This window comes from Rattus norvegicus, chromosome 2, assembly GCF_036323735.1.
Source record: "Rattus norvegicus strain BN/NHsdMcwi chromosome 2, GRCr8, whole genome shotgun sequence".
NCBI classification, from domain to species: domain Eukaryota; kingdom Metazoa; phylum Chordata; class Mammalia; order Rodentia; family Muridae; genus Rattus; species Rattus norvegicus.
Genome location: NC_086020.1, coordinates 233,554,184 through 234,124,899, shown reverse-complemented (window position 1 = coordinate 234,124,899; position 570,716 = coordinate 233,554,184). Strand labels below are relative to the sequence as shown.

At 40.7% G+C, this 570,716-nt stretch overlaps 7 protein-coding genes, 2 long non-coding RNA genes and 1 pseudogene across 38 annotated transcripts; 3 read left to right on the top strand and 7 right to left on the bottom strand.

Annotated features, from left to right (window-relative positions):
• Window positions 1–18,887: 18,887 nt before the first annotated feature.
• Gbp1 (guanylate binding protein 1) lies at window positions 18,888–53,534 on the bottom strand. 2 transcript variants are annotated; one of them, XM_017591353.3, is made up of 15 exons: window positions 53,377–53,534; window positions 43,701–43,909; window positions 41,868–41,995; window positions 41,023–41,132; window positions 40,612–40,811; window positions 39,928–40,170; window positions 39,011–39,291; window positions 38,239–38,451; window positions 37,730–37,832; window positions 34,942–35,135; window positions 32,749–32,842; window positions 31,415–31,593; window positions 30,339–30,441; window positions 22,798–22,991; window positions 18,888–19,766 (listed from the first exon to the last, which is right to left on the bottom strand). In XM_017591353.3, exons 2-15 carry the CDS (start codon window positions 43,894–43,896, stop codon window positions 19,662–19,664), a joined length of 2,343 nt encoding a protein of 780 aa, XP_017446842.2. In that variant the 5' UTR covers window positions 43,897–43,909; window positions 53,377–53,534; the 3' UTR covers window positions 18,888–19,661. The 2 variants fall into 2 exon arrangements, with proteins under 2 accessions (XP_017446842.2, XP_038959794.1); XM_039103866.2 differs by lacking the exon at window positions 53,377–53,534 and adding an exon at window positions 51,908–52,463.
• Window positions 53,535–75,520: 21,986 nt separating this feature from the next.
• LOC134485987 (uncharacterized) lies at window positions 75,521–85,841 on the bottom strand. Its single transcript, XR_010064471.1, has 3 exons — window positions 85,701–85,841; window positions 84,491–84,672; window positions 75,521–81,219 (listed from the first exon to the last, which is right to left on the bottom strand). It is a non-coding gene; the product is annotated as an uncharacterized LOC134485987 (long non-coding RNA).
• A 17,246-nt stretch (window positions 85,842–103,087) lies between these two features.
• Gbp2 (guanylate binding protein 2) lies at window positions 103,088–119,173 on the bottom strand. Its single transcript, NM_133624.2, is given in 11 exon segments — window positions 103,088–103,646; window positions 105,027–105,220; window positions 105,501–105,603; window positions 107,311–107,523; window positions 108,903–109,183; window positions 110,672–110,914; window positions 111,261–111,457; window positions 114,399–114,508; window positions 115,313–115,440; window positions 116,100–116,310; window positions 119,018–119,173. Coding segments are annotated over 10 exon segments (1,776 nt in total). The 5' UTR covers window positions 116,296–116,310; window positions 119,018–119,173; the 3' UTR covers window positions 103,088–103,535.
• Window positions 119,174–132,775: 13,602 nt separating this feature from the next.
• On the bottom strand, window positions 132,776–146,737 carry Gbp4 (guanylate binding protein 4). Of its 2 annotated transcripts, none has more exons than XM_006233424.5 (11): window positions 146,266–146,737; window positions 145,107–145,302; window positions 143,088–143,215; window positions 142,291–142,400; window positions 141,904–142,100; window positions 140,795–140,995; window positions 139,524–139,804; window positions 137,959–138,171; window positions 135,353–135,455; window positions 134,864–135,057; window positions 132,776–133,522 (listed from the first exon to the last, which is right to left on the bottom strand). In XM_006233424.5, exons 2-11 carry the CDS (start codon window positions 145,276–145,278, stop codon window positions 133,304–133,306), a joined length of 1,818 nt encoding a protein of 605 aa, XP_006233486.1. In that variant the 5' UTR covers window positions 145,279–145,302; window positions 146,266–146,737; the 3' UTR covers window positions 132,776–133,303. The 2 variants fall into 2 exon arrangements, with proteins under 2 accessions (XP_006233486.1, NP_001292190.1); NM_001305261.1 differs by having other exon boundaries at window positions 132,780–133,522; window positions 140,750–140,995; window positions 146,266–146,414.
• Window positions 146,738–154,367: 7,630 nt separating this feature from the next.
• On the bottom strand, window positions 154,368–176,126 carry Gbp7 (guanylate binding protein 7). Of its 3 annotated transcripts, none has more exons than XM_039103864.2 (11): window positions 175,898–176,126; window positions 171,816–172,011; window positions 170,309–170,436; window positions 168,937–169,046; window positions 168,183–168,379; window positions 166,187–166,432; window positions 158,951–159,231; window positions 157,858–158,070; window positions 156,727–156,829; window positions 156,221–156,414; window positions 154,368–155,962 (listed from the first exon to the last, which is right to left on the bottom strand). In XM_039103864.2, the coding sequence occupies exons 2-11, from the start codon at window positions 172,003–172,005 to the stop codon at window positions 155,741–155,743; spliced, it is 1,884 nt and encodes a 627-aa protein (XP_038959792.1). In that variant the 5' UTR covers window positions 172,006–172,011; window positions 175,898–176,126; the 3' UTR covers window positions 154,368–155,740. The 3 variants fall into 3 exon arrangements, with proteins under 3 accessions (XP_038959792.1, NP_001396037.1, XP_038959793.1); NM_001409108.1 differs by having other exon boundaries at window positions 175,902–176,011; XM_039103865.2 differs by having other exon boundaries at window positions 175,748–175,899.
• An 18,453-nt stretch (window positions 176,127–194,579) lies between these two features.
• On the bottom strand, window positions 194,580–213,901 carry Gbp5 (guanylate binding protein 5). The gene is made up of 11 exons (NM_001108569.3): window positions 213,710–213,901; window positions 210,290–210,530; window positions 204,306–204,433; window positions 202,533–202,642; window positions 201,746–201,939; window positions 201,167–201,409; window positions 199,741–200,021; window positions 198,460–198,672; window positions 197,592–197,694; window positions 197,293–197,474; window positions 194,580–195,461 (listed from the first exon to the last, which is right to left on the bottom strand). The coding sequence occupies exons 2-11, from the start codon at window positions 210,477–210,479 to the stop codon at window positions 195,345–195,347; spliced, it is 1,761 nt and encodes a 586-aa protein (NP_001102039.2). The 5' UTR covers window positions 210,480–210,530; window positions 213,710–213,901; the 3' UTR covers window positions 194,580–195,344.
• Window positions 213,902–252,143: 38,242 nt separating this feature from the next.
• LOC134485694 (uncharacterized) lies at window positions 252,144–328,600 on the bottom strand. Of its 2 annotated transcripts, XR_010063964.1 has the most exons (5): window positions 327,978–328,600; window positions 311,071–311,161; window positions 308,701–308,857; window positions 252,635–252,702; window positions 252,144–252,266 (listed from the first exon to the last, which is right to left on the bottom strand). It is a non-coding gene; the product is annotated as an uncharacterized LOC134485694 (long non-coding RNA). The 2 variants fall into 2 exon arrangements; XR_010063963.1 differs by lacking the exons at window positions 252,144–252,266; window positions 252,635–252,702 and adding an exon at window positions 263,594–263,702.
• Rpl39-ps9 (ribosomal protein L39, pseudogene 9) lies at window positions 292,693–297,099 on the top strand (annotated as a pseudogene).
• A 2,717-nt stretch (window positions 328,601–331,317) lies between the features above and the next one.
• On the top strand, window positions 331,318–499,422 carry Pdlim5 (PDZ and LIM domain 5). 24 transcript variants are annotated; one of them, XM_063282480.1, is made up of 17 exons: window positions 331,318–331,456; window positions 334,371–334,491; window positions 380,557–380,708; window positions 419,907–419,949; window positions 421,528–421,619; window positions 430,024–430,041; window positions 430,267–430,439; window positions 430,760–430,796; window positions 449,394–449,513; window positions 451,382–451,525; window positions 452,380–452,511; window positions 456,131–456,303; window positions 478,144–478,318; window positions 489,651–489,831; window positions 491,554–491,674; window positions 493,976–494,091; window positions 496,275–499,422. In XM_063282480.1, exons 2-17 carry the CDS (start codon window positions 334,396–334,398, stop codon window positions 496,362–496,364), a joined length of 1,863 nt encoding a protein of 620 aa, XP_063138550.1. In that variant the 5' UTR covers window positions 331,318–331,456; window positions 334,371–334,395; the 3' UTR covers window positions 496,365–499,422.
• A 25,928-nt stretch (window positions 499,423–525,350) lies between these two features.
• Window positions 525,351–546,710, top strand: LOC134485693 (nuclear receptor subfamily 4 group A member 3-like). Of its 2 annotated transcripts, XR_010063962.1 has the most exons (5): window positions 525,351–526,011; window positions 531,060–531,109; window positions 531,714–531,807; window positions 532,624–532,720; window positions 545,365–546,710. XR_010063962.1 is itself a non-coding variant. In XM_063282751.1 (4 exons), exons 1-4 carry the CDS (start codon window positions 525,990–525,992, stop codon window positions 532,683–532,685), a joined length of 228 nt encoding a protein of 75 aa, XP_063138821.1. In that variant the 5' UTR covers window positions 525,351–525,989; the 3' UTR covers window positions 532,686–533,417. The 2 variants fall into 2 exon arrangements, 1 of the variants encoding a protein (XP_063138821.1); XM_063282751.1 differs by lacking the exon at window positions 545,365–546,710 and having other exon boundaries at window positions 532,624–533,417.
• The last annotated feature ends 24,006 nt before the right edge of the window (window positions 546,711–570,716 follow it).

Genomic DNA, 570,716 nt, shown 5'->3' with positions numbered 1-570,716 from the left:
GATTTATGTTATAAAACTTACTTCCAGAGGAAACAATTAGAAGTTATTTAATATTGTGCAGTATTTTGTGTATCTAAAGATTAGAATGGCCATGATTTATTCACTCTGCTTTCTCTCCATAAAAACCTGTGTGCTTTTAGAAACCAAGAGCAGCTCTTGCTATGCCCTAGCTGCACGACCACACCTGCCCTCATCCCTCGCCTTCATTGCCTTCTGGGCACTCACTCATAGTCTTGCTCAACATTTTTGCTGGCCTCTAAGTACACACTGTGGGCCCCAGGAACAGAGAAAGTTCCACATGAGATGCTCCACCTCAGGACTCTGAGAGCTTGTCCAGTTCAGCTTGGCAGTGACTGAGAGACGCTGATTCATTCTGTTCCATGAAAGCTTCCTTCCTTTCCTCTATGGTGACCTGCAGGGTGAGTAAGGGAAGACAAATCATGTGCACTGTTAGAAGAAAGGTGCCACTGGGTTTGTTCTAGACAGAGCAAGGACAGAATGGACTGGGACAAGATGAATGGGGAACTTGTTCTCTGTGGTCACCATGAGTTCCTTCTGTAAACATTTGTAATTTCCTTGGCCTCAACTCAATAGCTATATGAGTGAGGCAAGTAAGCATGAAATCTGTGTTCTTCTTCATCTTTTAGGAGAGAGGTGTTTCCACAAATCAATAATAAGTGCAAAGTTCAATGAGGAGGGGGACAGATTCCTTGGGAGAATATGTTTTGGTGCAGGTCAAAATATTTGCACAGAAAATCCTCCTGTTGGTTCTGAGTAGGTTTGTTATGAACAGAGAAAGTAGTGAGTGCTTCGTGGATTCCTTCAAGGAGAATGAAGACTGTGAAGTTAAATGATGAAGATTCTTATGTGGAGACTTGTGTACTACAAAAGGATTGTTTTTTTCAGTATGAATTAATAATTCTTGTCACTTGTAAGATGTTGATAAAAAGGTTGCTAGACAAAGTTACATTGGCAAGATCTTTGATCATTAGAATTAAGAGGAAGCCAGAGTTTTTCTCCCTTGGTGTCTTTGTACTAAGACATCTCATAATACAGTGTTTCTCAACCTTCATAATGCTGTGACCCTTTAATACAGTTTCACAAGCTGTGCTGATCTCCAAACATAAAGGTGTGTTTTACTGCTACTTCAAACTGTAATTTTGATATTATTATGAATAATAATGTTAAAATCTGATAAGCAGGATATCTGTTATGGGGCCCCTGTGAAAAAGGGGGTCATTAGTGTCCTCAAAGTAGTCATAACCAATAGATTGAGTACCACTGTGACTAAATGATAGACAATCATTTTCTTTCAAGGTCTGGTTGACCCTTAAGATGTGGAGCTCATTTAATTACACTCATCATTTAAAATCCATTTCCAAGAATTGATTATAGAAAAGAGTAACCCGTTGCAGTAAAAAATAAAAAATGGTTTATTTTATCCCATGCTAGTGCCTGCACCATATGGCCACATGGCGTCTGCAGGATATTTTCATCTCAGTCAGCAAAGTGTCTCACCTGCTAAGCTCTATCCCATCTCAAACTGCCGATGCCTACTCTCTGAGCCCAGCAGCAATCTCTCTAACCATCTAGTTCTCAAGGTGGGTCACTGCTGTGCCAGTTTCATACAGAGACCGCCTATCTTATATCTCTCTTACTGCAGATTCAATTAAGTCACCACATGAAATAATACTCCACACAATAACCTCTGATCCAATTGGTAAAATATAATTAGTCAATCTAGACAGCACAAAATCCTGTACACACCCATCACTTAAAAATAGTCATAACAGCTCTAGCTGGGGCCCAAACCTTGCTCATCCCGGCCCACAGCTCCCTGTTCCCAAACCCCATGGGAGAGAGAGCTCACCGCCCAGACAGGTGGGCACTCCTGAGACTGCAGGGCAGGAGAGACTGCCAGCACTGCCCAACCCTGCCCACATCCCTGGCTCAAGAGGAAACTATAGAGGGCTTCCGGGAACAGGAAGATAGGGGAACTCAATGCTGCAGATCTGAAGGGAACTGGTCAAACAGCTCCCTGCACCCAAATCCCATGGGAGGGAGAGCTAGACCTTCAGAGGGGCAGACACACCTGGGAAGCCAAAGGAGACTACTCTCTGCCCACATTTCTGACTCTAGAGAAAAACGCCTAGCACCATCTGGGCCCCCTCTGCACAGGTGCCTGAGAGAAGGCACAGGAGGCCCTTCTGGTTGCTGCCCTCACAGAGAGCTGAAACCTGGCTCTGAGAAGCAACTCCATGCCTAAGACCAGAGGTAAGATCAACTTTTCTGTTCCAAGTGACCTGCTTGGTGGATTCAGGACACAAGCCCACAGGAACACCTGAAGACCAATAGGCAGGAACGGCTACACTCCTGAAAGCAGAACACTCTGTTCCCATAACTGGCTGAAAGAGAACAGGAAAACAGGTCTACAGCACTCATGACATACAGGCCTATAGGAAGTTCTAACGACTGTCAGAAATAGTAGAAAAAGGTAACACCTGCAACAATGTGATGGCAAGAGGCAAGCACAGGAACTCAAGCAACAGAAACCAAGAATACATGGCATCATCGGAGCCCAAATCTCCCACCAAAGCAAACACTGAATATCCAAACACACCAGAAAAGCAAGACATAGATTTAAAATCACATTTGACCATGATGATGGAGGACTTCAAGAAAGACGTAAAGAACTCCCTTAGAGAGATGCAGGAAAGCACAAATAAACAGGCAGAAGCCTATAGAGAGGAAATGCAAAAATCCCTGAAAGAATTACAGGAAAACACAATCAAACAGGTGAAAGAATTAAAAATGGAAATAGAAGCAATAAAGAAAGCACAAAGGGAGACAACCCTGAATATAGAAAACCAAAGGAAGAGACAAGGAGCCATAGATACAAGCATCACCAACAGAATGCAAGAGATAGAAGAGAGAATCTCAAGAACAGAAGATTCCATAGAAATCATCGACACAACTGTGAGAGATAATGTAAAACAGAAAAAGCTACTGACCCAAAACATACAGGAAATCCAGGACACACTGAGAAGATCAATCTAAGGATAATAGGTATAGAAGAGAGTGAAGACTCCCAGCTCAAAGGACTAGTAAATATCTTCAACAAAATCATAGAAGAAAACTTCCCTAACCTAAAGAAAGAGATGCCCATAAACATACAAGAAGCCTACAGAACTCCAAATAGATTGGACCAGAAAAGATACTCTTCCCGTCGCATAATAGTCAAAACACCAAATGAACAAAACAAAGAAAGAATATTAAAACCAGGGAGGGAAAAAGGTCAAGAAACATATAAAGGCAGACCTATATCAGAATTACACCAGACTTCTCGCTAGAGACTATGAAAGCCAGAAGATCCTGGACAGATGTCATACAGACCCTAACAGAACACAAATGCCAGCCCAGGTTACTGTATCCAGCAAAACTCTCAATTAACATAGATGAGAAACCAAGATATTCCATGACAAAACCAAGTTTACACAATATCTTTCTACAAATCCAGCCTTACAAAGGATAATAAATGGTAAAGCCCAACCAAAGGAGGCAAGCTACACCCTAGAAAGAGCAAGAAACTAATTTTGCTACAAAACAAAGAGAAGACAAGCACAAACATAATCTCACATCCAAACCTGAATATAAAAGGAAGCAAAAATCACTATTCCTTAATATCTCTCAACATCAATGGACTCAATTCCCCAATAAAATGACACAGATTAACAAACTGGATATGCAATGAGGAACCAACATTTTGCTGCCTTCAGGAAACATACCTCAGAGACAAAGACAGACACTACCTCAGAGTAAAAGGCTGGAAAACAACTTTCCAAGCAAATGGCCTGAAAAGCAAGCTGGAGTGACCATTCTAATATCGAATAAAATCGTTTTTCAACCAAAAGTCATCAGAAAATATAAAGAGGGACACTTCATATTCATCAAAGGGAAAAATCCACCAAGATGAACTCTCAATCCTAAATATCTATGCTCCAAATAGAAGGGCAACTACATACATAAAAGAAATCTTACTAAAGCTCAAAGCACACATTGCACCTCACACAATAATAGTAGGAGACTTTAACACCCCACTCTTATCAATGGACAGATCATGGAAACAGCAATTAAACAGAGATATAGACAGACTAAGAGAAGTCATGAACCAAATAGATTTAACAGATATTTATAGAACATTCTAACCTAAAACAAAAAGATATACCTTTTTTTCATCACCTCATGGTACTTTCTCCAAAATTGACCATTAATCATAAAACATGCCTCGACAGATACAGGAAGATAGAAATAATCCCATGCATCTTATCAGGCCACCACGGGCTAAAGCTGGTCTTCAATAACAATAAGGAGAGAATGCCTACATATACATGGAAGTTGAACAATGCTCTACTCAATGATAACCTGGTCAAGGAAGAAATAAAGAAAGAAATTAAAGAATTCTTAGAATTTAATGAAAATGAAGGTACAGCATAACCAAACTTATGGGACACAATGAAAGTTATGCTAAGAGGAAAGCTCATAGGTCTGAGTGCCTGCAGAAAGAAACAGGAGAGAGCATATATCAGCAGCTTGACAGCACATGTGAAAGCTCTAGAACAAGAAGAAGCAAACAAGAAGAAGGCAGGAAATAATTAAACTCAGAGCTGAAATCAACCAAGTAGAAACAAAAAGAAATATACAAAGAATCAACAGACCCAAAAGCTGGTTCTTTGAGAAAATCAACAAAGTAGATATACCCTTAGCCAGAGTAACCAGAGGACACAGAGAGTGTGTTCAAATGAACAAAATCAGAAATGAAAAGGGAGATATAACTACAGAATCAGAGGAAATTCAAAAAAATCAACAGATCCTACTAAAAAAGCATATATTCAACAAAACCTGAAAATCTGGAGGAAATGGACAATTTCCTAGACAGATAGCAGGTCCCGAAGTTAAATCAGGAATAAATAAACCATTTAAACAACCCCATAACTCCTATAGAAATAGAAGCGGTCATTAAAAGACTCCCAACCAAAAAGGGCCCAGGTCCAGATGGGTTCAGTGCAGAATTCTATCAGACCTTCATAGAAGACCTCATGTCAATACTATCCAAAGTATTCCACGAAATTGAAACAGATGGAGCACTACTGAATTCCTTTATGAAGCCACAATTACTCTTATACCTAAACCACACAAAGACCCAACAAGGAAAGAGAACATCAGACCAATTTCCCTTATGAATATCCATGCAAAGATACTCAATAAAATTCTTGTAAACTGAATCCAAGAGCACATCAAAACAATCATCCATCATAATCAAGTAGGCTTCATTCCAGGGATGCAGGGATGGTCTAATATGTGGAAAACCATCAACATAATCCCCTATATAAACAAACTGAAAGGTAAAAACCACATGATCATTTCACTGGACGCTGAGAAAGCATTTGACAAAATTCACCAGCCCTTCATGATAAATGTCCTGGAAAGGACAGGAATTCAAAGCCCATACCTAAACATAGTATAAGCCGTATACAGTAAACCAGTACCTAATATTAAACTAAATGGAGAGAAACTTGAAGCAATCCCACTAAAATCAGGGACTAGACAAGGCTGCCCACTTTCTCCCTACTTATTCAATATAGTTCTCAAAGTCCTAGCCAGAACAATCAGACAACAAAAGGAGATCAAATGGATACAGTTTGGAAAGGAAGAAGTCAAAATATCACTATTTGCAGACTATATGATTGTATACTTAAGTGATCCTGAAAGTTCCACCAGAGAACTACTAAACCTGATAAATACCTTCAGCGAAGTGGCTGGGTGTAAAATTAACTCAAATAAATCAGTAGCATTCCTCTACACAAAAGAGAAACAAGCCGAGAAAGAAATTAGGGAAATGACACCCTTCGTAATAGTCCCAAATAATATAAAATACCTCGGTGTGACTTTAATCAAGAAAGTGAAAGATCTGTATGATAAGAACTTCAAGCCCCTGAAGAAAGAAATTGAAGAAGATCTCAGAAGATAGAAAGATCTCCCATGCTAATGGATTGGAAGAATTAATATAGTAAAAATGCCATTTTATGAAAAGCAATCTACAGATTTAATGCAATCCCTATCAAAATCCCAACCCAATTCTTCATAGAGTTAGAACAATTTGTAAATTCAACTGGAATAACAAAAATCTCAGGATAGCTAAACCTATCCTCAACAATAAAAAGACTTCCGGGGGAATCACTATCCCTGAACTCAAGCAATATTACAGAGCAATAGTCATAAAAACTGCATGGTATTGGTACAGAGATAAATAGATAGACCAGCGAAATAGAATTGAAGACCCAGAAATGAACCCACACATGAATGGTCACTTGATTTTTGACAAATGAGCCAAAACCATTCAATTGAAGAAAGATAGAATTTTCAGGAAGTGGTGCTGGTTCAACTGGAGGTCAGCATGTAGAAGAATGTAGATTAATCCATGCTTATCACCCTGTACAAAGCTTAAGTCCAAGTGGATCAAGGACCTCCACATCAAACCAGATACACTCGAACTAATAGAAGGAAAAGTGGGGAAGAATCTTGAACACATGGGCACTGGAGAAAATTTCCTGAACAAAACACCAATGGCTTATGCTCTAAGATCAAGAATCAACAAATGGGATCTCATAAAACTTCAAAGCTTCTGTAAGGCAAAGCACACTGTTGTTAGGACAAAATGGCAACCAACAGATTGGGAATAGATCTTTACCAATCCGACAATTGATAGAGGGCTTATATCCAAAATGTGAAAAGAGCTCAAGAAGTTAGACCGCAGGGAGACAAATAACCCCATTAAAAATGTGGTTCAGAGCTAAAGAAAGAATTCACAGCTGAGGAATGCTGAATGGCTGAGAAACACCTAAAGAGATGTTCAACATCTTTAGTGATAAGGGAAATGCAAATCAAAACAACCCTTAGATTCTACCTCAAACCAGTCAGAATGGCTAAGATTAAAAACTCAGGTGACAGCAGATGCTGGCGAGGATATAGAGAAAGAGGATCACTCCTCCATTATTGTTGGAATTACAGACTGGTAAAACCATTCTGGAAATCAGTCTGGAGGTTCCTCAGAAAATTGGACATTGAACTACCTGAGGATCCAGCTATACCTCCCTTGGGCATATACCCAAAAGATGCCCCAACATATAACAAAGACACATGCTCCAATATGTTCATAGCAGTCTTATTTATAATAGCCAGAAGCTGGAAAGAACCCAGATGCCCTTCAACAGAGGAATGGATACAGAAAATGTGGAACATCTACACAATGGAATATTACTCAGCTATCAAAAAACAATGGCTTTATGTAGTTCATATGCAAACGGATGGAACTGGAGTATATCATCCTGAGTGAGGTAACCCATTCACAGTAAAACACACATGATATGCACTCATTGATAAGTGGATATTAGCCTAAATGCTCGAATTACCCTAGATGCACATAATACATAAAACTCGAGAAGGATTACCAAAACGTGAATGCTTCTCTTCTTCTTTAAAAGGGGAACAAGAATACCCTTGGCAGAGAATAGGGAGGCAAAAGTTTAGAACAGAGGCTGAAGGAACACCTATTCAGAGCCTGCCCAACATGTGGCCCATACATACAGCCACCAAACTAGATAAGATGGATGAAGCAAAGAAGTGCAGGCTGACAGGAACCAGATGTAGATCTCTCCTGAGAGACACAGTCAGAATATGGCAAATATATAGGCGTATGCCAGCAGCAAACCACTGAACTGAGAATGGGACGCCTGTTGAAGGAATCAGAGAAAGAACTGAAAGATCTTTAAGGTGCTTGAGACCCCATATGAACAACAATGTCAACCAACCAGAGCTTCCAGGGACTAAGCCACTACCCAAAGACTATACATGGACTGACCCTGGGCTCCGACCTCATAGGTAGGAATGAATAGCCTATAAGAGCACCAGTGGAAGGGGAAGCCCTTGGTCCTGCCAAGACTGAACCCCCAGTGAATGTGATTGTTGGGTGGAAGGCGGTAATGGGGGGAGGATGGGGAGGAGAATAGCCATATAGAAAGGGAGGGGAGGGATTATGGGGATGTTGGCCTGGAAACTGTGAAAGGGAATTAGAATTGAAATGTAAATAAGAAATACCCAAGTTAATAAAGATGAAGAAAAAAATAGTCATAACAACCTGTAACTATGCCCAGAGAAGAATCTTAGCATCTCCTGCCATGTTCTCCCAGCTCCTTCTTCCTAGCTCCCACTCCTTCTTTCTTCCTTCTGAGACTTTTCTCATGCCCATCCTTCCTTCTCATCCAATGACAGGCCTCATTCTATCCTGTACCTACCTTCCTGCATTCTGTATCCTTATCCTACCTTCTATCCTTGAAGGAATCAATGAAGCACTCACTACTTTCTCCGTTCATAACAAACCTACTCAGAACCTACAGGTGGATTTTCTGTGGAAGACATCAACCTACAGAAGCCAAAGGGATTTGAAACCGGGAATGACAGAAGAGAGCCTTTATATTTGAATATTCAAGGAGGTCTTAGAGCCTTGAAGTGAAAATGAAGCCCATTTGACTCATTGTTTTAAGTTGGTGTACAATGAATAGAGATCACATGCATTATGCTGCATTTCAGCAGCCTTGTTGAATAGATGTAAGTTTTCAGCTGCTGATGCAAGTCAAGTACCATATTTAACTCGTCAACCTCTTCCCTTTCCATAAACAAGTCTGTTAAGCCTAAGAACCCTGGTTCCATCCATGATCAGAAGGATAGAGCATGAGATCAAAATGTTAGTTGACAAACAGTAAAATGCCCACAGTTTAGAGAAGTTCTAGTTGGGTTTCTGGGTAACTCTGTCTCACAACACAATGTGATAGAAAACTCTCTGTGCATTTTTGTGCATTTGTCCATGCCCTTTCCCTGAGTTTGAAGTCTACATAGTCTTCAAATAAAGGGTAAAAGATGCCCCCCGACTTTCCTCTACATCTTTTTGTAAGGAAAGATTTTGTGGTGTCAATACAGGATAAACTGGACCTGTTGTCATTATAAACACATGACTGAGAGTAAAAGCACAGAGGCTCAGGCTCTGGGAAACAGCCTGGATGTCAAGAAACCAGATGCTTTGCTTCTCAGAGGGGCAGCAATCCCTTTTGTACATTTTGTTTGTAGATCAGAATTTTGAAAGAGTTTTCCAAGTCCTGGTATGTTGAACACTGGGTGTGGAATGTTTTTTATGTTTAAGGTGCCATTTACAAAATGAACGCTGTTGCAAGTTCAACTGCATAGCACTAGGGACCACACAGTTCCCTGTCAGACAGACACACTTTCAAGTTACAAGAATAATGGATACAGGGCATGTGGATATTACTGAGCACAAGCGCTGGATTCCATACTCTGTGAGACATACAAGGGACCAGTCGTATCAGACCAAGTGCACATGGAACTTAACAAAGAATGTATTTTAATGGTTGTTATATGAAATGGATACAAATTTATAAACCGTGATCTTACAGGTTTCATATTCATAGCTGTTTCCTGATATATGTTTCCTCTTGTTTTTAGCAAAACTGCTAACACTCTATAAATGGTTGGTACATGTGCATATAAGTATCTGTCACATACATGTTTATTTCCTTTAAGATAGAGTCTCTGACACATCCGTTGACTTAGCATCTCAAGTGCTGTTACATTAAATGTGTGCCACCACACCAAATGCTACATGTTTTACTGATCTGAAGGTGTCTGTGTGGAGCTATTTTTGATCGTCATGAGTAGCATAATTCTGGGTCAAAATTAGGATAATTTTGTGACATATCAGAAGGACTGGCCTTGTATTTAAGACAGTGACTAAATACACATTTATTCATCAATATTATTTATAGCTGAATTCTTTCATTTTATATCCTATGCTGTTATTTATTTTAACTCATTTTAATCTCTCATTACTTTTTCTCTGTTTTCATGATAAATTAATTCAGTCCTTCTGGTTGCTGCCCTCATAGAGAGCTGAAACCCAGCTCTGAGAAGCGACTCCAGGTGCGAGACCGGAGGTAAGACCAACATTTTTGCTCCAAGTGACCTGCCTGGTGGACTCAGGACACACAAAGACCAGGCACTTCTGGTTTCTAGCTGGGGCCCGAACCTCACTGATCCCTGCCCACAGCTCCCTGCTCCCAAACTCCATGGGAGAGAGAGCTCAACACCCAGACAGGTGGACACTCCTGAGACTGCAGGGCAGGAGAGACCGCCAGTACTGCCCACCCGTGCCCACATCCCTGGCCCAAGAGGAAACTTCCTCTGGGAACAGGAAGATAGGGGCACTCCAACACTGTGGTCCAGACACCGCCCGGATCTGAAGGGACCTGGTCAAACAGCTCCCTGCACCCAAATCCTGTGGGAGGGAGAGCTAGACTTTTGCAGGGGCAGACACACTTGGGAAGCCGAAGGAAGCCACTCTCTGCCCACATTTCTGACTCTAGAGGAAAACTCCTAGTGCTATCTGGGAACCCTGTGCACAGGGTCCCAAGAGAAGGCGGGGCAGGCCCTTCTGGTTGCTGCCCTCATGGAGAGCTAAAACCTGGCTCTGAGGAGTGACTTCAGGCCCAAGAACAGAGGTAAGACCAACATTTTTGCTCCAAGAGACCTGCCTGGTGGACTCAGGACACATGACCACAAGAACACTTGAAGACCAGTAGACAGGAATGACTACACGCCTGAAAGCAGAACACTCTGTTCCCATAACTGGCTGAAAGAGAACAGGAAAACAGGTCTACAGCACTCCTGACACACAGGCCTATAGGACGGTCTAACCACTGTCAGAAATAGCAGAACAAGATAACACCAGAGACAACATGATGGCAAGAGGCAAGTGCAGGAACCCAAGCAACAGAAACCAAGACTACATGGTAACATCAGAGCCCAATTCTCCCACCAAAGCAAACACTGAATATCCAAACACACCAGAAAAGCAAGATCTAGATTTAAAATCACATCTGATCATGATGATGGAGGACTTCAAGAAAGACATGAAGAACTCCCTTAGAGAAACACAGGAAAACACAAGTAAACAGGCAGAAGCCTATAGAGAGAAAATGCAAAAATCCCTGAAAGAATTCCAGGAATACACAATCAAACAGGTGAAGGAATTAAAAATGAAAATTGAAGCAATAAAGAAAGTAAAAAAGGAGACAACCCTGGATATAGAAACCCAAAGGAAGAGACTAGAAACCTAGATACAAGCATCACCAACAGAATGCAAGAGATAGAAGAGAGAATCTCAGGAACAGAAGATTCCATAGAAATCATCAACTCAACTGCCAAAGATAATGTAAAACAGAAAAAGCTACTGGCCCAAAACATACCAAAAATCCAGGACACAATGAGAAGATCAAGCCTAAGGATAATAGGTATAGAAGAGAGTGAAGACTCCCAACTCAAAGGACTATTAAATATCTTCAACAAAATAGAAGAAAACTTCCCAAACCTAAAGAAAGAGATGCCCATAAACATACAAGAAGCCTACAGAAATCCAAATAGAAGGAACCAGAAAAGAAACTCCTCCCATCACATAATAGTCGAAACACCAAATGTACAAAACAAAGAATATTAAAAGCAGTGAGGGGAAAAGGTGAAGTAACATATAAAGGCAGATCTATCAGATTTACACCAGATTTCTCGATAGAGACTATGAAAGCCAGAAGATCCTGGACAGATGTCATACAGACCCTAAGAGAACTCAAATGCCAGTCAAGGTTACTGTATCCTGCAAAACTCTCAATTAACATAGATGGAGAAACCAAGATATTCCATGACAAAACCAAATTTACATAATATCTTTCTACAAAGCCAGCCCTACAAAGGATAATAAATGGTAAAGCCCAACACAAGGAGGCAAGCTACACCCTAGAAAAAGCAAGAAACTAATCATCTTGCAACCAAACAAAGAGAAGACTAGCACACAAACGTAATCTCACATTCAAACACAAATATAACAGGAAGCAACAATCACTATTCCTTAATATCACTCAACATCAATGGACTCAATTCCCCTATAAAAAGACACAGATTAAAAAACTGGATATGCAATGAGGACCAAACATTTTGCTGCCTACAGGAAACACACCTCAGAGACAAAGAAAGACACTACCTCACAGTAAAAGGCCGGAAAAAATTTTCCAAGCAAATGGTCTGAAGAAGCAAGTGGGAGTAGTCATTCTAATATCGAATAAAATCAATTTTCAACCAAAAGTCATCAAAAAATACAATATTCATCAAAGGAAAAATCCACCAAAATGAACTCTCAATCCTAAATCTCTATGCTCCAAATAGAAGGGCACCGACATACATAAAAGAAACCTTACTAAAGCTCAAAGCACACATTGCACCTCACACAATAATAGTAGGAGATTTCAACATTCCATTCTCATCAATGGACAGATCATGGAAACAGAAATTGAACAGAGACATAGACAGACCAAGAGAAGTCATGAACCAAATGGATTTAACAGATATTTATGAATCATTCTATCTTAAAACAAAAGAATATACGTTCTTCTCACCACCTCATGGTACTTTCTCCAAAATTGACCATATAATTGGGCACAAAACAGGCCTCAAGAGATACAGAAAGAGAAATAATGCCATGCGTCCTATCAGACCATCACGGGCTAAAGCTGGTCTTCAATAACAATAAGGGAAGAATGCCCACATATTCATGGAAGTTGAACAACGCTCTACTCAATGATAACCTGGTCAAGGAAGAAATAAAGAAAGAAATTAAAGACTTTTAGAATTTAATGAAAATGAAGGTACAGCATACCCAAAATTATGGGACACAATGAAAGCTGTGCTAAGAGGAAAATTCATAGCTCTGAGTGCCTGCAGAAAGAAACAGGAAAGAGCATATGTCAGCAGCTTGACAGCACACCTAAAAGCTCTAGAACAAAAAGAAGCAAATACACCCAGGAGGAGTAGAAGGCAGGAAATGATCAAACTCAGAGCTGAAATCAACCAAGTAGAAACAAAAAGGACTATACAAAGAATCAACAGAACCAAAAGCTGGTTCTTTGAGAAAATCAACAAGATACATAAACCCTTAGGCAGACTAACAAGAGGACACAGAGAGTGTGTACAAATTAATAAAATCAGAAATGAAAAGTGAGAAATAACAACAGAGTCAGAGGAAATTCAAAAACTCATCACATACTACTACCAAATCCTATATTCAACAAAACCTGAAAATCTGGAGGAAATGGACAATTTCCTAGACAGATACCAGGTACCAAAGTTAAATCAGGAGCAAATAAACCATTTAAACAACCCTGTAACTCCTAAAGAAATAGAAGCAGTCATTAAAATCTCCCAACCAAAAAGAGCCCAGGTCCAGATGGGTTCAGTGCAGAATTCTATCAGACCTTCATAGAAGACCTCATACCAATATTATCCAAACTATTCCACAAAATTGAAACAGATGGATCACTACCGAATTCCTTCTGTGAAGCCACAATTACTCTTATACCTAAACCACACAAAGACCCAACAAAGAAAGAGAACTTCAGACCAATTTCCCTTATGAATATCGATGCAAAGATACTCAATTAAATTCTTGCAAACCGAATCCAAGAGCATATCAAAACAATCATCCATCATGATCAAGTAGGCTTCATTCCAGGGATGCAGGAATTGTTTAATATGTGGAAAACCATCAACGTAATCCACTATATAAAAAAACTGAAAGATAATAACCACATGATCATTTCATTAGACGCTGAGAAAGCATTTGACAAAATTCAACACCCCTCCATGAAAAAAGTCCTGGAAAGAACAGGAATTCAAGTCCCATACCTGAACATAGTAAAAGCCATATACAGCAAACCAGTCGCTAACATTAAACTAAATGGAGAGAAACTTGAAGCAATCCCACTAAAATCAGGGACTAGATAAGGCTCTCTCCCTACCTATTCAATATAGTTCTCAAAGTCCTAGCCAGAGCAATGAGACAGCGAAAGGAGATCAAAGGGATACAGATTAGAAAGGAAGAAGTCAAAATATCACTATTTGCAGACGATATGATTGTATATTTTAGTGATCCCAAAAGTTCCACCAGAGAACCACTAAACCTGATAAACACTATCAGTAAAGTGGCTGGGTATAAAATTAACTTAAATAAATCAGTAGCTTTCCTCTACAAAAAAGAGAAACAAGCCAATAAAGAAATTAGGGAAATGACACCCTTCATAATAGTCCCAAATAATATAAAATACGTTGGTGTGACTTTAACCAAGCAAGTGAAAGATCTGTATGATAAAAACTTCAAGTCTCTGAAGAAAGAAATTGAAGATCTCAGAAGATGGAACGATCTCCCATGTTCATGGATTGGCAGGATTAATATAGTAAAAGTGGCCATTTTACCAAAAGTGATCTACAGATTCAATGTAATTCCAATCAAAATTCCAATCTAATTCTTCATAGAGTTAGACAGAACACTTTGCAAATTCATCTGGAATAACAAAACACCCAGGATAGTTAAAACTATCCTCAACAATAAAAGGATTTCCGGGGGAATCACTATCCCTGAACTCAAGTAGTATTACAGAGGAATAGTGATAAAACCTGCACGGTATTGGTATGGAGACAGACAGATAGATCAGTGGAATAGAATTGAAGACCCAGAAATGAACACACACACCTATGGTCAACTGATTTTTAACAAAGGAGCCAAAATCATCCAATGGACAAAAGATAGCATTTTAGCAAATGGTGCTGGTTCACCTGGAGGTCAGCATATAGAAAAATGCATATCGATCCATTCTTATCACCCTGTACAAAGCTTAAGTCCAAGTGGATCAAGGACCTCCACATCAAACCAGATACACTCAAACTAATAGAAGAAAAAGTGGGGAAGAATCTCAAACACATGGGCACTGGCAAAAATTTCCTGAACAAAACACCAATGGCTTATGCTCTAAGATCAAGAATCGACAAATGGGATGTCATAAAACTACAAAGCTTCTGTAAGGCAAAGGACACTGTTGTTAGGAGATAATGGCAACTGACAGATTGGGAAAAGATCTTCACCAATCCTACAACTGATAGAGGACTTATATCCAAAATATACAAAGATCTCACGAAGTTAGACTGCAGGGAGACAAATAACCCTAAATGGGTTAAAAACGGGGTTCAGAGCTAAAGAAAGAATTCACAGCTGAGGAATGCCGAATGGCTGTGAAGCACCTAAAGAAATGTTCAACATCTTTAGTCATAAGGGAAGTGCAAATCAAAACAACCCTGAGATTTCACCTCACACCAGTCAAAATGGCTAAGATCAAAAAGTCCAGCGACAGCAGATACTGGCGAGGATGTGGAGAAAGAAGAACACTTCTCCATCTTTGGTTGGATTGCAGACTGGTACAAACATTCTGAAAATCACTCTGGAGGTTCCTCAGAAAATTTACATTGAATTACCTGAGGTTCCAGCAATATCTCTCTTGGGCATATACCCAAAAGATGCCCCAACATAGAACAAAAATCACATGCTCCACTATGTTCATAGCAGTCTTATTTATAATAGCCAGAAGCTGGAAAGAACCCAGATGCCCTTCAACAGAGGAATGGATACAGAAAATGTGGTACATCTACACAATGGAATATTACTCAGCTATCAAATACAGTGACTTTATGAAATTCGTAGGCAAATGGATGGAACTGGAAAATATCACCCTGAGTGAGGTAACCCAATCACAGAAAATCACACATGGTATGCACTCATTGATAAGTGGCTATTAGCCAAAATGCTTGAATTGCCAAACACATGAAACTCAAGAAACTCAAGAAGGATGACCAAAATGCAAATGCTTCATTCCTTCTTTAAAGGGGGAACAAGAATACCCTTTGGAGGGAATAGGGAGGCAAAGTTTAGAACAGAGGCTGAAGGAACACCCATTCAGAGCCTGCCCCACATGTGGCCCATACATATACAGCCACCCAATTAGACAAGATGGATGAAGCAAAGAAGTGCAGGCAGACAGAAGCCAGATGTAGATCGCTCCTGAGAGACACAGCCAGAATACAGCAAATACAGAGGCGAATGCCAGCAGCAAACCACTGAACTGAGAACGGTACCACCGTTGACGGATTCAGAGAAAAGACTGAAAGAGCTTGAAGGAGCTTGTGACCCCATATGAACAACAATGCCAACCAACCAGAGCTTCAAGGGACTAAGCCACTACCCAAAGACTATACATTGTCTGACCCTAGGCTCCAACTGCATAGGTAGCAATGAATAGCCTAGTAAGATCACCAGTGGAAGGGGAAGCCCTTGGTCCTGCCAAGACTGAACCCCCAGTGAACATGATTGTTGGGGGAAGGGCGGTAATGGGGGGAGGACGTGGAGGGGAACACCCATAGAGAAAGGGAGGGGGAGGGGTTAGGGGGATGCTGGCCTGGAAACCGGGAAAGGGAATAAGAATTCAAATGTAAATAAGAAATACCCAATTTAATAAAGATGGAGAAAAAAATAATTCAGTCTGGGATTCAAGGCTGGTACTGAGGTAAACTGTCTTTTGGTATAGATTTCTCTGAGGTTACTAATGCCATGGACCAACAGATAGCAGCTCGACATACATAAGAGGAGAATTCATCCCAACAAACCATTACACATAGACATTATGATGAGGGCTCTGATGAGAATCCAAACCTAGGAGACCCAGGGTGGTGCTCTTCCTCTTGTAGGACGGACAGAAGGAAGCTTATAATTTCTGTTCCCAGCACTACCCAGATCCCAGCCTGTTTCAGAGCCCTAGGTTTCAAAGGCATCGTGCACTGGGGAGTGTGCAGAATGCATGACTCTTGGATAAAGAATGAAGTGGGGGGAGACGCATATCTATATGCAGTGTGCCCAGTATAGCAGGACCCCTTTCAGGTGCAGTAGTCTGGCAACCTGTGCTCTGAGAGACCTGGCAAAGTGAGAATTGAATTAAGATGGTTTTTGTTCTCCTGGAATAAAAAAAAAATGTACAGGTCCATGGCTATAGAAGGCTCTGTAACTTCATGTTGGGCTGTGGTTGTGGCAAGGCTGTCAAATTCAGAGAGACTAAGAATTAGGAAAGTTAGAGAATTATTATGATGGCAGTATTAAGGGCAAGCATACGCATATGCTAAATCCCTCACTGAATAGAGATTGGGAGGCCAGGGAAACCTGTAGGACAGAGTCCTACCTATTGTGTAGTGATGATCTCTGCTCTAAAGGCACAGTTCTGTCTTTTCTGCTCCACTATGGCTATCTAGGGCTGTGATTGAGGGCCCAAAGAAATAGGATAAAAGGTCTGGACAACAAAAGGAGGTTCAAGAAAGACATCTAAGCCACAGATGGCCTGAGACTTCTAGAGGGAGATGCAGTGAGAACTCTGCACCTCATTTTTTTAAAAACTGATATGTAGGCATATCAATACTGCATTAATAATGTGTATGATAGCAAATGCAGATAAAGTAAATGGGGGTTCTTTTACTCTGTTATGTGGATCAGGGATTAGTGGGACCAGAGTTGGGGTGGAGGAGCCTGCCTAGAGCAAGAACAGTGTAGAAGCATATGTATACCCTGGAAATTCGTCCTAAGATCAGCAGGAGTAGAATCTCTATCCCATGCCACATGCCTGCATGTCTCCTAGCACATACATAGTTCCCTGCCCTAACCTTTTTTCCACCAGAGGAAGTGGTTAAACTTTCTCTCTCCTTATATGATCATATCTGGAATTCCTCCTTATGCAAATGAGGCATCCACAACATCCTGGCCCAGTCCAGTGATATACACTTAGATACCTCCTACTCATCCCCCAAAAGATTTAAATACCCTTTGTTCCCCCTCCCCATTAAAGTGAACTGTCTCCCTAAAGCCTGTCTCCTGAAAGTCTGTACTCATTGAGCTGACTGAGATCTCTTAAGTTCTGGATGTTCCTGCTTTGCTTCCTCTCCCAGAATCCACAGGTTGTGATCTCTACCTGAAAAGCAGAGTCTGTAAAACACTGTTCGGGTTTAATTGAGCCTGGCTGTTTTATTATATGTCTTCCAGAAGGACAGAGTCCATAGTACATAAGCATACACAGTTATAGCTAACAATAGGAAAGAATTTTGTTAGGGACTTTGACTTAGTTTCTAATGGGGGTGCAATGTCTGTGATAGGTACACTGCAAGCTCAGAGTCTTGAGATTGCTTGTGTCACACCAGGACACATCCCAGAGCCTTCTTGCTGCTGTTCAGGATCTTGAATCTCTGCTCTGCCTATTAAAGGTAACTGCCATCCTAGTCTGGTGTTTTATAGAACAGACCAGATCCTCAACATTATACTTTTGACAACTGCTGGTGTTTGTGGGGAGCTGTTGACCATTCATCCCTCCAGTGAACATTTCATTACAGGATTTCACTGTGAGGATTTGCACACTCAGTGTTTCCAAATACAATGATGTTATTTCCCTTTGTTTCCTTTACTCTTTGCCTCTTTCTAGTTTTTCTTTTTTTTTTCTTGGCCCTGAATGTGTTACTAAAATTGGGCTTGACTCATTTCCTTCCTGTCTCACCACCATGACCAACTAGGACTATTGGTATATGCCATTTCACCTGGATTCTGTTTCACCTTTAGCTTTTATTAAAATGGTTTGCTGACTAGGTGTGGTAGCACAAAGAGGCAGGATGATCTCTATGAATTTGATGCCAGACTATTTGATATAGGGATTCCCTAGCCATCTAGTGCTACACATTGAAACCTGTCTAAAATTTTAAAATGGTTTGTTACAAATTCTTGTATGAACCTTTATTTCTCTATGTACAGACTTCTCCTTAGTTTATCTATGATCATTGGTTACTGCAATGATATAGGCACAGCATTAGTAGACACTCAATATAGTTTTATTTTTGTACATATTGTTTGTATTTCCCCCAGTGAATCACACCAAAGCTTATTGTACTTCCGATGCTGAAGTCCTGTTCTCCAATTGGCTTTTGATCTGTTAGTACAGAAAGACATGGGCCAATTGCTAGGCAGAAGGTGAAGGCAGAACTTTCAAGTCCCTGGAGGAAAGTGAAGTTGCAAGGAAGGAGAGAGGGGAGTTTGCCATGCCTTGGGGAGAGGAGAACCAAGCAACCATGTAAGGTCTTGGGAGGAGTGGTGGGCCGTAGCCACTCCTATAGATGGGTGGTCAGAGGTGTTTAGCAAGGACAAATTTCAACTGATGGACTAAAGGAGGGAGATGAGAGCTAAAAGTATTGATAAGGCCATGTTTTCCAGGTGGGAGACAGTAGCTCCCAGCAATTGGACTAAAAAGGCAAGTTGAAAAGGAACAAATGGTTGTGTCTCTTTTATTTGCAGATTCAATCGAAGCTGGGAGCAAGCTAGAAGCTTGGCCACATCAATAATTATGGCATGTGTATCCTCAGTACTGTAATATCAAAGTTTGAAATCACTTCCTATGGATCTATCGATATGTCCCAGGGCACCCTACTCTTACACTTAATTCTACAAGACCACATGCTCTTAGGCTTTGACATCTTTATTATTTTGAATTGTATTTAGTTTTGAATTTGAGATGGCCCAAAGTATGTCAGAAAAATTCCTTCCTGAAAGGAGAGAGCAGGGGTGCAAGCTGCTCTGGTTAGACTTTTCACATCAAGGAACAACTAAAACCCTCTTTCTTGATTTTCCAAATTTCTTCCCGATGTTGTTGACTCTGAGCCCGGATTTTTTTATTGAAATTTTCTTCTTGTTCCTGTAAAGAAACAAATTGGAAACTAAAACCTGAACTTAGTCATAGCACCTGGAAAGAATGTCCACCCAGAAGAAACTGACAGTAATGGATATTTAGGGATTAGGAACCCATACAAGCTGCTTTTTGGAATATAAATTAAACTGCTATATTAATCACAGAAGTAAATATACATTCTATTCCAAAAACTGAAAAAAGAGAATTTCCATAGGATCTACCCATGTCATTTCTAGGTATACATCCAAAGAATCAAAGTTACCATTCTTCAGAGAAACCTTTATTCTCCTGTTAATATGACACTCTTCACAACAGTCCAATTATACGATCATAGAAATAGAATTTTATTCCATTGTAAATGAGAATAAATTGTGGTGTTTGTAAGTAGGTTAGGAGAGTGACATAGGCCAGGTTAAAAATAAATAGGATTTCTCTCTTGTGGAATTCTTGGGGAGGAAGAAAAGGACAAAAACTTAGGAGTAGAAGAGGGGTCGTTAAAGACTAACAAAAAGGCCTGTAAATTTGGTAACATGCAAATATGGTAATGTCATAATAAATCCCTTAATCTGTACTGTTAAAACCCAGTAAATAACTAAAGTAAATAAATATTTTTGCAAGAATGAACAAACAAGTATGTTTTTAAGTCCTATATAACTTTTACTGAGACTGCTCAATTATCATTTCATAAACGAGTGAAAGATTGTTCAATTGTTAATTTCTAACATCTGTGCGATGTGACATTGAATGTCCCGCTGGTACCATTGGGTTTTTCATGAACTGATTGAAAACAAGCAGTAAACATTAATTTCTAAGTATTTAAGTGTTCTGGTTTTAACACTCTTGAACCTATGACATTGTCAACTAGGACACAATGATAAGATCAAACCTAAGGATAATAGGTATAGAAGAGAGCAAAGATACACAACTTAAAGGCCAGTAAATGTCTTCAACAAAATTAGAAGAAAACTTACTTAACTTAAACAAACAGATGTCCATAAACATACAAGAAGCCCACTTGATCTCCTTAAGGGACCAACTTTAAGAATGACTTTTATCACAAATAAATATTGATATTTTTAAGTATATTTAATTTTAAAAAGTCTTCTATTCATTTATTGCAATGATCAGGTGATTTCTGTCTAAGTAAATAAGCAAACCCCAAATGGAGAGAAAGAAAACAATAAACAATCAACCAGAAAATCAATGAACAAAGTAGTTAAAATAAATAATCGAAGCCCTTGGCGGACGTGAGTGCAGACCCGGCCCCTGAGTCCAGGCTCTGCTCCTGAGCCCTAGGCTCCGTCCCTGGGCGGAGTGTCTGAGCACCCGCTTGCACAAGTATGTTTTTAAAAGTTAAAATTATCTTTTAGTGTTGCGACTGTGTTGTAGGATGTGTGTACACACTCAAGAGTATGAATGACTATGTGTGTGCATGAGAGAGAGAGAGAGGAAAAAGGAGAAGGCAAGGGAGGGAAGAAGGATAACTTACAGAGGAAGTGAGCGATATATATGTGTACATATATATGTATATATATATCAAAGGAACACACACACGTATGTATGTGAGTGTGTGTGTGTGTGTGTGTGAGAGAGAGAGAGAGACAGAGAGAGAGAGACAGAGAGAGAGAGACACAGGTGTTTTGGGGTGAGTTTCCATGGAATCTCCTTGTCTATGCTTCTGTCTCCTGGTAGAAGTGTTGGAAACATAGGAATTCATGCTATTGTATCATGTTTAGACATGGGATTCAAACTCATGTCTATACATTTGAAGAGGAACCAGTTTTATCTTCGGAGCCATCTCTTCAGCCCACATTGTTATTTCAATGTGTCTCCTCATAGCTTCAGTAGTCTTGGTGCTCTACCATCTGAAATGTATTGTTTACATTTGTGATAGCATTGTTCTGTTAGCCTGTATTTAGCCTCTTACTCCATATTCAGAATTTTGCCTTAAAAATATATTTTCCAAAAGTTTTTAACCAAGTGATTTGAATATCACATTGTGCATGTTGTGACTCAGACTAAAGGTCAGGAGAACATTTAGCATCTAAAATCAGTGCTAAGGTAAGTGGTCATGGGTAGGTGAAACTATTTTTTAGGATAGTTACATGCATAGAGAGCTATAGAGACCACAAAACCAAAACCATTGTGGAATGTACTAGCTAGGAGACATATGCCAGGTGGCCACCCAGGAAGTGGATCTCAGTGCACTTTCTATCTTTTGTCAACGGCAATTTCATCAATAGGAAAGAAGACACCAGAACAGGTACAGTAGAGTAAATCTGTAATGTTGGATTTGGGGTACTGGAATGGGACGATCTTAGGTGTAAATCTGGCCTGAGCTACAGAGAGAGACTCTTCTTCATACAGTGAGATTAAACACATGTGAGGAATCTGGAGCCCTTAAAGGAGCAGTATTTAATGTAGTTGTGGTTTGAATAAGGTTGACTTGTGAAACTGGCACTATTGGGAACTTTGGATTTTTTGGTGTATGTACAGTATTGTTCGAAAAAGGGTGTTAGTGTGTAGGCAGCTTTTGAGGTTCTATACTCAGGCTCTGCCCTGTGTGGAAGAGACCCTCCTCCTAGCTGCCTGTGACACAGTCTTCTCCTAACTGCCTTCAGAACAAGATGTAAAACTCTCAGCTCCTTCTCAGTGCCATGCCTGCCTGGAGTCTGCCATGCTTCCAACCTTGATGGTAATGAATGAAACCTCTGAACTTGTAAGCCAGTTCCAATGAAATGTTCTTTATGAGGGTTGTCTTGGTCATGGTGTCTCGTCCTTGGAATGCAAACCCTTAACAAAGCAATGGTTAAGTACTTTGGTGGAGACCTTAGCTATTTGCATCTATATTTTGAGAGATACAATGAATGAGGAATCAGGAAGCATAACCTTTTTGTAATGAGCCTTTGCCACAGTTACAAAGGTAAAGGTGTCTACACAGAAAAGTCCTTTGACAAGATCATGTATACTATGTATTAATCAATGTCTTTTATTCTTGACCATTGAATGAGAAACCGAAGATGTCACAATTAATTACCTGAAGCTTACTATCGAAGATCTTCCCTTGTTCTGCCATTAGACTTGCTGTATCCTTGTCTCTCTGCTCAGTCAATTGTATCAAATGATCCTCAAGAGTTTTTTGTTTCTGGCCTAAAGTCTTCAGATTCAACTCATTCAATTCCGTCAACATTTTTATTGTGTTCTCTGCAGACTCAGCTCGTTCAGATTCCACTGAGAATAAAAATGCAGAAAAATATGAAGGGTCACTGTGTACCTTTTCACTCCCTCCCTCCAATGATTATTTATGTTGTTTCTTTATGGAGGAAATTCCAAGGGTCAATATTTCTTCTCAAGTGCCCATAGTTCCTTGGCACATTAACTAATTCCAAATATGGCTTTTAATAGTGAAGACACATATTTCTTCTTGTTGTTATATTCTGAAAGCATGATGTAATGAGCTAGGACAAAGGAAAGGCTTAATTTATAGGCACCTGTTAGGTCTACACATTCACTTTTCAAAGAGTCAAGCCTTTTTATTACCAGCCACCATACAGCTTCTATACACTGAATCTAAGCTAAGTCAGATAACACCATTCAAGGGGCAATTTGACAAAACCCATTGTTTGACACAAATAATGTAAAACAAAGTTTAAAATTAAAAAGGCAACATCCTTTAATGTTAGCTGACACACTACTCACAGAACCCCTAGTAGTGATACTTAGTCGGTCTTTTGTTCACCTTGCATCTAATTTTTTCTATGTTCATGTCATTCATAACAAATTTGACAATGTGATTAAATTCTTATATCAGAACATGGGTCAAAATGTATTGTGTGGAAATCCATCCCCCCATGAGAGAGCTGGACCCTAAGAAGGGCGGGCACTACTAAGAACTCAGAGGAAATGTCTACTTTTTGCCCATTTTCCTGAGCCAAAAAGAAATCGCCTAGTACCATCTGTGCCCCCTGTGTAGAGGGACCTAAGAGCAGTCAGTGACAGGACCCTTCGAGTTTCTGCCTGCACCAAGAGCTGAAAGCCGTGTGCCAGGAGTGCCTACATACCCAAGACCAGAGCTCTCTCTTCTCAGATCCAGCTGAAAGAAAACAGGAGTGCTGACACAGAGGCCTAGAAGGATCAAGCCACTGTCAGAGACAGCAAGACAAGCTAACATGAGAGACAACCTGATGGTGAGAGGCAAGCCCAGAAACCTAAGCAACAGAAACCAAGACTACTTGGCATCATCAGAGCCCAGTTCTCCCATCAAAGCAAATAATGAATATCCAAACACACCAGAAAAAGCAAGATTTAGATTTAAAATCACATTTCTTGATGATGATGATGATGGAGGACTTTAAGAAGGACATAAATAACACACTTAAAGAAATACACGACAACACAAGTAAACAAGTAGAAGCCCTTAAAGATAAAAAACAAAAATCTCTTAAAGAATTACAGGAAAGCACAACCAAACCAGTGAAGGAATTGAACAAAAGCATCCAGGATATAAAAATGGAATTAGAAACAATAAAGAAAGCACAAAGCGAGACAACCCTGGATATAGAAAACCTAGGGAAGAGATCAGGAGGTATAGATGCAAGCATCACCAACAGAATACAAGAGGTAGAAGAGAAAATCTTAGGGGCAGAAGATACCATAGAAAACATTGACTCAACCATCAAAGATAATGTAAAATTCAAAAAGCTCTTAGAGCATACATTAGAATCTTGACAGCACAACTAGAAACAAATACATGCAATAGGAGTAGAAAGCAGGAAATAATCAAACTAAGTGCTAAAATCAACCAAATAGAAACAAAAAGGACTATAGAAAGAATCAACACAACAGCACACAGGTGCTGGTTCTATGAAAATATCAACAAGATAGCTAAACCCTTAGCCAGACTAACCAGAGGGCACAGAGAGTGTAACCAAATTAACAAAATCAGAAATGAAAAGGGAGACAGCAACAGAATCTGAGGAAATTAAAAAAAAATCATCAGATCCTACTACAAAAGCCTATATTCCACAAAACTGGAAAATTTGGAGGAAATGGAAAATTTTCTAGACAAATACCAGTTACCAATGTTAAATCAGGAACGGATAAACCATCTAAACAACCCCATAACTCCTAAAGAAATAGAAGCAATTATTAAAAGTCTTCCAACCAAGAGCATATGTCAGCAGCTTGACAGCACACCTAAAAGCTCTAGAACAAAAAGAAGCAAATACACCCAGGAGGAGTAGAAGGCAGAAAATAATCAAACTCAGAGCTGAAATCAACCAAGTAGAAACTAAAAGGACCATAGAAAGTATCAACAGAACCAAAAGTTGGTTCTTTGAGAAAATCAACAAGATAGATAAACCCTTAGCCAGAATAACAAGAGGACACAGAGAGTGTGTCCAAATTAACAAAATCAGAAATGAAAAGGGAGACATAATTACAGATTCAGAGGAAATTCAAAAAATCATCAAATCTTACTATAAAAGCCTATATTCAACAAAACTTGAAAATCTGCAGGAAATGGACAATTTCCTAGACAGATACCAGGTACCGAAGTTAAATCAGGAACAGATAAACCAGTTAAACAACCCCATAACTCCTAAGGAAATAGAAGCAGTCATTAAAGGTCTCCCAACCAAAAAGAGCCCAGGTCCAGACGGGTTTAGTGCAGAATTCTATCAGACCTTCATAGAAGACCTCATACCAATATTATCCAAACTATTCCACAAAATTGAAACAGATGGAGAGCTACCGAATTCCTTCTATGAAGCCACAATTACTCTTATACCTAAACCACACAAAGACCCAACAAAGAAAGAGAACTTCAGACCAATTTCCCTTATGAAAATCGACGCAAAAATACTCAATAAAATTCTGGCAAACCGAATCCAAGAGCACATCAAAACAATCATCCACCATGATCAAGTAGGCTTCATCCCAGGCATGCAGGGATGGTTTAATATACGGAAAACCATCAACGTGATCCATTATATAAACAAACTGAAAGAACAAAACCACATGATCATTTCATTAGATGCTGAGAAAGCATTTGACAAAATTCAACACCCCTTCATGATAAAACTCCTGGAAAGAATAGGAATTCAAGGCCCATACCTAAACATAGGAAAAGCCATATACACCAAACCAGTTGCTAACATTACACTAAATGGAGAGAAACTTGAAGCAATCCCACTAAAATCAGGGACTAGACAAAGCTGCCCACTCTCTCCCTACTTATTCAATATAGTTCTTGAAGTTCTAGCCAGAGCAATCAGACAACAAAAGGAAGTCAAAGGGATACAGATCGGAAAAGAAGAAGTCAAAAATATCACTATTTGCAGATGATATGATAGTATATTTAAGTGATCCCAAAAGTTCCACCAGAGAACTACTAAAGCTGATAAACAACTTCAGCAAAGTGGCTGGGTATAAAATTAACTCAAATAAATCAGTAGCCTTCCTCTACACAAAAGAGAAACAAGCCGAGAAAGAAATTAGGGAAACGACACCCTTCATAATAGACCCAAATAATATAAAGTACCTCGGTGTGACTTTAACCAAGCAAGTAAAAGATCTGTACAATAAGAACTTCAAGACACTGAAGAAAGAAATTGAAGAAGACCTCAGAAGATGGAAAGATCTTCCATGCTCATGGATGGGCAGGATTAATATAGTAAAAATGGCCATTTTACCAAAAGCGATCTACAGATTCAATGCAATCCGCATCAAAATACCAATCCAATTCTTCAAAGAGTTAGACAGAACAATTTGCAAATTCATCTGGAATAACAAAAAACACAGGATAGCTAAAAGTATCCTCAACAATAAAAGGACTTCAGGGGGAATCACTATCCCTGAACTCAAGCAGTATTACAGAGCAATAGTGATAAAAACTGCATGGTATTGGTACAGAGACAGACAGATAGACCAATGGAACAGAATTGAAGACCCAGAAATGAACCCACACACCTATGGGCACTTGATTTTTGACAAAGGAGCCAAAACCATCCAATGGAAAAAAGATAGCATTTTCAGCAAATGGTGCTGGTTCAACTGGAGGTCAACATGTAGAAGAATGCAGATCGATCCATGCTTATCACCCTGTACAAAGCTTAAGTCCAAGTGGATCAAGGACCTCCACATCAAACCAGACACACTCAAACTAATAGAAGGAAAACTAGGGAAGCATCTGGAACACATGGGCACTGGAAAAAATTTCCTGAACAAAACACTAATGGCTTATGCTCTAAGATCAAGAATCGACAAATGGGATCTCATAAAACTGCAAAGCTTCTGTAAGGCAAAGGACACTGTGGTTAGGACAAAACGGCAACCAACAGATTGGGAAAAGATCTTTACCAATCCTACAACAGATAGAGGCCTTATATCCAAAATATACAAAGAACTCAAGAAGTTAGACCGCACGGAGACAAATAACCCTATTAAAAAATGGGGTTCAGGGGCTGGAGAGATGGCTCAGTGGTTAAGAGCACCGACTGCTCTTCCAGAGGTCCTGAGTTCAAATCCCAGCAACCACATGGTGGCTCACAACCATCTGTAATGGGATTTGATGCCCTCTTCTGGTGTGTCTGAAGAGAACAACAGTGTAGTTATATACAATAAATAAATCTTTAAAAAAATTTAAAAAATGGGGTTCAGAGCTAAACAAAGAATTCATAGCTGAGGAATGCCAAATGGCTGAGAAACACCTAAAGAAATGTTCAACATCTTTAGTCATAAGGGAAATAAATGCAAATCAAAACAACCCTGAGATTTCACCTCACACCATTGAGAATGGCTAAGATCAAAAACTCAGGTGACAGCAGATGCTGGAGAGGATGCGGAGAAAGAGGAACACTCCTCCATTGTTGGTGGGGTTGCAGACTGATACAACAATTCTGGAAATCAGTCTGGAGGTTCCTCAGAAAATTGGACATTGAACTGCCTGAGGATCCAGCTATACCTCTCTTGGGCATATACCCAAAAGATGCCCCAACACATAAAAAAGACACGTGCTCCACTATGTTCATCGCAGCCTTATTTATAATAGCCAGAAGCTGGAAAGAACCCAGATGCCCTTCAACAGAGGAATGGATACAGAAAATGTGGTACATCTACACAATGGAATATTACTCAGCTATCAAAAACAATGACTTTATGAAATTCGTAAGCAAATGGTTGGAACTGGAAAATATCATCCTGAGTGAGCTAACCCAATCACAAAAAGACACACATGGTATGCACTCATTGATAAGTGCCTATTAGCCCAAATGCTTGAATTACCCTAGATGCCTAGAACAAATGAAACTCAAGACGGATGATCAAAATGTAAATGCTTCACTCCTTTAAAAGGGGAACAAGAATACCCTTGGCAGGGAATAGAGAGGCAAAGATTAAAACAGAGACTGAAGGAACACCTTCAGAGCCTGCCCCACATGTGGCCCATACATATACAGCCACCCAATTAGACAAGATGGATGAAGCAAAGAAGTGCAGGCTGACAGGAGCCAGATGTAGATTGCTCCTGAGAGACATAGCCAGAATACAGCAAATACAGAGGCGAATGCCAGCAGCAAACCACTGAACTGAGAATAGGACCCCCGTTGAAGGAATCAGAGAAAGAACTGGAAGAGCTTGAAGGGGTTCGAGACCCCATATGTACAACAATACCAAGCAACCAGAGCTTCCAGGGACTAAGCCACTACCTAAAGACTATACATGGACTGACCTTGGACTCTGACCTCATAGGTAGCAATGAATATCCTAGTAAGAGCACTGGTGGAAGGGGAAGCCAAGGGTCCTGCTAAGACTGAACCCCCAGTGAACTAGACTGTTGGGGGGAAGGTGGCAATGGGGGGAGGGTGGGGAGGGGAACACCCATAAGAAAGGGGAGGGGGGAGGGGGATGTTTGCCCGGAAACCGGGAAAGGGAATAACACTCGAAATGTATATAAGAAATACTCAAGTTAATAAAAAAAAAGTAAAAAAATGTAAATAAGAAATACTTACGTTAATAAAAACATTAATAAAAAAAGAATTTAAAAAAAAGTCTTCCAACCAAAAAATACCCAGGACCAGATGGGTTTAGTATAGAATTCTATCAGAACTTCATAGAAAACTTCACACCAAAACTATCCAAAGTATTCCACAAAATAGAAACAGAGCACTACCAAATTCCTTCTATGAAGCCACAGTTACACTTATACCTAAACCACACAAAGACCAAACCAAGAATGACAACTTCAGACCAATTTCCCATATTAATATCGATGCAAAAATACTCAATAACATTCTTGCAAAATGAATCCAAGAACACATCAAAATGATCATTGTCATGATCAAGTAGGCTTCAATCCCAGGGATGCAGAGATGTTTCAATATATAGAAGTCCATCAACGTAATCCACTATATAAACAATCTCAAAGAAAAAAAACCCACATGATCATTTCATTAGATGCTAAGAAAGAAATTGACAAAATTCAACAGCCCTTCATATTAAAAGTCCCGGAAAGATCAGAAATTCGGGCATAAACATAGTAAAAGCAATATACAGCAAACCAGTAGCTAACATTAAACTAGATGGAGAGAAACTTGAAGCAATTCCACTAAAATCAGGGACTAGACAAGGTGGCCCAGTCCCTCTCTACTTATTCAATATAGTACTTGAAGTCCTAGTCACAGCAACCAGACAACAAAAGGAGGTCAAAGGGATACAGATTAGAAAGGAAGAAGTCAAAATATATACCAGAGCATGTCAAATACAGAGGCAAATTCTAGAAGCAAATTGCTGAACTGAGAAGGGGACCTCCATTGGAGGAATTAGAGAAAGGATTGAAAGAGCTGAAGGGGCTTGCGGCACCATAAGAATAACAGTGCCACTCAACCAGAGCCTCCAGGGAATAAACCACTACCCAAAAACTATACATGGACTGAACCATGGCTCCAGCTACACATGTACCAGAGGATGGCCTTGTTGGCCACCAATAGAAGGAGAAGCCTTTAGTCCTGCAAAGGTTGGACGCCCCAGTGTAGGGTAATGTCCAGGGGGACGTGAAGTGACGGGAACATGCTTATAGAAAAAGAGGAGGGGGATGGGATAGAGGGCTTATGTCCAGGAATTCAGGAAAGGGAATAACATTTGAAATGTAAATAAAAATATCCAATAAAAGAAAACTAAAAAAATAATGTATGTGTGAAAGAGGAAAGAAATGTGTACCTAAATAAGACTATATAATAGCTCCTTATTTTAAATATGTATTATTATAAAATTTATATTTACTCTAGAGCAAATGTAAGGGATTTACATATAGTATGCATTTAACCATCCTTAAAACCAACAGCAGTAAAAACAGGAGAGAAGCTACAGCATTCATAATGAAAATCAATAAATTGCCTTAGTAACAGCTCTTGTCCTTTATACACTATCTTTCATTCTTGCAATGTCTATGGACCAGTGTATGTGCAAGAATGATAAGTTCATGTTCATTGCTATTGATTGCTCTTTAGGAGTTGATGGTTATACTTGAGTCCTGGTGACAGTGTGGGGGTATATTGATTGTACAAGTTTAAAGTCTAATACATTTCAAGATTATTTGTCTGTTTTCAGCCACTATATCCTGAATCTCTTTCTCGTGCTTTCTTCTCTCTTCAGCAAGTTCATTCCTGAGCTGTAGTTCTCTCTCCTAAGGAAGAAGACAATGGATAAAAAGGCATATCATAAAATGGTCTCACAGAAATTCTTTCAGAATTATCTAGCAATATTCTCTTCATTTCTCAAATTAATATCCTATTCAGACTTGAAATGCTTGTTTAAGCTAGGCTCCTGTCTTTTCTTACAGCATGTTACTTTCTCTTGAGGCTCCTGTGTTTGGAATTTTTCCCAAGCACTTCTGAACAGTTTTTGTAAGAGCTCTTGGAGTCCCTGAATTATTGCTAATGTAGAGTTCAGCTTTGGGATGTTCGATGTAACAGATAAAACAATTGTATGTAATTATCACACTTCTTTTCTCCCCATTCTCTAGTGTGGGTATTAATTTCAGAATGATGGTCACTTGGGTGGATTTCTCCATGCTGTTCAGATGCAGGTATAATTAGATAATGAAATTCTGATGGGAGTATTATTCAGAAGAAAATAAAATTGAGGAAATCAAGACTACAGTTGCCCAGATTGCACTTCTGGGCCAACATACAGAATCTAGATTTAGAGCAAGCCCAGAAAGCAGTTAGGGTAAAAAAGTGAGGAGCTCCTTTGCCCTATGTAGCTCAACAAAGACAAAATTGCTATTGATTCCACAAGCAGGCCATACATACTAGGTATTCCTTGTCTCATCTGCAACCAGAATTTTTCCTTTTAGAAAAGGTAACCAATTCCGTATCATTTGATATGTTAAAATATGCAATGCATTGAAGGCTTTTTGCACAAGGCTTAGTGACTATCAGCTACTCTATAGTGAGTGAGAGAATAATGCAAGCTCCCTGGAGACAGTCAGTCAGTAAGAAGCCTTTAATAATTGTACGTTTGCTGTGATACAGACACAAAAATTACAAAATTGTACTAGAGTTCCTGACTGCAAAACTTCACCTAGACCAACTGGACTAACCTCTAATCGGTGTCTTTTATCACTGCTAGTGGGTTGGGATGGCACAATGGAATACCTGAAGGATAAGAGTCATTGTCTTCTCTTGCTCTGCTACTAACTGTGCTCTGTCCCTCTCCATCTTTTCTATCATATGTAGTGTATGTTCCTGGTGATTCCTGTCTTTTTCCAACATCTGCTCATACTTCCTTTGCATTTCTTCTTTAGTCTTTGAAGATTCAGCTTTCATATGATCCACTGTAGAGGAAAAGAAAAAAATTATAAGATTGCCATGTGGTCTCCTTCTGTTAACATCTGTTTGGTAGTTTGCCTCTGGATACATGAAGTTTTGTGATACTAGCATTTCCTTTGGAAAGAGCATGAAGATTCTGATGTATCTTGCCAACACATGATTTGGATTTTCTTCTTCCTAATAGGATTAAATTTGAGGATATCCACTAATTACTAACAAGCTTTAGAGAGATAGTTGGATTGTGTGTGTGTGTGTGTTTGTGTGTGTGTGTGTGTGTGTGTGTGTGTGCATGCATTTGTATGGCTTTCACTAAATTCCATCTCTATGTGTCAACATTTTTCTAACACTTGTTAATTGAACATCAGTCACTCACTTACACTCTTATGATCTGTTGCTGTTGACTAAAAAAAACATAACAATATCTAAAGAATTGGTTTACTCTTTAGTGCACATGAAAAGGGATTGAGAGTGCTGAGTTGAAGAGAATGCAGTATTAAGTATTCACAGATGGAGAAAAAACTCTCAGAACATTCCTAATATCTCTCTTTCTCCTCTCATTCACATTAATTAGATAATTTATGACATCTCTAGCCAAAAGTATAGACCTTTCAAATATAGAAATCAGTAAAGGTTATACTAATTTATAAATACAGTTAAAAATGAAATGAAGAACTTAAGATGGGAAAATGTTTTTTTCCATGTAATTCCATTCTGCCAGCTTGTAGGTCAACAATGGTATAAATGCCACTACTGTGTCTCAGTGATGGTATAAATGCCATGACTCTTGGCTCAGAGATGTTATAAATGCCACGATTTCAAATATGAATCAAAGGGAGTTGGCATATGCTCCAAGTTCATCATTAGCTTGTTCCCTGATTAGATAGTATCCTAATGTAAACTCCTGCCCTACGTGTTCAATTCTATTATTATTGCATGTATATGTTGTATGCAAAGATTCAAGGCACACATGTACCACTGTGCTTGTGTGGAGATTAGAAGAGAACTCTGTGGCATCCATTTTCTCTTTCTACCTTACATAGGTTCTGATGATTGAACTAAGGGCTAAAAGCTTTATAAGATGTTACTTTTACCTTGTAAATCCTCTTACCAGCCCTGTTCTAGGTATTTTTATATTTTATTTATCATGCAGAAGATAATACTTGTTTCTTTGTATCTCTTCTCCACATTCTTCATCTCTTCTTGAAGCTTTCTGCTTTCTTCTCGGAACCCCTCCTGAAGTAGCTGCTTCTGCTCCTAATAGGGAAAGGGAATATTGAATGTTAAATTAAAGGAACAAAAATACAAAATTTACCAAAGAATTTCCTAATTAGTGCTTTTGAAATAATTCAATAATTCATAAGACATTTCAGTATTTATTGTTAAATTTTGTTCTTCAGTCTCAGTATCCACCCCTCTCTTGAGTTATCAGCCTTCATTACAAGTCCTAGTACCTTTTTATTTGGTCAAAGGTAGTATATTGCTATAATCTCCATAAAGGATTTGATATTGAATTATATCCTGGGATTTGTGGATCCACAGAGAGTTTGCTCATTATACCTAAATCTAGGCAACTTCTCTATCAATTGGCAATTATATAGTATAGTTGTTTAGTTTTCTTCACACACACTTGCCCTTCTGTCCCAGGTATTTAGACTATAACTCTATGAACTGTAGGTAAACATATTTTAAATTGTCCATCACAGGATATATAGGTTTTATCATAATTGACTAAAAAGTAAGGGTCCTGAGCACCACAGACATCCATGAGGGTCTCAGAATTATAGTTCTACAACCACTGACAGGCAACTATATACAAGAATAATAGAAATTTAAGTCTATGACTCTCAGAATAAATGATAATGTGTCTTTAGGGAATTTTGTATTAGCTTCCATATGTCATATGTAGAGTCAGAGACAGCAGGTGAGAACCTGAAGGACTGATGCAACCTGCAGTACATTTCAGAACTCACATTTTGACTCAAATCATACGTGGAAAGGAGACTGTGAACAGGAAGGTATTGCAAGCCTGAATGTGTGTCAGTTCATCATGGGTCTTTCTACTCTATGTGCTTCCAGAGCTGTACAATGTGTGTCAAAAACAGGCTGTGTCCAATTCTCCCTCTCAATCCTTGGACCCTGTCTATCTTGAGCTTTACAAGTCTTGTGAACTCTGCCAGAGTCTCATAGGTGCCTCAGTCATGTTCTGCCTGAAAAATGCTGCTTTCTAGGAGTTATCCACGACTTTTGACTCTTATAATCCATCTGTCCTCTCTTCTGTGTAGAACTCTGTGCTATGAGGGTTTTGAGGGTTTTATATAGAAGACCAGTTAGGGCTGAGCTTTCCAAAGTCTCTCATTCTCTGAAAGACTCTCAGTGACATTTTTAACTTGTGGGTACCTATGTTAATTACCAACCACTGTAAGCAAAAGTTTCTCTGATGTGGGCTGGAAAAGGAATTGATCTAGGAGTCTAGCAGTGTGTCATTAGGAGTCATTTTATTCATAGGTTCCCTTAGCAAAATTCTAGTCCCATGACCTAACTAGTCTTAGTTCTTGGCCACTTTAGCAGGGTCAGGAGTGGGCTTTGAGACTAATCAAAAAGTGGTAGGTTATTGCCATAGCATGTGTATTTTACAAGTAACTCATTGCTGTAGGTCACAGGGCTAGTAGCTGGGTGATATTATGATTGCCTTTCTCCTTTGTACTCTGCAGAGGACTTTCCAGTACCATGAATGTTATTCCATAGGAGTGAAGCTTCTGGTTAGGCACCAGCTTTGGCAAAAGCCTGTGATGATTAGGGGTTTCCATGGGGCCTCTTGTGCCAGTGAACATGTGACCTCTTTTGAAATGTGGAAAGTTAAATATTTAGATTGCCCAAACAGGTTTTGTTGTAATTTTGGTTTATTTGAATTTTTGGTTTTGGTTTTGGTTTTGGTTTTGGTTTTGTTTTCTGAGACAGGATTTTCTGTGTAGCTCTGGCTGGCTTTGAATTCAGAGATCCACCTGCCTCTGTCTCCCAAGTAATGGTATGAAAGTTATACACCACTACTGCCCAGGTAGTTCCAATAGTTTTAAATGGAAATTTGAAATGGATCTTAAAGAACAATATATAGCTTGTAAAATACATGGATAAGGCCTACCTGAGGGTAGCTGTTGTTTGTAGCGATTCAGGAATTTTTGTTTCACAGGACATTTTTGTGCAAGTAAGTAGCTTTGGATCAGTGTATAGTGGTTGGTGAGTTTGAAGGAGCTGCTACAGAATATGTGCTGAAGAATTCCTTATACTATGTGATTGTCTAACCTCTGTGGAGTGGTTTTAGTTAAAGATTCTGGAAGACAAAAATAACAGATTACCTGAAGTTTTAGAGATAATATCCGCTCTTGCTCTGCTTTTAATTGGATTCTGTCATTCTCCATTTTCTCAGTCAACTGTTTCATGTGCTCCTGATAACTTCTTTCTTTCTGCTCCATCAGCTTCTCATTTTTCTTCTGTGTTTCCTCCAACAGCTTTGCAGCAGCCTGTGCAGATTCAGCTTTCTTCCGTTCCACTGAGAACAAGGAGAAAGGATTTTTACTAAGGTCCGGAATGTGAAGGTACTGAATGCTGGTGCTCTCTATGGGCTCACAGGTTGAAGCTGCAGGTAAAGTCTGATGATGTAGCTAGGTGTGATTCTGGGGAGGCAATTTAGGTGGGAAGGCAATGATGGAGCCCCATGTGAACTTATTTCTGTTTTAGAAGAAGATGAGAATACCAGTGTTCAATCTTTCCACCATATGAGGATGCAATGAGAAGATAGTCAAGATACAAATAAGTTGGTTCAACTGGAGGTCATCATGTAGAAGAATGCAAATTGACCCATATTTATCTCCATGTACAAAGCTCAAATCCAAGTGGAACAAGGACCTCCACATGAAACAAGATGCACTCAAACTAATAGAAGAAAAAGTGGGGCCTCAAACAAATGGACAGTGGGGAAATTTTTGTGAACAAAACACCAATGACTTATGCTCTGAGATCCAGAATCAACAAACGGGACCTCATAAAACTGCAAAGCTTATGTAAGGCAAAAGACACTGTCATTAGGACCAAATGGCAAACAACAGATTGGGAAAAGTCTTTACCAATCCTATATCTGAAAGAGAGTTAATAGCCAATATACACAAAAAACTAAAGAAATTAAACTCCAGAGAGCCAAATAACCCTATTAAAAATGTGGTACAGAGCTAAACAAAGAATTCTCAGCTGAGGAATATTGAATGGCTGAGAAGTAACTAAAGAAATTCTCAACATCCTTAGTCATCAGGGAAATGCAAATCTAAACAATCCTAAGGTACCACCTCACACCAGTCAGAATGGCTAAAATCAAAAACTCAGTTGACAACAGATGCTGTTGAGGATATGGACAAAGTGGAACACTCCTCCATTGTTTGGGGATTGCAAAATGGTAAAATCACTCTGGAAATCAGTCTGGAGGTTCCTCAGAAAATAGGACATTGCACTACCTGAGAACTGAGCTATACATTTCCTGGGCATATACCCAAATGATGCTCCAACATACACCAAAGACACATGCCTTGTTTATAATAGCCAGAATCTGAGAAGTGAGATATGCTTCAACAGAGGAATAGATACAGAAAATGTGGTACATCTACACAATGGGGTACTACTCAGGTATCAAAAACAATGATGTCATAAAATGTATAGGCAAATGGATTGAACTAGAAAATATCATAGTGAGGTAACCCAATCACAGAAAAACACACGTGGTATGCACTAACTGATAAATTGATATTAGCACTCAAGCTGGAATTACCCAAGATACAATCCATTGACCACATGAAGTTCAAGAAGAAGGAAGATGAAAGTGCAGATTCTTCAGTCCTTCTAAAAAAAGGGAAACAAAAATATTCATAGAAGGGGATATGGAAGTAAAGTTTGGAGCAAAGACTGAAGGAATGGCCATTCAGTGCCTGCCCCACATGTGACCCATATATATACAGCAACCAAAACTAGGTAAGATGACTGAAGCTAAGAAGTGCATAGTGACAGGAACCACATATAGATGTCATATGAGAGACACAGCCAGACCATGTCCAATACAGAGGCAAATCCTAGAAGCAAACCACTGAATTGAGAATAGGACCCTCATTGGAGAAATTAGAGAAAGGCTTAAAAGAACTGAAGGGACTTGCAACACATTAAAACAACAGTGCCAACCAACCAGAGCTTCCAGGGACTAAACGACTACCCAAAGACTATACATGGACTGACCCATGGTTCCAGATGCATATGTAGCAAAGGATGGCCTTGTTGGGCTTCAATAGAAGGAGAAGCCCTTGGTCCTGCCAAGGCTGGGCCCTGCAGTGTAGGGGAATTTTGGGGGATGTGGAGAGGTGGTTTGTGGTGAGGAGAACAGGCTTATAGAAGGGCATGGGATAGAGGCCTTATTTCCAGGAAACTGTGAAAGGAAATAACATTTGAATTGTAAATAAAGATATCCAATAAAAGAAAAAAATATATTTAAAAAAAACATACCAAGAAAGAACACTCTTGACTATACTAGACTCTGGATTCTTATTCTCTAGAACTGTGATGAATACTTGTGTTTTACCTGTGTCACCTGTGTTTGGTCTTCTGTCACAGCAGTCATTTCTGGAGAAGACAGCATTTCCTCCTTTTTCCTTCTAGTTTCTTGTTATTACTATTTAAATTTTAATGTTGTTTTATCTCATTTTGTGTGTAGGGCTGTTTTGCATGTATGTATTCTGTGCACCATGTGTATATCTGGTGCCTGTCTAGGCCAGAAGTGAGCACTCATGGTATTGGGTCTACAGCTAGTTGCAAAATACTAGGCAGTTATTGGGAATTAAATCAGGGTCACCTAGAAGGCAATAAGACTTTTAAACACAGAGACATCTCTATAATCCCTCATTGTTATCACTATCTTATAAAAACCAATCCCAGGCCAATTTACTCTTATGGCAGTTGTTACTGTAACAGCAGTGACTGTGTGAACTTTGGTCAGAAAAATCTCATCTTTATCATTCATGTTTCAGTTTAAGTTACTATTTTAACACAGAAAAAAATAGTTCTATTATTACAACATTTAGTAAGCATTTTGTCTTTTAGTTCACTTCTTACCTTCAATCTCCTTTTCCTTTTCTGTCAGACTCTGATCTGTCTGTAAAATTGCAGTAGTAATAGCCTCCTTGGATTGTAAATATTTCTGCAGAACCTCATCAGCCTTAGAATTCAGAGAACATAGAGTTAGTTGTAGGAAATCTATCTGTGTGTGTTCCCACCTCCTCAAGCCTTCCCTCTCTCATCCAAGTTTCCTTATCACAGGAATGGGCAAGTCAACCAAGCCTACCAAATATAGGTCCCTACTGATTGGTAAATAGTGATCCTGTGAATTCAGTCTAAGGCATTGAGTTGAGTACTTTTGTGGGCTTACATGGGCAAATCACGGTGAGCCATAGAGTCTTCAAGGAAGCAGCAGTTCAAAGAGGTAAAGGTATAAAAATGGAAGAACCAGAATATAGAGTTTAAAGATTGCCATCAATCTTATGACTAAGTGACATTTTCTGTATGTTTGGACAGGGAGGCTTGCTAGCAATGGTCTCGAGCATGCCAATAAACATCTTGGGTACCTGTAAGCCCTTCTTTGGTTGTCCTTGGTACTTTTCCTTCAGCCTCTGTGTTTCCTGAACAAAGAGGTAATAACCTCCTGGCTTAGAATAAGTGCCTTGCTTCACACTTTCTTCAAGAGGTCTGAAGATATCTTGAAGCAAAGCCCAGCAACGGTTAGATGACACTTCCATATTGCGTTTACAGAAGTCGTTCCACCTTTCTTCTAGCCGAGACTGAAGTATGAAATGAATGTGCAAGGAATAACCAGAGAAGGATGTTAGCAAGCTACAGAATATCTCCAAGGTCCTCCCCAAAATCTTGATCATAGGTAAGGAATGCTCCAGCACTTTGAGTTAGGACCTTTGTATAAAATTCCTTTTCTAAAAATGATGTTCAGAAGTTTACACCAAATCTAAAGTACTAACTGTGCTTTTAACTAGACTGACATCTGCTATTAGTGGAATGAAGAAACAAACCGAGTAAAGAGAACTAAGAACACAAGTTCATTTCTCTTCGTCAAACACGATAAATTAATCTTTTAACAATATTATAAATTTTGATTAAAGTATTAATTGTATGCACTTAAATTAAATATGAGTATTACAAAATTATGTCAAGCTTTGGTTGACAATTTGAAATTGGGTTTTATTATTGTTGTGAATCTAAAGAGTCCATTTCACCATTTTAAATGCTGCAGAGGATAGTTTCCTTCAAAATCAGCACTCATTTTGTAGCCTGATGTGACCTTTGTCTTATATAACAGTGATCCACACAAACTTCAGAGGAAATTACCCCTAATTTCATTTGAAATGAATGATCTTCATCTTTAAAGGAGACCCTGAGGAAGATTTCTATGGCCTCTCTCTCACAGGTCCTGTGCAGGTCCAGCAGCTCCTGGAGGGTCTCTGTGGGCAGCTGTACCCTCTGGCTCATCTGTTGGTCATAGTGGGTGATGGCCTTTTCCACTGCTGCTGAGTTCTCTATCTGGGCCAAAGTCAGGACCGCGTTCTCCATGCAGGGGAGATCTCCGCTGCTGATGGCACTCAGATAGGTCAGCACCAGGGTTTCTAGTCCTACAAACGGAGAGCATATGATGAAAGCTGCTGGAATAGAGCCCTCTCCTCTAATACAAGGATAAGGCAGGCCTGTGTCTATTGAACATGGAGCTGTCGGTGCTACAACATGTACAGAATAAGACATCCCTACTGCATGTGAAGTCCTCTATATTGATCCACTGGAACTGCTTTAATTAAATATCTATGGAAAAGTAATATTTTCCTTATCAACATTATTCCTTCTTGTCTCATTCCGGCTCAGTATTGCTTTATCCAGCTTTTTGAGGTGAACTAATAGATTAATGGCTCTATTTTCATTATAGTAACCATGTAAGAAATAAGGCTGTATAGTCTAAAACTTTCACTTAGAAGTGTGAATTAATTTTATTTAGATTTTCTGTAAATTTAATGACAATACATGTGTTGGTTGGATGCTGAACTAACTTTGTGTAACATTATAAGAACTTAGTTTGGTTTACCTTACTTAAGATAAGTTTCCAGTAAGCGTGCACATATCAATTTGACTAATTAAAAAGTAGTAGAACAGTTTAACCTGTCTAGAATTTAACACAAATAGTCATAGCCCACACACTTCTGAAAGCTGAAACTCTCCCTTTCTCTTGACATGAATTGAAGAGGAGGATAGGGACTCACGTGGGCCATTGACAATGATGCCTCCTGGAAGGGTTTTGGCTTTGCACTCCTTAAAGACATATAAACAGAATTCTGCTACTTGCTGCAAAAACTCAGAATCGATCTCATTTTCTTGCAGTGTCTCCAGCTGAGAAAGCCTTTTCCACTCAGTGGGTGGGTAGAAGACAAAACATTTCTTCTTTGGGAAAAACTTACGAATACAGAGTCGGGGTAGGTTGTATTTTTCAACTTCCTTGCTGGAACCTGGAGAAATAATTTTTCCAGTGGGAGGGGGATAGCTAGTACAAGGGTTAGTGATACCGGGAAAGGGAATAACACTCGAAATGTATATAAGAAATACTCAAGTTAATAAAAATAAAAAACTTCAGGGGGAAAAAAGTGAACAAGTTGATCAACAAACAGAAAAAAAAAAGAATATCTTCAAATAATGTTCCCTCTTATCACAGTCTTTGGATATATGCAGTTTCACCAAACCCAAGTAAGGAGGTGAACACGATCTGACAACAGTACTCAGAAAAGAAACTTGCAATTTGGCGTAGTTAACATTGGCTCCTTTTCAGGAATGTGCTAAATAAGAAGTTTTTCTTAGAAATATCCAAAAGCATAGAAATGAAAATTAAATATAAGCACCCAAAAAATATTTTATTTCGGTCATCTTTATCCCACAACTATCAATTTTCGTACCTTCCTTGAGCTTCAGAGAAATCTCCAGGTACTCATCTGCTGTGACCTGGAGTCCATCCACTTCCATTTTCAAGGTCATATCCCTCAGAGTCCACACAAAGTCGGGGAAGAAGCTGACAAACTCAGCTGAGTCTTCTACCCCATCATCCTGGTCAGGTGAGGATCTTGCTCGGATCCGATCTGTGAGCTCTGTCACATAGCTGAGTAGCTAAGGAGAAGTGGTGAACGAACAGGCTCCCCAGTCATTCCCTTCATCCCTACTCATGATTTTGCCATGTTCTGACTCACGTGTCACTCCATTAGTGAGTACGTGGGATCTAACCTTGCACTGGGACTATTCTGTCTCCTATGTGCCAATATTGCCTCTGAAGCATCCCTGGAATGAGATGTTCTTCATCACAGAAAGGATACTGCAGCTGGTCCATGGCCTGCTGGTTGATGGCTCCCATGCTGTTGTACACAAAGGTGCTGCTTAGAAGAATAGCCAGGGAAAAGATCCAGCAGTCATTCTGGTTGTCACCCTGGAAGTCAGAACACACATGAATCAGGATTGTGGTTTATTGTGTATCAGCTTAATGTGAGCACTGACAACAGGATGCTCATTTAAACAGAATTTCCTATGGTGCCTATTAAAATGAATGTTGTTGTAAAAACCTACACAAAATTTCAAAGAAAAGTATTTGGATTCCAGTTGAATTTTCAATATTTTTACTAAGATTTTTGGTTTATACTTATTATTTAAAGGCATTATTTTGACCATTGGCAGAAGTTGCAAACCAGACAGTGGATGCTTGCAGATATTCTAAAACTTAGTATAGATTTAAGTATTTCTCTCTTTGATAATGAGAATATTTACTTTCATGTCATTCATTAATACCTGTGGCTATATTTTAAATCTCTTCTAATTCTTTCCTCTTGTCCTACAAATGGAAAACAAGGCTGGGCCTCCCAACTCAGATCTGTAACTAACGTTCTATGTAGCATAAGATCAGAGACAATGAGTGTATCTTTGGTACCTTCATAAGTTTGGGTACCAGATTTAGGTTATAGATTATCATTCATAGCTGGGATACTGGAGACTGAGCATCTTGGTCTTGTTTGAGTCTGTCTATTTATTAGTGATGGCTAAAACTAGATACATGATGTGTACTTGAAGCTACCAAGGTATATTATAGTGGAGCTTGATCTTTCATTTAAAACTTGCAGAGTATTTGGATATGAGGAGCTGAATTCCAAATTGAATTCTCAATCCTTACTTTCTCCACATCACCCAGGCCCTCAGTGTCAAGCAGAACAAGCATGTGGTTTGCCTTGTTGGGGTGAGGCACACACCACATCCAGATTCCTTTTGTATGAGCCTGCACAGTGGATCCCAGAGAGAATCCTGTGACACACAGAAGAGAGCACACAGTGGATGGAGAGTTAGAAACATTTCAGGGAATTCATGTAAAAATGAGATCAATTCAAATTGGCAGACTTAACTGAAGCCACGCTAGTATTGACCTCACAACCAGAGAAATAGAGAGAAATATGAGTTTTACTCATAACATCAAATACTTTAAAATATTCAAAGTGTTTCTATTATTATATAGAATTTGCCAAACTAGAACATCTTATAGGAAATACCATATATGAAAATTCATACCAATATTATATTACATGGTAAAAGCGGAAATAATTTTCCTTTAAGATCATAAAGAAGAAAGTGTGCCAAGTTTGGACACTGGTGTTCAATATAATAATTGAAATATTATTCAAAATAATTAGGAAATGATCTAACAAAAGTCAGAAATAGTTTGTACCCAAATTGGACAGGAAGAATAAAATTATCTTTGTCACAGATCATATGATCTCATATGATTAGAAACTTCAATATTCCAAGACTAATTTTAAAGAACAATTCATACAGCACAGCTATAGCACATAAAATTATTTTGTGATTTCTATAATTAGTTTTTTTCTACACACCAATAAGGAATAACAAATAATAATGAACCGAAAATTAAGAAGTTACCATTTATAATTCCACCTAAATAGTAAACTACTTTATTATTTAGGGAAGTATACAAACTGTTTTTATAAAACATTATAGACGACACTACAATTACATGCTCAGTGATTAAGGTTTGGAAGAAACAACATCCTTAAAATATCAATGTCCCATGGAATGATGAATGTCCATTCTTTTTGTGATGGCAACCTTGCTGGGTTATTCAAGCCATGCTTAAACTAGGAGGTTCAAATGATCTTCTGACCTTAGTATCCTGAATGCTGGGATTCTGCTCTGAACCACAGCATTTCCTCTCCTCCAAGTTTGTTTTAAGGGTCAAATCCATGTGAGCAGTTTATTGAACGGTGATAAGGAATGGGAAATATATTATTCCTATGAGATGAATACTTTGATTGTCTTAGGAAAATATAATATATATATACCTTATATATATGATAATTTTACAATAATGTGAAATTGTTCAATGCTCTAGAACTATAGTTGCAATGGTCAGAAGAGTTGATCCTTGCTATATTTACTTGCAACAATAAAAATCTTTGATTTGAAACATTTTAAAAACTTTAAAAATCAGGGGGAGCTTTCTGTTACCCATGAGCTTATTCATTAAGAAAATTATCCTCATACATTTGTGTTTGTGTGTCATAGCATGTGTGTGGTTGTTAGACAATGTCTGTAGAGGACAATTGTCTCTCTCTACTTTCTAGTTATTGGATCCAGGTTGCCTGGCTTATCTATGCAGGAAGGCCGTTTACCTGCTTAGCCTTTTTCTTCACCTCTCCTTAGCATTTTAATGAATGGGTTAGAATTTATTATGGAATAGTATATAAATTAATTATTCTTATTAATACTTTCTCCTTTCTAGGATAGGAATGATTTTTCAGTCAAATGGGACAGAAGACAGAGTAAAGACCATCATGAAGTTGACTTATTCCCTGAAATAGAGTCAACATAAACTCTAAACTCTTTAGGATGTTGGATTTCAGTATTCATCTGCTTCTCTAACTTTTCTCCTCCCAACCAGGACTTACAATGTGGCTGAACAGAGCAGACTCAGTGAACCTTTATTGTTGGTACTCACCAGTTTTCTTTCCAGCCAGCTTGTTCATCAGGTAGGATTTGCCTGTACGGTAGAGGCCCACTATTGCCACCACCACCACAGGCTGTGTAATGGCTGACAGGATCTCCAGGGCCTTCTGATTGGCTCTCAATTGTCCTTTCACATTCTCAATGAGGCACACGGGCCCAGGCATGTGGATCTGTAGGGTCATGTCCATTATGGTTTCTTGCCTTTGAGGAAAATGGTGGAAAATATTAGAATTCCCTTTTTTTCTCAGAAGGTATAGTCACGCAATGCTCCAGCATGAACAGAAATTTTACTGTATTGTTCACATGGTAAGGGTGAAATTTAATAATTATAGGAGGTCTTGAAAATATTATCCAAGAAGCATAATAAAATGATAGTACTAATGAATTTTCAAAATTGATCTATTATCAACTCATACTTTCCCTTTATGTTATCATGCGAGAGATTCCTTTTAGATTCTAATTTTAAAAGGTGTGCTAGATGTTGAATAGAAAAGATAATTTATGGATAATGATTTTATTAACTTATTTTTTTATTTTTGAGATTATAACTGTATTACCGCATCTCACTCTTCCCTTTCCTCCCTTGAAATCCTTCCATATACCCCATGCACTGTCCTTCAAACTCATGGCCTTTTTTTCCCCACTAGTCATTATTATATCTATATTGTGTATATACATATATATACATATATATTCTTAGATATAACCGGTTCAGTCTATATAATGATAATGTATCATGTTTTCAGAGTTAATGTTTATTTTTAAAATTTTATTTATAAAATTATCTTTTTAAAAATTAGACTTCCTTGGTATTGGTTTGATAGCTTAGCCAGGAAAAGTGCTACTTGTCAAATATGACAACCTGAGAAATGTCCCCCATGTTGTCGGCAGGAGAACACCAACTCTCATAAATTCTTCTCTGGTGACACATATGCTCCATGTCACGTGTGCACATCATATACAAACACACATAAAGAAATAGATAAATGAAAACATTAAAAACTCCTTTAAAAGAGAATTTCTTTAATTTTAGCATTGGGTGAATTTATTTTTGTTCACACTACATGTAAGAAGTTGAATATGGATTTATTAATTCATCATTTCTTTCAATGTGTAAAGACTCTCGGGAGAAATGCTCTGTTTTCATGTTTTCATTTAGATAGTAATCTGCACAGTTGTTGAGTATTTGCCCCTCCCTCTAGCTCTCGAGAATGTTTTGGTGGAAGGAGCATGCACAGAGGCCCTTATGCTGCTGCCTCAGGAATGATATCAACACGTTTGGTGGAAACTGGCCATTCTGGACTAGAAACTCTTCCAAAATATGGAAGGTGTGAAGCAGGGCCCCAGAAAGAAGAGCATGTGAACCACTCCACAACAATGCTGTACGAACTTGGCGCACTGAGGAAACTTCAGGGACTCCGGAGAGGTGGAATGTTACAGGCTCAGAACCAAAGTCTCTTTGCTACCTCAGACTTGCCATCACGTTTATCAGCCACTCCTGTGTTTGACCTAACACCCTTTAATTGGGGAAGATAATTTTGGAACACACAAGCAGAACCCTGACTTCCACCCACCCAAAGAGTAAGCAGTTGTCAGAGAGCATCCAGGACGATGGCTAAGCTTTCCTTACTGTGTTGCCTGATACCTCCAGCCTACCTGAAATCACCTACCTCATGTTTCCAGCAGTATTTTTAAAAGTGTCTTCATCTATGAATTTATTTGCTGGGGTGTAAAACTTTATGAAACTGTTACTGTTAGCAGTTTGTCTAGGCTCTACCCCACAGTTACCTGGCAACAGTCAGGTGTGCCTGCCTCACACAAAAAGGGGCTGCTCACTCCTCCTTGGTCTCTCTTGCCTTCTTGCTCTCCTTCTGGTCTCTGCCTCCTGCTCCCACTCTTTCCCCATTCCCCAACTCTCTCTCTCCACATGCCCATGGCCAGCCTCTACTCTTTCTCTCTCTCTCTCTCTCTCTCTCTCTCTCTCTCTCTCTCTCTCTCTCAACTCTATTCTATACTATCCCATGGTGGGGCTGGTCCTTCAGAGGGAAGGGACAGGCCCACAGAGTCAGTCCCTTCCCTTACACCTTACCACACCACCAAACATATTCCTTCTCTTTTTTTATGAAACACAACAAATAGGATTATCATCATCTTCATTATTTGTCTGTGCTGAGTACTAAGTGCATTATAATCTGATTTCAGTAGTCTTTACTTACAACTTAGAAACCTGATATTCAACTATTTTAAATATTTAAGATAAATAATATTCAGATTCAGGATTTAAACCTAAACCTAAAACTGTCACATCCAATAGGGCCTCCTATGAATTCCTTTTCAGTGAAACAATTGTTTTTCTTTAACCTGTTGATGTACAATGCTTAAAAACGTAGATTTCTATGTGTCCGGTTTTAACTCTGGGTCTCTGAAGATATCTTCACACATTTATATATACAAGTACCCATCAGTTACCATGTTGGAACCTGGTATTTGGGTTGACCTGTATCTGCATCCATTTTAATTATCAAGATTCACTGCTAACAACTTGTTTTCCCTTTAATTTATCATGGGAGAATTTTCTTTTGCAATCTAACTCGTTTTTTACCAGATATTGAATGGGACTATTCAATATCACTAATATTTAGTTCAAAAATCAATTAGCCCTTATCTGTTAGAAGTAAGAGCTGTGCTCTTTTAGTCAAGAAGACGTTATGTGCCAGAGCAGTGTTCTGAAGCTTAATCAACTACACAGGACAGTGGCATAAATACAAAAGAGAAACAAGCCGAGAAAGAAATTAGGGAAACGACACCCTTCATAATAGACCCAAATAATATAAAGTACCTCGGTGTGACTTTAACCAAGCAAGTAAAAGATCTGTACAATAAGAACTTCAAGACACTGAAGAAAGAAATTGAAGAAGACCTCAGAAGATGGAAAGATCTTCCATGCTCATGGATTGGCAGAATTAATATAGTAAAAATGGCCATTTTACCAAAAGCAATCTACAGATTCAATGCAATCCCCATCAAAATACCAATCCAATTCTTCAAAGAGTTAGACAGAACAATTTGCAAATTCATCTGGAATAACAAAAAACCCAGGATAGCTAAAAGTATCCTCAACAATAAAAGGACTTCAGGGGGAATCACTATCCCTGAACTCAAGCAGTATTACAGAGCAATAGTGATAAAAACTGCATGGTATTGGTACAGAGACAGACAGATAGACCAATGGAACAGAATTGAAGACCCAGAAATGAACCCACACACCTATGGGCACTTGATTTTTGACAAAGGAGCCAAAACCATCCAATGGAAAAAAGATAGCATTTTCAGCAAATGGTGCTGGTTCAACTGGAGGTCAACATGTAGAAGAATGCAGATTGATACATGCTTATCACCCTGTACAAAGCTTAAGTCCAAGTGGATCAAGGACCTCCACATCAAACCAGATACACTCAAACTAATAGAAGAAAAACTAGAGAAGCATCTGGAACACATGGGCACTGGAAAAAATTTCATGAACAAAACACCAATGGCTTATGCTCTAAGATCAAGAATCGACAAATGCGATCTCATAAAACTGCAAAGCTTTTGTAAGGCAAAGGACACTGTGGTTAGGACAAAACGGCAACCAACAGATTGGGAATAGATCTTTACCAATCCTATAACAGATAGAGGCCTTATATCCAAAATATACAAAGAACTCAAGAAGTTAGACCGCAGGGAAACAAATAACCCTATTAAAAAATGGGGTTCAGAGCTAAACAAAGAATTCACAGCTGAGGAATGCCGAATGGCTGAGAAACACCTAAAGAAATGTTCAACATCTTTAGTCATAAGGGAAATGCAAATCAAAACAACCCTGAGATTTCACCTCACACCAGTGAGAATGGCTAAGATCAAAAACTCAGGTGATAGCAGATGCTGGCGAGGATGAGGAGAAAGAGGAACACTCCTCCATTGTTGGTGGGATTGCAGACTGGTACAACCATTCTGGAAATCAGTCTGGAGGTTCCTCAGAAAATTGGACATTGAACTGCCTGAGGATCCAGCTATACCTCTCTTGGGTATATACCCAAAAGATGCTCCAACATATAAAAAAGACACGTGCTCCACTATGTTCATCGCAGCCTTATTTATAATAGCCAGAAGCTGGAAAGAACCCAGATGCCCTTCAACAGAGGAATGGATACAGAAATGTGGTACATCTACACAATGGAATATTACTCAGCTATCAAAAACAACGAGTCTATGAAATTCGTAGGCAAATGGTTGGAACTGGAAAATATCATCCTGAGTGAGGTAACCCAATCACAGAAAAACACACATGGTATGCACTCATTGATTAGTGGCTATTAGCCCAAATGCTTGAATTACTCTAGATGCCTAGAACAAATGAAACTCATGACAGATGATCAAAATGTGAATGCTTCACTCCTTCTTTAAAAGGGGAACAAGAATACCCTTGGCAGGGAATAGAGAAGCAAAGATTAAAACAGACACAGAAGGAACACCCATTCAGAGCCTGCCCCACATGTGGCCCATACATATACAGCCATCCAATTAGACAAGATGGATGAAGCAAAGAAGGGCAGTCCAACAGGAGCCGGATGTAGATCGCTCCTGAGAGAAATAGCCAGAATACAGCAAATACAGAGGCGAATGCCAGCAGCAAACCACTGAACTGAGAATAGGACCCCCGTTGAAGGAATCAGAGAAAGAACTGGAAGAGCTTTAAGGGGCTCGAGACCCCATATGAACAACCATGCCAAGCAACCAGAGCTTCCAGGGACTAAGCCACTACCTAAAGACTATACATGGACTGACCCTGGACTCTGACCTCATAGGTATCAGTGAATATCCTAGTAAGAGCACCAGTGGAAGGGGAAGCCCTGGGTCCTGCTAAGACTGAACCCCCAGTGAACTAGATTGTTGGGGGGAGAGGGACAATGGGGGGAGGATGGGGAGGGGAACACCCACAAAGAAGGGGAGGGGGAGGGATTAGGGGGATGTTTGCCCGGAAACCGGCAAAGGGAATAACACTGGAAATGTATATAAGAAATACTCAAGTTAATTAAAAAAAAAAGAAGTACTTTACAGCGAAGAAGGAGGAGAAAGAGAAGGAGGAGTAGGACAAAGAAGAATACAAGGAGGAGGAGAAGCAGAAAACCAGAAAATATCCAGTGCTACCAGGAGAGGAAAAAAGAACTAACAATGATTCAGCCAACTGGAACAATAATCACAAAATCATAAACAATAGCGAAATCATATGAGGCATAGCTGTGAATACAAATATCCTTAACTCACCAATTAAAAGACAGACTACTGGACTAGATTTGGAAACATGAACAAACTACCTGTTGTCTTCAGGGATCACACATATCTGAAAAGACACCCATAACCTGAGACCCAATGGTTAGAAATCAAACTAAGTAAATGTTATGGGCAAACAAGTTGATGTAGCAATTCTCATACCTGTAAAGTATACTTTGAACCAAACACAATCAGAAGAGATAGAATTAGCTACTACATATCATTGGAAGGAACACTTCATCAAAAGGACATAAGAATTATAAATATTCCACAAATTTTGTTCACTTGATTTCAGGACATAAACACTAGATGATTGCAAGTGTCCAAAAACAATAACAAGAGGAGAACTCAATATAGTTAAGTAAGGACTCCAAATAAAAACTCACAAAGCAAACCTCAGAAGGAAATTACTGAACAGATCAATTGGACTTGAAAAGCCATGACAGAAAATTCCACCAGAGAGGAAATACAATCTTAACTTGGCTTCTAACCAGATCTTCCCCTTCAGTAGGGCAGAGTACTAATTCCTAGCACCCACTCAATCCTTACCCCTTGCTTCCTCCTATGGGATTCAGACCCGGGTTTGATTGACTAAAGGGTTTCAGGACTAAGAATTGTGTCTTAGTTTGCTTTCCCTGCCACGTGCTCATCTCTCAGACAACTGTTCCCACACTCTGGATTCCCTTCCCCTCCATTTCTGCTGTTAGCTTCCCTTCCTATTTTAACAATTGTCTCCTCTCCTGTCGGTTCCTATCTTCTGTTTTCACCACTCCTTCTCTTCCTCTTCTTTCCACTTTTACCTACCTCTCCTCTACTCAGTGGATAACCAAAAGAAAAAGAAGTCAAGCTATAGAGGAGGAAGTAAGGTATTTCCTGTGAAAGTCTTCCTCTCTAGTACTCTTGATCTGCTTCCTGGTTTCTTACTAATTGCACCACAGTTGCTTTAAGCAATATTCCATATTTGAAGTGGTGCCTTCACATCCTCTCTGGGTTTAAATTAATTTAGTGTGTAGCTAAAGAAGCTTGTGTTGAAGAAATATATATATATATATATATATGTAATTACATTCCAACTGCAGTTCTCTCTCCCTATACTCTTTCCAATGTCTCTCCCCTACTTCCTATCTCCTCAAAATCCTGCCCTTCTGCTTCTTTTCAGAAAAGAATGGGCCTTTTATTGGTCTCAGCTGAACATAGTGCAACAAGGCACAACTAGGCACAGACCCTCATATCAAGGCTGGATATGACAACGCAAGAGGAGGAAAAGTATTCCAAAAGCAGGCAAAAGTGTCAGAGATTCCCCCATTCCCACTGTTAGGAGTCTCTCAATACCCAAGCTGCACAAATATAACATATATGGAGAGGACCTAGGCCAATGCCCCTGACAGTGGATTCATTCTCTGTGAGCTCCTGTGAGTCTTGCTTAGTTGATTCTTTAGGCCCTTTTCTCGTGGTGTCCTCAACCCTTCTGGCCTCTTCAGTCCTTCCTCAAACTTCCTGATGGTTTTCTTCCTGAACTCCACCAAATGATTGGCTGCATCTGTTCACATCAGTAATTGGATGATGTTACTCTAATGATGATTGAGCTAGGCTAAAAAATATGACTAGAGCAGAATATCATTAGGAGTCATTTCATTGACTTTCATTTTAAATAAATAAATAAATGAATGAATAAATAAATTGAATTATGTGCCAGTTGTATTTTGTTCTTTATTGGGTCTCTGTACTATCCAACCTCTGACTCCTGGCCATCCAGGCAGTGTCAGGCATACATTCCCTCTTGTGATATGGATGTCAAATTGGACCGGTCATTGGTTGACCATTCCTACAAGTTCTGATCACCGTTACCTCAAGTACATCTTGTAAGCAAGACAAATTGCAGGTTAAAGGTTTTGGGGGCTGTATTTTTGAGTTATTCACATGTTTTGGGTATTATTGGTATTGTCCTAGTCAGTTTACACCATGTTGTATTCTTAGTCAAGATGGTAGTGAACATGGCAAATACTCTTTCTTAACCTTCGTAAAAAGAGGAAAGTCCAGGCACATGGTTGCTTCCACTCTGATGAGGTAATCAGCCAAGATGTAGGCAAGTCCCAGGGTTGTTATTATTAAAACATCTACTTCCCCAACCAGAGTAGAATAGAAGCTACATATAGACTATGCTGAAGTAGATCCATTTTTTAACAAGAATCAAATCCAAGTTACATTTATGGTATGCATAGCTTTTTTGACTATCACCCTTTTGTTATAAGTTTTAGTTAACTTTCTATTACAGACTTTATAGACATTTTAAAATCATACCCAGAGAACTTACAGATCTGGGGGTAAAGAGTTTATACATAAGACTATGATATTTATTGAGAGCAGAGAGAAAAATCATAAATATAAAAGATTTTCACAAGTGAAAATTAGAAAAAGTTTAGAAATTAGAGACTTCTATAACTATAAAGCAGAGAAAGTTTAGATGTAAGAAATTTTGGGATCTTTTGTATGTTTAGTGGCATAAGTTCTAATCATAGGACAATATGAAAATCAAGTGTGCCATTTATTGGCCATTGATTGATTGTACTGAGGCCAAGTCCTTCACAGTTAAGACAGCAAGGATTTAATAAAATCTCTGAGTCCAAGGAGGAAAACAGAAAGGGCTTCAGGCAAAATTATGCTGACCTGAAGTTTCTAATAGCTGGAGAGAGGAGTCTTATCACAGATATGTCCATGTATTGAACACTTGGGTTATATGTTAGCAGAGCCAGAGAGACCAAGAAATGGCTTGAATCTCAGTAGAGAAACATTGTAGATGGAGGGCAGAAGTGGCTGAAGACTCTAGCATGAGGGGTAGAATATGGTAGGGGGCAGAAGGCAGCAGAACAAATGATAAATACATACCTTACATGTCGTATTAGCAGCTTGGTTTGATTAAGAGGTTGGGCCCATTGAAAAGGGTTAATTTATGTCCCAGGGAGTGGGATTGACATCACATTTACAAAGTGAGAACATGACTACTACAAGAAATTATTTAGAGGAAGGTTTTGTTGAGATATGATGGGCATCTGGAAGATTACAGAGCAGAGAGAGAAAGCAGTAGACCAAACTAGATCATGAGAGAGATTTGGGGGTGGAGAGAACAAGTAAGGAAGAAGAAGAAGATGAAGAAGCGGAAGAAGAAGAAAAAGGAGGAGGAGGAGGAGGAGGAGGAGGAGAGAGAGAGAGAGAGAGAGAGAGAGAGAGAGAGAGAGAGAGAGAGAGAGAGAGAATGCAAAAGGAAAAGATAGAGTAACAAGGAGATCATGGGAGAAGAAGAAGAGACAAGGGGCAAGGAGGACCAAGAGAGACAGAGCCAAGAGAGAGGAAGCCAAGAGTGTACATGGCTAAAATGGCAGTGTTAAATTGGAATAAGAAGCTCAGGGAAGGAAAGCCTATGAGTTGGAGAAGGTTAAAGTAGGGGGCAGGATGAGAAGAGGAGTTAAGCACAGAGGGAGCCTGGAGTCAGCAGATACTTTGGAATTGTGCCAAAGTTGGACATTTGTCAGTTTATTTTGGACCTGACACCTTCATCCTCTCTCCTGAGTTTCAGTTTCTTTTTCCTCACTAAAGGGGCTGTTTTCCCAGCATCTGGCTTTACTATTTTTAAACTTGTTATTGAAAGAACATATCCATGTTCCTTTCAGTTTCTCCTTCTGACTGAACTGAGTGAATTCCTTCCATGACAATGAAATCCATGTCCCTTAAAACACTGCAAGCTCTAAGAAAAAATATTCGGAAGACATTTCCATATTTCAGCTTTAGCCATACCAGACACAAGCTAAGCCTTTGGGGATACGACTAGGTAATACTGAGATATATATGAACTCCCACCTCAGCATTATCTCTATCAGATTGTGTCATGTTTTTGCAAGGAATGAACTGAGGCTTGTGACTCCCTAAATGGACCTCTTCTTCCTCACTCTTGAAATACAGGTCTCTTTGGAGTGGGAGAGAGTTGCTTTGATGATAAAGTACATCTCTTTATTTATTATTGATTTGGAATTTTAAAATAAATGAATATTTATTTATTCATTTCCAGATGGGTTTCCATGTTTCATATGAAAAGAAAATCCCATTAGAAAAGGTTGATTTGTCTAATTCTATGAAAACATGAGGTCACAACAAAGTTCTCACAGCAAACTTTCACACCTGGAAGCACAAATATCCAACTACGACATAGTGAGAGAAATGGCAAACAAAGAATCAGAAGTGCAAACAGGATATTGTTGTCCCTCATTAGTTTACTAGGTGCTGTGTTTCTTACCTATATGTTTATGGGTTCTCTTCTGAGTGTAGTACCCTGCACGAGTAAGAAGGTGAGAAGTTCTTACCTGCTTTTCTTTTCCACTAAGAAGGAGGACTTCCACTACTGAGACGGAGGACTTCCACCACTGCTTGTCTCTGTCTGTTCTTCCTTTAGCTCTAAAGTCCTTCAGAGATCTGAATGACAGAAGAAAACATGTGAAGGACTGCTCTCTCCATGGAACTAAAAATACCTACAGCTAATGAATATTCATAAAAAGACTGCTGGAAATATTGCCAGGAATCTCAGTGTCTGAACATGATATCTTGACCTAAACAGTTTCAGTTTTGGAAGAGACTTCAGAAAGGGAAGATTTATAGTAGTCTGAGAAGTCTAGATCTGATATTCTGAAGTTTAATTGTGAAAATAGGTACATAGAAGTTGTCTGGGTGGTTTCATTAGACATGCAACAAGTGTGTAAAAGCCCATATAATACACACAGCATCTTATCCAACCCTTGTCAAGTAAGTAGCTACTACATTCTTGGGAGAAGTTCCTGGTAGAATAGAGTTGTTCTAGCTCAATGCATAACAAACATTTTCTTGTGTTGTATAGAAAGTGAGGCACAGAAAGAAATAACATTTTATTTATGTCAGGAAAACAAATCTGGATGCTCAGTTTTCTGGCAATTCTCCTCTTCTCTTCTCTTCTCTTCTCTTCTCTTCTCTTCTCTTCCCTTCTCTTCTCTTCTCTTCTCTTCTTTTCTCTATCTCTCTCTCTGCTTCTGTCTTATTTATCCTTCAACTCTTCCTTTCCTTAATTCCCTTTTGCTTCAAATTGAAAACTGAGAGCCAAACCCGAAATCTGCCCACAGAGAGCTGGTCTCTCATGAGCACTCTCACTCCTAAGTGCACAGGTGGGACCCAAACTTCCTCTCCACTGACAGTCCAAAGAGAGACCAGCCAGGAGCTCACAGGGCACAGGAACAGCAGAGAAGCCTGGACTGGGACACTTCTGGTCTCAATCTGCACCCAGAGCTAAGGCTGTCCCATAGACCCCCCAGACCCAAAACCTGCCCACAGACAGCTAGACTCCCAGGAGCACTGCCACTCCTAAGCTCACAGGTGAGACAACACTTTTGCTCCACTCACTATCCAAGGACAGGCCTGCCAGGAACACACGGGGCTCAGCAGTGAAAAAGTGACCTGGGACAGGACGTTTCTGGTTTCTATCTGTGTCCAGAGCTAAGGCTGTCCCACAGTCCTCTGGACCCTAAACATGCCCATAAAATGTGGTCTGCCAGGAGTGCTCTCACTCCTTAAATCACAGGCTCATATTCCCTCAAGATGAAAAGCTCCAGTCAGAGACAGCAAGACCAATTAACATCAGCGATAACCAGATGGTGATAGGCAAGCACAAGAATTTAAGCAACAGAAACCAAAACTATTAATATGTTCCCCTATGTAATAAATCTCTGTGGGAGAGACATCCTTTCCCAAATGAATGTTTTTATGTGTAGCCCTAACAAGATGGTTACAAACCAGATGCTCGCCTAGGGATTCCTACCAGGACAAGGATTCGGGAAATGAGGACAGGGTATTAAAAACCATTAGCCATGACACAGAGGCTAGGTCAAAGAGGTTTGGGATCCCCGCCTTCACATTTTCCCTAGCAGCCACAGTCATGACCAGGTTCATGAAGAAAAGTTCTCTTGGAGAGATACTGCTGCCATTGGGTTGATCAGTGGCCACTAACTCAGGAAAAAATTGGCTGCTGCAAGACAGTTAGTGCAGGAACAATTAGCAACTGGCCACATTGAGCTATCCTCTTCCCCCTGGAATACCCCAATCTTTGTTATTAGGCAAAAGTCTGGGAAATGGAGACTCTTACAAGATCTCTGTGCAGTTAATAAAGTTCTGATACCCATGGGAGCACTACAACCTGGTCTTCCATCTCCTATTGCCATCCCTGCTGAGTTCTTTAAAATTGTTATTGATTTCAAAGATTGTTTCTTTACTATACCTCTTCACCCAGAAGATTGTCACCATTTTGCATTTAGCATTATCCAAGTTAATTTCCAGGTACCCATGGACTGCTTTCATTGGCAGGTACTTCCTCATGACATGGCCAACAGTCCTACCCTGGCTCAAAAATATGTACCCCATGTAAATCAGTCTGTCAGAAGAGCCAGGCCACAGATATACCTCCTTCATTACATGGATGATATTTTGCTGGCCACTCCTGACCAGCAGCAAGCCCTTTCATGTTTTCGACATCTTCAGGAGGCACTCAGCTCCCAGGGGCTTAAAATAGCCCCTGATAAGATTCAAATACAAGACCCCTATTCTTATCTGGGGTATGACTTCGAGCTAGAACAGATCTGTACCCCAAAGTTGAGCTCTGGCTTAGATCTCTTAAAACTTTCCATGATTTTCAACAATTACTTGGCAACCTCCAATTCATTCACCCCTATCTAAAGATTCACCCCAAGGCTTTAGTCCTTCTCAATGAACTTCTTTCAGGAGATTCTCATCCCTTGCCCCGCCCCCTTGAGCCCTTACCTACCCAGGCCATCTCAGCACTACAACAGCTAGGTCAAGCTATTTCTTCTCAGGTCTCATTTCTGATTTATTACACTGCTCCCCTATATTTTATTGTTTGTGCTACCACACATATGCCAGTGGGAATCTTTTGGTAACAACCCTGGTCTCCCAAAGAAAAATGGAATGCCCTGGATGACAAGGCCACCCATATTACATTCCCTGCCCTTATAAACCCCATATATCAGGCTAAACGGGCTCGTGTTCTACACCATCTAAATGCCTCCACGTTTCATCAGACGTTTAAGATCTCTGGAGATCAAGCAAAAGACATAGTTAAGGCCTGTGGAGCATGTGCCACCTTGCTGACAGTTCCCCAATGGACATTGGTCTCCAATGAATGATGGCAAATGGATGTTACCCACCTTCTCTCTTTTGGGAAGTTAAAATACCTTCATGTTACCATACATACTTAGAACTGGTGATCACCCACACTTTACAGTGTATGGCTACCATGGGGAAGCCACAGGTTAGCAAAATTGACAACAGCCTCGGATACACGGGAGCTAAACTTCAACAATTTTGTGCCCATTTTGACATCAAACATGTCAGAGGCATCTCATATAATCCTCAGGGCCAGGGCATTATATAGCAAGACCATCAGACCTTAAAAAACATGCTTCAACATTTAACAACAGTCACTGATGCCTATTCTCCTTTAACGGCTTGAAATAGGCTCAGTCATGCCCTCTTTGTACTTTATTTCCTATCTCAATAATCCTGAGGGCTGGTCCACTGCTGACCGTTTGTGGCATCCTAGACAACAAGATTCCCACGCATTAGTGTGATGGAAGGATCCTCTCATGGGGCAGTGGAAAGGACCAGGCCACATCGTCATCTGGGGATGAGGATCTGCCTGTGTTTATAATAAAGAAAATGCTGGTCCAAGATGGCTGCTAGAGAGGCTTCTGAGGGCTATTAATTCACCCTTGTCCAGAAAGGAGCAATCATCTCCTCCTGAGACTTCTTTTTCTCTCGCAGATGCTGTTCCTCCAATTATTCCTTATGACCCTTGCATGGACTATCATTACCTTTCCCTAAGAATATCGCCAATGGGCATTTCCCCTGGAATTACACCTTTCTGATAGACATGACCTGGTTTGGGACACCTCTGAGATTTCCCCCACACCACAGTGGCCCCTCAATCTGACCCCAGATTTGTGAAAACTTGCCCAGGGTTCAGCTGCCCCTTGGTGCTAAGAAGATAAGTTTGGCTTGACTCAGTCTCCTGAACATATCTACCTAGTATTTCCTTCGCTTCCATGTTCCATCAGGGGCCGGCCCAGAGAGATCCAAAAATCTATAATCTGCTCAGTGATAATGGTTATTGCCACAACATTCTAGGGTCTCATTACTTTTATATTTGCTCCGGCCTCCATCGGGATCATTCCCTTTTGCATGAGTGCAGTGCCCTTAATGATCTCTACTGCTGTTCATGGGGCTGTGAGACCACCGGAGATGATAATTGGCATCCCACCTCTTCCTGGAACTTTTTTACATTAACTTATACTACCTCCCATCCTACTAATATGCATGTCCCAGATATTCCCTTTGTGAAAGTTCTAATTCTAAAACAAGGGGATGGTGCATCTCCCTAAATATTAAATTTACCTTCACAGGTCGAAACCAGGATTGGACACGTGGACAAACTTGGGGCCTTAAAATGTCAGGTGCCAATACAGGGATTATATTTACCATAAAATTGTTTAAAAAGCCTCTGCATTCTTCCTTCCCAGTCTCCTTGGGCCCTAATCCAGTCTTGATTCCTCCTGTCCCTCCAAAAATTTTCCAGAGCCCCATGACAGCCCCCCATTACATACAATAACTCCAGCCTGCCCATTTCATCCAGCCCACCCAGTTTATTTCCCTCAGGGGCCCCTAGCCCCCCAAACTTTGATTCTCACCTTGATCAATCAAACCACTTTTTACCTTAAACCTTACAGAACCTAAGTCAGTTGAAGATTGTTGGCTTTGCTATCATTCCCAACCCCTTTTTTATGAATGAATGGCTGTGGTTGGAGAATTTATCCCCATAAATGATTCCCGCCATCTGAGATGGCAACACAGGGAATGGAATGGTTTGTCTCTTGTCAGTCAAGGGGAGGTGGAAAACCAATTTTGATATCAGCTTTCACCCTTCTCTCTCACTCTGTCTTTTTTCTAGGCCCTCTCTAACTTTTTTCATGCTTTCTTTGACTACACCTGTCTTGTCCACATAGAAACAGCATTCTTCTTTTAGGGCTGCATACACTCCCCCCCCCCATTGAAGGAAAAGCAGATCAAGGCCTCTACAATTCTGAAGGACCACCTCAGAGAGGGAGGAGAGGAAATCAGTAAGGACATCCACCCCCTGTTGAAGGTGTTGGACATCAGCATCTATGGTGGCACTCAATTCATGGTAGCGGCTGTTTGAAAGAACAAGTAATGAAATTCCTGTACCCACACCCACAGCTCCCAGTCCCAACAAAACAGAAATAGTGACGGCAGAGATGGGCTCACCCCACTGTCATGAGAGGCCAGGGGAAAAATCATGAGACTGGTCCCAAGATGAAAAACCTCTTCACAAGGATAAAAAACTAATTGAGGAACAAGTTGGACCAAAACACAAAAATCAGAACTGTCAGTATAAAATGCCTTGGTGGCCAACAAGGGGTAAGCCCATCAAGGAATATCCACTATGAATCATTTTGTGGCGGAAGGTAACTAGAACATTTATCTGGGGAGATAGTCCTATTACATAGATGGGTATATTAGGTGCAAGTGTGACTTCCATCAACACACAATCCCAAGCCAGATACTTGTGAATGTGAGAGGTCATTCCATTTCCCCATCTGCCAGAAACACAAACAGGAGTTATTGGTAGAGGCAACATTAGCATCAACTAAAAAACCTTCATAAAAGAGGCTGGGAATGATAGCACAGCCAACAATCATCTACCACAGAGAGAGGTAGCATTGATTGTAAGAAAAGTCTGATTAATCAAGGTAAAAATCAGACTCTTGGTCTCTGGAGAATATATGGCCTGGGGGACTAAGGGGTGACCACAATCAAAGGACATCAGCATCTATGGTGGCACACAACTGAGTATCACCTGAGGAACAAGACAAAATTGTTCACTTTCTATGCATCTTTTCAATATAGTACTTGAAGTTTTATCTATAGCAATAAGACTACTGAAGGGGATTAAATTTCAAAGGAAGAAGTCATTGTTTGCAGATGATACAGCAGGATAATTAAAATTCCACCATGGAACTCCTATAGCTAATAAGCACATTCTGCAACGTCATGAAATACAAAATTCACTTAAAAATATTAGTAGCCCTCAAATATACAAATGACAAAGACTTGAAAAAGAAATCAGGGAAACACCACCTTTCACAATAGCCTCACATAATATAAAATATATTGGGGTGACTCTAGCCAACCAATTGACAGAGTCATACGAAAAAATCATCAAGTATTTAAAGAAAGAAATTGATGGAGAAGCCAGCGGATGGACAGATCTCCCATGCTCATGAATTGATATGCCTAACATAGTAAAAATGGTATACTACCAGAAGTAGTCTACAGATTCAATGCTATCCCCATCAAAATACTAACATAATTCTTTTTGTTTATTTAATTCACTTTTTAAATTTTTTACTTTCTTTTTTTAAACTCCAGATTTTATCTCCCTCACAGTCCACCCTCTGACTGTTCCACATCCCATATGCACCCCCCACCCATGTCTCCATGAGGATGTCCCTACCACACCTACACCACCTACCCTACCAGACCTCCCTACTCCCTGGGGCTTTAAGTCTCTTGACGGTTAGGTGCATCTTCTCTGACTGAACCCAGACCCGGCAGTCCTCTGCTGTATATGTGTTGGGGGCCTCATGTCAGTTGGTGTATGCTGCCTGGTTGGAGGTTCAGTGTCTGAGAGATCTCAGGAGTCCAGGATAATTGAGACTGCTGGTCCTACTACAGGGTCACCCTCCCCCTCAGCTTCTTCCAGCTTTTCCCTAATTCAGCCAAAGGAGTGAGTAGCTTCTGTCCATTGGTTGAGTGCAAGTAACTGCATCGACTCTTTCAGCTGCTTCGAACACAATTCTTTAGATACCTTGAAGGACAGTTCTCAATTTCATACAGAAACATTAAGAAAAACAGGAGAGCTAAAACAACCCTAGATGATAAAAGAACTACTGGAGGTCTCACCAGGCTTGATTTCAAAGTTGAACTACAGAGGGATGGTAAGAAAACTGTATGGTATTGGGATAAAGACAGACAAATTGATCAATGGAATAGAATTGAAGACTCAGACATAAATCCACACACATATGAACAGCTAACGTTTGAGAAAGAAGCAAGAAATACATACTGGAAATAAGACAACATCTTCAACAAATGGTGATGGTCAAACTGAATGTCTAAGATGTAAAAGAATGAAAGTAGATCTAATCACAGAAATCACTACCGCTGATAGTAGAAAAAAGTGGAGAATAGTCTTAAATGCCATTGACACAAAAGAAGAGTCTCTGAACAGAACACCAATACTACAAGCACTAAGATCCACAATTAATAAATGGTACCTCATAAAACAGAAATGCTTCCATAAGGCAGAGGATACAGTATAGGAAAGGATTTTTACCAACTTCACATCCAATCGAGGGTTCATATCCAAAATATACAAAGAGCTCAAGAAACTAGATATCAGAACTTAGATAACCCGACTAAAAATGTAGTACAGTTCTAAACTAAGAATTCTCACTAACGGACATGTAAATTGCTGAGAAACACCTAAATAAGTTTTCAACCTCCTTAGCTACCAAGGAAATTTAAATCAAAACTACTTTGAGATTCCGTGTTACACTTGTCATGAAGGATAATATTAAAACATAAGCTATTGATATAACTTGATATATTGGAGAGATTATGGAATACTGAGAACACTGTAATATTGTTGATCAGAGTGCAAACCAGTACAGTCATTGTTACAATTAGTAGGGTGGTTCTTCAGAAAGATAGAAATTGATCTATCTTAAGATCCAGCTAGATAACTCTTGTGAATATGCCCAAAGAGTGTTTCATATTATCACAAGGACTCTTGCTCAACCATTTTCGTTGCTGTTCTATTCAATCTAGTGTGAACCTGGAAACAAGCTAGATGTCTTTCAATAGAAGAATGGATAGAGAAAATGTGGTACTATGGAGTAGTAGTCAACTCTCTAAAAAAAGAGGACATCATGAAATTTGTAGGCAAATGGAGGGAAATAGAAAAAAATATCCTGAGTGAAGTATCCCAGGCCCAGAAGCATAAATATAGTATGAATTCACTTATATGCTGATATTAGCCATTAAATAAATAATAGCCAATCTACAATCCACTGACCCAAAGAGGTTAGGCATAGAGGAAGGGACTATGGGCCATGGAATTCCCTAAGAAGAAAAATACATTTTATGACTGACTGCCAACCAGGAGGATTGAAACAAGTGAACCATATGGAGAGGGGGAGTTGAGGTGGGGTTATGGGAATAAGAGAGAGGAAGCTACCTGGAAGTGAAGGGCATTGTGAGGTAGTTTGGAAAGTAGTGCAGTGGAAATCCCCTAAAATATATAGAGGTGATCATAATGAAGTTTCCAAATAAGAGAAAAACTACACAAACTGGTCATCTTTTGTCACTAAATGAAGCTACAAGCACCAGGACTGGGTTTTGTCCAATTGATTTATTGTCCAAAGGGGTTCCATGGGAATCCTCAAACAACCCAGATTTTTGACAAGACAATCGTTTGTTCCCTATAAACTGATATCAAGACCACCCTCAAATATGCCATACCTCATATGAATAGTTAATTTATGAGTTGTTAATTTAAAAGCCAATGAAATAGAATTAAAATTACTAAGTGTTATCAAAACAGATTTTAAGGACACAAATAGATATCACTGAATGAATCAAATATGGTAACACTTGTTAGAACTGTGGCTATGTTTTAAAATCAAGAAAAACAGAAATGGAGAGACCCAACCGCCTGGTCAGGTGGGCACTCCTGAGACTGCAGAGCGGAAGAGACCACCAACTCTGCTCACCCCTGCCCACATCCCTGGCCCAAGAGGAAACTGTATAAGGCCTCTGGGCTCCCGTGGGGGAGGGCCCAGGAGCGGCAGGACCCCTGTGCCTGAGACACCGCCGGAACCTGAAAGAAACAGACCAGATAAACAGTTCTCTGCACCCAAATCCCGTGGGAGGGAGAGCTAAACCTTCAGAGAGGCAGACAAGCCTGGGAAACCAGAAGTGACTGCTCCCTGCACACACATCTCGGACGCCAGAGGAAAAAGCCAAAGACCATCTGGAACCCTGGTGCACTGAAGCTCCCAGAAGGGGCGGCACAGGTCTTCCTGCTTGCTGCCGCTGCAGAGAGCCCCTGGGCAGCACCCCACGAGCGAACCTGAGCCTCGGGACCACAGGTAAGACCAAATTTTCTGCTGCAAGAAAGCTGCCTGGTGAGCTTGGGACACAGGAAAGCAGAAATTCTCTAGGACCGGGCACGTTCTGTGTTTACCGGAAGTCCCACACCCGCGGATCCCGGCCCGCAGCAGCTCTCTGCTCCCAGACCCGGTGAGAGAGAGACCCAACCGCCTGGTCAGGTGGGCACTCCTGAGGCTGCAGAGCGGAAGAGACCACCAACTCTGCTCACCCCTGCCCACATCCCTGGCCCAAGAGGAAACTGTATAAGGCCTCTGGGCTCCCGTGGGGGAGGGCCCAGGAGCAGCAGGACCCCTGTGCCTGAGACACCACCGGAACCTGAAAGAAACAGACCGGATAAACAGTTCTCTGCACCCAAATCCCGTGGGAGGGAGAGCTAAACCTTCAGAGAGGCAGACAAGCCTGGGAAACCAGAAGTGACTGCTCCCTGCACACACATCTCGGACGCCAGAGGAAAAAGCCAAAGACCATCTGGAACCCTGGTGCACTGAAGTTCCCGGAAGGGGCGGCACAGGTCTTCCTGGTTGCTGCCGCTGCAGAGAGCCCGTGGGCAGCACCCCACGAGCGAACCTGAGCCTCGGGACCACAGGTAAGACCAAATTTTCTGCTGCAAGAAAGCTGCCTGGTGAACTCAAGACACAGGCCCACAGGAACAGCTGAAGACCTGTAGAGAGGAAAAACTACACGCCAGAAAGCAGAACACTCTGTCCCCATAACTGACTGAAAGAGAGGAAAACAGGTCTACAGCACTCCTGTCACACAGGCTTATAGGACAGTCTAGCCACTGTCAGAAATAGCAGAACAAAGTAACACTAGAGATAATCTGATGGCGAGAGGCAAGCGCAGGAACCCAAGCAACAGAAACCAAGACTACATGCCATCATCGGAGCCCAATTCTCCCACCAAAACAAACATGGAATATCCAAATACACCAGAAAAGCAAGATCTAGTTACAAAATCATATTTGATCATGATGCTGGAGGACTTCAAGAAAGACATGAACACACTTAGGGAAGCACAGGAAAACATTAATAAACAAGTAAAAGCCTACAGAGAGGAATCGCAAAAATCCCTGAAAGAATTCCAGGAAAACACAATCAAACAGTTGAAGGAATTAAAAATGGAAATAGAAGCAATCAAGAAAGAACACATGGAAACAACCCTGGATATAGAAAACCAAAAGAAGAGACAAGGAGCTGTAGATACAAGCCTCACCAACAGAATTCAAGAGATGGAAGAGAGAATCTCAGGAGCAGAAGATTCCATAGAAATCATTGACTCAACTGTCAAAGATAATGTAAAGCGGAAAAAGCTACTGGTCCAAAACATACAGGAAATCCAGGACTCAATGAGAAGATCAAACCTAAGGATAATAGGTATAGAAGAGAGTGAAGACTCCCAGCTCAAAGGACCAGTAAATATCTTCAACAAAATCATAGAAGAAAACTTCCCTAACCTAAAAAAAGAGATACCCATAGACATACAAGAAGCCTACAGAACTCCAAATAGATTGGACCAGAAAAGAAACACCTCCCGTCACATAATTGTCAAAACACCAAACGCACAAAATAAAGAAAGAATATTAAAAGCAGTAAGGGAAAAAGGTCAAGTAACATATAAAGGGAGACCTATCAGAATCACACCAGACTTCTCGCCAGAAACTATGAAGGCCAGAAGATCCTGGACTGATGTCATACAGACCCTAAGAGAACACAAATGCCAGCCCAGGTTACTGTATCCAGCAAAACTCTCAATTAACAATGATGGAGAAACCAAGATATTCCATGACAAAACCAAATTTACACAATATCTTTCTACAAATCCAGCACTACAAAGGATAATAAATGGTAAAGCCCAACATAAGGAGGCAAGCTATACCCTAGAAGAAGCAAGAAACTAATCGTCTTGGCAACAAAACAAAGAGAATGAAAGCACACAAACATAACCTCACATCCAAATATGAATATAAAGGGAAGCAATAATCACTATTCCTTAATATCTCTCAATAACAATGGCCTCAACTCCCCAATAAAAAGACATAGATTAACAAACTGGATACGCAATGAGGACCCTGCATTCTGCTGCCTACAGGAAACACACCTCAGAGACAAAGACAGACACTACCTCAGAGTGAAAGGCTGGAAAACAACTTTCCAAGCAAATGGTCAGAAGAAGCAAGCTGGAGTAGCCATTCTAATATCAAATAAAATCAATTTCCAACTAAAAGTCATCAAAAAAGATAAGGAAGGACACTTCATATTCATCAACGGAAAAATCCACCAAGATGAACTCTCAATCCTAAATATCTATGCCCCAAATACAAGGGCACCTACATATAAAAGAAACCTTACTAAAGCTCAAAACACACATTGCACCTCACACAATAATAGTGGGAGACTTCAACACCCCACTCTCATCAATGGACAGATCATGGAAACAGAAATTAAACAGTGATGTCGACAGACTAAGAGAAGGCATGAGCCAAATGGACTTAATGGATATTTATAGAACATTCTATCCTAAAGCAAAAGGATATACCTTCTTCTCAGCTCCTCATGGTACTTTCTCCAAAATTGACCATATAATTGGTCAAAAAACGGGCCTCAACAGGTACAGAAAGATAGAGATAATCCCATGCGTGCTATCGGACCACCACGGCCTAAAACTGGTCTTCAATAACAATAAGGGAAGAATGCCCACATATACGTGGAAATTGAACAATGCTCTACTCAATGATAACCTGGTCAAGGAAGAAATAAAGAAAGAAATTAAAAACTTTTTAGAATTTAATGAAAATGAAGATACAACATACCCAAGCTTATGGGACACAATGAAAGCTGTGCTAAGAGGAAAACTCATAGCGCTGGGTGCCTGCAGAAAGAAACAGGAAAGAGCATATGTCAGCAGCTTGACAGCACACCTAAAAGCTCTAGAACAAAAAGAAGCAAATACACCCAGGAGGAGTAGAAGGCAGGAAATAATCAAACTCAGAGCTGAAATCAACCAAGTAGAAACAAAAAGGACCATAGAAAGAATCAACAGAACCAAAAGTTGGTTCTTTGAGAAAATCAACAAGATAGATAAACCCTTAGCCAGACTAACGAGAGGACACAGAGAGTGCGTCCAAATTAACAAAATTAGAAATGAAAAGGGAGACATAACTACAGATTCAGAGGAAATTCAAAAAATCATCAGATCTTACTATAAAAACCTATATTCAACAAAATTTGAAAATCTTCAGGAAATGGACAATTTCCTAGACAGATACCAGGTATCGAAGTTAAATCAGGAACAGATAAACCAGTTAAACAACCCCATAACTCCTAAGGAAATAGAAGCAGTCATTAAAGGTCTTCCAACCAAAAAGAGCCCAGGTCCAGACGGGTTTAGTGCAGAATTCTATCAAACCTTCATAGAAGACCTCATACCAATATTATCCAAACTATTCCACAAAATTGAAACAGATGGAGCACTACCGAATTCCTTCTACGAAGCCACAATTACTCTTATACCTAAACCACACAAAGACACAACAAAGAAAGAGAACTTCAGACCAATTTCCCTTATGAATATCGACGCAAAAATACTCAATAAAATTCTGGCAAACCGAATTCAAGAGCACATCAAAACAATCATCCACCATGATCAAGTAGGTTTCATCCCAGGCATGCAGGGATGGTTTAATATACGGAAAACCATCAACGTGATCCATCATATAAACAAACTGAAAGAACAAAACCACATGATCATTTCATTAGATGCTGAGAAAGCATTTGACAAAATTCAACACCCCTTCATGATAAAAGTCCTGGAAACAATAGGAATTCAAGGCCCATACCTAAACATAGTAAAAGCCATATACAGCAAACCAGTCGCTAACATTAAACTAAATGGAGAGAAACTTGAAGCAATCCCACTAAAATCAGGGACTAGACAAGGCTGCCCACTCTCTCCCTACTTATTCAATATAGTTCTTGAAGTTCTAGCCAGAGCAATCAGACAACAAAAGGAGATCAAGGGGATACAGATCGGAAAAGAAGAAGTCAAAATATCACTATTTGCAGATGACATGATAGTATATTTAAGTGATCCCAAAAGTTCCACCAGAGAACTACTAAAGCTGATAAACAACTTCAGCAAAGTGGCTGGGTATAAAATTAACTCAAATAAATCAGTTGCCTTCCTCTATACAAAAGAGAAACAAGCCGAGAAAGAAATTAGGGAAACGACACCCTTCATAATAGACCCAAATAATATAAAGTACCTCGGTGTGACTTTAACCAAGCAAGTAAAAGATCTGTACAATAAGAACTTCAAGACACTGAGGAAAGAAATTGAAGAAGACCTCAGAAGATGGAAAGATCTCCCATGCTCATGGATTGGCAGGATTAATATAGTAAAAATGGCCATTTTACCAAAAGCAATCTACAGATTCAATGCAATCCCCATCAAAATACCAATCCAATTCTTCAAAGAGTTAGACAGAACAATTTGCAAATTCATCTGGAATAACAAAAAACCCAGGATAGCTAAAGCTATCCTCAACAATAAAAGGACTTCAGGGGGAATCACTATCCCTGAACTCAAGCAGTATTACAGAGCAATAGTGATAAAAACTGCATGGTATTGGTACAGAGACAGACAGATAGACCAATGGAATAGAATTGAAGACCCAGAAATGAACCCACACACCTATGGTCACTTGATTTTTGACAAAGGAGCCAAAACCATCCAATGGAAAAAAGATAGCATTTTCAGCAAATGGTGCTGGTTCAACTGGAGGGCAACATGTAGAAGAATGCAGATCGATCCATGCTTATCACCCTGTACAAAGCTTAAGTCCAAGTGGATCAAGGACCTCCACATCAAACCAGACACACTCAAACTAATAGAAGAAAAACTAGGGAAGCATCTGGAACACATGGGCACTGGAAAAAATTTCCTGAACAAAACTCCAATGGCTTATGCTCTAAGATCAAGAATCGACAAATGGGATCTCATAAAACTGCAAAGCTTCTGTAAGGCAAAGGACACGGTGGTTAGGACAAAACGGCAACCAACAGATTGGGAAAAGATCTTTACCAATCCTACAACAGATAGAGGCCTTATATCCAAAATATACAAAGAACTCAAGAAGTTAGACCGCAGGGAAACAAATAACCCTATTAAAAAATGGGGTTCAGAGCTAAACAAAGAATTCACAGCTGAGGAATGCCGAATGGCTGAGAAACACCTAAAGAAATGTTCAACATCTTTAGTCATAAGGGAAATGCAAATCAAAACAACCCTGAGATTTCACCTCACACCAGTGAGAATGGCTAAGATCAAAAACTCAGGTGACGGCAGATGCTGGCGAGGATGTGGAGAAAGAGGAACACTCCTCCATTGTTGGTGGGATTGCAGACTGGTAAAACCATTCTGGAAATCAGTCTGGAGGTTCCTCAGAAAATTGGACATTGAACTGCCTGAGGATCCAGCTATACCTCTCTTGGGCATATACCCAAAAGATGCCTCAACATATAAAAGAGACACGTGCTCCACTATGTTCATCGCAGCCTTATTTATAATAGCCAGAAAATGGAAAGAACCCAGATGCCCTTCAACAGAGGAATGGATACAGAAAATGTGGTACATCTACACAATGGAATATTACTCAGCTATCAAAAACAACGAGTTTATGAAATTCGTAGGCAAATGGTTGGAACTGGAAAATATCATCCTGAGTGAGCTAACCCAATCACAGAAAGACATACATGGTATGCACTCATTGATAAGTGGCTATTAGCCCAAATGCTTGAATTACCCTAGATCCCTAGAACAAACGAAACTCAAGACGGATGATCAAAATGTGAATGCTTCACTCCTTCTTTAAATGAGGAAAAAGAATACCCTTGGCAGGGAAGGGAGAGGCAAAAATTAAAACAGAGACTGAAGGAACACCCAATCAGAGCCTGCCCCACATGTGGCCCATACATATACAGCCACCCAATTAGACAAGATGGATGAAGCAAAGAAGTGCAGACCGACAGGAGCCGGATGTAGATCGCTCCTGTGAGACACAGCCAGAATACAGCAAATACAGAGGCGAATGCCAGCAGCAAACCACTGAACTGAGAATAGGTCCCCTATTGAAGGAATCAGAGAAAGAACTGGAAGAGCTTGAAGGGGCTCGAGACCCCAAAAGTACAACAATGTCAAGCAACCAGAGCTTCCAGGGACTAAGCCACTACCTAAAGACTATATATGGACTGACCCTGGACTCTGACCCCATAGGTAGCAATGAATATCCTAGTAAGAGCACCAGTGGAAGGGGAAGCCCTGGGTCCTGCTAAGACTGAACCCCCAGTAAACTAGACTGGTGGGGGGAGGGCGGCAATGGGGGGAGGGTTGGGAGGGGAACACCCATAAGGAAGGGGAGGGGGGAGGGGGATTTTGCCCGGAAACCGCGAAAGGGAATAACACTTGAAATGTATATAAGAAATACTCAAGTTAATAAAAAAAAAAAAAAGAAAAACAGAAATTCACAGAGTATAAGAAATTTGTCTTTTGCATATAGTTATGAAAGTCAATGAAAGACATCTGTGGGAACGGCAACTAGGAGACTTTGAAAGCAACACTGAAGCCAGCCTAGGCTGCAAAAGACCTTCACCATATACCACCAATAAAAATTAATAGGGCACCCAAGTTTTAAAATAAAATAAAGTATTTTATTTCTGTTTATATAGAAAAATTGAGGATAGCACTTTTAAATTATAAAGGGTCCGATAAACTTGCTTAGGAAATATGAAGTCATGTAAAGCGCAGTTTAGCTGAAGGAGCATGCCCAATTGTCTTAGCAGGAAGAACATCATTCTGTGAAGCAGGCAGGGATAGCTTCAGCTAATGCCACTTGTAAAAAGCAGCTCAGTCAGTCTCAAAACAAAAATGACAGCATTTTACATTATAAATCTCTGTACTTGTCCAAACAATGGAACCTGGAAATTTTTGTCTCAGACACATGTTCAGTTGTTCAACTTGTAACTTGAAGCTGTGGAAGTACATAACCTGGGTGTGGGGAGTTTCGGTTCATGGCTGGTCCTCTTTTGTGCATTAGCTACAACTAATCAGGTGCCATTACTAGAGTTTTCTTTACTAATCTCCAAGTAATGAAGTAATTTCTTACCTAGAAGGCACATTATTTCTCTAATACTACTAGTATAGAAATAAAATGCCTGCCACCAAAAAAAAAGCTCAGATCAAAGAGACCTCACTGTAGAATTCTACTAAAGACATAAAGACAAAACAAATTCCTCACCAACTTGACAGAAGATAGAGGCAGAAGAAATAATTTCCAGCCTCTCAGGAGGTCAGCATCTACAGTGTTTCTGACATATGGTGAATTGTATGTCCTCAGACCATGAACCTAAATCAACCATTCTGTAAGATATTTCTTCTCATATATGCTGTCATCACAATAAGAAATGTAATTAACACAGAAGAGGGTGCTGGATTTCCTGTAGCAAGAGTTGCAAACAGTTCTGAGCTGCTCTGCATGGTTGCTGAGATAGAAACCCTGGTCCTTTGTAAAAGTAAACAACTCTATTAGCCACTGAGCCATCCCTCCAGAGCCTAATGTGTTCTTGAGGCCAAGATATCCAGACAGCTTCTCCATCTAAGATTTTGACAAACAGTAAAGTGAAGAGGGTTAAGAGAAGTTCTAGTTGGTTTTCAGGGTGACTCTTTTATAAAACACTATATGATAGAAAACTTTCTGTGCATGTCTGCCTGTCCATTCACTCTCCCTGAATTTGAAGTCTACATAGTCTCCAAATAAAGAATAAAAGACACTCCCTAACTTTCCTCTACATCTTTTTGTAAGGAAAGGTTTTGTGGTGTCAATACAAGATAACCTGGACCTGTTGTCATTATAAACACATGACTGAGAGGGAAAGCAGATAGGTTCAGCCTCTGAGAAACAGTCTGGATGTGAAGAAACCAGATACTTTCCTTCTCAAATTGGCAGCAATCCTTTCTGTATATTTTGTTTGTATATTAGAATTTTGAAAGAGTTTTCCAAGTCCTGGTATGTTGAACACTGGGTGTGGCATGTTTCTTATGTTAAGCTGCCATTTACAAAATGAACACTGTTGCAAGTTCAGCTGCATAGCAATAGGGACCACACAGTTCTCTGTAGGACAGAGACACTTTCAAGTTACAAAAATCATTGAATATAGGCCAGGTGGGTATTTACTGAGCACAAGCGCTGGATCCCAGCACTGTATGAGACATACAAGGGAAGTGTCAATACTCATCAGACCAAGTCACTACCTAACAGAATTTACTGCAATGGGCACAATGGACTCTTCAGAGTTTGGTAGAGCAATGGAAAACAGAAATGACTGATACTAGATAACAGAAAAGCCTGGGATAGCCAAAAGAGAACACTGGGACCTTAACGACAAGGAATGTACTTTAATGGTTGTTATATGAAATGGATTTAAATTTATAAACTGTGAACTTACAGGTTTCATATACATAGCTGTTTCCTGATATATGTTTCCTTTTGTTTTTAGCAAAACCACTATCACACTATAAGATGTATATGTTTGGTATGTGTGCATATAAGTATATGTCACATACATGTTCCTTTTCTTTAAGATTTTCTTTAAGAATCTCTGATGCATCCCTGACTTAGCATCTCAAGTGTTGTCACATGAAATGTGTGCCTCCACACACAATCCTACATGTTTTATGGATCTGACGGTGTCTCTGTAGAGCAATTTTGGTCAGCATGACTAGCATAATTCTGGATCAAAATTGGGATAATTTTGTGACATTTCATAAGGACTAGTCTTGTATTTAAGACAGTGAGTAAATATACATTGATTTATCGATTTTATTTATAGCTGAATTCTTTCATTTTATATCCTACATTGTTGTTTATTTTTCTCATTTTAATCTCTCCTTACTTTTTCTTAATTTTCATTTTAAAATAAATCAGTCTGGGATTCAAGGCTGATACTGAGGTAAACTGTCTTTTGGTGTAGATTTCTCAGAGAACACTAATGCCATGGACCAACAGACAGCAGTTTGACATGGATTAGAGGAGAATTCAGTCCACCAAACCATTTCAGACAGACATTATGATAAGGGAGCTGATGAAAATCCAAACCCAGGAGACATGAGGGATGGGGTCCTCCTCTTGTAGGACTGAGAGAAGGAAGCTTATTATTTGGAGTTCTGTCCAGCAGCCAGCCTGTCCCTGACTACTAGGTTTCAAGCTGGGGAAGGTGCAGAATGCATGACTCTTGGATAGGAAGGAAATGAGGGAGATGCATATCTACATGCAGTGTGCCCAGTACAGCAGTACCCCTTTCAGGTGCAGTACTCTGGGAGAACTGGCAAAGTGAGAATTAAATTAAGATGGGTGTTGTTCTCCTGAAATTAAAAAAAAAAAAAACATGTACAGGGCCATGGCTATGGAAGGCTCTGTAACTTCATATTGGGCTCTGTGGTTGAGGCAAGGCCATCAAATTCAGAGAGACTAAGAATCAGGAAATATTAGAGACTTATTATTACTACAATATTAAGGGCAAGCATAACCAGATGATGAATCCCTCACTGAATAGAGATTGGGAAGCTGGGGAAACCTGTAGGACAGAGTCCTGCCTAATGTGCCCTGATGATCTTTGCTCCAAAGGCACAGTTCTGTCTTTTCTGCTCTACTGTGGCTTTCTAGGGCTGTGACTGAGGACCCGAAGAAATAGGATAAAAGGTCTGGACAACAAAAAGAGGTTCAAGAGAGACATCTAGGCCACAGGTGGACTGAGACTCCTAGAGGGAGGTGCTGTGAGGGTTCTGTACCTCATTTTTTAAAAACTGATGAACAAGCGCATCGATACTGCATTCATAATATTTATGATAGCAAATGCAGGTAAAGCAAATAGAGTTTCTTACGCTTGTTTGTGGATCAGGGAACACTGGGAGCAGAGTGGAGGTGGAAGAGTCTGCCTGGAGCAAGAGTGAGGTAAAGGCATAGCCAAACCCTGGAAATCTCATCCTAAGATTGGCAGGTGTAGGATCTCTATCCAATGTCGCACGCCTGCATGTCTCCTAGCACACATATAGTTCACTGCCCCACCTTTGCTCGACCAGAGGACGTGTTTAAACTTTCTCTCTCCTTAAAAGATCATATCTAGAAGCACCTGGAATTCCTCCTTATGCAAATGAGGCATTCACAGCATCCCGACCCAGGCCAGTGATGTACACTTAGATACCGCCTACTTATCTCCCAGGTTTAAATAGCCTTTGTTCCCCTTCCCCATTAAAATGAACTGTCTTCTGTTAGTCTGATATCTGTTCTCATTGTGCTGACTGAGGTCTCTTAAGGTCTGGATGCTCCTGCCTTGCTTCCCCTCCCAGGATCTAAAGTTGTGATCTCTACCTGAGAAGCAGAATTTGTAAAACACTATTAGGGTTTAATTGAACCTCACTGTTTTATTATATGTCTTCCAGAAGAGCAGAATCCATAGCATATAAGCATACACAGTTATAGCTAATGATAGGAAAGAATTTTGTAAGGGACTTTGACTTAGGTTCTAATGGGGGTGCAATGTCTGTGATAGGTACACTGCAAGCTCAGAGTCTTGAGATTGCTTGTATCACACCAGGACACATCAGTTCCCCCAGAGCCTTCTTGGTCCTATTCATGATCTTGAATCTCTGCTCTGCCTATTAAAGGTAACTGCCATCTCAGTCTGGTGTTTTGTAGAACAGACCAGATCCTCAACATTATACTTTTGACAACTGCTCATGTTCGTGGGGAGTTGTTGACCATTCATCCCTCCTATGAATATTTCACTAAAGGATTTCACTGTGATGATTTACCCACTCATGTTTACAGATACAGTAATGTTATTTCTCTTTGTTTCCTTTACTCTTTTCCTCTTTCTTGTTTTTATTTTTTTTTCTTGGCCCTGAATGTGTTGTAAAAATTGGTTTTAACTCATTCCTTCCTGTCTCACCACCATGGCCAACTAGGACTAATGTTGTAGGTCATTTCACCTGGATTCTGTTTTTTCTTTAGCTTTTATTAAAAGGTTTGTTGACTAGGTGTAGTGGCACAAAGAGGCAGGAGGGTTTCTATGAATTTGATGCCAGACTAGCTGACATAGGGACTTACTAGTCATCCAGTGCTACACATTGAAATCTGTCTAAAGTTTTAAAATGGCTTGTTACAAATTCTTATATGAACCTTTATTTCACTATGTACAGACTTCTCCTTAGTTTATCCATGACAATAATATATGTACAATTATGTAATAATGTATGTACAGCATTAGTAGACCTTCCATATAATTTTATATTTGTACATATCATTTGTATTCCCTCCAGAGAATCACACCAAAGCTTATTGTAGTTCTGATGCTGAAGTCATTTTCCCAATTGGTTCTTGATCTGTCAGTAAAGAAAGACATGGGCCAATTGCTAGGCAGAAAGTGAAGGCAGGACTTCCAAGTCCCTGGTGGAAAAGGAAGATGCAAAGAAGGAGAGAGGGGGAGTTTGCCATGCCTTGGAGAGAGGAGAACAAAGCAACCATGTGAAGCCTTGGGAGGAGTGGTGGGCTGTGGCCACTCCTATAGGCGGGTGGTCAGAGATGTTTAGCAAGGACCAATTTCAACTGATGGACTAAAGGAGGGAGAATCAGAGCTAAGAGTAATGATAAGGCCATATTTTCCAGGTGGGAGATAATAGCTCCCAGCAATTGTGCCAAGAAGTTCTAAAGGAACCAATAGTTGTGTCTCTTTTATTTGCAGATTCAATGGAAGCTGGGAGCAGGCTGGAAGCTTAGCCACATCAGTAATTATGACATATGTATCCTCAGTACTTTAATATCAAAGTTTGAAATCACTTCATATTGATCTATGGATATTGCCCAGGGCACCCTATACTATACTTAATTGTACAAGATCACATGCTCTTAGGCTTTGACATCTTTATTATTTTGGATTGTATTTAATTTTGAATTTGAGATGGCCCAAACCATGTCAGAAAAAAAATTCTTCCCTGAAAGGAGAGAGCAGGGGAGGAAGCTGTTCTGGTCAGACTTTTCACATCAAGGAACAACCAAAATCCTCTTTCATTTTGATTTTCCAGATTTATCTCTGATGTTGACTATGTCCCCTGATTTTTTCATTGACTTTTTTTCTTGTTCCTGTAATGAAACAAATTGGAAACTGAAACCTACCCTTAGTCACAGCACCTGGAAAAAAATGTATGTCCACCCAGAAGAAAGTGACACTAATGGATGTTTAGGGATTAGGAAACAACACAAACTTCTGGTTGAAATATAAATTAAATTACTTATCACAAAAGTAAATATACATTCTATTCCAAAAACTGAAAAAAGAGAATTTCCATAGGATCTAGCCATGTCATTTCTGGGTATACATCTAAAGAATCAAAGTCAACATTCTTCAGAGAAACCAGTATTCTCCTGTTAATATAACACTCTTCACAACAGTCCAATTATATGATCATCCTAGGTGTTCTTAAACAGATAAATGAATGTGGAACATTAGTTCTGTATATGTATGTATATATGTATATACATACAAACACAAAATAGAATCTTATTCCATTGTAAATGAGAATAAATTCTGGTGTTTGTAAGTAAGTTAGTGAAACTGACATAGGCCAGGTTAAAAATAAATATGATTTCTCTCTTGTAGAATTCCAGGGAAGGGAGAGAAGGACAAAAAAATCAATGGGGAAATACTAGGGTAAAAGAGAAGTGGAGGAAGGGTCATTAAAGACTAACAAAATGCTTTCAAATTTGATAACATGCAGGTATTGTAAATCCCCTAATCTGTACTGTTAAAACACAGTAAATAAGTAAAGTAAAATAATTAATTTTCAAAAATGAACAAAGGAGTATGTTTTTAAAATTTTTAAATTATCTTTTAGTGTTGTGCCTGTGTTGTAGGACGTGTGTGCACAGTAAATATATATATATATATATATATGTGTGTGTGTGTGTGTGTGTGTGTGTGTGTGTGTGTGTGTGAGAGAGAGAGAGAGAGAGAGAGAGAGAGAGAGAGAGAGAGAGAGAGAGAGAGAAGTGTTTTTAGGTTAGCTAACATGTGAGTTTCTATGGAATCTCCTTGTCTATTCTTCTGTCACCTGGTAGAACTGTTGGAAACATAGGAATCCATGCTATTGTATCATGTTTAGACATGGGATTCAAACTCATGTCTGTACATTTGAAGAGGAACCAGTTTTATCTTCTGAGCCATCTCTTCAGCCCACATTGTTATTTCAATGTGTCTCCTCATAGCTTCACTAGTCTTGGTGCTCTACCATCTGAAATGTACTGTTTACATTTGTGATAGCATTGTTCTGTTAGCCTATATTTAGCCTCTTACTCCATATTCAGAATTTTGCCTTTAAAAATATTTTTTCCAAAAGTTTTTAACCAAGTGATTTGAATATCACATTGTGCAGGTTGTGACTCAGACTAAAAGTCAGGAGAACATTTAGCATCTAAAATCAGTGCTAAGGTCATGGGTAGGTGAAACTATTTTTTAGGATACTTACATGAATAGAGAGCTATAGAGATCACAAAACCAAAACCATTGTGGAATGTACTATCTAGGAGAAATATGCCAGGTGGCCACCCAGGAAGTGGATCTCAGTGCACTTTCTATCTTTTGGCAACGGCAATTTCATCAATAGGAAAGAAGACACCAGAACAGGTACAGTAGAGTAAATCTGTAATGTTGTATTTGGGGTACTGGAATGGGATGACCTTAGGTGTAAATCTGGCTTGAGCTACAGAGAGAGACTCTTCTTCATACAGTGAGATTAAACACATGTGAGGAATCTGGAGCCCTTAAAGAAGCAATATTTAATGTAGTTGTGGTTTGAATAAGGTTGACTCATGAAAATGGCACTATTGGGAGCTTTGGATTTGTTGGAATATGTGTAGTGTTGTTGGAGAAAGGCTATCTCTCTGTAGGCAGGTTTTGATGTCCTATACTCAGGCTCTGTCCTGTGTGGAAGAGACCCTTTGCCTAGCTGCCTGTGACACAGTCTTCTCCTAACTGCCTTCAGAACAAGATGTAGAATTCTCAGTTCCTCTCTAGTGCCATGCCTGCCTGGATTCTGTCATGCTTCCCACCTTGATGATAGTGAGTGGAACCTCTGAACTTGTAATCCAGCCACAATTAAATGTTCTTTATAAGGGTTGTCTTGGTCATGGTGTCTTGTCCTAGCAATGGAAACACTTAACAAAGCAATGGTTACATAATTTGTGTAGGGAATTTAGTTATTTGCATCTATATTTTGAGTGGTATAATGAATCATGAATCAGGAAGCATAATCTTTTTGTAATGAGTCTTTGCCTTCAATACAAAGATAAAAATGTCTACACAGAAAAGTCCTTTATCTAGATCAGGTATACTAACTACTAATCAATGTCTTTTATCCCTGGCCATTGAATGAGAAAATGAAGATGTCACAATGAATTACCTGAGGCTTACTGTTGAAGATCTTTCCTTGCTCTGCTATTAGACTTGCTATATCCTTGATTCTCTGCTCAGCCCATTGTATCAAATGATCATCAAGATCCTTTTGTTTCTGCCCTAAAGTCTTCAGATTCAACTCAATCAATTCCATCAACATTTTTATTGTGTTCTCTGCAAACTCAGCTTGTGCAGATTGCACTGAGATTAAAAAAGCAAAAAAATATGAAGAGTCACTGTATAGCTTTTCTCTCCATCCATCCAATGCTTATTGATGTGGTTTCTTAATGGAGGAAATTCCCAGGGTCAGTATTTCTACTCAAGTGCTCATAGTTCCCTGGTACATTTTCTTATTCCAGATATGGTTTTTAAGAGTGAAGACACATCTTTGCTCTTCTTGTTATAGTCTGAAAACATGATGTAACTGAGCCAGGACAAAGGAAAGGCTTCATTGTCAGGGGACCTTTAAGGTCTACACATTCACTTTTCAAAGAGTCAAGCCTTTTTTTTGATCAACCACCATACAGCTTCTATACACTGAATCTAAGCTAAATCATATGACAGCATTCAAGAGGCAATTTGACAAAACCCATTGTTTTAAACAACTAATGTAAGACAAAATTTAAAATTAAAAAAGCAACATCCTTTAATGTTAGCTGACACACTACTCACTGAATCCCTAGTAGTGATACTTAGTTGGGCCTTTGTTCATCTTTCACCTAATTTTCTCTATGTTCCTGTCATTCATACCAGGTTTGACAGTGTGATTAAACTCTTTAAACAGAACGTGGGTCAAGATAGACTGTGTGGAAATCCCATGGGGAGAGAATGGGACACTCAGAAGTAGGGACACTCCTTGGACCCAGAGAAGACAGTTACTTTTTACCCACATTCCTGACTCAAGAGGAAATTGCCTAGTGCAATCTGTGCCCCCTGGGCACAGGGATATAGGAACAGCGAGGGACAGGACCCTTTGGGTTTCTGCCTGAGTTGAGAGCTGAAAACCAGTCGCCAGGAGTACCTACACACCTAAAAGCAGAGCTCTCTATTCCCAGATCCAGCTGAAAGAAAACAGGTCTACAGGAGTGCTGACACAGAGGCCTACAGGAGGGTCAAGCCACTGTCAGAGACAGCAAGACCAGCTAACACCAGTGAAAACCTGTTAGAAAGAGGCAGGCCGAGAAACCTAAGCAACAGAAACCAAGAGTACTTGGCATCATCAGAGCCCAGTTCTCCCATCAAAGCAAATAATGAATATCCAAACACATCAGAAAAGCAAGATTTAGATTTAAAATCAGAACTCATGGTGATGATACAAAGCTTTAGGAAGGACATAAATAACACTCTTAAAGAAACATGGGATAGTATGGGTAAACAAGTAGAAGCCCTTAAAGAGGAAACACAAAAATTCCTTAAAGAATTAAAAGAAAACACAACCAAACAGGTGAAGGAAATGAACAAAACCATCCAGGATTTTAAAATGGAAATAGAAACAATAAAGAAAGTACAAAGGGAGACAAGCCTGGAGATAGAAAATCTACAGAAGAGCTCAGGAGTCATAGATTCATCATCACCAACAGAACAAAAGATAGAAGAGAGAATCTCAGGTGCAGAAAATACCATAAAAAACATCAATGTAACCATCATAGATAATGTAAAACACAAAAAGCTTCTAGTCCAAAACATCCAGGAAATCCAGGACACAATGAGAACATCAAACCTAAGGATAATAGGTATATAAAAGAGAGTGAAGACTCCCACCTTAAAGGGCTAGTGAATATCTTCAACAAAATCATAAAAGAAAACTTCCCTAACCTAAAGAAGGAGATGCCCATAAACATACAAGAAGCCTACAGAACTCCAAATAGATTGTACCAGAAAAGAAATCCCTTCCATCACATAATAGTCAAAACACCAAATTCACAAAACAAAGAAAGAATATTGAAAGCAGTAATGGAAAAATGTCAAATAACATTTAAAGTCATGAGAATTACACCAGACTTCTCACCAGAGGCTATGAAAAACAGAAGATCCTGGGAAGATGTCATACAGACCCTAAGAGAACACAAATGCCAACCCAGGCTACTATATCCAGCAAACCTCTCAATTAACATAAATGGAAAAACCAAGATATTCATGACAAAGCCAAATTTACAAAATAGCTTTCTACAAATCCAGCCCTACAAATGATAATGGACGGAAAAGTCCAACACAAGGAGGGAAACTACACCCTAGAAAAAAGCAAGAAGGTAATCTTGTTACAATGAAGCCAAAAGAAAAGAGACACAAAACGTAATTCCACCTTTAACAACAAAAAGAACAGGAAAATATTCCTTAATATCTCTTAACATCAATGGAATCAATTCCACAATAAAAGGGCATAGATATGTGAGGAGGACCCAGCATTTTCCTGCATACAGAAAACACACCTCTGAGACAAAAACAGACACTACCTCAGAGTAAGAGGCTGTAAATAAATTTTCCAAGCAAATGGTCTGAAGAAACAAGCTGGAGTAACCTTTCTAATATTGAATAAAGTCATCAAAAAAGATCAAAGTACACTTCATATTCATCAAAGCAAAAATGCATCAAAATGAACTCTTGATCTTAAATATCTATGCTCCAAATGCAAGGGCACCTACATTCAAAAAAGAAACCTTACTGAAGCTCAAAGTACACATTTCACCTCGCACGATAATAGTAGGAGATTTCAACACCTGACTCTCAACAATAGACAGATCATGGAAACAGAAATTAAACAGAGACATAGAGAAACTAACAGAAGTTATGAACCAAATGGATTTAACAGATGTTTATAGAACTTGTCATTCTAGAAGAAAAAAGTATACCTTCTTGTCAGCACCTCATAGTACCTTTTCCAGAATTGATCATATAATCAGACACAAAACAGATCTCAACAGATACAGGAAGATAGAAATAATTACATGCATCCTACCAGATTGCTACAAACTAAGGTTGATCTTCAATAACAACAAAAATGAAAGAAAGCCCACATATATATGGAAGTTTAACAATGCTCTACTCAACGGTATCTTGGTCAAGGAAGAAATAAAAAAAGAAATTAAAGATTTTTTAGAATTTAATGAAAATGAAGGCACAACATACCCCAACTTTTGGGACACAATGAAAGCAGTGCTAAGAAGAATGCTCATAGCTCTGAGTACCTGCAAATAGAAACAGGAGACAGCATAAATTAGCAGCTTGACAGCACAACTAGAAGTAAATACACCCAAGAGGAGTAGAAGGCAGGACATAATCAAACTCAGGGCTGAAATCAACCAGGTAGAAACAAAAAGGACTATACAAAGAATCAACAAAACCAAAAGCTGGTTCTTTGAGAAAATCAATAAGATAGATAAACCCTTAGCCAGACTAACCAGAGGGCACAGAGAGTATATCCAAATTAACAAAATCAGAAATGATAAGGGAGACATAAAAACAGAATCTAAGGAAATTCAAAAAATCATCAGATCCTACTACAAAGCATATATTCAACAAAACTGGAAAATCTGGATATGGACAATTTTCTAGACAAATAAAGTTACCAAAGTTAAATGAGGAACAGATAAACCATCTAAACAACCACACAACTACTAAAGAAATAGAAGCAGTTATTAAAAGTCTCCCAACCAAAAAGAGACAAGAACCAGATGAGTTTAGTGCAGAATTCTATCATACCTTCATAGAAAACTTCATACCAATACTATCCAAACTATTCCACAAAATAGGAACACACATATAGAAGAAGGCGAGAGGGATGGGATAGGGGGCTTATGGACAGGAAACTGGGAAAGGGAATAACATTTGAAATGTAGAGTATAGCCAATAAAGAAAATAAAAAATAATGTATTATATGAAAGAGGAAAGAAACTTGTACCTAAATCAGACTACATAATAGCTCCCTATTTTAAATATCTATTATTATAAAATTTATATTTACTCTAGAGCAAATGTAAGTGATTTACATATTGTATGCATTTAGCCATCCTTAAAACCTATAGTGGTAAAAACTAGAGGAGAAGCCACAAACTTCATAATGAGCATCAAAGAAATTGCCTTAGTAGCAACTCTTGTCCTTTATACACTATCTTCATTCTTGCGATCCCAATGGGCCAGTGTATGTGCAAAAGTGATAAGTTCATGTTCATTGCTACTGATTGCTCTATAGGAGTTGCTGGTTGTTCTTGAGTCTTGGTGACATTGTGGGGGCATATTGATTGTACAAGTTTAAAGTCTAATATATTTCAAGATTATTTCTCTGTTTTCAGCCTTTATATACCAAATCTCTTTCTCATGCCTTCTTCTCTTTTCAAAGAGTTCACTCTTGAGCTGTAGTTGACTCTCCTAAAGAGAAAAAGAATGGTTAAGTGAAGCATATAAAATGGTCTCACAGAAATTTTTTGTGACAGGATTTTCTGTGTAGCACTGACTGGCCTTGAATTCAGAGATCCATCTGCCTCTGTCTCCCAAGTAACTGTATGAAAGGTAGTTTCACTACTGCCCAGGTAGTTCCAATATTTTTAACTCTGGATACCTTTTCCCTCAATTTCTCCTGTTAGCCTCCCTTCATGCTTTAACATTTGTCAGCTGTTGGATCTGTGTTTTCCACTCCTAAAGAAGCTTACATTTCTTCTCTTGTAATTACATCCCAACTGCAGTTCTCTCTCCTATACTCCTCCCAGTCTCTCTCCCCTACTTCTTATCTCCTCCAGATGCTGCTCCTGTTTCCCTTCAGAAAAGGACAGGCCTCCCACGGGTCTTAACTGAATATAGCATAACAAGTTATAATACAACTAGGCACAGACCCTCATCAAGGCTGGATATGACAACTCAGGAGGAGGAAAAGGATTCCAAGAGCAGGCAAAAGTGTCAGAGATTCCCCCATTCCCACTGTTAGGAGTCTCTCAATAACCAAGCTACACAACTATAACATATATGGAGAGGACCTAGGCCAGTACCCCTGACACTGGCTTCAGTCTCTGTGAGCCCCTATGAGTCTTGCTTAGTTGATTCTTTAGGCCCTGTTCTCATGATGTCCTCAACCATTCTGGCTTCAACAGTCCTTCCTCAGGCTTCCTGATCGTTTCCTTCCTGAACTCAGCCAAATGATTGGTTGTAGCTGTTCATATCAGTTATTGCATGATGCTTTTCTGATAATGATTGAGCTAGGCTAAAAATTATGACTAGAGCAGAATATCACTAGGAACCATTAGGAAAAAAAGCCTGCTTTTTTCTGATGAGAAACAGATGTAGATCTGGGTGAGGTGGAAGGTGGATGAGGGGAACTGAAAGGAGAGGAAGGAGGGGAAACACTGTACTCAGGATATAATATACGTGAGAAGAATTTTACAAAAAAGATAATGTCCTCATGAGATCAGGCTGTAGGCAGGCCTGTAGGGAATTTTCTTACTTGATGATTGATGGGCGAAGGCCCAGCCCACTATGGGTGGTGCTGTGCCTAGGCTGGTGTCCTGGGCTCTATAAGAAAGCAAGCTGAGCAAGCCACAAAGAGCTAGCCCTTAATTGGTACCCACCTATGGGCTCTGCCTCAGTTCCTGCCTCTAGGTACATATCACTCTTTAAGTTCCTGTCCTGACTTCCTTCATTGATGGACTGGAATGTAGAGGTAAAAGCCCAATAAACCCATTACTTCCCAAGTTGCTTTTGCCATGGTATTTCATCATACCCATAGGAACCAAAAGACAGCATCCTAATCTATTTTAGATACCTGCTGTTGCCTCCTTAGTTTAAAAAGGAGAAACAACACTAAGCTGAGAGCTTAGTACAACTAAAAAAATTCTTAGTGCTGCTTTAGTCAGTTTATACCATGTTGTGTCCTTAATCAAGATGGTAGTGAGCAAGGCAAGTACTCTTTCTTAACTTTAGTAAAGAGAGGTAAGTTCCAGCCACATGGTTGATTCCACCCTGATGAGGTCATCAGACAAGATGGAGGCAAATCACATGGTTGTTATTTTTAAAACATCTATTTTCCCAACCAGAGTAGAATACAAGCAACACATACACTCTGCTGAAGTAGGTCCACTTTTCTAAACAAGAATCGAATCCAAGTTACATTTATGATATGCATAGCTTTTTTGACTATCATCTTTTTTTTACAAGTTTAAGTTAACTTTCTGTTACAGATTTTACAGATTTTTAAAATCATACCCAATGAACTTAAAAATCCTGAGGTAAAGAGTTTATACAATAAAACTATTATATTTCTTGAAAGCAGAGAGAAAAATCATAAATATGGAAGATTTCCATGAGTGAAAGTTAGAAAAGGCTTAGAAATTAGAGACTAATAACGGTAAAGCAGAGAAAATTTAGATATAAAACATTTAGGGATCATTTGTATGTGTAGTGGCATAAGTTGTGATCATATGAAAACTTGAAAATCAAGTGTGCCATTTATTAACCATTGATTGATTGTATTCAGTCCAAGGCCTTTGCAGTAAGACAGCAAGGATTTGATAAAATCTCTGAGTCCAAGGAGGAAAACAGAAAGGGCATCAGGCAAATCTCTGCCAGCCTGAAGTTTCCAATAGCTGGAGAGAGGAGTCTTATCAGAGATATGCCCATACATTGAGCACTTGAGTCATATGGTAGCAGAAAAAGAGAGACCAAGAGATGCCCTGAATCACAGTGGAGCAACATAGTAGATGGAGGGAAGAAGTGGCTGAAGGCCATAGCATGTGGGCTAGAATATGGTGGGTGGCAGAAGCTGGCAGAAACAAATGACCAATATATACATTACAAATCATATTAGCAGCTTGGTTTGATTAAGAGGTTGGACCCATTGAAAAAGATTCATTTATGTCCCAAGGAATAGGTTTGACATCAGAGATATAAAGTGAAGACATTATTACTTCAAAGAATGATTTAGAGGAAGGTTTTGTTTAGATATGATGGAGAGAGTATAGCCAGGGGCATCTGGAAGGGTCCAGAGCAGAGAGAGAGAGAAAGCAGTAGACCAAACTAGGCCATGAGAGAGATTTGGGGATAGAGAAAGCAAGTAAGGAAGGAGAAAGAGAGAGAGAGAGAGAGAGAGAGAGAGAGAGAGAGAGAGAGAGAGAAGAGAGAGAGAGAGAGAGAACACAAAGAGGAAAGAGGGCCAAAAGAGAGTGCAACAAGCAGACCATGGGAGCAGAGGAAGACAGAAGGGACAAAGAGGACCAAGAAAGACAGAGCCAAGAGAGAGGGAGCTGAAAGGAAAATTATACAGATTTAAGGTTTAGAAATATAAAATTAAAAGAGTAAGTTTCAAAATCCACAGACTCAGGGCTAAACTATAAGAAACAAGCCCAGACAAGTCCAGGTAGCCCTGCTGCTAGGACTAACAGACCATAAAGATAAAGAAAAGGAATGCAGGAACCAGCCCAGTTATCAGGACTGACTCATAAACCATTTGGCAGGAGGGCACCTCCCCCAGCTTACTCAGAGTCACACTTTAACCAGATGTCCTCCAGACCCTGATAAGCCCCTGGCTTCTAACATGTACTCTTCTGCTGTGTTCTCACTGCTATGTTTGAATGAGCCAATTGTGTGTAACCATGCCAAAACCCCCTAGCTTTCCCTATATAAACCCCTGACTTTTGAGTTTCGGGGTCGATACCTCTGTCTCCTGCGTGAGATACGTGTCGGCCCGGAGATCTCCATAATAGATCTCCGTAATAAACCTCGCCTTTGTGTATTACATCCAAAATGGTCTCTCTGTGTCTGGGGTCCACGATTCCCAAGACTTGAGTAAGGGTCTCTCTCTGCATGGGATCTTTCAGGAGCCAAGAGTGTACATAGCTGAAATGACAATGTTATATTGGAATAAGAAGTTAAAGGAAGGAAAGCCTATGAGCTGGAGAACTTTAAAGTAGGGGGCAGGTTGAGAAGAGGAGCTAAGTGTAGAGGGAGCCTGGAGTCAGCAGACATTTTGGGATTGTGCCACGGTTGGCCATTTGTCAGTTTCTTTTGGACCTGACACCTTCCTCCTCTTTCCTGACTTTCAGTTTCTTTTTCCTCACTCAAGGGGCTGTTTTCCTGGCATCTGGCTTTACTATTTTTAATCTTGTTATTGAAAGAACATATTCATGTTCCTCTCAGTTTCTAACCTGCAGTTTGGCTGAACTGAGCAAATTCCTTCCATGACAATGAAATCCATGTCCCTTAAAACACTGCAAGCTCTAAGAAAAAACATTCTAAAGACATTTTCAACTTTCAGCTTTAGCCAAACATCTACCAGACACAAACTGAGCCTTTGGGGACACGACTAGATAATGCTGAGATATATCTGAACTCCCATCTCAGCATGGTCTCTATCAGATTGTGTCATAATTTTTGCAAGAAATGAGCTGAGTCTTGTGACTCCCTACAAGGACCTCTTCATCCTCACTCTTGAAATACAGGTCTCTTCGGAGTGGGCAAGAGTTGTTTTGGTGAGAAAGTCCATCTCTTTATTATTTATTTTGCATTTTAAAAATAAATGAATATTTACTTATTCAGTTTCCAGATGGGTTTCTCTGTTTCATATGAAAAGAAAATCCCACTAGAAAAGGTTGATTTGTCTACTTCTATGAAAACATGAGGTCACAACAAAGTTCTCACAGCAAACTCTCACACCTGGAAGCACAGGTATCCAGCTACGACATAGTGAGAGAAATGGCTAACTACAGTCATCACGAAACAAAGAATCAGAAGTCCAAACAGGATGTTGTTTCCCTCATTATTTTAGAAGTGCAGTTTACTAGGTGGTGGGGTTCTTACCTATATTTTTACGGGGTTCTCTTCTGAGTCTAGTACCCTGCATTAGTAAGAAGGTGAGAAGTTCTTACCTGCTTTTCTTTTCCACTGAGAAGGAGGATTTCCACTACTGAGAGGGAGGACTTCCACCACTGATTGTCTCTGTCTGCTCTTCCTTTAGCTCTGAAGTCCCTCAGAGATCTTAATCACGGAAGAAAACACGTGAAGAACTGTTCTATCCACGGAACTAAAAATATCTAGAAATATCTAATATACTAATGAATATTCATAAAAAGACTGCTGGAAATATTGCCAGGAAACTGAGTGTCTGAACATGATATCTTGACCCAAACAGTTCCAGTTTTGGAAGAGACTTCAGAAAGTGAAGATTTATAGTAGTCTGAGAAGCCTAGATCTGTCATTCTGAAGTTGAATTGTCAAAATAGGCAAACATAAGTTGTCTGGGTGGTTTCATTAGACATGCAGAAAGTGTATCAAAGCCATGTCATACACACAGCCTCTAAATCAACCCCTGGTAAGTAAGTACCTACTACATTCTCTGGAGAAGTTCCTGGTAGAATACATTTGTTCTAGCTCAATGCATAACATTTTCTTGTGGTTTTATAGAAACTGAGGCACAGAAAGAAAATAACATTCTACTGATGTCAGGAAAATATATCTGGATGCTTCATCTACTGGCAATGCTCTCTCTTCTCTATTCTCTTCTTCTCTCCTCCTTCTCCTTCTCCTTCTCCTTCTCCTTCTCCTTCTCCTCCTCCTCCTCCTCCTTCTTTTTCCTCTCTCTCTCTCTCTCTCTCTCTCTCTCTCTCTCTCTCTCTCTCTCTCTCTCTCTCTCTCTCATCTTTGTTGTACGTTGGAGCATCTTTTGGATATATGCCCAATAGCTGGGTCCTCAGGTAGTACACTGTCCAATTTTCTGAGGAACCTCCAAACTGATTTCCTGAATGGTTGTACGAGTCTGCAATCCCACCATTAATGGAGGACTGTTTCTTTTTCTCCACATCCTTACCAGCATCTGCTGTGGCTGGGGTTTTGATCTTAACCATTTTGACAGGTGTGAGGTGGAATCTCAAGGTTGTTTTGATATTCATTTCCCTTATGACTAAAGATCTTGAACACATCTTTAGGTGCTTCTCAGCCATTCAGCATTCCTCAGCTGTGAATTTTTTCTTTAGCTCTGAACCCCATTTTTAATAGGGTTATTTGCTCCCTACAGTCTAACTTCATGAGTTCTTTGTATATTTTGGTTGTAAGGCCTCTATCTGTTGTAGGATTGGTAAGATTTTTTCCCAATCTGTTGGTTGCCATTTTGTCCTAACAACAGTGTCCTTTGCCTTACAAAAGCTTGGTAGTTTTATGAGATCCCATTTGTTGATTCTTGATCTTAGAGTATAAGCCATGGGTGTTTTGTTCAGGAAATTTTCTCTAGTGCCTATGTGTTCAAGATTCGTCCCCACTCTTTCTTCTATTAGTTCGAGTGTATCTGGCTTGATGTGGAGGTCACTGATCCACTTGGACTTAAGCCTTGTACAGGGTGATAAGAATGGATCAATCTGCGTTCTTCTATACGCTGACCTCCAGTTGAACCAGCGCTATTTGCTGAAAATGTTATCTTTTTTCCATTCGATGGTTTTGGCTCCTTTGTCAAAGATCAAATGACCATAGGTGTGTGGGTTCATTTCTTGGTCTTCAATTCTATTCCACTGGTCTATCTGCCTGTCTCTGTACCAATACCATACAGTTTTTGTCACTACTGTTCTATAATACTGCTTGAGTTCAGGGATAGTGATTTCCCCTGGAAGTCCTTTTATTGTTGAGGATAGTTTTAGGTATCCTGGGTTTTTTGTTATTCCAGATGAATTTGCAAATTGTTCTGTCTAACTCTATGAAGAATTAGATTGGAATTTTGATTGGGATTACATTGAATCTGTAGATTGCTTTTGGTAAAATGGCCACTTTTACTATATTAATTCTGCCAATCCATGAGCATGGGAGATCTTTCCATCTTCTGAGATCTTCAATTTCTTTCTTCGGAGACTTGAAGTTCTTATCAAACACCTTTCACTTGCTTGGTGAAATTCACACTGAGGTATTTTATATTAGTTGGGACTATTATGAGGGATGTTGTTTCCCTAATTTCTTTCTCTGCTTGTTTCTCTTTTGTGTAGAGGAAGGCTACTGATTTATTTGAGTTAATTTTATACTCAGCCACTTTGTTGAAGGTGTTTATCAAGTTTAGTAGCTCTCTGGTGGAACTTTTGGAATCACTTAAGTATACAGTCATATTGTCTGCAAATAGTGATATTTTGACTTCTTCCTTTCCAATCTGTATCCCTTTGAGCTCCTTTTGTTGTCTGATTGCTCTGGCTAGGACTTCGAGAACTATATTGAGAAAGTAGGGAGAGAGTGGGCAGCATTGTCTAGTCCCTGATTTTAGTGGGATTGCTTCAAGTTTCTCTCCACTTAGTTTAATGTTAGCTACTAGTTTGCTGTATATGACTTTTACTATGTTTAGGTATGGGCCTTGAATTCCTGTTCTTTCCAGAACTTTTATCATGAAGGGGTGTTGAATTTTGTCAATGCCTTTTCAGCATCTAATGAAATGATCATGTGGTTTTTTCGTTCAGTTTGTTTGTATAGTGGATTACATCGATGGTTTCCGTATATTGAACTAACCCTGCATCCCTGGGATGAAGCCTATTTGATCATGATGGATGGTTGTTTTAATGTGTTCTTGGTTTAGGTTTACAAGAATTTTATTGAGTATTTTTGCGTTGATATTCATAATGGAAATTGGTCTGAAGTTCTCTTTCTTTGTTGGGTCTTTGTGTGGTTTAGGTATAAGAGTAATTGTGGCTTCATAGAAGGAATTCAGTAGTGCTCAGTCTGTTTCAATTTTGTGGAATATTTGGATAGTATTGTATGAGATATTCTATGAAGGTCTGATAGAATTCTGCACTGAACCCATCTGGACCTGGGCTCTTTTTGGTTGGGAGACTTTTAATGACTGCTTCTGTTTCTTTAGGAGTTACAGGGTTGTTTAACTGGTTTATCTGTTCCTGATTTAACTTCGGTACCTGGTATCTGTCTAAGAAATTGTCCATTTCCTCCAGATTTTCAAGTTTTGTTGATTATATGCTTTTGTAGTAGGATCTGTTGATTTTTTGAATTTCCTCTGATTCTGTAGTTATCTCTCCCTTTTCATTTCTGATTTTGTTAATTTGGACACACTCTCTGTGCCCTCTGGGTAGTCTGGCTAAGGGTTTATCTGTCATGTTGATTTTCTCAAAGAACCAGCTTTTGGTTCTATTGATTCTTTGTATAGTCCTTTTTGTTTCTACTTTGTTGATTTCAGCTCTGAGTTTGATTATTTCCTGCCTTCTACTCCTCCTGGGTGTATTTGCTTCTTTTTGTTCTAGAGATTTTAGGTGTGCTGTCACGCTGCTGACATATGCTCTCTCCTGTTTCTTTCTGCAGGTACTCAGAGCTATGAGTTTTCCTCTTACCACAGCTTTCATTGTGATAAGTTTGGGTATATTGTACCTTCATTTTCACTAAATTCTAAGAGTTCTTTAATCTCTTTCTTTATTTCTTCCTTGACCAAGTTATCATTGAGTAGAGCATTGTTCAACTTTCATGTATACGTGGGCATTCTTTCCTTACTGTTTTTGAAGACCAGCTTTAGCCCATGGTTGTCTGATACGACGCATAGGATTATCCCTATCTGTCTGTATCTGTTGAGGCCTGTTTCGTGACGGATCATGTGGTCAATTTTGGAGAAAGTACCATGAGGTGGTGAGAAGAAGGTATGTCCTTTTATTTTAGGATAGAATATTCTATAAATATCTGTTAAGTCCATTTGGTTCATGACTTCTCTTAGTCTGTCTATGTCGCTGTTTAATTTCTGTTTCCATGATCTGTCCATTGATGAGAGTGGGGTGTTGAAATCTCTTACAATTATTGTAGGATGTGCAATGTGCTCTTTGACCTTTAGTAAGGTTAGTTTAATGTCTGTAGGTGCCCTTGTATTTGGAGCATATATATTTAGGATTCAGAGTTCATCTTGGGGGATTTTTCCTTTGATGAATATGAAGTGTCCTTCCTTATCTTTTTTGAGACTTTTGGTTGAAAATCGATTTTATTCGATATTAGAATGGCTACTCAGGGTTGCTTCTTCAGACCATTTGCTTGGAAAGTTGTTTTCCAGCCTTTTACTCTAAGGTAGTGTCTGTCTTTGTTTCTGAAGTGTGTTTCCTGTAGGGAGCAAATTGCTGGGTTCTCATCACATATCCAGTTTATTAGTCTGTGTCTTTTTATTGGGAAATTGAGTCTATTGATGTTGAGAGATATTAAGGAATAGTGATTGTTGTTTCCTGTTATCTTTGTATTTGGAGGCGAGATTATGTTTCTGTGCTTCTCTTCTCTTTGTATTATTGCAAAAAGGTTAGTTTCTTACTTTTTCTAGGGTGTAGGTTGCCTCCTTGTTTTGGGGAACCATTTATTATACTTTGTAGGGCCAGATTTGTAGAAAGATATTGTGTAAATTTGGTTTTGTCATGGAATATCTTGGTTTCTCCATCTATGTTAATTGAGAGTTTTGCTGGATACAGTAACCTGGGCTGTTCTTTTAGGGTCTGTATGATATCTGTTCAATATCTTCTGGCTTTCATAGTCTCTGGTGAGAAGTCTGGTGTAATCCTGATAGGTCTGCCTTTATATGTTACTTGACCTTTTCCCCTTACTGCTTTTAATATACTTTCTTTGTTTTGACTATTATGTGACAGGAAGAGTTTCTTTTCTGGTCCAATCTATTTGGAGTTCTGTAGGCTTCTTGTATTTTTATGCGCATCTCTTTAGGTTAGGGAACTTTTCTTCTATGATTTTGTTGAAGATATTTACTGGTGCTTTGAGTTGGGAATCTTCACTCTCTTCTATACATATTATCCTTAGGTTTGATCTTCGCATTGTGTCCTAGATTTCCTGTATGTTTTGGGCTAGTACGTTTTTCTGTTTTACATTATCTTTGACAGTTGTATTGATGATTTCTGTGGAATCTTCTGCTCCTGAGATTCTCTCTTCTATCTCTTATATTCTGTTGGTTATCCTTGCATCTGTGTCTCCTGATCTCTTCCCTAGGTATTCTATCTCCAGGTTTGTCTCCCTTTGTGCTTTCTTTATTGTTTCTATTTCCATTTTTAACTCTTGGATTGTTTTGTTCATTTCCTTCTCCTGTTTTGTTGTTTTTTTCCAGTAGTTCTTTAAGAGATATTTGTGTTTCTTCTCTAAGTGCTAGTAGTTGTTTATTTGTATTGTCCTGTATTTCCTTAAGGGAGTTATTTATGACCTTCTTAAAGTCCTCCATCATCATGATAAAATGTGATTTTCCATCTAGAGCTTGCTTTTCTGGTGTGTTTGGATATTCAGTGTTTGCTTTGGTGGGATAATGATGCCATATAATCTTGGTTTCTGTTCCTTGGGTTCCCGCGCTTGCCTCTTGCCATCAGGTTGTCTCTGGTGTTACCTTGTTTTGCTATTTCTGACAGTGGCTTGACCATTTTATAGGCCTGTGTGTCAGGAGTGCTGTAGACCTGTTTTCCTGTTTTCTTTCAGCCAGTTTTGGGAACAGAGTGTTCTGCTCTCAGGCTTGTAGTCATTCCTGTCCACTTGCTTTCAACTGTCTCTGTGGGTGGGAACCAGAAGGGTCTGCCCCTACTTTTCCTAGGTCCCTGTTTGCAGGGGTTCCAGATGACACTAGCCATTTTCCTCTAGAGTCAGAAATGTGGGCAAAGAGTAGTCTCCTCTGGTTTCCCTGGAGTGTCTTCCCCTCTGAATGTCTAGCTCTTCCTCCCACAGGATTTGGGTGCAGGGAGTTGTGTGACCTGTTCAGTTCAGATCCTGGCTCAATCTGGACCTCAGGGCTCCTGCAGTTTGACTGCTCCTATCTTCCTGTGCCCAGAGGCACTATACAGTTCCCTCGTGGGCCAGGGACATGGGCAAAGGTGGGCAGAAGTGGTGTATGTGAGTATTTCTGAAACCCAAAAGCTGTGCTAAGGTTAGAGATAGAGTATATTTTTTATTTTTTATTTATATGAAATATAGAAGTCAGATACATTTATAGAGTTAGGAAGCATACTAGAAATTTTCAGAAATTGGAGGGAGAGAGTGGACAGAGACTATTAATGGCTTCAGGGTCCAGTTGTAGAAATACTTCTGGAATAAGCACTCTCACGAAGGAGAGTATATGACAGGCTCAACCCAAGCAGTGTGTTCACACAGCTGGGGTATGAATCACACTTATCCCTTCATGTGAAGAAACAAAAGCAGCATCTATTCATATATACAAGCAATACTTTAAGTAAACCTACTTGTTGGTCTCTGCCTTGTTCAGCTACTTCAGCTCTCTTTAGAATATTGGAAAAAAATAAAACTAAAGAGCTGTGACATCACACATCACTTGATGCCAAAGGATCGATTTTGTCCTTGAGATGGTTTAAATGATACTTTTCATGTTGTGTCTGTGATAACATGGTAAGTTTGACAAACCTAACATGAGGAGGCTGATTGGAGAGGCTGCAAATGTGAGCACACCATTTGTCTACCTAGTCAGTCATGGGGAGCTTCTCTGAGACGATCACCTTATCTGTTTACATTTTCCTTGGGTTCAGTTCTGGAAAACTACCATGGAGAAAAAGTACTGATGCTCTGAGCTGCACCTCCTGATAGGCTGGGATGTACCTGTCAGGTTTTTACTGAATCATAAACACTTCCTATGACTATGTGGGAAATAGCAGAATTACTGCATAATGTTGCTCATCACAGTCTCTCAAGAGTGTGTATTTCGCGGAACAACTGAATGCAGTGAAAGGACCACTTTATAGCTGGTGTGCTCTAAGAACAACATGCTCAGATTTACAGTAGAAAAGGTGCCCCCTGCTGGTACACAAGGCTCTGGATTAGTTACTTTTTCCTTTGCTGCAACAAAATACTTAACAAAAGCAACTTAAGGAATGGAAGGTTTGTCTTGGCTCATGGTTAAAGATTACAGTCCACCATGGAAGAGATCAGATGGTGGCAGGAGCTTGGTCGCTGGCACCTCGCCTTTGCCATCCAGAAGCAGAGACAGATGCAGAAGGTGATCTGTCCACTCTCTTCCTTGGATTCATTCTGGGACCCTAGCCTATATGCTGGAACTGCCCACAGTCAGTGTGGACATTTTGAACTTGGAATACTTTCACAGACATGCCCAGAGATGTGCTTGCTAGGTGATTCTAGATCTTGTCATGTTGACAAACATAGGTGTATTAACCATTACACCCAGTCAAAGACAAAGTTGAAAAACATTGTGAAAACTATGGAAGATCATCTTGATCAATAACTAAAAGGCTTCTGTCAACTCACTGCCATCTATATGGTGCGCGCGCGCGCGTGCATGTGTGTGTGTGTGTGTGTGTGTGTATGCTGTGTTTACAGTTAACCCTCTCTCAACATTTCCAAGGAAACAGCCTTCAGTGAGAAGATACCTGGAGATTTCTTTCACCATGAACTTTTCCTATTCCTCTGCTTGCCTCTGAGACTCTGTGAAATCACAATGGTGTCTTGTCCTCCACTCTCTGAGACTCTGACTGAACTAGCCCTCAATGTCTTACTGCATATGCTTCAGTTATTGTCAGTCTTCTCAGAGGTCCACTAAGGCATTCTGAAGTCTATCATTTTACATCCTGTCCTGTAAGCAGTAGCTGCCCCCTCCACAGATGCTCACAGACCCTGCTGCTCAGTTTGTCCAGTCTGTGATGTAATGTAAAGAGAGCATCATCTCAAGTGTGGAACCCCTTCTCCACTTACTCTTCATCCTGGGAGGCACCATGGACCAATCTGAGCTTCAGTGTCTGATACATTCCAGAGTTTAGACTGAAACTCTCTGGACTGAATGATGGCTCCCAATGCCTTCATTCTACTTCACCACTACCAACAATACATTTTTTAAAGATGCCAGGAGCCTCCCGGATTCTTCCCTACTCTGCTTTGAAGGGAGCATCAGCACATTGCACCCTGGCCCACTGTCTTCCCTGCTTCCATAGAATGGCTTGTGAGTAGTTTAGTTTGCTTCTGCTCAAAGCACTTACCCTCCCTCAATATGCATGCATTCTACCAACTGAGACACATCACCAGCCCTACAATAAACACTTTTGGATAAAGGAGAGTGTTGGTTTGTGAGTCAACTTATAAACCCCTGGTAACCGAGGTTTCGGTTTCCAGTGCTAAGTAGTCAACTTTCTGCTTGGGATAACCACTGAGCAGCATTGGCAACAGCTGGGAAATAGAAACTTTTAAATTCTTGGCATAGCCACCAGGGAAGCACAACTAAAACTATAATTCAATCCTATCTTCAGTTCAAATCACCACGACAGAATAAATAACCATGATGTGCTGTTGAAAATGTAGAGATAAAGAACTGCTTCTGTATTATGAAGGGGATTGCATATCATTATACCTCCATGGAAAACTATGAAGACTTCTCAAAAACACCAAAACACAGCTACAAATGAGCTTTGTTCTTCCTGGGTCTGTGTCTGAAGGAAATGAGCAGACAAAAGAGACACCTATAGAAATGTGTGTATTTTGGCATTAGTTAAAAAGCCAAAAAAAAAAAAATGGAATCGTAGGTACCTACCAAGAGATAAAGAAAAAGTGTGTGTGAAAGTGTATGAGAGAGAGAGAGAGAGAGAGAGAGAGAGAGAGAGAGAGAGAACACATGGGTGTATGTGGGTATGTGTGCTGATGTGTATGTATGTGTGATTGCATGTGTGTATACAGATGTGTATGTGTGAGTGTGTGAATATTAGTGTGAATGCAAGAATATGTGTAAGAGTTCATGTGTGTATGTATGTGTGAATGCATGTGTATGTGAGCATGTGTGTTGATGTATATGTGTGAGTGTACTATAGATGCATTGTATGTGCACATGTATGCATGCATGCAATAAAGTAGCTTCAACCATGAAGAATGAACTCCTGTCATTTTCAAGAATATGGATACTACTGTAAGATAGAAAGTTAAGTCAAGTTTTTCTGTCACAGAAGGACCAGAATTACATGTTTCTCCTCACATGTAGAACAAGGAAAGATGGTTTAAAAATAGGCAAAGGACTGTAAGGAACTCTGAGGAGGACCTGGGAAGTGGGGAGAAACCAGCAGGGAACAAGCATAGGGAATTAGGTGAAGTGATCAATACACAGGTTAAGCATGCCAAAATATCACCATGAATTCTATTACTTTGGGCAATTAATGTGTTAACAGTCATAACTTAAAAATAAAATGTGAGCCCAGCCCGCAGCAGCTCTCTGCCCCCAGACCCTGTGAGAGAGAGACCCAACCGCCTGGTCAGGTGGGCACTCCTGAGGCTGCAGAGCGGAAGAGACCACCAACACTGCTCACCCCTGCCCACATCCCTGGCCCAAGAGGAAACTGTATAAGGCCTCTGGGCTCCCGTGGGGGAGGGCCCAGGAGCGGCAGGACCCCTGCCTGAGACACCTCTGGAACCTGAAGGAAACAGACCAGATAAACAGTTCTCTGCACCCAAATCCCGTGGGAGGGAGAGCTGAACCTTCAGAGAGGCAGACAAGCCTGGGAAACCAGAAGAGACTGCTCTCTGCACACACATCTCGGACGCCAGAGGAAAAAGCCAAAGACCATCTGGAACCCTGGTGCACTGAAGCTCCCGGAAACGGCAGCACAAGTCTTCCTGGTTGCTGCCGCTGCAGAGAGCCCGTGGGCAGCACCCCACGAGCGAACTTGAGCCTCAGGACCACACGTAAGACCAAATTTTCTGCTGCAAGAAAGCTGCCTGGTGAACTCAAGACACAGGCCCACAGGAACAGCTGAAGACCTGTAGAGAGGAAAAACTACACGCCCGAAAGCAGAACACTCTGTCCCCATAACTGACTCAAAGAGAGGAAAACAGGTCTACAGCACTCCTGACACACAGGCTTATAGGACAGTCTAGCCACTGTCAGAAATAGCAGAACAAAGTAACACTAGAGATAATCTGATGGCGAGAGGCAAGCGCAGGAACCCAAGCAACAGAAACCAAGACTACATGGCACCATCGGAGCCCAATTCTCCCATCAAAACAAACATGGAATATCCAAGCACACCAGAAAAGCAAGATCTAGTTTCAAAATCATTTTTGATCATGATGCTGGAGGACTTCAAGAAAGACGTGAGGAACTCCCTTAGAGAACAAGTAGAAGCCTACAGAGAGGAATCGCAAAAATGCCTGAAAGAATCGCAAAAATCCCTGAAAGAATTCCAGGAAAACATAAATAAACAAGTAGAAGCCCATAGAGAGGAGACACAAAAATCCCTGAAAGAATTCCAGGAAAACATAAATAAACAAGTAGAAGCCCATAGAGAGGAGACACAAAAATCCCTGAAAGAATTCCAGGAAAACACAATCAAACAGTTGAAGGAATTAAAAATGGAAATAGAAGCAATCAAGAAAGAACACATGGAAACAACCCTGGATATAGAAAACCAAAAGAAGAGACAAGGAGCTGTAGATACAAGCCTCACCAACAGAATTCAAGAGATGGAAGAGAGAATCTCAGGAGCAGAAGATTCCATAGAAATCATTGACTCAACTGTCAAAGATAATGTAAAGCGGAAAAAGCTACTGGTCCAAAACATACAGGAAATCCAGGACTCAATGAGAAGATCAAACCTAAGGATAATAGGTATAGAAGAGAGTGAAGACTCCCAGCTCAAAGGACCAGTAAATATCTTCAACAAAATCATAGAAGAAAACTTCCCTAACCTAAAAAAAGAGATACCCATAGACATACAAGAAGCCTACAGAACTCCAAATAGATTGGACCAGAAAAGAAACACCTCCCGTCACATAATTGTCAAAACACCAAACGCACAAAATAAAGAAAGAATATTAAAAGCAGTAAGGGAAAAAGGTCAAGTAACATATAAAGGGAGACCTATCAGAATCACACCAGACTTCTCGCCAGAAACTATGAAGGCCAGAAGATCCTGGACTGATGTCATACAGACCCTAAGAGAACACAACTGCCAGCCCAGGTTACTGTACCCAGCAAAACTCTCAATTAACATTGATGGAGAAACCAAGATATTCCATGACAAAACCAAATTTACACAATGTCTTTCTACAAATCCAGCACTACAAAGGATAATAAATGGTAAAGCCCAACATAAGGAGGCAAGCTATACCCTAGAAGAAGCAAGAAACTAATCGTCTTGGCAACAAAACAAAGAGAATGAAAGCACACAAACATAACCTCACATCCAAATATGAATATAACAGGAAGCAATAATCACTATTCCTTAATATCTCTCAATATCAATGGCCTCAACTCCCCAATAAAAAGACATAGATTAACAAACTGGATACGCAACGAGGACCATGCATTCTGCTGCCTACAGGAAACACACCTCAGAGACAAAGACAGACACTACCTCAGAGTGAAAGGCTGGAAAACAACTTTCCAAGCAAATGGTCAGAAGAAGCATTCTTCTGGAATAGCCATTCTAATATCAAATAAAATCAATTTCCAACTAAAAGTCATCAAAAAAGATAAGGAAGGACACTTCATATTCATCAAAGGAAAAATCCACCAAGATGAACTCTGAATCCTAAATATCTATGCCCCAAATACAAGGGCACCTACATACGTAAAAGAAACCTTACTAAAGCTCAAAACACACATTGCACCTCATACAATAATAGTGGGAGATTTCAACACCCCACTCTCATCAATGGACAGATCATGGAAACAGAAATTAAACAGTGATGTCGACAGACTAAGAGAAGTCATGAGCCAAATGGACTTAAAGGATATTTATAGAATATTCTATCCTAAAGCAAAAGGATATACCTTCTTCTCAGCTCCTCATGGTACTTTCTCCAAAATTGACCATATAATTGGTCAAAAAACGGGCCTCAACAGGTACAGAAAGATAGAAATAATCCCATGCGTGCTATCGGACCACCACGGCCTAAAACTGGTCTTCAATAACAATAAGGGAAGAATGCCCACATATACGTGGAAATTGAACAATGCTCTACTCAATGATAACCTGGTCAAGGAAGAAATAAAGAAAGAAATTAAAAACTGTTTAGAATTTAATGAAAAAGAAGATAAAACATACCCAAACTTATGGGACACAATGAAAGCTGTGCTAAGAGGAAAACTCATAGCGCTGAGTGCCTGCAGAAAGAAACAGGAAAGAGCATATGTCACCAGCTTGACAGCACACCTAAAAGCTCTAGAACAAAAAGAAGCAAATACACCCAGGAGGAGTAGAAGGCAGGAAATAATCAAACTCAGAGCTGAAATCAACCAAGTAGAAACAAAAAGGACCATAGAAAGAATCAACAGAACCAAAAGTTGGTTCTTTGAGAAAATCAACAAGATAGATAAACCCGTAGCCAGACTAACGAGAGGACACAGAGAGTGCGTCCAAATTAACAAAATCAGAAACGAAAAGGGAGACATAACTACAGATTCAGAGGAAATTCAAAAAATCATCAGATCTTACTATAAAAACCTATATTCAACAAAACTTGAAAATCTGCAGGAAATGGACAATTTCCTAGACAGATACCAGGTATCGAAGTTAAATCAGGAACAGATAAACCAGTTAAACAACCCCATAACTCCTAAGGAAATAGAAGCAGTCATTAAAGGTCTCCCAACCAAAAAGAGCCCAGGTCCAGACGGGTTTAGTGCAGAATTCTATCAAACCTTCATAGAAGACCTCATACCAATATTATCCAAACTATTCCACAATATTGAAACAGATGGAGCACTACCGAATTCCTTCTACGAAGCCACAATTACTCTTATACCTAAACCACACAAAGACCCAACAAAGAAAGAGAACTTCAGACCAATTTCCCTTATGAATATCGACGCAAAAATACTCAATAAAATTCTGGCAAACCGAATTCAAGAGCACATCAAAACAATCATCCACCATGATCAAGTAGGCTTCATCCCAGGCATGCAGGGATGGTTTAATATACGGAAAACCATCAACGTGATCCATTATATAAACAAACTGAAAGAACAGAACCACATGATCCTTTCATTAGATGCTGAGAAAGCATTTGACAAAATTCAACACCCCTTCATGATAAAAGTCCTGGAAAGAATAGGAATTCAAGGCCCATACCTAAACATAGTAAAAGCCATATACAGCAAACCAGTTGCTAACATTACACTAAATGGAGAGAAACTTGAAGCAATCCCACTAAAATCAGGGACTAGACAAGGCTGCCCACTCTCTCCCTACTTATTCAATATAGTTCTTGAAGTTCTAGCCAGAGCAATCAGACAACAAAAGGAGATCAAGGGGATACAGATCGGAAAAGAAGAGGTCAAAATATCACTATTTGCAGATGACATGATAGTATATTTAAGTGATCCCAAAAGTTCCACTAGAGAATTACTAAAGCTGATAAACAACTTCAGCAAAGTGGCTGGGTATAAAATTAACTCAAATAAATCAGTTGCCTTCCTCTATACAAAAGAGAAACAAGCCGAGAAAGAAATTAGGGAAACGACACCCTTCATAATAGACCCAAATAATATAAAGTACCTCGGTGTGACTTTAACCAAGCAAGTAAAAGATCTGTACAATAAGAACTTCAAGACACTGAGGAAAGAAATTGAAGGAGACCTCAGAAGATGGAAAGATCTCCCATGCTCATGGATTGGCAGGATTAATATAGTAAAAATGGCCATTTTACCAAAAGCAATCTACAGATTCAATGCAATCCCCATCAAAATACCAATCCAATTCTTCAAAGAGTTAGACAGAACAATTTGCAAATTCATCTGGAATAACAAAAAACCCAGGATCGCTAAAGCTATCCTCAACAATAAAAGGACTTCAGGGGGAATCACTATCCCTGAACTCAAGCAGTATTACAGAGCAATAGTGATAAAAACTGCATGGTATTGGTACAGAGACAGACAGATAGACCAATGGAATAGAATTGAAGACCCAGAAATGAACCCACACACCTATGGTCACTTGATTTTTGACAAAGGAGCCAAAACCATCCAATGGAAAAAAGATAGCCTTTTCAGCAAATGGTGCTGGTTCAACTGGAGGGCAACATGTAGAAGAATGCAGATCGATCCATGCTTATCACCCTGTACAAAGCTTAAGTCCAAGTGGATCAAGGACCTCCACATCAAACCAGACACACTCAAACTAATAGAAGGAAAACTAGGGAAGCATCTGGAACACATGGGCACTGGAAAAAATTTCCTGAACAAAACACCAATGGCTTATGCTCTAAGATCAAGAATCGACAAATGGGATCTCATAAAACTGCAAAGCTTCTGTAAGGCAAAGGACACTGTGGTTAGGACAAAACGGCAACCAACAGATTGGGAAAAGATCTTTACCAATCCTACAACAGATAGAGGCCTTATATCCAAAATATACAAAGAACTCAAGAAGTTAGACCGCAAGGAAACAAATAACCCTATTAAAAAATGGGGTTCAGAGCTAAACAAAGAATTCACAGCTGAGGAATGCCGAATGGCTGAGAAACACCTAAAGAAATGTTCAACATCTTTAGTCATAAGGGAAATGCAAATCAAAACAACCCTGAGATTTCACCTCACACCAGTGCGATTGGCTAAGATCAAAAACTCAGGTGACAGCAGATGCTGGCGAGGATGTGGAGAAAGAGGAACACTCCTCCATTGTTGGTTGGATTGCAGACTGGTAAAACCATTCTGGAAATCAGTCTGGAGGTTCCTCAGAAAATTGGACATTGAACTGCCTGAGGATCCAGCTATACCTCTCTTGGGCATATACCCAAAAGATGCCTCAACATATAAAAGAGACACGTGCTCCACTATGTTCATCGCAGCCTTATTTATAATAGCCAGAAAATGGAAAGAACCCAGATGCCCTTCAACAGAGAAATGGATACAGAAAATGTGGTACATCTACACAATGGAATATTACTCAGCTATCAAAAACAACGAGTTTATGAAATTCGTAGGCAAATGGTTGGAACTGGAAAATATCATCCTGAGTGAGCTAACACAATCACAGAAAGACATACATGGTATGCACTCATTGATAAGTGGCTATTAGCCCAAATGCTTGAATTACCCTAGATCCCTAGAACAAACGAAACTCAAGACGGATGATCAAAATGTGAATGCTTCACTCCTTCTTTAAATGAGGAAAAAGAATACCCTTGGCAGGGAAGGGAGAGGCAAAGATTAAAACAGAGACTGAAGGAACACCCATTCAGAGCCTGCCCCACATGTGGCCCATACATATACAGCCACCCAATTAGACAAGATGGATGAAGCAAAGAAGTGCAGACCGACAGGAGCCGGATGTAGATCTCTCCTGAGAGACACAGCCAGAATACAGCAAATACAGAGGCGAATGCCAGCAGCAAACCACTGAACTGAGAATAGGTCCCCTATTGAAGGAATCAGAGAAAGAACTGGAAGAGCTTGAAGGGGCTCGAGACCCCAAAAGTACAACAATGCCAAGCAACCAGAGCTTCCAGGGACTAAGCCACTACCTAAAGACTATACATGGACTGACCCTGGACTCTGACCCCATAGGTAGCAATGAATATCCTAGTAAGAGCACCAGTGGAAGGGGAAGCCCTGGGTCCTGCTAAGACTGAACCCCCAGTGAACTAGTCTATGGGGGAAGGGCGGCAATGGGGGGAGGGTTGGGAGGGGAACACCCATAAGGAAGGGGAGGGGGGAGGGGGATGTTTGCCCGGAAACCGGGAAAGGGAATAACACTCGAAATGTATATAAGAAATACTCAAGTTAATAAAAAAAAAAAAAAAAAGAGCACCAGTGGAAGGGGAAGCCCTGGGTCCTGCTAAGACTGAACCCCCAGTGAACTAGACTATGGGGGGAGGGCGGCAATGGGGGGAGGGTTGTGAGGGGAACACCCATAAAAAAGGGGAGGGGGGAGGGGGATGTTTGCCCGGAAACCGGGAAAGGGAATAACACTTGAAATGTATATAAGAAATACTCAAGTTAATAAAAATAAATAAATAAAAAAATAAAAATAAAATGTGAATTGCCTGCTATGAAAGAAAACAAGAATGTTGTATTTAAAACTTAAATGATAGATGTGACGTTAAAGTCATTCATATTTCCCAGAGTGAGTTGGTTTTGTCATTCTCATGGCATAGTAAATATAACTTGAAGACAGACAGTGTCTTCTCATACCAGTTCATGTTCAAAATTACTGCCATTTGGTCCTGATGATCAACCTGGGGATTCAGAGAGGAAAGACAATTGGGCTTAATTCCTGCCTATTGTTCTTTCAAATTCTCTGGTACTGTATACTTCTAGCTCTACCCTCTGACTTTAAAGGTGTGATTATTCATTACAGAAAAGCACACAACTAAGAAATGGCTCAACCTTTTGTAGCATTTCTGCCAGACTTCACACGGACATATTAGAGTGGTACAAATTGGCAGGGGGGAATTCCATGGAGAAAAGCATGAAGGTGCATTGATATTCATGTTCCCTTCTATCTCCTTGCACTCCAGATGGGACCAGTGCTGTTGTTCCTTCTCACTCCCTTTGCAAGCTAAGCAGGTCTGGCTGCTGAGGTCCCCTTCAAATCTGTTAAATGCATCCCACAATACACAGATGCTAGGACTGATGCTCTGAACCATAACATCAGAGAGTGGGTGGTGTGGGTTATGGTGAAACAGAAGAGATGGGTATATTTAAGGGCATACTGCCTGAAAGGAATGGCTAAGCTTGTGCATATAGGGTGTCTCTTGAATAGCTCCCTGGGGTTTCTAGACCTGCTTGCTCTTGTTCCCAAGAGAATGTTTGAGCTACATCACCAGCCCTGCAGTACTGATCAACTAACTCGTGAACCCTTATTAACTGAGGTTCTGTTTCCAAGATGTGCTTTCCAGTGCTAAGTAGTCAACTCTTCTGTTTACTACTAAGTAGCATCCTGAAACCTGCATCTGATCTGACACAGAAACACACAGGATTCCTGACCCCCTAGCTGTAGATGCTGAGTCATTTCTATGAGCACACATAGTGCTAACACCTAGGATTCAAGCCTGTATCAAGGGAATGTTGTGTCTATGGTGGTTATTCAGTGAGTTAATGTTTAATCAAAATGCATTGTCTCAGCCCGGGGTTTAATATGAGCACCAGCCAAAAACGTACACACAAAAGGTGTTTTTGTTTCTGTGTTTCTGTGATGAGAGCCATGACTTCAACGTCATCCTTGGTTGATGGCACTATTCCTATGAAATAAAGAGAAGGCAATCTAACACCCGGACTTAGAGTCCTGGATACTACCTAAAGATACAAAATAAATAACTTTATAGTTTATTAGGGTATTTTTTATTTCCTTAATGAACCACAAATAATAACACACGTTCAGAAACAACTATGGTAGGCTAATCAATTTTATTAACTCGTGCTCTTGCAAGACATTTGTCCTGAGAAAGTTCAAGACACACTGCCATAGTAGGGAGAAAGATCACAGGGAAAATGGAGATGGGATTTAGGTTTTGAAGGACTGTAGCAAAATGTCAAGGTCCTCAGAGAAAGGGAGTTTGTTTTGTAAGTTAATTAAAAGTTGCCTGCTCTGTAATTGCAGAAGTTGTACTGTAGGAAAGAGGAAAACTTAAGATTATAGAGGAGGAACATATGTGGCTGGGCGAACTTCTTCTGATGCTGCCCAGTGGTCAGACGGTGACCCCAAACTGGATTTGCATGTGATTGATTTTTGAGCTAAAATGAACGTAGTATCATAACAGCTGTTTCAAAGCCTAAAGGTGTCAGTCCACATATTCTGTGATGAAGAGTTTGGCAGAGAGGTTTGGGCCTCGGACCTTTAGAGTATGGTGCATTTCCCAGGTGATTGTCGTCTCTTCATGTTCTCAATCTCTCGAAGAAGTTTCTTGCTCTCGTTCTCGTATCCTTCCCTGAGAAATTTTTCCTGTTCCTAAAACAGAAATGGTAAACTCAGGTAGGGTTCCACACGCCCTAGTGTCTCATAGACTCTCCATTCACAGCTACACTAAGCCCTGGAGGACTCTGGTGTTTTTCTTGAAGCCTTTTCCGCCTTTAAAATTCTCCTGCACTCTGTCTCTGTGTGTCTCTGTCTCTGCCTCTCTCTTGACTCCTACAAAAGCTTTTTCCTTTGCTCTCTCCAGCTTTAGAAATGTAGCCCAACAGTCCTAAACACCAGCAGCTTACAACCCTGAGGTCCAGGTCTTATGTCCTTTGACTCATAGAAAGCACAATTCTCTATAAACTCAGCACCAGCTTTGCATGTTCTTTCTCGCCTCATCTGTGAGCTGTGTGGTGTGAACTCTCAACACATGGAAGAAGGTGATAAAGATGGGCTCAAACAAAATGGAAGGTCACGGCATGAATCAAAATCATGTTCAATCAAGGGATTTAATATACGCCCAACATGTTAGTGACAGAAACAGGGGACAGAAAGATATTGAAGCAACTGGGGTCTGCAGTCCTCACAGGAGACTCTGGACCACCATGGAGACTCAGCACGACTGTAGAGGAATGCAGAGTACTGCGATTCTGGTACTGAACCCCTGAGCTTCAGTGGGTAGATGGTTAGGGATGCTCCCCGAGAGAAGGTCATACTAGTTGGGTTCCATTCATTGAGAAAATAAGCTGTGCATTGTGTTAATTACCTTACATTTAATGAAATTACAATGTCCCCATCTAGCATACACACACACACACACACACACACACACACACACACACACACACGCACACAACAGTCTAGAATTATTAAATGGAAATAAGTAGGAGATACTTAAGCAATTCCTACACACTGTCTGTGGACAGACTAATAATGAGTTTCATCCAGCCATAAACAGCTCTTACTCATTAGACAGGGCTGGAGTTAAGCAGTGATGAGAAGAAAGTGTACCAAGAGTATCTGGACCATTTACTGTCCTGCAGGAGTCTTAATTCTGAAGGTCTTACTTCATAATCCAGGCTGACTTTGAACTAGTCATCCTCATGCCACAGCCTTTTGATCAAATTGCATTTTGGTTTTCTTGCTTGATTTTTACATTTATTTATGTTATTTTAAGTGATGAGTGTTTTGCCTGTGGCGTATGTAAATTTACTACATATATGCAGTGCCTGCAAGAGGCCAGAGAAGGACCGATTCCCTGGAAAAAGAATTATAGAGTGTTGGGAACTACTGTGAGGATGCTGAGAACAAGACCTGGGTCCTCTGCAAGAGAGATTAATGCTCTTAACTACTAAGATGTTTTTCCAGCTCTCTGATACTCTTATTTTTGATTGGGGCACAGGAATGTACTCAGATGAGATGGTATATTACCCGAAGTTTAAGAGCTATGATGTTGTCCTGTTCTTCTATTAACTTTTTCTGTTCCTCCTTCATCTTCTCAGTCAGCTGTCTCACGTGCTCCTGGTAACTCTCTTCCTTCTGCTGCATCATCAGCTCAAACTTCTCCTGCTTCTCTGCTAACTCTCTGTTTGCAGCTTCAGCAGTTTCAGCCTTAATCCGTTCCACTGACGAAAAGAAGCAAAGAATACAAAGATTAAACTGTATCAGTTTCCTTTGATTTTTTTATCTCCTTTAAAAAAATTATCTTATCTTCCATAGAATTTCTTGTGGCAACTTTTGTATGGAATAACCAATTAATAACAGATAACTGTGCATGTCAGTTAACAAAAGAACAGCATGAATGATCCTTGCCATTCTTCCCCACAATTGAAGATTCCATAAGGAACAATATTGCTAAATGTGTCAAGAGCTTCCACCATCTGTAGTGTCTTCAGTAGTTCTCACCTTCAATCTCCTTTGCTGCCTCCGTGAGTGACTGATCCGTCTTTAGAAGTGTTTCAACAATGTCTTCCTTGGACTCAAAGTACTTTTTCAGCACCGCTTCTGCCTATTAGCATAGAATAAGTTGAAGACAAGCCAATGTGTCTGTTAATTGACACTGATGTTAATTGATTTCAACCATTAATTGAGCTGCTATGTAGCAATCCAAATAGCTTCCTAAGTTTAATGGACCTAAAACTGACTTAGAGAATGCCCCAACCCAAATCCTATCATTTCCCAATCCCATCTTTTAGTATCTCATAACTCTTTTCAACAAGTTGGTATCTTTGATCTCTTTTCTTATCTGCTTCACAAAGCTCTTATGAGCTGATCATGTCTGTTTTAGCTTCCAAAATGTAACATCAGCTTTTTGTTTGTCATCTTTGCATCTAAATCTCAGAGCCCTAGACTTGCCTCTGCTTAAACTACTGCTCCAGGCCATTTATCCTGGCGCATCTACAACTTTCCCAAGTTGCTTTGAGAATGCAACTGTTACTAAATGTTCAAAGATGACTTTACAGTTCAGGCAAAAGAGCATCAGGCATTTTTTCATTGTCATCCAAGAGGTTCGGTGTCTGGATTGTGATCTTTTGACCTATCTCAACTTTGTCCATTACCTTCCAGAATATCAGGACGTTTGCTATATCTGAAATATGCATTCATTTACTTTTGCAGGCTATTTTTCTTGTTTGAAATTTCCATCCCCTATATAGACAATGGTTTTTCTAATGTCTTTGAACGATTTGCTAAATCTTTACCTCATGGTTTATCAAAAGAGTAAATTACAGTATCTCATAAATATGGGGTATACATGGGACTAAATTATTTTGAAAGGTGTACAATCAGAAAAGTCATGGTGCACCTTCAAAATCTTAAGAGGAATTGGTGCACTATTCTTTTGTCCTTTTGTCCCCCCTTTTTGTTTCAGGTTATGAATCTGCACTTGATCTTAGCCAAAAGGCCGAGAAGCGATCAGGTTATGAATCTGAAGTAGAGCCTGACTCTCTTGCAGCTATCTTCGAGCATGGATTCAGCCCGGAGATGGCATTCCTGTATTAATGTTCTTGTGGAGAAGAAAGGAAGACGCTTGGGAACAAGTAGGTGTAGAGCCAACACAGAGGCACTGAGTTCTTCCTACTTGACTTATTGACTAGAAGTAAAAGAAGAAATATCCAGACATTTAAAGTACATTGTTATTTGTAGACAATACAAAGTCAAACCCATTGTTAAATTCTATTGCCAGTGCAGAATAGTTTAGATCTGATGGATCCACATGATGTTGACTGTAGTTGCATTCAAGGTGCAGTGCTCATTAGCTGTGAGTCTTTTGCTTTACTCTGCCTCATTTTCTGTTTCACTTTATAGCTGCACTAAGAATAATGTGTGGTTTGTGTGGTGGTGTGAGAATTAAGAGAATCAATTTCTGAAACACAGGTAGAGCAATCTAAGTGCTAACTGCTATTTCCACTGTCATTACTTTTAACCACCTTGTCTCTTACAACCTGGGAAGCTCTACACAAGGCCAAAGAAATTGTTTTAGACAATTAGATGACCAAATGGTTGAGTGAGTGAGTGAATTCTACAAACATTTCTAAGAGATTCAGTTGTGCTTCCAAGGAGAAATCTGCTGGCTCTCTCACAGCTGGCTGTCTGCCTAGATGAATGTGAGACAAGGTCACCCTCCACCAACACCATTGTACCTTTCTCATTCTCAGTGGCATCTGGAAGAGATTCCTCACCAAGACCTCAAAGTGGTACCAACTACTTGATTTACCTCGAGCCCCTTCCCAGGAGCCTGGTTATACTTCTTCTCTAGCTCTTGTCTCATCTGAAGGAAGAGGAAGTAACCTCCTGGTTTGGAAAATGTCCCTTGTTTTACTTCTTCTTCCAGAGGTCCAAAAATATCCTCTATCAGATCTGAACAATGAGCTGATGATACATCCGAGTTCTTCTTAATAAAGGCATCTCGCTTTGATATCAGCAGGTTCTGAGTAAGGACAAAATCACAAGGATGACTGAGAGGTGAGAGATAACACAGCAGACTACTGGAGAATGTCTAAATAGGCTCTTCATCTTCTTGTGAGAATCTCCCTGAGGAGGGAAGGTACTGGCTATAGAAACTGACACTTCAAATTTGATTTCCTAAAGGCCTTTATCTCTGTTTTCCTGCTTCAGAGATACTCCCAGAGCACAGGGGTCCCTTCTCAGGAGGGAAGCCTTTATTCAAGTCTTCAATTGAAGGAATATTCAGAGCTAGGTGGGCCTGTGTGGACTTCCAGAACTCATCTCTTCAAGGTTTCATAACCTTGTGATTAGTGAACTAAGGTTTCCTTGTCTATAAGGATAGAGCAGCCATATCACTCTCAGACATCTCCTGTCGGACTGTGAGGAGCTCTATGGAAATACCCAGGAAAGAGCAATGGGCTAGGTGATACTCTTTAATATGGGAATATCCCCCTGTATTTTCTCACCATATAGCCAAGAAAGCACTGAAGATGATGTGAAGAGCACATTAGTGTTTGGGAAGCATAACAGAAGAGTGATCTCTCCTAAAGGGCAGCTCTTTTATCTCCGTCAGATTAGAGAGCCATCAATTTCCTCTTCACATTGACTTTGCTGTTTTATCAGAACTGATGAATGAAACCACAAGTCCTTTGTTAAAATCCTGCCTTTGTAATCCAAAAGCATTACCACTGGTCAAATGGCCAAACGTCTTATGATTGGTTTCTCATTACAGGGGGAAACACAATGACGTATTCCTTAAAAATAAAACTACAGGGCTGGAGAGATGGCTCAGCAGTTAAGAGCGCTGACTGCTCTTCCAGAGGCCCTGAGTTCAAATCCCAGCAACTACACGGTGGCTCACAACCATCTGTAATGTGATCCTATGCTCTCTTCTAGTGTGTCTGAAAACAGCAACAGTGTACTCATATAAAAGAAAGGAAGGAAGGAAGGAAGGAAGGAAGGAAGGAAGGAAGGAAGGAAGGAAGGGAGGGAGGGAGGGAGGGAAGGAGGGAGGAAAGAAAGAAGAAAAGACACTTTAGCTGCAGCCTCATAGACATCCAGCCCTCAAAACCTTATTTTTATAAAAAAAAAAAGAATAAACACTACATTAGGTTAAATATAAAACTCTCTAAGAATAAAAATATGCATTATGAAAAGGCAAATAAATGATCCTTTGTAAATGCACTTGTGCAATTCCCTCAATGGCTGAGAACGTGGCTCCCAGAAGAATCTAATCTTTCAATAATCACTGTAAATATGTGTGTATCATTGAGTGTCAGTGCCTTGAAGACTAAGAAAAATACCCATCCCTCCAAGGGCCCATGTTTTTCTCTGTCTTATGATTTTGGATACCACACCTACCCCTAATTCTGTCTGGAACTTCTGGTCTACATCCTTGAAAGAATTCTTTAGGAAGATCTCAATGGCCTCCCTCTCAATCAGCCTGTGCAGGTCTAGCAGCTCCTGGAGGGTTTCTGTGGGCATCTGGATTTTCTGATTCATCTGTTCTTCATAGTGGGTGATGGCCTTTTGTACTGCAGCTGAGTTCTCTATCTGGGCCAAAGTCAGGACTGCACTCTCCATGCAGGGGAGAGACCCACTGCTGATGGCACCAACATAGGTCTGCACCAGGCTCTTTAGACCTACAAAAGACCAAGTAAAGAGAACAGCTGTCAGTTGGTAGAGAGATCACTCTACATACAGTTTTTAGAATTCGCTAAAAAATGCAGCAATATAATAGTTTATTAACCATAATGGTATTAAATCCTGTATTTGTTTGATTGTTCGTTTGTTTGTTTTTTGGTTCTTCATGTTTGAAAGATAGATACTGGACTCCGTGGGTTCTAGTACTGGGGAAGAAGAACTATGGTGATAAATTCGGTTCTGTTACTATTCCTCCTTCCTCTCTCCCCATTTTCTTTCTTTCCTCAAATTCATTTGTCCTTTCACTCTTAATTGATTAAAAAGAGAAAGAAAAAAAAAAGCCAGAGTGACAGCTTTGCCATTTATGCTGACTTTATTGCTTTTGAAAATGGTGTTTCCTTCTAGTCCTTTCTCTGGTCCATAAAATGGATCAACCCAGACGCTCTCCCACAAAGCTATACATTGATCAGGAAATCATCTAGGGTTTCTCAGAGCTTTGCTGATGGATTAAAAACAATCACACTCCAGGTATCTGTTCTGCCCTTTGAGGCACCACAACATGTTGCATGCAGAACACTCAAGAGAACTATGCATGTAGACTAGAAAGTATTGCCTTGTTTACCCCAGAATCCCTGCCTTCCAGATCCTCCATGGAGCTTAGAACAACAATGATGTACTGAAGTCATGTCCCTGTCCTTCCAGGGTACCATCCTCCCACACTTCTTCAATGGGGGCACTCTCGTGTCCACTCTCATCTTTCAGTCAGCTGACTCTTACTTTCTTGAAGTTGGAAAGTTGTTCTCTAATCTGTGCCTTCTTCTGTTACATTTGGACATTAGCTTTTACCCTCTCTCCCTCTGGGTGACTCCTACCCACTCCCATCTTCTCCTTATCCATCAGCTTCACAAAACACCCTGCTTTCTGCCCCCAGGAACTTAAGCCCAACTGGCTTAGACCCCTGACTCCCAAGTAGCAGCCCCGTATTTTTAATTAATTATGTGAATTGTTATTTATCTGTATGAGTTTGGGGGTTTGGTTGGTTGGTTGTTTCCTTTTAAAGTGTCTTTTGGATGTGTTGTGCTGGAAGGAGGAGAAAAAGCATGTCTGTTTACCCCTCATTATACTCAATAATTGGCTCTTCAAAGTCATTACCAAACATTTTATTCATACATGAAAGTTGCAGCCCTTAGTGGCAAGCTTCATAAACTTTTATTAATTCTTTTTGTATGGGGAAACCACAAGCTATGGTAAAGGTTTTTAGGGTTGAATTAGGTTCTAGTTATTTCCCCCTTTTGTCTTTTGCTATTACAGATGTGAAATGGTGAGAAATGCCTTTAAGTCGCCAGGAAATTCCACCATGTGATGCATGTAATACATGTTCAATGACATCAACTAATGACGTTTGGTCTGGTTGGAAGTGGCTCCCTGAGTATCCTCTACAGTGAAAAGAAGGAAAATCAATGTGAGACATAAAAGGGATGACTTACGTGGCCCATTGACTATGATGCCACCAGACAGAGTTTTGACAGCAGAGTAACTGAAGATATACGAGGTGAATTCTGCAACTTGTTCTACAAACTCACTACACAGCTCCTCCTCCCCCAGAGTCTCCAGTTTGCAGAGTTGCTTCCTCAGAGCAGGTCTGTCAAAGATGAAACACTTCCTCTTCGGAAAGAATTTCCTGATGCACAGTCGAGGCTCATTAAAGCTTTTAGTTTTCTTATCAGCTCCTGCCAGAATTAGAATTAGATGTAGTGAACTTCGAATGAATTATTTCTATATATGACACTGCCAGTTCCATAACTTCACAAAGCCTACGTAAGCTGTAGAAGACCCAATGAAGAATGAGCGACACAAACTTAAAGGAATGGGAAAGAAAACATCCTTTCTCTAAGAAGATGTAGCTTGTGAAATTTCAAATAGAACCCAAGTGACTCCACTAAGTTGTGTTTTCATTTCCTATAACACCAGTTAGGATAACACAACTAAAAAATCAAGACCTTTGCTAACCAGGCAGAAATGACATTCATAAATTGTTTTCTGTTTGTTTCAGAACATTCCACAAGGTCCAGGTACCTTTCTTCAGGGTCAGCGAATGCTCCAGGTACTCATCAGGAGTGACAAGTTTTCCATTGACTTCCAACTCCAGGGAGAAATCTCTCAGAGCCCACACAAAGGTTGGAAAGAAGCCCACAAAGTTAGCAGAGTCGTCTATCCCACTCTGATCAGGTGATGACTTTGACTTGATAAGATCAGTCAGCTCTGTCACATAACTGGCATGCTAAGTTAAGAAAACTATAAAAACAAGTTTATTATTTTATGATAAATAGTCTATCAGTGCCTCCCCAAATTAATGCGGTTTTCTTGTTTGTTCGTTTAGCTGTGTCAGTCAGTTTTTGTCGATTTTAAAGGGAATAGATTTTAAAGTTAATGAAAAAATGCTGCCATCATAGATTTTACGGTGTAACAGACAGAGACAGAAACAAAAACAGTACAAAGTGAATTATTTCAAAATCTCAGATATTTACTACCATTTTGGTGTAGCAAAATGCCTTAGCCTAAAGGCTAGAAAATAAGGGTGTAGTTTAGTTACTGAGAGACCTTCATGTGCCTTCTGCTGTACTTGTTAGCAGAAATCTAAACCAATTAGAGGAGCCATCCATGAAAGCCCCAGTGGAGAGACTGGAGAGATAGGTCAACGGTTAGAAGCAGTTAATGTTCTTGCAGAAGACCTGAGTTCAGTTCCCAGTACCCATGCCCAATGACCTACAACTTGGTGACATTAAAGTTTCAGAAAATATGACCCTTCTGCTCTCAGCAAGCAGCTCATATGCAGCAACACACACATGTTGGGGTCCAGGAATTGCCTCACACACCACACACACACTGATCTCAGTTAGACAGGGATAGATGATTGGGCATACACCCCAGCACTGGCTGCCCAGGGCCATAGTCCAGATTCAGGAACTGAACCATGACATTCAGTTCAGATTCTACAGAGTTTTTAAGCCCCAAATCTACAAACATCTGTGCCAAGAAATTTCACCAATCAAGATTTAGGGAAAGCGGAATTTCATTGGGAACATGTCTTTTTAGTATACTTATTCTGCTCCCATTGGTTGGGGTATTCAATTGTGGCAGGGGACTTGCCTTGTCTAACATTTATGTCTTACCTTGCCAACCATGACGTCAATTACCCACGTGCCGGGCTCTTTCCACATAGTTGGATGCCAGATCCCAGGGTCATGGGAACTTAAACTTTACTAGACCACTACTCAAAAACTAAGTCTTATTCCAAATAGTTTCTTCTACTGGGGCAGGTGTCTCTCTTATGTTGGGGTCAATTCCAGGGGCAGCTTTTACCTTAAAAGCTGATACACAGGTGCAGGTAATGCTGCTGGGTGGTTGGTTCAGATTCAAGCTTATTGTGAATAACTATATAAAACTAATGACTTCTATCATGATTGGTTTCCAAGAGCACAGAACATAACAGAAAAAATAATTGATCTTGGCATTCGAAAGTTTCCTACAAACAACAGAAACATATGAGAAAGTTTCCTTATACTGGCAGGCTAGCCAGGTAACAGTTACCTAGGCCTTAACAACACAATTCATAGTAATGAAATGAAACTTCTATTGGGATAACATTCCAGATAGTCATCAGAACCCCTGTGATAGAAACATATGAGGGTATGTAACATGAGTATGAACTCTGCTGCATAGGGCACAAGCACTAAGGAAATAGGAGGCAGGATATGTAAGTTTGAAGGCTAAAGTAAGAAGTTTCAAGTTTGTTTTCCACTAAGTAGGAAGCCAGTGGTGGATTTTGAAGGTAGAAGACGTTGATATGACAGTATTTCAAGAGGTCACACTGTTGCAATCCCAGCTGACAGCTGAGACTGACAGGGAAGAACATTAGAATCAGGTTAAACACAGGCAAGATAGTGAGACTGGTCTAGGGACAAAGCCATGCTCATAAGTTTTAAACATCTGTGATCGAATACTTTCTAGGATATGAAGGAAAGGACGAAGATGAGGTTTGGAGCAGAACAACTTTGTGGAACATGCTGGAATGTGCTATAAAGGGGAAGGTTGGGGAATTGCTTTTGTAAATTTGGAGATGAAATCGTCTCTTAAAGATCTACACAAAGATGAGAAAATTGAATTCTTCACAGTTTTAAAGAGAAATTTGATGGTGACTGAAATATAAGCATGCAGAAACACGTCAGACAGAATAATATTACCTGGGGTTTTGGAGTAAAGAATGACTAAAAGTACAGCAAGCAATGAGCTGTGACACTCAAGGTCCTCAAAGTAAATGGAACTGTTAGCCAGAGAGGGAAGTGAACTCTTACGAAATAATCAAGTCCTAGGTCAAGAACCAAGTGGTTCTAAAGAGAAAGAATTGACATTTGAAATGTGGCTGAGGGATCAGATAATCTGGCTTCTGATTGAGCATAGGGGTATAAAAAAGAATGCAGTTTGACACCTGAGGTTAAGGTCATGGATACGCTGCTGGTATTGACAGTGACTAAGAGTCAGTAATTGGGAAGGGAGAAGAATGGATGGCGGTACCCGGAGGAAGAACCAGGAGAGAATAATGAACATCAGAATCTATTGGCTATCAGCCGCCAAACAGCAAGGAATAAAGTCTTCAGTAAAGAGGGCTGTGTGGACTAGGGGTTTGATAAAAGGAGGTGGTGTGGTTTGAGGGGAGTGGCTTCAAAGGAGATCATGTTTCCAATGGCAGAGGATGAAGAGATGATTGACCTGTAGATGGGAGAAACATTGATGACTGACACTGGAAGTACAGGCTAAAGAGCAATCATCATCTCAGACCCCTTGATGAGTTTGCAGGATGAATATTACCTGTAGCATTCCCTGGGAAGTTAGGATCTTACTAACATTTAGAGATAAGGATAACACTGATTACTGAGAACGTGAGTTCCGAATCATGTTGAGGATTTGGACAAATGCAGGATATTGAGACAGAGAGGGATGATCTCAGCAGTGTGCCACCCTGTCTATGGCAATGTATGATGTAAGAAATTTGAATTTGTAGTAGAAAGTGGGGCAAACTCACATGAGGAACATCAGAGGATTTGTTAATGAGACTTAAAAATACTATGGTCCTTGCCTGCTTATCTACCTGATGTAATGATGATGCTGTTCTTTCTAGGTTAAGGACTATGCTAGACCACAGCAAAAGGATACTGCAGCTGGTCCATGGCCTGCTGGTTGATGGTTCCCATGCTGTTGTAGACGAAGGTGCTGCTGAGGAGGACTGCCAAGGCAAAGATCCAGCAGTCGTTCTGGTTGTCTCCCTACAGGTCAGTGAGTGAAGAACAGTGACTAAGAGACTGCCCATCAACTCAGCTGGGCAAAGAAGACCTTTGTCCCCCATCAACTATGACATCAACAATAAGTCATTTCTAACAAATAATAATTTTCTAGCTCTACAATGATTTTATGAATCTTCAATTCATGCTTTATAATTCAAATAAGACAATGTACATCCATGTATATGAGATCATGAAGGACATTCACTTTTAAAAAGTCATGATGGTCAGTTACAACAACCTAAACTGGCCTGCTGGATTTCACTCACAGACATGTTGTGTATGATAAGGGCCATTTAAGCACTAGTGACCATAAGGTCTTTCAGTACGAGTTTTATTTGTCTCAGATTGGGCAGAGTAGTAACTCATGATTCTCCATAAACAATGATATTGTTAAAAGTTTTGCATTGTCATAATCTTACTGATGATCCTTTGTGGAAGTGATTATTTTTTAGTAAAACCTATTTATTAATTCTTTGAGAATTCAAAACATTGTACTTTCATCATGGAACTACACTGAATAGTCAGCCATGTTTAAAGCACATATAGACAAGTTCAGGTTGTCATTAGCAGTTTCAACCAAAATATTCTATTTTGATCTGAAAGAAAAATGACTTAAAATGTTGTTAGCTATCATTTAAAGGCTGGTCTATGATTCTCAGCTCTTAGACAAACTTGAAGAACAGCACATTCATCTAATTTTTTAGAAGCATAAATCCAGGAGTGGTGTGGGTACTGCAAGGGGGACTACTGACAAGTTACAAGTAGAATCTGAAAGACTTTTTTTACCTTCTCAACATCTTCAAGGCCCTCGGTGTCAAGCAGAACTAGGGTTTGCCCTGCCTTCTTGGGGTGAGGCACACACCACATCCAGATGCCCTTGGTGTGAGACTGCACAGTGGAGCCCAGGGAGAAGCCTGCAAGGCGGAATGGGCAGGTGATGGGGAGGGGAGTAAATGAAGGTGCCTCCTGATACTGAGTTGAAAATTAACATACTTATATTTGAAAGAATAAAATGACTTCAAGTACTGATTATACTACTAGCCTAGGAATAGGGGATTTGTAATACCTAATGCTGATCAATATATTCACTTCTTAAAGGTAGAAACTTGTTTCTCCCATGTTGACAGTCTAGTAAATGTTTTATAATTCATCACTAAGGATTTTAGCCAGGTGGTGGTGGTGCACATCTTTAAATCCCAGCATTTGGGAGGCAGAAGTGGGCAAATCTCTAAGTTCCAGGCCAGAGTGCTCTATACAGCAAGTTCCAGAACAGCCAGAACTATAGAGAAACCCAGTCTCTAAAGTAAAATTTAAAAAAAAAAGAAGTTAATGTTCTCAATTGCTATATTAGTTTTTTCTCTAAAACACGTCATGCCTACTATGCCTTTCAGTTAGAAAGTAAAGATACTATGTGGGTAAGAATGGCTCAACAAGGAGAAATTCCCCTGGTGGAGAGTGCTATCCTTTCCTAATCCTCCCTGTCTCCGACACACTTTCCTCACATCTGCTTTCAGGATGCTGGTGATGTGAATGAACAGAAGGTACCCAACATAGCTTTACTGGTGGCACTCACCTGTTCTCTTCCCAGCCAATTTGTTCATCAGGTAGGATTTGCCTGTGCGGTAGAGGCCCACGATTGCCACCACCACCACAGGCTGGTTGATGGCAGACAAAATCCTCAGAGCCTCCTGGTTGATCACTAGGTGAGCCTCAGTGTTCTCAATGAGGCACATGGGTTGTAACATGTGGATCTCCGAGGCCATGTCCATGGTGCTCTTTTGTCTCTAAGAAGAAGATAAATTGGACCACAATTTCTAGTCAGGTGGATGAACTAAATATTACGTACTAAAATTTTCCTTCTTTGAAATGTGTTCCTTGTGTACTTCTAAGAGTTCTGGGTGCCTGTATGGCTGACTTATAGATTGGTCTACTATTTCTATTTAAAGACAACTAATTTGAAGTTCACAGATGACCAGAAAAGGTATGTACTGGGTTCTAGAGGCTGCATATACCATTTCCCCAGCTTTGTCCAATCCAAGTACCCTACATACCCTGAGTGTAGTGGCTGACTGGGTTTACAGGATTTTTACCAACACCTCTAATGAGGCTGCATACCTTATACCTCCTAAGTCAGAGTTTTACTAATGCCCTTTTTCTGCTTCCTGACCTAATCCAGGATCCCTTCTTCATCCTCAAATCTCTTCAGCTTCTTTTTATCCTCAGTAGATCCTTGTTCTTTATCCTTCATTACATGATAGCTTAGAGGAATAGACAGCCATTGTTTTGTAGAGTACCCTTCCTTAATGTTAGCTTGAAATTCTACTGGTATCTAAAGGGGAAGAAGGCCCCCATCAAAGGATGAACGATGTGGACATGACTTACTCTGATAGTACTCTTTTCAATATGGTCTCTTAATTAAGGGGCTACCTGTCAAGAACTGTTCACTGTTCTGTAATCAAAATCATCACTTGAATAGCAAATAAATACTTGGAAAAATGTTTAGGATTTAATCACCAGGGAAATAAAGGTGAAAAGCGCATTGAGGTCCCATCTCACCCCATTGAGAATATCCTGCATAAAGAAAACAAATAAGAAGGGTTTTCAAGGGTATGGAAATGAGAGCCGTCTGCATTGCCAGTGGGATTGTAAACTGCTGGGACCACAGTAGGAAGCAGCATGGAGATTCCTCAAAAAATGATTAGAACCACCAAATGACCAAATATCCCCCCCCATGTGTGTGTGTGTGAGGGTGTGTGTGTGTGTGTGTGTGTGTGTGTGTGTATGTGTGTGTGTATGTGTGTGTGAGTGTGTGTGTGTAGATGTATATGTATGTACGTGTGTGTGTACATGTGTAGCTATATATGTGTGTGTGTAGGTATATACATATGTTTGTGTAGGTATATAAATATGTGGGTGTAGGTATGTGTATATATGTATACATAGATGTATAGATATATGTAAAAAGATAGATGTGTACATATGTATAAATATACAGATATTTGAAGCTGCCTTTAGAAAGACACTTAGTACACTCAAACCCCACCGTACTTCATGTAGTTTCACCACTTCTTTCTGCGTCTTCTAACAGTTCAAGCTTATAAATTAACCACTGTAAAATCTGCTTACAGATGACTGTCTCCTCTCATCATGCCAGATATTAACTGGGGATCAACAACAAGTAGGAGTATTGCTCATACTTACATCCACTCATTCATTCATTCATTCATTCATTCATTCCTTGGGTTGCAGTACAGACTGCTAAGTACTTATTTCATTCCGGCTGCTGTAGTCCTTTGTGGCCATTCCTAATGTTATTGCCTGGCTGGTTCCCTGTGTTCACTGAGGCTCCTTCAGCTGCATCCTGTGCTTGCCTGGCAGACTTCCATGACATTCCCAGTGCCATGGTACTTTCTGCTACCACAGAGTCTTCCAGCTCATATCTTTCCTATGTTGCCCTAGAGTTGAGATTCCTCCCAAAGCTTTGGCTCCTTCCAGTACACAATGGTAGTTATAGCAAAAATATCACATGGTGTGTATTCATTGCTTCGAGATGAAGCAGTTCTTCTGGAACATGAACTCATGAAGTCTTTGAACTTATGTAGTCACAGCCGCTGTGGCTGCCTATAGAAAACCCACATAAAGCTGGATGGTTGTTGCCACATGCCTTAAACCCAGCACTGGGGAAGCAGAGGCACACAGATCTTTGAGTTTGAGGACAGCTTAGTCTACACAGTGATTCCCAGGACAGTCAGGGCTACACTATCTTGAAAAACAAAACAAAACAAAACAAAACAAAACAAAAAAAGAAGAAGAAATAAGAAAGCCTGCATAATATCCAGCAGTCAAAATTCCACCATAGATATGTGAGAGGCTCAGGAAGCCCCAAGCATAACTTGGGTGGTATTTGGCAGGTAATAGCTGCTAGAAAAGATAGGGTTGCTTTTCTTCAGTGATATGGCCCCTGGTAAGTTACCCAAACTCCACTAGGTGGCCTTATGCCCACACCTGAATGAGCTGCAGTAAGGACTCAATAGGACATGAAACTGGGTAGCAATCAAGTGGGGGATGGGTAGGAGGAGATGAAGAAAAGAGTAGGGAATATATACAATCAAAACCACATGACATACATGATGTTCTCAAGGAGCAAATTTTGTATAGATATAGATATATTCAAAATAATATACACAAAGATTTTATAGCTCCATAGATTACCAACGGGAGAACTGTCGCTTTTTACACTGGTAGACACTGAAAACAAGTTCAGGGATTCTGTCTGAGTTTCATTAGACAGTAAAGATAATCTTTAAAAAAAAAAAGCAATATGAACCTTAAAACACGTATGCCTTCAGTGTGGAGTCTTCTTAAGCAGACTTTATTTTGCCATGGACATTAGGGGAAAGGCTACCTCTGTCAACCAGACCAGCCCCCACTCACATTCAGCCTCCAACCAGCAGTCTACTAAATGCTTTTCCACCCCTGCCTCTGTCTTACCTTAAACGAAATTCTTTAGAGAAGAATGCCTGACAGGTTCAGGGTCAGGCTGCTGATCACTCTGTCCTTTTTCACGGGCTCTGTGGCAAAAACCCTGTCATAACCTAGGAAGTTCCAAATTGTCTCCAGAGAACTTGTGAAGAGTTAGATCTTTTATAGAGAAACGCTTAAGACAATGAAAGTGAAACTAAAAAACTTCCTAATGGGTTGGGTTAGAAGGATGACTCAACCACAATGGGGGGAGTGAGGGGTTTGCTCCTCAGAGAAGGGCTCAGGGATTTCTCAAGTAGAAACTGCCAAGTGGTGCAGTTTTCCACCACAGTTCTCACAGGTGTTTACAATCCAAGGTGATGGCTTACTGAAGAGGGTGTGGCTCTGAAATCGCTTACTGAAGAGGGTGTGGTTCCAAAATCCCTTACTGAAGAGGGTGTGGTTCCAAAATCCCTTACTGAAGACGGGGTGGTTACCTTAGTTTAGGTCCTTTTTTGTCTGTGCATTAGTGTTTTGGGAAGTTGCAAGCCCCACTGAGCTGGGCAGTTACCAAGAGATTGTACAATTCGGAAGAGGACCTGAATGGTTTCAAGACCATTTCTCTGTACTGTGAAAGAGTGAAGATGGGAAGAAAGGGGTTAGAATTAGAAAGAGCAATGAGGAGGGGCTGGGGATTTAGCTCAGTGGTAGAGCGCTTGCCTAGGAAGCGCAAGGCCCTGGGTTCGGTCCCCAGCTCCGAAAAAAAGAACCAAAAAAAAAAAAAAGAGCAATGAGGGAAGAAGGAAGGAAAAAGAGGAAAGGAGAGAGGAAAAAGTATCACTGAAAGTGAAAGTGAACCTGAGTTCCTTTAAACAAATGCTGGGAAATCAGCTGACTCCTTTGTTCCTTCATTTGCCTTTTGGACTAGAATAATCTCCGTTAACATTATATACACTCCCCAAACAATGTCAGCATCTCTTAAATGTTCCTCAGTCAGTAAAGTTTTAAGGGTAAACAAAAGGGATACTTTTTTGGTTTCTAAGCTTAAAGGGGCGGGGTTTCCAGTCTTGTTTTGCAGTGTGTTTCCTTAGAAAGAAGTGAGTCAGAGCCCTGACCCCTAAACTACTGAGTGTAAATTACTTCTCTCAGAGGCTGAGGGAAGCCACTATTGCTCTAAAATTCTGAAACAGAGGTCTGTGAGTCTCTGAACTCAGGCTTGGAATGGCCATGGAGTTGAGGAGTCACTGGCACTGTGGCTGTGAACAGTGTCCAAAAACTGTGCTTTGAAGTTCTGAAGGCATCTAATTAACTCTCAGGCTGGTCTACCCACTGACTGGTACTTAAAACCTTCCTTGGACCTAAAATAAATCAGACAATAGGCCAGACTCAAAATTTTCTGGGTACAAGTGTTGAGCTCTTTCTACAAGCACACATGATACCAGCATGCACTCAAAAGTATGCTACAGAAACATGATACCACCCACTGCTCGTCTATAAGTTAGTGTATCGCCAGAAGGGTTTCTTAAAAGCCCTGGGTTTAATGCCACCACCAGAAAAATAATGATACAGAAAGTGTCTTTGTGTCTCTGTGTTCCATAAAAGGAATGATCCCCATGACTATGCCATCTCCTTTGTGAGGTACGGTAACTCGAAAGGTTCAGCTGCAGAGTTGATGCCCTCATCATTGGAAGCCTGGGTGACAGCTGAGAGTCTTCAAATGCACGCCCCTCTTAGGGGAATTCAGCAGAGGATTCTATCACATTATGAACAATGTATACCATGCATTTGAAACACTTATGGTAGGCTGATCATTTTTGTATTAACGGCTTTCACTTACCCCATGCTTCTGCTACATTGTAGAAAGCATTTAACCTCAGAGACTTGCAAATTACGTCATAGCAGCAAAAGGCAGATAATGGTGCAGCTTGGTTTCAAAAGAGGTGGGACTGTGCTCATGATTCTCAGAAGAATGGGAAGAAATTTAATTTGAGTTATCCATTCTGTGACTGTGGAAGTCATTCTAAAAACTCTTAGAAGGAGAAAGGGATTTTAAAAAATTAAAAAGGGAGATTAGAAAGGAAACACAGTAGGCTGAAGCATGAAACGAAGGAAGAAGTTCTCTAAGTGGAGGAGGGGAAAGTCCCACGTACACATGCATTCTGCCAGGAGAATTTTCTCCCACTCTTCAGTGAGCCTTCTCTGCTCCTCCAGCAGTCACATAGCTTTCCCACATTGAGCACTGCCCTTGGTCTACCCTGGCAACCAATGTCTGCAGACAGTGTAAGACACAAGTGTGGAATTTGGGAACCATGCAAACAAAACTACCTCAGAAAACATCAGGTGACTGGGACTTCCAGATATGTCTGAGGCCAGGAAGCAACCACAAGAATCTCCTGAGTAAACACCCTATTCACAAAGTGTCCCAACCACAGTAAGGGCAGGACCCTCCACAACCATTCCCCTTTGGCATACCAGAGATGTCTCCCCACTGAAAGACCCCAGCTTAGCAGCAGTAACGCCATTTTGCAAGGCTGTACTTAAGATGACGACTGGTTCAGGGAAAGGTTAGAACACTGAGTACACAGCGGCTGCCAAGCAAGATGTGTTTGGTTGAAGGCCTGGCAACAGGACGACTGCAGTTGAGCACCTGACAATGAGAAAAGCCCCGGGAGAGGTCCCACACCCTGGTGGGGGGCCGAGTCAGTCGTTATGTTCCAAGAAGGCAGCTAAGAAACTTGCCCCCGGGCTGAACCCTTGGGGGGCCGAGTCAGCCGTTATGTTTCAGGAAGGTAGCTAGGAAACTTGCCCCCGGGCTAAACCCTTGCCATATTAGAATCCACCAATTATATCCCTGTAACCATGCATCTGCTTCTGTATGCTTGCTTCTGCTCCCCAAAATCCTATAAAAGCCCATCCTTGGTTCCGTGGGGCGCGCCAGTCCCCCCAGTGACTGAAACGCCCGCAGGTGCCTGTGCCTGTGTATCCCGACAATAAACCAAATCCTCTTGCTGATTGCATCCTGTGGTGTCTCGGTCTGGTCTTTGGAGTTAGAGGATCTCCATCCCAAGGGAAAGTTCTCCCTGAGAGCTTTTCAGGATACAGAAAATATGCTACATCTACAAAATGGGGTACTACTCAGCTATGAAAAACAATGACTTCATGAAATCCATAGCCAAATGGTTGGAACTAGGAAGTATTATCCTGAGTGAGGTAAACCAATCACAAAAAACACATGCTATGCACTCACTGTTAAGTGGATATTAGCCCAAAAGCTCAAATTACCCAATACAATCCACAGAACACATGAAGCTCAAGAAGAAGCATGACCAAATTGCAGATGTTTCATTCCTTATTAAAAGGAAGAACAAAAATATTCATAGGAGGAAATATGGAGACAAAGTTTGCAGCAGAGACTGAAGGAATGGCCATTCAGAGCATGCCCTACCTGGGGATCCAACCCTTATATATACAGCCACCAAAACTAGAAAATATTAATGAAGCCAAGAAGTGCATACTAACAGGAGTCTGATATAGCTGTCTACTGAGAGTCTCAGTCAGAGCATGAAAAATACACAGGTAAATGCTAGCAGCAAAGCAATGAACTGGGAAAGGGCTCCCCACTGGAGGAGTTAGAGAAAGGATTGAAGGAGCTGACTGTGCTCACAACCCCATAAGAACCATAATACCAACCAACCAGAGCTCCCTGGGACTAGACCACTAACAAAAGAGTATACATGGTCAGACCCATGGCTCCAGCTGCATATGTATCAGAGAAGGGCCTTGTTGGACATCAATGAAAGGAGAAGCCCTTGGTCCTGCCAAGGCTGGACCCCCCAGAATAGGGGAATGTCAGGGCAGAAAGGCAGGGGGTAGTTGTTGTTGAGGGGGGGAACACCCTTAAAGAAGAAGGGGGAGGAGGGTAGGATAGGGGGCTTATGGACAGGAAACTGGAAAAGGGAATAATATTTGAAAGGTAAATAAAAATATACAATAAAAAATAAATAAAAACAAAAACAATAAAATATTAAACAAATCCATTGTTTTGTATGTTTAAGCAAAAACTGATAAAAATACAATTGAAAGCAATTTAAGCCACAGAGGACAATTTTAAGGGAAAATACCTGAAAATGACTTATTCTAAATCATATACCATTTACCACTTCACAGAAGTTCCTCTGTTCACCCAGTAAATAATCATATACAGTGAGTGTATATGTGAATTGTTTTTTTGGCTACATTTGTATAGTAGTGATAAAGCTCATAGAACGGCTTCATGAGTTACTCACTATCCTATCTGTCGAAGGAGGAAAGTGATTCAGAGAGAGGGTGAGTAAAGACTTGGTGGTGTCCAAGAGCTAGAAGCACAAGCAACTTCATGGAATCCAGATTTGGAAATGCACTTGAATGAAACCACTGTTCCTCCACTCTGCACTGAAAGATAGGAGAAGAGAAAAACAACATTCCATCAAGTGAAACAGGGTATGCTTTGGAAGTGGGAGGATATAATATTACCGAAAGTGAAAGCAGACCCAAGTTTCTTAAAAACAGATCCAAATGTTGGGAAATAGGTTGTTTTCTTTAGACCGGTAAAATATGTTTGTATTAGATAACCCACAATTACCTGCATGCTTGAATATTTATCAGTCTTGTAGAATTTATGGGCAAATGAAAAACAAGTTTCGGTTTTTAAGCTTACAAAATTACTGATGTCATGTTTTTCTTGAGAGATGAGGATGTTATAGTCCTTTTTCTAAACTACTGAGTATAAATAAAATTCCCGAGAGGCTGAGGAAAGCCACTGACAGCTTCACATTGGCAATCTTTTGGTGTCATAGAGTAATGACATTTGGGCACATTGTGATTAGCAAGACATTGACCTTGAGGCAGCCCCACAATCATATTCCCTAATAGAAAGACCAAGGATCCAGTGGCTGTCCAGTCCGATAGACTGGATGTCTCAGCAGTCCTAATGGTCTTGACCTGAATTAGAAATAGCTTGTTTGAACACTTGTACTACAAGTGTCATCCCATATTTGCAGCAGGAAATTGTTATGATAAACTCTGGGACGTAACTGTCATTCTCGTGGGCAGCAATGACTGTGATCTGAGTCCAGCCTGAACGGAAACAAAAGCAGCTTTGTGTCTGACTCAGCAGAGTTGTCCTTTCTAGAACCTTGTCCAAAGACTCTTTCCCTCAGTGCTACAAACTCTATTCAGGTAGAGCTTGACACCGTCACCTAGAAGCTTCACTCACACATCGGTCCTGTCTCTAATCAAATCATAAGTCTCTCTCTCTCTCTCTCTCTCTCTCTCTCTCTCTCTCTCTCTCTCTCTCTCTCTCTTTCTGTCTGTCTTATTTTTGGATATGTTGTTTTTATTCTGAATATTTTAAGGTATATTAATACTAATTATATCAGTACCAATGTGTGACATTCTCTGTCTGCGTGACCATACAGACCACTTACCATCTGCTCTCACCACTCCCAAGGACACCCACAATGCAGAGTAATCACTTTCTGGTTTCAGATCAACTACCTACAGTGCAGTAGTACTTCCCAAGCATGGACACTGTCAAGAGGAAGGCACAGCTAAGTTTGTCATGTGAGAGCACTTTGGTCAATGTCTTTGTGGTTTTTTTTTTTTATTTCTTGCAGCTTAAACGCTTTGTTCTTTGACAATTTCATACAATTATACAGTGTATTTTGCTCATAGTCATCCCTCCACCCTCTCTTGTCTTCCTATCACCCCTCCAGTGTACTTCCCACTTTCATGTCTCTTTTTTTGACTTTGGTTCTGCTTTATGTCCCTCTGGGTTTGACCAGGGACACTTAAGTGACCAAAAACAGGAAAATTCCCACAGAAGCATGAGTAACTCAGCATTGGCCACAGGTCTGAAGACAATGACTTTTTCTCCACCATCTCTCAACTGCCAATGGTTTCCAGAACAGGGCTGGCTCCAGGAGCCCCTCCTCCACCTGAACATCTTTGAACCCAGTCTTGCATGAACTCTATGTTGGCAGGTGCTTTGAGCTTGTGAGTGTCATGGCCACATCACAGGCACAACATTTTTTCATGGAGCCAAGCCTCATGGTCTAGGTAAAATATTCTTTGAGCCCCCTTTGTAAAAAACCAAGGCAGCATCCTAGGCAACATGCCACATGCCAGATAGGTATGTTACTGATAAAATGATCCTCTTTGCTTGGATGAACAATGGGAAATGTCATTCGGACTCTCTTGTCAAGTGTAGTAGTCCTGCCTGCACATGTTCAGTTCTTCTTCCTTAATAATAAAATAATGTTATTTTGTATATTTTTATGGAGGGGACATTTTTGTTGGTAAAAGTTGTAATTTGCCTGAAATACAAGTCAATTTTCTATCTACTCTCTAAACTCTTCCTAAAGAATAAAGCTGTTACCTATTAACAAGTTTGGATGTGTTGGTTAAGCTTGATTCCTTTCAGAGTATATGTAAAATTGTCCTTCGATAAAATATCTTACAAATCAGTAATAAAACACAAAGATGTAGAAGAATATACACTGTAAGATTGATAGCATTTGCAGCTTATTAAAGAAGGTAGAGATGACTTTTAGTGATTGATATAATTTCCTTATCATATTGAGTGCTTTCCATCAATTATTTGTTATATAAAAACACCAGCACCATAAGAAGCAATTTCCCCATTTGAAAAAGTAAACCTCATCCAGAACATGGCCAATACAGAGGTCAACGCTAGCAGCAAACCACCGAACTGAGAACAGTTACCACCTTGGGGGGAATTAGAGGAAGTATTGAAAGAATAGAAGGAGCTTACAACCCCATAAGAACAACAATGCCAACCAACCAGAGCTTCCAGGGACTAAACCACTATCGAAAGACTATAAATGGACTGACCCGGGCTGGGGATTTAGCTCAGTGGTAGAGCGCTTGCCTAGGAAGCGCAAGGCCCTGGGTTCGGTCCCCAGCTCCGAAAAAAAAAAAAAAAAAAAGAACCAAAAAAAAAAAAAAAATGGACTGACCCAGGGCTCCGACTGCATATGTAGCAGAGAATAGCCTTGTTGGGGCACCAGTGGAAGGGGAAGCCCTTGGTCCTGCCAAGGTTGGACCTCCAGTACAGAGGAATATTGGGGGAGGGGGCAGTAAGGGGGAGGTATGGGGGAATACCCGTATGGGGAAGGGGAGGGAAAGAGAGGGGGACAGGAAAGGCTATGGACAGGAAATCACCAAGGGGAATAACATTTGAAATGTAAGTAAAGAAATATATCTAATGAAAAGTGTAAAAAAAAAAAGAAATAAGAAAAAGTAAACCTTGGGGTTGGGGACTTAGCTCAGTGGTAGAGCGCTTGCCTAGGAAGCACAAGGCCCTGGGTTCGGTCCCCAGCTCTGAAAAAAAGAACCAAAAAAAAAAAAGAAAAAGAAAAAGAAAAAGTAAACCTCATCTATTATAGGAAATATGTTTTAATTATTTATGTGTCTATGTACAAATGTGTGCTGTGTGAACACATATGAACTTCAGAGTCTGTCAGGTCAGAGGACTACTTGTCGGAGTCATCTCTCTCCATCCACTACATGAGGCCTGGTGATCAGACTGGGCATCAAGAACTCTCACTGAGCCATTTCTCTGTCCCTCAAGAAACATTTCCCGCTAGGGATCGTTACAACCTCTTGTTTATCTGTTAGACACCTATTGAAGAGTTGATGGTTGTATACTAATGACATTAGTGACCTTAATGTTCAACTACTTATGGCTCTTACCCTGAGGAACAGAGAACGGAGTGTAACAAGGACAGAAACTAGCTGCATTTGACAACTTTGTAGTTGATAACAAAAGTGTTTTCTCCAGTGAGCAGAGAAGGTAAAGCTCTGTGCCAGAAGCAGGCTGGAAGTAGATATGTGAGTCCATGTGGCAATCTACTTCAAATTATTTTATGATGTCTTAGTCTGTAAGGACCATTATGACAGATCCGTAAATCATCGGTTTTGTTGATTCAGCAGATATTGCTTACATAATCCTGTACCCTTTGGAGGACAAGATCTAGTCAGAGGCAATCCAGCTGTCTAGCTAAGAATCCACTTCCTATTTATAGATAGTAGTTTTCTGCTGTGCCCTTCTACAGTAGAATGAAAGGACTCTGGTCTCTTGGATCCCTTGTAAGGGCTGTTCTCTCATGACTCAATCACCTTTCAAGGCCTCTCTTCCTAACCTTACTCCCTTAGTGGGGATTGATTTCAGCATACAAATTTGAGAGCCATAAACATTCAGACCATTGCATGCAGTATGTAGCATCTTAGGAGTATTTAAATATGATCCAAAGATCATACTAGGACTGTTTCAAATTCTGTGGTGCTTATGTAGCAGAGGCAGCCTTCTCTGGTGTCTTGTGTGAATTCTTGGGGGGGTCTTGTCATCCTGAGACTTGAGTGAGGGTCTCCCCACTCTGGGGTCCTTCATTTCCACCAATATTACAACATAATTTTTATAGACCTTGAAAGATCAATTCTCAACTTCATATGGGCAAAAAAAAAAAAAAAAAAAGATAGCTAAAACAAGCTTCTACAATGAAAGGACTTCTAGAGGTAGCTCATCCCTAATTTCAAGCTATCCTACAGAGCAGTAGTAATTAAAAACTAGGTGGTATTTAAGAGGTAAAACTTACTTCATCTAGAGACCAGTCTCTCTTAAAAGGAAAAAAAGCCTGAAAATTTAGCCTACAGCTGAACCCAAGCTACACCCAGGTGCCAGGAAGGAGCCCATGACTTGTTCTTGTGCAGACTTACTTCCAAACTACTTCCTAGCAACACACTAACCTTTAAGTGTTTCAGATGTACTTTAAGACTGTTTGTGCTTGTATATGGTCTTGCTTCAGAACATCCACCTTTCCGCTTCCCCTAGTCATTCAATTCAGGCAGAACACCCCCCTCATTTGCTTCCATTTTCCTATAAAACATTGTCCAGATGAGAGTTGGGACTGCTTCACCCAACTATCCTGTGGATCAGTGATGAATAGGCCCAAACTTGAGTTTACAATAAAGAGACTCTACTATGATTACATCGGAAATGGCTCTTTGGAGTTCATAAACACTTCCTGGCACAGCAGTATTGGCATAAAAAAAAGACTGGTTGATCAGTGAAATAGAAGCAAAAGCCTAGAAATAGACCCATACACCTATAGACAAGTGATATTTGACAAAGAAGCCAAAACTATACAATTGGAAAAATGGAAAACCATCTTTAACAAATGATGCTGGTCTAACTGGATATCTGCATGAAGAAGAATATAAATAGACTTGTATCAGTCACCCTACACAAAACACAAGTTCAAATTGAGCAAATACCTTAGCATAAAATCAAACACATTAAATCTAATAGAAGAGAAATTGGGGAACTACCTTGAACTCATTGGCACAAGGGATAAATTCCTGAACAGAGTACCAATAGCTTAGGCACTAAGATCAACAATTTTGAAACCTCATGAAACTGAAAAACTTTTGCATGGTTAAGGACACCATCAATAGGACAAAACATCAGCCTATAGAATGGGAAAAGATCTTTACCAACCCTACATCTGACAGAGGAAAAATAAGAAACTGAACATCAACATACTTAACAACCCAGTGAAAACATGGTGGTACAGAGCCACACAGAATTCTCAACAGAGAAGTCTCAAATGGCTGAGAAGCACTTAAAAGAACGATCAACATCCTTAGTCACCAACGACATGAAAAAGACTGTGAGACTTCATCTTACAACAATCAGGATGGCTAAGATCAAGAACTCACACATCGTTAAGGATGTAAAGCAGGGGAACACGCCACCATTCATGGTGCAAACTTGTCCAACAACTTTGGAAAACACTTTAGCAGTTTCAGAGAAAACTGGGAATAATTTTACCTGATGACCAACTATACTACTTCTGGGCATATATCCAAAAGGGACCTCACTATACCACTGGGATGCTTGCTTAACTATGTTCACATACACTATGTTCATAGCAACTACTTATGTAATAGCCAGAAAGTAGATTGAGGAACAGCCTAGATGTCCCTCAAAGGAAGAATGAATTCTGTGTAGATGGGGTACATAATGAAATACTTACTATTCAGCTATTAAAAACAATGACTGTGGTGGTTTGCACTGGAGTTATCTGTATTTTGATACTAATTCCACTGCCCCAAGGACAGCTGCCTAGTCACATACTCAGGTCTCAGGTGACTTCACCAGAACCTTCTCCCTGTAGGATCTGTAAAATACAGGTGAAGGGCAGGGACAGGATAGGAGGCGGCCTGTCTTTGGAGGAGAAGGAGAATGGGTGGGAGAGAAGTTTGAAGGAAGAAGAGGAGACTGGAATGGCTAGAGGATAGAGGAAGAGACATGAGGGACAGGGAGAGAAGCCATGGCAAGACAACAATGGAGGCTGTTGTTAAGATTCCGCTTTGTGTATTTACAGGTTGTTATTAATGTTCTTAAGGAATGGATGGTACTGGGCTTTGTATGTTTAGGTGGGCAGTTATATCTTATCAAGTGGGTCAAAGATTATTGGATTGTGTATTCTTTTATGTGACAGTTTGAGTGTAAGAAAGTGTGTGGTGGCAGGAGACACTGGACCGCCGGGGAGTTGGGACGTCTTTCCACCGAGATATCTAGCAGATAGCTTGGGGCACTGAGGTGCTAGACCTGACAGAATAAAAGACAACCATACTTTTTTATATGTGTATATATTTTATAACAACAAATGACATCATGAAACTTCCAGGCAAATGGAGGGGATTTGAGACCATCATACTGAATGAAGTAACACAGAACCAGAAAGACATGTATGGTGTGTACTCACTTATATTTGGGCATTTGCCATAATGTGAAGGATAACCACGCTATATCCCACAGACCCAAAGAAACTGGATAATAAGGAGGGCCCAAGGGAAGATCTGTGAGTCTCACTTAGAAGGGAAAGAGGAAAGTCATCAGAAGTGGGTAGAAAGAGAAACTGGGTGGATGAGGGAATAAGGCGGGATATGAGGATGTTGATCAGGTGTCGGGGGAGTCTGATTGGAGGGGGCTGAGGTGAGACTGGAAATCAGTAGGGGGCATCTCTGGAACCAGCTGGAAACCTGGGGTCAGGGAGGCAATGGGAGTCTATGGGGATGATCCTAGGTGAGATTCCTATAGGTGGGGATATAGAGACTGAAATTGCCACCTTCTATAATTAGGCAGAACTTCCAGATGAAGGAGGGGCACATCAATCCACCCACAGATCCATCAACCTAAAATTTGTCCATCCTACAAGATGCATGGGGATAAAGACGAGGAAACAATCAATGACTGGGCCAACTTTAGACCCATCCCATAGGGAAGAACCAACCCCTGGCACCATTAATAATACAGTGTTGTGCTGCTAACAGGACCCTAGTATAACTGTCTCCTAAGAGGCTTCATCCAGCAGTGGATAAAAGTAGTGCAGAGAGCCACAGCTAAACATCAGGCAGAACTTGGGCAGTCTTGAGGCAGAGTAGCATATAGAATTGAGTGAGCTGCAAGTGTCAAGGACGCCACAAGATCTAGAGTCAACTCATCTGGACATGTTGGGATTCATGGAGACTGAACCACCAACAAAAGAGCATGCAGGGGCAGCATCTACCCCTCCCACTTCACATTTGTAGCAGATGTGTGGCTTGGTATTCATGTGGGTCCCCTAACAATTGGAGAGGGGCTATTTCTGACGCTGTTGCCTGTCATGATATTCCCCTTTCTCTACCTGGACTGCATGGTTGGACCTCAGTGTGAAAGGCTGTGCTTAGTCCTGCTGGGACTAGCTGTCTCAGGTTGGGGTGGTACCCATGGGATGCATCCTATTCTCAGAAGGAGAAATTTGTAAGGGCAGGATTGGGATGAGGGTGGGAGGGTGGGCTGTGATTGGAATGTGTATTAGTCAGACTTCTCTAGAGTCACAGAACTTATGGAATATATCTATATATTAAGGGAATTTATTGGAATGACTTAGAGTCTATAGTACAGTTAATCCAACAATAGGTAGCTGTGAATGGTAGGAATCTAATAGTTGCTCTGTCCCACAAGGCTAGTTGTTTCAACTGGTTCTCTGTATAAGTTGGAATCCAGAAGAAGTGTGTTCCAACAGATATGCTAGCAAGTAAGTGCAAGCAGTCAAAGATGAATGTGTCTTCCTTCTTCCATTGTCCTTATGTAGTCCACTGGCAGAAGGTACATCCCAGATTAAAGGTATGTACCACCAGGCCTGGATCTGGGACTCGGTTTGTCCCAGGCTGACCTTGATCTCAGAGATCTGCTTGCCTCAGTCTCCTGGGATTAATGGCATGCACTACCTTGCCTGGGCCTAAACTTTTCATCGCCACTATTTCCTCAAGAACTCTGTGTCAAGATCTGGGTCAGAAGCCTGTATCATCCAGCCTCAGGATCACAGGTGAGCCCTCCATTTCTAGACTTCAGTTCATTTCAGATGTAGTCAAGTTGACAACCAGGAATAGTGTCATAATCCACCCTTGTCAACTTGACACAAATCATATCTTATGTCCAAATGAAGTAATAACCAGGTCATAAATACACCTGACATGATATAACTATCCCTAGTTCAATTCCACATGCATTGAAAATTAAGGTCAATGTCTCTTGGGAACTTAAATACCACTTAATATTCTCTTAGAGGATGATAAAGAAAGTGGAAAACACAAATATCTATACAAATGTGTTCATAACAAAATAAAACAGAACCATTCATATGATATAAATCCTCATTTTTGCAACTGATCATGTGGCCTTAGATAGCATTAAAACTACCTTACCCCACTACCTATTTCTTCAACACTCTGCCACCACCTCATCTGGTCTTGGCTCTTTTCTTGGAGTGACCCACACCTTCATTCCTGATGGGTCTGTGTCCTTTGTCATCCTGTTTGGATTGAGCTGTTGAAGTTTCCCATTGATTTTAATCATGGGACCTGGTTGTACTAAGAAATGCCCTAAAGGATCTCCTGCATTCAAGACATAATCCTTCTTCCCTCCATTGTGGAAAGGCAACCCAACTCCCCCATATAATCTGGCTATATCACCACTCCTACCACTATTATTCCTTTCTTACCCTGTTGTTTTAAAGTCCTGAGAAGTTCAAAATGACCTGGTTAAAAAATGTCTGAGCTTCCAGTTCAATGAAATGTTTGGTTTGTTTTTTTGTTGGTTTTTTTTTGGGGGGGGGTGTAGTTCATTCTAGATGTAGTCAAGTTGACAGCCAGGAATAGCCATCACAGAATATAATGTGAACTTAAAAACTATAAAAAAAGAAGAAACTATTAGAAAGTTAAAAAACAACAAAAAAACTTAATCTCATTCTAGATCTTAATACAATACTCAATGGCAGCCATTGCAATGTCCAAGTACTACAGTATATTGATATTTCCTCTACCAAGGAAATTCACACCCCAAGTGTACTCAGGACACTGGCCTCTTGCAGGTAGACTTGTGACCAGAATGGAGCCTCTGAAACCTCATGGGCCATGCTGTACTGTGTTTCATTCCACCTTCTGGTCTCCCAATCCAAATGTGCATTAAGTGCTTCTACAACACGGTAGAGCTTTCCTATCCCAAGGATCCATGCCCTTCCACATCCCTCTTCCATCCCTCCATTCTATGGGCTGCAGAACAAGGATAGGTTTCTCATTGTCTCCCTAGAAAATGGTAATTACTCACCATTTCAATCAACCCCTTAAGACACCAGTGTTCTGTCCAAATTCCTTTGCATATAAGAAAAGTGACACAAATGCTTCCTAAATTTAATATGCACTGCTTTTATTATCAATCATTTTTCTCATACTTCCGGTCCTATGAAAACCCACTTGTCAGTTTTTACAAGAGATCTTTGTAACAAATTATCTGTCCTGTAAGACTGGGATACAATTGCCAATGTGTCTCCATGTGGCCATATTTCTGTTTGATTTATTTTACACCTTTTCTATTAACAATTTCACTATATTCTGACTGGTTTCCCTCTTTATTACAGAGATTGTGGCAATGAAATTTGGTGGTATTTATGTATGCATGATCCTTATATTCTTCATTGGTTTGTATCTTTAACCTTGAATATAACTGGCAATGAACGGACACAGAACTCAACTCCAATGAAGCTGTATCTGATTATCTAGCTATTAACGAGAGTTCTGACTTCGTTGTAATATGAGTTACTAAAGTAGCACATGTATTTAAAATCCAAAGCACATGTATTAAAAAACACAGTTGGTATCAAAATGATAGAAGCTTGGTTTTTATATATTCCGTCCCAGAAACTCTTCAGACTACTTCATAAGTGAGCTAAGGACTTTCATCCCCGCACCACATATTTTACCAGCTCCTGGTAAAATCATAATGAATGCATTGCCAACTGTGTCAAGGATGTGTGCAAACAGTGAGGGTTTCTTTCTTGTTCTTTCGATCTCTTCTCTCAGTTGACTTATTTCATTCTTTAACATATCAGATTTCTTTCTGAATCCTTCAACAAGCAGTTCTTTTTGGACCTGTAAAAGAAAAATCTGCCATTATTGCAGGCAGAATTTTGTATTTCATAACTTTATCTTAGGCGCCATTATCTACTTCTGTACCACCTCAGAAGGGGCTTTGATATTTCAAGACATTTGCACGTATCAATAGAAATACCCATGCTCTATATATAGAGAGGAGATTCTTCAGTATCTCCTCATGCAGAGTAAAAATTTTGTTCCAAAGTACACACACACACACACACACACACACACACACACACACACACACACACAAAGCTCTGGAGGAGATGAACTAAAATTCACTCTCAATTCCAATGAGGTGGTATCTCTTTGACTATTTAACAGATAACAGGAGTGCTGACCTTGTATAGAGAACATTGGGAACAAATAGAGCAATGAGAATGCATCATCCTTCATTTTGTTGTATTATTTTATTCCTCAATTAAATTAATTCCTCTGTTCCTCTTTGTGCATGTGTGAGCACATGTGTAAGCACGTGCACATGCATGTGTTTGTACATGTCCATAGAGGCTAGAGGTTGATTTTTTTATATCTTCTTCAATTGCCTCCACCTTATTTTTTATAAAACATATTTATTTTTATTTTACATGTTTGAGTACTGTGCTTGCATAAGTATATATTATGTGCATGTGTGGTGACCATGAATATGAAAGAAAGTTATCCAAGCTCCTGAAATTTTAGTATTGGACAATTTACATTGCTATGTGCTTGATGAGAACTAAACTTGGATCCTCTGTAAGAATAACAAGTGTTCTTAACAACTGAGCCAACACTACAGCCTCATTTTAAAGATAAAGTCTCTCCTCCATTCAACAGCTAGCTGATGCTACTAGGCTGGCCAACCAGAAAACCCTAAGGGTCCTCCTGTCTATTCCAAGAAAGACTTCCTGGTTTTCACTTGGGTTCTGAAGATCCTAATTATCTCCTTGCATGTGCAAAATGAGAGTTTTACTGAGTAAGTCATCTCCCTACCCCATCTTCCTCCTCTGTTTTATACCTGACTAAATCTTACACATTCCACTCGATTTGCCTACCTCCGGTCTCTTTGAAAGTTAAGCCTAGAATCCTAAATACTAGTGGGAAGGATCAAGCATAGTTCACAGAGACCCTCCAAGAAACTCACCACAGCTCAGTGTCTGGGGGACACTATCTGTACAGTCCAAATTATAATCCTACACAGATGCTGGCATCTTGTGTGCACACAGCCTTCAGTCAGACCCAAGGGTACTTCAATAAAATGTTTGCATTGGAAGTTCCAGGTTTGGGATTAATACTTCGTTCCCTGGGAGTCACAGCACCACCTGTCTGGCTCTGTCAAGCCTCATCTACACTCACCTTCAGCTTGTGCTCCATCATCTTCTCCTGCTCCCTGAGCAGCATCACCCTTTCCCTCTCCATCTTCTCCTGAAGCTTAGCAATGTTTTCTTGGAAACTTCTCTCCTGAGCCTCCATCACTTGCTCTTGCTCCTTCTGTCTCTGTTTCAGCAGCTCTCTTTCCTTCTCAGCCACCTCCTTCTTGGTCCGCTCAGCTGTTCCACAGATGTTTAAGGAAGGGAAGAAATCACAGTCAGAATGTAGCTTGAGCTCTCGTAGGGAAACCTCAGAGTACTCGCATTAGCTGGGCCAGCATCACTGTGGTCCCCAACACAATGGAAAGGTACTAATTGACTGGACATACAACACAATACCAAATCCCTTATTGTTTCCACATCTAGGAGAGGTCATTACCATCAGCAGGATGGTCCACAAGGACCTTCCTGTGCATTAGTCAGAGGGCTTTGCAGAACGTACCCATCCCTTCAACAGTTGAACCCTCTACCCTACCTGCTACGGCCCTCTCTCCATCTGTAAGAGCTTTGTCTGACTGCAGGATGGAGTTCTCCACAGTAGCCTGTGACTGTAGGAAACTCTTAAGGACTTCTTTTGCCTGGAGACCCAATACACGAAAACATAATTTAGGCAAAGAAGATATATTCTTCTGTTGAGTTATTTATTGATCAATAAAACATCTAATCTTCTTAGTCCTACAATGTTTAATTCTATGGTCAAAACCAAACATTTAAGCTCTTCCTGGGTATGAAAACCCTTTGCCTCAGCCTCTTTGCCAGTTTCACAGCCTCCCTTCTCAGAGATGCTGTCCACCAGCTGCACCAGGTAACATCTCCCATCACAATGACATGCAGTTCCAATGACATATAACCTCCACTGTTTACCATGTTTGGATATATTTTGTCTCCGACCTTCATGGGTGTCCCAGATTTTATAGCTAAGATAATATCTACAGACATGTTACTTTGTATCTCATCTGGCTGATACTTGTGTTTCTAGACCACTTTCTTAGTTTATTTTTAACCCATTTTTATTGTATTACTAACAAATGAAAATTGTATCTGTTTAAGCCATACAACATAATTTTTATTTATCATATACCGTTAAGTAATATAATGAGAGAAATTTGTGTATCACTTGCTTCAAATAGTTACCTTTTATCATAGTGACATGTAGGTTTACTCTTTTTTAGCTTTCAGGTATATAATGGACTAATGTTTTTATAGTTACCATTTGACTTTCATAACTAGTGTCTTAGAAGTATATGTTCATGCTGATCAATATCTCCCTTACCTCTTGATCTCCTTTTTTCTCTCTATTCTCAGGCATAGTAATCACCATTGTACTCTATGTTAATGTGGTCGTTTAAATGAGACTGGGCCCCGTAGGCTCATATATTCAAATGCTTGGTCTCCTGTTGGTGGAACTTTTTGGGAAGGATTAGGAAGTATGGCCTTCTTGGTCATAGTGTGTCACTGTGGGTGGGCTTTGAGACTTCAAAAGTTCGAGCCAGGCCCAGTCCCTTTGCCTACAACCTGTGCATGAGATGTAAGGCTCTGTTACTGTCCCAGTGTCATGATGTCTATTTCGCATTATGATGACTATGGACTAATTCTCTACAACTGTAAGGAAGCCCCCAATTAAAAAAAACTATTTTATAAGACTTTCCTTGGTCACAGTATCTCTTCACAGCAATAGAACATTTAATATAGCAGTTAATACTACTTTGTCTTAGTTTACTGTTCTCTCTGTCCCCTTGGTGCCACTATGAGCCATGACATACAATATTTGCCTTTCTGTCAAAGGCTTATTTCCATGAACATAATGTCTTCCAGTCATTCATATTTTCACAATTGGTAGCATTTTTAAAGTTGAATATCATACCAATATGAAATATTATACTATATACTAATATGAATATATACTAACATGAAATAGATGACAAATGATAAATAATGATGATAAAAGATAGGTAGGTAGATACATGATAGATAGATGGTAGATAGATAAATAGATAGATAGATAGATAGATAGATAGATAGATAGATAGATAGATAAAATAAGTATTTCCATTAATTAATAGTCAAAAAGTGTGACACTGGCATAAAAACAGACATCTAGAGCAATAACAGAGAACTGCGAGCAGAGACATAATGAAATTATATCCTTGTATATACACTTAACACATAGAATCTAAAAATGGATTAAACCTCAGACCTGGCACTGTAAAATGCATAAAAGTAGGAGAAGAGCCATGTGGCATTGACTTTGTGATGGTGTTTTAGATTTAGCACCAAAAGCACAGATAGATAGAGAAATGAGAGGACAGGCAACCATGAGCTCTCTGTACAGAAAAGGAAGGAGTGGATAAGATGTAATCTCGATTAATCTTGATTAATCTCCTGATACACAGAATGAGAGATGATGTCTCAAGCTACACAGGGATGAGGAGTTAATATTTGAAGAACATGAAAATTTTATACAACACAACAGGGAAAACTAAGCATGCTTAAAATAACATGTAATTTCCTTGCAAAGATATTTCTCAAAATTAGAAATTAAAATGGTGGGCAAGGATTTGTACTCTGCATTACTAATTCTGTGTAAAATAACAAATCAAAACCACACGGGGGTGTCACCTTACTCTTGTGACTATGCCTGTTATCAAAAACTCAAAAAGTTTGGTTGAGTTTGAGGAAAATAAAAGAACCTTTATAGATACCTTAATGAAATGGAAACCGGTTACAATCATGGTGTAAAACAGCTAAGATTCCTTAAAAGACAGAATTCTGAAATTCTATTGGCTGACCTTACAAATCTGCCAGTGAGTGGCTGTATGGCCATGGTCACTGTGTGAGGCCACCCGTGCGTTACATTTGTCTGGTGAGTGAGAGTGGAAAACTCTGCTAAGGTTTGGTTACTTGTCTTGAGAAGCAAAAACTGGAATTCCAGCCAAGTCACAGGAAATGAACCCTCGGGCCAGATCCAAATGCTCAGTATCTGCTCGCCATGAACTCATCTTCACATTGGTTAGGTCTAGGGGTACCTAGCAGTCAGCACTCAGCTGAGCTCTGTAAGCCATTGCCTCTGTTGTTCCTCACCTTCACTCCCTTCCTCGGCACTTGCTCGTAGCTCAGCTCAACCTTCTTCCTGGCTTCTAAGTAGAGGCTGTGCCCCCCCGGAACAGAGAAAGCTCCACATGAGATGCTTTCCTTCAGGGACTCTGAAAGCTTCTCCAGCTCAGCCTGGCAGTGCCGGATGGATGCTGCTTCATTCCGTAGCATGAACTCTTCCTTCCATTTCTCTATGGTGGCCTGCCAGGTAAGTAGGGAAGACAAAACAATCTCTTAGAAGGAAAGTGCCACTGTGATGTCCTGGCTGATCTCAGTGTGCCAGCTACAGGAGGAGGATCAGAAGGATCAGGAGATTTGCTTTAGGCCCAGTTGGGTCATTTCTGAGTGACTTCAGGATGTCTGTTAACTTCTTGGGGTCCATACCCAGGAGCCATGAAAACAACTTTGAAGACACAAGTTTTAGTTTACTCAAAATTTCAGGGATGAATAACACAAAGGTAACCTTTGCTTTTGCTTAGAAGTAATATTTCTTCTGAGAATGGAGGTGGGTGTGGTTGACAAACCAATTTTTTACACATAAGTGTACTCTTATCAGAGTACCCTCTTAAATTCTCTCAATAACTATTTGAGTGTCAGGATGCTAGACTAGGTATGTTTTGTTTCTTTGTGTGTGTGTGTGTGTGTGTGTGTGTGTGTGTGTGTGTGTGTGTGTGTGTGTGTGTTTCTTAAGTGATATATCTTGATTAATCTCCTCAACATGAGCTAAGAGATTTTTTGTCCTCCAGGGTTCAAACTCAGATAAATAGAAGACTAGTACCTCTCAGGGAAGCTGCCTTTGGTCTGGTGAGTATTGGTTGTCCCCTAAGAGTTTTTTCTTGGTGAAAATGCTTTTATCACCCAGGCTAAGGAAAATAATGGCTAGTGACCCTACGCTGATACTAATGACACATAATGATTAACAGTAATCCAATTATTACATGGCACAGGTGACCTAGTATCACACTTCAAGGTGTAAGTTTCATCTTGCTGTGGCAGAAAGAAAAATCAGAACATCTAGAAACAAGGGCCCAGTCCAGTGCTTCCTGGTTTGCTGGTAACTGGAGACCCAAGTTTCACCTGGGTCTACAGATCAGAACTAAGTCCATTTGACACCTCATTTTTCTGTTTGTAGTACACTGAGCAGAAACTCAAACACCCTTGCTTCACCTCTATTGTGAACTTTGAGTTAATAAACTGCATATTGTTTCAAGGAATTCTGCACATGATAGCTTGTTTCATAGCAATAAAAGGAAATAAAATTCTATTGTTCTGAGAAAGGGCAAAATCTGGCCCAATGAGTCATGCTACCCATAAAAATTCCAATGAGAATGATTGAGATAAGAAAAGTAAAATCGGGGTTGGGGATTTAGCTCAGTGGTAGAGCGCTTGCCTAGCATGCGCAAGGCCCTGAGTTAGGTCCCCAGCTCCGAAAAAAATAAAATAAAATAAAATAAAAAATAAAAAAAAGATTTAAAAAAAAAAAAGAAAAGTAAAATCTAGGGGCCCTAGCAGCAGTGCTAGACTCAGGAAAGACAAATGCTAAGATGTATTACCACCAGCCTCTTCTGAAACTCCTGTTCATCATCCTTGAAGGAGTGCTCCATGAAGACAGCAATGGCTTCCTTCTCACAGGCTGAGTGCACCTCCAGCAGCTCCTGGAGAGTGTCTGTGGGGAGCCTTAGTCTCTGGGCCATCTGCTCAGCGTAGTGCTCAGCTGCCTTCTGCACAGCTGCAGAGTTCTCACGTTGGGCCAGGGCCGTCACTGCGTTCTCCAAACATGGCACAGTTCCACTGTTGATGGCATCCACATAGGTCTGCACCAAAGTCCCCAGCCCTGAGAAAAACACTGGTAAGAAATGAAAAGTTTCCAAGGCCAGCCTGGTCTATGATGAACTCGAGAACGTGCAGGGGTACACAGTAACAGCCTGTCTAGAAATAAATGAAATAAAATAAAGTGACTGTTCCCACTAATTTTTGCTATAAGCTTTAGGGCTAGTATTATTTAAAGCCTCAAAATTCTATTCATGTTGACCTTTCCTTCCCCTCTTACTTCTCCCAAATCTTCTCTTCTCCTTTCGTGCCCTCTTGGGATCAGCATCTATCTAATAAAATCAGCTTCTTTCCTTTGCAGTTCTCAAGTTCAACTCATTAAAAATAATCAGTGATTATAAACCAGAGGTTTCAAGATTTCTCGGGAAGGTAGCTCTATCAGATAAATAAAATAAAAGTTCGTTTGAAAGAGAAAGTCATTTCACCTTTTGTGAGACCAAATTCCAAATGAAAATTCAAGCTTCCTCAGAAGAAAAGAGATTAAAAAAAAAAAAACACCATCAGAAATTTGAAGACAGAATATAATACATGGACTAATGTGTGGACACATTTCAGGGGCAAAGCAAAGTTACACAGGCAGAGTGTCTCTGAGAATTGGTAAACTGAAATTAGTTTCCCCAATTGAATGGGTCTCTTGGCCTGCTGAGTTCTGACTGGGGTCAACTCATAAACCATCTCTATAATCAAGTGAGACCCTCTTCCAGGGACCCCAAGTCATCTTGCAGATTTCTGTCCCGTCATCTCATGGTGTTAGTTGTGTGACATGTGCTAGACCTCAGCAAACACTCATATACAGAACGTTCAATATGGAACGTGGATATGTGATGTGCACATTGGTCTCTCCATATTTCTTTACATGAACAAACAAAAATGTTCAAGGACACAGAAGAATCACCATATCATTATGTATTAAAGCCACAGAGGCATGCTTGTGACAAAAGAAACTCACGATTTCCTGTGACAATGACTCCCCCTCTCAGCGTCTTGGTCTTGCCATTGGCAAAGATATAGGAACAGAAATTTTCTGATTCAACTTGGAAATTCCACTCTAGTTGGTTTTCTGGAACGTTTTCAATTTGGAATAATAAACTTTTGTCGTTTGTGGGCCTATCAAAGACAAAGCACTTCCGTACCGGGAAAAAATATCTGATACATTCTCTGGTCATGTTGGACTTTTGGCCTTTGGGATTGTTTTCTGAAACAAAAGATAAAAGAACTCATTGAAGGGATCACGGAAGAGAAGGTGATTGACAACTTCCCAAGAATGTTTCCCACACTGCAGCTACAATGCTTGTTAGTCTCCTCTCCTCTGATTGGCTGTCCAAGAGTTCTAAAGTACCCAGAGCATTGGGAGACTTCATCCCTCAGCTTAGTCATTCTGCTGGACTTCCCATTGTTTTGCAAAGAGATTCTGTGACACAAATTAACTGTTTGTAGATGGATGAATAAAAGACAAATACTGATTCTAGGTACTCATCTATCCTATTAAATATAGTTCACATAATGAATTTGTAACAGTAACATCCCAGCACATTGCATAAAGCTGGAGGGTGAAATTTTGGTGGAAAATTAAATATTTCTCATTAATGCAAACATATATTTATTCCCCCAACCCTCATCCACTGAGAGGTAAGTAGTTTATATACCTACAGTCACTGAAAAGTATAACTACTTGAGCTGGGATGACATTCTAAGTAAGAAATGTTTTTAAAATTAGGTCAATAGATTTTCTCACAATTTTAGCCTTTCTTACTTATTTGTTTGAGGAACCATCTTCTCGAAGTAGACTGAGAAGAATGTATGAACGAATAGGTAACAAGTAAGTAAGGCTTAGGAAATAATCACATTGATTTTAATCCTCCCCTATTTCTGTTTTCTTTTGATTTTGTTTAATATGAACAGGTATAAAATCATTTGTCATAACATGTTCTCAGTTAAAGTGGGTTTAAATCTTAGCCTGGGAACACTTTCAGGTAATGATTACCCAAATTATGGCCACTTGTCAATTATCATCACTGTTAACATGAGTTCCAATGCTCAAACAAGAGCTGTCAAGTGCTGAGGAGGGCTTAGCTGATCCTAACTCCCCTCCCCCACCGATACCTGGGATCAGCTTCAGGGCATTCTCCAGGTACTCATCTTCTGTGATGGGCCGACCATCTAACTTCAACTCCAGAACAAAATCTCGAACAGCCCAGATGAAGTCTGGGAAGAAACCTACAAACTCACTAGAGTCCTCCACTTTATCCTCCCTGGGGTCTGATTTTGCTCGGATTAGTTGTGTTAATTCAGTCACATAGCTGGGATTGTAGATAAGGATATGAAACAAAACAGCTTCCAGGCCTCATGTAGACTCAATTACTATGATAGTCCCCTCTGTCCTGTGCCTGCTCTAATTCAATACGGACTGACTTAGACCAGAGAACAGGCAGGAAGTTGCCTTCTTCCTACACTCAACGAAACATGGCGTTTTGGTCCCTGGGAGGATACTGCAGCTGCTCCAGGGCCTGGTGGTTGATGGTGCTCATGCTGTTGTAGACAAAGGTGCTGCTCAGAAGCACGGCCAAGGCGAAGATCCATGAGTCATTCTTAGGGTCACCCTGGAGAGCACGTAAGAGCAAGCAAATTAAGAGTCTCATATTCATTCATTCATTCATTCTTTCATTCATTCATCCAATTGTCCAATTGTTTATTCATTCTTTCAAATACACTATTAGTGAATCTGAGAGAGATAACAAAATTTGAAGGTAAATCATTCCTCTTTCCTAATACTTATATTGATCCCTCTTAGGCCATTTGCTCCTCTAGCAATTAAATTAACTGATAGAGTTAGACTATAGTTCAGTGGTAACTAAATTAACTGATAGATTATAGCTCAGTGGTACAGCTGAGTGCACAAAGCTCTGGGTTTAGTTCCCAGCACTGACTGATAAAAGCACAAGATATTCAATGTGTATAAAACATTTCCTAAGTACCTGGAATATTGTAGACAGTAAAAAAATGAGCAATTACACCTTTATAAATTTTATCTCAATTATTGACACAAACCCATGTCATGAAATGTAACTCTTCCTTTTACTCTGACAAAATGCAAAGGCATGTTTCATGGCTAGCAAATAAACTCGTCAACATATCAATACAACCACAATGTCAGTTTCTGCTAGGAAGAGAGCCAAAATTATCAACAGCAACAACAACAACAACAAAGGCATAGGAAGGCACATGGGGGGTGTTAATCTGAGGGTTTAGAGCTAAATGTCATTGAATTAGAGAAGAAACTACCTCACCTTTTCTACATCGCCAAGACCCTCAGTGTCCAGAAGGACCAGGGTGTGGGTTGGCTTGGTGGGATGGGGCACACACCACATCCAGATGCCCTTGGTCTCTGATTGCACTGTGGAGCCCAAGGAGAAGCCTAAAGGGAAGAGGAAAACAAACAAACAAAGAAAAGTCACCACGAAAAGACCAGGTCCAGCAGAGTACTGAGACTATTCAAGGAAAGAGGCTGCTATTATTTCTGCAAGAACAATTAATGTAGTCTGTATCTAACCGATGTTTTCAAGAAACACTTTGTAACGTCTGCTTGCTTCATCCTTGCAACTCCTCAGAGTAGACTGTGTATAGCACTAGTTTAGACTCTAATAATTGGAGTGTTTTGATCTGAGTCCAAAGGTGTCCTTTGGTGGGGTTCAGCAACTGAGAAGCAGCAGTGAATGGCCCTGTAACTGACCTGACTTCCCTCAGCTTTGACCCTGGAGAGCTTTAGAGGGCCCAGGGCCTATTGCTCTACCTCTGGCCACAGTTCTGTCATGTAGTTCCAGCCAATATGTGTCTTGCCACATGTCAGCACTCACTTTTTCAAGTAAGGAGTCTTATCCCTACCTGGCCATTCCTACTGCCACTTCCTAGGTATTGGCTCACACCTGCCAGTTCCCTGTGCCCCGCAATGTGGCTGTGAACTGTACCACCATGTCCACCCTTTACTCCATGATTAGGTGCTAGAGTTTACATCTGGAATCTCCACCAAAGGCCGTTGTGTTCAAGCCTTGCTCCACACAATGGTGAAGGGAATAATTGTGGAAACTTTAAGAAGCGAGGTTAAGCGGAGGTCTTCAGGTATGCCTTTGAAGGACACTGTAGAATGCCATCTTTCTCTTTGATATTGTTGGTGTTGCTACTGTTGCTTTCTTAATGACTGACTTGACATTAACAGAGCAGCACAGCTCTGCCATAGGCTTCCTGCTAAACTGTGCTGCCTTTCCCACCGGGTCCATAAGTACCAGGGCCAATTACAGACGACTTGAAGCCTTGGAGAACTGCCAGTCAAAACAAACCTTTGTCATTGCCAGTGATCTCTCCCATGCATTGGGCATGGTGATGAACAGCTGATTGGCACAATGGCTCCTCTGAAGAGAGTGTGTGAGAGAATACTGTCGGGATTCCTGTGGTTAGTCAGGCTTTAGTTCTTGATCTGGATGCTAATCTGGATGGTCACTTCCTGTTCAATTTCACTGTCAATAAATCCTAAAAGCTTTGCTGTGGTAATGAAGTCAGTCTCAGAAAGACAAATGATCTCACCCTCCCTCATTTGTGGCTCCTTATCTAAAGAGATGCACACGTGTGCAAGGACAAAAGTGCCAGTGAGGCTTCTGAAGAATGAGAGGAACCAGGAGGAGAGAGGGGGAGGAAATGAAGAATGGATGGATTATGGGGGGAGCTGCTCAAAGTATTACATACATGCATGAAAATGGCCATATGCAACACAATACAGCAAAAGAGCAAAATAAAGCTTTAAAAAGATTGGACAGGAAATACAAAAAACAAAGCAAAAACAACAAAGCAACGCCCACCCTCCCCACCCCCACCCCCACCCACTGCAATGAGACCGGATGACAGCTTAGTCTGGATGTTAGATATAATGAGGACTGTATTATGCATCCTTCAGGCCACCTATTTTTTAAATAGAGCAGGTGAAACAACAGTCATACTTGACATGTGCTTGTGGCTTGGGCAAAGGTACAGAAGGGAGAATGGGTGCTTTTGGTTCAGCTGCTGATGGGGCCACAATAGAGGAGATCAAGAGGAATGTTGCAGTTGATCTTTTGATGAAGTTGGGAAACCATTAAAACTCAGAAGAATGTGATTTCCACCCCTAGGTTAGATATTATACGTTTTATGACAAGAAGGGGAATTCTCATTCGTGAGAGGGATTAGAATCTTCTGTGAGATGACCCTAGAAAAGTGTGCTCAGCTCTACTGGACACTAGTCCAAGGAAATGGTCCCTGAACATTCAAAGAACACTCACCGTGGTTCCGTCCTGCAAGGCGATTCATGAGGTAGGACTTCCCTGTCCGATATAAACCAACAATGGCCACCACCACCAGAGGCTGTGCTATCTGCTCAAGAATCCCTATGGCCTCCAGATTTACTGTCAGCTGCTCTTTCCAGTTTTGCACCAGACAAATGGGTGCCTCCATGGTAGACTCAGACACCACAGCTCCCTGTAATGCAGAAGAGTCACTCACTGGAATGGGAGATCTAGAAGTCATCTCTTGTCATTACTCACAGGGCAGGCACAAGTCAGCTTTTGTTCGGGCAACCTGTAGTTCAACCTCTCTATGTTTCTAAAGGGGAAAGTGAGGTCAGCCTTTCCAAACTCATTGCAGGATTTCTTGTACAGTATCTTACGATTCTTATTTGAACTATGAAAATAAAAGTATTCCCCTGGCTCCTTAAAGAATAATATCAGAAAACCAAAAAGGCTGATGTCTGAAAATGAGAGCACTCAGTTTTTGCAGCAAGTGAGGCAAAAATTAACAAAGTTGCAAAGTGCAGGTTTCCTGGCTATCTGAAGGAATTTGAAGTCGGGTTCAGTATGTGAGGTTTACAGGCCATGTGTTGGGCACTGCTTTAGGTGACTGTTATTGAAGAATCAACAAAATGGGTACAAATTCCTGCCTTGCTGAGTCTCTGTTCAAATGGGAGAGAAAATGAAGCAGAGAATGAACATGCCCGTGCACACACACACACACACACACACACACACACACACACACACACACACACCGCAAACTAAGACAAAATGAAAACTCTTGGTGACAACTTTGAGGACAGTTGTCTGCTATCAAGAAAGCATTGAGGACACAAGGAAGGAATTGGGAGAAGCTATCCTACAAGAAGCTGCAGGACAACTGAGTTTGGCTCCTGGGCCCCAGACAGGGCTTCCTTCCCAAATTCCTACCCCAAGGATGGGACATTGCCCATAGCCTCCCAAGCCAGGGGTTGAAGACCCAAGAAAAGCAGTACATGCACTCTTGGGCCACCAGGAGGCACTCTGCAAAGGACCAGAAGACACTGAGATCTGCAGCTTGCCCTGCTGACCTATTAGGGTGAGCCTCAGCCCCAGCATGGAGGTGCCCCCAGGAATTTCAGCTACGGGGTCCTTTGAGAGTGCGATGACTCACCCAGGCGCTCTGGCTCCAAAACCCTGACAGTCCTCAGCCAACTTGGTTCATTCACTGAGCTTCCTACTGCTCCAGGCTCCCTTGAAGCAGCCACTGTTAGAAGTGTCAAAGTAACAGCCACCCACATACAAATTGAGATAAAGGGAACCGAAATCGAAACCCTGCTTCTTGCCAGATGACTCAGTCACTGAGGGCTCGAACAAAATAACTGAGTTTGTGATGTCAGCTGAGCTGAGTTGAGCAGGAGGAATTTCCAAGATTCATCTGGACTTTTGAAGTTATCACCCTGCCACATTTCGCAGTTTGAGAGTGTTTTCTTTTCCAGAGCGTGTTCCATCACTGATATTAAAAACAGAGAAAACAGAACCACACTTGGCATACAAGTCTGTCTGTAGTACTCTCCATGGAGCAATACTAATCAGGGATGGTCATTCAATGCTCCAGGTCCCTTTGCCTCTTGGACTTAGACTGCAGTGTGGTCTCCTCCTTTCCCTCCACACATTTCAGAGGAAATTCTCTCTCTCTCTCTCTCTCTCTCTCTCTCTCTCTCTCTCTCTCTCTCTCTCTCTCCTCCCTCCCTCCCTCCCTCTCTCTCTCTCTCTCTCTCTCTCTCTCTCTCTTCCCTCCCTCCCTCCCTCCCTCCCTCCCTCTCTTCCTCCCTCCCTCTCAGTTGGAGCAGAAGAGAATCGCACAGCTATTACACAGCCTAAGCTCAGCCTGTGTATTCATGACTGGACTTGCCCCAGCAGAAAAGCCCTTCCTCCCTCCCTTTCCTGAGTTTTCCAGGGATCAGAGAAATAGAAACTGAAGCTATGTCCTGACAGGAACCACCTGTTTAGGGAGTCAAAAATGATTACTAAAGCCCTAGGTATTTTTTTAGCCTTTTTGTTAAAGGAAAAATGTCCCCAGTGTCTTTAAAGTGCACATCTGCTGACATTTAGATTCTTTAACCAAAACTTCCTAAAGATGGTGAACTATAGAGATGGCCATTGTTGACAGTGCACCCTGCTTGAAAAGGACAACACATGATTCTGTCAGGTCTGTCAGTAGAGCTAACAACACAAGATTGTTCCTTCCCTTCCTGACATACAGGCAGGTCCCAGAGTGCTTCCCCTCTCTTTCTGGGGATGTCTCAGACTATTTTCTTTCTTGGACATTTCTCCAATACAAATAAACATTTTTAATCTGCAAATCCAAACTTCCAAATCCTCCCAATACTGAATTTTTTGGAGTTTGACATTAAACCACGAGTAGAAAATCCTATTCTATGAAAGTTTCCTTTTTTGAAGAATTATTTAAAATATCGTATATTTGAACTGGGCATGGTAGTGCATGCATATAGCTGGAGTGGAGGCAGGGGAATCAGGAGTACAAGTTCATCCTTAGCTAAGCTTGAGGCTAGCCTAGGCTACATGAGATTTTGTCTCAAAAAAATCAAATATGTACAATGTGTTGGGGATGAGGGTACAGCTGAGGAAAGCTCACATACAAATTGCTCCATTCAATGATCACCGAAGGAACGAACACAAAGCTTACACTTGAATCTAACCCAAAGCCTGGTGTATGCCTCTGCGGTTCATTGAGTTACAAAAACGCAGAAATACACACTGCTTTTCACAATCTGTTAACATATTTGTATGTTATTACTGCAGCCAAATCTGCCTAGAAACCTGTCCGCCTATCTTCGAAATAGAAGCAGATTCCCCAAACCACTCACTCTTCTCAATGGTGAGTTCTTATGTCTTCCTCTCTTTGTGTTGTTTCTGAGATAGTGTAGAGAATTTTCCCAACAAGGCAAATCAGAGAGCACAATTCTTTAACTATCAGAAGGTATGTTTTTCCTCTGTTAACAAGGAAGACATTCTGACTAGATATCTGTCAATGGAAAAAAATTGCTCCCTTATCTCTTCCCAAACCAGACACCGGAAGGATTTCCCACAAACAGCACACCAGAAGGATTCCCCAAGAAGATCTCTTCCGGCAGATTTCACACTGGCTTAAGATGTGTTGGCACAGCTGGTAGGTGCTTGCTTTTAATCCCAGAGCCCACCAGGGAGGAGGTGTACCTCTGATGCATTAAATACTAAAAAGGATGCACCATCCCTTGCTAGCTCTGGCTACTCTGTGGCCCCAGTGGTCTCACTGCCTCCATGGCTCACCCCATTAGTGACCGCCCATCTCACCGTTAGCTGTCACAAATCCCTGTAACCTGGTAAAATCAAAACCCTAGAGGCTTGTAATTTATCAGTCAGGTTTATACCAGTAAATTCTCAACCCACAAAACGTCCACACAATAAACTCAGAGCCAATTGCTATTGGTATAAGCTGTCCATTTAGATTGGACACATTGTTCTGTAATAATCCATCCCTTATATGATATTCATAGCTCTCTGTGGCTATTTAAAGCCACATGGATCTTGGTTGTACTTCTCTTCCTCCATCTTCCCTCTCCAGTCTCTCCTGCCTCTCGAAAGCCCTCAGCCCGCTCTCCTGTTCTACTGTCCAGTCACAGGCTGCAGCTTCATCATTCACCTGCCCTCACCTGCTTACCGACAGCCATCTGCATATCTCTGAGTTCAACATCACCCTGGTATTCATTCAGAGTGAGTTCCAGGACATTCAGGGCTACACAGAAAAACCCTGTCTCAAATAACAAATGACAACAAAAAACAAACCAACTAAACAAAAATACATTGGCACATGAAACCCACAGACTAATATCTGAGCTGCTTGCTTCTTAGGTGTCATTACTTATGTAGCACTTTCGTTGAGAAAGATGTGTCTATTCTTCAGATGTTTCCTTTCCTTCTCCCTAAAGTGTTCTGTGTAATATGTACAATTTAAAGGCGAGTAGAGAGAGAAAAAAGACTCATGTCATAAAAGAAATCCTCTCCTTAAAAATGCACTCCTCTATCTTACACAGTGCAGAGTTACCTGGGAAGGGCGTTTCAGCTTAAAGATTGGTCGGATCAGGCTGGCCTGGAGGAATGTCTGTGAGGGATTGTCTTGGTTATTAATTGCTATGAGGACCTAGCCCACTGCACATGGCTTTCTTCCTTGGGCTGGTGGTCTGTGTAAGGAAGGTGACTAAATACAAGCCTGTGAATTGGCCAGTAAGTGTTCCCTCACTGTTGCTGTTTCAGTTCCTGCTTCAATTCCTGTTCTGGTTTTCCTCAGTCATGAACTATGACCTGGAAGTATAAACCAGATAAACTCTTTCCTCCTGTAAGGTAAGTTGCTTTTGGTTGTGGAGTTTGACACGGAAAGAAAAGAACTAGAACACAAAGACATGAATAAGGAAATGGAAAGGCCAGTGTCATCCACCACGGTTGCAAAGGTTGCGGCCTCCAGTCATGCACTTAAGTTTCTTAGCGAAGTGGCCAATCCCTGCCTAGCCTCCAAGCTTCCACATATTGGGCATCACACAGGGAGACATCCGTGGTTCCTTTTCTTTCATTTCAGAGTGTTTGCATCCCAAGCTGCAAATGTTTCTTCTCTCAGCCTTCATTAGGTTTTATTTGACGTGGACCTTAAGACAAATGACATTAACAAGGGAAAGGTGAACAGGAGGGTATGTCATGTGGACCAGGGAGAGGATTGGAGAAGGAATAGTTTTTAATGAGAGAACTTTGGGCATCTCGGAAGGGAAGCTTTGAGTAAAGTGGAGGAAAAGGGTTTTACTCTCCAAAGGTGAAAGCCAGTAAGAGGCAGGCAAAGGTCACCGACAAAGCTCACGGCCTTAAGTTTGCCAGGGTCATCTCTGTTGGGGTTGAAATCTCGTGTCCAGACAGAGGACACCAAACCAACATGGTTCCATGTGGAGAGGTTTAATGAGAGAAGAAGAGAAGAGGAGGGAAGGAACAAAGGAGACCCGCCCTGGTCAAGTGGAGAGAAGGGGGGACAGATGGGGAGTGAAGGGACAAGGGGAAGAGTAGGGAAGAAAGGAAAACAAAGAGCAAGAAAGAGGAAAAGGAAGAGGAGGAGGCAAGCAGCTCCCTTTACAGTCAGGCTCAGCTGGCTGTTGCCAGGCAACGTTGGGAAGGAGCATAACTGCCTGTTGCCAGGTAGCTGTGGGGGTGGAGCTTAGACAGAATACCAACAACCCCTAGGCTAAGAAAGATCTGAAAGTTTCCCTGAAGCCCACCCATGAAGCAGGGACATGCTTTATCTTGGAAGGTGATTTTATACAATAAAGGAAAAGCACAAGGTAAAAAAAAAATGCCCTCCTTGGTGGAAGAGGATGTGCCTAGTCCTGTAGAGACTTGTCCCAGGGACGGGAATGCCCCCCACTCAGGACATGTGTACTCCCTCAGATGCAAAGAGGAGGGGGATGGGATGAAGAACTCTGGGAGGGGAGGACCAGGAGGAGGGGAAACATTTGGAAAGTAAATAAATAAAATAATTAATTTTTAAAAATGTGTGTGCCTGTCCATCAGGAGGCTTCCCCACATAACAGTTCCACAGACTTCCATTGCTTTGTTCCTCCACTGCACACATACTGATGTGTCTCCATATGAGTGGACACAATCCTGGCCTGCTGCAATCTTGAGCTTCTCAGGGAACAGCCTGTGTACCCTAAAACACAGTAGTTAAAGTTTGTATGCCTTCTTTGAACAAAGGGAAAGAGCTGAATGGGTTTGAACTAGAATGGGGAAATGATTCTCGGGACAGTGCGCCCAGTATCTAAGTACAGCTGTGAATGTGGTTTAGTCTAATTGCCCAGGTGCCCAGGGGGCTGGGGTCTTTGTTTTTGTCCACCCTCAGTTGAGCATCATTTGGTGCATGTTACATCATTGCTGACAACCACAGGAACAACCTGTCTCAGACTCAAGCCTGTGTCTTTGTCAAGGTCCATCACATGGTGAGCGATTCCTGGCAAACAGTTGAAGAGAATGTTTCCATCCTAAATTCCAAGATCAGTTTGTAAAATCTGAATAGGGATGGATTGGCCTCCCATGATGGTCTGTCATATCTGATTTATTTGTAAGTTATCTATGTTCATGCTATACATTTCTCCAGTACTTGTCAAAGGTACTTTTACTTATAAGAATTTTGACTTTAATAACAGAACAATTAAAATATACTTGTGGGGTTGGGGATTTAGCTCAGTGGTAGAGCGCTTGCCTAGGAAGCACAAGGCCCTGGGTTCGGTCCCCAGCTCCGAAAAAAAAAAAAAGAAAATATACTTGTAAAGCTGTCTGTTTACATTTTTCATTTATTTTTTTATCACTCCAAGGCCTCACAACCATTGTTTATACTGATTCAAAAAGAAAGAAAGAAAGGAAGAAAGAAAGAAAGGAAGGAAGGAAGGAAGTGTAGTGAGCCATATTGGATTTGGGCCTGGATAGCTCAAAGTGGCTATGTGACTCTTGGCCACACATACTCCTAAGAGCCTCTCCCATGTATTTACGGCACAGGAAGAAAAGACCAAGTAGTAAACACCCGGTGTCTACACTGCATGACCTCTACTGAGCCCGGCTGATGCTTGTGGAACTGACACACCTGGACCACACCTGGGTGGTGGTCAACTTACTTCTGCCTTTTACTTCCTCAGCCTTTATCCTGGAGATTTAGGCTGGTCTTCTCGGATTTCTCCCTAATTAATTCAGATCTCGAAGTGGGTCTTTTGTTACCGAAGTCACGAGCCAGGTAGTCAAGAGCCAGGGTTTCCCACTGTGCTTCCCAGATATTACCTGGGGAACTTGGGTATATAAGTGGTGAATAAAGCTACAGGAGTCTCTCTCTCTTCCTCTCCTGGCTTGACACGAATAACCTGTGTGTATGTGCTTCTTTCATCCCGTAGGCTTTCGCCCGATTCTTGGCACCAGGTCGGTGCTGGCGCCGACAAGGAAGGAAGGAAGGAAAGAAAGAAAGAAAGAAAGAAAGAAAGAAAGAAAGAAAGAAAGAAAGAAAGAAAGAAAGAGAGAGAAAGGAAAGAAAGAGAGAAAGGAAAGAAAGAAAGGAAGGAAGGAAGGAAGGAAGGAAGGGAAGGAAGGAAGGAAAGAAAGAAAGAAAGAAAGAGAGAAAGGAAAGAAAGAGAAAAGAAAGAAAGAAAGAAAAAGAAAGAAAGAAAGAAAGGAAGGAAGGAAGGAAGGAAGGAAGGAAGGAAAGGAAGGAAGGAAAGAAAGAAAGAAAGAAGGAAGGAAAGAAGGAAAGAAAGAAAGAAAGAAAGAAAGAAAGAAAGAAAGAAAGAAAGAGGAGGGAGGAGGGAGGGGGAAAGGAAGGAAGGAAGAAGAAAAAGGAAAGAAGGGAGGGAGGGAGGAGGAAAGACTGATAGACAGACAGATGGACTGACAGAAGGAAGGAAGGAAAGAAGGAAAGAAAAAGTGAGGCTTCAATGATAGCTTCCCTAGTAAAGTGCTCACTATGTTAGCATGAGAACTCGAACTTAACCCTTAACAGTTACAAAACCATCTGCACACAGTGGTATGAGCTGGGAATCTCAATTCTGAGGAGGTAGATTCACAGCTCCCCAGAGCTTCCTGGCCAGGCAGCCTTGCCTAATCAGGAAGCCCCAAGGTCCCAAAGAGAGACTTTGTTTTAAAAATTATTTTTGTTTTGTGTCTGCTTTTGTGGACATTTGAACATGTGGTAACACATTTCCATATGAGAATGCCCATGCACCATAGTATGCATGTGGAAATCAGAGGACAACTTGCAGAAGCCAGTTCTTTCCTGCCACTATGTGGGCCATGGGCAGGAATATCATGTTATCCAGCTAGGTGTCAGGCACCTTTATCTGCTGAGCTGTCTTGCTGGTTCTAATTACTCTGTTTTTCTTTTTTTCCCTTACTATGAGTTTACTTTTACTGACTATGAATTGTTTTTAAAATTATAGAAGTATGTATTCAAAACAATTGTGTGGTTTTCATTTATAAAAGTACATTTCAAGAGTCAGGTTGAGGGTTGCTTTTCAACTTATATATGGCAGAGAGAGATTTAATAAATAGTAACTGTGTACAAAGCTGTTGTACCAGGGTTTAGCTCACACAGGTGAGTTACAGCACTTTAGACAGAGCCTGCTTAGCATTAAGGACTCCTCTGGCGTGCAGACTTAGAGAGAAACTATGGTTACTATAGAGTTACTGAACAAAAAAAAGTGTGTGTATGGAGGGGAGGGTGGCATGTTTGTTCCTACAAATAAATCAAAGTGTGATGTCAATAGTAGGTTAGAGTTGGGTAACTTTAAACTTTATTCACACAGTAATTTGCTTTTATTTATATAGTAATTTGCTTCAAATATTTTATAAGAAACACTGTGCAGTGCATTTCAATATGATAGACATGGGCGCCCTAAGTGAGCTTCTTAACTGCCCTAATTTGGCAGAACTACTTTAAGAATTGTAACTTAGCAGAACAAGCACTGACTTCAGAATAAGTAACAGAATGAGTGCGTCTTGGCATATAAGTGGGCAGGAATGGTGATCGGTGGGTCTGGAGTAAGGAGATGAAATAGGACTTTATACTCTTAAACGAACAGGGCACAAGGAATGGTAGGTTCCATTGCTCAGGCCTGCTGCACCCTGGTTAAAGATCAGAACCTGCCTTCCTTAGGGAACCTGATGCCAATATCACTTTAAGGCCACAGTTCATTTCACAGAGCTTCACAGTCTCTTTCCCATCTTTCCATGAGACTTCGGAGAGTTTCCTTATGGTCTTGCTGTAGTCAAGTCATATGTAGGTGACTCAATGTGTCCTGGGGTTTTCTCTATTCATAAACTTAGTGTCAAATTCTTGTGAGAACCCAGACTCTTTGATATCTAACCATGGGGATGAGAAAGGTTACTCAAGGAACCTTGACATCTGCTTCCTCAGTGGAAGTAAATATGAGGAAACAGGGCTGAAGAGCTAGAGGGCCATAGGGGTGGTTTCCAGGGACCTTGTGAGAGAATTCAGTGGTTCAGGAGCCTCAGAGAACTTGGTCAGCTAGCCTGGGGCAAGCAACAGGAAGCAACAACAACAAACAAATAAGAAACCCTGTCTTACACAAGGTGGAAGGTGAAGGGAGACCAAGGGAGGTGTCCCTCATACTCATACCAACACACATTCTAACACACACACACACACACACACACACACACACACACACACACCATATAGAATTTTTTGCCAAAATTAAATTTTATTTCACATCGATAGAAATTGTGAAAATAAAAAAAAAAAAAAACATGACATTTTCCCACATTACAACACAAGAATTCAATGGAAAATTTCTTACCCCAAATAAAACTTTACTGGTGGGATAACTGAAGTAAGTTTACATTCTACAGAGGAAAGCAAAATAGCAAATGACTGTTTGAAATTGTTTTAAATTTAAATCCAAACATGAGCACAGGACTTCATAATTAACATTTTATCTAGTCCATACAAATGGTCTGCATGTCAGGTAGCACCAATTCATAAAGATGCTTTTTAGGATGGTCTCGAGTAGCACCCATTCATAAAGATGATTGATAGCATGGTCTCAGGTAGCACCCATTCATAAAGATGCTTGTTAGTATGGTCTCGAGTAGCACCCATTCATAACAATTCTTGTTAGCATGGTCTCGGTCAGTTAAAAAAAAAGAAGGAAACCAAAGCAATGGTTCATAAACAACCATAATTTGGCAACATATTCAGCTGCATACAGTGTATGTGTGAGTGTTCTAATCAGTCTTTATTACCTATAAATAAATTTAAATAATTTTCACCTATAGTCTAGATTCTTTAAATTCAAATTATAGCTATTTTAATGTATGCATAAGAGACATATTCTCGAACTTTTTTTAACCTAAAACGAAAATTTCAAATTAGTTCATGACCAGATAAAAATAAAAGTATTTTTCTTTTTGAACAGGTTTTGATTTTAAACATAACATATGTATACAGTAAAATGTGTATTCAAACTCTTCTATAAGATGTAACTATTTTGAATGATCTACGAGCATAGCAGAATGTGAGTAAGAGTCATTTTATTACATTATTTAAAAGAAAAGACAACAATGGTGTTTGGTTTTCCTTTGGTTACCTTGGCTATCTAATCTCAGGTTCTTGGTCACTCAAGCAGAGTCAGGTATGGGTTTCATCCTTTGATAGCCTTAAATCAAATCAGACATTGGTTGGTTGCTCCCCCAAGATTTATGCCATCACTGCATTTGCAGATTTTGCAGGCAGGACACCATTGTAAATCAAAAGGTTTGTGGCTGGGCTGGAGTTTGTGCTTTTCCTTTGGTAGCATGCAGAGTATCTTTCTGTGACAAAGATGTTAGCATGTAGGGTGAAGGATCTATGGGTACCAACTTGAGTTCTCTGTTGTTCAATGAGTCTTATCATGTTATCTTTAGCAATGGGACTTTGCCATTAGTTTATGGTGAGTGACCTGTATTCTTGGTTTTGGAAACTTAGTAAATGAAATTAATGTGAAATGGGCTTCAAAAATAAGTATCAGTGAGGTGGGGAAAGTCATACCTATAGTTTTCTAACAAGAATTCTTTGGCTATTTCATTTTTCTGCTTAAAATTTTCAGCCCTAGACCAAAAAGCTTACCAGTACCAGGCAATACTGACATTAATACATTTCCAAACCCATCGAAGATTTGTGCAGCCAATGAGCTATTCTGCTCCTTGTTTTGTTGAATCTGTTTTTGTAGTTGACTTATCTCTGAATCCATTGCTTCATATTTCCTTTTAAATCCCTCATTAAGCATCTCTTCTTGGACCTATAAAAAGAAAAATACACTTGGAAAACCATGCCTATTGAAAGTCGGAGGTTTGCACTTGGAACTCAGGGAGTTAAGGACATGTGTCTATCTCTCTACCAAAAAGGGCTCATTGATGAATTTGCCTGATACCTGGATTATTAGGGATAACATAAAGCAGCCCGGATTCCCTCTGCACCACTCAGAAGTGTGAGAGATGTCACCCAACGCCAGGCCTGGGCACTGTCCTGAGAAGTTCAGGGGCCCACCTGGCCTTACCTTTAACTTGTGTGCCAGCATCTCCTCTTGTTTTTCCAGAATGTTCTTCCTTTCTGTCTCCATTTTCTCATGCAGCTGGACTATATTTTCCTTGTAACTTCTCTCTTGAGACTCCATCACCTGTTGCAATTCCTTCTGTTTCTGTCTTAGTAGCTCCTGCTCCTTCTCAGCTGCCTCCTTCTGAGCCCGCTCAACTGTCTCACAAAAGGTTGAGAGAGGTAAGACACAAGGGTCAAGACTAAGCTCTCCCTTCTTGGGTTTGGAGACATAGCTGATTTTGAAAAATGCAAGAGGGAAATCTGAATTCTAGCCACCACATCCCCAGAACACATTTCATAATGACACCAGAAGGTTCCTGTCAGTCGCCTAGTGACCATACCTCCCTCTTGATTTTCGGTTAGCAGAGTGTGCAACCAATGTCAGAAGATCTACCTGTTCATCAGTCAGCAGGCTGAGCAGAAGCCTACCGATTGCTGTGAGAGCCAAGCCTCCCAACCCCCACATACCTTCCATGGCCTTCTGGTTAACAGTGAGGGCTTTGTCTGACTGCAGGATGGAATTCTCTATGACAATCTGTGACTGTAGGAAGCTCTGAAGAACATGATTTGCCTGGTGAAAGAAGCAGGAGAAATTGTCAGGTGACAGAAAACCCCCATCAGAGCTGTCTTCTGAGGTTTGCATGGCTGCTCAGTACACTGAGCTGCCCTACCTGTTCTTCTGTGGCCTTAAAACACATTAGGATCTCAGCCATCCCATTCCACAACTCTTAAATGTGCACAACAGTAGTACCTAATTATACCCTTATTCTGAGGATTGAATTGGAACGCGCTTTCAGGTTACTGGTGATATCTGTCATATAATGTAAGGTATTAAAGTCTGGGCATGGTGGCTCATGTCTGTAATCCTAACACCACGGAGGCTAAGGTTGTAGGATTCAAATTCAGTATCAGTCTTGTCTGGTTATATCAAGATTCCATTTCAGAACAACACAAAGGGAACTGAAACTTTATAAGACGGTGCTAAATATGTGATGATGATGATGATGATGATGATGATGATGATGATTATTGCAGCCATGCTTATAATAGTACTCACATCGTTATTTCACTCATAGTTATGGCTCACTGTTTATGCCAGGATAATTCCTCCCCTGATGTAATCAACTGACTATCTGAGGCAAGATCATCAATATCTCATGGGCAAGTGTGTCTTTGATCTTCAAATCCCATCTATTTAGCTCAGAAATAATTGCCTTGTTTAATCAATGGAACAAAATTGTTCTACTCCAGTTATAACTCTTTATTTTAAACTACTTTTGGGGAAAGACTAATTTGAGAAGAAGGATAGAGAGATATGAGGGATATGCTCATCACACCGTGTGTGTGTGTGTGTGTGTGTGTGTGTGTGTGTGTGTGTGTGAAATTTCTTAATGTAACACAGTACCATGTGCAGTATAATAATAAAATACAATGAAATTTCTAAATAAATAAAGATGAATAATTCATTCTGGATCTAGAGAAGCTGGAAGTGCATAGGTAGATATGCTCCTGCATTGCCTCACCAACAGTTGAGCTATGTTCTGAGGAAAATGACTTCCAGGCAATCCTAAACCCATCTCCCTGATGCTGTCCCCTCACCTTCACTCCCTTCCTGGGCACTTGCTCATAGTCCTGCTCAACCTTCTTCCTGGCCTCTAGGTAGAGACTGTGGCCCCCAGGAACAGAGAAAGCTCCACATGAGATGCTCTCCCTCAGGGACTCTGAGAGCTTGTCCAGTTCAGCTTGGCAGTGACTGAGAGATGCAGCTTCATTCTGTCGGGAGAAATCTTCCCTTTTTTCCACTATGGTCACCTGCCATGAGATTGTTGAGAAGTCAGCAAAGGAAACTGTTAGAGAATGGATCCAACTGTGATCTTGGGGGAAGTAATAGACTCCATCTGTCAGTCTCTGAGCAACTGTCTAACTAACCTTGGAAAGTCCCCTCCCTTACTGTGGTCAGATTCATCCCCTGTGAAATAACAAGGTCAGACGTCAGAACTGCTGGTTCTTTCAGCTACACTGAGGTGAAGCAGGGGTGAGGGAGAATGGGATAGGAGGTTTGCAGAGGAGAAACTGAGAAGGGCGATAACAGTTGAAATGGAAATAAATAAAATGACCAGTAAAAAAAACATTGAAGCTACCACTAACTGAGCAATGGGGCCTCATTAGCATGGCATTTCCTCCAGAGAGTCATGAGGAAAACGTATCTTGAAAAAGCAACTCAGCACAGTGACCAGAACCTTGTATAGGTTCATGAACCTTTCATTAATTTCTCCATGGAGGATATGGGTGTGTGGGGATTTAGCAACATGTTGTGTTGTGTAAATTACAATCCAGGGAACTCTCTTGAGTTAGGAGACTCTCTCCCGAGTTTTCAGCAGGCGAGAACTGGACTCACTTTACATCTTGTTTCTGTCCTCTGATATCCTAAGGAGAGCGGTCTAGCTTCCCTGCACCATACTTACAATCTACAAAACCAAGCTGACGCACATGTGCCTTCTCATGCTGATAGGTTCATTGAAAATTCCTCTCCACCAATGAAGAAAAAAAGTCATCAAGTCCCTGACTTTTAAGCCTGTAGAGCCCTGTCACTTACAAGAATGGAAAACGACAAGGACAAGATGGCAGCCATTAATCAATACTCCTAAAGGAGGGAATCTGGAATAAAAAAGAAGACACAGTCACACAGTACCACCAAGTTCTTCTGGAATTCCTGGTTCTCATCCTTGAAGGAGTGCTCCATGAAGACAGCGATGGCTTCCTTCTCACAGGCCGAGTGCACATCCAGCAGCTCCTGGAGCGTGTCTGTGGGGAGCCTTAGTCGCTGGGCCATCTGCTCACTGTAGTGCTCAGCTGCCTTCTGCACGGCTGCAGAGTTCTCACGTTGGGCCAGGGTTGTCACTGCGTTCTCTAAACACGGCACCGCTCCACTATTGATAGCATCCACGTAGGTTGTCACCAGGGTCGCCAGTCCTGACCAAGACACAAAATTTATGGATAAATGTCAAACTAGCTTTGGTCAATTTCACATGATTCATGAGTCGGCACTGAAGCTCACTACTTAAGCAATGAGAATGTCCTGTATGAAAGCAAAGACCTACTTTGTGGGACCCAGCCTCAAATGAAAGTGATGATCTGTTTTTCTAAACAAAAAAAAAAAAAAAACAAAAAAAAAAAAACAAAAATTTCAGGACAATAACAGAGCATTATGTGAGAGGAACAGCTTTTAGTGTGGGCATTATGTGATTATATGGAGCCATTTCATTGAAGGATATATGTATATAAGACAATAGTTAATTTGTAGGGGAGGTCATATGTATGTGTGTGTCTGTGTGTGTGTGTCTGTGTGTATATGTCTGTGTGTGTGTGCGCGCACGGTTGTATGTGTTTGTGGGTATTTGTATAGAAGCCAAATGACCTTTATCACTGCAAATACTATCCCTCATTTAAATTTTATATTTTTTCTTGAGCCTTTTTTTAAATTGAATATCTTTTATTTACATTTCAAATGTTATTCCGTTTCCTGGTTTCCCATCCATAATCCCCCTATCTTCTCCCTTCCCCCTTCTGGTATAAGGGTATTCCCCCTCCCTAACCACCTCCCCTTCCCACCTCCCCACCCTGACATTCCCCTACACTGGGAGGTCCAACCTTGGCAGGACCAAGGGCTTCTCCTCCCATTGGTGCCCAACAAGGCCATCCTCTGCTACATATGCAGCCAGGGCCATGGGTCTGTCCATGTGTACTCTTTGGATGGTGGTTTAGTCCCTGGGAGCTCTGGTTGGTTGGTATTGTTGTCCTTATGGGGTTGCAAACCCCCTTCAGCTCCTATAATCCTTTCTCTAACTCTACCATTGGGGACCCTGTTCTCAGTTCAATGGTTGGCTGCTAGCATTCGCATCTGTATTTGTCATGGTCTTGCTAAGCCTCTCAGGAGATGGCTATATCAGGCTCCTGCAAGCATGAACTTCTTGGCTTCATCAATATTGTCTAGTTTTCGTGGCTCTCTATATATGGACGGGATCCCTAGATGGGGCAGGCTCTGAATGACCATTCCAAATTTTATATTTTTTACTAATTTATCCTCCCATATATTACATCTTGACTGCTGTTTCCCCTCCCCCTTTCCCCCACCTGGTCCCTAACTATCCCCTCACCTTCTCCCTCCCCTACTCATCTACTCCTTCTCCATTTTCATTCAGCAAAGGGCAGGCCTCCCAGAGATAACAAGCAAACATGGCATATCAAATTACAATAAGATTAGGCATCTCCCCTAATATTATGGCTGAAGGAGGTAACCCACTAAAGACTGTTTCTGAAGCTCTTACCTGCTTTGAATTTTAGATTCTATTGAAACAGTCTCTCACTGGTTGAAAGTAGACAAGACTGGTCCCCAGAACCAGCCTGCCTCTGCTAGGCCCCCAGTTCCTAGTGTGTACCACCATTCTCAATTCTGTCGGTGGAATCTAGGGATGGAACTCATGTTCCCCAGACATTAAAAATCTCCCAAAAAAGCCCAGGACCAGATGGGTTTACTGCAGAATTCTATTAGACCTTCAAGGAAGACTTCATACCAATACTCTCCAAACTATTCCACAAAATAGAAACAAATGGAACACTACCCAATTGCTTCTATGAAACCACAAGTATGCTTATATCTAAACCACATGAAGATCCAACAAAGAAAGAGGACTTTAGACCAATTTCCCTTATGGATATAATGCAAAATTACTCAATAAAATTCTCACAAACCAATCCAAGAACATATCAAAATGATCAACCATTGTGATAAGTAGGTTTCACCTCGAGGATGCATGAATGGTTCAATATTCAGATATCCATCACTATATAAACAAACTCAAAGGGAAAAAATATGATCATATGATTAGATGCTGAGAAAACATTGAACAAAATTCAACACCATTTCATGTTAAAAGTCTTGGAAAGATCAGGAATTCAAGGCCTCATACAGAAACATAGTAAAAGCAATATACAGCAAACCAGTAACCAACATCAAATTAAATGGAGAGAAATTTGAAGCAATCCCACTAAAATCACGGACTAGACAAGGCTGCCCACTATCTCCCTAATTATTCAATATAGTACTCGAAGTCCTAGCCAGAGCAATCAGACAATGAAAGGAGATCAAAGGGACACAAATTGGAAAAGAAGAAGTCAAAATATCACCATTTGCATATGATATGATAGTATACTTAAGTGGCCACAAAAATTCCACCAGAGAACTCCTAAACCTGATGAACGACTTCAGCAATGTGACTGGATATAAAATTAACTCAAACTAATCAGTAACCTTCCTCTACTCATAGGATAAACAAGCTGAGAAAAAAATTAGGGAAACGACACCCTTCACAATAGTCACAAATAATATAAAATACCTTGGGGTGCCTCTAACCAAGCAAGTGAAAGATCTGTATGACAAGAACTTCAAGTCTCTAAAGAAAGAAAATGAAGATCTCAGAAAATGGAAAGATCTCCCATGCTCATGGATTGGCAGGTATATAGTAAATATAGTAAAAATGAGCATTTACCGAAAGCAATCTAGAGATACAATGCAATCCCCAACAAAATCCCAGGTCAATTTTTCACACAGTTAGAAAGAGCAATTTGCAAATTCATTTGGAATAACAAAAAACCCAGGATATTGAAATCTATCCTCAACAATAAAAGAACTTCTGGGGGACTCACCATCCCCAACATCCAGCTGTATTATAGAGCAATAGTGATCAAAACTACCTGGTATTAGTACAGAGACAGACAAGTAGATCATTGGAATAAAACTGAAAAGCCAGAAATGAATCTACACACCTATGGCCACTTCATCTTCAACAAAGGAATTAAAACCATCCAGTGGAAAAAAGACAGCATTTTCAGCAAATGTGTTGGTTCAACTGGTGGTCAGCATGGAGAAGAATGCAAATTGATCCATTCTTATCACCCTGTACAAAGTTCAAATCCAACTGGATCAAGGACCTCCACATCAAACCAGATACATTCAAACTAATAGAAGAAAATGTAGGGATGAGTCTCAAACACATGGGCACTGGGGAAGTTTTCCTGAACAAAAAACCAATGGCTTATGCTCTACGATCAAGAATCGACAAATGGGATCTCATAAAACTGCAAAGCTTCTGTAAGGCAAAGGTCACTGTTGTTAGGACAAAACAGCAACCAACAGATTGGGAAAAGATCTTTACCTATCCTACAACTGATAGAGGGCTTATATCCAAAATATACAAAGAACTCAAGAAGTTAGACTGCAGGGAGACAAATAACCCTATTAAAAATGGGGTTCAGAGGTAAACAAAGAATTCACAGCTGATGAGTGCCGAATGGCTGAGAAACACCTAAAGAAATGTTCAACATCTTTAGTCATAAGGGAAATGCAAATCAAAACAATCCTGAGATTTCAACTTACACCAGTGAAAATGGCTAAAATAAAAAACTCAGGTGACAACAGATCCTGGCAAAGATGTGGAGAAACAGGAACCATTATTGGTGGGATTGCAAGCTGGCACAACCATTCTGGAAATCAGTCTGGAGGTTCCTCAGAAAATTGGACAGAGTACTACCTGAGGACCCAGGTATACCACTCCTGGACATATACTCAAAAGATGCTCCAACATATAACAAAGACACGTGCTCCACTATGTTCATAGCAGCCTTATTTATAATAGCCAGAAGCTGGAAAGAACACAGATGCCCTTCAACAGAGGAATGGATACAGAAAATGTGGTACATCTACACAATGGAATATTACTCAGCTATCAAAAACAATGACTTTATGAAATTCATAGGCAAATGGATGGAACGTGAAAATATCATCCTGAGTGAGGTAACCCAATCACAGAAAAACACACATGGTATGCACTCATTGATAAGTGGATATTAGCCCAAATGCTTGAATTACCCTAGATGCACAGAACACATGAAACTCAAGAAGGATGACCAAAATGCAAATGCTTCACTCCTTCTTTAAAAGGGGAACAAGAATACCCTTGTCAGGGATTAGGGAGGTAAAGTCTAGCACAGAGGCAGAAGGAACACCCATTCAGAGCCTGCCCCACATGTGGCCCATACATACAGCCACCAAACTAGATAAGACGGATGAAGCAAAGAAGTGCAGGCTGACAGGATCCAGATGTAGATCTCTCCTGAGAGACACAGCCAGAATACACCAAATACATAGGCGAATGCCAGCAACAAACCACTGAATTGAGAACGGGACCCATGTTAAAGGAATCAGAGAAAGAACTGGAAGAGCTTGAAGGGGCTCGAGACCCCATATGAACAACAATGCCAAGCAACCAGAGCTTCCAGGGAATAAGCCACTACCTAAAGACTATACATGGACTGACCCTGGACTCTGACCTCATAGGTAGCAATGAATAGCCTAGTAAGAGCACCAGTGGAAGGGGAAGCCCTTGGTCCTGCCAAGACTGAACACCTACTGAGCGTGATTGTTGGGGGGAGGGTGGTAGTGGGGGGAGGATGGGGAGGGGAAGCCCATATAGAAGGGAAGGGGGAGGGGCTAAGGGGATGTTTGGCCCAGAAACCGGGAAAGGGAATAACAATCGAAATGTAAATAAGAAATACTCAAGTTAATAAAGATAAAAAAAACAAGAACCAATGGCTTATGCTATAAGATCAAGAATCAAAAAATGGGACTTCATAAAATTGTAAAGTTTCTGTAAGGCAAAGGACACTTTCATTAACAACCAACAGATTGTGAAAAGATCTTTATCAATCTTACATCCAATAGAGGGCTAATATCTAATATATACAAAGAACTCAAGAAGTTAGACTCTAGAGAATCAAATAACACTATTAAAAATGGGGTATAGAGCTAAAGAAATAATTCTCAATTGAGGAATATTGAATGCCTGAGAAGCACCTAAAGAAATGTTCAACACCCTTAATCATCAGGGAAATGCAAATCAAAACAACCCTGAGATACCACCTAATACCAGTCAGAATGGCTAAAATAAAAAACTCAGGTGACAACAGATCCTGGCAAAGATGTGGAGAAACAGGAACCATTATTGGTGGGATTGCAAACTTGCACAACCATTCTGGAAATCAGTCTGGAGGTTCCTCAGAAAATTGGACAGAGTACTACCTGAGGACCCAGGTATACCACTCCTGGGCATATACCCAAAAGATGCTCCAACATATGACAAGGACGCATGCTCTACTAAGTTCATCGCAGCCTTATTTATAATAGTCAGAAGCTGGAAAGAACCCAGATATCCTTCAACAGAGGAATGGATACTAAAATTGTGGCACATTTACCCAATGGAGTACTATACAGTTATTAAAAACAATGACTTCATGAAATTCATAGGCAAATGGATGGAACTAGAAAATATCATCTGGAGTGAGGTAACCAAGTCACAAAAGAACACACATGGTATGCATTCATTGATAAGTGAATATTAGTCCAAAATCTTCGATTACCCAATATACAATCCACAGACCACATGAAGCTCAAGAAGGACGACCAAAGTGCAGATGCTCAATTCCTTCTTAAAAGGGGGAACAAAAATATTCATAGGAGGAGATATGGAGACAAAGTTTGGAGCAAAAACTGAAAGAAAGGCCATCCAGGGACTGCCCCTTCTGGGGACCCAGCCCATATAGAGCCACCAAACCCAGACAATATTGCTGATGCCAAGAAGTGCAAGCTGATAGGAGCCTAATATAGCCGTCTCCTAAGAGGCTCAGCCAGAGCATGACAAATACAGAGGTTGATTGATGCTCACAGCTAACCACTGAATTGAGAACAGGGTCCCAAATGGTAGAGTTAAAAAAAGGATTGAATGAGCCAAAGGGGTTTGCAACCCCATAAAAAACAATATCAACCAACCAGAGCTCCCAGGGACTAAACCACCATCCTGAGAGTACACATGGACAGACGCATGGCTCCAGCTGCATATGTAGCAGAGGATGGCCTTGTTGGGCACCAATGGAAGGAGAAGCCCTTGCTCCTGCTAAGTCTAGATGCCCCAATGTAAGGGAATGTCAGGGTGGGGAGGAGGGGAATATCTTTATAGAAGGGGGAGGGGACTAGGGTAGGGAGTTTATGGACTGGAAACCAGGAAAAGGGATAACATTTGAAATGTAAATAAAAAGTTCCAATTTAAAAAAAGAAAGACAGAAAGAAAAGGAGCAAGCTGAGAAAGGAAATATATGGTAGAGTTTCTCCCCTAGCCAAGATTCATCGGTCTAGGAATCAAGGGATGGAAAAGGGAACAGTTCCATTTACTATCACTCCTAGTGACCCACTGGGAAAGGTTTTGCTTCCTGTCCCCATAACTCTTAGAAGAAGGAGGAGGAGGAGGAGGAGGAGGAGGCAGAAGAAGCAGAAGAAGCAGCAGAAGCAAAAGAAAAAGAGGAAGAAGAAGAAGAAGAAGAAGAAGAAGAAGAAGAAGAAGAAGAAGAAGAAGAAGAAGAAGAAGAAGAAGAAGAAGAAGAAGAAGAAGAAGAAGTCTTGCTTCTCAGTTAAGCACTCTATTGACTGAGCCATCATCCTAGCCCAAAATACTGATTTTTTTTTAAATCTCAAACTCACATTAACTTTTAGCAACCTTAGTCTCTTATCTACTTTGGAACCGTCTTTTTCAGCCAAGCAAAGAAATGTGTCCTTTACATGACTTCAAACACAGCTATTCCCTCTTTAATCCTTGTCTTGCTTCTTTGATCATGAGCATCTACTGTGTATTAGATTTCAGTAAAGCCCCACATAGAGAGACAATATTTCTCTTACATTTTTTGTCCTTCTTAGAAAATAGTTTTCTGAGTAGCATGAACAATTGTTTCTTTGTTCACATCAGATACTAACATATAATTAACATTTTACAATACACAATTTTAAAGTAAACAGATATTAACCAGGGCAAGGGTAACTCACTGTTTCCATTGACCATGATTCCCTCTTTCAAGGTCTTGGCCTTTGCATTGGAGAAGATATACGAACAGAATACATTTGATTGCTCTCGGAAATTGTGATCCAACTCGTCCTCTGGCATTTCTTCAACATGGACTAAGAGTTCTTTTTCTTTTATAGGTCGATCAAAGACAAAGCACTTCCGTCTTGGAAAGAAGTGCCGGATGCATTCCCTGGGCAAGTTAGAATTTTGGGCTTTGAGACTCCTGCCTGTAAAACACATAAAAATGAAATATATTCTTTAAAAGGACAGTCTTCAGGCTAGGAGCCCAGTGTTTTCCTTTCCAGAGAACGTGGGATCACAGCTGTTCTTTTATTGCTCTGTCTGCTGTAATGTTCCCACATGACCACTCCTCATTTGGGCATCTACAACAGTGGTTCTCACCCTCTGGGTCACGATCCCTTTGGAAGTCAAATGGCCATTTCACAGGGGTCATTGAAGAACATTGGAAAAACACAGATATTTACACTATGGCTCATAACAGTAGCCAATTTACAGTTATAAAGTAGAAATGAAAGAATCTTAAGGTTGGAGGCAACCACAACATGAGGTACTATATTAAAAAGGTTGCAGCAGTAGAAAGATTGAGAACCACTGATCTAAGACTAGGCAAAGAGCAAAGAAGTAATGGTGAAGATCAAGAGCACCATTCATCCTTGGGATGAGGGCAACTAATCTTTGGTCTTCCTAGTACTTGGCAAGGTCGCAGTGAATTAAGAATTTAAGAAACATTTACTGGATAATTAACTAATGAAACCAAAGTGTTAGAAGTAGTTATCTGATTTTCCTGTATCCTTTTCAGAAATGAATTTGGACCATGAAACATAGTGATGTGGAGAGGAATAAGATGCTACCAGGAAGAATGAAAGTTGACATAACATACCATGTTAGGACAGAAAAGCACACTTATCAGCTTCCTGTACAGATACACCATAAATACACTCAGGATTCTGTGCCTTGCCAATTATGAGGAATAATATTAATTGACTATAATGTAAAGACCTCTGAGAAATAGAGCAATCCCATGCCACCCAAGCATTCAATGAATGTCTGTTGAAAGAAAAAAATATGAATGAATAAATAAAATCACTGAGAGACCCCTCTCAAGAGATAAATACTGTATATTCAATAAATTTCTAATGTCAGATATATTAGCTGTAGGGCTTTCAAGAGAAGAGGCAGATGTTATAAGAAAGGTAAAATAAAAGATTTGAGTCTTGATGAGAGGAAATATCAATGTTTTTCTTAACTATTTATAATATATTCTCTCTCTAAAGAAAAAATCTTAAGTAGTCAAGTAGTAGTGAAATACACTGTACAAAAGAATTAGAACCTGGAGTAGATCAGTTCATTTTATGAAATTTTATGTGATCTGTGAACTCTCTCTGAGTGTGTGTGTGTGTGTGTGTGTGTGTGTGTGTGTGTGTAGAAAGATACATATAGATAGATTAGATAGATAGATAGATAGATAGATAGATAGATAGATAGATAGATAGATAGATGACAGATAGACATACATACATATATAGCTAAGGTTAGTACACACACATATATATGTAGAGAGAATATATAGAGATAGATAGATAGATAGATAGATAGATAGATAGATAGATAGATAGATAGATAGATAGATAGATAGACAGACAAACACAGAAATCCTTTATAATGTATGGGGTGTGGACATTATAGAATATATTCCCATCCAACTACCTTTTCCCACTATTAGTTGGCTTGAGACCATTAGGTCCACCATTTGTGCCTCATTGTTCACCCTTGCTCTTAAACTCCAGCAGCTGAATATGCTCCAGGATAATAACCATGGAAAATGTTTACCAACTGCTTTTCAGCTTTCATCAGTTTATTGTTGGCTTAGAGCTCATGTCAGTGTCAAATCAACATTTATGTCACCTTCTGAATGAGATAGCTAGAGCCCTTCCCACCCAAGCTAGGCTTTGATACCTGGGATTAGCTTCAGGGCATTCTCCAGGTACTCGTCTGCTGTGATGACACGTCCATCTAACTTCAGCTCCAGAACGAAATCTCGAACAACCCAGATAAAGTCTGGGAAGAAACCTACAAACTCATCAGAGTCATCTATTTCTTCAGATCGTGGGGTGGATTTTGTCCTGATCAGCTCTGTCAGTTCTGTGACATAGCTGGGATCTTAGCTAAGGAATAAAAGGCACCACTCTACCCTCCCCAGATTTCTCTTACAAATCCATTTTATAAGTCCCAACTACCAGTCTTAGGGTTTGAATTCCCTCACAAAACATAACCAAGAAGCAAGCTGGGGATGAAAGGGTTTATTCAGCTCAACTTCCACATTGCTGTTCATCAATGAAGGAAGTCAGGACAGGAACCTGGAGGCAGGAGCTGAGGCAGAGACCATGGAGGGTGCTGCTTACTGGATTGCTTTCCATGGCTTGCTCAGCGTGTTTTGTTATAGAACTCAGGATTAATTAATGGCCCAGGGCACCACCCACAATGTGCCCTCCCACCCTTGATCACTAATTAAGACAATGCCTTACATCTGGATCTCATGGAGGCATTTCCTCATGATTTCCTCTGTGGTAACTTCAGCTTTGTGACACACAAAACCAGCCAGTACAATACCCTTTTCCTAAATCCTAAGAACTGAATAATATACGCAACATGCCCAGTTGTCACTAGATTAAGTCAATGAAACATGGCATTTTGGTCCCTGGAAGGATACTGCAGCTGCTCCAGGGCCTGGTGGTTGATGGTGCTCATGCTATTGTAGACAAAGGTGCTGCTCAGAAGCACGGCCAGGGCGAAGATCCACGAGTCATTCTTAGGGTCACACTGGAGAGCACATAAGGGAAAACGATTTCAGACTCTAACCTGCACTTTTTCATCAATTTGTTTATTAGCTGCTTACGAAGAAACACATCAAAATAACAGGATGAAAAATAACAAATTCATAATTCCTTTTCAATATTGAAACAGACCTTTGCCAGCTTCCACAAGCGAAATCAATGACACAGACACAATATGAAAAATGCTTGCTATAGTAGTTAAATATGATGAAATGGTGGGCATAATATTAACATACCGTTCTATTAACAGTTCCTTAATTACATCATATTAGAGACAGGAATAGTTACTGAAATTCAACTACTATTCATGGAACGTCTACAAAACATCATACACTACATTTAGCTGTGTGAATGCAAATTTTCATATAACAATGGGGATGGGGAAAAAGTCCTGTAAATATAGATATACAACCATGATGGTCATCTGTGGCAAAAGTAGAATGAAATGCTAATAGAGAAGAAAATAATTAATTTTAATGACTGTAATTGGGATAGCAATGGTATAAAAACAGCCTTTTTAAAATAATTACTAGTGGGTGTAATTATAGATTTAAATAAATCACACATGTGGGAAGATTAAAACTCAGTAATTAAAAAATCGTAAAGCACAGGCCATATGAATGCATTGCACATGTATTTTGTTTGAGGACTTGGAAGTTGGGGCAAGAAATCAAGATTCGAGGTAAGATGTGATGCTGTGAAGGCCAGGCAAAGAGAATTCGATTCTATCCTGTCCAGAAACTTGAGAGCCAGTGAGTCAAACCCTATCATCATGGTATACTATGGTATACCCCTTGTTCGTGGGCATAATATGGATTTAGGGTTTATTAGATGTGATGCAGCAGGCAGGAAATCTTTTATATTCTGAGGGCATAGTTTTTCAAATGCCCACTTTTATATCCCTGAAAAACACTAAATTCAGATCAATAGAAGCAAAGCTTAGGTCAGACACCAACTTGCTTGCACAAGGATTCATCTTGGTTTAATACAGAGTTGGTGACTGGGAGTTGTAGTCCATAGTATGAAACACTGGGATTCAGCTTCTCAACAGATATCGACTGAACTGCATTATTTACACAAGTGTCAAGATAAGACTATCCCTCATTACGACAAAGAATTTGAGTTCATCAAAGGAGCACCTTCACCAAGGGAAGCAGCTTATTCTCCTTACAAGCAACTTGGTTGCAATTCTTTTGTTGGACTAAAGCAACAGTCAAATGATCCACAGAGAACCAAGACCAGACTTACCTTTTCCACATCACCTAAGCCCTCTGTGTCCAGGAGCACGAGTGTGAATTTGGGCTTGCAGGGGTGAGGCACACACCACATCCAGATGCCCTTAGTTTCAGACCTAACTGTGGTGCCCAAATTGAAGCCTGTATGAGAGAATATGAGAGCAACATGGATTTCTATGAATTCTTAGAACATAGGAGGCAGAGGTTCCACTCATAACAGTGCTGTGCTTGTTCAGGTACAAGGTATTAGGAGGGAAAGAATAGGTGCACGGTCTATAAAGGAAGAAGAAAGTAGGGAACCAGGGCAAATTGTCAAGAGAGCAGTAAGAAGAAAACAGAATGTTCTCGTTTTTGAAAGACTTGAGTGTGCATTGTACAAAGCAAGACATGCAAATTGCAAGACGTGAAGAGCTGTTCCCCCTTGTCTGAAAGCCAGTGGAACCAAGCCAAGTTTACCACATTAGCAAAATTTAAAATCAGACACAATTTTTGTAAAGGAGTATAGAATATTGTATTGCTATAAATAAACATATAAACTACACACAAACTTTAAAGACCAATATGATGTCATCAAGGAACACTGCACATGCAAATGTCCTGCCATCTACAGATCCTCTTCTGGTTGTGTTACAGAAAGAGAAGTTCATGCAAAAATGTGGCAATACAAGTTTATGTGTGAAACCCTTGTCCTCCGAAATAAGTTCTAGAAATAAATCAGTGCTCACCACAATAAATAATGCTATCCTTATAATGGCATGGTATGAAATTAAAAATAAGTAATTTAATAATACTTATGACAAGCTGGATGAATCTTATAAATTTGTTGAGCCACTGGCATCAGGACACTTCCAATATAGATATTCTGATACACTAAAATATACATATACATTTTATATAAATATTTGTATATATGTACACTCCTTAAAAAGTTTAATAGTAGGTCAAAGTGAACTGATTTTTATAGATACATACTTAGATTTTTATAACTGTTTTGGAAATCAGTGGGGGAAGTTTCATGAAAATGAGGAGTCTTGGAAGACTATAAGGTGACATGAAATGACATTTGAACGTTCACAAAGTTTAACATTTTGACCTGGTCTGTAAAGAAATAAGAAATCATTCTCTCCTCCCTCCTCCCTCCTCCTCCTGTTCTCTCTCCTTCCTTCTGTCCCACCTCCTCTCCCTCTTCTTCTGTTCTCACTCCTTCCTCCTTCTCTCCCTTCCTCTCTTTCTCCTCCCTCTCTCTCTCCCTCCCCCTCTCTCCTCCTGTTCTCTCTCCTCCATCCCTCCTATCCTGCCTCACAGAGGCAGCCCTTCCTCCCTTTCTTGCTTCCTTCCATCATTCCATCTTCTGTATTTTAATAAACAAATACAATGAATTGCATTCGCATTGACTCCATGATAAGCAAGACGAGAGAAGGAGGAAACATGATGGGGCTTGACCTGGGCAGAAGAGAATGATCTCTTTGCATTGCCAATGATTCCAAATGGCCTCTGTCCTGTCTGTGGATGGCACTCACCATGGTTCTGTCCGGCCAAGCGGTTCATCAGGTAGGACTTCCCCGTACGGTACAGTCCTACAATGGCCACCACCACCACAGGCTGAGTGATCCTCTCAAGAATGTTTATAGCTTTGGGGTTCACCCTCAGCTCTTCATTCTCATTTTCCACTAGACAAATGGGAGCCTCCATGCTGCTAGCAGATGCCATGGTAACCTGTGAACACCAAAATGCCTTCTCAGTTAAATATGAAATCTCCAAGCCACTTCTTGTGGCACGCCAATGTGTCTGTGCAATGGATGCTTCCATTTAGGATTATTGGTCTTTGTTGTTGGGTTTGTGTGACAATGTTTCAGGAGTCTCTCTGGAATAAGCACTTTCAAAGCAACAGGAGTGGAAGAGGGGAGATGGATTCACCAGTGACCCAAAGCCAGGATGGCTCCTGAAGGCTTCTGTCCAGAGTCCAGTTTCCAGTTTCGTGTTATAATCTAAGACCCCAAGGTGTGGGGAGAAGGCAGGCAAAGGTTGTTGTTGTTGTTTGGTATTGAGGGGTTTTTCCAGAAGCATACATGACAGTCAAGTTTTGGCTTTACAAAGACATATATTACATTTGACTGGTGTAAGCTTTTTTTGATTGGGTTAAGGGCAATGGCTTTTAGCTCTTTCTCTAGTTGTTCTGTACTAGGGATCAGAGTGAAGCCCTGCTTGGCAACAAGCACAGCTGAGAGCAGTGCTTTAAGCAAATCCGATAATAGGTCATTTTCACCTTATTCCACTCCAACAAGGTCTCATGTAGCACAGGCTAGCTAGCATCAAGCGCTCTATGTGGATAGGCTGCCCTTGAACACCCAATCCTGTCACAGAGTCTCCTGATCTCCTGGGATTACATAAAGGCATCATCACACTTGGCTTTCCCATTGTGATTTTTCAGGGGTGACATTTTACATTTTAGGGTTTTCTGTTATTGTTCTTGTTTTGTTTTCTTGGTAGGATCCCAAAAAGCTCAAAATGCCACCTAATTTTTTTATTTTAATATTTATTTACTTGTTTGTTTGTTTGTTTTTATTTTAATATTTATTTACTTGTTTGTTTATATATTCTCTTATAAGTGGATAGTAGCCATAAAATACAGACATCAAGCTAGCTACACTCCACAGAACCAAAGAAGCTAAACAAGAAGGAAAAATCTCACTTAGAAGGGGGAAGAAAATAGTAGTAAGAGGCAGGTGGAGGGAAGGAACTAGGATGGGGGGAATGAGGAGAAGAATAGGGGGGTTTCAGGATCAGGTGTGGGGAAGGACAGGGGAGATGACTCGATGGCTATGAAAATAAATAGAAATCTGCAACTGAGTGTCTCTAGGAGGAGACATAGACCTAGGATAAGGAAGGCGCCCAAGAATCAATGGGGGTGACGTTAGCTGTGACTCACAACATAGGGGATGTAGAACCTGAAAAGAGTTCCTCCTGTAGCCAGGCAGAAACCCCAGTGTAGCAATAGAGACACCAACCCACCCACAAAATTTTCAACCCAAAATATACCCTGTCTTCAAGAAATCAGTCACAGGGGATGGAACAGAGACTGAGGGAATGGTCAACCAATAACCAGACCAACTTGAGACCCATTCCGTTGGGGAGCAGGGGGCAAGCACCAATCCCTGACACTATTAACGATATTCTGTTATTTTGAAGGCATGTTGTCCTAGGTTGCACGCAGCAGCTGACTCTGACAGATAGATACCCACAGCCAAACAGTAGATGGACCTGGGGGCTCTGAAGGAAGAATAAGAGGAAGGATTGCAGGTCGAGGGATAGAGATTCCTTATCACACATTGTCTATAACATGTTTGTTATGTAGTGGCACCGAGCCCCACCCCCATAGCACCTGCCTAGAGGGAGGCACGGTTCTCTACAGTGGCTGTCTTAGTAGTGAGGTGGTTTGAATGAAAACCCCCCTCCCCCATAGGCTCATAGGGGGTGGCATTATTTGAAAAGATTAGGACCTGTAACCTTGTTGGAGAAAATGTGTTATTGGGGTTTGGGAGAAAGAGGGCTCTGAGGTTTCAGAAACTCAAGCCAGGCCCAGCGTTTTTGGTTTTTTTGGGTTTTTTTTTTCTTCCTATTGCCTGCCAATCCAGATCTCAGCTCCTTCTGCAGCACCATGTCTACCCGTGCACTGCCATGCACCACCCCCCCACCATGCTGATAATGAACTGAACCTCTGAACTGTAAGCCAGCCCCAATGAAATGTTTTCCTTTATAGGAGTTGCTGTGGTCCTGGTGTCTCTTCACAACAATGAAACCCTAACTATGACCTACAGTACCACAAGAAAAGATGCTACAGGCACGTAGATAAGCAAGGATAAGACGAAGCTATCTTTGTTTGCTGTCAATAGGCTTTTGTATGAAAATCCCAGGGAACCCATGTACTATTCTTACAACTAATCAGTGAATTTCCCAAGGCCAAAAGACACAAGGTCAACGTGTTAGTTACTTTTCTCCAACAAAAATACTTAGCAGAAGCAATTTAAGAAAAGAAAGCTTATCTGGTGTCTTAAGATTTTATTGCTACATTGGAGATATGGGACCTGAAGAGGCCACCTCCCATTCCAGGCAGGAGCCCCAGTGGAGCAATAAAGATACCAACCCACACACACGACTTTCAGCCCAAAATTTATCCTATCTAAAAGAAATGCAGACACCAGGGAGGGAGCAGAGACCGAGGGAATGGCCAACCAATAACTGGTCCAACTTGAGACTCATCCCATGGGTAAGCACCAGTCCCTGACATTATTAATGATAGTCTGTTATGCTTATAGACAAGAGCATGCTGTCCTATGTATTAAACACTACTGTATCTCCTTTTCACATATGTAGGAGGTCATGCTTAGGAATGAGTGCTTAGGAAGTCTATAAGCTACCCAGTTGAGCAGGGAGTAAACACCAACTTGCCCGTCTCCCTTTGATAGATCCTCCTACCAATACTTCCCTGATAGAACCAACTTCCCCACTTCACCTTTTCCCAATTTAAAATTTTGTTAATTGGGAAATACCAACTCTCCATTGATTCATGGCATGTCATTATGATATAAAGTGCACTCTGGCTGCCGTATGTCCTCTGGTGGCATCTTAAAAACTATAGGTGTTTCTTACTTAACATCAGTTTAGGGTAGGTGTCGAGTGGGAAATGTAAGCTCACCTTAAATTCCGTAAAAGACACTACCTTAATGACCAGTTCTATCTATATTAGAAATATATGGATGAACATGTTATTTTTTTCCTTCCTGCTCTCATGCATATCTGAGTTATTATCCCAACTAAGAAGCTTCACATCCACATTAAATAAGTAGAACTGCGTAGCTGAGATTGGTCTTGTAAATTATCCACGGTTTCCAAAGGCAGCCTAAGTCGCACGGAAAACAGTAAAAACTGCCTCCGCCCTAGATTTTTCACGAGCTCGAAAACCTGTGAAACGGTTCACAATGCACCAAGGGGCTCCGGCTTTCTTGCTTTTTTTAATTTTGAATAATAAGAATGGAACTGACTCCCTCAGTCCCCATCCCCACCCCTCACCGCAGGGCGCGAGAGTGCACTGGTATCACAGGAGTGCACCAGAACTCATTGGGAATTCGACAAGGGGTGGCTCTGTTTCCTATTTCTTCAACTCCAGGCTGAGCACACAGCGCCCAGCACCCCAGCACCCCAGCACTGCGGTAGATGAGGAGGAAGCTCTGCCTGTAACCTGGGGTTAGGTCCCTCAGAACTAAAAAGGACTTCGCGCTGTTAGTGGAAGCAGTGCACGGAAATGGGTAACCCGCGGGAATGGGTAGCCCTGGGCTGATATTCCGGTTAGAACCGCTCATCGACCCCCGCATCCCCCCCACCCCCACGCCTGGCTGTGGCGACTGCACCGGAGTAGCTGCAACTCCAGTACTAAGCAACTCTGTCCACATACCCTGAGGCCACCAAGCGGCTTCTGATCTCAGTCATCCATCCGCTAGTGACATCTTTCACCCAGCGTGGAGTTTGTGCCCTGGGACCTCGGGACCTCCCTGAAGCTCCTCAGGAGATGTGTGTGTAGGGTACCCAGTTGCAGGGAACTCACCTACCTGCACCGGAAGATTCTCTGCTTCCTGGGCTCAGCTCCCTAGGCTTGCTGCTGCAGCGCCTGATTCCTCCAAAAAGCTCTATACTTAAACGTTAGAGTCAAGCCGGATATGGCAAGCATTTAGTTGTGGGGACAGAGAACTGAAATTGAAACTACAAAGGCTTATGCTTACTTTCTGAGAAGATTTTGCACCGTTTCCAGGAAAGAAAACGGAATCTGTAAACAAGAGGAAAGTTCAGTCTTCCCTGACAGATGGATGGTCAGACGAAAACCACTCCCTGATTCTCTAAATCCTGACATTTACTGGGAAATAACAGAATGTTGCAACAGGAAACTGTCTCCAAGAGGTTGATGCAGATAAACGTTTTCAGTTTAAAACTTAGCAACACATGCATGATATTAATACTGTACATATTAAGAGGGTAATCTGTATGATGCAGATTGTGTTAACACAGCTGCCCCTTCAAACAGCTAACATTTCCTTTTGAGATGTGTACCACAATCACCATCATTTACTTCACTGTGAAGCAGCACATCTGAGCTCTGGCTTCTCCCTCCTATCCATCCCCCCAGGCATCAGCTTGCTATGTCTCCTACTATATGGAGTTTTTTAAAGGCAAAACCGAAATGGATTACAACAGATGTTTTGGGGAAGAAAAAAAAAATCTTTGTCTTAAGTGACTTTGTCCAGATGCCTGCTAACATAAAACACACATTGAACTGTAATCTTTGGTTGCTTAAGCGTTATTTTTTTAAATGCAAAATATTTTATTGTTTCGTTTTCTTGTTTCTTTAAAGGAAGTGAAAAGAAGTTTGCTTATTTTTGTTTGTTTGTGTTACTAGGTGATTTTATTGTCTGCTAATTCTGCCTTTCCTGATCAGTTTCCTGCTCTGCTCTGTGGCAAAAACAGGCTGACAGTTTCAGCTGTCTTCTGTTGACGGGCAGCTATCTATCCCACATCAGACTTCTCTTTGCCCAGGTTTCCAAAGGTTGCTATGTATGCCTGTGGGTTCTGAACGGCACTAACTATGTGCCTGACAGCCTGTGACAGCCACTAAGCATGGGATAAGTGGTAGTATGAATAATCAATCCATGAGATTTCACTCTGCCCCTGGACGGCCTCACAATCCTGCACTTTCCCTGTGGCTTTGAAGTTAATTAGGAACGTAATTTCTTGACAAATCAAATTTTGTTTCAATTTTCTTTTTTTTTATTTTGTATTAGATATCTTTCTTTACTTACATTTCAAATGTTATTCCCCTTCCTGGTTTCTGGTCCATAAGCCCCCATCCCCTCCACTCCCCTCCCCCATACAGGTATTCCCCTATACATCCCCCTTATTGCCCCCCATATTCCCCTACACTGGGGTCCAACTTTGGCAGGACTAAGGGCTTTCCCTTCCCCTGGTGCCCCAAGATGGCTATTCTCTGCTACATATGCAGTTGGATCCCTGGGTCTGTCCATGCATAGTCTTTGGGTAGTGGTTTAGTCCCTGGAAGCTCTGGTTGGTTGGCATTGTTGTCCTTGGAGGATTGCAAACCCCTTCAACTCTTTCAATACTTCCTCAATTCCCCCCATGGGGGTCCTGTTCTCAGTTCAGTGGTTTGCTGCTAGCATTGACCTCTGTATTGGACATGCTCTGGATATATCTCTCAGGAGAGATCTATGTCCGGTCCCTTTCAGCATGTGTTTTTTAGTTTCATCAATCTTATCTAGTTTTGGTGGCTGTATATATATGGGCCACATGTGGGGCAGACACTGAATGGCCATTCCTTGAGTCGCTGCCCTAAACTTTGCTTCCATATCCCCGCCTATGGATATTTTTTCCCCTTTTAAGAAGGAGAAGAAGCAACCGCATTTTAGTCATCCTTCTTGAGCTTCCTGTGGTCTGTGGATCACATCCTGGGTAATTCGAGCTTTTTGGCTTATATCCACTTACCAATGAAGGTTTTACCAAGTGTGTTTTTCTGTGATTGAGTTACCTCATTCAGGATAATACTTTCTAGTTCATTCCATTTGCCTATGAATTTTGCAAAGTCATTGTTTTTGATAGCTGCGTAGTACTCCATTGTGTAGATGTGCCATATTTTTTGAAAACATTCCTCTGTTGAAGGGCACTGGGTTCTTTCTAGCTTCTGGCTATTATAAATTAGGCTACTGTTAACATAGTGGAGCATGTGTCTTTGTTGTATGTTGGAGCATCTTTTGGGTATATGCCCAAGAGAGGTATGGATGGGTCCTCAAGTAGTTCAATGTCCAATTTTCTGAGGAACCTCCAGACTGATTTCCAGAGTGGTTGTACCAGTTTGCAATCCCACCAACAGTGGAGGACTGTTTCTCTTTCTCCACATCCTCACCAGCTTCTGCTGTCACCTGAGTTTTTGATCTTAGCCATTCTGACTGGTGTGAGGTGGACCTCAGGGTTGTTTTGATTTGCATTTCCCTGATGACTAAGGATATTGAACATTTCTTTAGATGCTTTTTGGCCACTCTATAATCCTCAGCTGAGAATGTTTTGTTTAGCTCTGTACCCCATTTTTAATAGGGTTATTTGGCTCTGGAGTCTAACTTCTTGTGTTTTTTGCATATTTTGGATATTAGCCCTTTATCAGATGTAGGATTGGTAAAGATCTTTTCCCAATCTGTTGGTTGCCGTTTTGTCCTAACAACAGTGTCCTTTGCCTTACAGAAGCTTTGCAGTTTTAGGAAGTCCCATTTGTCAATTCTTGATCTTAGAGCATAAGCCATTGGTGTTTTGTTCAGGAAATTTTCCCCAGTGCCCTTGTGTTCGAGGCTCTTCCCCACTTTTTCTTCTATTAGTTTGTGTGTATCTGGTTTGATGTGGAGGTCCTTGATCCACTTGGACTTAAGCTTTGTACAGGGTGATAAGAATGGATCATATGTATTCTTCTACATGCCGACCTCCAGTTGAACCATCACCATTTGTTGAAAATTATATCTTTCTTCAATTAGATGGTTTTAGCTCCTTTGTCAAAGATCAAGTGACCATAGGTATGTGGGTTCATTTCTGGGTCTTCAATTCTGTTCCACTTATCTATTTTCCTGTCTCTGCACCAATACCATACAGTTTTTATGACTATTGCTCTGTAATACTGCTTGAAGTCAGGGATAGTGATTCCCCCAGAAGTTCTCTTATTGTTGAGTATAGTTTTCACTATCCTGGTTTTTTTGTTATTCCAAATGAATTTGCAAATTGCTTTTTCTATCTCTATAAAGAATTGAGTAGGAATTTTGATGGGAATTACATTGAATCTGTAGATTGCTTTTGGCAAAATGACCATCTTTACTATATTAATCCTGCCAATCCATGAGTATGGGAGATCTTTCCGTCTTCTGAGATCTTTCTCAATTTCTTTCTTCAGAAACTTGAAGTTCTTGTCATACAGATATTTCACTTGCTTGGTTAAAGTCACACCAATATATTTTATATTATTTGCGACTATTTTAAAGGGTGTCGTTTCCTTACTTTCTTTCTTAGCCTGTTTATCTTTTGAGTACAGGAAGGCTACTGATTTGTTTAAGTTAATTTTATATCCCAACAATTTGCTGAAGTTGTTTTTCAGGTTAAGTAGCTCTCAGGTGGAACTTTTGGGGTCACTTAAGTACACTATCATCTCATCTGCAAATAGTGATACTTTGAATTATTGTCTTCCAATTTGTATCCCGTTGACCTCCTTTCTCTGTCTGATTGCTCTGGCTAGGACTTCGAGTACTATATTGAATAAGAGAGAGTGGGCAACCTTGTCTAGTCCCTGATTTTAGTGGGATTGCTTCAAGTTTCTCTCCATTTAGTTTGATGTTAGCTACTGGTTTGCTGTATTTTGCTTTTACTATGTTTAGATATGGGCCTTGAATTCCTTACATTTCCAGGACTTTTATCATGAAGGGGCGTTGAATTTTGTCAAATGCTTTCTCAGCATGTAATAAAATGATCATGTGTTTATTATCTTTGACTTCGTTTATATAATGGATTACATTGATGGATTTTTGTATATTAAATCAACCCTGCATCCCTGAGATGAAGCCTATTTGATCATGATGGATGATCGTTTTGATGTGTTCTTGGATTCGGTTTGCAAGAATTTTATTGAGTATTTTTGTGTCAATGTTCATAAGGGAAATTGATGTGAAGTTCTCTTTCCTTGTTGGAGCTTTGTGTGGTTTCAGTATAAGAGTAATTGTGGCTTCATAGAAGGAATTTGGGAGTGCTCTGTTTGCTTCAATTTTGGAATAGTTTGGAAAGTAATGGTATAAGGTCTTATATGAAGGTCTGATAGAATTCTGCACTGAACCCATCTGGACCAGGGCTCTTTTTGTTTGGGAGACTGTTAATAACTACTTCTATTTCTTTAAGAGTTATGGGGTTGTTTAAATGGTTTATCTGTTCCTGATTTAACTTTGGGCCCTGGTATCTGTCTAGAAAATTGTCCATTTCCTCCAGAGTATCAGTTTTGTTGAATATAGGCTTTTGTAGTAGGATCTGGTGATTTTTTTAAAATTTCTTCAGATTCTGTTGTTATGTCTCCCTTTTAATTTCTGATTTTGTTAATTTGGATACATTCTCTGTGACCTCTGATAAGTCTGGCTAAGGGTTTATCTACCTTGTTGATTTTCTCAAAGAACCAGTTTCTGGTTGTGTTGATTCTTCGTATAATCCTTTTCGTTTCTACTTGGTTGATTTTAGCCCTGAGTTTGATTATTTCCTGCCTTCTACTCGTCTTGGGTTTATTTACTTCTTTTTGTTCTAGAGTTTTTACGTGTGCTGTCAAGCTACTGATATATGCCCTTTCCTGTTTCTTTCTGCAGGCACTCAGCGCTATGAGTTTTCCTCTTAGTACCGCTTTCACTGTGTCCCCTAAGTTTGTGGATGTTGTATCTTCATTTTCATTAAATTCTAAGAAGTCTTTAATTTCTTTCTTTATTTCTTCCTTGACCAAGTTGTCATTGAGTAGAGCATTGTTCAATTTCCATGTTTACGTGGTCTTTCTGTCATTATTGTTGTTATTGAAGACCAGTCTTAGTGTGTGGTGATCTGATAGGATGCATGGGATTATTTCTATCTTCCTGTTTTGTGGCCAATTATACGGTCAATTTTGGAGAAAGTTCCATGAGGTGCTGAGAAGACGGTATATCCTTTTGATTTAGGATGGAATGTTCTATAAATATCTGTTAAATCCATTTGCTTCACAACTTCTGTTAGTTTCTCTATGTCTCTGTTTTGTTTTGTTTTTTTTTTTTTTTGTTTTTTTTTTTGGTTCTTTTGTTCGGAGCTGGGGACCGAACCCAGGGCCTTGCGCTTCCTAGGCTAGCGCTCTTCTATGTCTCTGTTTAACTTCTTTTTCCATGATCTGTCCATTGATGAGAGTGGAGTGTTGAAATCTCTTACTATTATTGTGTGAGGTGCAATGTGTGCTTTGAGCTTTAGTAAGGTTTCTTTTATGTATGTAGGTGCCCTTGCATTTGGAGCTTAGATATTTAGTAGTAAGAGTTCATCTTGGTGGATTTTTCCTTTGATGAATATGAAGTTTCCTTCCTTATCTTTTTTAATGACTTTTGGTTGAAAGTCAATTCTATTTGACATTAGAATGGCAACTCCACCTTGTTTCTTTGGGCCATTTTCTTGGAAAGTTGTTTTCCAGACACTTACTCTGAGGTAGTGTCTGTCTTTGTCTCTGAGGTGTGTTTCCTTCATGCAGCAAAATGCTGGGTCCTCTTTATGTATCCGGTCTGTTATTTTATGTCTTTTTATTGGGGGAATTGAGTCCATTGATGTTGACAGATATTAAGGAATAGTGATTATTGTTTCCTGTTATTTTCGTTGTTAGTGGTGGAATTATGCTTTTTTGTCTCTCTTTTGGTTTCATTGCAAAGAAATTACTTTCTTGCTTTCTATACAGTGTAGTTTCTCATCTTGTCTTGGAATTTTCCATCTATTATCCTTTGTAGGGCTGGATTTGTAGAAAGATATTGTGTAAATTTGGTTTTGTCATGAAATACCTTGGCTTCTCCATCTATGTTAATTGAGAGTTTTGCTGGATACAGTAACTTGGACTGACAGTTGTGTTCTCATAGGGTCTGTATGACATCTGTCCAGGACCTTCTGACTTTCATAGTCTCTGGAGAGAAGTCTGGTATAATTCTTATATGTCTGCCTTTATATGTCACTTGACCTTTTTCCCTTACTGCTTTTAATAGAAATAAAGAAATTCTTTCTTTGTTTTGTGCATTTGGTGTTTTAACTATTATGTGACAGGAGGAATTTCTCTTCTGGTCCAATCTACTTGGAGTTCTATAGGCTTCTTGTATGTTTGTGGACATCTCTTTCTTTAGGTTAGGAAAGTTTTCTTCTATAATTTTGTTGAATATATTTACTGGCCTTTTAATTTAGGAGTCTTCCCTTTCTTCTATACCTATTATCCTTATGTTTGATTTTTCATTGTGTCCTGCATTTCCTGTATGTTTTGGGCTAAGAGCTTTTTGCATTTTACATTATCTTTGACAGTTGTGCCAATGTTTTCTATGGTAACTTCTGCCCCTGAGATTCTCCCTTCTATGTCTTGTATTCTGTTGGTGATGCTAGTATCTACAGCTCCTTGTCTCTTCCTTAGGTTCTCTATATTCAGGATTGTCTCCCTTTGTGCTTTCTTTATTGTTTCTATTTCCATTTTCAATTCATTCACCTGTTTAGTTGTGTTTTCCTGTAATTCTTTCAGGGATTTTTGTGTTTCCTCTCTAAGGGCTTCTACTTGTTTACTTGTGTTTTCCTGCATTTCTTTAAGGGAGTTCTTTATGTCTTTCTTAAAGTCCTCCATCATTATCAGAGAAATGTGATTTCAAATCTAAATCTTGCTTTTCTGGTGTGTTTGGATATCCAGTATTTTCTTTGGTGGGAGAACTGGGCTCTGATGGTGCCAAGTAGTCTTGGTTTCTGTTGCTTAGGTTCCTGCGCTTGCCTCTAGACATTGGGTTGTCTCTGGTGTTTGCTTGTCCTGCTGTTTCTGAGAGTGACTGGGCCCTGCTGTAGGCCTCTGTGTCAGCTCCTGTAAAGCTGTTTTCCTGTTTTCTTTCAGCCTTTCCTGAGAACAGGTGCTCTGCTCTCAGCTGTAGCAGGGCTCCTGGAGACTGTCTTCCAGCTCTAGGCGTGGGCAGGAGTCAAAGGGTCCTGCCCCTAATTGCTCATAGGTCCTTGCACCCAGCAGGCACAGTTGGCACTATGCAATTCCCTCTTGTGTCTGGACTGTGGGAAGAGTTTAATCTCCTGACTTCTCAGGAATATATGCACTTCTGAGGGTCCAGCTCTCTCTCCCCCACGGGATTTGGGTGCAGGGAGCTGTTTGGCCAGTTCAGTTTGGTCCTGTTCACAGTCCAGAACCATGGGTACCAGCCACTGTCTGTTCTTATATCTCTGAGGCACTGTGCAGTTTCCCCTTGGACCAGGGCTATGTGCAGAGGTATGCAGAGGTGGCAGTGTGTCCTGCGGTCTCAGGATGTCTGCACTCCTGGGTGGTCAGATCTCTGTTAAGCATCATTTTTAACTCACAATTTTTCATGTCAGGGTGATTCTGTGACTGGTACATAACTTCATGTTGTGTTAAGGGGCATCTATATATAGACCAGACTAGTAAACTGCCCATGCTTGATGCTTTCTTAGAGGCTCCTGGACATCATCTTACTGAGCTAGGGGCACGGTCAGGCCTGAGAACCATCACTCAGTGTGTCTTGGGGTTACCTTTCATGTGGGAACGCCTGATGGATTCCTATCTATTAGCTTAATTAAAGTAAGCTTCTCGCATAGAGCAAAGGTAAAATATGAAGTCTGTGAAATAGTAGTTGTCAGACTCAAGGCTAGGACATGAATGCACATCATTGCCATAAGAAGGGATGAATCAGGCACATCTGGGGTCAGGGCAGGGGTCAGCCACACAAGTTTTAGAGCTTTCACAATCTGCTCTTTTATGTTGCTTTTTAAAAGACATAACGGATCTATTTCAGATTGACCTGGTGTGATGGTTTGCACATGTTCGGCCCAGAGAGTGGCACTATTAGAAGTTGTGGCTCTCTGTTCAAGTAGTTGTGGCCTTTTTGCAGTAGGCATGGCACTGTGAGTGTGGGCTTTAAGACCCTCATCCTAGCTGCCTGGAAGTCAGTATTCTGCTAGAAGCCTTCAGGTGAAGATATAGAACTCTCAGCTCTTCCTGCACCATGCCTGCCTGGATGCTGCCATGTTTCTGCCTTGATGATGATGGGCTGAACCTCTGTACCTGTAAGCCTGCCCAATTAAATGTTGTTCTTTATAAGAGTTGCCTTGGTCATGTTGTCTATTTGGCAGTAAAACCCAAAACCTAGAGCACAATGAGATCTCCCTGAATCACCACTGATAATAACCCAACATGTGGAAAATGCAGTAATAATGTGAGTTCAAGGATTGAGCAGAATCTAAATGGATCTGAGCCTCTAATGAGCTATATATGCCTTTGTGTTTGCCTCTGGGTACATGCTTTTGGGTAACTCTGAACTTCCCTCCAGCACTGTCGGGCACTGGCCAGGCCTCCGCCAGACTTGACTATGAGCTCCAGCATCTCTTGCTCTTAAGTGGTTTTCTTTTTCACACACCTTTATTTTCTCCCTGGTTTGGTCAATGCTTGCCTTGAATCATCCCCTTTTTAGTGGCCATGACTTACTATTGTCTCTCTTCTGTTCTTAGCCATTTCTTTGAGTGTCTCCCTCATGACCCACTTGGCACTATGCAGAAGCTGTGGAGAGAGGAGAAGACTGCAGACTGCCTGGGCTAATTTCTCTTGAGCCATCAAGAGTTGATTTTGGAATATGGTGGGAAAGGCTCAGCTGGCCACCAACCACAGTGACGCATGCCATTGTCCCAGATTCAGCTGGGTATGCCTTCCAGGGAAACGGAGCTATGCCTTTAGCTCTAAGAAATTCTTCCCACCCAGCCTTCTGAGAAGCTCCACCCATTAACTTGTATAACTTGTATTCTCACCAGTAAGAACTCTGACTGGAGGATGGATTTCCACATCACTGCCTTACTGTCAAGAAACTGCCCAGAGAAACACCATTGCCTGAGGAAGCACCAGGAAAAAACAAAGCAGACACAATATCTTCTAAATATATCACTGTCCTATATAATCATATACTGGACACAGGGAAGTTCAAGTCCTTTCTTTTTCTGTTTTTTATTAGTTAACTTGTTTATTCACTTTACATTCCAGTCACAGATCCTCTTCTTCTCCCAGTTTCACCCTCAGAGAAGAGGAAGGCTCCCTTCGGTACTAGTCATGGAACATCTAGTCACAGCAGGACTAAGTGGATCCTTTCCCACTGAGGCACAACCAGGAAGTCCAGCTAGGAAAAGGACATCCGATGGCAGGCAACAGAGTCAGAGACTGTCTGATGCTGTAATGGTTAGGGAACCCCTATGAAGACCAAGCTGCATAGTCTGCTCCTTTCTTTTTGTCTAAATATTTATTTTATGTTCCTTAATATACTGTAATTGTCTTCAGACACACCAGAAGAGGAATCAAATCCCATTACAGATGGCTGTGAGCCACCATGTGGTTGCTGGGAGTTGAACTCAGGACCTCTGGAAGAGCAGTCAGTGCTCTCAACTGCTGAGCCATCTCCCCAGTCCCAGTCTGGTCCTTTCTACTCCTGCATCCTTGCAGTTTCCTTCAGGCCATGGATAAAGTAATGTCTAAACTCATGCCAGACATGAAACCTCCCCACAGTAGCTTTCCTCATCCTTAGATGATCCCTGCCCAATGACACATTCACCACTCAGACCAAGTTCCGGGCAACCAGATCACTGTGACCGTCCACAAACATTTAAGTCATCATTTTGATACATCTGCACATTGTTTTCCTTCTGCCTGATTAAAAGCACAACATGGGCAAAGATCTGTGAGTCGTTCTTAGGGTCACCCTAGAAAGCACATGAGGGCAAAGGGCTAAGGAACACACTCTTCATTCCTTCTACATTTCCAAGTCTTCGCGCTGGGCTTTAGGTACATCAATAATAGCCAAATCCCAAAATTTTGAAGGCAACCAAAAACTCCAAATCTAATTCTGGATAGGAGTACCAATCCAATCAGAACCTCTGTTTCAGTGTTATGTATGTAGAGGAGAAAATGACATTTGTCAGCATGGGTGGAATGTTTGGGACCATCCATTAAAACACGATAGGTACAGAATTAAAAACTATTTCTACATCAAGATTGTATTTACTGTAGTTATATTGGAGATTTACATGCTACCTAAATAAATCTAGCACACTGTCAGTAGCTGTTTATAAATAGCCATGCACTGTATTCATTATATGGATAAATATTTTCATAGGGCAACCATATGACTATTTTCAGAGACAGACACACATGCAAATATAAAATGTAAATAATATAATCATCTCTGGCAGGATGACAAGAGTTTGTGATTGTATAAAGTAAAATGAGTAATTTAGATAAGGTGAACAGTGCTAAGAAACTTAGTCAGAAAGACAGTGGACAGATAGGGCAATGTGTGCGTTTGATGGCAAGATTCAAAGCCAACATTGTTGGGAGGAACGAAGCTTGGTTTTCTTGCTTGGAATTCATCACTGTACAAAATGAATATATAAGTACACACACACACACACACATACACACACACACACACACTACTGAGTCTATTTAACATTGTTCATATATACTTCTGTACATGTGCCCATTTGAGGTCGAACTACTTACAGGGGAATTTTCCTTGGAAGAAACCAAATATCCCTTAAAGCAGCCATTGACTTCCTGTAGCTGCAGGAGTGCAGTCATGTGGACTTCCCTCTGTCCACATTAGCATCACCTCTGATGTTGCCATTATACCACTTTTCCTCAGGCAAACATACTGGTGAGATTTTTGGGGGGGCATTTTCCCTGTTCTGACAGCAGGAGTTCTGCCCTCCATGTCTCATGATCTTTCTGCCCTTCCCATTTCTTTCCTCAGCCTTAGGTGTAGGTGTTGGATCACATATGTATATTTCTGAGTTCTAAAGAAAGGAATCCATGGATTTGCAAGGCTGAAAGGTGTGAGGGTTTGTTGTTCATTTGCCCACCTTAGCTTTTGTTCTTACTGCAAAATGGGGACTGAGATAATGAAACCTACGAGATTGTAACTCTGAATTTAGCTGTAATGAGATTAATCCTAGCATATTATGTTGATGCATGCAAGAGTTATACATTTTTTAATGTACAATAAAGAGATAAGAGTAAATCCAATGGTAATTTTGATAGCTAGTTAGTACAAAGGGATCGGATGTTTCATAGCATGGTGGGATCCATGGAACATAATTATATACCAAATATACAAAGTACACATTCTGACAGCCAAACCACTGTAACATGAGTGTAATTTCACTAGAGGAAAATGCCTAGTGCTATCTGAGCCCCCTGTGCACAGGGTCCCGAGCAAAGGCGGGTCAGGCCCTTCTGGTTGCTGCCCTCAGAGCTGAAAGCCGGATCTGAGAAGCGACTCCAGGCCCAAGACCAGAGACAAGACCAATTCTTCTGCTCCAAGTGACCTTCCTGGTAGACTCAATTCACACGCCCACAGGAAGACCTGAAGACCAGTAGACAGGAATGACTAAACGCCTGAAAGCAGAACACTCTGTTCCCATAACTGGCTGAAAGAGAACAGGAAAACGGGTCTACAGCACTCCTGACACACAGGCCTATAGGATGTTTTAACCACTGTTAGAAATAATAGAACAAGGTAACACCAGAGACAACATGATGGCAAGAGGCAAGCTTAGGAACCCAAGCAACAGAGACCAAGACTACATGGCATCATCAGCCCACCAAAGCAAACACTGAATATCCAAACAAACCAGAAAAGCAAGATCTAGATTTAAAATCACACTTGATCATGATGATGGAGGACTTCAAGAAAGACATAAAGAATTCCCTTAGAGAAATACAGGAAAACACAAATAAACTAGCAGAAGCCTATAGAGAGGAAATGTAAAAATCCCTGAAAGAATTACAAGAAAACACAATCAAACAGGTGAAGGAATTAAAAATGGAAATAGAAGCAATAAAGAAAGCACAAAGGGAGACAACCCTGGATATAGAAAAATCAAATGAAGAGACAAGGAGCCATAGATACAAGTATCACCAACAGAATGCAAGAGATAGAAGAGAGAATCTCAGGAGGAGAAGATTCCATAGAAATTATCAAAACAACTGTCAAAGATATTGTAAAATGGAAAAAGATACTGGCCCAAAACATACAGGAAATCCAGGAAACAATGAGAAGATCAAACCTAAGAAGAGAGTGAAGACTCCCAGCTCAAAGGACCAGTAAATATCTTCAATAAAATCATAGAAGAAAACTTCCCTAACCTAAAGAAAGAGATGCCCATAAACATACAAGAAGCCTACAGAACTCCACAAAGATTGGACCAGAAAAGAAAATCCTCCCATCACATAATAGTCAAAGCACCAAATGAACAAAACAAAGAAAGAATATTAAAGGCAGTAAGGGGAAAAGGTCAAGTAACATATAAAGACAGACCTATCAGAATTACACCAGACTTCTCACCAGAGACTATGAAAGCCAGAACATCCTGAACAGATGTCATACAGACCCTAAGAGAACACAAATGCCAGCCCAGGTTACTGTATACAGCAAAGCTCTCAATTAACATAGATGGAGAAACCAAGATATTCATGACAAAACCAAATTTACACAATATCTTTCAACAAAGCCAGCCCTAAAAAGGATAACAAATGGTAAAACCCAACACAAGGAACCAAGTCACACCCTAGACAAAGCAAGAAACTAATCGTTTTGCAGCAAAACAAAGAGAAGACAAGCACAAGAATAATCTCACATCCAAACACGAGTATAACAGGAAGCAACAATCACTATTCCTTAATATCTCTCAACATCAATGGACTCAATTCCCCAAAAAAAGACACAGATTAACAAACTGGATATGCAATGAGGACCCAACATTTTGCTGCCTACAGGAAACACACCTCAGAGACAAAGACAGACACTACCTCAGAGTAAAAGGCTGGAAAACAATTTCCAAGAAAATGGTCTGAAGAAGCAAGGTGGAGTAGCTATTCTAATATCGAATAAAATCTATTTTCAACCAAAAGTCATCAAAAAAGATAAGGAAGGACACTTCATATTCATCAAAGGAAAAATCCACCAAGATGAACTCTCAATCCTAAATATCTATGCTCCAAATACAAAGGCACCTACATACATAAAAGAAACCTTACTAAACCTCAAAGCACACATTGCACCTCACACAATAATAGTAGGAGATTTCAACACCCCACTCTCATCAACAGACAAATCATGGAAACAGAAATTAAACAGAGACATAGACAGACTAAGAGAAATCATGAACCAAATGGATTTAACAGATATTTATAGAACATTCTATCCTAAAACAAAAGGATATACCTTCTTCTCAACACCTCATAGTACTTTCTACAAAATTGAACATATAATTGGTCATAAAAGAGGCCTCAACAGATATACAAAGATAGAAATAATCCCATGTGTCCTATGAGACCACCATGAGCTAAAGCTGGTCTTCAATATCAGTAACGAAAGAATGCCCACATATACATGGAACTTGAATAACACTCTAATCGATGATATCCTGGTCAAGGAAAAAAAAAGAAAGAAATTAAAGAATTCATTGAATTTAATGAAAATGAAGGTACAACATACCCAAACTTATGGGACACAATGAAAACTGTGCTAGGAGGAAAACTTACAGCTCTGAGTGCCGGCAGAAAGAAACAAGAGAGAGCATTTATCAGCAGCTTGACAGCACACCTAAAAGCTCTGGAACAAAAAGAAGGAAACACACAAAAAAGGAGTAGAAGGCAGGAAATAATCAAACTCAGGGCTGAAATCAACCAAGTAGAAACAAAAAGGACTATACAAAGAATCAACAGAACCAAAAGCTGGTTCTTTGAGAAAATCAACAAGATAGATAAACCCTTAGCCAGACTAGCCAGAGGACACAGAGAGTGTCTCCAAATTAACACAATCAGAAATGAAAAGGGAGACATAACAACAGAGCCAGAGGAAATTCAAAAAATCATCAGATCCTACTACAAAAGCCTATATTCAACAAAACTTGAAAATCTGCAGGAAATGGACAATTTTCTAGACAGATACCAGGTACCAAGATAAATCAGGAATAAATAAACCATTTAAACAACCCCATAATCCCTAAAGAATTATGAATAAAGAAGCAGTCACTAAAAGTCTCCCAACCAAAAAGAGCCCAGGTCCAGATGGGTTCAGTGCAGAATTCTATCAGACCTTCATAGAAGACCTCATACCAATACTATCCAAAAGATTCCATGAAACTGATACAGATGGAGCACTACCGAATTCCTTCTATGAAGCCACAATTACTCTTATACCTAAACCACACAAAGACCCAACAAAGAAAGAGAACTTCAGACCAATTTCCCTTATGAATATCAACACAAAGATACTCAATAAAATTCTTGCAAACCGAATGCAAGAGCACTTCAAAACAATCATCCATCATGATCAAGTAGGCTTCATCCCAGGGATGCAGGGATGGTTCAATAAACGAAAAACCACCAACATAATCCACTATATAAACAAACTGAAAGATAAAAACCACATGATCATTTCATTAGATGCTGAGAAGTTGTTTGACAAAATTCAACACCCCTTCATGATAAAGGTCCTGGAAATATAAGGAATTCAAGGCCCATACCTAAACATAGTAAAAGCCATATTATACAGCAAACCAGTACCTAATATTAAACTAACTGGAGAGAAACTTGAAGCAATCCCACTAAAATCAGGGACTAGACAAGGTTGCCCACTCTCTCCCTACTTATTCAATATAGTTTTCAAAGTCCTAGCCAGAGCAATCAGACAACAAAAGGAGTTCAAAGGGATACAGATTGGAAAGGAAGAAGTCAAAATATCACTATTTGCAGACAATATGACTGTATACCTAAGTGATTCCAAAAGTTCCACTGGAGAGCTATGAAACCTGATAAACACCTTCAGAAAAGTGGCTGGGTATAAAATAACTCAAATAAATCAGTAGCCTTCCTCTACACAAAAGAGAAACAAGCAGAGAAAGAAATTAGGGAAACGACACCCTTCATAATAGTGCCAAATGTTATAAATACCTCTGTGTGATTTAACCAAGCAAGTGAAAGATCTGTATGATAAGAACATCAAGCCTCTGAAGAAAGAAATTGAAGAAGATCTGAGAAGATGGAAAGATCTCCCATACTCATGGATTGGCAAGATTATTAGAGTAAAAATAGCCCTTTTACCAAAAGCAATCTACAGATTCAATGCAATCCCCATCAAAATTCCAACCCAAGTCTTCATAGAGTTACACAGAACAATCTGCAAATTCATCTGGAATAACAAAAAACCCAGGATAGCTAAAACTATCCTCACCAATAAAAGGACTTCTGGGGGAATCACCATCCCTGACCTCAATTAGTATTACAGAGCAATAGTGATAAATACTGCATGGTATTGGTACAGAGACAGACAGATAGACCTGTGGAATAGAATTGAAGACCCAGAAATGAACCTACACACCTATGGTCACTTGATTTTTCACAAAGGAGCCAAAACCATCCAATGGAAAAAAAGAAAGAATTTTCAGCAAATGGTGCTGGTTCAAATGAAGTTCAGCATGTAGAAGAATGCAGATCGATCCATGCTTATCATCCTGTACAAAGCTTAAGTCCAAGTGGATCAAGGACCTCCACATCAAACCAAATACACTAATATCTCAAACTAATAAAAAAAGTGGGGAAGAACCTTGAACACATGGGCACTGGGGAAAATTTCCTGAACAAAACACCAATGGCTTGTGCTCTAAGATCAAGAATCAACAACTGGGATTTCATAAAACTGCAAAGCTTCTGTAAGATAAGGGACACTGTTGTTAGGACAAAACAGCAACCAATAGATTGGGAAAAGATCCTTACCAATCCTACAACTGATAGACAGCTTATATTCAAAATATACAAAGAATGCAAGAAGTTAGACTGCAGGGAGACAAATAACCCTATTAAAAATGGGGTTCAGAGCTAAACAAGGAATTCACAGCTGAGGAATGCTGAATGGCTGAGAAACACCTAAAGAAATGTTCAACATCTTTTGTCATAAGGGAAATGCAAATCAGAACAACCCTGAGATTTCACCTCACACCAGTGAGAATGGCTCAGATCCAAAACTCAGGTGACACCACATGCTGGCGAGGATGTGGAGAAAGATGAACACTCCTCCATTGTTGGTGGGATTGCAGACTGGTAAAACCATTCTGGAAATCAGTCTGGAAGTTCCTCAGAAAATTGGACATTGAACTGCCTGAGGACCCAGCTATACCTCTCTTGGGCATATACCCAAAAGATGCCTCAACATATAACAAAGACACATACTCCACTATGTTCATAGCAGCCTTATTTATAGTAGCCAGAAGTTGGAAGGAACCCAGATGCCCTTCAACAGAAGAATGGATACAGAAAATGTGGTACATCTACACAATGGAATACTACTCATCTATCAAAAACAATGACTTTATGAAATTCATAGGCAAATGGATGGAACTGGAAAATATCATCCTGAGTGAGGTAACCCAATCACAGAAAAACACGCATGGTATGCACTCATTGATGCATGGATATTAGCCCAAATGCTTGAATTACCCTAAATACACAGAACACATGAAACTCAAGAAGGATGACCAAAATGTGAATGCTTCACTCCTTCTTTAAAAGGGGAACAAGAATAACCTTGGCAGGGAATAGGGAGGTAAAGTCTAGCACAGAGGCAGAAGGAACACCCATTCAGAGCCTGCCCCTCGTGTGGCCCATACATATACAGCCACCAATCTAGATAAGATGGATGAAGCAAAGAAATGCAGGCCGACAGGAGCCGGATGTAGATCTCTCCTGAGAGACACAGCCAGAACACAGCAAATATATAGGCGAATGCCAGCAGCAAACCACTGAACTGAGAACAGGACCCCCGTTGAAGGAATCAGAGAAAGGACTGGAAGAGCTGAGGGGGCTCAAAACCCCATATGAACAACAATGCCAAGCAACCAGAGCTTCCAGGGACTAAGCCACTACCCAAAGACTATACATGGACTGACCCTGGGCCCCAACCGCATAGGTAGCAATGAGTAGCCTAGTAAGAGCACCAGTGGAAGGGGAAGCCCTTGGTCCTGCCAAGACTGAACCCCCAGTGAATGTGATTGTTGAGGGGGAGACCATTAATGTGGGGAGGATTGAGAGGGGAACACCCATATTGAAGGGGAGGGGAAGGGGTTAGGAGGATGTTGACCCAGAAACCGGAAAGGGAATAACAATCGAAATGTAAATAAGAAATACTCAAGTTAATAAAGATGGAAAAAGAAAGAAATACCCAAGTTAATAAAGATGGAGAAAAAAAAAAGATGAGCGTCATTTTTATTTTTACAAAGCCTGATGGAAAATACCAAGGATCATCTGAGATTATAGGTAGCAACCAAGAGGAAACTATTGTAGAGAAATATCTCTATAGAGGGCCTAGGGCTTGGTCTCTCACTCTGTAAGTTCACTTTAGGAAGAAAATAATGAGTTGCCTACCTATGCTTCAGCCTTAGTGAATTCCCAAAAAAGAGCAATATGTCCTGGGACTCAGGGTCCCAGGTTGAAGGACAAGCATGAGAGACAACTTCTGACCATGTGCCACCACTTGGCCACCCAAGCCATCTCCTCCTGTTTTTACCCAACAGCAAGTGGGGAAGTCGTAATTTGTATTCATTTCTTCTCCCTTTCTTTCCACCCCCACCATTTCTTAAAAAGTATTCATGTTATTTATTAACATGATTTCTTCCTTTCATAGCAATAGGATAGATAGATAGATAGATAGATAGATAGATAGATAGATAGATAGATAGATAGATAGATAGATAGATGTGATCTCTAATCTCTAATGCTATCAGCCAGAAGTAATCACTATTATTTTGTTGAATGTTCTTACACACTATGTTCCCTGCTTATTGTGAGCTCTATCTGGACTGTAACATCAGGAAACTAATTTAACTTGATTTCTATTCCAAGTGAAACAGTAACGATTCAAGCTCCAAAGTAAATATTTATTTAAAATAAGAAAATAAATGTTAGTCAACGTAGTTATAAATGTTAAAAAATGCTACATTTTACCTCAGTTCTCATTTTTTCTTGCTTCTGCTCCAGTGCTTCTGTCCTATTACATGTGAATTTCAGTAGAAGCAAGAATTTTAGTATATGAAATTGAGACATACAGGAGAATCAATTTAGTGAATTTTACATTTTTATTCCATTTTACTGAGCAACAGAATGAGACTAACATAAACAGGCAACTCTCTCTCTCTCTCTCTCTCTCTCTCTCTCTCTCTCTCTCTCTCTCTCTCGTCTTCTGGATGGATACAGGCAAGAACTATTTCCAGCTGAACAGCGATACTGAGCCGATGCTTGCCAGATACATCTCAATGGAAAAGGGAAATGCACGTTCCAAGCACAAAGCTATCAATCTTAATTATGTTAGGCACAATGTACAGCGCATAATTAAAAGAATCTTGAGACACAGAAAAGCCAAGCACAGTTTTTTTTTTAATTTTATTTTAAAGAAATAAAGCAAATAGACCCAGAAACAGGGTCAGGCTTAGAATGGTCACAAACCGTTTAAAAACTTTAAATTTTAAATCATCAAAATGATTTAAACGTCAGTATAATGACTGTGGTTAAGAATCTGATTGAAAGTGAGCAATATGCCTGGGCAAGCATAGACTTGAAGGAAGAAAAATGGATACAGATGGGGCCAGATGGTGATTTTGTGTATCGAAAGCAAAGCCTTAGTGGAAGACTTTCTTTATCATTAATCACGTAACCAAAGATAGAAGGTGGATGCAGCAGAAAAGACAATCGGGAGGAACAAATTTTCCTCCAAGTGTGAGTGACATGATCCTTAGCCACGTGACAAGGTTGACTATAATGTGTTTGGGCTCGCAACAAAGAAATGGAAAGGAATATCATGCAGATGGTCAGCTGATTGTACTGAGGAGCCAGCCCCTCTGTCCACGGAGCAGGGGCCCGCACCCAGTTGAGAAAAACAAATTTTTTTCTGATTTCTCATTGGTAACCCTTCTTCCTGTGTCCACCAGTAAAGGGGATGCCATGTCAATTGCAGATATTGGCCAAGTTCTATTTGATTAACACCCCCTGAGTAACTATCTCCAGACAGATGTGGCAGTTAGTCAGGGGGCGCTGGGGCTTCTTAACTATTGGTTGTCTGAAGTCCTTCGGTCTCTTGTTCCTCTGTGTCTTCAATGAGAAGCAATAAGAAAGGGAGGACCCAGGTTTTGGTGTATTAGATTATTATACACTGGTCATGTTCGTGGTGGCTTATTACCCTCATGTTTTGGAGCTGCTGTTGAAGTGCTCTGAGTTGAGCTTCCTGCTCTGCCTTGATCCTTTCCATCTCTTCCTAAGAAACAATAAAAGAGAAACAGTAGAGCTTAGCAAAAACCACTAAGATCAAACTCTGTTCTCATTCTGAACCCATTAACTTTTCCATACTTATGCCAACCCCTGAAACAACCCCTGCGAAGCTCTCCTCCATCAGCACATGTGTCGCCTACGATGTTCTATCACGTTTCATCCTTTTTCTCTACTTTCAGACATCACATGTTTCAACTTCTGAGCTGCTAGTGTCTTTAGAATTCCATCCCAACACAGCCTTCTTCCTTAGACCGAGAAGTCTCCTTGGTGATCTCGGTCACATATTCGCTTCAGTTCTCGCCCGCACATGGAAGTGGCCGACATTTTTCTACAGGAAATGTCTGCACACAGAGCACTGAGGTGACACCCTGCCACCCAGAGTGTCAAGTGCAGCCCTTTGAGTCTTGATGAAGAGTAGGGTGTGGTCGCCACACTTGGATCTGCAGAAGTGATTGTCTACTCTGCCTTCCAGGAGAGCACTGGGATGTGTTAGCCTAGCTCTGAAGACAGCTACCACCTGTAGACGAACTCCCAAGTCAGGGGATGGATAGGGACAGTTTTATAAGAGTGATAGCTAGGAATTTCACAGCAACTCTGCAGAAGCAGCAATGCTGAGAAGTCCCATCTGCAAGCCTGTGTGCTGCCTGCATTTGGATTATTTTTCTGGGAAGTCACAGAATTCACCTGAGTTCTAGGGACACAATAGTTATGCTTCTTGGCAATTGGATTAGCGAATGCATACAAAGGGCTTTGCACCTGATAAACCATACTACTGCTTCCTAAATGTGGTAGGACTAAATCAACAAACTGCAAGGTAAAGACCATGGGAAACAGCAATGGGTAAGACAAGACGGGAATGAAGAGACAGACCATGAACCTTATGTAAAAAGCGAAACAACAACAAGAACAGTGACAATGATAAGCCACCATGATAAAGACACATGATTGTCCAGAGCAGAGGTAGTTAATGTGATTAAGAAATGCCTTCATTCTTATTTAATAATTGATGGTGTACACTCTACCAAATATCACTTCAAATCCAAGTATCAGAGCATGTGTTATAATAATCTTGTAAAGCACATGTTGTTGCTGCCTCTACACTGCACCTGTTGTGCCAGGAAACATTCCTGAACCCCAAAAGACCACCAGGAAGATAATTCCGAAGCAATCGCATTCTGGTCTCTTTACTCGAGCTGGAGCTTGGGCCTCCTGCCAATCCAGACACAGAGCAGGAAGGTGGAGCCATGAGCCTAGTTTTAAGCAAGCATTTATAGAGGCAAGTAGGGGGTATATAGCCTAATATACATCGGATTGGGAGGCCATTATGGCCTTTAACATAATTGGTTGGTGCTGGGAACCAAACCATAAACTTCTGCTTTTTTTTTTTTTTTCCTGATTGGTGGTTGTTAGGAAGCGAAGTGCCGGGGCAGGCTTGTGATCTTGGGGTGTAGATTCATTGGTGAATAGCCTGGAAGCTGGTGTTAGATGCAGGTTTTGTTGGAGGGTGGGGTAGTCTGGAAGCTGGTGCTGGGTGTTTGTTTGTTAGTTAACTTGAGTTCAACCTTAGATCAGGTTCTCTAAGGTGGAGTCTGAACCTCAAAGATTTGGTCTCTCACAGACAGAGGGGACAACTTGTATAAACATGTTTGGTAAAAGGTGGTGCCTGGGATTGGCACCCCACAGTCTGGCTTCAGGGTTCCTGCCCTGAGCTATCACGTGATCCTGTCTCTCCCTGTGAGCCTTAAGACTGTCACCTTGACAGATGGGAGAGAGATGAGTAACTGAGTAACATCTGAGAGGAAATGGTTCACAAGTACCTGGACCCTCTGCTTCTGCTTCCTCTGTTGCTCTCTCTGGAAGTTTGCCCTCTCAAACTCTATTTGCCTCAGATGCTCTTGATGCCTTCTCTCCTGCTCTACTCTCCTTTGCTCTTCCTGGACTCGAAGAGCCTCCAACCTCTGTGCTTCAGCCCGGGCAGCCTCCGCTCTTGCTTGTTCCTCTGAGGAGAAAGGAAAACAAGTCTCTAGGATGAGTACAATGCTCTCTGCTTGTAAATGCAGGCTGTGCTCGTGTTAACCTTCCTGTCCATCGTGCATGGCCTCCGTTTCTTGCTCACCTTTTTTCTGCTTCTCTTTGGCTGTGAGATCCTGGTCTGTTTGTAGAATTGTAGCGCTCACTGGTTCCTTGGCTTTCAGATATTTCTGCAGAACTTCCTCAGCCTGGAAACCCCAAAACATACCGTCAGAATTAGGAAATGCTAATTTGCAACCTCGGGAATGTCTTTATTTCTTCTCTCTCACCGTCTCTCCTTCCTGGGGGATGCTCAGCCAGTACATGATGGGACTGTCCATCAATCCTCATGTACAAGGATGGTGCCGGCCTGGCCATTCACAGCACCCAGGAGTGCTATTGGGACCAGTGATATAAACACGAAAATTTCAGTGTTTTAAAAAACTAACATGGGTGCTGAAGCAGATATGCTTGTGTCCTCTGAGATATACATCTCTAAGGGCAAGCTAGACTTGGGATATGTCAGACAGTCTTTTGTTTTTCTTTTGTTTTGTTTTGCTAGCAGGTAGGGGAGCTGCTTAAAAACAAAGCCAACGATCAGGAAAACAAAGCATCAACATCAAGTAGAGGTTGTTGGAAAAATGAATAAAAACAAGAAAAATGAATTATGTCATTTGAACTCTGGGATGTATCTACACATGGACCAATTGGCTTCTCGATTTCCTTAAAGTGGCTTCACTAACTGAGATTCTGCCTTGTGCAATCCTTATTAATCCCTTTGATGCTCACGAACATCGATGGCTACAATAGAAGTCTCATGCTCACAGCGATGGGTTGCTCTTATCTACAGCTGTTGCTGAAGCACAAGCTCTTTGCCGTAACATCTGGACCAAGCGCATGTTCAGGCAACAGAAGAGAAACTCACAGGCAGGGACAGAGCACATGACTTCAAATGTACAGGGGATGGAGGATACCTGTGTTCCCTTCCCCGGCTGCTGGCGGTACTGTGCCTTCAACTGTTCCATCCTCTGAAGGAAGAGACTGTGTCCTCCTGGTTTAGCATAGACCCCCCGTGCCACTTCTTGTTCCAGAGGCTGAAAAGTACTCTGAAGTAGGGTTGAGCAGAGGGCTGCAGAAGCATCCTCGTTCTTCCTACAAATCTCATCCCGCTTTGCACTTAGTAGGCTCTTTAGATGGACAAAAACAGAAAACAAACAAAAACCCAGAGAGATATTAGACACATTTCAGAATTTCTGGGAATTGATTTGTTTGTTTTTTTTTTAAGTATCTTCATTTAATCTTCTTAGAAACTTAGAGAATCTATATAAGACAGCATGCTTATCAAAGCTGGAAAAGTAAGGATAATAATCCATGAAAAGTTATATTGATTTGGCATTAGAAGTTTCTTCATTTTAAAACACCAGATTAATTACGTTGCTTTATGAAGGAAACATGAGAAAGAACTTGTATGAGCAAGATACCCTGTCAAATTCTTCTTAATTCCTTCATAGCTTGCCACTTCCCAATTTGGCAGAGAGGTTCGCTCATGTTTTTCACCATAACCTCCTCTCACCCTCTTTCCTTCATCCACAGAAACCATTCTTAGTGCCAAGAAGTCACCCTCTGTGTGTGTGTGTGTGTGTGTGTGTGTGTGTGTGTGTGTGTGCATGTGTGTGTGTCCCACTGAATTTAGTTGAGGTTACTTGAAACTCTTTTATCAAGAGATTTTTCCTACCTTAGATGTGATTTTATGACTGCAGAACTTTAACTGGCACCATAATTTTAAATGCAATCAACTAGACAACCATTTTTTTCAGTTTTTCTATCTCACAGTGAGTGAGAAATTGAATCACTGTCTGCACCTGCTTATTCTATTAATCCTACATTCATTATATCTTAGTAGATGTGAAGGCAATTCTATCTACTTGATCAATAAAACATAAATGCTTTCTTAATGAAGATCTTTAGTGAAGTAAAATAAATTTCACTTTTTTCATGAGGAGAACATAGTACAGGTGAGGGAAGGGAGGTGTGTGTGTGTGTGTGTGTGTGTGTGTGTGTGTGTGTGTGTGCGTGTGTGTGTGTGTGTGAATGTCAAGATCCTTAATAAACTCAGAGCAAGGCCACATAAGTGACTGTCGTCTCTTTCCAGTCTAGTGTTAACTGATTGTTTTAATTCTCTATTGTACGTCTTGCAGAAGTATTCTTGACCTCTCTAATCATGATGTCTAGAAACAAATACAGAAAATAATGACCTCCAATTCTTTCTGGAAACATTGGTCATCATCCTTGAAAGAACGCTTCCTGAAGATTTCTATGGCTTCTTTCTCACAGGTCTTGTGCAGGTCCAGCAGCAGTTGGAGGGTCTCTGTGGGCAGCTGCACCTTCTGACTCATCTGTTGGTCATAGTGAGCAATGGCCTTTTGCACTGCTGCTGTGTTCTCTCTCCGGGTCAAGGTTACCACCATGTTCTCCATGGAAGGAAGAGCCCCACTGTTGATAGCATCCACATAGGTCTGCACCATGCTTTCCAGACCTTCAGAAAAGAAAAAGATGATTACATCACATACAGGAATCTAAGGTCTATATGGAGTCATTCTGACAATGTTATGTATTGCCTAAAGTCTTTCAGTATTTGGGACAATCTTCAAATGGCCCAGAGGGCTTCTCTGAAGAACTATGTAATTAAGAAGACAGGTTGCTCTTTCTTTGAGGAAAAACATACATAAACAACAACAAAAACATAATCTAGTCTTTGTTGAAAGAAGAAAAAATGGACTTCTCAAGACCTATGTGATGGTCTGCATTTTATCCTCCTCCGTAAAGAAATAAGATGACCATATAAAAGTTGTACATACTAATTTAACTAAAATGCTTTAGGATAAAAGTTGTACATACTAATTTAACTAAAATGCTTTAGGATAAAAGTTGTACATAATAATTTAATTAAAATGCTTTACGTCTTTGCTTCTTTAAGTTTCCCTTCCCTTTTCTTTCTCTCAGTTTTCTATTTCATTCACAGTTTTCCCTGTTTGTTTTATTTTGTCACAATTAATGTAGTATGAGTTAATCTCTTCTGTAAGTATGATTCAGTGATCTAGATCTTTTTCTTCATCAGAACTGCCTTGTTTTCCTTGACAGCTTCTGCATGAAGGTAACACAGATTCCTTTCATGTTATCATAAGCGTTTGCCAAGTTCTAAATGATGGGGTTCTTAAAATGAACTGCATTAAGAAGTTTGTGTAGACATCTTTCAAAATCCTAAACAATATGGGGTTCTCTTCAATCTATACCAAGCAAATTCTATTTCTATGGGGAGCATGTATTTATTTATCTTACCTTATTTTATCTTATCTTGTGCATATCAAATACTAAGCCACGCAATAAAAATACAAACCGTTGTGTAACTATGGTCAACCCACATGAGTTAATGTGTTTCAAGAGTAAAAGCTTCTCTAATTTGACATCTTTGCTTTTATTCAATTTGATTTAATTCTGAGGTTTTACTAACTTAATAATGTTAGAGGTGTGCTTAGTATCTGCTATAACTTTGTCAACACAGTACATTGGATTTCCATCATGGCAAATACTGGCCCATTTGTCAATTCATCAACAAATAATCTCTATGTGTCTGTTATTCTTTATGATGAGTTGGAATAAGATCATCTAAAAAGTACTCACGAGGTCCATTGACCTGGATGCCTCCTGGAAGAGTCTTGGTCTTAGAATGTGTGAAGATGTGAGAACAGAATTCTGAAAGGTTCTGCACAAAATCAGGGTTCAGCTCATCACTGTTGAGTGTTTGAAGCTGAGAAAGTTTACTTCCGAGAGCAGGAGAGTCAAAAACAAAGCATTTCTTTACTGGGAAGAACTTCTGTATGCACAGCCGAGGTAGATTGAATGTTTGGGTCCTTTCATCACTACCTGGAGAAGGAAATACAGGGTTTATGTGGAATATAATTTATATCCACTTTAATCTATGTACTTTAAATAAATGTCCTTACCCATGGTATTGCATAAAGATTAAAAGCTTACTAGTGAAGAAAACAAAAACAGGAGAGAAACTTGTTCGATAACGGAGGACTAATGGAATTTAATATTGAACCTATTGGTTCGTTCTCAATTAAATTCTTAATAACTATCATTGTTATTTTGTAGAAGTGTTGAGAGGGTAAATATGGAAAATGATATACTTAGCTGCATTATAAAAAATATACCTAAGAACATTGCTTCCTTTTCCCCAAACTGAAGCTCTGTTACCTTGCTTCAGCATCAGCGACTTCTCCAGATATTCATCTGATGTGATGGCTTGCCCATTGACTTCCAGGCCCAGGAAGAAATCTCTCAGAGTCCACACCAAGTCTGGGAAGAAGCTCATGTCATCAGGTTCCTTGGTTTCACTGGGATCAGAGGTGTTCCTTGTCCGGAGCAGATCTGTCAGCTCTGTGACACTGCTGAGAGCAGTTGAGGAAGCTGGCAGAAGCGAGCGTGCACCTAAGGCTTCCTTAGGCCTCTTCTAAGTAACCGAGTCAACGGGACTCAGTGACATGCATGGGCTTTGTTCTTTGTTTCTACCACAAATCGTGTTTTAACATGTGTGTGAGCGTGCATGCGTGCATGTGTGTGTGTGTGTGTGTGTGTGTGTGTGTGTGTGTGTGCACTTCTGTGTGTGCAGATGTATATCTCTGTTAAGGCTAGACACTAGTATTGGGTATCTTAAAGTTCTCTCCACCTTGTCTTTTGCTGAATGAGGAACTATCTGATGGGTTATATCTAATAAGCCCTGGGAATCCTCCTGTCTGTCCACACCCACATTCAGCCTTGGGGTTTTAGGGACAGACTGCCATGCCTTGCTTTTTGTGTGGATGCTATGGATTCAAACTCATGCCCTCATTTTTGTGTCCTCATTTTGGCACACAAAAATTTCACTGACTGAGCCATCTCCTTAGCTCCGGTGATTTGCTTGTTATTAGTCTACAAGGGCTCACAGGTGCACAGGTGACATGTTTTCTTCAGCATGGTGCTGTCCTGGACCACGAAAGGATACTGCAGTAGGTCGATAGCCCCCTGGTCAATTTTGCTCATGGTGTTGTATACGAAGGTGCTACTGAGGAGGATCGCCAGTGCGAAGATCTGAATATCATTCTTTTCATCAACCTAGGAATGAGGTCAAATTCAAAGCCTGTCTCAGGGCATTCTTGAGTGAGTATCACTAAATATAAAACGTTGATATGCAAACGTTAAAGAAAACAAACAAAAATACTTGCAGGTATACATTTCGTATGCTTTTCTCACCAGTTATTTTATACTGATCTATTCATTGCAAACTCACTAGCCTTTCTTGCAAAGATTCTTAGGTAGTGGATACCTAAGTGTTTATACTTATATTTAATACTTAAAAACTTAAAACTAAAGTTTTACAGAGGCAAAACAGAACTTATATGCATCCCATATATATATATATGTGTGTGTATCTGTATATATATATATATATATATATATATATATATATATATATATATATAACACAAACACATACACACACACACACACACACACACACACACACCCCACAATCAGGTTGCTCACTCCAGAGACAATGCTGTGGGATGTGGGATGAGTTTATAACTATTTTTCCCATCTTGCAGATGAGTAACTCAAGTTCAAAGTATGGCTTGTCATCTTTGACTCTTAACAAATCAAAAAAATTAAAAAGAAAAAGGAGCAAACAAAAGCTCTTTCACAATAGACATTCAAGAGAATGATCTAGCTGTGTCCCAGAACCAGTTCACACCAGTTCATAAAAGACACATCTCCCCCAAATCCAGGGAGGATTCTGCATTGGAAGTCTGACGTCAGTGGTGACAGGAACATTTAGGGAAAAGTCAAGTGCTGCAGACTGAAGTGCTGTATTTGTGGTGAGGGGTGTATACAATGAGAGGATGCCTGTGTGTTCACTGTTCACACAGTGAGTCAGAAAAGACAAACAGGAAAACATTTGGGGAGACTTTCTCCTTTTGACCAAATCATGGAGTTATGGGTAATATGAGCATGATTTAGGCAACTTGATCTAAGTAGTCACCAACTATCAGCCCATACTCTCTGCAGGGCTGGATTTGTAACAGTGACTTTAATCCCACTATATTTAAGTACCTTGGGAGTACTTAGTACCCCCAGTGCTCATTCTGCCTTGTGAAGGTATTTTTTCACTTCTTGCATCTAAGCTCTGACTATGTAAAAGTGGGGAGAAAAGTACAGTGTGGGCATTTAGTCTAGGCTCCACCCCACCATTACCTGGCAACACCCAGGTGTGTGTGATTGACTATAAAAAGGGTCTGCTTGCCCCCTCCTCTCTCTCTTGCTCTCTTGCTCCCTGCTCCTTCCCCTCTCTCTCCAGGTGCTCAGGGCCAGCCTCTACTCTTCTCTGTCTCTTTGTCTCTCTGTCTCTTTGTTCTCTGTCTCTTTGTCTCTCTGTCTCTCTCTATTTCTCTCTGTCTCTGTCTCTCTGCCTCCACTACCCTCTCAATTCTCCTCCCTATGTCCTGAATAAACTCTATTCTATACTATACCATCATAGGTGGTAGTTGGCCCCTCGGGGGGGTGGGGGGAAGGGACACCTCAGCATAGGCTCGCAAATGTATCCCTTCCCTCACACCTCGACACACCTCCACCAAACATATTCCTTCTTTATTTCTATTCAACACAACATGTGGAGGTCAAATACCAATTCAACTGGTGGTGAGAAGAGAAATCCCTGCTCCTAGAGTATTTAAAGCCAGGAGGAGATGAATCCCATCCAAATGGAACCCACTCTCCTTACCTTCTCCACATCTCCCAGGCCCTCAGTGTCCAACAGAACCAAAGTGTGGTCTGGCTTTTGAGGGTGGGGCACACACCACATCCAGATGCCCTTGGTGTGAGACTGAACAGTGGAGCCCACGGAAAAGCCTGAAAAACAAAACAGGCAGAGGTGACAGAAGAGGGATCTGGAATCCGTGTATTCCCTTGAGAGTTCAAGCTAAGATGTAAGGGAGAGAAGATGACAGCAACACAGTGCCATGGCCATGGTGGTGGGACGGATGCAGAGGAATGGGCAAATAATACTATGGACTAAAAGTTAGGATCTGACAGTTTGTTTGTTTTTAATCATTTCATGTAGAGGGCCGCTATAACATTCGCCACCACGAGATGGCGGTGGCTTCCACTGCGCCCCACGTGGAAGGCCAAGATAGCTTCCGCCATTACAAGATGGCGCTGGCCTCCGCCACACCAGCCGACTTCCTTTCAGGAAGTTAACTGTGTGCACATGTGCAAGAGTGCCTTCGTGCAGGTCTTTGCCCACTCCGGGGCGTGCCTAATGAGATCATGGGTAAGCAACCAATCAGGTGTGGATGCGCCACGCTAGGGTGTATATAAGCCGCGCCATGCGGGCGCGCGGGGCTTCTCCTTAAGATTGAATAAAAGTTTGGCTGCAGCAAGGGTTCGTATGTCCCCGCGTGTTTTCTTGCTGGTGAGAGGTCGCGCGGGACATTTGGTGGAGTACCCGGGACAAACGCCTCACCATCGCCGGCGCCGAAGGAGAGCCTCCGTTCACGGAAAGGGTCCAGAAGCTGCGGGACGCGGGTGAGACTCTGAGAGACAATGTTTAGCCTTGACCTGTTCCACCTCACTCCTTTGCTAGATGCGGCGGAAGCCTTCATTATCGTTCTGGCGGCCCTCAGGCTTTTTCTATTGACCTTTGAGTTTCTAGCTACCGTCAGACAGCATCAGAGATCGCATGGGAGCCGCCCAGCTGTAACAGCAAAGCGGAGAGAGCTGGGGGAGGGTCAAGGCGGCATGTCAGAAACAGAGAGGAATGAAAGATTAAAGAGCTCAAAGAGAAAAGGTGCACCTAAGAAAAAGGCCCTTCCAAGGACCTTGGATCCGAGGAAGCGAGAAAGTGGGGAAAAAAACGCCCTGGGAGAGAAAAAGGGAGGAGATAAAAGGAACACAATATTTTGGGAGAAAAACTTTGTCTTTGTGCTTGTAAAAGGCGTGATTAGGCTCTGGAAGCTTCGCAGAGTCATACTGATTAGACTTGATAGAGGCAGACCGCCTGAAAATTTATTCAGGAGAATCAAACAAAAGGACATCTCAATGCCCATGCACAGCTTGATGGAGTTAATGTAATTGGGTTGTGAGTGGAAATACTCAGGACTGTGTTTCACTTCCATACCATTTGTGAATGTCAGTTGTGCTGCTCAGATATCCCGTAATATATCTCAGTATCTTACAGGAATTTGGTTTCAACACGTTGATGGACTAGTCCAGGAATTGAGACAATCCATCGTCCATATTGACTCCACTCGAGTGGATAGTCACCGTGAACACCATCTGGTTTTTTCCCTCTTTGTCTATTGTCTGTCCTTGGTGCACCAGGATGTCCCCATGTCTGTCAGTTTATGTCTGTGGTTCTTGCTTCTCGTTGTTTAAATGATTTATGTTTCATGTTCAAAAGAAAAAATGGTAAAAACTTTACCTGCTGGTCGTTCACACCTTGACTTGGTTTTAACTCTCTTCAAAAGAGGAACAAATGAATAAAAAAAAAAAACAAACAGTTTCAATCAGGCCTTTAGAGCCCTGTACCTACAGCCAGGAGTCTAGGTTAGCTGGAGAAGCTGCCCAGAGGCTAAGTGTCTGCACGAGCTGATCTTAAAGGCGCCAGCAGCTTCTCAGCTTCTTTGGTACAAGAGTTGATAGCTGTTTCTCTTAGAGAAATCCCTGACTTATTATTTGACTCAACAGGTGACAAGGTGCTTCTCTTAAAATCATAGCTAAAAAGGTAAAAATGGTGTTTGGTCTAAATATTAAAGATATGTGTAGCCACTTCAATTTTGTTTCTCATTGGTTTTAAATGTGTAAATATGCTCTATTTGCCTTGGTCATAGATTGTTGGCTTTTAAGTTATTGGATATGGTTAAAAGGGTATAATATTGGTAACAAAAAGTTGACATAAAGCTGGTAATTTGGATGGAGTCATTCTAGACAACATGTGGCATGAGCCAACCCAGGGAAACAGATCTAAATTGAGATAATATTTTTATGGAATTCTTATCCTAGAAACCAGGCTTCTAAAAGAATTTAGGATAATGTCTCTTTGTTGAGGTATTAGAGACCACACCATCATGCATTCATATATAGGAATTGGCAGTCAAACATTGTACTAGATTGTTGGAGGTCGAGTTTTGCTTTCCAAAGTTGTGGTTTGCCCTGAAGCTATCTGTATTTTGATGCTAATTCCACTACCCCAAGGACAGCTGCCTAGACATGTACTCAGAACTCAGGTGACCTTGTGGTTGTGCTCTGGTGTTACAAAGAGAACTTAAAGATTGTGATTAAGGATTGCCAATGTTACATTGACTAACTCAAACTTATTTGTAATTAAGAAAAATCAAACAGGTAGAGACTGTTACAGGATTTACAAAGGATTGATGAGGTTTTGAAACTTGTGAGAACATTACAGCCAGTTTACTTACTCCAACTGCCATTTCAAGATAGATTTAGAGGATTGATTTTGAGTTTTCATTTCGTGAGCCTGCTTATAAATTTAGAGTGATATCATTAAGAATGGCTGATAGCCTTATATTATGTAATTTTGTTGCTTCTTCAATGTAAGAAGTTAGAACTTTAAATCTTTCAGTGTATATGGAAATTTTTGCTACAAACCTTTGCTCTCAAAATGAGCTTTAATATTTGGGGAGTAGCTGTTGCACTACTCCAGAAAAGAATATTTGAAGCTAATTTTAAGCTTCTAAGGATATGTTAATTGGTTAAGTACCTCACCTTACCAGAGGACTTAGGTCTTTGTTATGCACATTGGAGATAAAGCTTCAGCTGTGTTAATACAGAGTTGTGGACTAGAGTCATGGAAGTGTTTTAAAAAGAAACCTGATAAAACATATCTTATTCCAAACAACAGTTAATTGGTTATTACAAAATACTGATATTTGGCCTATTACATATACAAATTTTTCAGGCAAAATTGATAATTTTACTCTTTACATGCTTTTGTACTTCCTGTATATTTGTACTTACAACCCATAGGAAATGCGCTTACTGTATTTATAGGTGGTTCATCTAATGAAAAGGCTACATGTATGATTAGATCACGTGTTTATTCTCTTGAGTTTCTATTGCTTTAACACAGATTATTAAATTACGTGCTATAGCCACTGTTTTTAAAATGTTAAAAAAAATCAAGCTTTCAATTCACATACTGATGGCCAATGTGTGGCTTCTGGTTTACAATTGATTTCAATTACTTAATGCTTTATTAGAGACAGGTTTTCTACTTAAAATCAATGAGTGATTTCAGTGTGAATTGTCTGACAACTCACTGTCCTTTCAGTGCTCTGGCTCAGACACTAAACAAAACCATAGACCCAGCTCTTTGAAAATGATAATGGAGTTGATATGAAAAGAAGAAGACTCCATTTGCTTACTTTATATTCTCAGCCTCGCCCTGCCAGCTCAGGGATTTCTAGTAAGACTGAAATTGGACAATATTTACAGGATATGGCATTTCTAATTAATGCTTATATTTAGGTAAATAAAGCTGGTGAGGGGCTGGAGAGATGGCTTAGTGGTTAAGAGTACTAAGTACTGTTCCTTAATAGACCATTTAAGAACTCAAACTGGATTGCCTGGACCCTTTATCAAGGGAAGACAATGATACCAGACAGATTGTAGGCCTTACATAGGAACAATTAGTCAAAAAATCCCATTCTTTATATATCCAAAACAATATTGCTGGAGACAATAATTTGGTATACAAGTCAATTTATAAATACAAGTGCTCAATGTCCTCAATTTAATCCTCTAGGACTTACCTTAATAATTAATATCTTTACTATATCTTAATAAATAAAAAGGGGGAGTTATCCCTATATGCTAAATAATGCTCCTTTTATTTCAATTTTAAAATTTGGATGCCAAAGTTTATGGCACCCTACAACTAGGCATACTTCTGCCTAGGTGAAATAGAAAGATCCACATATTGACATGATCCTGTCCAGATATTTTATATGGGGAAGAGGGAATCTTTGTGTTTTTTCTACAGGATGCTACAAGAGTGTGCCAGCTGCCAGAGGTGGTTGCTGAGACTTGCTGATCCTGGTTGCATAAAGATTCAGCTCTCCTGGTTCGGGTCCCTGAAGTCATTCCTCTGCCCTGAGAGGAAGATGGAAGATTCCCCCTCATCATTTGTCATCACAGAGATTTTGGCGTTGCTGCAGTCAGCGTTACCGCTGCGTGTGTCCCGTCCCACTGTGGCCCGCTCTCTGACCCTCTGTGCACTGCTGCTTGCTGGAGAAGACTGGACTCCAGCCGTTGCTGCCTCCCTCATTTCCCTGGTGACTCTTGCTGCCTTAACTGGTCATTTTACAGACTGTAGCTTCACAGGAATGCCACCTGCGTAAAGCTGCTGTGGACTGGGGAACTCTGCCCTGGTTGTACAGATCTCAGAAATGGTTCCATTGTCTGCTGGTTGTTCCAGAGAAAAATGACTGATCCTGAACTGTCCTGGAAAAGACCTTGACATTTTCGCTGCTATTGTAGCAGCCATTACTGCTGCAGACATTGTGTCTGCAGTATCTGGAGTTATCCTCCCCCAATCTATTGTTAGACAAACACAGTGGGTGAACTTTCTGAAGTAGTTGCTAACAATTGGGAATTCTAAATTTTATTATAGGTGCAGCTTGACTACGGCCTTTGGTGGTAACAGCTGAAGAGAACCAAATGAGGTGCCCACTACTTATCGGGAGTGGCTCTGTTTGGTGCAGCCCTATGCTGTGGATTAGTGTTCATGCTATGGTTGGTTTGCAAACTCAGATCTCAACAGAAACGTGACAAGGCCGTTATCACTCAAGCACTTGTGGCCATTGTACAAGGGGCCTCCCCTGGAATTTGGTTATCTATCTTCAAAAATTAGTCGGTATCTGAGTTCTCTGCTCTTGCACCCCATGGATCTGTGGATCCATTGCACTGGGATGAGAGAGACTCAATGATCCTTTGATCAGCCCTTCCACATTGCTGAGGTTTCCTCATTGCACGCGATAGGGCGATTATGATAAAATAAATAATAAGGGGGAGATGTAGAGGGCCGCTATAACATTCGCCACCACGAGATGGCGCTGGCTTCTACTGCGCCCCACGTGGAAGGTCAAGATAGCTTCCGCCATTACAAGATGGCGCTGGCCTCCGCCACACCAGCCGACTTCCTTTCAGGAAGTTAACTGTGTGCGCATGTGCAAGAGTGCCTTCATGCCAGGTCTTTGCCCACTCCGGGGCGTGCCTAATGAGATCATGGGTAAGCAACCAATCAGATGTGGATGCGCCGCTCTAGGGTGTAAATAAGCCGCGCCATGCGGGCTCGCGGGGCTTCTTAAGATTGAATAAAAGTTTGGCTGCAGCAAGGATTCGTATGTCCCTGCATGTTTTCTTGCTTCCAAAAAGGTAGTACTTTGAATTTATTCTGTTGAATTTATTTGACTGATGTCTTACTTCTTATAAAGGGAACATGTTTTGCCTTTTTTCCCCCAGAAACATATTGAGGAATAAACACATGCTAAGTCACAGTTATATATATATAGAGAGAGAGAGCTTCTCTTTATCTACCCGAGCATGCAAACAGCAGCTGTGCTACAAACACAAGTTTTCAGTGTCCAGCAGGGTCCCCAATTTTCTCTCCTCAGACCCTGGACTGGATGCACACAGTGTGGGTAGGTGGCTAGAGAGGACTCCGCAAGCATTGTCAGTGACACTCACCTTTCTCCTTCCCAGCCAGCTTGTTCATCAGGTAGGATTTGCCTGTGCGGTAGAGGCCAACAATGGCCACCACCACCACCGGCTGTGTGATGGCTGACAGGATCTCCAGGGCTTCCTGGTTAGTCACTAGGTGTTCATCCGTGTTCGCAATGAGGCATATGGGTTCTGGCATGTGAATCTCTGGGGCCATGTCTGCGATGTTACTTGTCCTCGGGGTCAGAAGTGGAATGACCTGGAATTTCTAGTGTTTAAGGAAAGACATTTTACCCACTGATCCCTAGAACAAATGACCCATTAGGAATGCCAGAGTTTCTGGGAAATTGAAAAATAAGAAATAGCAAAATACAATAATTCCCTGCACAGGTAGATAATAGCATACCTCACAGCCTCTTAAGTGCTTGGGTACACACAGGAAACATATATCCCGGGCCTCTCTATTGACAGTTTGTGTCTAGCTCATTCCATTGGCTTCTGGTTTGCCCATGTTCCTTGGTTTACACCTGCTGATGTCCCTGGAGTAACTAGCTGTCACTGTGTGACCAAACTGTACTGCATTACTGCCCCCAAGCAGCCATGCCAACACATATCATTTTTTTTTAATTACACATTTTACTTTTTGAAGCTGTACTTTTTTTTTTAGAAAAGAAAACATCTTTCACACAGTTGCGGATGCCCTTTATCAGCCCCAAATTTCAAAGCGCGATCATTTTTGAAACAGGCAAAGTGATTGAAAAGACAGCATCACGTCTACCCTGACAGTTAGCTAATAAAAACAGTATAAGCTGAGTGACACAGGTAGCGCTTGCTTGTTTGGCTTCACTTATCGTGGAGACAGCTAACTTTCGTTTTAGTACTGATTATTTATTGGAGAAGCTAAAAAAAAAAAAAGACACAATCTCCGTTAAGTTCATTTTCATTACAGTATTAGCAGGAAGTGACCTGACCCTGTCGCACTAGCGGACATAAATGTATGTTGCTTCTTTGTTGCTGTATGTATGATCATAAAGGCCTGTTCTCTCCTCCTCAGAGCCAGGGCAGGGTGAATCATGACTCAAGCCTGTGAGCCAGAAATTGAAGCAAGCCTTTTGATGGGAGCAGGCAGGGGAAGATTCATCACAGATGAAGTCACATCAAAGCATGGCCATCAGGAGTGTAAGCGCTTGCCAGAGAGCAGCCAGGAACTGAGAAGCCCAGGTACCAAGTGCTTTTCCATTCCAGTCCCTTCCTGGTGTGGTATCACTACGCTGGGTCCGTAGAACTCTGGTTGCCTTATTTGTACACAGCAGAAGTGAGAATGGTTTTCTGCAGCGCGTATTGGTGTGGGAAGCTTGTGGTGATGATCTACAACTGGTTAGAACAAGAATGGTACCAACCACAAGAAAGGGGAGGAGGTGCACTTACAGACCCTTGTGTTTTGGATGATGTCAGGAATAGAAGTGGATTTTCAGCCTTTATAAAGAACATTAGTACTGTGTGTCTCTAGTATTCATAATATTTAAATATTGGCACCAAGTGGTATCTGGATGGAATCCTTAATGCTTTTATCGGAGCCAAATCTCTGATGTCATCGCATAGCGAACATTCCTCAGACTCATTCTTAAATTCATGATTATGCCTTGTGTAGCTCGGCCTGTGACACAGGAACACATTCTCTCTGTCAGAGTCTCACAACTTTTAGGGGACTGGAGAGATGGCTCAGCTGTTAAGAGCACCAACTGCTCTTCCAGAAGACCCAGGTTTGATTCCAAAAGCCTACGTGTTGGCTCACAACTGTCTGCAACTCCAGTTCTAAGGGATCTCTGTGGGCACCAAGCACACATATGTTGCATAGACATACAAACAAGCAAACACCCATACACGTAAAATTAAATTTGAAAATCGTTTAAAAATGTTTAATCACATTTGACTTTGCTGTAGGTTCCATTTAATATGCATTTCCAGGCTCATCCTTGCAACTAATCAGCATTACGATGTCACAGGAGCCTCTCTATCTGCTTCCTACAAGACAGACATAAATAAATCAATGTACATTTATATCCGTCTCTACTAATATAAATCAGTAGATTTATAGTTGGGCTGGAGATAATGGCTCAGTGATTAAGAACACTTGAGGTTCTGTAGACTTGGGTTTTATTCCCTTTGCCAATACCTGGTTCACACATAAATAGAATAATTATTAAAAACAAAAGAAAGAAAAGAAGAGAGAAAATTTCACACAACCGGGAGGACAATAGAGAAGAAGGCCACCAAGAAATCTGAAAGTACAGAGGAGTGCCAGGGATGAACTTTTGGTGTTTGCATTCATATTCTTATCTGCATTTCTCTTGCTTTGATTGCCTTTGATCTGTGTTTGAAGATGGCGGGGGGGGGGAAGGAATCATTTAGCAGCTAAATTGAAAAGTTTAAATATGACGTGCATAAGGTACATGACGTGGCAAGATGTCGAAGAGTTCCCAGAAGCAATCCTCACAGCCAGACCATACTGGCCAGGTAGGTCATTTTTGATTCATTAACGTATAAAGGTAGAGACAACATTGTAGCAGAGACCGAATTCAACACAAATGGGGTTTAAAATGAATGACTACCCAGGAAAAGCAAACATGGAATCTTTAAGAGATGCACAGCTAAAAAGCCCACTGCTGTGTCAGAAAACCTTTCTGTGTGCCTTGGAATTCCATCAATCTCTCAATCCCTCTCTCTCTGTCTCTCTCTCTCTCTCTCTCTCTCTCTCTCTCTCTCTCTCTCTCTCTGTGTGTGTGTGTGTGTGTGTGTGTCTGTGTCTCTCTCTTTCTGTCTCTCTGTGTCTCTGTCTCTCTGTGTCTCTGCCTCTCTGTGTATCTCTCTCTCTCTGACTCTTTGTCTCTCTCTGTCTCTCTCTGTGTCTGTCTCTGTCTCTGTGTCTATGCCCTCCACCCCCCTGTGCTGGCTGTGAATTTGTCCCAAGCTACAGTGATGACTAGCATTGCCCCACACATAGAGCCCTGCTCTCTAGGAATTCACCCCCCAACTAGGGGAGTGCAGGTTAGAGCCACAGGAGGTCCCAGTCTCAGACAATAGCCTTTTACTCTGCAGCTCACGCTTTGATATTCCGCAGGCAAACGTATGGTTGCCTGCTGATCTGGAGGCAATGCTGTTCTAAGCGGCAATTAGGGATGCCAAGAAGTGAAAATAAGTGGAGAAAACCGTTGGGAGGCATTTCTGCCTTTTCAGTTTAGTCTCTACCCACTCTGCCCTCTCATTGACAAGAAACAACAGCCACACTGAATAAACACTCCGACTGCCCAGACAAACAATTCTGCTTCTCTAATAACACTGTCATTTAATCTTTAATGGGGCTAACCAGCACCCAGACTAGGATGTGTTTCATCCTGGATAAAACAATTTAAAAAATAATCCATGACAGGCTCTGCCAGGTCTTACCTTAACAAACACTGAAGAGCTGGAGCAAGTGCCGGTGATACGCTTCAAACGGGACTCTGCAAGAGTACGTACTCCTCGTGCCCTTATTTATCTGTGCTTCTTCTTCTTTTTTTTTTATTATTTTTTTTTTGAGAAATAATGACCAGCTCTGGGAATTTCCTTTCCTCTCTCAGCTCTCTGGCAGAGAACTTGCTTATGAAACGCAAGAATGGGAGTCTCCAAATGAGACCTCTAAACTGAAATTGAAACTACACAAGTTCAGACTGTCCCGTTAAGGGGAATTTCCAACAGTGGAAGGCTTGGGTGTCATTGAACTGATTGCCTAGAAGTTGCCCATAATCTGAAAGAGAATGTTGACATAGTTTGCAAATATTTTCAGGCATTGTCTATTTTATTCCTTTTGAGCTAGGGTGGTCATTTCTCTGGTTTTGAGTCCCATTTGTTTTGAAGGGAAACTTCATGTACTATTTGAGGATTAATTTCTTACACTTGAATCTGCATCCACTTAGGATAAAACTTATTTCATTGGTAGTGGGTTAAGCAAGGAACTTAAGGTGTCTTTTTATGGGTTCTTGAATCCCATACGTAAAAGAAATTTTAAAAGGGCTTAGGAGAAACCAGAGGGCAACTTTTTCAGAGTTGGAGAGAGAAAAGCAACAGGGCAGACAAACTGTAGATCTCAGCAGGAAACCAGAAGGGAGAGACGCTAATCACACTTGCTGGGTTAGAGAGCAAGCCAGCAAGCTGATGCAACTGTGAAAGGCTGTACACATCCGCTTGTGGGTAGGGCTGTTTTTTCATACTGACTGAGAAAGCCCAGAGCTTTCAACGGCAGGCTGAGGACTGGTAACCAATAAAGGAAAACAGAAAGAGGGTAAAGAAAAAGTTAGCATCTCTAATGGGAGGTCTACAGTATCTACATTAGGGCAGAGGTTTCTGGGGTATAGTAGTACTTATCTCTTTGAGGGAATAGTGTTTGAAGTTACGACTTCCTGAGGGGCATTTTCCTGCCCAGATGATTGACATGCTCATTGAGAAGAACTCTTAAGGAACAACAATGTGTCTTGGTAATCTTATACTGTTTGGTGCTGTTTGGAATGTGGGCTTATGATGTGATCCAAGTCCAATTCTTCTGAGCAAAACTCAAGCAACAGAGTGGGTTAAAATAGTTTTTAAAAATAGGTCAATGAAATAGCTAGTGAGCGGAGGGGTTCCACTGACCATCTGAAAGGCAGCTTCTTCTGAAGCTTTCTGGAGTATCACTCTCCAAAAGATAGGCACACTCTCTTTAGGTTATACTTATCAACAAGCTTGACAGAGACAGTCTCAGCTTTATGATTCAGAGACAGCAGGATCTGGTAGGTCAAGGAGGGATGCTTGTCCCCCAATCACGCAGTGGAGCTGCTCTATGAGAAGAGCAATAATTGAAAATAGTACCCTGACTTTGGAAACCCTACTAAGGACCAGGGTACAGCTGATACGGCAATGGTTCCAAGGTTTTGGCCAGCAACACTATCCATGCCATGTGATTTTTCTGAACTATGAGCTACAGATATTCCCAGTAGATGAATGTATCTAAAAATAGTCTTCAAACACACCCTGGAGTCTGGAGCCATGGCTCACTAGGTAAAGTGTATTTACTGTGTAATCACGAGGACCTGAGTTCGAATCCCCAAAACCCATGTAAAAACTGCATATTACAGTGTGCATCTGTAACCCCAGTTCTCTTAATGCAAAACTAGGAAGCAGATAAGATGGTCCTCAGAAACTTGTGGGGCCACTGGCAGATGTTATGCAACAGAAAACATCGCAAGAGGGACTCTGCCTTAAACAAAGTGAAAAGCGACCTGCCCCGCACGAGTGTGGCACATGTGTGGCTGCACCTTACACACATGAGCATGCATACACACATGGGTGAGATGAGCAGAGAAAGGCACACACATGCACATGCACAGAGAGAGAGACAGACACACAGACAGACAGACAGAGACACAGAGACACAAAGACAGAGACAGAGAAAGACTGAGAGAAAGACTGAGAAAGATAGAAAAGAAAAACACCACAGGGGCAAGTTGTTTATTTGGTTTTGAACTTTAATTTTGTAGCTGGTTGTCTCTTTATGTCTAAATCACATTCTCATTTTGTTACTTGAGAAAAGTAAGTGAATTCTTAGAAATGCCCAAGTTACACTAGAGGTTCTTGCTTTCAGTTTCCAGACTTATATTTCAGGAAGTGTCTTTACAAAGGGCTGTACTTCCACTCGAGAGCTCATTTTCCTGCGGGGAGAGCACTCCTGCCCAACTGCCTGAAACCACAACACCCGGAAGTGTGTTCAGTTTGGAGAGTGAAACCTCATGGGTCAGATTCCAGGACCACCCTCTCTTGTCGTGTAGATCTTGTTTGTCTAACGTGTTTGTAGGGTCAGACTACATGTAGACTGTAGATAGGCCCACTGCCAGGGCTTGTCATAAGTGCTAATCACCATTCTGAACTATTTTCAACTCATTCTCTGCAAAAGACACAGTGACTTTTAACACACACACATACACACACACACACACACGCACTCACGCACACACACACACACACTGAATAATTATGTCACTTGCTCAACAGTTATAAACACTTCCTATTGCTCAGCCTAAAAGCCAGTCTGCAGTATCTCACCCAGTCTGCCCGCTGCGGCCCTTTTCTAACCCCAGTCTATCTCCAATTGACCACAGACCTACATCCAGATTCAGCCATCACGAACATAACCCCAACCTCGTGTTTCACACAAAATCCTTCTGCCTAGAACTCTGTTTTCATCAATTGTTATCTGAGTACACTGTACTTCTTAAAAGTTTATCCTAATTCTACATCCCTCAGGAAAGTATTTCTGTCCAGATAGGGTCTCCTCTCTATACCTACTATTGTCTCCTGTTCCCTTACAGTGCTTCGCAGAAATTGAAATATTCTGCATGGCTATTTAATGTCTTCTTTCTAAAAAGCAAACGAAAGCAGCACAAGAGTCATGACTTTTCCGATTGTGGTTACATCCTGGCTGCCTTCAGTCACCGCCACCCCATGTCAGTGCCCAATACACACACAGTCACTGAATGAACAGATGCAATCATGTTGGAAAGTGATACTTCAGTATCTCTTCACACAGGAATTTTGCTCTCTGCACCTGACAAGTTCCCTCCCTCAGTTCTGGAAGCATGGCTTGTAAGATGGGAGATCTCATCGTCATGGCATATGTTCCCTTGTCGTGGTCATCAACAAGGTACAACATCTTGCCACTATGTTAGATTTTGGATCATAGGTTCTCCAATCCAAAAGAAACCCATGTCCCAAAAAGATAAGTACATTGTAAAAACAGTAAGCTTGGTGCTTTACTTACCCTGGTTTTATAATTATAACAATCTTGCAGCATTTTGATCTAATATTAATTATTTAATGCTTTAAACAGAAAATAAAAATCACTGTGAGATGTCTGATTCTGTTGACTTTTTGATCTGGATATCAAGAAAACTTACTAGGCAGATGATAATGAAAATAATTAAGGTGAGCATTTTTATCACAGCTTACTAGTGCTCCTTTAGCTGAGGACCATACTCCTGCTTTGAGTTTCCCAAAGATTGTGTCTTTTCATAAACAAAATATATCGATCCCATTTCAAAATGCCCACAAATGCTACCTGATCTGAGCATGCACCCTCTTTTTTGGTTGAGGAAACAAAATAAACAATAGAAAACTCCAAGGAAGAAAATTAGGAATGAAAAGGGGAAAGAAACTGTAGAGGAATTTTATTCCAGCCACATGGCTGCTCAGACAAGGGGTTGCATCCACTCTATAAGGGGTTCCTTATAGAAGGAAGCAGCCATTTTGAACGTGACACCTAACTGAGGGGCAGACAAAGTGACAAATCAGAGAAAGATTTGACAGAATGAGTCAGAGATCAGATACGTCCAATTCTCACAAAACAGAGAAAAAAAGAGGTGATTTTAAAGCAGCACTGAGTGAGTCGTGAAGGCAGCTCAGTGAATCCAGTCAGTGAAGCTCAGACAACAACATGGAGTTCACTGAGTTCAGCTTAGCGGAGCTGAATTCTATACAGTGTAGTGAGTGCAGTGCAGGCTGTCAGAGGCAGTTGAAGTCAGAGAATAAAAAGGAGCCAGAAATATACCCAAAAGATGCTCCAACATACAACAAAGACACATGCTCCATTATGTTCATAGCAGCCTTATTTATAATAGCAAGAAGCTGGAAAGAACCTAGATGCCCTTCAACAGAGGAATGGATACAGAAAATGTGGTACATCTACACAATGGAATATTATTCAGCTATCAAAAACAATGACTTCATGAAATTCATAGGCAAATGGATAGAACTAGAAAATATCATCCTGAGTGAGGTAACCCAATCACAGAAAAACACACATGGTATGCACTCATTGATAAGTGGATATTAGTCCAAATGCTCAAATTACCCAAGATGCACAGGCCACATGAAACTCAAGAAGGATGAAGTGTGGATGCTTCACTCCTTCTTTAAAAGGAGAACAAAAATATCCATAGGAGGGGATAGGGAGGCAAAGTTTGGAGCAGAGACTAAAGAAAGACCATTTAGAACCTGCCCCACATGTAGCCCATATATATACAGCCACCAAAACTAGAGAAAATGAATGAAGCTAAGAAGTGCATGCTGACAGGAACCAGAGATAGATCTCTCCTGAGAGACACAGCCAGAACATGTCAAATACAGAGATGAATGACAGCAGCAAAGCACTGAACTGAGAATGGGACCCCCATTGGAGGAATTAGAGAAAGGTCTGAAGTAGCTGAAGGGGCTTGCAACGCCTTAAGAACAGCAATGCCTACCAACCAGAGTTTCCAAGGACTAAACCACTACCCAAAGGCTATACTTAGATGGACCCTGGGCTCCAATTTCATACGTAGCAGTGAATAGCCTTGTTGGGGCACCAGTGGAAGGGGAAGCCCTTGGTCCTGCCAAGGTTGAACACCCAGTGTAGGGGATTATTGGGGGCGGTAATGAGGGGGGTGAATGGAGAGGGGAACACCCATATAGAAGGGGAAGGGGAGGGATTAGGGGGATGATGGAATGGAAACCAGGAAAGGGAATAACATTTGAAATGTAAACAAGAAATACCCAATTTAATAAAAATAAAAGAGAAAAAAAAGGAGCCAGAAGATTAGAACAAGTTGCCAAAGGTAGTTTGAGGCCAAGCAGAGCAATTCAGTAAGGAGTGGAGAGAAGCCAGACTGAATCAATCAGCATGGAGAAGAGTTTTGTGCCAGGTGAACTGAGTTGAACCAGCCAGCCAGAATTCAGAAAGGACTAGAAATGGTGAGTTTACTCATCAGTATGTCTCAGAGGCTGAGGTTAGAATTCTAGGCTGGAGTCTGGCAGCTGAAGCCTTCAAGGTCAAGGATTGCAGATTAGATTGTATGGAGGCTAGATGTTTCTAGGCCTAGGCCTACAAATATTTAGCTAGAAACTCTTTGGGCTCAGCCCACGCTATATATTCATAAAGCTTGGATTCAGTTCTCACCATCCCTTCCTCTGAGGAAATAAAGTTACTTTTATGTGAAACGATCTAACAACAAGAAAATCAGTCTAGAAGGTCACATAGTTAATACAATTATAAAGTTATGACTCTCAGCCTTATGAATTATACTGATTCACAAGGAAGAAATTTCTAAAGCCAGCAAAGTAAAAAGCCTTAGTTTATTCAAAGTGGTAACTAGATCTTATAAAGCATACAAAAGTAGAGATATGCAACAAAGTCATCACTTTGAGGTTTAAAGATCTTGTAAACAGTAACACCTGTAGAATCAATCAAATTATAGACAAGAATATGGCTAAAAGATATTTTTAGTTGTTACTAAACTAAAAATAGAAAATGGAAAAATGTTAAATTAGTAGATTTCACTAAGAAGGAACCTGTTCTCAGAACAATAATTTGAAAGAAAAGGGTGACTGACTGTTAAGTCAAACACACACACACACACACACACACACACACACACACACACACACACCTCTTGTAGGATGATGTCATTATGCAGGTAAAGGCAGGTACAAGATAGAACAAGACCTGTCATTAGAGGAGAAGGAAGGATGGGCAGGAAAAAAGTTTTAGAGAGGAGGAGGAGAAAGAGAGGAGGCAGTCCAGAGAACATGGAGGCGGATGTTAAGATTCTTCTCTGCACATTTACAGGTTGTTATGAATGTTCTTAAGGGATGGATGTATACAGGGTTTTGTATGTCTAGGTGGGCAATTACATCAGAGGTTACTGTGTTGTGTGTTCTTTCATGTGACGATTAATTGAACCCAAGAGTGTATGTGGTGACTGCAGACCTGTATGTCTGGCATGGTGGCCACCTGACTTGGGAACTAGGTGGGTAGAGAGATTGTTGCCAGGCTCAGAGAGAAGCCATTGGCAGTGTGATATGGGATAGAGCAAAGGGGGTGAGAGGCTTTGCTGACTGAGATGAAGACGTCTACCAGATATCTTGGGGCACCATGGTGCTGGACCTGGTGTGGGATAAAAGACAGCCTTTTTATAATTTTATAGCAACACAAACTAGGATATTTTACATGAAGATACATGGTATTCATCTGAACTCCCATTGGTTTCATTAAAAAAATAATACTCCATAGGAACTTTAGTAAAAAAGTGAAGCTGGAGCAGACAAGCAGTAGTTGTCCTTGGGTAGTAGAGATAGAATAAATGGAAACTTAATTAAACAGTTTAAAGGAGAAGATGAGTCATGATCTATGGTGGGATTTACAGTCTCTGGCCTACAGACCAAACCTCTCTGTCAGTTGTTTGGTAAATAGTTTTATTTAACTATAACTGCCTCAATGGCTGATATTATTACACAAGAACAGAGCTGATCAGAGCAATAAACACTGCACGTACCACAAAACCTAAATTATTTCCCTCAAGACTTTTATAGAAGAAGTTTGTGAACAAATAATTTAGTTAAGATAATAGAGTAGGAGTTGTGCAACAAAGGTGAGGAATCATCTCGGGGAGAAAAGGACAAAGACCATGAATGTCACAAAAGAGCTATTACACCATCTATGTACAGTCAAGTCGCTTGTCTCCTAATGTATTTATAAGTTCAATGTGTTCTATAGACAAAATAAATGCTTATATAAAGGTAGGAAAAAATGGCCATCGTGCAAATGATTAGGGCAGAAGCAAACACCATGCCCCACTGGCAGAGCACTCAGAGTACATTTGAGAAATCATTGCTCTCAGGTTTAATGTACATCTTCCTATACTCTGACCTTTGAACTGGGCCACAGACATCCTACCTCAAGTCCCATTGTGAGCTCTCCTGTGACTGAGATGAAACTCAGCTGCCAGAAACACTATTTTCTACCCATTGCTGTCTTCTCCTTCTAATATCAGATACCAAGGCCATCCAACCCCTTTCGTTTACTTATTTATTTTATTTATTCTCTCATATATTATTTCCTAAATGCAGTTTCCCCTACCCCCAATCCACTCCTCCTCCATTTCTTTTCAGAAAATGGCAGGCCTCCCTTGGATATCAACCAAACATGGCATATCAAGTTTGAGTAAGACCCCAGAACCTCCCCTCATATTAAGGCTGCATGAGGGGTTGGGGATTTAGCTCAGTGGTAGAGCGCTTGCCTAGCAACCGCAAGGCCCTGGGTTCTGTCCCCAGCTCCGAAAAAAAGAAAAAGAAAAAAAAAGGCTGCATGAGGCCACCCAGTAGGAGTGAAAAGGTCCCAAAAGCAGGCAAAAAAAGTCAGAGACAGACCCCATTGCCATCGTTAGGAGTCCAACAAGAAGACCAATCTACACCAACCATAGCATATATGCAAAGGTCCTAGGTCAGATCCATACAGGTTCCCTGATTGTCAGTTCAATCTCTCTGAGCCCTTATGAGCTCAGGTGAGTTGATTCTGTGGGACTTTGTGTGGCATCCTTGACCCTCGGGTTGCTACAATCCTTCCCCCCACCCCTTTCACAGGATGGCCTGAGCTCCCCTAGCTTTTGGCTGTGGGTCTCTTTATCAGTTTCTATCAGTTGCTGGACGAAGCCGCTCTGATGATGATTACGCTAGGCTCCTGTCCGTGAGTATAGCAGAATAGCATTAGAGATCATTTCACTGACTTCTTTCTTTTTTCCCCAGTCCTGTTTGTTTCTATCTTGGGTCTCTGAGCAATCCAGCCTCTGGTTATGGCCACCCAGGCAGTGTTAGGCTTTGGGTCCCTCTAGTGGTACGGGTCTCAAGCATCATATGATGGCTTTTCCCACAATTTCTGTGCCTCCTTTACCCCAGCGCATTTTGCTGGCAGGACAAATTGAAGGTTGAAGGTTTTGCGGGTGGGTGTGTGGTGTCCCAGTCCCTCCACTGAGAGTCTTGCCTTGTTACAGGAGAGCCGGTTCAGGTTCTGTATCCGGCAATACTAGGAGTCTTAGCTTGGGTCATCCTCATAGATTCCTGGGAGTTTCAATTGCAGTAGATTTCTACCTTGCCCCAAAATTATCTCCCCCTCCCCAATTTTGGTTGTCTCCCCCAGTACTCTTCTCTCTCTCCATCCATTCTCGCTCCACCTGATCTCTCCTGTTCCCATCCCCACCTGCATTCAGTCCACCCACAACATCTATTCTATTTCCCCTTCCCAGGGAGATTTATGCTTCCCACCTTGAACCAGCCTTGTTACTTAGCCTCTCTAGGTCTGTGTATTGTAGCATGGTTATCCTTTAAAGGATATATTCATTTATAGGTGAGTACATACCATGTTTGTCCATCTGCCTCTGGGCTATCTCAGTCAGGATGACTTTTTTTCTAGTTCCATCCATTTGCCTGCAAATTTCATGATGTTATTTTTTTTCATAGCTGAGTAATAGTCTGTTGTATAAGTGTATCATATCCATTTTCTGGTTGATGGACATCTAGGTTGTTTCAGTTTCTGGCTATTACAAATAATGCTCCTTTAAACATAGTTGAGCAAGTGTCTTTGTAGTAAGATGGACCGTCTTTTGGATATATGCCCAGGAGAGCAATTGCTGAGTCTTGAAGTAGGTTGATTTCCAATTTTCTGAGAAACCACCATATTGATTTTCAGTGTGGCTATACAAGTTTACACTCAATTGAGAAGTGTTCCCTTGCCCTGCAACCTTGTCATCGTGAGCTGTCACTAGTGTTTTGATCTTAGCCATTCCGACAGGTGTTAAGATAGATTCTCATAGACATTTTGATGTGCATTTCCCTGATGGCTAAGGATGTTGAACATTTCTTTAAATGCTTCTCAGCCATTTGAGATTTCTCTGTTGAGATTTCTCTTTAGATCTGTTCCTCATTTTAAAAATATATTATTTGTTTGTTGATGTCTAGTTGATGTCTAGTTTCTTGAATTCTTTATATATTTTGGATATCGGCCCTCTGTCAGAAGTGGGGTTGGTGTAGATCTTTTCCCATTCTGTAGGCTGCCCTTTTGACCTTTGGATGGTACCCTTTGCCTTATAGGAGCTTTTCAGTTTCATGAGGTCCCATTTATTAATTATCAAACTTAGTGCCCTGTGACTGATGTTTTGTTCAGGAAGTTGCCTCCTTTACCAATAAGTTCAAGGCTATTCCCCACTTTTTCTTCTGTCAGTTTTAGTGTATCTGGTTTCATGCTGAGTTCTTTAATCCACTTGGAGTTGAGTTTTGTGCACGGTGATAGATATGGGTCTATTTGCATTCTTCTACATGCAGACATCCAGTTAGACCGGCACAGTTTGTTGATGTTTTCACTTTTCCATTATATGATTTTGCCTTCTTTGTCAAATATCAAGTGTCCATAGGTGTGTGGGTTTATATAAGGTTTTCTATTCTGTTCCACTGGTCTTTTTTTATTGCCAAAAAGATGAAGTTTTCTTTTAACTACTATTGCTCTGTAGTATAGCTTGAAATCAGGGATGGTGATTTCTCCAAAATTCTCTTATTGTACAGTATTATTTTTAGCTATCCTGAGTTTTTTGTTTTTCCATATGAAGTTGAGAATTGCTCTTTCAAGGTGTGTAAAGAATTGGGTTGGTAATTGCATTGAATAAATGAAGAGTTAAAAAGCAATTGTAGATTGCTTTTGGTAAGATGGTTTATTTCACTAATTCAATCCTCCTGATCTATGAGCATGAGATATCTTTCCATCTTCTGATATCTTTCTAATTTCTCTCATCAAAAATGTGAAGTTCTTGTTATAGAGGTCTTCATCTTCTTAGTTAGAGTTACATTAAGATAGTTTATATTTTTGTGGCTATTATGTAGGGCGTTGTTTCCCTGATTTCCTTCTCAGCCCATTTACTGTTTGTATAAAGGAGGACAACTGATTTTTTTTTAGTTACTTTTGTATCCAAACAATTTGTGAAAGTGCTTATCTGCTGTAGGAGTTCTATTGTAGAATTTTGGACACCACTTATGTATTATGTCATATCACCTGAGAATAGTGATAATTTGACTTCTTCCTTTCCAATTTATATCCCCTTGATCTCCTTGAGTTGTCTTATTGCTCTAGCTAAAAATTTAAGTACTATATTTAGTAGATGTGGAGAGAGTAGACAGCCTTGTCTTGTCTCTGATTTTAGTGAAATTGTTTTGAGTTTCTGTCCATCTAATTTGATGTTGTTTTGGCTTGCTTTATATTGCCCTTATCTTCACTAGGTATGTCCTCTGTATCCTGGACCTCTCCAAGACTTTTATCATGAAGGGATGTTGGATTTTGCAAAGGCTTTTTTAGCTAGTAATGAGATCATCATGTGGTTTCTTTATTTCAATTTGCTTATGTGGTAAATTACATTGGCAGATTTTCATATGTTGAAGCATCCCTTCATATCTGTGTTAAAGCCTACTTGTTCGTGGTGGATGATCTCTTTGATGCGTTCTTGGATTTGGTTTGCAAATATTTTACTGAGCATATTTGTGTCAATAATCATTAAGGGAAATGTTCTGTAATTATTTATTTGTTAAGACTTTGGGTGGTTTGGGTATCATAGTGACTGTGGCCTCATAAAATGAATTTGGCAATGCCAATGTTTTTTCTGTTTCTATTTTGTGGAGCAATTTGAGGAGTATTAGTATTAGCTCTTATTTGAAAGTGTGTTAGAATTCTATGCTAAAATCATCTGGCCCTGGACTTTGGGTGGGGGTGAGTGGAATATTTTAATGACTGCTCCTATTTCCTCAGGGGTTATAAGATTATTTAAATAGTTTACCTGATCTTAGTTTAACTTTGGTAAGTGGTATCTATTTAGAAAATCACCCATTTCAATTAGATTTTCCAATTTTGTGGAGGACAGACCTAATGATTTCTTGAATTTCCTCAGTGTCTGTGGTTATGTCTCCCTTTTCATTTCTGATTTTGTTAATTCAGCTAGTCTCTCTCTCTCTCTGTTCTTTATAGTTAGTTTGGGTAAAGGTTTTTATCAAATAACCAACTCTTTGCTCGTTGATTCTTCGTAGTGTTCTTTTTGTTTCTATTTTATTGATTTCAGCCCTCAATTTGATTATTTCATGCCATCTACTCCTCCTGAGTGTGTTTGCTTCTTTTTGTTCTAGAGCTTTCAGGTATGTTATTACTTCACTAGTATGTGATCTGTTTTCTTTATGAAGGCACTTAGTGCTATGGACATTCCTCTTTGCACCATTTTCCTTGTGTTCCATAAGTTTTGCATGTTGTGCTTTTGTTGTCATTGAATTCTAGGAAGTCTTTAATTTCTTTCTTATTCTTTCTTGACAAAACAGTCATTGAGTAGAGAATTGTTCAGTTACCGTGAGTTTTTAGGATTCCTGTTGTGGGTGTTGTTGTTGAAATCCAGTCTTAATCTGTGGTGATCTAATGGAATACAGAGTGTTGTATCAATTGTCTTGTGTCTGTTGAAATTGGTTTGTGACTGAGTATATGGTTAATTTTGTTTGAGTGGAATGTTCTATAAATATATTAGGTCCATTTGATTCATCATGTCTGTTAGCTCCATTATTTCTGTTTAGCTTTTGTTTGTGTGACCTGTCCATTGGTGAGAGTAGAGTACTGGTCTCCCACCATTAATTTTTGGCATTTGATGTGCAAATTAAACTGTACTAGTGTTTCTTTTACAAGTGTGAGTGCCCTTGAACTTGGGGCACAGATGTTAAGAAATGAGGGAAGGGGAAGCCCTTGGTCCTGCCAAGGCTGGAGCCCCAGTGAACACGATTCTTGGAGGGAGGGCGGTAATGGGGGGAGGATGGGGAGGGGAATACCCATGTAGAAGGTGATGGGGAGGTGTTAGGGGGATGTTGGCCTGGAAACTGGGAAAGGGAATAACATTCGAAATGTAAATAAGAAATACCCAATTTAATAAAGGAAAAAGAAAAAGAAATGAGACTTCATATTGGTGGATCTTACATTGATGAGTATAAAGTGTCCTTTCCCATTTCTTTTGATTAATTTTGGTTGGAAGTCTATATTGTTAGATATTAGAATGGCTACACTAGCTTGCTTCTTGTGTCCATTTGGTTAAAAAACAAACTTTTTATTTAATGTTTTACTCTGGCATGATGTCTATCACTGATATTGAGGTGTGTTCTTATAAGCAGTAGAAATATGGATCCTGGTCTCAAGTTGATTCTGATAGCCTATTGCTTTTTATTATGGAGCTGAATCCATTTATTGTGGAGTTGAGAGACAAAAATGACCAATGACTGTTAGTTCCTGTTATTTTGTTCTTGTTGGTGGTGGTGGTAGTGGTGGTAGTGTGTGTGTGTGTGTGTGTGTGTGTGTGTGTGTGTGTGTGTGTGTGTGTGTTATACAAGTAGGCATACATGCATGCAGAGTTCTCTTGTTTTTCCTATGAGATTATTTATTTCCTGTGTTTTCATGGGTATAGTTATCCTTCTTGGGGTGGAGTTTTTATTCTAGTAATTTCCATATGGTTAGATTTGTGGCTAGATATCATATAAATTTGATTTTGTGTGGAAATATCTTGTTTTCTCCATCTGTGGTGATTGAAGTTTTGCTGGGTATAGTAGTAAAGGCTGGCATCTGTGGTCTCTCAGTGTCTACCAGACATGTGTCCATGCCCTTCTGTTTTTTTTAGATTCCTCATTGAGAAGTCAGATGTAATTCTGTTTGCCTTTATAAGTTAGTAGGTCTTTTTCTCTTGAAGCTTTTAATATTTCCTTTGTTCAGTATACTTAGTATTTCAATTACTATGTGGAAAGGGAACTTTCTTTTCTTGTCCAATCTTGTTGGTGTTCTTTATACTTCTTGTACATATATAGACATCTCCTTCTTTAGGTTAGAAAATTTTTTGTCTTTGATTTTGTTAATAATATTTTCTGAGTTTTTGAACTAGTATTCTTCTCTTTCTCTTTTCCTATTATATTTAGGTTTTATCTTTTCATAGTGTCCCAGATTTCCTGGGTGTTTTGTGTCAGAAATTTTTTTAGACTTAACATTTTCTTTGTCTGACACATCAGTTTCTTCTATCACATCTTCTGTGCCCGAGATTCTCTCTTTTACCCTTTGTATTGTGTTGGTGATGCTTGCATCTGTAGTTCCTGTTCACTTAGATTTTTTCCATCTCCCGGATTCCCTCAGTTTGTGTTTTCTTTACTGCTTTCATTTCTACTTTCAGGTCTTGAACAATTGAATTTATTTCCTTTTCCTGTTTGTTTGCTTTCTTGGCTTTCTTTAATGGATTTGTTCATTTTCTCCCACTGTTGTGTTTTTCTGGATTTCGTTAAGAAGTCTATTAATTTCCTCCCATTTTTGGTTTGTGTTTTCCTGGATTTCTTTAAAGAATTTATTCATTTCCTTTTTGTCATTTTCATAAGGTTTGTTTGAAGGTTGTGTTCTTGTGGTTCAGCTGTTTTGGTATATTCAGGGGGTGCTTCAGTGGGGTTGCTGGGCTCTGGTGCTGCCATATGGCCCTCACTGCTGTCGATTGTGTTCTTACAGTAGCATCTAGGCATCTGGAAAGGGATAATTACGTGTTTAAATGCTGATTTGAATCTATCTTTGCTGCATAAATGTTTTTCCTTTGGTTTCTGTTTATATTCTGGTCTTCTGAGTGGCCTGTTGTCATGGTGACTCTTGACTTCCCAGGTCCAGTATGCTGTTTCTGCTAGGGTATTGAATGCTTTTGACCTCTGGAATTTTGGATGCCAGCATTACATTGGGGGTTCTGGGATTCTGGTAGATGTCATGGTCTATGGGGCTCTGGATACCAATGTAGTTTCTGCTTGAGGTGTGTGGGGGGGGGTTCTTCTGCCAGAATTATGAGTTAGCATATGTAGACAAGGGGACAGTTTGCTGTTGGATAAGCTGGGTAAGCCCTAAACAAGCTTTGGATATCTGAGGGCTGATCTTACCTTGGGTCCAGGTATCAATGTGGCCCCTGGTAAACCAATGGCTTCTGCCAGAGTTGTGGGCTGGGATATGGAGACCAACTCCTTTTTTTTAAATCAATTACTTAGATTAGTCAGCACCAATCTTAATTCTTGGTTAACAAATGTAACTACCACCTGCTTTTTGGATTTAACTTATAAATATGCCTTCATTTCAAAGATCCTTGAACATGTGTCCTCATTGAAATTCTGATTACCTATAAATAAATGTGATATTCTTCCTAGCTGACAAAGTTAAAATTGAAGAGCCTTTTAAAATGTCTATAATTACACCAAAAAGTTAGGAGAGAGAGAGAGAGAGAGAGAGATTTATTTTATTCTGGAAATGTTTTAGACTCTTAGTTCCTAAACAGACATTGACAAGCTTGGAGTTCATTGAAGATTTCCTTCATGGTGCCCTTTGGACCCCACCTTCTGTTTCCATGGTAACATTAGAATGAGAATCATTATAAACGTTCTTCCTAAAGCTTTATAATAACTCGTGGTAGAGATATCAAGACTACATTTAGATCCATTAAGCTAAAGTTTCTTTCTCTTGCTCAAAAGAATGGAGCCTGAGTTTGAACTCTGGTTCTGGGAAGAGATATGACATCCTAATATTCTCCCCAAATTAAAACATTGCATACTATTCACTGCCCCTTAAGAGTAAATCCAAGTAGGCCTATTAATCATATATCAGGCAGCCATGTCTCAGGAAAGCCAATGATGTACTGAAGATGTACCAAGGAGGTTGGAGGAATAATAATCCCTTAACGACTTAATGTGTCTGTCTAGCCAGAAGCCACTCCCTTGATGTAGTTACTTATACATTTTCACCGCAATGCCTGCATGCTTTATTGTCTTTACAATTCAAAATATGTAACTTTTGAAGGACATGTAGCTACGTCAAAGTGAAGGAACAGAGGGAAGGCTAGAGATTCCTTCTAACTCTGCCCTATCCCCCTGTCTTCACTGTCACCTTTTCCCTCTTTCTCTGTCACTGCTTTAAATTTAATACAAAATCTTGACAACTTACTATTAAGCTGAATAGCTTTAGAAATTATGTGTGGGATGCAAACATTTAATTCTTTATTACTTTGTGGCTATCTGTCACAGGATCAACTCTACCTCTAGTTATCTCTAACTGAGCCCCTGATCTTTTCTTTCTAGTTGATGTTCCCTATACACAGACAGACAGACAGACAGACAGACAGACAGACACAGAGAGAGAGAGAGAGACAGAGAGAGACAGAGAGAGACAGAGAGAGACAGAGAGAGACAGAGAGACAGAGACAGACAGACAGAGAGAGAGAGAGACAGAGAGAGAGAGAGAGAGAGAGAGAGAGACAGAGACAGAGACAGAGACAGAGAGAGAGAGAGAGACAGAGACAGAGACAGAGAGAGAGAGAGAGACTATAAATACTCATACCACAAAGGCACACACAATCAACTCTTCCACCTGAGCTCTCACCTCAGTGCTGTTATTTCTTCCTGTCTGAGGACAAGACATTGGCAGTTTATTTCAACATCTCTGTTCTTCTCATGCTCTTGATAAATCTGCAGGGCTAGCCTATTGCTTCTACCTCCAAAACGTACCCAGAATCAACATCTCCCACCAAACTCCATTAACACAGTGACATTTCCACTGCCTTTCTTGAAAGTTATTGAAGTACGATGGTTTGCCTTTCACCGTTACTTGAAGACAGCAAAGGAAACTCTCTAAAGTATAAACTACATCTCCCCTCTGTTCGAATCCTCCCCGGCTCCCTTTCTCCTCATGTTTCACCAATCTTATCTCCTGTTTCCCTGACTCCTTTTCTTCTAGCCACACTGGGTTTGTTTATATTAGCAAACACATTTGCCCTGCTTCTGCATGACCTCTGGGGGTCCAGGTTCACTGCCTTTTGCTGGAAGAAACCTCTCTAACTACCTGAGAACATCTTCTGCTGCTGAGAGAGTTCAAACACCACCACACCACGGATAACTGCACTGAACCTCCACTCGCCCTCCTCCTCTCTCAGGCCTCACTCCCTATACCACATTTTAACTCTTTATTTTCTGGCTCCATGCAATGCAATATAAATGGACAGCAGGCATTTCCCATACATTCTTTCCTTCAATACTGCACAAATTTCTGAAAAGTGTCTATATATCATGATTATTGTAAAATCAATAATCTTGAATTAATCAGTCAATGAATAATTGAATGGGCAGAAGCAGGACTTCCAGAGTTCACCTACTTTCTCTCTTAAATACCACAAGACACACTACTGCTGCTTGCTCCCTTAGTTCCAACTTGAAGTTTAATAACCAGTGGCAGGTCAAATGAATGCCATGCATCTTCTTGTGAAAATGTGACAGCATGTGGAACTGTGGGTGTGCATGTTTGTGTGTGTTCGACTCATTATTAATTCATTTGATTCTTCCCACTATATAAGTTTTTTTTTCCATCTTTATTAATTTGAGTATTTCTTATATACATTTCGATTGTTATTCCCTTTCCCGGTTTCCGGGCCAACGTCCCCTTAACCCCTCCCCCTCCCCTTCTCTATGGGTGCTTCCCTCCCCATCCTCTCCCTATTACCACCCTCTCCCCAACAATCACGTTTACTAGGGGTTCAGTCTTGGCAGGACCAAGGGCTTCCCCTTCCACTGGTGCTCATTGCTACCTATGAGGTTGGAGGCCAGGGTCAGTCCATGTATAGTCTTTGGGTAGTGGCTTAGTCCCTGGAAGCTCTGGGTGGTCACCATTGTTGTTCATATGGGGTCTCAAGTCCCTTCAAGCTCTTCCAGTCCTTTCTCTGATTCCTTCAATAGGGGTCCCGTTCTCAGTTCAGTATTTGCTGCTGGTATTTGCCTATGTATTTGCCGTATTCTGACTGTGTCTCTCAGGAGAGATCTACATCTGGTTCCTGTCAGCCTGCACTTCTTTGCTTCATCCATCTTATCTAGTTTCGTGGCTGTATATGAATGGGCCATATGTGGGGCAGGCTCAGAATGGGTTTTTCTTCTGCCTCTGTTCTAAACTTTGCCTCCCTATTCCCTGCCAAGGGTATTCTTGTTCCCCTTTTAAAGAAGGAGTGAAGCATTTGCATTTTGGTCATCCTTCTTGAGTTTCATGTATTCTGTGCACCTAGGGTAATTCGAGCATTTGGGCTAATATCCACTTATCAATGAGTGCATACCATGTGTGTTTTTCTGTGATTGGGTTAATTCACCCAAAATGATATTTTCCAGTTCCATCCATTTGCCTATGAATTTCATAAAATCATTGTTTTTGATATCTGAGTAATATTCCATTGTGTAGATGTACCACATTTTCTGTATCCATTCCTCTGTTGAAGGGCATCTGGGTTCTTTCCAGCTTCTGGCTATTATAAATAAGGCTGCTATGAACATAGTGGAACATGTGTCTTTGTTATATGTTGGGGCATGTTTTGGATATATGCCCAAGAGAGGTATAGCTGGGTCCTCAGGTAGTTCAATGTCTAATTTTCTGAGGAACCTCCAGACTAATTTCCAGAATGGTTGTACCAGTCTGCAATCCCACCAACAATGGAGGAGTGTTCCTCTTTCTCCGCATCCTCGCCAGCATCTGCTGTCACCTGAGTTTTTGATCTTAGCCATTCTCACTGGTGTGAGGTGAAATCTCAGGGTTGTTTTGATTTGCATTTCCCTTATGACTAAAGATGTTGAACATTTCTTTAGGTGTATCTCAGCCATTCGGCATTCCTCAGCTGTGAATTCTTTGTTTAGCTCTGAACTCCATTTTTAGTAGGGTTATTTGTCTCCCTGCAGCCTAACTTCTTGAGTTCTTTGTATAATTTGGATATAAGCCTTCTATCGGTTGTAGGATTGGTAAAGATCTTTTCCCAATCTGTTGGTTGCCGTTTTGTCCTAACAACAGTGTCCTTTGCCTTACGGAAGCTTTGCAATTTTATGAGATCCCATTTGTCGGTTCTTGATCTTAGAGCATAAGCCATTGGTGTTTTGTTCAGGAAATTTTCTCAGTGCCCATGTGTTCGAGATTCTTCCCCACTTTTTCTTCTATTAGTTTGAGTGTATCTGATTTGATGTGGAGGTCCTTGATCCACTTGGACTTAAGCTCTGTACATGGTTATAAGCTTAAATCGATCTGCATTCTTCTACATGCTGACCTCCAGTTGAACCAGCACCATTTCCTGAAAATACTATCTTTTTTTCCCACTGGATGGTTTTGGCTCCTTTGTAAAAATCAAGTGACCGGGCTGGAGAGATGGCTCAGTGGTTAAGAGCACTGACTGCTCTTCCAGAGGTCCTGAGTTCAAATCCCAGCAACCACATGGTGGCTCACAACCATCTGTAATGAGATCTGATGCCCTCTTCTGGTGTGTCTGAAGACAGCTACAGTGTGCTTACATATAAATAAATAAATAGGGGTTGGGGATTTGGCTCAGTGGTAGAGCGCTTGCCTAGGAAGTGCAAGGCCCTGGGTTCGGTCCCCAGCTCCGAAAAAAAAAAAAAAAAAAAAAAAAAGAAATTAAAAAAAAAAATCAAGTGACCATAGGTGTGTGGGTTCATTTCTCAGTCTTCAATTCTATTTCACTGGTCTATCTGTCTGTCTCCGTACCAATACCATGCAGTTTTTATCACTATTGCTCTGTAATATTGCTTGAGTTCAGGGATAGTGATTCCTCCGGAAGTCCTTTTATTGTTGAGGATAGTTTTAGCTATCCTGGGTTTTCTGTTATTCCAACTGAATTTGCAAATTGCTCTTTCTATCTCTATAAAGAATTGAGTAGGAATTTTGATGGGGATTGAATTGAATCTGTAGATTGCTTTTGGCAAATAATATTAACATAGTATAAATGGCCATTTATACTATATTAATCCTGCCAATCCATGAGCATGGGAAAGAAATCTTTGCATCTTCTGAGATCTTCTTCAATTTCTTTCTCGAAAGGCTTGAAGTTTTTATCATACATATTTTTCACTTGCTTGATTAGAGTCACACCGAGGTATTTTATATTCTTTGGGACTATTATGAAGGGTGTCGTTTCCCTAATGTCTTTCTTGACTTGTTTCTCTTTTGTATAGAGGAAAGCTACTGATTTATTTGAGTTAATGTTATACCCAGCCACTTTGCTGAAGGTGTTTATCCGGTTTAGTACTTCTCTGGTGGAACTTTTGGGATCACTTAAATATACTCTCATATCATCTGCAAATAGTGATATTGTGACTTCTTCCTTTTCAATCGGTAGCCCTTTGATCTCCTTTTGTTGTCTGATTGCTTTGGCTAGAACTTCGAGAACTATATTGAATAGGTAGGGAGAGAGTGGGCAGCCTTGTCTAGTCCCTGATTTTAGTGGGATTGCTTCAAGTTTCTCTCCATTTAGTTTAATATTAGCTACTGGTTTGCTATATATGGCTTTTACTATGTTTAGATATGGACCTTGAATTCCTATTCTTTCCAGGACTTTTATCATGAAGGGGTGTTGAATTTTGTCAAATGCTTTCTCAGCATCTAATGAAAGGGTCATGCGGTTTTTATCTTTCAGTTTGTTTATATAGTGGATTACGTTGATGGTTTTCCATATATTAAAACATCCCTGCATGCCTGGGATGAAGCCTACTTGATCATGATGGATGATTGTTTTGATGTGCTCTTGGATTCGGATTGCAAGAATTTTATTGAGTATCTTTGCATCAATATTCATAAGGGAAATTGGACTGAGGTTCCCTTTCTTTGTTAGGTCTTTGTGTGGTTTAGGTATAAGAGTAATTGTGGCTTCATAGAAGGAATTCAGTAGCACTCCATCTGTTTCAATTTTGTGGAATACTTTGGATAGTATTGGTATGAGGTCTCCTGTGAAGGTCTGATAGAATTCTGCACTGAACCCATCTGGACCTGGGCTCTTTTTATTGGGAGGCTTTTAATGACTGCTTCTATTTCGTTAGGAGTTATGGGGTTATTTAAATGGTTTATCTGTTCCTGATTTAACTTTGGTACCTGGTATCTGTCTAGAAAACTCTCCATTTCCTGCAGATTTTCAAGTTTTGTTGAATATAGGCTTTTGAAGTAGAATCGCATGGGTTTTTTTTCATTTCCTCTGATTCTGTAGTTATGTCTCTCTTTTCATTTCTGATTTTGTTAATTTGGACACACTCTCTGTGTCCTCTGGTTAGTCTGGCTAAGAATTTATCTATTTTGTTGATTTTCTCAAAGAACCAGCTTTTGGTTCTGTTGATTCTTTGTATAGTCCTTTTTGTTTCTACTTGGTTGATTTCAGCTCTGAATTTGATTATTTCCTGCCTTCTACTCCTCCTGGGTGTATTTGCTTCTTTTTTTTCTAGAGCTTTTAGGTGTGCTGTCAAGCTGCTGATATATGCTCTCTCCTGTTTCTTTCTGCAGGCACTCAGAGCTATGAGTTTTCCTCTTAGCACAGCTTTCATTGTGTTCCATAAGTTTGGGTATGTTGTACCTTCATTATCATTAAATTCTAAGAAGTCTTTAATTTCTTTCTTTATTTCTTTCTTGACCAGGTTATCATTGAAAAGAGCATTGTTCAACTTCCATGTATATGTAGGCGTTCTTCCCTTATTTTTATTGAAGACCAGCTTTAGCCCATGGTGGTCTGATAGGCTCATCCAATTATTTCTATCTTTCTGTATCTGGTGAGGCCTGTTTTATGACCAAGTATACGGTCAATTTTGAAGAAAATACCATGAGGTAGTGAGAAGGTATATCCTTTTGTTTTAGGATAGAATGTTCTATAAATATCTGTTAAGTCCATTTGGTTCATGACTTCTCTTAGTCTGTCTATGTCTCTGTTTAATTTCTGTTTCCATGATCTGTCTATTGAGTAGAGTATTGAAATCTCCTACTATTACTGTGTGAGATGCAATGTGTGCTTTGAGCTTTAGTAAGGTTTCTTTTACGTTTGTAGGTGCCCTTGTATTTGGGGCATAGATATTTAGGATTGAGAGTTCATCTTGGTGGATTTTTCCTTTGATGAATATGAAGTGTCCTTCCTTATCTTTTTTGATGACTTTTAGTTGAAAATTGATTTTATTTGATATTAGAATGGCTACTCCAGCTTGCTTCTTCCGGCCATTTGCTTGGAAATTTGCTTTCCAGCCTTTCACTCTGAGGTAGTGTCTGTCTTTGTCTCTGAGGTGTGTTTCCTGTAGGCAGCAGAATGCAGGGTCCTCGTTGCATATCCAGTTTACTAATCTATGTCTTTTTATTGGGGAGTTGAGGCCATTGATGTTGAGCGATATTAAGGAATAGTGATTATTGCTTCCTGTTATATTCACATTTGGATGTGAGGTTATGTTTGTGTGCTTTTCTTCTCTTTGTTTTGTTGCCAAGACGATTAGTTTCTTGCTTCTTCTAGGGTGTAGCTTGCCTCCTTATGTTGGGCTTTACCATTTATTATCCTTTGTAGTGCTGGATTTGTAGAAAGATATTGTGTAAATTTGGTTTTGTCATGGAATATCTTGGTTTCTCCATCTATGTTAATTGAGAGTTTTGCAGGATTCAGTAACCTGGGCTGGCATTTGTGTTCTCTTAGGGTCTGTATGACATCTGTCCAGGATCTTCTCGCTTTCATAGTCTCTGGTGAGAGTCTGGTGTAATTCTGTTAGGTCCACCTTTATGTTACTTGACCTTTTTCCCTTACTGCTTTTAATATTCTTTCTTTGTTTTGTGCGTTTGGTGTTTTGACTATTATGTGATGGGAGGAGTTTCTTTTCTGGTCCAACCTATGTGTAGTTCTGTAGACTTTTTGTATGGACATCTCTTTCTTTAGGTTAGGGAAGTTTTCTTCTATGATTTTCTTTTTTTTTTTTTTTAATGTGAAACATATTTTTTTTTAAAGATTTATTTATTTATTATATATAAGTACACTGTAGCTGTCTTCAGATACACCAGAAGAGGGCACCAGATCTCTTTACAGATGGTTGTGAGCCACCATGTGGTTGCTGGGAATTGAACTCATGACCTCTGGAAGAGCGGTCGGGCGCTCTTAACCGCTGAGCCATCTCTCCAGCCCTCTTCTATGATTTTCTTGAAGGTATTTACTGGTCCTTTGAGTTGGGAGTCTTCACTCTCTTCTATACCTATTATTCTTAGGCTTGATTTTCTCATTGTGTCCTGGATTTCCTGTATGTTTTGGACCAGTAGCTTTTTCCATTTTACATTATCTTTAACAGTTATGTCAATAATTGCTATGGAGTCTTCTGCTCCTGAAATTCTCCCTTCTGTCTCTTGTATTCTGTTGGTGATGCTTGTATCTATGGCTCCTTGTCTCTTCCTTTGGTTTTCTATATCCAGGGTTGTCTCCCTTTATGCTTTCTTTATTGCTTCTATTTCCATTTTTAATTCCTTCACCAGTTTGATTGTGTTTTCCTGTAATTCTTTCAGGGATTTTTGTGATTCCTCTCTATAGGCTTCTACTTGTTTATTTATGTTTTCCTGCATTTCTCTAAGGAAGTTCTTTATGTCTTTCTTGAAGTCCTCCATCATCATGATCAAATGTGATTTAAAATCAAGATCTTGCTTTTCTGGTGTTTTTGGATATTCCGTGTTTGCTTTGGTGGGAGAATTGGGCTCCAATGATGCCATGTAGTCTTGGTTTCTGTTGCTTGGGTTCCTGCACTTTCCTCTCGCCATAATGTTGTCTCTGGTGTAACCTTGTTCTGTTATTTCTGACAGTGGCTAGACCGTCCTATATGCCTGTGTGTCAGGAGTACTGTAGACTTGTTTTCCTGTTTTCTTTCAGCCAGTTATGGGAACAGAGTATTCTGCTTTCAAGCGTGTAGTCTTTCTGTCTACTGGCCTTCAGCTGTTCCTGTGGGCGTGTGTCCTGAGTCCACTAGGCAGGTCACTTGGAGCAGAAAAGTTGGTCTTACCTCTGGTCTTAGGCCTGAAGTCGCTCCTCGAGGACTGCGTTTCAGCTCTCTGTGAGGGCAGCAAAAGAAGGGCCTGCCCTGTCTTTTCTTGGGTCCCTGTGCACAGCGGGTCCACATGGCGCTAAGTGTTTTCCTCTAGAGTCAGAAATGTGGGTAGAGTATAGTCTCTTCTGGCTTCCCAGGCGTGTCTGTTCCTCTGAATGTTTAGCTCTCCCTCCCACAGGATTTGGGTGCAGGGAGCTGTAAACCGTGTCCCTACAGATCCAGGTGGTTTCTGGACTGCAGGGGACCTGCCACTTGAGTGCCCCTATCTTCCTGTTCCCAGAGGCCCTATACAGTTTCCTCTTGGGCCAGGGATGTGGAACGGTGGGCAGTATTGGTGGTCTCTCCTGTCCTGCAGTCTCAGGAGTACCCACCTGTCTGGGCGGTGAGCTCTTTCTCCCACGGGGTTTGGGAGCAGGGAACTGTGGGCCGGGATCAGCGAGGTTCAGGCTCCAGCATAAGTTTTTATTATTATTTATTTATTTCTACACTCCAGATTTTATTCCCCTCCAGGTCCACCCCCACCCAGAGTTCCACTTCCCAAACCTCCTCCCTGCCCCTTGTAATTCCCCTTCCCCACACACCCTGTCTCCACGAGGATGTCCCCACTCTACCCACCCTACATACCCCACTAGACCTCTAAACTTTCTGGGGCCTCCAGTCTCTCCAGGGTTAGGTGCATTTTCTCTGGCTGAACCCAGACCTGGAAGTCCTCTGCTATCAGTAATGGTGTCAGGTCTTGGGGCCTCCCCTTGAGCTGGATCCCACATTGGGCCTGTCCCTGGACCTTCTTTTCCTCAGGCTCTTCTCCATTTCCATTCCTGCATTTCTTTCAGACAGGAAGAATTATGGATCAGGGCTTTGGCTGTGGGATAACAACCCCATCCCTCACTTGATGGGTCTTTCTGCTGGAGGTGGATTCATTAAGCTCCCTCTCCCTACTGTTGGGCCTCTCATCTAGGGTCCCCCCTTTGAGTTCTGAGAGTCACTCACTTCACAGGTCTCTGGTACATTCCAGAGGGTCTTCCTAACCTCCTTCCTCCCGAGGTCACCTGTTTCCATTCTTTCTGCTGGCCTTCAGGGCTTCAGTCCTTTCCCCCTACCCAATGCCAGATCGTGTTTCCCTTTCCCTCCACCCCCATCCCCTTTCTTTCCCCTGTTCCTCCCTCTCTCCCTCCTTGAGGTTGCTTTCTTCTCCCTCCCAAGTGGAACTGAGGTGTCCTTATTTTGTCCTTTCAGCTTGCTAACCTTTTTGAGTTCTGTGACTGTATCTTGGATATTCTGTACTTTTTTTTTGCTAGTATCCACTTATTAGAGAGTACATACCATGCATGTCCTTTGGATCTGAGTTACCTCACTCAGGATGATATTTTCTAGTTCCATTCATTTGCCTGTAAAACTTAGGATGTCCTCGTTATTAATAGCAGAGTGCTGTTGCATTGTATAAATAAACCACATTTTATGTATCCATTCTTCTGTTGTAGGACATCTGGGTTGTTTCCAGCTTCTGGCTATCACAAAGAAGACTGTTATGAACATAGTGGAACATGTGCCCCTGTGGCAAGGTGGGGCATTTGGGAGTATACTTCCAAGAGTGGTATTTCTGGGTCTTTAGGTAGGTCTATTTCCAATTTTCTGAGGAACCTCCAAATTGATTTCTAGAGTGGTTGTACCAGTTTGCAATTCCCCCAGCAATGGAGGAGTGTTCCTCTTTCTCCACATCCTCGCCAACATGGGTTGTTACCTGAAGTTTTGATCTTAGCCATTCTGACTGGTAGAAGGTAGAATCTCAGGGCCATTTTGATTTACATTTCTCTGATCACTAAGGACTTTGAATATTTCTTTAGGTACTTCTCAGCCATTCCAGATTCCTCTATTGTGAATTCTCAGTTAAGTTCTATACCCCCCCCCCTTTTTTTTTACTGAGTTGTTGGTTTTTTGGTGGTACGTTTCTTGAGTTCTTTATGATTTGGATATTAGCCCTCTATCAGAAGTGGGGTTAGTGAAGATTTTTTCCCCAATCTGTAGGATGCTTATTTGTCTTATTGACTATGTCCTTTGCCTTACAGAAGCTTTCCAGTTTCATGAGATCCCATTTATCAATTCTTGATCTTGGAGCATGAGCCACTGGAGTTCTGTTTAGGAAATTTCTGCCTGTACCAATGAGTTCGAGGTTCTTTTCCACTTTCTCTTCTATTAGATTCAGTGTATCTGGTTTTATGTTGAGGCCCTTAATCCACTTGGACTAGAGATTTCTGCATGGTGACAAATATGAGTCTATTTTCATTTTTTTTACATACACACATCCACTTATACCAGCACCATTTATTTGAAGATGCTTTCTTCTTTTTTTGTTGTATATTTTTGGCTTCTTTGTCAAAGATCAAGTGTGTGTAAGTGTGAGGTTTTATTTTTGGGTCTTCAATTCTATTCCATTGATCAATTTATCTGTCTCTATACCAATACCATGCAGTTTTTATCACTATTGCTCTGTAGTAGAACTTGAGGTCAGGGATGGTGATTCCCCCCAGCTGATCTTTTATTGTTAAATTTTTTTTGTTATTCTGGTTGTTTTTTTTTTTTTTTTTTTTTTGCCTTTCCAAATGAATTTGAGAAATATCTTTCCATGTCTTTGAAGAATTGTGTTGGGATTTTGATGGGGATTGCATTGAATCTGTAGATTGTCTTTGGTAGGATGGTCATTTTTACTATGTTAATTCTGCCAATCCATGAGCATGGGAGATCTCTCCATTTTCTGAGACCTTCTTCAATTTCTTTCTTCAGAGACTTGAAGTTTTTATCATAAAGATCTTTCACTTGTTTGGTTAGAGTTATCCCAAGATATTTTATATTATCTGTGGCTATTATGAAGGCAATTGTTTCCCTAATTTCCTTCTCAGCCTATTTATCATTTGCATAAAGGAAGACTACTGATTTATTTGAGTTAATTTCATATCCGGCCACTTTGCTGAAGTTGTTTATCAGCTGGAGAAGTTCTCTGGTAGAATTTTTGCGGTCACTTACGTATACTATCATATCATCTGCAAATAGTGATACCTTCAATTCTTCTTTGCCAATTTGTATCCCCTTGATTTCTTCTTGTTGTCTTATTGTTCTAGCTAGCACTTTGAATACTATATTGAATAGATATGGAGAGGGTGGGCATCCTTGTCTTATCCCCAATTTTAGTGGGATTGCTTCAAGTATCTCTCCATTTAACTTGATATTGGCTGTTGGTTTGCAGTAAATTGCTTTTACTATGTTGAGTTATATGGGCCTTGAATTTCTGATCTCTCCAATATTTTTAACATGAAGGGGTGTTGTATTTTGTCCAGTGCTTTTTCTGCATCTAAGGGGATAATCATGTGATTTTTTTTTCTTTGAGTTTGTTTATATAGTGGACTATATTAATAGATTTTCGTATATTGAACCAACTTTGCATCCCTGGGATGAAGCCTACTTGACCATAGTGAATGATGGTTTTGATGTGTTCTTAAATTTGGTTTGCAAGAGTTTTATTGAGTATTTTTGCATCAATATTCATAAGCAAGATTGATGTGAAGTTCTCTTTTGTGGTAGGGTCCTTGTGTGCTTTAAGTATCAGAGTAATTGTGCCTTCATAGACTGAATTAGGTAATGGTCCTTCTGTTTCTATTTTATGGAATAGTTTGAAAAATACTGGTATCAGGTCTTCTTGGAAGATCTGGTAGAACTCTGAACTAATCCATCTGGCCCTGGCCTTTTTTTTTTTTTTTTGGTTGAGAGGTTTTTAATGACTTCTTCTATTTCCTTATGGGATATGGGCCTATTTAGAAAGTTTACCTCCTCTTGATTTAACTCTGGTATGTGGTATCTGTCTAGAAAATCATCCATTTCGTCTAGATTTTCCAGTTTTGTTGCATATAGGCGTTTGTAGTGGGATCTGATGATTTTTTTAATTTCGTCTGTTTCTGTTGTTATGTTTCCCCTTTCATTTTTGATGTTGTTAATTTGGATATTGCTTCTGGGCCCTTTAATTAGTTTGGCTAGGGGGTTATCTATCTCGTTGATTCTCTCAATGAACCAACTTTTGGTTTTGCTGAGTCTGTATTATCCTCTTTGTTTCTATTTAGCTGATTTTATCCCTGAGTTTGACTATTTCCTGCCTTCTACTCCTCTTGGGTGAGCTTGCTTCATTTTGTTCTAGAGCTCTCACATGTGCTGCTAAATTCCTAGTGTAAGATCCCTCCAGGTTCTTTACCAGTGCACTTAGTGCTATGCATTTTCCTCTTAGCACTGCTTTCATTGTGTCCCATAAGTTTGGGTATGATGTGTCAACATTTTCATTAAATTCCAGGAAGTCTTTAAATTTTTTCTTTATTTTATCCTTGACCAAATGTTCATTGAGTAGAGAATTGTTCAGTTTCCACATGTATGTGGGTTTTCTGTTGCTTTTGTTGTTATTGAAGACCAGCTTTAGGCCATGGTGGTCCGATAGAGTGCATGGGATTGTTTCAATCTTCTTGTATCAGTTGAGGATTGTTTTTTGGCCAATTATATGGTCAATTTTGGAGAAGGTACCATGAGGTGCTGAGAAGAAGGTGTATTCTTTTGTTTTAGGGTGAAATGCTCTGTAGATAACTGTTAAATCCATTTGGTTCATAACCTCTATTAGTTTCACTGTGTCTCTGTTTAGTTTCTGTTTCAATGACCTGTGCATTGGAGAGTGGAGTGTTGAAGTCTCCCACTATTATTGCCGGGGCATTTAACGTGTGTGTTGAGCTTTACTAAAGTTTCTTTTATGAACGTGGGTGCCCGTGCATTTGGGGAAGATGTTTAGAATTAAGACTTTCTCTTGGTGGATTTTCCCCTTGATGAACAGGAAGTGTCCTTCCTCATCATATTTGATAACTATTGATTGAAAGTCTATTTTGGGGTTGAGGATTTAGCTCAGTGGTAGAGCGCTTGCCTAGCAAGCTCAAGGACCTGGGTTCGGTCCCCAGCTCCGAAAAAAAAAAAAAAAAAGAAAAAAGAAAAGAAAAGAAAGTCTATTTTATTGGATTTTAGAATGGCAACTCCAGCTTGTTTCTTGGGACTATTTGCTTGGTAGACCTTTTTCCATCCTTTTACTCTGAGTTAGTGTTTGTTTTTGTTAAGGAGGTGTGTTTTCCTGTATGCAGCAAAATGCTGGATCTTGTTTGCATATCCAGTCTGTTAGCTTATGTCTTTTTATAGGTGAATTGAGTCCATTAATATTGAGGACTATTAAAGACAGTTGGCTGGTTCCTGCTATATTCGCTTTTGTAGGTAACTTTATGTGCTTGTGATTTTCTCCTTTTGCCTTTGTTGTGAGATGCTTAATATCTCATATTTCTTTGGTGTAGGTATCCTCCTTGTATTGGAGTTTTCCTTCTAGGATCCTGTGTAGGGCTGGATTGGTATGTAAATACTGTTGGAATTTGGTTTTGTCCTGGAATATTTTGGTGTCTCTATCTATGTTGATTGAGAGTTTTAATTTGAGGTATCATAGCCTGGGCTGGTGTTTGTGTTCTTTTAGAGTCTACATGACCTCTGAACAGGCTTTTCTGGTTTTCATGGTCTCTGTTGAGAAGTCTGGTATAATTCTGATAGGTCTGCCTTTGTATGTTACTTGGCCCTTTTCCCTTGCAGCCTTTAATATTCTTTCTCTGTTTCTGTGTGTTTACAATTTTGACTATTATGCAATGAGAGGATTTTCTTTTCCAGTCCCATTTATTTGGTGTTCTGTAGGCTTCTTGTACCTATAAAGGCTATCCCTTTCTTTAGGTTGGGGAAGTTTTCTTCTATCATTTTGTTGAAGACGTTTTCAGGTCCTTTGAGCTGAGAGTCTTTGTTCTCCTCTATTCCAATTATTCTTAGATTTGGTCTTTTCATTGTGTCCTGAATTTTTTGGATGCTTTGGGTTAGGAGTTTTTTATGTTTTGAATTTTCTTTCACTGTTGTGTCAATCTCTACTACTGCATCTTCTACACCTGAGATTCTCTTTTCTATCTTTTGCATTCTGTTGGTGATACTTACATCTGTAATTCCTGACCTCTTTCCTAGGTTTTCCATTTCCTGATTTGCCTCCATTGTGTTTTCTTTATTGTTTCTACTTCCACTTTTAGGTCTCGGCCCACTTTATACAATTCCTTCACCTGTTTGATTGTGTTTTCCTGCATTTCTTTAAGGGATTTATTTGTTTCCTCTTTAAGGGTTTCTACCTGTTTACCTGGGTTTTCCTGTATTTCTTTCATTAAGTCATTTATATCCTCCTTAAAGGACTCAATTATCTTCGTGAGATAGGATTTAGGTCAGCTTCTTGCTTTTCAGGTGTGTTGGTGTATTCAGGGCTTGCTGTGGTGAGAGAACTGGGTTCTGATGATGCCCATGTATATTGGCTTCTGTTGCTTATGGTCTTGCACTTGCCTCTCTCCATCTGATTATCCCTAGTGTTTGCTGGTCTGGGTGACTCTGTCTGGAGTCTGCCTCTTATGTCCCTGGGTTGTAACAGGTCTCCTGGTAGACCTGTGGCCCTGGCTATAGCAGACCTCCTATGGGGCCTTCCAACTGGGGGGTCTTCAGAGGGACAGAGAAGCTGCTGATTTGTTGCCCTGGCTGCAGTAGATCTCCTGGGAGGCCTTCAGACTGTTGGGTCTTCAAAGGAGCAGTCACACTATTGTCCAGTGTAAAGCTGTTCTGGAGGTGCATGGGGGGGGGGCCTGGGGGGGAGAGAATGGACAGTAGTATCTGTTTCCTTTGTGTGCAGCCACACTCCAGGGAGGCTTTCAATCTTTTGGGTCAGTTGCCCTGCATGCCTCAGAGCCCCTGGGAGATCTTCAGACTGTGGCGTCAATTGCCCAATTGCCCTGTGTACAGAGGATGCCTTCAAGCTGAGGTGTCCTGGGTGCAGTGGATCTCCTGGAATGTCTCCAGTTATGGTATCAGATGCCTTGGGTGCAGCAGATCTCCCGCGGCGCCTCACGATGTGGTATCAAATGTTCCGAGTGCAGTGGTTCTTCTGGTATACTTCAGGATATAGCCTCTTCCAGGGAGCAGACTAGCCAGCAGTCTGTCCTAGCAAAGAGGATCAGGCAGAAGGGGATTGGTATTCAGCGGGTAGGGTTCTGGGGGGGGGGGGGATGATGATTCGCCAGTCCACTGGTCCCCAGCGGCTGCTGTGGAATTCGGTGGGGTAGGATTTCTTACCAAGTGCTGAGTGCAGTGGATCCTCTGGTATGTCTGAGGATATAGCCTCTTCCAGGGAGCAGACTAACTAGCAGTCTGTTCCAGCTAAAAGGACCAGGCAGAAGGGGCTGGGTTTGACTCAATAGTCATTCTTTTCCCTCAAATCATTGTTCTCGGGTCAGGTTCCTTCCTAGTGAAATATACCCATTTAACAGTTTTCTCTTTTTATTTACTGGTTCAGTAACACCTGAAAACCTTCTCTAACTATATTCATGCCTGTGTTTTAATGGTTTCTAAAGTTAAGGGTTAGTGTGCATAAGTTCCTGAAACTGTATGCAGTTAAGAATGTGCCCTTCCTAGGTACAGTTAGCTCTGGTGTAACGGATGAAGGTCTAACCATCTAAAGCTCAGTAAACCGTGAACCGCACTCCGTGACCTCAGTTATGGAATTTCTTCAATACATGATGAGAAATACAAAGTGTTTTTCACTTCTGACTCAACAATCCTGTTTCCAGACAGTGTTCAAGTACCTAGAATCAGCTTCAAGGCATTCTCCAGGTATTTGTCCTCTGTGGTGGGCTTCTGTGTAACCTTAGCTCCAGAATGACGTCCTCTACACTCCAGATAAAGGTGGGAAAAAACTTAGCAACTCTGAAGACAGCTTGGGGAAGACTGTGTCCTTATTATTTCTGTGAGTCCTGAAACATAACTAGGGTTTATCTAAAGAAAAGGAATTGTCCCCATAGGACAGCAGTTCATAAGACTGGGGACAGTCAAGACCTGATGCTTGGCATGGATTGAGTGCCTGTTAATTGAGGTAATTGTTTGAACAATCCTCCTGCAAGCTAAAAGCACTGTTCTGTGGGTGTCCAGCAGAGGGCGCCACACAACCAAAGAAAACTGGCTTCCAGCTGAATGAAGCCTTGTAAACCAGTAAAGCTGTGAAATTTCTAGTGAAAGCCAGCACTGAACCTCAAATACAATAAACATAATAAAAGATAGGAGACTCATTTTAAAGACAAGGCTAAAACACTTACACACTTACACAACGATACCATACGTGGCACTAAAAACGCTTAAATTAGTTTTCAGAATTCATTTTTAGCCGTTACAACAAACTCACAAGTACAGTCACCAAGATTTCTACATGACTATCCATCCAATGAACAGTTTGATATAACCATTTACATTTTTAATCATTTAGTTGCGTCTGAAGAGCCTTTGCTCCTGCCTCTTTTGTATTAGCTTTCTGCCCACACTTGGTTCAGATCCACAGACGACAACTTTGCCAAAGAACAACATAGTTTTATCGTTTCCTTATTGGATCTGGGCAGGTAGCAGCACACTTCTGGGGGGGGGGGGGGACTGCTCTGAGAGGTTAGGTCCACTTTTGTTTTCACATGCCTGTTCAATGAGCGAGAATGTGATTCTAAACCTGTCCTAGTCCGGGTTTCTATTCCTATGATGAAATACCATGACCAAAAGCAAATTGGAGAAGAAAGCATTTATTCAGCTTACACTTCTGCATAGTAGCCCATCATCGAAGGGAGTCAAGACAGGAACTCAAACGGAGCAGGAACCTGGAGAGAGGAGCTGATGCAGAGGCGGTGGATCAGTGCTGCTTACTGACTTGTTCATTGTGACTTGCTCAGCCTGCTCATGGAGGCCAGGACCACCAGTCCAGGGATGGCACCACCCACAATGGGCTGGCCCCTCCCCCTTTCAATCACTAATTAAGAGAATGCCTTACAGGTATTTTCTCAACTGAGGCTCCCTCCTCTCTGATGACTCTAACTTGTGTCTAGCTGACATGAACTGATCAGTAAACGGGGCGTGAGCCGAAAGGCTGTGGAAACAAAATTCAATCGATATATGAGAAGTTCCAGATGGTAAGTAAAGGCATCCGGCGTTTATTTTAGTTACTCAATAGCAAGTAAGCTCCATTTCCCATGAGCCAATGTTATTACATACTTTACTTACAAGCCAGAAGGATGAAAATGCCGAAAAGAACGGTGGAAAAGGAAGATTGTATGTGGGCATCGCCCTTCTCAAATGTACATCCACTAGAGACCCCTAGAGGGCGCTGGAGGTGCAAACGTGTGTGCAGGTTTCCTCTTTGTGGCTACTTGAATTCTGTGTTTCAGTCACCTGTGGAATATCGCTCTCCAGTGTGTGCTCCTCCGTAAAGACATTGTCACAACGCTGCCTAGACACCTTAGTACCCACAGCAGGACACTAACTAAAATTCCTTTTTCCCCAGTGGAGGATTTATGAAAAGTATTACAAGTAACTCTTAAGATCAGTAGAATGTGTTCATTTGCTGTGACAAAGCTGTTACTCATGACCCCCATGTCATGCATTAAAAGCTGTTGAGGGTCCTTCAAAGTTACCATCTCTGAGGTAGAAGCTTCTGCCTTCCCTAGAATCAAAACCTGAAAAATGATTCTGGAGAGGATTTCCATAACAATACATTCTAAACTATAAGGCTGCGTGAGAGGAGGAGATAAAGGTTCCCTTTGTGGCCAGACACAAGATTCATTGAATACCTGACTGCCAGTCCACCCAGTTTCAGAATTGTGATTACATAGGATGCCATTTAAATACCGAAGGGCAGAGCTGCCCGTGGGAGATTTACGCAGTTCTCCGGTTGCGACGCATTGATCCTAGATCACCAATTATTAAACATTGACCCTGTGACAAGTGCTCAGGCCATAGAAAAAAAATGTATTTTTCTAGATGTGTAGAGTCTGGCTCAGATGACCCTTAGTCCAGAACTAGCAAGTGACCGAGTAAGCTCCAAATCTAAACATCCAAAAAACACCCATCCTTAGTGACCTTTCTTGCTCCAAGAGTTACTGATTATAAGCACTCCAGGCAGGAGCAAGACGTCTGCCGAGCTCAGGACCTGTGAGCAATACTCCCTTTGCTTTGGATTCACAGGAGGCTCCTTCCTAGATAGGCTGTACTGGCAGATGCAGTCCAGCAACTAAACAGAAGCTGACAACTGAAACCTCACCTTCGGTAGGAAGCCGCCGTCAAGAAGGCCAGCTCTATGCTAACACTGAAGAGCAGAAACAGATCCCAACCCTTCCCACAAGACTTGAGAGATGGAAATAAAAGCTAACCACTCTCTAAGAACCGAGAACGGAAGCCCATTCAGGCCAAGGATGGAAACCTGGCCTGAGTCACGAGGGGTGAGCATCCAGTCACATTCAATCATCCAGCCATTCATTCAATCATTCATTCATTCTCTAACCTCCCACTGCCAGTCACTCATTTTCCAAAAACTTCAGTCATTAGAAGAAGCCTTTAGACCTGGGCCTGGTGGCTCACCCTTAAAATCCCACACTAGGAAGCCCTGAGTTAGCGAAATCCTGAGTGGACGTGTATTGTTCGGTCTGGATCACATCAATGACCCTAGCTACAGACCCATGGGAAATGGTCTTGAGAGGCTTGGAGGGAAGGCAAAGCCTTCCTCTGGTCTATGGGCCGATGCTGACAGTCTGTACAGAACATGTCCATTACAGCCTTCTCTCTCTACCTCACAGCCTGAAGATGCTCACCTACAGAGACTACTACTATTAGCTAAGTGTGCCTCCTCGAGTCATCCATAACCATAAACCCTGCCATCTAGTTTATATGTTTATATGCAATAACCTGACTTCCCGTTCAGATGTATACAATAACCCACGTCCCTATTCAACTCTGTATAAGGATGCTGAGGTCCCGGACGCAATGGTTTCCTCCAGACCTCCCAACCCCAGTAGTTCTGTGTATGTCCATGTAAATGCATGTGTCTCTATTCCCTCTCCACACACAGTCAGGTCAAAGCCCTGAAAGCTATGCAAGGATGTAGCATCCTACCAGAGTGGGAGCTAAGGTTAAAAAGATCATAAGTTCAAGGCCAGCCAGAATATAGTTCCGGAATAATCTGAGTGTGAGCCTCTACCTCAATAAACAAAATGATGATGATGATGATGATGATGATGATGATGATGATGATGATGATGATGATGATAATGATACTACTACTACTAATAATAATAATGGTTGGGAATTTAGCTCAGTGGTAGAGCATTTGCCTAGCAAGCACAAGGCTCTGGGTTTCGGTCCTCAGGTCCGGAAAAAATAATAATAACAACAATCCATTAATAACAGCTGCTTATTTGTAAGTTTTCACCTTGTAGATTTTAGGGGTGTCAAGTTGTCTCTCATTTTATATCCTTTCTGTTTACAGAGTTCCAGAGTCTGTAAGACTCAAGTTTAGTAAAAACCAGATTTACAGCAAAAGTAAAGACTTCTTCCAGGTTATACAGTTATTATACTTTCTCATACTCTCTTTTCTGGGTCTCTGCTAAGCATGGGCGCTTCCCTCATTTCTGGCACCGATTCTAATGCTTTACTCCTCTCACTAGTGATCGGGAGTTACACACCCACTCTTCTGTGCCAAACCCTACTCACAGGTGTGTAACACCCTCTCCTTCATGAAACACCTTCAAGACACTCTCTCCATGTTGTATAAAAGCACATAGGCGCTGGTTGGTGGCACTTGCTGGTGGCACTCACTGGTGGCACTTGCTGGTGGCACTCACTGGACTTGTGTTCCTTTTGGCTTTACTTTTCACCAGGAGCCTCAAGTCATGCAGTCCCTGAGTAAGATGGTTCCCATGAACGGTGGCCTTGGCAATGCAGGGCCTAAGACCCCATACTTTGTCTCAGCAGAAAGCAACTGCCCTTCTAAAGGCCACCATGATGATTTTACCTGTTTGTTTTTATTTTTGCTTTTAAGAGGTCTACCAAAGGGAGTAGGTTTGAATAGTGAGTAGCCACTGGGGAGTGATTAGAGTTTACAGTAAAGCTGGTGTTTTCCTGGATTTTCAATAACTAAAGAGGAAACAGCTGCCCCCATTGCTGGTCTCAGGAAAGACACTAGAACTAGAGCCTGGGTATCTTTTACTGGCTTTTCAGTGTTACAATGCCCACGTTAACCTGTCCTGTGTAGTCAGGAATGCGTGACAAACACATATCCCTCCTGGTTCTGGGTAGTTATCGACACATGCAGTTCTCAAGCTGAGCTGGGATGCCCTCCATACTGCTAGTTAGAGTGGGGTGCCTGGGTCCAGATTAACAGGAAAGGAGGGGTGGAAACTATAGGCTTGGTAGGAGAAAGAAATTTGGAGAATGGACTTAAGACACTGAAATACCATTATTTTAGAAAAGCACTTTAAGCCTGGCTTACCTTCATCCTAATCTTAATCCTTCCCAGAAAACAAAGCAAAAAGCTGTGGAGTTTGTTGCTGTTGCTGTTGCTGTTGTTTTGGTGTGTCTTTGGTTTGTTTTAGTTTCTTTTGTTTTGTTATTTTGTTTGTTTTGGTTTTTTAAGGCAGGACTGTGAGCTAGCCTCAAACTTGCTATGTAGCCAATGATGACCTGGAATCCTTGGTCATCCTGTCCCAACTCCTGAATGCTGGACTATATATAGGCCTGTCCAAACATTTCCAGGCAGTGCCTATTTTTTTTAACTCTCATCTTTAGCTATTATAAGGGTGACCAGAGACACATTCTCCATTACCATGTGTGATGGTTTGTATATGCTTGGCCCAGGGAGGGGCACTATTAGAAGATGTGGCCTTGTTGGAGGAAGTGTGTCACTGTGGGGTGGGCTTGGAGACCCTCCTCCTGGCTGCCTGAGGGTGCTCTGTCTGATCCTGGCTTCCTTTGGGTGAAGATGTAGAACTCAGCTCCTCCTGCACCATGCCTGCCTGGATGCTGCCATGTTCCCGCCTTGATGATAATGGACTGAACCTCTGAACCTGTAAGCCAGCCCCAATTAAATGCACTTACATAAAACTTATAAACTTATAAAACTTACATTGGTCATGGTGTCTGTTCACAGCAATAAGACCCTAACTAAGACACCACCATGTCTTCAGCTCTCCAGCTGGGACTCCTTCCCGGAGTTCCTCACTCTCAGACGGCATACGCACTATTAGGATACAACCACACTTCAAGTCAGGGGTCTGATGAAGTCCCAGGTACCTTCTGATGCTCATGATTCAGAAATGGTACTAAAGTACCATTTCCTTAGGCTCCGTGAGGTGACACCATGATCACTGGGAGACACTGGGGGAACTGATTCAGTAGCTTGTCTTAGAAGCTCTTCTTCATCTGTTTACCAACTATTTCTTGGGCAATAATTATATGACTAGGTACTGCCCTTGGCTCTTCAAACATGTCAATAAAGGAAAAAGAAAGATCTTTGCCCTTGGAGAGTTCACAACCAAGCAAAGAAAGTAATAACAAACAATGAATGAAACGCACACACTGTTTTATATAAGTATTAATTTTGTTTTAAATTGGGTTTTTTTTTCACCATTTCAATCACATATATAACACTTTTCTCACCTTTCACCCATTATCTTCTCTTAACCCCTGTACTGACTCTTTTTTTTTCTATCAAGTCTTCCTCTTACATTTCTGTCCTTTTATTTTGCGGTGCCCACTGCATCTAAAATTAGCCTTGCTTACATGGCCAGAGGGGAAGGATTATGTGCTTGAGCCAGGGTAACTTGCCACTGGAAATAAACAAGTAGTAAACATGACATCCCCCTCCCCTACAACTATTAACGGCTGTATAACGTCTATACCTCCTTAAGGAAGGGTGGGTCAGCTTGAGCCCACCCATGTCTATGATGGACTGGTGATGGGCCCAGTCTTGTGTAGGCGGCAACGCTGCTCTGAGTTCATTCGTGTAGCAACCACATCATGTCCAGAAGATAATGTTCATAGCGTTTCCCCCATCTTTTGATTCTTACATCGTTTCTACCGTCTCTACTACCATGTTCCTGGAAGACTTTGAAGAGCTGATTTAGATGTGCCCCATAAGGATAAACACTGTACAGTTCTTATCTGCAGCACATTGGCCAGTTATGAGTCTCTGTGGTAACTATCACCCTCTGCCAAAAGGCTTTCCTACCCTAGGCTGAAAGCAGCACTAACCTATAGATATGTATTAAAATTTTAATAAATTGGCATTGCTGTTCATACTTACTGAAGGAGGACTCAAGGGGCATGGAGGGTGGCCTCGTCTCAGAATCCAGTATGTTTATTTCAAGTGTCCTCTTGTTCTGTAGCAGGCTGGCTCCCTAGTTCTTTAATAGAAAAAAGAAAGAAAGAAAGAAAGAAAGAAAGAAAGAAAGAAAGAAAGAAAGAAAGAAAGAGAAAGAGAGAAAGAAAAGTAAAAAAGAAAAACACCAAAATAATTCAAGGTAAAACACCATGCCTTTGAGAAGAGAAAGGCTAAATCCTTTGAATATAAGCATTGCCCATGGTTCGGGAGTATGCTGGTTAAGGAGAGTGGCAGTTGCAGGTTCTTCTCCAAGATTCACCACTTTACAGGCCCGGGAAAGTTGACCAGGACTCTATCACCAGGCGTAATTCCCCATTTGTTGAGAGGATCTTAAGTCCAATTAGAGAGCAGTTGATTACCACTAAGGCGTGTGTACCACTACTGCACCTTAGGGCTATTGGGCCAGACTGGTCATTGTTGTGTTTCACAGGCATCATAGGATAGAATGTTGGTCATTTCCCTCCTTTGGAAGCTTGCATAATACCTTCTGGTACCATGAAAGCTTGTCTTCAGGGAAGAAGCCTTCAGGCCAGTACAGCTCAGGGGCCTCTGGACCCTGTGTTTTAAATACAGGCATCACAGCAATAAGAATTCCTTACCTTTCAGCTCTTTGGGAACAAGGATAATAGAAATAGCTTGTAAAGTTTGGGGGAGACTCGTGTACAACCCTGTATCTGATGTAATATCTGCTTTTCATCTCTAATTTTAATTTGAATCATCTCTTCTTTCCTTTTGGTTAAGGTGGCTAAAGGTTCATTTGCCTTATCTTTCCAAAGAACCATCTCTTAATTTTGTTGATATTTTTTTTCTCTTTAATTAATTTCTGTCAGATGTTATTTCTTTAAATCTGTTGCTGTTGGTTTTGGTGTGTTCTTGTTCTTCCAAGGCCATAAGGTGCATCATTTAACATTACTTTTGAGAGAGAGAGAGAGAGAGAGAGAGAGAGAGAGAGAGATCATTAAATGTTTGTGGACATAATGATTTCCAGCACATTCACAGCAAGCTGGGTCAGATAACTCATATTGTAATACCCAGGATGGTGGAGATAAACAGATCTCTGGGAATTACTTGTCCATCGGCCTGTCAAATCAGTAACAAACCATGTGCAAGACTTTGTCTTTAAAAAAAAATGACATCGACCCTTGACCTCCACATGTACACACACACACACACAAATAATAATAATAATAATAATAATAATAATAATAATAATAATAATAATGAGTAATGTGAGGATTTTTAACAAAGAAAAAGGAGTTTTCGTTTGCCAAAGTCCTCACCTTAACTTAGTCCTTGTTGGAGCCTGGGTGGGTTCTAGAATCTCAGCTTGTCAATGTGGCCACTTGTCCTGCAGTGAAAGAGATGGCAATGCCCAATTCTTAGCTAAAGGCTTCTAATTATTTTACTTTATTACATGTATGTTGTTTGGCCTGCATTTATATCTGTGCATTATTAGCATGCCGGGTGCCCTCAGAGGTCAAAAGAGGACATCAGAATCCCTGAAACAGGGGTTACAGGCTATTGCCAACTTCAACATAGGTGCTGGGAATCAAACCCCGGTCCTCTGGAAAAAGAGCATGAGCTCTTAACCACTGAGCTATCTCTCCAGCCATGACCAAGAGCTTTGGAAACCATTAAATTGGGAGTGCACATGTTTTGTTTAGTAGAAAGACAGTATCATTAAGTGAATCGTTTCACTTCCTCAGGCTATTAAGGGAAAGCTCTCAAGACAAGTCCTCAGTGGTGACGGTAAGGTCAAAAGATGAGTGCTGTAAGTTTAAAAGTAAAACCCATGTGGTTGCTTCAGAAATCTACCTTTGATTATTATTACTTATTATTATTACTATTGTGCGTGTGTGAGTGTGTGATGTGGTGTGCCTGTGTGGGTCAGGGGAGAACACTGTGGCAATGGTTGTCTCCTTCTTCTAACGCGCATTCTGAGCTCAGAACAGGCAAGTGCATCACTGGGCCATCTTAACAGCTCTGGTTTTCTTTTGTATCTTAAAGCATATTAAACTCATCGAAAAATAGACTTCCATCTGCCCACTCATTCGCACATGAAGCATGCTTGTTTCTGCCCCCCTCCACCTTCCTTACTAGAACCCCTCTTTTCCTCTCTTTGCTAATAGTCCCCTCTCTTCTTTATGTAATCTGTTCGTTTCTATGTTTAGGTCCCACATGGAGGAGAGCCACTCCAGATATGCCTTTCCAAACGTGCCTGCTTTACTTAGTAGGATCATCTCGGTTCCACCTGGTTTTCTGCCAATGATGTGCTCTTTTCTTCAGTGCTGAGCAACACTTTATTTCCTTGATGTGCACACCATATTATCTTTATGCGTTCGGCAGTTGGCCTAAGCTGATTCCATAGTGTGTCTACTGAGAATTGTGCTGGGAAAATACGGATGCCGTTTCTAGCATGTTAACTTTGATTCCTTTAGAATATACCAAGTTTCGAGTGTGAGTCATAAGGCTCAGTGAAGAGGAGAGAAATATCCCAGGAGGCAAGTTACTTGCTGAATGTTCTTTATAAAGTAATGAGAGAATTTACTTCTCTTGTTGGATGACTTAAGGTCTCATCCCTGATAAATATATATTTCGTACCCCAGAAACCTGACAGGATTCTATTACACCAAAAATTCTCTACTCGGAGGCTACTGAGTCTGATGTTATTTTCTTCATCTATTCCATGAATATGTCCACTTTATATATATGCCAAAATATTTATCTTAATTTATATTTTGATTATGTTTTTGACCTGCTTTTCTAATGCCTAAAGATGATTCTTTGTCTAACAAGTATCTGCAACCAAGGAATATATATATTTGAGGCTGAGGCTAGCACACCTCTTTTACTGCTTCTCCCACATCTCTCTTCTTTTGCAAAAGAGGGTTTGAGTGTGTGTGTGTGTGTGTGTGTGTGTGTGTGTGTGTGTGTGTGTGTGTGCTAGTATTAGTGAAGTATCCAGAAGTGGATAATAGATCCCTGAGAGCTGAAGTTACAGTTGGTTGTGAGCACTTGATGTTGGTGCTGGGAAGCACCTCAGGTCCTCTGTGTGAGCAATAAGTACTTTAACTACTCTTGGAACACGCTCTCCCCTGATCTTTTCAAGTCACACAAATCAATCCTATACTCATCCTTTTGTATCTTTCTTTTTTTAAATCTAGTACCATATATTGTTGTTGCTGTTGTTGTTGTGTGTATGATATACATGAGAAAGAGAAAAAACATTGAGATGAATGTGTGATGGCCAGAGGACAACATTCAGGAGTCAGTTGTCACCCTTAATGATGAGAGGTAGGATGTAGGATGGAGGTCAGGTGGTCAGATTGGTGCTGCAGGGCTATTACCAGCTGAGCCAGGCCACAACTTGCACACCTTGGCTCTGTATTGCTCCGAGTCTTCTGCCAGAGAAAGCCATGTAAACTGATGCTTCCTAAGAGCTTCTCTGAGAAAAAGAATGTGGCAATGATCACCTAAAAGAAGACCCAGGGATGAGATGTTGAATGTGTGTTCCTTTACTTAACTGGAAAGCCTGAAAGGCAGATGCAAGTTTGTCCCTACCCCTTGACTTCACTCTCCTTGAAATAAATGGTTAAAGATACTCGTTTTGTTAAATACACAACATGCCAACAAAGTAAAAAGTAGTCTAGGCTTCCTGTAGAAGACATGTTTGCTTACTCTAGACCACAGCATGTAAACCACAGCAATTATAGTATGACAGTAAAATGAATTCCAGTTTATTAGGATATACTGTGCGTAGAGCCTACTGGCACATGGTTTTTAGAGTTATGCTTAGAATGTTGACCCATTGTTTGAGATAATGATTACTAAATACAGTTCATTTTTTTTTCACAATTGATAAGAAAATCAATCCATTAGCATGCCATAAATGACCATTCCAATTGAGGTGCCAATTAGACTTCTAGGGAATTTATAAAAATTGCCACCAGAGTATATTTGAGGACACGGGAAGAGGACACTGTCCTGAACATTAAGTTACACCATTAGAAACTGGTCTTTCGTGAACTAGACTGTTGGGGGTAGGGCAGCAATGGGGGGAGGGTTGGGAGGGGAACACCCATAAGGAAGGGGAGGGGGGAGGGGGATGTTTGCCCGGAAACCAAAGAATTATTATTAAGTATTAAATAAATTTAAAAAAAATATTAAATTCCAATTTCCAAAAAAAAAAGATATCAATAAAGTTTGGTCGCAGCTAGGAAAAAAAAAAAAAAGAAACTGGTCTTTCTACCTACAGCCTCACTTCTTCAGATCTACCCTGTAAATGTCATGATTAAATTAATCTTTCTAAATAGCAATATAGTCACATTACTGTTTTACTTAAAATTCTAGTATGATGATGTCATTATGCAGCAAGGCAGGTCCAGGATAAGGTGTAGCCTATCGTTGGATGAGAAGGAAAGGTAAGCAGGAAAATGCCTAGGAAGAAGGGAGGAGGAGAAGGAGGAGTGAGAGGAATCAAGGTGGAGGTGACAGAGCAGGATGATACAGATCCAGGTAGACTAGGTCAATTTTATCTTGTCTAGGTGGGGGGTTTCTATCTTTTATTAATTGTCGGTGAATTTATTGTGTGGATGTATTGTGGATTGAGAAATTAACATGTAAATCTAATTCCTAAATTACAGGTTTCTGGAACTTTGATATTACCCACACTGCTTTCACAGTGTGTGAAAGCAGCTAACAGAGAAACAGTTCCCTCGGATACAGCAGAGTGAGAATGCTTGGAAACTGGTTCCGCCATTGTTTTAACTTTTACTGCAACACTAGCAACACCTCATTGTCAAAAATAGCTAATCCAGTTGATTACAGTAATGGTCCCAGATGGTTTCAAAAATCAGTTACACTGAGACAATAAACATGTAAGCATAAAAATATACATTGTATCCCTCATAAACATAGGTGTTTTATAACTATCTAATGTCTTGCATGTAAATATTTTATATTTATATAAAATGTGCCTGTGGAGGCCAGAGGACAGCATGTAAGAGTTTTCCCATTCCTTCTAGCTTGTGAGTTCTGAGGCTCGAATATAGGTCAACCCTGGTAGAAAGCACCTCTACCCACTGAGCCACCTTGCCATCCATCTGCTTCATTTTTATAAATAAATTATTCTTACGATTTTAAGTAAAGGGAACTAAGCCAAACATTTGATCCCATGAAATCTCTGTGCATTTGGACAGCACACCCGAATTGTTTCGTTATTACTATGTTTCTTGTACTTCTTCAGGATTCCTTTGGAAACAAGCAGTATTGGATGCTTACTTATGTATACAGGGAGGTGGTTTGAAGCACAGGTTTCAAACATATGGCAAAGCAAATACATAAAAGCATTTGGAAATGAATTTTTCCAGTCATAAACATTCTGAGTCACCTTCAGAAAAATACAAAAGAAGCCTTTATAGCTCTCTGGTGGTGATTTTATTTAAGATGGGAAAACGTTAGTAGTCATTTTTCTTGTGCTTTATTTATGACCTTTCCTCCTTTCTATAAAAGAGCATTTTAATGAGACCATAGCTGAAACTGAGGGGAGGCTTATTTGTAGGTGCGATACTACCCCAACCTGTTTTCACTGTCCAAGTGATCAATGTCAGCATAACCGGGACAATTTTCTTCGGAACTCTTGACAAATTGCATTCTAATTCATAGAATCTTAAACACTTCAAATTGTTTGTGCTTTCTGCCTCTTTCTAGAAAAAGTATAAAGTTCATACTGCCTCTTTCTGAAATGAGTTGAAGTAAGAAAACATATCCCATGTAACCCTGGGATGACCAGTGGGTTAAGACCCTGCGTGTGTTACTCTGTTTCAGACTAATTGATAATGGCTTCCTTCAAACCCTGCCAGGATTCCCAGTTGCAGCATCATGAAGGTAGGTGAACAGCCATTGTAGGGTGACTATTTCATTATTCGAGGTAACACAGAAAAGAAAGGATTGAGTTTGAATAGTCATTTTTCTATAAACTATAAAAATTTGGGGGGCAAAGAATGTTTATGTACATTAATTAAAATTAATAAAGTGAGTCTATACACTCATTTATGAATAATTCTCATATGACCGTAGATGCTTTTTAACCTAACTGATACAATGCAGCCCCTTCACCTAAGGCTCAAGTGAGATTGTGGGAGAGAAAACCAGAGGCAGAGGACTCACGTTGCATGATGTGACCCTCTAGACACAACAGGGAAGTTGTAGCCATGACATCTCAACAATGTGTTTCCCTAGATGCTTCTTTAAAATAATGAGAGGAGGGCTGAAGAAATGTCTCTTGTAGCAAAGAGCTTGTCTCAAGAGCATGAGGATCTGAGTTCAAATCCTCGGCATCCTTGTAAAACCTGGGTGAGATGGCTCACCTATTATCTCCCCCCCCCGGGAGTATGGAGACAAGAAGATGCCAGCCTGACTGAAGGCAGACAGTGAAGGTTCAGTGAGAGACCCTGTCCCGAGGGCAGAAAGCATAAGGAAGATACCCAGGATCTCTCTCTCTCTCTCTCTCTCTCTCTCTCTCTCTCTCTCTCTCTCTCACACACACACACACACACACACACACACACACACACACACACACACACACACCGTGTCACACACTAGTAAAACGTCAGCCTTTACTGATCTGGTAGCTCCTGCCTCCACATCCACCCCACCAGTTAATCTCATGTGGAACATCCCAGTTTAAGGGTGTCCCTCCAAAGTGCATGTTGAAATGCAATCCTCTTTGTGGTAGTATGAAGTAGGCACAGCCTTTCTGGAAGCCCTTAAGTCATCAGGCTTCACCTCGTGAATGAAATTGATTCCCTATTAAAGAGTCTCTGGTGTAGTATCTGAGCTTCTGGTTCCTCTGTCACATGAGAATGTAGCAAGGGGGAAACCGAAGTCGGCCCCCATTGCACAGAAAATCTGGGGACCTTGATTTTGAGCTTCTTAACTTCTAAAAGCATGAAAAAAAATTGTAAGTTACCCAGTAAAAGTGGTTTCTACAGCATCCAAGAAAATGCCACTATGCCTGTTATCAGAGTCAAGCAAAGGGAGAGGCAGTCTAAGAACAACTGTTTTGGTTGAAGCCAGTTTCAGCCCAGTTTATCAGGACAGTTTTCCTGCCCCTCTGAACAGCAATGAATGCTGGTACAAGCTGCAAATATAAGTTCTTAGTTTTAGGTTGCTAGTTGTTTACTCTGGAGCCCCTGCTATCTAGAGACTTCTCTGTTGATAGATATCTGCATGACCCCGATTGTTTTCTTCTTTGTCAGCATAATTTTAAATTTTAGTTTAGTGTATAAAACGTTTCGTTGTGACCTTTCCTTGCATGCCTATCACTGTAGATTGCTTGTGACTCAAATTATAAATAACCTCCTTGCAGCCTCTGCCACAGCCTCCGCCAGCTAGCTGGAACATCCCTTTGCTTAGGTTTGTACAAACGCATTTGATTGTGTTGGCTGAGATGTGTTTAAAGTTGATGGAAACCCTTTCCTGGCGACCTCCCCTGCCATATGGAATCTGTGTCTTCAGCTACTCTGGCTAGAGTAGGTTTCCTTGAACCTCTCAGCCCTGGTGGATGGATTTATGGCCACCCCTAGAGTCACTGTTTAAGCAGTTAAATACTATACAATGTCACAAAAATACAGAAACCGGTGCTAAATGGAAATGTTCACTAGAGCAATCCATTCAGAAAGGGAGGTCCCTTTGTTTTCGGAGCGCCCTGGCTTCCGTTTTCCTTCTGTATTAATTGACTATTAATAAGTATACTGACTGTGGAAGTTTGTTTTTTCAGACAGTATTTTAGTAAAAAGTTTGTATTGAATTTGCCATTATTTGTCTCAGTCGCCTACAAACTAAACATCGAAAGCGTTTTCCATGTCACCATGGAAAGTCCTAAGGGATTCCGTTTCCTTATTTCTGACTTTCTCAAGTAGCCTCCTTTGAAGCAGTTCCTCCTGAGAATTTAACTGTGTCCAAGGAGGCTTGCCAATTTTCCGCTCCCACCTTTCCTTCCACTGCACAGGCATGTGGTGAGCGGCTCAGTCGTTCCGTCCGTCTTTAATATGTACATTGTGCCAAGGTGTGAAAATAGCCGTGAGTGCCAAGCACAGTCAGAGCTCAAAGCAATTGCTGTCAGAGAAGCCTCATTAAATGCAATTGCAAATCCACCATAGGACTCTGTTTAGTTCTCTCTGCTGTATACGTTTCTGGGCCTACACACAAACCCCCCTTGTGGTTTCCTGAGTTCTTACCTGCCGTCCAGCAGAGCCAGCAACAGTGACAGCTTCTCAGGATCACTTCCCTCCATCTTCCCCAAAGATAGGGAATTCTGTGGGAGAGGGTGGTGATGGGGAATGTGTACCCAACTCGATGTTTCCTCCTTTTAGCCAGTCGGCTCTCTAGTGTTTGAATCCCAGCCTCCATTGACTCTGTCCTTCATCCTGTCTCAGCCATTAGCATCTAGGATCTCAGGCTAGGCTTTGACGTTTGTCACAATTAAGATACTTGCGCAGTCTCGCGACGCCACAGGCACCCCTCCAGTAATGGAACCACACTGTCTGCTGGTGAAGGTTATTATCATGCCACGAATGGAAGCCAGCTGCCTGACTGGGGCACACACTAGTCTTACCCTCGCAACGGAGGACAGTATCTGTCTGGGCAGATTCTCATCTCTTACCATCTACTTTCTGTTAGCATCTGTGCTGGTCAACTTCCTGAGGTAAGTAACATGCACAGAGGGAAAAAAGCGATGAGGAAGCCATCACATCGTTCTGGAGGGTCTGGTATGTGATACTTTGGCCTCACAGCCTTGGGCCTTCACCAGCAGAGCACACTGTGGCGGAAGCGTTTGGTAGAGTACAAATACCTTGCTAGCACAAAAACAACAGGAAAGGAGAAAAGGCTGGAGTTGATCAATTCCCTTTAGGGGAAAGCCACAGTGGCCTCACACCAGGTCTTTCTCCCAGTGGTTCTGCAACCTCCCGATAGCACCCTATCTTCGCCCTCAATTCCTCTGAAAACTGCCCCCCCTATTGCTCCGGCACCTTAACCGGAAGTTCTCTGAGAACAAGCATGGAGATCGGAGGACCTCTAGAGTCTGTCCTTTCCTTCCGCTTTTGCATAGGTCCCAGGGGTCATACTTGAGTTGTCAGACGTAAGCAGCAAGTACCTTTATCTGCTGAGCCATCTCACTGGCCCATTTCAGTTTTTCAGTTTAATGTGGAAACTAGATTAAGCTGTTTTCCGAAATAATACTAAATTATGCAAGTGGTCTTTTTTTTTTTAATTTAGATCATCAAAGAACAAGTACTTGATTTATAACCAGATTAAACTAGGACTTTCTCTTTATTCCTGTCCTTTAGAAACAATGAAAAAACACATGGCGAAGTTCCATTGTACATGCTTATGTGTTTTCTTAAAAGATCAATTCAAGAATTTTCTTATTGCGCTGGTTTTGTAGATGCCAATCCTTAATTAATTAACTATAAATCCTGTCACTTACAACTCAGCAAAATGCCTGCCTTTTAAAAAAAAAAATGGCCCTGTAGACATTGTAAAGTTATACAGTTGGCATTTGTTCCTCCTGCCTGACTGCTCCTTAAATGTTGGAGACTGAAAGTTCATCTTTCCTCTTTTCTGTTATTCACTCTCTTTTCTCTGGTAAGTGTTGTTAAAGAATGAAAGACAGGTGCTGGGGTGGCAGAAGCTTCTCTTCCATCCAGGACAGTCTTTCTTGGTCGCCAGCAATGCTCTTACAGGGAAAGAAAACAATTTTCAAGCCACTTTCCCATTTTCACAAGATTTTTGAGACAGGGTTGCACTATATAGCCCCGAGTAGCCTAGAATTCAATACATAGACTAGGCTGGCTTTGAAGTCACAGAGATCCACCTGCCTCCTGACTGCTAGAACTAAAGAATGTAGCAGCATGCCAGCATTCAATTGGCTAATTTAGAAAACAAAAATTGCTAGATTTGTTTTTTATTAATTATTTTATTTATTTACATCTCAAATGTTGTTTCCTCCTCCCAGTCCCTACTTGCAGAGTTCTTCCCCCACATCTCCTCCCCTTCAACTCTGAGAGGGTGTCCCCACTCTGTATCCCCCAATCCTAGGGTATCAAGTCTCTACAGGATTAGGCACATCCTAATCCCTTTCTCACTGAGGCCAGACAAGGTAGCCCTTTGCTACATATGTGCTGGGGGGGCCTCAGACCAATCCAGGGATGCTCTTTGGTTGGTGAATCAGTTTCCGGGAGCTCCCAGGGGTCCAGGTTACTTGACACTGTTGGTCTTCCTGTGGGGTTTCCATCCCCTTCAGTCCCTTCTATCCTTCCCCTAACTCTTCCCTAGGGATCCCCCACCTCAGTCCAGTGCTTGGCTGTGTCAGCATCTGTCTCAGTCAGCTGCTGGAAGAGCCTCTCCGAGGTCAGCCATGCTCCTGTCTGCAAGCACAACATGGCATCAGTAACAGCGTCAGGGATTGGTGCCAGTTCGTGGGCTGGGACGGACCCCAGAATAGGCGGGGCACTGGATGGCACTGGATGGCACTGGATGGCACTGGATGGCCTGTCCTTCGGTCTCTGTTCCATTTTCTTCCCTGCATTTTTTTTTAAGAACAATTTTGGGCCGGAAGTTTTGTAGGTGAGTTAGTGTTCACATCACTGCGTTGGGGGTTCTGTCTGACTACTGGAGGTAGTCTCTTCAGGTTCCACATCCTCACTGTTCGCCATTTTGGCTAAGGTTGCCCACATTGCGTCCTCCGACCCTCCCTCATTCCAGGTCTCTGGGGCTTCCTAGAGGTTCCCCCACCCCCATTCCTGGCAGCTGCATTTTTCCATTTGCTCTCCTGACACTCTCCATTCCTCTTCCCTGGGCCTCTCTCCTGTCTCCTCCATTCCTGATCTTGTTCCCTCCCTCTCTCTGCCTCCCAGGGTTATTTTGCCCCCCCCCAGTGGTATTTAAGCATCCTCACTTCCTGCTTGCTTATCTTCTTTGGGTCTGTGGGGCGTATCATGGGTGTTCTGTACTTTTTGGCTGATGTCTACTGATCAGTGGGTACAAACCATGCATGTTCTTTGGGGTCTGGATACTCACTCATACCATTCAGCTTTTAAGAACAAGGCCACCGTGAATTTTCCATGCAAATGGAGGGATACTAGTTTTAAAGACAAATGTGAATACAAACTTCTACTTGTGCAGAACTGCATCCTAAAACAGCCATTACCTTTTCTTGGCTCCCCAACCCCATGAACATGTCCCTTTGTTCTTAAAAGCCAATTTTTCTTATGGATGTTTGGTTATATCCCACTATAAAAATAATAACACTGCTATCAGAATTCTTTACTGCACAACAAAACACCATATTTTTCAATAAAGATACAAAATTTTTATAGAATTTATATAAAATAGATTTTATAAAAAAATAAGATCACAGGGCTGGGGATTTAGCTCAGTGGTAGAGCGCTTACCTAGGAAGCGCAAGGCCCTGGGTTCGGTCCCCAGCTCCGAAAAAAAGAACCAAAAAAAAAAAAATAAGATCACTCACTTATGAAATGAAAATAGAAACTAAAAAAGTCTCGTCTTGAGAAACATAGTTTGATGGAGATTAATCTTGAATTAACATTCATCGGTTTAATTTTGGAAAGGAAAAGCTCTACTTCTTTATCCTCCAAAGAGCTAAATTATAAAGCCAACTGGCAAACAGGACCATAGAATAATGGGCTACGTGACTATGGAAAGCCCTGTGAGGCCAATTTAACATGTGTGCAGACCAGAATGTCAGAGCTGCTTGGAATGGCTGTAATTTATCTTGACTTGAACAGAATCATGGTAGGAATTGAAACCATGACCCCAGAAAAATACAGTCTGGTGTGCTGTGTCAGCCCCTGCTTCAGCCAGCTGCTAGTCAGACTCCTCCCCCACCCCTTTCTAAACCTACCACTTCTTGTCATTATGGGAAGATTATTGGAGACAGCTCACAGCCACAATTTGGTGACATACCAAAGGGGGAGGGTGACTATGCTGCACATCAGGCCACTGTCTACAAAGCCAAATGGCACAGCTCACATAGAAGCATTTGTGATCTGTCTACACAGGCAAAGAAAATGTTGCTGTAATAACAAAGCCAAGACCCACACACACCCTGCACGTGCGTACACCATCCCCAGAGGCTGCTTCAGGAATGCTAGTGACAAGGGAGATGCTCTTCCAGGAAAAAATCATCAAAAACAGCATGGACACGGAAGCCAAGTATTATATAGATTTTATGTTGAATACAGGTGACTGTCCCCATATTTGGTGGTCATATTGATGGATATTTGATGTTCCCACTGGGAAGAAGAGAGGTCTTTGGATCAGCTGAAAAGAAAAGTAGAATCTATTTTAATTCAACCTGGCAATAAGATTTACATTTATGAAGTGACCCAAGGATAAAGAAAGAAAAGTTCACATTATTAAATTAAAGCATGCTTGCCTGGCTAAGACGATGGTCATCAGAGGGAACACAGATGGTGATGTATTAGGAACACACACTATTGCTTAGAGAGAGAAATGAGCCTCATCTAAATGAGAAATGGGTTGCCCACAGGAATACCACAGAGAAATTACTGTCAACTGTGCTGCAAATACGAGTCTTGTACGTAATTTATGAGGAACAGGAAACATTTAGAATTCATAAGGTTGAATAAAAATGACGAGGAGTTTGAAAGTAGGTGACACAAAGACAGGCTAGGTAGATGTGACCGTAGTCCCTTAGAAGATAAAACAGGGGGGATAACCACAGCCTGCTAACTCGCAAAGGGACAGTATGCAGATGGGGACCAGCTGTCCTCCATCCTGTGAGCCAGAGGAAATGGTTCCAACCTCCAGCAACCTTCAGCCTGGGAGAATTGGGTTAGATATGAAGAACAGCTTCTCCGTAGCGAGCTGTAAAATACTGAGCAAATTCCTAAGCAACACGTAGACCATCCTTCCCTGGTTATCGTTTGAGAACATAATGTGCTTTTCCATCTACGGGAACAGAGTGCACTGTAGCATTGCAGCGTAGTGAAAAGGGGAGAACTCAGTATATGATATAGCTCCCGCCGCTAGGAGTCAGTACAACCAGAGCTGGCATTTTTTTCCCCACAGGGATTTGCATAGTTGGGCTTTTTTGTTTTTATTTTTTTTTTGGGAAGTCACCATCCGGTGGCTGGGAATTTCACTGGTAACTAATATGTCTTTATAGAAAGTTCAAACATTATCCTCTCCCTCATTTTAAATATTTGTGGCTTGTTTTTTACTGGTCTTTAAAGGTGAGTCAAATCTGTAAAAACTGCACAGCAAATTAAATGTTGACGCAGCCACTGTTCAAGAACGCACATTGCTCTTTGATCACCCTGTATCTCAATCAAAATTTCCTGGAAACCAGATCAGTGTTTTTAACTATATTTTTGGGGGGTGGGTTGGGTATTGTGCTTACTGCAATACATGAGCAGAGATCAGAAACAACCTGTGGGAACTAGCTCTCTTCTTTCATGATGTGGGTTCTAGGGATTGAACCTCTGACTTGGTAGCAGATATTTTCACCTCCTGAGCCACCTGACCAACTCTTGACACCAGTAATTGTTTTATATCCTTATGAATATATATTGCAACTTCCAGGGAAACCAAGGCTTCAATCTGAGTTCTAGCAATAAGGATCACGGTATTTTATATTTACTTGACACATATATTAAGCATTTATATTTTTTTACAGTTCTCTTGAAAGAAGAGATAAAAACCTAACTGTGTTTCTGAGCGTAAGAATCTGGCTCCCTGCTTCTGTTCTGATTATCAGAATAAATCAGGGAGGATAGACAAGTACAAGGCTTAGTAGCTATGCTTCTGTGTGCCGTGAAAATTAACATTTAAGATCTGTGTTTGTTACTTTTCTGTTGCTGTCATACAGTGCCATGACCAAAGCAAATTGCAGAAGGAAGAGCTTTTGGCTTGCAGTGCCAAAGGGATACCAGTCCATCTTGGGGGTAAGCACCAGGCACAGTGGGAGGAGCAGGAAGCCAAGAGATCACATCCCAATGGCAAGCATAAAGCTTAGAGAGCAACTGGGAGGTGGATGACATTGTTAACACTCAAGCCTGCCCCACTGATAAGCTTCCTCCAGCAAGACTCTGTCTCCCAAAGGTTCCCTAAACAATGCCGAAACTGGGGATCAAGATTTCAAAAAATCTGAGCTTATCTTAATCCGCCACTAAGTCTGCTTTCTGAATTTTCTAAGAAGGCATTTAGGTTGGGTATAGTTTTATCATTTTTATCAAATGAGTCCTTATATAATGTGTAGCATAATGAGGGAACTTGCTCATGTAAAATGACAACATCATGTTTGATATTGAATATAAGAACTTTCCATACTTGTTACCTTAGATCATCACCACAAATATAGTATTTTGACCCAAAGTGGTTAGTAACTGAAGTTAAAACTAAATTTCAGAGACTTTATAGACTGAAGTTGTCCTCTCTGGAATACTTCTCTACTCTGAAATATATTTGTATTACCTTTTTGAGGTACCTAATGACCTCTTTATCATATGTCAGTGTTGGGAGTCAGAATTCACCATGTCTAATCTCTGGTGTCTACTGCTTTTGAGGGATCAGGGTCTGCAGTGTTTCTTCCTGGAGTAAAGAGCAGGCAGGTTAAGGCACCTGAAGCTCACAATGCCATCGTGGGGCAGAATTCACTGCAAGCACACATCCCATCTAACCCACTTCAAGTGGCCCGGTAAGAAACAAGTTTTCAAGGAACTGGCACAAGTTTCCATTCTCAGTCATGGCTACGGCCTGGGTTATGAATCATCTTTCCTCTCTGACCCAGGAGTCGGTGCCTCCTGCCAGCAGCCTTGAACAATATGGCTGCCTGACTCGTTTACTAGCAGGTAGGTAAATCTCATACCCTCGCCCTTTCTGACACTTCATCCCTTGTCTGGTTTCACTCGTAACCTCCTTCCGATCCCTGTGCCACACAGACTCATTCAGAGTTGAGCACCACCAACCACACCATGTCAAACGAAAAAGAAGAAACGGTCTTGATTATACATATATATAACACACAGGAGAATGCACAATGATTTGTGGACAACTACTACACTCCTCTTTTCCACATCTGAGCAAAGGTCAAAATCTATCTTTGTAATGTTATTTCCCCAATGTCCCCATTATATTCTCTTTGCCCTTGCTTACATCTCACTGGGTTTGAGGTATTCGTTGATCTAGTATTACAGCACATTGATATGTAATGTGATATACACATATCACATTATATAAAGAGAGATCTCTATAATAGATAGATAGATAGATAGATAGATAGATAGATAGATAGATAGATAGATAGAGACAATGGGCATCTGTTCCAAAATGAGTGGTGCTGAGTGAGGAGAATTGTGGAGACTAAAGGACCAAAGGGAAGAAAGGGCAGCGACACAGGGGAGGACAATCAACCAACATAAAAATGTATGAAGATGCCACAGAGAGACCTGTGAGCCGGTGGAAATAGGAAATAAGGTGCTGTCAAGATGGCTCTGTGCGAAAAGGCACCTGCTGCCAATCCTGGCGACCTGAGTTCAATTCCAGGGACCCACAGAGCAGAAGGTGGAACCCACTCCCACAAATGGTTCTCTGACCTCCACACATACCCAGTCCTCCAACATTTACACTCTAAATTCAAATACACTAAAGATACAAAAAGTAAAAATAAATGAACGAAACTGATGAATATAAATAAATGTTGGATTAAGTGAGCAGCAATAATGAACATGATACAACATTTACACTAAAACCGAGCAGAGACATATTTGGGGAGATATGTGTACATGGTAAAGCTATAATGACAAGAAAGCAGAATATAAACATGAAAAGCAGAATAGTTTTTGTACCTCTGTAGGAAGAAAAATAAAATATTTACACAGCCTTTGGAAATTAGGTAATCTGTTTGCTGGATGGATGGTGTACATTAAGATTTGTGGCATAAATACTAAGTAATAAAAATATAGGCTATAAAGATAATGATCTTTCTACCCTAGTCATAGAAAATTGGTGTAAAATATTAGTTATTTTTCACAGCACTTACTGCCTTCTTTTTCCTCTTATTTCATTGATAAAAACAAACTATGCAAAGCCTCACTTTGGTGCACATCATCTCCTTGAAGAAATTGAGCATTGATTTTATCGTTTTCTAGGTTTGTCCCTCCTGGGGATCCCTTTCCTGTAGTGATTCAATACAATCAATACTGATGGCTTGGTCCACATTTTAGACTGTCTTTCCCTTTCTAACCCAGAGCCATCTACTGGCAGAGGGGCTAACCTTGAAAGCATTTCAGAGTACAATCAGATCCAAGTGCATACAGAAATAGTGTTAATGAGGCTGTACCTAAAATGGCTTACATAGTTTAGTCTGGGTGACACTGTAATGACACCAGAAATTCTGATGATGAAATATACAATGTAGTAGAGGGAAAGGTTGTTGTTGTCATAGATGAGTTTCTCTAATTGAAGTGTTGATGAGAAACATTATAAAGAAAGAAGTGCTGGCATGTAGCTTAGTGTACAGTACCTGCCTAGCATACACGAGACACTGATTTTTTTAAGGGGTGTAAGAACATTGAAGATATAGTAACCATAGTAACCTATCTATATGATCTTATTTTTTTTTCTTTCTCAGACAGAATCTTAGCATCAGCCCATGGGGACTCTTTCTTCCCCAGATTCTGTCAACTGCCATTGTTTCCTTAGATAAAATGTAGAACTTCATGTCCACCTCCCCATGCTGGAATTTTTGCCTTGCTTGAGCCATAGTAAACATTCTGCATAATGTCTCAACGGCTTTGAATTCTTAGTTTCAACTGCTCTGCTGTGTCAAGAGACACTCTTTCCTTACAATCTTTCCACCTCCTCATCTACCATTATCCCCGAGCCCCGGGCGAGAGGTATGGTATAGGTGTTCTGTTTAGGATGAGCATTCTGAAGTGTCTCTCATTCTTTGTACCTTGGTCTGCTAGGGATCTCTGTGTTAACTGCCATCTACGGAAAAAAAGGAAGCTTCTCTGATGAGAGTTAACTGATGCATTAATCTAGGGGTACAACACTAAGTCATTAGGTGTCAGGCTAACACCGTGTCCATTTAATAACAATAGCAGGTTCTTCCTGAGGGCTGTTTATGTTATGTCCTATTTTAGCCACGGGTCCTTGGCCACAGTAATGATTCAGGCTATGAGTGTGAACTTGTATAGTTGAATCTAAATTCATTGAGAAACTGACTGGTTATTCCCATAAGATTTGTGCCACTATTGTGCCTATGTGGGTGGGCACGGCCTGCCAAGCCAGTCATTGTTATTTGTTTAAAGATTTATTTATCTATGTGTCTGTGTATGTACTCTGTGTGTATGTGCATTTGTGTGCATATGCCAGAAGAGGATGTCCGATCCCTTGGAGCTGGAATTAGAAGTGGTTGGTAACCCAGCCAAGGTAGGTTGTGTGAACCAAATTTGGTTTCTCTGGGAGAGTAGCATACACTCTTAACCCGTGAGCCTTCTCTTCTTTACTCCTCATGTCTGTTCTACAGACATATTGGATAGAAGTAAGAATTGTGTCTTCATTATTACCTCTCTTGAATGTTCTTTTGTGCGTAATAAATATTTCTTCTATGAATGAATGGATTACATAGCTTGGAAAATCTGCACGATCTTTTAAAGCCTTATAATCCCTTGAGGCAAACAGAACCAACATCCATTCATATAAAGGATGGCGTTCTTGGTCTGAAAATATGAATGCATTCAGACACAATAATAGATTTCTTTTGTGTAATTATAAGACATTAAAGTCCAACTACATATTGAGTATTGTGGGCAGGGGCACCTTTGAATAAATACAAGTGTGTAGTGAAAATCATTTATCTAGAGGTTTGCAGTTATTTCCATGTTCTTAATTACAAACAGAAGATAGTTTGCTGTTGTCTGTTCTAAGTAAGTATATGGTTAACTAACAGAAATTGATTGTCAAAGGAGAAGGATTTTTTTTAAGTTCTCACAAACCCAACGCTTGAGACACTCCCTTCAACACTAAATAATAATGGCCCCACTTGTGTCTGGCCATTGCTTCTGCTCTATAAATAGAAAGGAAGCAGAACAGAGCTCCTCACTTCCAACCAATGAAATGGTAGAGTGCAAGGGAATAAGGCTGAACTAGGCAGAGCTACATGCGTGGAGCCTGACCTTAACTAGCTAGCATTGCAATCCAATGATCTCATTTAGACAAATGGGGAAACTGTGCAGACACCAGGACATTAGAGTGTGGGCTTTGGTGGTTCTAAGAAAACACTGTGCCACCTCTCTCCTAGTTCAAATCAGAGAGCATTTGCTGAAGTTGACACAGGAAGCTCTGTTTTCTACTTTTGGAGCTTTAACCTTTGTCTGCCTAATCTTTTTTTTCTTGCTAGAGAACATTCTTTGGCCCTGTCTGTGTCAAAAGTGTGGTCTGGTTTTGATTTTGTTAACTGATGCTCAACACAATTCCAACACCTTTGACGCTTTCAAGTTTGTCCTTTTGCTAAGAACACTGCACAAAGAGATAAGGCGAAAGACGGCTTCATCTTGTGTGAGACTGTGTTTTACATCGGCAATTGAAAACGCACCATGGTTAATGATACTTCTATTTTAACTGGAAAAGCTCTCTGTAAACGAGCGATTTGACTTATTTTTAGGCTGTATATGACTCTGCCTCCCGAATGACACATTGCAAACTGTGTCAATGGCAGCAAAACCGTTCCTACATTTGGATCCAAGATTTTATTTAATACTCTCTGGCAGAACGCCTACCATTTCTAAGTCCAGTCTCTATCGCAAATACAAAACCAGTTGTCCCTTTAAAATATGAAAACATGGGAGAGGGGAAATACTGGGGGTTAAAAGTTTAAGTGGTGATGGGGTTGAGATGATAAAGGATGGATATGGGTTAAGCAAAACTAAGGATATATATGGAAAAGACCTATGGGAACCACTACTTTGCAAATTAAAAAAATATATAACTAGAGCTAGCAAGACCAGTGTGTAAAGTGACTGCTGCTGGATGAACTATAGGGTCCCATATAGTGGAAAGACACACACACACACACACACACACACACACACACACACACACACACCCCTACACTAAATAAATATATAACAAATTTTAATATTGTATTTTTTTAAAGAAGTTTGAATGAAAAGTGCCCTGTATGGGTAGGCAATGCTTCACCCAAAACACATAAGTCAATAAACCAAAATATCAGTGTTAGGCAGGAGATACCTATGAGTTACTGGTCGGGGAAGCCCCTCAAACAACATGGGCTACTGCTTTTGTTCTTGGTTGATCTTCATGGTAAGAGCCTATTGCTGAAAAGACAACACACATTGGTTACAGCCTATGGAGAACTCAAGTTCAAACTGACCTGGAAGCAGCCTCACTGCTAGATAGCTCGCAAGGTGGAAGAAGATACTACACAGGCCACTGGGGAGACCAGTCATCAAAGGCTTTATCCAGCAGTGGATTCTACAAGTTCCAGTAGCATCCTGCCACACAAGAGGCACCCACTGATGCAGTAATGGACAGGACTTACATGGTGGTTGCCAAACACACTCAGATCAAAGTCTTGCTCCATGGGAGGAATCTGGTCAAGAGACCAGTGGAGAGGTCATAGGTCTTAGGGGATAATGTATAGTTTTGTTAATGGACATGTCGATCTGCATTCTGAATTTCTTGATACCCACGCGTTGCTGTTTTCAACCTTGGTCAGAGAAGCTCCTTGTGCAGTCATTGGCAGTAAATGCAGAGACTCGTAAATTGTCAAAGAGCTGAGAGTAAGTCACTGTGGAGTGCTCACCCTTGAGAGTAAGTCACTATGGAGTGCTCACCCTTAAGTGGGACATCTGTACTAACCCCCAGCAAGGCTCAGGGGAGGTCACAGGAGGAAGGCTCTGTAAGAGCTAGAAGGAACAGTGGGAGACATTGCCATTGACCCATGAACTCGTAGCTGCTATAGCTACCTGCCCAAGACCCCAGTGGTCAACGTTCCACCTTGAAAGAAAGGGAGAAAGTGAGGTCTCACACCACGGCGTACCAGCTAAGGAGCTACACTCAGCTGCCAGCAGAGGAGTAATTTTTCTTTGTACATGTGGTTGCTAGGAGGTTGCCAATGCTCTGGGGGATGGCAGCACACCTAGACACATGCAGACAGCATGAACTGGACCCAGGAAGTCCCCCCAAAATAAAGAGGACACAAAAAGTACGAGGGGAATGTGTTAGGGCATGGGGTGGTGGTGGTGATTAGAGGGACCTGGTGATAGATACACATCATGATGTGTATCTGTATGAAACTGTCAAGAAATATGTAAAAATAATTTTTAAATTGTTTAAATTATTTCATGTATGCATATGTGTTTAGGTAAATACATGTCACATGAGTTGGGGAGTCTGTGGAGGTATAATATGGCATCAGATCCCATGCGAGTGGAGTTGTAGGCAGTTATTGCCACCGAATGTGGGTGCTAGAAACTGAGGTCAGGTCCTCTGCAACACCAGCAAGAATTCCTAACTGTTGAGCCTCTTCTCCAGCCCCTAAAATTATCTATAATAAAAATAATACTAATTAGAAACTCTCCCTCAAAAAAGCCCTCAAAATTAGTCTACTTTTTAATACATTCTAGTCCTTACCAAAATTGATGGTTTTAGAAAAATGTCTAAATCTATTTAAAATACCAATTGTAACTTCCCTTTTACACAATTTATGACTAAACAGTTGGAATCTAATTTTGAGCTATTTTGCTTGTTTTACTGTCTGTGTGTTTTAATAAAATAAATGTCCTTAACAGCGTGTCATTAAAGAACCTTCTTCAAAAATATTTCCCTGAAACAGTACATAGTTCATATCTCTAATTAGTTAGTAGCAGTCCACAGGGCTTCCAGAAAATGCTGGCTTTCCTTATTTGTGCACAGATATCACAGTTAACAAGAAAACTTCAGAAAAAATTTTACTGGGGTCACTGTGCCAAATTCCTGAGGATCCCAAAGCTCTGTCTGCCGAGATAAACTTGCTGAACTGAACATTTATGGGGTCGTTCCATGGTTTAGGTTTAAATCCAGGGCCTTCTACTCAAATAACAAAATCGCAGCGACATCTCTCATCCACCACTAATTAAATGCAACGTAAAGAGCTGTTCCCACAGTGAGGAAAGATAGAGTGAGACAGAGGTCGGGGCTGAGCTGCTCGCTGGACTAACTGTTTTCACGGTCTCCTTGCAGATTTAGCGTCTCTTAGGAGATATTCCCTCTACCGCATCATCCCACCCCAGCGCTGCTTCGGTGTTTCCCCGGAGAACTACTCCTTACCACACCGTAATTTTTCTAAAGTCCTGTCTTTTTAACACGTGCTCATCCCCTTTATTTAAAGGCTCATACTTTACAGATTTTACGTCCAGGGGTATTTTGCATGCGGGCATGTAAGGGCATCCCGTGCATGTGGTCGTGAGAAACCGGAAGAGGGCGTAAGAATCTGGAGCTATAGAGAATTGTGAGCCTCCATGTGGACATTGGCAACCAAACCAGGTTCTCTGGAAGAGCAGCCAGTGATCTTCATCACTAAACCATCTCTCCAGGGCCATCGAAATGTGCTTTTGTAACAAAAGAATGTTAGAAACTAAAAGTGCACTTGATAGACCCTATGTAATAATATCTTACTTGAAGATTTTAATACAGGCCATGTTCTTATGTACAAAAATGATTAATCTCACCCTCACAAAAAATAATTAAACTGAGTATGGGTACCTATGTCTTTAATAACAGTACTTGGGAGGCAGATGAAGGCTGGTCTCATGAATTGGAGATTAGACCACTCTAGACAGTTCCAGGCCAGCCAAGGATACATAGGGACATCTCATCTCAAACACAGTAACAATAATGTAAACTGTTTTTAGAAACTGTTTTTAGCAAATTGTCTATTCAATGTTAGTTAAGTACTTGGTACTATCTAAAGTTTTGAAGAACTTAGAAAAGATGTTACAGCGTTTGCTCTGGAGTATCTTACAATGTAGGTGCTCAAGCTGTGCTAAGACCCAAACGACAACAATGTAACAAAGAGCTATTATGGGTAGCTTTTGCTGCAAAACATGTCCGTCAGCCTCAGTGCCTTAAGACAAGTCTTGAGGTGATTTTTCTTTTGGTCTGGCTCAGACATATAGCAGCAATTTGAAGGCTGGGTTGGCTGATGGTGGTGAGGTCTAAGAGAGACACATTTATTTCTCTAGTGGCTGATGCTTGCTATGAGTCGGTGTTGGCCCCGGGCAGGGCACAGTTATTAATGGTCTAATCATCTCCATCAGTTATGGTACACTTTTTAAAATGTAGTCCTGCAAGAGTTCAGCAAGCAAGAGAAAGTGAGCCCTGGTGTGTATACAGATCTCTTTATTGCACTCTCCAAGTCTCTCTCTCTTTCCCCCCCCCCCCCATTTTATGTGCTTGTCAACTCTTTGGCCAAGTCTGAAGTCACTGTGGAATGGTTTATGCAAAGTCATAAACAAGGATTCAAGAAAGCATGCATAAACGGGGCCACTGGAGGGACATTCCACCTCAACATTATAAAGTGTGATGAGGGTGACATCGGTGAGCAGTGCGTTCTTGAGAGAAAATCGCTCTGGTGATAATAGCTTAGGAAGAAGCTAAGGGCACTGCAGCTTGTAATCACTGTCAGGAAAAAGGACAGAAGGTGGGTGCTATGGATGAGTCTCTGGACAGAGGGTTAAGGGCCGGCAAACGAGGAAGATACTGCGAGAAAACCACAGACTGACAAAACATGCCACAGACGCGGGGCAGCAAAGAATAAACTTAAGTAGAATTGAGTGTCCATGCGGAATACTAGAAAAGAGCGTTGAGTAGATGTAAGCCAAATAAATTATTAATCATATACATTTGAAAATCAAGCACAGGCTAGAAGCATGGGTGCCTTAAGACATACATCCTTTTTTTTTTTAACAAAGAATCATTTAGTTACAGAAATAAAGATGAATGAGGGCAGAAGTACACAGCAAAAAGCATATATACATAAGCACATGCATATGTATGGATGTATGAATAATACACGCATATGTATATACATACATGCATGCATACATACATACATGCATGCATACATGCATGTATACATACATGCATACATACATGTATATATATGCATACATACATGTATACATACATGCATACATGTATACATACGTGCATACATACATGTATACATACGTGCATACATACATGTATACATACGTGCATACATACATGTATACATTCATTACAGTATTCTACATTAAACTAACACTGAGACTACAGAGCAGGAATATAACATATCAAATGAGAAGACCATAAATGGACAACATTGAGACACTGTGGAAGAGTTTTGAAGGTTTGTACGCACACTTGCTCCCCCCCCCCCATTACCTTCATTTGTACATTGTAGTCTGGCATATGTTTGAGAAGAGCTGTTCTGACATCATCGGTATCTTTTTTTCTCTTTTTTTTCTTGTTTTTTTTTTAAATTTATTTACATTTCAAATGTTATCCCCTTCCCAGTTTCCCCTCCACAAGCCACCTATCCCCTCCTTCTCCCGCTGCCTCTATAAGGGTGTTCCCCCATCCACTCCTGCCTCGGTGCCTATTTCCCTACTTTGGGTCATCAAGCCTCCACAGGACCAAGGGGCGTCCCTCCCAGTGATGCCTGACAAGACTATTCTCTGCCACATATACAGCTGGAGTCATGCCCCCCCACCCTGTGTACTCTTTAGTTGATAATTTAGTCCCTGGGAGATTTGGGGTATCTGGTTGGTTGATACTGTTTTTCTTCCTGTGGCCTTGCAAACCCCTTCAGCTCCTACAATCCTTTCCCTAACTTCCCCATTGGGCTCCCTGCATTCAGTCCAGTGTTTGGCTGTGTACATCACATCTGTATTGGTCCAGCTCTGGCAAAGCCTCTCAGGGGACAGCTATACCTGGCTCCTGTCCAAAAGCACTTCTTGGCATCAGCAACAGTATTGGGATTTGGTATCTGCAGATGGGATGTATCCCAAGGTGGTGCAGTCTCTGGATGGCCTTTCCTTCAGTTTCTGCTCCACTCTTTGTCCCTGCATTTCTTTTTGACAGGAAGAATTCTGGATTAAAATTTTTGAGGTGGGTGGGTGGCCCCACCCCTCAACCAGAGGCCATGCCTATCCACTAGATATGGTATCTACAGGTTCTATCTCCTCTTTGTTGGGTGTTTTGGCTAATGTCCTCCTTGTTGGGTCCTGGGAACCTCTTAGGTCATTGGCATCTTGGACTTTCTAGTGGCTACCCTCAGTTCCCCTTCCCCCACTGCTACATCAGAATCTTAAAAGCGATTACATTAGTTTGTCAGATGTTTCTCAGAAGTACATTTACCACCTCTGAACATCCCCTGGTTTCTCAGCAACATTAAATCTGATACCCAGAAACGTGTCCAGAATCTCCCTCCCCTACACCATGGCAGGTCAGCATTGATAGGAGCTCCAGACTTTCACCAACAAAGCTAGTCCTATATTTGTTCATCTTCCTGTGATAACACTGGCCAATTTAGATTTATTGCATAACACAAGTAAACTCATTAGTAGTGTTATAGTGACATTCAAAGTCAAGCACTCCTCAAAATTGGATTACTCGCAACTATTTTTTATGCCACTTTAAAATGTATTTTATTTTTATCACATATTCCTATTAGAATTTAGAAATCCTCACTCTAGACTCAAGGAATGTATAAAATCTTTAATGGGAGCCTGCTTTAGTATTATTAGCTGTGGGTGTGCGGTCCTGTGGTACTCCAATGCACAAATGTCTTGTTCAGCAGTCAGTTTGCTCCTTCCCTTGTGTGACAAGATGTCCTGAATAGTTGCAGGATACAACCGCTCTCTCTGATTTTTATGTAAACTTGATCTGTAGAGAGCAAAGAGTTTGGAGTCATGATATATAAATCCACTGGAAGTTAAGATGTTTTCTGTATGTTTGACAAGATGAGTGTAGTGAATATGACAGCCCAGTCACAGATATTCCTTACAGTGAAAGACAACTATCAGTGGTGGCTTGACATCCCTCCAGCAAGGAAAGCCACACACAAAGCAATTGTCACTGTGGCTCAGACAAGGCTCCTTCCTCAGTTCCACTCTCCCTTGTCACACATTATGCCAGTTTACTGGACATCATGAGTCCTTCAGCGCTGTAATAATTTTCCAAATACAGAAAATCATTTCACCTGTTTGGCCATTGTCCTAGTTAGGGTCACCATTGCCATGATGAAACACCATGACCAAAAAAGCAAACTGAGGAGGAAAGAGTTTATTTGGCTCTTGCTTCCATATTGTAATTCATCACTGAAGTAAGTCAGGACAGGAATTCAAACTTGGCAAGAACCTGGAGTACTATCTCCTTCCGAGATCCTGAGCTTAGTCACATCTTCAAAGCACACTGTAGTCCAACTAAACCAAAAATGGCTGGCCATGAATCCAGTAGTTTCTCAGTCCACGAGGCTAGATGTCTCAGCTGGTCTTTAGTATACTCTCGAATCCTGGAGAAATAGGTCGAATGCCTGTGAAGGAGTGGACTTGCTCATGAGGCAAGAGCAAAAGCTTCCTTCTTACGTGTCCTGATGTAGGCTTCCAGCAGAGGGCATGGCCCAGATTAGATCTGGATTTAAGGTGTATCTTTCTACCCCCAAAGTCCAGATTAGAAGTAGATCATTCTACCTTAAATTAAGCAGAAATCCCTCAGAGGCGTGCCCTCCAATTTGGAGTTTTAGTGAATCCCAGATGTAGTCAAAGTGACAACCAAGAGTAGCTGTCATATATAAGATCAGAGAGTTTTGGCTTCAGGAGGTAACATGCTGTTGCTGTAAAATTAAGATATTCTTTTACCCTGCACTAGATCCGGCACTGTAGTGCCCCATGGCATTTGCTTGACATCTTCACCTCAGTCAGCAAAGTGTCTCACCGCTTTGCTCCATCCCATATCACACTGCTAATGGCTGCTCTCTGAGCCTGGCAACAATTTCTCTACCCAAGCAGGTTGCCACCATGCCAGACACACACATCCCAATTCCATGGCGGCCCAATATTTCCAGCCACCATTCACTCTCTTGAATTCAATTAAATCGCCACAAGAAAGAACACACAACACAGTAATGTCTGATCCAATTCATAAGATATAATTGTTCACCTAGACATACAAAATACTGTACACATCCATCCCTTAAGAATATTCATTTAATATTCTGTAAATGTGCAGAGAGGAATCTTAACATCCACCGCCATGTTCACTTGGCTTTTCCCCCATCCCACTCCAGTCTCCTCTCCTCCTCTCTAAAACTTTTCTCCCGCCCACCCTTCCTTCTCTTCCAATGGTGGGCCTCATTCTATCTTGTAGATAGAAGGTTCTATCTGCCTCCACCTGCATAATGACATCCTCCTACAACATGTACATATCCTGAGGCCTAAATGGTAAAAGATCTCCCACAAATTTGGTGACCATGCATTACCACCTCCAATGTTAAAATATTTTTAGGAGTAAAAACTGTCTATTTTTCACATTTTGTTAAGCATAAATCCTTATGACCCAAACAAGCAAACCCATAATACAGACAATCCCTGGTTGTGATTGGTCAACTTAGCCATTTTTTTTCCATTTTGCAATGATGATATGATAGTATATACTTTTCAGATAGTAGATAGTTTTTAGATGACATGGCGTATATACATTTTAGAAACCATGCTCATCCAGCCATCACTTTGTAAATGTTTGACGTTGCTGCCTGTATGTTTGAGGAGGGGTCTTGCTAGATATCATGAACCATCCCAGAGCCTGTTCTATTAACCAGGCTGCCCTCAAATTCATGGTCCTTCTATCTTGCCTCCCACGGTGCTGAGATTCCAGGCCTGTGCTTGGAATTGTGAGTTCTCAGACTCTCAATGCTGAGCAGTTGCCATAAACTGTAGCCCCCAGTCGGTCCATGGTCACAAAGACACTGTTACACTCTCCAGGGTGGTGTTAAACTATTGCCTTCAGATGTCCCATGTCAGGTATATCAAACGCATTTTTAGACTTTCAACATTTTCACTTTACAGTGAGTTTTATTTAAACAACTTGGGTGGAACTGTACTGTAAAGACAGGACTGACAACATTCAGCCAAGTGGCAGCAGGCAACATTAAGACACAAAAGAAAAAGAAATCGGTAGCCTTTCAACACACAAATGACAGACTGAGAAGGAACTCCGGAACAGGACCTTCCACAACAGCCTCAAGCAGATGGCAAATTGGTTTAAGAGCATTATTCTAAAGCAAGGGACTCTCAGAAGCCAGAACTGGAGAAGTCACCACTAGGGGGCAGTATGCTTCTCGCCTGCTGCAACCAGTTTCACCTCTGCCAAATTTCCAGGACCTCTAGCGGTTTGGGAATGTTTCTTCCTTTATATTCGATTACTTTTTCCCCAGCAGAAAACGTCTGTTGTGTAGTATCATTAGCTTTGGAAACTGGTGATTTAGAGAGATAACCCCCAAGTGAGCTTGGATGAACATTTAGAATTCATACTTTATTAATCGTCGAAGAACTAAGAAAGGTGTCACCTAAGCTTTGCAAGGGAAATAATCTCGGGCATAAAGTACCATGTTTACAAGTAAAAGTAAACATGTGAGCTGGCAAAGCTAGACTTCTGCACGCGAACTTTGCCCTTCATCTTAAACAGGCAGCTGCAATGAGAACCCCTTTGCCCAAAATAGCCTTCTGTCAGCCTGTCACTCAATCTGAACTCCGTCAGGGCGGTGCCTCCTGGCTTTTCAGAGTGAAGGCTCCGACCCTCCGTGATAATTCTTGAACTCAGAAGATATATAATATAAATGTGTGTAACGTCTAAAATACACTGCTTAAAATGCTACCATTCAAGGAACCACACACATCGGAGTGTATTGAAAGGGTAGGAGATCAGACGTGCAAATCTTTTAGTGAACAATAAGGTTCTTTTCTTAAATAGGACTATGAACCACAGATGTAAATCCAGTCTTACTGTTACAAGTTCTGGGGTCTGCAAGAAGACAGTCATTAGCCTTAGGTTATATCACAAATCCCACCTTTGACATGGAAACATCTTTATTTTTTTTTTTTTATAAATCTCTTTTGAAAACACACCAACTCTCAGAAATGTTAAGTTGTGTACCTGTCTGCCTACAGTTGAGAAAGGTCAGAGTTCCTTTCCTGCCATTCATGTATTAGTACACCTGACAGAATGCTCTTGGAACTGCCTGCACATGGATTTCTCCTGAAGGCATACCAAGGTTAAAGACCTTTTACATATCGGCCGAAATTTGACCTCTCAAAGATGCCACCGTCAAGCGGTGTGTCAAGCTTGACCTGAACACGGTCCTCCGGTGTCCTACGAAAGTACGTAACAGGCATTCTTATCTCAAGTTTCCTGACATCATAGATGAACCATCTCCTGGCACTATTAAAAGACTATCTGGCATCGTGGAGCGGCGAAGAAGGCCAAGATTCCAGAACTTGTGTTGGCTGACGGTGAGGCTGTGCCACTCCGTTTTGGGAAAAGTCAAAGTGCGGAAACTTAACCGCGCACCCTACTCTGGATTCCCATTGATACATATATCAAGCTGGGGACAAAACAGTTCAACTAAGGAAAATATTCACTCAGCTCTGTGACTTTCAAGATAAGGTTCGAAGAGTAAGAAAGGCCACATCTGGTACAACCCGGAGAAAACCAATCTCAAAGATGGCGTCCAATTGAACACCAATGAAAACGCTGCCGTGCGATGTAGAGAAAGATCAGTTCATTATACTGTCCTGGCATCCAAGGTTATTTTACTTGCAGTGCTGAAATGAGAAATGGTTAGTTTTAAGCTTGTCAGATAGAGAAGAGAGGGGAGATGTGAATCATCAGTCACCCTAACAGTACAGGGTCCTCCTAAACGTCACCTCTCCTTGTCTATCACCGGGACAGACAATTTTGGATCACATTTACGTGTGTGGCCCTTTGACTTCAGCAGACACCATAGATCTGTGTCTCTTAGGCTGAGAGACACTAATTCAGCTGATCTCTTTCAAGGTCTTAGACTAGGTGGGCGATCTGTGCATAACTATACCATTAGCTCAGGTTAGCCAAACTGTAGGAGGCTAAACCAGCTAAGCCACCAGCCTCTTCTGTCCCGTGTAACTTTCCCCGTCACCAAATTACAGTACCTTGAAATGAAATCATTGATAGGAAATTCCTCTGGTCGTTCAGAGAACTTTATCTTCAGGCAAAATTATCTGCTAAATGTGACTGCATTCCTACACTCCGTCTGGAAACTAGGAAGGTGATTAGGAACGTTATAAATAGAACGGCTTCAAGTGGTTCCATGTCAGTCTTCAGACTTAAATAATGTTTAGCAGGTGTCAAACCGAGGCTCGCTTCGGTCTGATATTCTCATCAGTGACCTAGATGAGATCCTGGCCATCCACAGAGGCCAAGTCTCAAAAGTATATGATATTGGAAACGCCTTGCTGTGTCCAGCCCACAATGTCCACTCCAGTTTTTCCTCCCACACGCCCAAGCTTCAGCTCGTTCCCACAGCTCACCAGGTTTCGACTCGGAGTTGGTAACTCTGCTCGTGACCATCGAGCTGAGTAACTGATGAAATTGCTCTTCCAGATGTCCTAGATTTTTAAAGTATGTTTATTGAAAGTAATCCATTTAATAGGTAGAAATAGGAATCTTGAATTGTTTACCACCTAAGCTATTGCCTCCTGCCAAGCATGGCTAAAACGCTCCTAAATTCACAGAGTAGCATATTTGAAACTAGAGCGCTCTTTCTGAACTAAATGGCTGAACCCTTTAAGCAGACATCCACAATTGATTAATTAGCCTTTGACAGTTCGTGCAGGGGAACAATTGTCTTCTCTGATTTAATATGTGAATATGTTGCTATTTGGAGGTAGCGATTAATATTTTATTATATCAACACACCTCAGAGCTCATTCTAAATACATCTTTACATACATCTGATATACATCTTTTATTCTCTATGGTGACATTTGAAGGAGAGAAGACTTGACTAGCTTTGGTCCTGTGAAAGGGAGAGCAGCTTGTCCCGTGAGGATGGCTCAGATCTAACAAGGATGCCAGACAGTAATAAAATGCCTGCTGTAATTTGGAAATATGCAAAGGGATGTTTTAACCATATACAGTACACGTTTAATGAATCTAAAACTATGTTCTAAATAAAAGAGCAATGCCAACTGGATAAAAAAAAAAAAGAAAAGAAAACTATAGGGCAACTTAAGAGTGACCACAAATATCCCAGAGGCCGAGGGAGCAGACTGCCTCCTGCAGACTTTGCTGTTAAAAATATTCCAGTGATGTATTTTTGTAGCAAACCAAGGGAAAATGTCCATAAATAGCCCTAGGAAGACCGGCCGGGGACTCAAATTGCCAGGGAAAATATTAAATTCACCATCACTAGAAATCTTTCAAATTCAGTGAGTATTTTTAAAGGGGAAAAATGTGGAGACACTAAACCATGGTGATATGGAAGTGTGGAGGGAAATTCCTGCTTGCTAGATTCTTATTCATTCTCTCCCCATTTCTTACCCTATTCACCCAGACTTTAGCTTTTATTTACCATGCCGTTTTATTGTTGTATTTGTGTGTGTGTGTGTGTGTGTGTGTGTGTGTGTGTGTGTGTGAACCTTCCCTCTGAATTCCAAGTCATCTCTCAACAGTCAACTCCTTTGCTCCTTTTATGGGAAAACAATCCATATGGGTGGGGTGGGTGTGAGGTCACAAGAGGAAATGTCCACTTTGTGACACAGGATCTGTATCAATAAGAAGCCCTTCATCCTGATAGACACTTCCTCGGTTGTTAACCGCAGGCACTCAACCATAAAACGAAGACTTGGCAGTCGCAGACTAATCCACCTTCGGGTTTGTGAGGTTTCACAATTTTTCTCCCTTGAGAACAGCCAATGCTGAGTTAGTGCAATCCCACGGAGCCCAGATCTGTGAATAGCACACTGACAGAGTCCATATAAGGAATAGGATACTTGGCCCCTGGCAGCTGAGGAATGCCCGGCTCTTCTGAGTACACAGCAGCCATGATGATGAGCCAGAGGCTTTGCTGCCAATCTCTGAGGGCTTTCTCCCACACTAGATTGAGAAAGAGGGCTTAACAGAAACCCAGGTGCTAGTCAGGGACACTTCAGAAAGATGGCCAGTGCAGGAGACCTTCTAATTCCTTAAGAACAATAAATGCGTATTCGCTCGTAAACCCAATTAATTGGACACGATTTAACTGGTTATACATTTAATCTGGAAAGCTTCTGACATCAAAGGCTTGCGTGCTGCAGCTTCTTCCTCCGATGACTTTATGGGCCATTTAAGTTCTCCTTTTCCTCCTGCTTCAGGGAAGAAAGGGACAGAAAGGGTGGAGAGGCAGGAGGGGGAACACAGAGGGCAGCTCTGTGAAGCCTTCCCCATTGTGGAAAGGATCTCTTCTGTGTTATCTTCAAACATGGACAAGTCTCCCCCTTGAGTTTAATGTAAAAGATATTTTAAAACATTAAACATGTACGTTCGCTCATATTTCAATTTTCTCTCTGTCTCTATTCTCACGAGTCTTTAGTAATCGATTTAAAACACATCAAAAGGGGGGTTGGGGGCCAAACAACAACAAAACAGAACCATCCTGGCTTCCCTTTTTATCCTCTTCTGCCACTCAAAGCAACACAAACACTTCAGTCAGCAAAGAATGCTGTTTTCCTGTTTTCCTCCTGCAGCGGCTCCAAATTCTACCGAGAATTTCGAGGTAAGCAAGAAGTAAGTCAGTGTAAGCAAGAGAAGGGAAGGCCTCTGTGATCTTCAGACTGTGATTCCCCCCAAACCTGTGAGCTTCAGAAATGTCTGTAGGGTAGTCCAGAGGTATGCAGAATAGCCCGGGATAGATTCGATCTGTCCCTCACTTATTCTCTAACGTAATAAAACTGAGGTTTGGGACACTGAAAATTATCCTGGTTCAGAAAGTTGGTTCGTGACTCGCTGACAATTCATGTGTAATGTGTTTGCTAACGAGGAGGGAAAGGGAAAGTTACTACTCCGAGTTCAGCAGAGAGGTTTTTGGTCTCATGACAAGGGGCCACATGCACTCTTCGATGTAGCCCACCAGTTTTGGGTACCTGGCACAAGTGTACGGAAGGCTAATAAAGCCCTCTGGAATTTTAATTTCCCAACATTCCTGTGCATAAACTTAGGTGAACTAGCAGCCGATTGGAACCTGGCACTAACAGGTGACAATGACGCTTGTTTCTCACACAAAATGCTCAGCAGACAAAATGGGAAGGAGCCAGGAGCTGTCGTTTCACGACATCAGGACTTCCACAATAGTCTTGGTCTCCAAATGCTTCCCCTTGTTCTGCCCTCTGACTAATCCACCCACTCAAAATCTTTCCTGTTTACACTGTAAAAGAATGGTATTTATAGACCTGTTCTCCTTCATCAATGAGCCCGACGTAAAGCCTTCACAGTAGCATACACAATATCTTTTATTTGAAAACCTTTTGAACGTAGTGATACCTTTACAAACCCCACACATAGTGCAAAGAAATAAAAAGTTAAACCCACAGACACTTGGCTACTATAAACATATTAACATCAAGTGTGCTGGAGCCTAAGGAGGATCCAAATTCTTGCAGATGTTACACTAACTCCCAGTCTTCTAACCCACAGAAGGGATACCAAGCCTTCAGGAGTCCCCAGCCTTGTTTTGTTTTATCTTGCAAAATGGATCCGTGCTGTGACTTAGATTTCAGAGCTTCCTTGAAGACATTGTTAAACACGAACAGGAGTTTGTTTCTGAATTTTTTTTTTTTCCGGAGCTGGGGACCGAACCCATGGCCTTGCGCTTGCTAGGCAAGCCCTCTACCACTGAGCTAAATCCCCAACCCCTGTTTCTGAATTCTTAACCAAAAATAAACATCTCCTAACACAGTAGGAGAAGCTCCTCTACCATTTCCCTAAGATAAACAAACTGCCTACAGCTGAGATGTCCAGAAACGTCTTTAATGGCTCCTAACCCGTCAAAGGTCAACTGGCTTGAGTTTGTTTTACTTTCTCCCCTCTGTGGGAATTTCCAAAATCACTGTTATCTTTTAAGAGAAGACCCCGTGTAGTTCCATACACTGGGAACTGTTGGGGCTTCTGTTCCGGTGCATGGTGTTTCACTCTGCCCTTCTGCGGGACGGATGCTCACCTCGTGGTTTCAGTGAACACTTGAATGACGGTCATTTGAATTTATCTGCTGGTATTGTTTTTCTATCTCCAGGACACCCCCAATTCTGCAAGATATGGCGAAGGCTGAGTTCAGATCACAGCAGAAAGCATGGATGTTGTTCTTCAGTGTTAATTTCTGCCTGATCCTCACTGTCGGTCAACACACGGCAGCCAATGCCTCTGCCAACCGCTCAAAGCCACGTTTTGCCTCTGTTGCTTTTGTGGTTTCTGGGGCCGGAGTGTGAAGCTCCGCTTACTCATAGGCGCCTCTGTGGTCACACCAGCTACCACGCAGAGGCTTTTACAGGTCCTTGTAATTCACCCCTTCCCATAATCCTCTGCCCTTAAGCATCTCTCCCCTTTAATCATTCCATAAGAAAGCAATCATAGCCGTAAGCCGCAGTTAACAATAAATGTAAGGTATCATTACTATACAATTTGGCTAAGTAATTAACATGAACTAAACGCGTTCGTGTTCTTTGACACCCAATAATTCAGGACAGAGTAGCAAAGTCAGGTCTGGGTCCTGAGCTCCCAGCTCTCTGCTGCTGCCTAGACTGAATCGCATGAGGAAATTACGCTTGTGGCCACACCAGTGAAGGCTCGCTCATGACACAGATGGGTGACTGCACTGGGTAGGGGGGAAAGAATTCTCTGCATTTGCTCAAAGAAGTCAAGGTGTCAAAACAAGCAGGGAAGGGCAGAAACTTTGAACTCTCAGGCCTCAGCAAAAATCAGATTGGATGAAGCAGAAGGGGAGCCACAAAGCTGGAGAAAATGGGACAAAGTGTAAAGGACAGGCCTGCCTACTGCCTACCCACTGATTGCAGCTCTGACAAACAAACTTCACACACACACACACACACACACACACACACACACACACAGGCTGACCTGAGACAGAGATCAAACACATACACACACACAAAATGCACACACACACACACACACACACATACACATACACACCACACACACACACACACACACACACACACACACAGGCTGACCTGAGACAGAGATCACACACATACACACACACAAAATGCACACACACACAGACACACACATACACACCACACACACACACTGACCTGAGATAGAGATCACACACACACATGCTGACCCTGTGACAGAGAGAGATTACACACACACACACACACACACACACACACACACACACACACACACAGGCTGACCTGAGACAGATCTCTCTCTCTCTCTCTCTCTCTCTCTCTCTCTCTCTCTCTCTCTCTCCCTCTCACACACACACACACACACACACATACACACACACACACACACACACACACACACACACTGACCTGAGATAAAGATCATACACAAAATGCATGCACGCTCACATACATGCACACATACAACACTGATCATCTTAAATGGAGCTATCTGCCCCGCTCCTTCTCTCTCCCCCTCTGACCCCTGCTTGTTTTTTCAGTCCTGTAGCCTTCTCTACCATTCTCCTTACTCTGAATAACAAAGCCTCAAGTCCAGTTTTACAGACAGAAATAAAAGCCTAGACCCCCTCCAATATAGTACAAGATGCCCTTTTCCACGTCCAACATTAATTTATTGCCACAGTTTGGCGAAAGTTCTTTGAGCGAAGCGGGGAAATGTCTCTCTTTCACTGTGTTTTTTCTTTTCTAGTTGCATGGGTGATGGGGACGGAACCTTCCTAAGTGCCTCTGCTGTGACATTACATCTGGGACTCTCTTATTTTTCTTGTTTTTCTCTTGATGGCAGACACATTCCAATGATATACAAGTGTAGACCAATAATCATATAAGATACGTTTGTATTAACTGTGTTTGATCGAGATGCATTCTTCATTTGGACTATCGATCTCCTTCTTATTAGATAAAGAAAACCCTCAGAGAAAGTGAAGAGCTGTGGGCTCAATGGGAAACTTTGAAGTCAAGTGTGTACATGAATAGATGCAAAGACACATGAATGTAAACACACGTAAACAGTGAATACATGAAGCAGTGATTTCACGAAGAGCATTAGTACTCAGAAGGCAAGACAGGCAGGCCCCTGCAGACTCAAGGCGAGCCTAGTCTACAGAGCAAGGTCCAGACCAGGCCGGGCTCTGGGGTGAGACAATCTCTCAAAATAAATACATAAGTAACCGAGTAAATAAATAAATAAATAAATCTTATGCCAATGACTTATATAATCTATACATTAATGTGGGGACCTACACACCCCCACATTCCCTTAGGTGGTTTGCATGTAAACAGCTCATTTATTCTTCAAAATGCTAATTAAACTATGAGATGAGAACTACTCTAATCTATTTATTCGTAACTACTAATCAAGTATTAAGTGATAGTAAGGTTCTGGGTTCAAACCCTAGCACCTCCTGTGCCCTGTCCCACTCCAGCCCAATTCAAAGAGCCTTGTCCTCCTTGGTGAATTTGCAGCATTTAGCTAGCCACTTTTCTACAGTCTCCATGGAGTCAGCCCCGTTGTCCCCAGCACAAATGATCACTCTCAGACTCCCCATGAAGCTTAGGATCATCAAATGAGAACTCAAAACCAGGTGTGGGACTACATCCTTATCGCCCCAACACTTGGAGGCAAAAGGGTCAAGTTGACACGAGAGGATCAATAGCGCAAGACCAGCCTAGGCTGAATAGTGAGGCCCAATCTCAAAAGCACAAACCAAACCCAAACAAACACTGAGAAGCTCCTCTGGCATGGTTCAGAGCCACGCATCAGTGCAAACGCTGGAATGAGAAGTACTGATAGGCAAGTGAAGGAAATTCGTGGGACAGACTTGATCCCAGAATTGGTTACTGGAGTAACAGAAAGCAAACAAACACTGGCCTCTAGAAGTCCCTGTCCCACACAGTCAAGAGATCCAATGTTATTGATCTGCATGACCTTACCGGTCAAAGATTACTCTCCACGGTTCTTCCAAGAGACACTAAGCCCTCAGGAAAGAGGCCCCTGCCCCCACAGCTGACTATCAATAACAATCCCACCTCAGGCTGTCAGTGAAGAAAGGGAGTGGATTGTTTTCATTCGTGTTACTTTGTGCTTGAATAAAACAATAAAAACGGAATGAGGGTGTGCACAAGGGAGGATCGTCAGAAATACCCTATCCAAGGTGACCTTGGGAGTAAGTTAAGGAGACAGGATTCTATCACTGGCAGCTTGGCACCTCAGCCCAAGGTACAATTTCACCACTACAGCTTTAATACAGACAACACTGGTGGAGAAAGTGGAACCAACAGTCTTAGCCATTATGGGCCAATGAGTGCCCACATATTCAGTCTAACATTATTCTGGATGCGTTGTAAGGGTGTTTTTACTTGAAAATGTCATTTAAATTGGTACATTAAGCAAAGCAGACTGCCTCCTTAGTGTGAGTGGGCCTAATCTAGTCTGTCAAGGGCCTGAAGAGAACAAAAGGACTGATCCTTCACCTAGCAACAGAATTCCTTTGGCCTGACTGTCTCCACACTGAGATAGAAGCTCTGCTTGGCTCTCCAGCCTGCCAGCTGCAGGACTAGAATTGCACACAAGCCTTCTGGAAACCAAGGCTGCGGACCTGAGGCACACGATCAACTCTACTGCGCCCAAGCTTGCCATGTTCCCCTGAGCCTCTGGGATTTGCCAAAGGCCTCCTATAAACTTCTAAGCCTACCCCTTGTAATGCATCTCTTTCTGTATATGTTTGTTTTAGTTTCACTTCCTGTTGTTTTGATGAATTATTTTGAGGGAGAAAGGCCTTACTTTAGTTTACAATTCCAGGTTACATCCATCGTGGAAGGGAAGCACAGTGGTAGGAGCTTGAGAGAGCTAGTCACTTTGCAGGTGCAGTCACATTCTGCATGCAGAAGGCAACAGTGCACCTGCCATTTTATTCCCTCACAGCATAGGGTGGGACTTCCCACCTCAGTTGGCCCAGTTAAAAGCATTCTCACAGGTATGATCACAGACCGACCTAATCTAGACCATTCCTCAATGAGATTCTTCCCAGGTAACTCTAGATTGCGCCAGGTTGACAAGGATAACTAGTTGTTACTAGATATAGACCCAGATGGCTCCATTTCTATCAAGAACCCAGACGGATAAAAAACTCCATGTACATACGCCACAGAGAGTCAAGGTTCTTTACTGAGATTCTTGAAGTTGAACTAAAGGAAAATGAATATTTTACCATTATCATTTCAAAGATGTAAAAACATACTACCTTGTGTTATAACTTACGATTCTGGAAGGTTTTAGATATTCATAGAAAAATCGATTTGAAATTTAATTTCCAAATGATCAACCTAAATGTGTGAGTTCAGCAATTCACATTCATATCTCAACTTAGTCATGTAACAAACCACAAAAGCTTGTTAAAATGTGGGAACAATTTGGGTTTTTGCTTGTCATTCTTCCATATGTTATTTACTTATTTGTAGTAAAGAGAGCAGAGGGAAAGAGAGAGGGAGGACAGACAGTAAGAGTGAGAGCGAGAGAGTGAGTGTGTGTGTGTGTGTGTGAGAGAGAGAGGAGGAGGAGGAAGAAGAGGAGGAAGAGGAGGAAGAGGAGGAGGAAGAAGAGGAGGAAGAGGAGGAGGAAGAGGAAGAGGAGGGGGGAGGAGGGAGGGAAGGAAGGAGGGAGGGAGGGAGGGAGCCTGCACCATGCTGCACACTGGGAGGTCAGAGAACAGCTTGTAGAAGTCAGTTCTCTCCTTCTATCATGTAGATCTCAGGGATCAAACTCGGGTCTTAAGACCCAGTAGCAAACACCTTTACGTGCTGAGCCTTCCTGCTGGTCCAACAGCACCTCATTTCAAGGGATGAAATAGTTTGTTTTGGTTTTGTTGTTTTGTTTTTTCTGCTTTTGACTGTGTTCTTTCTCTGAAACTTGTCTGTAACTTGATTTTGCTTTTCGGTAAGACTGTTCTCTGTGGTTTCCTTCTTAAGTCTTGACTGCCCTCAGACATGCAGTTTTCATTTGCAGGTCTGATTACCACGTGAGCTTTGGGACTTGATTTTCAACTGAGAAATCTTACTCTTGGGAGCTGTTCGCTAATGTTGTTAATTGATCAAATACAAAATCTCCTCTTGAAATAGCATTAGAAATGCCAACGGCCTGTGGTTCAGTTCCCTTTATGGTTAATTCAGTATAATTTCTTTCTCCTGTTGATAAACAAGTTTTGACACAGAACATGGCCTCTCATAGTCAGTGTTCTGAGGTTTTAATTAGATAAATGTCTAGCTATTTCCTTTACTTTATGGCCTCTTAAAAATTGCCTTTTGGAACGTGAAGATTAGATAAATCTCAATCAAAAGATTAAAAATAGAACTCTTCAGAATATAAACTACTAGGTCTATGGCTTCCTGATGTAGTTATTCCTCTAATACAATAATATTTACGAACTAGAGCCTCATTAGGTATAATTGCATTCAGCTTTTTGTGTTGCTGATTAAACAGGGGAGCTGGTGAGATGCTACAGTGGGGTAAGGTGCTTGCTTAGCAAGCATAAAGACCTGAGTTTAGCATTCAACACAGCTAAACCCAGCACGGAGGTTTCTTAACAAGAAACAGACAGACAGATCTTGAAAGCCTACTGGCCAGGCAGCCTAGAAAACACTGTGAGCTTTTGGCTCTGTGAGACATTTCCTCTGCCACCTGAAGGTACTCAGGTGAAGAGCCATGAAGGGAGACACTCCATGTCCTGCTCTGACCTCCAGAGGTGCACACAAATGTGTACATGTGTGTACATGTCTCCTTACACACATGTGAATGCTTCACTACACACACACACAAAAGAAAAAAGTTAACCCAAATCAAAGCCTCTTCTTAGATTTTAAATTTATGTTCCTGTCTCCCAATAACAGACATTCAGTACGAAAAGATTGCTTGACGTAAAACAGAGACTAACAGGGAGCCAGTTATCCGGACAGTTTCGATCACTGTAACTTCCGGATAAAGGGGGTAGAGAGAGTGCCTCTTTGCCACTAAAGAGACACCTTCCATCCAGTTGGTTGGACCCACAATGGATTTCTAGGATGATATAGTAATCATCTTTCTGAAATTATACATATATAAAGGCTTAACTGACTGTTAAATGCAGATACCTCGTCTGTAAAACAAGTACCAATAGCTATTTAAATGTTGAATTAATTTGCTGACTCACTAGGAACTATCTGGGGAAGCGAGCATCTGAACAAAATAGGATAACCCTTATGCGGCCACACTGATCATTCTCTTCCATAACTGAGTTTAAACTATAAACTCGTCTTTTGTCTCTACTTAGAGGGGAGTGAAGGGGATTCTGTGTTCAAAGTCAAGCCTTCCAGCTTCAGGAGTCCTCTCATTTCCCACGAATTTCCAGGACATGACCTTCCTTTATTAGCCTTTAAATTCTTTTTACTTTCTTCTCTGGGAGAAAAATGAAGCCACTGTGAAGCATAGCATTTTCAATCCTACATTTTTATTTGTCTGTTTGTTTTGTTTTGTTTTGGTTTGGTTTGGTTTGGTTTTGGTTTTCCTGGAGCAGTTTGGTTTCATTTGTGTGACTGTGCATGTGAGTGTGTGTGTGTGTGTGTGTGTGTGTGTGTGTGTTTGTCTGTGTCTGTGTGTGCATGTGTGTATGTGTGTGAGTGTGTGTGAGAGTGTGTGTGTGAGTGTGTGCATGTGTGTATGAGTGTGTATGTGTGTGTGAGTGTGTGTGAGTGTGTGTGTGTGAGTGTGTGAGTGTGTGTGCATGTGTGTATGTGTGTGAGTGTGTGTGTGCATGTGTGTATGTGTGTGTGCATGTGTGTATGTGTGTGTGAGTGTGTGTGTGCATGTGTGTATGTGTGTGTGAGTGTGTGAGTGTGTGTGTGCATGTGTATATGTGTGTGTGAGTGTGTGTGTGCATGTGTGTATGTGTATGTGAGTGTGTGAGTGTGTGTATGTGTGTGTGCATGTGTGTATGTGTGTGTGAGTGTGTGTGTGCATGTGTGTATGTGTGTGTGAGTGTGTGAGTGTGTGTGTGCATGTGTATATGTGTGTGTGAGTGTGTGTGTGCATGTGTGTATGTGTGTGTGAGTGTGTGAGTGTGTGAGTGTGTGTGTGCATGTGTATATGTGTGTGTGAGTGTGTGTGCATGTGTGTGTATGTGTGTGCATGTATGTGTATGTGTGTGTGTGCATGTGTGTGTGTGCGCATGTGTGTGTATGTGTGTGTGTGTGAGTGTGTGTGTGTGTGTGTATGTGTGTGTGTATGTGTTTGCTGAGTTGTTTGGTATAGAACTGTATCAAAATAGAAAAACAGATTTAATAGTTACACCAATTTGTTAGCCTAGAGACAGGGCGCTCCTCCAAGTGCAGTGGACTAGATCTGGTATTGAGAGGAAAACCAGAATTTTGCTTTCTGTTTAACAGGACAATGATTAGTCTGGCTGCTGAGATAATTGTAAAATGGAGGAGGGGAGGACTTGATTTTAGAGTCCAGCAGGAGAAGGAGTTTGCAGAAAATATTAGCACAGTTTGAGTATCACTTGAGGTTTTCGCACGCTTCATGAAAGGTTAATGTTAAGCGCTGTGAGTGATAGACTGTTCACAAGATAAGATTCCCTAGGAACACCGGGAGGGATGCTCAGACACATTGCTCTCCTCCAGTTATCTACTCTGACAAGATTAGGGGGCCTCTGGGGCCTTGGTATTCCTCTGCACTGAACCACAAGTCAGCCTGCAAATCGTGGGATTGAGAGTACACAGCACTCCCCAGCCCCTCCTTTCTTAAAAAAGCGAATGGTATATACAGATTTGTATAGGAAGGAGGGTTTGGTTCCTATACTATTAGTGATTCGAGTAAATAAACCACTGCTGGCTGTCAGAGAATCGAGAACGGAGGGTTAATTCAAGTATTTGCCACTGCCAATGTACATTACCAACAGAGCATCTGAGAAATACCAGAACACTTTTTAAACTGTCAAATAGCTTCCAGAGACAAAATACACAGGAGAGGAAGTACTCTTGCCATGACTCCTTCTCCGTTTGTCAAGCAGAAGACTCTCTATAGCGCCATGAATAAGTCTTCAAACAGCTTCTCAGGTAAGAAACAATACTCTGACTTTGCAGGTGCAAAAACTGGGCGTTGGTTACATAGCCCATCATCAGGTGTCAAGCCATGGTCTCACTGACTCCTCTCTGTCTACAACTTTGCCCAGTCCCCAGTGATCAAAGACAAGTGTGTGCTGCTGAGAATAGGAGCCTGTTGAACTTAGGAAGGTGTCTTGTTTCTGTGAGTGTCTAGGGGAAGACTAGGCACCACAGGATTCAGAGTACACAGCACCGCCCAGCACAACTGTGCTCTGAGGTAGGATTGGCCAAAGCACCAGAAAAACCCAAGACCAGTTATTTTCTTTGCTTTCTTTTCTTGCTCACAGATTTCTGAGGAGTGACAATTCAGCACCTTCCTGCCTATGGCCATGGCATTTCAGTGGCTGTCCCAGTGGAATGGAAAGCACAAATGAATTGGTAATAGGTGTTTGTGGGCCAAATTTGGTGCTAACATCTATACTTCTGCCTGTTCTCACACAAAGACCCAGTCACATAATTCTTCTGCGCCCAAACAGGCCGAGTGTTCGAGATGGAGTCTTTTGGAGATATTTTCTTTTTTTTTTTTTTTTTTTTTTGTTCTTTTTTTTTTTCGGAGCTGGGGACTGAACCCAGGGCCTTGCGCTTCCTAGGTAAGCACTCTACCACTGAGCTAAATCCCCAGCCCCTGGAGATATTTTCAAGATGGAGTCCTGCCCCAAGGGAATAGTGGCTTCCTGGAGGTTGAAGGAGCTGTTCACTCATCCATTTTGAACTCTCTGTTGTATGTAGATAGGGCACTCATTGAATGTGAGTTGGCTGGTGCTTTGATCTTGCGTTTTTCACTTGGTGTTGAATTTTTCCGCCTTCAGGATGTAAGAGATACAAATCTGTAAATGACATAGCTCAGACCATAGATCAGCCCTCATCAGAAGAGCTTCTTCCTGCAGTAAGTAGGAATTAACACAGAAATCCACAACTGGACAACGCACTGAAAGAGACTTCAGAGCAGTCAGTCCTAAATGGGATGTCTTCATCAACTCCTTCCTGCAAGGGATCTATGTGGAAGAAGAGGCAGAAAGATTATGATAGCCACAGGTGGTTATGATTCCGGGGAATCAGTGTCTTCCAGATACAACAGGACTGATGCATATATGAACTCACAGAGGCTGTGGCCATGTGCATGGGGCCTGGAGTATCCTTGGTTGTATCAACCACACTCGGGGACAGGCTATAAGCCAAGGAGTAGCTGGCCAACACAAAACAGACTGTGTGTTTGTTTGCTTGCTTTGTGGACTGTTTTGTTTTGTTTTGTTTCATTAATTTTGTTCGGTTGGTTTAGTTTTATGTGAGTGCTTTCTGTTTGTTTTTGAGAGAAGAACATGAGGTTGGATACATAAGGAGGTGGAGAGAAGTAAAGAGGAGTTGGGGAGAGGGGAAGACATGATCAAAATAGATTGTGTAAAAAATTAATATAAAAGAAATGTATAGCTCAAGATATTTCATAGTAGAAGAATGAATGCACTAAAACAGTGTATTGTCTGTAAGAGGAATTGACTTTGAGACCCCAGCTTGCTATCTTAAAAAATAGAGCCACAGAGGCACAAAATTGATTTAATATTGATAAAGGGAAAATGTCCCTTTGCACAGTTAAGCAACCACTGCTTCTCTTTTACTTCTTTACGGATTTTTGCTAGTGCTTTCCTTTATTTCTGTCCGTAAAACTGGACTTGAAGTCTCCTTATTCAGAGTGAGGAGAATAGTAGAGAAGGCTAAAGAACTGAATAAACAAATGGGGATGGGGTGGTCAGGGGGAGAGAGAGAGAAGGAGGGGGCAGATAGCCCCATTTTAAGTGATCGGTGCTTGCTGTGCGAGCATGCATTTTTGTGTAATCTCTGTCTCAGGTCAGTGTGTGCGTGTGTGTGTGTGTGTGTGTGTGTGTGTGTGTGTGTGTGTGTGTGTGCAGCCCATGACATACACAGGGAGGTCAGAGGACAGCCTTGGTGTCGTCAGTCTTGACGGAGTTTCTTGTAGCTGACCCACAAGCTTCCTGGTATTCTTTCTACTTGGCACTGCTCAGATTGTAAATGGACAGATCTTGCATGAGTTGTGTGGGCTGAACTTAGTTCTCCTGTTTGCTTAGCTAGTGTGTTACTCATAAGCAATCTTCCTAGCCCTTGTTTGCACTCTTATTATTATAGTTATTTTTTTCTTTTTTCACATGACATACATATATTAGTGATAAATATGTCAAACTGCTTTGTTATTGAAATTATAGAATTAATAAAATGTGCATTCTACTAGAATAGAGTAACAGGGGAGAAACTTGCCTTCCATATTAAACAATTAAGCATGAACAATAAATTTAAACGGATACTTTCCAGATACTGAACATCCTGTCCCTTAGTGCTGTTGTCCCATCCTGTGGTTTGGATGGGGAGAGTTCTCCAGAGGCCACATCTTAACTGCTTATTCTTCAGCATGGTGCTGTTGGAAGGTGATGGGACCTTGTACATGGTGGGATTAGTAGGAGATCCCTGGGCTATGGGTAGACTTTAACTTGAGTATAAAATACCAATCCTTGTCCTGTACCCATTTTCGTCCAGGGGCTGAAGCCATAATGCTAAGTGAACCAGTGTTTCTAGGTTGATGGTTTCAGGTGCCTTGATTCACAGTGAGACAATAACACGATTCTAACAAACAAAATCAACGCATTGGGAAGACAGAGTTCAGAATCTGGGAGGCTAAACCATTTCCTCTTACAGAATAGGAGCCAGTTGAAGAGAGTGGAACATGCCAAGGTCTGCAGGGGTCAACTGAAGGATTTGGCTCAGTTCTGTTATGCATATGTATGAGACAAGATCACCTTTCAGAGCTTAGGAAGGAAAGACCTCCAGCAAACAAGGAGCTGAGAGTTCACAGTGGAGCTGCCAATTGTGTGTTCCCACCAGCCAGAGTAGAAAAGCCTTTAAACACACAGGCATTGGGTACAATCCTCACAAAGATATATCCTAATTAGGGAATAAGATAACTGTAGTCTGGTCTAGATGCTTCTCTGGACACATCCTACCAAAGCTAAGGTAGCTTGGAAGCCTCAAGCTAATTCCAAGGAGTTTAACTCATTTTGTAAAGGCCTATATTATTTAAAGGAATATAGCAAAACACAGCACACGCTTTACAGTAAAAAAAAAACACTACGGTATTCAAAGTCAGAGAAACGCATGCACACACATATCTGCCTGTGCTCGCAAACCCAAAGAAAAATCAGGAACATATACCCCCCCATAGAGATGACAAGGTTCTGAAATGAGGAGATAAAAACTCACTATAAATATGATTTTGTTGCTCAAAATAGTAAGAAAGAGATAAATGGTACAGAAATGTAGAAGACACAAGAAGACTCGAAATTTGTTTAGATTAACAGTATAGTTTATACAATAGAAAGTATACTAGATTAATTAGACAATTAACAGGACATTGGCCGCTACAGTGAGACCAATTAAGTTAACACAGATACACGCCTAGAGAAATGGAAAACAGGAATTTTTTTTTGACAGTGACCAGTGCCTGACATGAAATATAGTATGAAATAGTCTGTTGTTATTTTTGTTGTGTTTTGTTTTGTCTTGTATTAAACGAAGTGTCTCACGTAACCCTGACTGGTGGTAAACTCCCTCTCTAGGTTGGGCTGGCCTTGGGCCTTTGATTTGCTATCTTCCCCGCTAAACAGTGCTGTGTGTTCCAGATGTGCTAGCATACCTACATCCTGGTATTATGTGCCATGCATATAAGTGGAATCTGGGAGAAGAGCATGGGAGACGATTTTCAGTACTAATTCTAAATTTACCAAGAACCATAAACCAGTAGATCACAGAATGTCAATAGACCCCAAGAAAAATAAATTAAACAGGTTCACATCACAAATACATTGATGAGGGCGGCTAGAGGCATAGGTCAATGAGAAAGCCTTGCGAGTGGGGCCAGTCCTCAGGAGGATTGAGCTTGGCTTTTGTTTGTAGGTGCAAGTGGCGCATACCTGCAATTCTAGTAGTCAAGAGGCTGAGGCAGAGGATCATGAGTTTCAGGCCAGCCAGAGCACATACTGAAAAGTGCCCAGTCTTAAGAACAGGATTGATGACTCTTCTCCTCTCCTCCGACATCGTGCGCACTACGCCCAATTCGGCTCCTCGCCAAGTCGTCTCACAAGACTTTCAGAATCAAGTGATTCCTGGCCAAGAAAAAAAAGCAAAATCGTCCTCTTCCTCAGTGGATTCGGATGAAAACTGGTAACAAAATCAGATTCAACTCTAAGAGAAGACACCGGAGGAGAACGAAGCTGAGTCTGTAAGGAGTCACACAATGGCAAGACTGAGGGTCTATACTGAATCGTGGCTGTCGATCAGTCCTACCAGATGACTGGAGACTCGCTCGTGCCTAAATTAAGGTGTTTGTCCAGTAATAAAATTTAGAGCCTTTCAAAAAAAAAAAAAAAGGAAAGAAAAGAATTGACACACAGTGAAATCTAGTTCAAGAATGAAAGTCAACTAATGACATTTTCCTAGCAAATACAAACCAGGAGGGTTCATCGCTAGAAGACTCGCCATGAAAAAAGAAATCAAAGGAAGTTCATAGGCAAAAAAAAGTAGAATGATACTAATCAAGGACAGGAAAAGAAAAGTTCCTGCCCCAGGACACGGTCAGAGTGGGAAAGCAGCAAAGACATTGTTTTCCCATTTTAAAGCTTAGCAGTGCTATAGAATAGCTCAGTGGGCAAACATGCCTGGCCTGCAAGTGTGAGGACTTTAGTCCAAGTCACAAGAACCCAGATTAGAACAGGCCACTTAGCAAGAATATCTGTAAACCCAGCACTCCTGCAGAGAGATGGACAGCAAAGTCAGAAAAACCCTGAAAATCTTAAGGGCCAGCTCTCTAAACTACACAGAAGAAAAACAACAGAGATTGACAAAGGCAGGAAGCTAGGATCAACACCCAAGGTTGTTTCCTGGCCTCTACTGGTGAGTGGGAACGTGTATGTGCTGACCTTTCCCCGTCCCCTCCCCACACACATATACAGTGTATACACACACAGACCAAAAACAAAAGGAAACCAGTTAAGGATTTGAAAAATCACATCTTCATGAGTACTGAGTTGACATTGTGAGCTGGTGGCAAACTTGAAAATGAGGGTCCAGTACAAGGATAGGGTAGCTCTCTGGGGGAGCATAAAAGGAATAGATCTTCCAGCAGAACAGCCCAGTGTTCCAGGAATTCCAGGGCTGCGAATACTAATAGAAGCCTAATCTTTTCACTATAGGAATCCTCTGAAATGTTCCCGACAGCTTTGGCTACTCTCTTACCTAAACAGAAAGAGTGATTCATCGCTCTTGTCTGCTAACTGACTTCATGCTGAAGGCATCAGGTAATACGGCAAGCTGAAACACTTGTAATTGCTACCAAGCTCCAAAGAGCAAACAAACAGGCCTCCTGGATCTAATGAAGGCCAACTGGTCCTGGTCTTGGGCTTTACTGGATAAAGGACAGATGACAAATACTTTGGAGATGGATGTGTGTGAACGGTTTTAGAGCCTGAGGCAGAACATATCATGCTACAACTGCAGCACAGGGAGGCATAGCTGGGGAAAGAAAGGAGGCTTTAAAGTAGGGGACAAGCCCAGTTCCTGCCAGAGAGAAGGAGCTGAAGTTGCACCTGTCTGTTTTAAGGCTCACTAAATGCTTGAGTGGCTTTAATACCCTGCTAAGTATTTCATTCTGGTGGTTTATTTACCATCTGGTTACTTATTTGCCATTTAAAGACTTAATTCTTATTACATTGTTACTAGTATATTTAGGAGATTTTTCACTACAAGTAGGTCAGTAGCAAGATTGTAAAATCTGAATGAATACAACAATGTAAAAAAGAAGAAAACTATGATAACTTTCTCAGTGCTGATTCCTGTTCCCTACCTGGGTAACCAACCCTTCAGTGGTCCTCACAATGCAGTGAAATCCCCCCACCCCACCCCGGCCTACAGTTCAAGCCTCAGCTGTTCTTTACATCTCTGACCACACATTTAGCTTCTCTCCTACTACCTCTCTGTGGCCTTGACCTCCCTGCACTGCTAAAAACATTACAGGCACATAATGTTAGATACTTTCTTTTTTAATTGGATATTTTATGCATTTACATTTCAAATGTTATCCCCTTTCCCAGTTTCCCCTCTGGAACCCCCATCTCCCATACCCCCTCCCCCTGCTACTAGAAAGGTGCTCCCACTCCCTCCCACCCACCCACTCCTGCCTCACTGCCCTGGCATTCCCTTTCACTGGGGAAATCAAGCCTTCACAGGATCAAGGGCTCCTCCTCCTATAGATGTCAGACAATGTCATCCTCTGCTACACATGCAGCTAGAGCCATGGATCTCTCTATGTGTATTCTTTGGTTGGTGGTTTAGTCCCTGGGAGATCTGGAGGTTCTAGTTGGTTGATATTGTTGTTCTTCCTATGGGGTTGCAAAACCCTTTAGCTCCTTCGGTCTTTCCCCTAACCCGTCCATTGGGGTCCCCATGCTGAGTCCAGTGGTTGGTTGTGAGCCTCCAACTCTGTATTTGTCAGGCTCAGGAGACAGCTACATTAGGATCCTGTCAGCATGCACTTCTTGGCATTCACAATATTGTCTGGGTTTGGTGTCTGTATTTGGGATGGATCCCCAGGTTGGGCAGTCTCTGAATGGCCTTCCCTTCAGTCTCTGCTCCACACTTTGTCCTTGTATTTCCTTTAGACAGGAGCAATTCAGAGTTAAGAATTTGGAAATGAGTGGGTGGCCCCATCCCAGAACTTTCCAGCTTCCAGTTATTATAAAAAAAAAGGCTGCTATGAACGTAGTAGAGCATGTTTCTTTGTTATATGTTGGAGCATCATGTGGGTATATGCCCAGGAGTGGTATAGCTGTGTCCTCGGGCAGTACTATGTTCAATTTTTCTGAGGAATTGCCAGACTGTTTTCCAGAGTGGTTGTACCAGTTTGCAATCCATCCCACCAACAATGGAGGAATGTTCCTCTTTCTCCACATCCTTGCCAGAATCTGTTGTCACCTGAGTTTTTGATCTTAACCATTCTGACTGGTGTGAAGTAGAATCTCAGGGTTGTTTTTGATTTGCATTTCCTTGATGACTAAGGATATTGAACATTTCTTTAGGTGCTTCTTGGCCATTCAATGTTCCTCAGTTGAGAATTCTTTGTTTAGCTCTCTGTACCCTATTTTTTAATAAGTTATTTGGTTTTCTGGAGTCGAACTTCTTGAGTTCTTTGTATATATTAGATATTAGTCTTCTATTAGATATAGGATTAGTAAAGAATTTTCCCCAATCTGTTGGTTGCCATTTTGTCCTATTGACAGTGTCCTTTGTCTTACCGAAGCCTTGCAATTTTATGAGGTCCCATTTGTCCATTTTTGATCTTAGATCATAGGCCACTGTTGTTCTGTTTAGTATCTGCCTCCATTTGGGGAAAGATATTGTGCAATTTTGGTTTTGCCATGTAATATATTGATTTCTGAGACTTTTTTCTGAGATCTTCAATTTCTTCAGAGACCTGAAGTTCTTGCTACAGATCTTTAACTTACTTGGTTAGAGTCAGACCAAGGTATTTTATATCCTTTGTGACTATTGTGAAGGGTGTCATTTCCCTAGTTTCTTAGCCTGCTTTTTCCTTTGAGTAGAGGACGGCTACTGATTTATTTGAGTTAATTTTATATTCAGCTACTTTGTCAAAGTTGTTATCAGGTTTAGCAGTTCTCTGGTAGAATATTTGGGATCACTAAGTATATTATCATATCATCTGCAAATAGTGATATTTTGACATCTTCCTTTCCAATTTGTATCCCTTTGATCTCTTTTTGTTGTCTGCTATGGCTAGGACTTCTAGTACTATATTGAATAAGTAGGGAGAGAGTGGGCAGCCTTGTCCAGTCCATGATTTTAGTGGGATTGCTTCAAGTTTCTTTCCATTTAGTTTGATGTTGGCTACTGGGTTGACGCATATTGCTTTTACTATGTTTAGGTATGGGTCTTGAATTCCTGATCTTTCCAGTACTTTTACTGTGAAGGGGTGTTGAATTTTGTCAAATGTTTTCTCGGCATCTAACAAGATGATCATGTGATATTTTTTCTTTGAGATTTTTTATATAGTGGATTATGTTGATGGATTTATGTACTTTGAACCATCCCTGCATCCCTGGGATGAAGCCTACTTCATCAAGGTGAATGATCATTTTGATGTGTTCTTAGATTTGGTTTGCAAGAATTTTATTGAGTATTTTTGCATCAATTTTCTCAATCTATGGTAATTGATGGTTTTGCTGGGTATAGTAGCCTGTGCTGGCATTTGTGTTCTCTTAGGATCTGTATGACATCTGCCCAGGATCTTCTAGTTTTCACAGTCTCTGGTGAGAAGTCTGGTGTAATTCTGATAAGTCTGCCTTTATATGTTATTTGACCATTTTCCCTTGATGCTTTTAATATTTTTTCCTTTTCTTGTGTATTTGGTGTTTTGATTATTATGTGACAGGAGGAATTTCTTTTCTGGTCCAATCTATCTGTAGGCTTCTTGTATGTTCATGGACATCTCTTTTTTTAGGTTAGGGAAGTTTACTTCTACAATTTTGTTGAAGATATTTACTGACCCTTTAAGTTGGGAGTCTTCAGTCTCTTCTATACCGAGTATCCTTTGGCTTGGTCTTCTCATTGTGTCCTGGATTTCCTGGGGGTTTTGGGTTAGAAGCTTTTTGTATTTTGCATTTTCTTTGACTATTGTGTCAATGTGTTCTATGGTATCTTCTGCCCCTGAGATTCTCTGTTCTATCTATTGTATTCTCCTGGTAATGCTTGCATCTATGACTTCTGATCTCTTTCTTAGGCTTTCTATCTCCAGTGTTGTCCCACTTTGTGATTTCTTTATTGTTTCTTTTTTCATTTTTAGATCCTGAATGGGTTTGTTCAACCTGTTTGGTTATGTTTTCCTGTAATTCTTTAAGAGCACCTACTTGTTTATCTGTGTTCTCCTGTATTTTTTTAAGGGAGCTATTTATGTTCTCCTAAAGTCCTCTATCATCATCATGAGATGTGTTTTTAAATCCAAATCTTGCTTTGCTGGTGTGATGGGGTATCCAGGACTTTCTGTGGTGGAAGAACTGGGTTCTGATGCTGTCAGGTAGCTTTGGTTTCTGTTGCTTAGGTCCTTGTGCTTGCCTCTTGCCATCTGGTTATCTCTGGTGTTAGTTGGTCTTGCTGTCTCTGACTGAAGTTTGTCCTTCCTGTGGGCCTGTGAGCCTGTGATCTTGGGAGTGAGAGCAGTCCTGGGAGACCAATTCTCTCTGGGCATGATTTGGGTATGGAGGGCTGTGGGACAGCCTCAGCTCTAGGTGCAGATGGAGACTGGATGGATCCTGTTCCCGGCTGCTCCATGGTTTCTGTGCCCTGTGTGCTCCTGGCCGGTTCCTATTTGGACAGTTATTGGAACAAAAGTATGTCTCCCCTGTGGGCTTAGGGGTGACATCATTCCTGGCAGACCAGCACTCTCTGGATGAGATTTGGGTACAGAGGGCTCTGAGACAGCCTTAGCTCTGGAGTACAGATGGAGACCGGACGGATCATCTGTTTGATGCTTTTATTCTTTCCTGAGATGTTCATAGATGTTTGTGTCCCTCATTCTACTATATCACCCAGTAGTTTGCTTGTTTATATAGCAGCCGTTTAGAAAACCTTTGCCCAAATATTGCTCTTAGGGACTATGCTGTTATCTTGATTTCATTTTTGTACAGTAGTTTGTCTAGCATCTATTGTTGCTTGAATGGAGTCTATTTACCCATTAGTGCCCAGAACATACACCAAAACATTAGCTCCTTGGGGTTTTAGACCATGTTTATCCTATCAGCCACATTTGAGCAAGTACTCAATAAATGGATGAATTAATGAATGAATGACCTTCAGCAATGATAACTACATAATTTAATGGAATATTTTCTATTATTTACTTTCTATGTTCCTACTACTCTGTATACTAGGCATAAACAAAATTGGGCACGAATATCGTTTTTCTTTGGAAAGGAAGCAAAGAACGCCCTAATCAAAAATACCTGAGTCAGTGCCATTCCTGGTTATTAAAATACTGCCAACAATCCAGCGCACTGGAATGAGTGATTAATTATGTGTTGAAAACTGAGTTGCAAAGTAGGTAAAGGGGAAAAAATTTAACGAACTCGACATTAATGTTTGTTTTCTTGCAAGGCCATTTGTCCCATCGATTCGTTTAGATTCAGTTTAGGTTCTATTTCGATAGTTCTAAGTGTCCCTAAACCACAGTAGTGCTCATGTGTGCCGACCCCACACATGTTTGCTGGGAACAGTCACCTGACTCTCCTCAGGCTTTGCCAACGCCATTCTATATCGAGCTGGACACTCCAGCCCAGCTGGTTCTGGAACACTGCCAAAGCCATGGATGTCTTCAAAGGCCTTTTTCAAATTACAGGGCAGAGCTGTGTTCTCTGGGAGCTTATGTGTGATCTTCTAGATATGCATGGTGACCTTTTCCCAACTCCAGCCATCACGCAAAGATGGCTTCGATCTATTTACAGACACAAGAACTCACTACATGGCCCAGAAAGGTGAATTCTATCTTTCCCAGCATTCCATCTAGGCAAATGAAATACTGGAGTGAAAAGCTCCCCTACTAACCTCTCTCTGAGCATTTGTAGCAGTTTAATCCAATACTGTGCTCCGCCATATATATGGCAAGATGATATCTAGTAACAAAGTACGACAGCTGGCTGAGGAAGAATGTTTTCTCTGTTTATGGTTTCCAAAGAGATGCATACTTTTCAAAGGATTTTAGGATTTCAGTCTGAAACATCTTGGAGAATGGAATAATCAAAATCTCTATAAACTTGGATGTTCTTTGAAGCTATTACATGGTCAAGTGGTTCTCGTTTTACCAATTAAGCAAAAGAACATTCAGCATGCCAATGGCTTTAGGAATCACCTCTTGATGGGCAGTAGTGCCATTTTTAAACCTATGCGTATGAAGGTATTGGACGTCAGGAGTGAAGATACCAGGTCTGACTTGCAAGCATCTGCCTGAAGCATAGGACATTGTAAACTCTGTCTAAATTGGAATTGAAGGAAGCAAAAGTAGCATTGTCGAGAATCCCTACAACCGCTCCCAACAGGCCTGAAAGGCAGTAGAAAACACCCTGTGTTTCTGGAGGTCACTGTTATATTTGAAGCTATGACAACTGATTCATGCCAAACTCAAGAAAGAAAAGGGTTTACCAATGTTGAGTGCTGCGGTACTCGTTTGAGAGTGTCTCTGTTTGGTTCTTTATACTCCTCTGAATGTCCCGTGGATACAGACCACAGCTCAACCAGAAAAGGTTTGGAAGATCACACTGAAACTATAACAGCTCGCACGCAATCTCCAATCGACACAGCCTTCCCCCCTGCACTTCATATATTGCCTTATTTTAGAAATGATGCTTGCAGTTTTGGCTTAGATCAGTGGTTCTCAACCTTCCTTATGCTGTGACTCTTTAATACAGTTTCTCGTGCTGTGGTGATCCCCAACCAAAAAATTATTTTTGTTGCTATTTTATAACTGTAATTTTGCTACTGTTATGAATCATAAAGTAAATAGTTTTATAGCCAGGGGTTTTGCCAAACGGGTCATGACCCACTGGTTGAGAACCACTGGTTTAGATGTTATGACATATGGTTTGTTGTTTTGTTTTGCTTTTTGTTTTTATCTTTATCACTTGTTAGAAAGTATGATGAAATAAAGAACAAAAGGTTTTTATTTCTAGGTTTGTTTGTCTTGCCGTAGACAGATAACCTCTAAGTGTTTAATTCTCAGTTTTCCAATTTAGCGATGGAATTGAAGTGCTACAAATTCAGTAGTAACTCTTTAAAAAAAAAACCTGGGCTAGAGAACTGTGGCATGAGATTCTCAGCAGCAATGAACCACAGTTCTGTCAGAAACCCGCTCATGAGGCTCAACAGCTGGGCTACTGCAAGATCTACTCTTCTGCTAAACTGCCATGCTCCTACAGTAGACATATGCTATTACATGCATGGCCAACCTAAATGTTTTCTCTCCCTAATGAGTATATTTGGATACAGCCTGATGTTAGTCAAGGAGCATGAGCTTATGGCTTTCATCAAAATTTCATTTCTTGTCAGACATTGTGGTACACATGTGAACCCCAGCACTTATGACAGAGGCAGATGGATTTGAGGCCAATTGGGTCTGCATAGGGAGTTCCAGGCCAGCCAGAGCTACACAGTAAGCTCAATCTCAAACAATAATTGTCTATTACTTGAAGTGGAATAAAAGAAAAGGTGACCCAGTCAGTGGTAGAGCAGAGGTGAGCTCCTTGGCAATGCACATGCAAAAAGCAGTAATAAGTCCGCATTAAAATACCCTTAAGTTAGGTCTACTACGGAGCACTTTACTCAACCTACAATGAGATTCTTCTAGGTTGTTTGTCTTTTGTTTTCCCTCAAGAGCTTTCAGTTTTCAGGGTTTGAGCAATGGGTATCTATCGGGATTCTTAGACAACAGCAACAGGAATAACAAAGTACTCTCTGAAAGAAAAGGAAACCAGTTTAATTCATTTGCGATTGTATTCCTTCTCATTTTTTTTTCAAGTAATCAGAATGGGTTCTTTAATGAGAGAATGAGACTGTGTTACATAGTAATTTTATAAACCAGTTACCACTGAGCTTTTAAAAATAGCAAGAGTTGTCTAACTGCTATAAAGTTTTACTTGCTAATAAATTATAAAGATCTAGAATGCTCTATGACCTGTACAGTGGAGTGCTAGTAGTTAACCATGCTTCTTGTGTTATACATTTAAATTGTGAAGAGGGTAAGTCTCATGTTAATTGTATGTTCACCACTAGAAAATCCTAGAGGGACTCAGTGTTGGGATATGATGACTATGTCTGTGTCCTTGACCTTGATGAGAACCTATCACAGGTGTACACATGCCCAAAGTCATCAGATTGAATACATGAAGCATGTGCCATTCACTTCAAAACACAGTTAACTGAATAAGACAAAAAAAAAAAACCTTCAATAATGATTCAAAGTGGAAGTATAAATTTTAGGCATTTAGTCAATCGAATACCATTATGTGGCCAACACCCTTCTAAGACTTGGACAGACAGGAAGAGAGAGCCAAAGTCCTGGCCCCCTAGTGGAGACCACACTTGTGAAGGAAGATTCCTCTTGGGCCCCACTCAGAAGGCCAGAACCTGGAGAATTTTGGTAACTTTTATCTCACCAGCTATGCTTGACTTCTAGCTGCCTGGAAGATAAGGGATGAGATTCCTACTAATTGGTTGGTGCAGTTTCCTTTAAGAGACAGGATGATATGATACACTTCGTTACAATTGTATCCTCATCAAAGTAAGTGGAGTGGTGAGAGACTGCAAATCGCTGTGTCCAATGGGAGTAATAACTGAGGACCAAGGCCATGAAATGGGGGCTGGATGATGGCTGAGGAGTTAAGAGCACCGGATGCTCTTTCAGAAGACCCATGTTGAGCCCTAGAACTCACATACAGCTCAGAGTTATGCATCACTTCAGCCCCAGGGCACTCAACGGCCTTTTCTGACACCCTTGGATACTAGGCATTCAGGAGGCTCGCAGGCGTGCATGCAAGCAAACATGCACACACAAAATTAGATCAAAACATCTCAAAAGAATTTAAGGTAGATTCCTCTGCAAAAACGGCATATTAGTAACTTCACAGTTATAAGTCATGGGCCTCTTCATAACATAGCCATAGAACACCCCAGAGTTTTAAATTAAACTGATTTCAAAATAACCAGAAGAAATAGAAATTTTGATACACACTGTTTTGAATTATGACATTAGGGGGTTGGGAATTTGGCTCAGTGATAAAACATATGCTTAGCATGTGTGAGGCTCTGTGCTTAATTACCAACATACACACATGCACACTCACACACACATGCACATTCACACACATGTACACTCACACACATGCATGCTCATACACATATGCATACTCACACATATGCACACTCACATACATGCACACTCATACACATATGCACACTCACACACATGCACACACACACACACACACACACACACACACACACACAGTGTACTGAGGATCATCTTCCCAAGAATGCAAAGTGTAAACTGACATGGCAGACAGGTGTATTAGATATATTACTATGAAAAAGTGTCATGGTATTTCCCAGGCTCCTCCCTGCTGTCCTTAATACCACACTTCATTTTGATACTTTATCCCATTTGGCACTGTAAGGCAAAACAAATAATGGAAATATTATTTATCTTTTGAGCCCACAGAAATTAAGACACCAGCAGTCTTGGCTGCATATGCCTGTAACATCAGCATTGAAGGTGAAGGGAGGCAGATCTGGAGAGAACACGAACCAGCCCGTCTAGTTGAAATGACAAACTCTTGGTTAAGTGCCAGACATTGTCACAGGGCAGTAATACAGGGAACAAAAGAGAAAACACACAATGTCCTCCTGTGGCCTCCACATATGCACACATGGGTGTGCATGCCTGCACACACACACACACATATGTGTGTGTATATATATTATATATGAAATTGTCTAAGAATAAATGCAAAAAAATGTTTTAGAAAAGGAACACACGCTCTGCCTCTTACCCTGAACTTGCTCTGCTCATAGTAAAAAGCATCACTGCTATTTGCTATTTTTCTTAAGCCAGATGTGCAAAAAATCTTACACACCCACTTGAAAACATGTGTTTGTTAAATATATATTTAATCAGTGTATATTATGTTGTCTCCCACTTGCTAACTGCTAGGAACATATTGATGAACAAGTAAAACAACTCATGGTGCTTAGGGTCTTACAAGCAAGAGTGACGTTAGGTAACAATCATTCCAATTATAGATTATGGGAAGAGAGTACACGTGCTATAAAACCTAAATCCAGGGCTAACAAGATGGCGCACCCAGTAAAGGTGTGTGCTGTCAAGCATGTCAGCAGGACTTGGATCTGAAAGACCCACACAGTAGAAGAAGTGAACCAATTCCCACAAGTTATCCTTTGACCTGCATGAATAAATGGTACACACACACATACACACACACAACACACCAAACACACACACACACACACATCAAACACACACCCACAGACACACCAAGCACACACACCAAAGACACACACACATCAAACACATACAAACACCAAACACATACACAAACATCAAACACACATGCACGCTTGCGTGCACACACACACACACACATGCAATCTAAATTTTTCTGTAAAAAGTAAATCTAAGTACATTGTGTCTACCTGTACGTCTTCTCTTGGGAAACCTGAGAAGGCTGACACCAGAAAGTAACATGTAAATCAAAATCTACAGTCAGGAAAATAGATTTGTAGGGATGGTACTGAGGAAATGTAATGAAGAATCAAAAAAATAACCATCATTTCCACTGAAGATACTTTTATTTAAAAGTGATAGAAGAAAACTTTTCCTCGTCTCCACAGTCTGAAACTATTAGTCTGTTAGTGTTGATTTCATTAGATTTTCATACTCAAGGGCCAAGGAGAGAAAATTTTAACTAGTGAAATATATTAAAATTAATTAGCTTGCACAAAATCAAATATTGCGGGTTGTACATGCTAAGAACTTTTAAAATGAAGCTTCCAAAACCAAGGTTCTATGGCATGTTTACATGCGGAGGGATTTGGCTTTATTTTCTTTGGAGCCTCTTTACATGTTTGTATTTTTAGGCATCACTGCAGAGTGGAAAGAACTGGACCTGACGTCAGGAGATCTGGGGTCTATTTCTGACTGCTGATCTTCTGGGAAGCCATGGGGGAGGCACTTTAATAAAGGGAGCATTACTTACTTGAGTCACAGAGCTTAGCCCAGGGCTACCAGCTCAGGGGAGGAGAGTGTTCGCAGCAGAGGGTTCCTCAGATCTCTGTCTTCTCTTACGTCAGCATCACATAGCTCTTCCTTTTTGGCTTAAGGACATTTGGGGGGGTTGGTACGGGTCTTATTACCTTAAGATTGAAAGGAAATGGGGGAAAAGGCCCTAGTGATGTTGATAATGATTAATTAATAATTACATTATTATGAATAATAATTAAGATGAATAATTATCTTGAGAGAGAGACATGATGGGCACTGGAGGCTACTGTCACTTCAAGCCACTTGGAAACTTCACCTCCTCAGTGATCCCTGGGGATCTCCCACCAACAATAATACTGCTCCGAGCCCCATTCTTGTCACAGAATGTCTTTTCTCTATCTTGTTCTTTGTCAGGAAGCTGGATGCCTGCCCTGACCCCACTCATCTGTTCTCTCTTCCTCCTTTTCTTCATCTACTGCTTTCTTTTCCTTTCTTGATTGACTACCCCACAAGAATGTAATAATTAATGACCTCTAATTAAAAGTCTTAGTAAACAGTTGAAGCAAAAATGTGTCATAATAAAAGCCTCAAAATTTCTAATCAGTGTTTTGGCAACATACTAGGATAGTAACGTTGCCAACAAATAACACCGACAGGCCATTTCAGGAAGTAGTTACAGGGCTCTTTCTTACCTGAAGTACTATCCTGCCACGTGTTGCTACTTAAATTTTTGAAGAAAAAAAGTATGAAGATTGGGAGTTATATTTATGTTCACTGATAGGCTACTTTGAACTAAATATATTATTTTCTGATATAGTAGAACATTTCATGTCATTCTGTAATAGACACTTCAAGGAGGTGGTCAGCTATAATAGTTTTAATTGCATAGACAAGAAAACAAATACAGGCAAATACACTTGAACCAAAAAATGTTTGATTTATATTTTGTAGATTAACCATAGGATTTCTTTGCAATTAAAACTAAAATGAAAATCACTTTTGGCCAGAAAATTTATATGAAATGTTTTATTTGTACATAAGATAATGAACTGTGATAATTTCAGAGATTATATATATTTGGAATAGCAAGATAATTTCTTAGTATCACTACCATGCTGTTACTATATGGTCCTCTAGCCAACCACCTTGGTGGAGGAGGAAATCCATTTTTGACATGCATCACAACAAACTGTGTTAGCAGTCAACAGGGGTGTGCTGAACTTTTTCCCCAGATGTTTTTCTTTTGTTTGGACTTAACTTTTAAGAATTTGCATCAGTACACATTAATGAAATCTGAGGTTTCCTTCTCCAAAACGTGATAACATAGAATTTCAGAAGCAGAGACATGGGAGCTTCAATCTCTGTGCCCCATAGGAGTAGGCCATTAAAGAATTCTCTAACTTTCCTGGAGGGCAGGGACACCCTGATGAGAGAAGCACTTTCTCAAATAGATAGCATAAAGTATATCTGAAAATATGATCTGTGCCAAGTTCCTCTCCGCTTATTGCAAGTAGGTCAGTTTTCCCCCAACAACCTTTCTCTACAAGCTATCTGCTTCTTCATCAAACACCAAAGAAAACCATGTAGGTTTCAATATTTCCTCACCATTCCTGAAGACTATATGACACAAAGTGTAGACTGTGTTTGCGTGCTTTGTTTCCTTGGCAATCTGTCCTTTGCTGTAGGCGATCTGTGCACAATGCTAACAATCTTATCATCCCTACATGGTTGATCAGGTCAGATTCTAATGGCTTGGCAAGGGCTGAAGCCAGGACAATGAAAGAAGTCACAAGTTGTCTGGCTGTGCTGGCCGGGTACATCTTCTTAGTGGTCCTTTATTGATTGAGTGTTAGAGCTAATCAAAGAGAAGCTGAAATCAAATGTTCTTGAAGTTCTTGCAATGTTCTCCAAGTGTGCAGGGGAAAAGGTGAGAAGGTAGTGAGGTCTTGGCCTTCCCGGTCTGTCTTAAAACATTTTAAGCTTTAAGATGTTGGTAAGTGACGCTAATATAGTAATATTATATTGACATCATGTGCATACATGAAGGGAAAAGCATCCATTTTTATTAATTTTACAGATAAATATTTATAGGGTCATGAAGTAAACAAAAAGATATTTTTCTGTAATGTTCAACCTGAAAACAAGGCAAGAACTTGGATTCCTTGATAAGCTGTCTCAGAGAGAGAGGGTTGCTATTTTGTCCTCCTATGTTTGCTTTCAGTGTGATGCAGTGTGTGTGTGTGTGTGTGTGTGTGTGTGTGTGTGTGTGCGTGCGCGTGTGTGTGCACACGTGTGCTAATGCACACATACCATAACACATATGGAGGTACATAGACAACTTCAGATGTTAATCCTTGCCTCCTACCTTACTTGAGTTCTGTTTGCCCCTGAGTATGCCAGGCTTTCGAGCTTCCAGAGATAATCTGGTTGTCATCTCCCGTCTTGCTGTAGGAGAACTGGGATTAAAGATAAACAATAGTGTCTGTGGGTTCTGGGGATGCAAAGTCATGGGCTCTCATTTGTGTAGTCAGTGATTTACCCATGAGTCCTTTCCCTAGCTCCACTTTCTTTAACTATGTTAGGAAAAAGAGGAGGAGGAGGGGGAGGAGGAGGAGGAGGAGGAAGAAAAAGAAGGAGGAGGAAGAGAGGAAGAGGAGGGGGAAGAAGAGGAGGGGATCGAAGGAGAAGGGGAAGGAGGAGGAGGAGAAGAAGGAGAAGAAGGAGAAGGAGAAATGCTACGATTCTTTCTCTGATGCCTGGAAAAGTAGAAAAATTCTGAATACTCAGGGCTCCATAGTAGTTGATCATGTTTCTTCCTCAAGTTTGGCAATGTGCCTTGGAGTTTACTAAAGATAAAGGACTTTAAAATAAAATGGCGCTCCTGTGGATAAGCTGCAGCCATAGTAGTGTTTCAGGAGTAAAGAGAAATGGAAACCAGGCATGTTGAAAAGGAAGATTTGAAACAGCCCTTTGGTGCTGTCCAGGCGTGGGCTAGGGGAAGGAGCTATGCCTATCCTCTACTCCTTACTGAAGTCATCACCCATAAGAAGAATCCATCCTTTACAACAGCAATTACCCATGAGAAGACTCAACTCTTATAACAGTAGGCAGCCATGAAAAGTCTATCCCTTACAGCAGTTATCACCCATGAGAAGAATCCATCCCTTACAATAGCAATCACCCATGGGAAGAGTCCATTTCTTATAATAGTTATTACTCAAGGGAAGAGTCCATTTCTTACAATAGTTATTACCCGTGGGAAGAGTCCATCCCTTACAGCAGTTATCACCTATTGGAAGAGTCCATCCCTTAGAACAATAATTACTCACGGGAAGAGTCCAACCCTTAGAACGGTAATTACTAATGGAAACAGTCTGTCACTTGCCCTAACGATATGAGACTTACTGGAATACTTGTTTCTCTCTTTATCTCAGTTCAGCAAAGTTCTAATCAAAAATATATTTTCCAATTACACATTTCTTTGTGTAAAATGCCTGAGAAATTGAAGACTGCCTTAAAAACATCTTTTTAGTGTGAATTAATACAGTTTTCATTACCTTCTAGAAAGCTTGTTTACTGGTATGAATGGGTCTTGGCATACCATTCAATTATACAGTTGAACTGAACGAAAGCAAATTTCTGAACATACTTAGTTTTAATTGAAGGACCTCTCTGTGTCTATCTCTTAGTTTCTCTCTGTCTCTGTCTCTTTCTCTCTGTCTCTGTCTCTCTGTCTCTGTCTCTCTGTCTCTCTGTCTCTCTGTCTCCTGTCTCTCTCTCTCTGTCTCTCTCTCTGTCTCTCTCTGTCTCTCTCTCTCTCTCTCACACACACACACACACACACACACACACACACACACACACACACACACACACACACACTGTATTTGCCTGAGAATTTCAATCTAAAAAGAACCTGTCAAGCACTGTTGTTGCCAAGATCTTTACCAGATCTCGCCAGGCATAATATTTATTTAATTAAAAATTAGGTATAAAAATGGATTTTGTGAGGTTGGGGATTTAGCTCAGTGGTAGAGCACTTGCCTAGCAAGCACAAGGCCCTGGGTTAGGTCCCCAGCTCCGAAAAAAAAAAAAAGAAAAAAAGAAAAAAATGGATTTTGTGTTACATCAATGATAATAATTAGTGAGTCTAGATAATGGATGCATTGAAGTTCATTGTAGCATTCTTTCTATTTTGTGCACATTTGAAAAAATCCATGAAAAACTGAAACAAGAATAAGACACAAATCAAAAGACACACCAGGAGATTTAAAAACCATCTTCAAATAAATTGTACAACTGAGGTAATGTAGTTGTTCCGTGCCTGGACTCTTCCTGGATTTGTCTCCACAACAAGGAAAACTTTAGCTCCAGTTACATGGGCAAGAGTATCAAGTGTCTGCACTCTGCCTCCTGCGCTCTGCTATTCCTTTGCCAGAAGGCACTATATTTGGATTTGTGTGTAACTGTCAACACTCAACTTCAAGCTGTAAAGAATCAGCTTGTTTCTTTTCTAGGTGGGATTGATTCCTGTCTGCCTTTGCTAAGGACTTTTTAAAATATCTGTGGTAGAAAATTTAAATTTCTGCCTTCTTGATAAAATAACTGGACATTATCTTAGAATGATAGCACTCTTTCCCCACAAAAGACATACATTTTATTTATTTATCTATTATTGGATAGTTTATGTACTTACATTTCAAATGTTATTCCTTATCCTGTTCTCCCTCTCCCCATACCCCTGTCCCTGCTTCAGTGAGGAGGCTTCCACTCTCACCCACCCACTCCCACCTCAACGCCCAGTCATTCCCCCACACTAGGGAAACAAGCCTTCATAGGACCAAAGGCTTCTCTTCCTATTGATGCCAGACAATGCTATCCTCTGCTACATATGCAGCTGGAGCCATGGGTCCCCCATTGTGTACTCTTTGGTTGGTTGTTGAGTCCCCGAAGCTCTGGGGTGGGGGTGGGGGTCTGGTTGGTTAATATTGTTGTTCTTCTTATGGAGTTGCAAAGCCCTTCAGCCCTTCAGCCCTTCATCCCTTTCTCTAACTCCTCCATTGGTGTTCCCATACTCAGTATGATTGTTACCTGTAAGATTCTTAATCTGTATCAGTAAGGCTCTGGCAGAGTCTCTCAGGAGACATTCATACCAGGATCCTGTCAGCAAGCACTTCTTTTTTTTTTTTTTTTTTTTTGGTTCTTTTTTTTGGAGCTGGGGACCGAACCCAGGGCCTTGCGCTTCCTAGGTAAGCGCTCTACCACTGAGCTAAATCCCCAGCCCCAGCAAGCACTTCTTATCATCCACAATAGAGACTGGGTTTGGTGTTTGTATAGGGGATGGATCTTCAGGTGGGACAGTCTCTAGATGGCCTTTCCTTCAGTCTCTGCTCTGCTCTTTGTCCCTCTATTTTGTTCCCCCTTCTAAGGACTGATGTATTCACATTTTGGTCTTCCTTCTTGAGCTTCATATGGTCTGTGAATTGTATCTTGGGTGTTCTGAGCTTTTGGGCTCATATTCACTTATTAGTGAGTGCATACCATGTGTGTGCTTTTGTATCTCGGTCACCTCACTCAGGATATTTTCTAGTTCCATTCATTTGCCTAAGAATTTCATGAAGTCATTGTTTTTGATAGCTGAGCAGTATTCCATTGTATAAATGTACCACATTTTCTGTATCCATTCCTCTGTTGAAGGACATCTGGGTTGTTTCCAGCTTCTGGCTATTATAAATAAGGCAGTTATGAACATAGGAGAACATGTGTCTTCGTTATGTGTTGGAGCATGTTTTGGGTATATGCCCAGGAGAGGTATAACTGGGTCCTCAGGTAGGGGAATGTCCAATTTTCTGAGGAGCCTCCAGACTGATTTCCAGAGCAGTTGTATCAGTTTGCAATTGCACCAACAATGGAGGAGTGTTCCTCTTTCTCCATATCCTCACCAGCATCAGCTGTCACCTGATTTTTTTTATCTTAGCCATTCTGATTGATGTGAGGTGGAATCTCAGGGTTGTTTTGATTTTCATTTCCCTGGTGACTAAGGATGTTGAATATTTCTTTAAGTGTTTTTTGGCCATTCAATAATCCTCAGCTGAGAATGTTTTGTTTAGCTCTGTACCCCATTTTTAATAGGGTTATTTGGCTCTCTAGAGTCTAACTTCTTGAGTTCTTTGTATATTTTGGATATTAGCCCTCTATCAGATGTAGGATTGGTAAATATCTTTTCCCAATCTGTTGGTTGCCGTTTTGTCCTAATGGCAATGTCTTCTGCTTTACAGAAGCTTTGCAAAATTATGAGGTCCAATTTGCCCATTCTTGATCTTAGAGCCTAACCCATTGGTGTTTTGTTCAGGAAATTTTCCCCAGTGCCCATGTGTTCGAGATGCTCCCCACTTTTTCTTCTATTAGTTTGAGTGTATCTGGTTTGATGTGGAGGTCCTTGATCCACTTGGACTTAAGCTTTGTACAGGGTGATAAGAATGGATTTGCATTCTTCTACATGCTGACCTCTAGTTGAACCAGCACCATTTGTTGAAAATACTATCTTTCTTCCATTGGATGGTTTTAGCTCCTTTGTCAAAGATCAAGTGACCATAGGTATGTGGTTCATTTTTAGGTCTTCTGTTCCACTGGTCTATCTGCCTGTCTCTGTACCAATACCATACAGTTTTTATGATTATTACTCTGTAATACTGCTTGAAGTCAGGGATAGTGATTCCCTGAGAAGTTCTTTTATTGTTGAGTATAGTTTTCATTATCCTGAGTTTTTTGTTATTCCAAATGAATTTGCAAATTGGTTTTTCTATCTCTATAAAGATTTGAGTAGGAATTTTGAAGGGGATTGCATTGAATCTGTAGACTGCTTTTGGCAAAATGGTCATCTTTACTATATGAATCCTGCCAATCCATGAGCATGGAAGATCTTTCTGTCTTCTGAGATCTTCCTCAATTTCTTTCTTCAGAGACTTGAAGTTCTTGTCATACAGATATTTCACTTGCTTGGTTAAAGTCACACCAAGATATTTTATGTTATTTGGGACTATTGTGAAGGGTGTCATTTCCCTAATTTCTTTCTCAGTCTGTTTATCCTTTGAGTAGAGCAAAGCTACTGATTTGTTTGTGTTAATTTTATACCCCCGCACATTGCTGAAGTTGTTTATCAGGTTAAGTAGTTCTCTGGTGGAACTTTTGGGGTCACTTAAGTAGACTATCATATCATCTGCAAATAGTGATATTTTGATTTCTTCCCTTCCAATCTGTATACCTTTGACCTCCTTTCGTTGTCTGATTGTTCTTGCTAGGACTTTGAGTACTATATTGAATAAGTAGGGAGAGAGTGGGCAGCCTTGTCTAGTCCCTGATTTTAGTGGGATTGCTTCAAGTTTCTCTCCATTTAGTTTGATGTTAGCTACTGATTTGCTGTATATTGCTTTTACTATGTTTAGATATGGCCCTTGAATTCCTGATCTTTCCAGGACTTTTATCATGAAGGGGTGTCGAATTTTGTCAAATGCTTTCTCAGCATCTAATGAAATGACAATGTGGTTCTTATCTTTGAATTTGTTTATATAGTGGATTACATTGGTGGATTTTCATGTATTAAACCATCCCTGCATTCTTGGGATGAAGCCTACTTGATCATGATGGATGATCTTTTTGATATGTTCTTGGATTCTGTCTGCAAGAATTTTATTGAGTATTTTTGCATCAATATTCATAAGGGAAATTGGTCTGAAGTTCTCTTTCTTTGTTGGATCTTTGTGTGGTTTTGGTATAAGAGTAATTGTGGCTTCATAGAAGGAATTTGGTAGTGTTCTGTCTGATTCAATTTTGTGGAATAGGTTGGACAGTATTGGTATGAGGTCTTCTATGAAGGTCTGATAAAATTCTACACTAAATCCATCTGGACCTGGGCTCTTTTTGGCTGGGATACTTTAATAACTGCTTCTATTTCTTTAGGAGTTATAGGGTTGTTTAGATGGTTTATTTAATCCTGATTTAACTTTAGAACCTGGTATCTGTCTAGAAAATTGTCCATTTCCTCCAGATTTTCCAGTTTTGTTGAATATAGGCTTTTGTAGTAGGATCTGATGATTGTTTTAATTTCTTCTTATTCTGTTGTTATGTCTCCCTTTTCATTTCTGATTTTTTAAATTTGAATATACTCTCTGTGACCTCTGGTTAGTCTGGCTAAGAGTTTATCTACCTTGTTGATTTTCTCAGAGAACAAGCTCCTGGCTTTGTTGATTCTTTGTATAGTCCTTTTTGTTTCTACTTGGTTGATTTTAGCCCTGAGTTTGATTATTTCCTGCCTTTTACTCCTCTTGGGTTTATTTCTTTTTGTTCTAGAGCTTTTAGGCGTGCTGTCAAGCTGCTGACATATGCTCTCTCCTGTTTCTTTTTGCAGGCACTCAGAGCTATGAGTTTTTCTCTTAGTACCACTTTCATTGTGTCCATAAGTTGGGAATATTGTATCTTCATTTTCATTAAATTCTAATAAGTCTTTAATTTCTTTCTTTCTTTCTTTCTTTCTTTCTTTTTTTTTTTTTTTTTTTTTTTTGAGCTGGGGACCGAACCCAGGGCCTTGCGCTTGCTAGGCATGCGCTCTACCACTGAGCCAAATCCCCAACCCCTCTTTCTTTATTTCTTCCTTGACCAAGTGGTCATTGAGTAGAGCATTGTTCAACTTCCATGTATATGTGAGCTTTCTGTCATTATTGTTGTTATTGAAGACCAGTCTTTGTGCGTGGTGATCTGATAGGATGCATGGGATTATTTCTATCTTTCTGTATCTGTTGAGGCCTGTTTTATGACCGATTATATGGTCAAGTTTTGAAGAAGGTTCCATGAGATGTTGAGAAGATGGTTTACCCTTTTGATTTAGGATGGAATGTTCCATAAATAACTGTTAAATCTACTTGGTTCATAATTTCTGTTAGTTTCTCTATGTCTCTGTTTAATTTCTGTTTCCATGATCTGTCCATTGATAAGAGTGGGGTGTTGAAATCTCCTTCTATTATCGTGTGAGGTGCAATGTGTGCTTTGAGCTTTAGTAAGGTTTCTTTTATGAATGTAGGTGCCCTTGCATTTGGAGCATTGATATTTAGGATTGGGAGTTCATGTTGGTGGATTTTTTTCCTTTGATGAACATTAAGTGTCCTTCCTTATCTTTTTTTATGACCTTTGGTTGAAAGTCAATTTTATTTGCCATTAGAATGGCATCTCCAGTTTGTTTCTTCAGGACATTTGCTTGGAAAGTTGTTTTCCAGCCATTTACTCTCAGGTGGGTCTTTCTTTGTCTCTGAGGTGTGTTTCCTGCACGCAGCAAAATGCTAGGTCCTCTTTACATATCCAGTCTGTTAGTCTATGTCTTTTTATTGGGGAATTGAGTCCATTGATGTTGAGAGATATTAAAGAATAGTGATTGTCACTTCCTGTTATTTTCGTTGTTAGTGGTGGAATTATGTTTCTTTGTCTCTCTTTTGGTTTCATTGCAAGGAAATTATATTTTTGCTTTCTGTATGGTGTAGTTTCTCTCCTTGTGTTGTTTTCTTCCATTTATTATCCTTTGTAGGGCTGGATTTGTAGAAAGATATTGTGTATATTTGTTTTTGTCATGGAATATCTTGGTTTCTCCATCTATGTTAATTGATAGTTTTGATGGATACAGTAACTTGTGCTGGCATTTATGTTTTCTTAGGGTCTGTATGACATCTGTCCAGGATGTCCTGGCTTTCAAAGTCTCTGGTGAGAAGTCTGGTGTAATTCTTATAGGTCTGGTTTTATATGTCACTTGGCCTTTTCCCCTTACTGCTTTTCATATTCTTTCTTTGTTTTGTGCATTTGCTACTTTAATTATTATGTGAAAGGAGGAATTTCTCTTCTGGTCCAATCTACTTGGAGTTCTATAGGCTTCTTGTATGTTTATGGGCATCTCTTTCTTTAGGTTAGGGAAGTTTTCTTCTATAATTTTGTTGAATATATTTACTGGCCCCTTAAGTTGAGAGTCTTCACTTTCTTCTATACCTATTATCCTTAGGTTTGATCTTCCCATTGTGACCTGGATTTCCTGTATGTTTTGGGCTAGGAATTTTTTGTGTTTTACATTATCTTTGACAGTTGTGTCGATGTTTTCTATGGTATCCTGTGCCCCGATATTCTCTCTTCTATCTCTTATATTCTGTTGGTGATGCTTGCATCTACGGCTCCTTGTCTCTTCCTGGGGTTTTCTATATCCAGGGTTGTCTCCCTTTGTGCTTTCTTTATTGTTTCTATTTCCATTTTCAATTCATTCACCTGTTTGGTTGTGTTTTCCTGTAATTCTTTCAGGGATTTTTGTGTTTCCTCTCTAAGGGCTTCTACTTATTTACTTGTGTTTTCCTGCATTTCTTTAAGGGAGTTCTTTATGTCTTTCTTAAAGTCCTCCATCGTTATGAAAAAATATGATTTTAAATCCAAAGCTTGATTTTCTGGTGTGTTTGGGTATCCAGTATTTTCTTTAGTGGGAGAACTGGGCTCTGATGATGCCAAATAGTCTTGGTTTCTGTAGCTTCGGTCCCTGCACTTGCCTCTAGCCATTGGGTTGACTCTGGTGTTTGCTTGTCTTGCTGTTTCTGAGTGACCTGACCCTGCTGTAGGCCTCTGTGTCAGCACTCCTGTAGGACTGTTTTCCTGTTTTCTTTCAGCCTTTTCTGAGAACAGGTGCTCTGATTTCAGGTATGCTGGTGCTCCTGGAGACTGTGTAGGTGGGGGCAGGAATCAAAGGTCCTGCCCCTGATTGCTCCTAGGTCTTTGCACCCAGGGGGCACAGTTGACTCTAGGTGATTCCCTCTTGGATATGGACTATGGGCAGAGGGTAGTCTCCTCTGACTTATCAGGAGTGTCTATACTTCTGAGGTTCTAGCTCCCCTCCCCACGCCCCCAGGATTTGGGTGCAGGAAGCTGTTTGGCTGGTTCAGTTTGGTCGTTGGCACAGATCAGAACCATGGGTACCGGCAGCTATCTGTTCCTATATCCCTGTGTCCAGAGGTACTGTGCAGTTTCCCCTCGCACCAGGGATATGGCCAGAGGTGTGCAGAGGTGGCAGTCTGACCTGCGATCTCAGGATGTCTGCCTGAACATTTCTTTACGTACTTCTCAGGTATTGGACATTCCTCAGTTGAGAATTCTTTGTTTAGCTCTGTACCCCATTTTAATAGGGTTATTTGGTTTTCTGGAGTCTAAATCTTGAGTTCTTTGTATAGATTAAAATAGCCCTCTATCAATTTAGGATTAGTAAGGACATTTCCCAATCTATTGGTTGCCATTTTGTCGTATTGACAGTGTCCTTTGTCTTACAGAAGCCTTGCAATTTCATGAGGTCCCATTTGTCTTGATTCTTGATCATAGAGCATAAACCATTGGTGTTCTGTTCCCCTGTGCCTATGTGTTTGAGACTCTTTTATTTTGATTTAATCCATCACTTATTTTCCCCTTCCAACTTCACCTGGCTCTCTCTCCTCCCACACCCACTAGAACTTTATATATAAAGTTCCCCTCCCTCCCTCCCTCTTTCCATCCACCCCTCCACCACTCCTCACACCAAACCAAAAAGTCTTTATTGAGTCCATTGGCTGCATGTATGTGGCCATCGTGTTGTGCAGTGCAGCATACACAACCAAACATACTCCTGGAATCTTTATTGCCTCCGTTGACCAATTTCCTACCTGCAGCCTCTCATCTAGCAGTAGGTCCTTGTGAGCATGCTCACCCTTCCATACTGAAATATTGATAGGAGACCTTGGTGAAGGTCTTTTGTACTCAGCCAGAGATGTTGAAGGTTTATGATTGCGACTGCCTGTTATGTCCAGAAGATGTTGTTCCGTGGCAGTCATACTTGACTTTTGACTCTCACAATGTATCCATCCCTTCTTCCATGGTATTTTCTAACTTTTGTGGGGATGGAGCATAGAAACATTCCATTTTTGGATGATAGCTTCTTAGTCACTCATTTTCCGTACTTTAAACATTTATGGTTCTCTGTCTTAACCTCTGTCCACCACAAAAAGATACCTCTGTGGAGAGGTGAAGGTTGGACCTGCCTGTATATGTAAGGATAAATATTTAGAAAGCAGTTGGATACTACATCAATTTAGCAAAATTATAGTGGTAAGTCTTCCCTTGGTGTCTACAGCCTCTTTAGCCATAGGTTCTTGGCCAAATTCATATTACCTGGGAGGAGTTCCTGCCTGAACATGGGGCCTTACAGTCAATCCTATAGCGGCTGGTTACCTCACACACACAATGTTTGTGCCAGTGTTGCACAAAGGTACCTATCTTGCCAAGAATGTCAATGTCTGAATTCTCCTGTACGCCAAGTGAATCTCTTATTCAACACACACACACACACACACACACACACACACACACACACACACACACACATATATATATACATATATATATATATATATATATATATATATATATATATATCTGTCTTTGGGCTAGAAACACTTAGGGTTACCGTGTGACTTCTTAAATAACACATTGATATAATTAGCCTTCCAGTTTGACCAGCACTCTTTTGGGGGAGATGCTGTCCTTCCTCTACTGTATATTTCTGGCTTCTTTATAAAAATCTCAGGTTCCGTAGGTAAGTGAGTTCATGTTTGAGTCTTCATTTGCTTGATCACTGTATCTGTTGTGCCAATACCACACTTTTAATTACTGTAGTCTGTAGGAAAATTTGAGATGGGGAATGCTGATACCTCCAGAAATTCTTTTATTATTTAAGAGTATTTTAGCTATCCTGGATTTGGGCGCGCGCGCGTGTGTGTGTGTGTGTGTGTGTGTGTGTGTTGTGTGTGTATATGTGCTAATTTTGTATCTTGCTATTTTTCTGAAAGGGTGTATAAGAAGTTTCCTCATGGAAATTTGAGGTTCTTTTATGTACAAAATCACATAATCTCAAATCCAGTTAATTTGACTTAGTCCTTTTCTGTTTATATTCTCTTGGTTTCTTACAGTTGCTTGTTCCTCTAGCCAAGACACAATGTACTACATTGAGTAGATATTGAAAGTGGACATCCTTGGCCCGTTCCTGATTTTAGTGGAAATGTCTTGGGGTTCTCTTCTTTTAGATTGACCTTCACCATGAGCTTGCTCTAAATTTCCTTTATTATGTAGAGGTATGCCCCTTGTGTCCCTAGACCTTCCCAGGGCTTCTATCATGAAAGGGTGCTGATTTTGTTAAAGGTTTTTCAACATCTAATGAGATGGTACTGTGTTTTTTTTTTTTTTTTTTTTTTTTTTTTTGCTTTTCAGTCTGTTGATATGGTGAATTACATTTGCCAATTTATGTATATTGAACATCCCTGCATCTCCGGAACAAAGCCAAGTTGATCATAGTAGACGACATTTTTCATATGATCTTAGATTCCGTTTACAAATATTTTTAAAATAATTTTTGAGATGTAGATCGCTCCTGAGAGACACAGCCAGAATACAGCAAATACAGAGGCGAATGCCAGCAGCAAACCACTGAACTGAGAATAGGACCCCCGTTGAAGGAATCAGAGAAAGAACTGGAAGAGCTTGAAGGGGCTCGAGACCCCATCAGTACAACAATGCCAAGCAACCAGAGCTTCCAGGGACTAAGCCACTACCTAAAGACTATACATGGACTGACCCTGGACTCTGACCCCATAGGTAGCAATGAATATCCTAGTAAGAGCACCAGTGGAAGGAGAAGCCCTGGGTCCTGCTAAGACTGAACCCCCAGTGAACTAGACTGGTGGGGGGAGGGCGGCAATGGGGGGAGGGTTGGGAGGGGAACACCCATAAGGAAGGGGAGGGGGGAGGGGGATGTTTGCCCGGATACCGGGAAAGGGAATAACACTCGAAATGTATATAAGAAATACTCAAGTTAATAAAAAATAAATAAAATGTAAAAAAAAATAATTTTTGAATCTTTGTTCATAAGGAATCATGACATAATTTTATCCTTTTGATGGGCATTTGTATGGTTTTCATATAAAAATAAAGGCTTTGTAAGAAAAATTTGTTGATGTTATTTCCTGCTCCTATTTTGTGAAATAATTTCAAGAATATTGAAATTAATTCTTCTTTGAAGGTCTGGCAGAATTCTGTACTGAATTCTTTTGGCCTTGGGATTTGTTTCTTTGTTTGTTTGTTTTGGAGGTCATTAATTACTGCTTCTATTTCACTAGGAGCAATGGGTTTGTTTAAATTATTTATTTTGTCTTGATTTAACTGGGGTAAGTTGTAAATATCAAGAAACTTGTCCATTTCTTTGAGGTTTTACACTTTAGTAGAATTAAAGTGTTATTCTACTTTTAAAGTAAGCTTTTTAAAGTAAGCTTTTGCTATACTTTGAATTTTCTCAGTGTCTATATTACTGTTCCCCTTTCATATTCATTTGGAGCTTCTCTCTAGATATTTTGGTTGATTGAGCTAAGGGTTTGAAAATCTTGTTGATTTTTCTCAAAGAACTAACTCTTCATTTCATTAATACTTGGAATTTTTTGTTCTTATTTCATAGACTGAAGTCTCAAGTTTGATTATATTTTTGGGCTCTATTTTTTACTTTCTAGACCTGCCGGGTATCCCATTGAGTTAATAATATGAATTCTCTCCCCCTTTTTGGATATAGAAACTTAGGTGTATGAACTTGTCCCTTAGGACTACTTTTATCATGTTCAATTTTAGGTATGCTGTATTTTAATTTCCTATACCAAGAAGGTTCTAATTTATTTCTTTGTTTCTGTACTGGCACCATTTAGCCAATAGTTAAGTTTTTTCAGTTTTCATACATTTGAATACTTTTTTCTATTTCTGTTGCTGTTGATGCCCAGCTTTAATCCCTGGTGACCAGATAACATACATAGTATTGTTTGCTTTGTGTTTTGATATGTGGCCAATTTTGGAAATTTCTATCTGCTTAGACATAAGTTTTAGTGTTTGGGTGGAATGTTCCATAGATGTCTGCTAAGTCCATTTGATTTTATAATATTATTTAGCTCTAGCATTTCTTTGTTCAGTTTTTGTCAGGACGACATGTCTTTTGTCAAGAGTGGAATAGTAAAGTTATTTACTACAACTGTGTGAGGGTCAACAGGCGATTTAGCTAGAGTACCATTTCTTTTATGAACTTGGGTACCCTTGTGTTTGATACACAAATAATCATAGTACCAGCTTGGATTTTTTTCTTCAGTGAATATGTGTTGTCCCTCACTATTTCTACTGATTAGTTTTGGCTTGAAGTCTATTTTGTCAGATATTAAAATAACTGTACCTGCTTGGTATTTGAGACTATTTGCTTGGAATACTTTTTCTATCCGCTTACCCTAAAGTGATATCTAACTTTGATAGTGAGGTGTGTTTTTTTTTTTTTTTTTTTTTTGGATGCAGCAAAAAGACAGATCTTGTTTTCTTTCATTTTGTTTGATTGTTTTACTGTTTTTCAGAACAAGTCTTACTATGTACCTCTATATTCTTACTATATTCCATAGATCATGGAACTCACTCTTCAGAGCAGGCTGGCCTTGAGCTCACAGAGATCTGACTGCCTCTGCTTCCTAAGTGCTAGGATTAAAGGTGTGTTCCATATTTTAGGACAGATCCTTTTTCTAATTCAACCTGTTAGTCCGTGTCTTTTTACTGGGTAAATGAAACCATAGATACTGAGAGTTATTAATGAACAGTATTTATTGATTCCTATTATTTTGTTGTTGTGCTATGTTTTCTTGCCTTTTGCTTACTATTCTGGGATGATTTACTCCTTGTGTCTTTTTTTTTTTTTTGGTTCTTTTTTTTTTTTTCCGGAGCTGGGGATCGAACCCAGGGCCTTGTGCTTCCTAGGCAAGCGCTCTACCACTGAGCTAAATCCCCAACCCCTCCTTGTGTCTTTTTTATTCCTCTTCAGATTGAACTTTTCTTGCTAGTCCCTTCTGAGACTAGCTGGATTGGTAGACAGAATTAGTTATATTTGTTTTCATTCTGGGATGTTTTTCTTTTTCAATTGCTTGTATGTAATAGTTTTGCAGGGTATAGTAGTGTGGGTGGGTATCTGTTGTCTCTTAGAGCTTGTAGAACAACTGTTCAGTCCCTTCTGGCTTTTAGAGTTTCTACTGAAAGTCAAGTGTTTGAACCTGCCTTTTTATGTGACTTTATTTGGGATTGAAGGCATGTGTCAACACCACCCAGATACTGGCTGGATATTCTACTCTTGCTGTTGGCCATTGTGGATCCTAACCAGCTCTGGTGACTGTAAGGTCCCTTGTAGAGGGCGCTTCTCATGGTTGGTGGTTATACAAAATAATAAGCTGGAATAAAAGCAAAGCCTAAACAGGACATTGGAAAGAACTGGGGGCCCTTGGTCTATTGTAGAAGGCATAGTCCCCAGAGAATGGAGATGGGGTAGAAGGAGAACCTCCTATAGGCAGGCTTCAACAGAACTAAGAGTAAGGCTGGAGAGACTAGAGTAGGAAAGATAACAAAGGTCGCCTACTAATATCTAGCCTACATGGCTATCAAAGGTTCGTTTGCCTTGGAGGGTGATTCTGTGAGTCTGTAGGTGAAATGGGCCAGAAGGAAAGGCTGAGTGGGGTGGCAGGAGATACTTAGCAGGGCCCTGGATCTGCGTTAAGGGGCATATTGCCCAGGGAATATAGTGGAGGTGCGAGGAGAGGCTTCTGCAGGCAGGACTCTAGAGCTATATTTTTAATGAATTATTAGTTCACTTTCAGCACTCCATCCCTTCAATTTGGCTACGAACGGTATGCCTTCATGCTTTCCACTGTGCCTATAACATGAATGCCTTCCAATCAAAACAGCAGTTCCCTTGCTTTTCCATACAAGGGATTCTAAACACCCTTAGCGGAGGTAGTATTCTTTGGATGGAGGGGTTTTACTGTAAATAAAGCATGGTAAGATTATATTTCCCCCAAGGATCTTTCTAATCCAAAATACTACTTAAGACCTCATTTGTCCATTAGCTTGTTAATTATGTCCTTATAACTCTACCCTTGATGGAGAAATGTGTGGAAAGGTGTGACATTCTAAACCCCCTCTCCATAAATCTAAGAAAGACTATTTATTGAACTGGCAGATTAACTTCTTGCCACAACCAATTAGTAAGGTCTGCTCCAGGTCCCTTTCTTTCTTTCAAGACTCCCTCCCCAAACATCTTCCTCTGCCAAACCTTTTCAATCACTGCCCACACATTTCCTCCAAAATCATTCACGGGTTTCCAATTTCTCAAGGAGCGGTGTGAGTCCTCAGTGAATTCACCGAGGAAAACAGTGATTGTCTGAAGAATTTTTCTACTCTGCTATCTCAGACACGGAGCTCCTGCACCATTTTCAATGTCCCTTGGAGTCTCACTTCTTAGTCATAACTTACTAATCCAGCCTTTTTGTTCACTAGAGACCGCCAGCAAGATGCACTGCCCCTTTAAGAGTGTTCTTCTTATTTCAGCAGCAATTATTAATATCATTCAAAAGGAGAGACTTGAATCACTTAAGCAAACTGAAACCCTGCCTTCTTATTCGAGTATATGTTTCCTTGGTTGCCTAGAAGGTCTGGTTTTATATTCATGACCATCCTTTTATTTCTTTCTGTTTTCTCTGTACTCACCCTAAGTCTGACCTTCTCCCAAGAGTCCTATGAGTGCATTTGATTTCCATTAGAATAAATAGCACAGTCTTCTGTTTCTCCCCAATACTGAATATTCAAGTGTGAGACTAGATAATGCTGCGTCTCTGTTATAGATCTTAACCAATAAACCGGCATTCCCTGACAGTGCTTTGGAGATTTAAGATATACATTGACATAAAGTAATGTAGAAACTTTAAGGTGGTTGGTGGCTTATAAAAGCTCATCCTGGCCATGCCCTCCCATAATGAAAGGTTTCTGTTATTTTTGAAGGACTGCAAGGGGTTCTGAGTCATATGTTGGATCATAAAATGCTAAAGCAAACATTTATACACTTAGGTAAATACTATATTTGGATGGAATAGTCTACAAACTCTTTGGCCACGTTGGTTAATCTTTTGGTCCCCACTCCCATTTTGGTTCCAGCTGGTTTTGGTGGAGTTTTGAATATGGTTTCATTTTTCTACAGTGCCTCATTGCTTTGCCCTATGAGAATTGACAAGCCCATGGATGTTGGTTTGGTTTCCCAAAGGCTCAGCTCTCTTCCTGCTAGTGTGAAGTCAAAGACCGTCCGTCAAATCATGACTAACCATTTTATAAATGTTAGTCATGAAGGAGAGAGATGAAGAGGAGTCAGAACGGCTCAGTGGCAGCTCACAACAAGGCAAGTCAAGGCGTATGTCCTCCAGGATGTGGTTCATGGAGTGCATTTCCCCTCACAGACCAATAACTGAAAATTTACTTTCTAATTTGCTACAAATGGTACACGAGTGATTCTCAGAATGTTAGATTTTAGTGTTTCTTCTTTCTCTGGTTTGTAAGACTCTCTAACCTAATGAAATGGCAGTTATTTCTCATTAAATTAAAAGTATTTTATTACTTTATTTTTTATGTGTATGGGTATTTTTAAACCGTAATTTATTAATACTTTGAGAATCTCATACACGCATGATGCGTTTTGATTTTATTCCATTCTTTCTTTCAACCTTCCTTTCCTTAGGCCTTCCAAGCTTTGTATCCTTCTTAAAATTATTTTTAAATTTTTTTTGAATTACAATATTCTTACATCATCTCCCTCTTCTTCTTCCTCCCCCCAGACTCTCCCAAATACTCCACTTTGGTCCTATTAAAATTTATCGTCTCTTTTAATATGTTTTGAGAACTGGCCATTTGGTATTAGATAACCAACTGGAATGCTCTTCCCTGAGCAAACTTCCTGTCCTTCGGGCTCTTACTTGTTTCTGCTCCCTTCTCTAACGATCCCTGAGCCTTGAGTGCTTGGATTATGTTGTAGATCATTGGGGAACGGGTTCCAAATCTCTGAGTTTTGATCAGTTGTGGTTTTCTGTAATGGTCTTCATCTGCTGTGAAGGTAATTTTCCTTGATAAGGGTGATAAACATTGTTTGTGGGTAGAAGGATAAATATTTACAATGTAGTTAGGGATTATGCTGTTTTAGTAAACTGGGAGTTTTAGGTTCTCCTCCAAGATCAGTGACTTTACTAGCCTTGGGTAGTTAGCTAGATTCCCAGCACCAGACTGATTTCCCTTCCATCGGATGGGGCTTATGTATAATTAGAGAGCTGTTGGCTACCCCAAAGGCGTATGTGTTGTCACCTTAAGGGTACGATGACATGCTGGTTGCTGTTCTTGCTCATTAGTATCGTAGCTGGTTGCGTCCCTCCTTGGGAATTTTGCATGGTGCTTTCTGGCGACATGAAGACTAATCTTCAAGGAGAAGGCTTTAAGATCAGATCTAGCTCATATCCTCCGGGTCCTGTGTCAAAAATGCATGGCGTCTTCAGCAGCAGAGATTTACCTTCCACTTCCGGGTGCAACCGAACGGAACAATAGCCAGCATTCCAAGAATGATGTGGAAGTCTCTCTAGGAAACCATGACTCTCAAAAGAGGGATTCTTACACCTCGTGTTAGGGATTTTGTTAGAGAGTTTATGGCTCTTGGGGAGAGCATTGTGTTTTACCTGCATGGGCCTATGTATCACATAAGTATCTCATGCCCTCATGGTCAGAAGACGGCATTGTATTGCAGGCGGTTGTGAGCCCACATCTGCGGATTCTGGGAATCAAACCCAGTCTTCTGGAAGAGCAACCAGTACCCTTAACTGATGAGCCATTTCTCCAGCCCCATGGCTACCATTAAATTTAATCATGCTCCTCAACCACCTGTTTCCTTCTCTGAAAAAAACATGGTTGAAGGAAATTAAAGTACCACAAAGAGTGTATATTCATAATAGATGCTAAAGTTCCCTACTTATTCTTTATGACATACTAATCTAATCAATTAGGGGAGTTTTTTTATAGCTATAATTTAACACCTACTTGGTACCACTGGTACCACGCATGCTTTGTGGTGCTTTGTATATACGATCCAGACACTGTAGTTGGAATTTTGTATCAGAGGATTGAACATAACACAGAAGCATACTGTTAGAAAAAAATTATAGTTATCCAGAGTATATACAGGCATTGTTTCTTATCTCTTTCTTTATAATGCAACATAGTAACTATTTACCCTGTGATATGTAGGGTATTTAGAAATGATTTAAAGTACCAGAACTATATACATAGGCTATGTACAAACTCCACAGGATTTTACAGGAGGAATGTGAACACCCAAGGACTTTGGCATTGGAAGAAAGCCTGGAACCAATAAAGTAATATAGTTGGTATGAAGCAATATCCACAGCTATTTATAAGATAAGTGCTTCTCACCTAACCATTGTATGCAGTTAACTGGAATCTAAGAACATTTCCAGGGAAGTAGTTTTGTGAGGTTTTCTTTTGCTGTGTGGTGCCTCAAGCGGCGATGGTGGTGGTAATGGTGATCTCAGTAGAGGTGGTAATGGTGGTGGTGGTGATGATGGTGATAGAGTTGGTGGTGATGTTGGTAGGGGTAGTGATGGTGGTAGAGGTGATGGTGATGTTGGTAGAGCTGGTAGTAATAATGACTGTTAGGGAGGCTGTGGTAATGCTAGTGGCGTTACTAAGAAGAGAATGAGGCCGTCACACACATGCCAGACAGGGTTATAATTTTGGAGCTAATTATAGTTTAATAATTTCCTGGAAATGGAATGGATAGTGTTTATTTAAAAGTATGATTTTGGGAGCCATAACTAAGGGTTCTAAGTTTGGATGATACTCAGGAAAAGGCCACTTTCCAAGAGGGCAACTGGATAAGTAACATTTATCCATTCTTATGCTTATTCATTCTCCAGGCTTTGGACTGGGGCTGGGGAGGTGCAGGGCCAGGTTTCCAATTAGGACTAAAACTTAAGGTACATTTGGGGGCAATCTATTCACTCTTAGCCCTTCCCTTATCATCTCAAGGTGCTTATTCTCTGGTGCTATGGTAATGAAATGGCCTTGATCTAGTTCAATTTTACTGTGTCAGCAACCAAGCAGAGGAGGAGGTGAAGAGATGAACTCTTATAAGGTTACACCAGCGACTGGCTTGTCACAAGTGGCATTGTGTATCACATGTTATAGAATCTGTTGCAACTTTAAATTTTTTAAACATTGTAAATAAGGTTGTCATCCATCTCATGGAGGCAATTGTTAAGGCTTACTATTTGATTTGCATGGGGTACTTGTTTCCATGTAGCCATTTTTAACAGTTTCCTTTTGGATGAGCTGTGAAACATAACCCTAAAACACACTAAACCTACCTCACACTGGAAAAATCTTCCCTGCAAACTAGTTTCCTTTTTAGAATGTAGTACAATCAAAAACTGTCCAACAAAATAGGCAAGTCACATCCTAGTATATACATTAAAACAGGAAAATAAATTTTAACAATGTTGTAAATAAGCAGATAATATCAACATGTAATCAACATACTTATTTTTTAAATTCACAAAGTTTAAAAAAACCCGGTACATTTATGTCAAGTTGGCCACAGTACAGTGAAATGTAGTCCTAATGAAACTTATAGTTATTAGAAATCCTATCCTATTCATATGTATAAATTTAGATTCATAAGGATAATATAAAAGGTTTTTACAGTGAGCTAAATTTTAACTCTAAAAAAAAAATCTCCTGGGTTCGGTCCCCAGCTCTGAAAAAAAAGAACCAAAAAAAAATCTCAGTATCAACATTTCCAATGATAAATAGTCACTCCTGGCCAGTGGCTACTATTTCAACAGCTTTGGACCTACTCTAGAATTTTGCTTGCACCTCTAGGGCAGACTTTGTACCTCTAGAGGGACCTCTGTTGAGGTTTATTTTTGTTTGCTACGCCACTTGGTTAACACTTGTGCTTTTAGTATTTTAAAAGCCAATTCAAAGAGTTAGAGAAAACTGCACGTTTCTTTTGGAATGTTCACTAAACTTTACCAAAGTTTGCTTGTGAATAAAAATTCTTTGGGCAAAATCAAACAACTTTACAGAAGTAGGTAAACGTGCTGTTGATTTGGAATTAGAAAAGTAAGCCGAGGATCGGTGGCTGAATCACTTTGCCTACTGCTTTGTGTGGCTGTCTTTTAGCTTGACGACAGATTTAACTTCTGCATATTAGGGTTAGCGATTTTCACCTTCCTGACAAGCAAACTTCAGAGTTTGCACTTCTCGAGAGTATACAGAGGTCTTTCACAAAAGCAGGCGGTAGTCGCTGAACTCGCTCCGACAGACAGAGATTTAGCTAAAGCCCTTTTCTATTTTTAGCCAGACCAACTGCGGGTCAATTCAAGTTTCTGCGGGAGTGAAAAGCGCCTAAATACAAAACAGAGAAGCGGAAGGCTAGATCTTTGCCGGGTACCACTCCAAGACTACACCCCGGAGACTACGCCCACCGAAACTCCACTCGGGGAATTGTTTTTGAGGCGGCTACAGCCGGCCCCAGCAAGTCCCCGCGTACAACCCGGAGACTCCATTGCCTTCAAAGCCAGCAGCAGTGCGGCCCCGCCCAGCCCGGACCAGGGGGTGTGGCCATCAGAGAAGGGGCGTGCCCAGCCTTGGGCGCGGGGCGGGTCGAGCGCGGAGGCGGAAGTTCCCCACCGGCTTGAGAGGGACGGCGCAGGCACCGCGAGCCACTTGTCAGCGCTGGTCTGAGGCGGAGGGTGCGCCGCGCGGGTCCGGAGGTGAGTGACCGCGGGCGGCGGCGGAGCACGTCCTCCTCCGCGATGGGAGAAACGGGTGACGGGGTGCGGCGCGTGGAGGGGCGCAGGACGGGAGGAGGACGGGGTGCGCGTTTCCTCAGAGCCGCGGCTCCTCAGGTGCTCCCGGTGCGCGCGGAGGTGTGAGAAGTGCGGGGCAGGGCGGCGCGCCGCGGGTCAGCGTCCAGAGCCGGGACTCTCCGGGACCGGCGCTCGGGAGAGCCGGACGCACCAGGGGGCGCCCGCGGAGCCCGACCGCGGGGGGCGAAGGGCAGCACCTCGGCCTGGGGCGCGCCAGCCCCCTGGGAGGCTCTGGCGAGCGGAGAATGTGCGCCTGCACGGGAAAGCGGCGCTATTTTGTTTGCTGGCTCCCGGGCTACGGAGAAGCGTTTATTTTCTCCTCCGTGAAATATTTGCCGTTGTGTAACCTGTTAGGGTTACAGGTCGGTGCGTCTAGAATGAAAGGCCACTTAGATCGGTCGCGGTCGCCAGTTTTATGAAACTGGTGGACTTTTTGGGGCTTTGGCCAGATTGTGCTTCAGCGGCGTTTGACAATGAGTGGAAAAAGGAAGGGCGTATGGACTGGGCAGAACTTGGAAAGAAAATTCGTGACTGGGCTGGGCAGGTCTAGGGTGTGATCGCCGGATCCTATCCCAGGTCCGCCTTCTTGACCCGAGGACGTCTGAACCCGCCTGCTACGGAAACTGCTAGCTGGGGAACCTTATTTGGCCAACTTGGCTAGGCGTGAACCCTAGCTGGGAAACGTCTCATCCTCTTTCATCCTAAGCCTTAGCTCTTTAGTCCGCCCACCATTCTATCTCAGGAGGAGAGAAAGAATCTCTAGGTAGTCTTAATTGAAGGGCTTACCACTCACCACAGTAGGTCTGCCCCGTTACGCACACCAAAGAAGCTGACACTGAAGTGTGGGAAACCACTTTTAGCGTCCCTCACCAGCAGTAGATGGAAGGCATTATTTAGACTGCCCCTAAAAGAAAATCCAAAACTCTACAGAAATTCCAACGTTTTTTACATGTTTGAAAGCAGAATAAGCTGTTATTTCCTGCCTGCTTGGTTGGTATTTTAGCGTTTGGGCACTAATAACCACATGGGGGAGACTTGGAAAAGGCCAATGACAATTCTGCCCTTGCTTAAGGATCAGAATATTTTAAGACAAATGAATTCCAAGTGAAGCTAGCGGAAAGGGAGTTTAGGGAAGAGACTGGTGTTGCGGTTTGGCTGACTTGACTAGTACTAGAAATGTTAATAACAAATGGGAGAAATCAGGAAGGGAGTCCCTAAGAAAAGGGAAGTTACATGGATGTGGGCTGATACCCACATTCTCTCCTAGGGAAAAATGGAGCCAGAGTGCGTTTAGCGTAACTTTCACATTCTTCCCTTGACACAGTTAAAGATTAAGAGACGACAGTGGCCTGGGAACTATCAGTTGGTTTACTGATTTATTTGTACTGTATGGCACGATCAAGACTGCCTCTACTGGTCTTGGGGAGATCCTGCTCCAGCTTGTTATTAACTCCCTAGCATTTAGTTTTCACCTGCCCGTTGGCTTCCTGTGGGTCTTTTTCTATAGCCACTGCTTACTACTGCGGTACGGAAGTAACGCTACAACACAATAGTTCGGCACTACCATTCCACCTTAAAAGATTTGCAGTGCACAATATCCCGGAACTAGATTTCCTTTAAAGTGTTGCCTCATTTTCCATTCTTGAGAAGAAGGCGTCCGTTTTTTGCCTTCTCTGTGGTACGTGTGCTGCTGCTGAACTTGATGACATGGGTAGGTGTTAAAGTGGATGTAAAAAGTAGTATATTAACACGGTTGATCAGACTTCATCTATTAAATCAAGCATGTCAATATACTATATATTCATATATATACTCATATATATATATATGGCCTCATAAATGCTACACAGACTCTGTACCACTGAGATATATTTCTATCCCCAAAGCTTTGTTTTGACAAGTGTCTTTAAAGCATTATAACATCATATACCTGCCATACTTTTAGACAGAAGAACTGTATATCTCTATTATTCTTTTTAAAGAGGGAACAATGTTCATTATTCCCAATGCCTCCTAACTACCAGTAGGACCCTCTTAAGTCAACTTGAGCTTTTAAAAGAGCTACCCTGAAGTCATTATGAGCCTAAGAACAGCAAGACAGGAAAAAAAAAAAAAAGAAAAAAAGAAAAAGCACTGCATCATGGTAATTTTCTAAGGCTCCAATTTAGTTTCATTAAGGTTAACCTTGTATTTCAGTTATGGTTAACATAGCCTCATTTACTCGCTTAGGAAGGCTTAGTCTCTGCTCTGCTGGATTATGTATAAGCATAAAAGAAAACAAAAATTTAGAGTAAGATACTACCTGTTCTGGAATGTGGCCCATCACTGCCTAGATGAAAGAAAAATAAGGACTTAGGTTTACTTCCTAACCCCATAAACAAAGAACTAGACAAACAAAAGCCTAGTTTTAGACATATTTCATACTTAGAAATTCTGAACTGTTACATCAGCAACCTTATCTTTCCTTCCTTGTCATACTTTTACACATTTTAAACTCCACCTAAACTTCTCTTCTATCACACCAGATTTACCAGCATATGTAGATATCTGACCCACTGAGGATGAAGCCACACTAGTTTTAGGGATTCTAGTTTCTAAGGAAGAATGACTTCAGGGATAATGTGCACTAAAGGTCCCTTAACTGTGGAAAATACCATGTTCCAATAGAGGAGGCTAGGAGTTACGGTTCTAAATCAGAATAATTACAATTCCAAAATGCTGAACAGTTTTGTTGGCTTTATAGAAAATGCATTGATAAATGAAATTAGGCTTTTAATAAGCATTTTAATTAACTATGTAATTTTCTTTCATTTTCTAGAACTGCACATCGAATCCTTCGAACCATGAGCAACTACAATGTGTCATTGGTTGGCCCAGCTCCTTGGGGTTTCCGGCTCCAAGGTGGCAAGGATTTCAACATGCCTCTGACAATCTCTAGTGTAAGCAACCTTGACAGACGTTACTGCAAATGCTGGTTCCCTGTCTGGTCCTGGGAACTGCAAGACTGGATTGCTAATTCTCTTTTGATTTGTGTCAACTCATTACAATCGTGGGGTCTTGTTTTTTCCTTCTTACCAGGTTTGCCAGTCTAATAAAGATGTACATGGAAGGTACCCGACAAGGATAGCTTATCTAAGTCCAGCTTATTTTCAGGTTCTCTGATATTAGCAGAACTAAAATAGGAAACATCTAACTGAGGAGCCAATCGTAAGGTTTTGAATAGCCCCTAGTTTGGGAAATTCTCTGAGCTTTAATTTCTTCAGAAGTACTTCTATGGCATTGTACTATCAAGTTTTAATGACCCTTTCAGTTCCCCAAACTGTGTGTTAACATGAGTGACCGTGACTGGTTTAGGCATTATTTCCTCAGCTCACATTCTAGTGGAGGTAGTGTCAGCAGTCAGATGGGAAAAAAAACTCCTTAGGTCTGTGGAGAGAAGGGTGAGGATCTCCAGCTACGTGGTCAGCCTATGAGTCATTGAGATTTGACTTTTTACCACATTGGGGATTTAGCTGGATACAGTGTGTGTGTGTGTGTGTGTGTGTGTGTGTGTGTGTGTGTGTGTGTGTGTCTGTCTGTCTGTCTGTCTGTCTGTCTGTTTGTCAAGATAGATATCTCTGTGTGTCTGGACACAGAGGGAGAATGAAAATAAGGGAAGAGAGTCAGGGGAGAGACTGACACTGTGTAGCTCTGGTCTGGAATTTTCTATGAAGACCAGGCTGGCTTTGAACTCTCAGAGACATCCTGCTCCTACTCCCCAGTGCTGAGAGTAGAGGTGTGTATCATTATGTCTAGGCTTAGAATGTCTTGATGATTTTGAGAAGGGGATAATTATAATCAGGCCTAGTTTCACTCACCAAGAGGTGATTATTACTATTATTTATTTGTATAATTCCGTGTGTGTGTCTGTGTGTGTGTGTGTGTGTGTGTGTGTGTCTGTGTGTCTGTGTGTCTGTGTGCGCGTGTGTCCTGGCACATGCTAGTCTAAGGTACTAGCCTTGGGTTGTGATTCTGATAAGAGGGAACACTATGTACACACATGCATGCCCTTCCCTGGCACAGAGAAATGCTTTCCCTGTGTAGACAGAGTGCTAATTAAGGGATTTTGAACATGCTGATTAAAAGCGACCACTCTAACAAAGCGGCTCAGTTATTTCTGTTCTCTTACAAAAGTGTCTGCCATCTCCTGTGACCTTTTTGGGCCTGTGCAGTGGGGCATGCAATTCATTCTGGACTGGACAGGATCGGGAGGGGAGGGGAGGGGAGGAGAGAAGGGAATGTTGGCTCAACTGGGAAGCTAGGCTCTTGGCCTCTTAGTATCCTTATTTTTAACCCCTGAAATGGTTTCAGTTTAAACATGCCCAATACAGTGTCTAATGAAAATTTGTGCTAATAACATTTGTATTGTGTCAAGATTGTTACTGTTACCAATGCCATATTTACTTTAATTACCTCAATGATCACACTTATTCTGCTTTTTTATATAGAATGGTTGGAGTATTTTTCAGTGATCATCAGGTTCTTTAATTAATACTATTAAGAAGCAGTTAAAACGTGATAGCATGCCTTAAAATGCGTAATTTAATGGTTCTCTTATGTAATGATGCATGTGAATGTTCTATCAAAGTTTGGTACATTAAAACCTCAATTATTTATTGTCTTTTGTAATAATATATGATGAAAATGAAAGGCCTGAAACATTTAATCTCTCAGTTTTAGGGACTATGGCACTCATTATTATGTTATTACTTTTACTTAATGAATGTTCAAACTGAAAAACAAAACCAAAAGAAACACAGAAGCCTGTACACCTTTATCTTTAGAATTCAGAAATCTACAGTTTTTCCTTGATGAGATGTGTTGAACTCTAAGAGTCATTTCCAATCCATAGAACACTGGCCCTTTGGGGGATTAAGCTGTATTTAAGGTAAATATAAGCCCCTGTCAGGGACTTAAAAGTTCCATTTCCCTGAGATTTTGTTGTAGTAGCATTTAAGGATGCTGTTCTGATCTGGTTGGACAAGCAAGCATACTACCAAATTAGCATTTTACCAAGCTTTTCCATTTATACTGGGCGATGTTCAGTGGGTGGGCTTCTAAGGTAGGCTTAGCAGCTCCCACCAGTGTTCTCAGCAGTGCTCATATTGGGACAACAGTGTGAGCATGTCATTGTTTTCTGTTTTCTCTCTAAAATGGAGTGTTGCTGCTGGAGTTCGCAGGCCTCTTTTTATGACCCTGTGTTTATGGGACCAGCCCTGAAGCCATGGAATGTGGGGATGGGTTTCATTGTAGCAATGTTGGTTTGTTGGTCTTTGCCAGTATATTTTATAAGAAGAAATAGGAGACTAGTTGAACAATTCAAGGGTATATTTTGTCAAGCTGTTTTTTCCTCTTGGTGAAGTTATAAGAACTTTTTGTGTTTAACCATCTTTATGATTCAAGACCTCAAAGTTGAAGTACTTTACTGAGTGTTATTATCTGACGTTTGACCCCAGAGGTCTTTTCTTTATTACTAGTGTTTGGATTCCTCCAGTAAGCTCCCAGTTCTCCAGTAAACTCGTTTTGGAAGTTGCTTTAGCAGAATAGAATGAGGTTAGGTGTTTTTTTATACTCTGTAAAAAAAAAAATCGATTCTGATTTTCAAGAGTTAGAGGAGAATAAATTGTTATAAGCTCAGACACATTTCCGTTGGATTTTAAAAAGTAGAAGAAATAGGCCAGTTTTTCAAGTATGGAACTCACTTTGTGGGTATATCAGGGAATATGGAAGACTTGGCTGGGAATTCATTTACTTGGACGTTACAGGCAGTCCTCCTGGAAGCTGTTGAAGCTATAGTTTTGGGAAATACAAAGTTATATGGTAAAGAAGAAAGGCCAGTTCTGTAGTACTGAAGAGTGTGTTATATTTATCACGTGACAGTATTTGATGAAATAACAGGCATGCTGGTCATGTTTTTCAGTTTTAGTGTGTGTAAATCTTCTGTATTGGGAGGGATTTGTTTCTTTAAAAGGCATTAATTGAAATGGTCCTCAAAGGATGTAATTTGAATACCTCCAGTTTTTCTGTCATTTTTCAGTGTACTATGAGATTAAATGCTTTCCCTGTCATTGCTTGACTCCTGGTTAACTGTGAATGCGGTTGAGTGCTTCTGCAGACATGCCAACTGCAGTTTCTCTCCTGGGGAACAGACTGAAACACCCTCCAGTCCCTTTAAGCTGAGATGAGAGAGAACTATCTTACTTTGACTAAATGGGTCCATTGTTAGCTTAAAGCTGTTGAGTCATGGTGCCCGGTTACAAAGTTAACTTCGTTTATGTGACTACATAATGTATATTTCACATGTATGTTCACTTGCTGCTTTTAAGATACTGATTGCCATGTTTGAGGGGATGGGGTGGGGAGTAGTTTGGAACTCTTACTTTTCTGGTGTGATTTTCTCTTTTGTGGCCACAGATGTCAGCCACCTTAAGGTAATTCTGAAGATAGTTTTCTGTTGTAAAGGAATAAAAAAAAATCAATCTATTTTATTACAAATGAGTAATTTTAAAGATTTTAAACTTATTTGATCTTCACAGATACTGGTTTTGTAGGGAAGTTATTTTTAAGAGGAATCTTACTGGTAAGAAGAACTCTTGTATCTCATGGAGGAAACAGTCCTACAGGGCTTGGCTTGTCAGACTAGCACTTTAGACCTAAATAGAGAAGGGCTTCGTTAAGGGCTTCGTTGTAACTGTTCACTTAGGAGTTAGTGTTTCCCCTGTGAATGGAGAGGGCTGATAGAGGCTTGTGATCTACTTTGGTTAGTTGAGAACTTTGGTGGTGTTGGGCATGGTATGTGTTGGTATGTGTGGATATGAAGTTGACCTGTTGCCTTTGTGCCTGACGTTTTATTTGTGGCTGTTCTTGCCCAGATTCCCATTTCCTCAGGATAAATCTTGATAAGATTTTACTAATCTAGGTGCTAATACTGGTTTTTTTTTTTTGGACACAAAAGAGCTTGTTCTTTTGGTGACTTCAGGGTATTATTGTGCTTCAGCCTCAGCAAGGGAGACTCTAGGCCCTTACTCCATGTCTGAGGTGAAAACAGAGACTGAGCGTGTGATGTAGAACTTGACAGAGTGAAGCACTGTGGTGAGAAATGTCAGTGTTTCTCTGCATGCAAGTAAATGGCAGAGGGGAAATGAAAAGGGAAAGCATTGATTTGAGAAAGTAAAGGATAGCAGCTCACCGCTCACCCATCTTCAGCTCTTCCAGAAGCAGAGCAGCTCCAACCACACTGAAGGCAGGGTCCATTTACAGTAATGCAGAGAGAATCACAGTAGTTCTTAGTAATGAGTCAAATGGCAAAGCAATATATATTGAACTTAAATGTTGGATTTGGGAGAATTTTCTTATGCTGCTGGTTAAGCACAATATCTTTTTTCTCTTTAAAGATGTTTTTATTTATTTTTATTTTATGTGTATGAGTATTTTGCCAGTATGTATGTAAGTGTACTGCATATGTACATGGAGCCCACAGAAGGTAGAAGAAGGCACTGGATTCCCTGGGAATTGGGGTTATGGTCTCTTATAAGCCATCATGTGGGTGCTGGGAACCAAACCTAAGTCCTCTGTAAGAGCAGCAAGCGTTCTTAACTCGGAACCATCTGTCCTGCCCCTAAATTGAATTTCTTAAGTTTTATGTTCACCTTGCCCATCGTCCTTAGCCTTCTTTCTTGTTGAGTAAGTGGAGTAATCCACCCTTTCAGCAGATACTCTAGTTTCTTTTATAGCCCATAGATATGTTGTTATCCATTTATCTGTCAATTGCTGGGGCAGAGTTCACAGTGCTTGTTGGCATTTGTGCATTTAGTACTCAGGAGGGCTACACAGGGGCAGCCCATGTCCCTGAGAGGCCTACAAGTAAGAGCTTAAAATTAATGTTGAACATTAACAGGAAAGAATGAAAAAAGAAAAAAAATAAAAAGAGAAAAGAAATACTTTTCAAAGCCTACAACCTCAGACAAATATGATCTTTAAGAAATCCTGCTTAATCCTTTACCCCTTCCTGCTATGAGAGTTTTCTTCAGTCAAATATTCCTCTGCTTTAGAATTTAAAGATTTGAATGCTTTTGCCCTGTTACTAATTTCTTTCTGTAATATTCAGTTTTAGCATTTTCTTCCACATACTTCTGGAGATAATCTGTATGCATACATATAAATCAGTGTATACCTTTTTGACACAAGAGCTAGTTACTATCTTTAAGAAAGAAAATCTCGGCAGTTTCTTTCTTCTCTTAACATCAGCTAACATGTCTTCCTAAAACAAAACTGCTACAGTTCTTTCGGATATGTCATAATTTATGTAAGCAGTTTACGTTAGTGGATTGTTAGATTTTTTTTTCCTAAGTTTTTTTTATTTACTGACACTGGTATAATTTTTTTATGCAAGTGTATATACACACACACACACACACACACACACACACACCTACCTACCTACACACACACACACATACACACACACACACACACACCATCCCACACCCCCAACCACACACACACACACACACACACCCACACACACACACACACACACACCATCCCCCCCACATGCACCACACCCAGATGCATACACACACACACAACACACACATGCACACCCCCACAACCCCCAGTGTATTTACTAGATGAGTTCCTAGAAATGGAACAGCAAGTCCAAGACTTGCATATGTTTGTAATTTTGGTTGGTGTTGCAAAATATCTTTGTAGAGACCCACCAACTGGTGATACGAGGTCGTCTTCTTTCCCCATACCTGTGCTAGCATGAGTGGAAATAGACTTTTGATCTTTTTCAATCAGATGGGCCAAGTTCCAGCTGTTTCCCCTTTCTACAGGGTTTAATTACAAGTGATAGACGAAGATTTCTCCATCTTAAACAGCTCATTATTTTCTATTTGCAATTGAGCATATGAGAGAAAAGATTTCTGTCTTTAGAACTGATATTGTTAATTTCTTAGGGATACCTAAAAAGTTTCTTCATCCAGACATTTTGTTAATAGTTATTTCTTTCATTTGTTTTTTTTTTTTTTTTCTAAGTTCTCCTCTCTGTTACCACAACTCTCTGGATACATGGCAAAAGATCATTTTTTGTGTGTGTGTGTGTGTGTGTGTGTGTGTGTGTGTGTGTGTGTGTTTGCCCGTGGTTGTGGAGGTCAGAAGTCAACAACTGATGTCTTCTTCCTCAGCCACTTTGCATGTTATTTTTTGTGACAAGATCTTCCACTAAATGTGGTGTGCTCTGATTTGGCTAGGATGGCTGTCTAGGGAACCCCAGGGATCCTCTTGTCTCTGCTAGCTCTGGGATTACAGGCACATGCTGTCATATCTGTTTCTTTCTTTCCTTGTTAAAATGTGGGTTTCTGGCCTTATGTCCTTATGCTGGCTTGGCAAGCACTTTACTGATAGTCATTTCTCTGCTCCTCTACTCCCTGGTTTTGTAGAATAGTTTTTGACACAGCTCTGTCATAGTTGTTTGAGCAGTTAAGCAAACCATATTTAAGAGTTTCCAAGTTGTTATTTTTCTCTAGCTGCCTGATGAAATGCACTCTTTTGTAACTCTCTTTGTATGATATGATAGGTGCTGGGCATTCTAAGGTGCTTTATCAATTGTAGGCATAGTAAACTCATTCTTGTTCTGCTGTAGAATTTTAAATGCAAAGACTTGAATTAATAAGGAATTTCTCACTTCTATGAACTATTGCACAAACACATGCACGTGCACTCAAATGCACACCGAACTCACAGGGGTGAGTTCACAATGCACTCTTCAACACATATGTACACATATTTGCACACATACATGCATATACACATGCACATGCATGCATACGTGTACACATACGCGCGCATGCGCGCACACACACACACACACACACACACACACACACACACACACTCTCCACCCCAGCTAATGGTCCTAAAGTTGATTTATCAGTAGCTATCATTGCCACAGATATATATTAATTTACCAAAAATGGAAGTATTTATTTTAATGACATTAAGAATTGAATACAATTACCATTAACTGGACATAGAATCTGTGTTGTGATTTAGTTGGGATGGGAATGTGTGTTGTACACATTTCTGTTACAGTAACACAGTATCAGCTTCTAGAGAAAGGGCTCATTTTGGCTTCTGCTTTCTAGACATTTCTACGACTGAGCATACATATTTGTTTTAGGCCTGTGATTGGGAGCCAGCACATCATGGTAGGAACACGATTCATAGCAAAATGGTTTACCTCATGGCTAGGATGAAGAAATGAGAGGGCACTGGAGAGACTAATTCTTACTGGGGTATGTCCCCTATGACCAGACTCCTACTCTTACGGTTTCTTCTGCCTCCAGTCGTTGCAAGCTGGGTGCTAAGTCTTTAAGACATGGGCCTTTGTGGGACATAAAAGATCCAAACTACAAAGGGCTCAGTTGATAATCCAGTATTTTTTCAGTTTCTGAGACATTAAATTGAGACATGTAGGCAGAAGAAGTTTGTGGATATGTTCCAAAACCCCTTAGAAAATAAATGCTTTATGCCTTATATAGGGCCTCTTAAAAGATGCTCTGGAGGAAGAAAGCCATCTGTGTGTAAATACAAACATTGTCCCACGATTCCCTGGCTTTAATCTTTACCTTGAAAGTTTGTCTGTGCTGTTCTTTTTTTTTTTTTTTTTTGTTACCATATATATTAATTTTATTTTATTTTATTTTTTTTTTTATTAACTTGAGTATTTCTTATATACATTTCAAGTGTTATTCCCTTTCCCGGGTTCCGGGCAAACATCCCCCTCCCCCCTCCCCTTCCTTATGGGTGTTCCCCTCCCATATGCTGTTCTTTTTAAATATATTTCTATCCACTTTAGGTGGTTCGAGTTGCCTAGCCTCTAGTTTCCAGAGTAATAATTTTGATATTTTAGCAGACTAGGGGGTTCCCAAAATTGGAGCTTACCCTATCACAGTCTGATTCTTTGTTCTCAGGAGGACATCTTGCCCAGGCAAGAATTACTGAATCTTATATTTAATACTGTCCTATTTTAGAACTCCAAGAATGTCTTATTAAATTCTTACTTGACTCCTCTATTATTATGACTCCTCTATGTTTCATATAAATGATCCCATTTAATACAACCGAGTTTGTAGTCGAAAATATCAACTTTGAACTCTTAAAAAGTCTTTGTTCTTTATTCTTCGTTAAAGGCCTACCTATCTTCTGAGGCATGTTCATGTGTTAGATGCTCTTTAAATGTCTGAGTAGTCAAGCTCATGTGGGACTTCCTCTTCTTCTATTAGACTGTAGTGATGGAAATGTGCTAATGCTTACTGCGCCCTTGGTTTTGCCTGGGTCCTATTGAAGATGTTTTGTTCATGTGTAACAGGATATGTAATCCTCACCACATTTCCAATGGAGAGTTTCTTAATTTTAAATCTCTTAACTTATAGATAAAGAAACATGGAAGTTAAGTAATGTATCCTAAGTCCCATAGAATCAGACCTACGATTTGAAACCAGTTTAACTAAGTAGTAGTCATTCTTAAATCATTATACTCGAGCACCAGGGACAGTTAAGTGTGTATGTACATTTCACAAAGCATAGATATTGTAATGTTGGGGGTGGTGGTGCACACCTGTGATCCCAGTACTCCGGAGATAGGGGGAGTGGATCTCGTGAGTTTCAGACCATCCTGATCTATATATGGAAAGCTTCAGTCCAGCTAGCACTGTACATAGTGAGACCCTGACTCAAAGAAAAAAGGAAAAAAAAAAAAAAAAAAAAAAAAAAAGAAAAACCAGCAGCAGCAGCAGCAGCAGCAGCAACAAACAACAAAAACAACAAAGGAGAAAGAAAAAGATGCTCTAGAGCCAGAGACTTGTTTTTACGGGAATAATTGAAATTAGTAATTAAAATCTGAGAGTAGTTTCTAGACTAATTGTTCCCAGTCCTCAACGAGACTTTAGAAGTGTGGATTCTGTGATTGCTACAATTTCATTTGGCTGCTTGGGATTCCGATTTACATATTTTTAACCAATAAAGTTTGATTTTCTTTGTTTTTAATATTGACCAGGGTTAAAATTTTTAGAATATGCCTTACAAATTATACTAGAGACCTTTATCTCACAAAGTATAGTCTTCCTTTGTGGTCAGCCACAGTTGAATTTAACAGTTATTTTTTCAGTGTTGAAGATAGGTAGAGTTTCTTCGGATAAATTGGAACACTTAATGACACTGAGCAAACATCGTCCACAGAGGTCACTGTGCCAGTCAGTGTCTATTCTAGTAAGGTTTTATTGTATCCAAAATCTGTAGAAGACGTAGCTTTCCCAAGGGTGTTTCCTGACCTTTGATTGACAGGTCCGTTTGGATAGAGTCTTATAAGGAGACACGGGTAGCTTCTGGCTAGACAGTAACCCTGTGATCTTCTGGGCAGTTCAGAATTATTTTATATATATTTAACCACCCAGCAGTTCTAGCTTTGTTTTCTAGTGTTATTCACTGAAGTCACTCATGGCTATATTTCAGTGTTTCACATAGTTCAATGAGTTATATTTCTTGAGGTGGCAAATAGCTTAATATGCTCAAGGAATAGAAAGGCCAGTATTGTGGCATGGGAGTAAGAGGAAAGCATCCTTAGATGAGGGAATTGTATGACATGTCTAACATGAGACTGAGAGATAAAAAGACAGTGATGAGTATGGCATTAGGGGTGCCAATAGGAAATCCACAATTCGAGTTTGATTCTGATTCCTTTGAATTAGACTGAGCTGAACAGAGTAGAGTAGATTACTAATTGTGATCTCACTGCATCTACAGGATAATGTCCTTTGTAAATTGCTTTTCATAGAAATTCCAGGGGAAGAATGTATAGGAGGATGACCTTGAATTTTTCTCATCTTCATGCCTCCTCCCAAGTGCTGGTTATTCCAGCTGCGCTCTACCATGTGAGCTCTAAACCCTGTCTGTTTTTAAGAAGAGTGAGTTTAGTCACTTGGGTGATCAGGATAATGCCAAAAGCTGTTCGTAAAGACCTTTTTATTATTTCTGATAAGGGTTTAAATAATTTGGAATTTTTTTTTACATTTATGAAATTTCAGAGATATCATTTCAGGGTTAATGTTTTCTAGAAAAAGACTGGTTGATAGTTAATAATTCTAAAACTAAGGAATTTTAATACCTTAGGAACATTATAGTTGGGCAAAAGTCATTAGTTTTATATAATGGTAGAACTACTATAAAAATCATAATGCCTATATTTAGAATAACAGTTCAATTTCTCACTTTATATTTAAGATTAGCTTTTTATAAGTTCAAGAAAATATGAGGTTTGAGATATATTTACAAAATAATGCTTAGAAAACCCACCTCTGTGTTACATTAAATAGAGAAATGAATATACCATGTATAGAACATTATTTTTCTTAATGATTTTATCCTACAATTTAAAGCAATTTAATTGTCATTGATTTCTCACTCAACAAGAATTTAAGATAACAGATTATATAGCAGATGAATGCTTAAATATTTGTGAGCATTTTATAATTAGGTAATTGTATTAGGTCTTTTTGAGGGAACAAAACACATATATAAAATCCTTCTCTTTCTTTCTTTACATATACTTATTAGATTGGCTTATAGGATTGAAGGATGGGCAGTCCAATACTGGTTGCCTGCACCCAGTATGGGAGCTAGAGCACTCAGTAGTCTGAGTTCACAGAAGGCCGGTGATGCAGCCTCACTTAGGGTCTAGAATCCTGGAAAGGATAGACATTAATCACTGCTAAACAGCAGTGATTTTACAGAAAACTATGGTGGAAGAAGCTTGGTGGGGGATTCTTTAGATAGAAAACAGAGAGCTGAGACAGTAGGGGGAGGGACAAAATACCCAGAATCATGTGCTTCAGGAAGTAGTTCCTTCCACTGGGCCCAAAAGTACCACCACTGGGAGGTGGACATGCAGTCACCACAACCTCTCGTGGGAACAACTCAAATTTAAGCCGTACATAATTGTTTCTAGAACCACCTTTACAGATACACTAAAAACCATGATTTTGGTAATTTCAATCTTTATTTCAGTCAAGGTTATGCTAATATATTAGTATTATTTCTTCATTTTTTTTGTTGTTGTTCATGGGACTTTTATCACATTTATATTTTCTCCCAAAATTCCATTTACTAGAAGATTTTGGTTACTTTTTTTTGTTTGCTTTCCTATCCGTTTGTTTGTTGTTGTTGTAGTATGTATATTTATGTGCAGATCACAGGACAACTAGGGGGAGTTGTTCCTCTCATTCCACCATGTGGGTTCTGGGGTGGAACTCAGTGTTGTCAGGCTTGGCAAGTGCCTTAGCCCAGTCAAGCTTGGACTGTTTTTGCTGGACTATATTCCATAGGCTTTATGTATAGTTACTACAAGGATAAACTCAGAACAGAATGTGTATGTGTGAAACTTGGCTCTGTAATTTATTAGCTATATACATTTGGACAGCTACAAATTACTGAACTGTACCCGGGTTCCTGACTTGCTAAATGATGTTAAAAATGGTATTTATATAATTGAATTCTTCCTTTTTTTTAAAGTATAAAAGGAAGTTTATTTGGGACTTGGTGGGGCAGTCTGGAAAAGGAAGTAAAGGCAGAGAAAAGAAGGGGGCAGAAAAGGAGAGAAAGAGAATGAGGGGAAGAGGCAGACCGAGAACACATGGGGTGAGGGGGGTACGGGGGGGGGGGGGAGGTGCGGGAAGAATTGAATTCTTTAGAGAAATACATAGACCTATGCAAAGTTCTTAGAATTAATGTCCGGCATATGGTACGAACACTGTTAAGGATACCTAATAATTAATGTATCTTATATACCAATTATTTATTGGTAATAACTTAGTTGAAGCAATTTTGAAATAATATTTCATAGCTCTCAGTTACTACTTTTGAAATCCAGTTCTGGTTTTCTGTTTGGAAGAGTAAACGTCGTAGAATCACTCATCCTAAATTAAGTATATGCATGTACATATATACACATATACCCTTACAGCCTGAATTAAATTGCCTCCTTAAGGCTCTTCTGTGTAGTACATGTGTAATATACATTTATTGAATGACTGGCCATGTTGGTTAGTTTCTCTGTCAACCAGTTCTCTGTCTACCCAAAGCTAGAGTAATCTGAGAGGAGGGAACCACAATTTAGAAAATGTTTCCATTTGAATGGGCTGTAGGAAGTAGCCCATCTTCTTAACTAGTGATTGTTAGCAGAGGACTGAGCCCACTGTGGATATGGACAGCCCTAGGCTGGGTCCTGGGTTCTATAAGAAGGCTTAGCAAGCACCCCTCCATGACCTCCACAGCAGCTCCTGCCTCCAGGTTCCTGCCCTGTTTGAGTTCCTTCTCTGATTTCCTTCACTAATGAATATTGTAAACAAAATAAATCCTTTCCCTTTCAAGTTTCTTTTGGTCATGGTGTTTCATTACAGCAACAGAAACCCTTCCTAAGACAGGGGTTCATTTTCTTATTGCATCTTTCATGGCCTAAGCTATCAAAGACATTTGAAAGGCATCTTGATACGCTGGTGCATTCAGTTAGGTAGTCTATACACAGTGATTGGCAGTCACTGTAGTTTGTTTTCATTTTACAGTCAGGTGATATACTGTGTTCTACTGAGAAGCAGCTGCTTGAGGGACTAGTTTTCACTTGTGCTAACGAGTAAGCTTAGTTATAAAACAAGAGTTTCCACTAGGAAAAATAAGCGACATGCTGCCATTTCTTCTGTTGGCTTTCCAGGAGTGCTCATGCCCTCAACAACCCTCTGTGTGCAGGTCTCTGTGGCCCTTGTTTTTTGTTCCAGCCACAGCCAGCTAGCTTTGTGTGGGATGAGCGCCTGCAACCATTTATAGACAAAATTAGGAGACCGGTATGTGACCACACTACTTGCAGGCTTCACGAAGTTTATGACATATAAAGTTCAGCCAGTCTGAACTTTAGTCATGCTATTAAATGTAAATAATTATTGCTCATTCATTAATTTATTTATTCATTCTACAAATATTTGGTAACTTTGTAATATGCTAGATATTATCCTAGGAAACTGGTCAAAATTGCCTAAATTAAACAAAGGTTCACCCTCTTACATCTGTATTTAGGTAGGCAAGGAAGAGACAATAAAGGCAGTTTAATAGGAGGTCGATGAAGTTAAACAGAAGTATAGGCGAGTAGCAGTGGAATGGGTGTTAATACTTGGTACAAAGCAAGCAAGCAAGACCTCATGCATAGGGAAAAGACATGGAATCGGGAAGAGCAGTGCGGTAAGAAGAAACCTGAGGTGATCCAGATGCAGGTGGTTGGAGGAGACAGTGAGGGGAAGTGGCAATAGATGATTTTAGAGTTGAGGGCAGTATTTCCCCGTATTAGCTAGACCAGAAGAATCCAATGGTGCGGCTCATTGGTGGGATAGAAACTTTTTTTCGTACCTAGCTTAAAATAGGATTTTAATAGCAGAATGAGTGTTTGTCTCTTGGTAATAGATGTTTTGTTTTTTTTGTTTTTTTTTTTTTTGTTTCAGATGTTCATAGATGCAATGCAATTTTATTAAGAATTGATGCTAATTATTAATAGTGTTTGAGACTTAAGTGGTAAATACAGACATTTATATTGTTCATTTATAGGAAGAATGACTATGAATGAAACATGGGATGAGAAAGTGTCCTTCACTGATAACTTATGGGATGGTGGTCACACACTTATTTTCATTGCTACCATCCTAGGAGTAATAACGCAGAAAATTAAGATGAAGTACTTTATTTTGTCTTTACTTTTAGCTTTAATTTTAGCTTAAAAAGGAAAATTAAGAAATTCTCGTGTTTATTGGGTACACTCCAAAGAAGTTTATTAGTCTATGCAGTGTTTAAGCATTTGTTAAGCACCATTTGAAGTTGTTTTTATACCTTTTATTTTAAGAAATACTTTGGTTTTTATTCACCTATTCTTGGTATTAATGACCTCTTGAAGACAGGTAATTTATCTGGTGAGCTTGGTAAACATTGGTCAGTTGGCTTCTGTTATAGTCACGAGAATGGATTTGTTACAGTTTTAAATAACAAAAAATTTTTCTTTGGGAGAGTGGTTTTTTAAGAGTATTTTTAGTTATTTCAAACCACTATTCCCTTAAAGATATAAACTTTTAATTTCTGGATAAGTATCTAAGTCGTCCTAATTAAACATTTTATTATTTTCGCTCTCACACTGCCCCCCCCCCTTTCCTGAGGGAGGTGTAGAGGTGAGGAATGAGGGGGATGAAAGGAAGTGTATGAAAGGAAAGCAGAGAAGAAGCTACTGGGTGCAAACACACAGGGTGGAGGAGGCCAGCACACAGAACATTAGTTTTGAACATGCTGTAATGAAACCTAGTTCTTTCCTATTTGATTAAAAAAATTTTCCTTATTAAGGAGATTGCTGGAAGAAGGAAGGGGTCCATTCTAAGTTTAGTTCTCGGGCAGTGCTCTCTATGCAAATTGCTTCCCTAGGCCTAGTAACAGTCTACAAACTTCATTCTCAATGATTATGGTAAAAGGAGGTATTATTGTTTAAAAGATTGGAGGCTGTTTTAGCAAGTGGTTTAGTTTTGTGAGTTTCTTCTTATTTTGTTGATAGAGCAGACTCAATGTAGCTGTATATATTAGGATTGTTACTATTTCTTTTTTTTTTTCCCTGAAAAGTTAACATTTCCTTAAAAATAAGAAGAAAATAGGGGGAAAAGTAGATTGGTGGTTAGCAGGAATAAAGAAATTAGCTGGAGAATTATTTAATGTTTTACAAGATAGAAAGTTCTGGACCTGTCACGCAACAATGTAAATATATTTAACACTGGTGTCTGGGTACTTAGTGGTTAAGGTAGCAAAGAAAATAGAAGGATAGCAGCGTTTGACCTGTATGGACTTTAAAAACATTACACAGCAAATGTAGGACTTAATAAATTGATGGAAATTTTTTTATATGATGAATACAAAGTAAATGACTTAAAAGCCTTTGTTTCTTACTGGATGAGAAATACATATATTTTAAAAAATTATGTATGTGTTCTCCTACTGACAGCCCAGGCTCTTTCACCATCCAGGCTTATTTTGTTTGTAGAGAAGATGTCAATAGGAAAAGGGAAAAGAGAAAATCATAGAGCCCTTCATGTGATAGATAGCCACTAAAGTGACCTTTTCATCACTGAATTCTTAAAAAACAAACAAAACATGGGTTCAGTTTCTGTGGAGGACTAAGAAAGTGAAGTCCTGTGTAACTCAGGGCCTAAGATTTCACCAAGCTTCTTAGTATTTTTCAACCCCTGCCTATATGCAAGCCTCTCAATTAAATGATTTAGTGTTAAGAAAAATTATTCCCTTGTGTTTACTGACATAATCACCTTTAAAATAAACGTGGGTCACCGAAGATACACATATGGGCTGTTAAGTACCTCTTTCCAGATTACCAGTAATAGTCACATCTGAGTTTGAATGTTGATCTCCACCTTACCCTGCAAACAAAGGCAAAGATCCTGCAGTCAAGACTTTGTATCGTCCCTTCTGTTGCAGAAAGAGGCACAGGTCTGCTTTAGGTATCAAGTAAGTCGGGAAATGGAAACTAGATGCTTTAAGTAAGACAATTTCACATGTGTGTAAAACAGATTTTGGTTTACTGAGTACTGTGTATTGGTGAAGCAACTTAGTAAGAGCCAGAAAGCAGGCCCATTCTCTGGTTAGGAATGATGATGATACAGTGTTACCAGAGCCTGCCTGTGGGACTGTTTGGCAGGACTGAAAACTTCAGGGAAGGCATGGACACACAGCTAGGACCTGGGGCCATCATGAGACTCATAGTACCATGAGACCTATTTAGAATCCAGACAGCTAGGAATCTTGGGGAATGTAGTTTCTTGTTACACAAGGAAAGGCAGAACAAGGCAGGGATAAATCTGAAGTTATATACCAGCAGGAGGAATAAAACAAACAAACAAAACAAACAAACCCAGCTGATTTCTTTCCTGAAGCTAGTGTTATTAGTGTTTTTGTATTCTGAGACACTTCTCTATCTGCAAGGTTCAGGATTCTTTATAAAGGAAGGAATTTTATATATGGCACATTTTTATGAATGCTTTATATTTTAATAGTAGTAAATTGTTCATTGCATTATTTCTACCAGTATCTGAATTTTTCTTAATTGTATCTTTATTGTTCATGCAGTCAAGGTAAGATTTTATTTCCATTTGTTGATATCTGTTTTTTAAAATACTTCTATAAAATCTGAAAGTCATTTAACTGTGATATGATATTTGCTTTTTCAAGGTTTTAAAAAGATTTGTTTGATTGTGTTTTGATAGGGTTTTGCTCTGTAGCCCAGGCTGGCCTAAGGTGGGTTTGGCCTGGACATCTTCCCAGTATTGGGATTATTGGCATGTGCCACATACCTGGCCAACTTTCAGTATTTTTAGTGATCAACTTGAATTATTTTGGAATTAGTTTTGATATAGGGTTAATGCATTATTTTAATATACACTTTAAAACATATTTTACTAAAAAAGCCTTAATTTATTCTCGTAAAATTTCTTATGTCTCCTGTCTTATATAAGTTTATTAATAACCAATGTTCATAATCCAAACAATATTTGAAGTGTCATTCTACCTAGTTCATCAATATATTGGTTTAAAAATTACTTTTTAAAGATTTGTCTTTGGAGTAGCTATCAACATTTTACCTCCTTAATATGAAGAAAAATGTTTAGGGTATCAGTTGATTTGGCTTAATTTTAAGACAATTATTAGCTATCAAACTGCTCAGAGTATAGTTTTGATACATCAGTGTTGCTTTTTATGTGAAAGTCTATAGAGAACTGTCTATGAGTGTCATTTAACATTTAGTCTTAACAGAAAGTAAGACTGAGTAATAGATGTCTAATACTGAAGAGTTTTGGATTGGCTTTAAAAATCAGTTACAGTCATCATATTTTTCTGGTAGTTATAGTACATACAGCATTGTCCAGATGTAGTAGACAGAAAGTAAAAGCTGGGGCATCAGGAGAGGGGGAGGATTATCGTTCAGTGATTGGCTGCATCATGAGTGTACTCATTCCTTTTGACACACTGGGACTCCATAGAGTCAGCGTTGCTGTTTATTTGCTTCTGACATAGTGTGTCAGGTAACAGAATACCATTCCAGGGCAGTGACAGAATTCTCAACTGGTCATTTTCAAATAGCTGCTTGTGGTGAGTGTGCGTGCGTGTGTGTGTGTGTGTGTGTGTGTGTGTGTGTGTGTGTGAGAGAGAGAGAGAGAGAGAGAGAGAGAGAGAGGGAGAGGGAGAGAGAGAGAATGAGAAAGTGTTAATATGTATTAATATCAGAAAAACTGTCTTCTCACTTTTAATTTCAGAGTGAGGGATTTTTTAATGGTGTTTTGCCTGCCTTTGTCTGTGTGAGGCTGTCAGATCCCCTGGAGCTGGACTTAGAGAAAGGTGTGAGCTGCCATGTGAGCCTTGGGATTCGAGCCCTGGTTCCTCTGGAAGAGCAGTCAATGCTTTTAACCCCCGAGCCATTGCTCCAGCACCTCAGAGTGAGCATTTTTTGTTTTTTGTTTTTTGTTTCTTTTTTTTGTGAATGGTTTTTTTTTAAAAACCAATTTATGTTCACAATGATACATTTTTGCCACAATTTGGTACAAATTAGCAATCCAATGGAAAAGCTAAAATCTTATTTATTTGGTTATTTGTTCATTTATTTACATCCCAAAAGTTGATCCCCACTTTTGGTCCCCCCTCACAGAGTTCCTCCTCTGCCTCTGAGAGGGTAGTCCCTGCCCCAATATCCCCCTACCCAAATGCATCAAGTCTATGCGCCTTTCCCAGTAAGGTGAGGACAGCCCTCTGCTACATATGTGTTAAGGGCCTTGGACTAGCCCTTGTATGCTCTTTTGTTGGTGGCGACTCAGTTCTGGGAGCTCCCAGGAGTCTAGCATAGTTGATACTGTTTGTCTTCCTATGGGGTTGTCATCTCTTTTAAGGCCTAAAAGGTAAAATCTTTAACAAACTTTTCAACATCTATAAAAGGAGAACAATATGATGAATCCTGTGTACAGTTTCTGATGTTCAACAGACATAGCCAACTTGTTTTTTCTCATTTAGTACTTTCATTTGAAGCTAATTCCAGCACATATATAATGTTAGCTATGCATTTAATGATAATTTGATTCTTACCTCTAAAAGTAAGAATGTTTATTTAAAAATCCTTATCAGAGCTGGAGAAATGGCTTAATGATTAAGAGCCCTGGCTGCTCCTCTAGGATGTGAGGACGTATGTTGAATTCCCAGCACCAGCGTGGTGGCTCATCGCCATCGGCAACTCCAGCTCCAGTGGATCTAATGTCCTCTTCTGACCTCTGAGGCACCAGGCATGCATGTGGGGCACAGACATACCTGCAAACAAAAGACTCATACACATAAAATAAAAGTAGTGAGAACTTAAAAATCATACTACTAGCATGTTTCAGAAGTTAATATTTTTCTAGAACCACAGTTATTTGCATTTTTAGATTTATATATGTGTACATATGCATGTATTTTTTTTCAACGTTTGAATTAGGATTTAGGTAAGGTTCATAGTTTTTGGTATTGTTCTGTAAAGTTAAGTTCATTTTTTTCCCCTGTAAGTTCCTTTTTAATAGTAATTTCTTGGGATTTTGTATTAAACTAGGCCATATGTTGAATAACACATTCTTTGATGAATAACTTATAGAAAAGTTAAATGACTTGACATTAGCATTTAACCAATTGGCTATTTGTTGCTGTGTTCATAATTACTGACATACATTTGGATTCATCATTTGTCTATTGCTGTTATGATTAATAGCCTGTTTTAAAAATAAAACTGCTCACTGTGAATTCTCATATTTGTAGAATGATGACTTGGCGTGTTTATCTTAAGTATTTTTTTTTTTTTTATTAACTTGAGTATTTCTTATATACATTTCGAGTGTTATTCCCTTTCCCGGTATCCGGGCAAACATCCCCCTCCCCCCTCCCCTTCCTTATGGGTGTTCCCCTCCCAACCCTCCCCCCATTGCCGCCCTCCCCCCACCAGTCTAGTTCACTGGGGGTTCAGTCTTAGCAGGACCCAGGGCTTCCCCTTCCACTGGTGCTCTTACTAGGATATTCAATGCTACCTATGGGGTCAGAGTCCAGGGTCAGTCCATGTATAGTATTTAGGTAGTGGCTTAGTCCCTGGAAGCTCTGGTTGCTTGGCATTTTTGTACATATGGGGTCTCGAGCCCCTTCAAGCTCTTCCAGTTCTTTCTCTGATTCCTTCAACGGGGGTCCTATTCTCAGTTCAGTGGTTTGCTGCTGGCATTCGCCTCTGTATTTGCTGTATTCTGGCTGTGTCTCTCAGGAGCGATCTACATCCGGCTCCTGTCGGTCTGCACTTCTTTGCTTCATCCATCTTGTCTAATTGGGTGGCTATATATGTATGGGTCACCTGTGGGGCAGACTCTGAATGGGTGTTCCTTCAGTCTCTGTTTTAAACTTTGCCTCTCTCTTCCCTGCCAAGGGTATTCTTGTTCCCCTTTTAAAGAAGGAGTGAAGCATTCACATTTTGATCATCCGTCTTGAGTTTCATTTGTTCTAGGCATCTAGGGTAATTCAAGCATTTGGGCTAATAGCCACTTATCAATGAGTACATACCATGTATGTCTTTCTGTGATTGGGTTAGCTCACTCAGGATGATGTTTTCCAGTTCCAACCATTTGCCTACGAATTTCATAAACTCGTTGTTTTTGATAGCTGAGTAATATTCCATTGTGTAGATGTACCACATTTTCTGTATCCATTCCTCTGTTGAAGGGCATCTGGGTTCTTTCCAGCTTCTGGCTATTATAAATAAGGCTGCAATGAACATAGTGGAGCACGTGTCTTTTTTATATGTTGGGGCATCTTTTGGGTATATGCCCAAGAGAGGTATAGCTGGATCCTCAGGCAGTTCAATGTCCAATTTTCTGAGGATTCTCCAGACTGATTTCCAGAATGGTTGTACCAGTTTGCAATCCCACCAACAATGGAGGAGTGTTCCTCTTCCTCCACATCCTCGCCAGCATCTGCTGTCACCTGAGTTTTTGATCTTAGCCATTCTCACTGGTATGAGGTGAAATCTCAGGGTTGTTTTGATTTGCATTTCCCTTATGACTAAAGATGTTGAACATTTCTTTAGGTGTTTCTCAGCCATTCGGCATTCCTCAGCTGTGAATTCTTTGTTTAGCTCTGAACCCCATTTTTTAATAGGGTTATTTGTTTCCCTGCGGTCTAACTTCTTGAGTTCTTTGTATATTTTGGATATAAGGCCTCTATCTGTTGTAGGATTGGTAAAGATCTTTTCCCAATCTGTTGGTTGCCGTTTTGTCCTAACCATAGTGTCCTTTGCCTTACAGAAGCTTTGCAGTTTTATGAGATCCCATTTGTCGATTCTTGATCTTAGAGCGTAAGCCATTGGTGTTTTGTTTAGGAAATTTTTTCCAGTGCCCATGTGTTCCAGATGCTTCCCTAGTTTTCCTTCTATTAGTTTGAGTGTATCTGGTTTGATGTGGAGGTCCTTGATCCACTTGGACTTAAGCTTTGTACAGGGTGATAAGCATGGATCGATCTGCATTCTTCTACATGTTGACCTCCAGTTGAACCAGCACCATTTGCTGAAAATGCTATCTTTTTTCCATTTGATGGTTTTGGCTCCTTTGTCAAAAATCAAGTGACCATAGGTGTGTGGGTTCATTTCTGGGTCTTCAATTCTATTCCATTGGTCTATCTGTCTGTCTCTGTACCAATACCATGCAGTTTTTATCACTATTGCTCTGTAATACTGCTTGAGTTCAGGGATAGTGATTCCCCCTGAAGTCCTTTTATTGTTGAGGATAGCTTTAGCTATCCTGGGTTTTTTGTTATTCCAGATGAATTTGCAAATTGTTCTGTCTAACTCTTTGAAGAATTGGATTGGTATTTTGATGGGGATTGCATTGAATCTGTAGATTGCTTTTGGTAAAATGGCCATTTTTACTATATTAATCCTGCCAATCCATGAGCATGGGAGATCTTTCCATCTTCTGAGGTCTTCTTCAATTTCCTTCTTCAGTGTCTTGAAGTTCTTATTGTACAGATCTTTTACTTGCTTGGTTAAAGTCACACTGAGGTACTTTATATTATTTGGGTCTATTATGAAGGGTGTCGTTTCCCTAATTTCTTTCTCGGCTTGTTTCTCTTTTGTGTAGAGGAAGGCTACTGATTTATTTGAGTTAATTTTATACCCAGCCACTTTGCTGAAGTTGTTTATCAGCTTTAGTAGTTCTCTGGTGGAACTTTTGGGATCACTTAAATATACTATCATATCATCTGCAAACAGTGATATTTTGACTTCTTCTTTTCCGATCTGTATCCCCTTGACCTCCTTTTGTTGTCTGATTGCTCTGGCTAGAACTTCAAGAACTATATTGAATAAGTAGGGAGAGAGTGGGCAGCCTTGTCTAGTCCCTGATTTTAGTGGGATTGCTTCGAGTTTCTCTCCATTTAGTTTAATGTTAGCAACTGGTTTGCTGTATATGGCTTTTACTATGTTTAGGTATGGGCCTTGAATTCCTATTCTTTCCAGGACTTTTATCATGAAGGGGTGTTGAATTTTGTCAAATGCTTTCTCAGCGTCTAATGAAATGATCATGTGGTTTTGTTCTTTCAGTTTGTTTATATAATGGATCATGTTGATGGTTTTCCGTATATTAAACCATCCCTGCATGCCTGGGATGAAGCCTACTTGGTCATGGTGGATGATTGTTTTGATGTGCTCTTGGATTCGGTTTGCCAGAATTTTGTTGAGTATTTTTGCGTCGATATTCATAAGGGAAATTGGTCTGAAGTTGTCTTTCTTTGTTGTGTCTTTGTGTGGTTTAGGTATAAGAGTAATTGTGGCTTCGTAGAAGGTATTCGGTAGTGATCCATCTGTTTCAATTTTGTGGAATAGTTTGGATAATATTGGTATGAGGTCGTCTCTGAAGGTTTGGTAGAATTCTGCACTAAACCCGTCTGGACCTGGGCTCTTTTTGGTTGGGAGACCTTTAATGACTGCTTCTATTTCCTTAGGAGTTATGGGGTTGTTGAACTGGTTTATCTGTTCCTGATTTAACTTCGGTACCTGGTATCTGTCTAGGAAATTGTCCATTTCCTGAAGATTTTCAAGTTTTGTTGAATATAGGTTTTTATAGTAAGATCTGATGATTTTTTGAATTTCCTCTGAATCTGTTGTTATGTCTCCCTTTTCATTTCTGATTTTGTTAATTTGGACGCACTCTCTGTGTCCTCTCGTTAGTCTGGCTTTATCTTAAGTATTTAACTGTGAAGATAAACGTTTTATTCATTTACCACCTTGAGTAGCACACATTGGGAAACACTGCTGTAATATTCATGTTGTGTCTCCCGTTCCTTCCACTCACCTCCTGTGCTGAAATCTAATCAGGTACCTTAGGAGGGGCCAACTTGAAACCTTAGAAACATTTCCTGTATGCGTCCAGAAACAAGGTACATTTTGTACAAAGTATGATTTTGCTAGCACAGTGCTAGTGAGGTTTGTTACCAATATGAGATCCTGGTGTAGCCACCTCAGCGTTTTCTATCTGTCAGGTTCAAATTCCATCACATGTGGCGTGTGGCTGTACAGAAGGTAAAATAGAAACAGGAGCCTCCTTTTGGATTGCTAGTAAAACCTGAAGTTTGTTATTAATAAATAAAGTTTAGCAATGACTGGAAACATTTTTCTGTGGAGTAGGATTTGGTTTTTAGGGGAAGTTAAATTTGAAGAAGATAAAACAAAAAGACAACAGTGATTTTTTTTTAAAAAAAAATACCTGAAAATTGTGAGAAAGGCAATTCAGTCTAACTGATTTGTTTGAAAATAATGAACTTTGTAGGGAATAGAATTTCTTGGATATGTCTTACATGGGTTTTTATGTGCAGCTAATGATGTCATGTATAAATGGATTGCCATTGTTTGCATTTAAAAGGGAACATATTGTATGTAAGTAAGTTCCTAAAGTTCTGGTGGTCAGGGAATGTCCTTGTTTTTAAGCTGTGCAGCTGAAGTTGTAGAGGACAGGAAGAGATGGGAAAAGAGAAGTTAATGTTTAGAGAACTGAGACAGGAGGCAAATACATGCCTCGCTAACTGTTACCTGATGGTAATTGTGTCAGTCATCATGTACAGAAGACTGAGATACAGATTCTACTTAATTATAGCCATAGTTAATCTCGCTTAGGTATCCTGGTAGCCCTCCAGTTTATTTCTCTTAGGCTTCACCATTTATGAATGTTAGCATTTTAGAAGTTGGACCACAGGGTATCTTCCCTTGCCATACTGTCTGATAACGTAGTCCAGATTGTATTTATTTCACACACCATGGCTCTAGATTATAGGATTTTAGGAAATTATGTGGTTGGAATTGAGTGAAGCACAGTGAGTTCTGTGTAGTTTATTTTATAAGCCTTGTGTTTCATGAAAAGCTTGACCTCCAGTGGGCTTTTTAGCTCCCAAACATTACATCATGTGATGGGTGTGGGTAAAGGGCAGTTGATTCTGAGTTAGGACCAAGGATGGATAGGTGGCTCTAAGGCCTTCCTCAGGGACAGGGAAGTCCAGCGTGTTTCCTAGTCCATCTCCCAGATAATCCTTTCCATCTGTGGTCTTCTGCCGGGACATCAGTTGCATTTCCTGTGCTCCAAGTGAGTAGAGCCAAGGACCGTATATTTTAAAATTAGCATTCTTTCTTTAAAAGTCTTTACATTTAATTTTGCACTTGATAACATGGTCAAGTATTAAAATACTATTTTTCTTTTAGCTTGAGATGAGCTAGGTAGTTTTCTTTTTTTTATTCTCCATCTTTATTAAATTGGTTATTTATTATTTACATTTTCAATTGTCATTAACGTTCCCAGTTTCTAAGCAAACATCCCATAATCCCTTCCCCTCCTTTTCTATATGGGTGTTCCCCTCCCCATCCTCCCCTTACCGCCCTCCCCCCAACAATCCCATTCACTGGGGTTCAGTCTTGGCAGGACCAAGGGCTTCCCCTTCCACTGGTGCCCTTACTACTCTATTCATTGCTACCTATGAGGTTGTAGCCCAGGATCAGTCCATGTATAGTCTTTGGGTAGTGGCTTAGTCCCTGGAAGCTCTGGTTGCTTGGCATTGTTGTACATATGGGGTCTCGAACCCCTTCAAGCTCTTCCAGTTCTTTCTCTGATTCCTTCAACAGGGGTCCTATTCTCAGTTCAGTGGTTTGCTGCTGGCATTCGCCTATGTATTTGCTGTGTTCTGGCTGTGTCTCTCAGGAGAGATCTACATCCAGCTCCTGTCGGCCTGCACTTCTTTGCTTCATCCATCTTGTCTAATTGGGTGGCTGTATATGCATGGACCACATGTGAGGCAGGCTCTGAATGGGCGTTCCTTCAGCCTCTGTTCTAAACTTTGCCTCCCTATTCCCTGCCAAGGGTATTCTTGTTCCCCTTTTAAAGAAGGAGTGAAGCATTTGTATTTTGGTCATCCTTCTTGAGTTTCATGTGTTCTGTGCATCTAGGATAATTCGAGCATTTTGGCTAATATCCACTTATCAATGAGTGGATACCATGTGTGTTTTTCTGTGATCGGTTACCTCACTCAGGATGATATTTTCCAGTTCCATCCATTTGCCTATGAATTTCATAAAGTCATTGTTTTTGATCGCTGAGTAATATTCCATTGTGTAGATGTACACAATTTTCTGTATCCATTCCTCTGTTGAAGGGCATCTGGGTTCTTTCCAGCTTCTGGCTATTATAAATAAGGCTGCGATGAACATAGTGGAGCATGTGTCTTTGTTGTATGTTGGGGCATCTTTTGGGTATATGCCCAGGAGAGGTATGAGAGCTGGGTAGTTTTCTAAGTAGCCTACAGAGTAAGGCTCTAGGCTGGGCATTAAAGGAAGACCCTTTGTAAGCAGGGTGTATTGATGGATGAGACTGAGAAAGTGTGAAACCTGGAGGGCTGGCTTTGGTTTGGAGTTTGACACACGTTAAGTCTTTTCATCCCTTATGGGTAGAAGTGCCTTCTTCCTTTTGGCTGTCAGGGTGCTGGCCTAAGAGATTAACTTACAGAGACTTTGCAGTGTACTCTTAGAAGATGAGGGAGGGAGTCCTATTTTGCCGAGTCAGGTTCCCTTTCTCCCCATTCCCTGTGGCATTTCCTTCTCTGTCCGGAAGTGGACATAGTGCTCGGAATCTCTTCTTGCTCCATGTGGTAATGAGCCAGATGGAACCCGTGCAGCTGAAGAGAGAGAATGCGTTCAGACCAGTGGTGTCTTCTTGTTTGAGACAACCACGCCTGGCTACAGGGACCTCATTTTGAAGCTATCTTGGACTGCTTTTCTTTACACTATTTACAGAAAGAGAATACAGTTATTTCTTTTTGAAATGACAGTAGAAGATTCTCTTTGCAGCTGAATGTAATCCTTAAAATTTGCTGTGTAAGAATCACTTCAGGTTTTATGGTAATGTGTTCGTTATTAACGTTCTCAGACACTGCTGCTATGTAGAGTTACCAGTGGATTCGCAGCCGTCGAAGACCCTAACGTGGTAGAGAATTATGTTAAGAAGCAAATTTTCAGTATAATATGAATATAAAATAATAATTCACCAAAGACCATGTGAGTCATGCTTATCTAAAAGTTTGGGTCTTATGATCTGGTGATTTGATGTCTGTGTATTGTTTTGAGGTTTTATGAATCTTGCAGTATGGCCTTTTCCTAAAAGATGAGTGGTTCCATTTCGGGCACATTGCTTATATGTGGGAATTCATTATATTCTTTCTGATATTAGCTTGCCTCTGTTCCCTTTGAAATACTCATGAGGGGGAGAGTCTCGGTTGTGTTTTTGCGTCATAATATCCACAAATTGCTTTATTTTATGTAACACAAAATCATTTGTATTTTGCGTGGTAATGGAAATGTTTATATTTTCCTATAAGTGCTTGAAAATGGGTTATCTGTGGTTCTTAAGAAATGTGAAGGAAGCTGGGCATGGTGGCGGATGACCATAATTCAGTGTTTAGGAGGCTAAGAATTACAAGTTCAATGCCAAGAAGTAAGGCAATCTCAATGAACTACTTCTTCCCCAGACAGAAAAAAGTATAAAAAAAACCTTGACATAGAAGAGTCTCCGGAAATTGGTATTACTAGGAGTTCAGATGCTTGCAGATAATTCTGGCCCACTCAACACTTACTAAGCTCTCATATTTAGGGCAAGAGGTATGTGTGTCAGTCTTTCTTCCTCTTTTTCAATCATCATCATCATTAATCTGCATATGGCGGATGTTTGTATGTGTGCACTGACTGTGGTGGGCACATATTCGGAGGTCAGAGGTTGATGTCGGGTGTTTCTGTTGTTGTTTTCTATCTTAGTTTTTGAGATTGAGTCTTCCTCTGAGTATGAATTCCACCTCTGGATTAGAAGGTCAGTGACCCTCTGCAATCCTCCTGTGGCTACCCTCCTGGGTTGAGGCTGCAGGCATGCACCATCAAACCTGGCTTTTTATATGGACTTTAAGAATCTGAAGTAAGCTATCTCCCTGTCCTCTTGGAGACTATTCTTAAGCAGTGTAAATGATGTAGGAGCAGACATGTTCAGGAATCCTCTTTTGAGTTCTGTTGATTATACAGGCTCACACTGGTCCTTGAAGGTGCACTTGTAGAATAGTATCGTCAGTCTGTTCCTCTACACAAGTGTATTTCCTGTTGCTACTGACAGCAGTGCATTCTAGCTTGCTGAATAGATTAGCTCTGTAATATGAAATCAATTTTTAGCTTGTTTTTTTATGTGGCTCCTTAGAATTTGAGGAAATATTTTTCTTGGAGTAATTGAAACTATTCTTGAATGGAAACAGCCTAGTTTTCTACAGATGGCTAAGGAATTGGTTTTCCATTAATGGTGCTTGTCCAATTTGTAGGATTTATTTTCAGGTTGTCCAGAAACTAACTCCTATTTCCTTCATTTAATTGGAGAAATCGCCCTTGCTCCTCGTTCTCTCTCTCTCTCTCTCTCTCTCTCTCTCTCTCTCTCTCTCTCTCTCTCTCTCCCTCTCTCTCCTCCTACTTATAGGTGTTAACTTTTTAATCACTTTTTCCCTAGAGCACTTAGAGATGGAAGTTTTTAAGTTAAGGGAAGTAGAGCTTACTTATACTTTGAGTGGTTTTTACAAATGTAGTCTTGTTTCTAGACCCCACCCTTGGCTTTAAATGTGTATCACAGATAGCTATGGGACAGGTACTTTTTTCTTTTTCTTTTTTACTGACATAAAATTTTATTTCCAAATAAAACACACAAGGAGGACACAGCTTCACACATGCATTCGAAGCTGTTCCTAGTAAAGTAAAAACTGCGTATTTTGAAATGTCCCCACCTGTTGTGTAAGCTAGCTGGGAGATGTTTTTGAGGGCTTCTGGCTGAGCATGTGGTCTGCATTCCTCTTCCCCACCCTCTTTGTTCATTAGGCTTTTATTCATCCTAAAATACTTTACTCTTTACTAAAGCACATGCTATGAAGGATCTGCCCTAAGGGCAATTACTTCTCTATGAGTAACATCCAGGAAGAGTCCTATGGAGGTAAAGTAAACAGAATACTTCATCTCCTTTTATGGGAAGTAATTTTGCAGGAAGAACCACCTTGTCCTCCTTATTAAGAGTCAGACGTTTCAGAAAATGGCCATTTGCAATGCTACTAAAGGTGTCTTTTCTTCTGTTGATGACATAAAAATAGGCCTTGAAGGTTTGGCAGTCTCTAACTTGTGTGCTGCCTTTGGTCTTCAGGGAATAGATAGTCAAATGAGACAAGTATCTATCCAAGCCACTCTAAATCAGGCCTGTATCAGTCTGGGACATTCTGTTCCTGGTTCGGGAACTCTACGGCCCCTGGCAGTATCTGTCTGTAGGTTACACAATAAGCAGTTCACTGGAATGCATGTGTGTCTGTGATACATACCTTAGACAGAGTTGCATAGCAGTGTAAAGTAGGGCGTGCATTGAAATAATTCTAGGATTTATTGCTTTATGGTTTGGCTTACAGTACAGCCCTGTCTAATTAGGTTCAGCACATCTAGAATGTTTAGTGGTGTCTTGTAACATCTCTTTTAACACACACATAGAAACATAATCTAAAAATTAGAGTTGAATAATTTACACAATTTGAATGTATAAAGTAAGAATGATTTAGCTAATGTTTTACTTGTCATTTCTGTGCTATAACGTGTGTCACTGTCTTCTATAAAGGTAAGGCCTGAAACTTCCCTGTGTTGTGTGGTACATAGCATCAGTACATAAAAGCATCTATTTGTGCATCAACAGATTTATTAGTGATCATTGTTAGCATAGAGCTTTAAAAGTGCTTACCTTTGCCTAATGTATGCATGCATTATGTCTTCCTGTGTAAATAAGAAAAATGGGATGCAAAGTATCATTCTTTCACTGTTGAGTATTATTTGCAATTTTAGTTAAAATTGGTAAACATTTGAAAAATGACCTGTACAGCTTTATCAACAGTACCTAAAATGTGATAAATTCTGTTTATGAATATATTTCTTTATATACTTCAATGTAAAATAGCATTCTGATCGTATTTTTTTGCACCAAGTTCTTTCGTAAAACAAATCTCTGTGTAGTCCCTGGAGTCCAATATTTTCAGGACCTCCTGGGTCCTTCAGGAGGTCCTGAAAATATTGGACTCCAGGGAAAGGACCAAGCAGCAAAGATAAGGAGAGATGCAGCTCACTGCTCAGGCTTTGCAACAGGTATATAGGAGAGAAATAGCAGCAGAAACACACAGTCACATCTTTGCTAATCATATCATTTAGATGTAAAAAATTGATAGAATATCCAAGAAGTGATAGTTCCTGATATAAAATTATAATAGGCCATTGCTCTTACTGATAATAATGTTGCCCTAAGAAATAATTCGATAAATTGATTTGAAGAAGGTAGGAATGGATTCCTTTTTTTTTTTTCCTTTTTCTTTTTATGAATGATTCCATCCATTTACATCTTATATGATATTCCACTTCCCGGTTACCCCTCCACCAGGCCCCCCCTCCATCTCACATCTGCCCTCCCCCCTCTCTTTTGCCTGTATGAGAGTGCTCCCCCCACTCACACTCACCTGCCCCACCCCTCCAGCATCTCCCTACGCTGGGGCTTGAAGCCTCCCCAGGATCAAGGGCCTCCCTTGCTGTTGCTGTCAGGCAAGGCCATTGCCCGCTACATATGTATCTGGGGCCATGGATCCCTCTAGGCACACTAGGGATGGATTCTTAATAAGCCTTACACCCAGTTCTTTTAATGTCACTATGTGAATGTGAATTTTATACCATACGTGATTGTCATTCAAAAAATATTTTTATTGGCAATAGCCAGGAGCAAACCTTTATTTAAATCTTTGTCATAAATCAGTATATCTACAATGACTGGGAAATTTTATGTGCCAGTGTATAATTTTGCTTGTGTTCAATAACAAAGATTCTCAACTTTGATTAGGGATGTGTTCACGTTTGCATTTTGGAAGCATTGGAGTGATCTTCCCTTCGTTCAGATAAAGCAAGGATTGACTGACTACTGGGACCTCAGTTTTGTTGGCAATCTTGTATTTGTGCTGGTGTTGGTTATTGTTTTTACTTACTGGAGCCAAACATCTGACATAAACAACCTAAAGGTGGAAACCTTTGTTTTGACTCATGATTTTAAAGGGTTTGGTTCATGGCTGCTTGACTCCCCCACACAGAAAATGTCTTGGTGGAGTGAGAGAGTGGGGGGAGCTGTTCTTCATGTTAGACAGCAAGCAGAGGAGGAATTGGATTTAGACATTTGGTATAACTGTCTGAGGTCCACCTCCTCCTTCTGCTAGGTCCACCTCCTACTTTTTCATAACCTTCCAAAGTAGTGCCACCAGCTGGGAACCAAGTTTCAAACACATGAACAGTTAAGGGTCATTTTACATCCAAACCATGACAGTGCTTGAGACAAGAAAGTAGATGCTTCCAGCTTTTTGAGGTGTTCACTGTGGTGTGATTAAATCACTCCCCGCAGGCACTTCTTAACTTTGACATTGATTATCCTTAGCTGATAGAGCATTAACATCATCCTGTGACAGAACTGTTTCCTATTTCTTGTTCCTACTTAAATCCTGGAACACTTTCCTCTTCTTCTTTTGGACCAAGAACAAATTAGATATTAAATACTCTCTTAGGAATGTATCTTCAGTGCCAGTTAACTTGTTGAATATACCACTGGCATGTTATGTTGCTGTTCTTTCATGGCCTGGAATATTTCTTAATAATAAACAAGGTTTATAATCCTTATGACTAGGGAATATCACCTGTTCTTTATTGAAAACATCGGTGAGATGAATTCCCATTTTTATCATCTTTAAATATCAGGATCAGAAGACTATCACATATTGTGAGAGATATATTTAATGTCATTCAAAATGTTTCTTTTTAATTAGTTGCTTTGATTTGGTAGATGATGATTATGTATACTTATGGGATATAATGGGATGTGCTGATGTGTATAAACAACATAGATTGGATGATTTAACCATGTCATCTAAGGAGGTTTTTGATTCTTTTGTTTTTTTATTACTTCTTATGAAAGCCCCAGAGAACAAAGTTGCCCTTTGCACATGCCACATTTCTTTTCTTTTTTTTAATCTTTATTAACTTGAGTATTTCTTATTTACATTTCAATTGTTATTCCCCTTCCTGGACCAACATCCCCCTAACCCTCCCCCTCCCCTTCTATATGGGTGTTCCCCTCTCCATCCTCCCCCCATTACCACCCTCCCCCCAATAATCCCGTTCACTGAGGGTTCAGTCTTGGCAGGGCCAAGGGCTTCCCCTTCCACTGGTGCTTTTACTAGGCTATTCATTGCTACCTATGAGGTTGGAGGCCAGGGTCAGTCCATGTATAGTATTTGGGTAGTGACTTAGTCCCTGGAAGCTCTGGTTGGTTGGCATTGTTGTTCATATGGGGTCTCGAGCCCCTTTAAGCTCTTCCAGTCCTTTCTCTGATTCCTTCAATGGGGGTCATGTTCTCAGTTTAGTGGTTTGCTGCTGGCATTCGCCTATGTATTTGCTGTAATCTGGGTGTGTCTCTCAGGAGAGATCTATATCCGGTCCCTGTCGGCCTTCACTTCTTTGCTTCATCCATCTTATCTAATTGGGTGGCTGAATATGTATGGACATGCCACATTTCTATATTCATCACTGAATTCTGGAATTCTCCATCAGGCCATCTTGGTAGTGCCATCTTTGATTTTGTGAGGCAGTGTCTCTCCCACACTTGACCTCATACTCGTTATTCTGCCTCATTCTTCATCGTTGCTGGGGCTATAGGTGAGGGGCAACATGCCCAGCATTCCTTGGGATTTTAAATAACTTTCCTTTCACCACATCACAGTTACTCCCAAGCTGTTATCGATTTCCATAAGCAAACTTCTGGTATTTTTCCTCTTAAATCTAATTTTATTTTTCATTAGGTGTGTATGTGTCAATCTGTGTCAGCACATGGTTTATTTAATTATTTGAAATGAGTGTTTTACCTGCATCGATGTAGCTGTACCATTATGTGTGCCTTGTGTGTAGAGATCATAGGAGGCCATAAGAGGCCCTGGAACTGGAGTTACTGATGGTTAAATTCCAAGTGATACCATGTGGGTGTTGGAAACCGAATGGCCCTCTGCAAGAGCTACAGGAATTCCCAGTCATCTCTCCAGTACATGGAATGGTAATTTTTAAAAACACAATTTGCATCAATCATATATGAAAATTAGTAGAAGTAAATTTAAAAGCTAAGAGCAAATAAAAGTTATGAATGTTAATACTGTTTTAATTGCTATAGTTTCATTTTTCATAATCGTTATAGATACCTTTTCTGTCTTTGTGTGTGCAATGTCTGCATGTGTGTGAATACGCTTGCCTGTGCATGTATCTGAAGGACAGGCAGAGGTGGGCACCAAGTCTTTTCTCTTTTCCTTTTTTTTTTTTTTTTAGGAGCTGGGGACCGAACCCAGGGCCTCGAGCTTGCTAGGCAAGCGCTCTACCACTGAGCTAAATCCCTAACCCCCAAGTCTTTTCATTGATGGATCTCTACCTTATCTTTTGAGACATGATCTCTAAATGATGGGCTCAGGATCTGGCTCTCCCTCTATCTCCCACTGCACTTATAGGCCTCTGCTGCCAGACCCAGCCTGGACAGTACAGGGATCTGGACACTGCTCCTCAAAATTGCATAGTGAGTACTTCATCCTGTGAGCCACCTCCCCAGCCTTTTCCTCCTGAGCTGCTTTTTTTGTTTTGTTTTTCTTCCAAGTCTTTGCTCAACCTTCAGTTCTCTAGTGTTTTAAAATATGTGTGTATGTATCCATAATTCACATAAATTTCCTAGATATTGAATATAGATCCCCCCATTTGTAAGCTCTATTAAATAAAATGTTAACAAGATGTGCCCATATTCATTTGGCAAGAAAAATTATTGAAAGAATTCAGATGCTAATAAAGTTCACAGCTTTTCAAAAAGTTTTACAAGGTTTCGGAGACTCTAAAAGGGGCTACTTTTTCCAAAAGGCACAGTAACTTATCCAGAAGAAAAGTCTATTTTTATTTATTAAGGCATGTATAATGACTACTTTTTATGATGTTTTAGCAATTATAAAGATTTTTTATTAAAATTTTTCCTACAAAAGGAAATATTCATAGTTTCACCCTATAGAAAAAGCATATAAACACTAAAATACTATATTTCATCTATTTTGGGAGCTAAACTATCAGCATGAAAGCATATTGCCAAGATAGAGAGGAAGAGATACTCTGATACATTACTGGAAGATAGTTTGTCACTGATACATTAAAATTACATGTGCACTAGTTTTCCCTTTGGGAATTTGCCCTACAAACAACTTCACACATAGGGAAGGAAACACATTGGAGATTTTTTTTTTTTTTTTTGGGTTCTTTTTTTTCGGAGCTGGGGACCGAACCCAGGGCCTTGCGCTTCCTAGGCAAGCACTCTACCACTGAGCTAAATCCCCAACCCCCACATTGGAGATTTTAAAGGAGTAATTCTTCATGATAGTTGGGAATTTGTTTGTTACTGTACTCATAGACTCTGTTTCCTCCTTCGACTTTCTAAACTCTTTCCAGTGAGTCTCTTTAGTGTATGTATACCTTACAAAAGTCTCTGCAGGATTTTAAATATATGGAGGGAAGAACCCACTCATACAATCCAAGTGTTTTCATGGACCTACACCACTCAGGATAACACATTTCACAGCTGTTGAGAGCTGTTTCTTCATATACCAAGCAGTACGTTTTCAGAGGGTGCTCCAAGTCTTCAGTTCTGACACTATATGCGTGTAGACAGCCATACGCCGAGGACTTAATTCCACAGGACTGGCCCTAGTCGAGCTCCAGGTGTAAGCAGTGGGCTGTTATCTATTCAGATTGTATATTGAAGTTCCCATATCCCTCTTTGGGTTTGATTGATTTGGTGGACTGACTTCATTTGTTATAAGGGCTATTTATTACAAAAGGTGTGGATGGACGCACAGATGGAGGAGATTGCATATCGTGTACCTTGCGAGCCTCACAGCCAGTGAACTGATGATACGTGTGAGATGGAGAATTAACGTTGAGTCAGAACCATCTTTTCAGGTACTGCGTCAGAAGCTTCCAGAGTCTAACCTTGTGGTTTATTCTTCTTACACAATTAAGGATAGTAAAACTTTGTGAAGGAGTTTCCACATAACAATTATCACAACAGAACTTTAGGCATAGCTCCCTAGGAGCTCCCTAGCAAGGTAGCCCCTGTATCTGTACAATGAGAGTGGATTCGACTGGCTCATAAGCAGAGCTTAGGGCTAGGGCCTAGAGCGAGGATCTGTGCTCAGCATACGGGAAGATCCTGTTGGTGGAGAGCATGGTGCCTCTTTCATAGAGATGGGTTCGCTTCACTGAGAGACAGAGCTCAAGATTATAGCCTAAATAATGCTCAGGATGCTGAGGGGTTCAGGCGGAAGCTGGCTCCTAATAGCATAACAAAGGATCACCAGTTTGTTGGACCGCTTTCAGGCTGGCATTCCAGGTGACCAGCCATCTTTGATTTCCGTCCATTGAAGAAATAGGCCCATGTGATTGATAATCCTGGTTTCCTGAAAACTTTCTTCTGTGCATTGTACAGATTGGAGCAAGGCGTACGAGAGAGACAGTATCCATGCTGTCTCTGGGTGTGCCACTTTCCAGAGACTACCTTCTTCAGCTATCTGGAAGTTCTTTATAACGTTTTTATGGAAACCTCATCATATAGGAATGATTGGTAATGTCTTTGCCTATGGTTGACCAACTCATCTGTCTCCCTCTCCCGCTCCGCTTTTCCTTGCCTCTTAAGTACTGGGCTGAATTTTTTAGCTCTTTATTCACGATTTGGTCCTTCCAGTGACCACTCCTCATCCTGGTGCTGTCTAGGGTCTCTGAACCATCAGTTATCTCAGAAACTGACAAAAGTCATTCCTACCAACTTAGAAGTTCAAAGTTTGGATTTTAAAAGCTATATGACAGAAAGTATGGATGAAGACAAAATACCTATTTCATAGTATCACAGTTTAATCAAGTGTGTGAAAATGATTACTTTGTCCGATATAGTGACTTTAGTCCATTATTGTATTCCTAAAAGCAGTTTTTATATCTTAATTTGTTCTTTGAAAATGTCATGCCTTTATGCAATGTATTTTGATTATATCCATTCCCTACTCCTTCCAACTCTTCCCAGAACACTCCTCAAATCTCCTACCTTATGTTTTTTTTTTTTTAATAACTCACCAACAGCAATTCCAGGTATTGCTGCTTCTATGCACAATATCGTGTGTCCCATCAGCAGTCACACCTCCAAAGAAAAGGACTCCTCCTCCAGTAGCTCTCAGTTGCCAATGGCTTCTCAGTTAGGGACAGCCTTTCTTCCATCCCTGCGGCAGATTTGACTGACTTGATGTTATAGGGGACTACAGTTGCTTGACATTTGCAGCCAAGTGCTGTGTTTACATTTATCATTCTATTTTTTTGTTATCTTGAAGATGTAAAGAGCTTTTGGTTTTTTTTTCCTTCCAGAATAAAGCACACATTCTTTTCTATACCAAATTTATTTCATGTCTTCAAGTTGGTATGCGTTCCTTCTAAATTAAACAAGTTGACTGGGGATGAAGTTCTTAGAAACTTGAGTGTTGAGTCAGCTTCAATAGTTGGAGTTGGTGTTGCTGACATCGATTATTGTGGACTTTTGAATGTGAGGATTTGGAAAATAAAAGATTACAGTGATTACATACCTAGATATATGTGTTAGTCAGTGTTTTCGTTCCGCAAACCAGGTACTTGATATTCAAAAATAGGATTTATTTTGGCCTACCGCTTCAGAGGTTTCCGTACACAGTCCTCCTGTGCTTTGTCGTTCTGGGCCTGTGGTGAGGCAGAAGGTCATGGAGCCAGAGCAAGCAGCCAGGAAATGGATACTCCTGTACTCACTGGTTTCTTCCTCCCCTTTCATTCCAGACAACTCCTCCCCTGTCTTGTGTAGAGGAGCTCTCACAGATACATCAAGACATGCTAGTGCTATGTGAGTTTAGTCAAGTTGTCAATAAAAATTAACCGTCACAATATAGTTTTAGATATCTGAATGAAAAAAGGAATATACCAAAAGTTGATTTGAATTAGCTAATGGGCTTAGTGCCAGGTCTTTTGTTTTTACATCCACTCAAGGAGATGATTTTGATTTGCAAGATGGTTTTGATGGAAGATAAGATACCCAGTACTTTTCTTCTATGATTCTTCCAGTTAAAACAAAACACAAGAAACATAATGCTTATGTGAAAAAGAAAATATCACTCCCTCTCTCTGAAATCTGGGAGTGGAACATGCCTAAGGGTGGGTACCCTTCCCCCAGTCTGAAACTCGCCCTAACTCTCAAGCAAACAGTCAGGGAACATTTGTTATTATTGCAGAGGTTTTGGATTAGAACCATTTTTAGTTCATAACATGTTTTCTTGACTTAGAAGCATTTTGAGGAATCTATTTCCCATCTGAATATTTCTGAGTAATAAGATTTGTGTGCCGTTATGTTAGTCTTGTTTGGTCCTGTAATATTGTGTAGTATATAGCTAGAAAAATCATAGAATAGAGTCATTTGTTCCTGGAATGAAAGTTTCCAAACTCAAATGATAGTTGATATTCTGGCTTCTTTCTACCTTTCTTGGAAATCTAGGAATGGACTTAATCAAAAATGACTAGTCAAGAATAATAAGTTAGATTTTCTTAAAAATACATTCTTAATGGTTAGCTTTTTTTTTTTTTAATGTTTCTTAAAGAAAGATTATCTGTTAACCCATGAACTAGAAGAGTAAGTTAACATTCCAAAAACAAGGCATTGAGCAGAGATGGCTCAGCAGTTAAGAGTCCTGAGTTCAATTCCCAGCAACCACATGGTGGCTTACAACGTGTAATGGGATCTGATGCCCTCTTCTGGTGTGTCTGAAGAGTGCAACAGTTACCCGCATATATAAATAAAGATTAAAAAAAAAACCTATAGAAATGAGTCCTTTAAAACCTCTTTCTGTCTGATCCTTGTCAATTTTATAGAAGGTATAGAAATGAAAAAGATTGCTTAATCTAGTGCCTGGGATGAAGTGATTTTTTTTTTTTTTGGTCAGAGGGTAGGTACATAAATATTTTATATGTCCATTACTTTTACTTTCAACCTTTAAAAACTGTCACTGTGTGTGACTTCCTCCTCCGTTTGTGCAGATCTACACATGTACACAGAGATACTTTGTGTACTGCTGTGAGTAATGTTAACTCAGGTCAACAGTTTGCTGAAACAATGCCTTGTGAGCAACCCTGACGTTTTGAGATTGTCCCAGTCTCACTGAACCAGGGCCTCACTGATCTGTAGGCTGCCAGGTTGCCAAGCTTCAGGGATTCACTGTGTGGCCCCCACCTGCTGCCTGGCACCACGCCTGGCTTCTCCTCTTAGGGGGTGGGTATCTGAACTCAGCTTGTCATGCTCCTGCATCAGCTCCTTTGCCAATTGAAACATCTTCCTACCCCCCAAAGGCTCACTCTTAGAATAGCTTTCTGAACCCTTTCTCTGTTCTGTTTCTCTTTTATATGATTCATCCTGTCGTGTTATTATACACTTTATGGTTATTCACTTTTTCTTCTTTTCTCTTTCCCTGGACTGAGGTTTGAGTAAATTGTATTATTGTTGCATCATCAAGTCTGGGACAGCCTAACACATAGTAAACAATAAATGCTTGCTTCTCCTACTAGTCCAGTAGCTCATTCTTTACCACTGCCTAGTTCTTATATACTAGGAGCATAGATAGTGAATGAATGCACACATGATGAAGTATTAAATGTCAGAGGGCTCAGATGCTACGACTGGAAAGTGTTTCCATCCTTTAGATTAAATTATTAAATTAATTATTATTTAAATTATATTTGTTTTGAGGTCTGAACAAGTGTCAACTCTAGATGTGCCTGTCTGAGTGAGCTCTGAAATACATTTGTTTGGGTTTCTAATGTTGCTATAGGTTTTCCTTTGGAGAAGTATATGTGTTTGTGTGAAGAGAGAATAATTTGTATGCTTCACACCTAAGCATATGTGCACTACTTAAAAAATATCTCTGTTTCGTAACTGTAGATTTCTATTCTGTTCTCACTTGTTGGAGTGGTTCACTTATTTACTCATTTTATCTATATTCTGCTTTAATTAATATAAGGAACCCAGATCTTTGGTAACTTTGAATCCTGGGTATTGAAATTTATCTTGATTGGTTTTTGTATGCTTTTTGAGACAAATACATAGCCCTCTACACAGCCCTTGTTGGCTGTCCTAGAGCTTGTCATGGAGCTCCTGCTGGTCTCAATCTCAGAGGTCTGATTGTCTCTGCCTCTCCAGTGCTAGGATTAAGGCATGCACTATCCCGCCCAGCTTATCTTGATTCTTACTCAATTATAATATCAATTTTGTTGCTGCTTTGAACAATTTCATAAAACCTTGATTTTGGTTGTACAACAGGCTTTAACAATTTCATGCAATCGCAAGAATTTTCTAAGTCTAATGTTTCGCAGCAGAGAGATAGGAATCATATATATTAAGTATGTGGGCTATAATAAAAATTTATGACAGTGAAAATGGCTACTAATGGTGATGGCAATTAGATAGATGGAAGATTGTGAAGTGTGTAAAGCAGCTATTACCTTGGAGTTGAAAGAGGCCCTAGAGTAACTTTATCCCACCATTCTGTCCATCCCAGCAGCATGAAGACACAGATGGCAGTGGCTTGCTCAGAGCACAGGAATTGCTAATGGCTGAGCTGGAACTGCCTTCAGGTTTCCTTGTACTGAAATGTTGGGCAGATGTTGGTTAGCATACAAGTGCATACAGCTTGTGCAATTGGCCACAAATATTCTGCAATTCATTTTAGTGTCATCGAGCAAAAATTGAAATGTATGAAGTTTACCTTGACAAAAGCACACTGTTTTTCCACTCTGTATTCAATAGGAACAAAATGCCTTTGATTTATACTGTAGTATTTTATCATGCCTATGTCATTTTCTGTTTAACCCATGAGTGATAGACCAAAAAGAAATATGTGATACAATGATTTCCCAGAAGGAGCATGCTTCCAGCATGGTGACCTGTAATAGTGTGGACAGACTTGAAATACGAGAATGGAGAGTAACTGGTTATAGAGCTTGTATAGTAGTTGGGCAGGATTAGTGTGTGTGTGTGTGACTGGAATGAGTACTTTACTTTCTTTTACAGAAATGTGTTAGATTTGTAGAATAATTGTATGGTAGACTGGGTAGGATGGAGGACTTTGATCTCAAGCAGTCTGAGAAGCTTTGCTTTGTGGGGAGAAGAGTATACCTGTGAAAAGTGAGAGTGCATAAACTGCAGACGAGACAAAGGGCCATGTCTTTTTATATTTTTATTGGGGTGCAGGGTAGTACTTTATTGGAATAACTATTAAATGTTGATTTATGGTATGAAGATTAGAGTTTCAAAAAATTAGGTATTTTAAAGCTATGCTTATTTCCTATTTGTATGCAAATCTTCACACACACACACACACACACACACACACACTCATTAAAAGCACATATCCATTTTCCTTTGGCAATTCTGACGTTTTCTTTATGTCTACGAGTTTTTATCTTGGGACATCTGAAAATGGTTTGCTTGTGGGCGATGGAAGGTTTTCTCCTCCCTGTGGAGATGGTGGTGGTGGTGGTTAGGAGCCATGTTTTGAAAAGCTCTGTGCTAAGGTTTTGCTAAATCATAAGTTCCTTGGTTTTTGGTCATAGATGCCTTTCAGAGTCTGGAGGAAGCTTTGCTAGATGGAAGATATATGCATGCTTACATGCATAGATGACGTGTCTTGGCTTGACTAGAACCTGGTGGAGGAAGAGGAGGGGAGATTAGCGACATATGCCTATCCTTGTTAATCTGTTCCATGGCAAACTAGAACTCACTATTTTAAAAAATTTCAGTGGTAGAGCGCTTACCTAGGAAGCACAAGGCCCTGGGTTCGGTCCCCAGCTCCGAAAAAAAAAAAAAAAAGAACCAAAAAAAAAAATTTTTATAATTAATCGTGACTTTGTTTAAAAAGCTATTCCACTAAGTATTCCAGATAGGAACACTGATTTTTCTACTTGTGACAAGTTTACTTGGTTTTGAAATGCTAGTGGATGTGTCCTTTTTACAAACAACCAAACCTTCACATTTCTGGTAGACTGGTATTTATATGCTAAGTGAAAAATTCATGGAATCTTTAGGCACAAACAGACAGATTAACTGTAACATGCAAATATTAATTACAGCATCTCAGTAGTGAAGCACGAAGAAGATGTTGTGTTTTATTTGAACTTGGAGCAGAAGGAGGATCGTCTAGGAAGCTGGTATGAGCACAGGTCCTGTGTTTGAATGAGGTGGCTGACTGACTTTAAGGATGGAGATGTAAACACTGTCTCACCTCTCTTTGCTTTTGTCATTCCCAGTGACACACAGTTTGAGGTATTCTCTGTACCGTGCCATATAAGGTAATTTCTCTCTAACTTTGGGTAGAATTGCTTACAGTTTGACTCACAAACTAAAAAATAGAACCCACAGTTAAAGTGCTTGCATGAGTCAGAGTCTAGTCCTTATATTCAGAGAGGATGTCAGTGATTGCCAGCTTTGCTGCTCCACTCTTCCAACCTACAAAAACCAAATCATTTTATGTCAAAGAAAAAGGCTTTAAATACAAAGCAAGCTCAAAATTTAAAGGGATTTTTTAATTTGACATCTGTTAGTCTACTTTCTATTGCTGTGACAAGATACTTGATTTGGGGCACTTTAAAGAGGTAAGAATTTGATCAGTTCATAGTCTTAAAACACATCACATCTTTGGGCATGGATATATAAATTAGCTATAAAATGAAGCAAACCACCTACATGCCTATATTTTCTAGCGTTTGATAGAATAGCTATTTCAGTAAAGGAAGGGGAAGGTAGGCATTTAACAAACAGCGTTCGCAGACTTTCAGTTTTAGAGAATGGAAGTTCAGGGTCATGTTACACACGGGTGAAGGCCTTCGTGCTCTGGTAGATATGTGATGGATTAGCATCATCTGGTGACAGTGTGTAGGCACAAGTCATGTGGCAAGATGGGAAGCCAGAGAGAAGGGTTGTGCCCAGTCTTGCTCTTTTATTAAAAACCTATGCTTGTGGAAGCTGAACACTCACAGTAATCCCTTCTGAGGACTGTGCATCCATCAGTGCTTCTAGTGTGCAAACCACAGCCACACCACAGCCATTTCCAAAGCAGCGACAGCCATTTTAAAGTGATCCTTAGCATCGTTTGAGGACAGGTTCCTGTACAGACAATATACCATAAGACAGAACATTACACACTCTACTGTAATATTGTAAGATAGATTAATAAGGATCACAGTGATAGCAAGCAAGTTGGGATTTGAGAAAAGCCTTAGCTGAAATTTTTTTCAAAAGAATACTACTTTATGATCATTTTATTCCTTTTGCTTTTGCTTTTTTGTTTATTTGTTTGGTTGATTGGCTTATGAGCCTCTAGTTCAGTGATTCTCAACCTTTCTAATGCTGTTCCCCTTAATACAGTTCCTCATGCTGTGGTGACCGCCGATCATAAAACTTTTTTTGTTACTACTTCATCACTGTAATTTTGCTACTGTTATATGAATCGTAAAACATGTGTGTTTTTCAGTGATCTTAGCTGACCCTGCTGAAAGGGTTATTTGATCCCCAAAGGATTTATGACCCACAGGTTCAGAATTGCTGTTCTAGCTGCTAATAGAACCCCTCTTGCATTTTATTTGTGATTAATGGTGGTGGCAAACACTCACCACTGGCAAGAAAAGAAGACCTCTGTTGTAGGTGTGGCCTTTTACATCCTTACGTGCTTCTGAGAGTGGATGGAACAAGCTATGTTACAGCGCCCTGAGAAACACACTGCGGGTAGGCAGGTTCCTACAGCATTTCCACCATAGACCCACCCTGAGAAACACACTGCGGGTAGGCAGGTTCCTACAGCATTTCCACCATAGACCCACGCTTTTGAATTTCACTGTTAAATTCTACAATAGACACAGTAGATACTGGAAAATACATTTTAAAACAAATTAAGCATTACTCATTAATTAGACTTAAGACTATCTTTTCCAGTTCTTTGCCTCAAGAAAATCCTATTCATCAGATAAATGAAGCTTTTTAGCATTCTGAGCCCGCTAAGCCCCCTCCCCCCACCAAGTAGTCGATTGCTGTTTAAAGAAAAAAAAAAAACAACAAAAAACAATAGCTTTTATTTTCCCATGGTTTGGTTCTCATGGTTTTTGACATGGGAAACTTCTGTTAGCGTTCCTTTCTGGAGCAATCATATTTATTGTTCCTTTTTTACCCTGACTATGTCTGTGGCATTCCTGCCGTACTGGTGGTGCTAGGGTCATGTGTTTCTAAGCATTCCATATTTGTTGAAAATATGCAGAAAGCAGAAAGCTATGACTTGGTAGCCTCTCATTAAGGAGGTATATGTCTCCTACTTGTTGCTCTACATCTTCATTATAAGACACTTTCAAAAGTATTTTTTTTTTAAAGAAAAACTAACAGCAAGTGCTGTGTTTAATAAAATCAAAATGTTATATATCTTTAAAGGCTGATTTCCTATGATGAATTTGGGTTCACATATTTTAGTAAATTGTGTCTGTGGTATTTCTTTGACTTTTTGAACTGCTAGCTAATTTCCAATGAAATAAAAAAAAAAGGTTTCTACTTTTTATTGAGCATTTTTTATAATTTAGAAAGGTAAATTTCATTAGCAGATTCTAAGACAGTCACTACTGTGACCAAGCTTTGCACAGTTTAGCTGCTGGACTAGACGGTCACTTTAAAGGAGACTTAGGAGGTAGGCTGCTTGTGTGTCTGTGCACAGATGTGACGGGATGCGGGATGTGGTCGCCTTCAGGAGTGGGTAGGATGGTTTTCTAACGAGCATTGCTGGAGACAGCTGCCTTGGTAGTTTGCCTGTCTCAGATGCTTTCATTTCAGTCTTAGATGCAATGAGGCCTTTTCTTTTTAATTAAAAAGTTCTAGGAAGAAACCCTATCGGAACCATGTATTTTTAAGGAAACTACAGATTTTAGCAACTCCTAGTTACTAATTTTACTTAAGTTCTTAATTTAATTTATTATTTATTGAGTAAATTCTTAGGTAAATTAGAAAGTTACACTGTTGCACTAGTAGGTCTGTCTTGCCAGGGTGGTCATTGTTATAACTTACAAGGTTCACAGCTGGGGAAGATGGATGACTCCTTTTCTACTTGGTATAATGGAGCAACAGTGTCCCTTCTAGACAATAGAGGCCAACAAATTAAGATCTAGTCCCACAAATGGGTACCTTTTATTAGAGTTGTTAGGTTAGAGTTACAGCATTATGGAAGCTGACCAATAGGAATGGAGCATTTAGATCAGTTCCAGCATTATTTCTCCATGTTCTATGACATGAGTGGTGTTACAGAGGGTCTTACTGTCACACAGCCTAGCTATTCATCAACTGATAAATAGAAAATAAAAATATGGTATATTTACACTTGTTACTCAGCTATTAATAAATATAAAGTTATTTTATTAAATTTTAATAAAGTTATTTATTAAATAGGTGGAGCTGGAGAAATCCTGATTGACACAAGCCAGGCCAATATAAGCAAATACTGTGTGTTTTCTTTCATTTATGGGGTGTTAGCTTTGACTCTTTAGATATGTGATTTTCATTTGGAGTACTCATGAGCATCAGAAAATTACTAAGGGGCCGTATGGGAGGTTATTTTAAGGGAAGGGGGAATAGACGGCACTAGTATAAAGGCTTAATTGAAAGTGTAGAACAAGGACAGATAAATTAGGGTTGGAGAGGGGAGGGCAGGAGAAGATGGAAACTGGGAGGGATAAATAACACTAAAGATTTTTTATTATGGAGTTGCCCTAAACTGAGGCCTAATTGTTCCAGTAGGGACTAGAACAACAGAGGCTAGCAAATAAAGACCTAGTCCCAGAAGGGGGTACTTTTTTGAGTTGTTGGCCCTTGAGGTCCCAAAGACCCCAAACATTGCCGGCTATTGCCAGAGACCTTAGTTACCCTGCAGAACTTGACAGTCCTTTTTTTTTCTTTCCTTTCTTTCTTTCTTTCTTTCTTTCTTTCTTTCTTTCTTTCTTTCTTTCTTCTTCTTCTTCTTCTTCTTCTTCTTCTTCTTCTTCTTCTTCTTCTTCTTCTTCTTCTTCTTCTTCTTCTCCTTCTCCTTCTCCTTCTCCTTCTCCTCCTCCTCCTCCTCCTCCTCCTTCTCCTTCTCCTTCTCCTTCTTCTTCCTCCTCCTCCTCCTTCTTCTTCTTCTTTCTTCTTTCTTCTTTCTTCCTCTTCATCTTCTTGCCAATAGTGCAGTAAGAGTGTGTAAGCTATATATAGAAAACAATTTTATTTTGGGATGCCATTCTGGAGGTCCACAGTTGACAGACCATACCTGGTGATGGCATCTTTTTTTTTGACAGAGTCCCATGAGTACAGAGAGGATGTTACTTGGGAAGGCAGGGGTGGTAAGGCAAGTTCCATTTCTGTTCTTTTTATAAGAGCCGTCAGGATTTCATCTTGGGAGCTCTCTCCTAATTACCACATTGGATACTAATCACCATGGGTTAAACTTCCAACATCACAGTCTGGTTAAATTTCTTCAGTACCTTACAATGGAGATCAAACCACAGCAACTAAGTCTTTGGGAACACACTCAAACCATATTTAAACTTCAGAGACCACTGTTTTGGAAATGCCACTAGGGCAAAGGAAAGCCCAGGAAGACTGAGGTGGAAATTTGCATTGTAGACAAGTAGACAGGTAAGATGGAGGTGAAAGGTGATCTGTGTGTGGTCAGACAAGGAGTAGTCTAGGACTGACAACACTTAGTTATTTCTTACATGTGGTACTCAGGAAAGGAGCAGAATTCATGAAGCTGTGTGAGATTTCCGTGCTCCCTGACTTGGAAGTAAGGACAAGATAAAGACAGCTGTGAGAGAGAAAATGCTGAGAAGTCCGTTGTAAACATTGTGAGAGTAGGTAGGATCTTAGCATATAGTAGGGGCATAAGGAGTCAGAGTACAACATTCAGTTTTTGATCCTGTCTTTGGTGTAATTATATTCTTTCTGCATCCTTGCTTTTATATAAGTGCTAGAAATACAATATTCAAATTGCTTCCGATTAGCGTTTTTAGATTCAGTTTCTGTTTTAAGACTTCTATGCAAGAGGATGCTAAGTGTACAGTTAGGGTATATTAATTGATTATATTGATACTGCTAAACAGTCATCATCCCTGTTTATTGAAAAATCTTACTGTCCCAGTAGAGTCTTGGTAACATCTTCCTGGTTGCTTCCTGGTTTTGGCTTGGTCTCATCTATCTCCCAGCCACCCATGATAACGTAATGATCTGCTTACACTAATTGGATACTGAGCTTGCCATTGGGTTAAAATGGCTACTTTTGTTTGGATTTGTTTCATAATTTCTAGATATTAATGAAACCTGCATTGTTTTTCTACATACTGTACTTTGGTATGTGTTTTCCTGAGGCAGCGCAACACATATATTTGCAGCTTGAAGGAGGTCAAACTAAATGATGTAAACATTCAGACATTTACAACCAAAGAAACACTGGGAGTTGAGGACTCTGATACACAAAAACGTCTGGCAGTCTCAAATCAGCATTTCCTCCCCTTCCTGTTAGATGCCTTGAACAGGAAGCACACCCAGTATGAAAGATACTTGGGCCTGTGATCTAAAAGAAGTTAATCCCCAATGCGGATGTAAGCTGGACTCCAGAGAGGAAGGGTGCCAAGAGCCTCCTTTCATGCTTTGTGCAGACAGAAAGACAACAGTTTAAAGAGTTTTAAGTTTTTTTTTTTTTAAAAGTAATGTACTATGTTTTAGGTTCTATTTTTCTTTTGCTAAAATGAGAAATTTTCATGGATACTTTACTTCTCTTTCTGTTTTTTTTTTTATCACACACTACTGCAGTTTAGTAAATAAATGAAGTTATCAGAGACCATTTTCTAATATTGTTTGTTTCATAATAAAGAATTTAAGGAAAAAAAAGCACGAAAATCACTTCAATTTTAACCTCTTTTATCAAGCAAAATAATTTCACGGTGCTCTAGTACTACATCAGTGCACTTTTCTGTATTAGGAAGTATATCGTGTCCGCATTAGTGTTCTTGTATTTTAAACAGTGAGGTTTCTAATGAGATTTCTTTATTACAGCTGAAAGATGGTGGCAAGGCATCACAGGCACACGTCAGAATAGGCGATGTGGTTCTCAGCATTGATGGAATCAGTGCCCAGGGAATGACTCATCTCGAAGCGCAGAACAAGATTAAGGCTTGTACAGGCTCCTTGAATATGACTCTGCAAAGGTAAGAGAACCCAACACTCGGAATGTGCCTCTGTGCTTGCTTCAAGCTTTGGAAGATGCAGATTCTCTGCTGCTGTTTCTGGTAGACCAGATACACAGTGTCTTCGGTTGGATATGCACGTGCTGCGAGAATCGGTGAAAGACGTGGGGTGTTTTCATGTTGTCTGTGTCTTCATAGACACTGGTCATATGCTTTTTGAGAATTCAAGAATTCCCTACATTTCTCAGTAGAGCTCATCAGGCTAAACATTCTTAGGATAGGATAGATCATTGCTTCATATTCAGAACAATATGTTAGGGTACAGACCTCTTGGATATAGTTTCATTTTCCCCAGTTTCTTTCTTACCTTTCTTATTTTGAATAGATATTTTTAATATGTGCATTCGAAGAGTGGACTTTTAATTTTTTTTAAGTTCTTCTGTTTCCAATAATAAATAGTTCTCTTACTGATCCTAGACAGATATTTTGAGCATTCTAACACTGACCTGCACTGCAGTCACTCAGTGCTTCTTAAGAGCAATGTCGTCCATGCTGCATACAATGTATTTGGATTATTCACCCAGCTCTCCCTAAGTGTTCTTGATTTTATCATATGTGGAAGATACCATGCCTCACCCCTCCGCCAATCTCCTAACCATATTTTCCCATAAACTGTTATGTAAATTGTGATTCTCAAATAAAGGAATAAAATACAGAGTGTATCCTAAACATATTTTTGATAGTAGAAACTTCCCTTTCAGATTTTCTCCTAAGATTAGTGTTCTATGGGGAACACTTTGGATACCTCTCTCCTCTTTGCTGCTGATGTTCCAAGGATAGATACTTAAAACATTAAGGCAGGGCAGAGTACATTTGCTTCTTTAGATGAGTATCAGTGTAAAACTGGGTAGATGAAAGCTTTAATATTTAAAGTTACTTAGATTTGTGGATCTAATGTGCTGTATTATGATATCTAACCGATTGAATCTTTCCGTTCTTGTAAGTTGAAAATTTTTTCTTTCAGTGGGACCATTGAATTGGCAGCTATACATATTTAAATTTTTGATAGCTATACATTTTAATGCATGGGAAGACAAGCAGTGAAAAAGAAAACCAGTCTACTGTTAATGTTTCCCTGCTGCCTGTCTGTCTATGTAGACGTGTGACATAAACATTGTTACTGATTAATTGAAGATGTTCAGTTTTATTTATCAGTGTCTTTGCCAAGTTTGACTTTGAAAGGCAACAAGTACTTAAGAAGCTTGCCGAGATAATTAAGAATATAAAACAAGCACATGCGATAATGGCTGCTTTGCACAGCCTGAAATCGAACTGACTCCATGTAGTCGTAGCTGCTCCTTCCTGGGTGTGATCATTTTTTCATAACTGCCTTCTTGTTTTCACATTGTCCTCTTTATTTTATAATCCAAACGCTATATTCCTCATTTTTATAAACCAGTATTCAGTATCTTACTTTCTTTTGAAAACCCTGAGTCTCATAAGAACAGATGAAAACCAGATGTTGCCCTTTTTGGATGCATTTCCAACTCCAGCAGTCTGCTACTCACTCTAATAAAACTACTGAAGTAGAGCATCTGACTAACGTACCAAACCAACTCAATACTGTAAACGTCTTGGAATTGGGTTGACTCTTCTTTTTCCAACATTGATGTTCGGGAACCCAGAATATGAAAAAGAACTTTAGAATTCTGTTGTAATTTATTGTAATTCTCTTCATGTTTCTAAAGATGTGTTGTATTGGGTAATAAAATAAGTGCCCTTTGTGATACTATATGTAAATTTGTGGTGTGTGTGTGTGTAAAAGAATCTACCTAAGATGTCATTTTCATTGACTTGTTCCTGGCCTATTAGACCAGGCTGACCTATTAGACCAGGCTGGCCTGTGAGGGGTCCCTAGGGGACTGGGCTGCCTGTTTCTATCTCCCCAGTGTTGTGATTACACTCCTGTTTTGTTTTGCTTGTTTTTTGTCTTTGGGTCTTTTTGTTTGTTTGTTTCTTTTTTCTTTTTTCTCCAAGGGTTCTGAGAGTCCAACAGGTCCTTTGGCTTGGGTGTCAATAACTTTCTTCACAAAACTATCTCCAGGTCTATTATGGATATTTTTTAGTTTATGATATAACACTGACAATACTATTGAAAAGTACTTTTCCTACAAAGGCTCATGTCTTTTTCAGTTCTTTTTCTTGTATCACAGCAAATCCTCTGAATTTGAGTAGTGTAATAGATTGCTTCTTCTTGCCCCTCACCAATCAGACTGTTCTTAACTCTCCTTCCGGGTTGAATTACCCACAACAACACTTTTCGTATGGAATGATTTTTTTATAAACAGTCTTCTTTGTGAATATTAGTCTTACTTTCCTAGAACCAGAATGTGAGAATAAGTGTTCTTGTGTAAGTACTAACTAAAGGTCTTCATTTTAATGTTACTTACAAGACTGAATGAAGCAGGATTAGTTAGAAGCAGGGGTGAACTTATACAAAGACAAGTGATCGTGATTTCATAGAGACAGCTAGCTGCCTTCTTGGATCTAGCAGGAAACTTGGGAACAAAATGGAATCTTAGCATTCTTCTTTCCTTGAGTCAGGAAACTGGACTTACTTCCTTGTTTTGCTCTTGTTGGTCCTTGGTGACTAGCTTTCTTGGAGGGACTGGGAGAGGAAGAGAAGGGCATGATTAGGACCTAGTTTCTGTTGGTTCTGGCGTAGACTTTTTTTTAGCAGCAGTGCAGGGAACCCCAGGGGTTTGGTGTGCTGGGATCCAGGCCTGACAGCAGCCTATTGTGAGGTTTTTGCCTACACCTGAGGCCTCTGCTTAGGAGGTTATGCTCCAGTTTTCTTGGAGCGCTGTCCTGTCCTCTCAGGTTACCCTTACTCATCACTAATGCCCCTCATTCTGTTTGACTGAGGTTTCTCTCTTGTCTCCGTGCTGCCTCATCAAATTCTTTTTGTCTGTTTGCTGCCAGTGCCATGCTACCAAACTTGCTTGGAACCTCATCTCCTGCTGTCCTAGTTTGCATTTCTGTTTCTGTGACAAAACACTGACCAAAAACAACTTGGGAGACGGAAAGGTTTATTTGGCTCACAGGTTAGTCTATCACTGAGGGAAGTCAGGACCAAGACTCAAAGGCCCCAACCTGGAAGCAGGAACTGAACAAAACCCAGAAGGAATGCTGCCTACTGGCTCTCCCTAAGGCTCCCTCAGTTTGCTCTCTTATGCAAACAGAACACCTGCCGGGGCAGCACTGCTCACAATAGCTGGATCTTCCTCCCACTTCTGTCATTAATCAGGCCATCTGTTGAGGCTGACTTCATGTTTTATTGCTGTGAAGAGATAGAAGCCTTAACTGGGACAATGACAACTCTTATAAAGGAAAACATTTGATTGGGGGTGCCTTACAATTCAGATGTTTACTCCATTATCATCGCGGAAGGAAGTATGGCAGCGCACCCGCAGACCTGATGCCCAAAGAAGGAGAGTACTACGTCTGAATCAGCAGACAGCAGGAAGAGCCTGACATTGGGCCTGGCTTGAACGTTTGAACCCTCAAAGCAGGGTCCCCACTGACCACCTCAACAAGTCCACACATCCCAACAAGGCCACACATCCTAACAGTGCCACTCCCTAAGAGACTATGTGGACTTGTTTCATTCAAACCACCCCAGAGGCAATTCCTTAGCGAAGTTTTTCTCTTCCCAGTTTGTGTCCAGTTTTCAAAACACTAACTAGCACACTTTGTCCTTAGATTCTTTCTGTTGCTGCAACCTCTTCACTTTCCCCACTAGACTTGGAGACAGTATATGATACTCATTTCTGCATTTAATTACATGCTAGGTACAATGTGAAATATCCAGGCTAATTTCATGAGTCATTTACAAATAAATCTAATTAGTTAATAATCACACCTAGTGCTGCCTGTTATTAAGATAATTATCTCGTGTATTTTAGTACTCTTTCTTTGTCTAGGCCAATGGTTTTCAACCTTCCTAATGCTGTGATCCTTTAATAAAGTTCCTCATGTTGTGGTGATCCCTAACCATAAAATTATTTTGTTGCTACTTCATAACTGTTACTTTGCTACTGTTATGAATCGTAATGTAAATATCTGATCCGCAGAATATCTGATAGTGGCCCCCAAAGGGGTTGCAACCTACATATTGAGAACCATTGTTCTAGGCTTTGTAAAAGCAAGACCGTGCTTTCTGCACTATTTGCATCTGATATAATATATTGTATACTTTTGTGTTTTTAATATGCAGAATAACTATTTGGTATGTCAGCATTACTTATCAAACAGAATTATTTATTTCAGAAATATCATTGAGCTTTGCTGTGAGGCAGGCATTGCTGTCTATGCTGAAAACGAAACAGGGGGCCAAGCAGACCAAAACCATCTCCTCCCTCATAGTTCTGTCTGTGGACAGACAGACAGAAACCAAGTGTAGAGTGTGTTAATGGCAGTAAGTGCCACCAGAGAAAGCATTTAGGAGAGATAGGACGTGCAGATGTCTGATAGCTTTATTAGCTTCCTGGGCACTAGGGCTTCAGTCCTGGAGGCGGAGGGACAGGATAACACTTTGTTCTTTAGAGCACTGCTAGGGAAGCAGTGTGTAGAAGGGGAAGTCAGAGCATAGAAATGGCTTTATTACTAGAAAGAGAGCCTAGGAAAGGGAGGATGAACTGTGTTGCTCTTTTTAGCCATGTACAAGTTCTAGATGAAGACCACTGATGCCAAATTCCTACTTCTATCCAGGAGCCCATTGTGTGTGTGTGTGTGTGTGTGGTATCTAAGAGAGATCACAATAAAAAAGAAAATTTTGCCATTAATAGTATAAATCAACTAATTTTTAAAGTTTATTTTTAAAAAGTAATTTCATCATAAAATTCAAACTCAATTATCATACAATAAAATTTAGTTAAGTAAGAAGGTTTTTTGTTTGGTAAGATTGTCCTGTAGCTGCTAATCCATATCTTATCTAGTTTTCTCAACCGGTAGTAAGGCGAATATTGCTTCTGTAATAACTTAAAAGAGTCAGGCTCAATTCTTCTACTACAGGTATGAATGAATAAAATAGTAAGAAATTTTATTTTCTATTATATTCCTTTTCAAGAATAGGGTAAATAAATAATTCATTTATTTGTATGACTTAAACTAATTCTAAGATTGCTACAACTGTACTATGAGAAATTCTAATTACTTCTCAATTATGATAATCAGTTAAATAGAGTGATTATTTTTAAATACCAAATCCATTCTGTTTATGATTTTTATCTAAGTCAAAATGCTTAACTTTAGAAATTGCATTATTTCAGCCAATGAGTAAAGGAAATAACTCTCTAGTGCTCTTTAGTAACAACTGACTGAAATAAAACTAGATTCTATGAGTAAGACTTTCCAGCTTCACATTTCAATAATTCTCCACATGGGGCATTATTAACAAACTTGCTACTAACTTATATGATTTAGGGAAGGTCATTAAACTTCTGTGACTTAATTTTCTTGACTATAACATGAGATCATAATTGATTTCAAAATCCCATCTTTCAGTGAAAAGTCTGGTTCTTGTTCTGGTTTTTCAACTGTAAAGGATAACTTCCCTAGAGCTTGCCTCTAGATCAAACCAGCTTCATTTGCTTATCTTGGCTGAGAGAATCAGGAAGTTGGACGTTTTTCACTGGAGCCATCTTACCCTGTGCCAGGTTAGCAAAGTGACTTTCAGGTGAAAGGTATGTCAGATAGATATGCAGATATCCAGCGCAGAGGGAACAGACACTTTTATCCTTGTTTGTTATTTTTAAATTAGGCCTGTTGAAGTCACAGAACATTTATGTATGGCTTTTTTGTTCTTCCTGGTTTTTCATTAGTGGTGGCATTTCTGGGGGTTCTTTTTTCTCCTGTTTTTCCTCTTTAAGTTTCACTTAGTCTATGTGACTCATTTGGTAGGATTGGAAATGAGAGGTCTAAAAGGGGTGAGTTTCAAAACATATTGATAGCTTTTCTTCTTGCCTCCTTTGTCTAGAGCCTTCAAAAAAACAAAACAAAATAAAACAAAACAATACAAAACAAAAATTGCCAGGGGCCCAGTCACTACTATTAATGAATGGCAGATCGGAATAATTTAACAGGCGCATTGAGTTTGAAGAAAAAAAGAGAAAGTGGTCTTGAAGCAGACTGAAGCTATTAGTCATCTTCTGTTTTGTTTTACTGGATTGCTTAATGCGCTGGTACTGAAAGCCGTGTGGGCTCTGCTCTACAGTTGTTTTGCTAGGAGCATGGAGGCTGGTTTGTGTTTTAAGATCAGATGTTCTCAGTTCTGTATCTGCAGTAATTGAATTAAAGCTATTAATCGAGTTATCTTTTTAGTAACTGGAGCTGCACATCATATTGAGCACCTTGTTTTCTTGTCATTTCACATGTCTTTTTAATACCTGTTCTGCAACTTGGCACTTACTTATTGGCTCTGGGTTTTAATCCTTAACTTGGAAAATAGCTCTCTTTCTGAAGGACTTTCTGATCATCTCCCCACCTACCAGCCTCACTGTTCGCAAGTGCTGTGTAAGCATGTATGTGTTAGGGTTAGGGTTTAAGCATGTTTGTTTTGTGAATAACTTTTCATACACATCACTTAAGGCTAAGTTAGTCCAGTAGAGGATGGGGTTAGAATGCCTGCTTCTCATAGTGTAGAGCTCATATGATTTGCCTAGCAAAACCAGTTCAAAGGCTTCCCTCAGCCTTCCCTGCCTTAACCTTCTAGGATCGCAGGCATATAACCGGGTCTGGCTGTCTTCTTTACTTTTCCTGTTACAGCAAGGAGTTCGGTGACTAAATGACTTACTCGAGTATACTTTAAACGATGGCATAGAAGCACAATAGAGATAGCTGAGTCCCAGACTTGAAAGCTTGTGGATCTCTCTGAAAAGAGTACTTTTCAGTTTCTCTCACTTCTCTGTATACTCTTCTAAGAGATGAGAACCCATTCATTTTCTTTGTGCTTAGAAAGACACTACAAATAGCCTAGCGAGCCACTAAAGGCAGTGCTGGGTGGTGGCTGCTGGGTATTTATTTGGTTGCCCGTTCTAAATTTGAATGCTGTTTGCTTTTCTTTTCCAGGTTGACTGTTCTGCTAAATTTTTATTGCTGGATTACAGTTTGAAGTTAGATTCTGTTTTGAATTAAGCTTCTTGTATGCTATTATAAGTAGTTCTGTATTCAAGAATTAGAAACAATGTTTCTGTTTAATGTGACTAGAAAAGTAGTACCTGTCTTGTATCTTTGTTTAATTCAGAACTAATAAATATTGTTAGAAATAACCATTAGAGTTCAATATAGTTCATTTGTTGAGTTGTCAATAGGACTTTGACCATAAACAAACCTGGTACACATGAACTTCACATCTTGAAAGTGTGCAGTTGTTTTAAACATGTAGCCATTTATTCTTCAGAAAGGGGAAAAATTTTCAGTGTTATAAACCCTAGGAAAACCCTAGGAAATAATGCATTTAAAGACTTGTCTGTCACTTGTAAATCAGCTCCACAGCGCCTGTTGTAAAGAGTTATTATAATGTATTATAATGAAGTGTATATAAAGAGCCTGTAAGGAAATTCAAGTATTTTTCTCTCCTTTTCTCTGTCAGCTATAGAAGAGTGTTAATGTGATATCCATTGTAAAATTACATGGAAGTCATATTTGTTTTGTCTCTTGGAAACAGCATTGGGTGTGACTGCAGGAAAACAGAAAATGAAAGAGAACTTGGCCGATGGGTACTTCTGAGAAAGAAAGATACAAGTATTAGAAGATAGGATTCTTTAAGTTTCAAATAAATGGCTTTTGTAATTAAAACTTTTCCTAAAGAGTGTAATGGTTGTACCATTCTGTCTACTGCTTATTCACCACTGCTCTGGTTCATAATTATCTTCACCCGTGATTTATGTGCCATCTGGTAGGAAAAATTGTGATGCAAAGAGGAACCAGTACACACATGTTTATTCTGTAAGACCTTGTTCTCATTAGAAGAACAGTGGAGTTACAGTTCTCTTTCACTGCGGTCAAGTCAGAAAGAGCAACAAAAAGAATGACTTTATTCCTTAACTTCTAAGTCATTTGTGTTTCCTTTAAAGTAATTTTCTAGGTAACATTGAAATCAAGTAACGTTCCAATTTTTGAACTACGCATTTAAGAAATGTTTAGAAAGAATTTTGTTTTGAAATCTGGTGTTCATCAACAGTACCATTAATACTAATGCTTAGTTGGGAAACATCAGTGGTCATGAACATGTACTTTTTCATTAGCTTTACCTTATGACTAGCAGGACCTTAAAGGGTACATAGTGATTTGTAATCTTTTCCTTTAAGAAACTTAAGAGTTTTTTAAAAATAAGGTCTTTTTAAACTTATTCATTTTTTTAAAGACTTAATTATTTAATTTTATGAATGTGAATACCGTGTCTTCGTCTTCAGACACACTAGGAGAGGGCATTAAAGATGGTTGTGAGTTACCATGTGGTTGCTGAGAATTGAACTCAGGACCTCTGGAAGAGTAGTCAGTGCTCGTAACTGCTGAGCCATCTCTCCTGCCCCCAAATTATTCATTTTTTATTTATTCATTTATTTATTTTTATATGGATACATTGTAGCTGTCTTCAGACACACCAGAAGAGGGCATCAGATTCCATTACAGATGGTTGTGAGCCACCATATGGTTGCTGGGAGTTGAACTCAGGATCTCTGGAAGAGCAGTCCGTGCTAACCACCAAGCCATCTCTCCAGCCCCCAGAATTTTTTCACTGGGATAAATCTTAGAATGCACTACATTTCAAAGGAGCACATGATCTCATTTAAACGAACCACTTCTTGAAGATGCTCAAACCTGGACCAGGCCTCAAAGGATGAAGAAGATGACTAGCAATGTGGACTGAAGTAGGTGGTGAAGACAGACGTCTACCAGGATGTGTTGAATGGACATTGTTACCCAACTAGAGAAAAATGAAAAGAACTTTGTAGGGTCCTAGAACTATTCAATATTTGGTCTAGACATGACAGTATTTAGTGATGGATCCTGGAGGAAGATGACAAGAGAGAAGTCAGATATGGCAGTAATTGAGGGCTTGTGAATCCCAATTCTGTAAGACATAGCATAGGTGAGTAGGAAGATTGAGGGAAGATTATGTAGTCCAACTGAGCCTAGGATGTGATTTCTGTCTCCTTCCCCTTGCTCCTCGATTTATTTTAGTATGGTTTCTGTTCCTTTGTGTTACTAAAACTGAGTCTCATTTGTATATCTCATAGATTCCTCTAGGGCATCCTGTACCTTGCCTCACAATTTTGTGTCTCTTACTCAGGAATGCCTTCATGAAGCACCCAACAGCCATTTCATTGCCCAGAGTGAAGAACTCTTTCCTTGTCAACCTAGCATTCATCTGAGGGCATCTGGTCCTTAGCCTTTTTATATGTGCCCAGACAGACTGTTTGAAACTAGAGTAAGTGTGGAGAGAGTGCCAGCCGCTGGTGTGCCGGTCATGGGGCATAGAAAAAACAGTCCCCGTGTTTGCCCATAGGAGATTTCAACTTTAACTAAGAACTTCTCTTTTTCATATGAAACATTTTCTTGGACAACTCTTCCCACTTCATTAGGGTAGTTAACAGGAGATTTTGTAAATACTGTAGTGCATTTTTAAATGAAGAAAGGGGTTTCTACCTTTATTATGTGTATGTATTAATGTATATATAATGGATCACTTGTAAAAACAAACCTTATGACTGAGGTTGGGATGACTAGCCAAATATATCTTAGGCCATCGGAATGTCAGGGAAGGGGAGGAGGTACACGTAGCAGGAGGGTGGAGAAGAATGTTCTAGGAAGACATAGACCTATGTCATAAAAAGACAAAGACCAGGCAGTTGAAGGAGAGTAACATGGAAATATTCTCCTGACTGGATCTACTTATCAGCAGATGAAAAGGGGTATTCCATAACACTGGATTGTATCAAATTAACTTTGTCTTTATTATAATTTAGAATTGATAAAAGGCTCATTGGAGTTTTAAGGTGAAACGAGTGGAAAGGAGTGTTTTAGGCCTGCCATCCTGGTTTAAGCAGAAAATACTCACTGCATACTTACTGCCTTGAGTTGTAGAGCGTGTTGTGCTTTAAAATAACAGTAGTTTTTGCTGTTATTGTCTGATAAGCTTAGAAATGGGAAGGTAGAAGTGAGACAGAATGGCCATTCTTCTACATTTAATGGCAGCAGTCTCCTTTGAGTTCCAAATAAACATGCTTGCCCATAGCTCAAGGAACCTTTGAAAGGGTTGAGATTCAAGCTACTCCCAACTGCTGTTGCTATTATACTCTAAAGATTGCAATAGCTCAGGCTTTATAGAAATTGGAAAGTAAATGGGAGTGGTTGGCTGTGTCAAACACATGTGGGGCAGAACGTTTACACTGTCGAGCTTGTTGTTTAAAAGGACCTCCATTTTCAAATATGTAAGCTTTACAAATACTTGGCTTAATGTCTCTGGTTCTTTTTCATAATTACATTTTTTTCTCCCTGGATTCCTATTAACAATCTTTTCAGAAAGCAATAGGAACTTTGATTGTTTTGGGTAAAGGATCTATTTTCATATTACATTAATCATCCAGTTGATAATCCTTATTTAAATTCCTGTTTTACTATTGAGTTCCCTTTATCTTGGCTCTTTTGGCTGACATTTCTAGCAATGTTTTCCCTTGAAATTCATCCTGTTACAGTGACTACACGGGACTTTCCAGAACATTTAGCTTTACTGGAATTATGTTATATATGCCAGGTCTGAAATAATGAATTACTTATTTGTCCCATGTGTTTTTGTTATCTGAGAATATTTTTGGTTATCAAATTTATACTAAAAACTAAGTTTTGTACTTGAAAGGTAAGGTAGAGTTCACTGCCTCTCTCAAAGTAGAACTTAAATGTCCAACATACTAAAATAAAGAATAATATCTTTTCCAGATTTCAAATGCTATAGAATGTTGGTATAGATTTCATTTTCTAATGTGAAACCTGGATCCCTGTAGTGTGTCAGAGAATTGCTCCAAGGCATCAAAAATGAATTGTGGAATTGTGTTGTGATGTTTTTTATTTTTGCTTGTGAATTCCATTGCTGTGTGATGCTTACAGTTGAAGTTATGTTAATAGTATGCAGAAACTCTTTTTCTTTTTTGTTTATTCATTTGAAGATGTTTATATTAATTGTAACAATATTTGTGTTTCCAAGAACTTTTGGTCATGGTTTTTCCTCTGAAATGTGAGGGAGAATATGCTAATGTTTGGCAGCTGTCTCAGTGTTGTTTTTAGTGCAGCATAAGAACTTACTAAGATTACTAGAGAAGTCACTTGGCTTTCTAAGATACAGAACAGGAACTCTATATGCATTAGTCACTTAGTTTTAACATATTTATAACAGATATTGCCTAACAAAAATCCGCTAGAGTTCTATAATTCATGTATATAAATGAAAAGTTAATCTAAATCTCTTTTCCTATTGTAAATTAGTTTTCTATATTACTACACTGTCTCAAATATAGAAATTGAAAAATGCAGTCATTTTAAATGATGCCTCTTGCCTGAAAGTTCATTTTGTTCTTCAAAATATGGAATAAATAGTTTTGACATTAAGTACAGTTCTTAGGAAATGAAGTTTTACAGTAGTTTGACTAAGTTTAAGTCATGTGGGCAATAGTAGCAAGGAGTTAAGCCTGTTTGAAAAATTTTAATTTCTTAGAAGTTCGCACAATATTCTAGTAGTAGCATTACCTCATCGTTCACTCAACAGCCCCAATGAAAGGACTTTTGAATGAGTTAAAACAGCGTTAATACTCTCTTTTATGAAGTAGTTTTCAGTTGAATGAAAAGGCATGACAACTTTCTCGTTTAAAGTCTTCATAGATTTAGAGCAGTTTAGAGTTGGAAGAAACACTCCTTCTAACATCATTGGTTTCTACTTACACCTTGAAGAAAAGTTTGAGCACCCTTCTAGTTCTGAGACAACTCAATCTCAGTAGAAGCCTTGGAACTGGAGTTAGGGACAGGAGTCGTGACAATAGCAGCAGGTCTTGAGTTCCTGGCCTTTCTGCCATGCCTGCCAGTTGACCTTCATTTACTGCTTTTTCTATCTGTGGTTCACTTGGAGTGTTTTAAACACTTAGTATTATGAAATTCTGTGACTGTTACACTCACTGGTCTCTGCTTCCCATCTTATCTTTTCCTCCTATTTTATTTTGGATTTTTTATCTTTCTGAATTCTCATTTATGGAGTGTCCCCATTTCTCCACCAGCCTCTAAGATATCAAAATATCCTCTTTAAGACTATATGTGTCTGAAATTTGTATAATCCATATGTAATTGACTTACAGAAAGACCCTGGGTTCAATTCCTAATGCACAAATAATGAAACATAAATAAACAAATAAATAATAAGTAAACCAAAGGATTAATAACTGTAGGTAGTATTTTTATTGGTAGGTATGATTAATTCAGAAATCCTTTGTGCCTCTCATTTAATCTTTTCAAGAACTATTTGAGTTAAAACTGTTGTTGTTATTATTATTATTATTATTATTATTATTATTATTATTATTATTATTATTCACTTCTGAGATGACGAAGGAAAGGGAAGAGGATTGCCCCTTGGTAACCTGCTGATGATCGTAGCCAAGATTCAAAGCCCAGGTATCCTGCCTGGTGCAATGAGCAGGGTGGAGAAAGAAGAGACTTGGTTAGGAGCCAGTTTCCCAAGAGTAGGTAGGAACTGCCAAAGGCCTGCCTCAGGGTGGGGTGAGAGCTGTGGGGCAGCCTGGGCCCAGAACAGGTTGAGTGACTTTCTGCTGAGCAGCTCTGCTGATCTTTGTCTCTTGCTTCTCTTCTTCTGTTGCTTGTTTAGAACTCTGCTCTGCTGTGTTTGCCTTTCTCTCTTTCCCTCTTTCTAGTAACATTCATTTACAAGCCCTTGCCAGCTTGTCACACTTGCGTCCCTGCTTCAGTTGCTGTTCAGATACAGAGGAAGGAAAGAGCGCCTGTTTTACCTAAGTGTTCCCTGTGGACCAACAGGGACGATTGCCAAGTCTAGAAAGGCCCTCGAGGGACCGCAGCTTATGGGGAGTGTGCATCAGTTGCCTTTATGCCTCGTCACCGCCTCACTGGATTAGAAAATATTCGAGATAATCCACATGGGCTACTCAGTGTGTAGCTCCCTGGTTTCCCTAAGGTTGGAACTTGGCCGTCTTTAGTGCCACTAATCTCTCTTTACAGCTGCAGACTGTACCTGAGACCCCTCACTCCTCAGTTTTCCAGAAGCTTATCCTGATGAGGAAAGGTAAAACCTTCTTAACACCTGCCCTCGACCTAGCGCCTGTGGAGACAAAGGTCTTCCTGTCATTTCAGTGGCCTGCTTGATGTTCCTCACAAGCTTACTGTGTGCTGAAATACTCACTGAACTGAGTACTGATCTCACAGTGAAAACCTTAAAGTGCTTCTGACCAAGAACCAGGAAATCAAAGTGCAGGAGTGAGTAAGGCTAATGAGCATGTTTGATGCTAATTTGACACTAAATTGTGGCCACCAGTGGGAAAAAAAACCAGCAGTAACATAAGATCCTCATTTTAATACCTGGATTGTGTCTCTAGTTCCTTGTTCTCATTGTCAACTGAGGAGACATCCCCACCTACCCATCATGAGAACAGAACTTCTGATCTATTCCTTCCCACCTGTTGGCTGATGAAGGATACAGTTTCTGTCCTCAGGATCAGCTCTCACTCTGGGTGTGTGTAGCTCACTGGTCCTTGTTTGATAGATAGGGTCACAGTTAGCAATCTGTGAGGTAAACAGTGCTCCAGTAGGGATGTCCTCCATGTTCTGCTTTCTCACCTTCTCTTCTCATGCGGGGGTGCTCTGGGCAGAAGACATAGGTGGGCTCTTTCCAGTTTTTAATCTTTTGTTTTCACAAATGACTGGAGTGGCGGGGGAGAGAGGAGAATGGGCACTTAAACAAGATATCCCTCTGTTTGTTCTAGTATAAATCTGAAACCCTAAATTAGGGCTTAAAGGGAGCTTGAATTTGTTACATTTATTTCTCATTTGCTAACTGTTCCTTTGAAAGCATAGTCCCACAGAGACACTTGTTACCTCCTCTGTGAGAAGGGATTTGGAGTCATGACTAGTCTGTATTCTTCACATGCTGCTTGAACAGCTCTCGGTTACAGTTAGAAGTCACTGTTTTTTAATGCGTGTCCATTCTGTTGGGAAATGGGACTTTTATTATATTAACTTATTCACTGTATTTTTACTAATTTCCATTTTTTATCCTGATCTCTTAATTATTTTGCCTTCTTAATAGGTTCGTAATGATCTTTGTAAGCTTACCTTTAGCATATGTCACTAAAATAAATAAAATCACAGAAAGAGGGGTTATTTATCATTCCTAGAAATACACTGCTCCCAGACAATAGCAGCTAAACTAAGGACAGTCTCTGATGAGCTAAGCCAGACTTCCCCTCTGGCCTCAGTTTCCTACTCTGTGCGCCTTCCAGCAGCATCTGGATGTCCAGGAGTCAGGGAACCCCAGCTTGGGCCTCAGCTGATGCTGTTTCTAACTTGGGCTGAGGTCCCCACTCAAAGCTGTATTCTCCCATCCTTTTGAGTGTTGCATCAGTGCCTTCTGAGAGCCCATCACCCAACAGTGGGCAGTCTAGCATCTCCCATTTCGCCTGCCCGAGCAGAGTTCCTACACCCTGCTTGGAACTTGGAACCACACGTTTTCACCTTAGAGAAATACAAGAGACTACATTTGTATATAGATAGAGTGGGTGGCCTCTTAAACAGGTTTGTTCATGGATGGTAAAGTTACTATTGTTTGTTATATACAGTAGGGCCTTTGACCATACTACTTCATCAGATCCTTTCAACAGGTTTTGGTTACTAGAGTCGTTTTCCAGTGGCCCTGGTATAAATTACTGGAAGCTGAGGGATTGAACAATAGAAGTTTATCCTGCCGCACGTTGAAAGCACTAGTGGGGCTGCATTTCCTATGGGGGATACTGCTCCTTGCCCATCAAGCTTCAGGTAGATGTTGCTCCTCTCCTTCCGTGAGAATGTTTTTAATATTTTTAGGTGGCATACTTGGTATGACATGGCATTTTGACCTGTGCATATGGATTCCTTCATATTCATTTTTGTGGGACGTTTAGAATCTACTACTTGGCTGCTAAGACATCTCAGTGGTAAAGTGCTTGTTGTGCAAGTCTGAGGACCAGTGTGGATCCCCAGCACCCACGGAGCAAGCCAGTGCTCCTATAACTGCAGCACTGGCACGATGGAAACATGTAGGTCTTGGGGGCTTACTGTCCCTCAGGTCTGTCCTTAGTAGCACGCTCCACGTTCATTGAGAGGCCATGACCAAGAAATTAAGGGGGAGAGCACTAGAGGAAAACACCTGCCTTTGACTTCTCTTCTACACAGGCACATGCACCCGCACATATATGCACGCTAAAGTAAACAAATGAATAGTAAGATGTTTTCTAAAAGCAGTTTTCAAGAGTATAGTACATTTTTCTTAAGTGTAATCACCATGTTGTAAAATGTTTTTATTCTTGGTGGATTCTAAGAACATGATACACTGTCATTAGCTATAATTACTATCTTACACAGTAGACCTCTTGAACTCATTCCTCTGAGATTTGTATCCTTTGTCCAGTTCCTCCCAAAAGACTCTCCATCTTTTCAACCCCTAATAATCACTATGTACTCTCTACTTCTGTGAGGTCAGCTTTTTTGGAGTCTGCCTCTATGAGAGTTACTGATGCTTGTCTTTATGTGCCTGACTTAGTGTACCTAAAACCATTCCTACAGGCTTACAATTTGTTAGTACAAATTACATATTTTCTCCTTTTTTAAAGGCACCTTAGTGGTGGGGTTTGTGCCATACTTGAAATGCTGGGTTCTATTTCTGTCACCAGAAAGATGACAACAGCAGCGCCGATGAGGATGTCTTTGGTGCTTCTGTACCACTTTTCCTTGGTGATTTCGTTCATTGATTAACAGTTAGGATAATTTATTTCCTATTGTGTCTACTGTAAATAATGGTGCAGTGAGCGTGGGGATGCAGATCCTGTGTCAGCATACTTAGATAAGTTCCTTGGGGGGGTATATGCATGTGCATACATACACACACATACACATATATACATACATATTTATTCACTAGCAAGAATGTTAGATCAATTAATAGTTTTAAGTTTGTTGTAGAACCTCAATTCAGTATTTAAAGGATTTATATTACCGTTCACGTGTATATCATATCCCTTTCCACTGTATCCTTACTGATACTTTTAATGTAGCATTCCTTGTGGTTGCCTCAATCTAGTTTCTGCCTCTGAAGTCACTTTGCCTTTTACTTTTCAATGTCTGTGTCTTTTATGTCTTATAAAGACAATTGTTCTTGAATCTAGGGGGCCAGGGTGATTTTATTCAAAGGTTTTAACTTAATTACATCTGCAAAGACCCCCTTCCAGGTAGTCTATGCTTGGGTCCATAGTAGGGCGTGTGGAAGCCGATTCAATTTAGTTAGTCATGTCCTTGCTTTACAGGAGACCCTGAGTGAGAAAGTCCTGGCACTGGACAGACAGGAGTGGGAACCGGCCCTCTTCATCCCCACAGTGTGACGCCATGCTTATTTCTGGATGGCTTGTTTTGAAGCCTTACTAGTGTGATCTTGAGTTCTTTTACATAGCTGGACAGTTTTTGTTTCTGATTGTGTGGACTCTCTTTTGGAAGGTACACGCCTAAGATTCGTTGGTGAATACTGCAATGTCAAGACAAATGTTCTTTTCTCCTAGTTTGTTTCTTTGTTCCTCTGATGTTTACTAAAACTAACTGCAGCCTACAGTTTGCAATTCATCAGGAGAAGTTGAGGTAGCAGATCAAGAGAGAATCTTGTGGGGAGGAATAAAGCATGAAGAGACATTGCTTCCTCAGTACCTTTCTCAGACAGTTCAGGTACCGTAGCCTAGGGATGGCATCGCCGACAGTGGGCTGGGCACTTTCATATTATTTATTAATTAAGAAAATGCCTCACAGATCAGCCCGATGGAGGCAGTTCTTCAGTTGGGGTCCCCTCTTCCCAGATGACTAGGACGACATGTGACAAATGAAACTGTGGCATGTCATGGTTAACTCTAACAGGACAAAAGGCATCTATCTGACAGCAGCAGACTTGTTTTTCTTGTTTAGTGAAACTAATCAGAAGCATCAGGCTTCTAATCCCAACTCATTACAACGCACTGGCCTCAATGAACAGACTTCTCCACTTTTTATAATTTGTTTGTTTACTCATAAGTTAGGAATCTCTGGTTTATAAGTATTACTTTTTTTTTTTCTTTCCATTGTTTGTAGTGCTGGCAGTTGAACTCAAAGCCTCATCCCTGCTAGGCAAGCCTATCATCACTAAGCTACTTTCCCAGGCTATTAGCCTAGTTTTAAACTTGATGTTAAGACTCTATTGCTGAAGATACCTGTATTCGGTTTCTTTAAAGGAACAGAACTGATAAAATGAAAAATAAATATATTTCCTGATCTCGTGTGTGTGTGTGTGTGTGTGTGTGTGTGTGTGTGTGTGTGTGTAAATCTCTCATTGGCATTCCCAGCTCCCTGCTTTTGGTTGATTCCAGATATACACAATTTGACAGCTGAGATTATCCACCATGTGATATACTTGACTGATAGTATATGGAGAAATTAGACTGGTACGGGCAAGTTTCTGATTGGATTTAAAGCTCACTCTACAAGTTAAAACCCATTAACTGCCACCATTATTGGGGTCAAGAGTCTCTGCTAGACAGGTCACTGGCCCTAGGGCAAAACCTGATACTGTTCCACTAAATGGATGTAGTAAGTCTTAAACCAACTCCTAATGACTTACCCCTGTGGGCTGGAGAGATGGCTCAGCTGTTAAAGGCTAGGCTCACAACCAAAAATGACTTACCCCTGCACCCATAAATTAGTGCGTTTCTCAGTCCTCAACAACGCTTCTTGTAGTAGATGGTGGTTAACACAGAGACTTCTAGCTACTCACGATGCAGAGACTGAGAATAAGTACTGACCTTAAATGGGACATTATATTATTTATACCGCTTCCTCTCAAGGCTCAGGAGTCAATGCATAAGAGGGAGTGGGAGGGTTGTAAGAGCAATGGGTTAAGAACTGGTGTTTTCTAGACACTAGGGTAGATAACCTTGAATTTACAATGATTGTGACAGCAAAGCTCAAGTCAGTATGAACCCCAGGATGAAGCTGGGAGGTGGGCAGTGCAGTCTAGCTGAAGAGCTGTTAGCAAGTGACAGCTTCTGGGAGACAGGGTCAGTTTTGGTCAAGGCTTGCTCCTTATGCTCCAGTGGACAGCCCCACACCCAAGACTTAATTGGGCAGCACAAATTTTAACAACGACAGCAGCAACAGACAGTTTGGTGAGGAGGGAACTGGGGATTAGATCTGAGAAGACTTGGAAGGAGGGTTAATGTTATGGAAATACAGTGTATGAAATTTGCAAAGGATTAACGTAAAATTTAAAAAGGATAGAATCACAATGAATCTAGTTTTACAGGAGAAAAAGGTTAAGAATTTGGTGACTACTTTGCCTGAATTAAACATGGAATTTAAAATGTTCTTAAGTCTTTTCAGTGTGTGTGGTATGTCTCCGTGTCTGTGCATCATGTGTGGTATGTGTCCGTGTCTGTGCATCATGTGTGGCAGGGACTGTGGAGAGTATAACTGGGTATCAGATTCTCTGAGCTGCTACATGAGTGATGGGAGTTGAACCCAGATCCATTGGAACAGATCTTTTTATTTATTATGGGAAGTTGGGATTATATTTGGGATTGTTCAGTAGCAGCAGTAAAATTTTACTGATAGATACATATTGAGTGGATGAGCTCAAATATACGTTATATCTGATGGAAGAGTGTTTATTATCTGTTATCAATGCTTAGTGACTACTATCTAAATAGCTCTCTTTTATCCTGTGTGGGTTTCCCTGTGGGGTAAAATTCTAGAGATGAAACTGGTAGGTTAAAAGGTATATCCATAGAAAGGGAAGATAGGGTGTTATTTTATTTATTTTTAAAGTAAAGGTATTCTTCAGCAAATATCCAAATACTCTTAGAGAGCCCGTGAGTATGAGGCTTGCAAGCATTGTCACCCCAGAGTACACATGGGGGTCACTTAAATTCACATAGTATTATAAACTTGATCAAGGGCAAATAAGAATGACTGATACTTGTGCAAATGCTTACTCAGAGCAGTCAAGAATGTAGGAGACTGAGAGGGGTAACCCATGGGAATCCGGACAGTCAGACCAATGTTGTGCAGGTACTTAGTCCAGGATTTACATGATGAAATTCAAGCAAAATAGAGAGCATGACCAAATGAAGGACACCAAATCACTGCCCAAAGGAAACTGGATAGGGAAAGTGAGTTGAGAAATACCTATTTATCTCTAAATAAGCAGGACTTACAGGGAAGTGGGTGTGCCCCGAAGATTAGATGAATTCCTAACGTGTTTTTAAAGCAGAGGCCTGTGAGTCACTGGTAGGGAATAACCAGGCACTTAATATTTGATATTTCTTAGTTCACCTCTTTGTGATTTTTTTTTTTTAACCTTTGATTTAGGAAAATAAAAACAGACCTTTTTTTTCTCACATTGAAAATCAGATGAGCCATCTCTACGGAAACCACCAAAACCTAGCTCCACTCTCCTGTTCTCCGCAGCGGCCCTGCACATGAGTGAGGTGGGGACAGTGTTAGCGGCCCAACGTATTTCTGCCTTCCTGGTAGCAAACACATATTCTTAATGTTAGGCTCAGACGTCCACTTTCAAAATTATCTTTATAAAAATGTCACAACACAGACTTAAAAAGCAAAGGCTGTCAGTGTCTGTGAAGAGTGAGTGAACCAGTGAAGGAAAACCTGGAAGCCTTGTAAATGCTGATGGCCTGCTTATAAGCTCCACCACCACACACCGTATGCTGGGAGAAATGTGGCTGCCCTCGACCTTATTGTTACTTCTCAGAATAACTCCTGTGTATTATCTCCAGTGCTTAATTGATGCAGTGTCCCTCAAAGACCCACAGATCAATAAAGTTTCAATGACTTGTATGTCCATAATTATCTATTCTGAAACTCTGAAAAATACTCAATTCTAAAAACTCTTATTGGGAAATGCAGCTATGTCCAACAGAAATCCTCTTCGCCGCATTTATAATTAGTGGTGTTTTATTTATTTCTCTCTAAAATTATCCATCATAATTTGGAATACTCTCTGCACAAGCTAGAAAGAAATTCACGGAAATTGTATGCAACATTTCTTGGAAAGTAACTGCCCAGAATGAGACTAAGGTACTTGTTAGCATAGAATTAAATGTGTAGAAATATCTAAAAGAGTGAGGAGTCATTAAGAGATGAGACAGCTTGAATTATACATTCTGATTCCAGATTTCAGAGGAACAAACTCAGCCCCAAGAGCAGTTTAGGGACATTAGAAGGCAAGGGAAAGGACTCCCTCCCATCAGATCAGAACAGGAGCTAATTGCAGGGTGAAGGGTGTGACAGGCAGACAGGTGTGACACAGCGTCTTATGCTAAGGTAGAAATGATCATTTCTGTGTCCATTTTCAGATTAGGAAAATGTAAAGGGCTGTGTTGTTTTTTAGTGAAACTATTTAAGTTTTGCCATTTTTTTTTGAATATGCTTACTGTTTGCCTGTTCTCTGCCAATGATCTGGCAAGAACTACAGACAGAAAAGTGAGTCACCCAAAGCGTGTCCTCTTCATAAAGTCTCAACCATAACATTCCCACTTAGGTTACCATGTCTGTCAAAGCGGAACTGTAAGAATTTGTAAATGGTCAGTAAGTCGATAGACTTCCCGTAGCCTCTCCCAAAACAAGACCTCAAAACTCGACTGAGTTTACAAAGTTTGAAATAGATGACTAGAATCTATCGCAAAGAAGACTCAGACGTCTTTCTTCTCACTCTGTAGCTCATGTGTTCTGAACTGTTAAGGTGCTTGAAAAGACTCACTTCATAATCAGCTGTCTTACACCTTTCTAGTATTTAGAGCAATGTTCTGACATCAGATGATGTTAAGTCTGCATGGATATGAGATTTTAAATCAGTGCCTCGGTTATATAATTAGTCACCTGTCCATCTATGAACTGTGTAGAAAGGCACAGTAAGGGTTGAAGTCAGCTCGCAAAGGAAAGTCTTCCCTGTAGTAGAGCCCGTTATTCTCTAGAAACAAATGCAGGGCTGGAAGAAGTTTCTTTGCTGCAGCATACAGAGAGGCTGATGGATGGATCTTTTTTTTCGTCTGTGTGTACTCATTATTTAGATGTTAAATAGGCAAAGAGATCTCACAGTCAAATTTTAGTTAAGAAGGTAGGAGCTTTGACTCTGCCTAAAGATATTGAAGATTAAATCATTGTTCTTAGCTGCTTCCTAATTTCTGACAAGAGTTTTTGCAGCTGAGATGACCTGTGGATATACACACACACTTTTACTGCTTTAGTTGTAAAACAGACGTTTTGATGACTTTTTTTATGTGTTACTGCAGTTAACTATTTTCAGACTTTGGGGAACTCCACTCCCAGCAACAGCCATATATTGTGTTTGGTGACATGGTTTCTTGGCAGTGTAATATATATTCTGGCATAATTTTAAGCTATCTACAGGTCTTTACATAGAGTGTCTGAGAGATTCGTTCAAAGAAACATCAACATTCTTGTGGTTGGAAAAACTAGGGGGTGAAATGAATGTATTGTTTAAAGCTCGTATGATGAAATAGATTATATCTCAGACTTAGTGTCTCTAAAATAGACTAAATTCCAACCCTTTTGCTTGTTTATGTGCTTTGAAGCTGTGCCCTGCTTTGTAGCTAAGAGTGGTTCAAGCTCTTAATTTTCCTTTCTCAGTTACACTCCCAAATTCTGGGATTATAGCTATTTGCCACCTCACCCAGCAAAATTCTACCTCACTGATACTAACTACTCCCATTTAAATGCTCTGAAGAAATAGCGTTGTTTTTAACTTCTGACTATACATAGTGTGGCTGCAGTAGAACATTTTTTGATCAATTGAATGAAAATAGATGTAAAGCTATCTTAAATTCACTGCCTATTTTAGGCGAAAATATTTTAATATATAATTTTCCATATAAACATGTAGCAATAATATAAAATTTTTCCTCAAGAAATAATATATAAATAAAAAAATGCATCATGAAGGAAATGACTTTGTTTTAATTTTGTTTATAAAATAGTGGTATTTGAAATTGGCTGAAAACCTAGCAGAGAAGTGGTGGTCTTTAATCTCAGTACTCAGGAGGGAGAGGCAGGCAGATCTCTGTGAGTTACCTAGTCCACAGGATGAGTTCCTGGACAACAAGGGCTACACAGAGAAACTATGTCTGAACAAACAAAACAGAAGAATAAAAAAATTGGCTAAAACATAGAGATCTGAATGTAGTGCCTGTGGAATGAAGGCACAGAACAGGAGACCATCAGGCACATGTATGACATAGTCACAGAATTTGGGGAGGACAGGAAGGACAGGAAGTAAGGAGGCGTTTTCTTTTTTTTTCTTTCTTTTTTTTTTTCTTTAAGAGTTTCTCATCTCAGTCAAAGTGACCAGTGATTTCTCTTGGCATTTACTTCTATATTTCTAAGAAATAGCTAACTCCTAAATGATCAGTTGTATTTCTTTCTGACACCCTCTTTGGATAGTTGAAGACCAGTGTGGGAATGTGGCTCAGTGGTCTCGTGCTTGCCTAACCGGTATCAGGCCTTCCGTTCCATTCCCAGCATCATATTTCCAAACAAAACAAAACTGAATTTGAAGATTTATTTCCTTTTTCATCTTCGCAGGCTTTTATTTGAGGATGGTTGGTTATTTAACAATAATATCCAAAAAGTCCTTATTAATTCTCATGGCAAACCATGAGCAATTTCAGCATATCAGTACACAGGGCCCACAGAGAGCGCCTGCTGCTGTGTGGTCTAAGGAGTGTTCAAGCCTGGTCGTGCTCGGACGTCCTTAGTGTGCTGTGTTCGAGCCCTATCACAGCACTGACCCTACATAGGTGTGTTCGAGCCCCGTCACAGAGCTGACCGTACATAGCATGTTCGAGCCCCGTCACAGAGCTGACTGTACATAGGTGTGTTCGAGCCCCGTCACAGAGCTGACCGTACATAGGTGTGTTCGAGCCCTGTCACAGCACTGACCGTACATAGGTGTGTTCGAGCCCCGTCACAGAGCTGACCGTACATAGCATGTTCGAGCCCCGTCACAGAGCTGACTGTACATAGGTGTGTTCGAGCCCCGTCACAGAGCTGACCGTACATAGCGTGTTCGAGCCCCGTCACAGCGCTGACTGTACATAGCTGTGTTCGAGCCCCGTCACAGCGCTGACCGTACATAGCGTGTTCAGTATCTGTATACTCTATAGTCTGACTCTTGCATGTTGAGAAATTCAGCTTTTCATACAGCATGTATTTGTATGCCATCAGAAGAAGAATTAATCTGGTAAACTTATAGTTCTGAAAAAATTTAAAGTCGTTTCTTTTTTCTATACTCTTGGTATGCTTATACCCTTCCAGTGTTCTCTCTACACAATGTTTTTGCCAGTCAGTTTGTCATGAAAGCCAATAAACCTGTGGTTTTCAACCTGTGGGTCATGACCCCCTTAGGATAGAACAGACTGTTTTACAGGGCTCTCCTAAGACCATTGGAAAACACGGGTATTTTCATAATTCAAACAGCAAGATGACAGTTATGATGTGGCAGTGCTGTGGTCGGGGTCTATACAACATGTGGAACTGTGTTAAAGGGTTGCAGTGCTGGAAAGGTTGGGAACCATGGCACTAAATAGTTGTTCCTCTTTCTGTAGTTGGATGTATTACCTTTCTATTATTTGCACACAGTTTTTACAGTTTAGTTTTTTAACCTAGGAGATTGAGAATTAATTGCATTATCCATTTCTCAAGTATGGCAACCATCCCTGTTACAAAGGCAGTTTTCTAGCAAGACAAAGATAAAGACAGGCATGTGACTCACACATGACACTGCTGCACACAGGAAACTGAGGCACAGAGATTGACTAACGAGTTCCAGGCCAGCCTGACATACACTAGGAGACAATCGGACCTTGTCTCAAGAAGAGAATCCCATGTCCATCCAGAGACTGCAATCATTTTAGTGTACATCATTCTAGAATTTTCCTCTGTTTTTTTATTTCTAGGTATGTACACATGCACACATACACAGATAGATGTGTGACACACACACTATTCTTTCACCACATCTTCAGAAAGACAGACTTGTACAACTGCTATACTAGCTCATGCAAGAGGCTGCTAGTCACATAGTTTAATTTTGTGTGAAATCATGTTGTTTAAGAGCGTAAAGAATTTTAAAGAAGGAATAGCATTATAAAATTTGAGCATATTTTGTCACTGGTAAAAAGCTTACTATCTTGCTATGCAGTAGACTGCGTTTGTCACAGGCCAACAGCTGTTAGAGCCTCTGTAGTCCAAACAACTTGAAATTTAAAATGTTTGAATGGGCTCAGATTATGGAACATTTCTGATTTCATATTTTGGGATTAGAATTGCTTACGTGGTAGTTTTTGCAAATATCCTATAAATACGAACACCCTTGAAGTCAGCACACCCCTGCTTCTTAGCATTTTTGATAAAGGACACAAAACATTGAGAGAGAACAATCCTTCATTCCTGATGTGTTCAAGCTTGCCAACTGTTAATTTATTATATAATTTTGGCCTAGTAGAAGGGAACATTGGTGTGAAAAAGCCCTTCTACTTTTCATCTTCCCTTCGGCTACCCAGCTCTGATTTGAATGCTTCCTTTCAGTTCATGCAGAAGTGCCAGAGTGCTTCATGATGAATTTGCTCATGAATGCTCCGTATGGTGATTATAGTGTTAAGTGGTCCACCACATAGACATGTGGAAGTAACATACAAAACTCAGCTAGTTTGCTGATTGTATAAGCTGTGTATATAGTATGAGATAATTTACACTTGGTACATAATTTGTGTTGGGGTGAGGTGCACATGTGTGGTATATACATTTATGGTGCGTGCATGTGAGCATGTGGGTTTGCACACATGTGCTCACACATAGTAAGCCCAGAACAGGACATTGGGCTTTTCTTCTGGTGCTATCTGTGTTATTGGGCTGAAATAGGTCTCTCTTCTGTGCAAGCTTGTCCTTTCGGCTAGGCTGGCAGTCTAGCAAACTCCCAGGATGCCCCTGTCATGGCTCCCTGACACCAGGAATTCTAGGTTCTCATGGACGTGCCCTGCGTTTTATGTAGGTGTTGTGGATTCAAACATAGGTCCTTTGTGGTTCCTAAGTGGGTGCTTTTAGCAATTGAGGCATCTCCCAGTCCTTTCAATTTTTTTCATTTAATTTTTTTGCAGTACATAATTTAGTTCTCTGATAGTAACATCTTTTTTTTTAAATAGAAGAAACCTAAAATTAACAGTGGGGACTGCTGTAACTCACAAACACATTTTATGTTTTTATTTTCTTGACATTCAGTTGTTTGTATGCTGTTAAATGAGACACAATTATTATGCTTGTTTTGACTTTGAAAATAGAGGCACCTATTTGAATAAAATAGAATGTTAGCGTTTATGTTAGAAAGGGCCACAAAACAGAGCTGTTCTCTCTGAACTTGGATTTTCCTCTCTCTCTGCATGTCAGACCCTCCTGTACGATCTGAGCTTAGAGCTGCCAGCAGCTAGTGGAGTTTTCTGCTCTTTGCTTGAACATCATCCAGAAATGCTGTTATTTTTTCTGTTTTCTATAAAGTAGTCTTTTGTCTTTAGGATTTATTTATTTTATGTATTCACATGAGTACACTGCAGCTGTCCTCAGACACACCAGAAGAGTGCCTTGGATCCCATTACAGATGGTTGTGAGCCACCTTGTGGTTGTTGGGAATTGAACTCAGGACCTCTAGAAGAGCAGTCAGTGTTCCTAACCGCTGAGCTCTCTCTCTTCAGTCCCATATCTGTTTTCTATAGCCTGGCTTTAAATATATCAAGTATAATCAAGAATTATAATATTGGCCTTGTGTGAGATAATAAAAAATGGAGCTCTGGCACTTAGCTGCTGCGTTTTAGTTTTGTTCTAGGTAAGATTATGAAAATGTCAGTTCTCCCCTCTATTGTTGCCTATAAAACGATGTGTCATTTTTCTAAGGGATACTAAAAAAAAAAAGTTATTATAAGTGGATGATAATCATGGGTGTTTACTTCCAAACCTATGCAAATAGTTATGATTCATAGGTTGCTTTTTTGTTTGGAGCATTTCAGTTGTAACAGTGGTATTTTGAGTCAGTGTTTCTGCTGTGTTGGTAAACTAAAGAATAAAATTCATACTATATAATAATGATTTTGATTTTATTAGGAGTGAATTGCGATAGTTTTATAGAGACCACCTTACTTTTTCCTATTATGGAAACCAAATAAAAATGAATTATTATGACCTTGATGTTTTGATGTTTATATTGTGTAAGGGAAGTCTGTGTGGACTGCTTGTTAAGGGCCATGCCTTTTTTTTTTTTTTTTTTTTGCTTCTTTATCCATTGCTGAAGAAGTGATTCAGATTTCAGAAACTGTCATACTTGTCTCATTGTCTACCTTTATCAGTCATAGATCATGGAAGATATTAAGAGTACCTTTGGAAGTGCTTCTGAAATTGTAATTTTCTGAACCAGATCTGTTACTGCTGTTTAATCTATGCTATCTCCCTAAATGTCCCTTATAAGTGAGTAGCTGCTTTTAGACACACTCAGTGTATCCTAATACATTGAACTGCTAGTCTCCTTCATAGCTCACACAGTTCACTGAGAGTGGTGAGTCATTCTACATCTTGTTTTCATAGAGACGCAGAGTATAATCATATGCCAATGTTTGCTGTGGGGTAGTTTTCCTCAGAAGAAGACATCAGTGGGATGCTGGAGTGCATGCAGTTTTATGTGCCAGACAGCTGAAAACACGGCCCTGGGTGAAAGCAACCAAACACTTAGATGTTGTGCATGTCAAAACGGGAACAGAGATCATCCTGCAAGTTCGCTTTTCTGTAAATATGGAGTCCATCATTAATTGAGTTATGTAGCTCACCACAGCTTTGGGTGTGGTCCCTGAACACAGCTGCTGCTTTGATCTCTAATTATTACATTTATTGCCATGTATGACGGGGCCTCTGGGTTATTACTAGTTATGCAAATGAAGAAGGGCATGTTGGTGTACAGAGACATGGATGGTTTTGGCTTTTGTTGTTTGTACCGTCATAACCTATTTGCTCATGAAGCTTAAACCAGTTGGAATTATTTGGAGAAAGGTTTGACATTGTGGATTTCTTCATAGGGATCAGGAGTAATGATTGTTTTCTCATCAGTCTGTGATGGCTTCTTTTTGTCATTTCTTTTATTTTTAAATGATAATATGATACATATTCCTATTCCCCTTTTCTCCCTCTAGACCCTCCAATATACCCTTCCTTGTTCTCTTTCAAGTCCGTCTCTTTCCCTCCCTCCCTCCCTCCCTCCTCTCCCTCTCTGTCTCTCTCCCTTTCTCTCTCTCTCTCTCCCCCTCTCCCTCCCTCCCTCCCTCCTCCCCCCCCCCATCCTAAATACATGAATAGAGCCTACTTGGTCTGTATAATGTTACTTGTAGGTATGCTTTCAGTGCTGACCATTTGGTATTGAATAACCTATTCGTGTCCTCTTCCTTAGGGAATGGTTTCCTGTCTATATGGACTCGTATTTTCAATCGCTGAACTGCTTTTAGAGGCATCCATAGGCCATATTGCCCTGAAACATCCTCTCTGATAGCAAGAGCACATTACTGCATGCCATAGCCTCCTAAGTGATTTTCTTCAATCTTGGGTTCATGTGAAACCCAAGAGTACAGAAGAGAATCCGTGAATTCACATTGTTCAGAGAAACTGTTTTCTCTCATATAGTGCTGTAGATAGGAACACAGCCACCTCAACACTGGTTGCGTAGAAGACAGGACATGAGTCTTTTTCAAGGACTTGGGGATCATTCTTTCTATTTGGGTGATTTTGAAGTGGGCTCTGTCATCTTCTATCACTACCATACTTCTTTTATTGTTATATCAGCAAGATCTGATATTTTCTTAAATAACACTACTGGTAGGGTGGCTTTTAAAGTCTTCCCTCATAAAAGACAAGATTCTAGAATAAAGTTATAGTTGACATTTGTATTCGGTTTTCAAATCATAAAAGTTGATAAATACAGCTGACCCTATGACAGAGTCTACTTTTATGGCAAATAACTTCATGGTCATTTTTCTTTTGTTTACTATTATTAGCATTCCGTTCTGATGGGAGGAATAGGGTTAGAATCTGGGCAATCTGCTTTTGAACCAGGTGTTCTCCTGGACAGTTTAAGGGCTATGATAATGCTTTATCAAACAAATCAGGTAAAGATGGATAATTTAAAAAAATAGTCCTTGAGGACCCTGTAAATACCTGTTGTTTTTTTTTTAATAGTCTGTTCTGGTTCTTTCTGCTTATCCTGTCTTAAAAATAAATAAGTATAAAAAGTAAAACAGTCAGGTAATATAGACATGTTATCAGGGTAAAAAAAAGAAAAACAAAAAAATCCAATCCAGTTTATGCGATAGAAATGCTTATGTTCTCAGAGCTTCAGAGGTCTTGAGGGCCATTTAGTTCCCCCCACCCCCCACACACACACACAAGAATTTCTGAAGCAGCAGTTCTGGCCCTAGGTGGGCATCACTACTCGATACCCATTTTAGTTACACAGCTCCACTGTAGAGAGTGTGCACTCATGGAATTCAGCAAGGACATTTAAAAATTATTTATTTTATGTGCATGGGTGTTTGGCCTATAGATATGTCTGTATACCACACGCGTGTCTGGTTCCCCAGTAAGGCTAGAAGAAGGATCCTGCTCCCCTGGAACTAGAGTTACAGCCCATTGATAGCCACCCTGCAGATGCTGATGATGGAGCTTGGGTCCTCTGGAGGAGTAACCAGTGCTCTCAACCCAGGAGCCATCTGTCTTGCCCCAAGAAGAACATTTTTTAATACAAATACAGTGAAAATGTTAAAAAACAAAATGGTTTTGAAAAAAGAATGGTTATCTTGAGAGAGGCAAGGAACTTTGGTGTTGAGGTTAAGTAAGCATGTTGGTTTGCTGTGAATGCTTCAGTAGAGATTACACGGTAGAGCATTGTGCTTGCTTGCTTCTTCCCTCACCCTGTGAGAGGCCACACGGAGAGGACATTAGCAAGGTAGAACTTTCCTCATCTCGGTCTTCTGCAGGTCTTTTCAGAAATTGTAGTGACCTCCTTAGAAGAGCATCAGGGTGGAGGGTGGAGGGTGGAGGGTGGAGGGTGGAGGGTGGAGGGTGGAGGGTGGAGGGTGGAGGGTGGAGGGTGGAGGGTGGAGGGTGGAGGGTGGAGGGTGGAGGGTGGAGGGTGGAGGGTGGAGGGTGGAGGGATCTTTTCTTCCTCAGAAGAATTTACTATATAAGTTAGCCATCTTAAAACCTGTGTGGCCTGTCTACACTTTCAGACAGGAAAGCGCTGTTTGTTTAGTTAAGCATTATGTGTCCCTGCTAAAGGACATTATTGTAGGAACAACACATGTGATCTTCAGTCATTGTTTGTATTCTTGGTAGTTATGTCAGAATTAGATTTGGGCGGATGAGCTCTGCAGACACATCCTGTAGAGAATCTTCTGTTGCTTAGGGTGCTGTTACATCTATTTCTTTTATGCATTTGAGTAACACACAAAATAACACTCTTTAGATGTTAAAACTACTTTGCTGTACAGGGGTGCTATTTCAGAGCAACTCAATGAATATATATTAGTGTGTGACTGCTGTTAGCCAGAGTTCCAGTTTGTTAAATGGCTATAAAGCTGTCTCAGCTCCCTGCCATTTCTCAGCTCTCTCTGCCTTCGGAGCTGGATTAATGCTTATCATTCAGTTCATAGGCCCAACACCAATATCCCACACTGAGGGTAATGCATGAAAATATGTATTTTATTGGGTTGTACTTTCACTGGGTAGATCATGACATTAAATATACATCTGACTATACATTGTGATAAAATTGGAAAGAGTTGTTTAGGGCAGAACAACTCAATTATTTGTGGGCCCTGGACTAGTTGCACTGTGACATTTTTGTCATTGGTCTGGAGATGGATGCTGAAGTGGGAATAACGGCACACAGTGGTTGGACACCTCCTGAGATTTCACGTGAGCAAAGGGATTGTCTTCTGACTGGTATAGGACAGTTTGGGTTTTGAGCCTCTATGGGTATATTGTGAGCAATGTCCTGTTGAACACTGTTCTAGTTTACTTCCTAATAATGTAGTATCAAGATGGAGAAATGTAGCTAATTTGGATGGTGACCTTGTCATTTATTGAATTTCTGTCCTTTTTGTCTCTTGTGATTAGTTAGCCATTGTCTGTTCTCTCTGTAATGTGGAAAGGGGATTAGAGTGGAGAAGAAATTTTGTGTTTCATACGGTTGCTATGTTAAAAAGAAAGTGTAATACCTTGTTAATATTGAAAAGCTTTGGCATTTTGATTTGTCCTAAATTTTACAACAAAATCTTTTAAATTATCAGTCAGAAATATGAGCAGATCTGTGTTCTTTTACAAACAACCCTGTTTTTATAAGCAGAAAGTTTCCTAATAAGTAAAAGACACAAAATGAGTTTTATGTTCTTTTTGTAGTCAAAGAAATATGACTAGGTCACAAAGGACTTAGTAATGCTCAGAAGTGTTTGCTATGTCAGCTGACTGTTTTCTCTTCAGATTTTACTTGGATGAATTTGAAATTCAGTGATGAGGCAGCTGGACAAGATTCTACTTCTTAACCAGTAAATGAAGAATCAGAACTGACCCTGAACCTTAAGCAAAGATAGGCCTTGCTGATCTGTGCCTACAAACACTATATTTTGTAATTTCAAGTGCATTGACTCGGACTGTCTACCTCTAGATTAAAGACAAAAATTTAAACTTACCCATTATTTTTTAAATGTTAAGTCAGTGGGAAAAACTAAGCTGACTTTAACAAATAAAAAAATTTCACGTTGTATGTTCTTTACAAAAATAGCAGACCGAGTGCATGCCTAATAAGGCTATGTTAATACTGGAATGCTTATCCCTTTAAATTTTACTGAAATACCTAAAAATACCCCTTTATAAAAGTTTGTAATGAATGTGTTTTCCTGGACAAGAATAGCAAAGAGGATGTGTGTGGAGAAAGTGAGAGGCAGACCGCCCTGACCTTAGTGCATGGCAGGGCACACGGGCGCCCAGCGAGCTTGGCCACACCCAGGTGACCAAGATGCTAGCAAAGCAGGGAGCGGACTGGAGCTTTGTTGCTCACCTACACTTGAGACTTTGGTTAGTGATTTGTCCTACTTCTCAGAAGTTCCCTTAGCGCAGAGGAGTTTGGACATGAAAACAATATTGGTACCCTTCTGGGACTCTGAGTTTTCCTACAAAGAACAAGCTAGTCTTCAAGTTATGAATTGTGGCTGCCTGTGCTACCTCATGACCCTCAGTGAGGTTTTCCTGAGCTGCTAGTTAACTCTATCCTTCGCTTAAAGTCTGTAAACATAGTTATGAATATTTTTACTAATGCTTTCTGTTGTAATGCGGACCATCCCCTTCAAGTGAAGATTGGAGCACTATGACAGTAGATGAGAGGATGGAGAAACACAAATTGAACTCTTCCTTTGGTACAGATTGTTTGCTTTGCAAGCTCATTATTCTAATGTCGAATGTTATTTTCACATTATTTTCATACGAAGATAAAAATATTTTTCTCTGCTTTATAAAACTCTAAGGGAGAATTTTTCTCTATTGTGTTTTTAATAAACTAGAAAGGTATTATTGCCTATGGCTGATACACAATAAAGTATAGACGGGTGGTAAGCATGGGAATCATGCTGCTCAACCATTTTCATGATAGTGTATTCTTCCACTTGTTCTCCTAGCATGTCTTTAAACTGTTCCCAGTAAAGTGTATGGGTGTGTGTAGAAGACAAGGGGAGAAGGAATGAACGGAGGTGCAGGATAGCAAGGTTGAAAGGAGGCTGAGATTAAACCTCTCCTCTCACCAAATTTCTGGAGTCACTGCCTGACTGTGTGCATTTCACATGAGTGGTGGTGTGGGAGTTTAGGTTCATTTACCCAGCTCTGAAAAGTTTGACATAGAGGTTATGGAAAGAGGATTAACATGCTAGGACCTACCACCTGCAGAAGAATAATGAAAGTTTCTCATTTTCTATATGTATCCTGGACCCACTAAAGTGATTTTTATCATTTGCAGAATGATTCTGAGCTTAGAAACCCAAACAACCATGATTATGTAGGATTAGCTCCAAAAATGTTTGTTAATGTCAAAACTTTAAAGTAAGCCACTTGTGGCCATATCTGTTATCCCAGAACTGAAGACCATGAAGCATGAATAGCCAGCCTGTGAAACCATGACACACACACACACACACACACACACACACACAGACACACACACAGACACCCACACAATCTAAACAGAAGCTGACAGTCTATGCCTTAAAATCTGAGAATAGTCCACACTCTGCTTATGTGAATAAAGTTTTATTGAAACCCTATATTCTTATTGGTCCAGGTTTTCTCTTTCTACAATGACAAAACTAAATAGTTGAATTAGAGCCAATATGACTGACAGAGCCTACACTGTTTGCTATCTTGTCCTTGTCAATAAATTTTCCTATTTCTTAATTCAATTCTTTATATAAAACCATTTATTGAAATGGTGCTTTCACATAATGAAATTTTATAGTAAAACTGGATTTTTATGTATTTTAAAATTCTTTTTTATCCTTTAGTTTATCTATGTTCTATCCATCTATCTGTTTTTCTGTGTATATATCTGTGTATCTCTCTATATCTGTCATCCATATATCTTACATTGCTTTAGACATAAAATTTTTTGTAAAGCCCAACTGGAAAAGATCAGTTTTCCCTTAAGTTACCCTGAGGTTGTTTTTAGTATGGATAAACAGCACAGTGAGTAGGTAGATTTTTTTTTTCTTCAGAAAATATTATTGTGGAAAGAAATGTAAAGTATAATTTTTCTTTCTCTGGAGTAGAAACCATTGGAAAATTGCACATAAATTAAAAATAGCTGTAAGATAATAAATAAGTAATAGAATATAAAATGCCGTGTGAGAATTATCAAGTGACATGTGAAAGTTATCGAAGCTAGATAAATTCATCAGCGAATAGGATTAAATTTCCCAAGATTATGTAAACTGAACTTCACATATACAAAGGAAGAAAGAAAGGCTTGGTCTAGAAGTGGTTCTGAGTCTGACATAGCATAGGAAAATGAGAACACTGGTGAAAGTTATCACTGGTCCAAACTATTTTGATATATATAGCTAGGCTTTCTTTCTGAAAATTTGAGTACTATAGTGTGTCAAAGATCCTTAATTCACTCTTGAGCTCATAGTAATGCTGACTTTAATATTCATACTTAGCCTTTTAAAATTTAGCCTGCTAACTACTAACCTTGGCTTCTTTCTATCTTGGTAAAATAAGAAAACCATTAGGTTTGAGAGCTTAGCTGAATTAACTTCCTCCTTCCCTTCTCCTTACCTTTCTCCCATCCATCCATCCATCTATCCACCCATCCGTCCATCCTTCCATCCATCCATCCATCCATCCATCCATCCATCCATCCATCCATCCATCCATCTGTCCGTCCATCCACCCACCCATCAGCTCTTTAGCTTGACTTATAACTGGTTGGTTAAAATTGACCTCAAATCTTTATCAACTGCTATCATCACTTCACAAGGAAAAGTGCAGCAAGTGATCTCAATAGAAGCAGTTACTGGGAGATAGCTTCCTGTCCTTGCTAGCTCAGAGCCACGCCCGATTTCCAGCTATGTGCAGGCACCAGGACAGGGCCCTAGATATATGGCCAGAGCAGTTGCCATGTACTTGCTCCCTCCTTTTTTGTCTGTGCATAGATATTCCATCCACATTTGTGCTCCTAGGACTGAGCAATGTGTTTTACTTACTGTAGTCAAGAAAGATGTGGAGAGGGAGTGAAAGCATTAGCACAGCACATGTGAGGAGAGAGTTTGACAAATTGAGGGTTTTTGTGTTTGATACATAACTACGTTGTGCTTTTATTTATAGGAGATATTCTCAAGTAATTTAGAAGAGGCCTGGGAAGCATGACCACAAGTGTTCAGTGCTCAGGGTGTGAGGGCAGGGAAGTACAGGGGGCTCTGTAAGAGGCATCCATTTGCACCCTTGCATGTTTGCTTTCTTTCAAGTTTGGACTTGCTTTGTTATTATAAATTGACATCTCCGTAATTACAGTGATTAATGGTGTGCCTTAGTGTTTATAGGTCCTAAGGTCAGGAGGTCTAAAGATGGCTATGCTGTGGGAAATTTAGAGCTAACTTCATAAAAGATGAACCGGATCCCACCTCCTTTCTGTGTGGCTGTTTATGAGTTAAGTGCTAAACGGGGTTGAAGGAGACACACAGCTAACCAAAAATAATGTAAATTAATTTTTATCCAAATAGTTCTGTTGCCTGATTCCTTGTTCTTAAACATTATCATGGAAGTTTCCGGGCTCCTTTTTAAAATAAAAGCTACTTGGTTTTGTAGAGCACTGTTGGAAAATGCACCATGTAAACCCATGGTTTAAATATCAGCCATTGACAGAGTTGCGTTTTACATGATTCTTTTGAATCTAATTCATGACTGAATGATGTCTAGTTTAGGATCATTGTTTTATAGTCTTCATTCTAACTAGAACATCACAGTTCTAGATTTTCATAGGTCTCTTATAGCTAAAGTCCTTTCAGCTCTTAAGCTGGAAGCCCTGAAACTGGTTATATCCGTTCAGGGGTTTCTCTTTCAGATACTGCTTTTATTAAAAAGAAAACAGGCAACTTTCAAAAGCCTGTTGTGGCCACAGGGACAGCTTTGTCCTTTGCACTCCCTGTGCTGGGGATAGCTGAGCTCAGGCAGTGCTGTCTCACCATGCAGCTTACGCTTGTCAGGGCTTCCTACTAAGAAGAGACAACAATAAGCCAATTGTTGGGCCATGGCACCAGGCCATTGCCAGGCTCTCAGCAGACTGGAAACTCACCCTGAGCAGGAGGGACTCACGGTCCCTGCTGTCCAAAGGGAGAGGCAGTATTTTATGGTTTGCTTCTTAGTCCTTATACTACAGTTCCTAAATATTCATTTGTTTAAACGTCTTAAATTTACTCCTTTCCAGGTAATCTGTGACAGTGCTAAAAGAGAAAATGCTTACTGCCTGTTAAACTTAAGGAAAATAATTATAACAAATTTAAGTTTGGCAAATAATTTTTCATATTCATATGTTAGGGCTTTCTCCACAGACAATACTGAATACATATATTCATAGATATACTTGATAAAGGAAATAGAATCTACTTCTCTAAACGTGGTTATATTATGCTTCATATAAATATCCTTGGTATTTTATTAAACAAAGTTTAAGAGAGCACTAGTGAGTCAAGAAAGATAATTTGTATAGCAAATTTTTTTTAGATTATACATTATAAAGTTTTATGATTAAATATTAAAATAATTCTTTCCCTTAATTTTATCTACTACTCCTGGAAACTTAAGTAAACATTTCAGACATTGCAAAGATCTGTTCATTCTTTAAATATTTATTTTAAATGATGTTTCCCAAGCCTTATCCTCAGCTCTGCTCTTGAGAATTATTCCTAAATAACAAGCAGCCTTTCAAATATGTGTGTATGGGAATTTATAGTATTTTAAATATTTTAAGACTTGAGATGATGGATAACTTGGGCCTTCATTTTTTTCCACATATATTTCATAATAGAAGGCTTTATTTCCATTTTTACAAGATAGTTTACTATGAAATAAACTTTGAGAAAGTTTTTCTTATTATAAAAACCACATTCATTGTATATTTAGGGAAGGGGTACTCAAAAGAGACAAAATAAGTATCATTTAAATGGAAGCTTTCCTAAAGTGTTGCTAATAATATTGGTGTATTTTAGGTACATCACTAACACTGTAAGCATTTTCTCATACAGCACCAAAATGAAAATTGTTTTGAGATGGATTTTAGGGGTAAAAAAAGAAACTTTATTTACTTGAAAGGCAAAGTAAAGCATATTAATAGAACCATTTTAACAGAACATTTCAAACCTCTGCTGAAAATTTGAACTTCAATAAATACTCAGATGTCACATGATACTAAGGATATAAGAACTATAAGAATATGTTGGCATATAAGAAAACTTTTCTGGGAATTAAATAATTGTATTGGTCATTTTGTGCTTAGTGTTTAAAACAAGGAAGCTGACTTTTATTGCACTCCGTGGTATATCAGCTGTTTCATTTGGCTTATAATTATACACTGATCTATTTTTCCACACAGTAAGATGTTTGTGTAGTGGACCCACCCTGGGATTTTGAGGACACGTTGCCAGCATTCCTAAAAGACTTATCTTACTTCTTCTGAAGCCTTGTTAAAAGGCAAATAGGGTGTGTTCTGAATTTTTTTCTGTAAGTTCAATTTTTTTCCAAATACTAAATTTATAGAGCTTTCAGTTAATAACGTATGCATATCAGCATTCATTCTGAAGCTGATAAGTTGTGGGAGAACAAAATTAACAACGATATAGTTCTATAGCTTGTGTTGCTAGCACTACTTAAATTTGAGGGAACTCTATAAAAACGAAGGGATTTGTTTTCATATATGCAGGGTATCTATATTGTTGAGTGTGGCAGCCTGGTAACCATTCAGAGAGTTTTGCTCGCTCGTTGTGATGCCGAGGATTGGACCCAGGGCCTTGCTCATGGTGGGCAAGCTGAACTACACCCCAGCTATCACATAGCCTGACCTTTGTTTACACAACACATTGCTGGACATGCTGCATGAATCTTAACTCATCCGCATGAAAAAAGATACTGCCTTCTCTATTTTGGCAGCCTTTCAGTAATGTCTTGGGTCATTTTAATGAGGAGATCCTATGCGATTAAATTGGACCATGAAATTCCAAGGAAGATTCCATTGCTCTGGACTTGAACTTCTTCTTTGTTGAAATAACCCTGCAAGTTAAAGAGAAGTTGTTTGAGAGAACACATGGGAAGTTGTGCAACGCACCTGTACTACAGTAGCCGAGTGTTAGTATCCGCTGTGGCCTTTTAGGCTGGTCCACTATTCTGTTGGTGCTTGCAGTGAGATTAGTTGCCAGTGGAAAATTTAGCTGCAGCTAAAATGTTAATTAGGGTTCATTACTAGGATATGTTTATTTAGAGATCCACTGTTCTCGGCTACTTGTGATCTGTTGTCTATTTCAACAAAACAACCTCATGTTTTATATAATAAAATTACTATAAATTACTATTTACCTACTATTCTTGCATTCTCTAAGTTCTACTCTGATGAGGCATTAGCTTGCTCTTGGTATGTTAAAGATAACCTGCAGTGAGGAAATAGAGGAGTAGAGGGGAGGAAAGGGAGGTCAGTTTGATCAAAGCACATTATATACATGTATGCAGTTCTCAAGCAGTTCTTGGAAAAGAAAAAGGAACACTTTAAAATCGAGGAAATAGCACATAAGGTATCAGTGTTCTCTATTGTTAGTAAAGACAATACTATAAAGACACCATACTCTAAAGTGTCACAGCGTGGGGCTTAGCTCTACTCCTAAGTAATTCACTTGAACTTTGAAGCCCTTGTTTCAAAAGGGGAAGATAATCGTAGTTTTATTTTATAAGGGATAGTTGCTGTAAACCAATTATTGTTACTGTTTAGCTCACCTTACCAAAAAGACACATAGACAAAACAAGGGCAGGTTGAAAGTCCCAGTCCACTTGAACTACAAATAGTCGGCACATGCCTGGAGTTTTGTTAGACTTCCCTTGATCTTACCCCTGCACATTCATTACTGGTAATGTATTACCTGCCCGGTGCCGCAGAGACATATAGATAAAAGCAGGACACACGTTGCCTTTACAAAAGGGTTAACCTGGTGAATTCATTGAACTTGGTCTTTAACATGATATAGTAGTTACTTTTCTTACTGCTCTGACATACTACACTGGCAAGAACAAGTTTGGGAAGGAAGAGTATTCTGTGGCTCACAATGTGAGGAATGGGGACCACCATAGTGGGGGAGGGTCTGGTGGCCGAGCTTGAAGCAGCTGGTCACATTACCTCTAACCAGGAGTCACAGGTGATGAGGTCCTGCACTGGGCTCATTTTCTCTTTTTGTTCAGTTTAGGACTTCGGCCCATGGGATGTTCCTTCCCGCAGTCAAGATGTCTCTTCCCACAGTCAGTTATCCTAAGCTAGATTATCTCTCATAGACATGCCCAGAGGCATGTCTCCTAGGGGATTCTAGATTTAATGAAGTTGGGAGTTGTAGTGTTAAATATAAATATAATTTACTTTATTAAAGGTCTTAGCTCCATGTAAATATAATTGTTAACTTTTAGAAAGAGACTACCATCTGTAGTTGTTCTCATGAATATTAGGAGAAAAACACAGCTACTACTGGAAATGAAGATTCAGATTAGGTCATTGAAGAACTGCTCCAGGATCAGGAAGTCATGCTACTTTACCTTTTAATGTGGGGCTTGCCTTAGCTCGAGAGTTAAGAGCATAGGTACAATAGCAAACAGAATTGGTATTTTTTTTCTCCTCATCTGAGCTTACAGAACTAGAAAGACTGGTAAATCTTTCAGTGTATAAGGATATTGGGTTTTATAACACTGACTTCTAATTACATAAATTAATTAGATAAATCCAAGCACTCTAGAGGCAGAGGTAGGATCTTTTGAGTTAGAGGTTAGCCTGGTCTACAAAGCGAGTTCCAGGATAGCCAGGGCTACACAGAGAAACTCTGTTCAAAAAAGAGCCAAAAAATGTGACTAATAAAAATTGATTTATAAAGGTATTAATTCTGGTTATTCAGTTTCTTAAAGTACACAAGTAGTAGAATTCTGTTGATGACATTTCTAAATTACAAGAGGCTCAGTATCTTTTTCTTCTTCCCCCTCCAGAGCTTCTGCTGCTGCCAAGTCTGAGCCAGTTGCTGTCCAGAAGGTACGTTTCTAGTTCAGCCATGTTCTCGCTGTTCTTGTCTCAAGTTATAGCAATGTCTAGTTGACAGTCTCAACACAGTTTTTGCTTATTCTTTTCCATTAAAAACAAAGAGGGAAGTAGAAACCAGAGCTTACAAAGTTCATAATGCATCCTCGTGTTATCGAAAACCAGGTTTTTAGTAATTGATTCATATACTCTGAAGCTTTTCTTCCTCAGTTTTTGGCAGAGTATTCAATTGTTCATATCATTTAATAGACTTCTTCAGTCCTAACTTATTATTGTCTTCTTTTTTTTTTATAATTAAGCATTGGAGTTACCAGTACATATACGTATATATATATATTTATATTTTTTTAAAGAGCTGATCTGATTTTTTTGGGGGGGGTGGTAAAGTGAAAGTGGTTTTTGTGTGTGAATTGTAGAAATATAATCTTATTTTAAAGGAGCCAGCTTTGAATATGAGCCCATATAAAGTTTTCCTAATTCTGGTGATTTTTAGAAAAACTGGTCTTCCTTGTTAGTCTTTGGCTCCTAGCAATGAGGAGATATATAAGATCATGTTTTTTCTCATGAGACTTATATTTTATTTTGGAAAAGGAAATAATTTTATTCTCTGAATTATATCTTAACACACCCAGGGAGGGCAACAGAAGTGATCAGAGGAGCAACACAGGATGATAGTTCTTTGCCCATCTGTGTCACATCCCTGCCCCCATTCTTCACTCATAATGACTATATGACACATACTTTTAAGTTAGGTGAATTTCCTTAATTGAAGAGTTTAAAAGTTGGTGCTTTTCATGACTCAAATAATTACACTGTGGAGAGAAATAAAATATGTTAGAAAGATGGAATTATAATTGAGGCCTTGGGTATTTTAAAGATAAAATGTTTCAGTTAATAGTAGTTTATTGATGTGGAGTAAAAATATTTATTTAAAATATATCTAAGTTGACATTAAATGATGGCCTATAGGGTATTTCTTGCTGGTTTTTCTGTTCTTTTTTTAAGTGTTTTGGAATGTTAATTTTTATAAATGAAAATGTGTTTCCTATATGCATTAGTTTATGCATGATGAGATCGGTTAGAATGCATGTCATGCTATGTCAACTCATTGTTTTTCTTGACATTTTTGAGCTGCTAACATACATAGTGTTTGTCTTTTTAAATTTGGCTCTGTGTTTATGCACTTAATATATTTTGCATGTGTTTGGTGTGTTTTTCGTATATATTTATTTTTATTTCACATAGGGGGAACCTAAGGAAGTAGTTAAGCCTGTGCCCATTACATCTCCTGCTGTATCCAAAGTCACTTCCACAACCAACATGGCTTACAATAAAGTGCCACGGCCCTTTGGCTCTGTGTCTTCACCAAAAGTCACATCCATCCCATCGCCATCGTCCGCCTTCACCCCAGCCCATGCCGCCACGTCATCACACGCTTCCCCTCCACCTGTGGCTGCTGTCACTCCCCCTCCACTCTCTGCATCCGGACTGCATGCTAGTGCCAATCCTAGTGCTGCCCAGTGTTCGTCTCCACCAAACACTGGTAAACCTGCAGTTCATGTCCCACGGCAGCCCACAGTCACCAGCGTGTGTTCCGAGTCCGCTCAGGAGCTAGCAGAGGGACAGAGAAGAGGATCCCAGGGTGACATTAAACAGCAAAATGGGTAGGTGGTCCAGGGTGGTTTCTGCTCTTTTCCAAACTCTTCTTTCAGGCACTTTCCAGGGAACAGTGTACTTCTTCCTCAGCTGTTCTCTGAAGGAAGATGAAGTTATATTTGCTGCACTAACAGTGGCCTTCGTTTATTTACAAAGTACTACAAAGCAGTTACAAGTTAATCAGAACTTGATTATGCATTTTGATATGTTCTGAGCATGTAACATACTCTACAGCTTTGCCCTCCGAGTTCCTACAGTGTTGAGCAGCTGGCACTCATAATGCAAGGCAAACAAATCTTCTATCCTTCTTTCTCAAAATTTCCTTTTATTCATCACCAAAGATTTAAGCAGTGTGACTGTAATTGTTCTCAGCATATCTGCACCTCCTTAAGGAGAGGGGAAATGAGTTTGTATTGATCTTTCTCTCCAGGAGGAAGTCTAGAAAGCTGAAAACAAATCACATCTGACTCATATCTCTGTATGAGACAGCTTAGAGCATTCAGGGGTTACACGTTAAAAACTGTGTTGAGGATATTAAATTATTCAGAGCTCCAAGTTTTAAGGTTGCACATATGCTTTTGAAGCCGTTACTTCTAGTTAGGTAATCTATTTCTTTTAGAATTCAGTGAAGTTGTTTGCAGGCAAAAATGATCTATGTACAATTTTTGTTGGATTTGTTGCGACAAAATGTACTTTTAGAGGGAAATACTCGTGATGGGCTTTGCCAGTGCAAGTCTCCAGGAAATTTATAATTAAAATGACTGTGTATAGGCCCATTCCGAGAGCTCTAACCCCTCTGGAATGTTAACTCACTTAATGAAGAGGATGTGCTTTCTGTAGTGCTGTTACCATGGCAGCTCCTGGGCTTTGAAAGAGGAGGTGGCAAGGCTCCCGGCTGCTGCTGAGGGAGCAAGAAGAGCTACTGGCCGGCTCTGTGTGGCTCTGTGGCTGTAGTGGTTTTAAAGTATTGATGTAGACATTGAAGTTAACTAGTGCCCTTCCAAGAACGTTGTCTCCTGTATCCAAGGAAGAGACTGTGTTTGTGTGTTTGCTTTTATTCTTTGTTGTAGGTCTGTGTTTGACCACAGACACTGAGGAATAAAACTAGGTAGCCAGCAGAGAATGATGCTGCCTGTCAAATGCTTGTCCACAGAAAACTGGAGCACATGTTTACTATATTTATTAAATCCTAGTTTGAGTAGACAAAAATTCCATTAAAGGTAGTCATGTCTTAACTAACAACCTTTTAATACTTCTGGAAATTTTGTAAAAAGGTCTTTTCGAGGTAAAAGAAAAGTGGTTTCGAAAAAGTATTGAGCTTACAATGAGTTTCAATTTGAGCTTGGTGGACATTTCCTGAGTAGTTGAGGTTGAAATGATGTGGCGCTTATTTTGTGCAGAAATGGCGGTGCTCTAGTTTCGGGACCTCAGTGGCAGCTTCTTAATGAGTCTGCAAGTGTTCACGCAGCAGCACATGCCTGGTGTTCACCACAGAGTAACACTGAGGGTAAAGGGGATTATTACATGTTTTGCATCATTAACAAGCAAGCTACTGCTTTGCACTGGCAAACTGAACATGTTTAAAAATAGCCTGATTTCAAATGCTGTCCAGATGTTAGGACAGTAAGAACACAGTTTGGTGCCGGGCTAATTCGTGTTCTGTTTGTTACTGCATTTCAGTCGGAGGAGTGAAGAGTCACATACTTGACTAGTCAGTCTTGGGTTTTCCTGAAGAGTTAGTGTTTTGTGGCATCGATGAGTGCTTTCTCCATATCAGGTGCTAACCTGTTTCTGTCAGATGTTTTACTGCTAAGCTTCCCAGGTTTTTATGACACCAGTAAAACAAACCTCTTGTAACCTTGAGAGCTATTAGTCTTTATTAATTACTTTAAAAATAGCACACACCAATGACCAAACATTTAAAAGTTTAAAAGGATATAGTTAGTGAATAGCTTAGCTGTCTTTTACGCAAAGCATCAGGACTGTGGGTTTTTAAATGCTTCGAAATGATTGGCTAATTTGCCAGTTTTATGGGTATCCCATCCACATTTGTGTTGAATCAACAAACAGGAGACATTTTAAAAGCAAGTGCTGATTACATCATTATTAAGATAGCAAGTAGCTATTCCCTGTATAGTAAGGAGTCTGGTTAGCAAACCAATGGCTCTGAGAGTAACTGTTAATAACTACGTAGCTGTTCTTGTAACTAATAATGATTAAGGCATTTTAAAAGAAATTTAAATCCTCCTTCTGTCTATAAATTATTGCTCTTGGCACACTGCTCCTTTCTGCTACACTTTTACTCCATGAGGAACAGAATAGGGTTTTTTTTATATTCCTGACTGGAAACAAGCTGTTTTACATGAAATAGATTAAGAGATTTGCCTTTGACCATCCCCATGTCCTGCATTATACTGTGCCACTGCTCTCAGGAGGTAAGTCTTTTGTGTATCCTCTATTAATTTCAATTTTCTTTGGCTGCAACTTTAACAGTTTGTATGTGGTGTTTTGTAGAATCTCCTCAAAAGATGCAAACATTAATGGTATCTTCAAATAATGGTGAAAATGCTTTTCTCTTTACAGAAAGCACACGTGACAAAGTTAGTGTCTACGTCACTGGGAAGCAGATGTGGTGACTTATAAATGAGCAGGCAGCATGGATGCTCAGCTTTTGCAAAAATTAACTTAATGTTGCAAAAGATTTGTACTTTAGAAAAAACCGCAGTGTTGGTAATAAGTTTGGTTTGCATTGCTGCTTTAACAAGTCGCCGTACGGTAGTAGTTGTATTGCTAAGCTATGTGTAAGATGGGGTAGGTTTGCTGTGCAGTGGCTAAAAGTTGAAATGCCTGGGGAAATTAATTCTAATCAGTCAGTCAAGACTGTTACAAGATAAAGATAAGCTAAAAATTTTACCAGTAGTAAGTAATATATACAAAAGCTGAATTATTTCCAAATTGATATCAAAAGTCAGTATTTCCAAAGAAACCTTTGTGATATTTTGGAGTATTAAATCCGAAAATGTTACTGGCAGGTTTAGATATGTCTGTGCAGTGTGTGTGTTTGCATGCCAGTTCTGGAAAGTCCGTGTTAAAATTACTCAAAAGGCATGGTCGACAATCTGCTAAATGTTTCAGATAGTAGGCATAGACATTGAAAACCTGACATTTTTGTTTTTCTTAATTCATATTGACAGTAAGTAAACTGACTAGTGATGGCTATCTGAAAAACTAGATTAAAACTAAATTGTGGTAACAGCTTAGCATTTCTGTATTAATTGAGCTGTGATTATTCTGAACCTATACAGAAATTTCTTTTACTAATGCACCACAGTAAAGTCTGTTTGGAAATAGGAATTGTCTATTGTCAGACATATTCAAGGGAGTTAGTTACTGAATTGTTACAACACCTTCTTTCTAATTGTCTGCAATCTACTAATCTAATTAACCCCAGCACATTAGTAAGATTCTCAGACACCCTAAATTATTGTCAATTTAAAGTTAACTGATTATATATAAAATCTGACTAGTTAGTAGGCTGCAGTGTAGCACATAATTTGTTTGAAAAAAAAAGAAACATGGCACTTGAATAAAGCATTCTTTTTTTTTTTTTTTTTTTTTTTTTTTTTTTTTTTTTTTTTGGAGCTGAGGACTGAACCCAGGCAAGCGCTCTACCACTGAGCCAAATCCCCAACCCCCGAATAAAGCATTCTAATAAAGAATGGAAACATATTAAATAGATAGCTTCAGAGCTCAGAATTCAGATCTATTAAGTTGTGGGCTATTACCCTATATTTTACTGTGTTTCTAAATACTGGTAACAATCCTATTTTAGTTGAGTGACCAGGAATATATTTTCTTGTCACACGTCTTGTTTGGGAGCTAAGATTTGATCCTGAGCCAAATTTGGTTGTGCCTTCCGATATGTCTGTCTCCAGATGTCTTTTTGTCAGTTTGATTTGGTGCAGCCAGGAGACCGCAGACTCACTGGGATTCTACCAGTGAGTTAGTACGCTTGGGCTACACTTCGAAAGCACTTTTCTTGAGTACCTGTGCCATATTTGCTCCTACCAACCAGTATTTGTCCGGCTTTCAAATACTTTACAAGTAGCCCTTGTAAGAAGTCTGAAGGGCAGGAAGATTTTACTGTAGAAGAAAATGTGCTCTTCCCATAACGTGGGGAATGGGCCCCTTAGCTAGTGCAGGCCATCTGGCGCTCCCACGTCATTGCTGCGTGTAAAGCATATCTGTTTGAGCATATTTTCTAAAATATGTGAACGTATTTGTTGATTATTCCAGTCGATCTCTTTAGGTTGAAATCAGTCATCTATCTGCTCATGATCTTCAAGCACAGGTCATTGCCTCTATAATTTCATGTTAACACAGAACCATTTCCTCTCAACTCTTAACTGTTGTAGTGTACATCCACGGTTGTAATGAGAGCTTATGTTGCAAAGTGATAGTCCTCTAGTGTAGTGTTGAGTGTGCTTTGCTACCACAGTTCTCCACCTGTGGGGTAAGGGGGCAAATGATTGTTTCCCCAAGGTTGCCTAAGACCATAGGAAAATACAAATATTTACATTATGATTCGTAACAGTAGCAAAATTATAGCTATGAAGTAGCTACGAAAATAATTTTATGCTTGGGGTCACCAACCAGAGGAACTACGTTAATAGGGTCACAACATTAGCAAGGTTGAGAAGCAGTGCTTACCCTTGTGAGAAAAGTAGGGTAGTACGGGGATCACCTTATTTCTGTGTTCAGTCTCCTTTAGTGGAACTGATCCCTCTGTTGGGTTTTTGCTGAGTCAGCATGTAGAAATACCATGGCTCTGCCCAGTTTTAACATTAAAGCTGGTGGGTAGTTTCCCTCACTTTGTTTATAATGCATTTCTACTCTAAACTTTAATGCAGAGTTGAAGAACCAGCTTGTTCTTCATAGCAATATAGAATAATGGAGCACAGGTGCATTTGTATTTAATAATTTTGCACATGTTAGGCTATGTAATGAACTGTATTTTAAAATTTCCCCTTTTCGGGTATTAACTGAGTTCTTTTACCATATCAACTCAGATATACCCTTTTGAGCAGTAATTCTACCCCCTGTAATACAGAGCTATGTAATTCCCACGTGCTCCTGAGTTCCTGGTGGCAGTCCTGAGTAGAAGGGAGAGATGATAACGTTGGTAAAGAGCCCACTATTCCTAGTATGCTGTCCTTTCTACATTTTCATCAACGGCTGTATTTATAAGAGAAAATGTAGTGTAACGTCCTTTTATGTAGTCAGTGTGATTTATAGGAAGAGATTTTTGTTCTTGCTAAGATACTTCTATATTGTGAGACTGAACAGTTTCCTTTCTGATTTTAAAATCCATCCTTAAACTGATCTCTAAGTGATACATCAGATTATATTTTATTATGTGCTTTTATAGGAAAATAACTGAGTTCATAACAAAATAGTTTTTCTAAGAACTTAGGCATTAAAAGAAATACATGGTTCTTCCTTGGTATTTAGGAGTTAGGACTTGAACTAACATCAGTGCATAAAGCCTTTGTCAGCGTTTTGTGGGATAAAAGCAGCTGTTAAACTGCTGTCCTCATGGTAGCAGTGCAAGAGTTTGGACTGACGCAGTGCCCGCTTGTCTGTGGTTCCATAGTTATTTTGAAGCATGGTTTGTGTGCCATCTCTTAAATTGTTTTGGATTCTGCTGTTTCATATTCTCTCCCTCTCCCTCTCCCTCTCCTCCCTCTCCCTCTCCCCCTCCTCCCTCTCCCCATCCCTTCCCCCCTACCCCCTCCCCTCCCCCTCCCCTCCCCCTCCCCCTGTCTCATTTCCCATCTCCTCGTCATCTATGCTTCTGTCACCCTGGAATCTCCCTGTCTCCCCTGTCACATCTTTCCTGTGTGCACTCTCTCTCCTCCAGTAACCCTGGCACTGTGTAAGTACCCACCTGATGGTTTGTCTTGTAATTTTCACCATTCTCTAACTTCCCAACTTACCATCCCACCAAATAGTCTTAGGATCATCTCTTTGTAAGAATTTTCAAATGCGTTAAGCAATATTTGCCTGGGGGTGGGGAGGGTTCACACTAGAAGCCTTTATAGGAATCCATGGGTGTGTTTGGAATGCCCTCATCCCCACAGTAGAACACTTTAGTAAGGCTCACTAAACAGAGTGGCTAGCATTACATGCATCAAGCCCTATGTAATTTAGGTGTCCCCTTTTAGTATTGTTTTAAGAAATAACTATAAATGACTTTCCTAATTTGAAGGTCTATATTTTGAAATAAATTACTTGCTCTCAAAAGTTCAGTTTTTTTCTGCTTTAAAAGATTTAAAATACCTTATTTTTAAAAAATCTTTAATTTTATTTTAAAAATATTAATGACTTTAAAATCATCGTATTAAATTTACACTGAAGAAGTACTAGGTAAATGTTTAGAAATGTTTTGTTATTTAAGCTGAGACTTTGAGGCTGTGATGGTAAATGCCATGAGGGCTACGATGTATATTCTGTAAATATATCATGGTAACTACTTCATGGTATTGTGTTGATATTCTTTGTTCTTACCTTGAAGCCATTGTATCATGTCTTTATAGATGGAACTCATATAGAGGCTAAAGCGAGTCATAGTTCCAAGACTCTAGATTCCACCCCTGTCAGTGCTTGGCTGGGTGTGACAGCACACACCTATAATTCACTTAATATAATTCTAGTACTAGAAGGTGAGGCCAAGAGGATCAGGGTCAGAGGATCAGCCTCCATTACCTACCAAGTTTTGAGATCAGCCTGGGCTCTATGAGAACCTATCTAATTAAAGAACTTATACTTGACATTGGCAATAATTTAAGAATAAACAGTTCTTAGGAACTAATTAAAGAGAAGTTTAAAATTAATAAGCTTCCTATCTGCTACAAGTTTTTCAAGAACTTGTATAAAATTAAGAGCCTTTTAATATATGCCAAAGACTGTTTATATAAATAACTTCTTTTTCTCAGTCTCTGAAATTTTTGTTTATTCTTAAAAGGATTGGTTGTTGTTCAGTATTCATAAATATTAAGTAGTTCACCTTCATAATCATGAAATATCACTGTAAATTATGTGTCTTGCTATTTTCTGCACAAATATTGATTCTTCTATTACGTATGTCTGTGACCTGTAGTCTGAGCTCAATTTTAGCTGAGCTCATTTCATATTCTTACTAAAGAGCTACCACTGATGTTTGTGGGTCATGATCTGTGAAAGCCATCTACATACATCATTGTGGGAAGCCATCGACACACATCATCTGTGGGAAGCCATTGACATACATCATCTACCTTATTTATTCCTCAGAGCCACCTTTAAGACACAATCCCCAATTTTCAGGTCTGAGACTCAGCGCAATTAAGAGACTTCTGTAAAACACATCGAGCAGAGACCCCAGCCCTTCAGTCTGTCCACATGAATTCAGAGCAGTGCTGTTAAGTTGGAATAACTTGGTCCTGACAACTAGACTCAGGTCTAATTGGCGTGACAATTAGAAAGCTTACAGTCCTGCCCTGCGGTAGTTTTCTATGGTGTTAGCCTAGCAGGTCTCACGTCTGCATCTGGACACATTTGGAGCATTGTCTCTACTCACGTCTTAGGACAGCATTCTACCAGACAAGACTTGAGCTCGCTTTGTTTTATTTTCTGAAATTAAACCCATAGCTTCCAATATCTGGCATTTGACATATTTCAGGAGAAGTAGGAAATACTTATTTTGTTCAGTTGATCCTGAGATGCTAAGTAATGTATATCATAACTATCTTAATTTTTATGCCATATTAATAAAACCATGAAAGTTTTTGACGAACTCAGTGTTTGAATACCATCCTTTCCTTGTCTTTGACATATGTGGTCAAACTTAATTCTCACAGCACCACTTTATGTGGTGGTGGTTTCTTTTCTTTATTAATGAAAAAGCCGGCTCAGTGAGATGGACCTGTCCAGAGAGTGATGGAGGCAGAGACTCAACCCTGGCTCCGTAGAGAAACTGACATGCTCACTGTGCTGACCCGGATCATGGCTGTCTATAGGACTGAAGATGATGTATATCCAACAGAGACAGTTGTAGAAATAACACATGTCCCTTTTCAAAATTAGATTTGAAATTGCTAATTTATCCATATAAACCATTCTTGGTTCTGGAGCCTAGTAAATATACAAAATCTAATTTGTAAAAGCTAATCAATTATAGCATTCCAGAAGAAATATTCATATAGAATGGCTAAATATAAATTGATTTATGTAACCCAGTATGAATATGACAATTTCACGTTGTTGGAATTTTTATTGCCTCAGGCTTTCCATTGTCTGTTTTCCTCATTCTTTTTCTTTCCTTTTCTTCATGTTGGGAATCTTTCCTCTGCTGCCTCCTCTGTCACTTAACAGGAAAATTCCACCCAAACGGTAATCTTTCTTTCCAGTACAAGCCTTTAGCACTGTTTACTCTAACCTGTACGTATATTTTACCACTGTGTCTATTTAGAAGGGTATTTTAATTGAGTATATTTACACAAACAAACTATGTATATAAAAGGAATATTGAGAAGTAAATATATAATTGATAGCTTACAAAAATATTTTTATCATCAATGAAATTTAAATAATTATTGATTTTTCCCTTTTTTGTAGCCCACCAAGAAAACACATCGTGGAGCGCAACACGGAGTTTTATCACATACCCACTCACAGTGATGCCAGCAAGAAAAGGCTGATTGAGGACACTGAGGACTGGCGCCCACGGACTGGAACGACACAGTCTCGTTCCTTCCGAATCCTCGCCCAGATCACTGGGACTGAGCATTGTGAGTGAGCTTCTGGAGGACATTGGAGGGGAATGGTTGGGCTCTGATAGTAAGATTTGGGCTTATCTGCAGTTACAGAGAACAGCCCTGGCAGAGATCATATTTAAACTATGTTGTACAAAAGAAGATGCCAGTCCAGGGAGTTGCACTGGAAAGAGGGCATGCGTACTAGCCTTGGTGTCTAGCCAGTGTAATAACGATATGGATTTGTTTCAGTTGTCTGTGAGGGTTTAACATTTGACATTTATGCCGATAATTATGGAAGCTATTTTGAAGTTAAAAATTTCTAAAGGTTAATTTTGGATCTGTTTACATTGCAGTGAAAGAATCTGAGAATGACAATGCGAAGAAGGCAAAGTAAGTCTTTTTTTACGAATTGGATGCTTTCTTTTTGTGAATGGTCTCAGTTTGTGGTCCTCAAACTTTCAAGTGTGATGCTGCACTTTTGTTGCCTTTGTAAATAGAAACTAAGGACTTAACCCATAGTGCCTTTCCTGTGACCTAAATGTGAAGCAACAGATTTGCAGATTAGCTGGGATTGTCTGGATTTTATGTCTAAATCGTTTTCTGTGTAATACTGAAGTAATGAATTGGCAAAGGATATTTTGCTAACAGTTCAGATCTCCGTGAATGGGTTTCTGTGCTGTCTTGGACTCCCTTTATTTGGTGCATAAAAAAATATTCCCAGGAGGACTCTGCAGACTAATTTCTGTATTTCCAAAAGCTGTCTACTTCTAAACTTTTGCTATTTTTAACAAAATGGCTGTCTGAAATAATTAAGCTTTTGCAAGGCATGTTTTTCTGCATGTTGAAATTAGTACAGAGAACCTTTTCCTTCCACCTCCTTATGCCTCTTCTACCACTCTTCTTTTATTTCCACAGGGAAAAGATACCCCTTCACGTCTTTAGTCCCAAATACACAAAATTACGTGACTGGCACCATGAAGTTTCAGCACGTGCTCTTAATGTACAGTGACTCTGAGCCTTGCTCCCCCACCTAAGCAGCTGGCACATACCTCTCATTCACATTTTCTTTCTTCCATCTCATAGCAAAATCTGTTTTACATTTGACTCGTGAAAACTAGAACAATTGGTGTGCTTTCCTAACAATTTCCAGTTGTGAAACTCAGAAGACTGAATATGCTGTGTCCTAATCAGTAGCTCACAAATACAAAACCAAAGGATGGAAAGGCCTGACCCCTTCAGTGTATTTACACCTAGTCTCACTGCCCCAGTCATGACCTTGGTACAGGCCGTCTGTTTGCAGGGTTGGTTGGTGGAAGCAGAGGTAGATGAACAAACAGTGTCCTTGTCCAATTGGGAAGTGAGCCCCTTAGGCTGTTACATTTCCTCAGTTTACTTTCAGGTTCATCATTAAGGAACGCTCAAAGTTGACTGTAAATTCTCCCAAGACAGCAAACATGGGAAGGCAGATTCAGCACAGACGACTAGTAGAGCTCATCGTAGACCTAGGCGATTGAAAAACTGTACTGTTTAGGCGACTATCAAAACAAAACAAAACAACAACAGAAAAATATTTTACCCTTGCTTGCAGTGGGGAAACAGTATTCTTTTACTTTAGTTAATTTTAAAGATCCTGTTATCTACTAAAGGAAGTATATATAAGGCAGTGGATGTTTTCATGCTTTACACAACTTTTAGGTGCCAACAGTAAGACATGTAGAAGATAGCTTTGTTGCTTCTTTATATTGGAGGAAAATGGATAAAATCAGTTTCAGTTTAAATGTTTATGATACTGGGGAGATATTTTTGGGGTTATAAACTACTGTGCGTGTTGTTGCTGCTGTTCTTACAAAGATATATTTTGGGCAGTATAGGGAAATGCAATATATCTGATTATAAATGCCTTCTGCCTTGTAATTTAATATGTTATATATTAGATCTAACCTTGGTAATAAATGCACTTTGACGTTTGGAGAGAATTGTAATAAAGTTGTCTGCACCTCTGCTCTATACTTGTTTTCTTTCTTTGAGGCTGGTGACCTGCTGTCCTGGACTTGTTAAAATGTTACCTGTAGGATCAGTGACTACCTGGTCTTTTCATTCGGGAACATTTACTCCATGAAGTTACCAAAGTGGGGATGTGAAACATGGCACCAGCCTCCCTCCCCTTTTGTCCTCCTGAGTTGTTAATTGTTTAAAGCAGATTCTTATGTGAACAATATGTGACCTGTCTTCCTGTGACAAGCCAAGTCTCTCTGTCTGTGACAGTGACTACTGGGGTTCTTGCCTACACTCAGAGACCAGTTTTTCCTTTTTCCTGTATTACTGACTTTTATATCTTCATAGACTAGAACTACTGTGGAGGGTAAAACAATTAACATTAATTTGGTTAGTGACTTGCTATTATGCAGCATTTGGCCTATCACGTGCATTTAAAAATAGTTCTAGGATTTAGGTGCATTCCCCATCATGTTAAGGATGTCCTTTTATTGGAGCATTTTCTCAGATATATGAGGGCTTGCCTACTTGTGTTTTTATGATCTTGACATTATTCCCAGCTTTTACCCTACCTCTGACCTCTGAAAGAAACTCATTCTTAGACCAGGCTTTTTGTGTCTAATAATTGCTTGGTGATTTAAAAAAACAATTTCTGAAAGAAGATTGAATTAGAATCACTTAAAAGAAACCCAGATTTCATGAGAAAATATAGAGGTTGAAGAACTATTAGAATTTTAGATAAATATTTTTCCTAATACAATGGACATGTGTAGAACATATTTTTTTTTTTAGTTGAAATAGATTGTGTTGGAAAAAGAGTACCTTGCCTGATTTCAGTAGTGTCGAATATATCATCAGAAGGGCAGATGACCACAATTATCTGCATGGAAGCGTGAGTCACCTCCAGCAGCATCAAGACAATGTTCCATTTCATCTGCCAGAACTTGGATTCCTGAGCCCAGTGACTCTTCTGGGACAGTGTATATTCCTAGCTTAAAAATCTAGCCAGGCCTTCTAAAAGTTTATAAAAAGTATTTTGTAAGTGTAGTTACCTGATTTATAACTTGTCTCTCTTATACAGATTTCATCACAGGCTCCTTTTCAATATGAATTAGGAAGTTACTCTCAATAATTCTCAACATATTTTCACATAGTGGTTTACTAGTCAGAGTATGGCATGTGCCTTTTGTGTCCATGTCCCCAAATATATTCCTCTTGCAAACAAAGACATACTTTGTTGTCATTATGCTCTTTAGGAAAGAGTGTGTGTGTGTATAGGTACATTAGCTTGTATGAATAATGTCATTAAATTAGGATACAGAATAGCAGTCCTTTTTTTTTTTTAAGTATAGAATGAATTAGGTTTTCTTCAGACAAATAATTTTATCCTTGCTTTGTTTTTGATGTGATTTTTGACCATTTCCCCCTTGGCTCATGCATTCTGTGCTCATTCTTACAATTGAGTAGTTATTTGAACACCAGGCACCAATCTTTCCTATGGATACCCTGGTAATAAGGGATAAGTAAATGGTCCAGGTAGTTTTAGTACTAGATCATAGAATAGGCTAATAAGAAACAGATTTGGCTGGGCTAGGGCAGATTGCTGGAGATTATGTGGCTCTCTGTGGGCTTGGCCTAGTGCTGACACTTTGGAGAGAGTAAGTAGGCTGTATGAGGGCCTGAGTGTCTGAGGAAAGGAGACAGGTGACAAACAGGGTGCAGGTCTGTGGATAGGGGAGCAGGGTTCAGCCAAACCTGTGGAGGAAACAGGTATGAAAGCAGAATTCATAAGCATGTGAGCAAATAATACTTATTCCAAGTTTAACTACTTCAGTAAAATTCAAGGTGAAGAACCAGGATATGCCGGGGTGCTGGCAACTTTTTAAATAAATACATGCCAAGTAGTATGTCCAACACTGACAGTTAACTTAATATTTTTTTATTGATATTTGATGAAGATTGTAGGGGAAAAGGCTTAGGTGCACCATCTTCATACTATGTATAGAACTGAATATGCTATGGAACACAGATGACATACAACACCACAAAGTTTGAAGGTCTATGGCCTACAATCCAGGACCCATAATTTAGTTGGTGGGTTTAACGATGCTGTCCTCTCTCCACAAAGCTGACTTGAGTTATTCTTTTTGTTCCTCTTATCCAACATAATTTCATGATGCAATTTAGTATTTCCTTGATAATTTCTTGAAAAATATCCATTTGCTCTGGCTGCTGTTAGAAACAGTGAGAAATGGAGCCATCAGTGCTGGGTTCACACTCAGTTTTGTTGCTGACTGAGTTTCCACTTCAGCAGAGGCTGATCGCTGTTACTGGATATGTGTTGGCCAGGCAGCCTTACTCTGATTCACCCCAGTGAGCTGATTATCTTGGTGTGGGGGATGTAGTGGTAAAAAGGCTGATGATTTCAGCCCACTTAGAGACAGTTGGTAATGTCGCCTGCATCTCTGGGACTGCCGTGGTAGGTCAGCAGAGGTTGCCCCAACCCTGAATGGCCCAAGGCTGAATGCTTAGCCCTGCTACCTGACTGCTTTCTTTTATAGCTCTCGACTCTTCCTAGTAGGCGCCTTCCATGCTCAACTCTGAAACCTGGTCAGCAGACTTGGTTACACAGGTTCAGCAGCACGGTCCTCCTCATCATCTCTGTCTTCAGTCTCCCATCCTTACTCCTTGATCTTCAGCACAGACCAGAGCCACAAGATTAAAGGAAGTCTTTGAAGTGAAAGCTTAGTTAGGGTACATGGAAGTTGAAAGGAGATTCATTTACTTTTCTTTGCCTTGAATCAAAAGTGCTTCTTTGTTCATTACATTATAGGCCACCTAGACTTAATGAATGGGTAAAGGTCTTTAGAAATAAGTGATAAAGCTGTGTCGATAAAGCAATAAAGAAAGGAAAATAACTGTGTATGTGTAGTGCATACCTGAAATATTACAAGTTGAATGTTGTAAATTTAAGCCTTCAGCATTTTAGAATCCTAGGCATTTGTCTTTTGATGAGCCATTTAATAAATTTTATCTGGGTGTGTCTGTTCTCTGTACATTGTTAACTGTTCCTCCTATCCCTCCTAGGGGTGATGCTACCATTCCCTGTCCCTTCGTAATGTGTTGCATAGCATGCAGGCACACAAGGTCAGGGGGTGCTTCTCAGAGAAGTCACTGGATAGCTTTGAATGCACAGAATAGCCCAACCAATTGAAGACTTGTCCAGCCTTCAGTGCCAGTCCGTGATACTGAGAACAACTGGCCGGAGCGCTGCTGTCCTCACAGAGCTTTCTGACTCTACAACTTCACTTTGCATATTCTCCACAATTTACCATCTCTATCCCCACCCCACAGTGGCTGTGAGCATACTTCTGAACTAATTTGCTCTTCAGACTTTAACTCCCGATGCCTCTGTTTCTGCTTTTATTTATTAGTTTTTGTCTACATGTCTTGATTTCCTACCAGCCCTTACAAGACAGGGTTTTCATATAAAAATACAAATTGGGGGGTTGGGGATTTAGCTCAGTGGTAGAGCACTTGCCTAGCAAGCGCAAGGCTCTGGGTTCAGTCCCCAGCTCCGAAAAAAAAAAAAAAAATACAAATTGGAAGAAGAGTCCCTCTCATGGGTGTAATATTTTCGTCCGGATGCAGGTGTGAGTCTATAAGCAAAGGTCTGTGTGGTTCTGTGGAATGATTCACCTCGAAGACATCTTAGGGCCTATGATTCTCAGACCACCTCTTGATTAGAAATATGCTCTGTCAGGCAGGCTACTACAAATGCACGTGTTAGGTGGTTTGAGTGGATAGATTCATTTTTCTTATAGTTCTAGAGCCTAGAATCTAGATTCAGCAGCAGACTTGATTTCTGGTGAAGTCTGTCTGTCTGTCTGTCTTACAGATAGCTACCTTCTCACTCTCTTCATACAGCATTGTTTTTCTCAGCTGCCCACAGGATAGCATAATATCAGGTAAGACGAGTTAGCCTTTTAATTTTCCCTTCTTCTGCTTATAGGACACTAGTTGTATTGCACTTTTCTCCCATATATTCTTAAGTATACATTTAAAGAAACTCTGAATACATTCTGTCACACTGAAGGTGAGAGCTTCAATATATGAGCAAGGTGGGGAGACCTTTCAGTCCCCGGCAACACCATGGCCTCCCCTAACCCTCATAAGGAGTTACTGAAGGGGAGTTGCTGCCCTGGACCCATTCGTCAGCACTGTCACTTCCTCTATGCTACCCTTCCCGCTTTGGGTAACAGGTATTTGTACCCATGTCCTGTGGGCCCAACTAGGATATAAGGTCCTAGAATGTAATACCAAGTTCCTGCTGAACTTGATATTAGCAGTCACTGTTGAATGGAATTACCCAGTTTTCTCCTCTGCTAAACAATTAGGAGAATTAGTTATAGAATAGCACACCATTCCAATGAAAGAATCAGTAGTATAGGGTCAATATTTTTGTTACAATATCAACATTAACGCTTACATGAGGAGTAAAAAATGGAACCTACCTGTCTCTTGAAGGGAAAATTACACTACTTCTGACCATGCATTTGCCTGTAGCTGACATTTTCTACTGTAGTAATCTGCTCGTAAAACAGGTTTGGAAGTGTTTTGTTTGTTTGCTTCTTTAAAGCAGCCTTTGGTTTTTAGTCACTCTTTGGAGTTTATGGGATGCTTCTGCAGGCATCATAGTGTCTCATGGGTCGAGAAAATAACTAATCTTTGAAACAAATACATGAGACACTTAGAGCTCTGATTGGGAAAAGAAATAAATCATTTGCTATTTATATGTAAAGAATCTACTTTATAACATGGACTTACAAAAGGCAACAGCAGGGCCACGGTGTACTTTGAAGTCCTTGTTCTGTATGTGTTAAGTCCTAGGTTTGGTCCCCAGAACTACAGACACAAATAAATAAGCTAAGAAGCATCATGTTAGTCACACAGTGTAACTATAAAGGAGGGTGATGATGATGGTGATGGTGGTGATGATGAAGAGTGTGTACTAGGGTAGAAAATTATAGAAAGCCATTGAAAATTTTTAAAAATTACTTCCTTAAAACATTTATACATAAAATAAATAATTTTTATCAAATATGATATGACCTATTTAAAACTAAAGGATGCTCTTCATGGTGTCATAATTTTTCTACTGAATAGGAATATTAATAGTATACAGTTTACATGTAAATAAGTATAAACTAGCATTTTAGTTGAGCAAGAGAGATTGCTTAAATTTGTTAGGATCAAGCATAGTTCATCAGTCTTTTATCCTTCTTCCACAACAGAGGATGGGGTTTTAGTATTTTAAGGTAAGAATTATAACATGGTACTGAGAAGGCGTCTCGGCAGGTAGAAGCACTTGCTATGTAAGCGTGAGGACCTGAGCTTGTGTCTCCAGCACTCAATGTAAAGAGAAATCCAGGCATGATTGGCCATGCCTGTGACTCCAGTCCTGGGGCACGGAAAGATGGATTCTGAGAGCTCCCTGACAGCTGGGCTGACAGAATGGTGAGCTTCTGATTCAGAGAGAGATGCTTCTCAGGCATTGGGGAGAGTGGTCTGTGGAAGAAGACATTCGGCATCCTCTTCTGGTCTCCACATGAATGTGGATAGGCCCACAGCACATACAGTACCGCACATATCACTAAACACACAGAGAATTACAACACAAGATGTGGTTTTCCAGTTTTCAAAGAATTAAAATGATTGGCAGATGAAAAAGTTTGTGAAAAGTTTCAAACTGGGATCTCCTGTTACACCACGTGAAGCTGACATAGTTGGGAAGAATCTTCTCTTCAGGGTTGCCGGTGGCACCCAGTGACGCCCACGAGTCCTGGCTTACAGTCATCAGAATGGGATTTTCCACTGGAAGAACGCATCTAAATTACTTCTGAACAGAGCGCTGACATTTTTTACATGTTCATCAACAATTTAGAAACAAGCTGCAGATTTCCATAATACATTCTTTTGCAAGTTAAATTTTTTACAGGCCAATAAATATAAGCCCATAAAACTTGGGTAAAACTTTCTGGCCGATTTCATGTCTTTATTATTGTTCTATTTTAGAAACATATTTATTAAGACACACGCAGGGCCTGAGGAGATGGTTCTGTCAGTGAAGTACTTGTCCTGTAAGCATGAGTTTAACCCCGTACACATGTAACAAGCCTGTCGTGTGTGCTGGTGAGGTGGACACAAGAGTCACAGGGCTTGTTGGCCTGGTAAGCTTGCCCAGGGATGAGCTGTGCGTTCAGGGAGAATTCATCCTAAGATTTAGGTGGAAGGTGATAGAACAAGACACCCTTGCTGTCTTCTGGCTTCCACATGCACATGTACAAAAGTGCTCACACACCTACATACTAATATGTGTGTATACCTACACATACACAAGGGTACGTGCTACTTAAGCATATTTGTTAGCCTAAACCGCTATTTCCTAAGCTCTGCAAACAAAGTGAGAATTGTTCCCCATCTCATACTTGTTATGAGATCAGTTAGCAATCACTCTTAAACCCAAAGGACAGAAGGCCAGAACCTCTACATCCATCTAATTTTAGAAAATGATTCTGAAAATAGCTAGGTAGAGTCCCCTGGGTACCACTGTCTTAAACATTCCCAAGTTGTATGTATGACCATCTGGAAAAGAGTCATAGGTTGGGAACGGGTACATGAGCGACTCATTCATGTCTTGTATGTATAGAGTATTTGTATGTGATCTCCACATTCTGTTGGTACATTGTTCCGTGGTATATCCGTGGTATACCAACAGTGTTGGTGACTAATGCACCTGTCGCCATCTTCTGAACACAAGTGGTTACTACACTTGAGTCTCCTGCAGTTCTTAGGTGCTCTGTATTTTCATGTATTTTTAAGTTGTCCTCTGTAGAGTTAAAAAACTGCTTGGTGATTTTGTCGAATTATTTGTGGCTCATTCCATTTTATAAAGCTCTTTATTATAAGAATCAGTATTTTAATATGTAGACTTGATTCATTTATAGAGCCGTAATCTATGCCAAGTGCCCTAGAACTTGGGCACACTTGTCAGCTCGGTAAATGTTCCGATGCTGCTTGAGTTAATTTCACCTCCTTCACAGAATAACCACAGTGTTGTTATTGTCCGTTCGAAAATGCAGTTTCGAACAAGATTGCTGTAGGCTAACTTTTCTAACACAAAGCAAACGACAATGTGGAGTACTTAGTAGCATTGGCAACAGGCAGTTCCACCATGATGAAGGCTTCATTTGACCGCTTTGGCTTCTAGTTAATTTCATTTTTCAACTACACTGATATTTCAGAGAACGAAATTATTCTGCTTTGATGTTCATGCGAAGATGTTTTTTTTATTTTATCTGATAAAAGAAATGAAGCTAATACATGATAAAGAAGTAAAGGACAGGAAGGACATTATAACAACTTAATTTCTATTTTCTTAAAGAATTTGATTTTCAAATTATAAGCATCTTAAAGCCTATCTCAGTTTGTCCCAGCATCCTCTTCTGTGCCTGCGTTTCAATACCTATTGAAAGGTGTCTGTGCAGCTACCCTGTGTCTGCCTTAGCGGTAGGCGCTCAGCTCACATGTCTCTCATGTGCAGTTAATTGTTCTTTTTGGTGTCTGACCTTACTGCTTTGGACAGAACAGTAAAGGTGGTAATCCTGAGGAAGTCTTGAGGTAACTTTGTTTTTTCTTGTACTTTATTCTTTGTCTAGCAATTCATATGACAGAAACTGAGAACGAACTTTTGAAAGGTTTTGTAACTTCAGATACTCGTTTGTACTGGTTAGACAGTAGGTAATTTGAAATTTGATTACAGAGGAGGCACATGTTTAAACAGTAAAAATCAAGGGTATCAAGCTGCATGAAAGGAGGCAAACGTGTAGCTCTTACAGAGGAAGTTGTAAGCATATCACATGATGTTAAGAAAATGAACCTTGATCTAGACCACTTTCTGTTGCTGTGCTAAACACCCTGGCCAATGGCAACTTGGGGAGGGAAGGGTTTCTTTGGCTTATGCTTCCCAGGGCACAGAGCATCACTGAGGGAATTCTGGGCAGGAGGTCATGGAGAAACCATACAGGAACTCTACTCAGACCCACCTGTCCAGGGCTGATACAGCCCACGGTCGGCTGGGCCGCCTCCCACCAATCTCAATGAAGACAGTTCATCACAGGCATCGCCACAGGCCACTTCTTTAATTAAGGTGGGCTTTTCCCAGGATACCTGTGACTGTGTCAAGTTTCCGATAAGGACTAACAAGCACACACCTCTATCTGAATAAATAAAGCAAATTACCAAACAGGATTAATTTGGGGCATTAAACAAGGGAAGAAACAGCAGCAATGTGAAGTTTTTGTTATTGTTGAAAGATATAATGAGACAAAGCTAACCTGATTTCCGAAACACACACTGAAAAAGTTTTGAATTGCTCACCTCTGGAAGGAATCAGTGCCCACACATACACTGATTCTAAACTACTTTGAATCAGTTTTTTCCTCCAGTCATATTTTTCTCAGTGATTTACAAAAGAAGATGGCTAAGGAGCATTGTCTACATTTTTTTTAAGCTGAAGAATGGGAAAGAAAATAGAATAAGAAGAGGAAAATATTCTTTTTTTTAAAAAGGAAAGGTTTACTTCTAGATATGCTAGTTTCAATTTGAGCTCACTTGGCATGAAGCATGAAAATCTAGATGACACTCTGAGAGACGTGGTGGGGGAGGAAAGAACACGTTCTCGCTGTCTCTGTCTCTGTGTGTGTGTGTGAGTGAGTGTGTGTGTGTGTGTGTGTGTGTGTGTATGTCTGTGTGAGAACTTGGTCACTTGTGTGCCATGGTGTGCGCATAGATCAGAGGGCAGCCTTTGGTACTGCTCTTTCCATCTTTTCTGAGACAATTTCTCTCGGTTGGTTTTCTGCTGCATATGGCAGGATAGCTGTCTTGTGGGCTCCCAGGAGTTCTGCCTTTGTCTACCATTTCCCTAAAGAGGGTAGAGATTACAACTCTTGATACTTTAGCTTTTACAGTCCTGGGGCTCTACATGCTTCTGTGGTGAACACTTTTACCCATTAAGCCATTTTGGTATTCTTAAACACACTGCTTGAGAGAGAGCAGACAAGTGAGCAGAACTGACAAGACCCAGAATGAGTTCTCAAGACGTAGATCACATGCAACCATGACATGGGTTTCAAATGGTTGAGGAAAATAGTAATCTCAACAAATCATCAAAGAAAGGGTCTTCAGACCTCTGTACAATTAATAACAATTGACGTGTATTTATATTCATATCAGGTTGGTGGAAATTAAGCAAAGAATATTGCTTAAAGGACCAGCCACTGACTTGTGTGAAGACCTCCACAACCCTGCCCCAGTTGTGGACACATGTGAAGATATGCGTCTATTACCGGATCATCCTTCAAACATGTATTGGGAATTTATGAAATTGAACCAATTCTAGTGAATAAGAAGTACAAAATTTAATGTATCTATGTGTAGTTAAAACCAACATCTTTTACTCTTCTGTGATTCTACCTCTGTATTTTAAGAGCAAGGTGTTTGAAAGTAAACCTTACGAAGTACAGTCATGTCCAGAAGACATTGTTTCGTAGAACTTCTTATCCATAAGCTCTTACCCCACCCCCATTCTGTGATCGTTATTGTAGCCCCTAAATATATTGGCACACGAGCGCAGTACTAGTAGATACCACCTCGTATATTACCTTTCAATCTTGACATTGGCTTCTAAGAGCTTCATTAGTAACCATCCTGAAAAACAAACAAGCAGGCAAGAAATTACTGGGCACTGATATACTTTTGGATCGGGGATTGTTATATTATGCATCGAACATTTTGCTTTAATTGCAGACCTCATAGATTAGCAATGGCTCAGGCTCACGCTTAGTTCATTTGGCCCTCCACAGCTATGGGTCCTCATCCATAAATCGACCCGACTATGGATCTGTATTTTTTCCATCTTGATTGTATAGGCTTTTATTCCTAGCCATTCTCTACATAGCATAACACCTCTGTCCATGACATTCGTGTTATGTTTGGCTTTATAAGTAGTAATCCAGAACCAGTACCAATGCTGTGCACCTTTGATGTACTTACATAGGGTGGTGAGAGAGGAGAAGGGGAGGTTCAGGGTGAGCTTGGGTGGCAGAAGAAGACCTTAGCATAAACAAGCAAAGTCCAGCAAAAGCTTATGCCTTTGTCCTTACTTTGTGCCACTCACTTTCCAGATGCTAGATCATGGGAGAAAGAGGATGCTGACAGAGTGTAGTAGGACATACAGTGTGACGAGAAGTGCAAAGGTGGTTTCAGTTTACTCTGCAGCTTCTGTGTGGTGGCAGTGTGATGCGTCATATGGAAGAGAAGGCTGAGATCAGTAGGCACTAGTTAGGGATTCCCATTTATTAAAATCCCTCAGCATACACCACTTTACTCAGTTCCTCAGTCTCTCACTTTCCTTCCTAAGGTTCATGGACAACAGCCTTCTTTAAATTCCAGACTAGACTGTCTCATCTCTGGGTCACCCAGCTCTGGGTCAGCAGCTGTCTCAGTGCCCTCTTCTTTGCCTCACCCCACAGTTGTTACTACTTACCTCAGTGACGGTATAGTGAATCACAGAATACCTGGGTGACTGAATTCTTTGACTTATTTCACTTCTGGGACATACTTTTCCAAAACTAAGCTTAAGTCTTGGATTATGACAGCCACACAATCCAAATTTCTATGCAATATGCACAAAAATCTAGATTTTTAAGCTCTCTTACTTACTCTCTTACTTCTTGATTTCTATCAGCCTTTTCCCAGAACGAACTTGGGTTGTTCCTAAACACAACATCATGTCCAGCTCTCTCTCTCTCTCATTCTCCAGTATTTCTACAGCCCAGCTCCTCCTCTAAAGCACACCGCCAGCTCCACAGCAGAAAGGCGCAGAGGGTGCTGCCAATGAGGGGACTTAGCTGGACTAGGAAAGACACAAAAAGGGTGAAGTATGAGTAGGAGATGATGGATGAACAAGAGGAGAAGCACAAGAAGAGTCTTTGTTCAGGCTTATGGAGAAAAGAGGCTCCAGCAGGCGACCCTTTGAGGAGAGCTTTCACAGTGAAAAGTGGTTTGTGAAGACACTGTGTAGAGGCTTCCGCGCTCGCTCGGTGGACTGTAAAGCTAAGGATTTTCGATGTTGTTCTAAGTACAGCAAATACCCACCGAAGTTTTAATCCAAAGAATGCTAGGAAGAAAGACATTTAAAGGAACTTAGACTGAAAGAAGACAGGATTAAGTTGGACAAAATTTGGGAATGGTGAAGTAAGAAAGAAAAATAGCTACTTATTACAGTACTGGTAAAAGTGCTCAGTCAAGTGGAAAAAAGATGAAGACTGTGTTATGGAGCAGGAGGATGGGTTCAAGGTGGACTAACAGGGGCGTGGCAATGGAGCCAGAGGTCATGGTGGAGATAATGCAGGTAACGTTTTTCTTCTAGTTTCTGACAATAGTATGGCCATAAAATGGAATAGCATACTTTGGAGAAAATGAGAGTTCATTTTGAAAGAAAGTTCATTGTGAAAGCAAGTTCATTTAATTTTTGATTTGAGACACACACAAATAATCTAAACTATATTCATAGCACAGGCTGCTGTTGACAAATCACTGAGATAGAGACTATGTTACATTGCTATTTAAAGATATGAAAGAGTATAATGTCATTCTACAAACTATATTATTCTGGCAGTGACCTGAGAGGAAGAGTAGCCAGCAAAATACTGATATGGTAAATGTGGGGTTGTGGCACTGAACACAAGAGACAGTCACTTAAATCAGATATGGAGACTGGGGAATAGAGACTGGGGAATAGACCGTTCCCTGTGTAAGTATCAACAGAGTGGGTGAGCATTGTAGACTTAAGATGAAAACATTTGGAGTTGGTTCATAGAGCTAGTTATTTAACAGTACTGAGCTATACATTAAAATAACGATAGCACATTTTGTGTTTTGTAGTTTTTAGCCACAATAAAAACATGATAGATACAAATTGTTAATCCAGTTTAGTCATAAAGAAGTTTCTAGTGACCTTGACAAAAATATGATGATTATATTGGGGCTGAAGAGTGAGCGGTGGTGGTAAGTACACGGTTGTTTCAGTTTGACTGAAAGGGGCATAGGCAATAGAAGACGAAGGTAGTTTGCGGTCACTGATGATGTCTTTCAAAAGAACTCCTGGCATTTTGAAGGGCATATATATGAGATACCTGGTGTGGGAGAGCTCAGCTGAGGTGCTTGAGAGAAAGGAAGGAGCTGGAGAGACAGCTTAAGGATACTAGACAGCCGTGCAGGCTGGAGGCCAGAAAGCATTCTTCTCATTGGATCCTGCAGAGTGGTGGAGATGGTAGTGACTGATTTGCCTAGATAGATTATGAATATGGGTGCAAATGGAAGCACTTAGGCATGATTGCAAAGCAAAACAGACCACAAATAGCTCTTTGTTCGCTTTTCCTGAGAAAAGCAGCCAAAGGCTGCAAGCCCAGGTCTGCAGATGTATCTGGGAAGCAAACCTTCAGACCTTCCTTGTGGGAACTGAAAGCTCAGTTAAGCACAGTCAGGGCAGAAAGTCTGACTGCTCTGTATGTGCTGTTAGACAGAACCCTCCATGCTAAGAGGTATGAGCATTAGGGAATGTCAGGATGAGAGTACACGTTGTCTCCGCCATATTAGAGGTTTTAAAGTCTGACATAAACCTTGTCTTTTTAGAAACTGGCTGAATAATAAATAGGGAATCATGGAAGTTTTCCATGTGTTATGCGTGATTGTTCAGAACTTGAGAAATCTAGCTTTTAAAAATATTGTATAAATTATATAAATCTTAATCCTCAAATATTTCCAGACAGAATAGCTTCTAGAAACATCGGAAGACTTCTTTAACCCATTCTTTTAAAGATAGATGCTGATTATTAGTTAGCATGTAAATAATGAAAGTGCTTTATAGTTCTCTTAAACTTCAAGGGCTTGTTATAACACAAACGCGCTCTGTGCACGTGTTTTGAGCCCTAGTCATCCCTTCCATCATGTGTCCTTTCCTAGTCATTCCTTCAGTCATGTGTCCTTTCCTAGTCATCCCTTCCATCATGTGTCCTTTCCTAGTCATTCCTTCAGTCATGTGTCCTTTCCTAGTCATCCCTTCCATCATGTGTCCTTTCCTAGTCATTCCTTCAGTCATGTGTCCTTTCCTAGTCATTCCTTCCATCATGTGTCCTTTCCTAGTCATTCCTTCCGTCATGTGTCTTTTCCTAGTCATCCCTTCCTTCATGTGTCCTTTCCTAGTCATTCCTTCAGTCATGTGTCCTTTCCTAGTCATTCCTTCAGTCATGTGTCCTTTCCTAGTCATTCCTTCCATCATGGGTCCTTTCCTAGTCATTCCTTCAGTCATGTGTCCTTTCCTAGTCATCCCTTCCATCATGTGTCCTTTCCTAGTCATTCCTTCAGTCATGTGTCCTTTCCTAGTCATTCCTTCAGTCATGTGTCCTTTCCTAGTCATTCCTTCCATCATGTGTCCTTTCCTAGTCATCCCTTCCATCATGTGTCCTTTCCTAGTCATTCCTTCCATCATGTGTCCTTTCCTAGTCATCCCTTCCATCATGGGTCCTTTCCTAGTCATTCCTTCAGTCATGTGTCCTTTCCTAGTCATCCCTTCCATCATGTATCCTTTCCTAGTCATTCCTTCAGTCATGTGTCCTTTCCTAGTCATTCCTTCAGTCATGTGTCCTTTCCTAGTCATCCTTTCCATCATGTGTCCTTTCCTAGTCATTCCTTCAGTCATGTGTCCTTTCCTAGTCATCCCTTCCATCATGTGTCCTTTCCTAGTCATCCCTTCCATCATGTGTCCTTTCCTAGTCATCCCTTCCATCATGGGTCCTTTCCTAGTCATTCCTTCAGTCATGTGTCCTTTCCTAGTCATCCCTTCCATCATGTGTCCTTTCCTAGTCATTCCTTCAGTCATGTGTCCTTTCCTAGTCATTCCTTCAGTCATGTGTCCTTTCCTAGTCATTCCTTCCATCATGTGTCCTTTCCTAGTCATTCCTTCCGTCATGTGTCTTTTCCTAGTCATCCCTTCCTTCATGTGTCCTTTCCTAGTCATTCCTTCAGTCATGTGTCCTTTCCTAGTCATTCCTTCCATCATGTGTCCTTTCCTAGTCATTCCTTCAGTCATGTGTCCTTTCCTAGTCATTCCTTCCATCATGTGTCCTTTCCTAATCATTCCTTCAGTCATGTGTCCTTTCCTAGTCATCCCTTCCATCATGGGTCCTTTCCTAGTCATCCCTTCCATCATGTGTCCTTTCCTAGTCATTCCTTCAGTCATGTGTCCTTTCCTAGTCATTCCTTCAGTCATGTGTCCTTTCCTAGTCATTCCTTCAGTCATGTGTCCTTTCCTAGTCATTCCTTCCATCATGTGTCCTTTCCTAGTCATCCCTTCCATCATGGGTCCTTTCCTAGTCATTCCTTCAGTCATGTGTCCTTTCCTAGTCATCCCTTCCATCATGTGTCCTTTCCTAGTCATTCCTTCAGTCATGTGTCCTTTCCTAGTCATTCCTTCCATCATGTGTCCTTTCCTAGTCATCCTTTCCATCATGTGTCCTTTCCTAGTCATTCCTTCAGTCATGTGTCCTTTCCTAGTCATCCCTTCCATCATGTGTCCTTTCCTAGTCATCCCTTCCATCATGTGTCCTTTCCTAGTCATCCCTTCCATCATGGGTCCTTTCCTAGTCATTCCTTCAGTCATGTGTCCTTTCCTAGGCAATAGCATGTGTTTGGCTGTAACATGTCTCTAGAGCTACAAATGTTCTAAGACAAACGCATACACATTATCATGAGCTCTGTATTTGAAAACAGGAAGTTTCACTAATTCAGTCAGTAAATAGTTAATTTATGATAAGTACTATATTATATTTAATTTTGTATTCATCTATATCATGGTTTCTGATTTTAAGAACATTTTTGTTTAGTGAGAGAGTCTGACTTTAAATAAATTAGTCACACAAACAGTACAATATAATAACACACTGCCTGGAGGAAAACACAAAATGTTATGAACACATGTAACAGGGACAGTATCACAGAGGAGATGCCCTTAAACTGAGTTGAGAAGGATGCTCAGAAATTAGTCATGTGAGGTGTGATAGAGACGTATGAAAAACAGAAGTAGCGGAGTTTGGTCTGTTTCAAGAAGAAATAGAAAGCTAGAGAGAGGAAGCACTCAGGGAGAATGCTGGAGAACAGCTAGAAGTCAGCTGTCCATACATCAGTGCTGCAAGATCAAAGCAACATGTCACAAAGTTTGTGCTTTAAAGGGCAGTATGAGAGCTACACACTGTTCTCTTTCTCTGGGATAAGGCTCAACAACTCAACACTACACTCTTTTTCTTTTTTTCTTTCTCTTTTTGGCTTACTCAATATCCAGATCACAAACACATTGAATTTTGTGGGTAATAAAGTGTGCCATAATCACTCAACTCGCCACAAACTATTAACAGATAGGCATCTATAAATGAAAGAGCTTAGTAGTGTCCCAATAAAACTTTATATATACATACCAAAATATGATGCCATGTACTTTGCATGAATAAAACCATGGGAAATATTCTTAGTTTTGTAAAGATCACTTTTTAAAAATATGAAAACTATTTTTAGTTTGTAGTCTTTGCAAAATAAGGTGGAGGCCGTTTGTGTCCACGGGGCTGTATTTACTAAGTTGTGCTGTGTGATTCTTATCTGTTTCTGTGCCTCCTATACTTTATTTCTATATGGCAGTTCCTCAAGCCATGGTAATTTTTCATCACTTTAATAAAGAGATGGCCAGTTCTAAATATAAAGTGGCAATACAAGCACTCCTTTCCTTTTTATCTGCCTTAAATTTGCATCCCCATGGAAGAATCAGAATAATATGGCTGACCAATCCTGTTTTTCCACATATGGGCTTTTTTTTTTCCTATTCTTTTTTTTTTTGGAGCTGGGGACCGAACCCAGGGCCTTGCGCTTGCTAGGCAAGCTCTCTACCACTGAGCCAAATCCCTAACCCCCACATATGGGCTTTTAAGCAAATGGGTAATTTTGTATTTTTCTTGTTAAATCCTCCCAATGTTACATTTGGTGCTTGCTTGTTTTCAAACCTACACTTTGCTGTTTCTGTCTTTTCTTTAGGAGATAACATTTCTTCTAAACTTATTGTTGCATCCTAAGAAAAAAATTGACATAGATAATTAAAAAAAAAACAGTGAAAAGTCAAGGACAACAAAATATTAAAGTAGGAGAGAGATTTGAGAAAGAAGAATACAAGCAGACACTGGGGAGACTTTGATCAAAGAACATCTTTATAATAAATATTTATATAAATTGTAAAATTTTAAGAAGGATTTGTAGGAATTCAGAATATCAATACAAAAATTGTATACAAGTGTTATTATAAATTTAATTACATAAAAAAGTACCACAGCTGACTGTAGCTGTTGACTGTATAGCTAAACTATTTTCTTTATGTACATCAAGGTGTATACCATCCCTGTGCTTTCACGTCTAAAAAATGCAATGCATTACCCAAACCAGTGGAAACAGTAAGGGCAGACTTGGTCCAAATTTCATGTGACTCATATTGTATGTGCAGTGTTGGCACCTTATTAAGTTCTTAGAGTTTACATTTTTTAAAGTAATTCAATGCCGAGTAGTCAGTGAATGGGAATTTCCAGCCACCTTTCCCTTTAAGCATAATCTCTTAGTACATGGCTTTAGCCATCTTGAGTGATTTGGGACAAGAGCCTATATTTGGTGTTGAGGGACAGTGTTGGATTTGGTTTGTAGATACAGAGCTACAATAAGAGTCAATTAGTCTATTTCTAGATGTAAATTACACTGAAATGACGGCCTGCCAGGTAAACATGGTCAAAACTTTACATTAATCTTTCCTTTGCCTTGTTTTGTTCACTTCTGAAAACGTAGGTTTTACAGTTCTCTGGAAGACGCACATAAGACCGGACCACACCCACCCGCAGCTCCCCAGGTGTTAAGTGCTCATAGTCAAGTGGCCACAGTTTCTAGAGAAGCAGCCACTTACTCTAGGTAGAGTTCTGGTTTCCATCTCAGTGCCGGTGATGAGTCTAACTACTAAACTCACTGAAGTGGGAGCACGGTTGTGGTAAGGAGCTAACGTCATTAACAGACATACTTAGCCTCAGAACCCTGCTTTCCACGGCTTTTATGTTCTGTGCATACCTTGGTTTAGTTTTCAACTTCTAATACAGAACAAAGCAGTCTGTGTCCTTTGTTTAGTCACTTTGAGATCTGTTAAACTAACTTCTGAGTTTGAATTAAGTCTGCTCTTCACTTCAGTGATTTATCTCTGAAAGAAGAGAGGTAGAGAGAGATCTCATGCTCCCAACAGACATGTTCTTAGACAACAGAGAAGTATACTTACTGCCTATAAGACATTGATAGTTCTTTTGCATTTATTATTTTTTATTAACCATTGGATGGAAGAACTTCATTAGTTTCCTGTTTTCCTAGGCTGTGGGATGGTTTGCTGTTATATATTTAGCTGCCTATGTTAAACCCTGTTTCTGCTTCTGACTCACCTTCACTTTTGCTCAGTAGTAACTGTTGGCTCAATGATGGTAGTGACCGATTAACCTGAACATCGAATCGCTCGGTACCTGCTCTAGCACCCACGTGTCCTCACTGCACTAAAAACATCTTCATTTTCCCTCTTGCTTCTTCTTTTCCTAATTCTTCACAGCAGGTGTTAAAACTTAGCCCTGCTGTTCCCGTTACAGATGTGTGGGTCACCTTTGTTTCCATAGAATATATTGAAACTGATCTGTAGTTTCCAATGATTTATATAATTATATCAGTGGAGTTGAGCTCTTTTTTTCTTTTTCTTTCGGAGCTGAGGACCAAACCCAGAGCCTTGCGCTTGCTAGGCAAGCGCTCTACCACTGAGCTCAATCCCCAACCCTTGGAGTTGAGTTCTTAATAACCTTTATGGACTTTGCCTCGTCATGTGTTAGAGGTGGCCATTGTCACAACCTTTTAAAACAAAAGGTAGTTCTAGTGCTATAGTGGTGTTAGTATTAGTAACTTACATCTAAAGAGGAAGATAAGGAAACCCCACACCATGTTTTTAGACTATCCTACTTAGAAAAAAAATGTCAACTAACCCTTGCTCACCTGTTTTGAGTGTCCTGCATCCCATTGCTGGAATGTAAATCTTGGCCCAGATATTTTTCTGTTTGAAAAAAGAAGAGAAATAATTATTTTAATAAGAACACTTTTGAATATGAAATTTTATCTCATTTAAAATCTTACACAGCTAATTCAAAATAGAATGGGGGATTCTGCAGAGAAGACGATGCTTTAGTTATTTATATTCTTAATTACTGTTTTATTTTTGCAAAGATTCTTACCATCCAGAATAGCTCAACTTATAATATTTTAAAGTTATTTCTTGTTCATGTTAATAAATGCTGTTGCTTCTGAACACATAGCCAGTTCTGCTTCTAAACCCACATCTAATTAAAATGCCATGCCTTTGGTGTGTGTCTACTCCTAGACAGAACTTCTTTTGGAAAGACGTTTTGAGGAAAGTCGCCTTATCTCTGCTTCTAGAAACACAGCTCTTATTTTCAGATTCATTTTCTTCTTAGTTGTATATATCACTCTTCAAATATGTGGTATATAATTTTGATGTAGTTGACATTACATTGTGCTTGGTGAAAACCAGCCAGTTTTAGATAGGCTTATGCATTAAATTTAAATGTCTGAAATTTGGGATATAATTTTTCAGTGACCTAAACAGCTGTCACTCCTTTACATGGCTCGCCTTCAGTTCAAACACTGGTCTAGAATTCGTGCTCTTGCTTTATTCGGTTGCTTTTTCTCACTTTCATCTTTCCTCCCCCTCTCCCCGCTTCCCGTCTTTCTATCCCTACCAGCGTAAGCAGCTCTACAAGAAGTGTAGAAGGTTCTTTGGAAGGTTTTGGAAAGCTTCCTGCCTTCTCCCCTCCTGCTACATACAGTGCTGTAGTTGTTAGTGGTGCGGCTGCCACTGTGTCTGCTGCTCTTGCTGCAAAAACCAGGTAGAATTATGTGTGCAGAGTCTGTGTGTGGTTCCAGCCTCTTCCAGTGTCTGGCGGGTCACTTCAGAGAGAACTGACCTGTCCAGAAGCAGGGTTCTGTAATGCACTCCCCCTTGTGTTGCATGCATTTTGCACAGGTTCTAAATAAATCCATGGGACTGGAGAGTGTTCTTGGAAAGCAGCCATGTCTGTTTTCACAGCTACCACTCATGTGTATCTCTCAGTTGTGCTCATCATTATGTGTTATGTCCTTGCAGACTTTAGCATTTTACCGCTTCCAGTTGTCACTGAGGCTGAGTCAGGTAGAGATTAAATTTCTGATGATGCTGTTATCCTATTCCACAACGTTGAATAACGTTGAATTAAAGCCTAGTTCACCAATGAAACAGCCCTTCTATATGCTCTGTTTCTATATTATTTCTATCACAATTATAGGTTTACATGTGTTTGAAAGCTAGCCTTGCATGACTGTAATAAAAATTCCCTTAGTTATTTTTGTTTTTTGAGACATGGTCTCTCTGCATAGCCCTACCTGTCTGAGGAACTCACTTTGTAGACTAGGGGGTTTTAAATCAAATTCACAGAAAGAAAGATCTGCCTGACTCTGCCTCTCAAGTACTGGGATTAAAGGTGTGTGCCACCCTGCCCAGCAACTTTCATCAATTTTATGTAAATGAATAAAATAATACAATGTCTCTATTCACCTTCCCCACTGCTTCGTACTCCTCTCTCTTTCCTCCTCCCCATCTCTCTCTCGCTCCAAAAGGGAATGTCTCAGATCACAAACTGACAACCCACTCTCTTTTGTGGACACTGCACGTTTTCTCTGATGCCCGTCTCTGAATGCTTACCAGGCTCTCCGGCCCTGAGAACTCCCAGTCCTTTCTGGATGCGCTTTGCATCAGAACTGTTCCCAAGCCTCTAGCTTTTTCCTGTCTTCAGTCCTCTGAGGAGTCAAGTGGCTCTATCCATGTTAAGAAAAGCAGGTACTATGGGAGGGAACATGGCATGTGGAAGTTTGTTTCCTCTAACGGCGTATTACAATTCCAGCAGGCCAGAATAAAACATTGTAGAACTGACGTAACCGGTTTTGAATTAGCTGTAGTTTCAATGTAGTGCCCACGCACACGCATGCTCTCTTCTTTGCATGTCAGCTCACCTTCTAATCCAGTGTGATACTTCTAATAGCACACTTGATGTTTGGTGTGTAGTCATGAATTACTGTGCCAATATTTGAACTGTAGTGGAATCTGGACTTTTATCACATGGCTCTATCTGTAATAGCATAGTCAAATGACTAATAAGCCATGCATCTTCAAAAGACGGAAAGCAATATAATTATTATGGCTGACTACTATTTTATAGTTCATACACATGAGAATTTTACTTGAAAAGTAACTTAATTTTTACCATATGCGCTGAATGCTTTATATGGCTGTGATAATATGCATGAGGTAAACAGTCTGTGTGGAGGTGAAGATTATGGTGGCTTGGGGTTTCAATATGCGGTTGCCTGGCTCTGTTACTTTATAGTACGGTATTTAAGCTGGTAACGGAGGGCAGACCGTCTCTAGGGGAAATCTGAAACTGTTTAAGTTTTGGGTTCTTGAGTCGAGTTGGACCACACTTTAGGAACTGGATGGAATGTCTACTCTATCAGAGTTCCTGGGCTCATGGCCACACAGGTCTGCCTGTAGCTCCAGCCTGAAAGAAGCTCTCTGGGGACCCTGTGAGAGGGAACACTATTAGTCCGTACTTTGCCTTTTATCAACAGTGATATGACAGCACGCATTTTGATCTATGAGACAGGGTAACAGGTTTTCACAAGATAGGCTAATAGTATTCCCAATTGAAGGAATGAGGGTTTTCTGAGAGCAGTGAGAAGGCTACTGCGAAAGAGCAGAGGACATAGTTCCAGTATATTCTCCCTTAGCTTAGCTTCTGTATGATACCAACTTTCTAATTAAAAGTATAGAGCTAGGGGCATGGCTCAGTGGAAGAGTGCTTGTCTGAGAATTCAGAGTCTGGGCTCTGTGTCTGTCACTGGAAAAATAAATATAATATACATAAGTACATGTGACTTAGTTTTTATAGCTTCTCTACAGTGTGCCTCAAATCCTTAATGTTTGAAGGGTAAGTTTAAAATGTAAGTATTATGTGCCATTGGTGAGAGGATTTATATAAACCCTTGTATACAAAGTATAAATTAAAACACTTTAGCTTACAATAGTCTTCATAGGACTTTTAACATAATTTAAATAATTGTAATTTAAAATTGTACCTCAGATTAAAATCTAGGACTGAAACTATATTTATTTATAATAAATTGTTATAGGAAGTATAATTTAGTAACCGTATTTACTAATACTGTCATTACCATTGACCTACATACTTAGAACATAGACACCATCATCAGGGCCATTTTCAGTACATAACCCCGTGCTGAGCATTGTACAAGTCCTTTATGAGCGAAACCTAGAGTTTTAGCTCGTGCTTGTTATAGCCCTGGAAGAAAGGCAATATATTTATAGAAATATAATATATAGTGAAGAAATTTACCAGGGTAAGTAATAAACCCCTCACACGGCAATGTTCCCCTCCTCAAGTAATGTACAATGTAGTTAAGTTGTAAAAATGTAGGTACATGTAAAACTTACAGGTTTTAAAACAGCCATCACAAATGAATGCAAATGTATGTGCTAGATATTAAATGATAATAAATAAATGAATTACAAGTGCCTCTACTTGTAGCAGCTTGGGGAGTTAAATATAGAACAGTGATAACTGCTTATCGTAGAGCACAGCACTAAGTGGGTACCTTTAGTTCTTCTGAAAAGCATAGGTAGAATTTGGATGCTTGCAAAAGGAAGGTGTTGAAGGATACCTGCTGTACAAAGTCTGCCTGGAGAGAAAAGTAAAGTGTAGAACAGAGAATAAGGATACCCAGAATGCACAGTTTCTGTGACACAGCAGGAGAGCTGATGGAGACCTAGCCGTTATAGCCATGTCTTCCAGGCTTGGGCTGACCTGCCGAACTGTAACTCAGTTCTCCTCTCTCTTCTTGGCCACTCCTATTTAAAGTTCCCATCTTCCCTAGGTGCCTCTCTGTTGTGACAGGACGTTCAGTGTGTGGCGCACAGGAGTTTTCCTTTGAATGGTTTTCTGTATTAGGACTGCATCCTTTATTGAAAGGCATTCACCTTGCCACAGCTTGGGTTACTGAGTAGTACACAACAGGTAACCGACCATGTAGAAGCAGCCCATGTAGATGTGCAGGGGTGCCAAAGCCACTCAAGGTTTTCCGTACCTCGGGCCGTCTAGTACTGGTACTTCTAACACCTCGATTCACTAGCCTTGGCACTGGGTTCCTGTCACCCGGTTTACTGACTCATAAGTTTGGAAGATATCCTGGAAGGCAATTGTAATTTCTTCAGATGATTAAATGGACTTTAGTATTTCTGGATTTATTTTTGTATATAAGCTTTTCCCTTAAAGTCATTATGTAGCTCATTATACTGTGTAATATACATGAGTAATTTAATAAGAATAAGACGTTCCTGTGCCTTAAGACTAATTTATTTGTAATGGGTAAAATATATCGAATATAGGTAGTTTATTATTTTTATATTTATTTAATACTTTTATATTTATTATATATTATGAGTATTTTATTATTTCTATATGTTTATTATGTGTTAAGCACACTTTCTGTGCCCTTCATTCTATTTGTAGACTAAGCATCTTATATTTAATTATTCTGCTTAAACTATATGAGGTTTTTATCCCCAAAGTATTAATGACCCTATTTAAAGTTTAGATAATAGGCTCTAGAAGCAAAATAATTGCCTGTCGGAACTGAGAAAAGATAATAGTAGCTGAATCTCTTCTTTACTGGTGTTACAAACACTGGGCATTCTAGAAGGCAGGAGTTCCTGTCTCTTTGTTATACCATCCGGCATAGGCCTATGGTAGATGTCTAAGTACTCTGTCGTGGGTGAGTGACTGTACAGTGGACAGTGGTGACGGGCAAGGTGCCAGGAAGTGTGTAAACATCAGAAGAACATGTAAAAAGAGCAGTGTTGATACCGTTTCATACAAGTTATTAAGGATACTCCCGTAACTAATGCTCTTTATCTGATGCTTCTTTTGAAATGCTAACTAGGAATGGAGAGGGAGAATTCACTGGGAGGATTGGTTACATAGCTTATTGTAGACGATTTGAAAATAGTGTCCATCACACAGAAAAGAAATGTTAACTGCTTTTTCGTCTTAACAGAGGGAAGCCCTTCATGATTTCAAAATTATTTGTGTATTATTTGCCTGTAAAGCAGCAGACTTCTGTGTGGCATTTTCATTTATATGCTTTGTGGATTTTCTACTGTGCTCTTCTTTAACTCCTCACACACACTCTCCATGCCAGTGTTCCACTTCCCGTTTAATGTCTTGTGTTCTGTTCCCCAACCCACACTCAGAGTTTCCTTTTTTAAAAATAAGAGTTCACTGCTATTTTGTTTTCCTTAAAGCTTTAATGGATTTGGAGAAGAAGGACCCATTGCTGAATGAGATTGATCCACCTCACCACAGCTGTTCTTTTCTTCCTCACAGTAGCACTCCGGAGCCTTCTCAGCAGTCAGCTTCACCTCTGAGCGCGGCGGAGAGCCTGGAGAGCCCAGGTTCAAACAGGCCAGTGGTGGCTGGCCTCAGGTCCGCTGCTGCTTTCAAGCCTGTAGGATCCACCAGTGTCAAGTCACCAAGCTGGCAGCGTCCAAACCAAGCAGGTATTCCATAGAAACCCCTCACTCTTGGCTTTTCTAGAACAGAATTTTGAAACTGTGTACAGTAGACTTTGCTAGTGAAAACCATTCTCAACAATTTGTGATTTAGGAAGAAGTATAAAGAGTATCAGTGTGTGCTTTGCTCTTCAGAATGCCTCAGCATCACCCTCTGCCCCACACGTGCCTGTGCCTGTTCTGGAGACATACAGACAACAGGGGAAAGGAGCACAGAGTACCGGAAACAGTATTAAATACGGACACATAAGACCTCAGTGAAGAAAGCGGGATTCTCAGTCACCTCCATAGATAAGAACTTCAAATACAACATTCATCCCTCTGACCCTCAATCTTCTGATATATAAGATTCAGGAAGTCTAACCCACCTACTGTTTCTCCAACATAAGCAACACCTATAGGTATATGACAGAAGTAGCTGTGCGAGGAGTACGGAGATAGCTTAGGTGGTCATTAGCCAGAAGGTCTGAGCTCGGACCCCAGAATGCATATAAAACAGCCTGCATAGCTGTATGTGCTTGTAATCCAAGCATGGGGAGACAGAAACAGGAGGACCCCTAGTGCTCCACAGCCTGCCAACCAGGCCTACTCAGCAAGTCCCAGACCAGTGGGAGGTCTTGTCTCATGAAACTAGACAGATGACACCTGGCAATCCACCACAAGGTTGGCCTCAGGCTTTCACAGAACACACACACACACATGCACCACATGCACCTCTCTCTCTCCCTCCCTCCCTCCCTCCCTGCCTCCGTTAAAAGGATGGGACTGTGCTTTGGGACTTACCAACCCCAAGTTCAGCTCAGCATCTTCTCAGTGTTTCCCTTTGCCTGGATAATGTGTTACCTAGGTTCCGTATACAACCTGACCATTGATTATTTGTAACCCTGTGTCTGATGATCTCCAGCGTCCTCAAGCCCTTTGAAATGCTTGCTGTCCTGTAACATTTCAAATGCAGTGCGCCTGAAGATGTGATTTCCTACGGTGGGGAATACACTCTGGTCAGCAGCAGATTATGAACTTTAGACTACACTTCTTCGCGCAGTAACCGTTGCTCACAGGCTCTCTGGTGTAGCATTTATCAAGCCTGCTCTCTCCTTTGCCATGGGAAGCCATTGCTTTGGTGCAGGTCCTCATCAGCGTGTTGTTGCTTGTATCATGTCATAGTGGTGTTTGTTACATGCTGTTGATTCTGCGGAGAAGCTCCGAGAATTGTCCCTCAGTCTGCATGGAAGGTTGACTCAAGGCTCTCTTGCAGATGCACAGATCCCTTATTGAAAATGGCATAAAATTTGTCTTCCCTGATGGCCAAAGATGTTGAGCACCTTGCTAGTCATTTGTATTTCTTCTCATGAAGAACCTTGGTCAGTTCCACAGCCCGTTTTGGGGGTTAGGTCATTTGTTTTGTTGTTTACTTGGTGAGTTGTTTGTCTACCCTAGATACCAGTTCTCTGTTAGATGTATCCTGGTAAAAGGTTGTTTTTTAATTCTGTAGGGACCTCTTTCTTGATTGACCACTTTATGGTACGAACCCTTTTCAAGTTCATAGGTTCAGTTGTCCTTCGTTGGCCTTCTTTTCTCAATGGCCAGAGTCCTACTGAGAAAGTCTTTACCTATGCTATGTCTTGCTGTCCTCCCTGCTTTCCCGTTAACCCTAGCTTGCGCCTATCACTATTCCATGCTGGTTTCAAAACAGGCTCAGAAGTCCCACGGGGAAGCTCCACTGTTTCGCAGGTCTCCAGGGATGAACACACTGTTTTTGTCAGTGGCGTAGCCACTAAATAAGTTGACCAAGCTCCAGTAGTCCTCCATCCGTGCTCTTGCAGACCACTCAGCACTCAGTGAGTCACCAAAGCGTGTGCACATCCTTCTGCGCACTGTCTATAGGTTCCCTGCCTACTTAGCATAACGTAAGTGACATGTACATATTGCTATACTGTATTGTTTAGGAGATACGATGTGGAATAGAAGTGTGTAGATGGTCTGCACAGACTTCTTTGCCCCTCAGATACATTTTATCCAAACAGAGACTTCAGAATGGAGGGCTGGCTGTATCTGTGTCTGGAGGAAAGAAGATAGGTCATTACATATAACATAGACCTCTTTAAGAGAATTAGACTGCTCTATTATTTCTAAACACAAAATGTTCAGACTGGCCTCTGACACTTTTGGACTATTTCTGTGGGGGGAATCATGATACAGCATATCCGTATTGAGTTATTTCCATTCTCCTCAAGCCCTTGTGTGGTGACAGGGACTCACTAGTTACATTGCTTGGGCATTTAATACCAAAATACTTTTAAGAAAAAAAAAGAAAAGGCTTTGATATAATTGGAATGTGTCAGGACAGTGTCTTATACAATAAAAGCACTTCAGAACACCCATTCAGAGCCTGCCCCACATTTGGCCCATACATATACAGCCACCCAATTAGACAAGATGGATGAAGCAAAGAAGTGCAGACCGACAGGAGCCGGATGTAGATCGCTCCTGAGAGACACAGCCAGAATACAGCAAATACAGAGGCGAATGCCAGCAGCAAACCACTGAACTGAGAATAGGTCCCCTATTGAAGGAATCAGAGAAAGAACTGGAAGAGCTTGAAGGGGCTCGAGACCCCAAAAGTACAACAATGCCAAGCAACCAGAGCTTCCAGGGACTAAGCCACTACCCAAAGACTATACATGGACTGACCCTGGACTCTGACCCCATAGGTAGCAATGAATATCCTAGTAAGAGCACCAGTGGAAGGGGAAGCCCTGGGTCCTGCTAAGACTGAACCCCCAGTGAACTAGTCTATGGGGGGAGGGCGGCAATGGGGGGAGGGTTGGGAGGGGAACACCCATAAGGAAGGGGAGGGGGGAGGGGGATGTTTGCCCGGAAACCGGGAAAGGGAATAACACTCGAAATGTATATAAGAAATACTCAAGTTAATAAAAAAAAAATAAAAGCACTTCATTCCTAAGGTCAGAGCTGAAGTGCTGACAGAAAATATAGCTGATGATTAGGTATTTCAAAAACTCGTATGAAAATATTCTTCCCGAAGTAAAAAATTCCCTGGGAAAACACTACATTAAAACCACCACAAGAGGGCGATAAAGTACTTTCTTCTCTGTGTCTTAAGAGAATAATCAAACCAGACAAGCAGCAACTGTAGTCATGACCCATATGCCTAGTGTTTAAAACATGGTATTTATGGAGAAACTATAGTTTAATATGAAAAATGTTATAATCTGTTAACAGATATCATAAAACAGTATTGCCAAACAAGAATATTTTCCTGTTGTGAAATTATAATTGAATTACATCCTGACCCTTTTCTCAAAATAGAAAATTCTTTTGAGACAATGCTATTACCTTAGTCTGAGGACCTAAAAATAAGCAGTTAATGCTTTCTTACTAGACAGATGCTAATTAATTTACATTATTTTGTAGAATTTAAAAAAATGTTAATTCCCAGCCTCTCATGTTTCTATTATACCGTACCTGGAAGATGTCATTTGAAAGAGAAAATGACAGTCCTTTAGGACATCCTGTTAGTATTTGACATTTCTAGGAGAGTCCTAATGAAGATTTGAAAGTCCTTTGGAATTAGGGCATGGTTGGTGGTTCTTGATTGTTTCACAGTTCACCTGTGAAAGCGGCAGTGCAGGTCAAAGGGCAGCAAAACCTGACAGCGCAGGTCACTGGGCCACCGTGACTCACACAGCATGAAAGCCAGTGACATGGCGCTGCCCCACTAAGAGCTTCATGCTTGTTTTTCTAGTCAGTTCATAGCTTTGCTCTAGTATCCAAAAAGGAAAGGAAAGCAGACTTGATCTAAGCGTGTCGGAATAATGCCCGTGGTTGTCTGGGAGAGCGGGTCGGAATGAGCAAGTTCCAATCTGAGATCGACTTACGTGATCTGAAGTCAAGGTGGTAGCTTGGAGATAGCATTTACTTAGCTCTGTTTTGTCGGGACATGTTTGTAAATCTTTACAGGGTACATTCTGGTAACTTGGCACATGTGTGCATTGTTTATGGCAGAATCAGTATAAGCAGCTCCATTTCCTCATGAGGAAGAGCACTTTACTGTGTGGGACTGTATCCTGCTGTGTATGGCCAGCATGCCCCCAGATAAAGCAGAGTGGTGAAGAACATAGCAGACTATTGGACGTGCTGTTTAAAAGCGCCGTGAGTAACTGTCATTTTATAAACATGTTTCTTGAGGTACCTCCATGAGGAAATGTGGGGATGTCAGAAGCCAGCACACACAGATATGCTTTGGATCAAAAGGTGAGGCAGCGTGCTTCTTACTGCGCTATACAGTGTGGAAAACAGTGCGAAAGACTTGATTTTAAAAACATTTATTGCTCTTTTTGGTAATTGAATTGGTCATGCACTTTTAATTGAAAGTCTAAAAAGCTCAAAAGAAAACAAAAGGAAGGACTTTACCAAAAAGGTTTTTTGAAATTATAAGACCTTCTAGTGTATTCCGTGCCTGTCCTTCACTTCTTGTAAGTCTCCTGAAGCTCTGCCTTTATTAGACGTTTCCCTTGCCGTGCTGTCGAGCTTGTCTGTACTATACACTGTAGTATATTTAGTACATGGTACACAGTATGTAGTATATACTTGTATGTAGTACTCTGGCACCTTCCAGAGAACAGTGATACTAGCCTAGATGACAGCGAGGGGTTGAGCGGTCGTGTAGCAGTTCCCGCTGCACTGTGGTTTTCTGTATATTCACATAGTTGAATGGACACTTCCTCATCACTGCCATTTCACTTCATCATTAAACACTTGCTAGCTGGTCCCAGAAGCTATTTTGAGGTACAAAATATCTAAAATTCATAGACTAGATGAAAATAGTAAGATAGAAAAGGTGGTAGGATTTCAGGCTGTTTCGAACAGGTCAGCAGCATTACTGCCTACTTCCCTCATGCCTGTGTAGTGTGACTGTCATAAATAACATGTAATGACTTTCAGAAACAGTGACTTGAGTCTAGGGAGGCACGTAAAAATGGAGTTTTTTCTTATTATTTGTCAGAATTGGGATTTTCTAAAAGCTATATCGAATCACTTTTGTTTGTTGGAAGAGGCGGGGATGAATCACAGGGCTTCATACAAACCAGGCATGTGCTATACCGCTGGGCTACGTCCTACAGCTTCAATATTTCTATCTGTCAGTTATCCATGAAAGCTTCATAGTAATATAAATAATAAATGGCTAGGTGAGTATTTTAAACCTTTATAAATTTCATATTAATAGTTTAAAAACATATATCCGTGGTTCTGTAGGTGACCTAATTTGCTATGTAATGGTTTTTCTACATTCCTAGTGAGTTATGATTAGCAGATTAGGTAAATTTAACTCACTAGATGCAAATACATGTATAAAAATACTACTGTCTTACCAAATGTAGTAAAACATTTTTTCGTGATGGCACAGAGGGTCATTTTGTGTTGGAATAAATTAATAAGCTTAATCAAACACAAAGTGCAAATGATGAACTTTCTGGAATATAAGCAGAGCCTTCTCGGTCAGGCTCCATTGTTCACTGACCTCTCGTATGTGGCGGGGGTGGCTCTGCTGTATTTAATGTGTGCCCCACCAGGAGTAGTTCTAGAGGGCTACCCTTTACAGTTTTATGTTCCTGCTTTTTCAAACAGGGTCTTGTATGGTTCTGGCAGACTTCAACCTGGAGATCCTTCTGCCTTCACCTTATATCTCTGTTAAAATAAGGATCTTAAAGTGCCCCTGTAGCACTGTTGTGGACACACGATCTGGCATATTGCTGTGCTTAGAAGGCAGAACAGGAAGGGTTCAGATTCCAACCTTTGACACTGTCATCACAGTACCAAGAAGTTATACTGTTGTGTGCCAGCAAAATGGATGTCACAGAACTTCCCTGTGTCTAGTGGTTTGGAGTTCCCTGCTACAGGTAGTGTAGCTTCTTCCCCCGGCCTTCAGCGAGTCTCCTCCTCACCTCCACTGTCTTCTGCAGCCTCATTTCATAAGGTTGCTCCATATGTTTCTAGTTCAGTTGTGAGAAGTTGCTGACAGTCTTTATTCACACACTTCATGCTGTGTACAGGCTGCTCTTGTGTGAAGTACTTGGCCTGGTCTCCCACCCTGTAACTCCTTTAGTCAGACACAATTGGGCACTTACTCCTTGGTCCATACAACTGTGGCAATGTCTTTACCATTAGAATTCGTTATGTTCGCTTTAATTGCTTATATAGACCTTGAAGGGCGTGGCCAAGGTTTACTGTACCAGTCCTTGCTTTAAAGCACCTGCCTGGTATGTGGCAGTTTCTTTAGTAAATGTTAGTGACAGAGTCCATAGACCAAATGCCTTATTTTGAAGCCTTTCATGTAATTTGGGGGACACAATATTGCCTTCATATTGTTCGGTGTTCTTGGGCTTCAGATTTCTTTAAGTGTTACTGAACAAAGGTGACAGCAGTGTCTGACAAAGCAGCTATTTAAAAATACCAAAGCACTGAGGATAAGGCCGTGCTGCTAGCCTCACGAAGCATCAAATTAAGAGTTAGAGGAGGTGACTGTAAGCACTACTGTAATCACCTGCTGCCCTCTATCCAGTAACTCAAATATTAGCAGTTCCTAACCAGGGCCCGGTTTTCTTTCTATAAATAAATAAGTAAATAAATAAATAAATAAGGAAGTCATTGTAACAATTGACCAAGCAGTGGAGTGCAGTGGGAATATTGGGGACCTGGGCTCATCTTACTTTGGATAGTAAATTTGAGCACAAAGCACCAGTATATTGCATAGAAATCAGCAACAGACGTACAGAGAAAAGGTAACTCTGATTACAGGGCCCAGGTCAGTTGTGGAACTCGGCATCAGCAGAGGGGGAGTAGAAAACACTTGAGTAAGGAATACAACTTGGAGGTGGAAAATATATTTGTTTGTGGTGGAGTTTTATTTTGTTCAGGAATAAAATTTTCATGTTTATGCATACAAAAAGGAAAGGAAAGGAAAGGAAAGGAAAGGAAAGGAAAGGAAAGGAAAGGCCCAAAGAACCTCAAGACCTTAAGGCTTTAAAGGAAGTACAAGTTGTGTGGGATGTTTTGGCGTCAACAGAGAAAGTAGGATTAGTGGATTAGTAGAGCGCCTGGCCAGGAAGCACGTCATAGGGTAATCTGTGTAGTGGCAGAGTGGGATTATTGAGATGATTGAGTGGCTCGATTGAGAGGTCAGTACATCTGTGGTGGTTTAACAGACCATGCCGACTTCTCTGTAGTGAGAGAACCCCATGGTAGAGGTTATTGAGGTGTTCTATCAGAGGATTAGTGATGGCAGATAGCAGTCTTCCTAGACACTGGTGATGGGAATGGAGAGAGTTCTGGGGAGAAGAGACCTGTGACCTTCTTAGCATCGTCACCTGAGTCAGGTGCTGCTTTAACCACTGTTTTCCCAGGGAAGGTGTTGTGGTACAGGACTCATTGTCAGAGTGTCAGAGTGATGAAGTATGTTAATTGTGTAGCTTAGAGAAAACAGACATTCAACCTCTTCCCAACCCCACACGCCGTATTCCAGGAATCTACCTGCATGAATTTAGTCAGCCTAGGATTTCAAATGTATGTTACAGGGAGAAAAAAACGAATCTGAACTGAAAGTACACATTTTTCCTCGTCTCCACTCCCTTAACAGTGCAATATAACAACTATTTGTATGACATTTCCAGAGTTACTCTAAAGACCTGAGATAGTTTAAAAGTATAAGATGGGCTTAGGCTGTATTCAAGTGCAGTGCCTACTACATAAAGGGCTTGTGCGTCTTGAGATTTTGGTAGCTATGGGGGTTCTAAAACAGATCTCCCATAGACACTAAAGGGTTATAATTAGTTATAGGCAACTGATACCATGGCTGAGGCAAGCCATTGCCATATATTTGGTTTGTAATGTGATGTGTCAAGTTACAGTATATAAATCTGAATCGAATGTGACTGTTACTCTTTTGATGGCCTGATTCATGCAAGTTTCCTTTTGCTTATGCACTTATTTCTCATAATAAACATTTCCTTCTCATTTTCAAAATTGTTGATAGGATCTGCAAATGATAATAAATTTACTAACATTGTTTATCTTTGATAGATAGATACCTTTCCCCAAATTTCTTTCCCCCAATCATTGAACAATATATGGATTAATATTCAGTTGACATTTTCTGTTTGGAATTTTCTTTAGTTTGTAAAAGAGTCATTAAAATTAAGCATTTTGATGTTTTGTGTCTTAAGGTTTCTATTGCTGTGCAAAACACCTTGAGGAAAGCAACTTAGAGGAAAGTGTTTCTTCACCTTGCACTTCCACAGGACAAGTCACTGAAGGAAGTGACAGCAGGAGCTCACACAGGGCAGGAACCTGGAGGCAGGAGCTGATGCAGAGGCCATGAAGGGGTGCTGCTTCCTGGCTCACTTCACATGCCCTGCTCAGCTTGTTGGCTTATAGAACCCAGGACCTCCAGCCCAGGGATGGCACCACCCACATTTCCAGACCCCTCCCCACCCCCACCTCCCAGGGAATCACTAATTAAGAAAATGTGCTCTAGGCCTGCCCACAGCCCAGCCTATGGAGGTGTTTTCTTAATACGTTCCGTCCTCACAGATGATGCTGGCTTGTGTCGAGTTGACAACAGACTGTCCAGCATTTTCTTTGGCCATAATGTTAGATTTGCTGCGTCTTCTCATTTTGCTGTTTTCATTAACAGTTCTTGTGTGGTGCAGCATCGCCTGAGCGCTGGCTGTCCTCAGGTGTGTGCATGCACAGCTCCAGGTGAGCCTTGTCTGTTTCCATGTCAGCTGACGGTGGCAAGAGATGAAGGAATTTAAAAAAAATAGCTTTATTATTAAATGCTTCCATGCAAGTATAGCTATTTTGATTAAAGCATTGACCTGATATTATGGCGAGATTCTCAAACACAGTGGGCGTATGCCATTTAGTGTTTAGCATACCTAACTTCTGATGTTCCCTATTGAAAAAGCACCGATTTCCTTACTAATTTAAGTAGAGCCTCGCTCTATAGCCTTTATCGGCCTCAAACTCATCAAACGACTCTTCTCCCAGGTGCTGAGATGACAGACAGGAACCCGTACACCCAGCTCTTGTTCTCTTTATAAGAATCAGTTTTTATTAAATGCTTGCTCTTTTCTTTTTGGTATGTGAGTATATATGGTGCAGGAGTGTGAGCACTCGGGTGGGTATGCTTGCCTGTGATGTCCCTGTTAGGGACAGAGGGTGGCGTCTTCCTCTCATTCTCCAGGATGTTTTTGTGACAGGGTCTCTCACTGAACCTGAAGGCCATTATTTATTTAAACTAGATTGGCCCTCAGTTCTTGGCACTGCTGGGGTTCTGTGAGCATGCCACACACTTCTTTAGCACAGATGTAAACATACTTCATAGCATAGATGTAAATCTGTGCTAAGCTCTCCTGCTTGCTGTTTGCACGGCGAGTACTTGCTTTTCCTTTAAGACACAAGTGTGTTTTCATAAAAGCAGGGGAACCTTAACTGGTGGTGATGTCAAAGTATAAAATCGGTGCTTTCTAGAGAATATAGGCTGCGTTTTGGAGAAGCACAATACAAATGAGCACGTTTCTATTGTATTATAAAAGAGTGATGAGTTAGAGGTATTTAGGGAACAGTACCTGTGATGGGATCAGAGGTAAAGGAAAGTGACAAGCCGTAGTTTACAGAGCACTTAGTTGACTATAGAACTTCTTCACTCTCTGTTGAGGGAGAATTCATATCCCTACTTGAATACAGAGGCAGCCTAGGAAGACTAAACCGAATCACCTAACAGTAACATGGTAGATATCGTTCATTAGCAGTAATCATTTTAATGATATTCCACCTTAAATTGTTACAATTAAGTTGACTGTTATCTTACTAACAAGTTAACAGGCTCTAAGAGACGTAAAAGGAGCTCTCCAGTTTATAGTACAGTGAACTATTACTTTGACCCCAGATAGCACGTTTCTGGTGTCGCATGATGGCATTAGTGATTACATCAGGGGACCAGACCTCAAAGGGATGGCATAGAGAGACTTCTTGTTGAGGACAGAGAGAATTAGCAATGTACCTGGCTGTTAAATCTGTTTTGGGTGGCATATTGTTTGCATCTAAACTTCACGTTTAAAATTCAGACCTCTTAGCTATGATTTAGTTAATCCACCCCTTTATTCCGTGATGCTTGAACTGTGGTGTACAGTTCTGAAGTAAAATGCAGCCTTTTGCTTCATTATGAGTAGACAGTGCTGGGGAGAGATCTGATATGCTATTTTTCTTTCCAAGAAAGACTCATTTATTTGTGAGATTTGATTAGATCCAAGACTGAATGATGCTCATCTCAGTTCTAAGTGGATATAAATTCTATCTTTATTTGAAGGCTAAAGTAGATAGGGGTGAGAAGGGAAATTACTGATATTACAGCCACCCCAAATTTCATTGCAGGCTTTGTGCTGCACTAATAAGTCGAGGTAACAAGATTTGCTCAGCTTGGATGGATGGATGCATTGGTTCTATTTTTAAATTTTTTGTATGAGTAAGTAAATTGCTACAAGTTACATGTATTTCATCTCTTCTAATAATATTTTATTGCCATCTGGTCCCTGCATTTTTACATCATTAAATAGTTCACTCACTACAAAGTCCTGAGTGGAGCTGCCCACTGTCAGAATCGGATTGTGATGGAGAGAATATGCTTGCTGTCTTCATAGAGAAAATCCATTCGAATTTAAAATCAGGATTCTTAGGGGAAAAATGAGAGTAACACGTGAACTATTCACTTTCTCTTTTTGCAAATGTTTTCCATGGGAGCTGTTTTGGTGTTGGAGTCTGTTTAGGGTTGTGATATAATCACTAATGCCATCATATAGCACATCTGTAATGTGTCTAGGGCACATCTGTAGAAGCCCTACATGCTTCTCACACTAGCATCTCATGCTAGCATACTCACCCTTTTTATAAGAGAAAGATTCTAGATCTGTCATAAATGATTTTCTTAGAGAGTCACCACTCATATTTCATACATTTGATTCAGATGTCCTTGGTCACATCTGGACTACCTGCTATTAGTTGTTTTAAATAAAGTTTTATTGAAGCATGGCCATGCTCATTTCTTTACATATCACCCAAGGCTATTTCCAGGCTTCAGTGATGTATTTAAATATTTGCTGTCTTAGTTGGGTTTTTATTGCAGATGACTATAGCAACTCTCAAGAAGGAAAACGTTTAATTGGGGGTTTCTTACAGTTCATTATCATGGTAAAAATCCTGATGGCAGGCAGACAGGATGCTGGAGAAGGAGCTGAGAGTTCTACATCCAGATTAGTAGGCAGCAGGAAGGGAGAGTGAGCCACTGGCCCTGGCTTAAGCTCCTGAAACCTCAGAGCCCAGCCAGACCCACTCCAACAAGCCCAAACCTCTCAAGAGTACAGCTCCCTATGGACCAGAAAGTTGATAGTTCACAAGCCAAAAAGTCATACAAAGTCTGAAATAGTGACGTCATGGTTCCACTGGATTCAAACTGTATGCACAAGAAAGATGTCATGCTTCCTAATTTTATACAGAAGATGCAAACTTTACTGGGGAGCTGGAAGCACCTTTTGTAGTATTAACCCCGTTTCACATGTTATTACTTATTTGCTTATCTGTAGCTAAAAGATGTTCAGAGGCAGGTGCTTATCCTTGGGTATATCTTTCAAGTTGAGTTATTGGTGTAAATACTGAGTCTAGTTAAGGATTGTTTTAATCATTGGATTCTTTGTTAATCAGATCAAGTCTCATGTTGAGTTTGACACCTCACATTTATGAAGCGTTTTGTGCACATTCTGTAATGTAGGTAGCATTTCCTTTACACTGCTTCACTTTCTTTCTTCCTGTTTGGTGGAAGTTATTGTTTTCCAGATTGGGAAGCTAAGCACGAATGATGGCATTTCTAATGCTGCAGCTTAGAAAACGGCATCATTTAACATGATAAAATCTTGCATTTTTATCTTTTTTTTTCTTCCTATGTCAGTCTTATCCTTGTCTGGCTAATAATGATTCTATTTCTATGGGTACTTTGAGTCCTGTTTCTTCTCTTCCTTCCTTTTCACTGAAATTAGGCTGTTTGTTTGTTTGTTTGTTTTTATTAAGAAGATGGTAAACATTTTATTGCATCTTGAAAACTATGAAATAATATATATACTTACATACTTTCTTGTGCAAATACACTCAAAATTAGTTATTTTTATAGTTATATAGTCCAGTCTGCTTCCAAACTCACTCTGTAGCTAAAGTTGACCTGAACTCATGACCCCTGCTTCAACATTTTAATAGCAGAATTGTAGGAGAGGACCACCATACCTAGCCAGAAATGCAATATCCATTTTTCTATGTGTGTATGTATGCACATGTTTTTATGTGTTGAGGATGGAGGTCAATGTCATGTCTTCCTTGATTGCTTCCATTTTTTTTTTTTTTTTAGGCATGGTGTATTAGTCAGGGTTCTCTAGAGGAAGAGAACTTATATAATGAATATATGAAATATGGGGTTTATTAGAAGGGCTTATAGGCTGTGGTCCAGGAGTCCATCAATGGCTGTCTACCAACTGAAGGTCCAGGAATCCGGCAGTTGATCAGTCCATAAGGCTAGATGTCTCAGCTGGTCTTCCATTCAGTATATGCCAGAATCCTGAAAAAGTAGGCCCAATGCCCACACAGGAGTAGGCTTGCCCGAAAGAGTGAGGACAAACAGGCAAAGAGAAGAGCTTCCTTCTTCCTTGTCCACTAACTTTAATTTTAAGATTTAAAGTTAAATCTGGTGGGACCCAGATTAAAGGTGGATGTTTCCACATCAAAGGATCTGGATCAAAAGTGAGTCTTCCAATTTTAAATGATTTAATCAAGGAAAGGATTCCCCATAAGTATCCCCAGCCTCTTGGGTTTCAGTTAGTTCCAGATGTAGTCAAGTCTAGATGATTCTCAGTTTATCTAGACTGGCTAGCAGCAAGCCCTAAGGCTTCTCTTTCCTCACCGTGCCTGGGATTTACATGCTGTCACCGTGCCTGGCTTTATGAGGGTACTGAGGATCCGAGCACCAGTCTTCATGTTTGTGTGGCCAGCATTTTACAACTGAACGGGCTCCACAGGCTGCAGATAAGGCTGACAACCCTTTTTAATATTCCTGAGTTATAAGCCACACCCCAGTTTTGCATTTTACTGTAATGTTTGTTCAGGTAAATAGCTGAGCAGTTATGTGCCTGACATCACCCTTTATGAGCGTCATTTGATACCTAGGCACCTCATGATGGACCGACTCCTGCCTATCGAACCCTGACCATCTCGTGTGTGCCGTGGCACATACACAAACACGCAGACACATGCTAAATAAGATTTTTAGATTATTTTCAAAAATAAATAAATGTTTGTTTGAGTCCTTTCTTGTTTCTTTTGCTCTGTATTCTTTTTCATGATACGAGTAATGCTGGCGCCCCACGATAAAAGTTCCAAAGTTACATTACTTCCCACCGCATGTCATACATAGCAACAATAACGCAATTATTCAGAAAACGCTGCACAAATTATGATAAATGAAATTATTTGCTGACTTTAATTAGTATAGTAAAATCCCATGTGTTAGCATCTTGTGTTTTTTATATGCTGAGAAATTGCAGCTGTGACCCAAAGAAAATTTTTGTGTAAGCTTAATAGAGAGAAATAGGCAAGTCTGTGTACTGAGTAGTATTTGGTAACATGCAGTATAAAAAAATTTAAAGAGAATGGTGCCTAATCCAAGTTCCTCTATTCACTTTAATTAAGACTTTCTAGATCCAGTCTAATCTGAGTTCTTAACGTTGAAAGGATGGCTGCTAATGGGAGAGGCTGTCCTCATGAGGTAGCAGTGACATTTGATACTTAGCCTTGGGTGCACCTGTTCCAGTTCTTCATGGCATACATGCCAGCATTCCCCACTGCTTACATAGATGATAATAGTTTAATCTCTCCAATTTTGCTTTTAATCATTGAATTAAGCAAGTCCTTGATTCCACTTCATAAAAATTGCACAAACCTCCGAGTGTCCTCTGATCTTGGATCTTGGCTTAACTCTTTCCATTTTTGCTGCGTATAATTTCACGCCTGGATTATGAAAAGTAGAATGTTGTTTATGCTTTCAGCATAAGGAGCTTGATAGAAAAATGCACAGACCCTGTTTTCTCTTGGCCACCATCTGTTTAAGATGTTTGGGAAGGGGCAGAGAAGAAAGGACTCACTGTCCACAGTACTATGCACTTGTGTGGCCACACTGCTACTCGATCGAGTGTGTGTAAAATTGCTACCATACCTTTGAGAACACACTCGGCTGCTGAATTACAATTCAAAAGGGGCAGAGTGTCGCTTTGATATGGACCAGTTATTTATACAAGCCCAGGATTAGCTTCAGTGTTTCAAATAGGAACGCTCCTTGCAGTTCAAACAGTTATTTTTCACATCATAAACTCACATATGATTTCTGAAAGCTGAGCCAGGACAGTGGACACTTGTCTCTTTTCTTTCTGGTAACATTCATATTCGTTAACATTTTAAAAATCAGCTCATTCTTCTGACAAGGAGAGTAAAGTATTACACGGTTTTTATAAGAAATCAGAAGTTTATGGTTACTTCTAGGTTAATTCCCATAATTTGCTTTGTTGCTTACTCATTCAAAACTGTACAAACACAAACGCATACTCTTTTAATTGTTTTTAAACATAAGAAATCCAATCTTACATATATATGCTACATTTGAAGAATAGATAGCCATGTTTAAAGAAAGAAAATATTATTGTGGAAATTAAAATAGACTTAAAATATTTTCATGTCTTAATATAATCTAAGCCGTTAGAGGCACTAGGACAAGTTTGTTCTGTTTTTACAACAAAAAGGAAAAAAAAATAATGCTTTCATACATTTTCCCTAAATTATCCAAGTATGCTCATGTTCTAGTTTGTTTTCTGCTGCTGTGATAAAGCACTCTGACCAGAAACAGTCTGAGGGGGAAAGGGCGTATTTGGCTTAGACTTACAGACCAGTCCATCATTGTGGGATGTTGGGCAGGAACTAAAACAGAAACCACAGGCAAAGGCTGCTTGCTGGCCGTTCTCTTGCTTCCTCTCTGGCTCGTGCTCTGCCAGCATCCTTGTATAGCTCAGTCCCACCTGCTAGGGATGGTGCCACCCACCGTACGCACGTTCCTTCCACATCGGGCTCCCTCACAGATATGCTACAGGTCAACCTGATCGAAGCAGTCCCTCAGTTTGAGGTGCCTTCAGATGACTCTAGGCTGGGTCACATTGACAACTGAAGTGAGCTAGGGCAGCTTAGTAAAGAAATTAAAAATTAAAATAGCAGAAATTAATCATCTTGATTATGATCAGAAAGTTAGGAGATGGGAGAAGGATGACCCAGATCTGGGTGGTCTTGAATGGCTCTAGGCAGTTAGGTATATTTCTTAAGGGATGGATTTCTATAGGTCAATTTATCTTATCTAGGTGGCGGTTTATATCTTTATCATTTGGTTCTGAGTTTATCGTGTGGATGTATTGTGGATTGAGAGTTCAGCAGATAAATCTGGTTGATAAATTACAGCTTACTGAGTCATGATTTTACCGGGTAGTTGGGAGTTTATGCCTTAACTACCAGGGGAAGTTGCGGGGAGTGTGGGCAGCGTCCCTGGCAGGGAGTTGCGATAGGCCAGCCCATGCTGGACTTCTAGAGCCCTGATTTTACCTGGTAGCTGGAACCAGAGAGTTCACAGCTAGCAGAGAGCCTCCAGAAGAGATACTAACCAGAGATGAATTGTGGTTAGATCCATACGGCCCCACGGGTGCTGGAGAACTAAACTCAAGGGACCTTGCCATGCTGGAACGGCTTGCAGACCACCTGGGTCCGAGAGGACTTGGGGGCAGTGTGGAGCTGCTGAGACATAACTACCCCACAGTGCCATGTGGCCCTATGGGTGTTGGCACTAACACAGGATAAAAAATTACAGCCTTTTTAATATTTACCATAACACTTGAGGATAACATTTGCCTTCATATTTTAGTGAATCGAAGCACTCACTGGCAAAGAACACGGCTTATAATTGGTTCGTATGTGTTTGAATGAATGAATACATAAGAGACAAAGACTTCAGAATTGAATGTCATTTAGGGGCCAGATTTACCACCTATACTTTTATTGGCTTCTGTGGTATATTCTCTTACATTTTCTCCTATCTATCTGTCTTTAAAGTACTTAACACTGCTTGCTCTCTATCCAAGGAGCACCTCTCTTTTCTGCTATCGCTGAATTGTATGTAGTTCAGTCTATAACTCAAGCGTGAATATGCTGTGACTCTTGTCATTCTCGCCGCTTTAGATATTGCTCCTGAGTTCACATGTTCACTATTCATACTGTACCGAGATGAATAGCAGTAAAAAGTCTTTCAAAGGGTTCACCCATCTGAGGACCAAGATATCAATGTCCTCATCTATTGCGTATTCTTGCTTAGTAGTATGCCTTTCTATTGGACGTTTTGAACATGACTGCTATCCTAGTTTGCTTTCTGTTGCTGTGGTAGACACCATGACCCCTGCAGCTCTGAGAGGAAAGTGCTTATCTCATCGTCTAGCTTACAACCCATTGTGAAGGGAAGTCAGGTCAGGAACTCAAGGTTAATCTGGTTGCAGGGACTGAAGTGGAAGCCATGGAGGAACACAGTGTACTGGTGTGCATTTCATGACTTGCATAGCTTGCTTTCTTCTGTAATCCAGAACCACTTAACCAGTGGTGGCGCTGCCTGCAGTGGCCTGGGCCCTCCCACATCAATTACTAATCAAGTAAATGCTCCCACGGATATGACAGATTACAATCTGATGGTGGCAATTCCTCATCCATAATTTATCTTCCAAGCTCTGTCTAGGATTATGTTAAATGAACAAATAAAACTACCCAACGTACTTGCTGAATCACAGTGGAACAGCTATATAGATAAACATGCTATCTTTCTACCTCCTACCACTTACCCCATGTGTCAATCAGCTTTCTATTGGAGAAAAAATACCTGAGATAATGAACATTAAAAGATTGGATGCTTGTTTTCCTTACTACTCTTAAGATCTTTAAAATAAATTAGGTATTTGACAACTTATACAAATGTATGTGGTACATACTGACTGACCACTTTCACACACCTTCCACCTCTCCCTGCTTAACCACGCTCTTCAAGTCTCCTTCTCAAGTTCCCATCTGCTTGCCTTGTTTGTGACCTACGGAGTTTAAGCAGGGCGTCCAAGGACAATGGGCTTGGAGCTATCCACTGCAGCTTGGTAGGCTCAGCAGGAGGCACACAGCCGGAGACAATGACTCCTCCTCTTCTAGACACTAGCAAAAGCCCTTAGTTCAGTGGTTAGTCCACTGTCTAGTACATAAAATCTATGAGTGTGCTGTATTCACAGTGAAGGAAAATTCTGCCACTCATGCATTTACACTTGATTGTTAATTGCAAAGTAATTGGTAGAACTCGAGTTGCAAATCACAAGAGTCCTGTGAGCTCCTTCCACTTCTGTAACTGATCACTGATGGGACCTGTCTTGTGTAGATCCAGAGCAGGTAACTACAGCTGTGAATTCGTGAGTGCAAATGGCTGTGTGGAATCTTGAGGTTGGCATTTCATAGCCTGTCACTGTATGTTCCTATTCCTATATACTTCCCATAGAGTTGTCCAAGCCTTGGAGTCTTTTGCATATAAATATATAGTTTAGGATGAGTCCTCAACTGTCATGTATTCTCAGCTTCATGGACATCCACAAGTCTCTACATTTCACTCCCAGTTCACAGTAATGGAAGGCTTCTCTGATTAAAGCTAAGAACTTTTGCTCAATAGGTACAAACATATATTTAGAAGGCAGATTAATAACTATGTCAACATAGGTACCCTACTTGGAGAAGAATTCTCCTTGCCACTTCTTAGATAGGCTTATAGAACTAGAATCCATATGGATTCTCTATGGAGTAGGCCTCAGATCCAATTAGAGGGCAGTTGCATACCCAGCAACAGTCACACTATGTACTGGCTGGTTCTGTGTGTCAACTTGACACATCTGGAGTTATTACAGAGAAAGGAGCCTCCTTTGAGGAAACACCTCCATGAGATCCAGCTGTAAGACATTTTCTCAATAAGTGATCAGGGTGGGAGGACCCAGCCCATTGTGGGTAGTGCCATCCCTAGGCTGGTGCAAGCCAGGGGAAGCAAGCCAGTAAGCAGCATTCCTCCATGGCTTCTGCATCCTGCCTCCAAGTTCCTACCCTGTGTGAGTTCCAGTCCTGACTTCCTTTGGTGATGAACAGCAGTGTGGAAGTGTAAGCTGAATAAACCTTTTCCTCCCCAACTTGCTTCTTGGTCAGCATGTTTTGTGCAGGAATAGAAACCCAGCCTAAGACACACTATTCATACACAGATTTTGCAATTTCAGTCTATTGTCCTTTTTAGCTTGTGAATCTGAAATGAAGTCTCATCCTTACAGGAGTGCATGGCAGAGGAAGCCTGTCTATCTCACAGCCCATATCAAGAGACCATGCTGGGGTGTAAGCTACTAGGCCCTCCTTGTAAAAGATAGGTCTACCGCCATCTCCTAGCACCGTGGATGGGGACACAAAGCCATGTCAGGAGTACCTCTCAGAGACATTTTAATATCTGAACTGAACTGTACTGTAACACAATCAGTTGTCTGCTGGTCTGTGACCTTTCTTACACTGAACAAAGGCATAAATCATTCTCACTCATAGTGGTCGAGCCAAGTCCATGGCTCACTGCTGAGTAGTTCATCAGCCAGTTGCTTAACTCCATGTCCATGGCAGTCACTTCCATTCTTGGCCCCGTGTTTTTCATCTGTTAAGTGGTAGCAATAATTTGTTGATGATGCAACAGTTTCCCTCTTCTCTTTTCTTTAATTTCTTTTTTCTTTTTCTTTTTTTCGGAGCTGGGGACCGAACCCAGGGCCTTGCGCTTCCTAGGCAAGTGCTCTACCGCTGAGCTAAATCCCCAACCCCTGGGGCTGGGTTCGGTCCCCAGCTCCGAAAAAAAGAACCAAAAAAAAAAAAAAAAAAAAAATCCCCAACCCCTTTTCTTTAATTTTTAAACACCAAAAAAAAAAAAAAAATCCATATATGTGTGCGTGGCTTTGCATGTGTGAGTTTTGTAGATGTATGTTTGCTTTTATGTATATGTGTTAAATTATTTGGTGTTAATCTTGGTAAACTAAATGTTGGAAAGCAAATGGAATGATTGAGTATGGATGTGTGTCATTTGTGACCCTTGAAAAACTCAGCAATATTAGTTAACAAAAGGGACATTCTCACAGTTTATTGAATGATAGCCAATGGTTTTGTTGAATTTCTAGAGAGCTTTGTGATGCTGAAATATGTCTATCATAAAAGGAAAACATTTGAAACAAAGTTCCAGTTGGTTAGAGATCATCCACAAAAGAATCCAAGCTTAATGAAAATTGTTCAGGATTAACATTAAAGAAGGAATCTAGTGTAAAGTGGGGCTCACTTCCCACTATCCTGACTCATGACAGTTTTTGTGGTTTAAGTTTCCTCATTGTGAAATGGGGTGTTCTTATATGTTAGTCTTACTCGAAAGTAAAAGGAAAGGAAAACAGTGCTGTCGATATGTAAATTATCATCAAGATAGACAATTTTTACAGTGGGTTCAATATATTTGAAGCATCTAGTCCCCACGGATGAGTATTTTTCTTCGATGGTGCAGGAATTATCATGGAAACAGAACTCACTTTATTCATTTACCCAGTGCCTCATTCTCTTACACTTCATCTTGCCAAGTGACTAGATCCTGAGGTACTTAGTTCCTCAGATGCTAGTCGTTCCTCACTAAAGAGTGAGATTCAGCCCAAAGCAATAGTGTTTGATCCATATCATAAGTAACCGTGTCTTGTGACTGCTCAAGGCCCAGTATTACCAGGGACTACCTAGCATTGCGTGGCCAGTGTGGTAGTGCACAGAAGCAAACACATGTGAGAATTCCCTTCCCATCCAAGGTAGAACGTAAGACTAACAGAAGGCCGTAGCACTTAAAGCCTTCTTCTTCTTCTTCTTCTTCTTCTTCTTCTTCTTCTTCTTCTTCTTTTTTTTTTTTTTGGTTCTTTTTTTTCGGAGCTGGGGACCGAACCCAGGGCCTTGCGCTTCCTAGGTAAGCGCTCTACCACTGAGCTAAATCCCCAGCCCCAAGCCTTCTTATTCATATTTAAGATACAGCCATTTTGTGATTAAAAATGCTTTTCACATAAATGAGTTAGTTACTCATGTACCTTCTGGAGGCCTGTGCCAGATGGATTATGTCCCATTCTACAGTGACTGTTTAAGGATTTTTGTACTCATTTATTGCTTAGAAATGTCCGGATGACTCAGTACTTTAGGGCTTATGCATAGTTAATGTGATACTGTAGATGAAAGGGTTTCATTCTCTTTGAGGTCTGATTTCCAGATTTTCCAATTAGTAACTTTTGCATTTGAAACCCTAACCCTAATCCACATTTAAGAAATGGCTTTCTGTATAGTCTAATGGCAGAGACAACAAAGTAAATGGACCTTCTTTTTCATGTTTGATTAAGTGCCTTTCACTTTCTAGTCTTAAGGTAGTTCTCCAGTAGCAAAAAGGGAGTACACACATATTTTGTACCCATTTTAAGAATTAATTGACTTGGAGAAAAAAGGATATTAATAGGAGTTTGATAAATGGTATGTAAATTATCCAGGCAGGATGCTGTAGCTGTTCAAAAAGAAAGAGAACACTTCTCCCATAGTGGTCAGTGGAGACTTGAGGAGAAAGCAAAACTTGAATGATCCTTGCAGAATCGGGCAAGGGTGAGTAAGTAAGTAGCACTTACTGGCCATTTCATTGCCTGAAGGTCACAGAGGTGAGGGCCCATTGTGATTTTCTAAAGGGACCCTGAACAAAGTCTATGTGTACATGTCCATGTTGGGGTGTGTGTGTGTGTGTGTGCTCACAAGAAATGGGGAAAGGGGAGAAATCCCAGATTACATCTGAAATAGTAATGAAAACTTGTCCTACAAGTCAAATGATAGGGTAAGGTTTGGATAAGAAAAGAGGGGGTTGACTTCACACTTGTCATGAAGTAGTTGCTGGAGTCTGAACATGAAGTATTAGGGACAAGGGAGGCAGAATGCCATCTGCACTGGCCTGCATGGGAGAATTTACAAAGGGAGTTCTTAGGGAAAGCTTTTGTGTGTCCAAGGAAAGATCTGTTTCCATGCTTTAAACGTAAAGACTTCTAGATTGAGCATGGAAAATGGTTTCCAGTATTTCAGGAGATAGCATACCTGTGCACAAAGACTGAGGGGTAAATAGAGGACCTAGGGAGAAGGCATGCCAAGTGGATATGGCACAAACGAGTGTCCTTCCCATTTAAGAGAATATGGGAACCAAAGAGTGGAAACACTATCTTTAACACACTGTTTCCTGCGTGCCTGTGACATATTTGTAACTAAGTTTAATTAATTAAAGTGAGCAGAGATAGCTGGTTGGAGGGAAGTACATCACCAACGACGGTCACCTAAGCACACCTCCTTGGGAAAGTCGGAAAGGAGTGGGTGCGCCCATTGCTCTTGCTCATAGTGACGCTCATTCTTGCTCTATTCTCCTGCTTAGCTACGGCCTCTGGTTTGGGTCACAATGTTGCCACAGTGTCTGTGGGTAAGTGAATAAGTTAACCAGTGACTTTGTTACTAGGAAAGTTCATATTTGGCTTTTTCTCATCTGGTTCTCTTGCATTTCACCCCTAGCACCTTCTACTGGGAGAATTTCAAACAGTGCAAGCTCTTCAGGTACAGGGGCACCCATGAAGCCAGCTGTGGGGCCACCCCAGCCAAGTGACCAAGACACTCTTGTGCAGAGAGCTGAGCACATTCCGGCGGGCAAGCGGACTCCCATGTGTGCCCACTGCAACCAGGCCATCAGGTCAGTCCGCTTGCTTTGACACTTTCTTCAAAGGACTTTATATTGCTGTGGATCTTTTTAATGTTCTGTAACATGTAAAGTTTTGTTAGTAAAAACTACTCTTGCTGTAAGTCCATGTAATAGGATTACCATGTATAACTATACTGTTTTGATGAAAAGTAACCCTGGGCTCCCTAAAATATTGTCAGTTAATTGATTTCTACCAGATCTAGAAAAATAATCATTAATGCAGTAACCTTTCAGAAATATTAAAATTATGAGGCTTGAAGGGACCCTGAGATCATTTATCTCAGTGTTATTATTTTACAAATTATACAAATGAGGACTTTCATTTACTTGAAAAATAACGTTTAACATAAAAAGAAGAATTGTGAGCCCTGGAGAAGATTATGTTTTAACGCTGAGGCCGTAAAAGTAGTCCTTTGTGTCTGTTCATAAGTGCCTTAAGTATTAGGATATATCGTTCAAGCATTTTCTTCGAAATCTATTTTATTGTCTCTTAAATTCCCCAAAGGGAAAATGCCCGGAGAATTTTTAAGCATATTGTACTACAGCCTCTTAAAGCTCAGCGTTCTCATGAGTGGCTTTAAAATGTTATGAGGTGTGCACGTGAATGCTGGTGGCAGGCCTGTCACCAGAAGGACCTTTGTAAGTTGCCTTGTGGGCAGTAAAAGGAGGTGCCTGAAATTCCTATACTTTCTTCTTTTTAAACTTTCCTATTTTGAATCAGTTGAAACAATGGGGTCTATAAAGGCAAATAAACTTAAGACTAACCTTTCTTTTTATTCTGTTACGTTAATATTATCCAGCATGGTATCTCTAGACCATTATTAATATGCAAGGTGGCTGATCCGATGCCTTAAAACCAAGTATGAATAAACACTCCTCTTAACCTATCAGTAATGGGATACCATGGCAGCCAGAGTACACAGCACAAGATAAAAATAGATTAGCATTCTTATTTTAATGATAGTTCATTTGTGACCATTTAAAATGCAGAAACACATAAACCAAAAGCCCGTATTTATACCATCCTACCACTAAGTTGCCGACTACTAGTTTTCTAGGTTATAATTCTTGGGGGAAGGTAAGGGAACAAAGGGTTAATACGGGGTTTCACTTTAGCCTAGAACTCATTATGTACTCTAGACTGGCCTCAGACTCTGAAGAATTGATATTTCACTTGTGAACCACCTTGCCCAGCCTAGCTCAGAACTTTAAAACATCTACATAAGAAACAAACATTGTCTTATAGAAATAGAATAGATTTTTAATCGTTATTTTTCATGTAACTTTTAATTATATCTTCTTCATAAGACAGTGGCTACCTATACATTATTTGATCAATGACAACACCAATAGACAGGCTAACACAGAAGAGGGAAATTTCAAGAGGCCCTACCCGAGACAAAAATTAGCCAACTAATTAGAGGAAGATTTAGTCTTTTGGGGTGAGCCCCTAATTGATTATCCAATAACAAGTGTTAAACCCTAGAATCATGTGCATATAAGGAACACTAAATGGACTTATCATGGGGTGGGTGTGTGTGTGTGTGTGTGTGTGTGTGTGTGTGTGTGTGTGTGTGTGTTTGTGAAGCAAGAATAGGACATAGGAGGAATTAGAGTTAGGTAAGAGATGTGGTAAATGATGTAATGGTATTTTAATTCAGTTTCTTGTAAAAAGAACTATCCAGTAGCTATGATGGTAGTTTTAGTGATTACTAAGAGAAGGGCCAGAGCAATAGAGGTCTCCAAAGTCTAGAGCAGTGCAAAGTGAGCAGAAGGCATTAAGTGTTCAGTGAACTGGGGTGTGACTCATAGTTCAGTCAATTGGTTTTGATTCATACTTCTATTTTATATAAATAATCTAATACAAAATCTAATGTAGCACTGCTTTATTCTAGCTAGTAAAGTACAAGTTTAATTACCGCCTACATTTGTTAAGTCTTTCGATTTAATATTAGTAGTTATTAATAATATTAATAACTTTAATAAATATTAATAAATAAGCTCTGACTGGTAACATGGTTTCTGTAAGTTATCTTACCGTGGTTACCCATACTGGTGCCAACTGATACTGTATTCTGGGTTATAATGTTCTTTGTGGAAACAGAATCATTGACTTGTGTGCTGTTACAATTATGCTGCTATCTAGTAAGTTAGTGTCAGAGCATACGTGTTGCTAATTCATGTTGATTATCAACTTCGGTACTCTCCTATAATCACAACCTTCAGTTGATTTTCCTTGAAAATAAGATGCTCAAAGCAAAAGCAACATGCGCCATTTCTCCTTGCGTCATTTCCAGATTTAATGGTAGACTAAGTTGCTTCGATGTACAGACCTTCTGCTCTCTGAAGTACTACGTATTCAGCTAAGGAGATGAATGGCTGTCACTAACTGTCCCCTCATCTGTTGAATTTTATATTGTTTGGTATTATGCAGCTCTTGTTATCATTGAAGCATTAAAACTTCATTTATTAAGGACGTTAGCAGGAATGAGGATTAGCTCATGTCCAGATCATATAACAATAATTAGCATAGCACATTTGCCCGGTGCTCAAGTTCTACAGCAGCTTGCACGTCCTGCAGTCGGCTCAGAGCCCTGGTCAAAGCATAAATCCAGCTCTTGCCCTCGGTGACAGTATTACTTACCAAAGCAAGAAGGTGTTAGATCAAGTGACATTATCTGGGACACCTGTTTCTAAAATGAGCTGCAGTTGCGGTCATACTGCTTTCAACAGAATATCACACCCTGGCAAACCGAGAAACGTGAAGTTGAGCTTATGTTGTTAGTTTTCCGTTACTTATTTTTTAGAAGAGTTGGCTATTTTTAGGAAATGTGAAAGGTGTGATGTTAGCAACTGAAGTGATTGTCTTTATAGGGCACCCTTGCCCATACTTTACTGATGGTTTCACTTTGTTTCAATGTTTAAATTTTTCATGTTTATTTGAATCTTGAGAAGTTTATGGCTATTGTCCCTAATATATTCAAAGGTACTACTTTGACTAGTTACGGATGCATAAAGGTATCTAGAAACTTTCCCTGAAGCTTTTGGTTTGTGATAAAATATTTTGAGTCCACGAGGGTGGACCTAACATTACCTTCTGTATGTTAGTGAATGCATCCGCTGTTTGAACACAGTGTAGAAGGAGCACACACAGAAGGGGACTAGTGTAATTCAGACCAGGCTCTGTCTCTTTGTGCAGCAGCAGGCATGTGAAGGACTCAGCTTCTTGAATATACCGTTTTATCTCATTAAGATCAGTTGCGGTTTGTACTGTACAAGGTTAGCTGAACTTTCATGTTTAGCATCTTACATCCTTTTTTTTGAAAGAAGAAAGAATTTTCGATGCTTGGATTTCTTCCTAAGTATAGAATGTTTGGGCGGTGGTCATGTTTCTGTCACTCCATATTTGCCTGCAACACACCAGTGAGTTCATGCAATTCATTGTTTATTCCACTGAGAAAAGAAGTTTTTGTATTCCTAGGGTGTTTTGCTTGGTGATTTTCAAAAGCAGACGCTTTACTGCACCAGCCTGGTCAACTTCTGAATGCCTTTCAACTCCTGTATTTATTGGTCTTTTTTATTGTCCCTTCTGGTTCAGATTTTATTTGAAAATAAAAGGTTTCCTGGCTTAATGTATCAGCTGCTGAATTTAAGAAAACAACTAAAAACATTGGTCAAGATTTATAGGCAAGATATATAAACCAAGATTTAAAATGAGATCAGAAGAATCTAACATCTATATTTGCAATACAATATCACCATTAAGATCCTGTTTGGGGGGGCTGGGGATTTAGCTCAGTGGTAGAGCGCTTACCTAGGAAGCGCAAGGCCCTGGGTTCGGTCCCCAGCTCCAAAAAAAAGAACCCCCCCCCCAAAAAAAAAAAAAGATCCTGTTTGGATGACAGTGTTTAGTGGATTTTTTTCTTTAGTATTCCGGATGTTGTGCAAAGTATTGTACCTGAGTGTTGTTCCCACCCTGTGATTACCTTTGTTATTGACACTGTGTATCGATATATAAATTGATACTATGTATCGATATAGATTGATACTATGTATCGATATATAGACTGATACTATGTGTCAGTACATGGATGAAGAAACTGAAGAACAGACAGCTCATATTTGTCAGAATTGTTTAGAGTGTAAATAATAGTACGAGAGTTTTAGTCCAGATCCATCTAACTCCATTGTTTCATGTCTGTAACAACCACTGTGTAGGACAATGCTTACAATTATTAAAATGACAAAAGGAAGTATAGAACTGTAAAATAAAAATCAAAGGAAGCTAAGCAAGGTAACAATAAAGCCAGCTGTTTGTTAAATCAACTGATACAGCCTGAAAGCATTGTTGGGATTACTCTCCAGTGTCTTCAGAGGACTCCATGAGGCGTATTCCTGGGATGATTTTAGCTGAGGAAGCTGGCCCTTAGATCCAGATGGACAACTCACAGAGCTGGCAAGGTGGGAGTGCAGGGGCTGGAATCCATATCTGTATGCTTATGAGCTACGTTTACTAATCAAGTCAGTGTTTGCTTAACCAATGGTTCCTTTCCTGAAAACACAACAGTGAGTAGCCCTTGCAGTCAGACCTCTTTACAAAAGGACCAAAGGAACATGGCCAAGTTAACACTGAAGACTCCTGAATCAGTTGACTCAGTGTAACGCTCAGTTTCCTCTGTACAGCATTTTGAGCTTTCTAAGTTGCATAAGTACATTACACATGAGTGTTGTAAACAGATAAACATACAATTATATATTTTTATTGAGTCAGGAAAAATAGCTTAAGCAAGCATGGCTTACTCTAATAGGTATGGCAGTATATTTTGTTCATACATTGAAATGTGCAGATAAATAAGAAAGGAGTAGATAGCATATAGGTTGAACATTGGGACGTTTTTAGCCACTCCTGTAAACAACGTTGTGGAATCTACATGCATTTCTGAGTTCTAAGGTGATAACCCCATTCACAGCTGCTCAGACCTCATGTGATGAGTCAGCAAATCCACTTGGTACTCACTGTGCATTCTGTGCAGTCGCTGTTCCTACTGCAGTCCCAATCCAGCCACCATGTCACCGGGGTAAGGGTTACTTTCTAAGTGGTCTTTCAGTGTGCCCTTGCCCTGTAGCTGGCTTTCACCAACACAGTAGCTCTGTGAATCTTTTTCCCTTTCAGAACTACATTTTTCATTAAGTAAATGAAATCGGGAAAACCAATCTGCTTATTCAGTAATAACATGCGCAGTAATAATGGTTGTAATCTCCACTATGTTCATCGCAGCCTTATTTATAATAGCCAGAAAATGGAAAGAACCCAGATGCCCTTCAACAGAGGAATGGATACAGAAAATGTGGTACATCTACACAATGGAATATTACTCAGCTATCAAAAACAACGAGTTTATGAAATTCGTAGGCAAATGGTTGGAACTGGAAAATATCATCCTGAGTGAGCTAACCCAATCACAGAAAGACATACATGGTATGCACTCATTGATAAGTGGCTATTAGCCCAAATGCTTGAATTACCCTAGATCCCTAGAACAAACGAAACTCAAGACGGATGATCAAAATGTGAATGCTTCACTCCTTCTTTAAATGAGGAAAAAGAATACCCTTGGCAGGGAAGGGAGAGGCAAAGATTAAAACAGAGACTGAAGGAACACCCATTCAGAGCCTGCCCCACATGTGGCCCATACATATACAGCCACCCAATTAGACAAGATGGATGAAGCAAAGAAGTGCAGACCGACAGGAGCCGGATGTAGATCGCTCCTGAGAGACACAGCCAGAATACAGCAAATATAGAGGCGAATGCCAGCAGCAAACCACTGAACTGAGAATAGGTCCCCTATTGAAGGAATCAGAGAAAGAACTGGAAGAGCTTGAAGGGGCTCGAGACCCCAAAAGTACAACAATGCCAAGCAACCAGAGCTTCCAGGGACTAAGCCACTACCTAAAGACTATACATGGACTGACCCTGGACTCTGACCCCATAGGTAGCAATGAATATCCTAGTAAGAGCACCAGTGGAAGGGGAAGCCCTGGGTCCTGCTAAGACTGAACCCCCAGTGAACTAGTCTATGGGGGGAGGGCGGCAATGGGGGGAGGGTTGGGAGGGGAACACCCATAAGGAAGGGGAGGGGGGAGGGGGATGTTTGCCCGGAAACCGGGAAAGGGAATAACACTCGAAATGTATATAAGAAATACTCAAGTTAATAAAAAAAAAAAAATAAAAAAAAAAAAAATAAAAGCAAAAAAAAAAAAAAAAAGAATGCTCTTAGTTACCCCCCCAAAAAAAAAAAAATAATGGTTGTAATAATTACAGGACGTGTACAAGCTGATCTAAACAAATGGACCTCACTTAGTTCTACAGAACATAGAAATAACTTGGTTTCTTCACAGTGTCTGGACCGTTTTACATTCCTATTAGTGTGTGCCCGAGTGTCTGTCTACACATCGTCTTCAGCACCTGGTCCAGCAGATCATGTCAACTCTGTCTGGCTTAGCCTTGTGTAGAAGTGAGAATCCATACAGTGCATTCTCTGAAAGTTCTCCTCAGCTGGCTCTGTCCACCGACTTCATTTTCTCTCTCTGCCGTGAGGTGGAATGGAGATTGATGAGCGTTGTTACTGGAGATGAAGTACTTTTATAGTTGTAAGAAGTTGACTCCACCAAGATGGCATAACAATTGCATAAAGATTGCTCGGCCATCATCGGTCTGTCCAGCTGCACCACCCGGGCTTTGGAGAATCCTGGCACTGTAGTTTGTTATCGACATGACCCTGGCAGAGTTGGCAGATTCTAGTGTCTTCTTCATCTGTCTATGGAGTTCGTTTCTGTGCCTGAGGCTGCTATGAGGATTAAATAGGGGAAAGCAGTAAGCGCTTATGTTTAAGCTATTACTCCCTGTTGGCTTGTGCCCCTTAGGAGACAGCAGCTTCTTTCCCTTTCCAGTTTATACGGTTACCTTTTTCTCAGCTTATTTTCTCCTTTTCAGGTTGAGGTAGGGTTGGGCAAAAACTAGTTAAAAGTTGTGTGAAGTAGTCTTTCATCTCAACCAGTCAGATGCCTGAACTCTTCCCTTCCTTTCCTTCCAGTCAGCATGTATTTCGTAAGGGCTGAGGGTGTGTGGTGTAAGGGGAGATGAATATTTAATTCCACCACATGGTTATCCAAATTTGTCTTTCGGAGTCACAGGTGGAAACCCAGTGCCTCGTGGAGCAAGACATCTTCAGTGTTAATCTGCTGTCAATAAATGTGTTAATAATTTCACTCTACTGACACAGAAGAAAATGTGCTCCCTTCTACATAGGAGGCTACTGTTTAATCTAGACATAACCTCGGGGGCACTGTCACTGCAGCAAGGAGGATCCAATTAGGTGGGCATTGTCCCTCTCGTGCTGGTTTAGAGCAAGAGCTCTGACAAGAGCAAGACTCATTTTTCTCATATTTCAAAGCCACAGAGTCATTTTCTTTACTGTCCAGGTTTTCCTTTACTGTTCATATTTGAAAAATAAAAGAAACAATGAAACATTTTAAAGTTGTTCTTTTAATAAGCTAGACTATATTTTTAATTGTTAATGAATATCTTTGTGTCAAAAAGTTTTTTAATGGCTCTTAAAGAATACATGCAATGTGGTGCTGAAGAGATGGTTCAATGGATAAAGCACATGCCACAGACGCATGAAGACCTGAGTTCAGATTATTCCCCGATCCCCATGATAAGCCGACTAGCTGGACTCAGAGAGAGGTCCTACCTGCCTCAGTAAACAGCGTGAGGAGTGATCAAAGAAGACACCTAATGTCAGCTCTGTGCTTCTGCACACGTGTATGCGTAAGTGTGCAAGTGCCACATATAGCTGCACCACAACACACGAGAACACACATGTATAAGCACACACAAAAAAAGAAAACCTGCAGTGCTAGCCTTCGGAATTACAAGGAGGGCACAGAAGTGAAATCGTGGGTAAAGCCATTCAGAGTGGCGCTCGTGTTGAGATGTGGCCCACAGAGCCGTCTGTAAGCAGGCTCTCCATTCAGATTTTGGGCTGTTTGTTTTGGTTTGGTTTGGTTTGGCACCCTACTCTTCATTGTGATTAAAATTAAAATGATTACTCAAGAGAATCCAAACTGCCTGCTGCAGAAATCTGGTAGGATTTGTTTCCATGGATCCCATGTGAGCCTGACCTGACCCTGTGTGCTCTAAGAGGACCCTCACCATCATGAACTTCCAGAACACCAAGGATGTGTGCCATGAGGCTGCTTCCTATAACGACTGTTGATCCTGCCTGATGCATCACACCAAACATTACACAGAGAAGGAATGACTCTCTGAGGGCTAGGTCTGGTGCAGCGCTGTGATCCATAGACCCCAATTCTCTAGTGCTTTGATTTGACCCTAAGACATACTTAAGAACATCTAGGAAAGAGAGTATATGTTCCTTACCAAGTTATTAATGTCTGTCACCCCAACCACCCGCCCCCACCACCAGAGGCACCTCCTCAGGTATTTGGCATTAGGAGATCCACTCTGGGGATTTCTGGTTTTAATCCAAGCCTGCACCAGTATTCACATTTCAGAATGCCCTCTGCAGCTGAACTGACTTCTTTTGAAAACTGAATAACCAATAAGGATGCTGGCCTCAAGGCCATTCAGTTTGTGGTGTTGCTTCCTGAGGAAAAACTCAGCCTAGCATTTTAAAAACGTGTGTTAATGGCCATACAGAATATGGCGTAAAGCCCAAAGTCCTACTGTACCCTACATTATAGTCACAGTGAGGGTTTTGTTTTTTGGGTTTTTTTTTTTTTTTTTGACTTATACATTTAGATACCTAGCTAGTGGGGAAGCTTAGAACGCTTAGAAGATCTTGTTCAGCCTTGAGAATGTAACTTCCTGATGTATCTTTCTTTGGTGAAGTACTTGCCAAGTATACACCTAGGAAAACTAATGAGATAACCTGTGAAGTGAGACTGTTCATAAAGCAGTTGTAAATGGAGGGACAGCTGACTGGAGGTAATAGATTTATTTACAATACGTGACACACTGCCGCCATTTCTTTTCTTTTATAAAGAGTTAGCAGATGCCTTCCTTGTTAGTCATTGCAAAACTAATCATGAAGTATTACCCTCCTTGCTTTTAAGCTTTACCAATAATACATTACTTACCTTTAATATAGCAAAGTCACAAGAACAAAAATACCACCAAATTCTTAATAAATAGGCTAAGAAAAGGTAAAACTAGAAAATACTTTATATGCTTCACAGAAGAAAGTTTCATTTACACAAGGTTTTCTACTGCCTGGCTTTTGCAGAATTGAGAGCTGAATCTGAGTAAACGATAGTGTTTTTATTAAGAAGCTTGGCATGTGGATTTGGACATGGTAGCACCAGACTGTTGGTTGTGGGGAACAGTTGCCAAAAGAAACAAATATAGTTTTTTTGTGTGGTGTGTGGTGTGGTGTGGTGTGGTGGTGTGTGTGTGTGTGTGTGTGTGTGTGTGTGTGTGTGTGTGTGTGTGTGTGTGTGTGTGTATGTGTATGTGTGGTGTGGTGTGCATGTACCTGTGTGTGTCTTCTGTAGAGTGTACATGAGTATGTGAGTGCATGCACCCATGTGTGTGTATGTAGAGGCCAGAGAAAGACACTGGATGTACTGTACCAATCTCTGCCTTACTGCCTTGAGACGCTCTCCGATCTCTCATTGACCCAGAAGCTCACTTCTCTACAAGCCATGGTACTCTCAGGCTCCCCATTTTCAGCTCCAGATGTGGAGTCACTGGCATATGCAGCCGTGCCCTGTGAGGTAGCTGTTAAATAACAGATTTGTGTTGTCACAGGTTAGAAGCTGTTTCGCATGATGCTTATCCCAATGAGGTACTGGTAGTAATCAGCCTATGTCCAGTGCTACGAGATAGCCAGTAATTGCCTGTGGTCATTCTGTGGTGCTGGTTTACAGGGTAAAATTGAAAGCAGAGTCTCGGGTGACTAGAACGCTGGGAAATAGAAGCATCAGCCCCTAGCTTTGGCTCAGTAATGTCTTGATGTTTGCCATGTCTTTTGAATACTCTGGCCTCGCTGCTCCGTCTGTTGAACTGAGTTATAGTAATTGCCCTGGTCTATCTCACAGGAATGCCGTATGAACAAATTAGATAAGTGTAAAAGTGCCTTGGAGGTAAAGCTGCTCAATGAATAAAAATTAGTGTGATGTAGCTACCACGAGTGTGTTGCTGACGCTAGTCTGCTTCGTCTCCAGTCTTCTAACTAGATAAGGCTTCCTAATGGGTTCCTCTTCAGGAAACCAAACAAACCATCATTTCATGGCTGTAGTATTTGGGGGGAAATCTACCAATACAAACATTTGTTACCTTGATAAAGAAAAATGCACATTAAAATCAGTCATAGCTAAGCATGGTGTCATTTATACCTATAATCCCAAGCATTTGGTAGGCTGAGGCAGGAGGATCATGAACTTGAAGCCCCTGGGGCTATCAGTTAATTTTCAGACCAGCTTAGGATATAAAATAAGCTCTTATTGTCCAACTCCCACCCCCCCAAAATCTGTCCCATTCAGAGGAGGACAAGGGGAGGGATTGGTAGACATTAGGTATAAATCTTCAATTATGCAAGTAACAATGATTTCTGTACAACACCATGGTACATGGTGTACATAGCACTGTTATTCATAGTTAAGTACAGTTCGGGGGCAGATCTCATGTCAAATGTTCTTAATGCAGTGAAATTTAAATTAGTCACATTGGAGTTAAATAAAACCCTTCCAACTAGCTTCAAAAAACTGATAATATACAGCTCAGTTTCTGTGGCCAATTTAGAAGGTGAATTCGAAACATTTAATAAAGTTGTGAAGTAAATCAGATGTGGGGAGGAAAGACTGACTCTTCTCAGGAAATCATTGTTTTTAAGGATCGAACATTGCCAAATTGAAAACTTTTTTCCTGTTTTCCTTTCATCTTATAATATGTTGCTGTGATTGACTCTTCTCTATCCTAGTCAGCATTCTCCTCTCTGTCATGGTGACACGGAGTGACTCACTACAACTCAGTCAAACAGGCCCTGAGTCCCAGCAACAGGGAACCTCCAAGAGCTAGGACAATTCATCCCCTTTCTCTTTACACAAATATAGTCTCTGTGTAGTCGACAGTGCCACCACGCTCAGTGCTGTGCAGTCGACAGACAGTGCCACCATGCTCAGTCCTAGGAAGGACATAGAGCAGACAGTTAATTAACCATATATGGAAGGGGGTTTCTCCAGGACAGCTCCAGAAGCTTTCACCTTTGAGTCTAGTTGGTCTCTTTCCCGTTGGCAGGGGACCTTTTCTCGTGGCTCTGGGGAAGTCCTGGCATCCAGAAGAATTCAACTGTGCTCACTGCAAAAACACGATGGCCTATATAGGCTTTGTGGAGGAGAAGGGAGCACTGTATTGTGAGCTATGTTATGAGAAGTTCTTTGCTCCTGAATGTGGCCGGTGCCAGAGGAAGATCCTTGGGGTGAGTATTTGAAACTACTTATTTATTTTTAGTACATCTTAAGCCATGTAGGTCTTGTAATAAAATCTTTTCATTATTTTTACCTGATTTTTCTTGTTGTTTTATCAGCCCTCTCTGCTTTTCTTTAGTAGTATTTCTTATAAAACAAAACTTAACAGACCTCTAAAGAAATATATCAGACTCCTGGGGTTAGTGGGCTTTGGTTTTGTCTTACTGGGTGCTGGCTTGTCTGGTGAAAGTCTACCTCTATGGGAAAGTAAGTGACTGTGGGTGTGTTACCTCAGCAGGGCCGTGTTTGCTCAGGAATGAAGGGGTCGCCCAGGACCACACACAGGAGCTCCAAGACCCAACACCGTGGCTGGCTTAAATTAAATTCCATAGCTTTTATAAGAGTAGCTTTTCCTACTTGTCAGAGTTCAAGCACAGGCCACTGATCTCACGAAATATACAAAATATGGAAAATGTGAACTTTATGATATTTTTATTTGAATGAATATAATGTTTGAAATGTGACTTCAGTTATAAAAGTGAACATGTGATAGGAAAAGCATTTCATGCTGTACTTTCCTTGGCAAAAGAACTTAATAACGATGAATAAATGTATATCCTGTCATGTAACAACCAGTTATCAATGGCATCATAAGAGTCAGGTACCTACTGTAGGTGAATTGTAGTGGGAATTTGACTTTAGAAGAAACCAGTGTTCTTGGCTTTAACATATAAAAGTTGGATTCTACCTACTCCTCTTAATATGAAATACAATAATGAAACTCTAGAAAAGTGTGATTTACTGAGGACATGCTTAAAGAGGTCTGAAACCTTACATGACTTATTTCTGTGGTATCATTTTGTACACTATGTTGGTAATAAGGTAGTATAATGGCTAGCTGGCCTGTTTCTTCATAACTGCTGACCAATATCAGTTAGTAAACAACATGTTAAAATACCATGTTAGTGAGTAAAAACATTCTGTGTATCAGAGGGTAATTAATAAAAAGTCAATAATAGTTGAAAACCATAAGACTCTAGGAAAAGAAAGAAAAAATTCCTATGGTATTAAGTATTCTTCGGAAATTATTTTTTAATTGTTTTACCTCTTCTCAACAATTCTTGGAAAACTAATAACCCCAAACCTCTTAATGATTCAAATGCCTTCCAAATCCTGCATCTTGGAGTATTTAACCAGAGGCCTTTTTGCTTTTGTGGTGCACACGTTAGTTACTCAGTGGAGTGAGTGAGGAGTATAGTCACGGCTGATTCCCAAAGCTAAGCCCTCAGCGAGCTGATTAGATTAAACTGATTACATTATTGCTTCCGTAATGCACTGGGGTTGAGGCTTGTTTAGTTTTTAAATGTTTCCCCCTCCTCCGTGACATTTTCAAGATAATGCCATGAAAGTTTTCTGAGTAACACGTCCTGACACCGTTGAAAAAAAGCAGAGTGTGTTGTAGCAAGCACTCCCTACTTGCTGTGTGTGTGATGGTTATAGCAGTAGTAATTGTTCTTTAAGTTTATGGATTTGTGTTAATGAAAAGCACGCATATCACAGTAGCTTCTAGTGACGTCAGCATCTACCACTGGGCATCTCCTGTTTCTTTGAAAAGTTCAAGACAGCTATGAAATCCGTAAGTCTACTTTGAGTTAGCGTGTGACACCAATTAGAGTGGATGTTGGTATGTTTCTTGTCCTCTGTCTTTACGTCCGTCCTCCTTTCTATAACAGGAAGTCATCAATGCTTTGAAGCAGACCTGGCACGTGTCCTGTTTTGTGTGTGTGGCCTGTGGAAAACCCATCCGTAATAATGTTTTCCACTTGGAAGATGGCGAGCCCTACTGTGAGACAGGTGAGACAATAAACCGTGAGCGCTCAGGTGAGAGCGAGGCCGAGACACTCACACTGCTGCAAAACTGAAAGAAAAGTCAGGGCCAACGAGCTTTCGTAACCGTTTTAGATGTATTGCATATTACTCTACATAGCATAACGACAACGATAATAACAACAACAAAACTGTTTGTGACTTTGTTGAGACAAACATTTCCAACTTCATTATGAACATTTAAGAAGATTAGCATTCCTTAGGAAAAATATTATGCTTGGATCTCCAATCCTTTATAGATATAAGTTCTACCCAAAACGTAGCTTAAAGGCACAAATTGTAGTAACAGATACCAAGTGCTTATAAGCACAAGAATGTTCACATTCAGATGTTACTGCTCTGCTTTCTAAAGCAGCAACCTTAAAAGTAAGTGTGAAATCCTTTGCTACTTCACTGAATAGGAGAGTGATCCTGGCTTAGATTGCTCCCTGGTAAAGTTATTCTTAATAATTTCGGTTCTAAGCACCTGTCAATCCCGTTTTCTCATCCCAGTGCCCAGCGCTTCCTTTTCCTTTGCACATCTGCAGTGACCTTTCTTATCTTTTACTCTTCATTCAGCTATTGCTTCCACAATGCATATTCCGAAATATGAAACGTGCTTTCCCTTACTCTGCCTCTGTTAACTACCATTAACTGCATTCCCACTGTTGAGTTTTTATCTTACTTTGGACTGAAATTACGAGTGTGGTCCTAGAAACGGGACTTTGCACAGGGATGCAGCTCAGGAAGCTTGTGTCCGAGGCTGGCTCCACACCGCTTGCATTTTCCTTCACTCTGCTCTGGTTCTCACCTTCCCCTCAGCCCCTTAGTTAGGGCAGGTTTGGCTCTGCTCCAGGCTGTCCACCAGGAAGCCCCCAGAACCTCCAATAAAATACGCCATGGGTTGTCAGTAGTAAAGTTGGCTGTAAACTGCTTACCGTTCTCAGAATACCCTGTGTTTTGCAGTGACTTATTTCTTCTGAAGAGAGACTTGGGTTTGTTTAGTTGACTTAGATTGTGAGTTTTAGCAGCTTTGTAAGACACTCTACGTGAGCCAAATCATAGACGTCTGCCTAGCCTATGGTGTTTAATACACTTTAAAGGGAATCATGACATAAAACTAATGCACTGCCTGCAGAGGGGGATTACAATCAAATTTTAGTCTTTTTTCCTTAACCAGTTCTTAGCAGTGGTCCCATCTCAGTAGATGGCTGCACAGCCCACTGTCCAGAGGCCTAGAATTTCTCTCTTTCTCTGTTCTTCCAAAACCCAATCTAACAAGTAGCTTCCGGTGGGTGTTGACAATCGTCTCCATCCATCTCCAGTGTCACCGCCACGCCCAGCCTGCTCTGTGCTTGGACTTCCCAGTAGCAGCTGGGGAGAAATCAGGGCACCCTCAACAATGCCAGTCAGATTGTGTTATGTCCTGTAAAGGATTTCTATAAGAAGGGCACTATTCTCCTTGCTAGAACCTGCTTTGTGGGCTTTTATCTGCTGCCCTGTACATCTTGACCTGAGATCTAACCCACCTTTATTTCTGAACATGGCCGAGACTTTATTTCTCCTAGGTAAGCGCTCTACCACTGAGCTAAATCCCCAGCCCCTGCTCCAGCACCTTCTTACAGTTTCTTCTAACTGATCTCAGTATGATTCTTCAAGTTTCATCATGACTGCTAGATCTCCAGAACCTTCCTGTATAATGTAGTGTAGGCTACCCATTCTCTATCACAGCACTTCTTCCTTCGTTTGTTTGTCAGTCGTCCTTATCCCAGTCTTAACAAAGTCCCCTGAGATGAGCATCCACACCTGTCCTATAGACGCTGAACCTCCGTGGGGCTGGAGCTCTGCCCAGGAGAGTCACTGGATGTGAAGTCAACACTTGGTGCTGAAGCATGTTAGCATAGCACCGCACGTTATAGAATCTCTCCCCTCCAACTTCAGCTATATTGACAGGACTGACGGCCAAAAGCTGGATCATAGGTCAGCACAACAGATGAAATGTCATAAAAGAGGATGAAAATGTGGAAAAGTGTGGGAAAGAAAAACCGTGCATCTCAGGTGTTCTTATTTAATAATAAAGAAAGGACAAGGACCGTCTGCAGAAATTGTCCTGTCTCCCATCAGTGAGGAACTCCCAACCAAGCTGCCTCACTCCCGGGGATAATGCATTCCTCACATCCACCTCAGTCTTAACCTCTGTTAACTTCCATCCTAACCACTGTCTGCTGTGACCCGCAGTTCCAAAGCCTCGCCATGTTTAAATTGCATCTCTCTCCTTACTTGACGCAGACTATTATGCACTTTTTGGAACAATATGTCGCGGGTGTGAATTCCCCATAGAGGCTGGTGACATGTTCCTGGAAGCTCTGGGCTCCACCTGGCATGACACTTGCTTTGTGTGCTCCGTAAGTAAACTGTACTGCCCTGGTCAAAGCTTAGTGCTTGATACCCCAGGGTGGGGGAGTATGGGGATGGGGGTGGGGCTCACAGAGGCAAAGGTGAGGGATGAGGGAGAACTCCGTTAACCTGGAGAGGGAGGGCAACACTTGGGATGTAGATAAATAAGATAATTAATTTTAAAAAAGCTTAGTGCTTAATGGGAGTAACAGCACTTTGGGTTTTTCCATTCCTCAAAGCTAAGGAACAGTGGTTTTTGATGTTCTTAAAAGTTGGATTTGAAATTATTTGGCATATAATAGGATTTTACCCTCTAATGCATTCTTGACTCTAAGGAGAAGATACTTTTTCTTTTTTTAATATGAGTCATTTTCTTAAATTCTTTTATTAAACAGCTCAAGGGGTTTTTTTTTTTTTGATACATTAGATATTTCTTAAATGGAAAAGAAATTATAAAAAACTAGAGAACCAGCAAGATGGTTCAATTTTCCTCCTGACTGATAGAGGTAGCTCATGGATTCTTTTCCTTTTCTTTTTGAAACTATGAACATGGAAGATATTACCTACTTCACTTGTCTTTTTTTAGTGCTTTGGGATTTGGATTGATTTATTTTTATGTGTTTGTATGTATGTGTGTTTGTGTACATGTGTGTGTTCATATGTTTACATGTTTGTGGAGACTGAAGGACAACCTCAAGTGTCACTCTGACAACACTGGCCACCTTCTTTGAAGCCAAGTTTCTCATGGGCTAGAGCTTCTGGCGAGAGATTCCCCAGTTCCCTCTCCTTCCCTCTTGGGATTACAAGCAAGCCCGCCATTTGTAATGGTTTCTCGGGGTCAAACTCAAGGGCTTTACTGACTGAGCTAGCCCCACAGCTTTTTGTAGGGACAGGGTCTCTGTGTTCCCTGACTGATATAGAACTTGATAGATAGATGACGTTAGTCTTGAACTCAGACAGATCTGCCTGCCTCTGCCTCCAGAGATCTGGAATGGAAGGTCTGCATCCCTATACCTAGTGTTCTGACGTTCTTAATGATTAGGATAGATCAGATTAACGTTGGCATGAGGTACTTTCTGTCATTTAGAAGCTAATATTCAGTAGAGCTGTTCCATGACAGTATTTGATTTCTGTTAGCGCTGTTAGATTTAATCATATCTAACACTGTTTTGATACCTGGTGCATAAAAGAATTAGGTAAAGGTGAAATCAAATGATTTCTTCAACCATTACCTTTGAGCTCATCCATATTTTTATTTCATCGTCTTTTAGACTTCATAAAGTTTATAAAGAGCAGCTTCTACATAGTTTCCTTCTCAGGAAGATCTTATGAGCATTGTCAGCTTGCAAGGCAGCAGAAAGAACATGGAGGTGAAAGTGTGGGTAGCAGGATCTTAAAGCCACTCACCAGGCAGATGCTGCCTGCCTAAGACTTTCACGGTAGACTCAAGTTAAATCAGTTCCTTCTTGAATGGATAGTTTGTCCAGGAAGTAAATAAAAACCAGCCTGCTGGGGCTGGAGAGGTGGCTCAGTGACCTCTGAGTCAGGCTCAGAACACTGACTGCTCTTGCAGAGGATCCAAGATTGACTTCCGGTATCCATGTGAGGCAGCTGACAACCAGGGTTCTCTGGGTGCCCAAGATACCTGACGCATGCATATACCATACTCATACGTACACACAATGAAAGACAAGACAATGAGAAGAGCCATCTATGGCCAGTGTGTTATAGGTCAGACTGACTTGAGTTTTGGTCATGCTTGGCAAAGCAGTCAAACTGTGTTTCTTTTGAATGCTTTAATTCTCTGTAAGAGGAAACAGATTTTTTAAAAATCATTAGAATTTATATACTTAATGTGACTTTTGATGTATTAAAATTTCCTTTGGGACTAAGTGTTTTCCTCTTAGTAAAGAAAAGCAATTATCAGTTATTTAAATAAATCAGTCTATGTTCTAGAAAAAAAAATCACCCTTTGCTTTTTAAAAATGACAAAATGTCATGGTAATCATGAAGTGCCAGGGTGTCTCACACAACTGTCTAAAGAACTTGTAATGTTGCTCATTCTGGGGCAGTCACTTTCCATTGGGAGATTTGATTTAAATAATGCTATTCTTTTACATAATGCTTCTCTCTCTCTCTCTCTCTCTCTCTCTCTCTCTCTCTCTCTCTCTCTCTCCTTTTTTTTTTCCAGGTGTGCTGTGAAAGTTTGGAAGGGCAGACATTTTTCTCCAAGAAGGACAAGCCACTTTGCAAAAAACATGCTCATTCTGTGAATTTCTGAAAATCAACAGTTCCAGGAAAGAGAAGAAATTTGAAGAAAAAGGAGGAAAATTAAAATTACCATTTAATTTTTAGTTTTAATATTTATACGGAGTTCTAAAATAATAATAATAGCCCTGAAGGGATAAACTCAAACATTAAAAATCAAATCTGAGAAAACGTTTGCCTTCAGAAAGTCACAGAGTTTGGCATTTGTCATTCCTTGCCAGTATTTTCTGCCCATGAAAATCAATTTATAAAAATCAATTTCCTGGCTATTAAGTTCATCTTAGAATAAATCAGCAAAGGATTACATTTTTAGAATTAAAATCTCTAGCCTCTATGCTGAAATGATACTTTTGAGGTGGTAGCTATGAGAATCCACAGAAGGCAATAAAAGTGCCTTAAACCTTACTAACAAGAATAATAGTTTAATAAACCCATTTTATCTTTGGAGTAGTAAGTAGAAGTTTAAATAAATTTCAAGAGTAGGCAGTCTCTTTTTCTGTTCAGCGTATGTGCTTGCTTTGGTCTTATCATTCGTCTTACCTTTAGTAAGATGGAAATTCTTGATCAATGCGTATGATGCCAGTAAGAGATTCTGTGATCTCTCCTGTTCTCCCAGAGGCTGCCATGTTGCTTAAGGTCACAGACGCTGACCCCTCTTCAGATAGAGCAGGTCGTTTGCATTGTGCATGGCTGCCTGGTCTAGACGGCCGTGCTTGCCGTCTCTTAGGCTGAAGATATTTCAGTATCCTTGGACTCTGATAGTCCTGTCTCCTTTTTAGAAAGGAGTAGGTAGAAGATAAGGAATTAGGGAAATGAAGCAATTGTAAGCAGAAACTTAAAAGAACTGTTTCCCGCCTTCAGATGATGAGCTGACTGACTTGCACAGCTATGTCTCTCACTGAAGATTCGAAAATGCCTTGCCCAGTAATTTTTCTTTTTTTTTTTTGGATTGAGGGTTATGATTGATAAAATCCAACTAAATATTGTTACTGTGTTTTTTGCTCATTTAAAATTGTTCTGGGATTTTGTTTCTTGTTTTTCATTTGGGATTCTTTTCTATCAGTAAGTAAATCCCCTCCAGCTGTGTGATCACTGAGTTAGACAACTTTGGTTCTCTGGTGTTCGGTGGTAAGGAGGAATCATGATGCAGTTCTCACATTCCCCTGTCATCTGTTCCTCACGAGTGGGTAGAGTATCCTGCAGGGCACTGCTTATAGTCAGGACAGGGACTGGAAGACAGCCGTGCAGCGTGGTTCACTCCCCAGGGAAAAAACAAATGACGGCATTTTGTATTTTTCTTATTGTTTCTACAATGAATAAAAGCCCAAGATCCTGCTGAGTTATAGCTTAAATCTGTGGGGACAAGGTGCTTTTAGAATCCAGATAGAGTTCCCAGGGTCCTGCTGCCCCATCACTCAAGTGCACTTGTACATCCCGTGTGTGTGTGTGTGTGTGTGTGTGTGTGTGTGTGTGTGTGTGTGTGTGTCTTAGACTACAGTATTTGTTTAACCTCACTAAGAACTTTCAAGGCATCTGTCCTGAAAGCTGCTAGTCTATGATCTAGTAAATGTGTACTACATGAAGATAGTAATGGACTGGGACATAAGCGAACAGCAAGGGTGACACCACATTGCAAACCGAAAGCTTCTCCTGTAGCAGCCCAGGTTACCTCCTCACCTGTGCTTGTGGGAAGGCAGGAAGTGTTTTTGAAAGTCAGTGCTGGAACTTGATACATTAGGTCTCTCTGCTGCTGCACTGATCAGTACCAGACTTGATGGCTCATGTGCGTTAGTTCAGATCTGAATGTCAGGCTTTGGCTTTATACGACAAAATGAGTGGGTGATTTTGTTTTGATGTGGTAGTTTTGTTTTGTCTCTTAGATGCTGTGCAAAGATAATATTCAAAAACTCATTGGCATTTGTATATTCAAAGACTTGTCTTCAACTTGGATTTCTTATAGAAGTATTGTTCTCTAAGATATCATTTTAATTAAGTCTTTACTTCTGTGAGTTACTTGTAGAGCATAATGCTGCCTTTTATAATGCTGTATTTCTCTGAATTTAATCTGTAAAAGGCTAGCACGTCCTATTAATTTGGCATTGTGTCTTTATTCTTTGCTGCCTGGTTTATGGCAAATTTTATATCCATTCCTAAAAAGTGAACTCTGGGAAAATGAGCTCTCACCATAACCAGATCTGTCTGTAGTGGGGATTGGCTTGTCTCGTTTACCAGCGTGGGTCTTTAGCTACCTGGCACAGTGCTTTACCCTCTGACAAGCTCCCTGGGTATTTATGGCTTCTGTGTCAGTAGCATTTTTTTTTTTCACTACTTTCACCTACAAACGCTGAGCTTTCCTCCTGCTGGATGTATGTTTCGAAGGCTGTACTCGATAAACTCCAGATGGAATCCATGGTGCAAGACTTTACATCCCTCATTCGATTTCACGTTGTCCAGATTTTTACGGGCCCAGATTGATTGTTTCTCTGTTGTCCTGTCTGACTGTTGCCAGTCAAGGTAGTAACCTGCTTGTGTTCCTGTGACTCCGTGCTTCCCCTTGGTAAGGTTACCTTCCCCATGTAAAAACTGAAGCCTAATTATTTGGCCATGGTATTAAAACAAAAGTAACCATTTGTTCACAAAGAGTTTGTAAACAAAATCCTTTGAATATTGATATAAAACTATGTTTAAAATGATCTATGACAAAATGTACTCTTTCCAAGGAGCTTCCATAGAAAAGTCATTACTGCAGTGTGAATTCAGTGCAGCATTAATGTTCTTCGGCATTTGCAGTTCAGTCATCTCCATGATGCAGAGGAAACCATGAGACAGTCTTACACAAATGTATTGCGTCCTGCCCCTCACCTCCAAATGCTTAAGGTATTGGACTCTTATGTGTAATGTGCCGAACCTGTCCATGCTGTCTTTTCTTTCTTCACCTTTTAAAGTCTGTGTACAGCTGCTCTTTTGCTTTTGGATATATTTTTAATTAAAAAAAAATCACATGAGAAATGTAATCTGTGTAGTGATGCTGTAATGAGCATATACTCAATAAACAACTGCCATAATGTCGACAGCATGCCTGGCTTTTTTTTTTTTTTTCCTCCCTGTGTGCTCTGTGCTCTCACTTAAGTGAGCATGGGGAAAAGTCACATTTCGTCGGCACAGGACTGGAGATGGCGTGACAACCCCTGATGAGTCTCTGCCGCCGTGTCAGCCAGCCTCAGAGCACGACATTTGAAAATACTGCTCTTACTGTATTATCTACCTTCTGTTCTTTGCATGTACAATGTATAAGACATGTTTGCAAGTTAGTAGATAAGCTGTCTTTATGTGTTTATCACTAAAATTACTTACTGGAGTGACATAGTATCGTGCCTTGTTGTATCTTAGATCATAATCAGAACAGATTTCCTTCTCCTCACGTTTGGTATTAGCCAGGCTGTCTCGTGTCCTCAGCTCAGCGTCATGAGCGCCATTATTACCTGGTAGGCTCACTTGTCCCTTGTTCTTTTGTTTATCTGCTTGAGGGAACTTTTTCCCTCTAACTGTGTAAGTTTAGAGGGATGCCTCTGTTTCAAGCTGCACATTGGGAATGGGAAAGAAACTCAAGTCTATTTTGCTTACAGTATATTAAACTCCAGAAGCCAAACTTTTAAGGGCATCGAGTCTGCATCTGACATTTTAATAGCTGCTGTTTGGTTTCTGTCAATCACGTCATTGCACATTAAAATGCACCGACAGAATAAGAGATCTGTCATTCCTTCGTTAAGAAACAGTAATCCAGTCCGAGATTTATAGGCTCGCGTCTCAACTGTGTGTTCACAATAAACCCCCCTTCTGTGCAGAAACCAGAGCAAGCCTCCCCGCCAGTCAGTGTTTTCTGCTTGCGTGTCCCCAATAGAAGATTATCAAAGGTTTTCTAACCGAACCATACATAAAACCCTTTTGCCAGCAAAAGTTTAATTTAGGTTGGCAGTTTCCCTTTTTGAGTACTCTCAGACAAGATCTTGGTTCTATCAGAAACACATAGGCGCTGATGTATTATTAGCCGGCCTGGTGTTAATTAGGGAGAATTACCAGAAATAGTTTGCCTTGTGGAAATTTATTACAGAATCACACTTGACTGATGGCAGAATAGGAGTTGCTGAGAGAGAGCAGCTCCCACTCATAACCACTAATTAATAGGGTGCCAAAATTCCGCAGAGAAGGTTTCATCCCGAGTGTGGGAGCCTCCCAGGGAAAATGGTTCCTCTGCAGTACTTAAAATTTAACAGAGGAAAGGAACCGGACACATGGCTGCCTAGCAGAACAGGAGGCAGCAGGGGCATTGGGCTGTATGAATGAGAGGAAGCTTAACGAGGTAGGCGCTGAGTTTCAGAGTGGCCTGTGAGTACGGAAAAGCTACACACTTTGTTTCGTTTCATGGCCAGATCTCACTGTGTAGCCCAAACTGGCCTGAAACTTAAAAATCCTTTCTCAGTCTCCTGAGTCCTGTGATTCCTTGGGACCATAATCCCAAACTCACACATATCATTTTTAATGTGGCAAGTATCTGCTTCCTGAGGTTCACTTTATAAGAGAATTTGGTGCACGTCAATGTTGTAATTGTATTCTTGCTTCCATGATTTAGAAGCTGTCCCTATAGGTAGCAGGATCACACAGTGCTTAATAGGAAAGAGGTGGCTTCTGCCCTTGAACGTGTAGGAGGAGGAGGAGGTGCATCTAATTATGATTGGCACTAGTGGCAGAGCTCTGGGGGAGCCCTCCTAAATTACAGCTTGCCAAGAAAGCAATTTTTTTCCTGTCTATAACTACATGTAATTACTCACAATAAAGCTTGGAGCTGTTGTTTAGTATAGGAGAATAAAACATTTCCATGTCAGAAAACCGCTGATTACTGACCTCAGGGAGAAAAATAAAACAATTGAGAATTCACAGAGGGTCTAATTTTTCAATTTCACAGTTATGCTAAATGCAGTTCCCAAGGAAAACAACTTCTGTGCCAGGCCCAAGAATTGATTGACACCATCTCTTAGGGATCCATGTTTTTAAAGACAGTTTCTGTCTCTGTGTCCAAAGTATTCTAGTTGAATTCCAAGTTAGGTTTTCATTTCATATTCTATGTATTCCCTAATTCAAATATAATTTGGATTTTTCTTCTCTCACCCTTCCCCTGCCTTTGTCTTTGCCGGTCTCCACATAGCTGGTGCCCTTATAATTTCCTCAAAAGTCTCTTTGTTTCAGGTATTGAAATTAGCTCTACTACCTTACAGTGTGCCTTTTGCTTCTGACTAGTATATCAGTAGTAACCTAACTTTTCTCTAGGTCAATGAGAAAAGTGGAAGGCTCTCCAGTGATATCACACCCTATTAGCTTTGCATAAATAAAAGTTTTCTTTTGTGACACTCCTTGTTGATGCCATTTTGACTCCAGAAGCATTGTCCCTGTTTGCTTGAGAGTTCTCAGTGCCCGGCCTGAATGAAGCAGTGAGTGGAGAACATGGAGCTTACCAATTATGAACTTCACTGTGTTAAACTGATTCATCCCCTGACACTTGGAATTCATTCTTCTCTGTTAAAGTATTTTGCTACTGTGTAAAAGCTTTCTCCCCTACCCCTTGAAGTGTTTTGAATTTTTAAAAATTAAATTTAACTAGCGGGTTGAGAGGCACTTTGTTCTTGGGAAAGGTGTACTAACCTATGCACATCTGTTGTAGCCTGCTTGGCCCTGATCTTGCAAACACTGACGCCTTTTAACGAATCCAACAGGGATTATAATAATATAAATTAAAGCTAAAGGTAAAGTGTGTTTGTTTGTTTGTTTGTTTGTTTGTTTTACATCAGTCAATCAGAACAGAAATCGCATAGTAATTTAATAGCAGTTAAGGAATTTGTCTTAAGTAACTATTAAACAGATACAAGATAGCAAATTAGTGAAGGAAATAGTCAGACAAGGAATAATGTAAGGGGCTGGAGAATTCAGTAATTACTGGGTACAACGAAGACCCCAGTTCAGTCCCCAGCATCCATATAAGAAAGGCCAGTGTAGGGACACCTAACTCTTTAACACCAAGGAGAAAACAAATTTCTGGGCCTTTCTGGCCAGACAGTCTGGCCTACTGTTTGAGTTCCAGGCCAATGAGAGACCCTGTCTCAAATCATGCACCTAGGAATATGACAGACATACAGAATAAACAATCATAGTATGTAGCTCGAGACTTCTTAGGGTTCTGTCCCTATGGTGTGTTCTCACAGCTTATTGGAGACAGTGGTTTCAGCCTACCAAATGACAGACATTCTCTGAGTGACTGAAGCCAGGTTCCAAGCACAAAGTTGTTGAGTGCCCGCCTAAGGAGTGGGGTGCTACTTAGAGCACAGGCTGGGAATAGAGGCAATATGACAAGAGGCCCTTACAAAGGGCTGCCGCTTGCTGCAGCAGCATGTTTCTTAGCATGACAAAACTTAACACTCTGACAAAAGAGAACTGCCTGGAGTCCAGGCCAGTATCCTAGAGTAAACACTAAAGAAGAATTTTGGAAATGGAAATCAATAAAGTGAGTAACTGACAATGGATTCAAAGGAAAACGAAATTCCCTAGTAAACTGATTTCCATAATACAGAACATAGCACATTGAATTGCAAAGTCAAGCCAACTGAGGCTGGAAGTCAGTCTCTTACCTAGCATATCAAAGGCCTGGGTGTAACATCACTGAAGCAAACTGGGTTGCACAAGAAATTCCAGCAAGTGGGAGCTCACACTTGTAGTCCTCACACTCTGGAGACTCAGAAGAGACAGCCTTGAAATAATAGTGTGTCCTTGTCCTAGGCCAATCAGGGCTATGGAACAAGACCTTATTTAAGAAAAAAAGTATGTGGGGAGTAGGGGGTAAAGATGTGGCTCAATTAGTAGAAAGAACACTTGCCTAGAAGTTCCTGAAGCCCTAGGTTCAAGCCCCAGCATAGTACATACCTGTAATCTCAACACTGGAGAAGTAGAATCTGGGGCTCAAGGTCATCTTAGTCTTACATAATGAACTGAGACCAGCCTGAGTTTTTTGAGGAAAAATGAAGGGTAAGAAAGGAGAAAAGAGGGGGGAAGGGAAGGGAAGGGAAGAGAAGGTGAGAATACCTTGTTCTTTATTGCCAAAAGTCTTTTGAAAATATACTTTCAATGTACAGAGTAATTGCCAAATGTCTAGTAGAACTGAATGGTTCCAAATATTAAGAAACGACTTAGATATGTACTAGGTCATGACCAAAGCAGTGTCTTGCACAGATTCATAGTTCTCCATGATGCTTTTCATATATGGAAGGGGTACAGCCTTTGTTACTTAAGTGGGACTTGAGTGTCCAAATGTTACTGTGTACACAGGAATCACTTACATTGTCCTGTCCCAGATGGAAGGTTAACAGCTCCCCTCTACAGTAGCCTTGTCTAGGCAGGATTCGGATTTGTTGTAGAGACATTGTAATTTGTGAAATGTCTTATCTGTTACCTGAAGGAACACTAGTGGTTGAAAGCACTCACTACCCTTAATAAAGTTCACTCCTTTTTACCAATAAATTTTATCACCATACCAATATGATAGTAAGCGAAATATGATCCAGATGCAGGTTCTGTGAAGGCCAGTTTGTTATTCTCCAAAAACACCGAGAGTCATGTGTTTTTAATCCATTTTTTTGGGGGGGAAATGAAGAAATGAAATAACCCTGAGAAGTTATTTTCTAAAATATACAGCTATTACCTGGAAAATCTTGAGAGTCAAACTTTTTCCTAGACTGGGGAGAAGATATATTTACTTTGAGCTCCTCTTACTAATAAAAAGAGCTGTTTCTACGTTCGGTAGAAATGCTGATGTCAAGAAAGCCACGGCTTTGATGGAAGACGCAGCACTGAGTGTTGAATCCACCGGATGTGCAGTTGCCTGCTGCACAGATGTCAATATTTGGGAGTCTTGCCTTGGACCATCTGTTCTTCAAGGGTATTTGTGATGCGATAGTCCTCTCTGCAATGTGCCAGTTGCTGTCCTTTGTGTTGTCACTGCATTTCAGAGTCCACACACCACGATGCTAAAAATTCACAGGACTCCTGGGAGAGGCTTGGTTTGAAGTTTTTCAGTAATCACATTTGAAACACCAAGTGTGATTATTAACTGATTAGAGAACTGCAGGAGATGCAGTGAAAGTTGCTTCCCCAGTACTGAAGTCTGTGATGTTAGGTGTGAAATGGTGAGGAGACAACAAGTCAGCATGGCTGACGCCCACTAATGTTACCTTCTGTGTGTGATGAACCTAGATCCCAGTGTGAGGCTGAAGAATGGAAGCCGGAAGGGGAGTGGAGTGGCAGGAGGGAAGCTGCATGCGTGTGCAGTTGCACGCACAGGGTTGCACAGATCCTGATTTTATTCAGCTGAAATGAAATCTCTGCTGTGTAGTAATGGCTTACCCCCGTGCTAAGTCCACCGAGGCATAGCTGGAAAATCCAGCTGCCCACACATCTGTTTTGCATGAGCCCCCAATCATCGGTAGACACTTCTGCCATCTGAGTGGATGTCTGGGTAGGATATGGCTATGTGACTTCTCTAAGCCATCGCCCTGGAAGACATTGAAACGAAATTCACGCATGCCATGCCCCGTGTGCCAGAAATTATAGACTTGTCTGGGTGGTGTTAAAGATTTGACCTATTGAGTGTGCTCACACCTGCTTCTTACATTCAACTTGTTAATCAGAAAATGAGACATTGTGAAATATGTGAACGGGCTGCTGTGACTTAAACCGTAAGTGTTTAGGCTCTTAATCTGGCTGGAGCTAAAATAACAGCGAAGGAATCAAGTGCGGTTTGGACTTAACTTCTATTGAGCCCATTATGCTTTAGAGACCTTAGCTGCTCACACTGAGATCTACAACTTGGTGAGCATGCCTGCTTGAGCTCCAAGTGCCGGTGAAGCATTCTGTTTACTTACTGCAAAGTAATATTTTCAGTTCGGTTTTTTGAGACAAGGACTTACGTAGCTCCACCTGGCCTCAGACTTACTGTATAGTCAAACATGGTCTTAAACATCTGGTCCTCTTACCTCCACCTTCTACCTTCTGGGATTATAGTTACACACAACCCAAGCCAAAAATCAGTTGTTCTGCAAGTTATTTTCTCACAATTTCACACACACACACACACACACACACACACACACACACACACAGAGAGAGAGAGAGAGAGAGAGAGAGAGAGAGAGAGAGAGAGAGAGAGAGAGAGAGAGATCTTCTTATTCTTTTCCTGGTCTACCCACCATGTCCACCTCCTACTTTCACATCATGTGTGTGTGTGTGTGTGTGTGTGTGTTTTCATGGCCCACTGCATTTAGTTCTGGTGCTACATGATCATGGGTGGGTTTACTTACTTAAACAAGGACAACTTCTCAGTAGCTACACCACTGTGGGCTAGCATTCCCCTTTCCCTTTTAATATGAAATAAAAATCATTGAAGAGACTCTTGATATGATTGTAATAAAGTTTACTCTTTCAACTAATAAATTGCATACACTAATTAGATGGAGAACCGCAGGAATATGGTCAAGATCAGCTTAAACTATTGCCAAAGTAGAATCACTAGTAATAATGGAATACAGCAATGGTGCCTAAATATACAAGTCATATGCTTAGTGGGAGATCTTATTGAGAGGAACACAGGGCTGGCCCTTGAGAAGCCTGGACATTGTGAATGTTGACTCCACTCTGGTGGAACTTAGACATAGGTCTCCCACAGGCTGACCAACAATTTGAATCATATCCAAACCAATTTAAAAAAAAAAAAGCAGTCAATTTTTACATGACAGAGGTGCAGAGCACTTTGGGAGGAGAGCGGGGGATAGAAAGGTCACAGTGGAAGAAAACTGCCTACAGAGGTTTGGGATTGGCCTCTTCAAATACTCTTTTTTTTTTTTTTGGTTCTTTTTTTTCGGAGCTGGGGACCGAACCCAGGGCCTTGCGCTTCCTAGGCCAGCGCTCTACCCACTGAGCTAAATCCCCAACCCCTCAAATACTCTTGTCCTTTGGCCCTGTCCTGCCCCTAGCAACAGAGCCCTTGGACCAGTACTACCTGCTGGCCTCCCCAGTCTCCCTTGCCAAACTGCTTCCGGGTGTCTCCAGTTCAAGCCCATGAAGTTCTCAGCCTAGAATCCTCAGTAAATAATCGTTATTTCTACTCCCTAACATTTCCAGTGCTGTTCGCTATTTCCCAAGGACAGTCAGTTGAGGGTTTGGTTGGTTGGTTGGTTGGTGTTGTTTTTAAACTAGTCTTCACTTGTTTAGGAAGCTTGGAACGTTGGAAACGTGACAAAGGTGATGGAGCCTGCATTCCCTTACTGCCATTCTCTTGACGCCCTTGGAAGAGAGATCTCCAGTGTTCAACAAAGGTCATGACATTTAAGTGAGGTAGTGTGTCTCAAAAACACCAAGAACCCACGTCGCCTGTCTACTAGGAGACAAAGAAGCATTATCCATAAAACAAAAGAGCTAATCCTGTGCTCAGGAAATACGACTTCTTATGGTGTATATGAAAGCACTGTAGTTCAGTTCAGTGATCCCTGCATAAATTTCAGGTTACCATCAACCATCTACCCCAGAGATTCATAGTGCATACATTAATTAGCTGGACAGTTTTGCCTCCAAGTTAAATTAATTAATAGTTGCAATATGGACTTTCTAAAGACATCTGGCCACGCATTACTTTACTTGGTGCATATCTTTTCTTCTTCTTCTTTAATTAGTTAAGTGTGTGTGTGTGTGTGTGTGTGTGTGTGTGTGTGTGTGTGTGTGTGTGTGTGTATGATGGACAAACCTTTGGGTCCTTTCTTTCCTGCCATCTTATGGGTCTGAGAATCTGAATTTCACTGAAGTTGTCAGTCCTGTCTAAAATTGTTCCTAGGCTGGGTGAGCCATCATACAACCTCAAGAAACCTATTCTACATAATGCAGTTTGGGAAAGCAAGTTTCCTTCCTCTCTTATGTCCTTTGCATGCCTATCTTTGTATCTGAGACTAGTGGTTCTCAAGCTGGAGAGGCACTGAAGCTCCTGGGAGGCTCGGTTACACACTACACTGCTGCCTTTATCCCCAGAGTTTCTGAAGCAGGAGTTCTGGAGCGAGACAGGATCTACCTCTTCCCTGTGAAGCAGATCCTGCCAGTCAGTGGCCAACTAGTTCCTTGAGAAGGCCCCCAGCAGGTCCAGGCAGACCATCCCTGCTCACCACAGCAAGTGCCTTGCAGCTCTTGTTTTCGAAAGGCCTGGGCACCTCTCCACACAACCTGTTTCGGTAGGTATGGGGGCAGGGAGCAGGGTGTATATATTTGCATTCCTAATGATGCCCAGGAGACCTGCTCTGACACCACAGAAGGCTTGGGCATCATGAAATAACATGCATCTTTTCCTAGCCAACTAGTGATGACTGGTATTTCTCTCTTTTGTGTCTGCTAAAATCAGAGAATTCACACATAGACTTCTGAAAGTTAGATGCTTAGAAAAATATAATCTATGTTGGGAATTCCACAAGTTCTTCTCCATGGTTTCTTTGAAGAGTTTTACGGTGACGTGAGGAGCAGGGATGAAACAAGGTTGGCAGATCAGGCTTGCCTGCACCAGAATTCCAAATGCCTGCAATGCCATGATCCCAAAGAAGAGTTTGGAATTCAGTTAAACCTCAAATGGCATTGTTTCCTCCCACCATCTTTAGGTCTGTTAACCTCTCCAACTTTTGATGACGGTGGTACCCAACCTTAAGCTTCATGGACCAATAATACATCAGCATCTCTAGTGAAAGTCGAAGGGCTGGATTCTTCAGGCTGCTCTAGAAGTGGCACTTGACCTGTTCCCACCAATGCTTTCTTCTTATGCCAGCCAGTTTTATATTGACTTTACATAAACCAGAGTCATTTTGGAAGAGGAAATCTCAATGGAGAAAATGCCTCCCACTAGATTGGCTCCTGGGCAAACCTGTGGTGACTTTTCTTGATTGATGATTGATGTGGGAAGGACAGGCTTACTGTGCTGCCCCTGGGTTAGTAGTATCCCTGGACACGATAGGAAAGCAGGCTGAGCAAGCCATGAGAAGCAAGCCATGAGAAAGAAGCAAGCCGTGGAGAAAGAAGCAAGCCCTGAATTAGCTTGCAACCATGGCCTCTGTGACAGTTCTTGTTGTGTGTTCCTGCCCTGACTTCCCTCAGTGATGGGCTGGGATATAAATCTGTGAGCTAAAATAAGCCCCTTTCCTCCCTCAGTTGCTTTTGGTCATAGTATTTTATCATGGCAATAGAGCCCCTAACAAGCACTTCTCTATAAACTCCGTCAGTGGTCTCCACACAGCATAGTAACTCTTGAAATATCCTTTTCAGAATCCAGTATCTGAGCAAGCAAGCAGAGAGGACCTGCCGTGGGCTTCTTGATCGTCTAGCTCAGTGGTTCTCACCCATCCTAACCCTTCGACCCTTTAATACAGTTCCCCCACGTAGTGGTGACCCCAACCATAAATTATTTCGCTGCTACTTTATAACTGTAATTTTGCTACTATTACAAATCATACCGTAAAAATCTGACATGGATATTGGAAATGCAACTCCAAGGGATCTCAACTCACAGGTAGACAACCACTGCTTTTGGTAAAGGTGGTTTTAACTTGGAAAACAATGGAATGAACACCGAATTCCTCAGATCCTCGTAAGCAAAGCTGGCTGCTCACTTTGCTGGGAGGCCTTGGGAATGTCTCCCATTCTAATATGAAAAGCACCGTGTGTCTGTGCTGTACATTCTATGGCCAATCAAATTCCCACAGTGACACTGACTTCTCTTGAAGAGTAGATTAGGTTTTGTTTTGAATTGTAATCTGTATCTTTGGCCTTTCCCTGCCTTAAAGCTAATAAATTGATTTCCCCAGCTCCATCTCCAAACTGTTGAAACTTGCTTTACTCCTGGTAAAAGAAAAGGCTGACTACAGACATACTGTGTGTGTGTGTGTGTGTGTGTGTGTGTGTGTGTGTGTGTGTGGTGGGGAGGTGCTGGGAGTCGCTTTTGTTTTCTTAGCTGTGTTGTGCAAATGAATTGAAGGTTTAACACTTATGTACTGTTTGAAGAGGTAATGCAGCAGAGCTCAGAATGGGGTGTCTGGGAGCCCCCATGGCCACCCTTACTCTAGGCCCCTTCAGTACAGCTGTTCTGAGACCAGCAAAGCTAAAACTTTGTTGCCATGGGCTTAGACCCAAACAAACCTATGCCTGTTCTGGTATGTAGATTAAGTTCTCCAAGGACAGTCCTGCTCACTTATTCCATGTCCATCTGAGGGACCCTTGGGTTTTAATCATTCCTGCACCATGTCCCGTTCTAAAGCTGCAGCTTGCTGTGTGATATAGTGCCTTGTCACTTAGCAGCAAGCTCCTGCGAGGTTGAATCAGCCCTGTTCCTCCTGCCTCCCCTAGTCATAATGAAGTCTCTGTCCTCGGGGACCTTGCTGTGGGACCACCTTGCTGGCGTTAATACTTTTCCCACTAAACCTTCTTGGATGGTGGCCAGCACGAATGCTGCTGCGTTCAGCAGGGTGATGGCGATTCCAGGATGCTGTTCAGTCCAGAGCCACGGACTCTAAAATTGCTTCTCTCTTGAATCAATAATTTCCCATTTCCCTCTCAGACTGCCCCCCTTCTTCGAGGTGACTGTCCATTTGGTTTCTTCCAATGCAATGAAATCTGCACCTGTTTTTGAGTCCCCCTTCATCACTGAGAACTCAAAGCAATGTTAAGGCCTAGGAGGTCTTCTAGAAAATGGTAAAGTAGAATCACCTCGAATTCACACGGCGTGTTAAAGAAGTAGAGAATCCGCACACACCGCTGAATCAAAGTGTAATCATGGAGTTTAACACAGAGATAATTTTCATCAGAACTCTCTCACACGTTTGCCCATATGCCTTCACTTTCTATGGTTAGGGAACTATAGTGTTATAATTTTCTGGGCAGCTGAGGGAGAGAAAAGTGTCACATGTCCTGCAGTCAGTTTAAGACATGGTATTTAATTGTTCCCCTAGAGAAATCTCCACAACCTCGGATCCTATAAGAGTTGCGTGGATCCTATATGAGCAGCGTCTAGTAACAAAACTTCTTCACTTGATTTCCCGTTCAGAATGCTTAGGAAAGGCTATCATTTGCATAGCTCTTATCCCAGAATGCATTTCTGCAAGGGAGGAGAAAGGACCTGTCCTTTCACCTATCCACCCAGACTGCTGCTCCACTCTGTCACAAGTTCCTCTATTAAACAACCGGATTTTAAAGTTACAGGACCACGTGCCGCTTGAATCGCTCCCAATGCAGCAGCAAACAGCCGACCTCTCTACACTCCTGACACTCGCATTCTGGTTAGCAGAAACGTAATTCAGGAAAAGGACCCGAATCCAAAAAATCATTCAGGTGTAAGTGGCACGCCCCTCGTAAGGGTGTGAGGCAGACTCTGCAGGCCTCTGGGAGCCAGAGGAAGTGAGCCACAAGAGTTTTTGGGAGGAGGGTTGTTCTAGGCGAAGAAGAAAGCTTGGCACAGCCGAGGAACAGCTAAAGCCAGGGTAGCTGGAGGCTGCGAGAGTGGGAGGAGACTGGGAGAGGGAGGCCACTGAGGGGGCTCGTAGGTCAGTTACAGACTGGCTTTGACTGCGATGATAAACAGGTTGATGATATCGGCATAGGTCGTTCATGCCGTCTGTTTCTCCTCTCACTTTTTGAGGCAGGTCTTTGGCAACTGGTAGACCACATTCCTACGTCTGAATGAACGGAGGCCGCAGTGTGTTGGTAACATTACTAACCATCTCTGACTTTTACTGTGATTTGCTCACAGGGCAGGGCTTCCTGAACACTCTATTTTTGGCTTGTAAGAAAAATTATGTAGTTCTCATCTTGACGAAATTTCACAAGTCTGGACTCTCAATAATTTCCGTAATATAAATTTTAGTAGCCTTTAATTTTTCCTTTCCTTGTTTCTTCTGCTTCTCTGCTGGGAGGAAGCTGTATCTCCCAGGGAGGGCAGGGCTACTAGACTGGCTTGGGTGAGCCCTTGCTAAAATCAGCTCTTAGGTGGTTGGAAGAGGCTCCCAGGGAAGAGGGAAAGGCTGGGAGATAGGGGAACGGATGAGGTGACCGTTACTGAAAGAAGGACACAGAAGCACTCATAGGCAGGTGAAAGGAATAGACACAGCCTTCCTCCCGGAGCTGCCTACCAGAAAAGCATTGTGAACTTGAATCGAATCATGTGTTCTGTTTGTTTGCTTTGTTTGATGAAGTCAGTCCCCCCTGTCAGTCCTGCAAGGCTACACCCTAATTCTCATTTCAATCACTTTTCCTTAGAAAAAATGACTCTCCCAAGCAGTTTCAAGGCACAAGACTGTCTCTGAAGGGATCTTGAATAGCCTTGTGGTTAAGAGTGAGCACAGTATAGCTTTGCTATCCTGCAGAAGGAGATGAAGACTGTGGACCGAGGCCATTCTGGAATTGTTGGCCTTTGTTTGACTCCTCGGACAATATGGTGTCTCTCCTTCGTCCTGCTCTTTGCTTTTGTCTTTTGGAATTACCGTCCAGCCAGACAGCACTTGTGTCGTTCTTCAAACTACTTTCTGGCCACATCACAATGTTTTCAAATCTCTACAGACAGTGCTCTGTAAGCACACAAAGACGTTATAAGCTCAGGATAATGTTTGTTCCTTTTGGACTCCGGTACATCAGGTACACTTGTGCCTTTGTGTGGCTAGTTTTTATGAGCCCCGAAGGGTTATGAGCAATTGGTGATGGGTCATCCCATGAGAGGAAGGGTGGCCAGAGCTGTGTCCCCGGGGTACCACCCCCATCCCTAGGCCAGTCATTTGTCAGGATAATTCCCCCACACACTTCCCTCCAATTTTTTCTCCAGATCACCACCTTTAAGTGACATCATGGGAACTCGGTGCGAATAATCTCTAGCGAAGCCTGTGTTGGACAGATATTGAAACGGATTGCCTCAGAAGGACGTTCCTTATCTCCTCCAAGAGCAGGCTGTATCACTTAAGCAGGCTTTGACAAGAAACACTCCTGAGTCTTCTGGGTACCTTGTGCCTCAAAATCAAGTCTAGATGTCGCCCCAAGCAGAGTTAGAGCAGAATCAAATTAGCAGCTGGAACTGGGGCCACGTTTCAGGTACAAGAGGAAGCAGCAGTAATCCGATATCTAGCGATATCTTAATTATTGAAGCTGTTATATTTAAACAACAGAGTAGAAGAGACTCCTGGTTCTGGATGTTGAAACTGGCGACCCTCAAATACATATCCTTTCCTAAGTCTGCATTATTTTGCATGGACATTTGATCTCCCTGCAGGGAGACCACATGGCTTTATATGTCAGACGATCTGGGAGCCAAGCATAGCTTGAAATGTACACAATTTCTCAGAGTTGTTCAAATAATTTCACTCCTTCTAACCGACCTTGGGTTCTAATGATGAGAATTGGTCACTTGCAGTGCAGAATAACACAGAGGCATGGTAGAAGAAAAGAACCTTGGGTAAGGACAAGAATTAATGCTCCAGGGGAAAAGAAGTCAAAGACGTGACCCCTGATGGGCATGCCTAGAAGGGAAACCAATTAGGCAGGAGTTGGCTACAGATGTGGGGAATTTGCTAAAAGGCTGCACAGAGAGGAGAGCACACATCGACGGTGAAGGGCAAACCTGTGGCCATGGGGCTCCAGCCTGGAAACAGAAAGAAACCATTGATCACACAGGAACTAAGAGTTACTATTTTCAAACTTGAAAGACGGAGGTCCAAAATAGTCAAATCTTTCCAAAGCAGCGAATGGCAGGACTGGGCCCATCGAGGTCTGTCTTCCAATCCCATGTTCTATCTCCTTTATGTAAGCATGAACTCTGCTGTTAACTCTAGGGAAACATTGGGGGCAAATGTGTGATTTGGGTCTTCAAGTGAGTCAGGGCTCTAGGATAGTATCTTGTTTCTCAGAATGTTAATATTGTTAATATGTCGTCTCAGAAATGACAACCAGTCTACTGTTCGCCTGTCTGATGGGTGCGAGTTCCTGTGGCGGCTACATCCAGACTGTTTAGACCCAAATACCAGCAGCTAAATATTAAATACTCCAAAGATCAGAGTTCCACCTTGTCTGTGGAAAGACAGGCTTGACAGCTTTGAGTTACTGTGCTTGGCTTTAGGGGGCCAAGGCAGAATCCCCACTCTGCCTGTTTGTGTGTAGAAACTGATGATCTGTTTGTTATGGGCCCTTGGAGTTTCCACTCTCCCTTTCAGGAACTGACCTATTCTGGGTTCAAGGTAACTGTTATTGTGCCAGGACCTTCATTTACTCATGAAATGTGTGTGTGTGTGTGTGTGTGTGTGTGTGTGAGTGTGCATGTGTGTGTATGTGTGTGTGCATGTATGTGTGTATGTGTGTGTATGTGTGTGTATGTGTGTATGTGTGCGTGCATGTGTGTGTATGTGTGTGCATGTATGTGTGTGTATGTGTGTGTGCATGTGTGTGCATGTGTGTGTGCATGTGTGTATGCGTGTGTGTGGGTGTGCATGTGTGTGTATGTGTGTGTATGTGTGTATGTGTGTGCATGTGTGTATGTGTGTGTGTGCATGTGTGTGTATGTATGTATGTGTGTGTGCATGTGTGTGCATGTGTGTGCATGTGTGTGTGCATGTGTGTGTGTGCATGTGTGTGTGTGTGTGTGTGTGTGTGTGTTGGTATCGAGGAGAAAAGGAACAGAATGAAATATGAGTTTTAAGAAGGAAGAGAAAGAAAAGCAATAACGGAAACAGACCTCACACCTGGTACATAATGACACCTCAGGCAACGGCTGGAGACCCTTGGTGGTCACCAACTTCCACAAGTGTCTCCTGACTTAACGAGCTGTTCTAGGGAGCAGAGTACTCCTCATGAGCCAAAGCAGCCGGTGAGTGTGTAATGTTAGTGTTGGGAGGGACTTCAGTGGCTCAGTCCAACACTTGTTTTTATAGTTGAAGACAGAAAACCCATCTAGGAAAAGCATTTTTCACCCAAGGTTGCAAAGCTGGAGGTCTGCTCCCTTCCAAATATGTGTTATAAGTCATCCATACATGATGGTACCCAGGACTGCAGAGCGACAGAAGGGCTGGGATAAAGGTCCTAGGAGAAGCGTGTGCTACATGATGGGTGATCCTCTGTCTCTGTGTCTCTCTCTGTGTCTCTGTCATTTCACCCTCTTCCTCCCTCCCTCCCTCCCTCCCTCCCTCCATCCCTCCTTTGTTTTCGTGATTGTGGAGCTGACAATAACCTTTCTGTAGTGGCTCACAGTTCTCCTCACAAACCTGTTAGTTGGCACTGACTGAGCTTATAGCTGGGAACCTGTCTGACCTTTCTTCTCCCTGCTCCTTGGCAGGTGGGTAGACAAGAGCGCAGGATAATGGCCTAGAACATACAACCAGGTTTTTGTTCCCAAGTTTACAAAAGTTCTAAACTGCTGGGGCTCAGATCCAGAACCTCGTACCTCAGGGGCACAAGTCTTTGCTCCGCAATCCACCTCTCCACTCCAAGGATGAACAACCTTCAGCATCCCACAGGTTGATAGCTGTCATTTCTATAGGAATCATTCCATAGGTCAGGGGTATAAGGGCAGAGCAAACGTGAGGACTTGGTGTCGCATCCTCAGTCCACACACGGTAAAAACTGGACGTGACTGGGTGTACCTTTATCCCCAGTATGATGTGGGCGGCAGAGACGAGGGTTTGGTGGGAATCAGCTCAGCTTCAGGTTCACTGTCTCAGAGAAGTAAGGTAGAGAGAGTAATAAAGCAAAACACACGGACGGCATCCTCCTCCGGCTCCTGCACACAGCCATGAGATCATGTACCTCCAACCACACGCATATAGCACACATGCACTCACAAGGAAGAACATGCTAGCACCAAACCATCTGGAAACATTGCATCTCAGAATAACAGTGTTTCCTGAGTGGGAATGATGTATGCGAGTATAAACGTTGCAGGTATGTCAGACTTTGTGCTGACTGGGCGGGGGGCTACCTGTGCTCTAAACAGCTCCTGCCGGATCCAAATGTATGTCTTTCTAGTCTCACCTTGACCCAGCTTTGACCGCTCCTTTGTTTTCATGTTAAAGTCTGTACAAAGTTATTCCAAATCTGTAGGAGACTTTGAAAGCTTCACTCACAGCATTTTTCTACGCTTGCAGAAATCAACTTGAGATATTTATAGTCTGATCTGTCCACTTCTAAGCCCATCTCCAAAGCCTCACAGAGAGGGGCTGCCTGCCCCGAGCTTAGCATTCACGGTCCTGCCTGTGGCCACCATGGATTCTGTTTAGCATGAGTGGAGGTGACTTGTGCCTATAATTATGGGTAAGGCAATTATGAAGTCTGACATTATTCTTGGAAAGGTTTTAAGCAAAATATCATAGTTCATCAAACCTGTCTGCAAAAAAGCCAACAAGTTAATAGTCATTTATGTACAGAAGGAAAAAATTATGCCTGCCAGACCACCTTCATGTGGGAGATTTGGCCATAAATTTTAAATATCCATTGTGCGAATTATATTACGTGCAAGGAAATCAGCATCCTGTGGTTTTACAAGTGGCTGCAGAAGGGCATAATGCACAAAGGCCCAGTATGAGCAGAGAGACTTGGAGGTGGGAGCCGAACAGGTCTGCAGAAAGAAAGGCATCTTTGCGACTCCTGGCGCCTCCTGGGAGTCTCGGACACGGTTCCTAAGGCGTATTGTTTTCTGAGAAACAAAATGGTGTTGTGTGGTCCTGAATGCTTTAAGCCCAGAACTACTGCTGGACTTGCGTGTTTTCCATGTGTAGGCTGTGTGGGTCGTCCTAGGTGTCAGCTTTAGAAGATCTCTGTGAAATGCAGATACTGGCTAGGGAACTCACTGAGGCTTGGCTAAGGATATCTGGAACAATGACAGCACCAGGTGACAAGCCAGAATGGAAAGGGAGAGTCTCGTGGATCCACCCCTAGATAAAGAGTTATAAGCAATCAATAACTGCTGGGAGAGAAAGAACTAGTCTTCCCCGGGGATGAGCTCCTTACAAGCTTACCCAATACCAAGTGCTCAGGTCAGCCTGAGAAACATATAGTACAAGCAATACTAAAGAGACACACAGCAGGTCACATTTACAGATTTATTTACACATACACACACACACACACACACACACACACAGACACATTTTGAGAAAAAAGTGTAAAGAAAGAGAGGCCATGAGGTGGGTAGGAAGAGTGGGGAGGAGAAGTGGTATAATTATAATTTGATTTATAAAAGGTGCTCCCTACCAACAGAAGTTACCCTCTGCTCACAATGCTTATGAAGGTGGAGACCTCCCTGTGTATAGGGCGTGGGAGGTACTTAAGACATCTTTGTGATGGAGAGTAAAATGTACAGTAGAGAAAAATAGAAGGGCGATGTGTCTTCATGGGTCAAGCCACATGCTGCCAAGATTGATGACTGAGTCCAGTCATAGGGCTCAGCACACACGGTAGAAAGCACACGGTTCTATTCTTGCAACTTGTTCTCTAGTCTTCATGTGTACACTGTGACATGTGTGCGTGCACATTTGTGCATGTATACAGACATACAGACAGACAGACACACACAGACACAGATAGGCAGACAGACAGACAGACAGACAGACAGACACACACACACACACACACACACACACACACCCCAAATACAACAAGAAAAGAAGAAAGAGAAAGGAGTTCTTCCCTCAAGGCAGAGGCTGCCCTTGTAGGCTTGGTGAGCTGCAGGCCAAGTTTCAGCACCAATTCTTATTTGTCTTCGTTCCCATGACAACAAAAAATACCTCAGATGGCTGGAGCAATGCACAGTTATTTCTCACTGGCCTGGAGTCTGAAAGGTCAAGGTGCCATCTAATTCCTGATGAGGAGTTTTCCTGGTGATGACTTCATGTGGGACAGGGGCACCCTCTCATGTCTTATGAAGACCCACTCTATGAACTCATTCACAACATAATCAACTCCATGAGACCTTGAACTATGACCACACTGAAAGTTGGGGTGTCGGTGCAGGAATTTGGAGGCAAGGTCTTCCACTTTTTTATGAGCACAGCACAGAAGACCACGATCTCTCACATCCATCCCCAGGACCATAACAGCGTTTCTTTTGCTTCCTACCACAACGCCCTTGACCCACCCTGCATATGAACTGAAATCCTCAGTGAGTAGGACAAGGCCCCCACCCCCATCCAGTCACTCCACATTTGAGGGACATCAAAATGTCATTATCTTCTAGTCCTAGTGACAGATCAGAAGTCCAAAGGGAATTTTCATCACTAGAACCAATGTGTTGGGGGACTCCTTTATGCTTCCGGGGCTCTGAGGGCAGTATTTAGTGCTTCTCTAAGTCCAGCAGCAGAGCCTTGCCTTGGCTCATGATCTCTTTCCAATGAAGACAGCACTGACCCCTTTGCTTTTCTGATCCTCTTATACCTCCTTCTTTCGTGACTCTTGTGATGACATGGGTCCCTCAGGGAAGTCAGGAGATCCCTTCTGTCTCAAGAGCCTTAATGTAACCAGGCATGGTCTCCATCCAGTTCCACACATTAGGCCTACATGGGGAGCTGTAAGCAAGATCAGGAGCTCAAAGCCATCCTTGGTTGCACAGTGAGTTTGAGACTGACCTGGAGAATATGTAATCTAGACTCAAAAGCCCAAACAAACTAAGTCGCAACTTAAAAGGAATCCTTAGTGTAATCACATCCTTGAAACCTAACTTCTTAGGTCAATATCACATTCAAGGTTGTGAATTTCGAAGCAGAGCTTGTGAAAAACTCATGCTTGGCTAACACGGCTATTGTCCAGTGTGTACGCCCCACTTATCGTTTGAAAAAACATCGGGGCCTTTGGAATTGATTCAGAGCCTAGTCTAGTACTGTCTGTGATTGCTGAAGATACAACCTTAGCAAAGTTGATGCATGGAAGCCTTCGTTTTTATAACCTGTCGAAGGACAAAGATACTATTACACATGTCATGGAGTTTTGAAGTTTATAGACAGCAATATGTCACTGCCCGTACCTAGTAAAACGTTTCAGATGATAGATATTATCACTGTTAACGCCTTCACCTTGAGCAGGAAGCCTTGACCGAAGCTCCTTTAGTTCTGGGAAGTTTTTAGAGGTTTCCTGGATCCATTTCTCTTCACAAAGATTTTGATATTGCCTTGGAAGTTAGTCTTCATAAAAGAAAGTTTCGGTATCCTCTGAGTCTGATCTATTCACAGAGGGCTCTACAAAGTTTTAAAACCAGCCTTTATTTCCAAGAACTTTATTTAATTTACGGAGACTGGGCTCTCAGACATGGTTTTGAAACAAATCTTTAGTTCTGCCGGTCTCAGACCCATCACTCTCAGAGCTTGTGATGGGAGGCTTGAGCACTGGCAAAATCTGTTTCTGGACTCTCACCTTGAGGTGACCCTGTGTAGTCAGGGCTGGTATTCTGAGTTGGACTGCGTGTCCCTTATAGCTGTGTCATGCTGAGTTCCCACACAAGGCTCATTTCCTGTTTCCTTTCTAATTGGCTTGCTGTGATCAAGCGCCTGCAAATTTGAGAGTTTTAATTCAAAATTCAAGATGGAATTTGCCACAAGATTTGAGTCTTAGTCGGGGTTTTACTGCTGTGAACAGACACCATGATCAAGACAACATTATAAGGACAATATTTAATTCAGAGGAGGCTCATCAAGGCAAGAACATGACAGCATCCAGGCAGGCATGGTGCAGGCAGAACTGAGAGTTCTACATCTTCATCTGAAGGCTGCTAGTGGAAGACCGACTTCCAGGCAGCTGGGACTAGGGTCTTAAAGCTCACACCCACAGTGACACACCTACACCGACAAGGCCACACCTACTCCAACAGTGCCACTCCCTGGGCCAAGTGTATACAAACCATAACAATTTGTATACGGCCCTCAGCACCAACCTAAACTGGCATCCAAGGGGAGAGTTCCAGGCTTTCCTTTCACCTCCTTTCTCAGTGACTGGAAACCATCCCACTTACTTCATGAAGTCCAGCAAACTGCTGCTGCTGATGTGAACTGAGTCTCACAAGAGTCGCACATTCTCATTCTGTTTTCATGTGTACTCCGAAAACTGTAACAGTGACACGATTTAAGAATAATAACTGTGTGTGCGTCTTTTCCAACCCTCCCACTGTACACACACACACACACACACACACACGCACGCACACACACACACATACACACACATACACACACACATACACACACACATATACACACACATACACACATACACACACACGCATACACACACATACACACACGCATACACACACATACACACATACACACACATACACACTCACACACACACACACATACACACACATACACACACATACACACACGCATACACACACATACACACACATACACACACATACACACACATACACACACACACACGCATACACACATACACACACGCATACACACACATACACACACATACACACACACATACACACACATACACACGCACAAACGCACGCACACACACATGCACGCACACACGCACGCACACACACATACACACACATACACACACATACACACACGCATACACACACATACACACACGCATACACACACATACACACACATACACACACATACACACACATACACACACACATACACACACATACACACGCACAAACACACGCACACACACATGCACGCACACACGCACGCACACACACACAAGTACTACGGAAAGTAAAGACTTCAGAGAGTGCTGTAGTCATTGGATGATGGGGAAAATTGGATTTGCAGTCTACTCCCCACAGAAATTTTAGGTTTATAGAGATGTACTATATAAAGCACGCTGGAAGAAAACACAGGACAATTCCTACCTTGAGATAAGTTTAGGGCCATTTGGATATTTCTCTCTCACAGAGAAAGAGAAGCGAAGATAGGGATCAAGTCACTGTCAGTCAAGATGAAGATGTCAGCATTTTAAAAAGTGGAGAGCTACTGTCTAGAGAAGAGACCAGTTATGAACTGATAAACCCATTTAAAAGTTTTTGTGTAAAGGTATATAATAGACTAGAGTATGCCTGTGAGGTATATGAATGAGTTTTCAGGGACAAACATCTTTAATGGAGGCTAGAAGTTTTAACTGAGTTTAAAGTTTTCCGGAAATTGACCCGTGAATTAAGTGAGACTTAAGCCCCACATCGTTGTTGTGAGTATGCTTCCCTCCACATGAATCAAATGCATTTGCATTTTAAATGGAGACGTAGCTCAGATTCACTACCAGGCCACCGTCATGAACAAACTCACAGTTCTTGTTTGCCCGTGACACAGATCGCTGCTTTTCCCACAAGCCATCCCCTCCTTCCTGTGAACTGCTGAACCCACCACTGATATCACTGACTCGGGACTCTGGAAACTAAAATGTTACCATTGATTAACAATATTTAATTTTAATTAACAATAATTAATTTTAACAGCAATTTAAGTCACGTCCTATGCCCTGGCTAGTACTTCACACTGACTCCTCCCCTTGCTACTTACTGAGTGTCAGTTTAGAGAGAAGGTTTGGTTCAGGAAATGTAGAAACTCTCATTTCACTTCTCTCTGATGTCTTTACTGGAACTAAAAGCAAGAGATAAATCATGCTTCGCGTTCTAACGTGCTTTCGTTTGACAAACTTGACATCTCCCTGACCTAGTTGCAGATAGGTCCTAAAACACATTGGAATATTCACAATTTAAAAGGAAAAGAAAGCCCAGAGCAAACACGTTTTCTGATTCAGGACGTAGTTGAACTCTTACAGAGAATTCCTGCTTCAATCCACATCTCAAAACTGATCACAGAGATTGGATCAAAGGATAACAGATCCTCCTCCCAGACTTCTCCAGTTGAGCGCTTTGTGATTCTGGGCATAAAAAGAGGTTCGTTTAGGAGATGCACTAGATAAAACATGAAGGAGGTGCCTTGTACTCCCCCTGTACCCCCAGGCTTTCTCTACAACCAGTTCAGCTGGCCACCCCTGTGTCATATCAAGTCGCACCGTTACACTACTGAAATGAACCCATGTTAGGTGAAAATGGCCGACCTCACCCGGCACTTGGGGCTTCTGCTCCCAGCATATACAGACCACTACTGCCAAGCCCTCTGACAGGGACATAAGATTTGTCTTAGGTCCAAATCTTTTACTTGCTTGGTTAAAGTCACACCGAGGTACTTTATATTATTTGGGTCTATTATGAAGGGTGTCGTTTCCCTAATTTCTTTCTCGGCTTGTTTCTCTTTTGTGTAGAGGAAGGCTACTGATTTATTTGAGTTAATTTTATACCCAGCCACTTTGCTGAAGAGAGACTGAAGGAACACCCATTCAGAGCCTGCCCCACATGTGGCCCATACATATACAGCCACCCAATTAGACAAGATGGATGAAGCAAAGAAGTGCAGACCGACAGGAGCCGGATGTAGATCGCTCCTGAGAGACACAGCCAGAATATAGCAAATACAGAGGCGAATGCCAGCAGCAAACCACTGAACTGAGAATAGGACCCCCGTTGAAGGAATCAGAGAAAGAACTGGAAGAGCTTGAAGGGGCTCGAGACCCCATATGTACAACAATGCCAACCAACCAGAGCTTCCAGGGACTAAGCCACTACCCAAAGACTATACATGGACTGACCTTGGACTCTGACCTCATAGGTAGCAATGAATATCCTAGTAAGAGCACCAGTGGAAGGGGAAGCCCTGGGTCCTGCTAAGACTGAACTCCCAGTGAACTAGACTGTTGGGGGGAGGGCGGCAATGGGGGGAGGGTTGGGAGGGGAACACCCATAAGGAAGGGGAGGGGGGGAGGGGGATTTTTGCCCGGAAACCGGGAAAGGGAATAACACTCGAAATGTACTCAAGTTAATAAAAAAAAAAAAAAAAAAGTAAAAGTAAAAAAAATAAAAAAAGATTTGTCTTAGGTCGAAATACTCCAAACGGAAGAGCTGAGCAAAGGCACGGGAAATGCTCAGGTCCCTTGGTTTTTACCGCCCCAGCGTCAAGTCCGATCTTTGAGCGTCTATGGGCACCAGCTCTTATACATGGTGGTGATTAACTCTTGCTTTTGCTTTTTTTTTATTGGACATTTTTAAATTTACATTTCAAATGTTATCCCCTTTCCCGGTTTCCTGTCCATAAATCTCCTTCCCCTCCCCCCTTCTTCTATGAAGGTGTTCCCCTACCCAGCCACCCACCACTTCCTGCCTCGGAGTCCTGGCATTCTCCTACACTGGGGGGTCGAGCCTTGGCAGGACCAAGGACTTCTCCCCGATTGGTGCCCAACAAGGCCATCCTTTGCTACATATGCAGCTGGAGTATGAGTCTACATATGAGTCTGTCCATGTGTATTCTTTGGATGGTAGTTTATTCCCTGGAATCTCTGGTTGGTTGGTTTTGTTGTTCTTATGGGGTCGCCAACCCCTTCAGCTCCTTTAATCCTTTCTCTAACTCCTCCAATGCGGACCCCATTCTCAGTTCAGTGATTGGCTGCGAGCATCTGCCTCTGTATTTGTCAGGCTCTGGCAGAGCCTCTCAGGAGACAGCTATATCAGGTTCCTGCCAGCAAGGACTTCTTGTCATCAGCAATATTGTCTGGGTCTGGTGGCTGTATGTATATGGGCTGGATTCCCAGGTGGGGTAGTTTCTGGATGGCCTGTCCTTCAGACCCTGCTCCACACTTTGTCTCCGTGTTTCCTCCTATGATGCTTTTGCATTCGTTATCCTAAGTCTCCATCTCTGGTGGGGCAAACTACAAAGCCAAAGTAGGAATCAATGACTATCTGAGTCAACAAGATAAGCACGGGCCAGCCCTCATTACATCTCTTCCACAAATCCACAGAGAATTTCTTCCTCTCTAAAGCTGCTGTTCTCTGTTGAAATTGTTTCTCTTTCTTGCTATTGTGGTTCTTTTCTTTTCTTTTTTTTTTCTTTGGAGCTGGGGATCGAACCCAGGGCCTTGCGCTTGCTAGGCAAGTGCTCTACCACTGAGCTGTTTCTCTTTCTGAAGTCTTACAAAAGTGAAGCTCTCTGAACTGCCTCGTACAGATTGAATGCTAAGGGTCTAGATCAGTGGTAGAGCACTTACTGGCAAGCATGAGGACTTGGGTTTGATCCCCAGAGTCATCAGGAGGGATAACAGTGAAGTCCTTGATGACTATGATATGGAAAGCATAATTATTGATGAGATGTATAGATACAAGCGGATGATACCAGGCTGATTTTCCCTCTTTTCAAATGTCTAGTCCCAAATCCACATCAACAGCGGATTGACTTTGACCTGCTTTGGGAGCCTCTGGTTAACACTTACGGTGCAAGAGCAGTTGGTATTCTCTGCGATCATAACGAACTCAATGTCTTTGTACACTCTCTTCTGCATTCGCTCCCTGATGCATCATCTGTGGGTGTTTGGTAGCTGTCTAGACTCCCAGGTTATAGACCTAGTAGGAATGTTAAAGATACCTGTTACAGCACCCTGAGCTCCAAGAATTAAGCTTCAATTGTTCCCTTTCTGGGTGTTGGGAGTGGTCTCTACAGGAGAATGAACACTCAGTCTGCAGTGGCTGTCCCATCAATTTCCCCAGGGCCAGTGCCTAAGGAAACTTGGCCCAGCCTGTGAACACAGTATACTCCTTCATTTGTTTAGATCTTTTAAAAGTCTTTCAGTAAAGTTTTACAGGTTTCTACATAAAATCTCTGTGCAACTTTTGTTTTTAGTTTTGGGATTTCTATTTTTTATAGGCATTTTCATAACTTAAGGTTACATTTTACTACTCCTGTTTTGCTAGTGAAAAATGGCTAGGAGGTGAATTAAGAATTATCTTTTTTTTCCCCTATACTTAGAATGTTTCAAATAAGAGAGGATGATTTCTTAATTAAGTGTTTGGTAGTCGGTTCTGGTGAAGCCTTTGGAGTCCAGAGGTTTTGTTCAACTGTTATTAGTAATAGTATTTAGTGGCAAGTTTTGACAATTGAAAGTTTTCAGTTTCTTACAATGTTTCAAATAATTTAATCTTTTTCTGAGCCGTGCTTCAGCACGTTAAATGTTTTGATCATTGCATTGTATCATTTCTGTTTTAAAATAATTGGCAAGAAGTTGTTTACGATTTCTTATTTTTTATGTTGGTTGTATATGCAATGTTGTGTCTCTTTCATTTCTCAATCTGGAAATTGTGTTGTACCTCTTGTTGTCTTTTATTAAAATCTCACCGCGTATGTCTGACAACATCACTCTTTCAGGGAGTCAGGTTTTGTGTGTGTTGAATCTTCTCTAATTAGTTTGTTTATGCTATTGCAATTTTTTTTGCTACTGTGTTTGGACTTGTTTTACTTTTTGAAATTTTGTCTTGAGATGCATGGTAAGCTATTTAATTTTAGTTTCTTTTTTTGTTTTGTTTTTGTTTGTTTTTGTAGTATGTGATTTCGAGACCCTACATTTCTTTGCTTCGCCTATTCATTTTCATATGGCTTGTTTAAAGTGTTGTTCCATTCAAAACTTCAAAACATTTTCACATTTGACTTCTTCGCTTGTCCTTAAATCAGCTAGAAATAATTTCCCCAAACTGTAGTGCCCCAGTGATCTCCTTGTTTTTGATATGTAAGTTAATTTCTAGGGAGTATGATTTGAGAACCACTCTGTGTTGGATTTCAATTCACTGAAATAAGATTCACTTTATGGCTAATCATGCTTGTTAGTTGTAAATCTGTTATATTCTTGAAAAAGATCTGATTTGCTTCATTCTCATGATTATTTATAGGTACTAGTGTATGTATTTATATATCAGCTTATATTTGTATGGATATATGCTTTATGTAAAAATTGCTAACCAGGTTGCAGGAATTTCAAAGGTATCAATTACAAAACTTTCATTTTATGTTATCATTGTTTCTTTTCATGTTGTTATTTTGCTTTATTTCCTTGAAACTACATTATGGAGTGAAAACAATCTTTAAATTACTATATATTTTTGATAAGTTAAGTATGTGTGCTTTGCCACCCTTCGGTTACTGCCTACACATACATCTACTGATTTTTTCCCCTTAATGTGCAATCATTACTATAGCTTGGGAAACTGAAAATGTAATATTCCCTGCTAACTGAAGGTGATACGAATAAATCCGGGAAAGCAAGGCTTTACTATTGTTATATCAGCTTACTGTGAGTGGATACCTGTGGGGTATATGTGTAGATAAATGGGTGTGTGTGTGTGTGTGTGTGTGTGTGTGTGTGTGTGTGTGTGCATGTGTGGGGCTTATTAACGTATAGTAAGACATCTCATCCTGTTTGCATACAGGTTTCCTTTCCCCTTGCCCACCAAAGCCATTCAAGCAAGCATTTATTCTTTATTTGTTTTGTTTTGTTTTGTTTTGTTTTGTTTTGTTTTGTTTTGTTTTGTTTTGTTTTGTTTTGTGAGACAGAGTTTCTTTGTATAGTCCTGGTTTTTCCTGTCACTCACGCTTCAGAAACAGGCTAGCCTCAGAGGTCTGCCTGCCTCTCTCTCAAGGGATGGAATTAAAGGCCTATGCCACCACACCTAGCAACAGGTAAGAAACTCTTTTTTTTTTTTTTTTTTGGTTCTTTTTTTTTCGGAGCTGGGGACCGAACCCAGGGCCTTGCGCTTCCTAGGTAAGCGCTCTACCACTGAGCTAAATCCCCAGCCCCAGGTAAGAAACTCTTAACGGAGGAGGCATCTGCTGAATTATTCATAAGTGTGTAGAAGTTGAGTCAATTTTATTCGATAATTAAATTATAAGTTATTTGAACACAGTTGTAAGAACAGTGGACGAAACAATGAATACCCTTAAATGTTATATTTGATTAATATTCAAATGTATAATATGACATTACACATGACTAGCATGATAAACTCAGGATACAGATAGCTTAACTCCAGAGCCTACACAACTCGAAGGGACACCCAGAAGTGTCCCCAAGCTGACGAAGTGAGGTCTCCCTCTCCAGATGTGAGAGCCCGACAGTGTTTCTACATACCGTGTTACATCTGGAACCTGTTAGAACACTGAGATCCCCCTTTTTCCTAATGGTAAAGGGCTTTGGAATCCAACAGCTCTTTCTGAACAATTCACACAACGAAGACACCCTTCAAGCCGTCAGCCAATACTGAAAGAGCGAGGGTGTGGAGTTGTACAGCACATAATCATATCAACTAAACCAATGTTCTTCCTGACGTGCAGAGTACGTCTATCTTCTTTACCTCAGGCTGCGTCAAATCATTTAGCTTTCTTTTTCAAAGTGCCGGCCTTTATCAGGAAGCCACAGTGATGATTAGCCTTATTAAGAACGTATTTTCTGCCTTCTTACCTTTATCAGAAGCCACAGTGATGATTAGCCTTATTAAGAACGTATTTTCTGCCTTCTTACCTGAGGCTTATACATTCTACGGCTTGTTTTAAGAAATTTGAAGAGCTTCCAAGTTCTAAAATTTATCCTGAGTATTAACCAACTCAATTCTCATCTTTTTGAGGTAATTGTTTCGCTTATGGAATATGATACTACAAATAGGTACAATGTCTAGAATATTAAACAGATTTATTTTCATCCACTTTTAAGATAATTCTGTCCTTTAGAGTTCGCCCATCCCTTCTCTCACTCCCTCTTTAATTGGGGGGACCTTTGGAACTTTGGCTGTGGATCTAATACTTCCAAGAGAATATTTAATGAGTTGGTGGCAGTTTTATTGTCTCTTAAACATTTAACGGGCTTTCTGCATAATTTCTTAATGTGTTCTTATTTGTTTACTTTTTATATTTTTAGTATAAAACTGGAAATTTGTGGTGTTGGTTTTTATGGACCTGGCACCATCTCTCTACCGGGGTTGTAGTGTGTGCTATCCATCCAGAGGTCTCTGTTAAAGGGGAGATTCTGAAGCCTGGCATTGTTCTCCTGGTTATGTTTACATCAGTAGTACAAGTCGACTGTGCTCGCTCTGTTGACTAAGTCAGATCGTAGATACTGCAGACTTCTTTTTATGTTGTGCCTTAGCATTGGAGGTGGCCAACTATGAATTATCATCTAATTTTTAGAGTCAGCGTCTTTTTGATCATGGAGTTTTGCTTGCCCAAGTACGCTCTGGTGGAAATACAACTGGACAGAGGGGCTGAGAGTTGGGAAATTGTCACCAAAATGCCCTGTTAGTCAGCTACCTTTAAACAAATTCGGAGTGAGTGAAGAAGCCGAACGTATTCTCTCTGTCATGGTGGAGTGGGTCGGTTTACTGAGCTGCGTTAATTCTACACCAGTGTGGTTTTCATTTGAAGAAGCAGATGAATAGCTATGGGGACCTGAAAAGAGGTGTCCTTCTTTGTTTGAGATAATCGTTTTGCCCTTCTTGATATTAGATTTTCAAGACAAAAGAGCAACCTGAGAACAATATTTGTGGATCGAATTTTAAAAACTTCCATTCTGTGCACAACCATACTTTCTCTTGATAGGTATGCTAACAATTTAGAGAAAAAAAAACCAGAAAATTTAAAAATGTACTTTTAAAAAATGTTTCTCTCTTTTCTTCTTCTTCTTCTTCTTCTTCTTCTTCTTCTTCTTCTTCTTCTTCTTCTTCTTCTTCTTCTTCTTCTTCTTCTTCTTCTCCTCCTCCTTCTCCTCCTTCTCCTTCTCCTTCTCCTTCTTCTTCTTTTGATATTTTCTTTATTTACATTTCAAATGTTATCCCCTTTCCTGGTTTCCCATCAGGAAACCTCCATCCCACTCCCACTTCTATGAAGGTGCTCCCCCACTCACCCACCCACTCCCTCCTGCCTCTCTGCCCTGGCATTCCCCTACACTAGGGCATCAAGCCTTCACAGGACCAAGGCCCTCTCCTCCCATTGATGCCCAATAAGGCCATCCTCTACTACATATGCGGCCATGGGTCCCTCCATGTGTACTCTGGTTGGTGGTTTAGCCCCTGGGAGCTCTGGGGGTTCTGGTTGATTGATATTACTGTTCTTCCTATGGGGTTGAAAACCCCTTCAGTTCCTTCAGTCCTTTCTCTAACTCCTCCATTGGGGACCTTGTTCTCATTCCAATGATTGGCTGCTAGCATCCACCTCTGTATTTGTCAGGCTCTGTCAGAGCCTCTCAGGAGACAGCTACATCAGGCTCCTGTCAGCATGCACCTCTTGGCATCAGCACTAGTGACTGGGTTTGGTGGCTGCATGGGATGGACCCCCAGTTAGGGCAGTCTCTAGATGGTCTTTCCTTTAGTCTCTGCTCCACATTTTGTCTCTGTATTTCCTCCTGTATTTTGTTCCCTCTTCTAAGAAGGATTAAAGCACCCACACTTTGGTCTTCCTTCTTGAGCTTCATGTGGTCTGTGAATTGTATCTTGGATATTCTGAGCTTTTGGGCTAATATCCACTTATCAGAGAGTGCATACCATATGTGTTACCGCACTCAGGATGATATTTTCTTTAATCTCTTTTTACAGTCCCGACTTAACCTCCCTGCTGGTCTACACTCCAACTGTTCTATATCCCACACCTCCTCTGCCCTCTGCCCCTGTCTCAAAGAGGATGTACTCACCCACCTCCTCACCCCATTCCCTGGGGTCCTAAGTCTCTTGAGGGTTAGGTGCATCTTCTCTGACTGAGTCCAGACCCAGCAGTCCTCTGCTGCATATGTGCTGGGGGCCTCAGCTTAGCTGGTGTGTGCTGTCTGGTTGGTAACTCAGGGTCTGAGAGATCCCAGGGGTCCAAGTTAGTTGAAGCTGCTGGTTTTCCTATGGGGTCACCCTCCTCCTCAGCTTCTTTCCGCTTTTTCTTAATTCAACCACAGGGGTCACCAGCTTCTGTCCATTGGTCAGGTGTAAATATCTGCCTCTGACTCTCAACTGCTTATTGGGCCTTTTGGAGAGCAGTCACGATAGACCTCTGCTTGTAAACACGCCATAGCCTCAGTAATGGTGTCAGGTCTCCACCCCCCCAGCCCCCCCCCCCCCCCCCGAGCTGGATCTCAATTTAGGTCTGTCACTGGACCTTCTTTCCCTCAGGCTCTTTTTCTCCATTTTTGCCCTGCAGTTCTTTCAGACAGGAACAATTCTGGATCAGAGTGTTCGACTGTGGTTTGGCAACCCAGTCCCTCACTTGATGCCCTATCTTTTTACTGGAGGTGGGCTCTACAAGTTCCCTCTCACTAATGTAAGGCATTTCATCTAAGGTCCCTCCCTTTGAGTCCTGAGAATCTCTCACTTCCCAGGTCTCTGGTACATTCTAGAGGGTCCACCCACCTCCTACCCCCACAGTTGCATATTTTGATTTTTTTGCTGGCCCTCAGGGCTTCAGTCCTGTTCCTGCCTTCAATACCTGATTATGTTCCTCTCTTCCCCTTCCTGTTACCTTTTCCACCCAGGTCCCTTCCCCCGCCCCACCTCCTGTGATTGTTTTCGTCTCCGTCCCAAAGTGGGACTAAGGTATCCTCACTTGGGCCGTTCAGCTTGTCAGCCTTGTTGAGTTCTGTGGATTGTATCCTGCGTATTCTGCATTCTTTTTTTGGTTAATATCCACTTATTAGTGAGTCCATCCATGCATGTCCCTTTGGGTTTGGGTTACCTCACTCAGGGTGATACTTTCTATTTCCATCCATTTGCCTGCAAAACTCAAAACGATGTCTTCATTTCTTAATAGCTGAGTAGTATCCCATTGTGTAAATGAACCATGTTTTTCTGTATCCATTATTCTGTCGTGGGACATCTAACTCTAACCAAACAAGTGAAAGATCCGTATGACAAGAATTCCAAGACTCTCAAGAAAGAAATCAAAGAAGATCTAAAAAATGCACTTTTAAAAAGTCTGTTCCTTTTAAGTGGAATAGTCCTCCAAGATAAAAAAAAAAATTGTAAGATAGCTTTTAATCCAGTATGCAGACTTGTGGGAAAAACAAAAACAAAAAACAAATGCTTTCGTTTTTCTTCTTAAGTTCTTAGACATGTGGGAGAACTCACTGCCCCATGTTTCCTTTTGTGAAAGACTCCGAGAGGTCCTGGCTGTGAATTACAGTTGATTCAGACAATGGTGAATCAGTGCAAACACCACAGCTCTCATCACTAAGCTGGGCGTAGTGACACATACATTTAATCCCAGCCCTTGGGAGGCAGAAGCAGGTGTATTTCCATGGATTCAAGGCAAGCCTGGTCTACACAGTGAGTTTCAGGAGAGCCATAGCTACACAGTGGGACCACTGTGTCTCAAATAAATAAATAAATAAAATAATTAAAAAATTTAAAAAAGTGTTTAAAAAAGAATCTAAAGACGGTTCATTGTGGAGCCATTTTGAGTGGTCATGGCCCAAGGAATACGGATTTAAGTTTCCTCAAATTTCACGTTCCAGTATGGAAGCAACATTGTGAAGTTTACAGAGCAAAGCAAGTTCTGAATGAAGAGGAGTTTAAAATACATTGGTGGGTACCTCAGGGAGGCAGTTATAGCAAGAGGAGCGGGACTGGGAGGATTTTCTACAAGTTTTAGATGCTGCCTGATGATATTCTTAGCGTTAGGGTAAGTAGAAATCTGCTAAGTCAATAGATTCCAAGGTTTTTAATCTATTAATCACAGAATGTTTTTTCTTCTTTCCAACACAGAGGAGGTCAAGGAACAGCTGATCTGGGGGCTAAAGCGGGCACACGATAAGGTAATTAGCCTCTGGACCCACAACACTCCCATCTTTCCACAGCGCTAAACATCTAATCAGCCTTTGCAGACACAGCCTCCTTTTAGCCATTTTCATGCACAGGTGCATAATTCCAAACGCACTGTCAGGCAGACGGACAAACAGACTGTGACTACTTGCTTCATCTTCTTGTCCTCACTCTCTGGAGTAGGGCTCTGACCTAGGCTCACAGGTAGCCCTGGCATCTCCCTTGGGGACATTTCCCACCTTTTAACCCCTTCCCTCAGGCACTGTAGCTCAGTCACTCCCAGCCTGAAGCTCCTCTTTTCAGTCACTCCACAAGGCTGGAGGATCAGCTTCACCTCCTTTTCTGCACTTTCTTTCCTGGGAAGCTTCAGGGCCTGCTCCTCCCTGGAGGTGGATCCTCCTCACCATAGGAGCAGATCTGGGTTACCCAGTTGCCTCTAACCAGCCGGAGGTGCTCCCCAGCCAGGGAGGGAGTCCTCATCCACATTCAGTGTCTCACTAATTCACCTTCACTAATGACTGCCTCGATTTTTCTTTTAGTGGATTTATATATGAAACTTGGAATTTACATTTTTAAAACTAATTTCTATTGCTCTAGGCACGAAGACAGAACTACCACTACCACCACCACCACCACCACCACCACCACCACCACCACCACCACCCCTGGCAGTTCCTTTTCCTCATGGCTGGTATGCTAATAAGCTACAAACTTATAAAAGGCTCCCTTTTCTCTGGCCATTTTGGTGCAAATCTCCTCTGGAAGAATTTAACCAGCTCTCCATTAACAGTTTGGGGCTCTGTTTCATGTACACACTGAATTAATTAGTATGTAATAATTTTATTATTGGTGACTAATGAATAATTCATACATAGTGGGCAAGTTGAAAGGAGTTTGGTTTCTGGAGGTGAGCAAACATCAGAATACTGTGAGCTTCTCCTCAATCAAATCTTTTCCATTGTTTGATGAGACATTTATTATTTACTCTACAGGGAAGCATTTGCTATCTAATGAAGGGGTCGAAACACTAAAACCCTCCTATAAATATGTCCTGTCCCTCCCTGTGTGCTTATCATACATGCTTTATTTATCTTTATTTGCAGAGGGGACAAAAATCTCTTTGAAATATGCTGTTTTCATAAAATCTGAGGCATGATTTATGGCACAATTCCACATAAAAGCCTCAGTTCTTGCACTGTAAAATACAGTGTTATACCTTAAATCCTAAACATTCTTGCTTGTGAGCTGAAAATTAAGACTTGAGATCCAGTCAAGCCCTTCCAATTGCTTTTGGAACAGGTGCTGGGGCAAAGCTGTGAAAACAGAAAGTTGAACGCCAAGAATTCCCAGGGCCTTCGAGAATGGAACAGACAAAGCCAAAGGGTGGTCTGGAGGCCTTGCCAAGCGCCGCCACCGCGGCTCGCTCTAGTCACTGCGTATTTTGAGAGCAAATGCACTGGAATAACAGAACCCCCCTCCCTTTATTTTTATATTTTGAAAAAAATAGGATCTCTGACACTTGTGAGAAGTTTCTGCCTTGGAGCGAAGGCCCGACGAAGCGAGCAATGAAGCTGTGTGTCTCCATTAGGAAGTCAGAGACGTGGGTGAGTACCCACTTCTGTGGCCCACAATATGGGTGTCCCTGCATGCAAGTGTCTCTTGGTACTCACCAGGCCTGAGAGAAGCCAGGCAGAGGTGTCTTCTTTTGGTCCTTCTCAGGTCTGTACCTTACACTCTATCACCCAGGGCATCGTGTACTCTTTGGTCCCATGATGCATGGGGCACTGCCTCCCTGGGGAGCTTTGAGAGTCTCCCAGCAGAAAGTCTCAGGACTCAGAAGTCCCCACTTCTGCTTTGCTTCTTTACCCAACCAGTCAGCATCTTGGGAACTTGATTTTCTTCTTTGAATACAGGACCCTCCTACTTCACAGGGTCAAAAGACCAACCAACCAAACAAACAAACAAATAAACAAAAACCCAAAACAAGCAAACAAAAACCCACAAGTGTGTCCCTTTGCTTTTTCCTCTTCAGTCCTAAGTAGCCAACCAGGGCTCGTGCACATATGAGACACTTGCTCAAATACTCTAGATACTTTGTCCCAGTATGGTGGCACACACTTGCAGTGTCAGGACAGGAAGGGAAGAGAATAATAGTGTGTTTTAAGCCAGATATATCTCCATGCAAGACCTGTCGCAAACAACAGGCAAAAGAGAAACACGGGGCTATTTCTATTTATTCATTTTACATCCCAATATCCAACCCCGTCTCCTTGAAGTATGCCCCACCCCAACACACACAGACACAGCTCCTTTCCCCACCCCCCACCCCTGCCAGACGGGGGTAACCACAAGGGAATATTTCAATGGCAATTGTGAACTGTCAACTGGAAACTTAAGAGAGACTTAATGGGAAGCCCTGGGTCCTGCTAAGACTGAACCCCCAGTGAACGTGATTGTTGGGGGGAGGGCGGTAATGGGGGGAGGATGGAGAGGGGGAGGGGTTAGGGGGATGTTGGCCCGGAAACCGGGAAGGGGAATAACAATCGAAATGTAAATAAGAAATACTCAAGTTAATAAAGAAAAAACGGGAAAAAAAAAAAAAAAAGAGAGAGAGAGAGAGACTTAACCAAGGAGGGATTAGACTAGTGTCTTCCATCTAGTGTATCTGGGACTAGAAATGTTTTCAATTTCAAGTATATTAATATTTTGGGATATTTTCCTATACATAAAGGAGATATCCTGGGAGTGCGATAAAGTCTAAACACAGAGATCACATATATTTTATAAATACCTTACTCAACTAAGCCTGAAGATAGTGGTATACAGTATGTTTTTGTGTGTCTGCCTTTTTACTGTGACATGTTGTACCAGACCATTGATGGCATTCAATGGGTTTTGCATTTTGGAGCCTTTTATTTTATTTGAGATATTCTCTCATGTAGCCTAACTCACTTACTCTTTGTCTGAGGGTGGCCCTGAATATCTATCCCCCTCCTTCTATGTGATGAATGCTGGGGTTATAGGTCTGTACCACCTGGTTAGGGTTTGTTTGTGGGGGTGTCAGGGATCAAAATCGGGGCTTTGCTATACCAGGCAAACAGCTACATTTCTAGGCTCCAGAGTTTAGATTTTTCAGCAGGTTCAACCTGTATCATAGTTATAAAAAAGGTTTTATTATAAGAAAGATGACTAAAAAGAGATTAAAAGCAAGAAGAAATTAAAGAAATACGGCGTTAGCTTGGATACTGTCTGTCCTTAGGGGGTGGAGGGACCTTCACTGGTAAAACAAAATGTACCATCCGATTTCATTTGTGAAAACAAGCCAAGGACTGCTCGGTTACACCAGAAATCGAACTCTTAGTCCAGTAAGAAAGGAGACCCGAGTGAGTGCAAAGTGTGTGTGACAACACAAGCAGAAGGTGACAGCACCCGAGTGGGTGTCAAAGAAGGCTAAAGAGTGAGGCAGGGAGGGGAGTTGTTTCGTCTAGTTATAGCTCCTGCTACAGACAGGTAGCAAATGTGGACTATACCGGCGCCTTTCCACACGTCACTTCCTGCTTCTAGTGATTTCCCTTCCAGCTTCTTTATTTGGAGATAACTTAAACCTAGTGGAAAGTTGCTCAACTAGTTACGTCTTTCCCTGCCTTTAGAAAAATTAACAGCTTACGGAAACAGAGGCCAAGATGCTTCGGGTGAAACAATACCGCGAGCCACACCCCTGCTTCTGAAAGCGCAGCGCTTACCTAGACTCCACTCCCCGCCTCTGTATCGCGGGAAATGTCACGCATGCCTAGTCTCCTCTAGTCTGTGATGGTCCTTTCATGATCGATACACTCGTGAAGTCATTGGACAGGCGGCCCCCAATGGGCTCGCCAAACCTTGTGCAGTGCCCGAATGAATTGTTTCTTTTTGGCGGGAGCTTCCAGGATGCTGTGTCCTCCTTACTTGTCCAGAATTCACCGAAGATGTGTAGCTTGCTATTTCCTGCTACTAACTTGGCTCGTGTGGTTGATTTGATGGGTGCCTGCCACACTTCGCTATCGTAGACTCCTGGTTTCTCCCGTTGCTTGCTATTATCTGGGGAAGAGAAACTACTAAATGAGGCAGATCTGTAATCTCCCTTCTCAGTCCCCCCTTTCATTTTGACATCTATCAGTGCTTCCTAAAACAATATTTGACTACTAGTGATTTCTTATTTTTCTCCATTCCTTTTGTATTTATTAAGAGTTTCAAGGTTTTTCTCACTTCTTGGCCTCTTGGCTAAGACCAAGTGAAGAATTCCATTATTTCTTAAGAATGATACTCACGTTACAGAAAGTGAAACTTGCAAAAACGACAAAAATTCAATTGTTGAAGTTTGGTTTGAATTATTAAGGCTTTCTACAGCTAATTCTCCCAATGACTGCCTAATTCAATAATCCTGAATGTGTCTAACTCTTTTAGTCTTTATGAGATTCCATTAAAAAGTCATAGAGGACTTGGGAAATGAGAAGCTATTTTTTGACAATTAAAAGGTGGGGTAATTTATATAATTAGGGGGGAAAATGCTCTCTGATAGGAAACTGTTGTAGACAGAGCAATTTTGATTCCCATCAGACGGCGCTTGCTGAAGTCAATTTTCCAACCCCGCTTGACATGATGTGGGAAGAAATGTGTTAGAAGGGGTAGGAGTTCTCTAGTAAATGGGTGTGGCAAAGGTAGGAAGTACTTTCTAGGAGAGGCCGCTCTCAGAGGCACAGGCAGCTCTACAAAGATGGTCTGGCCCATCAATAAATGCAGAAAGTATGCTGAGACTCTGAGGCTGGGCCCTCATTCAGGAACTGCCCTGGGGGAGAAAAATTAAGAGCCCAGAGTAACCAGGAGGTGTTAAGGAGGCAATAAAATCTTTTCCTCTGCATAGCAGCCAGGATCTGGCTGAAGGAGAAGGTGTCAGGGGCCATGAAAAGGTCCAAATAACTTGAACCTCGAGCATCATTTAAGATCACAGGCTCTGGTTGGGGTAACTGATAAAAATTACTGTATAAAATGAAGCACAGTGTCAATCTATAAAGTCATGGGAGAAAAGAGACAGGTGTGTAAGATCTAACTGGTATTTGGTAAGGGAATAAATCAGTATTGATTTCCACGACAAATGTCTTTTGAGCTGTCATGTAGTTTTACACTTAGCCACTGTAGTCCTTGTTTTCTTATAAAAGCAATTGTCCCATTGAATTCTCAAGTGCCCTTTCACTCTGAGATGCTCTGGCCACACCGCCATAGATGGGAAAATTTATGAAGGTTGACTCAACTGCTTTTATATAACATTCATATAATAAATGAATATTTATTTACTAAGCACTAGTTTGCAGCAGGCACCATGCTAGAGTCTAGAAATGTTAAGAGCATGTAGATCATGCTCGTCAATGGAATTCACCAAGGCTATTTTGACAGATGACCGTGAAAACAAACTATTAATATGTAATAGCTAGATGTGGGTTATTTCTCTCTGAATAGATAAGCCTGTGTCTTAGAGAAGACTGTAGACCTGGTGCGTGCAGAATGTTAAGAGTACGATCAAGCAGATAGCAAGGGGAACAAAAGCAGGAGACAAACAGGAGCTTAACTCTTAGCCTCTGACACTCCAGCACATGGAGAAGGTTGAGCGTGAGTCCTATTCAACTGAGAAACTAGAATTTGACTCTATTAGGTACCACGGAGACATCTAGATCTTTAAAGAGTTGCACGATGGGTCAGTATTCTGCAGACTATGTCTCAGTAGGATAGAAATGGAGATGAATAGAGATGGAGAAAGCAGATGAAATGTTCTCATTTTAACACTCTAGGTAAGAAGCAATGATTCCAGTCAGGGCAGCAGCCTAGGGACAGAGAGTAGGGAAGAGGTTCTGTACACGTTTAGGAAGAATTGGTAGCATCTGAGGGTTCCACAAAGTTGCATTGTAGAAGGCAGGCTTGGGATCTGGAGCTGAATGAACGAGGGAGAAAGAACAAGAATTTGTGGTTAAAACAGAGCAAAAACAGAGTTAGATCAGCACACATAGAGCTTCAGACCACACCACATGAGGTTGGATGTTATAAAAATGACGACGGAGCACACGGGCAAGGTTTTAAGATTCTTTATGTTTAAGAGTCTCACTCCAGTTGTCTTGGTGAGAAGACAGTTTAAAGTTAAGTGTTTGAGGGTGTGGATTAGAGTGGGTATGGAGACACAATTCTCTACGGTCCTACTTCTTCCTGTCTTCCAAGCAGAGGTTTTGGTCAGATACTGTCTTTCCTGGATGAACCCTCTGCCTAGGAAGCCATGTTGGAAGACAGAAATGGCGTCTGCCTCTGGGAACAAAAGCTGTTATGATGGTGTCAGGAGGCCATCTTTCCCTCACTCTGGTTATCTAGAGCTTGAGAAAATGCTCTAGGAAAATGGCGATATGTGAAGTCACAACAACACTAAGTAATAAAGTCCCTGTTCAGCTCGAATGTATTAGGTCTTCTGTTGACAACATGGCCCAAGGCAGGCTAGCTCGTCAGCTGTAAAGACTGTGATGTAGGTTAATGCCATTATGCAGGTGAGCGTAGACACAAGATAAAACGAGGCCTGTCATTCTAAAAGAAGGAAGTGAGGTGCAAACAGAGCTTTTAGAAGGAGAGGGAGAAGCAGAAAGGAGAGGCGACAACATGGAGGCAGACGTCAAGGATCCTCACCGTGTAGCTCTACATAGATAAAAGTTGACAACTATTTCTTAAGGGATGGATTTTTACAGGTCAATTTATCTTATCTAGGTGGGCAGTTTATATCTTTATCAATTGGTTGTGAGTTTATTGTGCGGACATATTGTGAATTGAGACTTTAACGTATAAACCTGATTGTTAAGTTACAGTCTATTCAGTCTTGATTTTACCAGGTAGCTGGAACCAGAGAGTTTGAGATTAGTAGAGAGCCACCTGGAGAGATACTAATCAGAGATAAATTATGAATTATGGTTAATTCCATATGGCCCTCCAGTGCGGGAACTAACTCTAGGACCAGCAGGCAAATGGACTGTCTGGGTGTGAGAGTACTTGGGGGCATCATGAAGCCCCTGAGATAAAGATTCTCCCACAGTGCCATGTGGCCCTCCGAGTGCTGGCGCCAGCACGGGATAAAAGTTTCCACCATTTTTTAAATATTTACTGCCACACTATGAAATCTCAAGCCACTGACAAATCTTTTTGTAAAAATGTTTATCTAGATTTATTTTAGGTGTTTGACTACTTTGCCTATGTCCTGAATGTTTGCTTTGTTTTCCTTCAACTTGACACAAGCTACAGTTATCTAGAAAGAGAAACTTAAACCGAGAAAATGCTTCTATCAGATTGCCCATGTAGGGTCTCTTAAAATTGAAAATAAGTTTTTTTTTCATACAGTATATTATACTTATGGCTACCCCTTCCAACTCCTCATCCCCACCTCCTCATCTATCCAAATAAATCCACACCCTTCCTCAGAGATACACAGAGATACACCCTAGACTCAGAGATACACACAGTAATCCTGGTAAACACACAGAATCAGAGAATAAAATATATAAGCTAAAGATTTGTAATGTTTAAAAGACAAACAAACAAAAAAAACCAGACAAAGAATTTTGAGACAAAAAACAAAAAAAGTCCAAAAATACCACTGAATTGGTTTTGTTGGCCATTTACTGCTGGGCATGGGGCTGGCCCTTAAGTGTCATTTGTGTACCCTTTGAGACTCCATTGGAGACAATTTTTCCTTTGTGAATGGTTGTCAACTGGATTAGGCATGAGGGCTGTGTACACTTCCCCTCTCAGCTCTAGGACTCCATTTGGCTTAGACTTGTACAGGTCCTGTGCATGCTGCCACAGTCTTTGAGATTTCAAATGTTCGTCATTCCTGCTGTGTATCTAAGGCCTTGTTTTCTTGGTGTCTCCCACCCGCACTGGCTCTTACAATCTTTCTGACTCCTGCATAATTCCTTGAGCCCTGTGAGGAGGGATTTTAATGGAGACCTCCCGTTTATGAGTGACTGTCCCAAAGTCTCTCACTTTCAGCACATTTTCAAGTTGTGGGTCTCTGTATTTGTTCTCATCTGATGTAGGAGGAAGCTTTTCTGAGGACGGCTCAGCAAGACCCTGATCTATGAGTACAGCAGAATGTCATTGCAAATCATTTTATTGCTACTTTTCCTCAACTGAACTTTGGTCAAGTAGCGTCGGGGATATGTTCCATCTCTTAGAGCGAACCTTAAGTCCAATTAGACAGTGGTTGATCACTCTCTCAACTTCGGTGGTGCTACCGTTGCACCGGTATGCCATGTGGGCAGGCCACCATTGTAGATCGACGGGATTATATCAGGCTCACTGTTATATACCTTTCTTTTCTGGTAGTGTGCAGAGTTCCTTCCAGTACCATGAGCACTGTCAGTAGGGGTGAAAACCTCTACATAGACACCAGCTCAACTTCTCAGAGTTCAATGAAATATGTTAGGTGCTTTGCTCAGCATTAGGGCTTTGCCACCAGTTTGTGGAGAGCAAATAATGGCCTTGGAAATAGCCGGAGTTGTTTGTGGGTTGCCGTGAGGCCCCCTTCGCAAACAATTTGATCAGATGTAGCTCATTCTTGGCACTTGATTTGGTAATGAGAGATGTCCATTGCAGCTCTGTCGCCTCTGTATTTAATAGTTCTATTTAGATTTCTTTCACATAGGTCTACATATTTGAGAAACTTCTGCTGTGTTATTTCTATTCAATTCTCAGTGATTGGTGTAGACCAGACCGGACCATTGTGGATGGTGTCACCACTGAGGAGGTGAGCCTGGGTTGTCCAAGAAAGCAAACTGAGAAAGCCATAAAGAGCAAGTCAATACATAAATACTTCAGTTCCTAACCTGCTTGAGCTCCTGCCCTAATTTCCCTTGGTGAAAGACTTTCCTGAGAATTAAAAGACAAAATAGATCCTTTCCTCCCCAAGTTACTGTTGGTCATGGTGTTTTGTCACAGCAATAGTAACCCTAGCTAAGACAAGCCTGGATGTATTATGTGTACCACATGGACACCTGGTTCTCTCACAGGCCAGAAGATGGTGTCAGATCACCCTGAAACTATAGTTAGATGTCCCGCGTGACCTCTCGCCAGCAAGAATACGCGGGAACACACGAATCCTTCTGTAGCCAAAATGCTTATATTTATTAATAGAGAGGGCGGCCGGGCGCCAGCATGGCGCGGCTTATATACACCCTAGCGTGGCGCATCCACATCTGATTGGTTGCTTACCCATGATCTCATTAGGCACGCCCCGGAGTGGGCAAAGACCTGGCACGAAGGCACTCTTGCACATGCGCACACAGTTAACTTCCTGAAAGGAAGTCGGCTGGCGCGGCGGAGGCCAGCGCCATCTTGTAATGGTGAAAGCTATCCTGGCCTTCCACGTGGGGTACAGTGGAAGCCAGCGCCATCTTGTGGTGGCGAATGTTATTGCGGCCCTCTACATCTCCCCCTTATTATTTTATTAATTAATAATAAATTATTGTCTAGGCTGGTCTAGGTCCCTGCAGTTACGTCCATCTGCTGTGGCTCCTGTCTTAGGTCATTCCTCTATGTCACAGCCTTATCGAAGGGTAACCCTATGGCCACCAGGCTCCGTGTACTATGCATGAGGAAAGTTGCCCGTCTCTGGATACCACAGTGCTGTGTGACAGTAACTGTTAATGACCTAGGGCGAACTCTAAAAAGAGTCGAGCCAGAAAATGAGTTAGTGGGGAAATCATGATCACCCTATCACATGCAATGAGGAAACCTCAGTGATGTGGAAGGGCTGATCAAAGAATCATTGAGTCTCTCTCATCCCAGTGCAATGGATCCACAAATCCATGGGGTGCAAGAGCAGAGAACTCAGATGTCGACTAATTTTTGAGGATAGATAACCAAATTTCAGGGGAAGCCCCTTGTTCAATGGCCACAAGTGCTTGAGTGATAACGACCTTGTCACATTTCTGTTGAGATCTGAGTTTGCAAACCAACCATAGCATAAACACTAATCCATAGCATAGGGCTGTACCAAACAGAGCCACTCCCGATAAGTAGTGGGCACCTCATCTGGTTCACCTCAGCTGCTACCACCAAGGGCCGTAGTCAAGCTGCTCCTATAATAAAATTTAGAATTCCCAATTGTTAGCAACTACTCCAGAAAGTTCACCCACTGTGCTTACCTAACAATAGATTGGGGGAGGGTAACTCTAGACACTGCAGACACAATGGCTGCAGCAGTAATGGCTGCTACAATAGCAGCGAAAGTAACAAGGTCTTTCCCAGGACAGTTGAGGATCGGTCATTCTTCTCTGGAACAACCAGCAGGCAATGGAACCATGTCTGAGATCTGCACAACCAGGGCAGAGTTCCCCAGTCCACAGCAGCTTCACGCAGATGGCATTCCTGTGAAGCTACAGACTGCAAAATGACTAAGGCAGCAAAAGTCACCAGGGAAATGAGGGGGGCAGCAACGGCTGGAGTCCAGTCTTCTCCAGCAAGCAGCAGTGCACAGAGGGTCAGAGAGCAGGCCACAGTGGGACAGGACACACGCAGCGGTAACACTGACTGCAGCAACGGCAAAATCTCTGTGATGACAAAAGATGAGGGGGAATCTTCCATCTTCCTCTCAGGGCAGAGGAATGACTCCAGGGACCCGAACCAGGAGAGCTGAATCTTTATGCAACCAGGATCAGCAAGTCTCACCAGCCACTCAGGCAGCTGGCACACTCTTGTAGTATCCTGTAGAAAAAACACAAACATTCCCTCTTCCCCATATAAAATATCTGGACAGGATCATGCCAATATGTGGATCTTTCTATATCACCTAGGCAGAAGTATGCCTAGTTGTAGGGTGCCATAAACTTTGGCATCCAAATTTTAAAATTGAAATAAAAGGAGCATTATTTAGCATACAGGGATAACTCCCCCTTTTTATTTATTAAGATATAGTAAAGATATTATTTATTAAGGTAAGTCCTCGAGGATTAAATTGAGGACACTAAGCACTTGTATTTATAAATTGACTTGTATACCAAATTATTGTCTCCAGCATTATTGTTTTGGATATATAAAGAATGAGATTTTTTGACTAATTGTTCCTATGTAAGGCCTATAATCTGTCTGGTATCATTGTCCTCCCTTGTTAAGGAACCCAGGCAATCCAGTTTGAGTTCTTAAATGGTCTATTAAGGAACAGTACTTAGTGCTCTTAACCACTAAGCCATCTCTCCAGCCCCTCACCAGCTTTATTTACCTAAACATAAGCATTAATTAGAAATGCCAAATCCTGTAAATATTGTCCAATTTCAGTCTTACTAGAAATCCCTGAGCTGGCAGGGCGAGGCTGAGAATTTAAAGTAAGCAAATGGAGTCTTCTTCTTTTCATATCAACTCTATTACCATTTTCAAAGTTAGGTATGAGTCTAAGGTTTAATTTAGTTGTCTGAGCCAGAGCACTGAAAGGACAGTGGGTTGTCAGACATTCACACTGAAATCACTCATTGATTTTAAGTAGAAAACCTGTCTCTAATAAAGCATTAAGTAATTGAAATCAGTTGTAAACCACAAGCCATGCATTGGCTATCAGTATGTGAATTGAAAGCTTGATTTAAAAACAGTGGCTAAACCACGGAATTTAATAATCTGTGTTGAAGCAACAGAAACTCAAGAGAATAAACAAGTGATCCAATCATACATGTAAATACAGTAAGCGAATTTCCTATGGGTTGCATGTACAAATTTACAGTAAATACAAAAGCATGTAAAGAGTAAAATTATCAATTTTGCCTGAAAAATTTGTATATGTAATAGGCCAAATATCAGTATTTTGTAATAACCAATTAACTGTTGTTTGGAATAAGATATGTTTTACCAGGTTTCTTTTTAAAATACTTCTATGACTCTAGCCTATAATTCTGTATTAACACAACTGAAGCTTTATCTCCAATGTGGATAACAAAGACCTAAGTCCTCTGGTAAGGTGAGGTACTTAGCCAATTAACATATCCTTAGAAGCTTAAAATTAGTTTCAAATATTCTTTTCTGGAGTAGTGCAACAGCTACTCCCCAAATATTAAAGCTCATTTTGAGAGCAAAGGTTTGTAGTAAAAATTTCCGTATACACTGAAAGATTTAAAATTCTAACTTTTTACATTGAAGAAGCAACAAAATTACATAATATAAGGCTGTTAGCCATTTCTAATGATATCACTTTATGGGCTCTCTAAAACTATAAGCAAGCTCACGCAATGAAAACTCAAAATCAATCCTCTAAATCTATCTTGAAATGGCAGTTGTAGTAAACAAACTGGCTGTAATGTTCTCACAAGTTCTAAAACCTCATCAATCCTTTGTAAATCCTGTAACAATCTCTACCTGTTTGATTTTTCTTAATTACAAATAAGTTTGAGTTAATCAGTGTAACACTGGCAATCCTTAATCACAATCTTTAAGTTCTCCTTGTAACACCAGAGCACAGCCACAATTTTGGAAAGTCACCTGAATTCTGAGTACTGACTAGGCAGCTGTTCTTGGGGCAGTGGAATTAGCATCAAAATACAGATAGCTTCAGGGCAAACCACAACTTTGGAAAGCAAAACTCGACCTCCAACAATCTAGTACAAAGTTTGCCTGCCAATTCCTACATATGAACGCACGATGGTGCGGTCTCCAATACCTCAACAAAGAGACATTGTCCTAAATTCTTTTAGAAGCCTGGTTTCTAGAATAAGAGTTCCATAAAAATATTATCTCAATTTAGACCTGTTTCCCTAGGTTGGCTCATGCCACATGTTGTCTAGAATGACTCCATCCAAATTACCAGCTTTATGTCAACTTTCTGTTACCAATATTATACCTTTTTAACCATATCCAATAACTTAAAAGCCAATAGTCCATAACCAAGGCAAGTAGAGCATATTTATACATTTAAAACCAATGAGAAACAAAATTGAAGTGGCTACACATATCTTTAATATTTAGACCAAACACCATTTTTACCTTTTTAGCTATATTTTAAGAGAAGCACCTTGTTACCTGTTGAGTCAAATAATAAGTCAGGGATTTTTCTAAGAGAAACAGCTATCAGCTCTTGTACCAAAGAAGCTGAGGAGCTGCTGGCGCCTTTAAGATCAGCTTGTGCAGACGCTTAGCCCCTGGGCAGCTTCTCCAGCTGACCTAGACTCCTGGCTGCAGGTGTAGGGCTCTAAAGGCCGATTGAAACTGTTTTTTATTCATTTGTTCCTTTTTGAAACGAGTTAAAGCCAAATCAAGATGTGAACGATTGACAGATAAAGTTTTTACCATTTTCTCTTTTGAACATGAAACATAAAACATTTAAGCAACAAGAAACAAAAACCACAGACATAAACTGACATATAGGGACAGCTTGGTGCACCAAGGACAGACAATAGCAAAGAGGGAAAAAACCAGATGGTGTCAGCAGAGAGGTAGGATTTTCCCTTTCCCACCACTTTCACGGTGACTATCCACTTGAGTGGAGTTGATATGGACGATGGATTGTCTCAATTCCTGGACTAGTCCACCAACGTGTTGAAACCCAATTCCTGTAAGATACTAAGATACATTATCTGAGCAGCACGACTGACATTCACAAATGGTATGGAAGTGAAACACAGTCCTGAATATTTTTACTCACAACCCAATTACATTAACTCCCATCAAGCTGTGCATGGGCATTGAGATGTCCTTTTGTTTGATTCTCCTGAATAAATTTTCAGGCGGTCTACGTCTATCAAGTCGGATCAGTATGACTCTGTGAAGCTTCCAGAGACTAATCACACCTTTTACAAGCACAAAGACAAAATTTTTCTCCCAAAATACTGTGTTCCTTTTATCTCCTCCCTTTTTCTCTCCCGGGGCGTTTTTTCCCCAATCTCTAGCCTCCGCAGAGGGGACTGTCTGCTTATTATCTTTTTTCCTTGAGCTCTTTAATTTTTTACCCAACCCTGTTTCTGACATGCCACCTTGCACCTCCCCCAACGCTCTCTATTTTGCTATTATAGCTGGGCGGCTCCCATGTGACCTCTGACGCTGTCTGGCAGTAGCTAGAAATTCAAAGGCCAATAGAGAAAGCATGAGGGCTGCCAAAACGATAATAAAAACTTCCGCCGCATCTAGCAGGGGAGTGAAGTGGAACAAATCAAGACGCATGTCTCTCAGGACCTTACCTTTTAAACACTACAGTTCTGGATTCCTTCCGCAGATGGAAGACCCCCTCTTGGCGCCTTGGCGCGTGGCGTGGCGTCCCGGGTTCTTGGCACCAAATGTCCCGCGCGACCTCTGGCCTGCAAGAATACGCGGGAACACACGAATCCTTCTGTAGCCAAAATGCTTATATTTATTAATAATAGAGAGGGCGGCTGGGCGCCAGCATGGCGCGGCTTATATACACCCTAGCGTGGCGCATCCACACCTGATTGGTTGCTTACCCATGATCTCATTAGGCACGCCCCGGAGTGGGCAAAGACCTGGCACGAAGTCACTCTTGCACATCCTGAAAGGAAGTCGGCTGGCGCGGTGGAGGCCAGCGCCATCTTGTGGTGGCGAATGTTATTGCGGCCCCCTACAGTTAGATAAGGTCATAAACTACCACGTGGGTGATAGAAACTGAACCCAAGTCCTCTGTGAAAGCAACAAGTGTTCTTAACTCCTGAGCCATCTTCCCAGCCACTTACCATTCTTAACGAAAAGTTTAGATTTTCTATTGACTCACAGTAGATCAGAGATCCAGTAAGAAGTAAAATAATGTGTGAAATAAACTACCAGCAGCATATACTCCAAGATGTAGGATTCTTACAAGTTCAAAATATTTAGAAACCAAAGATCAGCCCAAAATAGCTCAAAACGGACCTCGATTAGAAGAAAAGAGACAGAATTTCACCTACAGGAAGAGACATAAAACCAAGATATGGCCTGTGATGGTTTGTATATGCTTGGCCCAGGGAGTGGCACTATTAGGAAGTGTAGCCTTGGAGTAGATGTGTCACTGTAGTCATGGGCTTCAATATCCTTGACCTAACTGCCTAGAAGTGAATCTTCCACTAGCAGCCTTCAGATGAAGATGTAGAACTCTCAGCTCCTCCTGCACCATGCCTGCCTGGACGCTGCCATGCGCCTATCTTGATGATAATGGACTGAACCTCCGAACCTGTAAGAAAGCCCCAATTAAATGTTGTCCTTTATAAGACTTGCCTTGGTCATGGTATCTGTTCACAGCAGTAAAACCATAACACAATAATGAATCAGATAATCAATTTTTTTTTGGTAAGAAAAAGTAGTTTTTACTTGAAAGTAAATTTATAACTATATGGCTTTATTCTTAGAGTTTAGGGGGAAAAAAGCAAGTAAGTCCTATCATGGTCCATTATCCTCTGTGAGTCCTTTGAAGAGCCGCCCAGCAGGGACATTACACCCTCAGTGGGAAGACCAGAGCACAGCCTGCTAGGTATTAAAAAAGAAGTAAATACCAGGAAACTAGGAACATTTCACTCAGTCTATATTCCACCTCTGTGACATCAATCATTGGCCTCAAGATTTACCCTCTGCCTGCTGACTTTTTGCAAGAGTCTCCTAAAGGCAATAAAACAATCATTTCATACTAGCTCTCTACATGGTACTCAAGGAAGGGAGGACAGAAGAAACCACATGACCTGCTCAATACAGCCTGTGGCTCCCAACCCTAGCCAGATGGGGTAGGAGAGATACCCCAGAGACTCCTGTTCCTGTTTGGTTAGCTGGCGTACTTACATGCTGGTTGTTAATACATAAATTGAAACGTGTTCTTGCTAGTTTTCATTGCTCTGTCAACTCTGCACAAACCACAAGGGGACCCAGGATTCCACTGTCTCATTTCATTCTGCGCATTCATGAAGGGATGAATTCTTTAGCTCGAATTTCAGAACTTTCTAGTGCTATCTATGGATGCTGATGAGGTATGAAGTGGTAGGAGTAGCAGACATATATAACTTACACATGGTAAGAGTGCAGCGGCCATGGGACACAGGGATTTAGCTAGAAGGTCTGAAATCCTTGGCTTGCTGGAATAGCATAGATCATTCCAGCCATGTGTAAGGCTTATACATTACCCCGATTTTATGAGGAAAAGTATTTCATTCTTATTTACAACTTGCTATTCCTCTCTTACTTTTCATAGACTGGGTTTTTACGCAGACAAAAGCACACGGGAGAGTAAACAAGAAGTAAATCCCAGGATGCCTTCAGTCTAAGGACAAGAGCCAGAGGACAGAGAACTTGATAAGGAATTAATTAACCTTATCGGCACAGATCATCCAATCTTCCTAAATGTGTGTTAGAACTGACTCAAGATGAGCACCGTGGTGGCATATTCCTGTAATCCCATCCCCCACAGGAAGCTGAGACAGGTAGATAATGAGTTCAAAGTCAATCCAGACCACACAGTGAGACCTTGACTCCGGAAGCCAGATGTCTGTCAATCATACAACAATCTAGAACCCTGGACGGGAAGCTCAGTGACGAATCACCAAGGGCCACTGCTTTCTGACTGCATCCTCAGCCAGGGCACCGCCGTCTTGTTTCCAAATCCCTCAGTCTTGCGCTGTTCCACCCTTCTTACCTACAGCTAATAAAGTCTCACCATAAACAGCTGTGCCCGTCTTCCCAGAATCCTCATTATTAAAAAGAAAACTCTCAGTCTCGTTCCACTGGATGTATTTCCAACTGCTGTCTAACTGTCTGGTAGTTGTGCGAACTTGTCCCAGGACCTGGTTGTTTTCTGGCCAGCATCTTATGGGCTCACTAAACTCCAGATTTCAAAGATCCTTTTGGTCTCAAGTCGCCCTTTCACAGAAGAGCATGTTGCTTCTTCACATTTCCAACCGGCAACAGCCAGTTTTAATGCCTGCCTCTCCTTTGATTCTCTCGTCCCTCTCAGCTTCTGGTACTTCTTTCCCTCCTTTTCTGTCCCTCAGCTAATCTTTCGTTTTTCAAAGGATGCATAGTGAGGCTAGAAAGAGGGCTCAGCAGTTAAGTACATTGGCTGCTCTTCCAGAGGACCCGAGTTAGGTTCTAAGCGTCCACAGGGTTTCCCAACTGCCTGCAACTCCGATTTAAGTGGCTCTGATACCCTCTTCTGGCCTCTGAGCACCAAGCATGCATATGGTACACACGAATACATGCGTCAGAACCACTCACATGCAGAAAATAAAAGTAAATACATCTTCATAAAGGGATGCACCTTCAGTTCCTTTGATTACCAATCGGTGCAGAAAATATAGATATAAAACAAAACGAACAACTCTAGCCTCCTCCTGCTGCACACCCATTAGCTGCTGAAGTCTACGAATACCAGAAAACAAGCAGACACCGGTTCTCCTGTCAGATTGCAGCCACACTCCAGTAACTCGTGTTATTATGCCCTTGTAAGGCATCACATTTAACTTTGCACGGTTAGAAAAGAAGCTGAATGGGAGAAAGTAGCTGGACACACATACACACACACACACACACACACACACACACACACACACACACAGATGGACAGGAGAAGTTTTAGAGAGGAGGAGACTGGAACTGAGGAGAGGAGAGAAGCGCAGAGAGAGCATGGAGGTGGATGTTAAGATTCCTCTCTGCACATTTACAGGTTGATATGAATATTCATATACATATCATTGGTTTTGTGTCCTAAATAGGGCATGTACATGTGTGTGTACATGTGTGTAAAGCCTGGTGTCAATACTAGGTAGCTTCCTCAATCTCTTCCTTGGAGACAGTCTCTCTCACTGAAGATGGAGCTGATGTTTGGATAGACTGGTTGGCTAGCAAGCACTGGGGATCTTCCTGTCTCTGTCGCTCTGGTGCTAACAGATGTCCTGTCACATCGGTTCTTAAATGTAGGTCCTGATGACCAAACTCAGGTTCTCATATGCAACAAGCATTGAGCCCAACCCAGACATCTTTTATCAGCATGTAAGTGACAAAACAAACCACTTATGATAATACCTTCCAGTGCTTTCCCACCGAGAGTCCTACACATGTAACACATGTGGTCTACTTATGATAATATTACTGATTCCTCCCAAGGGCTGGTGTGAGAAAGCTGAGGGCTCTCTGTGACCCTCTCTGTCTGTCGCTCTCTCTCCCCCTCTCCCTCTCCCCCTCTCCCCCTTTTCCTCTTCCCCTCTCCCTCTCTTCCCCTCTCCCTCTCTCCCTCTCTCCTTCCTTCCCTCTCCTTCCCTCCCTGTTCCTCCCTCTTCGGAATGTCTCTCCAGTCCCTCCCCTTCCTTCCTTTCCTTTCTCCCTCATTTTCTTCTTCCTCCCCCCTCCCACTTTTTTTCACTGTCCTTTTCTCTCTGTATTCCTTTTCATTTTGGTTCTGACTTTTGACTTTTGAGACAGGCTCTCACTTTGTAGCACAGGCTTGCCTTAGACATCTAGACCTCCCCAGTGCTGAAACCATAGGAGTGAGCTTCACACCCAGCACTGGGTTGGAATAGGTTGGAAAGAGTGCGATGATAGGAGATGTGAGGTATGAGGTGCCACGGGCCGACCTCTGTGAACTATCAGCCCAGAAACCCGATGATGGACAAATCCTTAAAACTGTGTAAGATCTGTGTGAGTGTACAACTTTTACAACACTTCAAAAAGAGTATTTTTCAAAGCATAGCATAACATTCAGAATCATTTGAAAAAAATTGCTAAACACACAGGTTCTGAGGATCCAGATTACTGAATAGTAAATGTTACTAAATAACTAAAGTAAAAGTTTTTAATTGTGTATAATTTTAAAAATATAAACATGAATGTTGATAATCGCAGTATTAAGTTACAGTTGAGGGTAGCTTTGGGGTAAAAGTGAGGAAAGAGGTGATTTATACTTGTCAATACACTGTATTTATAGGCAACATGACATTGCTGCTGAAAGTTATGAGCTTGTATTCCATGAATAAGGGTTTTATATATAAAACAGAGATGAAATTTTCCTTGGAACCTTCATATATTATTTTACATAAAGCATTTTCCTCTCTCAGAAACATCAAGTGGAGGAATAGAAAAAGAATCTCTGGCTTTTGTAAGGAACAACTTCCTTTTTTTGTAAATTTTATTTTATTTTTTAACTTACTCACTGTTCACATCCTGTTCACTGCCCCCTTCAGTGACCCCCTTCCTCAATCATTTGCTCGTTCCTGTCCCCCCTTTTCCTCTGAGCGTGTGGGGTCTCCCTGGGCATCCCCCCATCCCTGGCACTTCAAGTCTCTGGGGAGGCTAGGTGCTAAGGAACAACTTTTTTCAGTCATGATTAAAAGAGGTTATTTCAGGGAACAGTAGGCCTCCAGCTCACTAGGGGGCGCTGAACACGAGAGGCAGTTCCACTTCTAGAAACAAGAAGGACGCTGAGCATCGGAGAATGCTCTGTTGTTGAGCTTTCCTGTCCACTCTCAGTTTTTTACATCTTGACAACTATTTTAGTCTTGATACAAGGATATTATTGTACAAAATTGGGGGACTATAGGACAGTAAGAAAAATTTTAAATATTATGCCGCCCACAGAAAACAACTCCCACATTTTATTCTCTTTTATGAACATATACGTCTTAGATGTATTATTCATAGGATAGGGTTGGAACTCCTAATGTCTTTAAATTTCTCTTTGGTTCCATAGCATCAGTTCCTCTGTTACTAACTCTTATTTAGTGCATCATTTTGCCTCCTAAGCTTCATCTTACAAATAGCAACATGGTGATACTTTAATCGGTTTTCGGTATGGAATGTTTAAAGTTTCCTTACTCTGCTATTGTAGACAACATTGCAGTAGTGCCCCTTAGTCAACATTTTGTATGTGTCTGTGGACTTAGTGGAATATAAAACCTAAGGCAGAACAAGAGGAAAGGACATGAACTTGGGATGGGGACATGTTGACAGAGAGTCTTTGGGAGGGAAGGGTGAGATGAAAGTGTAAGAGGGGTAGATGTTATCAAAATGCAATGTATTCGTGTGAAAATTTTCTTTGATCAATTTTGTTGCACTAAAGCAAAAAGAACAAAAAAGTTCACTTATCACAAGTCCACTACTCTCTTAAGATTGAACAACTGTGATTAATCGGTAAAAGGAAGGCTTTGTAATTAAAGTTTGGTGATCCTTGACAAAAGTATAGGAATGTGGTTAAGGAATCGACTGTTTTAACTGCTGTGTCCACAGTGGCCGTTCGGTCTTTGGAACTGATCAGGTCAGTTGTAAATGGCAAGATCATATGGCTGGTGTGGTTGGAGCCCGTCATGGAGGAGCTGGTTCCCAGCTGCTAATAGCTGGGTGTGAGGTTATCATGTTCAGTTCTGGTCCCGGTATCCAGCAGCAGGAGGAGCTTGGCTTGACTTTCACAGAGCTTGTGAGGGTAATTGAAACATTGTTTCAAATATAATTGCTTTTCCATCAGAAAATTTAAAGTAGGGAGATCACTTCCAGGTATCAAAGAAAATGTGTTTAAGGACAGGCCTATAATCCTAGCACTTGGGAGGCAGAGGCAAGCAAAACTCTGGGAGTTTGTGTCTAACCTGCTTTATATAATGAGTTCCAGATCAGGCCAACCGGTTCAGGTTACATGGTGATAGCCCATTTCAAAACAAAGCAAAGCAAAACAAAACAAAACAAAACAAAACAAATGAATTAGTAAGCACCAAGTTTAAGGAAAAAAATTCAAATTGACAACAATTTATCAAAATATATTCTATTATTGAAAAATTAAAAATAAAGTTTCCTTTTCTCAAAAGCATACAACTTCATTCATTAAAATGAAGAAATAGCCCTAAAGATTCACATTAAATAATTTTCATGAGAGCGAACAAATTCTAATAAAGCTCAAATAGAAAGCCCAGAGCCCATTCTGAAATAGGTACATTTGACACTTTATCAAGGGAAATAAGAACAAGGCCTGTGTTAGCCTCATTTTCTTTGGTACCTGGAAAAGTGATCTACTTTGAATTTTCTGATGGAAAAGCAATTATATTTGAAACAATGTTTCAAATTCATCTATAGCTTAAGGACAGGATGCCTGCTGAGCCATCTGGTCATTATGTGAACATCCTATATGAATCAATGTACACCCAGATGCCACAGCCTACTGCACATGTGCATTGCATAAAAATCCTGGGGAACCACTGTCTATATGCATCCCACTGCTGACACAAACCTGTGGCAGTGTTCTAATTTGAATGGAAATATCCACCTGTGAATCATAGTTTTTATTATCGTCTATGAAAGGGTTTTTGGCTTCTGAAATACCACTGCATTTCTTATTTGTCAACCTGGACTTACATCAGTCCAGAAGACGATGCTAGGGAAAGCTTACTCTGAGCCAGGAGTTTTCCCGCAATCAGCCCTGCTAAAGTGCTTATTCGTCTCTCACCTCCCAGACGAGGCTGATCAAAGGGAGCTCTGCGTAACTTTTATCTTAGTACTGGACAAACTCCTGCTTTCACATTAGTTTGATGGAGAGGAAAATTCTGGGTAGGGAGGGTCGGTCTTCCAATCTTAATCTATGCGGAGAAATGAATTTGCCAGGAGTAAGCTGCTTTTCCTAGCATAAAAGGCTGTCATGTGGAGTTTAGCAGTCGCACGACCGTCGTGAGAAGGGGGCGGTTAGCCAAGATCCCAGGATATTAAGCTATTTACACACTCAAACATCAACGACAAAATGGCTGGGCCACTGGAAGAGATTTTCCCAGCGCAGTGCAATAACAAGTTTTATGTGTGCGATATTTGGATCCTGATGCAAGAGGTTGACTTTTCAGTGTCCTGATTATTTTTCCCTTCTTGTTTTTATGTTGTTCAGCCTGTGGGACTGAAGCTATTTGCACTTCAAAATAAAGTGGTTGATTTGATTTTCACAGATGTGGAGAGTAGTTAATTTCTAGGAGACCTTTCCAGAGGTTTGGTTGTTATCAGGTAAGATATCTAAGTCCGAGGGCAAACGCAGCTTGGGAGAGGGACCGCTTGGGTCAGGTGACCACACCTCAAGTAGTCTTGGGGCAGATTGCATTTGGACATACTATGCGCTTCTCCACATCATCTTTTGGCGGGGACATCCAGCAGTGTCACTGGGGACATGGCAGGTAGGTCACATACTGGAATGCACCAAAACTGGCCATGCCACCGATTTTATTGAAACCTTTCTTTTATTAGTGCTTGGAATTTGGGACAATGTGAGGGAAACTTTTCTGTTTTATCACTTACGCCGGTCCCAGAGTCAGGGGAAAACAGTACCCGTGGGCATTGTGGTATTTACTTTTGTGCAAAAGAGAATCTGAGGAGAGTAAAGAAAACCTCATGTATCTCTATGTCCTCAGAAATGGGGCTTTTAATACAAAAGCATGGAAAGAAATGGTTACAGGTGAAGCTCCCAGGGTAAAAGGTGTGGGCATTTAATTTATTTCTCTAAGGTGTATATATTGTTCTCTGGGACACTGACTGTCCAACAAATGCATGTGAGGAAGTCACAGTAGAGATGTCACCCCAGCTCCCACACTAACAGTAATGCCTCGGTGACTAATGTATGCACCTGCGAGACCTGCAGCCCCTGTAGCATCTCAAGGGAGAGTCCAACCTCCAATCTTCTGCTCATTTGGAAACTGAGGGGTGTGGCACAGCTATGTTAAGATTTTTGCTAGGTAGGCAGCCTCCTGTCCATCTCTACAGGGAGGCCAACAGGGCTGTGTATAAGGATAATGATACAGATACATGATATACACATACACATACACATACATCACATTAATCACATACATCAATCACATACATCACATACATCTATATCATATACATATACACATATACACATACACATACATACACATACATCACATATATCACATAAATCACATCATATACATATACACATATACACATACATCACATACATCACATACATCACATCATATACATATACATATATACCACATACATCACATACATCACATCATATACATATACACATACACCACATACATGACATACATCACATATATCACATAAATCACATCACATACATATACACATACATCACATACATCACATCATATACATATACACATATACACATACACATACATCACATACATCACATTAATCACATCATCAATCACATATATCACATACATCTACATCATATACATATACACTTACACATACATCATATACATCACACACATCACATACATCAATCACATACATCACATACATCTACATCATATACATATACACATATACACGTATATATACATCACATATATCACATACATCACGTCATATACATATACACATACACATATATCACATTAATCACATACATCGATCACATACATCACATACATCTACATCATATACATAGACACATATACACATACACATACATCACATATATCACATCATATACATATACACATAGACACATACATCACATTAATCACATACATCAATCACATACATCACATACATCTACATCATATACATATACACATATACACATACACATATATCACATATATCACATACACCACATCATATACATACACATACACATGCTAGTGCAGAAACAGGGTTGGGTCCTTTCCCTCTCCATCAAGATTGCCTTTGAGTTCTCTTGCCTCTGGAAACCCCAACTTGAACCCTTAGATACAACCTGCAAATAAGGTTAGAACTGGAGTGGAACCAAGATCTGGAAAGGGGTAGGGAGCGCCACTCCTAGCTCTACGCTTCCGTGAAAGGCTAGAGGTTTGCTCGGAGCATTTGCTTTGCACTTTGAGATGCACTGAGAGACTTTTCGAGACTGAGTGGGTGAATAAATGCGTGAAGAAAAACATGGGTGTATCCACGTGTAAATGTTTATTTATAATCCTGGCTTACTATGGAAGATAAAGGAAGCCTCCCTTGCCACGGTGAGTTTACCTGTGAGATCCCACATCAATACCTGATGGAAATGCAAGTCAATGTTTCCTATTTTTCTGTCTTTATTACATCTACTCTTTCTGATCACGGAATAGAGATAGCCCTGAGTTTGGTATATGAGACTTTCCCAAGTTGCTAATAAAGCACTGAAAAACAATGGAAGATGGAGCAACAAATTCTCTAGGGCAATTCTAATAATCTTTGGTTCTATTTGGTTCATTCTTAAAATAATAATGGGATAATGGGCTATCTAATGGTCCCTAGAGTACCTTTATTGTAAATAATTTGCCTTTGGTTTGAAGACAGATTTCCTGTAGCCCTTAAGCCACAGACAGATTTGTGGGCTTTTTGGTCAGGGTGAAATAGCAGTAACGTCTCAGTGTCTCTGGTCAGTGTAGTCTATATTACCCACCTGTTCCACTCACAGCATTGCCCTTAGAAAGCACGCAGACTCTGTTCAAGATGTGAAGCTGGACTTTCTATTCCTGATATATAAGAGTCTACACTCCAGCTTGCCTAAGAGGTACTCACCAGTGTGGCTGCACTCTACGTTTCCAACTGTCTTCTTATGTCTAGGGCTACACGTCATATGTTATCATTGCACACACCCATCAGATCTTACCCTTCAGAGATGCTACCTGCTCTTCCTCTGTGTAGAATCCTCTCCCTTCCTCTTATGTAGCATGGCCTCCTACATCCTTTGTAACGTGATGTGCCCAGGGCTGCTTACAAGTGATCAACTTCTCTTCCTGTCAGGCATTTGGTAGGGCTGATTTTTCTGCCATCCTATTTTTGATTAGAAGACTATGTGACTCATTCTCCAGGATGTTGTAAGCAGAAATATATCAGGCAGATATTTCATGGCAGAAGTTTTTTTTTTTTTTTTTTTTTTTTGGGTTCTTTTTTTCGGAGCTGGGGACCGAACCCAGGGCCTTGCGCTTCCTAGGTAAGCGCTCTACCACTGAGCTAAATCCCCAGCCCCTCATGGCAGAAGTTTTAAGACGACTAAGAATTGATGAGGCCCTCCCCAGTGTCAGCTATCCCGTAAGAGGTGGAGTCTGCCGTCTGGATTTTCAGTGGTTACCCTGAGAAGCAGTTCTTTGCCAGCCAGAATTAGATATGGAATGTGAAAGAGGAATACACTTCTGTGCATGTTTCTATCAACATGGCTTTGATTTGTTTGTTACTGTGGCATAAGTTCATTAATAGTGATGGAGTTGCTCTATCTGACTCAAGTATCCAGGAATACCTGAAACTCAATCCATCAGAACCCTCCCAATCTGATGCTCCAGAATAGCTGTATGTTACACTTGATACAGTCATCCAGTCTGCTATTTACAAGACCCCACTTCATATCCTAGAGCTTGTTCTCACCTTTTCACAAGAACTTCAAGTCTTAGAAGAAAAAATCAAGGATCTTGAAAGATAGAATGATCTCTCATGCTCATGTGTTGGCAGGATTAATATAGTAAAAATGGCCATCTTGCTGAAAGCAATCTACAGATTCAATGCAATCCCCATAAAAATTTTAACTCAATTTTTCATAGAGTTAAAAAGAGCAATTTGCAAATTTACCTGGAATAACAAAAAACTCAGGATAGCGAAGAAAATTGTCCTCAACAATAAAAGAACTTCTGGGGAAATCACTATCCCCATCTCAAGCTGTATTATAAAGCAATAGTGATCAAAACTGTATGGTTTTGGTACAGAGACAGGAAGGTAGAATTGAAGACCCAGAAATTAACCCACACACCTATGGTCACTTGATCTTTGATGAAGGAGTTAAAATCATCCAGTGGAAAAAAAACAGCATTTTCAACAAATGGTGCTGGTTCAACTGGTGGTCAGCATGTAGAAGAATGCAAATCAATTTATTCTTATTGACTTGTATAAAGCTCAAGTCCAAGTGGATGAAGGACCTCCACATAAAACCAGATACACTGAACCTAATAGAAGAGAAAGTGGGAAAGAGCCTCAAACACCTGGGCACAGGGGAAAGTTTCCTGAACAGAAATCAAATGGCTTATGCTCTAAGATCAAGAATAGACAAATAGGACCTCATAAAATTTCAAAGCTTCTGTAAGGCAAAGGACACTGTCAATAGGAAAAAATAGCAAACCCACAAATTGGGAAAAGGTCTTTACCAATCCTGCATCTGTTAGAGGGCTAATATCCAATATATACAAAGAACTCAAGAAATTACACTCTAGAGAATCAAATAACACTATTAAAAATGGGGTACAGAGCTAAACAAAGGAAACTGAATGTCCGGGAAGCACCTAAAGAAATGTTCATGAAATTCATAGGCAAATGAATGGAACTAGGAAATATTATCCTGAGTGAGGTAACAGTCACGAAAGAACACACATTGTATGCACTCACAGATAAGTAAATATTAGCCCAAAAGCTAATACAATTTACAGACCACATGAAGCTCAAGAAGAAGGGAGACTAAAGTGTTGATGCTTCAGACCTTCTTAGAAGGGTTCCCCAAAAGCACTCACAGGAGGAAATATGGAGACAAAGTGTAGAGCAGAGATTGAAGGAAAGGCCATGCAGAGACTTCCCTACCTTGTGATCCATCACACATACAGTCACCAAACCCAGACAGTATTCCTGATGCCAAGAAGTGCTTGCTGACAGGAACCTGCTATAACTGTCTCCTGAGAGTCTCTGCCAGAGCCTGACAAATACAGAGGCAGATGCTTGCAGCCAACCATTGGACTGAGCATGGGGTCTGCAATGGAGAAACAACTGAAGGAGCTGAAGGGGTTTGCAACCCCATAGGAAGAACAATATCAACCAACCAGACTCCTTCCCCCAGTGCTCCCAGGGACTAAAGCACCAACTAAAGAGGACACATGGAACGACCCATGGCTCCAGCCACATATGTAGCATAGGATATCCTTGTCTGGCATCAATGGGAGGAGAGTCCCTTGGTCCTGTGAAGGCTCAGTGACACAGTGTAAGGGAATGCCAGGGCAGTGAGATGGGAGGGAGTGGTAGGATGGGTGGGGGAGCACCCTCATAGAAGCAGGGGGAGCAGGGTGGGATAGGGTGTTTCTGGAGGGGAAACCAGGAAAGGGGATAATATTCAAAATGTCAATAAAGAAAATATCCAATAAAAGAAAAGAAAAAATGTGTGTGTATGTGTGTGTATGTGTGTGAAGATATGGCTCAGAGGTTAAGAGAGCACTGACTGCTTTTCCAGAGGTCCTAAGTTTAGTTCCCAGCAACCACATGGTGGCTCACAACCATTTGCAATGGGATCCAATGCCCTCTTCCTGGTGTGTCTAACAGCTACAGTGTACTCATATAAATAGAATAAATCTTTCTTTTTTTAAAGAACATTGTCTGTGGTTGATATTTAATGATTATTTTCAATTAAAACAGAAAAAGACTGTTAGGCAGCCTGCTTTCCTCTGGAGCAGGTTACGATTAGAGGAAGATTTATTTACTTTTTATTTTTGTTTGAAATCCAACTCTTTGTTCAAATGAGGAGAAAATTAGCTCGTTAGATTATCAGACCAAAGTTCCTAACATTATTACTCACCATATTAACCATATTAACTTTATTTAGATATTTTATCCTGAAATAATTTCAAAGAACGAGAGCCAACAACTTCATTGCTACCGTGCATGATCAAAGTCCAGGTGTGTACTGTCTGCTCTTCTAAGTAGCTGTACTTTCTGGTTTCAGTTACGCATGGTCAACTAAAGGTAAAAATGGTAACTGGGAAATTCCTGAACCAAACATTTCATAATCTTGAAAAAATACATTTCATAATGACACATCGTCGTAATTCTTTCAGTTTGTTATTAATCTCTTACTGTGTCTATCAAAGTCTTACTGTGTTTCTCATTAAATTTTATCACAGGAAAAATATCACGTATCCAATATTTGATGCTATGGATTTACGTATCCACAGAATGAGCCTCTTTGACCATTCCTCCTGTGGACAAGGGGCACTATTGTGATTGAATTATTCTTACTACACTCACCTAAGTTATCTGCCACTGCCATTGTTTCCGTGGAAATTTGATTCGTTATGCAATCAACTTATCCACAGGTCTGTTCTGTCCCCATGAATTCAGGATAGAGAAATCAATGAAGCATAGCCATTACCCCAGGGAGCTTATAGCTAAACAGGAATAATTAGAATACATGATGTCATATAGGCAATGACTGGGATACACATAAACTCCTGTGTGTGTGTGTGTGTATCAGTCTGTCTCATGCATATTAGTGTGTGACTAGAACAAGACTTTCCTGTGCCTTCCTCTATCAGTGCCTGCCTTATTGCCTTGAGACACAGTCTCTCATGAAACTGGAAGCTTGCCTTTTGGGCTAGGCCAGCTAATCCACAAACTCTTGGGAACCACTTATGTATGTCCTCTAATGTGATTATAGATACACGGAGCCAATGCTGGCTCTTTATGTGGTGCTGGGGATTTGAACCCTGATCCTCCTATTGGCAGAGCAAGTGCTCTTCCTCATGGAGCCAACTGTCCAGCTCAGCACATAGATGTTTTTGGTTTCCAACATGTGCTTACGTCATTAGGATAAAACACACGTACATTTTTCTGGTTAGTCCAGTTTCAGGATAACCGTTTTGTGTATGATAAGGGTGTAGCTTTGGACAATGGTTATAGGGAGCAGATTCGAGCAATCCCTGAGAAAAACGGAGCCTATACAGACAACTGCTATGTCCCTGTTCCCAAGGCTCAAAACCCAGAAACAATGGAAATGATCTAGTAGGTCAAAACCAGACTGTCCAGGTATCCATTATCCCACTCCCATTAACACACCCCCATTATCCATGGGGAAAACCTCACCCTACCCCCTCTCTGCTGCCTATGGGTGGAGGCAACTGTTCCTTGGAATTCTTGCCATACAAGACAAAGCAAGTTAGCAGGCTGGTGATGTCATCAGGTATACGGTCGAGCTTGTACCGTGCTTCTGTGAGGTTAAAGAATGTTTTCAGAGGACAAATGCTCTTGTCCTAGCCTGCTGTAACTGGACCTCAGGCGATTATCTTGTCTGGTCTGTCACCACTGGTGTTTATCAGCACTTTGGAGAGAACACCCATGACTCAAACTTTTGGCATGGGGAGAGGACGTATCTATTAGTCTGCTGGGGACCTACCAATCGCACCTTGCTTTGACATTCCTAGCAGCTCTTTGGGTCCCTTATGTACCCTTAGGAATTCATTCTGTTAATAGAGCTGTCTCCTCTTTTAGTCTCTCTGTTAAAGGGGTTGAATAAACTTTATATTCCATATGGCATCCCTGAGGCTTTCCTTTGGTCTCTTGGTAATCTGTTCCATTGTCCTAGCCTGAGGATGCTTTGGAGTAACCTCAAAGACCTCAGGGACTAAGCTGATGTGAGAGGGGGACTAAGATAGCTCCCTACCCTCAGGGCACCACACCCTCAGGGATGAGTATTGAGTAGCTCTGCAGATCAAGCCAACAGAAGTAGCCATAGTTAAATGGTAACAGAGCCATTTGGAGCAGCAGCACTGAGGGTACGGTAGATTATTTGCCAGTACCTTCATAGTCCTTTTTTAAAAAAGTGAACCAATAACACCTACTAGTAGCAACCATTTAATTCCACAGTCTTCGTAATTACTTCTTACTGTACACTTCACAAATGCCTCTTCATGGTCCTTTACACCAGTAGCCCAGAGTCGATGATCGTCTCTGGTGGACGATTGCCCTGTTCCGTCCTGCCTGCTACTTTCAGTACTCACTTTAGCTAAGCCCCCTCGAAAGGTCCACTGTAGAAGGGTTCCCAGGACCTCTCCCAGTACCACACCCTGGGTTGAGGTTCCTGCAGACAGGTCCGTCCATGGAGATTACATGCAGTCAGTTCATTTGGGTACATTTCAGAGTAGCGCCTCTCCAGAACTGAGAAAAGAACTCTGGGAAGAGAAATGGGCTGCCACAGAGGTCACAGCAGATCCCGCGGCAGGGGCACTGCAAGTAGATGGCCTTTCACAGGTGCTCATTGGAAGTAAGGGTCTGGAGAGCCTGCAGCTCCATGGTAACAGGAGAGTAGACATGAGCAACCCTTAAAGGTGGGACACGGCGTTGGGTGCTGATGGGCCCGAAAGTAATTCCCAGAGAAGGCTGCAGCTGAGAGCCACAGTTCGCTGCTAGCAGTGTCTCCAAGTGGGAGAAGCCAAATGCTCCATCAAAGCAGTTGCGGTCGAGCCTGGTCTTCCAGACAGATGTACGAGTACTTTTGTGGAGGTCCTGATCTTGTGTTGGCTGATGTTGTCAGTCCCAGCTACTGCTTCTACAGAACTGAAAGTTACAGCGGCCTTGAGGCCAGAGACATTGTAGGTCAGTTACCTTCGGAGGAGTCACTGCCCAGAAACAACTGCTTCTGCTGCTGAGGTTTCTGACCTGCCATCTTTAAACAGCGCGGCACTCCTTACTGAATGTCTACCTTTTCCTCTATGCTGCTGCCTGAGTTTTGAATACGTGTGGCAAGGTCACCATGGGCACTTGTCGCCGAGCCCATATGTTTTATTTATGACTAATATTCTTATATTATATGAATATTACAAAATAGGTACAAAATAGTCGCAATATATTCATTAAGTAAATAAAAGGTGACAATGGGTGACATTTGTCAAAGCATATTATTTCTGCATGCATTTAAATGAGTTAAACTTACTGTATGATAGTTTTCAATAAAATTGATTAAAGTAGTTTCAACTTAGAGAAATAAAAGACAAACAGGAGTGTGCAGTCTAGTGAATCTCTATGCAGCACAGAAGATTTTTCTATCACTAGAACAAGACTCCAGTTACTAATTAGGTTATTCTTTGCAGGAAGATTAAGTTTCTGGGGCAAACAAGCTAATGTCAGGACTCAGACTGGATGTTTCTTTAATGGGTTTATTGGTTCCTCTCAGCAGCTTCTATTACTCAGAGGACACTTTGAGTTATGTTTAATTTTAATGTTAAGCATGACATCAAATTTTTCTAGGAAAACCGAGCCTTGGATCAGATTGATCATATCCATAAAAATCATAGTATTGGAGAGAGCATCCAGTGTTACAGTTCCAGATGGTCACACAGAACAAACTGTCAGCCATGCTCACACAGACTTCATTATGACACGAAGTCTGGGATAAAAGGAAGCCTTTTGATGCCTCCCATTTTTCTGGGAATTGGAAGTGATTTTAATAAGTAAATTAGGATGTGTATTTGATTAAGTTATTCAGCTCTAAAATGCACTGTGTGTTAATGGCTACTCATAACAACACTTGAAGTTGTGGCATTTAGTTTGGAAATAAAAAATGATACCTAGTTAAAAGAATCAATGATGAAGCCAGGACTGGTGGTATACACCTATAGGAAGTGGAGGCCGGAGAATTCTTTGAGCCGTGGAGTTCAGAGCCAGCATGGGTAGCACCCTCAGAGACCATCTCTCTAAGCAACAGCAGTGACATCAACTATGAGATTTTGATAGTGTTTCATGAGAAAGGTTGACACGGTTTTCTTTTGTTAAATTTATTTTATTTTAAATTATGTGTGTATACACTGAGTGTCTGTATGCTCAAGGAGGAGTGTACACCCCAGGAGGTCACAAGAGGGTGTTGGAGTCCCCTGAAGCTGTAGTTATTGGGTGGTGAGTCTGGCTAAGTCACTGTGGGGAACTGAATCCATGACCTCACAAGAAAAGTGAGAATTGATAATTCACGAGGTGTTTCTCCAGCCCATTGACTTGGTTTTCTAGAACATCACTTCCAGGATTCTGCCTCATTCTAAGAAGATAACATGCTGTATCTGATCTTTCAAGTTTCTGTAGTGATAATACTATAGATATTACTTATTAAACCTGTGCAGAGAAATGATTTTCCTTATGCTGTTTTTCTTGAACCTCTTACATTTTTTAGAAATTGGTTTTTGACATTATTATATAATTACATCATCTCTTCCTTTCCTTCCCCTTAACCCTAACAACATGACACGATGTTCATGTTTGTCTTCCCAGTCTTTCCACAGCTTCATCGTTTAGTGAAAGCATGTTCACTGAATGAATGGGAGCAGAATGGGCTGCCCCACCCCTATGGGAGTCTACGAACAGAGCAGACTCGAAATCTCAATGCAAGTTGACCTAACAGAAACAAAGCTCTCTGCAGAGAGGAGGTGGTAGCCTGCTCCACACTGTGGAACAAAGGAAGACCTAGAACTTAGGAATAGGCACTCGAGTTCATTTGCCTTCCAACTGTCAGACACTGTCTTCATGCATAGTTATTCACTAATTGTACTGGCTGGTTTTGTGTGTCAACTTGACACAAGCTGGAGTTGTCACACAGCAAGGAGCCTCAGTTGAGGAAATCCCTCCAATAGACTCAGCAGTAAGGAATTTTCTCAACTAGTGATCAAGGAGAGAGGATTCAGTCCATTGTGGGTGGTGCCGTCCCTGGGCTGGTAGTCTTGGGTTCTATAAGAAAGCAAGCCAGGGGAAGCAAGCCAGGGGAAGCAAGCCAGTAAGTAACATCCCTCCACGGCCTCTGCATCAGCTCCTGCTTCCTGACCTGCTTGAGATCCAGTCCTGACTTCCTTTGGTGATGAACAGCAGTGTGGAAGTGTAAGCTGAATAAACCCTTTCCTTCCCAACTTGCTTCTTGGTCATGGTGTTTGTGCAGGAATAGAAACCATGACTAAGACACTAACCAAGCATTTATTTAGTCATACTAAACTATATCTTGGCTAATATCAAATATCCTAAATATTTGAGAGAACATGACCAATACTACATAAACCTTGCACTCACACCTGAGTGTGAGAAAAAGAGCACATGTTGAGCTGTTACTACATTTTACTTTACTTTTTAAAAAATATTTATTCATTTTATTTATGTGAGTACACTGTAGCTGTCTTCAGAAGAAGAGGGCATCAGATCCCATTACAGATGGTTGTGAGCCACCATGTGGTTGCTGGGAATTGAACTCAGGACCTCTGGAAGAGTAGTCTGAACCGTCTCTCCAGCCCCTACATTTTACTTTCCTTACAAAAGTCATAACAGAAAGGATTTTAAAAATAATGTATTCAGTTAATTCACATCATAGTGTTTGTTGTGGAAGGCAACAGTTTCTATCTCTGGCTTTCATAAATATATGTACACACACATGCACACATGGGGGCAGGGGACAGAAATGGAGGGAGAGCCAGCTGTCTTCTCATTTCAAATATGTGCATATACTCTCAACAGAGGGTGGACCTAGATCAGAGATGTTGGGGACAGAAACAAGAAGTCCATCCTTTCTGAGACAGATCTTCAGTCTCCATTACTCAATGCTAGCGATGATGATACGAACACAACAAATTGGGATTTATTCTAGCAATATAAAAGATTATCATGCTATCAACAGAAATGAATTAGGCTAAAGGGGTTTGAGAAACCCAGGATTATCGACTGACTCATGTTCACAAATCCTCAGCTCTTCCTACTTCAACAATGTCAAATAGTGATAGCATTCTCGCTTCAAACTCATGACCTGCACATGTCTTATTGTTTACATTCATGTATCATGAACACATTCACGTCTGAAAATCTTTATTTTATGTGTATCAGTAGTTTGCCTGCATGTGTGTTTGTGCAATCTTGGTTTCTCTTTCGACACATTTCCTAGATTTGGCTCTGAATACTTTCCAGTATCTTTATGGTGTCAGCTTAGGAAATCCAACAATGACCAATCCACACATCTGACTGCTTCCCAAGAAGCAAAAGAATCCTGCTGATGATCCAACCCACACTCCTGTCACTGTCTATAATCATATCTTCCCATCACCCATATATTTACTTAGTGCTACATTTGAACAATTATAATTATTATGAGAGAACTGTGGGAGGGTGGACCAGGAGTGGGTAACAACTGAACTGTAAAAACAAATAAATAAACAAACAAATAAATAAAAGCATTGAATTCCTCTGAAAAGATTATAATTCTCTGCTTAAAACGTCCCAATATGATTAAAATTTGAAAACTATATACAAATCAATTCAACATAAATACATTTTATTTGGAGACATTCATTTTACATACGGGCTTTTTCTGTAGTTTCTTATGTCTTTAATAGCAGATAAAATGTGGAAAGATTTTTATTTTTGCTATGATATTCTGTTATATGTACCTTATATCATCTCTTCAGACAATGTTATTCCTCATATTTATCATTTTCAGTTATTCCCTGTATGTGTGCATATCCGTATAGATGCCTGTGTGTGCACATCTGTATAGATGCCTGTGTGTGCATATCTGTATAGATGCCTGTGTGTGCATATCTGTATAGATGCCTGTGTGTGCACATCTGTATAGATGCCTGTGTGTACACATGTGCATGCTTTTACATGTGCATATGCATGCACATGTAGATAGAGGCCAGGAAACAATCTTGAGTGTTGTTCTCCAAGAGCAGTACTCATTGTTTGGGACAGTCTCTCAGGGGCCTGGGACTCATTGATTCAACCATGCCAGCTGCACAGTGAACCACAGGTCCTCCTGTCTCTACCTCTTCACAGCTATAATTACAGACAGCGCCTTTTTACCCAGACTCTAGGGTATGTACTGAAGTCCTCATGCGTACCCAATGAGCATTTTTACCAATGAAGCTATCTCTTTAATCCAATTTTTTATTTTAATGGCAGCATATGGCTGTAATTTGTAACTGCAAGGACTCTTCTGGCTACAGGCAACTTTGTAATAAATAAAATTGCGTGATAATTAAGTTACTCATAAACCTTTCCTTGTAGTTTGGATAGTTTTAAAATTTAGTGTCTTCATGTATAGAAACTCAAATGTCTTAAAAATCCTTTGCAGTTTTATTTTTTCAAGATGTATTTTATTTTATGTATATGCATGTTTGGCTTCATGTACATAAATGCAGTACCTGTGTGCCTGGTGCCCAGAGATGGTAGAAAAGGTTGTCAGATACCTTGAAATTGAAGTCATAGATAGTTGTCAGCCACCGTGTAGTGCTGGGAACCCAAACCCTAGTCATCTATCAATAAAAACAGCAAGCGCCCTTAACTATTGAACCAGGCTCCAGCCCATACTCACAAGATTTCTCCATTGAATCTTTGCTTCCGATTTCATTTTCAATTAAAGTTTTACTATAATTTACTTTTTATTAATTAAAACTGTTCTTTGACAATTTTATGCAGTATGTAATACAGTCTAGTTATTCCCAGCCCACCCTCTCTTACCTCAATTGGATCCTTCCTATCCCCTCAGCTTCCTCTTACCTCAGATCCTTTTCACCCTCCCCATACTGTTTCCTTTTCCATGTCTGTGTTTTTCTTGTTTTACCATCTACTGAGTTTAACCAGGGCAGTCAGGATGACCATACCTATGGAACTAGATAGTGAAGCCTAATGGGCACACCATTCATACACATCTGAAGATAATGACCCACCCTCTCCCATAATCCATCTTCTTTAGGGTCATTACAACAAACTGTAATTCTATAAAGTCCCTCTAATGGTTTATTTCTAGGTCCTTTGTGGTTTTGGTGGCCTTATAGATGATGTTTAATAAACATACTTTATTTGTTTATGTAGGTAAATGTAAACATTATTGGCTTTATCTATTTACTGGTGTCTACCAGCTTTGCTAACTGTTTTAATGATAAACTGAAGACTCTCTGTGTAATCAGTGTCTGTGGCTAATCACATTTTTCTATTTATTTTTTGCCTTCTTGCTTGCCCTATTTTGCTAGGTGAAATCATAGTTAGCTTGGCCACTTAAGAGTATTAAGAATATGTTACCTCTCATTAGAATGTTTGGAGTTTAGGGCTTTACTCTGCGAGGTGCAGAGTGATTATCATTGAACTGATTCGGAATCTTCTGACTAGTTTGTTCTGTAATTCCTCTCTGTAGAGAACACTGGGAATTAAAGTGTAGCCACCTCAGGAAGCACAAACTCTTTTTTAGTTTCTTTTCTGAACTTAGGAAGTAACATTATAGTTTTAAATCTGTTTCTCTTTTAAGGAAATTCACTTGACAGGAATATTTATTTACTTAATCCAATTTTAAGCAATGAGTGTAAGAATGTTATCATTGTATAAAAACTGCCTCATTGTATTATCCTTTCCTACCTCAAGACTGTTCCAAAGACTTTTCTTTCCTTGTCTAAGTCCTCTTCTCCTTGCTTTCCATGTTCTGACCTCCCGCCTCTTTCCTTCAGAACTTCTATATATCTCAAAATTACAGTTATCTACTGGAACATCACTGTTTCAGACACCCCTTCAGTGGCCCTTGTATTGTAGGAATTCCCGTACTCTACCCTTCAGAGATTACTCAAGTGCTCACTGAGGAATTACATGTCTGGTGCCGTTGTAGGTATATGAGCTTTACAAGGAGATATGAATGTATGCCAATCTTTGACGGCTGGATTACCCAACCACAGTGCTGCCAGGGAGTGGATCTGCCCATTGTTTTCTCCAGTGTCTAGCATACACCTGGAATGCAATTCCTTGAATATCCATTGAATACAAAACCCAACCAAGGGAGAAGAAGGAAATTACAGTTTAACCTTCATGGCTTACATTACGGCCATAGATGCATTCCACACTCGTTGCCTTAAATTAACGTTCAGGCCTAGTAGAATCAAAAGTCTTGAGGCTCATTTGAAATAGAAAATCTTCAGTCCTTCGACTCCTAAGCCTGCATGTTAACAAAATCCTTAGGTATTTGTGTAACATTAGCCAGGGGAGCCTTGTTCTTTCTCCCTGATGCTTTCTGGATTACTTGATCTAGTATCCTTTCATAAATGTAATCTTCTTAGGCTCTACCTAACACTGTCCTAAACCCCAAAACTCTTCCTACATCCAGGTTCTTTGCAGTATGTAATACATGCCAAGTGTACTGGGGATCAAGAGGATTGCTTGTTTTCCTGCTCAAGGGCCATAGTCTCCTCCAGGAGCACCGCCGGGCCAGGCTGGAAAGGCTTGAAAACTCCTCTGTTTGTTTCGCCAAGAAGATGTTGTGAGTATGAGAGGAACTGCATATGAACTCTTCATGCTTTACATGACAAAATCATTGGAGAGCACTCATTGGCACAGAGCGAACAAGGTTCAATGTCTTTATCTGCTTCAAAATAATGTGCATGTGACATGTGACTTCCATTGTGGGTAGAGTGCCTCACAGGTTAATAGATCACATTTCCAAACACACACACACACACACACACACACACACACACACACACACTTCTCTGTCTCTGTCTCTCTCTCTGTCTCTGTTTCTCTCTGTCTCTGTCTCTGTCTCTGTTTTTCTGTCTCTCTGTCTCTCTGTCTCTCTGTCTCTCTGTCTCTCTGTCTCTGTTTCTCTCTCTCTCTCTCTCTCTCTCTCTCTCTCTCTCTCTCTCTCTCCCCCTTTCTCTCTCCAGGCTTCAAACCCACCCTGCTTCTGTCTTCCTAGAAACCTCTCACGAACTTTGTCTTTCCTATCTCTGAGTGGAAATGATTACATAACGATCTGTAAAAGAGGCTGACACATGCAGGATCTGGTCTGGGTTACAGTGTGCTCAGCCAAAAATGGCTTGTCTATTTTTTCTTAAAAAAATAAATATTTTTTAAGGAAACTAATAAGTCTCGTTATACATAGCAGGAAAATTGCCTAACTTCATCAACGTATGTATGTGTCTGCTACATGCAGCTGAATCCGAGCTCTTCTATGGACCGGTTAGTGCTACAGTGTTCTCTCATGGAAATGTTGCTCTTTCCCAATCCCTATCCATCAAGGGGGTGCAGATGTGATCCAAATTGCTCACCAATTTCCAAAGCTACTTCGAGAACACTCGTTAGCGTTCTCCTCTGCACTCCCTCACTCTCAGGAGCCCTAAAATGCTTCAGCTCCCGCACACCTGCTGCCTGTCACTCTCTAGCTGTGTCTCTTGCATAGCTCTATTCAGGTCAGGGGCTCTTCCTCCACCCCAGTGTCAATCATCAAACCTGTGGCTTCAAAGCCCTGGTCTCTAAAGTGTGGTTTGGGGATCCGAGGTTTACAGAAGACCTAGAAAATCAAAACAGTGTTTATAATAACTCTGGAGTGCCAATATATAATAACTCTGGAGCCGATTATAATAATTCTGGAGTGCCGATATATAATAACTCTGGAGTGCCAATCGCGTTTTGCTGTTTCCTTAGCTGCTTGCCGTGGGTGTCACAACAATGGATCAATAGCGGGCGTGAGGAAGGCCCCCCTATTAGGTGGATATTTTTGTTTTAAATGTGTTATTTTTCTTGAAACATTATTTTGTGTCCCCATGGAAAGATGTATTATTACTTTGAAATCAACGAGCAGGATGTTTTATAATTACCAACTTGTCCATTTAAAGTCATATAGTAAATAAAGTAAACATGGGCAAAAGTTTTGTAAGCCTCTGATTCTTTTAAGCAAGTAAAGTTCTCCTGAGATCAGAAAGTTTAGGAAATGCTGAGGCAGCTCAAACGAATAAGCAAATGCATACATTTTTCAAAGAGGAAAAGAGAGGAAGGAAGGCTGATAACTGAGAGTTCACTTCTCAGACTGTTGAACGTGCACTCATTTATATCGCATAGTGGAGGAGTGACGGAGAAAGCCCACAGTGGAGGAGTGACGGAGAAAGCCCACAGTGGAGGAGTGACGGAGAAAGCCCACAGTGGAGGAGTGACGGAGAAAGCCCACGGCGTGTGTCCTGGCTCGAGTGCCCAGTGAACGTAAACTCGGGGCAATACCTCCCATCAGACATCTCAAGGCTACCTCAGGCTCTTCATGTTTAACAAGAAATTCCACTGTTTTCTCTTCAAAGAACTTCAAGTTTCTCCCAGAAAATAATATCCCAAACTACTGTTTAAAAATGTTTTAAAAGCTAGATTCCCAAAGCAAGTCTTCACGCCATTTTTATACTGAGTAACTTACCAACGGCTGCCATTGCTACCTTTGTAGCGGCTCTTAAAACTGTGACCTCACCTCAGGTCCCAGCTTCACTTCAAGGTCTCAACGTCTGATGCCTGTTGACTGGCTGTTTATATCTCTGTCTCTAGTCTCACCCTAGTCTGTATTCCATGGATCACTCAATTTTTTTTCTGAAACATGGAATTGCATCGCCTCCTCTTTAAAATATTTTATTGACTCCATATTTGCATCAAGGTGAAATATGAACTCATGGAAATAGAGCATATTTAGTATCCAGGCTAAATACATTTATTATTTACTCAAGGTAAACCAATCATTATCATCCTCTTTGTCTAAGTGTGTGTGTGTCTGCGTGTGTGTGTTCTCAAGAGGCACCCACATTTTATTTAGGCACCACATTAAAATTATTTGATTTTATTACCGTTATTATTATTGCTACTACTACTATTATTATTATTATTTTAATGAGACATGGTCTGTCACTGGCCTGGGCTTGCTAATTAGTCTGGCCAGCCACAGGAACCTCCTCTGTGCTGAGATGCAATTGTGTCACCCACCTTACTTGGATTTGTGTGACCATCAAACTCAGGTACTCACCATGGTAAGTACTTCGCTGACATAATACCTCAGTAGCCGGAAGGTTAGGCGGTGTGTTTGATTTATCTGTCAGGAAATAGATTCACTGTGCACTTTAAAGTAAAGGATCAGTCACAGGACAC

Bases quoted from the DNA above. Each gene is read 5' to 3' on its own strand.
- Gbp1 (XM_017591353.3), bottom strand. From the start codon at position 43,896: ATGGACATGACCCTACAGATCCACATGCCTGGGCCCGTGTGCCTCATT. The intron at 41,133-41,867 runs GTAAGGATTGAG...TCTGACTTCCAG, and splicing joins GCCTGGGTGATGTGGAGAAA to GGTGACAACCAGAATGACTG. The intron at 40,171-40,611 runs GTACGAAAATTG...TTATTTCTCCAG, and splicing joins TTCTCTGAAGCTCAAGGAAG to GTTCCAGCAAGGAAGTTGAA.
- Gbp4 (NM_001305261.1), bottom strand. From the start codon at position 145,278: ATGGAGGCACCCATTTGTCTGGTGCAAAACTGGAAAGAGCAGCTGACA. The intron at 142,401-143,087 runs GTGAGGTAGTTT...CGTGCTCTCCAG, and splicing joins GTCTTGGCGATGTAGAAAAG to GGTGACCCTAAGAATGACTC. The intron at 135,456-137,958 runs GTGAGGAACAAC...TTGGGTCTCCAG, and splicing joins TGCCGAGGAAGGGAGTGAAG to GCAAAAGAAGTCCTTAAGAG.
- Gbp7 (XM_039103864.2), bottom strand. From the start codon at position 172,005: ATGGCATCTGCTAGCAGCATGGAGGCTCCCATTTGTCTAGTGGAAAAT. The intron at 168,380-168,936 runs GTATCCTTCCAG...CTAAGATCCCAG, and splicing joins CAGGCCCTGGAGCAGCTGCA to CTATGTCACAGAACTGACAG. The intron at 155,963-156,220 runs GTAAGGCCAGGT...TTCTTTTTATAG, and splicing joins TGCTGGCACACAAGTTAAAG to GTCCAAGAAGAGATGCTTAA.
- Gbp5 (NM_001108569.3), bottom strand. From the start codon at position 210,479: ATGGCCCCAGAGATTCACATGCCAGAACCCATATGCCTCATTGCGAAC. The intron at 202,643-204,305 runs GTAAGGAGAGTG...CCTCATTCCTAG, and splicing joins GCCTGGGAGATGTGGAGAAG to GTTGATGAAAAGAATGATAT. The intron at 197,475-197,591 runs GTGAGCAAGAAA...CTTTCTCCTCAG, and splicing joins CAAAGAGAAGCAGAAAAAAG to AGGAACAAGCAAGAGCGGAG.
- Pdlim5 (XM_006233412.5), top strand. From the start codon at position 334,396: ATGAGCAACTACAATGTGTCATTGGTTGGCCCAGCTCCTTGGGGTTTC. The intron at 491,675-493,975 runs GTGAGACAATAA...TACTTGACGCAG, and splicing joins CGAGCCCTACTGTGAGACAG to ACTATTATGCACTTTTTGGA. The intron at 494,092-496,274 runs GTAAGTAAACTG...TTTTTTTTCCAG, and splicing joins ACACTTGCTTTGTGTGCTCC to GTGTGCTGTGAAAGTTTGGA.
- LOC134485693 (XM_063282751.1), top strand. From the start codon at position 525,990: ATGCCACCACACCTAGCAACAG. The intron at 531,110-531,713 runs GTAATTAGCCTC...CTATTGCTCTAG, and splicing joins TAAAGCGGGCACACGATAAG to GCACGAAGACAGAACTACCA. The intron at 531,808-532,623 runs GTATGCTAATAA...TGAAAAAAATAG, and splicing joins GTTCCTTTTCCTCATGGCTG to GATCTCTGACACTTGTGAGA.